Source organism: Macaca fascicularis, chromosome 17 (assembly GCF_037993035.2).
Source record: "Macaca fascicularis isolate 582-1 chromosome 17, T2T-MFA8v1.1".
NCBI classification, from domain to species: domain Eukaryota; kingdom Metazoa; phylum Chordata; class Mammalia; order Primates; family Cercopithecidae; genus Macaca; species Macaca fascicularis.
The window spans coordinates 26,329,249-26,892,235 of record NC_088391.1 but is presented as its reverse complement, the minus strand read 5'-3'; the positions used below and the strand labels follow the sequence as shown (position 1 = coordinate 26,892,235).

The following is a 562,987-nucleotide window of genomic DNA, read 5'->3' as shown; positions in this document are numbered from 1 at the left end:
TTCTTTTAGTTATTTTAAGATATACAATTAAATTATTTTGACTATAGTCACCCTGTTGTGCTATCAAACGCTAGGTCTTATTCATTCTTTCTAACTTTTTTTGTACCCATTAACCATCACCACCTCCCCTCCACCCTGCACTACCCTCCCCTCCACCCTGCACTACCCTTCCCAGCCTCTGATAACTACCCTTCTACTCTCTATCTCCATGTGTTTTATTGTTTTGAGTTTCAGATCCCACAAATAAGGTGTTTTTTTTTTTTTTTTTTTTTTTTAAATAATAAAGTATAACGTGATGTTTGACTTTCTGTGCCTGGCTTCAGATGTATATGTTCCTGAACTTATATTATCTTGGGATTCTAATATCTTGTGAAAAATATTTAGTTTCTCAGAAAGAGTTCTAATTTCTTCCAAACCTAGTTCTCTCTTTCTAGGCACATAGGAGGATTACCCTTTCCTGCTTCCTTGCAGTTGAGTAATTAATGATTGCCCCTGGGTTGTGAACAGAAGAGCTGTGCCATGTCTGGGCTAGATCATTGATGGCTGCTGTGCAGTCCTCCAGCGCTGCTCCTTCTTTGCAGTGGTGAGCCTCATGAGGCATCACGGAAAAAACGGTGGCATCTCAAGACACAATGAGCAAATGGAGCAAACTTCACATGGAGCAAAGGTGACCTGCCAGTCTGCACTAGCATCCAGTATGAGTGAAAAATCAACTCTTCCAGTTTTTATTTTTTATTTTGTATTATACTTTAAGTTCTAGGGTACATGTGCACACCATGCAGGTTTGTTACATATCTATACATGTGCCATGTTGGTGTGCTGCACTCATTAACTCATCATTTACATTAGGTATTTCTCTTAATGCTATCCCTCCCTGCTGCCCCCACCCCATGACAGGCCCCAGTGTGTGATGTTCCCCACCCTGTGTCCAAGTGTTCTCATTGTTCAGTTCCCACCTATGAGTGAGAACTTGCGGTGTTTGGTTTTCTGTCCTTGCGATAGTTTGCTCAGAATGATGGTTTCCAGCTGCATCCATGTCCCTACAAAAGACATGAACTCATCCTTTTTTATGGCTGCATAGTTTTCCATAGTGTATATGTACCACATTTTCTTAATCTAGTCTATCATTGATGGACATTTGGGTTGGTTCCAAGTCTTTGCTATTGTGAGTAGTGCTGCAATAAACATACGTGTGCATGTGTCTTTATAGTAGCATGGTTTATAATCCTTTGGGTATATTCCCAGTAATGGGATCAGTGGGCCAAATAGTATTTCTAGTTCTAGATCCTTGAGGAATTGCCACACTGTCTTCCACAATGGTTGAACTAATTTACTCTCCCACCAACAGTGTAAAAGTGTTCCTATCTCTCCACATCCTCTCCAGCACCTGTTGTTTCCTGACTTTTTAGTGATCTCCATTCTAACTGGCATGAGATGCTATCTCATTGTGGTTTTGATTTGCATTTCTTTGATGACTAGTGGTGATCAGCATTTTTTTGTGTGTCTGTTGGCTGCATAAATGTCTTCTTTTGAGAAGCGTCTGTTCATATCTTTCACCCACTTTTGGATGGGGTTGTTTGATTTTTTCTTGTAGATTTGTTTAAGTTCTTTGTAGATTCTAGATATTAGCCCTTTGTCAGATGGGTAGATTGCAAAAAATTTCTCCCATTCTGTAGGTTGCCTGTTCACTGTGATGGTAGTTTCTTTTGCTATACAGAAGCTCTTTAGTTTGATTAGATCCCATTTGTCTATTTTGGCTTTTGTTGCCATTGTTTTAGTCATGAAGTCCTTGCCCATGCCTATGTCCTCAATGGTATTGCTTAGGTTTTCTTCTAGGGTTTTTATGGTTTTAGGTCTAACATTTAAGTCTTTAATCCATCTTGAATTAATTTTTGTATAAGATGTAAGGAAGGGATACAGTTTCAGCTTTCTACATATAGCTAGCCAGTTTTCCCAGCAGCATTTATTAAATAGGGAATCATTTTCCCATTTCTTGTTTTTGTCAGGTTTGTCAAAGATCAGATGGTTGTAGATGTTTCATGTTATTTCTGAGGCCTCTGTTCTGTTCCACTGGTCTATATCTCTGTTTTGGTACAAATACCATGCTGTTGTAGTTACTGTAGCCTTGTAGTACAGTTTGAGTTCGGGTAGAAAGAACCTCCAGCTTTGTTGTTTTTGCTTGGGATTGTCTTGGCAATGAGGGCTCTTTTTTGGTTCCATATGAACTTTAAAGTAGTTTTCAATTCTGTGAAGAAAGTCATTGGTAACTTGATGGAGATGGCATTGAATCTTTAAATTAGCTTGGGTAGTATGGCCATTTTCATGATATTGATTCATCCTATCCATGAGCGTGGAATATTCTTCCATTTGTTTGTGTCCTCTTTTATTTCATTGAGCAGTGGTTTGTAGTTCTCCTTGAAGAGGTCCTTCACATCCCTTGTAAGTTGGATTCCTAGGTAACTTATTCTCTTTGAAGCAATTGTGAATGGGAGTTCACTCATGATTTGGCTCTCTGTTTGTCTGTTGTTGGTGTATAGGAATGCCTGTGATTTTTGCACATTGATTTTGTATCCTGAGACTTTGCTGAAGTTGCTTATCAACTTAAGGAGATTTTGGGCTGAGATGATGGGGTTTTCTAAATATACAATCATGTCATCTGCAAAGAGGGACAATTTGACTTCCTCTTTTCCTAATTGAATACCCTTTATTTCTTTCTCTTGCCTGATTGCCCTGGCCAGAACTTCCAACACTATGTTGAATAGGAGTGGTGAGAGAGGGCATCCCTGTTTTGTGCCAGTTTTCAAAGGGAATGCTTCCAGTTTTTGTCCATTCAGTATGATATTGGCTATGGGCTTGTCATAAGTAGCTATTATTTTTTTGAGATACATTCCATCAATCCCTAGTTTATTGAGAGTTTTTAGCATGAAGGGCTGTTGAATTTTGTTGAAGACTTTTTCTGCATCTATTGAGATAATCATGTGGTTTTTGTCTTTGGTTCTGTTTATGTGCTGGATTATATTTATTGATTTGGGTATGTTGAACCAGCCTTGCATCCTAGGGATGAAGCCAACTTGATCGTGATGGATAAGCTTTTTGATGTGCTGCTGGATTCAGTTTGCCAGTATTTTAATGAGGATTTTTGCATCGATGTTCATCAGGGATATTGGTCTAAAATTCTCTTTTTTTGTTGTGTCTCTGCCAGACTTTGGTATCAGGATGATGCTGGTCTCATAAAATGAGTTGGGGAGGATTCCCTCTTTTTCCATTGATTGCAATAGTTTCAGAAGGAATGGTACCAGCTCCTCTTTGTACCTCCGGTAGAATTCAGCTGTGAATCCGTCTGGTCCTGGACTTTTTTTGGTTGGTAGGCTACTAATTATTGCCTCAATTTCAGAGCCTGTTATTGGTCTATTTGGGGATTCAACTTCTTCCTGGTTTAGTCTTGGAAGGGTGTATGTGTCCTGGAATTTATCCATTTCTTCTAGATTTTCTAGTTTATTTGCATAGAGGTGTTTATAGTATTCTCTGATGGTAGTTTGCATTTCTGTGGGATCGGTGGTGATATCCCCTTTATCATTTTTTTATTGCATCTATTTGATTCTTCTCTCTTTTCTTCTTTATTAGTCTTGCTAGTGGTCTATCAATTTTGTTGATCTTTTCAAAAAACCAGCTCCTGGATTCATTGATTTTTTGGAGGGGTTTTGTGTCTCTATCTCCTTCAGTTCTGCTCTGATCTTAGTTATTTCTTGCCTTCTGCTAGCTTTTGAATGTGTTTGCTCTTGCTTCTCTAGTTCTTTTAATTGTGATGTTAGGGTGTCGATTTTAGATTTTCCTGCTTTCTCTTGTGGGCATTTAGTGCTATAAATTTCCCTGTACACACTGCTTTAAATGTGTACCAGAGATTCTGATATGTTGCATCTTTGTTCTCATTTGTTTCAAAAAACATCTTTATTTCTCCCTTCATTTCGTTATGCACCCAGTAGTCATTCAGGAGGAGGTTTAGTTTCCATGTAGTTGTGCAGTTTTGAGTGAGTTTCTTAATACTGAGTTCTAATTTGATTGCACTGTGGTCTGAGAGTTTTTTGTGATTTATTTTTTTTTTTACATTTGCTGAAAAGTGCTTTACTTCCAACTATGTGGTCAATTTTGGAATAAGTGCGATGTGGTGCTGAGAAGAGTGTGTATTCTGTTGATTTTGGGTGGAGAGTTCTGTAGATGTCTATTAGGTCTGTCTGATGCAGAGCTGAGTTCAATTCCTGGATATCCTTGTTAACCTTCTGTCTCATTGATCTGTCTAATATTGAAAGTTGGGTTTTGAAGTCTCCTATTATTGTTGTGTGGGAGTGTAAGTCTCTTTGTAAGTCTCTGAGGGCTTGCCTTATGAATCTGGGTGCTCCTGTATTGGGTGCATATATATTTAGGATAGTTACTCTTGTTGAAATGATCCCTTTACCATTATGTAATGGCCTTCTTTGTCTCTTTTGATCTTTTTTGGTTTAAAGTCTGTTTTATCAGAGACTAGGATTGCAACCCCTGCTTTTTTTTCTTTCCATTTGCTTCATTTTGAGCCCATGTGCGTCTCTGCATATGAGATGGGTCTCCTGAATACAGTACATTGATGGGTCTTGACTCTTTATCCAATTTGCCAGTCTGTGTCTTTTAATTGGAGCATTTAGCCCATTTACATTTAAGGTTAATATTGTTATGTGTGAATTTGATCCTGTCATTATGATGTTAGCTAGTTGTTTTGCTCATTAGTTGATGCAGTTTCTTCCTAGCATTGATGGTTTACAATTTGGCATGTTTTTGCAGTGGCTGGTATCGGTTATTCCTTTCCATGTTCAGTGCTTCCTTCAGGATCTCTTGTAAGGCAGGCCTGGTGGTGACAAAATCTCTTAGCATTTGCTTGTCTGTAAAGGATTTTATTTCTCCTTCACTTATGAAGCTTAGTTTGGCTGGATATGAAATTCTGTGTTGAAAATTTTTTCTTTAAGAATGTTGAATATTGGCCTCCACTCTCTTCTGGCTTGTAGGGTTTCTGCCAAGAGATTTGCTATTAGTCTAATGGGCTTCCCTTTGTGGGTAACCCGACCTTTCTCTCTGGCTGCCCTTAACATTTTTTCCTTCATTACATACAACCTTGGAGAATCTGATAATTATGTATCTTGGTGTTACTCTTCTCGAGGGGTGTCTTTGTGGCATTCTCTGTATTTCCTGAATTTGAATGTTGGTCTGCCTTGCTAGGTTGGGGAAGTTCTCCTGGGTAATATCCTGAAGAGTGTTTTCCAACTTGGTTCCATTCTCCCATCACTTTCAGGTACACCAATCAAATGTAGATTTGGTCTTTTCACATAGTCCCATATTTCTTGGAGGCTTTGTTTGTTTCTTTTTACTCTTTTCTCTCTAAACTTCTCTTCTCGCTTCATTTCATTCATTTGATCTTCAATCACTGATACTCTCTGTTCCACTTGATCCAATCGGCTACTGAAGCTTGTGCATGCATCACGTAGTTCTCATGCCATGGTTTTCAGCTCTATCAGTTCATTTAAGGTCTTCTTTACGCTGTTTATTCTAGTTAGCCATTCATCTGATCTTTTTTCAAGGTTTTCAGCTTCCTTGTGATGGGTTTGAACATCCTCCTTTAGCTCAGAGAAGTTTGTTATTACCGACCTTCTGAAGCCTACTTCTGTCAACTCGTCAAAGTCAGTCTCCATCCAGCTTTGTTCCATTGCTGACGAGGAGCTGTGATCCTTTGGAGGAGAAAAGGTCCTCTGGTTTTTATAATTTTCAGCCTTTCAGCTCTGGTTTCTCCCTATCTTTGTAGTTTTATCTACCTTTGGTCTTTGATGATGGTGACCTACAGATGGGGTTTTGGTGTGGTATCCTTCTTGTGGATGTTGATGCTATTCCCTTCTGTTTGTTAGTTTTCCTTTTAACAGTCAGGACCCTCAGCTGCAGGTCTGTTGGTGTATGCTGGAGGTCCACTTCAGACCCAGATTGCCTGGGTATAATCAACAGAGGCTGCAGAACAGCAAATATTGCTACCTGATCCTTCCTCCGGAAGCTTTGTCTCAGAGGGGCACCTGGCTGTATGAAGTGTCAGTCGGTGCCTATTGGCAGGTGTCTCCCAGTTAGGCTACATGCGCGGGCAGTCTGTCTGTTCTCAGAGCTCAAACTCCATGCTGGGAGAACCACTGCTCTTTTCAGAGCTGTCAGACAGGGATGTTTAAGTCTGCAGAAGTTTCTGGTGCCTTTTGTTCAACTATGCCCTGCCCCCAGATGTGGAGTCTACAGAGGCAGGCAGACCTTGTTGAGCTGTGGTGGGCTCCACCCAATTCAAGCTTCTTGGCCACTTTGTTTACCTACTCAAACCTCAGTAATGGCGGATACCCCTCTCCCAGCCCAGGCTGCTGCCTGGCAGTTTGATCTTGGACTGCAATGCTAGCAGTGAGCAAGGCTCCATGGGCATGGGACCTGCTGAGCCAGGCACAGGATATAATCTCCTGGTGTGCTGTTTGCTAAGACCATTGGAAAAGCACAGTATTAGGGTGGGAGTGTCCCGATTTTCCAGGTACTGTCTGTCATGGCTTCCCTTGGCTAGGAAAGGGAAATCCCCCAACCCCTTGTGCTTCCCAGGTGAGGTGATGCCCCGCCCTTCTTCAGCTCACCCTCCGTGGGATGCACCCACTGTCCAACCAGTCCCAGTGACATAAACCAGGTACCTCAGTTGGAAATGCAGAAATCACCCATCTTCTGCGTAGATCACATTGGGAGCTGCGGACTGGAGCTGCTCCTATTTGGCCATCTTGGAATGATCAACCTCAACTCCTCTAGTTTTAAGCCACTGAGTTTTCTGAGATTGTTACTGCCACATAACCTAACCCATCCTAACTATCATATGCTTCCTCTTCACAAATATATACAATGTCCAGCTTTAATTCAAGGGTTAGCAAACTGCAGCCTACCTGTTTTATTTTTTAAAATTTTAATTATTTTTACTTCTTTTATTGTGGTAAAATATTTATGATAAGATTAACCATTTTAACCATTTTTAAGTGTACAGGGATTCTGTGGCATTAAGTACATTTGCATTGTTGTTTAACCACCATCCATCTCCAGAACTCTTTCATCTTCTGTAACTGAAACTCTCTACCCATTAAACACTTACTCTCCATTTCCCCTTCCCCCAGTCCCCTGCCAACCACTATTGTATTTTCTGTGAATTCGTTTACTCTATTCCAATAAAACCTTATTTACAAAAACAATATGGAACTAGAAAAAAAATCAAGACTTAAAATAATTTTAAGTAGAATCATACAATATTTGCCCTTTTGTGACTGGCTTATTTTACTGAACATGATGTCTTCAAGATTCATCTGTGTTGTTGCGCATGTCAGAATTTCCTTCCTTTTTAAGGATTAATAATACACCATTATTTATAAAACATTATGTGTATGTAAATATGTCACATTTTCCTTAGTTCTTTTACTGATGGACATCTGGTTGGGTTCACTTTTTGTCTATTGTGAATAGTACTGTTATGAACATTGATGTACAAATACTTGTTTTAAGCATCAAAACAAGTGGTTGCAAAAAAGCAGAATTTGAGAATTGTGAGGAAGAGAATGGATATTGTAGGAAGGACAAGTTTATTTCTTTTGTATGTATACCCAGAAGTGGAATGTCTGAGTCCTAAGATAATTCCATGTTTAACTTTTTGAGGAAACACCATATAATTTTTCCATAGTGGTTGCACTATTTTACATTCCTGCTAGTAATGCACAAGAGTTTTAATTTCTCCATGTCCTTGTCAACGCTTGTTGTTTTCTTTTTTTTTTTTAAATCGATAATAGCCATCCTAATGGATGTGAAGTGGTATCTTGTAGCTTTTATTTGCATTTTCATAATGTTTAGTGATATTGAGCATCTTTTTGTGTGCTTGTCATTTGTATATCTTCTTTGGAGATGTGTCTCTTCAAGTCCCTTGCTTATTTTTGAATTGGGCTGCTTATTTTTCTCTTGCTAAGTTGTTGCTGCCTGTTTTTGTAAATAAGATTTTATTGGAATTCGACTATGCCTGTTTATTTACGTGTTTTTTGGTGGGTGCTTTCAAATGTTAACAACAGAGTCGAATAGTTGTGATAGAAGCTGAATGGCACACAAAGCCTAAAACATTTACTATCTGGCCTTGTACAGAAAATGTTTGCCAAGCTTTGCTCTAGACCATTCTGTTTCTATTTCTACCTTCGATTTCCACTTTCCTTAGGGAAGCTGGTAAGTTGTTCTCTCCCTATCACTTGTGCTTTACTGCTGCTCACCTTTGTCTTCAAGGTGTGAGCCTTGGTCGATTGCAAAGACTAAAGGCTGTGAAAAAAGGCAGAATCTGGGAGTTGTGAGGAAGAGAACGGATATTATAGGAAGGACAATATTTCAAGACTGAGGTGAAAACACGAAAGTGGGATTCCTCAATGTTAATTTTTTTTGTTTTTTTCAGGTGAAGTCTTGCTCTGTCGCCCAGTCTGGAGTGCAGTGGCGCAATCTCAGCTCACTGCAAACTCTGCCTCCTGGGTTCACGCCATTCTCCTGCCTTGGCCTCCTAGCTGGGACTACAGGTGCCCGCCACTGCGCCCGGCTAATTGTTTTGTATTTTTAGTAGAGACAGGTTTTCACCGTGTTAGCCAGGATGGTCTCAATCTCCTGACCTCGTGATCTGCCCGCCTCGGCCTCCCAAAGTGCTGGGATTACAGGTGTGAGCCACTGTGCCCGGTCCCTCAATGTTAATTTTTTTAAAACTAATATTTGTTAGTGCTTTAAATGTGCCAGGTCCTGCTAAGCAGTTTCTATGCATAATAACGTTTAATCATCAGAACAAATCTCCGAGATGGTTACTCTGATTGTTAACCCCATTTTAAAAATGAAGGCACTGAGGCTACTTGCCCAGAGTTATATAACAAGTGGCTGAATCAGGATTTGAACTTAGGTCAGTCTAACCCCAGAGCCTAAGCTTAACCACTCAATCACTATGCTAAGCAGATACAAGCTGCATTTGGAGACAGATGGCACACCAACTAGGTTGGAGGAAAGGCTGTGTGTTGAGAAGTGGAGGTAGCTAAAGTGAATGTTGTAGATTTGAACCAAATTTCAGATGGCCTTGAATGGCAGGCTGTAGATTTTGGACTTTATCCTGAGAACTGTGGGGGCTTACATAATAAAAATCCATCTAGAGTTGTGAAAAATTGAAGGGCATGAGAAGAGCTGAGGCAGAGAGCTTTGGTAGGTTGCAGTAGTATTCAAGCACAATGATAAAGCCTTGAACTGGAATGCCATAAATTCAAAACTAGATAATAAAAAGTCATGAATCTGTGTTCTCAGAGTAATGACCTCTAAAGGTATTTCTAGGTTAATTTAGAGGAGATGTTGGTTGCCCCTCTCCTGTCTCTGTGTCCGTGGCTGAATTTTTCATCTACCACGTAGAGAATACTGGGAGATATGCCACAATAAAAATGGGAAACAGGATTCAGCATTCCCTGAAGTTACTTTTACTATTGCAGGCGTTATTTGTGCCTTTCTCAAGGCTTACTGGGGCTTTCTTCATGGTCACAAAGACTGAGAACTTTAACTTGATCTCCTTCCAGTTCCTAACATACTACAATCTTATTCTATTGTTGATATCAGATAGGGCTCTTTATAATATTTTTCTTACTTTTATCAGACAAGCAGAAAAGAAAGGGTCTTAATTTATTAATATTTAGGAGGGGTCTACAGATGGGATAAACTTGTTGCTACAACTGCTCAGATGCCATAAATGTTAGAGAGTTGGAGGCCTATCTACGCCCAAGAAGGTTCCTGGTATTAAGAAAGGTCTAAGATGGCCAGGCATGGTAGCTCACACCTGTAATCCTAGCACTTTGGGAGGCCTGGCCAACATGGTGAAACTCTGTCTCTACTAAAAGTACAAACATTAGCTGGGTGTGGCGGCAGGCGCCTGTAATCCCAGCTATTCGGGAGGCTGAGGCAAGAAAATCACTTGAACTTGGGAGGTGGAGGTTGCAGTGAGCTGAGATCATGCCATTGTACTCCAGCCTCGGCGACAGAGGGAGACTCGGTCTCCAAAAAAAAAAAAAAAAAAAAGGGTAGGAATGAGGCAGGCATTTTAGGTATTTCTAATGAGAAACATACAATAATTATATCTAGCTCTGTGGATTCATCTTAGTAGAGGCGCGGTTTCACCATATTGGCCGGGCTGGTCTCAAACTCCTGACCTCAGGTGATCCACTTGCCTCAGCCTCCCCAAGTGCTGGGATTATAGGTGTGAGCCACTGTGCCTGGCTCTATTTATCTAAAGTTGATTTAAATTATAGCGTATTCATAATACAGTCGATTCACATGATTTGCAGTAGTTGTGACCTATAAAGTCCCTGTAATCACTTAATACCAAACCATTGCTTCTTTTACCTATTTATGTATCTGTTTGTTTATTTTTATTTATTTATTTATTTATTTTTGGAGACAGAGTCTCGCCCTGTCATTCCGAGTGGAGCGCACTGGCGCGACCTCGGCTCACTGTAACCTCCGCCTCCTGGGTTCAAGCAATTCTCCTGCCTAAACCTCCTGAGTAGCTGGGATTACAGGTGCGCACTGCCTCGCCTGGCTAATTTTTCTTTGTAGTTTAGTAGAGATGGAGTTTCACTGTGTTGCCCAGGCTGGCCTCAAACTCCTGAGCTCAGGCAATCTGCCCACCTCGGCCTCCTAAAGTACTAGGATTATAGGCATGAGCCACTGCGCCTAGCTGTATTTATTTATTGTGCTTTAAGTTCTGGGATACATGTGCAGAATGTGCAGGTTTGTTACATAGGTATACATGAGCCATGGTGATTTGCTGCACCCATCAACCTGTCATCTAGGTTTTAAGCCCTGCATGCATTAGGTATTTGTCCTAATGCTCTCCCTCCCCTTGCCCCATACTCCCCGACAGGACCCAGCACGTGATGTTCTCCTCTTTGTGTGCATGTGTTCTCATTGTTTAACTCCTACTAATGACTGATACCAAACCATTGCTTCTAGGGGAAATACAGGGTTAGGTTCCTGCAAGCCTCTGGTCTCAACGTTTTCACCAACTGATTGATACATAACCTTATTTTATGTGCGTTTCTGTTTAAAGATATCGTATTTCATATATATTATTGATTCATTAACATGGAACTCATGGCCAACAGCACTATAATTCTTGCCTGAATGAAGCTTATCTAAGACATATATTTACTCTGTAAGACACATCACAGTCTTTTTGTGATTAGAGACACTTGACAGTGCTTTGGTGCTGTGCTTGGGGCCATTTTAAATAGCAAAGTCACCAACAAGAAAAACAACACTGAAATGCTAAAAACGTAGCACTAAACAGATCGCAAAAAGGATAATTATGTACAGAATGAGAGTTGAAACCAGAAGGCAGAGTGTCGCCTTGTTTGATCTGAGTCACACGTTGGGTGACTCATTTTTTCGCCACTCTGCACAGGTTCACTAATGGCCATGAAAACATCACGAGGATTGATCTTTGGGGTTACAAATAAATTTTAGTCAGTAGGCAGATTTACAAACATGAAATCTATGTATAACAAGGACTGACTGTACATAATTATGAATGACACTATTTCTAAAACAGAAGAGTAATTTGGTTAACTAGGTGCTAACCTATGCTTAGTTAATCCCTGTCTGAGAAAATCCTTTATCCCACACAGTTCTGCTTTGACCAGTAGGTACTAACTGGACCAGGTGCTTGCTTTGTAAATCTAAAACCCTACATGACAGCAAGGGGCCCTTCCCTAGTCCAGGTGGTAGAAACACCAGGGTAAGCAATGACTACTACCAGCCTACTAGTGAGAACTCACGACATACTTAATCTACTTTTGCTTTCCTATACACTTATAACAATTAGGGCATGAGAAACCTGGATGGGTTTTAATTTTGAGACAGGATTTCCATCATAGGAGTCAAGGACACAAAGTTAACCTTGCATAGACATCTCCCAAGACAGGGACATCAATTAAATAACTTGGAAAGGAGGATGCCGTTTGATGCAGTCCAAACAATTAGACCTGTACGTAGATAGAACAGGACATCTAACCTCGGTTTTGCCTAAAATATCTGGCTCAGAACTCTTGGCAAATTAAATTTTCATAGGTGAAAGCCAAAGAGGTGGGAAGGATGACTCAACCTAGTTAATTGCAAAGTTCGATACAATATTGAAAGCTATTAAAGCACCATCATAATACATTACTGTCCCACTTGAATAATGAGAACATTTGAGGTCATTTCAGATTTTGGAACCAATTGCCAGATGTGGAACTGAACCCCAAATTCCCTAGATACAAGAGGTGTCAGTGCTGGTTTATAGTCCTATACAGCAGAGTGGAAGCAACACCAGGTCCCACCTTGAGCATCATCTCCTGCACTCCTCTAGCACCCAGGGTCCTCACAGTGCTGTTGATTCCTATAAGCCTGCTCTGTGCTGCAGGACTTCATACGTCTAGGCCACTCATTCTTTCTCCTTCTATCAAAATGTCTGATGTTCTGGTCAGGATATGACCCACTTAGCCCTGTCTGAACTTTGTAGAATAATAAACCTGCTGCCTGCAAGCTGCTCTGACCATTTCCCGGCTAGTAATGGGTTAACTGAGTGTCAGCTGGGGTCCTTGGTCTGCAAAGAGAGCATTTAGTCACTTCTGAACTCCCTCTGCTGGGCAGCTCTCCTTACCACCACGTTCCTGTGGGGAAGCCGGGGACCCCTCCTGGCTACCTCTGGTGTTCTTCAGTACTGCCCTAAGCTTTATTAAAGTACAAACAGTAGCAGATACTAACATTAGAAGTTCTGGGGAGATAGAAGTGACAGTAGACAGCAAGGATGACTTCAAAGGAGAAGGTACTTTCACAAGGAGCTACAGATATTTTGAGATATAGTGTAGACTTCCCCAGCAGGCTGGAGCAAGATATGTGCACTCAGTGTTGGAGCAAATGCAACCTCAGGGGCATTAGAATGTTCATGCACGATACAATAATTGATGCCCATAATGGCAGCTCTGATATTCAGGGAATGTTAAACTATGTTCAGACACACTGCCAACTAGGACATAGAAGTAAAGCAGTCATCCTTCCTACCTCTATGGCTTTCACCTATGAAAATTTAATTTTCCAAGAGTTATGAGCCAGATATTTTAGGCAAAACCAAGGTTAGATGTCCAGGCCTATCTACATACAGGGTCTAATTATTTGGACTGCATCAAACGGCATCCTCCTTTCCAAGTTGTTTAATTGATGTCCCTGTCTTGGGAGATGTCTATGCAAGGTTAACTTTGTGTCCTTGACTCCTATGATGGAAATCCTGTCTCAAAATTAAAACCCATCCAGGTTTCTCATGCCCTAATTGTTATAAGTGTATAGGAAAGCAAAAGTAGATTAAGTATGTCATGAGTTCTCACTAGTTGGGTGGTAGTAGTCATTGCCTGGGTGATCTGGAGAGTGATTCTGTTTCATGGCTTCCAATTAAGCCCTGAATACTTACAGCAACAATCCTAACATAAACATGATACTAGCTAACATTTTACTGAGGGTTTATGATGTGCTGGATACTGTTCTAAGACCTTTACACATATTAACCTACTAATTCTCTGGATAACTCTATCAGGTAGTGTGATCACTAGTCTCCAAGGTAATCACCAATGATCCCCATGTCCTGGAATTCGTATCGTTGGGTGGTCACTTCCAACATTGTATCAGGGTGGGTCTGTGTGGCCAGTAGTGTAGGACACGAAGGATGGTATGTCCCATCCAAGATTAAACTACAGAAAATTGCAGCTTCCTTCTCGGAGAGGAACTAAGGACTTGATCCAACAGCCCACAATGAATGAATGTTGCCAACAACCACGTGAGGGAGCAAGGAAGCGGATCATCTTATTTCAAAGGACTGCAGCCCTGGCCAACAGCTCTACTGCACCCTCACAAGAGACCTGGGCAGAACCTCCCAGCTAAGGCTCTGTTGATTCCTGATTCACAGAAATGCCTGGTTTATGTGCCAAGTTTTGGGGGTAAATAGTTACACAGCAACAGATAACAAATACAAGTTGGTACTGTTATTTTATTTATTTTACAGAAGAACCAAGACACTGCCAGATACGTAACTTTCCCAAGCCGACCCTTAAGTGATGAGTTGGGGTGCAAATTCCAGGCTGTCTGTACAGCCTGTTGCCTCTAGGCTAGATTGTCTCTGGGCATTTGTATAGATGTGTATTGTGAGATCATCTGGGGTGCTCTTCAGTGTGGAAGAAAGGGTATAAATCTGTGACCACTATAGGAAGAATAAGCCCCCTGCTCACTGTGGGTCAGCTTTCTGCATCAAGGATGCTGTGTATGTAGGACTCTCGGCCAACTCAGGATCACTCTGTCAATCTGTGGCTTAAAGGGCTCAAGTGGACCTAAAGCCTGAGATCACTAGGCCTCTCTCTCCAATATTTGGTGCCTGCCAAGGATGTGGAATTGTGTCAAGGATAAAGAGAAACTGTTTAAAATATGGGTTACACCTTCGGGAAAGCTTTGTTTAGTCACAGAACTTGTTCTTGCTCCAAGCAGTGGGTTAAGTCCCATTTCATATTCTTTTCAAATTTGTATTAATTAATTCCTCTTCCCAATGACCTCTGGATGTGTCAGATTAAAAGCTCTTGGGAGATGGAGGTCCCAGAAGAGATGTTAGACATTTAGAGAAGTTGTAGACTATTCATTCCAGAGACAATGCACACTCAGGCTCTTAGCCTTCAGTTTACCACAGTGAAGTGTGGCCCGAAAGAAAAATACTCTTTGCAATCACAAACCTTGTATCATTTCACAATTTACCTAGCTCTTTTAACTTTTCAGAATGCCTCCACATACTTTTCTTTTCCCCTCAGAATATACTTATTCTGTCACAGAATTCCCCATTCTGTCCAGATGGGGAAAAGTGACTCAGGAGGCCAATTGATTCCATAAGGTCATACATTAAGAGACTGGTTTTTGGTGCTTACTGTGTCTTCAAAGCACTTTGTACATATTAACTCATTTAATCTTAACAATAGCCCTGTGAGGTAGATCTACTATCAGCCTTGTTTTTATAGATAAGAAAACTAAGACCCAGTTAATTAGCTTGACTTCAGAGCAAAAAAGCCGTGGATTTAGTCAGGATTTGAACTCAGGAATTCTGAATCATGGAGGCTGCCTGCCTCCAAAGCCTTCCAGGTTACCAGCCCATGCTGGTTTCACTGGTCATTAGGTTTTACTGTAATTAATTCACAGTATAGGCTGAGATCTGAACCCAATTTTACATTTTCAACTTTAATTTTGTTGCCATGTCAAACGTAAAATTTTATATCAGATGTTCATTTATTTGCAGGTGGAAACTTTTGTTTTAGAAAACGTAATGAGTTTATTTGTAAATATGGTCTATCTTTTCTGCTAAGCTGACTGCCGTGTTTAATGGAATGACCTTCACATGATAGCACTGTAAACCACAACCACCTGACTGTCATTCCTGAGTCCTGAGGGTGCCACACAGACCACATAGTGGCCTGGAAAGTTCCAAGCCACATGTCATTGCCAGTTGGACTTGTGACTTCAGATTGCATGTAGCTCCTGTCCCGGGGAGGGTAGGAGCTGGGAGGACCCGTTTTTTCTCTCTAGCCTAGGACCCAAATGGAAATTATGTTTAAGATCTTCTGTTTTCTTTCCCCAGGCCCCGACTGAATTTGACTCTTGAGGTCTTACCCCTCTGAGAGTGAGAACTGAGATTTGGGGCCGTCTGCTCATTGCCAATATTAGTTCTCCAGAGGGACAGAATGAATAGGGTGTGTGTGTGTGTGTGTGTGTGTGTGTGAGTTTATCAGATTAAAAGCTGACACAGTTACAAAGTGAAGTCCCATACTAGGCCGTCTGCAAGCTGGGGAAAGACAGAAGGTGGTAGTGGCCCAGTCCGAGTCCTAAAGCCTCAAAACTAGGGAAGCCTACAGCGCAACCTTCCGTTTGCATCCAAAGGCCAGAGAGCCCCTGGGAGGCTGATGGTCCAACTTCCAGAGCCCAAAGGTTGAAGAACCTAGAGTCTGATGTCCAAGGGCAGGAGGAGAGGAAGCAAGATCTCAGCATGCAGAGACAGCAAGAGTGAGAGGGCGCAGCAAGCTGCTTACTTCCTTCTTCTACGTGCTTTGTTCCAGCTGCACTGGCAGCCAATTGGATGGTGCCCACCCAAACTGAGGGTGGGTCTTCCTCTTCCAGCCCACTGACTCAAATGCCATTCTCTTCTGGCAACACCCTCACAGACCCACCCAGAAACAATACTTTACCAGTCATCTAGGCATCCCTCAATCCAAGCAAGGTGATACCTAATATTAACCATTACATTGCCTTCAGCATTTGTTACTAGTTTGTATGATTGATCATTTCTGTATTACTTATAGGAGGCAGTATAGTGTAGGGGTTAAGAAACTGGGTTTAGGGTCAGCTGGCCTGGCCTTTTTTTTTTTTTTTATTATACTTTATGTTCTAGGGTAAGTGTGCACAACGTGCAGGTTTGTTACATATGTATACATGTGCCATGTTAGTGCACGGCACCCATTAACTCGTCATTTACATTAGGTATATCTCCTAATGCTATCCCTCCCTGCTCCCCCGACCCCACAACAGGCCCCGGTATGTGATGTTTCCCTTCCTGTGTCCAAGTGTTCTCATTGTTCAACTCCCACCTATGAGTGAGAACATGCGGTGTTTGGTTTTCTGTTCTTGTGATAGTTTGCTGAGAATAATGGTTTCCAGCTGCATCCATGTTCCTGAAAAGGACATGAACTCATCCTTTTTTATGGCTGAATAGTATTCCATGGTGTATATGTGCCATATTTTCTTAATCCAGTCTGTCATTGATGGACATTTGGGTTGGTTCCGAGTCTTTGCTATTGTGAATAGTGCCACAATAAACATACGTGTGCATGTGTCTTTATAGCAGCATGATTTATAATCCTTTGGGTATATACCCAGTAATAGGATGGCTGGGTCAAATGGTATTTCTAGTTCTAGATCCTTGAGGAATCGCCACACCATCTTTCACAATGGTTGAAATAGTTTACAGTCCCACCAACAGTATAAAAGTGTTCCTATTTCTCCACATCCTCTCCAGCACCTGTTGTTTCCTGACTTTTTAATGATCGCCATTATAACTGGTGTGAGATGGTATCTCATTGTGGTTTTGATTTGCATTTCTCTGATGGTCAGTGATGATGAGCATTTTTTCATGTGTCTGTTGGCTGCATAAATGTCTTCTTTCGAGAAATGTCTGTTCCTATCCTTTGCCCACTTTTTGATGGGTTTGTTTTTTTCTTGTAAATTTGTTTGAGTTCTTTGTAGGTTCTGGATATTAGCCCTTTGTCAGATGAGTAGATTGCAAATATTTTCTCCCATTCTGTAGGTTGTCTGTTCACTCTGGTAGTTTCTTTTGCTGTGCAGAAGCTCACTAGTTTAATTAGATCCCATTTGTCAATTTTGGCTTTTGTTGCCATTGCTTTTGGTGTTTTAGTCATGAAGTCCTTGCCCATGCCTGTGTCCTCAATGGTATTGCTTAGGTTTTCTTCGAGGGTTTGTATGCTTTTAGGTCTAATATTTAAGTCTTTAATCCATCTTGAATTAATTTTTGTATAAGGTGTAAGGAAGGGATACACTTTCAGCTTTCTATATATAGCTAGCCAGTTTTCCCAGCAGCATTTATTAAGTAGGGAATCCTTTTCCCATTTCTTGTTTTTGTCAGGTTTGTCAAAGATCAGATAGTTGTAGATGTTTCATGTTATTTCTGAGGCCTCTGTTCTGTTCCACTGGTCTATATCTCTGTTTTGGTACCAGTACTATGCTGTTTTGGTTACCGTAGCCTTGTAGTATTGTTTGAAGTCAGGTAGCGTGATGCCTCTAGCTTTGTTCTTTTTGCTTAGGATTGTCTTGGCAATGCGGGCTCTTTTTTGGTTCCATATGAACTTTAAAATAGTTTTTTCCAATTCTATGAAGAAAGTCATTGGTAACTTGATGGAGATGGCACTGAATCTATAAATTACCTTGGGCAGTATGGCCATTTTCACGATATTGATTCTTCCTATCCATGAGCGTGGAATATTCTTCCATTTGTTTGTGTCCTCTTTTATTTTGTTGAGCAGTGGTTTGTAGTTCTCCTCGAAGAGGTCCTTCACATCCCTTGCATGTTGGATCCTAGGTATTTTATTCTCTTTGAGGTTATTGTGAATGGGAGTTTACTCATGATTTGGCTCTCTGTTTGTCTGTTGTTGGTGTATAGGAATGCCTGTGATTTTTACACATTGATTTTGTATCCTGAGACTTTGCTGAAGTTGCTTATCAGCTTAAGGAGGTTTAGGGCTGAGATGATAGGGTTTTCTATATATACAACCGTGTCATCTGCAAAGAGGGACAATTTGACTTCCTCTTTTCCTAATTGAATACCCTTTATTTCTTTCTCCTGTCTGATTGCCCTGGCCAGAACTTCCAACACTATGTTGAATAGGAGTGGTGAGAGAGGGCATCCCTGTGTTGTGCCAGTTTTCAAAGGGAATGCTTCTAGTTTTTGCCCATTCAGCATGATATTGGCTATGGGTTTGTCATGAATAGCTCTTATTATTTTGAGATACATTCCATCAATCCCTAGTTTCTTGAGAGTTTTTAGCATGAAGCGCTGTTGAATTTTGTCAAAGGCCTTTTCTGCATCTATTGAGATAATCATGTGGTTTTTGTCTTTGGTTCTGTTTATGTGATGGATTACATTTTTTGATTTGCGTATGTTGAACCAGCCTTGCATCCTAGGGATGAAGCCAACTTGATTGTGGTGGATAAGCTTTTCGATGTGCTGCTGGATTTGGTTTGCCAGTATTTTATTGAGGATTTTTGCATCAATGTTCATCATGGATATTGGTCTAAAATTCTCTTTTTTTGTTGTGTCTCTGCCAGGCTTTGGTATCAGGATGATGCTGGTCTCATAAAATGAATTAGGGAGGATTCTCTCTTTTCCTATTGATTGGAATAGTTTCAGAAGGAATGGTACCAGCTCCTCTTGGTACCTCCGGTAGAATTCGGCTGTGAATCCGTCTGGTCCTGGACTTTTTTTGGTTGGTAGGCTACTAATTATTGCCTCAATTTCAGAGCCTGTTATTGGTCTATTCGGGGATTCAACTTCTTCCTGGTTTAGTCTGGGAGAGTGTATGTGTCCAGGAATTTATCCATTTCATTTAGGTTTTCTAGTTTATTTGCATAGAGGTGTTTATAGTATTCTCTGATGGTAGTTTGTATTTCTGTGGGATTGGTGGTGATATCCCCTTTATCATTTTTTTATTGCGTCTTTTGATTCTTTTCTCTTTTCTTCTTTATTAGTCTTGCTAGTGGTCTATCAATTTTGTTGATCTTTTCAAAACACCAACTCCTGGATTCATTGATTTTTTGAAGGGTTTTTTTGTGTCTCTATCTCCTTCAGTTCTGCTCTGATGTTAGTTATTTCTTGCCTTCTGCTAGCTTTTGAATGTGTTTACTCTTGCTTCTCTAGTTCTTTTAATTGTGATGTTAGGGTGTCGATTTTAAATCTTTCCTGGTTTCTCTTGTGGGCATTTAGTGCTATAAATTTCCCTCTACACACTGCTTTAAATGTGTCCCAGAGATTCTGGTATGTTGTATCTTTGTTCTCATTGATTTCAAAGAACATCTTTATTTCTCCCTTCATTTTGTTATGTAGCCACTAGTCATTCAGGAGCAGGTTGTTCAGTTTCCATGTAGTTGAGCAGTTTTGAGTGAGTTTCTTAATCCTGAGTTCTAGTTTGATTGCACTGTGGTCTGAGAGACAGTTTGTTATAATTTCTGTTCTTTTACAATTGCTGAGGAGTGCTTTACTTCCAAGTATGTGGTCAATTTTGGAATAAGTGCGATGTGGTGCTAGGAAGAGTGTGTATTTTGTTGATTTGGGGTGGAGAGTTCTGTAGATGTCTATTAGGTCCACTTGGTGTGGAGCTGAGTTCAATTCCTGGATATCCTTGTTAACTTCCTGTCTCGTTGATCTGTCTAATGTTGACAGTGGGGTGTTAAAGTCTCCCCTTAATATTGTGTGGGAGTCTAAGTCTCTTTGTAAGTCTCTAAGGACTTGCTTTATGAATCTGGGTGCTCCTGTATTGGGTGCATATATATTTAGGACAGTTAGCTCTTCTTGTTGTATTGATCCCTTTACCATTATGTAATGGCCTTCTTTGTCTCTTTTGATCTTTGTTGGTTTAAAGTCTGTTTTATCAGAGACTAAGATTGCAACTCCTGCCTTTTTTGTTTTCCATTTGCTTGGTAGATCTTCCTCCATCCCCTTTTTTTGAGCTATGTGTGTCTGTGCATGCGAGATGGGTCTCCTGAATACAGCAAACTGATGGGTGTTGACTCTTTATCCAATTTGCCAGTCTGTGTCTTTTAACTGGAGCATTTAGCCCATTTACATTTAAGGTTAATATTGTTACGTGTGAACTTGATCCTGTCATTATGATGTTAGCTGGTTATTTTGCTCATTAGTTGATGCAGTTTCTTCCTAGCATCGATGGTCTTTGCATTTTGGCATGTTTTTGCAGTGGCTGGTACCGGGTACCGGTTGTTCCTTTCCATGTTTAGTGCTTCCTTCAGGAGCTCTTGTAGGGAAGGCCTGGTGGTGACAAAATCTCTCAGCATTTGCTTGTCTGTGAAGGATTTTATTTCTCCTTCACTTATGAAGCTTAGTTTGGCTGGATATGAAATTCTGGGTTGAAAATTCTTTTCTTTAAGAATGTTGAATATTGGCCCCCACTCTCTTCTGGCTTGGAGAGTTTCTGCCAAGAGATCTGCTGTTAGTCTGATGGGCTTCCCTTTGTGGGTAACCTGACCTTTCTCTCTGGCTGCCCTTAACATTTTTTCCTTCATTTCCACTTTGGTGAATCTGACAATTATGTGTCTTGGAGTTGCTCTTCTCGAGGAGTATCTTTCTGGCGTTCTATATATTTCCTGAATTTGAATGTTGGCTTGCCTTACTAGGTTGGGGAAGTTCTCCTGGATAATATCCTGTGGAGTGTTTTCCAACTTGGTTCCATTCTCCCCATCACTTTCAGGTACACCAATCAGACATAGATTTGGTCTTTTCACATAGTCCCATATTTCTTGGAGGCTTTGTTCATTTCTTTTTACTCTTTTCTCTCTAAACTTCTCTTCTCGCTTCATTTCATTCATTTGATCTTCAATCACTGATACCCTTTCCTCCAGTTGATCGAGTCAGTTACTGAAGCTTGTGCATTTGTCACATAGTTCTCCTGTCATGGTTTTCAGCTCTATCAGGTCATTTAAGGTCTTCTCTACATTGGTCATTCTAGTTAGTGATTTGTCAAAACGTTTTTCAATGTTTTTAGCTTCTCTGCAATGGGTTCGAACCTCCTCCTTTAGCTCGGAGAAGATCATCTGAAGGCTTCTTCTCTCAACTTGTGAAAGTCATTCTCCATCCAGCTTTGGTCTGTTACTGGCGAGGAGCTGCGTTCCTTTGGAGGGGGAGAGGTGCTCTGATTTTTTGAATTTTCAGCTTTTCTGCGCTGCTTTTTCCCCATCTTTGTGGTTTTATCCACCTTTGGTCTTTGATGATGGTGATGTACAGATGGGGTTTTGGTGTGGATATCCCTTCTGTTTGTTAGTTTTCCTTCTGACAGTCAGGACCCTCAGCTGCTGGTCTGTTGGAGTTTGCTTGAGGTCCACTCCAGACCCTGTTTGCTTGGGTATCAGCAGCGGAGGCTGGAGAAGAATGAATATTGCTGAACAGCAAAATGCTGCCTGATCATTCCTCTGGAAGCTTCATCTCAGAGGGGTACCTGGCCGTGTGAGGTGTCAGGTGTCAGACTGCCCCTAGTTGGAGGTGTCTCCCAGTTAGGCTACTCGGGGGTCAGGGACCCACTTCAGCAGGCAGTTTGTCCATTCTCAGATCTCAAACTCCGTGCTGAGAGAACCATTACTCTCTTCAAAGCTGTCAGACTGGTACATTTAAATCTGCACAGGTTTCTCTTGCCTTTTGTTTGGCTAAGAGCTGTCCCCAGAGGTAGAGTCTACAGAGACAGGCAGGCCTCCTTGAGCTGCTGTGAGCTCCACCGAGTTCGAGCTTCCCAGTGGCTTTGTTTACCTACTTAAGCCTCAGCAATGGCGGGCACCCCTCCTCCAGCCTCACTGCTGCCTTGCCCTTAGATCACAGACTGCTGTGCTAGCAATGAGGGAGGCTCTGTGGGTGTGGGACCCTCCCGGCCAGGTGTGGGATATAATCTCCTGGTGTGCCCGTTTGCTAAGACCCTTGGTAAAGCGCAGTATTGGGGTGGGAATTACTCGATTTTCCAGGTGTTTTGTGTCACAGTTTCCCTTGGCTAGGAAAGGGAATTCCCTTCCCCCCTGTGCTTCTCGGATGAGGCAATGCCTCACCCTTCTTCGGCTCTTGCTTGTTGGGCTGTACCCACTGTCCGACACGCCCCAGTGAGATGAACCCGGTACCTCAGTTGGAAATGCAGAAACCACCCATCTTCTGTGTCACTCATGCTGGGAGCTGGAGGCTGGAGTTGTTCCTATTCAGCCATCTTGGAACCATCTCCTGGCCTGGCATTTTATCTCTGTTCTACAATTTCTTTTCCTAACAACTCTCCTTCTCTTCTATGACTTGTGTAAACTGAGTAGAAGCAGCACTGAACATGGCTTGAGCCCATTTCTCCTACCCTGTGTCAAAGGCTGGGCCTCATTACCCTTTGTGCCTTCTGACCTAAGAGGCCACCAACAGTTCTTAAACTCTGAGGGTGGAGTCATGAGGGGAGAGTGGCTGGAAAATCTTCCTATGTCTGCAGAAATACCATGACTACCAGTGCACACAGTACTCTAGTGTTTACGTTAGAGAACTTTCTCACATGTAGTTTCATTAGATTCTCATAATTCCATCTACTAAATAGGACAGTTATCTTACCTATCCTAAAAGATTATCCTAAATGGTCTTACAGAGGTTTCATGGTGTGATGAAAGGGTAACACGAGAATTGTAATTCATGTCACACTGCTTTGCCCATTGCCATGCTCTTTCAAGAGCTTTTCAGGACATTATAAAGAAGATCTTATAGAATACCCAATCACTAGCTTGGAGCCCGATAATTTAAAGTTCACTATACCAACAGAAACAACCATAATCAGATCAACTTATAGTTACTGAATGCTTACTGTGTGCCAGGAACTGTGCTGAGAACTTCACGTGTATTATCTCATTTAAGCTTAAAATGAGAACCCAGGCAAGCTTTGCCCCTCAAAATGTGGTCCACAGGTCAGCAGCATGGGCATCACCTGGAATCTTGTTTGAAATGCAGATCTCAGGTCCTGCCTCAGACCTCCTGAATTAGAGCCTGCATTTTAACAAGAGACCAGGTGATTTATGTGCACATTAAAGTTTGAGATGTTCCTCGCTTCTCTGTGAGGAACTGTCAAAGCCCATTTTACAGAGGAGGAAAGGGAGGCTAAGAGAGATTTAAGTAACTTACATATTCATTTATCCAGTGGAATAAAACCAGGCAACTTGCCTCAAAAACCTTGCACATCACTACTGGTCACCTTCCTCCTTTGAGCCTTAGCCTGCACACCTGATATATGGAAATAATTGCGTCTTGGAGCTTTGATGTCATTTTGTGAAATGCAAGAATCACGCAAAGTGGCAGGCTCAGTGTTTGGCCCACAGATAAAGAAAGGCTTGATATATTTTCTGTAAAATAGTCTTTCTAATACTCACTTGTCAATATTCTGAAACTTCTACCATAACGCCTGCAAAGGACTTAGCCAGAATTTAACAAATGATGCTTATTATGTGTATAAGAATGAAAACCTGTGGTTGAGGACTGGACTGAGCAAGTATTTTTGCATGAATTTCCAGGCAAAGTGTGATTTCTGATTGTTTGCAAGGACAAAAACCCTTTCTGTACCCCGCCCCCCCCCAACACACACACACGCGCACACACACACACTCCTGTTGCAAGAAACCTGGAGTGAGATAAGCAGGATCAGAAACACCATATCTACCCAGAGGCATCAGGCTTCTCTTGAAATTATTTGCTTAGCAGGAAGCAAGCTGGACCACGAGCAAATGTCAGTTTCTGTATTTTCTAGCAATATCTCCCTGCTATGGATGTGATTCTGGAAGTGTTTCAGCCTGAGTGAGTGAATGCCATTTTTTAATTTAGGAGCAAACTATAGTCGGCTTGAAATCTGTAATACAATCTATACATTCTTAATTGCTCCAATTTTCTTCACTGTGTCCTTTTATGTCATAAGGCCCCCTTTCTTTGTCACCAAGGAGATATCTTGGTTGGCACACACTGTGGGGGGATCACACAGGGACATGACATACTGGGATCTGGCCACTGGGAGGCTTGCTGGTGTCACAGGTGTGAGTCTGACCTCTGACTGATGAGCACTGACCCCTCACCCACTCTTTGTACTCTTCTGTACCCTCCTCCTGGGTTAAGCACCATCCTGCTTTGTACACATTTTCCTGGGGTGACCAGTGCCATTCACCTTTCTTTGAATGCCTTACATTGTGTAGCTACTAAATCTAGGGCTTCTGTTGTCATTGTTTTCCATTTACAGTGAGACAAGGGTACAGTGGCCAAGGCACCCCAGTTTAATAGATGGCCTAAGTTGAACTCCTGGCTCTGCAGTTGACTTAATTTTTTTGTGACTTGGTTTGTCTGTATTAGGTTGGTGCAAACATAATTGTGGTTTTTACCATTACTTTCTTTTTTTTTTTTTACTTTTTTTTTTTTTTTTTTTTTTTTTTTTTTACCATTACTTTCAATGGCAAAAACTGCAATTACTTTTGCACCAACCTGGTAAAAGGGTAATAATAAAAATACTTACCTGCTTTATAGGGTTGTGAGAATTTAGACAAACTTAGAACAGTGGATGCACAGTAAGTATTCAGTGATGGCTCTTGGTACCTTCCCCCTGCCCCCCCCCAGAAAATCTGTCATCTGGTCAGGACATTTTTGTGTTTTCCTTTAACAGATGAATAATTTGGAGTCACCTAACTACAGGTTCATAATCCTTTGTGCCAAAAAAAACTGAAGACAAAAGGGAATTCTTTTTTAAAAGTAATTCATTTGATGACCAAACTGACATGATGGTATTTGTGATCTTTCATTCCAGTTTGTATAAATATTTGTGTCACTGAAACGTAATGTATTTGGTTTTAGATGTGGCTACATGCACTGCTGGGGAGTTGATGAAGTTCTCTGAGCCTCAGACTGCTTGCCTGAAAAACAAGGTTAACGATTCCCCCCTCTTTAGGAGACTATAAAAAATGAGGAGGCAGAGCCATCCCATTTCTCTTCTCCCAAAGGGAGACTAACGACAGCTAAGACTTATAGAAGTAATTTAATATGACTGTTTCCTGAATGGACCATTTAGTGTGTCTCTTGTGTAAACAATTGGGTTATACCATTAAGGTGTGCTAAGGCCCAGTTCTTAATTCTGCAGGCTCCCAGGCAAGAAGGGAAAGAGCCAAACACTGCTCTGTGCACCAGTCAACCCTGCAATCCTGTTTTCTTCCCTCTTTTCTACCAAGCACTTATCTAATGTGTTCTGATCTGTTGAGTTATCTTCTTCTTGTCCTTCTCCCCTCATTGGAATGCAAGCCCTCTAGGGAGGGGTTTCTCAGTCTTGGTCATTACTATGTTCCCAGAGTTTAGAACAGTGCCTGGCAATCCACTAATTGTGAATAGTGGATGTGTGAAATAAATGAGTTAAGGAGCGGAAAAGGGAAACTCAACCTGGAAGACCCTTATTCACTTTATACGATGGTGTCTGGAGAGCCAGATTCTACCTCTTTTCCCCACTTTAAAATGTTTCGAGGAGCTTGGAAATCCTGCTGGCATCATGGGAAAGCAAACCCTAGACTTTTCCAGACCAAAAAGTATAGACTTGAGAAAAATGCATGAGGCAAAACATCATATCCCTAAAGCAGTTTCCTCTAGTTAGGGGATGAGGGAGGAAGGAGGGTATGGGGTTGGAAGTGTTAGGATTGTGGGATTTAATTATTTTTGTAAAATATTGTTACTTTTTAGAAAAAGAATCACAGGTAAATATAGCAAAAGTGTTTAGATTTGATAAAACTTGGAGGAGGGTACATGGATATTTAGCATATGATTCATCACAGTGTTCTCATTGTTGGAAAGATTTTACATTATAACATACTATGAAAAATAGAGATTCTGTAAGATCCAGGAGACTCCTTTCTGTGGTTAGGGGTGATTTCACTGAGAGATGGATGGAATTCACACATGGACCCTTGCAGAAAGAGGTGACTGGGAGAGAGAGAAGCAGGAACCACAGGGCAGGGCAGCCAGGTAGGATCTGTGGAGTATCCATGAACGATCCTCTTGTGGAGGGTTCATTTCCTTGGGGACTTTTCCTCTGGCTTCTGGAAGCAGTTAACAAACACAGCCTCTCCTTCTCTCCATGAGGTTACTCCCTTTTAAAATTTGTCCTAACCCTTTAGTGAAGAAATTCATGAAGGTATAGCTTCTTGCAACAGCCTGGGGGAAATGGAAGACTCGCTCCTATCCCGGAGAGGAAGCCTCATCCTGTTGAGTTGACAGTCAGGATTTCTGCACATGGCCATTAGTGCTGTGAAAAGTTGCTCATGGTGGGGGTTAGGAGGGATGGAGGATGAAGTCTTGATACTGAGAACAGCTCCTCAGGAGCCACTCACTGCTGTATAAAGCCTGTGCTTATCCTCATATGTTAGGAGGCTGGAATTTGAGCAAGAAAGGGAAGTGGACATCTGGATTTTACAAGTGTGGTAGATATGTAATAGAATGTCAATGGAGGTCAATCTCCAAAATTGGGTTGAAGTCTGTACTAGTCTGTTTTCACGCTGCTGTTAAAGATATACCTGAGACTGGGTAATTTATAAAGAAAAAGACATTTAATGGACACACAGTTCCATGTGGCTGGGAGGCCTCACAATCACGACAGAAGGTGAAAGGCACGTCTTACATGGTGACAGACAAGAGAGAAATGATAGCCAAGCAAAGGGGGAAACTCCTTATAAAATCATCAGATCTCATGAGACTTCTTCACGTCCATGAGAACAATATGGAGGAAACTGTCCCCATGATTCAATTATCTCCCACTGAGTCCTGCCCACAACATATGGGAATTATGGGAGCTGCAATTCAAGATGAGATTTGGGTGGGGACACAGCTAAACCATATCAAAGTCCAAAACCTTAGACTAGGGGATAAGTATCCTCATATTGTAAAGACAAGTAATAGACACATCCAAGCCAGTCTTACTAAAAGATAGAAAATCTGATCCAGCAAATAGCACCCCATCCAGCCACATTTTCAGCTTATAAAGAAATGAAAAGAAATTCGAATGGGTTTTATTGGAAGGAGTCCATGTAAATAGAGATCCTTGCCTTTTTTCCTGGATGTTTCCAACAACTCTTCCCCTCCCCCAGCAAGTGAGGCCTCCCAGGAGGACCCCCGTAGAGACTGGCAGTGCCCACAGCCTACAGAAGGGCGGACTGGTTCCTCAGTCCTGGTGGGAGGTCTGTTGGGGAGTGTCACCATCTGTATGGAGCATGGAGAGGGAGTTCCTGAGAAACCTCCTGTGTCCACAGGTGTGACATTAAGACTGAAGCCTGTGTCCTGCAAGTTCTGAAGGCAGGAGGGTATCTGAAGTAGCCCCCAGAGGCAGAGGGTGGGTGGGCTGTACCTGAGCAGATTTATAACAAAGATGAGTTCCCAAGGACCAAGGTAACAGGGTCATCTGGATGAGATCCTTTTCAAAGATCACCTACAGTTAGATCTTTTGGGGGTTGGACTGCTGAGGACAGGAGGTGGTGGTGATGCAGGATTTTTGCTCCTTAGTTCAGCTAAATGTGAGTTCTTGTCTCACAACCAGAAAAAATTAGGCATGCAGAAACATTGAATGGTGAGAAGGATGGAATTTATTAAATGAAAAAAGCTCTCGGCAAAAGAGGGGATGTCCTTCCAACAGGTTTTCACCTCCCTAACTAAATATCAGGGCTACCACACACGCCCTAAAGACTTTAGGCCACTCCTTCCTTGCATAAGGATGAATTCCTGGTGGCTCCACCCCATTCCCCCAGTGCACAGGCAGGCACGCCCAGTGCACAAGCCATAGATTGTATTGGAAAAGGCAACATTTGATTGGTTAAAAGGCATGATTCAGAAAGAATCAATTGGGAAAGGGAGGGCAAACAGGGGCAGAAGTTTTCCCTCTGGGTTGCAGGTTTCATCTGGAACCAGTACTTCGGTCTTTCAGCTTTCAGGCTACTTTAAGCTTGAAGGTGGGGTCTCACCCGGGACCCTTCCCTATCTGCCTAGGCATTTGTCTGCCTCGTGCCTTCATCAGAGCGAGACTGAAAGGGCCAGAGAGCCAGAGAGGCCCTTGCCCAAGTCCGAGAGGCAAGGGCCAGAGAGCCCCTTGCCCAGGTCCGAGAGCTCAACACATCTGCGGGGAACCTTGAAAGTATGGACGTCTTCACCACTTGAGGGCTGATGTCCAGCTTGGGTGATCTCAGGGGGAATTTCTGTAGTTTGCTCCTCTTCCTCCTTGGCTCTATGAGGCTGAGAGGGAAGGAAGATAGAGAAGGAAAGGTGGAAAAGGTATGAGAGACCAGTTTGGGCACCTTCATACCTACTGTAGTTGTCTGACCTGCAGGTTAGGCCTGAGTTAAGGGGGAGGAAAAAGTTGTAAATGTGATCTTGGTGTTTTGATGACTCTACTGGACTTTTCAATATCTAAGAGTGAGTCTTACTTAAAGCAAATGAAAGAGGTGGGGAGTTGCCTGAGCTCTTGTCTAGGGATGGGACAGGAAGCTTTGACATAGCAGACCAGCAATGGGAGAAAAAAAGAGGTGTTTCCTGGTTGTACCTTGTTGTGACTATCTCATTTAATAAGCCACACAGAACCTGATATGTTGCTGTAAATGGCAAATTCTTGGTAAGTGCTAAGTGAAAGGCAGTTTTGTGATCATCCTTTTTTTTAATCTTCCCTATGTACCAAGTGAGTCAGAACCAAATCACCACTTTGCAGGCACAGAGGGTACAAGGTAACAAGAGGTAAGCAATGCCTGACACCCAAAAATCCAAGAAAATGTCAGTAATCAAATCATACTTTAAAATTCACCCTCCGACCCACTTATCTGGGAAAATGCCAAGGAAATAAATAGGAAAGATGAAGTCTCTTAATACACAATACACATTAGTATTGAACAAATGTGCTGTCCTTCCCAGGGGAACAGGATGTGTTGACCCACCTTCAGTGACATTTCCCAGATGCTGTCCCTGAAAAGCCCCTTTATAAAGCCTTCAAGACACTTCAGTAAACTGGGGAAGGAGTTGTGGTTTTCAATGGTCCATAAGTCATGGGAATTGCAGGGTGTGAATCCATTCCTGCTCTTCTTGGCTTTGGTGTGGGATTAGCATAATTCTGTCTTTTAGTAAGCCTAAGTCATGCCATTTCTCCATGCCTGCATCTTATAAGTGGAGAAGAGCCTATGTACAAACTCTCAGGGTAAGGAGGATCTGGAAGGCATGACTATGCTAGTGAATATCAATTTTCATGACATGAACTGGCCTGGGGAAAGCATAGATGATTGAAATACACGCATAATCCAAAAATGTCATCTTAGTCAATTGCTTTAATCCTTACCAGTTATCTTCACTGAGACTTTAAGTTCTTAATAGACTAGTTTGAGTTTTTTTTTTTTTTTTTTCTTCTTGCTAACCTAATACTTGGGGATAATGACAAGCACTGAAATGAAAAGAAAGTAGGTAAAGTGATGGGACAGGGTAGTTGAATTCGTAAACTGGATCATCAGCCTTTGAATGCTTTGGAGTCAGCTATAAATACTCTTTTGTGATTACGTGTAAGCATCTGGCTGATTTAAACCCAGTCTGTGAAATGTGACAGGATAGATGTACCCTGCACCTGTTTTTCTTCCTCTTTGGATTTGTTAATAATGAAGCTTATACAACTCAAGAAAATTACCGCTGACAGAATCACAGGAGGCTCAGTGCTTTGGGCGGTATAAATTTTAGGCGATTAAGTCTGCATTTGAAGCAAACCTTTGTTGGGTAAGACCATTTCCTGGAATAGAACACTACTGAGATTTGCCATGATTGATTCTGAGAATCTTGGGGTCACTTTCCCTAGTATTGTGAGAAAAAAAACCACCCACACATAAAATCAATACGGTCAGGAATAGCATCTACTGAACAGTTTAACATGTCCTTCTCTCCTTTAGGAAATAGCTTATTTTTCAATCACAGGAATACTTTGCTCTTTTGAATGCTGACCCTACCTTTATTCGAGCTGACCGTAGACAATAATTTAACCACAACAAAAAAATTTCTTTAAATGCATGATGGAAGTTGACTCATTAATGTGGAGAGAAACATTTAAGGAAACAGAATCTGTCTAAATCTAGCTACCCTGTTATTCAGCTGCAGCCCAGGGACCTGCCTGAGCCTATGTACAGCTCTCCGCCCCCACTGAGACCTCCAAATACTGTCCACTCCTGATTACCTTAATTCATATATATACACCCCAATCATTTCATTCATTTATTATATGTCTTATTTATTTGTTTGTTTTTTATTTTTTGAGATGGAGTCTTGCTCTGTTGCCCAGGCTGGAGTGCAGTGGTATGATCTTGACTCACTGCAACCTCTGCCTCTCAGATTCAAGCAATTCTCCAGCCTCAGCCTCCTGAGTAGCTGGGACTACAGGCGCATGACACGTGTCCAGCTAATTTTTGTAATTTTAGTAGAGACGGGGTTTCACCATGTTGGTCAGGATGGCCTTGAACTCCTGACCTTACGTGATCTGCCTGCCTTCGCCTCCCAAAGTGCTGGGATTACAGGCATGAGCCACTGTGCTCGACCTCTTGTTCATTTAATTCATTGTTATACATCTTGCTCATTTTGTTCATTTGCTGTACATCTCCTTGTTTATCTCATTGATTTGTCATTCAGCTCTGCTCATTTGCTGGGACAGGGCTGGCCAATGGAAATAGAAAAAGCTTCAGGACAGAAGGAATGACAGGAACCTTGTCTCCTTACAACAAAGACTGAATGAATGTGGGAAAACCTCAATCAAATCCAGGGCGGTCTCACTATCCAAGGAACCAGGTTGAACTTTAAAAGGGCCAGGGTACCCCAATCCTGTCTAAAATATGGGTTTGGTTTCCAAGTAAGAAGAACCAGTAACTGGTTACAACTCCCAAGGGGACTGACAAGTACTGGGCAAAGTATCTGAGATTGCCTGGCTCACTGGTTGGAACTGAGGACCACTGCTTGTGTCCCCTCCCTCTGGAATGGTGGTAGATGGTTGGGGGAAGGGGGGATTAAGATGGTAGCAGGTTCTGGTCAAAGTAGGAACACCCTGTGGAATGGGAACAATGCAGAAAAGTCATAACCTTATGCTTGTATTGCACTTAGAAAGCTCTGCTTCTTGATAATCAGATTTGAGGTAAGAGATAACTAAGAATTTTTCAATTTGATGCTGGACTGGACTTTACTGCTTCATAGTTAAGCTGTCAGATGAGTGATCTTAGTGTATTTTCAGTAGCCGGAGTTGGGTGATGCTTCTTGAGGACAGGCTCTGTGCCTTATTCACCCTCCTACATGTTTGAGCACCTCTCACTAGGCATTGGACACAGTCGACATGTCAGGGCAACATTTGAATACGTATTTGAATGTTTTGATATTAAGCTTACTCTACAACCTTATCCGTTATTTTTTCTCATTTCAATAGACTTTGTGGTTAGAAAGACCTGAATTTGGATTCAAGTTGTGTTAGTTAATAGCTGTAAGACTTCAGGCAAGTTACCTTCTCTGAGCCTCCTTACTCACCTCTGAATTGTGGATGACACAGTTACATCTTAGCATTATTATGAAGATGCAGTAAAGTAGAAAGTATAACACACCTAAGGGTGCTAACAAGGAGGTGCTGAATCTTTTGCTGAATCTCCTTACTGTCCCGGACCATTGTGAGACCCTCCCTCAGTGGTTAGTGTGCCTTTCATGCATTACTCTGAACTATTGTTTTTATCATAAGATATATTATCTTTATTTCCTAATAAAACAAAAACAAGTTAATTTATTCATGGATATAGGCCTGGAGTTCAGCATAGCCAGGATTCAAATCCCGTTCTTTCTGACTCATATGCCCACAGACTCTTTTTGCTCTTATTTCTCCTCTCTGTTGCAATTAGCAAGATTCTAGCATTAACTGTATTTTATTTTACTCTGGCACTTTGAAAATTGGATCAAGTTTTTGCAGTTTTGTATTCTAGCAGAATCACATATGATAAACACAAAGCAGACAAAACAAAATGCTAAATTGCTGTGGTTATGTTTTGCTGACTCAATATCCCATTCCTCAACTAGCAGAAATTGGTTTCCTTTGTGCCTATGTCTGCACTTTCATGTATACTCACGTGTGGTCAGCTGAAAAATGCCTCCTCGAAAGATATCCACGGCAGCTGTGACCGTGATCTTATTTGGAAAAAGGGCCTCTGCAGGTGTAATTAAATGAAGGATGTTGACATAAGGTGATCATTTGGGATTGCTCAGCTGGGCCCTAATTCGAATGACAAATGTCTTTATGAGAGAATGGCAGAGGGAGATTTGAGAGAGATAGGAGTGAAAACACAGAGAGAAGAAGGAGGCAATGTGACCACGGAATAAGAGATTGGAGTGAAGCAGCCACAAGTCAAGGAATGCCTAGAGCCACCAAAAGCTGGAAGGCACAGGAAAGGCGCCTCCTGGAGGGCCTTCTAAGGGAGCACAGCCCCACCGACACCATGATTTCAGACTTCTGGTTCCCAGAATTGTGGAAGAGTAAATTTCTGTTGTTTCAAGTGGCGAAGTTGGTGGTAATTTGCTACTGAAACCCCAGGGAAGTAATATACCATGTTTTCATCAGTATATGATAAATATAATGAGAAGAAATTATATCTCTTGAGGGCCTACCCTCTTCTGTGATTTCTATCTCAGACATTGCTCCAAGCTTTGAAGTAACTATCAGCTTTGTTTCTTATCTTAACTAAGATATAAATCTTAATGCAGCAGCTGCCTCAGCTGGTGGTGTAGCTGCAGGGTCTGCTAACCCATCTTGAATAGAGCAAGGTCAGATGACTTCTAACGGAGTTTGGAGAGTTTGGAAAACTAGGTCTTGAAGACCCAAGGTCAGCTTTTTTGTCTTTAATCATTTGCTTAGAGGAAGGTGGAAAGGTGAGGTTCGAATTTCCATTAAATATGGAAAGTATTAATTAGGGAAATGGGCAAAGAAGATTGTCTCATTACCTGACAAATTAATTTTAGCTCACCAGCAACATGGTGAGATCTGAAGATCCTGCCAATGAGTAGTTTAATACATTCTTTGCAAGGAGGTGACAACTGCCACAGTGAAGAATGTGCATCATTTTAAAATGAAAGTAAATTCCTGTAGAATACTATTGAGGTAAAAATCAGAGTGATCTCTTGACGTCTAGAAATGAATGAAATGACCAAGGGTTATGTGTAAGAGGTTGGTAGTGGATAATTGCAGACTTAAGATGGAAAATGAAATAGATTAAATCTTAAAGACTGAGAGAAGGATTCTGTTTCTGAAGCTAATGCAGTACAACCTCTGTATCTTACTAGTGAGGAGAGAAAGGAGAATGGCATTCTGATGAAAGAAACCTGTCCACAGTGATGATTTCTCTAAGGGCCTATTTTCATTGTCAGAAAATCCAAGAGACAAATTATGTTGCGAGGGCACAGAATTAATCTTTCTCTGAACAACAACCAGAACAAAAATGCAATTAAAAATATATAGATTTACACCTGGAAGTCAATCTGTTCAAAAGGATGCGGTTCCTCTGAGTGTCAGGTGAGTAGGGACTCACGCACGAATTAAACAATCTTCCTGCTTACAAGAGCTGTGGAAGTTGGATTTGATTTCAGGTCAGAGTTGCTGGTCACTCAGAGGTGGCCTAGCTCTGTGCTGCGGGAAGGGCAAATTAATTCTGGTGAGCAAAAAATAGAAGTGGAGATGTTCCTGTTCTTCCCCATTTTGTCGCAATTTTATAAATTCTCTGTTTTGCTGTAATATCCATCATCAATTCTGCTTTTTCATGGCTGATACTGGGTCAGAGGCATCAGACAACTGTCCCTATGGCTCAGGTCCCTTCCTCTCTCTCTCTCTCTCCCTCTTCCTTCCTTCCTTCCTTCCTTCCTTCCTTCCTTCCTTCCTTCCTTCCTTCCTTCCTTCCTTCCTTCCTTCCTTCCTTCCTTTCTTTCTTTCTTTCTTTCTTTCTTTCTTTCTTTCTTTCTTTCTTTCTTTCTTATCTAAATAAGTCCCTATCATTATCTTAGTGCTTGAATGAAAGGTTAAAAAACAGAATATAGAAGGCAACAGTCCCTTCCCTCCAATTGTTAATGTCTACATGTAATTTTCTGGGGAAATAGATTAAAAAGAATGTGTAATTTTTGGAAATCAGCTATTCAGTGGTAAATATAAGGCATGATTCTTCTTGTCACATAAGTATAAGGATTTTTAAAAATTACCTAGAAAGAAAACTAAAATAAGGAAAGCAGTGAGTGCTCTCTCTTGGAGATTCCTATCACTATCACATCTGGGTTATCTGGGACTCCTTGACAAGGTTTTATTCATGTTGGGTGTATATTATCATTGTTGTGTAATAAACTAGCTTAAGACTATCATCTTCAAATAGCAGACATTTATTATATCCGAGATTCTGTGGGTCAGAAACCAAGAAGTGGCTTAGCTGGTGGTTCTGTCTCGGAGTCTGTCCTGGGGTTGTTGTGAAGCTATTGGCTAGGACCATAGTCACCTCAAGTGTCAACCGTGGGAGTATCTATTTCCACGCTCATTCACGCAGTTGCTGGCTCTTGGCAGAATGGGCAGTTAGCAGTGGCTGTAGCCAGGCTGGCCTTGCTGAGTGGAAGTCCATGTTTCTGAGCTCATGCATAACCTCCATCCTTGCCTCCACTGCCTCTTTGTGAACCAACTGGGCAATGACAGGAATGGCAGGGAAGGAGGCTGACTAGCCTCCACAGACTGGCCATCCAACCCACCTGAATATTATAATCCTTCCCTGAAGTCTCTTTTCTCATGAGGGACACAAATATCTTTACACTCTACTCATTTGAACATATCTCTCTACATACTTCTTTCCTAGACTTCCTAGCCACCAATTTTCTAGTTGTGTTTCTTTCAAGTGTCTGACCATCCCACCAAACAATTTATGAGCCACAGCTCATATGGACATCTCTCTTTCTTGAAAAGTGAACAATCTGGTGCACTGCTTGAAGTTCAGCCCACTGGAAGAACCTCCCTTCACCTTCTGGGTTCTTCCAGATTGGGACTGTAATATTGCAGCCCTCCACTTTGGTTGGTAACTGCATGTTGCACAGAACTACATGTAATCCAAACCTTATATTTTTTTCTTCAATCAAATGATTGTAGAGAACTCCCTAAGAAGCCATAGATATTTGTGTGTGTGTGTGTGTGTGTGTGTGTGTGTGAGAGAGAGAGAGAGACAGAGAGAGAGAGAGAGAAAGAAAGAATATAATGTATCATGATTGGGATCATTTCTTGTCAGACTTGTGTCTAAAGACCTGCTTAAGCCTGACCTCATAGTGCTGCTGTGCATGCCCATCTCTATAGCTGGGTGAGTTAGAACACACCCAGTTCATAATTAATGTTTAATGTTAATGGCAGTTCAGGTTTAATGTTAACTTGATATCCTATGGACAAATATTCAGTCTCTACCAATGCCCAGCAGCAAACCAAATGCTATTTCTCAAGATGAGTGTAATTATCTTCAGAGGTTGGAATAACTTTGCTCCAAAATCCTAAGCATCTTCACTATAATTCGTGTATAGGGGCCTGCCAAATGCTTCAAACAGCATCCTTATGGGCCACTACCACTTCAAGCACCACCAGATCTGCTGAGTTATACAGGCCATGTAGCAGAGCACCTTGCATGGCAGCCTGGGCCTGTTGCAGACCCTCTCTCATTTTAAGCACCACTAAAAACTAGCAGCTCCTATGGATCACTTAGTAAGTGGGTTGAGGTATACATTGCCCCTCAAATCAAAAGAGGGCTACTAGGTGTTGTACTTCTTTCTTACTGGCAGGGAGGACCAGGTACAGTAATTGTCTTTCTCTTGGAAAGGCTATCTCAACATTCCCCAGACAAGTGGGCCTCTAGAAATTTAATTGAGGTGGCAGGCCTGGAATTGTTGTGGAATTTATTTTCTATTCTTTGGTATTTTAGTATCTTATCAATGTATCTAGAGTAGTTGCTATTCCCTGATCACCAGGACCAATCAACATCACATCATCAATTTCATGGACATCCTGTGGAGGGGAAAGGAAGTCAAGGTCCCTGCAAACTTGATCTTGACATAGGGCTGGAGAGTTGATATACCACTAAAGTAGGTCAGTAGGGATATTTTGCCAGTCTTCCTAGCTGGAAGCAAACTGCCTCTGATGGTCTTTACTAATAGATCTAGAAAAAAAAATAATTTCCCAAAGAAATTCCTGCATAACAAGTACCACCGGATGTGTTTCCAAATGAAACCACGTTTGGAAGAACACCTGCAATTGGAGTCCCCACCTAATTACACTTATCGTAGTTCACTGTCATTCTCCAAGACCTGCCTTCTTCAGAAGCCAAACAGGCAAACTGAATAGGGATGTGTTAGGAGTTGGGAATAAGCACCCCTGCGTCTTTCAAGTCCTTGATAATGGCACTAATCTTTGCAATTTTACAAGAATGGTATTGCTTTTGGTTTACTATTTTCCTAGGTAAAGACAGTTCTAGTGGCTTCCGCTGGACTTTCCTACAGTACTAAGCCTCATTCCATGGTCAGGGAACCCATGTGGATATTCTTACAGTTTGTGAGCCTATCTCTTCCAATTACACCTTCTTAAAATGGTATAAAAACCATACATCGTGTTTAGACTCACTGGGCCCACTATAACAGACCTGAGCCAAAATTCCATTGATCTCATTCACCTGACCTCCACAAGCTTCTTTTGTTCTGATGTGATAGAGAAGTGACACTTAGGTTTCCAGGAATTGGTGACAGTTTAGAGTCAGTGTCTGGTAAACCCGTAGAAAGCCTGATTATTTCCCCTTCCTCAATGTGCAATTATTCCAGTAAATGGCTTCAGGTACATTTTGGGACAGCTGAGAAGATTAATAGTATACAGGCACTTTTTTGGAAGCATAGCAGGGTTTCTTCTTAGAAGGATCTGGCCTCCTCTTTATTTAAGGAGATCTAGGCCTATCCACTGGCTCAAGCTGTGGATTGAGTGAGGGACTGTGACTCTGTTTTGGTGATCCAAGTTTCCAAGACTTCTGTTCACTATCTCTAGAGCTTTCCTCCTATACAAATCAAGTAAGATTTTAGTCAGCCGACCTTATATTTCAGTTCTAGGGTTACCATGATCAATTAGCCAATACTGAAGATCTCAAACTATATGAATACTGCTTTGGCTTTGCTAAGCATTATGGTAACCAGGCACAACTTGCTCGTGGATTGTAGAATCAGCTCTTGCCTGAGAGTTTTCAGCCTACCATTCTCCACAATTTGCCCTGCAGATTTTGCTTTGCCTAGCCAACCCTGGCAGTCACTAATTCCTTGCAGTAAGTCTCTTAATACATATTTCCCATTGGTTCTTTTTCTCTGGTGGAGCTCTGACTGATACAGAAGCCATGCTTCCTCCCATTATTTTCAAGCTTTTATTCTCATGTCATTCCCTCATATTTCATTATTTGTCTCCTCATTGTTCAGTAGCAGCCATGGTATATCAAACAAGATCATCTTTAGTGGCATAAAACTGATTAATGTCTTATTTCAAAAAGAGATTTATTGTTCTCATATAACTATTAGTCTAAAGGTGGCAGTCCAGGCTCATTCCTCAAGGGAAACTTCAAGGATCAAGGTTCCTTTTAACCTGCTACTATTATCCCTAGGACATGGTTTTCCCACTCTTGATTTTAAGGAACTAGCAAAGTTCTTCTAACCTTTTCTCTACAGCTTTGTGCCTGGATACTAGCAGGAAGGAAGAGGAGGAGCAAAAGTGGAAGGTTTGTGCCAACTAGTTCTTATCCTTTTTAATGAGGAAAACAAGAGCATCCCTATTCTGCTCTTATCTCACCGAGTTCCATGGCCATTCTGAGCTGCAGTAGAGTCTAGGGAGGTGAGTATTTTTTATTGTGCATATTTTCTTCCCAAACAAAAATGGGGTTCTCTATGGAAGGAAGAGATGCATAATGGATATTGGAAGTTCCTACTGCTTGGGATTTTTTTCTTTTCCGAGTTTGTATGTGTTGAAGTTGTTGGATAGACACAAGAAGCAGATTGAGGGATCTGCGGAAAGGGAGAGGAAGAGGAGGAGGGGGCTGTCAGAGGAGTAATGGATGCTAGGGGAATGGATTCCCTCCAGTTTTAGTAAATGTACGTAATTTTCACTGGGTGTAAACTCTCATTCTCTCCTTAAGAGAGAAGGCTTGGCAGGTAAGGATTCCTTAAACTTCAAGCCATTTCTGCTGCCTTTTCTCTCTGAAAGAACCTCTTTTTCCCCATTATTGCTTGCTGAGTCTTATGAGGGTTTGCTTTGGCCCACGATACCTGTTTGGTGATCTTGTATCTTCTCTGTCAACAACCAAAGTGACTTCTTTGGGTTTGGGTTTCCATTTTTCCATTCCTTGGAGACATTGTCTCTAAATCTGCTGTCAAAGTAAGAGAATGACTCTCAGCTTACGATTTTAGGCTGAGTAGTTAGGAAGGACAGAATTTATAACATCAATGAAAGAGTTACTTTCAGGCAGGTGGAACTTGGGAAGATACCAGGTCATACTATACAGAAGTTTCCTACTTGGCCTAAACACAGATGTTTTGGCTGTGGAAATTCTCCTTAAACTCATTCTAGTGTCACTGACTATCCAGGTCCCATCTGAACGCTTCCTAAATCCCTGTGGAATAAACTTTGAACAGGGTGGCCTACCCTGCAGAAACCTCTGTCCTATGGTCATCACAGTATTTAATTAACAAGACATCAGCTGTACTGAATATTAGTTAAGTGGCAGGCCTTTCTGCCAACAACTTATTAGCATGCCATCTTCTGACGCTGTACCAGAATAGAACATTGATTATTTGGGGGCAGGGCCGTGGTAGTTAACACATTTGTTATGTGCAACTCTGTACTATATCCTCTAGTATATCTTATAACTTGTACATATATAAATTGACAAACTGACAGGATGAAGCTACGGAAGCTACTGCACCATAAAGTTTCTGCATCTAGACTAATAATGAATATGGTGAGATAAACCTGGTGTCACAGTTCATAAACTATGTAGAAAATAATGTTAATTTCTCTTTTGCTCCAAGATAAGTATTGCTAGTCTCAATGGAAAACTATTCAAATTATCAGGGTTTCTCCTTAGATTAGTAGGTTTTAATAATTTAAGTCGTATCTTTGATTTCTAAGCTGTCTCCATGGTAACCTAGTTGGAAGTCTTCGTGGCAACTAAGTGGGTGAGAACATGTCCCACGGCCACTTTGACTTGTGAAAAACTGCCAATAGCTGTTTATTCTTATCAGACACAGAGCGTCTCATTAGAGCTGAATTATCCCCAAAACTTCATACTGAAGAAGATTTAGACCCTTCCATTTCAGGATGGGGGACTCCTCTGCTCTCTGCCTGACATGATACCACCTACCCCCATGTCCCACCCATCCAGCCCATGTTTTCTATTGTGGTACGACCAGTGTCCAAATTCCCTGATTCTGCTGGAAATTCAAACCTCTCAGAGGCAGAATGGCTTGTGATTGCTAATACGGTCATTGTTTGTGACCTTTATGTACCCTCTGTGATGACCTTGTGATTTTCTGCCTTCTCCGAGCCAGGAATATACTTTGTCAGCTGATCTATCACCACATTTGGATAAAGTTCTCTTCATGTTCATGACCCACTTCTGCGTAATAACAACATAAAGTGAAGGAAGAGGAAGGGAGGCTTAGAGCACTCAATTCTTCATTGCCTGCCATCCCATTCTCTGGCAGCTCATTAGACAAGGCTGCCAAATCCCAAGGTGAGATGTCAGGTTACTTTGAAAACTACATTTACTAAAAACTTCATTTGTAACAGACACCTAGGGGAACATAAGAGAGTGTCACAGAACAATTAGCTGACAATATTTTTTTTTCTGAATCTATTATTTATCCTTTTCTTGCAACTGTCGGAACATATTTGTTTGGGTAGCCATTTCAAAATGTTGGCAGGAGTTTGTAGAAATCCATTTTTTTAGTTTATCTTCTATGGTGGTCTCATGGAGCAGTTGTCTTGTTCATATCCTAGAGAGATACAGCCCACAGGAGTTCAGAGAGTTAAGGCTGAGTAGCTAGGAATTCAGGGAGCATTCAGATGGGGCCTGGATGGTCAGTGCCACTAGATTGAGTTTAGGGAGAATTTCTACAGCCAAAATACCTTTGTTTGGGCAGAGTAGGGGACTTCTGTATGGTGTGACCTGGTATCTTCCTATGTCCCACCTGCCTCAAAGTAACTCTTTCATTAATGTTATAAATTCTGCCCTTCATAACTACTCACTTACCTAACTCAGGGACTTCAGGTAAGCTGACTAGGGAAAGTGCAGGATAAGAAATCCTGTCATAAATATATTGTAATACTTCAACATCTCATTTACCATTTCTATCCTCTCTTTCTTTTCTTTCTTCCCACAAAAAATTCTTTTAAAAAATGGTAATTTCTCAGATTTTTAATCTCTTCAGATCAACCACAATCCTGCATTCTGTGGTTTAACTGGCCATGGCAGAGACCACTAGCTGTCTGAGACAAATTTGTGCTCCTCTGTACACAGTGGGCAGCTGCCCAGTGAGACTACACTTCCCAGAAGCCTTTGAATCAAGGCAGGGTCACATGACTAGTTTTCACCAACAGAGTGTGAGTGGAATAATATACTCCTCTTCTGGGCTAGGGTTTTAAGAAATGTTTGTGTATTTTCTACTCTTTCTTCTCTGGATATTTGGCTGGATTCAAAGAACTCTGAAACCCAAGGTGATGGAGGAACCACAGGATGGAAGGTGCCTGAATCCTGAATGACTGTGGGGACAGTTTATAAACATTTTGGCGTGCCATCTCTATCACATAAACTTCTTTTGTCTTCTTTTATTGCTTCTTACCTTCCCATGATTTTCCTGGGCAAATGGCTAATTAGAAGAGTAAGATGAGGTAGAGGGTGAAATAGAGAGATGATAAATTCTGCTTTGGGGATATTAATCTGTGTTGTATGTGAGATGTCCAAGTGAAGATGTCAAGCAAAAATGTAGATATTTGCGCCCTGGTGTGGTGGCTCATGCCTGTAATCCCAGTACTTTGGGAAGCTGAGGCCACTGGAGGTCAGGAGTTGGACACCATCCTGACAAACATGTTGAAACCCCGTCTGTACTAAAAATACAAAAATTAGACAGGTGTGGTTGTGGATGCCTGTAATCCCAGCTACTTGGGAGGCTGAGGCAGGAGAATCGCTTGAACCTAGGAGGCAGAGGTTGTAGTGAGCTGAGATCATGCCATTGCACTCCAACCTGGGCAATAAGAGCAAAACTTGTCTCAAAAAAAAAAAAAATTAGATATTTGCCTATGGATTTCAGAGGAGAAATGTGGTGAAAGTAAAAGTTTCAGAGTCAACAACCTAATACTTGTATTTAGCTCCAAAAGAATTGTTGAAACTTTATAGGGAAAGAGGGTAGAGAATAAAGAAGTGTCTGAAGTTGAGACTTAAGATTCCTCAACATTTAGAGTTTGGGTGGGAATGGAGTTCAAGAAAGAGCAGAAGGAAAAGTAGAAGTGATATCAGGAGAGCATGAAGTCAGAGAAGCCAAGAGAGAAATATTGTTCAAGACGGAAGATGTGGCCACCATTATGAGTTCTACTGAGTGGTGAAGTAGCTATGGGAGCCATTGGTGGCCTTGACAAGAGACATTTCCTGGGATGATGGTTGGAACCTAGACTAGAGCAGATTGAGGAGAGAGCCAGCAGTAAGGCTACAGAGAAAAGGGAGCACTTACACACTACTGGTGGGAATGTAAATCCACTGTGGAAAACAGTTTGGAGATTTCTCAAAGAACTGAAAACAGAACTACCATTTGACTCAGCAGTCCCGTTACTGGGTATATATCCAAAAGAAAATAAATCAAATAACTTAAAACGGAACTACCATTTGACTCAGCAATCCCATTACTGGGTACATATCCAAAAGAAAATAAATCATCTTAACAAAAAAGACACATGTTCTCATATGTTCATCACAATACTACTCACAAAATCAAAGAAATAGAATCAACCTAAGTACTCATCAACCGTGGATTGGAAAAAGAAAATGTGGTAATATATACCATGAAGTACTATAGAGCCATAAAAAATAATGAAATCATGTCCTTTGCGACAACATGGATAGAGCTGGAGGCCATTATCCTAAGTGAATTATGCAGGAATAGAACACCAAATATCACATATTCTCATTTAAAAGTGGGAGCTAAATACTAGGTACTCATAGACATAAAGATGGCAATAATAAGGCCGGGCGCGGTGGCTCACGCCTGTAATCCCAGCACTTTAGGAGGCCGAGACGGGCAGATCACGAGGTCAGGAGATCGAGACCGTCCTGGCTAACACGGTGAAACCCCGTCTCTACTAAAAATACAAAAAAATTAGCCAGGCGTGGTGGTGGGCACCTGTAGTCGCAGCTACTCAGGAGGCTGAGGCAGGAGAATGGCGTGAACCCGGGAGGCGGAACTTGCAGTGAGTCGAGATTGCGCCACTGCACTCCAGCCTGGGTGACAGAGCGAGACTCCGTCTCAAAAAAAAAAAAAAGATGGCAATAATAGACACTGAAGACTACTGGAGGGAAGGGGTGAAAGGGGGAAGAATTGAAAAACTAGCTGTTGGGTATATACTCTGTACTGGGCGATGGGATCATCTGTATCCTAAACCTCAAAATCATGCAATATACCCATATAACAAATCTAAAATAAAAGTTGAAATAATGGTGTTCATCATCATTAGCTATTAGAAAAATGCAAATTAAAATTACAATGCAGGCTGGGCCCGGTGGCTCATGTCTGTCATCCCAGCACTTTGGGAGGCCAAGGCGGGTGGATCACGAGGTCAGTAGATCGAGACCATCCTGGCTAACACGGTGAAACCCCGTTTCCACTAAAAATATAAAAAATTAGCCAGGTGTGGTGGCGGGCGCCTGTAGTCCCAGCTACTCGGGAGGCTGAGGCAGGAGAATGGCGTGAACCTGGGAGGTGGAGGTTGCAGTGAGTCGAGATCATGCCACTGAACTCTAGCCTGGGAGACAGGGCGAGACTTTGTCTCAAAAAAAAAAAAAAAAAAAAAAAAAAAAAGACAATGGAATATCACTACACATCTATGTGAATGGCTAAAATAAAAATTAGTGACAAGACCTAATGCTAGCAGGTTGCAGGGAAACTGAATTATTCTTACATTGTTGGTATGCATGGGTGGGAATGTAAAATGGTACAGTCACTCTGAAACAGTTAAGCAATTTCTTATAAAACAAAATATGTATAGTACACCTCAGAAATTTCACTCTTAGGCATTTATTACAGAGAAATGAAAACTTACATGCACACAGAAAACTTATACATGAATATGCATGAATATGCATAGCAGCTTTATTTGTAATAGCCAAAAAGTAGAAAAAACCCAGATATTATTTTTACATGTGAATGGTTAACAAACTATAATACACCCATACAATGTAATATTACTCAGCAATAGAAGGGAATGAACTATTGATACTAGCTACAATTTATATAAATCTTCAGAATTTATGCTGAGTGAAAAAAAATCAATCCCCAAAGATTAACTACTGTATAATTTCAAATACACATGCAGATACACACACACACACACACACACACACACACACGCGCGCATATAAGTATTTTTTAAATGATACAACTTTAGAAAAGGAGCGCATTAATGGTTTCCAGGGCTTAGGGAAAGAAAGTTGGGGCCCGGGGGCGGGGGAGATGAGGCAGAAAGGGGTCAGGACAGAATGAGAGACAGGCGGGTGTGGTTATTAAAGGGCAACCAACTGGAGGGATCCTAGTGATGATGGAATGGCTCTGTGTCTTGACAGTGGTGAAGGATATATGACCCTATATACATGTGATAAAATTAAGTACAACTAAATAGATGCACGTGCATACACGTGCACAGGACAAAAAGCTGCTCAAATCTAAGTAAGATCCATTGATTATATGAATATCAATATCCAAGTCATGATATTGTATCATAATTTTGCAAGATGTTACCATTGGGTAAAGGGTACATGACATTGCTGAGTTTTATTTCTTATAACTGCCCGTGAATCTACAAATTTCTCAATTAAAAATTTGGTTTATAAAAAGCAAAAAAATAAAGAAATTACATAAAAAGAGGGGCAGGGAAATTAGGTAGAATGGGAAGGGATGTGAAGTGTGGGGTCAAGAGGAAGATTTTCTAAAGATAAAAAGTACTCGAGCCTCTTCTAATGCTATTGGAAATAATCCAGTGGGGACAGGGAAAGAAATGATGAGGAAAGAGAGGAAAGGAGGGAGAGAGAGACAGAGAAAGAAGAGAAGTCCTTGAGAAATAGATGAGTGATGAAGAGAGAAACGCCAGTGGGGGAACTGAGCTTTGAGAGCAGGAGGGACATGTCTTCCACTCTAACAGGAGAGAAGGAGAGGTATCAGTTAGGTGAGGATGCAGGCATATTTGGTGGTGGCAAGATGAAGGATTTTATTTCTATTTTCTGAATGAAATATGAGGTGGAGACCTCAGATGGAATTGAGGGGAAGGAGATGGTGAGAAAAGTCTAAAAAGAGTGGGCATGAAGGTTGTAGTAGCCAAGGATATCCAGTCCGAAACCCTGAAATCTGTAAATGTTACCTTACAAAATACATGGCAAGTATTTTGCAGATGGGATTAAGGATCTTGCCTTGGGAAGACTGTCCTGGATTACCTGAGTAGGCCCTAAATGGGATCACATAAAAGGAAGGCAGAGGGAGATTTCACACAGACACTGTGTTAGACCATTCTTGTATTGCTATAAAGAAATACCTGAGAGTAATTTATAATGAAAAGAGGCTTAATTGGATCACAGTTCTGCAGGCTGGACAGGAAGCATGACGCTGGCATCTGCTTAGCTTCTAGGGAGGCCTCAGGAAACTTTCAATCATGGTGAAAGGCGAAGCGGGGAGTAGATACGCCACATGACAAATGCAGGAGCTAGTGAGAGAGAGTATGGTTGGAGGTGCCACACCCTTTTAAAAAATTATACTTTAAGTTCTGGGGTATGTGTGCAGAACGTGAAGTTTGTTACACAGGTATACACGTGCCATGGTGGTTTGCTGCACCCATCAACCTGTCATCTACATTAGGTATTTCCCCTAATGCTATCCATCCCCTTGTCCCCCACCTGCTGACAGGCACTGGTGTGTGATGTTCCCCTCCCTGTGTCCATGTGTTCTCATTATTGAACTCCCACTTATGAGAGAGAACATGCAGTGTTTGGTTTTCTGTTCTGTGTTAGTTTGCTGAGGGTGATGGTTTCCAGCTTCATCCATGTCCCTGAAAAGGACATGAACTCATCCTTTTTTATGGCTGCATAGTATTCCATGGTGTATATGTGCCACATTTTCTTTATCTAGTCTATCATTGATGGGCATTTGGGTTGGTTCTAAGTCTTTGCTGTTGTAAATAGTGCTGCAATAAACATATGTGTGCATGTGTCTTTATAGTAGAATGATTCATAATCCTTTGGGTATATACCCAGCAATGGGGTTACTGGTTCAAACACACCTTTAAACGACTGGATTTCATGTGAACTCAGAGTGAGACTTCACTTATCAAGGGGATGACCCAAGCCATTCATGACAGATCTGTTCCCATGATCTAGCATCGCCTGCCAGGCCTTACCTTCTGCACTGAGGGTTACAATGCAAATGCAACATGAGATTTGGGTGGAAACAAACATCAACACTATATTAGACACATAGAGGAGAAGGTGGTGTGAATATGGAGCAGAGGGGCTACCAGCCAAGAAATATCACTTGCTACCAGAAGCTGGAAGAACTGGGGGATGAATTCTCTTCTAGAGCCTCCAGAAAAAATGTGGCCCTGCTGACATCTTGATTTTAGCCCATCAATACTGCTTTCAGACTTCTGATCTTCAAACTGAGATAATAAATTTCTGTTGTTTAAGCCACTAAGTTTGTGATAACTTATTGCAGCAGGCATAGGAATTGAATGTAAAGGTACTCTACACTTGTATTTCATTCAGTAGCTCTCAGTAAGACACTGTGAGGTGAAATAATTTCTCCTAGGATAGTCAGTCACCTAGTACTTATTAGTACTTTTGTTAGTACTGGTACTAATAATCTAGCTAGTTTTCTGTGCTGCTGACAATTTCCACATTTCACAGACAGACAGACAGAGAGACAGTCACACACACACACATTTTTTCTCCCTGCAAAAAGTGCAAATTTTTGAAGGCAAGCACCTGCTCTATAGGTTTTTTGTTTTTTTTCTAAAATGTTCCTTTATTGTGCTTAGAACAGTACTGGGATGTGACAGATACTAAAAAACTAGTATTTGAATTTAAATGAAGTAGTCACTTAAGTATGCATTTAATTTTGTTTTAGTTCATATACAAATCTATGGTCTTTTGGCCTGTGAATTTTGGGGAAACAGATGTGTTTTTCACTGTACTGTTAACAGAAAGAGGCAGTGGATGGGAAAGCGGCTGTCCATGGTGCTGCGTGAGCTTGTTTTGACATGAAGCCTCCTCTGTCTAGGGCTTCACGACTCCAGTTCTAATGCATTTCCCTGGGACAGAACTGTGTTTTCTGAAGACTTTACAAAAATGCTTTTATGAAACAGTCTTGGTAGTGTTGAATATTTTACTTTTTGAGTCAGATAATTTGTTTCAATTAATTTATTGTTGATTTTTCTTCACTTAATGGGATATATATATATAATTTTTCCCATACTTAATAGAATATGTTCTGCTTTCTTAATTCCTGGGGCACTTTGCTTTGATCTTCCACTTCCTCCTTATCTAGGCCTTCACTTCTAGTCTGGTTTATTTACCAAGTAAAGAAATGTTTTAAAAACACTTATATGAGAATGTAGAATTGACACAAAACAAACAGGATGTGTTCTCAAGTAGATTATAATTCATTAATCTATCCATTTATTAATCCATCTATCCATTATCCATCCATTTTGACAAATATTTTTCAAATACTTATTGTGGCCCAGGCCCTATATTATGGGTATAATAAAAATAATAGTATTAGTGATAATAAAACATGCCATCTCTTTCATCAAGAAGTATACACCTGGGGAGGTAAGGGAGATAAGTGACTATTGTATTGTGTGTTTTAAGTGCTATGGTAGAGATGAGAACATGCTGCTTTAGCAGTATGGTGGAGGGCCATCTAGCCATCTAGTCAGGGGCAAGTGGTCTGGGAAAGGTAAAGAGAGCACAGAGGAAGTCAATCTCAATTGTGAAGAACCATAGATTAGCTGGGTGAGGGTTATTCTAAGCATAACACAATATGGCACCACCCGACCTGAACCATTCTTTGAGATAAGATACAGTCTCTTGGTACTCCATGGAGCTCTCCTTGATTGACCTAACCTAAAGTTACCTCAGTCTCCTCCAGTTTCCAGAATGTATGCTATGTATGGTGTGTTTCCCATCTGCCCTGCACAGCTTGGTGTGGTGGGAGCACCAGGGTGTGGTTGAAAAGACTGGGGTTGAGTCTTCCTCCACCTATCTGCCAATGCTTCTTGACGCACATGCCTTTTCACTCCTACCTTCCCACTTTCCATTCCAGCCATTCTGACCTACCTGAAGTTCCTTCATGTGCATTTCCCCATAAATTCCTGACCTTTGCAGGGGCTAATTGCTTGGTCAGGTAAGCCCATATCCTCTTCTCCCATCTTGGCATGACTAACTCCTATGTATCAAACTCAAGTATTTTCTACATAATATTTCCTTGATATCTGTAGTTAAATTCTCCTCCAGTGTGCTGCTGCAGAACTGCAAGCATCCCTCTGCAGTGCACTTATCACAGCAAAGGACAATCGTCCTTGCCACTCTTATTCTCCAGCAGACCTTGAGCACTTTGAAAATAGAGACCATGGCTTGTTTATCTTTGGATCCCAAGTAACTTGTATAGTGTCAATGACATGATAGGCATTCAAAACGTATTTAATGAATGAATGGGCAACTGAAATAGGCAATAGATTGACTGTTGTATCACTGAGTTGGTTGTTAATAATCCTTACCCAGCAGCTAACAATATATATTTTCTTATGTAGGCTCAAAAACACTCTGCATTTAATCACATACAAGATCACTGTACTTAAGGATTAAAAAATGTCTATTCCATTGCTAGAAATTTAGTAAAATATGTTCTAGTTATAGATGATATGGTTTGAGAAACTTTAACAAATAAAGAGTTGAAATTGGGTAGAAAAATACAATCTATTGATTAGATCTAATTCTACTGCTTGGAACAAAGTTTTTGATTTTAAAGAACTCAAGAGGCATTATGCAGTGTATTTCTGCTGCTGAGAAAGTTAATTTACATTAGGTAAAGAGGACTAATATTTGATGTAATGTCAAGAGTAATTAAATTGATGATCACAAAATATCTTTCTGGTTTAGCTTTTATTGAAATGAAGCTGCTGTTTTAATCCCCCTTTGAGATGGAGTGGGAGTGGGGAGGGTATGATATCTCATTTTCAGGGTAATTTACGAAATATGTCATTTTCAGTGGGACCATTTGTGAATTACCAATAAGGGATTTGAAAAGCCAGACCTAAAATTTACAGTCATAGCAGTTGGTTTGTTTTAAGAAATAAGTCACTTTGCAGGCTCTGATTAGAAGATGCTCCCAGAGAACTTTTAGAATCTCCCAGTACTGAGAGAACTGTTAGGATCTCCTCTGGGAACTTGTTAGAAATGCAGAATCTGAAATCCCAGCTAATTCATGTACACATTCGAGTTTGAAAAGCACTGCTCTAGGCTATCCATGCTAAGATTTTAGTTCAACCATTCTGCACCACACCTACCGCCCCCATCTCTGGGCCTTCGTTTTCCATGTGTAGGTTGGATAGAGTGGGGTTAGTCACTAGGTTCTTATTCCTGAGCTTGAAGAGACACTGAAGTGGAGGGACTCTTGGGAGGGAGAGAGCTATGTCTGTACCAGATACCTGGCAAGTGCTGTGCTAACATCATGGACTTTGTATCCTGTAAAATGCAATATACATGCAAAACTGTTCTGTCAGTTGATGAAATGCCAGACCAGAAAAGGTGACATTTTTTTCCTTTGGAGTGCCATACTGTGATGGCAGGGGTCATCAGCCATCAGTTATGGACAATAGGGAGCTGAAGTCAAAGGAAAGAGAGCAAGAGAGTAAGGGCATGTGAGCTCAGGGCAGAGCAGCTGCAATGACCTGGGAGGACAGGACCAGGTTAGAACAAAGTGGAAGGAACCAGAGCCATGGGGCTTGGTGAAGCAGAGATTTAATAGGGGCAGAGCAGGGCCGTCTGACAATTTGAGGGGTGTAAAACTGCAAGAGTAAGAGAGTGTTTGATCCACCGGAGATTTCAGCGTGAGATGCAAATGGAAAACTCAGTGCAAGATTTTCCAGAAGAGCTGATGAGAAGGGGATAGACTCAAGGGTTGTCTGACAGCTTGAATCATGAAATGGACAGAGTATTGAAGTATACTTCAAATCAATCCTCTCTGCTCTCTGTGTGTGGAGTAGGAAGGAGAAAAGGAAACAGGGTGTTATCTTTTCGGGCTACATTAATAACAGCACACTCACCTTGCTTTTTCCTCCACAGAGTCCTCACTGGATCTACCCCCGTGACTTCCACCTAGTCTTTACTGGTCTGCTCATGTTAACTACCATTAAATATTTGCCCAGTCTTGATATGCCTCAAATCTTTTTTCATTTAATGCTAGCCTGAGAGCTCCAGAGTCTTTTCCATTTCACTTCACCCTCCGTATCCCCCTGTTCAAAAATGCCACAGTACATCTCACAGGTGCTGCCTGGAACTGATGAACAGTTGTTCAGTTAAGCTGTTCCTTTTCAGTCCCATCTCCTGCCAAATTTTTACAAGAGCTACAGACATGCAGAGAAATCAGAAATGACTGAAAAGCTAGCATTCCAAATAGTGCCAAAAAACAACAAAAATAAACTAGATAAGTGAAAGATAGCATAATTAACCCTTGCACAATGTGGAGGGGACTGAGTCACTTGTCACCTCTGCTGGGACCTCTGAGAGAAACTGATCCTCAGGGGCCGTTGTCACCTATTTAGAGGGGACACATTGTCCAGAGTGCCCCATCTTTCCTTAATCTCAAAAGGATTGGCTTTAGTTCCTTTAAATTTAGTTGTTTGAAATGTTCTGTAGCAATGTTTCTTAGGAAGTCTCTGACTTTTTCATTGTGAAGATGCTGTGGCATAGGAAAATCAACTTTGAGTCTGGAGTTGGAAGACTAGGTTCTGACTCACTAGCTAAGTGCCCTTAGGAAAGTCACTTAGTTTTTTTGAGCATCTGTTGTCCTGCGAAGTCTGTTCCTTCTTCTTGGGTACATGGCTGCACAGCTAAGGACTACATTTCTCAGTTTCCTTCCTAACTGGATATGACCAGTCTCATGACTAAGTTCTCACCAATGGAATATAAGGAGAGGTGTTGTTTGAGAAAATTGCCTACCCTAGACTCTCTCCTCCTTCTCATTCTCTTGAGCTGGATCCTGGATCTGGTGGTGATCCAGATTCTATGGTGCAGATGAGAACGACTTCCCTAGGAACAGCAGACCAAGAAGATGAACGAACCTGGTTCCCAAGATGACTTTGTGAAGCATAGCTTTCCCAGCAGCTTGGACCTCTTAGCTCCACAGGATAAAATGGGAGAGGAACAAATGTCTGTCTTATTTAATCCTCTGTATTGTTTTCCTCTATATTATACCTGCTTAGTCTTAGCCTTAGTTAATAGAACATCTGTATGTTTATTGGTAAGATTGGAGAAATCATATGTACCTTGCAGAGCTGTTGTGAGAGTTAAGTCACATGATATACACAAATGTTTGACAGATTGTTAAGCACTATGACAACACTAGCTTTTATAGTTGTTGCCATTCATTGCATTTGTAAGACAGTGAGGTGGAGCATGGCAAATGATGGGATATAAGGTGAGTACCAACAATCAAGTCTCTGGAGGGGCATGCAGCACTTCTGGTGGTCTATCTTCTGCCCCTGCAGGGAAACATGGGAAGGCATGAATAGAAAAACATGATGTCTTTATAGTAGAATGACTTCTACTCCTTTGGATATACACCCAATAATGGAATTGCTTGGTTGAATGGTAATTCTGTTTTTTTTTTTTAATATATATTTTTATTATACTTAAGTTCTGGGTACATGTACAGAACGTGCAGGTTTGTTACATAGGTATACACGTGCCATGGTGATTTGCTGCACCCATCAACCCATCATCTACATTAGGTATTTCTCCTAATGCTATCTCTCCCCTAGTTCCCCACCCCCCGACAGGCCCTGGTGTGGGATGTTCCCCTCCCTGTGTCCATGTTTTCTCATTGTTCAACTCCCACTTATGAGTAAGAACATGCAGTGTTTGGTTTTCTGTTCTTGTGTTAGTTTGCTGAGCATGATGGTTTCCATTTTCATTCATGTCTCTGCAAAGGACACGAACTCATCCTTTTTTATGGCTGCATAGTATTCCATGGTGTATATGTGCCACATTTTCTTTATCCTGTCTATCATTGATGGGAATTTGGGTTGCTTCCAAGTCTTTGCTATTGTGAATAGTGCCACAGTAAACATACATGTGCATGTGTCTTTATAGTAGAATGATTTATAATCCTTTGGTTATATACCTAGTAATAGGATTACTGGGTCAAATGGTATTTCTGGTTGTAGATCCCCGAGGAATCGCCACACTGACTTCCACAATGGTTGAACTAATTTACACTTTCACCAACAGTGTAAAAGCATTCCTATTTCTCCACATCCTCTCCAGAATCTGTTGTTTCCTGACTCTTTAATGATCACCATTCTAACTGGCATGAGATGGGGCAAAGTCTTCATGACTAAAACACTGAAAGCAATGGCAACAAAAGCCAAAATTGACAAATGGTATATAACTAAAGTAAACAGCTTCTGCACAGCAAGAAAAACTATCATCAGAGTGAACAGACAACCTACAGAATGGGAGAAAATTTTTGCAATCTAGCCATCTGACAAAGGGTTAATATCCAGAATCTACAAGAAACTTAAACAAATTTACAAGAAAAAAAAAAACCCAACCCATCAAAAAGTGGGAGACAGATATGAACAGACAATTCTCAAAAGAAGAAATTTATATAGCCAACAAACATATGAAAAAAAGCTCATCATCACTGGTCATTAGAGAAATCAAAACCATAATGAAGTAATTCTGTGTTAAGTTATTTGAGAAATCATCAAACTGCTTTCCACAATGGCTAAACTGATGTACTTTTCCGCCAGCAGTGTATGAGCGTTTCCTTTTCTCCACAACCTCACCAACATCTGTTGTTGTTGTTGTTGTTTTTTTTACTTTTCAATTATAGCCATTATGACTGGTGTGAGATGGTATCTTATTGTGGTTTTGATTTGTATTTCTCTAATGATCAGTGATGTTGAGCTTTTTTTGATATGCTTGTTGGCTGCGTATATGTCTTCTTTTGAAAAGTATTCACATCCTTTGCCTACTTTTTAATGGGGATGTTTGGTTTTTGCTTTTAAGTTTGTGTAAGTTCCTTATAGATGCTGGATATTAGACCTTTATCAGAGGCACAGTGTGCAAATATTTTCTCCCATTCTGTAGGTTGTCTTTTTACTCTGTTGATAGTTCCTTTTGCTGCACAGAAGCTCTTTAGTTTAATTGGGTCTGCTTTGTCAAATTTTATGGTTGTTGCAATTGCTTTTGGCATCTTCACCATGAGCTCTTTGTCAGGTCCTACATCCAGAATGGTATTTCCTAGGGTATCTTCCAGGGTTTTTTATTTTTTATAGTTTTTGGGTTTTAAATTTAGGTCTTTAATCCATCTTGAGTTGATTTTTATGTATGGTGTAAGAAAGGGGTCCTGTTTCAATCTTCTGCACCTGGCTAGCCAGTTATCCCACCACCATTTATTGAACATGGAGTCATTTCCTCGTTGATTGTTTTTTTTTCAGCTTTATTGTCAGCTTTTTTGAAGCTTTTTTGGTCAGTTTTATTGAAGATCAGATGATCTTAGGTGTGTGGCCTTATTTCTTGGCTCTCTATTCTGTTCCATTGCTCTATGTGTCTGTTTTTGTACTAGTATCATGCTATTTTGGTTATCGTAACCTTGCAGTATAGTTTGAAGTCAGGTAATGTGATGGCACACATATGATCATCGTAGCACTATTCATAGTAGTAAAGACATGGAATCAACCTAAATGCCCATCTATGGTAGGTTGGATAGAGAAAATGTGGTACATATACACCATGGAATACCATGCAGCCATAAAGAAGAATATCATGCCCTTTGCAGAAACATGGATGGAGCTGGAGGCCATTATCCTAAGCAAATTAACATAGGAACAGAAAACCAAATACTTCATTTTCTCACTTGTAAGTGGGAGCTAAACTTTGAGTACATATGGACATGAAGAAGGGAACAACAGAATTCAGGGCCTCCCTGAGAGTGGAAGGTGAGAGGAGGGTGAGGATCGCAACTACCTATCGGGTACTATGGTTATTACCTGAGTGACAAAATAATGTGTACACCAAACCTCTGTGACACACAATTTTCCTATATAAGAAACCTGCACATGTACTCCTAAACCTAAAATAAAAGTTTTTTAAAAAAGGGAGAAGCACAATGGCCTAATGCAAAGGCTTTGATTCACACTGCCTGGTTTGAATTCAGGACCTGCCACTTACTATCTTAGGCAAGTTATTTAACCTCTTTTTTCTTTAGTTTTCTTAGTAAAATGAGGATAATAATGATGGCACCCTTGTTGGGTGGTTGCAAAGATTAAATGTAAAGAGGATTACTGCATGTATAAACGATGTTGACAACATGAGCATGACTCCATAAATGTTATTAATATTTGTATTACCTATATGCTTACAGGAAAGGACAAGTAGAAGTGGGAGATATGAGGTACATAAATGGATAAGCAGCTTTTTCATCTTAGATTCACCATTAGTTAAGACTACTTCAATGTCTTTATAGATGACTTACTAGCGCCAAGGTCCAAAGTTCCTTTTCTTTTCAACTTTTATTACTATACCTTAATTCTAATGGCTCTAAGAGGTACATTTTTTTTCTTCACATTTCTAAAATTGGGATGCATTTTAAAATTGATAGCGTTGTTGGTGGGAGTTTAAATTAGTTCAACCAGTGTGGAAGACAATGTGGTGATCCTTTAAGGATCTAGAAGCAGAAATACCATTTGACCCAGCAATCCCATTACTGGGTATATATTGAAAGGATTATAAATAATTCTACTATAAAGACATACACGTATGTTTATTGCAGCACTATTTACAATAGCAAAGACTTGGAACCAACCCAAATGCCCATCAGTGATACACTGCATAAAGAAAATGTGGCACATATACACCATGGAATACTATGCAGCCATAAAAAAGAATCATTCTTTTTTATGTCCCTGAAAAGGACATGAATGAAGCTGGAAACCACCGTTCTCAGCAAACTAACACAGGACCAGAAAACCAAACACTGCATGTTCTCACTTATAACTGGGAGTAGAACAATGAGAACACATGGACACAGGAGGGGAATATCACACACCTGGGCCTGTCGGGGATTGGGGGCAAGGGGAAGGAGAGCATTAGGACAAATACCTATTGCATGCGGGGTTGATAGGTGCAGCAAACAACCATGGCACATGTATACCTGTGTAATAAACCTGCACGTTCTATACATGTATCCCAGAACTTAAAGAAAAATCTTATAAAATGTTTTACAATTGCCATAGACCAGGCGGGAATTGTGATGTAGTTGTCATTGCCTGTCATTGCATGCATAAACTAGATCATAGCTACTCATACTGTTGTTACTACAATGGACTTGTCAGTTTAGTTTCTATTTTAAATATCTTAATAAGAAGTACACTGATATTTGGCATTAAAATGATAAACTATGAAAAGAAGTAGATATGGAAACAGAACAGCAGCATGTGCATTTGATATTAGCGAAATAGATACTTGGAGTTGGAGGCATAATTCCATATTCTTTTGAAAAGCAAAAGCCAAGTATAATAAGATCTAAGGAAAGAAGACTCCCTCAAGTAGATGAAGCTGTGTTATATTTGTGGAGATATCTGTACAAGGATTATGGACCCCATGTCTACATAAGCAACTGAAGATGGAGAAATTATAAAGCTCCTCAGTATACATGAAAAATTTCAAAGCCACAAGAAGCTGTCTCTTGAAGAGAACTATGATTACAGCATTAAATCACTGAACAACAATTCATCAGAAACTTCTTGCTAACTTTGAACAGAGAGGTTGATTAATTTCTAGCAACACATGAGTCAATTGAGGGAAAACGTATGAATTAAGTGGGAAATGTTGATGAAACTTCAGTGATTTTTGGCATGCCTAGAAATTTATACTAATGGTACTTAAGAGATAAAGCACTTGATCATGGATTGGAAAGCACCACATCCTTTAAAAATACGCATAATTGCGCTGGTTAAAAGTCACCATATTTAATTGAGTCCACAAAAATACATCAAATAATGAGGTATTCCTCAAAGAGGAAAGAAACGGATGAATAGGTGATGGTTAAATTGGTAGGATACTGGCATGAAGTCCCATTTGTCTATTTTTGTTTTTGCTGTATTTGCTTTTGAGGTCTGTATCATACATTCTTTGCCTAGGCCAATGTTGGACATCCCAGTGTTCATATTCACACTGCAACCAGAATTTCATGGCCTTCCAGAGTTCTTATTCTCTTACACAAAATGTGTTCTTTGCTTCAAGGAAATATCCAATTGCCTTAGTTCCTCTTTTCTATTTTCCTTGCCAGCTCATGTCTCCCTTCCTCTAACTACTTCACCATCCAGTCTGACCCCACAAGCACATCTCTTCAGCTACTCTCCTGCTGGCACCTTCAATTTTCCAGTACTTTCTCTTTAATCCCATGTCATAGTTGTTTAGCTAATTTTCCAACTTTGTATCAATATGCTTTAATTTCTTCTTTAAAAATTAATTACAATATGAGATATGATTAGGCTTTGTGTCTTCACCCAAGTTTCATCTTGAATTGTAATCCCCATAATCTCCACGTGTCAAGGGAGAGACCAGGTGGTGGTAACTGAATTACGGGGCCAGTTTCCCCCATGCTGTTCTTGTGATAGTAGTTCTGGTGAGATCTGATGGTTTTATAAGTGTTTGGTAGTTGCTGCAAGGAAGATATTTCTTTATGTGTCTTTGAGTTTGTGTGCAAGAATCTCTCTAGGGTATAATAGAAGTGGGATTGCTGGCTGGCAGGATATACACCTATTCAACTTTTCTAGGTATTGCCAAATTGCCTTACAGATACACCAGTGCTGTATGTTGATTTCTGTCATAGAGAAGCTTTAAATATTAAGGAAACCAAGTTTATCAATCTTTTTCTTTATGAATTTGTCGTTTTCAATGTGTTATGTAAGAAACCTTCTTCTACCACAAGATCATTAAATATTTGACTATATTTTCTTCTAAAAGCTAAAATTTTTCTTTAAAAAATTTTGTCCTTTGGTGTACTTATATTAACTTTCGAGTATGGGATGAAGTTAGAATATAATTTTATGATTTTCCACATTGTGGGCCCTTTGTCCTAGCACACTTTATTTCATTCCACTGGTCTACGTGATTACCCCTGTTCTCACACTTAAAATTCTTGTAGCTTTATAGTTTGTCTTAATTTCTGACAGGGAATCAAAGGTTAGTGACTCATGGTGCAATCAAGGGTTAGTGACTCATTGTTATTTATTTTCTTCAAAACTGTCTCGGCTATTTTTGGCCTTTTACTCTCTCGAATGAATGTTAGGATCAAATTTTATGAAAATCCCTGTTGGGATTTTGATTAAAATTGTGCTGAATTTATAAGTAAGTTTGAGGGAGAACTTACATTTTTGTGATACTGAGGGGGACATCTTACTAAATAGGGTCTTGCTCTTCAGCATGTGATCTTCAGGCCAGTAATATTGACATCACCTGGATGCTGTTTGAAATGCAGCGTTTTGGGTGCTATCCTGTTCTTACTGAATCGGAATCTGCATTTTAACAAGAACCCAGATTTTCCTGCACATTAAAGTTTGAGAAATATGGTTCTAAAGGCATCTCTCCCCTCATTTTAAATATAGCTATTGATTTAGGGTTTGGACATCAGTTTTCAAACCTCTCTCTCTCCTAGATTATCTTGAGCAGAAAAGACACATTCTAAAATATCTATCATTTTAATAAAGATACCCCAACCTCAGACTCCGACTCCATCTAGCTATTGTCCACTGTCATTGTCTCCCTTCACCGTCAAACTCTGTGACAGATATGTTTGTGCTCCTGGCGCACACTTCCTCACCTTCCAGCCTTCTCAGGCTTCTAGTCCCTATCATTTCATCAAAACTGCTTGATTTTAGGTTATGGAGGACCTCCTAATATCCAAATCCTCTGGGCATCTCCCAGAGCTCACTCTACTTGACCTTCTTGCAGCATCTCTGCATCTTTTCACGATTCACTCATATCTCCTATATTCACAACATTTGACTCAGTTCAGCTTCTAATCATCTTTCTTATAGCCTTGAAATTCTCTCCTAACCAATATTTTCTTCTCTAACCCATGCCTTCAACTCTCTATAAAGCTTCTAAAATTCTTCTAAATGTAAACCAGAACACGTTACTACTTCACTTAAAACCACTCTGTAGGGCTCACAGATAAAACCTAAAACTTCTTGGCTCATCATCAGAGGGCCTTGTTGATTATGCCTGGCTGTCTTCACTTCATTTCCCTCCCATTCCCTTCCATGAGAGTTATGTTCTAGCCAGTCTAGTTGACTTGCAATTACCCAATAGACATTCCATTCTATTTCCTGTGTCCATGCCTTTGCATTTCCTTGCACCAGAGCTGTCTCTTACTCCTGTGTCTATGTATCAAGCTCTTACTCATCCTTTGGGATCCAGTCCAAATGTCTTTTCCTCTATGAAGCCTTCCATTCCCACCGAGACAGAGAATCTCTGCTACCTTGGGCTGCATTTTTATGATTTGATTTGCTATCACAGTTTATAGCAACTATTGTTTACCTTTCCTCCCCTACCAGCCTGTGAGCTTGTTGTGACTGGACTTATTCGTACTCACGTTTATATCCCCCATAAAAGCATATAGTAGGCACACAATAAATGCTGATTGCATGAACAAATGGAAGACTGAATCAGGCCGTTAAAGGAGACATTTGTTCATGGTGTTTACTCTATTTGTTTGCAGTTGTTTCTCCTTCTGAAATTTAAGCACATCCTTCTGGACGATTGCAAATTATTCCTCCCCTGGAAAGTCCTTCCTGAGATGCTCCAGTTGGATGGAACCTCTCATCCTCATGTGCTAAAATACCAGTTCTAGCTGATCCCTCTCTTAGACACTTCCCTCTTGCTCTGTATTTGAGTCTCTTGCTCAACCCAAGTCATTCGTAAGTTCCCCAAAGAAAGAGATTCTGCCTCATTCTTTTTCATCCTTTCCCCAAATGCCCATCTCAATGCTTTGACATGGGAGACACTTGACTGATATCTGTTAAAATGAATCAACATTGTTTTAAGTCAAGCAACGAGGAGTTTTCCAATGAGAACATAAAGGAGCTGTGGATTCCTAAACTGGTGAGAACATTATATGGGTAGAGCACATGCTGTGATTATTAATGTCAGATAGGCCGATCACTCTAGAAATCAGAAGCTGAATACTTGCTGAGAGAGAGGCTTGTGGAGGTTTGAAAAATCTAACTCCACAAGGAAGCTGCCCCACAGAAATGCTCTTAACCCACATAGGAGTGTTTGGTATATCCTCTCTACTCTTATCCTGGGGCAGGAGCAAAAACTGCCTTTTCACTAAGCCCATCTAAACTTCTGATTGGACTTTGGGGCTAAGCTTGGTGTAACTTCTAAAAGGCTGTTCTTAGAAGATGTCAAAGGAGGGGATTAAATCTTCTTGAGCCATGGGAGACCCTGGGAGAAAATGCATTCCCTCCGGCTCAGTTCCCTTGGCTGAAACATCATGGTTGAGGAGTGTTCCTTTCTCACTCCCAGAGGCCTTAGTATTCTAATCTCTGGTTAAATTAAGCGTCACTGGAGAGGAAAAAAAGCCTGACTTGGGAAAAACAATAAGCTTAAGTGGAACAACCCGAGCTTGTTGTACAGAGCATGCCTTCGGCAAGTAAATGAGCTCAGACCCTCATCCTGATTCTGATCCACACTCCTGACCAGAAGAAGGGGCCCATTAAATATCAAATTTACCAACAATCAACATTTTCTTTGATTTTCTCATAAGGCATTAAAAATTTCAATATTTTACTTTAATATGTTTTCATCATGTGCTGTTTCAAAACAGGCTTGAAAACAGGCCTGCAGCCCCAGCTCCTTTCTTGCCTGCTAAGGGAAGCAAGGCTGTGCCTAGTCCTGGATGGCTCACACTTGGACCCTGATCATACCCGGGGTGGTGTGGTAAGTGGTGACCTCCCCACAGGTCCTCTAGCAACAGGTCCCAGCGAGGTGACCTTTGGGCTTGTAGGACCTGAAAATGCTTATTAAAATATGCGGCATGAGACACGGCCATTCTGTGACCCAGAAAGGGTCATGTTTAATTTTTAAAATCCCTCAATTCCATTAAACCCCAACAAAGCATAGATGAACATTTCTCCTGTGAAGGCTAGAGGATAGCAGTGTTTCAGTGGCTTCATTTTCCCAAGTAGAAACAAAAGGAAAACATTAAAGATAAGTAGAAGAAAACTCTACCTTTATTTTATTCCTGTGGTCATTGAGCTTACTGAGTACCCACTCACTTCCTGCGTCAAAGAGGCATGTGTCCTTCTTCCATGGAAGTCAGAGTTTAGTTGGGAGAGACATTGTACCATATAAATGCAATGACTGAAGCTGTGTTGGATGTTTTCTGTTTGTCTTTCTAGCTCTACCTCCTTCTCTTTTTCCGATTCCTAGGAGGTTAACCACTACAAGCCGAATCAGAGGGCTCTCTTGCCCTCTGGCTCCAAGTGGTGTTTGATACTTTGATCAAACTAGCAAGACGTGGAAGGAAAGGAGGACCATAAGGCTGGTGTGTTTACTTCTTGGCTCTTCCCTGCTGGTCACCGCAGGTTAGATGGGTTTCTACTTACAGCCACAGCTTCTGTCAAGCGGTCCTCCCTTACAATTTCACTGACTTTCTGAGATTTTGGCAGTTGTCTCTTGCCTTTGCTGCTTCAGACCTTGGAGGAAGAAACAGCTCCCTGATGTTGCTACTCTCAGGGTACTATACTATCCCTTGTCCCTTAACCCTGGCCAAATTTTGGAGATTCCTGATATGGTTTGGCTGTGTCTCTACCCCCAAATCTCACCTTAAATTGTAATAATCCCCACCTGTCAAGGGTGGGGCCAGGTGGAGATAATTGAATCATGGTGTCGGCTTCCTCATACTGTTCTCGTGGTAGTAAATAAGTCTCACGAGATCTGATGGTTTTATAAATGGGAGTTCCCCCTACACAAGCTCTCTTGTCTGCCACGATGTGTGAGACGTGGCTTTTCTCCTCACTCGCCTTCCAGCCACGTGGAACTGTGAGTCCCTTAAACCTCTTTCTCTTTATAAATTACCCAGTCTATGGATATGTCTTTATTAGCAGCATAAGACCAGACTAATACAAGTCCCTTTATTAAGGCCTCCTCTAGTACCCTCCCTGAGTGTGCCAATTGTTTTCTGCTAAGACCTTGCCTGATATAATAGGTATCTTGGAAATATAAGATGGGGCACTTAATACACCATGTGGAAATTCTAGAAGGTATTTGGAAGAAGTCAGGCAAGAAATAAATTGTGGGTTAGCCTGGTAGGGAGGAGATTTCAAGCAGCTGGAACTGAAGAAAGTCCTAGTTTGTCGTGGCTGAAACATATTGCTCCAAAGGCAAAGGCATCATTACCTATCTTGCTTATTGTTACAGGCTCAGCTTCCACTGAAGCCCCAGATACATCATTTGTGATCAATCACATTTGCCAAATAAGTAGAAGAATGAAGGAAGGCAGGGAATTGAAGATGCTGGGGTGTTCTGCAGAGTTCAGATGACAGGGAAATGGTTAAGCCATGGTAAAGAGCTGAGGTAGAGAGAAAAGAACACATTAAAAATTATGTAGAAAGAAAAGAATAAAAAATAATTTGGCGAATGATCAGGTGAGTGGAATAAAAAATTCAAGGATGGCAACTACTATAAAACCTTGCTCATCATTTTAAATAAGCTATTTTCTCCTGTATTCTTTTGGGGTCCTTTTGCAACTTTCAATGATTGATTCATACTGAACTGTCGAGAATTCCTGCTAACTGAAGCTTCTAATGTGAGGCAGATTTTACCCTATGTATTGAGATCTTCAATTTGATAAAATGCACTGGGGACACCTGAGTTAAAAAGGACACAGATGTTCTTAATCCTTGCCCTTTATTAAGTCTCTCCTTCCAAAGCCCAGGCTCCTGGAATCAGCATTAAGCTCGTGCCAAGAAGGCAACACCTTTTCCACCAAACAGGCAACACTTTCTGAGATGTTAGTGCATTGCTTTTGAAAGATGGGTTCTTCTTTAAAATATCAATACTTTAAACAATTTTTAAGATTATTTTCCACATAAGTCTCCATCCTTCTTTTTACCAGTATTCATTGAAAGCCTGCTGTATGCCGGACATGGATAGATTTGGGAATTACAGAGAAAAACAGACACAGTCCTTGCTTTAAAGAGCCTAAGGCAATTTCAATTGTAAATACAAGACAGTATTACCTCCTGCACAGGTTGTTCCTGAAAATATCTGTAGGAGAGTGTTTGAAGTTAGGGCAACAAAGTTTATCATGAGAGATGCATGTACTAAGATGCACATGGTTGCAGAGAAGTGATATGGCTACAACTTCTAGTTGAGGTTCATGGCTGGGGGGAAACAACACCTCTCTGAAGGTGTGGTAAAGCTGCCAGAGACGGATGGAAGTGCACAGAGAGAGCACAGTACTCAGTTTCCTAAGGTTAGGAACACCTGCTAAAATGAGGTTTCATCTGTGCTTAGCCTTAAAGGAGGATTAGTTTGCTGCCTTACGAGATGGGGGATGGGGAAGGTGAGGTTTCTGTTAGAGTGAATGGTGTGTGCACAGGTGAAGTGTGTGGGAGGCAGGTGAATGGCCATGAGCTAGGCAGGAGTCAGATCACAACAGAAAATTACCTATTTTATTTCCTTTTTCTATTAATTAGGTTGTATTCTATTATAAGAATAGTTCTTTAAAGTTTTTTAAATTATACAGAAAAATACAAGGTGAAAGGTAAGTTTTCCACACTCCAGTCTAACTCCCTAGAGGAATGAAAAAGCATTGAGACATTTCCATGTTTTCTTACAGATAATTTTTGTTGGCATATCTGCCTGCACATTCATATAGTCCATATTTTGCAAGTAAAGTTTCAATCTAGATTATGCACTCTACATAAAATGCAAAATTTAAAAAATGCCATTTGATTTCCATCTGACTTCTAATTATTGCATGGTATTCTACATTAGGAGTCATAATTTAGTAGCCAAACCAAATGAGGAATGTTTATGTTGTTTGATATTACAACAGTACAGAAGTTGGAATTGACAGATTCTTAAGAGTGGAATAGATAAGGGAAGTAAGTAGCTTTAATTTTGATGTCCATTTCCATGTTATCTTCCAAAAGCTGAACCATTTTATGCTCGCAGCCATAAATGTATGAGAGCACTGGATACTAGATTTTATTCAACTTGACAAATCTGAATGTTATTACACTTAATATTTCATACGACTGGAAAACAGGCTTTTAATAGTTGTCTGATAGGTGAACTCCTACTCATTTTTATTTATCCCACCTCTACCAACCAAATAATTTATTTAGGCATCAATAATTTTCACTTCTCATATATAAATTGCAAACTCCAGTTAGAATAAAAAGAAATTGTTTTTTAAATTTTATTTTTATTTTTATTTTTTCTTATGACACGGAGTCTCGCTCTGTAGCCTAGGCTGGAGTGCAGTGGCATGATCTCGGCTCACTGCAAGCTCTGCCTCCCAGGTTCACGCCATTCTCCTGTCTCAGACTCCCGAGTAGCTGGGACTACAGGCTCCTGCCACCATGCCCGGCTAATTTTTTGTATTTTAGTAGAGACGGGTTTCACCGTGTTAGCCAGGATGGTCCGATCTCCTGACTTCGTGATCCACCTGCCTCGGCCTCCCAAAGTGTTGGGATTACGGGTGTGAGCCACTGCATCTGGCCAAGAAAATCTTAGAAGTACTAATTAAACACTTGTTATTTGACCATTTGTTTTATTCCCTATATTCACTTCCTTCAGGATATTTCTACAGCTTCTGAAATGGATTTTCTTTTTCCATCTTAAATATGTGACTATTTTAAATTAGCTTACATATTAATTTTTCCCTTAGCTCATCTTTACTGCTTTCTCTGGCATTTAACATTATTTCCTAGGTTTTCAAGGGTAATCTGGAAATGCAATTTCTGCATATGTTGTAGTTAGGGAGGCAGAAAATGAATACTTGAAGAAGAAACCAATATGATTTCAGGTGGAGATAAGTGCTATAAAAATAAGGACAGGGTTTGAGGTTATGTACCTTGGGGGATGTGGGTGAATGAAGCTGGTGCTCAGATATGTAGTGGATGCAAGACCTCCTCGAGGAGGCAACATTTGAGCAGATCCTGAATGATAAGAAGGAATGAGACACATGAAGATAGGAGGGGTTGGGGGGTGAACCAAGCAGAGAGGAGTGTGTGCAGAGGGGTGGGAAGGAGCTTGGGACATTTGAGATCAGCCGGGAGACAGCTTGGCAGGAGCCTAGTGAGCAAGGAGAGGAAGGAAAAGGTAGGGCTACTAAGGGCCTGGCACCCACTGTAAGGAGTTTGGATGTGTCTGGATTGAAGGGATGCCATGGGAAGGTGTTAAGCTGCAAAGTGACATGATGTGGCATGTTTTTAACAGTTCCTTCTGGTGACATGTGCTACCCTGGCTGCTTCCTCTTCTTTCCATCCCACTCAGCCTCAGGAGGCTTCTCCCCGCATAAATATAGCCCCCTATTATACCACTTGACATTGTGAAGTTACCAAAGGTGAGGATTAAACTGCAATGATGGCTTTGCATGTGGTCTTTTATCTCTCCTCCAAGTGCTTCAATTTATTACATCAGAGGTTGTTTAATTATGCCAAGTCATTGAGTAATAGCTGAAGTATTTTGGATAGATCTGTTAAGAGTAGACGTCATTTGGAAACCACCACAGTTGTTTTAGACCACGTCCAAGTACAGAATTGGATTGCTTAACATTAACTGCTGCTTTGACTCTTCAGAGATGTCTGAAATGTTCCATTCCCATGAAACTTTAAAAAGAAAGCAATTTCAAATAAATCTTCCTGTTTTTCCTCTTTCCAATTTTTTACCCTCCTTGTTTAAAAATATTGCCAATAAAAGTCAACTTGAGTGTGAATTATAATTAGAGATACAGTCTCTGAGGTTGCCAAATTATGTTCTTCACAGATCCATTAACATTTCCCCAGTTGTCTGTTGGCTGATGTAGATCCAGTACCTAGAAGGACTTTTGGCTACTTCTCCATTTAGTCTCTGCACATAGGCTGATGTGTATCAAGTTAATTGTGGGCTAATTCTGTAATAGATGCCTCCCAGATGTTAGTCTCCTGAAGCTTGTACTCGGTTCTCTTCTGCACTTGGACTTGTACTTACATCTTTGTCAACTTGCACAATGCATGAATATCTAATCTCTCACAAACAGTGCCTCTCCCCCTGCTGTAAACTCTGGATTAAAAAATACTCTTGCTGACTACATTGAGTTTAGTTCAGGAGTTTTGATTAACAGCAAATATCAAGTCTGGGAGACTTATTTTGAACTAAAATCTGAGAATGTACAACAGAATAGCCCAATCACACAGTGCAAATACAGGAAGAGTTTAGGATTGAGAGCAAAAGGGAGGTGGTAAAGGAAATAGCAGTACTCAGGCTCTAACTCTACTGTCCTTTGCTATGTCTTACGCATTACTTTCTACACAGCAGCAATAAGTGGACCTACAGTTTCAAGGTGATGCTATATGTCTTTCACCTTGTTTTTACTCCAGAAGTTTGGAATCTGAGCTGACATTTCCTAAATCTCAAATGACAAACTCTTCGGTATCATGGGTGGAAAGTTTTTAGCCATCTTTTGCAGCCATAGCCTTTACCGGCGATCTATTGGTGACATGTTGTTCACATACTGCTTTTCAAAGGACAACCACCCTTATCCACCATCCCATTTAAAATTGCAACACTACAGCCACCACTCCATACCATGCTCTTCTTTCATTTTTCTTAGCACTTGTCACACTCAAAGCTACTATGTGACTTATTAATCTAATAAAGATTATTATCTTTATCTTCGCTAGAATGTGAATCATAAGACAGTAGGGACATTTCACTCACATATACTGAGCACTTAGAATAGTGCTTGGCACATAATAGATGCTTAATAAGTATTTGTTGAATGAATAAATGAATGAATGAATGATGTCTCATGACAGGAATAGAACATGACCATCAGCTCTCAAGTTTATTTCTTATTTTGGGCAGCCAATTAATTCAGCTCTTCTAGTCTTCACTTGTGAACATTTTCATGATGTAATATGTAATATATCGACATCTATCATAAGTTTTAACATGAATTCCTTACCAATCATGTACATTTTCATCTTACTCTTGGACTACCAAACCCTGTAAAATTAGCTATTTGTGTGGTAGTCAAGCTAATCTAATATAGTCTGATCCTCATAATTATGTGATATGTTGATGTCTTTTCATTGTGCACCACTTTGTTTTATTTTCATGTGACCATCTCCTCCTCCTTTGGATTTAGCATAGCACTAGGCACTTTGTAGATACCAATTAAGTACATGGTGATTAAAATGCTATAGGAATTTCCATCTTACAATAGCTATTTTCAGAATATAGGTTGTTAATAGTTCTATTATTGACAGCTGTAGCACCCCAGAGTTTCTTCTCACGAAATAGAAATGGCACACTTGCCTGCTGCAGATGCTGCCTCCAGGCTGTTTTCTCTGTCTCTAGTCCTTTCCGCCTCTGCATTATTCTCTACAACTCCATCCAATTCCCTCCTTTAAAGCCCAGATCTGACCAACTCATGCTAACCTCAGAAACTTTCCATCATCCCCAGTGTCTATATAACTAAGCAGAGATTCTTCAGCAACTTATTCAAAGCTCTTTTTAAAAGCCTAAGATTACCTTCATAGCTTTGTAGCTGATCATTTTCATATTCTCAGAAAACCAGGAGAATTATGCTTCCTGCTCTGTATTCTGGGCATTTCTGGTTCTACAACTTGGCTCATGCTGATTCTCTGACCAATTCTTTTCCTTTTTCAAACTTAGCTCCAAGGCAACCTTTTTTAATGAAACTTATTCTAATTGCCCCAATTGGATGTGCTTCTCCTTTCTCTAAATTACCACAACATTTTGTACTTCTAATATACACCCTATTATTTTTACTTATATTTGGTGTGTGAACTTGCATGGTTTCCCTCTTCTATTGGAAGCCACCTGTGGGCAGGGATTGAAGGTAGTGATCACATGCACAGTGGCTGGCGTATGATGTTACATTGCCACACTAATGTGAATGAACGAAGAGCCTTATCCTGAATAATCAAACATTTTTCATCCTTGTATTTGGCCTTATTTCAAAGTTTAAGTAAGTTCAGCTTCCCTGGTTATCATATCAGAGTTGGAGGGATTACTTCATGAGATTGTCTCCTGGAATTTCTAACTTTCATTTAGCATAAAAATCAAAATTAATGTATATGAAAGCCCTTTGAAAATTAAACATAGTTATGCAAATCTAAACTATTTTTATTTTAGAGCTCTAGCACACTGCCTGAAATGTAGTTGACACTTCATAAATCTTTGTTGCATTGCATGAAATGGAAAATTAATTGAATATTTGAGATGTATGATAATATTAAGTTGACTGTCACTATGGGGTCCTTCCTCTGTGCCCTTCTATTGACATGAGGCAGCTTCTGCTGGAATCTCTATCCAGGGTTGGGAGTTTTGACAGGGTGTGTTTGGATGCTCTCCTGTGCCACTCTGCATCTGTGGGCAGAGGCCATCTCTGCCTAAACACTCTCCATTCCCGGTTCTCCTCCACTGCTACTATTGCTGATCTCACAAAAATCTTCTGAATGGATAGTTGATATTTTGTTATTAGAATGATTGGTTTGGCCACTTTGTCATTTAATTATAGGTTACAAGGAGTGCAATTATGCATGAAAACAATTGAAAGGGCAATAAAAGCATCAGTCTCAATTGGCCACATTCCACTATGTAGTCATTCATTTATTCCACAAACGCATATTTGATCACCTAGTATGTCAAGGCTTTCTAATACGTGCTGAAATAAAAGGTGAAAAAGTGTAATTCTGGCTGTGAAAGACTGACAATGCCACTGTCAAGACAGACACATTAAAGTGTTTTATTACAATTCCACAGGGTAAGAGCTTGATAGAGCTGTGAACGAAGTACCGTGGCCACGTTTTGCCTGGGGTTGTCTAGGGATACCCCACAGAGATGGTTGGCATTCGAATTGGGCGCTGAAGGTGGTAACAGGAAGAGATAGAGGGGAATGATATTCCTGGCAATGAGACTTGAATGTGTAGGATCAAGATTTGTGAAAGGGTAATGTGCTTAGGAATGGTGAGATACTATATGTGACTAGAGTCCCTGGTGTGGGGGTAATTACAGGTCTGAAAAGACTTTTAGGTCAGTTTATGGAAGGTGGTTTTATGTTACAGCCCAGGGGTGGAACAGATTCATGCTCCAATTTATTTCCACCTCTGGTTAATGTATAGAGGTTGTACTGAAGTGGGAAGGCTAGGATCAGATGAAACCTTCTTGGAGACTATTTGTAATATTCTAGCTCTGAAATGATGAGGTTCCCACTAAAGCCATGGCCATGGGCATGGAGATGCTGGGCTGGGCTGGATGGGGACATTTCTAAGGATGAATAGCAGGATACAGTGACTGGTTAGATATGGAAGATGAGGTGGTCTGTAAGGAAGAGGGAAGGGAGGCTCTTTGGCTAACAGGGTTAGTAGGCTTCATTAACTGAAACTTGTAGAATTGGAATGAGAGCAGAAATTGGTTTTTATGCATACATTAAGTCTGGAGTGCTTTAGAGATACTGAGTAGAGCTGGAATTCAGGTAAGGAGCAATGGAAGAGGGCAATAATGAGATCATTAAGGCAGGTAAATAAAAGGAGAAGACGACCAAAGATGGAACTCTGAGCTTATCCAACAGTTATGGAGTTAACAGAAACAACCATCACCACAACAAGAAAAAGTGGGATCAGAGAGGTAGGAGGGCAGCCAGGTGCTCTGGCAGCTAAAGAGGTGGAGAGCATTAGGGAGGGGAAGGTGGCCAGCAGTGTTGTTGCTGCCATGAGATCCAGGAGGGTGAAGAGTTCATTGAGGCCTTTGGGTCCGGACATAAGGAGTTCTACGGTGTTCTTAGGTAGGACCTTCACTTTTACAGTGTGAGGGCAGATGATAAAGCAGACTAGAAGACAACGACCAACTGCAGTTTGTTCTTAGGAGACAATTGACAGTAAAAAAACAAACCAGAAGACAAAATGAGAGCAAGGGGAAAAGAGCTATATCTTCATGGAAATTGAGGGAACTAATGTAACTATTGTAACTTGGAATGGAGGAGGTTTAAGTTTACAGGCTGATGGATAGGAAGGAGGAAAGGAATAAGGGGGCAGTGAGATATGAAAATAGGAAGGAGGGCTGAAAAAAATGGAATATGGTTCAGAATAGCGTGGAAGAAGGATGGACCAGTCTCTTAGCAAAAGGAAAAGGACAAGGCCAGGTATGTTTAGAAGGCGAAACAAAAGAAAATAAAAAGGTGGGTTGATAGGATGTATGGCAAGTTTTTTGCATGGTAGAAGGAAAAGTGAAAAGGAGTGAGTTGGCAAGAACATAGAGGGATTGATATGATGAATGATGAGAATATGAAGTGCTGTGATAGGGAATGAGAAAGAGGGGTAAGTGAACCTCTAAGGACTAATGAAAGCTCTGCTAAAGTATGAAGGGGACCTAACTGAGCTGGCAAGGTGAGTCATTATACATTTATGTTGCTAAAGAATGAGGATAAGTTGTGTACTATGTTCTAAGCAATATACTAAGCATTTTACAATAATAATTTAACAAAAACATTTTACTAAATATAACTCCCTATGTGGCATATGTCATTTCTATTTTACATGCGAGGTAACTGAGGCTCAATGATTTATTCATACAGCTAATGAGTGGCAGAGTCAGAATGAGCCACCAGCTGTTTCTGGCTCCACATCTGGGGCGTTTTATATTCATACTATCCTGTCTCCATGGGAGCTGAGCTTGCAGGCTGGAGGCATACTTTAGCTCAAATGCAGAACTACTCAGTCAGAGAGCAAGTCCCATCACTTGTGGATTTTAGCTTCCCTGTATCTAAAACTGACTGGAGGTGTTGGGATTGGGCAGAATGGGAGGTGTCCTAGGTGGTCTCCAAGATCCTCCCTAACTCAAACATTCTGTGATTCTAATCCTACAGCAAATATGCTCAAACGGAGCTTTTGCTTGGAATTACAAAACAAGATACAACAGCCTATGCAGAGTGCCTCTGACGCGTTGTCTTTGTATAGGACAATCTCATTGCTATTGTTTTCAATTCAGACTGAGAATCTAGGCCTGACACAAATATGTTTTTTCTCAGCCACATTTTACCTTTTACCGTGCTTGGGAGGAGACAGGGCTATTACATTTTCTTCTTTTCCACAAACTGCCTATTCTTTGTCCCTGCTTTTTGGCACTTTTGTGATCATGGTAGCTAGAGGATAAGTTTTCTTGACCTTTTACAGACTGCAATCTCATCTCAATCAGAGTTGTCAAGTGGATTGCTGAAAGCCACTATTTAGCCTGATTGGGGAATGGAGCCCTACCTGCCTGGAGACACCTCCTTGCTGAATACTTCCCAATTCTAGTACATTTCCTGCTTGGACACACACTTTGAATCACACAGTCCATCTCTTACTTCTGTGAAGTTGGAACCATTTCTCGGAAAGAAACCCTCTCCAGCAAGTTTAGGGACTAGTATTTATGTAGAAATAACAAACTATAGGGTCAGAAAATCTAGGAGTAAACTAAAAATGCATTTTTGATGGTTACATTCAAATCATCCAGGAGATTACTATCTGTTTTGGGCAAGGTATACAAACAGTTATATCTTTCTTGATATATGCACTATGATTTTATCAGCAATATTTATACTGTTCAGCTAGTCCATCAAAGATGAATCTCACAGGTACTCACAGAGATTAGAGCTCATCTGTGCACAAATCCAGTGCTTATGGGGAAGGATGGGCCTAAAGTCTCAGGTCTCCAGGCATGCGGCCTTTGGCCTTCTATCATTAACAGAACTTGAGAATTTCTAAGTTTGATTTATAACGAAACTCTACCAGATTGCCTTCCATTTAGCACTTACATTACCTGTCTCTAGTTAGTTCTTATTGATAGGCAAAGAACAACTTTTAGCAAAGAACACAGATATCCGGTTTGCACACATTTCCCAAATGCCTGTTTTCTGTGGGTACTGTGCACCACAGGGAATTTTAAAATGAATAAACTGGAGTCACAGTGTGGCAGGGACAGGTACAGATGTAAATAGCTTAAATAGAAGGCAACTCTCCTTTTTGTATTTTTTCAGAAATTATTTTAGGATTTCTTTAAAAAAATAGATTTAGGGCATGTAAGTGCAGTTTTGTTAATGGATATATTGCTTAGTGGTGAAGTCTGGGCTTTTGTTATAGCCATCACCTGAATAGTGTACTTGGACCCATTAAGTAATTTCTCATCCCTAATCCCCCTCCTGCACTTCCTAGACTCTAACGTCTATTCTACTCTCTATGTGCGTGTGTACACATTATTTAGCTCTCACTTGTAAATGAGAACATGTGGTACTTGGCTTTCTGTTTGAGTTATTTCACTTAAGATAATGGCCTTCAGTTTCATTCATGTTGCTGCAAAAGACATGATTTCATTCTGCTTTATGATGGAACATTATTCCATGGTGTATATATACCACATCTTTCTCTCTCTTTTTTTGAGATGGAGTCTCATTCTGTCACCCAGACTGGAGTGCAGTGGCATAATCTCGGCTCACTGCAACCTCTGCCTCCTGGGTTCAAGCAATTCTCAGGCCTCAGCCTCCCGAGTAGCTGGGACGACAGGCATGCACCACCATGCCCAGCTACTTTTTTGTATTTTCAGTAGAGACAGGGTTTCACCGTGTTGGCAAGGCTGGTCTCGAACTCCCGACCTCAGGTGATCCACCTCAGCCTTCCAAAGTGCTGGGATTACAGGCATGAGCCACCGCACTCAGTCTACCACATCTTCTTTATCCAGTATTTCATTGATAGACACTTAGATTGATTCCATATCCTTGCTATTATAATTTGCTCTTTGATACACATACAAGTGCAGGTATCTTTTTAATTTAATGATGTATTAGGGTTCTCTAGAAGGATAGAACTGATGGAATATATATAGAGAGATAATATATAATGGACTACATATGTATGTAGGTAGGTAGGTAGGTTGGTAGGCAGGCAGGCAGGCTGGGAAGCTAGGCTGGTCTCTCTTCACATTTTTCTGCCTACTTATATTCTAGCTGTGCTGGCAGCTGATTAGATTGTGCCCACCCAGATTAAGGGTGGGTCTGCCTTTCCCAGCCCACTGACTCAAATGTTAATCTCCTTTAGCAACACCCTCACAGACACACCCAGGATCAATACTTTATATCCTTCAATCCAATCAAGTTGACAGTCAGTACTAACAATTATAAATGATTTCATTTCTTTGAGTATCTAGATACCCAGTACCAGGCTGCTGGATCGAATGGTAGTTCTATTTTTAATTCTTTGAGAAATCTGCATAGTGTTTTCCACAGAGGTTATATTTACGTTCCCATCAACAGTGTATATGAATTTCCTTTTCTCTGCATCCTCACCAATATCTGTTGTTGTTTTTTCTTTTTAATAATAGCCATTCTGACTGATATAAGTTATATCTCACTGGTTTTAATTTGCATTTCTCAGATGATTAGTGATGTTGAACATTTTTTCATGTTGGTCATTTGTGTTCTTTTGGAAAATGTGTGTTCATGTCCTTTGTCCACTTTTTAATGGGGTTTACATTACAAAGTAACACTAATAAGTGCTGTAATTAGGATGTTGAGAAAATACTGGAGTGTAAGAGATTAATGCTTCTAAAACACAAAAGACTTTCCCCTCATCTTGTTTTCTCCTAGAAATTTTCTTAGAGTAACATTCTTGGTCTCTTTCCCCACCATGTGAGCAGGAGTAATGTATTAGTCTGGTGGCTTTGGAAAAGGAGCTCAGCTCAGGCTTGCTTTCTTCAATGTTTTAAAGTTAGTGGTAGAAACCCACAGAAGCAAAGGCTGTGTCAGTTCGTGTCTCCCTGGGCTTGAGTGGGAAGCTTAGTTCTGAGCTTCATCTTAGGCCTCTTGGACTGTAACCCATAAGCCTTTCTTTTCAACAACGATAATAGATTAATGATAATAAAAGGGATTAGTCTCTATCTGCCTGATTTCTCCGAAACTTCTACTGTATCCTAAACTCAGGTTTTGAGGGAAGGAGCAGTTTTTTAATAACTCCCCAAAACCCCAAAGAGGACATTCCAGGAAGAAGAAGTTATGTTGTTAGAGATGAGAGTGAGGGGTATAAAAATGCATAGAAACACTTTCATCTTGAAACAAGCATTTTAATTGTAGGGAATATGCTAAGTTACTTCTCATTTTATTGATCCGTTACATGGAAAATTCTATACTATGTTGTCAGCGTTTTGCTGATACCATATTGTATAATGAACAATTCAAAAATGCAATCACTTATGACAACAAATATTCATTACTTATAAGTCTGAGAATTGGCCAAGGCTCTGCTGGGCTTCACCATGCTTGGCATGTCTTCTCACTCCAGGTTGAGTTACTGTCATGGTGGATGGCAGGAATGCAAACGGAACAAACTGAAACTTGTAATACCTCTCACAGTCATTGCTCCGATCTGGCATACTGTCATCTCTATGCACATTCAATCAGTTAAAGAAACTCACATGACTAAGCCCAAAGCCAATGGGGCAAGGAAGTGTGATTCACCCACAGTGAATTGTGGCAAGGATGGGACTGCGATACAGTCTCCCACATATGCCATTGGCTTTCATTTAGCTTCTCATATATAATATCTTTAGCTGCTTTTTATGCTATTTGCATTATCTAGCTTATTTAATCTGTCTTTGATAAAACTCTGAAGATTTTCACATTTTTGGGGGTTTATTTTCCTGTTGTAAAGAACTATTAAGCACTCTTCTATGTGAATGTCTAGACTACTTTTGTGAGTTATTTTAATATTTTATTCATGAAACCTTGGGGAATCCAGTGAGGCTGGACTTTCTTTACTACCAGAAAATATTTTATTAACTGTTGATGGGAGTGTAAATTCAACCATTGTGGAAAATAGTGTGGTGATTCCTCAAAGACCTAAAGACAGAAATACCATTTGACCCAGCAATCCCATTACTGTGTATATATCCAAAGAAATATAAATCATTCTAAGACAGAGGCACGTGTGTGTTTATTGCAGCACTATTCACAATAGTAAAGACAGGGAATCAACCTAAATACCCATCAACGATAGACTGGATAAAGAAAATGTGGTACCTATACATCATGGAATACTGTGCAGCCATAAAAAGGAATTAGATCATATCCTTTGCAGGGACATGGATGAAGCTGGAGGCCATTATCCTTGGCAAACTAACACAGGAACAGAAAACTGAATACTGCATGTTTTCACTTACAAGTGGGAGCTAAGTGATAACACACGGATATATAGAAAGAAACCACACGCTGGGGCCTTTTGGAGGTTGGGAGTTGGGAGGAGGGAGAGGATCAGGAAAAATAACTAATGGGTACTAGGCTTAATGCTCAGGTGATGAAATCTGTACAACAAACCTCCATGACACATGTTTAACTATGTAACCTGTACATGTACCCCTGAACTTAAAAAAAAAATTAAATGAACCAGGTTCCTTATAACTGTTTCATCTGTGATAGGCAGACTCCAGGGTGCCTCCTTGACCCCTGCCTCCTGGTACCCCCACTATTGTGGTCCTCTTGCTTTGAAAGTGAGCAGGACCTGTGACTTGCATCTAATCAACAGAATATGAGAAGAGTGATGGGATGTATGTGATTAGGAAACTGAGGTCCTCAGTTCAACAGCTCACAAGAAATTGATGCTGCCAACCACCATGTGGCCTCGAAATGGATCCTTCCCCAGTCAGTCCTCAGATGAGGCTGCAGCCCTGGCTGATACTTTGATTGGAACCTTATGATATGAAGCAGAGGACTCAGCTAAGCCTTTCTCATACTCCTGATTCATTGAAATGGTGAGATAATAAATGGGTATCATTTTAAGCTACTAAGTTTGTGGTAATATTGTTACACAGCAATAGAAAACTTTTAAATCCATTGTCTGTTTTAGAGTACCAAGGATCAAGTGTCTTAATTTGCTGCCTGCCAGTTCTATGCTTTATTTCATTTTGATCTCCCATTTCGTTACTGTTGGCTTAGTTGATGTATTAATGTCAAGAACTTTTGTTGGTAAGCACTGTGTAAGCAGATTTGCTTAAATCCCTTTGTGTCATATGTGTTTGTGTTTACAGAGAATTAAAAATACATACTTGTTAAGTTACTAAACCTCTACAATGTATTTGGCACAATTCTAGCTAGTGGAGTTGGATACACAGAAAGACATGATCCCTGCTTTCATAAAGCTTATTGGAAGAGTCAGAATTAAATACAATTTAAAAATTACACATTTGAATAACTGTCTAGAAGACATAAACAGGCCACTGTGCTCTAGAATAACTAGAGGATCTTTTCTAGCAAAGTCTCTTGAGGAGTTAGCATTTGAGATTCAAAAGATGAGAAGAGGCAAATATAGTGTTTAATTCTCATTAGTTTTGAATTGGGTGAGTTGGTGCAAAATTGCGTGTGTGTGTAGATATAATATAGATGGGATGTATAACAAATTCAGAAATAAATTTTATAAGCACTTTAAGTTCTGGAAATGGAAGGAAAATATAATGAAATGAGCAAAAAGTGTGCATATTTGGAATGTAATCTGGTGATAAGTTGGGTAAGAATGGTATGGTGAAATACTGTGTTAGAAATTATTAGGACAAGAGAAAGATCTTTTAAAATTATAAGGAGTTAGATTGAGTTCTATCTAGCATATATTGACCAAGCACATGGCTAGACTTGTATTTATAAGAGCAGAGTCAAGCTGTTTTTGACAGTACTTTGTACATCCATCTCCCTCTGGCATCTCTATTTCTCTGCAATTGCTCTGCTGGCTTTTATTAAGCTACAGATATCTCATCCCACTGTGAATCTAAATCTTTTGCTTCTATCACTTCAGCGCACACATTGCATTTTAGAAGAAGCCAGTATGCAATTCTGGGTGTGCCAAGAAGGAAATAGTTTTCTCTTATTTTGGCTTGAACTTATTTCTTACCAAGTCGTTCTCAGAGGTGTTTATTTCTTAGGCATTTCTCTTGATGGCAATAATCTTTCTCCCCAAAGTATGTTTGGGTTTGAAAGTGCATCTGTCTTGAGAGTCTGGAGCCATCTTAAATGTAAATGTGTACTTTGTGAACATTAGTAAATTCTTGGGAAAGAAAAGTGATGGCAATTTGATGTATGAATTCTGTGTGTATGTGAGTGACTGTGTGTGTGTGTGTGTGTGAGAGAGAGAGGGAGAAGGAGAGAGAAAGACAGGGCAGGAAAAGAGTGAAGAGAGAGAGGGAGGGCCTCTGTGTGTGTGTGTGTGTGTGTGAGTGAGAGAGAGAGACAGGGAGAAGGAGAGAGAAAGAGAGGGAAGGAAAAGAGAGTGGAGAGAGAGAGGGAGGGCCCGTGTGTGTGTGTGTGTGTATGTGTGGAACAGGGGGAGAGAGAGTGAGTGAAAGTACAAATAGGAGGCAGTCGGAAGGAGGAGGCAGATGAGAAAAAAGAAAACACAAATTCTTTGAAACAGTTGATAAACATAAATCAGTTTGACATGAAGCAGGTGCCAGGGTTACAGAGACAATCACACCAGGACTATGTTTACTGATTAGACAGCAAGAAAATGATGAGAAAAGGGAAGCAACCACTTAGGGTAACCTTTTCAGATAGACGGGAAGGCCCCAGAGAAGGAAAATAGGAATGATGTGAGAATCCAGCTTCCCCTCCTTTCCTGAGTTCTGTGTTCTAGGAAGAGGCTAATTCACGGTCCTAGTGACAGTAGAGGAGGAACACTTTTCTACATAAGTAGCTGACCTCTGCAGCCATAGTTTCAAAGTGCAATGTGAGAGGAAGATTACTTGGAAATTGATCTCCAAAGGTACTTGTTTCTCCAGTATCAAAAAGTTGAGCACTTGGATTGAGATTACAAGCAAGTAATGACAAGTGTGGAATTGGAAACGGGATAGAATGGAAGGCTGATGAACACATTATAGAGTGTTAATGCAGTCTAGAAGTGACTCTATATCTCTAAATTCCTAGTGACTCCAGAAAAATGAAAAGATAAGGCAATAGTCCTGATATCCTTGGATTTTGGCAAAAGAAGAAAGGTTATTACATCTAGAACTCCTGGGAGGCATCTATTAATCTTACTATTCTTCCCTTCCCATACCCACTCTTTACTTCAGACACATCATTTTCAGCTCTTTCTTGAACATTTGTCATCACATTTAAAAAAAAACCTTTATTTCTTTTTTCTCTTTTTCCCAATGGCTAACACTGAAGCATAAAATCTTTTCTTTTACTTTTTAAAATACCCAACCTCTAGTCTTTGGGACATTTCTTCTTTAACTCACTATGCTACTGAACCTTTAAAAGCAAACATATATTATTCAGTTAGATTTAATTCAACCACAATTTATTTAATTTTTTTTTTCATTTTTATTTTAGATTTAGGGGGCACATATGCAAGTTTGTTACAAGGGTATATTGCATGATGCTGAGGTTTGGGCTTCTATTGATTTCATCACCCAGATAGTAAACATAGTACCCAATAGGAAGTTTTTCAGCCCTTGCCTCCTACTCTCCTTCCCTCCTTTGAGAGTCCCCAGTGTCTGTTGTTCCCATCTTTATGTCTATGTGTACCCTAGATTTAGCTCACACTTAGGAGTGAGAACATGACATTTGGTTTTCTGTTTCTTTTCTGTGTTAACCCTCTTAGAGTGTTGGCCTCCAGCTCCATTCATGGACATGATATCATTCTTTTTTATGGCTGCGTAGTATTCCATGGCATATATGTACCACATTTTCTTTATCCATACATCATTGATGGACATCCAAGTTGAGTCCATATCTTTGCTACTGTGAATAGTGCTGTGATGAACATACGAGGGCACATATCTTTTTGGTAGAATGATTTATATTCCTTTGGGTTTGAACCCAGTAATGTGATTGCTGGGTCATGATTCAACCAGTTTATCGAATGCATATATACCAGATGTTCTCAGCATGTGGATGAGATGAGAGATGAGAAATCTGCCTCTGTTTTGTGTGACCTTATTGCTCCAGCAGTTTTGTGGGGACAGACTTGTCTTCAGCAGATACTGCTCACAGCCACATATGCTCAACAGGGCAGGTTACATTTGAGTAGAATATTGAGAGACAGTAATAGCTCACTAAATGGTGGGAGATGGAAGTGGAGATATGCCATGGGGGAAAAGGAGGGAAAGGGTGTTCAGGGTGAAGGGAATGTCCTGGGTGATATTAATAGTATGGAGTGAACAAATAGCATGTTTCCTTTCAGAAGTGGATGGAAGTTTCAAGGGAGTGATGAGAGATTAGATGAAAATGTGAAGAGGAGCCAGTTCCTGGAGCCATGGTGTAGGTGACAGTCAGCTATTGAAGGATTGAGGCAAGAAGAATTATGATTAGGTTTTGGTTTTAAAGACAAAATACCATTAGTTGTGCTGAGGATGGATTTGAGGAGAGGTTAAATAGAGGAAGAAAACAAGTTAGCATACTATTGCAATTGTTGGTGTGAGAAGTGAAGTGGGTCTGAAGTAGGTGGGGGTGATGTGATGAATACAGGAGTCAGATATATTTAGGAGGTAGAAACAAAAGCGTTTAGTAACTAGTTGGGTATTGGGAGTGGAGAGGAAAAGAGATTCTGTAATTCAGGAGGTGGAAAAGACATTTTGGGGAGAAATAATTTACCTTTGGACATGTGCTTGAGGGGTCATAGAAGTCAGCCTTATAGATAATAAAGTGACTAGAGGTCAGCCTCATATACAATAAGGAGTGTATTTTCAAAGTAAACAGAATCACCTGGGGGCATTACAAAGCGTGAGAAAACGGATCTTTGGAAATACCAGCGGTTGAAAAACAGGTAAAAGAGGAAGACAGGTCAGCCAGAAACTAGATTTGCCAGAAAGGTGGGAGAACCTCTTAACCGTTCATAATGCCTCTAATTCCATAGGTTAAATGGCTAAAATGGATTACTTCAGCAAATGAATGGAATTATCAGTCAAGTAACAGGCATGCCCAAATTTAGAGCTCTTTCTATTGTTGATGCTCAGAATAATATTCCAGAATGAATGCTTATCCTGTAACTGAGTGTGTCAAAAGACTCTTCATTAGTCCTGAAGAGGGAGTGGAAACTTATGTAAGGAGCCAATTTGATTCAGAATACAGAGAAGCAAATGAAAAACCCTCAGTATGAAGGGAACTTTCTTTGAGCAGTTCATTTGAAAGCTATATTATTTCTCTCACTTCTATTATATTACCTTAATTCTTCTTTCTAAAAGTTTAGCTCAAGAAAACATTGATGTTCGAAAGTTAGATTTTATTGAAGAGATATTTTAGAAAATAGTATCTGAAACATTATATATAGAGATAGATACATCAGATACAATTGTGTCCAGTGGTTCTCTTTTTATTTCATTTAAAAGTATATCTTAATTATCTTTTTGTATCAGTACACAAAGAATTTCCCTATTTTTTTAGTTTCTGTGAAGTGTTCCACTGAATGAATGTACAATAGATAGCCAACCCCATATTGATGGAACTTTAGGTGATTTTAAATTTTCTCCATACAAACAATGCTGCAATGAAGAACTATGTATATATGTTACTTTTACAATCTGCTATTACAGGATAAATTCCTGAAAGTGGAATTGCTGTATCAAATAGTATGTGCATTTGTAAATTCAATAGATATTGCCAAATTGCTTCTTTAGGGGTCATTCCAAATTGCATCCTCACCAGTAACATACAAGAGTTCGTGTTTTCTCCACTGCTTTAGCAACAAAATCTGTCCAAATTTTCCAATGTTGACAGTCTGATAAAAACAATGCAGTATAGTTTTAATTTGCATTTCTCTTTTTTGAATGTGATCAAATATATTTTCTATGTTTGAGAGCCATTCGTAAAGCATTTTCTGTGACCTACTTATTCTTATTTTAATTTTCCTGTTAATTTTTTAATTGGTTGTAGAAATTTATTATGTATTAGTGAAATTAGTATGTACATTTTCCCCAAGTTATTCTTGTCTTTTAACTTTGCTTATGGTGGTTTGTGCTTTGCAGAAACGTTTGACTTTTCTGTGATCAGATTTATTATTTAAAAGTATTTCTAAATTTCATAAGCTATACATTCTAAAGTTATAAGAAAAAAATCTATCTTTTATTGCTTTATTGGTTTGTTTGTGTTTTAATTTTAAGGCTATTTGGAATTTTTCCGGATACACAGTTGGAGTTCCTGCATAGGGACTTAGCTTAGACCTAGAAAATGTTGTTTTTAAATGAGACATTAATTAAGAGAGAAACTTGAAGAAGTTCTTTTAAAGTAAAAGAGCAGAGCAATTGAGGAAACAGTTTTGTTGTCAAAGATGGCTGACATCTCAGTACACAAAAACACTAGAAGTAATTTCATTTTTCCTGGTTTATTTTAGCAATGTTTTAAATAGAATTTAGCTGGGTAAAGAAAGTCTTTCTTTAGAAGGTTTTGGAGTCAGACACAAAATTGTGACTATGAAAGTCAAAATCACAATGAGATAGCACCTCACATCTGTTGGAATGGCTATTATGAAAAGATGAAAGATGCCACTGTAGAAAGCAATTTGAAGATTTCTCAAAGAACTTAGAACTGCCTTTCGACCCAGCAATCCCATTACTGGATATATGATGCAGCTGGAGGCCATTATCCTAAATGAATTAATGTAGGAACAGAAAACCAAATATTGCATGTTCTCACTTATAAGTGGGAGCTAAACACTGAGTATACATGGACACAAAGAGGGGAACAATAGACACCAGAGGTTACTTGAGGGTAGAGCGTGGAAGGAGAGAGAAGGAAATCCTGCCATTTGCAACAAACATGGATGAATCTGGAGGACATTATGGTAAGTGAAATAAGCCAGATACAGAAAGATAAATACTGCATGATCTCACTTACATGGGGAATCTAAGATAGTCAATCTCACAGAAGCAGAGCATTGGATGGTGGTTGCCAGGGGCTGGAGGAAGCAGACATAGGAAGATTTTGGTCAAAGAAATCAAAGTTTCACTTACACAGGATGAAAACATTCTGAAGATCTAATGTACAGCTATGGCGATGACAGTAAACAATACTGCATTGTATACCTGAAATTTGCTTAGAGAGTGGACCTTTTTTTTTATGCCAATATTTCTTTTTTTAAAAATTATTATTATACTTTAAGTTCTAGGGTACATGTGCATAACGTGCAGGTTTGTTACATATGTATACTTGTGCCATGTTGGTGTGCTGCACCAATGAACTCGTCAGCACCCATCAACTCGTTATTTACATCAGGTATAACTCCCAATGCAATCCCTCCCCCCTCCCCCCTCCCCATGATAGGCCCCGGTGTGTGATGTTCCCCTTCCCGAGTCCAAGTGATCTCATTGTTCAGTTCCCACCTGTGAGTGAGAACATGTGGTGTTTGGTTTTCTGTTCTTGTGATAGTTTGCTGAGAATGATGGTTTCCAGATGAGAGTGGACCTTAAGTGTTCTTGCCACCCCCTCCTGGCCACACACGTGAGAAACAGAATGGTAACCATGTGAAGTGACAGCTGTGTTTGCTTAATTGTGGTGATCGTGTTACAGTGTACACATATGTCAAAACATCAAGTTGTACACCTTACATATATTTGTCAATGATACCTCAATAAGTCTGAAAAAAGTAGTTCATATGCCATTCCTGTATATACACAAAACCCAATTCTGAGTTAGGGGTAGGTATGGAATGGAAGAATATAAATCAAGAAGCCTTAGAGGATTGTGAGAGCATAGAACCAGACAGTTGAGGACAAATCACAAAGTAGTTCTTTTTTCTTATTTTGGCTACTAACCAGATTTTAGAATGAAACTGCAGAACGATTATTGAAAAAAGTGTTGAACTGTAGCCCTGATGGTGTGATAAATAAAGACTTTATACAGCCCTTAGGCCAGGTTTTGTCATCAATTTGGTTCAGGTCAGGTCAGGTGTTGTTGCCAAATGAGTTTCTAAAAAAGTTTTAGATTTAGAGCTTTTAGGATTTGAACATTTTCAGTTAAGAGAAATAATTTTCCTTGTATTTATCAGTGTCAGAAGAAGGTGGTTGTCCTCTGTGGTGGAGTGGGAGTATATTTTATTCTTCAGAAAATCATTACAAGAGTAGAAAAGAAGACTCATACTTTGAATATCTTTACTTATAGTTTCACTTCATTGAATGGCATGAAGAAATTTCTCAAGTCAAATACATATGTATATGGAAAATGCTCAGCAAAACCAAACTTCATTCTTTGTACATTTTATAGTTTTGGATCATTTATATTGTGCATTAGTATCCTACTGGCTAAATATTCTGCTTATGTGTTTATACAGTGCGTGGTGCTAGGCATCGAGGAAACAAGAGATGCTCTCTCTTCTGAACTATTTGTAGTCAATTTAGTGAGACAAACAGGCAAACCAGTAAGTATAGCCCAGTATGGAGAGCGCTAGGTACAAATTGGCATAGGGTGCTTTTGGGACATGGAGAAAGCACAGCTAAACTAAAGGGAGGAAAAAGCTTGAGCCGAGTTCTGAAGGAACTTGTTTTCTTCAGAAAACAAGTCAGAAGAAAAACAAGTGCAGAAATGGAAAAATAAACGAGGGAACAATCAACTGTAAGATGTGTAGGTGTGGAAGTTCAAATGGCTGAGCTGGGCCGCAGTGAAAGGTGCATGTAAGAGAGTGAAGAAAACAAAACCAGTGAGGCAGGAAGGAGTCAGATCATGGAGCATCTGATGTCCTAAGCGAGGGCACAGCACTGCTGTTTTGAAACACACGCAGGTGACAGATACTACTGAATAATTTTAAGCAGAAAACTGACATGACTAAGTTTGCCTTTGACAAAGACCGCTGTGATATCTCTGCGGAGGATACATTTGGGCAGGCCACAGAGAAAGCCAGGAGACCTAGGCAAAAAATAAGGGCCTGACCTAATAGGGTGGGTGGGAGGAGGAAAGACTCAAGAGATATTCAGGTAGTAGAAGCTATGGGGATTGACAATGGAATGTGGAAGAGGAAGAAGTGAAATGTGAGCCCCAGCTTTCTTGCTTGAGTAGTTTGGTGGATGATGGTACCTGTCATGGGGAGGAGTTGCCTTGGGGAAAGGTGATCATTTCTGTTTCGGATATCTCAAGTTTGAGAGGCTACTGGTATAAACTAACGGAGCTACCTAGGAGGTGGTTAGCAAAGAGTGCTATATGGCAGAGAGGTTAGAGTCGGAGAATAGATTTGGGCGTTATTAGAATATATCTGGTTTTCACAGCACGGGTTTGGGTAGGACCATACAGGATGGGGCTGTAGAGAATAAAGAAGAGAAATTCTGGGTTGATGGCCCAAATGGACAGAGGTGTTTCCTGTACAAATTGGGCAGCCATTTTTTTTTAACAACTTCCTGGTGAGGGTACCTAAAAGCAATGAATGAACACTTCTAGCTATATGGATCAGCTGCTTGTTAGTTATCATGCAGCAGAGGATGGCTAGAATGGAAAAATCAGAGTGGTGCCTGACTGTTACACTTGACTGGGCTGTGCACTATTGCTTAAGTTTTCACTCTAAGTATCTCGGGTCCACTCTTCTGTACTGGAGGTGGGTCTTTTGGGGAGGTCAGAACAAGTGATCTGGGTAACAAATAATGGCCCTCACTGGTCATCATGAAATGCACTCAACTTCTTATCTTCCTGTATTTTGTCAGTGGAAGAACGTTGGTATGTTGTAGGCTTAATGTACATGGAGATTCGGAATTTGATGAGAATGGTCAAGCCAAGTTTTAGAATTTAAGCCTCTGGAGTATTTTTGTTATCATTGATTGTGAGCTGTCTGCCATTGTTCTCCTCTAATCTGTCACATCAAAATTTTCTATCTCAGAATTGAAGGGAAAAATAGGAGACAAAATTCCAGAACCTTTGTCCATCACCATTTTGTGTCACAATCCCACTCAGTTACTGTGTTCTAGTGTCACTGATCTGGCTTCATTCTCTTCAACTCATTGAGCTGTTTTATCTACCACAGGACTTTGGTACATTTTGCCTGGAATTTTTTCCACCTAGTTTTTATCATGGCTGGCATTTTCTTGTCCTTCACATTTCCCTTCATACGCCACTTTCTTCCCTGATCACCAAATGCAGGTTCATCTCTCTCTCCCTCTCCCACGTCTCAGCAGTCTGTCAGTTTGCCTACTTGTTTTGTCTATTTCCTTTACTCAGTTTTAACTTTGACAAGGTAGTAATTCATGTGTGTTCAATATTTTATCAAAATAATAAAATATATTTTAAATTCATTCTCATTTAAACCATCTAATATACCCAATGAGTGGTATTAACATTAACCTCATCTACAAATGGGAAAATTTGAGGGCTGGAAGGCTCAGGTGACTTGCCCAGGGCCACACAGCCAGTAAGTGGAGAGTTGCACTTGAATGTAGAATTTCTGACTGACAGGCCATACCTGCTTTTAAAATACTGTTTTGAGTGCAGGTCACAATGTCATCTTTCTAAAGAGTAACATTTCTTTCAAAGAATCTGTCTATTGCAAAGGTTTCACCTCTGTCCATCTTTCCTGTGAGTCCCTTTTATAACCCCGTGAAATCTTAAGTGGATCTGCTAGAACTCCACAGAGGAATGATTTTGTTTTCCCTGGGAAAGGAAAATAGCTGGTCCTTTCAGAACTGATTAGAATTGATGGCTTTCCCTGGGGACATAATCAACCCTGGACAGTTGGTTCTGATGATATCTGAGTTTCTTTATCCTGCTCTGCCTTGGGGGAGGTGAAGCGTTTTCAGTCTTTACTTCTTAATGAATGACTATTTAAGGGATCAAGAACAAGCTGATGCCAGAGAGGTCAGTCATATTGGAAATGGTAATGGGACATGCGAGGTTATAAGTCATGTGTCACTGGCAGGGGGCTGATTTTGGAGTCCTTTCCCCATACATGGTAATTATTTCAAGGAGCTCAGTCAAACCCACCGTTGGCCCTGTGTAAATCAAAGGGAGAGTTAACTAATTGCCAATTTCTCCCTTTAAATTACATTTCTGCCTGTCATTAAATAACTTTGTAACACAGATACGTAAGTGAAAGCGCCAACTCTATATTTACTTACACAATCTCTTCCCTCAATACTACTAGCAAGAGGGGGCAACTCTGATGAATCAGAATTTCAAAGAGCACTGACAGCCATCTAATTAGAAGAAGATGAGACATAAATTGCTCTGGGTGAGGAATATCTTCCTTACTCTCTTGAAATTATCTTAACATTTTTTATAATAAAAAAGTTTCTGACTTTTATATTGTTTTCATGCTGCAAAAATGCATCACTCTCCCACTCTGATAAGTTCATCCTCAATTGCTAGCAGAAAGGAGAACACTTAGATACTGTCATCTCTATTTCATCTAAGCAGAACATAAGGAAATAGAAAATCCCCTCAAGGGCACAGCAGTTCTTCCCACTATATCAAGAAAGGTGTCAGAACAACTCAATGCTCACTGTTGTGCAAATGTATCACCATATTTTGCATATTCGTGTTGAAGCAGAGATTTAATTTCTTATCTCACCAAAAGCTACTGTACCTACAACACCGAAGATCCAGGAAGTAACCCTTCAGTAACGATGGCGGCCTCTGCAGCAGACACATGGGGTGCTGGAGGAATACCTGGAGAGGGACATGAGGGAACATCTGGGGTGATGGAAGTATTCCATATCTTGATTAAGGAGCTTACTCAAGTGTAGCCAATTGTTAACTTATACATTCAAAACCTATGTATTTTAGTACATGTAAATTAGATCTCAAGATGTTTTAAAAATGTGGTATTTTGCTTATTAATTGATGCACAGGGCCTTTCCACCAGTATCATTATAATAAAAACATCTATATGACACACTGACTTCAGGTGCTACCTGACACTCACAGGTGCCAAACATCATTTGAAACCAGAAAAGTTGGAAACGTTTGAGGAGTTTGCTTTAGAGTGCTATAATCTGAATGTATCTCTCCAAAATCATGTGTTGAAACCTAATCCTCAAATCAAAAGTGTGAAGAGGTGGGGTCTTTAGGAGGTGATTAGGTCACAAGGGTGGGGTCCTCATGATGGAATTAGTGCCCTTACAAAAGAGACCTTGGGGAGCTTGTTTTCTCTCCCACCCTGTGAGGACACAGCAAGAAAGCACCATTCCTGAACCAGATACTGAATCTGCCAGTGCATTGACCTTGGACTTTCCAGCCTCAAACTGTGAGCAATAAATTTCTGTTGTTTATATATAAAAACAAAAACTAAAGACGTGGGTCTTCAGTCTCTCTTGCTGGTCCATGCCCATGCTCCATGGAGTTATCAACTATTCCAGCTGAATTTTTCCAACTGGTGTTCAGTTGGGTCTGCCAACTGAATATATGGTACTGCCATAAGCAAGTACCTATGTCCTATGTTTCTCTGCAGATATCTGTCTCTTTTTGTATTTTGGAATAATTTATCTTTCACCTCAACTCTGTAGGTTTTAAAAAGACTTATGAACTTGGAGTTGACTTGTCTTTTTTTTTTTTTTTTTTTTTTAAGATGTAAGAGTAGGAGAAAAACTCTTTATAGTTCTTTACATCCATGAATGGAAACTATTTTTAATTATTAAAAACTTTTTTTTTTAAAAATGGGCCAGACCTTATTCCATAAAATAGAATGTGTTCCTCTATTTTGATTTTTAAAAAATAAAAGCTGCAAATTTGGATTTTTGGGTAAAATCTTTTTAAAGGTTGTAAGTTGAGTATTTTGAAAAGCACAGACTTTATTGAATTCACCTATTCTATGGACAACTATTTTTTGATTTTGGATAAATCCAAAAACCTCATTAATTTACAAATCATAAAACGGAGTTTCAGAGAGAGTTTGTGGTTTGCTCAAAGTTACTAAGAAAAGGTCAGAGGTGGAATTAAATGAAATCCACTTGTTTTTTTCTTTTACTGTGGTGAAATATACATAAGGTACAATTTACCATTTTAATCAGTTTTAGGTGTGCAAGTCAGTGGGCATTAAGTATATTCACAATATTGTACAATCAGCACCTTTACCCATTTCCAAAATTCTTTCTTGCGATCTGAAACTCTGTACCCTTTAAATAATAACTTTCAACTTTCATTTTCCCCTACACCCTGGTAGCCACCATTCTGCTTTCTGTTTCTATGAATGTCTATTCTAGATACCTCATAAAAATGGAGTAATATTTGTCTTTTTGTGTCTGGCTTATGTTTTTTAGCATAATGAATGAAAACCTCATCCATTGTAGCATGTGTTAATTGTCTTCCATTTTAAGGCTGACTATTCCACTGTCCACGTTTTATTTATCCATTGATGGACACTTGGCTTGTCCTTTTGGCTGTTGTGAACAATGCTGCTGTGAACATTGGTATACAGGTTTCTGTTTAAGTCCTTGCTTTCAATTCTTTATGGGCATATACCCAGAAGTGAAATTGCTGGATCATATAGTAATATGCTGAACATTATGTGGAAAGGTCAAACTTTTCCATAGCGGCTGTGCCCATTTTCTACCAGTAATGCACAAGAGCTCCCATTTTTACATATCCTTGCCAACATTATTTTCTGTTTTAAAAAATATAATAGCTATTAGCGGGTATGAAGTAGTTAAATATACTTCTTTTTAGTCTCAGTATAATTCTGCCTTTCTAGAATCACATCCGACGATGCCAAATGGCTAAGTTACAGGAAAAACCTTCATGACAATGAATGTGATTGGTAATCTTTATTTGGGGTTAACATAGCAGATTATATATCTGGGAAGATATATACTTCCCAGATAATGTAGAGGTCAGAACAGATCCAAACTTCCATAAATTGGAAACTATTCTTTGGCAGTTAGAAAGAAAAGAAGGAAAACGAAAGCTCATCTCTCAAGCATTCCAGTTATAAATTGTCCCCTGATGACCCTGCTACCCTGCTGGGTGTCTTCGTAACAAAGACAGCGTGACTTTGGCAACTTGTGTCACCTCTCTTTACTTTTGTTTTCTCATCTGAAAATAAGAGCAATGAGTGTTTTCCTTATAGGATAGACATGAGGATGACATGATTTGATTTATAGAGCTTCTTCGGACACTGCCTGGCACAGAGCAAATGCTCCGCAAGCAGTATAAATAATCTTAGCATTTCTCTTCAGTAGTAAAAGCACAATTATAACAATAATAATAATTTTAAAAGCTTTAAAATATAGGCTTTTAAAATAGGAGGGATGTTAAAGATGGTGGGAAACTGGAACCAGAATTTCTCATTTATACTTTTGCTATCCCTTCTTTGGGAGCCAGGTTTATTTCAAGAGTTGGCACACACCCAATGGATCTCAGGCAGACTAGATTTTCCCTAATTCAGGCATGTATTTATTTTTTTGCTCTGAATAACTTATAGAAAGAATTACTTAAAGTATTCTAGTTTGCAGAGGCCACTGTGACATGTATGGCAAAGGTGATGTTCTGAGTTTGCTGTGTGGGTAACTGAAAAGGAATAAAATGGCTCATCTGATTTGTTTTCCATGATTAATCATGAACTCTGTTAGGTCAGAGCTTCCAAGTGGAAAAAAGAAAAACTTGATTTCATTGTTTAATGGGAGAGGTATTCTCTCTATTTATATAGATGACAATCCTACAGTGCTTTCATTTTGTTCCTTGATCTAATGGTAATATTGTTCTAGTGACTTACTAACTGGAATAAGATCAGATGTTGAGTTTGTTGCCTGCTTCACATTTTCTTGCTCTTTCCATTTATTTATTCATCAGCATTCCCACTCGTATCTGACAGGGGCCCAGCAAGAAACAAATGTCATACATAAATTGGGGTAATTTGAGTATGGCTGAATAAACAACCTATTTTCAAAGGCATTGTTGGATGTAGGATGCCCCAGGTGATAGTGGATCACCCAGCACTAGTAACAGAGGGGACTGTGATGGGGGAAGGGAGAGTAGCTCCTGGACTCTCAAAGAAGCCAGTGTGAAGAGGGCTACTTTCAGAGGAGTGTGACCATCGCAAGATGACGAAAGCAGCCAACCAGAGGTGACCCCATAGAGAGAAATCTGGGGGACCAAATATTCCCACTTCTTTCTCCTCTTTCCCACCAATTTCTTGCCAGGATTTCACACTGGCTGATCCTAAGGACAACCAGAGCTTCAGAGATGGTTGGTGGTCCTTGCAGGTCAGCCTCAGCTGTGCTCCTTGCAGGTCAGCCTCAGCTGTGCTCCTTGCAGGTCAGCCTCAGCTGTGGTCCTTGCAGGTCAGCCTCAGCTGTGGTCCTTGCAGGTCAGCCTCAGCTGTGCTCCTTGCAGGTCAGCCTCAGCTGTGCTCCTTGCAGGTCAGCCTCAGCTGTGGTCCTTGCAGGTCAGCCTCAGCTGTGCTCCTTGCAGGTCAGCCTCAGCTGTGGTCCTTGCAGGTCAGCCTCAGCTGTGGTCCTTGCAGGTCAGCCTCAGCTGTGGTCCTTGCAGGTCAGCCTTAGCTGAGTAGAGTAGGCTTGCATTGAATGCAGGAGGTATCACATGCTACCTGTCCTTTATTTCTTCTCTTTGACATCTGAGGTGGGTGTGCAATGCCTGGAGCTCCCCATCCTCATTAATCATCCTTTCTCTCCCACATCACTGATCTTTCCCTTTCCACTGACTCCTTCCCATCACAGGATACTTCAGTTCATTTCTTCCATCTTAAAAATAACCACTGCCACCCAAGCTTTCCCTCCATGCTGTGGATCCTTTTAGCTTTCTTAAAGAAATGGCATTTAACACCTGAGGACTGAGATTGGTGTCAGCCAGGTGACGAGTGCATTCCAGGATGGGAAAACCATAGTCTCAGCAAAATTCCTAATGAGGAAGAAGCAAGGGTCAGTGTGTTTGAAGCCCAGCAACCAAGGTACAAAGAAAGGCCAGGGGAATAGCTAGGAGCCAGATCATGCAGGGTCCTGTAGGTTCCATAAATAATTTTGGATTTATCCTGAGGATGATGGGAAGCTGATGTAGCCACTAATGCTGTATAACGAATTACTTCTTAATTTAGTGGTGTAAGAACAACAGTTTTGTCTGCTAAAAATGTTGTGGGCCAATAATTAAGGAAGGGGCAGTTTGGGAAGTTCTCATTCAGAGTGTCTTATGCAGTTACAGCCAGGTGTTGGCTGGGGCTATAGTCATTTGAAGTCATGACTGAGCTGGATGGTTAAGATGTGTCACTTATGGCCAGCAGTTGGTCCTGGAGTTCAGCTAAGGCTGTTGATTGGAATGCCTATGTGTGGCCTCTGCAAAATGGTAGTCTCAAGACAGCCGAACTTTCATGTGCCAGTTAACTTTTCCCAAAGCAAGTGCCTCAAAGAAAACAGATAACTGTTTTCAGATTACTGGAATCTTCATGACTCTTCTTGACGTAGCCTTTGAAGTCACATGGTGTCACTTCCACTGCTTTCTATTGGAAGTCAATAATAAGGCTAGACCAGAGTCAAGGGAGGGGAGCTGTGCTCTACCTTTTGATGGAGAAGAATCACAGTGACATGCCTTAGTTCACTTTTGCTATTATAACAGAATACCTGAGACTGGGTAATTTATAAAGCACAGAAATGTATTATCTCACAGTTCTGGAGACTGGGGGGTCCAAGAGCAAGGCACCAGCATCTGACGAGATATCTTCTTGCTGGGTCCTCATATGGTAGAAGAAGGAAGGGAAAGAAAGAGCAAACCCATTCCCACAAGCCCTTTTTATAGCAGCATTAATCCATTCATGAGGGTAGAGTCCTTATGACCAAAACACCTCCCGAAAGTCCCCACCTTCCAACGCTGTTGCACTGGGGATCAAGTTTCCAACACATAAATTCTGGGGGAAATACATTTAGACATAACACATGTGGTCATACGAGCCTGTGGGATGGAGTTATTGTGGCCATCTGTGGAGAACACAATCTCTCAGTCTATTGAAATATTTTGAGCAAACAGTAATGTGAACCAATCTGTATTTTACAAAGATCACTGATTGCTGCTCATACTATAGAGAGTGAAGAAAACTGTGGCAGCCTATGGAGGCAATGCAGGCATGGGGTGATGGTGGCTTGACGTAAAGCGCTGGCAGTGGAGATGGAGGGGCAATGCAGAAATTGGAGTACAGTTATAGAGACTGTATTGACAAGTCTTGGTGAAGGGCTGTGCAGAGTGTGACTTTTAGGTTTTTGGGGTTGAAGCTACTGGGTAATTGCCAGTGCCATTTACTGAGAATTCGCAGGCAGCAGGAGAAGCAATTAATTCTGAAGGAGAAAAATCAAGGTTTTGGTTTAAGATGAGTGTTGAATTGCTTTTGGGACAACTAAGTGGACTTTTCAAGAGGCTGGCTGCACATTCGCGTCCGGAGCTCAGAAAATAATTCTGATCCAGAGATACAATTATGGTAGTCATCATGATATATAAAGCCATGAGAATGGATGAGATATGCTTAGGAGAAACCTGGAGAGAGGAGAGAGAAAATCTTAGGTGAAGGAACTGAGAACCTGTATCTGAACTTCCAAAGGAAATGGAAATGACCAGAGATTGAGTGTATTTTTGGTGGGGAAAAATAGATATATACAATATGTAAAATATATAATGTAGATGTGTCTATATAGAATATGTATATTCTATATCAAGATTCTATATATGGGTTAGAAAATTGTATATATAATATATAAATATATGTTATATAGCATGCATATAATATATAGTGTATGTATACAATTTCTAACCTAATATACAATTCAATAAGCAATTTCCTAACCTGCATAAAATAATATAAAATCTGCCAAAAAATTGGAAATGTCAAATATGCCTCTCCAATTACCTTTAAAAAGAGCTTTTCCATTTTCATCAAGCACCTTTCATATTTCAGTCTAATAAGCAGTTTCTGATCTGTGATTTCTGTGAATGAGATGTTTGTTTAAAACAATTAAGCATTAGAAGTGTTATGTTAGAATGCTGATCTCTGTTCCCAAATAACTTAGCATATTGTGTTCTTTTTGTTTAGAAGCTACCTGAGTATAAAAGGAATAAAATAGTAGTCTACAATTAACTTCAAAAGGTGAGAATCAGATGGTTTGCTTTATTAGAGGTAGTTTGTTCAGCTTCTTACTTGTTGGAGAAATAACTATTTTGAGGTAAATGAGATGGGAACTTGAAGAAGGAGATGCCAAATTAGGTAGTAGATATAGATAGTGTTTCTTTGAAAGCAAAGAAAGCATGGGTAGTTTGGGTGACAGGAAGAATGTGGCTGAGATGTATCATTTGGTGCAATATAAAAATAAAACATACAATATCCCACTTTTGTTTTTTTCAAAATCACAGGAGTGAAGACTGCCAAGGGGAAGTAGGGTGGGGAATGGCAGAGGTAAGATGAAATATTGAAGCAGAAAAATAGGAAAAAGAGCTATGTAATTCGTGACTAATGAAATGAGGAACACAAAGAAATCACATGGAGGAGATTTAAAGACATCTTTGACAAAGAACACATTTCAGCTTTAATACTGATCCATTTCTATAAATGATCATTGGAACATCATTTAATTTTGAACTGGCACCTTCTGGAACTTCCAAGGTGGCCCATAAGCAGTCATAGGTCTCTGTTGGAATCACTCACTCATCTCTGCAAAGTAGAGAAATATTTCAAGCCTGCTGATGAGGGGACTATCTTTACCCAGATGGTGGTGTTTTCACAGTATGAATTTTAATGCAAATAACAACGAAAATAACGATGAACCAAGAGTGGCATAATCTGATTTGTTTTTTAGGATGGAGAGGTGGGAAGTTGGTCAGACCAGAGGCAAAATAATTAGAAACCCTGTAGCAACTTGGGTTAGATAGAATGAGACTGAACCAACTAATTGACATTGGAGAGCCTAGATTTGAGAGCAATTTTTGAAGCAGAATAAACAGATGTTGGTGACTCATTCGATTGAGGCAGATGAGATAAAGAGAAAAGACTATGATAAGGCCAATGTATAGCCACAGGTAGAACAGGTTTTCTGCACACATGAAATTTGGAAGAAGGAAATGAACAATGTGTGGCATAGTCGTAGGATTTAGTCTTTCTGGGGCAAGCTCTGATGGGAAATCTGGGGAAGAGTTGAGTCATGGCAGGAAAGAGGTTCTTCTTAGAGCAAGCCCACAGAAATATACATGGAGGAGCAGATGATGGATACGATACCAGTGTGACAATTACGGAATATACATATGCATTGTCTTCCAAAGAGCTCTGTGAAGTGAGTCAGACGGCATTGTTATTTCCCTCTGAGAGAATGCAGCTCAGTTCAGCTGCAAAGTTTAAGATTTCTAGGATGTGTAGAGTCACTTCTTGCTTGCCCCTGTGCCTTGGGTATGGGGAGTAGAATTTAGGGAAGGGGGGGATTGTCCATCTCACTCTGACACATTCTAGGCATTGAAACGTTCTCTCCTTGTATTTATGGTTCTCTCCAGGAACACAGTCCAAGCAGTCAGTTATGACAAAAATCTTAGTGTAAACCGAAGCAATTTTATAATGGATTGGCTTGCACATTACTCATTCCAAGGCCCCTTCCAGTATGCCTTTCGGTACTGGGGAGGCCAGAAAGTTAAAAGCGACATTTTTCATGCTTGCTTGCAGTTAGGGTTCCATAGATGGCTCAGGTTTTATATATACATGAGATTTGGAAGAAGGAAGTGAGCAATGTGTGGGATGATAGTAGAAGCATTTAGTTTTTCTGGGGCAAGCTCTGATGGGAAACCTGGGGAAAGAGTTGAGTCACAGGAGGAAGGAGGCTTTTCCTAGAACAGTCTCATGGTGAATAGATGTTTCTCTGTTGCAGGTGCTCCTGGCTATGGAGCATCTATTCTTGGCTCTTGGCCATCCTGGAGATGCTGTACATCACCCGGTACTGTCTAATAAATGCCTTTCTAATTAAACTTTCTGGAGTAGATTCTGTTGACTACACCTAAGAATGATGATGCTTGAACTATATATATCCACGTATATCTATTTGCTAAAATAGACATTATATATGTTCCTGTTGAACAATTCATCTTGGAACAAATCATAGCTTTGAGAGTGATTTCAAGCTGAAACTGACATTTTCAACTTGAAAAATTATTTAGCAGACATTAATTGAGAACTTAAGATTTATAATGCACTGTTAGACATAGATAATCTGATACAGTCAGATCTGGCCTTCAAAAAAATCTCAAAATCTAGTGTCACTCTCTTATAACTCTCACTGGAAAATAACCTACGAAGGTAGAGACCATTTTCTCCTTGTTAACCACTGTATCCAGGGCCTAGCACCTGTGTTCAACACACATAGGTGAGCACAGACATGTAAACAGAAATACACACAGGCATACTCACATCCATAGTCACACACTCATATATAAACAGATGCACATATGTATTTATCACATGAATGAATTAAGCTATATACAAAGAATACTTAAAGTAAATAGGAGGGGTTATTTTGGGCTATTTTGTGCCCAGTTAAAACTTCCGTGCTTCTAGTCACCAAACCCTGGTTTAAAAATGACTCTGTAATGCCAGCACTTTGGGAGGCCAAGGTGGTGGATCATCTGAGGTCAGGAGTTCAAGACCAGCCTGGCCAACATGGTGAAACACTGTTTCTACTAAAAATACAAAAAAAGAAAAAAAACCCCAAAAACAAAAAAAAAACCTTAGCCAGGCATGGTGGCACACCCCTGTAGTCCCAGCTACTTGGGAGCCTGAGGCAGGAGAATCGCTTGAACCCAGGAAGCAGAGGTTACAGTGAGCCCAGATCATGCCACTGTACTCCAGCCTGGGTGACAGAGCCAGACCTCATGTCAAAAAAAACAAAACAAAAACAAAAACCACAGAAACAAAAAACAAAACAAGACTCCGAGTTTCTCTAATGTAATTTTCTTATAGTAAATTATCTGTTTCTAAGGTCATTTTCTCAGGCCAGAATTTTCTTTGTGTTTGAGATGGAGTCTCGCTCTGTCGCCCAGGCTGGAGTGCAGTGGTGTGAACTCGGCTCACTGCAAGCTCCGCCTCCAGGGTTCACACCATTCTCCTGCCTCAGCCTCCTGAGTAGCTGGGACTACAGGTGCCCGCCACCACGCCCGGCTAATTTTTTGTATTTTTAGTAGAGATGGAGTTTCACCGTGTTAGCCAGGATGGTCTCGATCTCCTGACCTCATGATCTGCCCGCCTCAGCCTCCCAAAGTGCTGTGATTACAGGCATGAGCCACCGCGCCTGGCCCAGGCCAGAATTTTCTTGAAAATTTTGTTTTGCTTTCTGATTGCACAGTTTTTCTAAAAATCTGCTTTCTCATTATGATAATCAAGATTCCCGGTTGAAATTAACACGTGTGTTTCCAAGCAGATTCTAGGCAATCATTTACCAACCATTTATTTTCAGGACAAACATTGGTTTATCTATTACCCAATCTGTCTACTCACATTAGCTAATCCAGATAGCTATCTCCAGAGGAGTTTTTTTTTTTTTTGCAATTTCATGTATGATTTTTTTTTTCCAGTTTGAAGTTGCAGTGCAAGTGGACAGTGAGATATTTTGCCATAAAGTTTCATTTTATAAATGAGAAAACGGTGATATAAAGAAGTTATGCACCTTGCCTAAGTTCACTCAAAACTAGAGGAAGAATCAGTTTTTGCTTCTTAATTTCATTGTCTTATAGTCGATGTTCTTGTTCAAGGTCATCTGCAATCTGTTCTTTGAACACACTCCTAAGGCTTTTAAAGTAGGGATGACTCGGGCATAAAATGACAGTGATGGCTTAAAGGAAATTGTTGGGAGTCATCTCCAATCCTGGCTCTCAGACCACCAATAACCTCAAGTAGAACAACACGTCATGTGACAGGCACTGGGCAAGTGGCCTCACATTGCTTAGGAAGGTGTTTAAAGCCTAATGTGGTTTTTAGAGTTACATTCTTTGAGGCTGAAATAATCAACGAGAATGGAAACCACCATAGTCACTTCTAAAAATAAATAGTTGTCCACTTCTCAAACTTTTTCAGGTTTTCCAGAATGAGTGATTCTTGGGAAACCTCACATACAATCTTAGATTTTCATAAACGTAGCTGTGGCTTGGTACCGTTATCCTAAACTGGCTTCATTGAAATGCTTTGAATTCAGCATGTCAGAACACAAGCTTGTGGTATTTCAGAAAACTGCCTTGTGCTGCCTTAGGCCAAATCAATTTAGTAAACTTTATTGAACATTTCCTCAAGGATGTTCTGTAATAGGTGCTCTCAGGGTAAGAGATGGAAAAATGTCATTCCCTTCATGGTTTTCAGACCAATTGAGAAATAGTCAAATAAAAACAAAATAGCACCAAGCAAAACCCACCTAATCAGACTATAATATGTATTGTAATACGGGCACCTGTAAAATGCTCTGCAAGAACTGAGGCAGAGAAAAGGCAATAAGTAAATGCTTAAGTCTCCAAGCAATCAACCCCAATATTTTAAAGTTAACCTTCTAGACTCAAGTAATTGTCAATTAACATTCATCTTAAAGGTTTTAGAGTGGAAAGTTAATGCATAATAAGAAACTAAAAAAAGAATTTTCAATGAAACTCAAACTTAACAGAAAAGGAAAAATAAAGACCAGAAAAGAAACAGATTAGAAACAGAAAAACCAAAGAGAAAATCAGTGAAACCAAAAGCTCATTCATGAAAGGGTTGATAAAATTGATATCACTAGGCAGAATGATCAAGAAATGATCAGAAATGAAGAGAGGTACATAAAAAGATTCTACAGATATAAGGACAATAAAGGAATATTGTGAACACTGTATTATAATGGATATGACAAATTAGATAAAATGGGAAAATTCCTTGAAAGATAAACTGCCATAGCTCATTCAAGAAGAAATAGTTGACCTTAATAGCCCCATCTCTTTTAAAGGATCTGAATTTCTGGTTAAAAATCTCCCTCCCCCTCTCCCCTCCCCCCTCCATGTCTGAACTTTTTAGTGTACTCATTACTGGAATAGTGAACGCTGTACCTAAAAGGTAATTTTTTAGCTCTCATCACCTTTTGGTGTATTATGTTTTGATATCCTCCTGCATTCTGTTTGGTAATATTTTGATGTGGATTTTTGTATCTATGTTCATCAGGGATATTGGCCTGGAGTTGTTTTTTTTTTTTTTTTTTTTTTTTTCTTGTCTCCTTGTCTGGTTTTGGTAGCAGAATGATGCTGGCCTCATAGAATGAGTAAGGATGAATTCCCTCTTCAATTTTTTGAAATAGTTTGAGGAGAACTAGTATTCTTTTTTGTAAATTTGGTAGAACTTGGCTGTGAATTCGTTTGGTTCTGGGCTTTTTTGTGGGGAGACTTTTTATTACTGATTAAATCTTTTTCCTCCTTATTGGTCTGTTCAGGTTTTCTGTTTTTTCCTCATTCAATCTCGGTAGGTTTTATGCATACAGGAATTTATCCATTTCCTCTAGGTTTCCAATTTTTTAACATAGAGTTGTTCATAATAGTCTCTAATGATCTTTTGGATTTCTGTGGTATCAGTTGTAATGTCTCCTTTTTCATTTCTGATTTTATTTTTTGGGGTTGTCTTTTTTTCTTTGTTTGTTTAGCTATAGCAGTTGGTTGATTTTTGTCCATCTTTTTTTTTTTTTTTAAATACTTTTCATTTCATTGATCCTTGGTATTTTTTCACCGCTATTTTAATACTGTTCTGATCTTTATTATTCTTTTCTTCTAATTTTGGTTTTGGTTCTTGCTTTTTTAGTTCATGTAAGTACACAGTAATGGGATTGCTGGGTCAAATGGTATTTCTGGTTCGAGATCCTTGAAGAATCACCATACTGTCTTCCACAATGGTTGAACTAATTTAGATTCCCACCAGCAGTGTAAAAGCATTCCTATTTCTGCACATCCTTGCCAGGATCTATTTTTCCCTGACTTTTTAATAATCACCATTCTGACTGGCGTGAAATGGTATCTCATTGTGGTTTTGATTTGCATTTCTTTGATGATCAGTGTTGAGATTTTTTTCATGTTAGTTTGCCACATAAATGTCTTTTTTTTTTTTTTTGGAAAACTCTTCATATCCTTTGCCCACTTTTTCAATTTTTTTTTCTTGTAAATTTAAGTTTCTAGTGGATTCTGGATGTTAGCCCTTTGTCAGATGGATAGATTGCAAAAATTTTCTTCCATTCTGTAGGTTGCCTGTTCACTCTGATGATAGTTTCTTTTGCCGTGCAGAAGCTCTTTAGTTTAATTAGATCCCATTTGTCAATTTTGGCTTTTGTTGCAATTGCTTTTGGCATTTTTGTCATGAAGACTTTTCCCATGCCTATGACCTGAATGGTATTGACTAGGTTTTCTTCCAGAGTTTTTGTAGTTTTGGGTTTTACATTTTAGTCCTTAATCCATCTTGAGTTAATTTTTGAGTAAGGTGTAAGGAAGGGGTCCAGTTTCAGTTTTCTGCATATGGCTAGCCAGTTTTCCCAGCACTATTTACTGAAAAGGAGATCCTTTCCCCATTGCTTGTTTTTGTCAGGTTTGCTGAAGATCAGATGATGGTAGATGTGTGGTGTTATTTCTGAGGTCTCTGTTCTGCTCCGTTGGTCTATATGTATGTTTTGGTACCAGTATCACACTGTTTTGGTTACTGTAGCCTTGTAGTATAGTTTGAAGTCAGGTAGCATGATGCCTCCAGCTTTATTCTTTTTCTTAGGATTTTCTTGGATATACAGGATCTTCTTTGATTCCATATGAAATAGTTTTTTCTAATTCTGTGAAGAATGTCAAAGGTAGTTTGATGGGAATAGCATTGAATCTGTAAATTACTTTGGGCAGTATGGCCATTTTCATGATATTTATTCTTCCTATCCATGAGGATGGAATATTTTTCCATTTGTTTGTGTCCTCTTATTTCCTTGAGCAGCGGTTTGTAGTTCTCCTTAAAGAGGTCCTTCACACCTCTTGTTAGCTGTGTTTTTAGGTATTTTATTCTATTTGTAGCAATTGTTAACAGAAGTTCCTTCATGATTTGGTTCTCTACTTGCCTATTGTTTGTGTCAAGGAATGCTTGTGATTTTTGCACATTGATTTTGTATCCTGAGACTGCTGAAGTTGCTTATCAGTGAAAGGAGTTTTGGGGCTGAGATGATGGGGTTTGCTAAATATACAGTTATGTCATCTACAAACAGATGACTTGACTTCGTCTATTCCTATTTGAATACCCTTTATTTCTTTTGCTTGCCTGATGGCCTTGGCCAGAGCTTCTAATACTATGTTGAATAAGAGTGGTGAGAGGGGTCATCCTTGTCTTGTACCAGTTTTCAAAGGGAATGCTTCTAGTTTTTGCCCATTCAATGTGATATTGCCTGTGGGTTTGTCATAAATAGCTCTTACTATTTTAAGATATGTTTCATCAATACCTAGTTTATTGAGAGTTTTTAATATGAAGGGATGTTGAATTTTATCAAAGGCCTTTTTTGCATCTATTGAGATAATGTCTTTGGTTCTGTTTATGTGATGGATTACATTTATTGATTTGCAAATGTTGAACCAGCCTTGCATCTCAGGGATGAAGCTGACTTGATCATAATGGGTAAGTGTTTTGATGTGCTGCTGGATTCAGTTTGCCAGTATTTTATTGAGGATTTTTGCATCGATGTTCATCAGGGATATTGGCCTGAAGTTTTCTTTTTTTGTTGTGTCTCTTCCCGGTTTTGGTATTGGGATGATGCTGGCTTCATAAAATGAGTTAAGGAGGAGTCCTTTCTTTTCAACTCTTTGGAATAGTTACAGAAGGAATGGTACCAGCTCCTTTTTGTATTTCTGGTGGAATTCAGCTGTGAATCCATCTGGTCATGGGATTTTTTTGGGATGGTAAATTATTAACTACTGCCTCAATTTCAGAGCTTGTTATTGGTCTAGTCAGGGATTTGACTTCTTCCTGGTTTAGTCTTGGGAGGGTGTATGTGTCCAGGGATTTATCCATTTCTTCTAGATTTTCTAGTTTATTTGCATAGAGGTGTTTATAGTATTCTCTCATGGTAGTTTTTATTTCTGTGGGGTCACTGGTGAGATCCCCATTATCATTTTTAATTGTGTCTACTTGATTTTTCTCTCTTGTTCTTTATTATTCTAGCTAGCAGTCTATCTATTTTGTTAATTTTTTCAAAAAGTCAGCTCCTGGATTCATAGATCTTTTTTTTTTTTGAAGGCTTTTTCATGTCTCTATCTCCTTCAGTTTTCTCTGGTCTTAGTTATTTCTTGTCTTCTGCTAGCTTTTGGATTAGTTTGCTCTTGCTTCTCTAGCTCTTTTAATTGTGACGTTAAGGTGTCGATTTGAGATCTTTCTAGCTTTCTAATGTGGGTAGTGATATAAATTTCCCTCTTAACACTGCTTTAGCTATGTCCCAGAGATTCTGGTACATCATCTCTTTGTTCTCATTGGTTTCTAGGAACTTCTTGATTCCTGCCTTAATTTCATTATTTACCAAACAGTCATTCAGGAGCAGGTTAATTTCCATGTTATTGTGTGTTTTTGGGTTAGTTTCTTAATCCTGAGTTCTAATTTGATTGCCCTGTGGTCTGAGAGACTGTTATGATTTCAGTTCTTTTGCATTTGCTGAGGAGAGTTTTACTTCCAATTATGTGGTCAATTTTAGAATAAGTGCCATGTGGCACTAAGAAGAATGTATATTCTATTGATTTGTAGTAGAGAGTTCTCTAGATGTCTACTAGGTCCACTTAATCCAGAGTTGAGTTCAAGTCCTGAATATCCTTGTTGATTTTCTGTTGCATTGATCTAATACTGAGAGTAGAGTGTTAAATTCTCCCAATATTGTGTGGGAGTCTAAGTCTCTTTGTAGGTCTCTAAGAATTTGTTTTATGAACCTAGGTTCTCCTGTAATATGTGCTTATATGTTTAGAATAGTTAGCTCTTCTTGTTGAATTATTCCCTTTACCATTATGTAATGCCCTTGTCTTTTTTGATCTTTGTTGTTTAATGTCTGTTTTGTCAAAGACTAGGATTGCAACTCATTTTTTTTTTTTTTTTCCTATCCATTTGCTTGGTAAATTTTCCTCCATCTTTTTATTTTGAATCTGTGTGTCTTTGCATGTTAGATGAGTCTCTTGAATACAGCACACCAATGGGTCTTGACTCTATCCAATTTGCCAGTTTGTGTCTTTTAATTGGGGGCATTTCACCCATTTACATTTAAGGATAGTATTGTTATGTGTGAATTTGATTCTGTCATCATGATGCTCTCTGGTTATTTTGCACACTAGTTGATGCAGTTTCTTCATAGTGTCATTGGTCATTATATTTTGGTGTGTTTTTGCACTGGCTGGTACCAGTTTTTCTTTTCCATATTTAGTGTTTCTTTCAGGAGCTCTTGGAGGGTAGACCTGGTGGTTACGAAATCCCTCAGCATTTGCTGTTCTGGAAAGGATTTTATTTCCCCTTCACTTATGAAGCCTAGTTTGACTGGATTTGAAATTCTGAGTTGAAAATTCTTTAAGAATGTTGAATATTGGCCCCCAATCTCTTCTGGCTTATATAGTTTCTGCTGAGATGTTCACTGTCAGTCTGATGGTCTTCCCTTTGTAGCTGATCTAACCTTTCTCTGTGGCTGCCCTTAACAGTTTTTCCTTAATTTCAACCTTGGAGAATCTGATGATCATGTGTCTTGGGGTTGATCTTCTCATGGATTATCCTAATGGTGTTCTCTGTATTTACTGAATTTGCATGTTGGCCTATCTTTCTAGGTTGGGGAAGTTCTCCTGGATAGTATTCTGAAGTGTGTTTTCCAGTTTGTTTCCATTCTCCCCATCTCCTTCTGGTACTCCAATCAATTGTAGGCTCAGTCTTTTTATGAAGTCCCATATTTATTGGGGGCTCTGTTCATTCCTTTATACTCTTTTTTTCTCTATTCTTGCCTGCATGTCTTATTTCAGTAAGGTGGTCTTCAAGTGATACCTTCTTCCACTTGGTTGATTTGGCAGTTTATACTTGTGTATGCTTCATGAAGTTCTCATGCTGTGTTTTTCAGCTCAATCAGGTCATTTATGTTCCTTTCTAAACTGGTTATTCTAGTTAGCAATTCCTCTAATCTTTTATCAAGGGTTTTAGCCTCCTTGCATTGGGTTAGAACTATGCTCTGCATAGTTTTTTAATATCCATTTTCTGAAGCCTACTTCTGTCAGTTCATCCGTCTGATCCTCTGTCCAGTTCTGTGCCCTTGATGGAGAGATGTGATTATTTGGAGGAGAAGAGGCACTCTGGCCTTTTGGGTTTTTAGCAATTTTTTTCATTGATTCTTTCTCTTCTTCATAAGTTTGTCTAGTTTCGGTCTTTGAGGCTGCTGACCCTTCGATGGGGTTTTTGTGGGGACTTTTTCGTTATTGATACTGTTGTTGCTTTCTGCTTGTTTGCTTTTCTTTTAATAGTCATGTCCCTCTTCTGTAGGGCTGCTGCAATTTGCTGGGGGTTCACTTCAGGCCCTATTCATCTGATTTGCTCTTGTGTCTTGAGATATCACTCAAGGAGCCTGGAGAACAGCAAAGATGGGTACCTGCTCCTTCTTCTGGAACCTCCGACCCCGAGGGGCACCAACCTCATGGCCGTAGGGTCACTCCTGTTTAGGGTGTCTGACAAACCCTTTTGGAGGTTCTCACCCAGTTAGGTGGCATGGGGAGAAGGACATGTTTTAACAAAGTACTTTGTCCCTTGGTGGAGGGGCGTGTGCTTGGCTGGGGGAAATCCTCTCTTCTGGGCTCTCCTGATTCCTCAGAACTACTAGGAGGAAAGGCTAAGTCTGCTGGTTACAGAGACTGTGGCCACCCCTCCCCTTAGGGGATCAGGCCCAGGGAGATCCAAATTCTGTTCCTGAACCTCTGGCTAGAGTTACTGAAGATCCTGCAGGGAAGCCCAGCCCAGTGAGGAAGGATGGGTCAGGGTTAGGCCTGAAGAGGCACTCTGGCAGCATACTGCCACAGCTGGTGTGTTGGGCTGTGGAGGACACCTCTTGAAACCAATTATCCAGCCTTCCTGGCTCCAGCAGGGTAAAAGTGCAGCCTGGAGCTATAGAAATGGGTGCTGCCCTTCCTCCACCCAGGGATCTTAGCATGTTAGGCAGGTGTTAATCCCAGTGCTGGCTGCTGCCCCTCCTGCAAGGAGCTTAAATGGCTTAGACAGCAGGCAGCAGCTGGTGCTGGTCCGCCCCTCACCTGGGAGTTCGGTAGGCGTAAGTAGATTCCAGCTAAGAGACTGTAAGAATCTATGCATTCTGGGTTTGGGTTGCTAGGCCTTGGTGGCATGGGTTCATGAGTGAGATCTTCCGATCTGTGGGTTGCACAGTTCCATGGAAAAAGTAGTTTCCCCGACTGGGTAGCATGCTCACTTACCGCCTGTCTTGGCTCTCAGGGAGGGGGTTCCCCAGCCGCTGTGGCTGTCAGGTGGGTCACTGCACCACACTGTTCTTCCTTCTCTCTGTGGGTCATGCCAGGCTTCTAGTCAATTTTGATGGGAGAACCTGGATACCTTCGTTGCCAGTGAAGGGATTCATAATATTTATTACGGTTTTTTTGGATGGGCGCCTCCGAATGCTGCTGCTTCTAGTAGGCCATCTTGGCCCTGCCCCTGTATTACGTATTTCCAAGCATAACATGTTTGAGAATAAAGTCATAGATGTGAAAGGAGTTAGCTAGCTTGCTTTAGGCAGACAGCAAGGGAAAGGTCCCCAGAGAACCTCTGACCCACCTCACAAGTGCTTACATTGGATGTTTTGAGCAGATAAGGGAACTTGCACAGGGCGCTTCCCTAAACATGCCTGCAGCAGACTAAGGGCCTGCATGTGCACTGGGGGAATGAGAGGGGGCCACAAGGAATTCATGCCTTATACAAATAGGGAACTCAGCTCTATTAGCTTATATAGCCCTGATATTCAACTGTGAAGTGGGCAACCAGAAACCTGCTTTTCAGGACCCCTCTCTTTGCTGAGAGCTTTCCTTTTGCTTAATAAATTCTACTCCATTCTCTGGTGTCCGTACACCTAATTTTTGCTGGTCATGAGATAAGAACCTGGCCTAGCTGAGCTTAAAGGAGCAAAACAAAACAAAACAAAACAAAAAACTGTGTATCAGAAGGATTGGAAAGACTAAATCCAAGAGAGATGGTACTCAGAGTCAAGAGGAATCACAACAAAAATAATAGTAATTAATAAAAACAAAAAGTTTTGTGTAGTCTCATAATGGTAGTTCTCTATGAACTGGGGGGTCATCTGATATTAAACATCAGGAGCACTCTGCAACCCCCATATAGAAAGGGAAACTTTCTCAATAACAGTGGTGAGAGGGCAAACACAGCAGACTTGGGAGTAAAAGTCACTTGAAATTTCTGGCATTGGAAGAACTTCAGATGGAGTGGGAGATGACACAGTTGTAGTTTGGAAGATGACAAAGGCATAATATGTACAAGATATACAGGGATGATTATTGGGCCTCTAAGAACAATTTATAAAAAAAATGTTTAGTCTTAAAATAGACCTTGGACCAATAGCCAGAAGCACTCCCTGTTTTAAGATTTGTAAACCAAATTTTTATACATTGACTAAATGATTCTAATGGGGTAGTAGACTCTGATGGCATGACTGACTGATGTGTCTTTAGCTCCAACTTTGATGTGGGGAACCGAATAGTAATTTGTGAGAATTTCTCAGGGCTGACTGCTCTCAAAGGCCTTAGTGGCTACATTTGGAGAAAGAACATGTATAGACATTTCTAGCACACACATTTCCTCTGAGTGAATTATTTTCTTTTTCCATTGTTACTTTTGCTTTTGAAATTGAAAAGATATGCTTTAAACAAATAGGTCTCTGATTTTGGTCACTCTTGTTGTCTATTTGACTACTGGTTAGAATTTGACAAATACAGAACAAACTAACCTTGAATTCCATGCCTGTCCTCTTTTTAGTGCTTCTGCCCTGTAAGTTTCTCTCCAGGGACTAAGAAAGAACTCAGCATGCCTAGAAGAGCCTCACTTGGCTGGTTTCATTTCCTTACAAATCACCACCTTTTATGATTTTTTTTTTCCCAGGACAACTAAGTGCTGACATTTGAATGTAAATCAAAAATCAATTTATTGTGTCGTAAGGGTTTTTTTGGGTTTAATTTGGTATTTTAATAAAATACTTCTGAAGCAGCAGCTATCAACTCTGAAAAGCCATTGATGTTTCCTTTAATCTTTTTCTGGGAAAAACCTTGGTTCCAAGGTTATAACATCCTCTTTAAGTAGAATTTGAGATAACAGCATTTAATAAGTCTTTTAATTGTCAGATAATTGCCTGATTTTAATATAATAAAAGCCCATGTTAATAAAAAGTCAGTTCTAGCTTCATTGCTAATAAAATCAATACAAAGCCAAATAGTATGATAAGTAGGAAAACAGGGCATCTGGCTGTGCCTAAAAACGTTTCTGCCAAGTAAAATTTCATAAGGGAGGTAGGTAGTGAGCCTCAGAGCCTGGAAAGATATATTTTTGCAGTAGGAAAAGGGCATTGTAAACAGAGTGAAAAGAAAGTTCAGAGGCACAGAGGATACCTTCAAAACTTTCTACTGTGATCACAGTTTAAAATATTGACTCTAATCTGGGTTTGTTATTGGGTTAAGATAAAGCATGATGGTACCTCCAAATCCTAGGACTGAATATTTGAGTCATGAACTTAAATACACACATGCCCACCCCACTACCACCACCATTACAGAAAACATTTCAGTGATGTGTATCTCATAATTCTAGTATTGTAATTCCAGTTCCATAAGAAAGCTAGCCCAAGACAAATCTTAATTAAAAGGTGCAGTTCTAGGATTGCAACATAGAAGAAGTATAATATGGAAGTAGAGAAAGCAAATAAAAGGTGACATGTTACTGTGCTGGTGATGGTGCTTCAGGAAACCCAGCTGGTGCTTTATCATGCGCCATGTCTCTGAACTGGCCATAGGGAACCACATTGCCTGAAAATCATTCTTGTGAAGAAGTGAGAGTATGAATGGGCAAGGAATTTATCCATCAGCCCCATTCATCTGTTTCTCTGGGGTCAAAGTCTGACACATTGTTCCTCATTACTCATTATTTTAAAAAAATATATATCCATGCACACTGTTTGTCATGTGGTTTTGCAGTTCTCCAGCCAGGTTGGCAGAGTATACTTCCCCACCTCACCAATGTTGAGCTAGGCTACTCTTATGCAGGGTGACTCACTGAGCATTAGTGTCTGTCTTGGTCATTTTTGACTGCCATAACAAAACACCATAAATTGTGTGACTTTTAAACAACAGCACTCTATTTCTCACAGTTGTGGAGGCTGGAAGTCAGATCAGGGTGCCTTGCCTATGTGATTGGGTTCTGGTGAGGGCCCTCTTCTGCACTGCAGATTGCTGGCTTCTCACCATGTCTTCACATGGTGGAAAGAGGGAGAGAGCTCTTTGGGATCCCTTCGTTAAGGGCACTAACTCCATTTATGAGGATTCCATCCTCATGACCTAGTTATCCTAATACCCTTACATTGGGAGTTAGGATCTCAGTCTATGAATTGTGGGGGTCCACAAACATTCAGTCCAAAATACTGACTGACTGATAGAAAAAACATGACAATGGATGCTTTGGCAAGATTATAAGATCATAAAGCTTGGATTATAGGATTCTGAGGTGTAGATGGGCCCTGAGCACAAAAGAATCCTACCCAATTCAGTTGTACCCACACATCTGACAATGAATGTTGTCAGGATGTGGGAACAAATTCTGCTAGCCAGGGCCCAGAAGTGCTTGTCTAAGAGTAATGGAGGCAAAAAGACCTTGTAGATGGAGGGAAATGTGCTGGCAGCAGAAGTGAACTGTGGGAGATGGTAGCTAGGCGGTGAGACAAGGAAAACATTGCTGAGGCAAGGGTAGAGGAGTTGGACAGCTCCAGACAGCTGGAGTAAATGAGTGTTTCTCACAGGCAAGGATGTCCCTCCACTGCCATGTTAGTTCACATACCTGTGAGAGAAGCCATTTCATAGCTGTACTTGGAAGCCTGCACTGAAATTAAAAAGAGGGGGTAAGCAACGAGGGACTGTGTCTTAGAGGATATGATCACAAATTGTGGAATCATGCAGATCTGTACTCAAATCCTGGCTCCTTTTCCATGTAACTGTGGGCAATTTTCTAAATTTCTATAAGCCTTGCTTGTCCTTCTGTAAAATGAGGATAACAAAAGTCATTACTTCATTCAGCTGTTGGGTAGGGATAAAGAAAAAGGATTTAATGCACATTTGTAGTCATTAATGCTGTTGGATGGGAGACTGTTCGCCTTCCAGGTCCATGGTAGCATTGCATATCCTAGCTCCTTTTTGGTTGACCGGGGCCACATGATTTATTCCTGACAATGAGTTGTGAATGGAAATGATCTGTGCCATTTCAGGGCTGGTACAAGACCCCTCAGAGACCCCTTCCCCTCTGGCAGGAGGATCAAATGTTCAAGATGGTAACTTCTTTGTTAATTTGGCTCACTGAATAGTTACTGTGAGCAGAGTTCCACTGCTGATCTTCAATGGGTCTGTAGTGTGAGGAAGTAATTAACTTTTGTGGTTGTAGCCACAGAGATCTTTGGTGGTGTTAGTTACAGCAACATAACCTGTCCTTTCCTGAAATAGTATGAAAGCACTTGACAAAGCTTCTGGTACACAGCAAGTAGTCAACAATATAGTGATGAATTGAGAAATCTTATTATGGTTTAGTTAGGCATATTCTCCAAAGATGTTTTGTTTCAATGTCTTATAATTGAGAAAGAAATAGGAAAGAAGTAAAAAATATCTGTGGAATTTTGAGGTTTGTTTTTTATAATCAGTAATGCATCACTATAATGAATAAGCAGGCAGGCAGATCATTATTGCACATGCAACTATACTAAGGAATGTCTGAAATTGTTGAGACAAGTAATTGCATGGAATGTTGGTACAGAAGCTTAAGTATAAATGCATGTCAGTTTCTTTATTTAATACCAATGATCATTTCTACCTGGCTATTTATCTGGATGATAACTCCAGATAATACATTAATTGTTCATTCGAGGGCCATTATAACCATAACAGGACAGAAGAAAGCATTCCGCTATGTTCTTAAGGTGACATTCACACTGTTATTTGTGATTCCCAAATATGAGTCATCAGAATTACCTGGGATATTAAATGAAAAACATTTTTACCTTGAAACAATTTTTAAATCTGCAGAAAAATTTGAATATTAATACAGAGAGCTCCTATATCCTTTTTATGAAGATTTAATAATTTTTAATTTTTTGTATTTGTTTCCTTCAAGGATATTCTTTCAAGTTATTGTACAGTTAAGTTTCAAGAACTTAACATGGCAATTTTTTGCCTATATGATAGATATTCTAATTTTGTCTATTTTCTTAGTAATGTCTTTATAATTTTTCTTCCAGTCCAAGCTCTATTCTAGGATTATGTATTGCATTTAATTTTCATATTTCTTTAATCTTTCTTAAATGAATATTGTCTTTTTTCATCTTTTGTTGCATTGATACTTTAAAACAATAGAGGTCAGTTATTTATAGAATGATCCTCACTTTGGGTTTGTTTAGTGTTACCTCATAATTAAATTTATGTTATGTATCCCTTACCAGAACACTACAAAAGTGATGTATGTCTTTTGCAGGGCTTCACATCCAGAGGTGCCACAATACTTATCTGCCTCTTGGTAGTTTTAATTTTGATCACCCGGTAAAGGTTTTATCCAGTTTCTCCACTGTGTAGTTACCATTTTTCCTTTTACAAATAATTTATGAGAAAATGCTGTGAGATTGTGCTTGTCAGATCCTGCTTGTCATTAAACAATGCATCTAAGATTTAACAACCATTGTTGATTCTTGCCCAAGCCAATCTCCACAATTATCAGTTGATTTTCTACTATAGGGAATAAGCCAGTATCCATCTATGTATGCACCTATGTATCTATGTATTATCTACATATTCTATTAATCCATCATTTATTTACATCTACCTCTATTATCCATATGGACTCATATATTCCTATTATATACTCAATGGGTTATAATCTATAACTAATTTTATTTATTTTTCCAGCTTTGGCCATGGGAATTGCTCTTCTTCAAGCTGGCTCCTATGTCTTTTTGACATGCCCACTTTGTGTGTTTGTGTATGGTGAGAAGTGGTTAGCAACATGTCCTTACTTTCCCGAACAGCAAGATGTTCCAGCTCATATTGTAACTACCTTGTTCCAGACCTGGACTTACAGATCCCAACCATAAGCTAACTGAATTAAGTGTCAGGAAGTGTGGTCCAGATAGCTGTACTTTAAAAGCTCCTAAATGGTTCTGATGCTCTGAAGCTATACAAACCACTGTGTTATTTAATAAAAGGAGCTATAAAATGCCTCATAATCAGGCTAATGATGGGATTCCCGGGCTCAGTGATGAGTCCTTGGTTTCTTCAGGAGTCTGTTTTACAATTTCAGACTGCCAAGATGACACCCAATTACCCTCCAGAAATGTCATCTTACTCACTGCTCAGACTGTGACAGTGTGGTTCTTTCTTCATAAAGTGTTTCCCTTTTAGACTGATTTTAATTCTGCATTATCTTAACATCTTTAATCTCAGCTTCAGATGCTGGATGCGTTCTTGCTTTCCCTTCCTCCATGATTCATTGTGCAATAGCATAAACAAGGCTTAATATAAGATGGACTGTCTACTGATAGTATGAGATGGACTATCAGATTGCAGAAAGGGAAGCAAGTTGTTGGACATGAGAGTTTATTCTTTGAGTCAGTCAACATGTATTTATTGAGCACTCACTATGTTCAAGGAATTGTGATGTGCCTGGAGCAGTTAACAAAGCAGTCATGTTTCTTTTTCCTTGGAAATTACTGTTTAGTGGGTTAAATCAATATTAGGAAAAGGAACACATATTTGTAAAATTACAATTGAGATGAAAGATCCAGGAAATCTTTCCTAAGTAAAAGATGATTGAGCTGAGAATTTGCAGGAATTAGAGGAGTTAATAGATATAACACTGGAGGATGGGAAGAATGTTCCTGGCAGAGGAGACAGCCTATGCAAAGGCCCTGTGGAAGAAGAGTATGGATCATCATTGTAAGACCTGAAATGTGACCACTGTGGCTGGGAAACACAGAATAGTGACTAATGTGGTGAAAAATAGTACAGAACAAATAGCCAAGGTAATACAGCCCCTGTAATGTATATTAAATATTTCTATCTTAAAAACAATGTAAAGCCATTGGAGTACTTAAATGTGAAGAGTGACATGATCAGATTTCTGTATTGGAAAGGTCACTAAAGGAGGCAAGAAAAGACAAGGGAGGGGATCTTCTAGCTGTTGATGGAGAGAAGAGGATAGATTCAGGAGATACAGAGGAGGGAAAGTGGCTGAATTTGTTGATGGATTAGTTATTGGGAGTAAGGGAGAGACAGGTTAAAAAGCAAACTCATCTCAAGCCTGTAATCCCAGCACTTTGGGAGGCCGAGATGGGCAGATCACGAGGTCAGGAGATCGAGACCATCCTGGCTAACACGGTGAAACCCCGTCTCTACTAAAAATACAAAAAAACTAGCCGGGCGAGGTGGCAGGCGCCTGTAGTCCCAGCTACTCGGGAGGCTGAGGCAGGAGAATGGCGTGAACCCGGGAGGCTGAGCTTGCAGTGAGCTGAGATCTGGCCACTGCACTCCAGCCTGGGTGACAGAGCGAGACTCCGTCTCAAAAAAAAAAAAAAAAAAGCAAACTCATGATTTCAGACATACCCAAGACAACAGTGATACTATCACTGAGATGGGAATGATTTGAGAACCAGGTTTGGGGCAGATCACAAATTCTCTTCTAGACATGTTGAATTTGAGGTGTGTTTTCAGTATACAAGTACAGATGTCAAGTAGTCAAGAGCCCAGGAAGAAATATAGATTAGAGATATTTAGGGAGTTTTGAGTTATTTTTGTAGATGATCTTGAGTGAGATCACCCACATGAATAAAATGACCTATTAAGATGGTAGAGAGGAAGAAGAGAAAAAGATCTAACAATGAACCTTGAGAAACTCTAACATTTACTGGCCAGTAGACAGGAGGAAGAGCATGTTGTGAAGAGGACAGAAAAGAAGTGGCCAGAGGGCAGGGCTGTGTCTCAGGCCAAAACTAGGGAATGTTGTAGGAAGAAGTGCCTGGTCAGCAGGATCAAATATTACCAAGGGGTGTGATGTAAGATGAACAAAAATTGTCCATGAGCTTAAGTGGCATGGAAGTCATTGCTGACTTTGTGAAAAGATGTCAGTGAAATGATGAAGGTAAAAATAAAATACGAGTAAAAGTTTAGAAAAATGAAGACAGAATGCATAAATAATTATTTAAAGAAATTTGGATACAACTCAAAGGAGAGAGTTGGGTTGCTGATACTTTAAATTCCACCCTAGGTAAGTAAACCTCTGCCTTTGAAACACGCTCAAGGTCCCTTTTACCTTGTTTTGACCACGCTGAGCCTTACTCTACATATCCATCTATAATCATACCTGGAGAGAAAACTTAACCTTGGTAATAGTCTTTGCTCTTTCGTCTTCTAGTTCACTGATTTCCAAGGTTATATGATGTTTATATGTGTCAGGAAGCCTATAACTTTTCAGAAAGCCCTTGGTCTGTTTGTGTACTTGATCAACATGCGAAGCAAAATTCTTACCTATAATATTGCTAAGAGATTAAATTTCCCTTTTTTATGCTCAACAAAATGCTGGCCACTTGCCTTAATTATAGAAAATGGTGGAGGCGTGTGTGTGTGTGTGTGTATGTGAATCTGTTTGCAGTGAACTTTCAGCTCTTCAATGTGTGTTCTAAGTTACGTTATGGTGAAATATTTAAACTCTTTTGGCTGACAGAATAACATTTTTGGAGCTACTGCTGGAATGCATCCTTCATTGGACAGACACAAGGACAGACATAGACACTGTGTAACCCTAGGGCTTCCTAAGCTTATCTAACTTATGCGCAATATCACGGGTGAGGTGACAAGATGAAGGCTTTCTACCCTTCTGAATGGAGAAAGCTCTTTACTTCCTCCTCAGATCTGAGACTGCAGGGAGTATGAGCGGCAATGTCTGTAAGTCACATGTGATTGTAGCTGAAAGGGAAGTAACTTCATTCCCGGTGGCTTGCTGGCCTCTATGGCTGCAGCCCCTTCCCACAGAAACATCCCCAAATAGGAGCAGGGCTTCCATGCTAATATGGCCCTTTGGATAAAAGTTGTCCTAAATTTAGTAAACGATTCCAAGTTATATTAATTCGGTGCAAAAGTAACTGTGGGTTTGGTACAAACAGCAATTACTTTTGCACCAGCCAAATAGCTACGTAGTTGATTAATTAACAACATTGCTTCATGGTCTCTACATTAGTTTGAAACTGGAACTTGCTGGGGTTATTTTTAAAATGTGTGTGAAATCAGACTTCTTTATTAAATGGGCTATTGGCAAAGCAAAATGGGATTCAAAACTTATTTTTCTCTATCTATTTTGGTCTGAGTGCTTGAGTGTTCACTGATGAAGAAATTCTCTAAAATGATTAACCATTGATAATAAAGCCTTAGCTAGAAAGTTAATTGATATTAAAATCTGCGAGCTAAATAATCTCTGTTCCATGGCAGAGATTAATGTGTGGTAATGTGGGCTTTTGCATTTCTTTCCTCTGCAAATACTCCATAAGTAAATTTTTGTATGATCTTTTTGACTAGAGATAAGGGGCTGGTAGAGAAAACAAAGAAGCCCAAGACCTGAATGTGGAGGGTGGAAGAGGTGAGGCAGACATCAAATCCTTAAGATAAACAAATGGTAAATCCCTATTTCCAGAAAGAAGGCAGAATGAGAGTAATATAAGATAACAATGAGTCTGCATGGCAGTCGCCACTGAAGAGATTTTTGATATGAGAAATTAGAAGTCAGACAGAGCCTTCCTTGAAAACCCGATAGACATCACGGATTTACAATGGAAAGCCTCAGGAAAACAGGAGTGAAGTGCTGCTGGATATAAGGCTGGGGACAGGACGGTGGCACCTATTGTTTGTATGGTCAAAGGGTCTGAAAGATATTTCCTCTAAATTTAAAGCATGGAACAGACTTCTGAGTGAGTCTCTCTGGTTTCAGGGTTTCACAATGAAGGGCTCAGGTGGAGAAAATCCCTAAGCAAGATGTATGTCTTTCTTTGGACTCTTCAACAGCAGTGGGTTGCTGTGTATATCCTGAACAGTCCTCCTAATAGAAGAAAATAGATTGTTACACTGAAGCCTGCACAGTCACAATTGTCAAAGGATCACCCCGGGGAAATTGCCTGTTGGCCAGGAAGTGTGAAGATCTATTTGATCGTTTTCTTCTTTAAGCCTCTTTTCAGTTGACAGGAGTAGAGTTTCCCTACTTGCTGCTGGTGTAATGAAATGAAAGTTCCATTCATACCAGCATTGAGGGATAGGTCCTTTAACCCCTTACTGATCTTTCTCTTTCAATAATTTTCCTCTCATGGAAACACATGGTGGTTTTTCTCTCAATTTTAGTGCCTGCAAACTCCCAAGGCTGTCACTGTAGCTCTGGCTTGGATGAGGCAAGAGAAGTAAAGTAGTTAACCAAGATGCAAGTGTTCCCAGAATCTTGTGAAAGATAGAAGGGACATTAGGACAGGGAACTGAGGGACTCACTTTAGATAATCTTTATTGCTCAGATCTGGGGCAAAACGACTCAGCTGGTCAAAAGGGAGGAGAATGTGGTAGAAAGTAAAGATGGCTAAACCAAGTCAGTCGCATTGTTGGTGAAGTTTAGCAGAGCTCCAGAAAAATTGAAATTTTTCTACCTCAATTGAGGCAGTTTGAAGAGCAGATAAAACACTTCTTGTTCATATGGTTAGAGAGATAGTTGTAGGGAAACCTGGAGGGCAAATGTGCATAATGAGGTTGTCATTTAGCAAAGGTAGAGTTTTGAGAAATGTAATGTGTTCCCATCACACACTTATAACTCTCTTTATTGTAAATTAAGTGAACTCATAGTTTCCAAAAATAACCCAAAAATAATGTGCACATCATCTTTTAATGAATAATAGTAATCCTTAGAACAAATAGAATGCACAAACTTAAACTCCTTAATAAAGGAGCCCAGCAGAATCGTGTGCTAGCTGATAGAGGGCAGCCTGTAGAATTGATGTGCTTTTAATCAGGATATGTTTGTTTTATATCAGGCTCAGAGAAGGTTTATTTTCTGTGTTTTGCTGACTTACACAATTCCTCTTAAGAAAAACAACAGCAAAAGCAAATCAGTTCGTCAAAGCCCCAGCTAATAGCATCAGCTGAGTAAAACACTGCTCTTGCCCCAGGTGTGTCCAAATGGCTTGAGTTGGAGGACGAGTCCCCATGACTCAGCAGCACTTGCATCCCTGCCTCTCAGGGAGCGCCTCCCTGCCCAACTGTGTCCTCCAGGACCACAGTCCTTTGAAGAAACGGGCTGAGTCCCTGTCTAGCACTTGCATCCCTGCCTCTCAGGGAGCGCCTCCCTGCCCAACTGTGTCCTCCAGGACCACAGTCCTTTGAAGAAACGGGCTGAGTCCCTGTCTAGCACTTCACCTCAGGTGGAGGGACAAAGCTGTTTTCTATAGGAGACTTTTAGGATTTGTGACTTTGTTTTGAAGATCTTCTCAACAAAATGCTACAGGAGATTAGTACACAATAAATTGAGTGAATGGATTTTAGATCATGTATTGGTTTTATTAGTATTTAAAAGTGTTCCCTACTGTCCTGCCTACTCATCATGGATCAGCTGCCTGCTGTTCCTTGGGCGCAGCCTTGATGGCTGCTGCTCAGCTCCCAAGACAGGGCGCTGGCCTCCTCTCTTAGGGGAGCAACAACAAATTCCATCAAATGCTCAAGTAATGAGGTCACATCTATCAGAAATCCTCACTCTGTGTGCTCAGAAGAGCAGAAAAAATTTAGAAAAGAGAGCACTTTGAGGAGAGACAGAAGTAGCTATTGAAAGCATCTTTGTGTTGGGCATGGTTCTGTTTATGTATGTAAGCCTGTATTATTGGAATATAATAGCGTTCATTGATCCTTCTACTTGTGCCAGTCTCTGGAGTCACATGTACAATTTAAACTCTCCCAGGAACTAGAGTTAGTAGAAGTTAAAAAAAGGCAAAATTTATTTTAATAATATATTTTATTTAAGCCAAGATACCCAGAATATTATCAATTTAATATGTAATTAGTATAAAAATCATGAGTTATTTTATATTCTTTTTTATCATAAGTATTTGAAGCCCGATGTTCTACCCTTATTTTAGCTTTTTATCACAAGTATTTGTATCACGAAATCCTTTATTCAACACAATTTCTAATGCTTGCATATTATTGCATCACAGGAAAGTTCTGTCATTTTGTATTTCTGTTTTTGGACGTGGAAGGTTTTCATTTTGAGCAGGTATTATAATTGATGTGATGTTTAGCATTTTTCTGTAGAATTATTTTCAGGTTTATGATTTTGTTCTTAAACCAGATTGATAAGGACAGGTTTACTGTTTAGATATCATAAAACCTAATGCCAAAAGTTTGTACCATCCAAACTTCCATTAGTATTCTATGAGAGCTCATTTTACTTCATACTCCATAAATGAAAGAGGAAGGGGTCAACAAGGTGTCAACATTCCTCAAAGCCTTAAATTACTTTTAAGACAGGAAAAAATCTGTGAAAGATAGTGAATGAGAGAAGTATGTTTCCTCATTTGCTGATCAAAATTAGGAACCTGTGGAGTGTGGAGGTGGGGAGTGCGAGAACCTGGAGATAAAGCAAGAGATTTAGGCCCTGATGTGGGAAACTGTGTGCTTCATTGTTTTTTCCTATGGGTGAAGTCTTGGGCAGAGGAAAGAGATGAAGGAACCTTATGCCCCCCTTTAAATTTGGAGATCCATGAGAAAAGGAGGTGAATGCCACCCTTGGGGAGCTTTCCCTGAAGGCTGTCTTCTCTCATAGAAGCATCCTTATGCTGAGACAACCCATCAGAGATAGCTGCATTCAGCACCTAGGCAGATGGGTCAGAGTAACCCCATCTGGATTCTTTTTAACTCCATGGCTGTTTGGGAAGCAGACTTATATTTTCATTGTTGGTAAAGAGTGTCTTGAGTGAGACACTGAGAGTAGGAAGGACTCAGAAATGGCTATGGTCCTTCAGCAGTTGTCATTGTCTGTGGATGGCTAAGTGTTAACCAGATCAGTGGAGAGTCAGGATGACAGTCTTTTAGACCCTGCCCTCTTGGTACCTGGGTCTTTGTCAGGTATCCAGGAAGAATCAGGCCACCCAGAATTGAAGGATGGTGAATGTGGGACTTTTATTGAGTGATGGAGGTGGCTCTCAGCAGGAGGGATGGGGAGTTGGAAAAGGGGATGGAGTGGGAAGATAAATCTTCCCCTGAAGTTCGGCCATTCTGCAGCCCATCTCCTCTCCAACCATGCCCAGCTAAATTCCTCTTGATGTTCAGATGCTCCTTCTCTCCCTCTCTGCCATGCCATTCTGCCTCTCTGCCAATGGAGTTCGGGGTTTATGTGGGCACAGGATATGAGCATGGTAGGCCAGAGTGGTCTTGGAAAAAGCAACACTTGGGCGCGCAAACAGGAATGCCTGGTTCCATTTAGGGCTGTAGGTTTCCAGGCTTGAGCGTGGGGCCTTTGCTGGGGAACCACCCTCTTCTACCCAGGATTTCCCTGCCTCTTGTCCATGGGATGGATGAACTCCAGGGGAAGATTATCTTCCCACTCCATCCCCTTTCCTGCTCTCCATCCATCCTGCTGAGAGCCACCTCCATCCCTCAATAAAATCCCCGTATCCACCATCCTTCAGTTCTATGTGACCTGATTCTTCCTGGATGGTGGACAAAGACTTGGGTACCAAGAGGACAATGTGTAAAAGGCTGTCACCCTGACTGGTTAACACTTAACTGTCCACAGACAGCAGCTGCTAAAAGAGCATGAATTGTAACACACCCCAGATGCTACTGTGGGGCTGGAACCCAAAAGCACTTGTCCTGGCTCCTGCACCTGCCCGTCTGCGTGCTCCCCCTCCTGTAAGGGGTTTGGGCATATGGCAGCTGAGCAAACAAGCCACACCCCTGTTGCAAGTCCCATAAGAGGGTCAGGGAACTCTCCCATTTCATCATGACTGGGCAATGTATCTTTTCATAGCAGTATGGACAACGCAAGCCTGATGGGGGAAGTGGCTTCCCAGCAGATATCAACATTATTGAGTGCCCATGGCCTCAGCACAGGCCCTTATAGAGCAGATGAGGACAAAGGAGTGGATAGCCTCCTACCAATGCTACATCCTGTAGAATAAGGGGTGGAAACAATGCTAAAAGTAAGTGAGTCTTAAACCCAAATGATTTAGAGATCACTGATTTGACAAAATTGTTTTGGAATTGAGTCAATTAGGTATTGCGCCATCAGTTGGAAGTGGGAGTGGGTAAAACAGAAATTTAGTCTGGTTATAGAAAAATAAAGTACTTCTGCAATAAAAAAGAGGGGAAAGTGAAGACTCATTATTTAAAATATGCATTGTTTCTGTATTTTCTGCCATGGCAACTTTTTTCAGAGATGAAACAAAAATAAATGACTTAGATTGTTCAACTGCTGCAGAATTGCATATAGCTCCCAGGTGGTGATTATTCTCCTTGAGAAAGACAGTAACCAAACACAAGTTATTTCATCTGTCTTTATTTGACATGCCATTTCAGCTCGATCAAAAGTTTCTGGGTTTCTTGAAAAATACTTTCACTTATCTCTTTTGATGGCAAAACAAATTAAAAGAGTCTTTCAACAAAAACGGGGTGTAGAAGCTCACTGAGGCAAAGAAAATAAGGCATGAGGTTCACAGAACTATTAACAGGAGAGTGATCTTCATATGTCATTGAAAATCAGCATAATTGAGATGCCCTGCATGAGTCCTGCTTAAGTGTAAAGAAATTGGTAGTAGATATGGATGTGGTTCAACTCAATTTCCATTATTTGTTATAATTTATTTAAATACTGGATATTTTCTGGAGGGGACAGGTTGATACCCACATCACCATCGTTGCTGAAAAGTACAATCAAGCATACAGTATACTATAGGGTGTCACAAGGAAAATATTCTACTTTTTTTCTGCAGTTTGGCCTCAGCAGAAGGTAACGTGGACAAATGGTAAGTCTTGGAATTTTAGAGGGGGTGAGAACCTCAACGCATTCAGTCTAGTAGCTTTCAGTCAAATGTTAAGACCCAAGAGCACTTCTTATAACAAATATTTTGTAACAGTCTTGCACTACCCTAAAATAAAATTCATACAATAATTTATATACTCATATAACTAAAAATGCCCTAACTATAAGTGAGAAGTAAAATGAATCATTTATGGTAATATTTATGTTCAATATATAAAGGCACAGATCTGATACAACAGTCTTGAAGACATGTTGAATTAGCTAGAGGCTTGTACTACTTTACAGTGAATAAATTAAGATTTGAAAGAAGATCTGGAGCCATTCTCTATAAGCAAAAAGAAAAATGCAAGAGCAGAAGGGACAAGTGAATATTAGAATAGAAACTAGATAGTGGGAACCATGTGCATAAAAATTGTAAAGCAGAGTTAAACTCTGTAACATAAACTCTGCAAAACAGAGTTAGGTGTTAGGCTTATTAATGATAACAAGGGTTTTCATCTACCTCAATGTCAGAAGAGCATTAGAAAGCTGTGCAGGCTGGAGGACAGTTCTTGGTTGTGCTAGACTGTGCTAAGCATCCAGGACATTCAGCGTCCCCATCCACACCTGCTAAATGCCAGTAGCACTGACCAATCCTTGCAACAAGCAGAACTTTTCTCCCACATGGTCAAAATGTCCCCCCGCGGGGCAATGTGGAGAACCTTGTGGAAAACGATGAGTCTGATGGAATGCTTTTGGCGACAAGGAAACAGGAGCAAAGGAGTCACATGGACTGTTCCAAGGTCACTAAGCTGTCACTAAGAGGCAGAAAAAGGAGTCGTTCCCGTGACCCCTGTCCAGAGTTATCTCGCACTTAGCTATATTCCATCCTATTGCTCCCTAAATGTTTTGGTAAATAGGAGGTCAAAGTTCTTCCAGTTTTTGGAAGAACAGGACCACAACTGAGGCTAAGTTTTCATTGACAATGTAAGCTTATTTGAAGTGGCTTGAAGGTCTGATGAACATTAGAAAGGAGCTCCCCCTGCACCCTCCCAGCACTCACTCATAAGTACCCCATTTGTCATTTCCTTTGGTCTGTTTCTCACTCTCTGCCTTGGGAGAGGTTCTGTTTTAGGCTATTCTTTTCTTCTCAGGGGTATAAGCAACTTAATACTAGTACCAATCATTGCCTCTTCAATATTAACAATAAGTAGTTTCCTATTGCCTCATGGTCATTTTGTGTGGATTATATTTTTCAGCTAATTGCAATTCTCATTGAAATACTACTACATATCTAGTATGTGACAGGCACTTATCTAGGCCCTTTCACAACCTGATTCATTTTCCTCACAACACTTAAGATAGGAATTATTAGCCCCAATGTACAAATGAGAAAACTGATGCTTACAGAGATTAAGGAGGGAGGGATAGAAGAAACCGTTCTAGGCAGTTAGCGGACTCTGCAAAGATCTGGGAGCCATAAATGAGGGGCCAATTAAAGGAAAATCCGAAGAATTTGTGTAAATGAGTTGGAGTTCTTTTTATCTCTTTCACTTGGTCATTCCTTCTGAATCAGTTTTTTAACCTAATTTCTCCCTTTTTATTTATAGTAAGTTTTTCTGAAAGAGGGTCTGTACATCTACACACCATCTTTGCAGGTTTGAATTTCTTGCAATATGCCTCCACACCCTAATACCTTGCTGAAGTTAGTCTCAGGAGCATGTCCAGTAACCTTTTTACATCTCCAATTCATTGAGTAGCTTTGAGCTCTTTACTTGGAAGGTTCTAAAGTTCTTTGCATGGATGGCCATCTGTCCTCCTTAAATGTCTCATCTCTTGAATCCCTGTATTATTTCTACTGTTTTTTTCCCCATCTACTATATTTACATATTCTTCCTATAACCATATATAAAAATTATTTCCTATAACTACAGATGCCATTCTGTATTTCTAGCTTGTCAATTTATTTGAATTAAATTAACTCACATATGACTATGTTCTACAAAGGCTTTGAAACATCTGGTATGTAACCACACAGAAATACAAATAACCATCAGAGACTACTATGAACACCTCTATGCCCACAAACTAGAAAATGTAGAAGAAATGGATAAATTCCCTGACCCATACACCCACTGAGGACTGAATCAGGAAGAAATTGAAACCCTGAACAGACCAATAACAAGTTCCAAAGTTTAATCAGTAATAAATAGCCTACCAGCCAAAAAAAAAAAAAAAAACAAAAAAACAAAAAAAACCCAGGACCAGACGGATTCACAGCTGAATTCTACCAGATGTACAAAGAAGAGCTGGTACTATTCCTACTGAAACTATTCAAAAAAAAAAAAAAATGAGGAGGAACTCCTCCCCAACTCATTCGATGAGGTGCACATCATCCTGATACCAAAACCTGGCAGAGACGAAAAAAAAAAAAAAAGGAAAACTGCAGGCCAATATCCTTGATGAACATTGATGCAAAAATCCTCAACTAAGCACCAGCAAATTGAATCTAGCAGCACATTGACAAGCTAATCCACCAAGATCAAATAGACTTAATCCCCGGCACGGAAGGTTGGTTCAATATGTGAAAATCGATAAATGTGGTTCATCACATAAACAGAAATAAAGACAAAAACCACATGATCATCCCAATAGATGCAGAAAATGCTTTCAATAAAATTCAACACTGCTTCATGTTAAAAACTCAACAAAGAGCGAGACTCCATCTCAAAAAATAAAGGGGGTATTGAAGGAACATACCTCAAAATAAGAGCCAACTATGACAACCCCACAGCCATCATACTGGATGGGCAAAATCTGGAAGCATTCCCCTTGAAAATTGGCAGAAGGATTCCCTCTCTCCCTGAACAACTACGTTGTTCAGCTGATTCAACGTAGTATTGGAAGGGCTGGCCAGAGCAATCAGGCAAGAGAAATAAAGGGCATCCAAATAAGAGGAAGTCAAACTATCCCCGTTTGCAGTTGACATGAGTCTATATCTAGAAGACTCCCTCATCTCAGCACAAAAGCACATTCAGCTAATAACTTCAGCAAAGTTTCAGAATACAGAACCACTGTGCAAGAACCACTAGCATTCCTATACACCAACAACAGTCAAACCAAGAGCCAAATCAGGAACTCAGTCACATTCACAATTGCCATAAATAGAAAATACCTAGGAATACAGCTAATCAGCAAGCTGAAAGGTCTCTGCAATGATAATTACTAAACACTGCTCAAAGAAATCAGAGATGACTCAGACAAATGGAAGAACATCCTATGCTCATGGACAGGAAGAATCAATGTTGTTAAAATGGCCATATTACCCAAAGCAATTTATAGATTCAATGCTGTTTTTATTAAACCACCAATGACATTCTTCACTGAACTAGAAAACTATTTGGAAATTCATATGGAACCAAAAAAAAAAAAAAAAGAGCCTGAACAGCCAAAGCAATCCTAAGCAAAAAAAAATCAGAAAGCATCATGCTACCTAACTTCAAACCATACTACAGGGCTACAGCAATCAAAACGGTATGGTATTGGTTTAAAAAAAATAAGTCAGACACAAAGACCAATGGAACAGAATAGAGAGTCCAGAAATAACTCTGCACATGTACAACTGTCTGATCTTTGACAAAGCTGACAAAAATAAGCAATGGGGAAAAGACCCCCCCCCCATTCAATAAATGGTACTGGGATAACTGGCTAGTCATATGTAGAAGATTGAAACTGGACCCCTTCCTTATACCACATATAAAAATCAACTCAAGATGGACAACAGACTTAAATGTAAAATTTCAAACTATAAAAATTCTGGAAGACAACCTAGGTAATACCATTCTGGCCACAGTAATGGGCAGAGATTTAATGATGAAGATGCCAAAAGCAATTGCAACAAAAGCAAAAACTGACAAATGGGATCTAATTAAAGAGCTCCAGCACAGCAAAAGAAATTATCAACAGAGTAAACAGATGACATACAGATGGGAGGAAATTTTTGCAAACTATGCATCAGATAAAAGTCTGATATCTAGCATCTATGTGGAGCTTAAATTTCCAAGATAAAAACAACCCTATTAAAAAGTGGACAAAGGACATGAACAGACATTTTTCAAAAGAAAGTTATATATGCAGCCAACAAGCATATGAAAAACTCAATATCACTGATCATCAGAATGGCTATCACTAAAAAGTCAAAAATAACAGATGCAATGCTGACAAGATTGTGGAGAAAAGGGAATGCTTATAAACTGTTGGTGGGAGTGTAAATTAATTCAAACATTGTGGAAAGCAGTATGGTGATTTCTCAAAGAGCTAAAAACAGAACAATAATTCTACCCAACAATCCCATTACTGGATATATACCCAAAGAAATATAAATAATTCTACTGTAAAGACACATGCACTCATACATTCATCATAGCACTCTTCACAAAAGCAAAGACGTGTAATCAACCTAAATGCCCATCAATGATAGATTGGATAAAGGAGATGTGGTACATATACACACGGAATACTATGTAGCCGTTAAATAGAAAGCGATCATGTCCATTATAGAGCTGGAAGTTTATCAAGTATAGCTTGAGAAGTACAGCAAACAAAGTGCAATATGTTCTCACTTATAAGTGAAGCTGAATGATGGGAATGCATGGACAAAAAGAAGGGAACAACAGACACTGGGATCTACCTTAAGGTGGAGGGTGGGAGGAAAGAGAGGAGCAGAAAAATATCTATTGGGTACTAGACTTAGTACCTGGGTGACGAAATAATCTGTACAACAAACTCCTGCGACACAAGTTTACCTAAACAACAAACCCGTATATGTACCCTTAAACCTAATAAAAAAGGTCCCACTGGGACCTACCTGAAGGTGAAGGGTGGGAGGAAATAGAGGAGCAGAAAAATAACTATTGGGTACTAGGCTTAGTACCTGGGTTATGAAATCATCTGTACAAAAAGCCCTTGTGACACAAGTTTACCTAAACAAACTTGTATATGTACCGCTGAACCTAAAGTAAAAGGTTTTTCTTTAAAACAAACAAACTGGTGTGGCCTCTTTCCTGAACCATGATTTTGAATTTTTAAACATTTCCAGAAAATTTCTACCTAGTGGTCATATTCACATCTAAAACTGGGTGTAAGTAAAAAAAGGAATTTTTTTCTTTCATAAATAAGCTCTTCTACTTCTTGATATGTTTTCTTCATAAATGGTATCATTATTCTTCCAACTTCCTACCTGTAACCCTTTCTTTTTCTTTGTTCTTCAAGTTCATTAAGTCATTGGCTAAGTCCCATTGGGTTTACCTTTTTGGAGTTGCTTATGTTTGTGTGCTGTTTTCCATCCTCACTGTCCCTGGCCTGACTCACTGTGAGTTGTTACAATAATACTGTCTCTACATTTCACTTTCTACCTCCTCCCAGGCATCCTGTGCCCTGCTCCCAGGTGATTATTATAGTGCTCCTTAAACTTGCAATGACTCCCACATCCCCAATTGCATGTATATTTAGTTGAATAATATTTGGGTGTATTAAATACCTTTTTTTTCTTTCCCTTGATTTCCCCTCCTGATACAGTTTGGATATTTGGCCTCACCTAAATCTCATGTTGAAATGTAATCCTTAGTGTTGGAGGTGGAGCCTGGTGGGAAGTGTTTGGATCAGGGGAGCAGATCCCTCATGAATGGCTTGGGCTATCCTCTTGGTGAGAAGTGAGCTCTCACTTTGAGTTCTCACAAGATCTGGTTGTTTAAAAGCAGGTAGCACCCTCACCCCTAATTCTCTCATGTGCTCCTGCTTTCACCATGTGATGTGCCTGCTTCTACTTCACTTTCCACCATGAGTAAAAGCTCCCTGAGTCCTCCCCGGAAGCAGAGGCTAGTGTTAGGCCTTCTATACAGCCTGCTGAACCATGAACCAATTCAACCTCTTTTCTTATAAAATACCCAGTCTTAGGTACGTTTTTACAGCAAGGGAATAACAGTCTAATACACCTCCCCATTCTCTCAGTCAGACCTCTGCTTAGTTCAGTAAAGTTCAGGGCAAGAATGAGATGCAGAAATAATCAGCGAGTCTTCCTAAATTTTGCTTCCAAACCTTAAGCCCCGGAGCATAGATCAAAAGAGAGATTAGGTTATTAAATTTTTTTTTTTGTGAAAAATTTTCAAGACTAAAGATTGTTCCAGACTAAAGAGCAATTTGATCCTGGGCTTTAGGGAAAAGAAGAGTGGTTATGGTGATGTCGTCGGTGGTAGTAGTGGTGATAGTGTTGGAGGTGGTGGTGATGTTGGTAGTGGGGAAGGTGACTGTCGACATGGTAGAGATGGTGGTGGTGGTGTGTTAGTGATAGTATAGTGGTAAGGGTCATGCATCATTTTCCAAGCAGTGCTACCAGTAGATGAGAGGACCTTAAAGAAGTTTATGATGCTCTAGAGAGTGGAAACCTGTGCTTTCCAGAATTACTGCTGGAGATGCAAGGTGCTGGGTATGGCCACATATTATATTAGATAAAGCTATAATCAGGTTTGTAGAAAGCATCTCAGGAACTGACACATTGGGAAAAAACACAACTTTTCAGTAAAGTTCATGAAAGACTAAAGGATCCAGTGGTCCTTCCAGCACCTTATCATGATGCTAAACTTTGTCTCAACTTCTCGGGGTAAGAAAAGGAAACAGAAAAACTGGGATTAAATTCTCCTGCCAGCCCAGCAGAATATGGCCCAAAATGGAAACTGAGTAGTTGAAAGTAAAGGAGGCTATATTGCTTACACACAGAAATTTACAGACTGAGATTCATTCATTTAACACATCATTGACATAGAGCCTTGTAGAATGGAGCTCGAATCAACATTTTTAGTTTTTTTAATGGCCATTTTTTACTATTTCTTATCACAATTCATATTTTAATTCTATTTTTACTTTTTTTGATGTAAAATATACATACAAAACTTACCATCTTTCTCATTTTTAAGGGTACCATTTGGTAGTAATGCGTACATTTATATTCTTTTTTCTGCCCTCTTCTCCCTTCTCCCTAGTTTTCCTGGCCTATGGTAACCACCAATCTACTCTCTATCTTCATGAGATCTACATTTTTAGCTTCCAATATGAGTGAGAACATGCAATATTTGTCTCTCTGTGCATGGCTTATTTCACGTAAGATAATAGTCTGCCTCTAGTTTCATCCATGTAGCTGCAAATGACAGGATTTCATTTTTTTTATGGCTGAATCACATTCCATTGTGTATATATATCAGATTTCCTTTATCTGTTTATCCATTGATGGGCTCTTAGGTTGATTCCATATTTGGCTATTGTGAGTAGTGGTGAAATAAACATGGGAGGGTAGATATATCTTCAATATATTGATTTCCTTTCTTTTTATAAATACCCATTGGTGGAAATGCTGGATCATACAGGGGTTCTATTTTTGAGTTTTTGGAGTAACCTCTATACTGTTCTCCCTAGTGGCTGTACTCATTTACATTCCCACCAGCAATGTATGAGGGTTCCCCTCTCTCCACATCCTCACCAGTATCTTTTATTGTCTTTTTGATAAAAGTCATTTTAGCTAAAATGAGATGATATCTCATTGTGGTTTTGATTTGCATTTCTCTGATGATTGGTGATACTGAGCACTTTTCATATACCTGTTGGCCATTTGCATGTCTTTTGGGAAATGTCTGTTCAGATATTTTGCCTGTTTTTAATCAATTACTTGTTTTTCTGGCTATTGAGTTGTTTGAGCTCCTTATGTATCCTGGTTATTAATCCCTTATCAGTGGACAATTTGCAAATATCTTCTCCCATGCTGTATGTTGTCTCTTCACTTTATTACTTTTGCTGTGCAGAAGCTTTTTAGCTTGATGTAATGCTATTTGTCTATTTTTGCTTTGGTTGCCTGTGCTTTGGGGTCTTATACAAAAATTCTTTGCCCAGACCAATGAAGCATTTCTCAATTTTTTTCTAATATTTTCATAGTTTCAGGTTTTAAATTTGAGTCTTTAACCAATTTAAATCTGATTTTTGTGTACGGTGAGAGATAGAGGTCTAGTTTCATTCTTCTGCATGTATGCAGTTGTCTAGTTTTCTCAGCACCGTTTATTGAAGACACTGTCCTTTCCCCATCAAATGTTTTCGGCGCCTTTGTTAAAGATGAGTTGATTGTAAATGTGTGAATTCATATTTGGGTTCTCTATTCTGTTCCAATGGTCTATGTCTGTTTTTATGCCAGTACCATTCAATTTTGATTACTACAGCTTTGTAGTAAATTTTGAAGTCAGGGAGCATGATGCCTACAGTTTTATTCTTTTCATGTAGGATTTCTTTGGCTGTTTGAGCTCTCTTGTGGTGCCATATGAATGTTTGATTGTTTTTCTATTTATGTGAAGAATGTCATTGGTATTTTGATAGAGATTGTGCTGAATCTGTAAATTGCTTTGGATACCATGTCTACTTTAACAATATTAATTGTGTCCTCTTCAATTTTTTTCATCAGAATTTTATAGTTTTTTTGTGTGAGTAGCTATTTCACCTATTTGGTTAGATTGATTCCTAAGTATTTTATATTCTTCGTAGTATTGTAAATGGGATTGCTTCCTTTATTTCTTCTTCAGATTGTTCACTGTTGGTATTTATAAATACTACTGATTTTTATATGTGGACTTTATATGCTGCAAGTTTACCAAATTTGTTTATTATTTCTAAAGCTTTTTGGTTAATTCTGTAGGTTTACCTAGGTATAAGATCATGTTGTCTGTGAATAAGGCTAATTTGACTTCCTTTCTAATTTGGATACCCTTTATTTCTTTTTCTTGCCTAATTTCTCTGGCAAATACTTCCAGTATTGTGTTGAACAAAAGTGGCTAAAGTGGGCATTCTTTTCTTATTCCAATCCTTGGAAGAAAGGCCTTCAATTTTTCTACATTCAGTATAATGTTAACTGTGGGTTTCTTATATACAGTCTTTATTATTTTGAGCTGTGTTTGTCTACATTCAATTTGATGATAGTTTTTCATCATAAAATGATGTTGAATTTTATCAAATGATTTTTCAGCATCTATCGAGACAATCATGATTTTTGTTCTTGATTATATTAATGTGATGTATCATGTTTATTGATTTGTGCATGTTGAACCATCCTTGTACTCCTGTGATGAAACCTACTTAATCATGGTGAATGATCTTTTTAATGTGTTGTTGTATTTGGTTTGCTAGTATTTTGTTGAAGATTTTTACATCTGTGTTCATCAATGATATTGACTTGTAGTTTTCTTGTTGTGCCCTTAGCTGATTTTGATGTCAAGGTAATAATGACTCTGTAAATGAGTTTGAAAGTATTCCCTCTCCTTCAATTTTTTTTGGAAGAGTTTAAGATTAAGATTATTTCTTCTTTAAATGTTGGGTAGAATTCACCAGTGAATCCATCAGATCCTGGTATTTTCTTTGATGAGAGACATTTTTATTATGGTATCAATCTTGTTATTTGTTATTGGTTCGTTGAAGTTTTCTATTTCTTTGTGGCTCAATCTTGGTAGGTTGTATGTGTCAATGAACTTATGAATTTCTTGTAAGTTTTCCAATTTGCTGGCATGTAGCTGTTCCTAATTATCTCTGATTCTCTATTTCTGAGGTCTCAGTTGTTATGTCTCCTTTTTTCATTTCTGATTTTATTTGAATCTTCTGTCTTAGTCTTGCTAAGCATTTGTCAATTTTGTTAGTCTTATCAAAAAAACCCAACTTTTCATTTTGTTTATCTTATGTACTGATTTTTTGGTCTTAATTTATTATTTTTTCCCTGACTTTTATTATTTCTTTTCTTCTATTAGTTTTGCATTTGGTTTATTCTTGATTTTCTAGTTCATTGAGTTGCATTGTTAGGCTGTTTATTTGAAGTCCTTCTACTTTTATGATATGGCCATTTATTATTATATAAATTCCCTCTTAGTACGGTTTTTGCTGTATGCCATAGATCTTAGTATGTTGTATTTCCATTTTCATTCAAGAAATTATTAAAATTTTCTTAATTTCTTTTAATTGACCCATTGTTCATACAGAAGCATGTTATTTAGTTTCCATGTGTTTGTGGATTTTTCAAGGTTTCTCTTATTGATTTCTAGTTTTATTCCACTGTGGTCAGAAAAGATACTTGATATGATTCCTTTTATTTTGAATTCATTCAGACTTGTATGGTGGCTTAAGATATGGATTATTCTGGAAAATGTACCTCCATATGCTGATGAAAAGAAAGTGTATTCTGCAGAAGTTGGGTGGCATGTTCCATAAATGCCAGTTAGGCCTATTTGATCTTCGGTGCAGTTTAACTCCAATGCTTTTTTGTTGACTTTCTGTTTATATGATCTCTCCATTACTGACAGTGGGGGTTAAAGTCTTCTACTATTACTACATTGCAATCTATCTTTCCCTTTAGATCTATTAATGTTTGCTTTATATACTTGGGAGCTTCTTTGTTGGGTGTATACATATTTATAATTATTATATCTTCTTACTGAATTGACCTGTTTTTCATAATATAGTGATCTTCTTGGTATCTGCTTATAATCCTAGATTTGTAGTTAATTTTATTTGATATAAATATAGATATTCCTGCTCTTTCTTGGTTTCCAGTTGCATGGAATATTTTTTCTACCCTTTCACTTTCAGTCTATGTGTGTCTTCATCAGCGAATGGGGTTTCTTGAAGGCATCGTATAGTTGGGTTTTCTTTATTTATTCAGCCACTCTGTGCCTTTTACTTGGAGAATTGAGACTCTTTACATCCAGCGTTATTAAGTAAGGGCTTACTGTTGCCATTTTATTACTTTTTTTCTGGTTGCTGTGAGATTTCTCCCTTCCTTCCTTTCTTACAGTCTTCCTATATGTTTAAGTAGTTTTCTCCAATAGTATGCTTTATTTGGTAGTTTTCTATTTTTGGTGAATCTATTATACGTTTTTTGTATTGTGGTTATGAGGCTTACAAAAACATAGTATTGATATAACATGTTATTTTAAATAGATGATAATTTAGATCACAAAGAAATAAAACCAAACCAAGGCAAAAAAAAAAAAAAAAAAAACCCATAAAAAATTCTACACTTTATTTTTCTCAGCATTTGACTTTACTTGTTTCAATTTACATATTTTTATATTATCTATCTTTTAACAGGTTGCTATAGCTATTATTGCTTTTGATAGATTTAACTGTCGGGTTTTATATAGAATTATGAGTGGATTGCATGCTACAATTACAGTAATAGAGTATTGTAGGTTTGTCTGTGTACTTAGTTTTATCAGTGGATTTGAAAACTTTTCTTTTTATATGCTGGTGTTTTTTCTTTCAGATTGAAAAATGCCTTTCAGCATTTCTTGTTAGACCAATCCGGTGGTGGTAAATTATCTCAGCTTTTGTTAGTCTGGGAAAGACTATCTCTCTCCATTATAGTTGAAGGATGATTTTGCTCAATACAATATTATTGAATGGCATTTTCCTTTGAGCACTTAGTGCTTAGAGTGTTATTAGAATAACACTTAACAGTGTTAGTCCACTGTCTCCTGGCCTTGTATGGTTTCTGTTGAAAAGTCTGTTGCCAGATGAAGCTTTATAGGTTATTTACTTCTTTTCTCTTGCTTCTTTTAGGATCCTATGTTTGTCCTTGACTTTTCAGAATTTAATTATTATATGCCTTTGGGTAGTCTTATTTGGGCTGAATCTATTTGTTGTTCTCAGACCTCTCTGTACCTGGAAATTTATCTTTTCCTAAAGTTTTGGAAAATGTCTGTTATTTCTTTGAAGTTTTGTACTTCTTGTTCTTGCTCAGCTCCCTTTGAAAATCAATAATTCTTAGATTTGGTTATTTGAGGTAATTTTCTATATCTTGTAGATGATCTTTATTCCTTTTCATTCGTTTTTCTTTTTTCTTTTTTTCTTTTCTTTTTTTTTTTTTTTTTTTTTTTTTTGAGACGGAGTCTCGTTCTGTCGCCCAGGCTGGAGTGCGGTGGTGCCATCTCGGCTCACTGCAAGCTCCGCCTCCCGGGTTGACGTCATTCTCCTGCCTCAGCCTCCTGGTAGCTGGGACTACAGGTGCCCGCCACCACAGCCGGCTAATTTTTTGTATTTTTTAGTAGAGATGGGGTTTCACTGTGTTAGCCAGGATGGTCTCGATCTCCTGAGCTCGTGATCCACCGGCCTCGGCCTCCCAAAGTGCTGGGATTACAGGTGTGAGCCACCGCTCCCGGCCTTCATTCATTTTCCTACTCTGATTGTATATTTTCACGTAGCTGATCTCAGAGTTCTCTGATTCTTTCCTCTACTTGGTCCATTCTGCTGTTGGGATCTTCTAATGAGTTTTTCAGTTCAGCAAGTGTATCTTTCAGTTGCATAATTTCTGTTTAATTTCTTTTTTATTGTTTCAATCTGATTGTTAAATTTTTCATATAAATTTTGGAAGTGCTTTTCTGTGCTATCTTGGGGAGCACTGAATTTTCTTAAAGTGGGTATTTTTAATTCTTGTTCAGAGAGCTCACATATTGCTGTGTTACAGGTAGTCACTGGATTTTTGCTTTGTTCTTTTGGAAGGTCATAGATCCCTGTTTTCTGTTGTTTCTTGTGGGTATATGTCTAAACATATATATCTTTTCATTGAAGAATTAGTTATTTCATATTTCTGTCTGGCTTGGTTTGGTTTTTATTGAATATGTTTGCTTAACAAATCTTTATTGCTACATTGGTCTCCTTTTTGGGTCTAAGTGGTACGTCAGGTAAACCGTGGCTCTAGCAAATGATTGGAGCACAATCCAAATAAAGGAGGCCCCCAAAGGGATTATTTTGACATTATGAGAAGCCTGGCTAGGGGTTTGTGCTGCAAATTAGCCACTCTGACTTGGCATCTCCTTTGGTGGAATTACAGACCAGAGTTTCCAGGGCTGGTAGTCCCACCTGCCCCCTTTATCTCTGCCTTTTCCCAGATACATTTTTTTTTTTCCTTTAGGCAGTAACAATGCTTCCTGTAGGTTAAGGCAAGGACATATTTACTGGAAGAGAACTCAAAATGGTGGGGAAGCTGATGGACCACCTCAGTCTCACTTTTTCTTGTGCAGAAACTGAGTCGGGGGAGATTATCCACCTCTTGGTGCTGGCCAGAATGGGGTTAGGGCCTTTGCAGATGTGGAATTCCAATTCTCTTAACATCTGCTTGTAGTTTTTTCACTTTGGTGCCAGGAACTGTCTCATCTTATTTGTGTTCTGGGTTGTTCCTGGTGATTATCTCGGCACTGTATATTTGTTTTTGGTTTTCTACAGGGAGTGGGGAGAAGTGAAGCTTCTGTGAAGCTTCTGTGCTTCTGTGCAGCTATTTTAAGATCAGAAGTCTCCACTTTTTGTTTTCTATATTTTATTTAGACATAGTCTATTCTCAATCTCCTGGTCATGTTTTCCTGCTCCTGATCCTTTGCTGGCCTTTCTCTCTCTGCCTAGAAAGCCCTCCTCCAACATTCCTTTCCAACATCCCACCAGCTTTTCAACACCATCTCAAATGCCATCTGCTTCACAAAACCTTTCTGTTGTTCTCCTTTTCTAAACTCACAAGACATTTTGCACGCACTTATCCTCTGGCCCATGCTGAATAAGAAAAGCCAGACACCACATTTACTCTCAGCTCTGATGTAAATGCAGCCAAATTCATAAGCTCTAAAATTGTATGTGTTCATTCTTTCAAACCACAAATACCTGCAAGTTTTATTCTCATAACTTTTCTCCCATTAATAATTAATAGGCAGAGGGTGAAAAAGAATAAGTTTTATGGTAACTATTTTGGATAACCAATAGGAGTAGGAGCCACTGATCAGCTTAGATGGAGGATAGGGGAGGGAATAGTTCATCAAATGAGCTTACAGGGTGATATGATACCCAGCTCTAGGGACTCAGACATGAGAGTAATGAAATTAAGTGTCATATCTGAATCCACAATAGGAACATTCATTGCAAAAATTTTGAATAACCCTGAGTTTGTTTCACTCAGGGCTTTCCTGACTTGTGGTTTTTCTGAATGTTGGGGAGTTGTAAAAGAAGCAGCAGTCCTGGTTCCCCAAATCTACCAGAAAAGATAGTTGCTTAAATTGGAGAGACCTCTAGCCTCATTTATAATCTGCCTCGTGTCATGATTATTTAAAGTATGTCTTGGTTTTATTTTGCGCCATTATAAACTGCTTGAGGTTAGAGGCTATTCACCTCTTTTTATATTCTTCTTAGTAACTAGCCTGTAGTTATGTGGTCAACAAAAATTTATTAAATTGGATTCTTTAATAATATTTTAGTCCTATTAAATATTTTCATGAATCATTCATTTTTAAAAATTAATCTCAAAATGAGTTGAGACTGTTAAGTGCCTAGAACAGACCACAGTAACAGAGACTATCTTAGGTGTTCTGGGACGACAGCATCATTTCATGTATTTTTTTTCTTTTCAGTAATAGCACTTCATTCATTATAAAACCACATGCAATGTTATTTTTCTTCATTTATAAGATTTTCACACAAATACATTTATAATTCAAACTATGTATTAGGTGGTATGTCCTAATCTTTAAACTTGAAAATATGGTTACTGTTAACATTATAGGTATCCAATAATGTTAGTTGATTCTAAATCGATTATATTTACCCAGTGCATTTTGCTTATAAAAGAAAATTGGACAAGGTTCTTCATGAAATATGAATTTAAATCAAAGATGATGATTCAAACACATGGGCTTTTGTTAAATGCAATATGCTTCCAATCAGTGCTTATTCAATTGCAAGGTTTAGATTGAAAACAACTTTGCGGTGTCCCTCCCTTTCTTACTAGGATAATGACATAATTCATTTCATACATTGCTGAGTATTGCATGGTTCTAGGAAGAAAAACCAGTTTAAGGGAGTAAATGCCAATTAGAGATAGTTGTGATCTTGCTGGACCACTCTGGAACCAGAACCATATAACTTGTAGACGGAGTCTCGCTCTGTAGCCCAGGCTGGAGCATAGTGGCGCAATCTCAGCTCACTGCAAGCTTCGCCTCCCAGGTTCACGCCATTCTTCCTGCCTCAGCCTCCCAAGTAGCTGGGACTACAGGCAGCCGCCACCATGCCGGCTGATATTTTTTTTTTGTATTTTTATTAAAAAGACGGGGTTTCACCGTGTTAGCCAGGATGGTTTCGATCTCCTGACCTTGTGATCCACCCACCTCGGCCTCCCAAAGTGCTGGGATTACAGGCGTGAGCTACCGCGCCCAGCCAACTTAGGAAATTTTTTGTTGAACCAACCAATGAAGAGGACTAGGATGTGACATTTCAGTCTTAAATAGGTACATGGAAATGAGTCTTGCTTCCTGTGAGAATTGACCAGATGCCTTCTCTTCTGGCATTTCATGTGGTGTTTGAGGCATTGGGGATGTTGGGAATATACAAGGCATTTTGCAAGAAGCAATAGCCCCACTGGAATGAGACAGCATATGTGTGTATGAGTATGTGAAGGCAGGGATGGGGAGGGTGACAGCACACCAACATGATCAATTTTGGGTTTACAAATGCACAAGTAATTGATTTTCTTAGTATCTATACATTTTATGAAGGCAGGAGCTGGGTTCATTTTGCTTGCGCTTCTTTATCCCATGCTCTAAAAAGTATACGTGATTGCAAAATAATTGTTGGTTGGATGAAAGAATTATTTATCTAAAGGTCAGTTTCCATGTGAATTCAACAGGCCCCTTAAAACTATGAGTGCATCAAAAGATTCAAGAAAGGTTCTGAAAGCTTTGGCATTTGGCAATGGTGATGGCTAATTTTATATGTCAAATTATCTGGGCCACAATGTGCCCAGATATTTGATCAAATATCAAATATTTGGTATTTGGATGATTAGGGAAAGGTTTTTGGATGAGATCAACATAGTAGTTGGTAAAGTTTGACCTCCATAATGTGGGTGGGCCTCATCCAATTAGTTGAAAGCCTGTGTAGAACAAAAGGATTGATCCTATCCTTTCCTGAGTAAGACAGAACTTTTTTTTTGTTTTGTTTTGTTTTGTTTTTGTTTTTTGAGACGGAGTCTTGCTCTGTCTCCCAGGCTGGAGTGCAGTGGTACAATCTCGGCTCATTGCAAGCTCTGCTTCCCAGGTTCATGCCATTCTCCTGCCTCAGCCTTCTGAGTAGCTGGGACTACAGGCACCCGCCACCATGCTCGGCTAATTTTTGTATTTTTAGTAGAGATGGGGTTTCACCAAGATAGCCAGGATGGTGTCGATCTCCTGACCTCGTGATCCGCCCGCCTCGGCCTCCCAAAGTGCTGAGATTACAGGAGTGAGCCACCGTGCCTGGCAGATAATTCTTTCCAAATCTCTTTCTCTATATGCTATTGGCTTTTCCCAGAGAACTCTGACTAATATAGCAACTGATTAATTGTAGGCAAGTCACCTATTGTCTCTGAAACTCTCTTTTCTCATGGCTAAAAGTAGAGATAGTAATATTTGCCTTTGAGTTAGGATTATACGTGGTTGAACACATGTATCAATTTCCCAAATTAATATGCAATTCTAAATGATTAAAGATAGTAGCTCAGTTAACCCTTATAACAATCCAATGAGATAACATTCCCATTTTATAGACAAGGAAACTGAAGCACAAAGGAGTTCAGTAACTTGTCCAAAGTTACATGGTTAGCAAATTGTGTGGCAGAGACAATGTTATGTGTTCACTAAAACCAGTTACCACTTTCCTAAGTATACTGAAAGGCTACATTTCCTAGCCCACACTGTGGATAGGCAGAGGCTGTATGATTGATTTCAGTCTAAAAAAAGGTGGGCAGAAATAATGTATATTATATCCAGGCCTGGCCATAAAACACACAAACTGTTGTTTTCCCTCTTTCTTTTTCTCTGGCAACACTGAAGTCATTTTTTGTTGATGGTTGAGCTGCAAGACTTTAAAAAATAAAATCCTAGGTCTTAGATCATTGTTTAGAAGAGAACTGCTAGACGACTCCTCATCAGACACATCTACATTAAGCTTTGTTTCAGGATTTGTTAGCACAACAGAGTCTAACCTAGACTATCTAACGGTACATTAGCACTGGGGTTTGAACCAAAGTATTCTGGCTGTAGAAATTATCCATCTCTAGTTGAATGTAGCATAATGCTTTTCAGCACCTGGCACATGGAATACTCTTAGAAAATATTAGTTCTGAATATTTTCTTACCTTTTGAGAGGTCTTCATAAATTGAAATTAAATACATTTGGATATTCAGTTTAAAGCTATACAGGTTCCTTTAGTTGGACTTCTTAATATGCTAATGTGTATTATGAGAGAGGAGATAGCATGAAATGTTTCCTAAAATTACTCTTCCCACTAAACATTTTTTTGTAAAAATACACTTCGGGAAACATTGGAGGCAGCATACATGGCAAGTGTTCTGGAGCTAGATTCTCTGGGTTCAAATCCAACTCCTCCGCTAATAATGGTATGACCATGAATAAACCACTTCACCAAGATGGAGATAATAGTAATTACCATATAGGATTGTTATGAGACTTTAAAAATTATTTTTAAAGGGTTTAGAATACTGACTAACATCATAAATGCTGTGTGCATGTATTAGTCCATTCTTGCCTTGTTATAAAGAAATGCCCGAGATTGGGTAATGTATAAAGAAAACAGGTTTAATTCGCTCATGGTTCTGCTGGCTGTATATGAAACATGATGCTGGCATCTGCATGGCTTCTGGGGAGTTCTCAGGAAACTTACAATCATGGTGGAAGGCCAAGGGGAAACAGGTACATCTTACATAGAGTAGGAGCAAGAGACAGAGGGAGTAGGTGCTAACACTTTTAAACAGCCAGTTCTCACTGTTGCAATGACAGCACCAAGGAGGGTGGTGTTAAAACATTAGAAACTACCCCCATGATCTAATCAGCTTCCCCTGGGTCTTACCTCTAACGTTAGAGATTATAATTTGACATGAGATTTGTGCAGGGACACAGATCCAAACCATATCAGTGCACGAGTGCACGTATGTTTGTGTGTAAGAGAATGTGTGTTTAGTAAATTAATGAATAAATAACTGTTGCCTTGCCTACTAGTTTATTATACTGTGAACTCCTTGAAAGCCAGGAGTGCCTTTTTCAATATTTGGAAGTTCACTGTCTTAATACGTAGAAATACTTATTAAACATATACTTGGTGCTTAAAGATGTACCAAGGGTAGGAGGGCAGTAATCTCAAACTAAGTTTTTTTGTTATCTTTAAGAACACTCAAGTTAAAAAGTACCTCCCTTTTGGCATTGTTATCAAAGAATATCTGAAAGACCAGAATCCAACAAATAACTTGCCAAGATTCCGGTGCTTGCAGTACACAGATAAGATAAACAACAAACATTGTTTTACTCCTTGATTCTCTTACATACCATATCAGCACCTAGGGCAATAGATTTTAATTAATTAAATGGCAGAATTAGATTAACGACACTTAGCAAAGTTTTCTGACATTTTCTCAAAGCTTTAATTAATGTTATATATTTTCCCTTTTATACACCAGAGGGCGTTAATCACAAGTTCACCTTTGTGCATGTTGGCCATATGATTCCCAGACTCTTTAACCAAAACTTCTAATCGTGGAGAAGAAAAACCTGGGCTTAACAAATGCAATTTATGGAAAAAACTAAGGAATAATAGTAGAAAAAAGTAAAATGCTAAAATAAATAAGAATTTGCATTGCATGGAGAAAAGGATCAAATACTATGCTTTCCAGGCAAAGGTCAGAAAGCAGGCAATACACTGGGTAGGTTTGCAGAAACTAAGAATGGTCTTTCCCTGAAGTAAGATACATGGCAGGGATAACTGGAAGTATCTTACTGATGATGTAATATATGTCCATAAAATGTCATCTGAAAGTAAAACTAAAAGGTAATCAAACCAAAACCACTTACCAGTCTTGAACTTATCTCTTTTCATGAAAGTGGGTTGAAAAAAGAGAAGGTTGTTGTAGTGCTATGTTTTTCAAACTGGAGTTCCCAGCCTCTTAAGACTAAAACATGTAATCTTAGACCCGAGAGTTCTTTAGAAAAATTTTCAGATAATATATTTTCATTTGGAATCCAAACTCACGCCACCCTTCCTCTTCAACAAATGAATATTCTAGATTATTTATATGTCTGCATTATTTTTATGGAAATATGATAGAATATTTCCACTTGATTTCAGTGCTTGAGTTTGCTATGTGTTCGTGAGAAAAATAGGCAGATTGTATATGAATATGAATGTTAATGCAAGTGACAGTTGAATGATGCCACGGTGTGCTGGAGTAGAAGTTTGAGTAGATAAACATGATGGAATAACTAAGTTGTCAAACAGCAAATTGCAATGTGACTCAATATTTTAAAAAATATTAAAAACAATTGTTTTTGTCTGTACAGTTTTTAGCAGACAGGCTAGAGGAGCCCTATCACCCTTCAACTTTCCTGTGCATATTGATTCCTATAAAGAATGTGTAGGAAATGAAAAATCTTAACATATATTTGGGGAACCCAAGAGTAGAGGATATCTGGACTTTGCTTCTAGGGTTAGAGAGTCCTCTGGAGGTGGCAAAACCCACATGGATTATGGCCGTTGAGTATGTCTGGGAAGATGGAATGACTGACCATGTGATGCACATTTCTGTGCCTCAGCTAGGTGTAGACGTGGGAAGAGAGCACTGGGAAACTAAAGGAGTGCAATGGACAGAAATGAGGGAATTCTTCATGGTAACTGGCATATGTTGACAATGGGTTTCTCCACAAGCACTGGTGTGGGTGGAGGATTTGAAGATCAAACTGTGACTTTCTCTGTTCCACCACCCTTTCTCCTACCATACATCCCTCTCCCCACTCAATACACTTCGGTACCATCTAAGAACCACAGAACTTACGTGCAGTCAGGAGAGAAGAAAGACAAACCCTCAACTGACTGAGATTAAGTTTCCACTGTCATGGCAGATGACAGCTAAAAAGAGAAATTAAATTGAATCACTGAAGTAATGAAGAAAATGATTTTCAGGTACACCTGAAATTACGAACAAAGGGGCATGCCCCTACAAAATTTATCATAGACATACCAACTCAAATGAACCTGGAAAATAACAAATCAATCCCCATTCTTGTTGTAAGCAGTGATTTAATTTTAGCAAACCAAGATTATGTCACATTAATGTTAATTGGAATTTTATTGGCTTTGCAGTTTTGTTTTATATATTTTATAGTTATTCAAAAATTGGAGTTATATCCAATTGTATAGTTGTACATGTTGAGTAGCATAATATCAGTAATTTATGTCAACGCAATAGTAGTCCACTAGGATATTTTTTCTTGAAAAGTATTCTAGGCTGGGTGTGGTGGCTCACACCTGTAATCCCAGCACTTTGGGAGGCCAAGGTGGGCAGATCACTTGAGGTCAGGAGTTTGAGACCGCTTGGGCCAACATATAGTGAAACCTCATCTCTACTAAAAATATACAAAAATTAGCTGGACATGGTGGTGCGTGCCTGTAGTCCCAGAGTGTCTGGAATTGATTCCTTCCGGTGGGTTCTTGGTCTCACTGACTTCAAGAATGAAGCTGCGGACCCTTGCGGTGAGTGTTACAGTTCTTAAAGACAGTGTGTCAGGAGTTGGTTCCTTCAGATGTTCAGACGTGTCTGGAGTTTCTTTCTTCTGGTGGGCTCATGGTCTTGCTGACTTCAGGAGTGAAGCCGCAGACCTTCATGGTGAGTGTTACAGCTCTTAAAGGTGATGAGGACCCGAAGAGTGAGCAGCAGCAAGATTTATTATGAAGAGCAGAAGAACAAAGCTTCTACGGCATGGAAAGGGACCTGAGCGGGATGCCACTGCTGGCTCTGGTAGCCAGCTTTTATTCCCTTATTTGGCCCCACCCACATCCTGCTTGTTGGTCCATTTTACAGAGTGCTGATTGGTCCATTTTGCAGAGCGCTGATTGGTGCATTTATATACCTTTAGCTAGACACAGTGCTGATTGGTGTGTTTACAATCCTTTAGCTAGATGGAAGAGTTCTCCAAGTCCCCACCCAACCCAGAAGCCGAGCCAGCTTCACCTCTCAGCAGCTATTTGGGAAGCTGAGGCAGAAGAATTGCTTGAACTCGGGAGGTGAAGGTTGCAGTGAGCCAAGATTGTGCCACTGCACTCCAGCCTGAGCGACAGAGTGAGACTCCATCTCTCAAACAAGACAAAACAAAACAAAACAAAAGAGTCTAGACTTTTTAAAATCTGAGAAGCACTTTTGTTGTAAAGACAAAGTTGTAAACTTAAGAAATCTGGGAACATGAAACTAAGAAGTATTTACCATTGTTTTTAAATCTTTGATAAAAGGACTGACCACCATGAACTCTGCAAAAGCAATTACAGTTAATTACAGAAGGCATTTTTGGATTAAAACAAATCATCCATTCGTTTTAATCAGCATTTAGTAAGTATATATTGAACACGTACTTGGTATCAAACCTTGTGCTAGGAGCTATAAGTATACAAAGATAAAACATGGCTTCTCTATTCCAGTAGAAACTCCAACTATAGGGAAATGTAGATGGCACAGTAGTACACTAGGATATATTTTTTTAAAGGAGTACAGTTAAGTGAATAACATTACTGCACTTGGGATTTGAACAATATTGCATGGGAAGAGAGTGATTAGTGTTCCTTTTGCATAAGGGAGTGTGGTATGTTGCAATAACTGGTTACAAATTTATCCCCTTCCTGTGTCCATGCCCTTGTAATTTCCCATGCAGACATGGAGTCTATTTTTGTACTCCTTGAATTTGGGCTGGCCTTGTGACTTGTATTGGCCAATGGAATGCATCAGAAGTGACAGTGTACCAGTTCTGAGTTTAGGCCTAAAAAGCCATTATGTACTTCCTCTCTTGTTTTGGGAACCCTGCTGCCACCATGTGAGCAAGCCCAGGATAGCTTGCTGGAGGATGGGAGACCATGTGGAGCAGAGACCAGCTCTCCTGGCTAAGAATCCCCAACACTAGCCTGTCAGTAGCTAAGCACAGACACACGAAGAATCCCAGCTGAGACTGCAGGGAACAGAAGAGCTGCCCAGTTGACCTCAGCTTAAATTTCTAACCCATCAAATCACGAGTTAAATAAATGGTTGCCATTTTAAGCCACTACATTTTGGAGTGATTTGTTTTTGCAAAAAATGCTAACTGAGACAGCAAATCAGGGAACACTTTTACCAGTGAGGTAACACTTGAGTAGACATTGAAGGAAGTGGTTTCTATAGACAGAAAAGAAGGGAGAGGAAAGGATGTTACAGGCAAAGGAGGAAGCATGAACAAAGGCAGAGAGGGCGGAACCTTCTGTTCATGGTGTTCTGAAACAGCCAGTGCTATAGTTTAGGGCATGAAGAGTTTAGATTAAAACAAAATACATATGACTGAGGACAAGACCCTGAGGTTCTCCAGTGGTGAAGGCATGGGACAAGAGTCTGTGTAAGAGGTGATTTAAAACACACAAAAAACAATCTGTTGAAAATGTTGGAGAAGCAGAAAAGGGAGACTTGTGGAAGGATAACTTTGCAGTGAGTGTCCTCAACAGTGCTAAATGAGGTCAATTAAGGTGAGAACTAGAAAAAATTTATTGGATTTGGCAGTGCTGAGGAAGATACTAGTGACTTCTAAAGGGTGGTTTTGGTGGAATGGTGCAGGCCAAGAGGCAAATTGTCTTGTAGAAAAAAAAACAAAGACAAAAGTGGTTAAAACAGCTCTAGTTTATCACATCATCAGGCTGAAATAAGCGTCTCCAGTACGTGCAAATTTTCAGGTTTTTAAATGCAGGATAATCTTACATTCTGTCCTAGCTAAGTACAACTCATGATTTCTTCTTTCCTGCTGATCATGCAAATCTTCTTCTTCTTCTTTTTTTTTCTTTATAATGAGGATGTATTGCCTGCGAGCTATGGGGAAAAAAGTTTCTTACCTCTTTCTTAATATTCCTATTATGTGTCTCTCAGCGATTTCAAATGCCCAGGATCATTACAGTCTCTTGGCTTTATCATCGGAGCCTACATAACACATCTTTGAGCTTGTGTGTTATGATTTCAATGATTGTGTCCTCTCCAAAACTCATGTTGAAACAATTCCCAATGAAACAAAAAGAGGTGTGGCCTTTGGGGGAGGTCATTAAGTCATGAGGGCTCTGCCTACATAAATGGAATTAGCACCCTTATAAAAGGGTTCAAGGTTGAAGGAAGTGTTCTCTTGGCCTTTTGCCTTCCGTCACGTGAGGATACAGTAATAAGGCACCATTTTGGAAACAGTGTTCACCAGACGCTAGACCTGTTGGCACCTTAATTTTCAACTTCACAGCCTCCAGAATTGTAAGATACACATTTCTATTCTTCATAAACTACTCAGTCTAGAGTATTTTGTTATAGCAGGCCAAACAAAGAAATTTGTACCAAGAAACCGGGTAATGGGTGGATGCCGGAAGACTGTGGAGGTGGAGGTTAGAAAAAGCCTGCATTGCCATGAACAGAGCATTAAGGGTAATTCTGGTGACAGCTCAGAAGACGAGGAGAGCTGTAAACAGAACCTGAATCTTCTTAAGATGATCTGAGTGGTCATGATCAGAATGCTGGTAGAAAGATGGAAAGTAAAGGTAATTCTAAAAAGATCTTAGATGGAAACGAGGAATATCTTACTGGAAACTGGAAGAAAGGCCGTCCTTGTTATGAAGTGGCAAAGAATTTGGCTGCATTGTGTCCATGTGCTAATGTTCTGTGGAGGGCAGAACTGAAGAGCAATAAACTAAGATATTAGGCAGAAGAAATCTCTAAGCAAAGTGTTCAGGGTGCCGCATGGTGTTTCTTAACTGCTTATAGTGAAATTTGAAAAGAGAAAATAATTAAAGACAGAATTTATAATCAAGGGAGGAGCAGAATTTAAAGAGTTGAAAAATTCTTAGCCTGGCTAAATAAAGAATGACAACGTGAGTTTGGGAGAGAATACCAAAGATGTGACAAAGCTACATTTGATAAGTTTAGTATAAACAGGTGGAAGTCAGGTGCTATTCATTAAGACAGTGGAAGAATGACTCCAAAGTCATTTGGAGTCTAGGCTGCCACTCCCATTACAGGCCCAGAGTGCAGAATGATTTCAAGAGAGGGACCTCAGAGTTCACTGCTCAGGGCCTCCTCACATTTCTGCTCCCTGAATTTCAGAGCAGAATTCCTTAGTATCACCAGCTGTGGCTCAAATGTGCCTTGGTGGGGATTGGGTCCCTGCTCCAGAAGATACAGGCCATAAACCTTGATGGTGTTTGTAAGGTGCTAACTCTGCAGGTATACAGAGTGCATGAGCTGAGGGAGCATGGCTACCTGCACCTAAATTTCAAAGGGTGTCTCAGAGAACCTGCTGCATGGGTGGGGCTACCATAGAGAGTTCCAATTAGGGCAGTGCCCAGCAGAGCCCTAGGGTCAGGGCCACTGCAGAGAGCCCCAACTTAGGGCAATGTCTAGTGCAGCCACTGCAGCAGGGCCATCCCTGAGACCCCAGGCCTGAAAAGCCACCTGTGTGTAATGCCAGCTGTAGGCATCTGACTCAAACCTGTTAGAGTTGCAATGGGGGCTGTGGCTAGCAAAGCCATGGGGCAGGGTCCCCTGGACTCTTGGGAATGCAACTCCTTCCCCAGTGTGTCTGAAAAGTGGGACATGGAGTCAAAGAAGATTATTCTCAAACTTTAAGATTTAATGTTATTTTCTCTGTTGGGTTTTGGACCTCCTTGGGACCTGTTACCCCTTTATTCTTGCCTAGTTCTCTCTTGTGGAATGGGAATGCCTATTGTATGTTTGTGCCACCATTATATTTTGGAAGTGCATACTTGTTTGATTTCACAAACAAGTTGATTTTACTTGTTTGGAGAGAGATTTGCGTTAGGATGCATTGTGCCTTGAGTCTCACTTATATCAGATTTAGATGATATTTAGATGAGACTTTGGACTTAGACTTGAAATTTGATACTGGAATGATTTACAAATATTTCAAGCTATTGGGATGGAATGAATGTATGTCGTGTGTGAGAAGAACATGAATTTTAGGAGACCGGGAAAGAAAGCCATGATTTGGATGGTAGTATTCGCTCCAAAATTCAAATTGAAACTCAATCTCCAATACAACAATATTAAGAGGTATGGTCTTTGGGAGGTGATTATGTTGTGAGGGCACCACTTTTGATATAGTTTCTATGTATGTCTCCACCCAAATCTTTTTCTTTATTATTATACTTTAAGTTCTAGGGTACATGTGCACACCATGCAGGTTTGTTACATATGTATACATGTGCCATGTTGGTGTGCTGCACCCATTAACTCGTCATTTACATTAGGTATTTCTCCTAATGTTGTCCCTCCCCCCTCCCCGACCCAATGATAGGCCCGGTGTGTGATGTTCTCCACCCTATGTCCAAGTGTTCTCATTGTTCAATTCCCACCTATGAGTGAGAACATGTGGTGTTTGGTTTTCTGTCCCTGTGATAGTTTGCTCAGAATGATGGTTTCCAGCTACATCCACGTCCCTACAAAAGACATAAATTCATCCTTTTTTATGGTTGCATAGTACTCCATAGTGTATATGTGCCATATTTTCTTTTTTTTTTCTTTCTTTTTTTTATTATTATTATACTTTAAGTTCTAGGGTACATGTGCATAACGTGCAGGTTTGTTACATATGTATACGTGTGCCATGTTGGTGTGCTGCACCCATCAACTCGTCCTTTACATCAGGTATAACTCCCATTGCAATTCCTCCCCCCTCCCCCTTTCCCATAATAGGTCCCGGTGTGTGATGTTCCCCTTCCCGAGTCCAAGTAATCTCATTGTTCAGTTCCCACCTATGAGTGAGAACATACGGTTTTTGGTTTTCTGTTCTTGTGATAGTTTGCTAAGAATGATGGTTTCCAGCTGCATCCATGTCCCTACAAAGGACACAAACTCATCCTTTTTTATGGCTGCATAGTATTCCATAGTGCATATGTGCCACATTTTCTTAATCCAATCTGTCACTGATGGACATTTGGGTTGATTCCAAGTCTTTGCTATTGTGAATAGTGCCACAATGAACATACGTGTGCATGTGTCTTTATAGCAGCAAGGTTTATAATCCTTTGGGTATATACCCAGTAATGGGATGGCTGGGTCATATGGTACATCTAGTTCTAGATCCTTGAGGAATCTCCATACTGTTTTCCATAATGGTTGAACTAGTTTATAATCCCACCAGCAGTGTAAAAGTGTTCCTATTTCTCCACATCCTCTCCAGCACCTGTTGTTTCCTGACTTTTTAATGATTGCCATTCTAACTGGTGTGAGATGGTATCTTGTTGTGGTTTTGATTTGCATTTCTTTGATGGCCAGTGATGAGCATTTTTTCATGTGTCTGTTGGCTGTATGAATGTCTTCTTTTGAGAAGTGTCTGTTCATATCCCCTGCCCACTTTTTGATGGGGTTGTTTGTTTTTTTCTTGTAAATTTGAGTTCTTTGTAGGTTCTGGATATTAGCCCTTTGTCAGATGAGTAGATTGCAAAAGTTTTCTCCCATTCTGTAGGTTGCCTGTTCACTCTGATGGTAGTTTCTTTTGCTGTGCAGAAGCTTTTTAGTTTAATTATATCTCATTTGTCAATTTTGGCTTTTGTTGCTGTTGCTTTTGGTGTTTTAGACATGAAGTCCTTGCCCATGCCTATGTCCTGAATGGTATTACCTAGGTTTTCTTCTAGGGCTTTTATGGTATTAGGTCTAACATTTAAGCCTCTAATCCATCTTGAATTAATTTTCGTATAAGGAGTAAGGAAAGGATCCAGTTTCAGCTTTCTATTTATGGCTAGCCAATTTTCCCAGCACCATTTATTAAATAGGGAATCCTTTCCCCATTTCTTGTTTTTCTCAGGCTTGTCAAAGATCAGATGGCTGTAGATGTGTGGTATTATTTCTGAGGACTCTGTTCTGTTCCATTGGTCTATATCTCTGTTTTGGTACCAGTACCATGCTGTTTTGGTTACTGTAGCCTTGTATAGTTTGAAGTCAGGTAGTGTGATGCCTCCAGCTTTGTTCTTTTGACTTAGGATTGTCTTGGCAATGCGAGGTCCTTTTTGGTTCCATATGAACTTTAAAGCAGTTTTTTTCTAATTCTGTGAAGAAACTCATTGCTAGCTTGATGGGGATGGCATTGAATCTATAAATTACCTTGGGCAGTATGGCCATTTTCACAATATTGATTCTTCCTATCCATGAGCATGGTATGTTCTTCCATTTGTTTGTGTCCTTTTATTTCACTGAGCAGTGGTTTGTAGTTCTCCTTGAAGAGGTCCTTTACATCCCTTGTAAGTTGGATTCCTGGGTATTTTATTCTCTTTGAAGCAATTGTGAATGGAAGTTCATTCATGATTTGGCTCTCTGTCTGTGACTGGTGCATAAGAATGCTTGTGATTTTTGCACATTTATTTTGTATCCTGAGACTTTGCTGAAGTTGCTTATCAGCTTAAGGAGATTTTGGGCTGAGACAATGGGGTTTTCTAAATATACAATCATGTCATCTGCAAAGAGGGACAATTTGACTTCTTCTTTTCCTAACTGAATACCCTTGATTTCTTTCTCTTGCCTGATTGTCCTAGCCAGAACTTCCAACACTATGTTGAATAGGAGTGGTGAGAGAGGACATCCCTGTGTTGTGCCAGTTTTCAAAGGGAATGCTTCCAGTTTTTGCTCATTCAGTATGATATCGCCTGTGGGTTTGTCATAAATAGCTCTTATGATTTTGAGATACATTCCATCAATACTGAATTTATTGAGAGTTTTTAGCATGAAGCGCTGTTGAATTTTGTCAAAGGCTTTTTCTGCATCTATTGAGATAATCAATGTGGTTTTTGTCTTTGGTTCTGTTTGTATGCTGGATTACGTTTATTGATTTGCATATGTTGAACCAGCCTTGCATCCCAGGGATGAAGCCCACTTGGTCATGGTGGATAAGCTTTTTGATGTGCTGCTGGATCCGGTTTGCCAGTATTTTATTGAGGATTTTTGCATCAATGTTCATCAGTGATATTGGTCTAAAATTCTCTTTTTTTGTTGTGTCTCTGCCAGGCTTTGGTATCAGGATGATAATGGCCTCATAAAATGAGTTAGGGAGGATTCTCTCTTTTTCTATTGATTGGAATAGTTTCAGAAAGAATGGTACCAGCTCCTCCTTGTACCTCTGGTAGAATTCAGCTGTGAATCCATCTGGTCCTGGACTTTTTTTGGTTGGTAGGCTATTAATTATTGCCTCAATTTCAGAGCCTGCTATTGGTCTATTCAGGGATTCAACTTCTTCCTGGTTTAGCCTTGGGAGAGTGTAAGTGTCCAGGAGATTATCCATTTATTCTAGATTTTCTAGTTTATTTGCATAGAGGTGTTTATAGTATTCTCTGATGTTAGTTTGTATTTCTGTGGGGTCGGTGGTGATATCCCCTTTATCATTTTTTATTGTGTCTATTTGATTCTTCTCTCTTTTCTTCTTTATTAGTCTTGCTAGTGGTCTATCAATTTTGTTGATCTTTTCAAAAAACCAACTCCTGGATTCATTGATTTTTTGGAGGGTTTTTTTGTGTCTCTATCTCCTTCAGTTCTGCTCTGATGTTAGTTATTTCTTGCCTTCTGCTAGCTTTTGAATGTGTTTGCTCTTGCTTCTCTAGTTGTTTTAATTGTGATGTTAGAGTGTCAATTTTAGATCTTTCCAGCTTTCTCTTGTGGGCATTTAGTGCTATAAATTTCCCTCTACACACTGCTTTAAATGTGTCCCAGAGATTCTGGTATGTTGTATCTTTGTTCTCATTGGTTTCCAAGAACATCTTTATTTCTGCCTTCATTTCATTATGTACCCAGTAGTCATTCAGGAGCAGGTTATTCAGTTTCCATGTAGCTGAGTGGTTTTGATTGAGTTTAGTCCTGAGTTCTAGTTTGATTGCACTGTGGTCTGAGAGACAGTTTGTTATAATTTCTGTTCTTGTACATTTGCTGAGGAGTGCTTTACTTCCAATTATGTGGTTAATTTTGGAGTAAGTGTGATGTGGTGCTGAGAAGAATGTATATTCTGTTGATTTGGGGTGGAGAGTTCTGTAGATGTCTATTAGGTCCACTTGGTGCAGAGATGAGTTCAATTCCTTGTTAACTTTCTGTCTCGTTGATCTGTCTAATGTTGACAGTGGGGTGTTGAAGTCTCCCATTATTATTGTATGGGAGTCTAAGTCTCTTTGTAAGTCTCTAAGGACTTGCTTTATGAATCTGGGTGCTCCTGTATTGGGTGCATATATATTTAGGACAGTTAGCTCTTCCTGTTGAATTGATTCCTTTACCATTATATAATGGCCTTCTTTGTCTCTTTTGATCTTTGATGGTTTAAAGTCTGTTTTATCAGAGACTAATATTGCAACCCCTGCTTTTTTTTGTTCTCCATTTCCTTGGTAGATCTTCCTCCATCCCTTTATTTTGAGCCTATGTGTGTCTCTGCATGTGAGATGAGTCTCCTGAATACAGCAGACTGATTGGTCTTGACTCTTTATCCAGTTTGCCAGTCTGTGTCTTTTAATTGGACCAATTAGTCCATTTACATTTAAGGTTAATATTATTATGTGTGAACTTCATCCTGTCATTATGATATTAACTGGTTATTTTGCTCGTTAGTGGATGCAGTTTCTTCCTAGCATCAATGGTCTTTACATTTTGGCATGTTTTTGCAATGGCTGGTACTGGTTGTTCCTTTCCATCTTTAGTGCTTCCTTCAGGGTCTCCTGTAAGTCAGGTCTGTGGTGATATAATCTCTAAGCATTTGCTTATCTGTAAAGGATGTTATTTCTCCTTCACTTATGAAACTTAATTTGGCTGGATATGAAATTCTGGGTTTAAAATTCTTTTCTTTAAGAATGTTGAATATTGGCCCCCACTCTCTTCTGGCTTGTAGAGTTTCTCCTGAGAGATCTGCTGTTAGTCTGATGGGCTTCCCTTTGTGGGTAACCCGACCTTTCTCTCTGGCTGCCCTTAACATTTTTTCCTTCATTTCAACTTTGGTGAATCTGACAATTATGTGTCTTGGAGTTGCTCTTCTCAAGGAGTATCTTTGTGGCGTTCTCCGTATTTCCTGAATTTGAATGTTGGCCTGCCTTACAAGTTGGGGAAGTTCTCCTGAATGATATCCTGAAGAGTGTTTTCCAATTTGTTTCTATTTTCCCCCTCACTTTCAGGCACCCCAATCAGACGTAGATTTGGTCTTTTCACATAATCCCATACTTCTTGAAGGCTTTGTTCATTTCTTTTTACTCTTTTTTCTTTAGACTTCTCTTCTTGCTTCATTTCATTCATTTGATCCTCAGTCGCTGACACTCTTTCTTCCAGTTGATCGAGTCGGTTACTGAAGCTTGTGCATTTGTCATGTATTTCTCATGTCATGGTTTTTATCTCTGTCAGTTCATTTATGGCCTTCTCTGCATTGATTATTCTAGTTATACATTCTTCCATTCTTTTTTCAAGATTTTTAGTTTCTTTTCACTGGGTACGTAATTCCTCCTTTAGCTCTGAGAAGTTTGATAGACTGAAGCCTTCTTCTTCCAACTTGTCAAAGTCATTCTCTGTCCAGCTTTGATCCGTTGCTGGCGATGAGCTGCGCTCCTTTGCCGGGGGAGATGCGCTCTTATTTTTTGAATTTCCAGCTTTTCTGCCCTGCTTTTTTCCCCATCTTTGTGGTTTTATCTGCCTTTGGTCTTTGATGATGGTGACATACTGATGGAGTTTTGGTGTGGGTGTCCTTCCTGTTTGTTATTTTTCCTTCTAACAGTCAGGACCCTCAGCTGTAGGTCTACTGGAGATTGCTTGAGGTCCACCCCAGACCCTGTTTGCTTGGGTATCAGCATAGAATATTTCTGAACAGCGAGTGTACCTGTCTGATTCTTGCTTTGGAAGCTTTGTCTCAGGGGTGTACCCCACCATGTGAGGTGTGGGGTGTTGGTCTGCCCCTAGTGGGGGATGTCTCCCAGTTAGGCTACTCAGGGGTCAGGGACCCACTTGAGCAGGCAGTCTGTCCGTTCTCAGATCTCAACCTCCATGTTGGGAGATCCACTGCTCTCTTCAAAGCTGTCAGACAGGGTCGTTTGCGTCTGCAGAGGTTTCTGCTGCTTTTTGTTTGTTTGTTTGTTTAGCTGTGCCCTGTCCCCAGAGGTGGAGTCTACAGAGACAGGCAGGCCTCCTTGAGCCGCTGTGGGCTCCACCCAGTTCGAGATTCTCAGTGACTTTGTTTACCTACTTAAGCCTCAGCAATGGTGGGTGCCCCTCCCCCAGCCTCGCTGCTGCCTTTCCGTTAGATCGCAGACTGCTGTGCCAGCAGTGAGGGATGCTGCACGAGTGTGGAACCCTCCTGGCCAGGTGTGGGATTATAATCTCCTGGTGTGCCGTTTGCTGAGACCCTTGGTAAAGCACAGTATTTGGGTGGGAGTTACCCGATTTTCCAGGTGTTGTGTGTCTCAGTACCTTTGGCTAGGAAAAGGTATTCCCTTTCCCCTTGAGCTTCCCAGGTGAGGTGATGCCTCGCCCTGCTTCATCTCTCACTGGTCGGGCTACAGCAGCTGACCAGCACCAATTGTCCGACACTCCCTAGTGAGATGAACCCAGTACCTCAGTTGAAAATGCAGAAATCACCTGTCTTCTGTGTCGCTGGCACTGGGAGCTGAAGACTGGAGCTGTTCCTATCATGTACCACATTTTCTTAATCCAGTCTATCATTGATGGACATTTGGGTTGGTTCCAAGTCTTTGCTATTGTGAATAGTGCCACAATAAACATATGTGTGCATGTGTCTTTATAGCAGCATGATTTATAATCCTTTGGGTATATACTCAGTAATGGGATGGCTGGGTCAAATGGTATTTCTAGTTCTAGATCCTTGAGGAATCACCACACTGTCTTCCGCAATGGTTGAACTAGGTTACGGTCCCACCACCAGTGTAAAAGTGTTCCTATTTCTCCACATCCTCTCCAGCACCTGTTGTTTCCTGACTTTTAAATGATCGCCATTCTAACTGGTGTTAGATGGTATCCCATTGTGGTTTTGATTTGCCTTTCTCTGATGACCAGTGATAATGAGCATTTTTTCATATGTCTGTTGGCTGCATAAATGTCTTCTTTTGAGAAGTGTCTGTTTTTATCTGTCACCCACTTTTTGATGAGGTTATTTCTTTTCTTGTAATTTTGTTTCTGTTCTTTGTACAAATCTTATATTAAAATGTAATCCACAAGGTGGGAGGTGGGACCTGGTGGGAGGTGGGGCCTGGTGTGAAGTGACTGGATTATGGGGGCAGTTTTCTCATGAATGGTTAGCACCATCCCCCTTGGTACTATCCTCATGATAGTGAGTGAGTTCTTGTGAGATCTGGTTGTTTACAAGCATGTAGCATCTCCCCTCTCACTCTCTTGCTTCTGCTCTGGTCATGTGACATGCCTGCTACCCCTTCACCTTCTGCCATGATTGTAAGCTTCCTGAGGCTGCCTCAGAAGCTGAGCAGATGCCAGCACCATGCTTCCTGTACTGCCTGCAGAACGAATTAAACCTCTTTTCTTTAAATTGCCCAGTCTTAGGTATTTCTTTATAACAATGTGAGAATGGACAAGTACAACCCTCATGAGTGGGATTAGCACTTCTGTAAAAGGACTCAAGATTGAAGGATACGCACTCTTGCCCTTCCACCTTCCTCCATGTAAGGATACAGCAAGAAGGCACCATTCTGGAATCAGAGAGCAGCCCTCACCAGACACTAATTTCAGTGACCTGACCTTGTACTTCCCTGCATCCGGAACTATAATAAATAAATTTTTTTTCTCTATAAATTGTCCAGTCTAAGGTGTTTTCTTATGGACAAGACAATGTGGAATTGGAATAAGTATTAATAATCTGGGGAAATTAGCAAAAATATTAGAAAAAACTGGTGAGAAATCTTTTAGAGCAGATTTCTACAATATAGATATAAAAATCTATCTTCTCTACTGTATTCTTTCTAAGACAAAACAAATTGGTCATGGTATTTTCCTTACCATTAAATCCCCAGAACTATAAGATGAAGTTCAATGTCTCCTTCTATTTCTCCTGATGCATTCAATCTAATCCCTAACATTTGCCATATTAGTTTTTTCTGCCCCCACCCCAAGTCCCAGGAGAAGATAATCCTCCCCTAAGGCAGTACAGCCAATTACTGCTTTTATTGCTACTACTGACACCTCTGCTGCAACCTGTGCCTCAGCACCCACATCTTATTGGTTTCTGTAGTTTTGGCCAATGGGAGATCACTAAGTATTGGTGCCAAGGAATGCACAAAGACTCTCTGAGCCTGGACATTATTGGATGTGTCTGCACCAACTCCCCATCCCTTTTCCTGTCACTGAAATCAGATCCTACTAACAGCACTGACATATGTGTATGTGTGTGTGTGTGTTTGTATGCATGTGCACATACGTGTGGCAGATTCTCATTTGTTACTCAGAATGACTACATCTCTTTGGAGGAGCACCAAAAAAATAATGAACAACTTCCCCGAACCCCAAAGTATCATTTAATCTGATTATCAAAGGAACTTTTCTCCCTACCCCTAGTTGTTCACTGGCTCCTGAGGGTGGCATATGTCATTTTCATGGTGAGAAGGAGTTCAGTTCATTCTGTGAATGTATTTTTTCCTCAAAAGCAACAGTAATTTCTGGGATACTCTATTTTGCCTTCTCATTATTTTCCCTTTACAACTTGTGTTTTCACTCTTTCCTATTTATACTGTCTTTAAACTGAACCTCAGATTTAGTATTTCCCCCTTTTTGATGTGGATCTTTCTACTTTAACAAAATATTTTGGACACATACGCCATTCCTCCTCTGCTGGGAATATGACTGAACAAGCTGTGGTCCATACCCTGAGGATGCTCCCACAGCTATTTTTTTTTTTTTTAAAGAGACTAGGCCTCACTCTTTCATCCAGACTGGATTGCAGTGGCGCTTTCATAGCTTACTACAGCGTTGAACTCCTGGCCTCAAGCCATCCTCCTTCCTCAGCCTCCCAAAATGCTGGAGTTATAGGTATGAGGCACTGTACCCAGCAACACTAGGCTTTTAAACCTGCTAGGGCAGAGACCACCACATTAGAATCTTCTCAACTAAAGTAGTGTGCCACCTTGACATACCCAATATCTCCACTGTGTTTGCCACCTAGTGGATGTGGCAAACACTTCTTCATTAATTAGTTATTTAATTCTTTGTGCCTTGGTTTTCTTATCTGTAAAACGGTATTAATATCAACCTCGTGGTGTGATTAGGAGAAATTACATTAATACATAAAGAGCCCTTGGAAAAGTTCATAAATGCTGTGAATGCTACTCAAGTGTTAGATATTATTATTCCACACTATGCCAAGCCCTAGGTTTTTAGCCTGAATAAAACATAAATGTAGCCCATTCCTCAATCAAGTTTCATTTTAGAGGAAGATAATAATTTAACAAATAATTATAATGAGGTATAACAAATAAATGAACTAAAGGTCTCTCTAGTTGTCTTAAATTTCAGTCACCTTTCAACTCTTTTCTTCTGGAATAGATAAATAAATGAAGGCCCTGGACACACATGACCATAGAGGGCTGGACACTGTCAGCTTGGCAGGGACAGGTTTTCATTGAAATTATATAAAAAAATTTTCTCTACAAGTTTGTGCATACAAATGGTTTATATACTGTTTAGTTATTAATTTTGGTCGTGTGATCTGTGACTTCTCAACATTCCTCCAGAATAGTCCAGGATGGTTTTATTGAGTGTAAAACAACTCCTTTCTCCTGGAGGGGCCAATTGGCCCCTGGCCCTTCAAGGGCGCAGGTGGCAAGTTCCACACTGTAATCCTTACCCTCAGTGTGCTCCTGAGGTTGGTAATTTAATTAAACTATGTGGAATCTTATTAATTCACCAATGACACTTTCAGCTAATTGAGAGTAAGTCACAGCAATGATCTCCTTTGAGTACTTGTACCTGAAGTAATAGGGGCAAAAATAATTACTTCACCTTCCAAAGACTTCTAGGAACAAAGCATATATTTGAACACTCTTTCCAAAGATAATGTATTTCAAACATGCTACATGTGTTATCTCTAAAAGGAAGGTATAATTGGACATTAATTTCTGTATCTAATGAGGCCATCTTGAAAGAGTGTATTTAGCTTCAAGGTATATTTCCACTTTGGAACACAGACTAGAATGACATACAAAGTAGTCTTTTTGTTGAGGTATAATTGACTTAAATTACATATATTTAAGGTATAGTATTTGATGTTTCAACATGTATACACACCCATGGAACCATCTTTATGGTCAAGATAGTAAATGGATCCATCATGCCCCAAGATTTCCTCCTAGCCCTGTGTGATCCTTGTCTCTGTCTCCTCCCCACGTCAGCTCTCTCCAGGTATCTACTGATCCACTATACACTGATTTACTTTCTCTTGAGTTTTATATAAATGGAATCAAACAATATTTACTCTTTTTGTCTGCTTTTTTCACTCAGCATAATTATTCTGAGATTCATCCATGTTGTTGCATCTATTAATAGTTATTCTTTTTTGTTAATGGTTAGTATTCCATTGTATAGATATGCCACCTTTTCCTTTTATCCATTTACTTATTGATGGCCATTTGGGTCATTTCCAGTTTTTGACTATTACAAGTATACCTACTTTTATTGAAGTAATTTTGTCTGTAGATCTTTGTATAAAAGTATGCTTTTTTTTTTTTCTCTTGGTAAATATCTAAAAGTGTAGAGGCTTGATTATGTATTTGATGTGTTTTTAACTTTTAAGAATACATGAAGAGAGATCAGTTTGACTTTTTGAAGAGGGCTTGTTTGACTTTTCCCTATTTCGATGCCTTTTATTTCTATCTTTTGCCTGATTTCTCTGGCTAGCACTTCCACTACTATGTTGAATAGGAGTGGTAAGAGTGGGGAACCTTGTCTTGTCACAGTTCTCAAGGAGAATGCTTCCATTTTTTTCTGGTTCAGTATGATGTTAGCTGTGGGTTTGTCATAGATGGCTCTTATTATTTTGAGATATGTTCCTTTGATGTCTATATTCTTGAGGGATTTTGTCATGAAGTTGGGTCTTTGGTTTTAATTCTGTTTATGTAGTGAATCACATTTATTGATTTGTGTATGTTGAACTACATCTTGCATCCCAGAAATGAAGCCTACTTGGTCATGGTAAATTAACTTTTTAAAAAATGTTTTTGGTTTCGATATTTATTTGGTTATTTGATTTCTTTTGCATTTACCTATAAATTGTAGGGTCAGCTGGCCAATTTCTGTAAAAAGACAGCTGGAATTGTAACAAAAATTGCATTGAATCTGCAGATCTCTTTGAAGAATATTGTGATCTTATCAAAATTAAGTTTGTTATCTTTGAATATTAGCTGTCCTTCTATTTAGATTGTCTGTTTTTTTTTTCCAAAAAATTTTAACTTTAAAGTGGACAAATCTTAAACTTCTTTTGTTTCTAATTATAAATTTAAAAATATTTCTAATTATTTTTGAGTTATTATAAATGGAATTTTTTGTTCTTTCCCATTTTCATTTTAAATCCAAGGGGTACATTTGCAGGTTTGTTACATGAGCAAATTGCATGTCATGTTGGTTTGGTGTACAGATAATTTTGTCACCCAGGTAATCAGTATAATATCCAATTGGTAGTTTTTCAATCCTCAGCCTCTTCCCACCTTCCTCCCTGCAAAATGCTCTAGTGTCTATTGTTCTCTTCTTTGTGTCCATGTATACTCAATATTTAGCTCCCACTTATAAGTGAGAACATGTGTTATTTGGTTTTCTCTTTGGGTTAATTTGCTTAGAATAATGGCCTTCAGCTACATCCGTGTTCCTGCAAATAACATAATCTAATTCTTCTTCATGGCTGCATAGTATTCCATAGTATATATGTACCATATTTTCTTTAGTTCACCCTTGATGGCCGTCTAGGTTGATTCCATGTCTTTGCTATTGTAAATAGTCCTGTGATGAACATACATGTGCATGTGCCTTTGTGGTAGAATGATTTACATTCATTTGGGTAATGGGATTGGGATTGACCCAGTAATGGGATTGACCTGGTAATGGGATTGCTGGGTCAAATGGCATTTCTATTTTAAGTTCTTTGAGAAATCACCAAACTGCTTTCCATACTGGCTGAACTAATTTACATTCTTGCTAGCAGTATATAAGTGTTCCCTTTGCTCTGCAACCTTGTCAGCATATGTTATTTTTTGACTTTTTAATGACAGCCATTCTCACTAGCATGAGACGGTGTCTTATTGTGGTTTTGATTTGCATTTCCTGGATGATTAGTGATATGGAGCATTTTCTTCATATTTTTGTTGACCATACATATGTCTTTTGAGAAGTATGTTTATGTCCTTTACTCATTTTTAATAGAGTTGTTTATTTTTGGCTTGTTGATTAGTTTAATTTCCTTATAGATTCTGGATATTAGATCTTTGTCAGATGCTGATTATGGTTTGGCTGTGTCCCCACCAAATTCTCAACTTGAATTGTATCTCCCAGAATTCTGACATGTTGTGGGAGGGACCCAGGGGGAGGTAATTGAATCATAGGGACTGGTCTTTCCCATGCTATTCTCGTGATAGTGAATAAGTCGCACAAGACCTGCTGGGTTTATCAGAGGTCTCCACTTTTGCTTCCTCCTCATTTTTCTCTTGCTGCCATCATGTAAGGAGTGCCTTTCACCTCCTACCATGATTCTGAGGCCTCCCCAGCCACATGGAACTATGAGTTCAATTAAACCTGTTTTTGTTCCCAGTTGCAGGTATGTCTTTATCAGCAGTGTGAAAACAAACTAATACAGTAAACTGGTACCAGTAGAACAGGACATTGCTGAAAAGATATCCCAAAATGTGGGAGCAACTTTGGAACTGGGTAACAGGCAGGGGCTGGAACAGTTTGGAGGGTTCAGAAGAAGATAGGAAAATGTGGGAAACTTTGGAACCTCCTACAGATTTGTAGAATGGCTTTGACAAAAATGCTGATAGTGATATGAACAATGAGGTCCAGGCTGAGGTGGTCTCAGATGGAGATGAGGAACTTGTTGGGAACTGGAGCAAGGGTGACTCTTGTTATGTTTTAGCAAAGAGTCTAGCAGCATTTTGCCCCTGCCCTGGAGATATGTGGAACTTTGAACTTGGGAGAGATTATTTAGGGTATCTGACAGAAGAAATTTCTAAGTAGCAAAGCATTCAAAAGGTGACTTAGGTGCTGTTAAAAGCATTCAATTTAAAAGAGAAACAGCGTAACAGTTCAGAATTTGCAGCCTGACGATGCAGCAGAAAAGAAAAACCCATTTTCTTAGGAGAAATTCCGGCTGGCTGCAGAAATTTGCACAAATAGTTAGAAGCCTAATGTTAATCCTCAAGACACTGGGGAAAGTCTCCAGGCCATGTCAGAGACCTTCACAGCAGCCCATCTCATCACCGGCCCAGAGGCCCAGGAGGAAAAAGTGGTTTCGTGGGGCTGGACCCAGCGTCCCCATGCTGCTTGCAGCCTAGGGACTTGGTGCCCTGTGCCCCAGCTGCTCTAGCCATGGTTGAAAGAGGCCAACATAGAGCTCAGGCTGTGGCTTCAGAGGGTGGAAGCCCCAAGCCTTGGCAGTTTCCATGTGGTGTTGAGCCTGCAAGTGCACAGAAGTAACGAATTGAGGCTTGAGAACCTCCACCTAGATTTCAGAAGATGTATGGAAATGCCTGGATGCCCAGGCAAAATTTGCTTCAGGGGTGCGCCCTCATGGAGAACCTCTGCTAGGGCAGTGCAGAAGGGAAATGTGAGGTCGGAGCCCCCACACACAGTCCCTACTGGGGCACTGCCTAGTGGAGCTGTGAGAAGAGGGCCACCGTCCTCCAGACCTCAGAATGGTAGATCCACCAATAGCTTGTACTGTGTGCCTGGAAAAGCCACAGCCACTCCATGCCAGCCTGTGAAAGTAGCTAGGAGGCAGTCTGTACCCTGAAAAGCCACAGGGGCGGAGCTACCCAAGACCATGGGAACCCACCTTTTGCATTAGAGCAACCTGGATGTGAGAACTGGAGTCAAAGAAGATAATTTTGGAGCTTTAAAATTTGACTGCCCTATTAGATTTCAGACTTGCATGGGCCCCATAACCCCTTTGTTTTGGCCAATTTCTCCCACTTGCAATGGCTGTATTTATCCAATACTTGTACCCCCATTGTATCTAGGATATAACTAGCTTGCTTTTGATTTTACAGGCTCATAGGCAGAAGGGACTTGCCTTGTCTCAGATGAGACTTTGAACTACAGACTAATGCTGAAATGAATTAAGGCTTTGGGGGACTGTTAGGAAGCCATGATTGGTTTTGAAATGTGAGGACATGAGATTTGGAGGGTCTGGGGGTGGAATGATACGGTTTGGCTGTGTCCCCACTGAAATCTCAATTTGAGTTGTGTCTCCCAGAATTCTCACGTGTTGTGGGAGGGACCCAGGGGGGAGGTAATTGAGTTATGGGAGCTGGTCTTTACCATGCTAGTCGTGTGATAGTGAGTAAGTCTCACGAGATCTGATGGGTTTATCAGGGGGTTCCACTTTTGCCTCTTCCTCATTCTTCTCTTGCTGCCACCATGTAAGAAGTGCCTTTCACCTCCTGCCTTGATTCTGAGGCCTTCTGAGCCATGTGGAACTGTAAGTCCAATTAAATCTCTTTTTGTTTCCAGTTTCAGGTATGTCTTTATCAGCAGCATGAAAACAAACTAATACACATAGTTTGTAAACATTTTCTCTCATTCTGTAGGTTGTCTGTTTACTCTGTTGATAGTTTTTTGTTGTTGTTGTCATGCAGAAGCTTTTTCGTTTAATTAGGTCTTACTTGTCAATTTTTGTTGTTTGTTGCAATTTCTTTTGGAATCTTTATAATGAAATATTTGCCAGGGTCAATGCCAGAATGCTATTTCTTTGGTTTTCTTCTAGGTTTTTTATAGATTGAGATTTTGTATTTAAGTCTTTAATCCATCTTTACCATAGAGGGTAAAAGGTAGGGGTTCAGTTTTAATCTTTTGGATATGATTGGCTGGTTATTCCAGCACCATTTAATGAATAGATAGTTCTTTTCCCAGTGCTTGTTATTGTTGATTTTGCAAAGATCAGATGATTGTAGGTGTGCAGCTTTATTTCTGGGTTCTCTATTCTGTTCCATTAATCTGTTTTTGTACCAGTCCCATGCTATTTTAGTTCTGTAGCCTTGTAATTTAGTTTGAAGAAATGTAGTATGATGCCTCCAGCTTTGCTCTTTTTGTTTAGAATGTGAATTAACTTTTTGATTTGCTATTACATTTGGTTTGCTGGTATTGTGTTGAGGATTTTTGCATTTATGTTCATCAGAGATGTCACCTGTTCTTTTCGCAGTATGTTTTTGCCAGGTTTTAGTATCAGGGTGATGCTGGTTTCATAGAATGACCTCCATATGTTGGATAGTTTCAGTAGAATTGGTACTAGGTCTGTATGTTTGATAGAATTTGAGTGTAAAATCCACTTGGTCTAAGGATTTTTGTGGTTGGTAGGATTTTTATTACTGATTCAATTTTGAGACTCCATATTAGTCTGTTCAGTGTTTTACTTTCTTTCTGATTCAATCTTGGGAGATTGTGTGTTTTCAGGAATTTATCTATTTCCCCTAGATTTTCTAGTTTGTGTTCATAAAAGTATTCATAATAGCTTCTGAGAATGTTTTGTATTTCTGTGGGATCAGTTGTAATGTCACCTTTGTTGTTTCTGATTTGGCTTATTTGGATCTTCTCTTTTTCTTTGTTAATATAGCTACTGGTCTATTGATCTTGTTTGTTCTTTCAAAAATCAACTTTTGGTTTTATTAATACTTTGTATGGATTTTTGAATCTCGATTTCATTGTGTTCCACTCTGATTTTACATATTCGTTTTCTTCTGCTAGCTTTTTAATTAATTTGTTCTTGTTTTTCTATTTCCTCTAGATGTGAAGTTAGAGCATTAATTTGAGATCATTCTAACATTTTGGGTAGGCATTTAGCTCTATAAACTTTCCTCTTAACACTGCTTTTGCTGCATCCCAGAGACTTTGGTGTGTTGTATCTCTGTTTTCATTTATTTCAAATAATTTTTAAATTTCTGCCTTGATTTCATTGTACACCCGAAAGCCATTCAGGATCGAGTTGTTTTTTCCTTTTCTTTTCTTTCTTATTTATTTATTTTTTAGACAATCTCGCTCTGTCACCCAGGTTGGAGTGTAGTGGTGCAATCTTGGCTCACTGCAACCTCTGCCTTCTGGGTTCAAGCGATTGTCCTGCCTCAGCCTCCTGAGTAGTTGGGCTTACAGGTACACGCCACCATGCCCAGCTAATTTTTTTATTTTTAGTGGAGATGGAGTTTCACTATGTTGATCAGGCTGGTCTTGAACTCCTGACCTCATGATCTGCCCACCTTGGCTTCCCAAAGTGCTGGGGTCTGTGTAACAGTGTGGTTTTGAGGGATATTCTTAGTATTGATTTCTATTTTTACTCTACTGTGGTCTGAGAGTGTGATAGGAATAATTTCCTTTTTTAAAAAATTTGTTGAGACTTGCTTTCTGGCTGAACATTGATAGATCTTGGAGTATTTTCTGTGTACAGATGAGGAGAATATATATTCTGTGGTTGGTGGGTGGATTATTCTGTAGTTTTCTGTTAGGTCCAATGGATCAAGTGTCAAGTTTATATACAGAATTTCTTTGTTAGTTTCCTGCCTTCATGATCTGTCTAATGCTGTCAGTGGGGTGTTGAAATTTTCCACTATTATTGTGTGACTGTTTAAGTACTTCTTAGGTCTAGAAGTACTGTCATTATTCATATGGGTGCTCTAAAGTTAGGTGCATATATATTTAGGATAGTTAAGCCTTCTTGATGAACGCTTTTTCATTATGCAATGCCGTTCTTTGTCCTTTTTTACTGTTGCTAAAGTCTGTTATATCTGATATAAGAATAATGACCCCTGTTCTTTTTTGTTTCCATTTGGGTCATAGAACTTTCTCCAACCCTTTACTTTGAGCCTATTGGTGCTTTTATGTTTGAGATGGGTCTCTTGAGGGCAGGAGATATGGGTGGTTTTCTTTTTTCAATCTGACTTGCCACTCCGCCTTTTAAGTGGGGTGTTTAGCCTATTTACATTGAAGGTTAATATTAATATGTGAAATTTTGATCCTATCATGAAGGTGTTAGCTGGTTGCTTTATGGTTTCTATTTTGTGGTTACTTCATAGGGTCTGTAGGCTATGTACTTAAGTGTGTTTTTTTGGTAGCAAGTATTATTCTTTTGTTTCCATGTTTAGAACTCCCTTAAGAATCTCTTATAAGGCTGGCCTAGTGGTAATGAATTCCCATAGCACTTGCTTCTCTGCAAAATATTTTTTTTCTCCTTTGCTTAATTTGGTGGGATATAAAATTCTTAGCTGAATTTTTTTCTTTAAAAATGCTGAAAGTAAGTGCCCAGTCCCTCCTGGCTTGTAAGGTTTCTGCTGAAATCCACTGTTAGCCTAATGATGTTTCTTTTGTATGCGATCTGTCCTTTTTCTCCAGCTGCTTTTAAGATCTTTTCTTTAGTGTTGACTTTGGACAGTGTGGTGACTATATACCTTGGTAGTGTTCATTTTGTATAGTATCTCACCAGCATTCTTTGGATTTCTTGTATCTGCATGTCTACCTCTCTAGCATGATTAGGGAAACTTTCTTGAATAATTTCAAATATATTTTTTTGGGTTGTTTACTTTTCCTCCTCTTAGGAATGCCAATAATTTGTAGGTTTAGGAATTTTACATAATCCTGTATTTCTCAAAGAATTTGCATATTTTTAAAAAATTCTATTTTCTTTATTTTTGTCTGATTGGGTTAGTTTGAAAGACTACTCTCCAAACTCTGAAATTATTTCTTCTGCTCAGTCTAGTCTATTGAAAAAGCTTTCAATTGTATTTTGAAATTCCTTAAGTGAGTTTTTCAATTCTGAAATCTCTGATTGATTCCTTTTTAAGATGTCTGTCTCTTTCTTCATTTCCTGGATTGCTTTAGAAATGGATTTGTGTTGTCAAGCTTGTCTTGAATCTCACTGAGATTCTTTGCAATCCATGCTTTAAATTATTTATCCATCATTTTTGGTTTTCACATTGGTTAGGGACCATTACTAGAGAGCTAATGCAATTCTTTGATGGTGCCACTACATTTATATTTTTCATGGTTCCAAAATTTTTACACTGATTTCTTCTCATCTAGAGATGCTGGCATTTCTAATTTTTGTAATTATTTTCATGCAACTAGGATTTTTTCTTTTTCTTTCTTTCCCTATATCATTATTATTCTTTCTCTTTCTCTTTTCCCCCCTCTCTAAGCGGTGTGACAGTAGAGAAAGCTGCATGGGATCCTTTGGTTTTGCTACTATAGGCCTATGCAGTTCTTTTGGCAGATTTTATATTGCATTGTGTAGTCTGACTTACAAGCTTATAGATGGCAATTATATGTAAGAGCCAGCTGCAGCCAATGTGGCTTAGTATATACTTGATATACTTTGAATATGTGTCCCTGTCAAATTTCATGGTGAGATGTAATCCCCACTGTTTAGGCCTGATGGGAGGTTATTGGATTGTTGGGATGGATTTTTCATTAATGGTTTAGTACCATCCACTTGCTTGCTCTCCTCATGATATGAGTTCTGGTGAGATATGGTCTTTCAAAAGTGTGTGTCACCTCCCCCACCAAACTCTGTCTCTCGTTCCTGCTCCCAACATATGAGACGCCTGCTTCCCCTTTGTCTTCCACCATAATTATAAGCTTCCTGATACCTCCCCAGAAGCCAAGCAAATGCCAGCACTATAACTGCCCAATGGGTACACATTACCCACTGCCTAGACAGAGTTGATTTATCAAGACAGGGAAATTGCAATGGAGAAAGAATAATTCACATAGAGCTGGCCATGCAGGAGACTGGAGTTTTATTATTACTCAAGTCAGTCTCCCTGAGCATTAGAGGATTGGAGTTTTTAAAGATAATTTGGCAGGTAGGGGTTCAGGAAGTGGGGACTGCTGATTGGTCAGGTTGGAGATGAAATCATAGAAGGATTGAAGTAAGGTTTTCTTGCTGTCTTCTGTTCCTGGGTGGGATCACAGAACTGGTTGAGCCAGATTACTCTCTGGGTGGTGTAAACTGATCCATTGTGCAGGGTCTGCAACATATCATCAGTACCGGTCTTAGGTTCTACAGTAATGATGTTATGCCCAGGAACAGTTTGGGGAGGTTCAGACTCTTGAAGCCAGAGGCTGCATGACTCCTAAACTGTAGTAATTTCTAATCTTGTAGATAATTTGTTAGTCTGACAAAGGCAGACTAGTCCCCAGGTGAGGAGGGTCTTTTTGGGAAAGGAGTATTACAATTTCGTTTCAGAGTCAAATCATAAACTGAATTTTTTCCCAAGGTTAGTTCAGCCTGTGCCCAGGAATGAGGAAAGACAGCTTAAAGATTAGAAGTAAGATGGAATTGGTTAGGTCTAATCTCCTTCACCGTCATAATTTCCTCAGTTATAAATTTTGCATAGGCAGTTTCAGCATCACACTTCCTGTAAAGCTTGTAGAACCATGAGCCAATTAAACTTTTCTTTATAAATTACCCAGTCTCAGGTATTTCTTTATAGTAGTGCAAGAACAGTCTAATACAGAAAATTGATGCCAGGAGTGGGCATATCTATAAAGATACCTAAAAATGTGGAAGCAACTTTGGAATTGGGTAACAGGCAGAGTTTGGAAGTTTGGTGGGCTCAGAAAAAGACAGGAAGATGTGGGAAAGTTTGGAACTTCTTAGGGACTGGTTAAATTGTTGTGACCAAAATGCTGATGGAGATATGGACAATGAAGTCTAGGCTGAGGAAGTCTCAGATAGAAAGAAATGAGAAACTTATTGGGAACTGGAGTAAAGGTCACACATGTTATGCCTTAGCAAAGAGCTTGGCTGGATTGTGTTCATGCCCTAAGGGTCTGTGGAAATTTGGACTTCAGAATTATGATTTAGGGTATCTGGCAGAAGAAATTTCTAAGCAACAGAGCATTCAAGAAGTGTTCTGGCTGCTTCTAAGGGCTTATGCTCAGATGTGGGAATGAAGAAATGACTTAAAATTGGAATATGTATTTCAAAGGGAAGCAGAGCATAAGTTTGTAAAATTTGCAGAATGGCCATGTGGCAGAGAAAGATAAAGCTTTTTCAGGAGAGGAATTGAAGCAGGCAGTGGAGCAATCACTTGCTAGAGAGATTTGTATACCTGAAAAAGGCCCAAGTGCTAATAGCCAAGACAATGGGAAAAAGACCTTGAAGCCATTTCAGAAATCTTCCAGGCTGCCCCTCCCATTGTTACCCCTGAGGCCTAGAAGGACTGAATGGCTCTGGGAGTCAGGCCCAGGGCCACATTACTGTGTGCAGCTTCATGACACTGCTCACCATATCCTAGACACTCCAGTCCTGGCTCAAAGGCACCCAGGTACAGCCGCCTCTTTGGAGAATATAAGCCATAAGCCTTGGCAGTTTGCATTTGGTATTAAGCCTGCAGGTGTAAAGAGTGCAGGAATGTATGAGACTTGGCAGCCTCTGCCTAGATTTTAGAGGATGTATACAAAACCCTGAGTGCCCAGGCAGAAGTCCACCACAAGGCCAGAGTCCTCACAGAGAACGTCTACTAGGGCAGTACGGAGGGGAAATGTGGAGTTGGAGGGCCTACACAGTCTCCACTGGAGCGTTACCTAGTGGAGTTGTGGGAAGTAGGCCACCGTCTTCCAGACCCCAGAATGGTAGATCCACTGGCACTTGCACCCTCTGTGTGGAAAAGCTGCAGGCACTCAATTCCAATTCATGAAAGTAGCCTCAGGGGATAAACCCTGCAAAGCCACAGCAGCAGAGCTTCCCCAGGCCTTGGGAGCCTACTGCTGCTATCAGTGTGCTTTGAATGTAGGACATAGACTCAAAGGAGACTATTTAAGAGATTTAAGATTTAGTGACTGCCTTGCTGAGTTTTGGACTTGCATGGGGCTGGTAGTCCCTTTCTTTTGGCTGATTTCTCCCTTTTGCAATGGAATGTTTACCCACCGCCTCTACCTCCATTGGATCTTGGATGTAAATAACTTGTTCTTGATTTTACCAGCTCATAGGTGGAAGGAATTCACCTTTTCTCAGATGACACTTTTCACTTTGGGTTTTTGAGGAAGACTTTGGGGGATTATTGAGAAGGCTTGATTGTATTTTAAAATGTGATGACATGAGATTTGCAGAGCCAGTTGAGAAATGATACAGTTTGGATATTTGTCTTCATGCAAATCTCATGTTGAAATGTAATCTCCAGTGTTGGAGGTGGAGCCTGGCGGGAGGTGACTGGATCATGGGAGTAGATTTCTCATGAATGATTTAGCACCATCCCCTTGCTTGGTGCTGTTCTCACAAGAACTCACTATTTGCGAGTAGTTTAGAAACTGCGTGGTAGGCCAGGCACGGTGGCTCACACCTGTAAACCCAGCATTTTGGGAGCCTGAGGCAGGTGGATCACCTGAGAGTCAGGAGTTCGAGACCAGCCTGACCAACAAGATGAAACCCTGTCTCTACTAAAAATACAAAAATTAGCTGGGTGTGGTGCTGGGCGCCTGTAATCCCAGCTACTTGGGAGGCTGAGGCAGGAGAATCACTTGAGCCCAGGAGGCGGAGGTTGCAGTGAGCTGAGATTGCACCATTGCACTCCAGCCTGGGTGACAAGAGTGAAATTCCATCTCAAAAAAGATAAAAAACACTCTTTGGTGCCTCCTGCCCACTCTTAATCTTGTTCCCACTTTGTGAGATGCCTGTACCTCTTTCACCTTCTGACAGGATTGTAAGCTCACTGAAGCCTTTCTAGAAGCTGTGCAGATGCCAACACTATGCTTTCTGTAAGGCCTCCTCTGAACCATGAGCCAATTACACATCTTTTCTATATAAGTTATCCAGTCTCAGATATTTCTTTATAGCAATTCAAGAATAGCCTAATACACTACTTAATCCTTGTTTACTGGCAGAAGCTCTCTTTTGCCTCAGGCAATGGCCCATTTTGTGAAATGCACAGTGGTCTGAGCTCCCTGATCAGCCTCAGGAGATAGGGGCAGGATGAGTGGTTCTGGACTGGAGAAATCTGCCTACAGATCTGCTGATGGCAGGCACAAGCACCAACACTGAGGAAGAATCCAGTGCTGCCACCAAAGGCCCGGTCTTTTGCCCAGGCATGGAGCTGGGAAACCTCTTTGGCCTTAAGTTCTCCACACATGGATGGTAGGAAGGGGACAGGCTAAACTCCTAATCTAGGAGAGTGGGTGCTCTAGATGCCTGGATGTCTGCCTGGATGTGGAGCAAAGAGGGCCCCTCTGTAGCAAGATCTGTAGAGGAGGTGTACGATGATGCAATCTGCTAAACAAGGCAAGTTGGTGCTGTGAATGCCATGCCTAGAGTTATTCCTGGGCATATACCACAGAGGGTCTCCGATAGCAGGATCCTTGCACAGGAAGGGTAGTGTGCCTCAGGCTGCTTAACCAGGTGAGTGGGTGCTCTGAAGGCCTGATGATCTGCCTGGGCGTGAAGCCGAGAGGGTCCTCTTGTACTAGGATCTCTGCACGGAAAGAGTGGAGCAGCTCAGGCTGCTGATCCAGGTGAGCAGTTGCTGCAAATGCCTGGAGATCTGCCTGGGCTTAGAGCAGAGAGGGCCCTGTTGCACCACAATCTATGTCCATGAATGGTGGGGCAGGTCAAAGCTGTTGATCCAGGCAAGTGGGTGTTTCAAATACCTTCAGATCTGCCTGGTCTTGGAGCAAGTGTGAAAACCGCACTGCACCATGATCTATGTCTAGGAAAGGTATGGTGGGTAAGGCTACTGATCGAGGCAAACAGATGCTCCAAATGCTTGGATTTCTGCCTGGCTGTGAAGCAGAGAGGGCCATGTTATACCATGATCTCAGGGAAGCTGTGTGGGGCACCCAGCAATGACAAACAGAAATCAGTTCCAGGTTGTCAAGCTGGTCCTAGCTGCAAGTCTCACCACCCAGGAGAAACTGCAACTGTAGCAGCTCTCCTCTTGCCCTAGATTTGTGACAGAGGGGAGCACAATTCTAGCACCTACTGTTGAAGCACTTTCCACAGTTCTGGTCATGGAGGACCATAGCCCACACCAGAGCAGACTCCCCAATCTCTGGCCCAAGACTAAAAATACCTGGGCAGCAACACTGCCAGGTTGCTAAGGAATGGCTGACTTTGTATGCTCAGATTAAAAATGGCCTCCTGCTCTCAGTCTTAGCTCTGGGAGTGTCTCTAAGCCTTTCCCCTAGTTAGCTCGCGGGCTCAGAAGAAACAAAGTGCTCTCCCTCAGCCTGGGTTGCTCAGATCCCCAGTTGAAAGGTGAGTCACAGAAGGAGGCTCTCTGCCTCTTTCATGTACTGGGGCTTCATTCACTTTTATCAGCTGGACACCATCACAGGGACTGTTTGTTGGCATTCTCCTTTCCAGGATCTGGGGTGTCCTTCACAATTCTGGTGGTTTCTTATTTTCCTTCTTGAATTAAAGTTCACATAGTTGAACTTTATGTACTCTGTTGCTATTTCCAAGTGGCTGAGGCATACTGAAAGCTTTTAATCTGCCATCTTGGGGAAAATAAAACCTTATTTTTATTTTAGAGTATACTCTTATTTATAGAAAGTATTAATTGTAAAATAGCCTCAGGCAGGTCCTTCAGAAGGTATTCAGAAGAAGGCATTGTTATCATAGGACATGGCAGCTCATGCATGTTATTGCCCCTGAAAACCTTCCTTTGGGATAAGATATGGAAGTGAGAGACAGTGATACTGATAATGCTGACCTGTGTAGGCCTAGACTAATATGAGTGTTTGTGTTCTGGCTCTTAATAAAAATATTTAAAGAGCAAAAAAAAAAAAACTTAAAAACAGAAAAATGTGTATAGAATAAAGATATAAAGAAGACATTTTTGTACAACTGTACAATGTATTTGTGTTTTAGGGTAAGTATTTTTACAAAAGCCAAATAGGCTTAACAAATTAAAAAGTTATTTAAAAAGTTACAGTAAGCTAAAGTTATTGAAGAAAAATACTTTTTATAAATTTTGTGTATCTAAGTGTACAGTGTTTATAAAATTTACAGTAGTGTCCAATAATACTAGGCCTTCACTTTATCCACCACTCACTCACTGACTCACCCAAAGCAACTGCCAATCCTGCAAGCTCCATTCATAGTAACTGTCTATATTAGTCCATTTTCATGCTGCTATGAAGAAATACCTGAGACTATATAATTTATAAAGGAAAGAAGCTTAATTGATTCACAGTCCTATAGGGCCTGGGAGGCCCCAGGAAACTTACAATTATGGCAGAAGGGTAAGCAAACATGTTCTTCTTCACATGGTGGCAGGAGAGAGAAATGCTGAATGAAGTGGGGAAAAGCTCCTTATAAAACCATCAGATCTCAAGAGAACTCACTCACTATCACAAGAACAGCATGGAGGAGCCACCTCCATGATTTAATCACCTCCTATGAGGTCCCCACCCCAACTTGTGGGGATTACAATATGGATTACAATTCAAGATGAGATTTGGATGGGAACTCAGAGCCAGATCATATCATTCTGCCCCTAGCCCCTCACAAATCTCATCTTTCTCACATTTTAAAACATAATGGTGCCTTTCCAACAGTTCTCCAAAGTCTGAACTCGTTTCAGCATTAACCTAAATGTCCAAGTCCCAAGTCTTATCTGAGACAAGGCAAGTTCCTTCAGCCTATGAGCCTGCAAAATCAAAAGCAAGTCAATTACTTCCTAGGTAGAATAGGGGGTAGGGGCACTGGGTAAATACACCTGCTCCAATGGGAGAAACTGGCCAAAACAAAGGGGCTACAAGTCCCATGCAAGTCTGAAATCCAATAGGGCAGTCATTAAACCTTAAATTTCCAAAACAATCTTCTTTGACTCCATGTCTCATATTCAGGTCACATTGATGCAAGAGGTAGGCTCCTATGACCTTGGGCAACTCTGGGCCTGTGAATTTGCAGTGTGTAGCCCCACTCCCAGCTGCTTTCATGGGCTGGGCATTGAGTGTCTGCAGTTTTTTCAGGTGCACAATGCAAGCTGTCAATGGACCTACAATTCTGGGTCTTGGAGAGTGGTGGCCCTCTTCTCAAAGCTTCACTAGGCAGTGCCCAAGTGGGGACTCTGTGTGGGGGCTTCAATTCTATATTTCCCTTCTGCACTGCCCTAATAGAGGTTCTCCATGCAGGTGACACCCCTGCAGCAACTTTTGCCTAGACATTCAGGTGTTTCCATATATCCTCTGAAATCTAGGAGGAGGTTCTCTATCCTCAATTCCTGACTTGGTACACCTGTAGGACCAACACTGCATGGGAACTGCCAAGGCTTGGGGCTTGCACCCTATGAAGCAACAGCCTGATCTGTACTTCGGCCCCTTTTAGCCATGGCTGGAGTGGCTGGGACACAGGGCACAAGTCCCAGGCTGCACACAGCAGGGGGCCCTGGGCCCAGCCAACAAAACCATTTTTCCCTTCTAGGTATCTGGGCCTGTGATGGGAGGGGCTTCTGTGAAGGTCTCTGACATGCCTGGAGACATTTTCTCTCTTGTCTTGGTGGTTAACAATCAGTTCCTCATTACTTATGCAAAATTCTGCAGCAAGCTTGAATTTCTCCACAGAAAATGGATTTTTATATTGAATCATCAGGCTGCAAGTTTTCCAAACTTTTATTCTCTGCTTCCCTTTCAAATAAAAGTTTTAATTCCAGCTCATATCTTTGTGAATGCATTAAACTGAATGCTTTTAAGAGCATCCAAGTAACCTCTTTTTTTTTTTTTTTTTTTTTTTTTTTGAGACAGAGTCTCGCTCTGTCGCCCAGGCTGGAGTGCAGTGGCGTGATCTCGGCTCACTGCAACCTCCGCCTCCTGGACTCACGCCATTCTCCTGCCTCAGCCTCCCGAGGAGCTGGGACTACAGGTGGCCACCACCATGCCTGGCTAATTTTTTTGTATTTTTAGTAGAGATGGGGTTTCACCGTGTTTGCCAGGATGGTCTCGATCTCCTGACCTCGTGATCCACCCGCCTCGGCCTCCCAAAGTGCTGGGATTACAGGCGTGAGCCACTGTGCCCAGCCCCAAGTAATCTCTTAAATGCTTTGCTGCTTAAAAATTTCTTCTGCTAAATATCCTAAATAGTCTCTCAAGTTCAAAGTGCTACAGATATGTAGAACAGGGGCAAAATGCCATCTTTTTGCTAAAGCATAGCAAGAGTCACATTTACTGTAGTTCCCAAAAAGTTCCTCATCTCCATCTGATACCACCTCAGCCTGTTCTTCATTGTCCATATCACTATCAGCATTTTGGTCAAAACCATTCAAAGAGTCTCTAGGAAGTTCCAAACTTTCCCATATTTTCCTGTCTTCTTTTGTGCCCTCCAAACTGTTCCAACCTCTGCCTGTTACCCAGTTCCAAAGTTGCTTCCACATTTTCGAGTATCATAGCAGTGCCCCACTATCTCAGTACCAATTTACTGTATTAGTTTGTTCTTATGCTGCTATGAAGAAATACCCCAAGACTGAGTAATTTATAACTGAAAGAGGTTTGATTGACTCACAGTTCTGTATGGCTGGGGAGGCCTCAGGAAACTTACATTTATGGTAGAATGGGAAGCAAACACATCCTTCTTCACATGGTGGCAGGAGACAGAAGTGCAGAGCAAAGCAGAGAAAAGCCCCTTATAAAATCATCAAATCTCATGAGAACTCACTATGATGAGAACAGCATGGGGGAACCACCTCCATGATCTAATCACCTCCCATTAGGTCCCTCCCCCAACATGTGGGGATTACAATTTTGATTACAATTTAAGATGAAATTTGGATGGGGACACAGAGCCAGGCCATATCACTGTCTTATACAGGTATGCCATTTGTCTTTTATACTGTATTTTTACTGTACATTTTCTATGTTTAGATGTGTTTTGATACCCAAATACCATTGTGTTACAGTTGCTTACAGATATTCAGGGCAGTAACATACTGTACAGATGTGTAGCCTAGGACCTTAGACATTGTATACACATCATAGAGTGGACTTACACAAACCTAGATGGTATAGCCTACTACACACCTTGGCTATATAGGGATTAGTCTAAAAAGGGACAGTTCTTTAGACACTAGGAAATAACCTCCCCATAGAGAGTAAAACACTACATAACAATAGCTGGCCCAAAAGCAGCCATCAATTAAGCATTTAAGCTCAACATTGAAATGTTCTTAATCCCAAACAACTTACCTAGCTCCTAGCACCACTATGCACTACTCTATTATTTAATAGAAGAAATACTGTTAGTATAAGTAACAAGAACTCGTTCTCCCTGCATAAGCTTACATCAGACTGGAAAATCCACTGATAATTAACAACTCAATATTAATAACTAAATAACAGGCTGGATATGGTGGCTCAAGTTTGTAATCTCAGCACTTTGCAAGACCTAGGTAAGCAGATCGTGAGGTCAAGAGTTTGAAACCAGCCTGACCAACATGGTGAAACCCCATCTCTACTAAAAATACAAAAATTAGCTAGGTGTGGTGGCATGTGCCTGTAATCTCAGCTACTCAGGAGGCTGAAGCAGGAGAAATGCTTAAACTCGGAAGGTGAAGGTTGCAGTCAGCCAAGATTTCACTGCTGCACTCCAGCCTGGGAGACAGAGTGAGACTCTGTCTCAATAAATAAATAAATAAATAAATAAATGAATAAATAAAAGTAAATAACAAACCTTATAGCCTAGGTATGTAGTAGGCTGTACTATCTAGGTTTGTGTAAGTCTACTCCATTGTTCACACAAGGAAGAAATCATCTGAGGATGTATTTCTCAACATGTATCCCCATCATTAAGTGATATATGGCTGTATTTCATTCATTTTGTTCATTGTTTTAGGAAGGTGAGTAAATCTGTCACAAGTAGAGGTCTTAAATTAGCTTGAAACGTTTTAAATCAATTAAACTGCCCCATCTAGACACTCACAGCATCTCTGGAGAATAATTTCAGAGAGAAATGGAGCTCTTCAGAAAAGTGAATCCTCATTTTACAATTGTGGAAATACAGGATAAGGGAGGTTGAGTAGTATGTACAAGACCACAAAGCTTGAGGCAGAGTCAAAGTTAGAACATAGAACTTCATATTAGGTCATATTCTACAATAAGAAACTCTTAACAGAATAAAATTAATCTCACTGATTGAATGTTAATTCCCTTTAGGCTATGTTTTTCATTGTTTAACTATACTTTAAGTTCTGGGGTACATTTGCAAAATGTGCAGGTTTGTTGCATAGGTATACATGTACCATGGTGGTTTGCTGCACCCATCAACCCGTCATCTACATTAGGTATTTCTGCTAATGCTATCCCTCCCCTAGCCCTACACCCCCTGACAGACCCTGGTGTGTGATGCCTCCACTGCTGTGTCCATGTATTCTCATCGTTCAACTCCCACTTATGAGTGAGAACATGCAATGTTTGGTTTTTTGTTCTTGTGTTAGTTTGCTGAGAATAATGGTTTCCAGCTACATCCATGTCCCTGCAAAGGACACGAACTCATCCTTTTTTATGGCTGCATAGTATTCCATGGTGTATATGTGCCACATTTCCTTTATCCAGTCTATCATTGATGGGCATTTGGGTTAGTTCCAAGTCTTTGTTATTGTGAACAGTGGCACAATAAACATAGTGTGCGTGTGTCTTTATAGTAGAATGATTTATAATGTTTTGGGTATATATCCAGTAATAGGATAGCTGGGTCAAATGGTATTTCTAGTTCTAGATCCTTGAGGAATCACCACATTGTCTTACACAATGGTTGAACTAGTTTACAGTCCCACCAACAGTGTAAAAGTGTTCCTATTTCTCCACATCCTCTCCAGCACCCGTTTTTTCCTGACTTTTTAATGATTGCCATTTTAACTGGTGTGAGATGGTATCTCATTGTGGTTTTGATTTGCATTTCTCTGACCAATCATGATGAGCTTTTTTTTCATGTTTGTTGGCTGCATAAATGTCTTCTTTTGAGAAGTGTCTGTTCATATCCTTCACCTACTTTTTGGTGGAGTAGGGTTTTTTTTTTTTTTCTTGTAAATTTGAGTTCTTTGTAGGGTTTAGATATTAGCCCTTTGTCAGATGAATAGATTGCAAAAATTTTCTCCAATTCTGTAGGTTTCGTGTTCACTCTGATAGTTTCTTTTGCTGTGCAGAAGCTCTTTAATTAGATACCATTTGTCAATTTTGGCTTTTGTTACCATTGCTTTTGGTGTTTTAGTCATGAAGTTTTTGCCCATATCTATGTCCTGAATCATATTGCCTAGATTTTCTTCCAGGGTTTTTATGGTTTTAGGACTTATGTTTAATTCTTCAATCCATCTTAAGTTAATTTTTGTATAAGGTGTAAAGAAGGGATTCAGTTATAGCTTTCTGCATATGGCTAGCCAGTTTTCCCAACACTATTTATTAAATAGGGAATCCTTTGTCCATTGCTTCTTTTTGTCAGGTTTGTCAAAGATCAGATGATTGTAGATGTGTGGCGTTATTTCTGAGGCCTCTGTTCTTTTCCATTGATCTACATATCTGTTTTGGTACCAGTACCATGCTGTATTTGTTACCATAGCCTTGTAGTATAGTTTGAAGTCAGGTAGCATGATGCCTCCAGTTTTGTTCTTTTTGCTTAGGATTGTCTTGGCTATGCGGGCTCTTTTTTGGTTCCATATGAAATTTATGGTAGTTTTTTCCATTTCTGTGAAGAAAGTCAATGGTAGACTGATGGGGATAGCACTGAATCTATATATTACTTTGGGCAGTATGGCCATTTTCACAATATTGATTCTTCCTATTCATGAACATGGAATGTTTTTCCATTTGTTTGTGTCTTCTCTTATTTCCTTGATCAGTGGTTTGTAGTTCTCCTTGAAGAGGTCTTTCACATCCCTTGTTAGTTGGATTCCTAGGTGTTTCATTTTATTTGTAGCAATTGTGAATGGCAGTTCACTTATGATTTGGCTGTTTGTCAGTTATTCATGTATAGTTAAGGAAATTTTGGGCTGAGATAATGGGGTTTGCTAAATAGACAATCATGTCATCTGCAAACAGAGACAATTTTACTTCCTCTTTTGCTAACTGAATACCCTTTATTTCTTTCTCTTGCCTGATTGCTCTGGCCAGAATGTCCATTACTGTGTTGAATGGGAGTAGTGAGAGAGGTCATCCTTGTCTTGTGCTGGTTTTCAAAGGGAATGCTTCCAGTTTTTGTCCATTCAGTGTGATATTGGCTGTGGGTTTGTCATAAATAGCTCTTATTATTTTGAGATACATTCCATCAATACCTAGTTTATTGACAGTTTTCAACATGAAATGATGTTGAATTTTTTCAAAGGCCTTTTCTGCATTTATTGAGATAATCATGTGGTTTTTGTCATTGGTTCTGTTTATGTGACGGATTACATTTATTGATTTGCATATGTTGAACCAGCCTTGCATCCCAGGGATGAAGCCGACTTGATCGTGGTGGATAAGTTTTTTGATGTGCTGCTTGATTTGGTTTGCCAGTATTTTATTGAGGATTTTTACATCGATGTTCATCAGGGGTATTGACCTGAATTTTTCTTTTTTTGTTACGTCTCTGCCAGGTTTTGGTATCAGGATGATGCTGGCCTCGTAAAATGAGTTAGGGAGGATTCCCTCTTTTTTTGTTGATTGAAGTAGTTTCAGAAGTAGTTTCAAAGGAAGGTACCAGTTCCTCTTTCTACCTCTGGTAGAATTCAGCTGTGAATCCATCTGGTCCTGGACTTTTTTTTTTTTTTTGGCTCGTAAGCTATTAAGTACTGCTTCAATTTCAGAACTTGTTATTTGTCTATTCAGGGATTCGACTTCTTCTGGTTTAGTCTTGGGTGGGTGTATGTGTCCAGGAATTTATCCATTTCTTCTAGATTTTCTAGTTTATTTGCATAGAGGTATTGTGTTCTCTGAGAGTAGTTTGTATTTCTGTGGGGTCAGTGGTGATAACCCTTTTATCATTTTTTATTGCATCTATTTGATTCTTCTCTCTTTTCTTTATTAGTCTGGCTAGCTGTCTATTTTGTTAATCTTTTCAAATAACCATTTCCTAAATTCATTGATTTTTTTTTTGAAGGGTGTTTTGTGTCTCTGTCTGCTTCAGTTGTGCTCTGATCTTATTTTTTGTCTTCTGCTAGCTTTTGAATTTGTTTGCTGTTGCTTCCCTAGTTCTTTTTACTGTGATGTTAAGCTCTTGATTTTAGATCTTTCCTGCTTTCTCTTGTGGGCATTTAGTCCTATAAATTTCCCTCTAACACTACTTTAAATGTGTCCCAGAGATTCTGGTACATTGTGTGTTTGTTCTCACTGGTTTCAGAGAATACCTTTATTTCTGCCTGAATTTTGTTATTTACCCAGTAGACATTCAGGAGCAGATTGTTCAGTTTTCATGTAGTTGTGTGGTTTTGAGTGAGTTTCTTAATCCTGAGTTCTAATTTGATTGTGCTGTGGTCTGAGAGACTATTTGTTATGACTTCAGTTCTTTTGCATTTGCTGAGGAGTGTTTTACTTCCAATTATGTGGTCAGTTTTTAGAATCAGTGTGACATGGTGCTGAGAAGAATGTATATTCTGTTGATTTGTGGTGGAGAGTTCTGTAGATGTCTATTCGGTCTGCTTGGTCCAGAGCTGAGTTCAAGTCCTCAATATCCTTGTTAATTTTCTGTCTCATTGATCTGTTTAATATTGCCAGTGGGGTATTAAAGTCTCCCACTATTATTTCATGGGATTCTAAGTCTCTTTGTAGGTCTCCATGAACTTGCTTTATGAATCTGGGTGCTCCTGTATTGGGTGCATATATATTTAGGATAGTTAGCTCTTCTTGTTGCATTGATCCCTTTACCATTATGTAATGCCCTTCTTTGTCTTTTTTGATCTTTGTTGGTTTAAAGTCTGTTTTATCAAAGACTAGGATTGCAACCCCAGCTTTTTTTGCTTTCTATTTGCTTGGTAAATATTCCTCCATCCCTTTATTCTGAGCCTATGTGTGTCTTTGCATGTGAGATGGGTCTCCGGAATGTGGCAAACCGATGGGTCTTGACTATATTCAATTTGCCAGTCTGTGTCTTTTTATTGGAGCATTTGGCCCATTTACATTTAAGGTTAATATTGTTATGTGTGAATTTGATCCTGTCATTATGATGATAGCTGGTTATTTTTCCCATTAGTTGATGCAGTTTCTTCATAGTGTCAGTGGTCTTTACAACTTGGTATGTTTTTGCAGTGGCTAGTACCGGTTGTTCCTTTCCATATTTAGTGTTTCCTTCAGGAGCTCTTGTAAGGCAGGTCTGGTGGTGATAAAATCTCTCAGCATTTGCTTGTCTCTAAAAGATTTTATTTCTTCTTCATTTATGTGGCTTAGTTTGGCTGAATATGAAATTCTTGGTTGAAAATTCTTTTATTTAAGAATGTTGAATATTGGACCCCACTCTCTTCTGGCTTGTAGGGTTTCTGCAGAGAGATCCACTGATAGTCTGATGGGCTTCCCTTTGTGGGTAATCCAACATTTCTCTTTGGCGCCCATAACATTTTTTCATTCATTTCAACCTCGGTGAATCTGACAATTATGTGTCTTGGGGTTGTTCTTCTTGAGGAGTATCTTTGTGGTGTATTGTCTGTATTTTCTGAATTTGAATGATGGCTTGCCTTGCTAGGTTGGGGAAGTTTTCCTGTATAATATCCTGAAGAATGTTTTGCAACTTGGTTCCATTCTCCCTGTCACTTTCAGATACACCAATCAAATGTAGATTTGGTCTTTTCACATAGTCCTTTATTTCTTGGAGGCTTTGTTTCTTTCCACTGTTTTCTCAATCTTGTCTTCTTGCTTTATTTTATTAAGTTGATCTTCAATCTCTGATATCCTTTCTTCTGCTTGATCAATTCAGCTTTTCATACTTATGTATACTTCATGAAGTTTTGTGCTGTGATTTTCATCTCCATCAGGTCATTTATGTTCTTCTCTAAACTGGTTATTCTAATTAGCAATTCGTCTAACCTTTTTCAAGGTTCTTAGCTTCCTTGCATTAGGTTAGAACATTTTCCTGTAGCTCAGAGGAGTTTATTCCCCACCTTCTGAAGCCTACTTCTGTCAATTCGTCACAGTCATTCTCCATCCAGTTTTGTTCCCTTGCTGGTGAGGAGTTGTGATCCTTTGGAGAAGAGGCATTCTGATTTTTGGAAATTTCAGCCTTTTTGTGCTGGTTTCTCCCCATCTTCGTGGATTTATCTACCTTTGTTCTTTGATGCTGGTGACCTTCGGATGAATTCTCTGAGTGGACCTACTTTTTGTTGATGTTGATACTACTCCTTTCTGTTAGTTTTCCTTCTAACAGGCCCTTCTGCTGCAGGTCTGCTGGAGTTTGCTGGAGGTCCACTTCAGACCCTATTTGCCTGAGTATCACTGGTGGAGGCTGCAGAACAGCAAGGATTGCTGACTGTTCCTCCCTCTGGAAGCTTCGTTCCAGAGAGTCACCCACCAGATGCCAGCCAGAGCTCTCCTGTATGAGGTGTCTGTTGGTCGCTACTGGGAGGTGTCTTCCAGTCAGGATACATGGGAGTCAGGGACCCATTGAAACCCCTTATCAGAGTTTCAATGCTGTGCTGGGAGATTTGCTGCTCTCTTCAGAGCTGTCAGGCAGGTATGTTTAAAAGTCTGCTGAAGCTGTGCCCACAGTCAACTCTTTCCCAATGCTGTGTCCCAGGGAGATGGGGGTTTTATCTATAAGTTCCTGACTGGGGCTGCTGCCTTTTTTTCAGAGATGGTCTGCCCAGAGAGGAGGAATCTAGAGAGGCATTCTGGTCACAGCAGTCTTGCTTAGCTGCGGTGGGCTCTGCCCAGTGTGAACTTGCTGGCAGCTTTGTTTACACTGTGAGGGTAAAGCTGCCTACTGAAGCCTCAGCAATGGCAGATGTCTCTCCCCGCACCAAGCGCTAGCATCCCAGGTTGACCTCAGACTGCTGTGCTAGCAGCAGGAATTTCCAGTCAGTGGATCTTAGCTTGCTGGGCTCCATGGGGGTAGGACCGTCCCAGCCAGACCACTTGGTTCCTTTACTTCAGCCCCCTTTCCAGGGGAGTGAACGGTCTTATCTTGCTGGTGTTCCAGGTTTCACTAGGGTAAGGGGGAGGGGGGCGGGGAAACAAACAAACAAAAAAACAACTCCTGCAGCTAGCTCAGTGTCCGCCCAAATGGCCGCCCAGTTTTGTGCTTGAAACCCAGGGCCCTGGTGGCTTAGGTACTGGAGGGAGTGTCCTGGTCTGCTGGATGTGAAGACCATGGGAAATGTGCAGTATCTGAGCTGGAGTGCACCATTCCTCTGGTACATTCTCTCACGGCTTCCCTTGGCCGGGGGAGGGAGAACTCCTGACCTCTTGAGCTTCCCTGGTGAGGCGATGCCCAATCCTGCTTAATTCCCTATTTAATAAATGGTGCTGGGAAAATTGACTAGCCATAAGTAGAAAGCTGAAACTGGGTCCTTTCCTTACTCCTTACACGAAAATTAATTCAAGATAGATTAGAGATTAGATTTAGATCTAACTTAAATGTTAGACCTAAAACCATAAAAACCCTAGAAGAAAACCTAGGTAATACCATTCAGGACATAGGCATGGGCAAGGACTTCATGTCTAAAACACCAAAAGCAATGACAACAAAAGCCAAAACTGACAAATGGGATCTAATTAAACTAAAGAGCTTCTGCACAGCAAAAGAAACTACCATCAGATTGAACAGGCAACCTACAGAATGTGAGAAAATTTTTGCAATCTATTCATCTGACAAAGGACTAATATCCAGAACCTATAAAGAACTCAATCAAATTTACAAGAAAAAAACAACCCCATCAAAAAGTGGGCAAAGGATATGAACACACATTTCTCAAAAGAAGACATTCATACAGCCAACAGACACATGAAAAAATGCTCATCATCACTTGCCATCAGAGAAATGCAAATCAAAACCACAATGAGATACCATCTCACACCAGTTAGAATGGCAATCATTGAAAAATCAGGAAACAACAGGTGCTGGAGAGGATGTGGAGAAATAGGAACACTTTTACACTGTTGGTGGGACTGTAAACTAGTTCAACCATTGTGGTAAACAGTGTGGTGATTCCTCAAGGATCTAGAACTAGAAATACTATTTGACCCAGCCATCCTATTACTGGGGATATACCCAAAGGATTATAAGTCATGCTGCTATAAAGACGCATGCACACGTATGTTTATTGCAGCAGTATTCACAATAGCAAAGACTTGGAATCAACCCAAATGTCCATCAGTGACAGACTGGATTAAGAAAATGTGGCACGGTCGGCGGAGCAAGATGGCCGAATAGGAACAGCTCCAGTCTCCAACTCCCAGCGCGAGCGACACAGAAGACCGGTGATTTCTGCATTTTCAACTGAGGTACTGGGTTCATCTCACTGGGGAGTGCCGGACGATCGGTGCTGGTCAGCTGCTGCAGCCCGACCAGCGAGAGCTGAAGCAGGGCGAGGCATCGCCTCACCTGGGAAGCGCAAGGGGGAAGGGAATCCCTTTTCCTAGCCAGGGGAACTGAGACACACAACACCCGGAAAATCGGGTAACTCCCACCCCAATACTGCGCTTTAAGCAAATAGGCACACCAGGAGATCATATCCCACACCTGGCCGGGAGGGTCCCACACCCACGGAGCCTCCCTCATTGCTAGCACAGCAGTCTGTGATCTACCGGCAAGGCAGCAGCGAGGCTGGGGGAGGGGCGCCTGCCATTGCTGAGGCTTAAGTAGGTAAACAAAGCTGCTGGGAAGCTCGAACTGGGTGGAGCTCACAGCAGCTCAAGGAAACCTGCCTGTCTCTGTAGACTCCACCTCTGGGGACAGGGCAATAACAAACACAGCCGAAACCTCTGCAGACGCAAAGGACTCTGTCTGACAGCTTTGAAGAGAGCAGTGGATCTCCCAACACGGAGGTTGAGATCTGAGAAGGGACAGACTCCCTGCTCAAGTGGGTCCCTGACCCCTGAGTAGCCTAACTGGGAGACATCCCCCACTAGGGGCAGTCTGACACCCCACACCTCACAGGGTGGAGTACACCCCTGAGAGGAAGCTTCCAAAGCAAGAATCAGACAGGTACACTCGCTGTTCAGAAATATTCTATCTTCTGCAGCCTCTGCTGCTGATACCCAGGCAAACGGGGTCTGGAGTGGACCTCAAGCAATCTCCAACAGACCTACAGCTGAGGGTCCTGACTGTTAGAAGGAAAACTATCAAACAGGAAGGATACCTACACCAAAACCCCATCAGTACATCACCATCATCAAAGACCAGAGGCAGATAAAACCACAAAGATGGGGAAAAAGCAGGGCAGAAAAGCTGGAAATTCAAAAAATAAGAGCGCATCTCCCCCGGCAAAGGAGCGCAGCTCATCGCCAGCAACGGATCAAAGCTGGACGGAGAATGACTTTGACGAGATGAGAGAAGAAGGCTTCAGTCCATCAAATTTCTCAGAGCTAAAGGAGGAATTACGTACCCAGCACAAAGAAACTAAAAACCTTGAAAAAAAAGTGGAAGAATTGATGGCTAGAGTAATTAATGCAGGGAAGGTCATAAACGAAATGAAAGAGATGAAAACCATGACACGAGAAATACGTGACAAATGCACAAGCTTCAGTAACCGACTCGATCAACTGGAAGAAAGAGTGTCAGCGATTGAGGATCAAATGAATGAAATGAAGCGGGAAGAGAAACCAAAAGAAAAAAGAAGAAAAAGAAATGAACAAAGCCTGCAAGAAGTATGGGATTATGTAAAAAGACCAAATCTACGTCTGATTGGGGTGCCTGAAAGTGAGGGGGAAAATGGAACCAAGTTGGAAAACACTCTTCAGGATATCATCCAGGAGAACTTCCCCAACCTAGTAGGGCAGGCGAACATTCAAATCCAGGAAATACAGAGAACGCCACAAAGATACTCCTCGAGAAGAGCAACTCCAAGACACATAATTGCCAGATTCACCAAAGTTGAAATGAAGGAAAAAATGTTAAGGGCAGCCAGAGAGAAAGGTCGGGTTACCCACAAAGGGAAGCCCATCAGACTAACAGCAGATCTCTCGGCAGAAACTCTCCAAGCCAGAAGAGAGTGGGGACCAATATTCAACATTCTTAAAGAAAAGAATTTTCAACCCAGAATTTCATATCCAGCCAAACTAAGTTTCATAAGTGAAGGAGAAATAAAATCCTTTACAGATAAGCAAATGCTTAGAGATTTTGTCACCACTAGGCCTGCCTTACAAGAGACCCTGAAGGAAGCACTGAACATGGAAAGGAACAACCGGTACCAGCCATTGCAAAAACATGCCAAAATGTAAAGACCATCGAGGCTAGGAAGAAACTGCATCAATTAACGAGCAAAATAACCGGTTAATATCATAATGGCAGGATCAAGTTCACACATAACAATCTTAACCTTAAATGTAAGTGGACTAAATGCTCCAATTAAAAGACACAGACTGGCAAACTGGATAAACAGTCAAGACCCATCAGTCTGCTGTACTCAGGAGACCCATCTCACACGCAGAGACATACATAGGCTCAAAATAAAGGGATGGAGGAAGATTTACCAAGCAAATGGAGAACAAAAAAAAGTGGGGGTTGCAATACTAGTCTCTGATAAAACAGACTTTAAACCATCAAAGATCAAAAGAGACAAAGAAGGCCATTACATAATGGTAAAAGGATCAATTCAACAGGAAGAGCTAACTATCCTAAATATATATGCACCCAATACAGGAGCACCCAGATTCATAAAGCAAGTCCTTAGAGACTTACAAAGAGACTTAGACTCCCATACAATAATAATGGGAGACTTCAACACTCCACTGTCAACATTAGACAGATCAACGAGACAGAAAGTTAACAAGGATATCCAGGAATTGAACTCATCTCTGCAGCAAGCAGACCTAATAGACATCTATAGAACTCTCCACCCCAAATCAACAGAATATACATTCTTCTCAGCACCACATCGTACTTACTCCAAAATCGACCACGTAATTGGAAGTAAAGCACTCCTCAGCAAATGTACAAGAACAGAAATAACAAACTGTCTCTCAGACCACAGTGCAATCAAACTAGAACTCAGGACTAAGAAACTCAATCAAAACCACTCAACTACATGGAAACTGAACAACCTGCTCCTGAATGACTACTGGGTACATAATGAAATGAAGGCAGAAATAAAGATGTTCTTTGAAACCAATGAGAACAAAGATACAACATACCAGAATCTCTGGGACACATTTAAAGCAGTGTGTACAGGGAAATTTATAGCACTAAATGCCCACAAGAGAAAGCAGGAAAGATCTAAAATTGACACTCTAACATCGCAATTAAAAGAACTAGAGAAGCAAGAGCAAACACATTCGAAAGCTAGCAGAAGGCTAGAAATAACTAAGATCAGAGCAGAACTGAAGGAGATAGAGACACAAAAAACTCTCCAAAAAATCAATGAATCCAGGAGTTGGTTTTTTGAAAAGATCAACAAAATTGACAGACCACTAGCAAGTCTAATAAAGAAGAAAAGAGAGAAGAATCAAATCGACGCAATTAAAAATGATAAAGGGGATATCACCACCGACCCCACAGAAATACAAACTACCATCAGAGAATACTATAAACACCTCTACGCAAATAAACTGGAAAATCTAGAAGAAATGGATAATTTCCTGGACACTTACACTCTTCCAAGACTAAACCAGGAAGAAGTTGAATCCCTGAATAGACCAATAGCAGGCTCTGAAATTGAGGCAATAATTAATAGCCTACCAATGAAAAAAAGTCCAGGACCAGATGGATTCACAGCTGAATTCTACCAGAGGTACAAGGAGGAGTTGGTACCATTCCTTCTGAAACTATTCCAATCAATAGAAAAAGAGGGAATCCTCCCTAACTCATTTTATGAGGCCAACATCATCCTGATACCAAAGCCTGGCAGAGACACAACAAAAAAAGAGAATTTTAGACCAATATCCCTGATGAACATCGATGCAAAAATCCTCAATAAAATACTGGCAAACCGGATTCAGCAACACATCAAAAAGCTTATCCACCATGATCAAGTGGGCTTCATCCCTGGGATGCAAGGCTGGTTCAACATTCGCAAATCAATAAACATAATCCAGCATATAAACAGAACCAAAGACAAGAACCACATGATTATCTCAATAGATGCAGAAAAGGCTTTTGACAAAATTCAACAGCCCTTCATGCTAAAAACGCTCCATAAATTTGGTATTGATGGAACGTACCTCAAAATCATAAGAGCTATTTATGACAAACCCACAGCCAATATCATACTGAATGGGCAAAAACTGGAAAAATTCCCTTTGAAAACTGGCACAAGACAGGGATGCCCTCTCTCACCACTCCTATTCAACATAGTGTTGGAAGTTCTGGCTAGGGCAATTAGGCAAGAGAAAGAAATCAAGGTTATTCAGTTAGGAAAAGAAGAAGTCAAACTGTCCCTGTTTGCAGATGACATGATTGTATATTTAGAAAATCCCATTGTCTCAGCCGAAAATCTCCTTAAGCTGATAAGCAACTTCAGCAAAGTCTCAGGATACAAAATTAATGTGCAAAAATCACAAGCATTCTTATACACCAGTAACAGACAAACAGAGAGCCAAATCGGAATGAACTTCCATTCACAATTGCTTCAAAGAGAATAAAATACCTAGGAATCCAACTTACAAGGGATGTCAAGGACCTCTTCAAGGAGAACTACAAACCACTGCTCAGTGAAATAAAAGAGGACACAAACAAATGGAAGAACATACCATGCTCATGGATAGGAAGAATCAATATCGTGAAAATGGCCATACTGCCCAAGGTAATTTATAGATTCAATGCCATCCCCATGAAGCTACCAATGAGTTTCTTCACAGAATTGGAAAAAACTGCTTTAAAGTTCATATGGAACCAAAAAAGAGCCCGCATCTCCAAGACAATCCTAAGTCAAAAGAACAAAGCTGGAGGCATCATGCTACCTGACTTCAAACTATACTACAAGGCTACAGTAACCAAAACAGCATGGTACTGGTACCAAAACAGAGATATAGACCAATGGAACAGAACAGAGTCCTCAGAAATAATAGCACACATCTACAGCCATCTGATCTTTGACAAACCTGAGAGAAACAAGAAATGGGGAAAGGATTCCCTATTTAATAAATGGTGCTGGGAAAATTGGCTAGCCATAAGTAGAAAGCTGAAACTGGATCCTTTCCTTACTCCTTATACGAAAATTAATTCAAGATGGATTAGAGACTTAAATGTTAGACCTAATACCATAAACATCCTAGAGGAAAACCTAGGTAGTACCATTCAGGACATAGGCATGGGCAAAGACTTCATGTCTAAAACACCAAAAGCAACGGCAGCAAAAGCCAAAATTGACAAATGGGATCTCATTAAACTAAAGAGCTTCTGCACAGCAAAAGAAACTACCATCAGAGTGAACAGGCAACCTACAGAATGGGAGAACATTTTTGCAATCTACTCATCTGACAAAGGGCTAATATCCAGAACCTACAAAGAACTCAAACAAATTTACAAGAAAAAAACAAACAACCCCATCAAAAAGTGGGCAAAGGATATGAACAGACATTTCTCAAAAGAAGACATTCATACAGCCAACAGACACATGAAAAAATGCTCATCATCACTGGCCATCAGAGAAATGCAAATCAAAACCACAATGAGATACCATCTCACACCAGTTAGAATGGCGATCATTAAAAAGTCAGGAAACAACAGGTGCTGGAGAGGATGTGGAGAAATAGGAACACTTTTACACTGTTGGTGGGATTGTAAACTAGTTCAACCATTATGGAAAACAGTATGGCGATTCCTTAAGGATCTAGAACTAGATGTACCATATGACCCAGCCATCCCATTACTGGGTATATATTCAAAGGATTATAAATCATGCTGCTATAAAGACACATGCACACGTATGTTTATTGCAGTACTATTCACAATAGCAAAGACTTGGAATCAACCCAAATGTCCATCAATGACAGATTGGATTAAGAAAATGTGGCACATATACACCATGGAATACTATGCAGCCATCAAAAAGGATGAGTTTGCGTCCTTTGTAGGGACATGGATGCAGCTGGAAACCATCATTCTTAGCAAACTATCACAAGAACAGAAAACCAAACACCGCATGTTCTCACTCATAGGTGGGAACTGAACAATAAGATCCCTTGGACTCGGGAAGGGGAACATCACACACAGGGGCCTATTATGGGGAGGGGGGAGGGGGAGGGATTGCATTGGGAGTTATACCTGATGTAAATGATGAGTTAATGGGTGCAGCACACCAACATGGCACAAGTATACATATGTAACAAACCTGCACATTATGCACATGTACCCTACAACTTAAAGTATAATGATAATAATTAAAAAAAAAAAAAAAAAAAGAAAATGTGGCACATATACACCATGGAATACTATGCAGCCATAAAAAAGGATGAGTTTGTGTCCTTTGTAGGGACATGGATATAGCTGGAAACCGTCATTCTCACCAAACTATCACAAGAACAGAAAACCAAATACCGCGTGTTCTCACTCATAGGTGGGAATTGAACAATGAGATCACTTGGACACAGGAAGGGGAACATCACACACCGGGTCCTATTGTGGGGAGGGGTAGGGGGAGGGATAGCATTAGGAGATATACCTAATGTAAATGACTAGTTAATGGGTGCAACAAACCAACATGGCACATATGTAACAAACCTGCACATTTTGCACATGTACCTTAGAACTTAAAGTATAATAATAAAAAAAATTCAGATAATTACATTGTGGTTAATTATTGAGATTAATTCTTGCATTGTACCTTGAATGTTAATGTCCAGTCCATATCTCAAATGTACTTTTAAATTCGAATTCTTACCTCCTACTTAGCTCTCTAGAAACCTAGATCTTGCACATGATAAAAGCATTATGTGTACAAGAATATATTGAAATCATAACAGCCTATTTTGAGTTGATTAATATATGCAACTTAGTGCTTGTGCAACAGATGGCCTTCATTAAGTGGATAATAAATATTTTTCAATATTAAAGTGGTTGGAAAGCAGCAACTTTCTGCTTTAGTCACATAGCTGACAACAGAGTTATTTAGAAAATAGCTCTGATACATAAAACATATCTAGAAATCAAGGCTGTTATTGTGCTTGGAATTTCCATTTATGTTCCATGAATAGCCATTTTTAAGTTTTGAGAAATACCTAGTGCAGTAGTCAAAAGAAAAAGTGAAGAGAATTAATCTTATTAAAGTAAAATTAATGAGTTGAACAAAATATTGATTGTTGGAGAGGTGAAACAAAGAAGGCAAGGTGCTCAGACTGTTCTTAGGACTGTACACAAATTTGGAGAAGCAACATGGTGTGGGGAGAAATAATTATATTCATGGATAGAAGACTTGGATCGTGAATGAGTTTTTTTCAATTGCCAGCTGTGTGCACTTGAGTGAATAATGCCATCACTCAAAACCACAGATTTGTCAACTGACAAATTGAGCTGACAAGAGTAAGGTAGGATTGTGTGGTCATGAAGTTTCCTTCCTGTTCATACTTATATGTGCACATTCTTTACACTTTCTAAAGTGCTAGTGAGAACATAATAGGCCTCTCTCATTATGAATCAAATATCAGAGAGCATATTCAACTTCCTCACCTTGAATTAGAACTTTTCTGTTTCTGATATATGTGTCCTGGATGATATGTGGCTCTGACTAGTTCTTTAGGTCATCTGATAATTTTTTAATAGAAAATACACTTGTAAATTGCTGTGCTCTTTGGAGATCTTAGAGATATGAAACAAAACTAAAAACATTAAAAGTTTTAAAAATCATTTTGCACATGAAACAAATGTGTCCCACAACATTTAGAAATCATTCCCAGGATATATTTTTACTGATAGTTGCACACAAAAAAATTTAAGTGTAATAAAGGATTTGAAGCTAGCTCAGTTATCCCATAGAACTGAAGCTCAAGAAACTTACATTTGTTGTAGTTCAGTTCCTTTCTCAGGAAACCTAACATCGGGTCTCCTGAATGGCATCAGGGAACTGAGGCTTTTGAGATCACTCGGACAATGAGACGTGCCTGCTGCCTGTTGACCACCTCCTCTTCCTTGCCTCTCCTGCCTTTTTTCCCTGCTATATAAATGCCTAGCTTTGATCTGTTAAGGAGAGATGGATTTAGGCTGACATCTGCAGTAAAGCTTCTCTTTCTGGTCGATACTCGTCTCAGTGACTGGCTTTCTGTGTGGCAAGCTACCAGACTTAGGCCAGACCTCTGGCATTTGAAACCAGATTTCCAATTCGAGGCAAAGTTAATCCATTGATGGGAGGTAAACATGTTTGAGTCTCCTTGAGGACTGAGAGATAGCGTGGGTTTTATAGGGAAATATTTTTGCATAAGAGATCAAGTTGCTTCTTGGGATGGATGTGAAAATTAGTGAAAGAGAATCAGTCATGGTCAGCTTTGTCCAATAACTGAAATGTTAGAATGATGAGGATTTTCTGAATACAGACTTTGAAATTTAAATCACTGAGATTTCAAGGTGTATCTGATATGGCAGCTGCAAGCATTATAGTAATATCTACCCCAAGTCTTTGTTGGTCTAGGGTAACCGGTGACATACCTAACTACAATATTAACTATTTGTACATACGTTTTCCTTTCCTTCTTTATTTGTATTTTATATGCATGTAATTTTTTTTTTAGTTTTAGGGAGTGCCCCAAAATGAAACCCTTAAGGTTGTAAGATAGTGACTGAGAGCTTGGATTAGGCCACAGACTTTTTTATTGTTGTTGTTTGGCCTATGCAGTAATTAAATACTGTCTGGATTCATTGTCAACCACATGGACACAACCACATATACATACCTGGCTTCTCTAAAAGAAAAAAAAAAAAAAAAAAGCGGAATATTTCCTAACCCTGGATCTGTATCTGTCAAAAGCTCAGGTGTAACGTTCTCAAATGGATTTGTAAGAAATGCAGCAGGAAAGCTCCCTTGTGGACATTCTAGAGAGACAAAAAGCCCTTCAAGAGAAGACCAGGGCAGAGGCTTCACGAGTTTAAGGTGTCAGGAGGAATGCCTGTAATGTGCCCGGGAGTACAGGCAGTGCTTGGCTGGGCTGAGCAGAGGCTGTGCTTGTTGATGGAGGAAGCCTGTGTTCTCCAGTTGCCTTCGAATCTACCTCTTTGAATTGTGTCATGGCCAGCTCACCTTCCTTATTTATATTCTCTACCATCCCTCTGGAACCCTAAGGACTTGTTAGCCATTTTCTTCAGAAACAGTGCTTATGCTTTCCAAGAGGTATTTGCTGTTACTTTGTTTCTCCCATTGATACTTGAAATGCCATTCTAAGCTCTAGAGGGCAGGATGGCTTGCTCTTACTCCTTTTGATTATTTTTTAGCATCTGCTGTACTCCCGGGCACAGTACAGGCACTCTACCTGACACCTTAAACTCGTGAAGCCTCTGTCTTGGTCTGCTTGGATAGTTTTTAGTCTCTTTAGAATGTCCACAGGGGAGCTTTCCTGCTGCATTTCTTTCAAATACATTTTAAACCCGTACACCTGAGCTCTTGTTCAGTTACAGGGCATGAAGGTGGTGTGTGTCAAAATGATGGTGCCACCAAGAATTGTGACCCATCCCTCACCTGGGGGTATGAAACTACCAATTACTGCAGACCCCACTGGACTAATGGGAACAGCCATAATGAAGCCCCAGGGAGAAACTGAAGGGAAGGAACACCGGAACACCGCATTGTTAGCTCTTCACACAGACAGATAAGGGTGGGAAGTGCAAACTGAAGTGCGGATAAAGATTTTCTTTAAGGATAACTAGGGTGGTGAAAAGTGCTTTCTAAATATCTTCTGGGGGATAAAGTAAAGCTTGTCTCAAAAAGAAGCACTTGAAATGATTAAATTTGGGGTCACATGAGTAATATGTCTTAAGGCAACAGCTCATGGAACAGCATAATATCCTTTATGGCCTAAGAAGTCTGAGAAAATGGTTTAGATTCTTCAGTTATCATTTTTGTTGAATTTTACTTGTGTAACACTTCTGTTTAACTTGACAGTCCCTTTTTGTCATGACTTTCTCTTCGTGACCTTACTCAGATCTGTTTCTTTCTCCTGAGTCTAAATGAATGAATCAGGCCTATATGAAGTCAGGGCCTGTGAAAGAAATGGGCACTATTTAATGGATAATTTCAACTTCGAGCAAAATTCTGCTTTAGTTTTTCCCTTTTCCACCTAGTATGCTAGTCCCCATGTGGCTTCTGAGGCAGCCTCTGCCCTTATGATCCCCCTTCTGCCCCTCAGGCTAGGGGGTTGTGTTCTCAACCACGTTTTGGGCTTGGATCTCTCCTCCATCACCCTCCTGGCTGATGTGCTTTTCTATGAGTAAATCATGGTTCACGTTTCTTTTCCTTTCCTTTAAGATTAGCTCTGAAAGTCAAGTTTCATTTTCCCTTTCTGGATATATAAAGGCAAGCCTACAGACTGATTTCAGCTATTCGATCTTTGGTGAGGCTAATTTCTTGAGTAGGCTATTTGCAGAACTGGTTCCTGGAGCACCAGCCTGCTCTACCAGCCAGGCCCTACACTGCGGGTGGAATTTGTTCAGGAAAAGTAATTCTTAGAGCATACAGCAGATATGCGGTCAGTGTCAATGACTTGTGAGATTGTTTTCAGTATCAACTGGGCACTGATAGGGACTTCTGGTGAGCCTCTAATGTTTCCGATTTGGTAAATCTCAAGTATTAAACCATTTCTGACACATTCAAATCTTGACTTTCTTCATTTCTAATTGTGTGTAGAAATAGATGTGTTTATTCCAGAAGTCCTATAAAGTAGTCATAAGAAGAGATTAGATGGGTCTCCGGACAGGAATTGGGTGATACTTTTTCTATTGCTAGATATGATAGGTAACAGGATGAGGAAAAAGAAAGCAACTCTGACTGCATTTCTCATGTCGTTTTTGGTAATAAGCAAATGTGAGATGTGGATACAAGCTAATATAGATCTATTTATATTGGTGTACATATGTTCCTCTTTTGTGCATGTTATGTAGAATCTGCCTCTTATTTTGACATCACAGTTAATATGCATAACCATGGCACAAAGCCTTCTACAGTGGATTGATAACAAGTGAAATCCTCACATCTCAAATGAAGCTGATGTTCCATCCAGTGTTAGCATATGGTCACCTACAAAACCCTGTCTGTGAAATCTCAATTGTGTATATTTTGTTCTAGGTCTGGTAAAAAAAAATTCCCTCACTTTAAGCATGTTTCTTTGAATTTATCTTTCCTCATTTGCATCCCTGATAACTAGTGAAACTGAGGTGCTTGAAAATGATTGCTGGCATGTCTGTAATTCTTATAAGGCAGGATAGGAAGTATCTAGGAAACAAAGAGGTTTCTGAGTAATATAATCAAAGAAAACAAAACTCACCATATTCTGGCTTCTATAAATAATGTAAACATCAGTGGTCATAATAAGCAGCCATGGAGTTGAAACAACTGTTGCAAAGAGGTTTTACTCCCCTTCCTTGGAACCCAGATATGTTTGGTAATGGCTATGGTCTGAATGTTTGTGTCCCCTCCAAATTCATATGTTGAAAACTAATCACTAATGTGGTATTAGAGGGTGGGGGTATTTAGAAGGTGATTTAATCCTGAGGGAGGAACCCTCATGAGTGAGATTAGTGTCCTTTTAAAAGAGGCTAGCCACGGTGGCTCATGCCTGTAATCCCAGCACTTTGGGAGGCTGAGGCGGGCAGATCACAAGGTCAGGAGATCGAGACCATCCTGGCTAACACAGTGAAACCCCGTCTCTACTAAAAATACAAAAAATTAGCTGGTCAGGGTAGCAGGCATCTGTAGTCCCAGCTACTCAGGAGGCTGAGGCAGGAGAATGGCGTGAACCCGGGAGGTGGAGCTTGCAGTGAGCTGAGATGGCGCCACTACCCTCCAGCCTTAGGGACAGAGCGAGACTCCATCTCAAAAAAGAAAAAAAAAAAAAACCCATTGGATGCAGCGAGAAGCCTCCATCTATAAATAAGGAAATGGGACCTCAGCAGTTATTGAACTTGCCAATACCTTAATCTGGGACTTTCCAACCTCCAGAACTGTGAGAAATAAATTTCTGTTGTTTATAAGTCACCAAATGTATCGTATTTTGTTGAAGTAGCCCCAACGAACTAAGACAATATTTTTAAAAGCAATAATAGGATCATGGAACATGTTGACTCAAATGTTCCATGAGGATCTATCTTTAGCTCAAAAAATGTCATGTTTATAATAGTACAGACATTTAAATTCAGATCTCAGAAAAATTAAGGTATATTCTTATTTTGAATTTCACCCAGGTAATACTCTAGTTAGACTATTTGGGAAACATGAAAGCACAATCTCATTAATAACTTAATTTTAGCAGTGAGAGAGCTCTGATGGGCACCTTCATGTCCCAGATAAAATGTGTGTTTTTTGTTGTTTTGCATTACTCTTCTAGACTTAGTCTCTTTATTTTCACTGTTTTCCCAGAGAAAGAATAATGGTGAGAACTTCAAGCCTGGTAGGAGAGGAGGCTTTTATACCAGGGATAAATAGAAAACCAAATTAGAGAAAGGAGGCTTCGAGAACTCATAAGCATACTTCCCGTTCAGGTTGGTAAGGAATTAAAGCAGTCATTGAGTGATCATTCTTCAGCTACTGATCCATCTGGGAATGGCTTCTATACTCCTGGGCACATTATAGACACCTTAAACTCGTGAAGCCTCTGCCCTAGTTTTCTGCTTGGAGGGCTTTTAGTGTCTCTGGAATGCCCAAAGGGGAGCTTTCCTGCTGCATTTCTTTCAAATCCATTTGAAACCCTTACACCTGAGCTCTTGTTCAGATACAGGGCATGAAGGTGGTGTGCATCAAAATGATGGAGCCACCCAGAATTGTGCCCCATCCCTCACCTAGGGATAGGAAACTATCAATTACCGCAACAGGAAGCACCCATAATGAAGTTCCGAGGACAAACTGAAGGAAAGGACACCCTGTCATTAGCTCCTCACATATACATGCAAAGGTGGGAAGAGCAAACTGGAGCATGGATAAAGCAATACACGGTATTTACAGGAAATCATTTTTCAGCCAAGGTTAATAATTATAATAACAGTAAATATCACTTATTAAATGCTTACTTTGTGCCAGACACTGCTAATTACTCTCTCTGGACTATCTCATTCAGTCCTTACAACATCCATGCTAGATAGGTACTATCATCCTATTTTATAAGGAAACAGAACTTTAGAGAAGTTATTCTATGGTTTGATTTTTTAAGACAGACTCTTTTTAAAAATATTTTATTTTGTCAGATATCATCACACTGCATCTGAAAAATGGAGTCTTAAAATTGCTCCAGTCAGCTAGAGTCATGTCTGTTCAGGCAGAGACATCAAGAGTGACAGGACAACCTGCAGAATGTGTACCGAGGATTTAGAAGAAAATCCCAGGGGGCACGGGTGAGGCTTTCATCCTCAAGAGCCAAATGGGTGTGGGGATGGTGAGAGAGATGGTATATTAGATTTTGTTAGCATCATTTTCAAATCTGGAATTAGATGTTAGCTAGCTCTGCATAACTGTAAAGTCAGCTCCTGTAGCTTAAGGTTTCCTTACAAAACACGGCATTACCCATGCTTTGGATGGACAATAAATGATAGGGTGTGGAAAAATATAGTTGTCCAGTGATTCAGAAGAGTCAAACTGTGTGTATGACCAGGTTTTAGAAATACATTAACCAATTTCTTTCACACATATTTTCCTTTTACCATACACACAAATGATCTATGATGAAATCCCATGACTAATTAAATTTAGGCTTTCATTCTAAAAGAAAATGTTCAACAGATAAAAGGCATTATGTCATAATCTACAATCGCTAATGTCTTCAATATAATCACCAGTGTCTTCAATTTATTAGGAAAATGCCTAGTACAAGATAGAGATAAAGGTTTGTCTGCCTCTAGGTACCAAGTTCTGAACTAACACTGTCCTTTGTTGCAGGCAAGCATGGCAAGACCACTACCTCTCTTTGGTTACCACATCTGACACAGAAAAGTAATAACAATAATAAAAATGTCATGTTAAATTCATGTTGCACTTCAGTTTGCACAGCTCTTTTGTTAATTTAACTTGTTGACTCTTTACAACAATGCTATGAGTTGGAAATTGTTATCATCCCCCATTACATGTCAAAACAGAGTTCTGGATGAATCCTCACACATATGGGCTGATTTATGGCACGTTTCCTAGGAAAAGGTCTGTGAGCTGGAAATGTTTGTGCAAGAAGTGTCTTGGTAAATGCTGTCAGGAACAATGCCCTTTGGGGCTGGATGAGAGCAGGATTGAACAGAGGGTTGAGTTGAAGGCCATGCAGTTACAGCAAAAGCCTCTGGTGATCCCATGGAGAGCTCTAGAGTTGGGTTGGTCATTCAGATTTGCCCTCGATTGAGGCAAGGATTGTGCCTCTGTATCAACTAGCCATGAGATGTGGACTTGCCCCAGAGAGGGTTTAATCTTTAGTGAGGCAACTCCCTTCACTTGATAGCAGTTCTGGAGGAGTGGCTGAGCTCTCAACACTTAGGACAGCTGACAATCTGAACATTGGTTCTGAAGCGGGTATCTGGGTGACGCATCACAGCATCTCCTGAAGCTTACTTCTTGGCTGCTCAGACCCACTTGCTTCATATACTGTCATCCCATCTGGGAATGGTTCCTTTATGGTTCTTGTTGGTTTCTTTTCCTGGGAAAACTGAGGAGGCAAATCAGATGAACCCAACCCCCTATTTCTGCAGCGAGTTTCTGGCAACACCAGTACTCTTCACCTCTTGCCTCTCCTACCCATTCCCCTCATCCTTGGCTAGGACCTCTTCTGGTCTAGGTGGCTTACCTTTATTCCTGAGAGGCCTGAGCTCCTGGCCATCATGCCTGCCTCTGGTCATGGTTGCTGTACTTGTCCGTTCACTATCAGTGCTGGGCGAGGAAGTACTAGGATATACCCCAATGGGTCACCTGTGTGTCAAACACCTGCCCCCACTGTGTAGTAGCAGTTCTACTTCCTCCTGATGATATGGTAGATATAGCTGAGAGTGTAATGGGACCCTTACTGTGTACCCTGGTAGAAGCATGCACCCTCTGGCAGTCAGCATGTAAATTCACAGGCGCCAGAGGTTTGGGGCTAGCACACAAAAAATTCTCCAAATGAAATATTGAGAGTGATGGAAAGCAAGGACAGTCTTGATTCCACCGTTTTTTTCTGTAACAGAATCTCCTACCATCCACCCTAGCATGCACAGGACAGCGTCGCAGCTTCTCAGTGATGCTGGTATTCCTTGCACCAAGATTTCATATTGTTGCCGGATGGAACTTAAAGAAAGTGGCTGCTGTGGAACTGAATCATAAGCTCTAAAATCTCTCTAAGTGTGGAAGTCATGAAAGAATTTCCTTTTTTTTTTTTAATTTTATTAATTTTTTCTTTTTTCTTTTTTCTTTTTTTTAAAATTTATTTATTATTATTATACTTTAAGTTGTAGGGTACATGTGCATAACGTGCAGGTTTGTTACATATGTATACTTGTGCCATGTTGCTGTGCTGCACCTATCAACTCGTCATTTACATCAGGTATAACTCCCAATGCAATCCCTCCCCACTCCCCCCTCCCCATGATAGGCCCCTGTGTGTGATGTTCCCCTTCCTGAGTCCAAGTGATCTCATTTTTCAGTTCCCACCTATGAGTGAGAACATGTGGTGTTTGGTTTTCTGTTCTTGTGATAGTTTGCTAAGAATGATGGTTTCCAGCTGCATCCATGTCCCTACAAAGGACACAAACTCATCCTTTTTTATGGCTGCATAGTATTCCATGGTGTATATGTGCCACATTTTCTTAATCCAATCTGTCACTGATGGACATTTGGGTTGATTCCAAGTCTTTGCTATTGTGAATAGTGCTGCAGTAAACATACGTGTGCATGTGTCTTCATAGCAGCATAATTTATAATCCTTTGGGTATATACCCAGTAATGGGATGGCTGGGTCATATGGTACATCTAGTTCTAGATCCTTGAGGAATCGCCATACTGTTTTCCATAATGGTTGAACTAGTTTACAATCCCACCAACAGTGTAAAAGTGTTCCTATTTCTCCACATCCTCTCCAGCACCTGTTGTTTCCTGACTTTTTAATAATCGCCATTCTAACTGGTGTGAGATGGTATCTCGTTGTGGTTTTGATTTGCATTTCTCTGATGGCCAGTGAGGGGTAAAGGTGTTTTGACAGTTCCAAATATTGGGAAAATTTTAATACATAAATTACTTTTTTTGGTGTTATTTTTACGAGTTTGAATTATTTAGTTAGTTCAAGGGTCCACAAACTATACACTACAGACCAAATCCAGTCCATTATCTCTTTGTGCAAATTAAGTTATATTGCAACTCAGCCATGCCCATTTGTTTACATAGGTCTGTGGCTGCTTTTGTGTTATGACAGCAGAATTGAGCAGAGACAGAATGGTCCATAAAGCCTAAAATATTTACTCTTTGGCCCTTTTCAGGAGGAGTTTTCCAACCCCTGGTCTAGCTAGCTGAATTGTGATTAACAATTTGTTTTATAGTAGAAGTAACAAGTTTAGTATATTTGAAAGGAAGTTATAAATAAGACCTTTTATTTGAATATCACATACTTAAGATTTTCAGAAAAAAAATTCTTCCAAATATTTTGGACAGGCTTCTAGTTCTAGTTTTCTTTTGGATTTCTGGAATTTTCCTCACTTTATTATTTCTCTGTAGTGGCTTGCTTGGTTTAAGTGTTTATTCTGTAGCTTAAGCTCATGTCACACTTGTCTAGCCAGGGGTTACTGAACTTTGAGACTTCTGAATTCTTGTAGCTTTTCGATTTATTCCACTTTGTAATCTTTTCCTTTTAAACACAGTCAGCAGCTTAATCCTCATGTTCTATGTCTATAGCCCTTGAGTGCAGGGCTCTGGGGGGCTTGGTTTTCTCATTTGCTAGGAACATTCCACAACAACAATATGAATATAAACATTGCATCTGGCTTCATTCCAGGGTCGTTTTTCTCCTACAGGTGCCAGTGAGATTGTTGGGCCATGTTTGATTACTTTCTGCTGTTGCTTGGTGAGGAGCTTCCAGAAACAGATCCTGTGGTTGGAGCCACAGCTCTTGTCTGACTAAGCAAGCGAAGACACAAATGTCTAAATAGCACTTGAGAGCTTTACTGTGCTTTCGGGAGAACTCCCTGTTGAGCGGAGTAACATCAGAACAGCTCTATTCTCATTCCAAGTGAGAATTGAACAACACAGTCATCTTTACACCATTCCTCATGATGAGTCTGCTATGTTTGGTTTTCATATTAGGGATGAATTTGCATTATTTTTCTAATCATGGGGGGAGGTTAGAAAAGGTCAGAAGAGGGTGGATGGGGAGAGAAGTACTGTGTGTTCTTGTATTACATAAGTGTCTGTTTGAAGAAGGGATTTCTTGGGCTTTCCCTGAACTCACCTAGTTATAAGTGAGCATGAGATCCTTCTGCTTGCTGTTCATCAGCGCCCTTTGGGGTAGGGACGTTGAACTTTGGGATGGGGGAAGAAGGGTTTGGGTGTTGAAATTAGAACAGGGAGTGAAAAAGCAAAGTGCCTGTAGATCCTGCCTTGGTCACCCCCAGTTCCTCTGTGCTATCAAAATCCCACATTTCTGCATCTGGAGAATCTCTTGGTGCTTCTCAGCAAGCGTATAGCTCCAAGGTTCCTCTAGCCTGGAAACACTGTAGCAGCATCACCATAGCAAGTCTGATGTTGAGCTACAGCTGAGAAATGCACCTCTGTTGCCAAAGCCTCTAACTGAATGAAACCACCCTAGAAAACAAGTCTTGCTCGAGGGCAACTTGTCACCAGTGGCAATCCAATTTTACTTTAAATAGACTTTTCTGTCAAATGTTTGGCAGCTAAAAATTCTAAATAATCCAATTTTAAAAAATGTTATCCAGGACAAGAAATTCTGACAACATCCTGACACATAGTAGGCACTTTGTAAGTGTCTACTTACTATGCCAAGGTCTCCTATACATCTCCTGAGGAATTTGTAGATTACACCATTATTTTTCCTTTACACTTTGGTGAAGATTGGCCAATGGCCAGATCATTACAAAGACTCTGGAAGCTGGAAAGCCGAAGAATGCAGAACTTTTCTGCAGAGCGAGGAATCTTCTCAGGGATTGTCAAATCCCCTCCTTGGCTTGAATTGCAGAGAACAAGTCCAAAATCCTCGTCTTTTGCCAGAGAGATGAAAGGCATAAGTCAACTGAGCAGCTTGAATGGGCGAGCAATAAGACAATTCATAGAAAAAGGAAATCTTTGCAGAGACCCAAGCAGGTAGAAAAACACAGAGGCTTCTGGACAGCCCAGACAAGCAAAGATGGTGTTCTGAGTAGGGATGGGGCACATTTGGGAGGTAGGATGTCTCCCAGGACTTGCATCAGGCAGCTATGCTTATTTGGGAGAACAAATATTTCCCGAACTCCTATGATCTGTGTGCCAATCTGTAGAGAGACAGTGTATGAGACAGAGTCCTTGGCCTCAAGGACTAGAGAAGAGAAGAACCCCTCAAACAGAATATATTATGGCTCTTTATTGGATTAAATAAGGTGAAATTGGTCTTGTAAAATGTTGGATTTATGTGCTGAATGATACATAGGATTGGTAAACATTCATCCTAGGTCAGATCTATGGGGAGTCTATCTTGTAATCCCGGGGCAGATCATAGCAGAAGAGTTGAGGACGGTGGTTGTGCTCGCTGCTGCCTAGAGATGCCGCTCTAGTCCTGGGGAGCAGCCATGGGACTCAGCTTCAGACTGCACAGTGCTAACCTCCAAGGCCTGCCATTCTCCTTGGAGACTGCTCTGCTTCTTAGTGAGTACATATGTATCTTTGGACCACTGAGCATGAATTTAGAACACCTCTCCTGGGATGGAAATTCTGAATTACAGATGAGAGAAAGATCACTTGTTAGGAAAATGTTTCTGCTCCAAAATTGGAGACTGAAATGGTGTCTAGGTGTTAAGCACTGCCAGAACTTCGTTTAAGCACATATATTTGTTAGAAAATTAAGATAGATGTATGAAAATAAGCTCATAAAAGCTGAGTAAACTGCTTCTTGACATCATATATTAACCGAACTGACATTTGATACCATTAGAATTGACATTTCATACCATTATTATAAAAATAAAAGTCTATCTTTCTTCCAAAAGGAAGGGTGGCATAAATAATATTTGCAGTTGATATCCGTTCTTGTCAGGATTGAGGTGAAATTTTGTGGTCTGTTTGTTGGACAAACTGAGAAAGGACAGTAAAAATCACAGGAACTTAAGTATGGCTTATGAAAACTGTGATAGTCCCTGAAAGCTTTAGGAGTTGTAAAATACATTTTCCTTTCATTTAAGCTAATGATTTAAAGCCTAAGTAAAAAGTCCTTCACAATCAGTTAAGAAGAATACATGTAATCTGGTGCAAGGTATGATGGCAAAGATTCCAGAAGGTCAGGGCGGTTCACTCTATAATGCCCAGGGTTGTTTAGGATGGTGGTAGCATCACCAAAGGTAAGAGTCAAAGGTAAACAATCCCGCAGAAGCCCAGGCACAAACAGTCAAGTGGTGTTCCATTGTAAGCTTCAGGAAGCATTTCCCAACTGGCCTCATTTTGCTTTCCAGGAAATTTGGCCACCGAGGCAATTATTCTAATGTACAGTGTTTATCTTCCTATCTAAAATACTCACCAATTATGTGTACTGTAAATGCCCTATTTTTTTCTGCTTAAGAAGATAGAAGACCTTGAGGAATTTTGCTTCTGAGAGAGGATAAAACATTCCTAGATAGGATTTAAGACATTATCTAAGAAGGAAACTGAAAAGTGAAGAGAGAATCGGTGCCGTGATGGAAAGAGGAAGAACGTTACTTTTATACGTGAGAGAATATTACGAAGGCAAGAATGTTGTCCAGAAGTGAAATAAATTTTGATAGGATAAGTAAGTAGTATATAAGCTGTCCTAATTTGAGGACTCTTGGTCTTCACCATGGAAAGAGTTGCTGCCAAGTGTGGCTCTCACATGGTGACCTGTGGGGTGGGCGATCTTTCTGGACTGAGTATCTGAGTTGTGCTTGGTATCCTTGGACTCTCTGTATTATTTATAACTGCTGCCCACTCCTCACTCATAAGTGAACAAATGGTGCCAACAGAACTCCAGAATGAGTCATTGTGTTCTGGATTGATATATTTAAGGACACGTATAGCATTTTAGCTCTTCTTTAAGTAAAAAGTTGGGTCTTTAGAAAATGACAGCTTAGGAAATTAATGGGTGGTTTCGTAGGTGGATATGGCTTGATTTTTTTATATACTCATAGATTTATTGATAAGTAGTCTCTTCAACATTCATGGAGCATCTACCTTATACTAGGTGTGAAAAATATAAAACGAAATAAGACATAGCTCTTTTCAAAAAATGGATCTTTGTCTAATGGGGAAGAGAGAAGTGAATACAGTAACACAGAGTGATAAAGGATACAATAGGACTGTGACCAGGGAACTATGAGGGACATAGAGGAGACATTAATTCAAATTGGGGGCTCAAAGTTTTCCAAAAAAGATGTGTCTTGAGCTGAGTAGATATAATGTGGGGAAGGACACTCCAGACTGAGTGAATACTCTATATAAAGCACAAAATTACTGTATTCCTGGAACCTCAAATATTTTGCCATGGATAGAGCCCTGAGAGTGTTTGGAGACTAGAAGGGAAAGGAGGTTAGTAGATGGATGGGGGCGAATCTCAGAGGGTCTTGGGGGTTAAGCCATAGATTTGAACATAAACCTAAAAACTTATGGAGAATCATTAAATAATTTTAAGTGGGAGAATAATTTGCATTATGTTTCCATTTCTGAAAAGTCACTCTGGGATGTGTAGAGAATGATTGGGAGTTTGGTCCCATCAGAGCCCGGTAGACGGGACACTAGACTCTAAAAAGGGAGTTCTAAGGAGTCTTAGAATAAACACTAGGTCAGTCAGAGGCTTTCTGATCAAGAATGCGATAAAATAAAGTTTGAGACACAGAAAAACACTCTGCTAGACCTAGAAAGCAGAATATAATTGAGTACAACAAATGTACCATGAGAACAACAATAATTATGGGGGAGATCCTCAGACAAAAAGTAAGAGCAACAATTCACCTATTATTTTAGTCAACGAAACTAGGGGTTCTTTTTCATTCTGCATTCCCTCACTCCTCACACATATACGTCAGCAAGTTCTATTAGCTACTCTGCAAAAATATACCTAGAATCTGTCAATTTCTACCCATTTTCACTTTTTTTCCCTCAAGTCCCAAACACCATCACCTTGCATTTACACATACAAAGAGTTTCCAATCTTGCCCACCTGCAATCCATTTTCCACATAGGGTTCATTTTATGATATAAATCAGATTCTATCACCTCTATTCTTAAAATCCTCATTGTCACCCCATTCTACTTCAACGCAATCCAAACTCCTCACATAGCTGATGGGACCGTACGTGATTCATTGCCGCATCCTCTTCCAGCCTTCTGCTCAGCCAAACTGATTTCCCTTCAAACAGGTCAAATTCATGACTTAGGCCTTTTAATTTGCTAATCTTTGTGCCTGGAAGTCTGTTCTTGTAGACCTTCCAGGCTATGGGGCTGCTTTTCTCTTGTCAGGTCAGGAGTCAGCTCAGATGTTTCCCCTTAGACGGCCCTTCCTGGTGCAGTTTGAATCCTCCTCCCTCCCTGATATTTTCCATTTCATAAGACAGTATGTTTTCTTCAAAGCAGCTTCCGTAGTCTGAAGTTTTCTTACCCGTTTCCTTGTTTGCCATCTGTCTTCCTCGCTAGACAGAAAGTTCCATGAGAACAGGGGCTTTTCTTGACTGATTGCTGCTCTGTTAAATTACCAGTATCTGAAATAGTGACTAGTCCATAGCTAGTAACAATGGAGTTACGAGTGAACAGTTCCCAGTGTCTGGATCTTTCCCTTTCCAATAGCTAGGGCTCCTCCATCTCTTCCCATAGGTTCAGTCCTACCTGAGTCTCTACAACCCAGAAGGGATTTGTGGCCATTAGCTTGGATTTACCTTTGCTTCTCATCCAACTCTGACTGCGAGCCCCAGTCCTGACAAGATGCCCTTGCTTCACATTTGAGATCCTGTTCCATTTTGTTTCACTGTTCTGGTAACTGGCTCTTTTCCTTTCCTGGGTCTTCCTCATATGTTAAGTGCATCTTTATAATGCACTGTCTTAGCAAATGAGAGTTATAAGCCATTGAAAAAAGTTACTTTTACAAAATATATTCTTATTTGTTTCATAGCTTAGCTCCCGCTCGTGAGAACATAAAATGTTTGGTTTTCTATTCGAGAGTTACTTCACTTAGAATAATGGTCTCTAACTCCATTCAGGTTGCTGTGAATGCCAATAGTCCATTAGTTTTTATGTCTGAGTAATTGTTCCATGGTTATGTGTGTGTGTGTGTGTGTGTGTATATACACATTTTCTTTATCCACTTGTTGATTGATGTGCATTCAAACTGTTTTTTTTTTCTGTTTTTTATTTTATTATACTTTAAGTTCAGGGTTATATGTGCAGAACGTTCAGGTTTGTTACATAGGTATACATGTGCCATGTTGGTTTGCTGCACCCATCATCTACATTAGGTATTTCTCCTAATGTTACCCCTCCCCTAGCCCTATACGCCCCAATAGGCCCTGGTGTGTGATGTTCCCCTCCCTCTGTCCATGCGTTCTCATTGTTCAACTCCCAATTATGAGTAAGAACATGCAGTATTTGGTTTTCTGTTCCTGTGTTAGTTTGCTGAGAATGGTTTCCAGCTTCCACCATGTCCCTGCAAAGGACATGAACTCATCCTTTTTTATGGCTGTATGGTACTCCATGGTGTACATGTGCCACATTTTCTTTCTTTCTTTTTTTTTTTAATTATACTTCAAGTTCTAGGGTACATGTGCACAACGTGCAGGTTTGTTACATATGTATACATGTGCCATGTTGGTGTGCTGCACCCATTAACTCGTCATTTACATTAGGTATATCTCCTAATGCTATACCTCCCCCCACCCCTCCCCACAATAGCACCCAGTGTGTGATGATCCCCTTCCTGTGTCCAAGTGATCTCATTGTTCAGTTCCCACCTATGAGTGAGAACATGTGGTATTTGGTTTTCTGTTCTTGCGGTAGTTTGCTGAGAATGATGGTTTCCAGCTGCATCCATGTCCCTACAAAGGACACAAACTCATCCTTTTTTATGGCTGCATAGTATTCCATGGTGTATATGTGCCACATTTTCTTAATCCAGTCTGTCACTGATGGACATTTGGGTTGATTCCAAGTCTTTGCTATTGTGAATACTGCTGCAATAAACATACGTGTGCATGGGTCTTTATAGCAGCATGACTTATAACCCTTTGGGTATATTCCCAGTAATGGGATGGTTGGGTCAAATGGTATTTCTAGTTCTAGATCCTTGAGGAATCGCCACACTGTTTTCCACAATGGTTGAACTAGTTTACAATCCCACCAACAGTGTAAAAGTGTTCCTATTTCCCCACATCCTCTCCAGCACCTGTTGTTTCCTTACTTTTTAATGATTGCCATTCTAACTGGTGTGAGATGGTATCTCATTGTGGTTTTGATTTGCATTTCTCTGATGGCAAGTGATGATGAGCATTTTTTCCTGTGTCTGCTGGCTGTATGAATGTCTTCTTTTGAGAAATGTCTGTTCATATCCTCTGCCCACTTTTTGTGGGGTTATTTGTTTTTTTTTCTTGTAAATTTGATTGAGTTCTTTATAGGTTCTGGATATTAGACCTTTGTCAGATGAGTAGATAGCAAAAATTTTCTCACATTCTGTAGGTTGCCTGTTCACTCTGATGGTAGTTTCTTTTGCTATGCAGAAGCTCTTTAGGTTAATTAGATCCCATTTGTCAAATTTTGGCTTTTGTTGCTGTTGCTTTTGGTGTTTTAGACATGAAGTCCTTGCCCATGCCTATGTCCTGAATGGTATTACCTAGGTTTTCTTCTAGGGTTTTTATGGTATTAGGTCTAACTTTTAAATCTCTAATCCATCTTAAATTAATTTTCGTATAAGGAGTAAGGAAAGGATCCAGTTTCAGCTTTCTACTTATGGCTAGCCAATTTTCCCAGCACCATTTATTAAATAGGGAATCCTTTCCCCATTTCTTGTTTCTCTCAGGTTTGTCAAAGATCAGATGGCTGTAGATGTGTGGTATTATTTCTGAGAACTCTTTTCTGTTCCATTGGTTTATATCTCTGTTTTGGTACCAGTACCATGCTGTTTTGGTTACTGTAGCCTTGTAGTATAGTTTGAAGTCAGGTAGCGTGATGCCTCCAGCTTTGTTCTTTTGACTTAGGATTGTCCTGGCAATGTGGGCTCTTTTTTGGTTCCATATGAACTTTAAAGCAGTTTTTTCCAATTCTGTGAAGAAAGTCATTGGTAGCTTCATGGGGATGGCATTGAATCTGTAAATTACCTTGGGCAGTATGGCCATTTTCACGATATTGATTCTTCCTATCCATGAGCATGGAATGTTCTTCCATTTGTTTGTGTCCTCTTTGATTTCACTGAGCAGTGGTTTGTAGTTCTCCTTGAAGAGGTCCTTTACATCCCTTGTAAGTTGGATTCCTAGGTATTCTATTCTCTTTGAAGCTATTGTGAATGGGAGTTCATTTATGGTTTGGCTCTCTGTTTGTCTGTTACTGGTGTATAAGAATGCTTGTGATTTTTGCACATTGGTTTTGTATCCTGAGACTTTGCTGAAGTTGCTTATCAGATTAAGGAGATTTTGGGCTGAGATGATGGGGTTTTCTAAGTATACAATCATGTCACCTGCAAACAGGGACAGCTTGACTTCTACTTTTCCTAACTGAATACCCTTTATTTCTTTCTCTTGCCTGATTGCCTTAGCCAGAACTTCCAACACTATGTTGAATAGGAGTGGTGAGAGAGGACATCCCTGTCTTGTGCCAGTTTTCAAAGGGAATTTTTCCAGTTTTTGCCAATTCAGTATGATATTGGCTGTGGGTTTGTCATAAATAGCTCTTCTTATTTTGAGGTACGTTCCATCAATACCGAATTTATTGAGAGTTTTTAGCGTGAAGGGCTGTTGAATTTTGTCAAAGGCCTTTTCTGCATCTATTGAGATAATCATGTGATTTTTGTCTTTGGTTCTGTTTATATGCTGGATTACGTTTATTGATTTGTGTATGTTGAACCAACCTTGCATCCCAGGGATGAAGCCCACTTGGTCATGGTGGATAAGCTTTTTGATGTGCTGCTGGATTTGGTTTGCCAGTATTTTATTGAGGATTTTTGCATCGATGTTCATCAGGGATATTGGTCTAAAATTCTCTTTTTTTGTTGTATCTCTGTCAGGCTTTGGTATCAGAATGATGTTGGCCTCATAAAATGAGTTAGGGAGGATTCCCTCTTTTTCTATTGATTGGAATAGTTTCAGAAGGAATGGTACCAACTGCTCCTTATACCTCTGGTAGATTTTGGCTGGAATCCGTCTGGTCCTGGACTTTTTTTGGTTGGTAGGCTATTATTGCCTCAATTTCAGAGCGTGCTATTGGTCTATTCAGGGATTCAACTTCTTCCTGGTTTAGTCTTGGGAGAGTGTAAGTGTACAGGAAATTATCTATTTCTTCTAGGTTTTCTAGTTTATTTGCATAGAGGTGTTTATAGTATTTTCTGATGGTCATTTGTATTTCTGTGGGGTCGGTGGTGATACCCCGTTTATCATTTTTTATTGCATCTATTTGATTCTTCTCTCTTTTCTTCTTTATTAGTCTTGCTAGCGGTCTTTCCATTTTGTTGATCTTTTCAAAAAACCAACTCCTGGAATCATTGATTTTTTGGAAGGTTTTTTGTGTCTCTATCTCCTTCAGTTCTGCTATGCTCTTAGTTATTTCTTGCCTTCTGCTAGCTTTTTAATGTGTTTGCTCTTGCTTCTCTAGTTCTTTTAATTGTGATATTAGGGTGTCAATTTTAGATCTTTCCTGCTTTCTCTTGTGGGCATTTAGTGCTATAAATTTCCCTCTACACAGTGTTTTAAATGTGTCCCAGAGATTCTGGTATGTTGTATCTTTGTTCTCACTGGTTTCAAAGAACATCAGATAGGGTGGTTTGCATCTGCAGAGATTTCTGCTGCTGTTTTTTGTTGTTGTTGTTTAGCTATGCCCTGTCCCCAGAGGAGGAGTCTACAGAGGCAGGCCAGCCTCCTTGAGCTGTGGTGGGCTCCACCCAATTCGAACTTCCCAGTGGCTTTGTTTACCTACTTAAGCCTCAGCAATGGCAGGCGCCCCTCCCCCAGCCTTGCTGCCACCTTGCAGTTAGATCTCAGACTGCTGTGCTAGCAGTGAGGGAGGCTCAGTGGGCATGGGACCCTCTGGACCAGGTGTGGGATATAATATCCTGGTGTGCCGTTTTCTAAGACCCTTGGTAAAGCACAGTATTAGGGTGGGAGTTAGCCGATTTTCCAGGTGTTGTTGTCTCAATTTCCTTTGGCTAGGAAAAGGAATTCCCTTGCCTCTTCCGCTTCCCAGGTGAGGCGATGCCTCGCCCTGCTTCAACTCTCGTTGGTCTGCTGTACCCGCGGACCAGCACCAACTGTCTGATGTGCCCCAGTGAGATGAACCCAGTACCTCAGTTGAAATTGCAAAAATCACCCATCTTCTGTGTTGTTCATGCTGGCAGCTGAGGCTGGAGCTGTTCCTATTCTGCCATCTTGGGCACACCCCCTGCCGCATTTTCTTTATGCAGTCTATCATTGATGGGCATTTGGGTTGGTTCCAAGTCTTTGCTATTGTAAATAGTGCTGCAACACAATTGTCACACTTCTTCCACAATGGTTGAACTAATTTTCACTCCCGCCAACAGTGTAAAAGTGTTTCTATTTCTCTACATCCTCTCCAGCATCTGTTGTTTCCTGACTTTTTAATGATGATCATTGTAGTTGGTGTGAGATGGTACCTCATTGTAGTTTTGATTTGCATTTCTCTAATGACCAGTGATGATGAGTTTTTTTCCGTATGTGTGTTGGCTACACACATGTCTTCTTTTGAGAAGTGTCTGTTCATATCCTTCGCTCACTTTTTGATGAGGTGGTTTGTTTTTTTCTTGTAAACTTGTTTAAGTTCCTTGTAGATTCTGGATGTTAGCCCTTTTCACATGGATAAATAGCAAAAATTTTCTCCCATTCTGTAGGTTGTTTGGTCACTCTGATGATAGTTTCTTTTGCTGTGCAGAAGTTCTTTAGTTTATTTGGATTTCATTTGTCAATTTTGGCTTTTGTTTCTGTTGCTTTTGGTGTTTTGCTCATGAAGTCTTTGCCCATGCCTATGTCCTGAATCATATTGCCTAGGTTTTCTTCCAGAGTTTTATGGTTTTAGGTCTTATGTTTAAGTCTTCAATCCATCTTGAGTTAATTTTTGTATAAGGTGTAAGGAAGGGGTCCAGTTTCTGTTTTCTGCACAGGGATAGCCAGTTCTCCCAACACTAGTTATTAAATAAGGAATCATTTCCTCATTTCTTGTTTTTGTCAGGTTTGTCAAAGATTAGATGGTTGTAGATGTGTGGTGTTATTTCTGAGGCCTCTGTTCTGTTCCATTGGTCTATATATCTGTTTTTGTACGAATACCCTGCTGTTTTGGTTACTGTAGCCTTGTAGTATAGTTTGAAGTCAGGTAGCGAGATGCTTCCAGCTTTGTTCTTTTTGCTTAGGATTGTCTTGGTTATACAGGCTCTTTTTTGATTCCATATGAAATGTAAGTAGTTTTTTTCTAGTTCTGAGAAGAAAGTCTATGGTAGATTGATGGGGATAGCATTCAATCTATAAATTACTTTGGAAGTATGGCGATTTTCATGATATTGATTCTTCCTATCCATGAGCATAGAATGTTTTTCCATTTATTTGTGTCCTCTCTGATTTCCTTGAGCAGGGGTTTGTAGTTTTCCCTGAAGAGTTTCTTCACATCCCTTGTAAATTGTATTCCTAGGTATTCTATTCTCTTTGAAGCTATTGTTAATGGGAGTTTACTCATTATTTGGCTCTTTTTTTGTCTGTTATTTGTGTATAGGAATGCTTGTTTTCTTCTAGGGTTTTTATGGTATTAGGTCTAACTTTTAAATCTCTAATCCATCTTGAATTAATTTTCGTATAAGGAGTAAGGAAAGGATCCAGTTTCAGCTTTCTACTTATGGCTAGCTAATTTTCCCAGCACCATTTATTAAATAGGGAATCCTTTCCCCATTTCTTGTTTCTCTCAGGTTTGTCAAAGATCAGATGGCTGTAGATGTGTGGTATTATTTCTGAGAACTCTTTTCTGTTCCATTGGTTTATATCTCTGTTTTGGTACCAGTACCATGCTGTTTTGGTTACTGTAGCCTTGTAGTATAGTTTGAAGTCAGGTAGCGTGATGCCTCCAGCTTTGTTCTTTTGACTTAGGATTGTCTTGGCAATGTGGGCTCTTTTTTGGTTCCATATGAACTTTAAAGCAGTTTTTTCCAATTCTGTGAAGAAAGTCATTGGTAGCTTCATGGGGATGGCATTGATTCTATAAATTACCTTGGGCAGTATGGCCATTTTCACGATATTGATTCTTCCTATCCATGAGCATGGTATGTTCTTCCATTTGTTTGTGTCCTCTTTGATTTCACTGAGCAGTGGTTTGTAGTTCTCCTTGAAGAGGTCCTTTACATATCTTGTAAGCTGGATTCCTAGGTATTCTATTCTCTTTGAAGCTATTGTGAATGGGAGTTCATTTATGGTTTGGCTCTCTGTTTTTCTGTTACTGGTGTATAAGAATACTTGTGATTTTTGCACATTAATTTTGTATCCTGAGACTTTGCTGAAGTTGCTTATCAGCTTGAGGAGATTTTGGGCTGAGACAATGGGGTTTTCTAAATATACAATCATGTCATCTGCAAACAGGGACAGTTTGACTTCTTCTTTTCCTAACTGAATACTCTCTATTTCTTTCTCTTGACTGATTGCCCTAGTCAGGACATAGGCATGGGCAAAGACTTCATGTCTAAAACACCAGAAGCAATGGCAGCAAAAGCCAAAATTGACAAATGGGATCTAATTCAACTAAAGAGCTTCTGCACAGCAAAAGAAACTACCATCAGAGTGAACAGGCAACCTACAGAATGGGAGAACATTTTTGCAATCTACTCATCTGACAAAGGGCTAATATCCAGAACCTACAAAGAACTCCAACAAATTTACAAGAAAAAGACAAACAACCCCATCAAAAAGTGGGCAAAGGATATGAACAGACATTTCTCAAAAGAAGACATTCATATAGCCAACAGACACATGAAAAAATGCTCATCATTGCTGGCCATCAGAGAAATGCAAATCAAAACCACAATGAGATACCATCTCACACCAGTTAGAATGGCGATCATTAAAAAGTCAGGAAACAACAGGTGCTGGAGAGGATGCAGAGAAATAGGAACACTTTTACACTGTTGGTGGGATTGTAAACTAGTTCAACCATTATGGAAAACAATATGGCGATTCCTCAAGGATCTAGAACTAGAAGTACCATATGACGCAGCCATCCATTACTGAGTATATACCCAAAGGATTATAAATCATGCTGCTATAAAGACACATGCACACGTATGTTTATTGCAGCAGTATTCACAATAGCAAAGACTTGGAATCAACTCAGATGTCTATCAGTGGCAGACTGGATTAAGAAAATGTGGCACATATACACCATGGAATACTATGCAGCCATAAAAAAAGGATGAGTTTGTGTCCTCTGTAGGGACATGGATGCAGCTGGAAACCATCATTCTTAGCAAACTATCACAAGAACAGAAAACCAAACACCGCATGTTCTCACTCATAGGTGGGAACTGAACAATGAGATCACTTGGACTTGGGAAGGGGAACATCACACACCGGGGCTTATCATGGGGAGGGGGGAGGGGGGAGGGATTGCACTGGGAGTTATACCTGATGTAAATGACGAGTTGATGGGTGCTGATGAGTTGATGGGTGCAGCACGCCAACATGGCACAAGTATACATATGTAACAAACCTGCACGTTGTGCACAGGTACCCTAGAACTTAAAGTATAATAAAAAAAAAAAAAAAAAAAAAAAAAGAAAATAATGAACTTCAGCTACCTACCACTGTTTCCCAATATAGAAAATGTGTAGTTCATGTTTCCTTGGTTTAGTTGTGGTTTATGTTTTAACTTATTACATGCTATTAAAAGTCATCAGATCATACATGTACACAGTGGGTTTATAATTTACTATTGTATCAAATTCCAAAATGTAGATAACAGATTTTTTAAAATAAAAAATAGGGAATGATTTAATGAGGAAAAAAAAGGAATGCTTGTGATTTTTGCACATTGATTTTGTATCCTGAGACTTTGCTGAAGTTGCTTTTCAGCTTAAGGAGATTTTGGGCTGTGACGATGGGGTTTTCTAAATAGACAATCATGTCATCTGTGAACAGAGACAATTTGACTTCCTCTCTTCCTGTTAGAATATCCTTTATTTCTGTCTCTTGCCTGATTTTCCTGGCCAGGTTTTCAAAGGACATGTTTCCAGCTTTTGACCATTGAGTATGATATTGGCTATGGGCTTGTCATAAATAGCTCTTATTATTTTGAGATACTCAATACCTAGTTTATTGAGAGTTTTTATCACGAAGGGTTGTTGAATTTTATTGAAGGCCTTTTCTGCATCTGTTGAGATAATCATGTGCTTTTTGTCATTGGTTCTGTTTATGTGATGGATTACATTTATTGATTTGCATATGTCAAACCAGCCTTGCATCCCAGGGATGAAGCTGACTTGATTGTGGTGGATAAGCTAATGCTGAAAGATTTCATCTCCACCAGCCCTGCCTTATAAGAGCTCCTGAAGGAAGCACTAAGTATGGAAAGGAAAAATCTGTACCAGCCACTGCAGAAACACACCAAATTATAAATACCATCAACACTATGAGGAAACTGCATTAACTAATGGGAAAAATAACCAGCTAGTATCATAATGACAGGATAAAATTCACACGTAACAATATTAACCTTAAGTGTAAATGGGTTAAACGTCCCAATTAAAAGACACGGACTGGCAAATTGGATTAAGAGTCAGGACCCATTGGTGTGCTGTATCCAGGAGACCCATCTCACATGCCAAGACACATATAGGCTTGAAATAAAGCGACAGAGGAATATTTACCAAGCAAATGGAAAAAAAAAAAAAAAAGCAGAGGTTGCAATCCTAGTCTCTGATAAAACAGACTTTAACAAAGATAAAAAAAAGACAAGGGCATTACATAATGGTAAAGGGATCAATGCAACAAGAAGAGCTAACTATCCTAAATATATATGCCTCCTATAGAAGAGCACCCAGATTCAGAAAGTAAGTTCTTAGAGACCTACAAAGAGACTTAGACTCCCACACAATAATAGTGGGAGACTTTAACACCCCACTACCAATATTAGATCAGTAAGACAGAAAATTAACAAGAGTATTTAGGACTTGAACTCAGTTCTGGACCAAGCAGACCTAATAGACATCTACAGAACTCTCCACCTCAAATCACCACAATGTATATTCTTCTCAGCACCACATTGCACTTATTCTAAAATTGACCACATAGTTGGAAGTAAAGCACTCCTCAGCAAATGCAGAGGAATGGACATCATAACAGTCTCTCAGACCACAGTACAATCAAATTAGAACTCAGGTTTAAGAAACTCACTCAAAACTGCACAATTGCATGGAAATGGAACAACCTGCTTCTGAATAACTACTGGATAAATAACGAAATTAAGGCACATATAAATAAGTTGTTTGAAACCAATGAGAACAAAGACACAACATACCAGAATCTCTGGGACACAGCTAAAGCAGTGTTTAGAGGGAAATTTATAGCACTAACTGCCTATAAGAGAAAGCAGGAAAGATCTAAATTTGACACCTTAACATCACAATTAAAATAACTAGACAAGCAAGAACAAACAAATTCAAAAGCTAGCAGAAAATAAGAAATAACTAAGATCCGAGCAGAACTGAAGGACATAGAATAAACCTTTCAAAAAATCAATGAATCTAGGCTGATTTTATATTTTTTCAATTATGAATTGTGCTACAATAAATATGCAGGTGCAAGTGTGTTTTTCATGTAATGACTCTTTTTCCTCTGGGTAGATACTTACTAGTGGGATTGCTGGATCAAATGGTAGCTCTACTTTTAGTTTTTTAAGGAGTCTTCATGTCACACATGTAGAGTGGTGACTCTACAAGTTTACACACCTACCAACTGTGTAAAAGTGTCCCCTTTCATCACATCCATGTCAATGTATGTTATGTTCCAATTTTTTAATTTTTGCCATTCTTGCATTTCTCTGATGACCAGTGATGATGAGCAATGTAGGCATATATGCTGTGATGTAGGCATTTAATGCTGTGAACTTTCCTCTTAGCCTCACTTTGCCATATCTTAGAGATTTTGATGGGTTGTTTCACCATTATTGTTCAGTTCAAAGAATTTTTTAAATTTCCATCTTGATTTCATTATTGACCCGAAGATCATTCAGGAGAAGATTATTTAATTTCTGCATATTTGAGTTTTGAGAGTTCCTTTTGGAGTTGATTTTCAGTTTTATTACACTGTGGTCTGAGAGAGTATTTGATATAATTTCAATTTTCTTAAGTTTATTGAGACTTGCTTTGTGACCTGTCATATGATCTGTCTTGGAGAATGTTCCATTTGCTGATGAAAAGAATGTGTATTTTGCAGTTATTGGGTAGAATTTTTTGTAAATATCTGTTCATTTGTTGTTCTACAGTATAGTTCAAACCCATTGTTTCTTTGCTGACTTTTTGTGTTGATAACCTGTCTAGTGCTGTCAGTGGAGTATTGAAGTCCCCCACTATTATTGTTTTGCTGTCTGTCTCATTTGTAAGTTGTAGTAGGAATTGTTTTATAAATTTGGGAGCTCCTGTGTTAGGCGTATACATATTTAGAATTGTGATATTTTCCTGCTGGACTAATCCTTTTATCATTATATAATGTCTCTCTTTGCTTTTTAAAACTGTTGTTGCTTTAAAGCCTCTTTGGTCTGATATAAGAATAGCTACTCCAATAGCTATTTGGTTTCCATTTGCATGGAAGATCTTTTTCCACCCCTTTACCTTAAGTTTATATGAGTCCTTATGTGTTGGGTGGGTTGCTTGAAGATATCAGATAGTTGGTTGGTGGATTTTTATTCATTCTGTCATTCTGTATCTTTTAAGTGGATCATTTAGGCCATTTACATTCAACGTCAGTATTGAGATGTGAGGTACTGTTCTATTCATTGTGCTAGTTGTTGCCTGAATACCTTTTTTTCTCATTGTTTCATTGTTTTATAGGCTTTGTGAGATTTATGCTTTAAGCAAGTTCTATTTTGGTGTATTTCAAGGTTTTGTTTTGAGATTTCTTGTAGTTCTAGCTTGGTAATGGAGAATTCTCTCAGGATTTGCTTGTCTGAAAAAGACTTTATCTCTCCTTCATTTATGAAACTTAGTTTCACTGGATACAAAATTCTTGGCTGATAATAATTTTTTTTTTTTGGAGGCTAAAAATAGGACTCCAATCCCTTCTGCGAAATCTGCTGTTAATCTGATAGGTTTTCCTTTATAGATTACCTGATGTGTCTGTCTCACAGCTCTTAAGATTCTTCATCTTGACCTTACATAACCTGATGCCTATGTGCCTAGGTGATGATCTTTTTGCAATGAACTTCCAGGGTGTTCTTTGAGCTCCTTGTATTTGGATGTCTACATCTCTAGCAAGTCAAGGGAAATTTACCTTGATTATTCCATAAAATAAGTTTTCCAAACTTTTAGATTTCTCTTCTTCCTCAGGAGCACCAATTAGTCTTATGCTTGGTCATTTAACATAATCCCAAATTTCTTGTAGGCTTTGTTCATTAAAATTTTTTGTCTTTGTCAGATTGGGTTAATTCAAAAGCCTTATCTTTGAGCTCTGAAGTTATTTCTTCTACTTGTTCCAGTCTATTGTTGAAACTTTCCAGTGTATTTTCTATTTCTCTAAGTGTGTTTTTTAGTTCAAGATGTTGTAATTGTCTTTTCTTTATGATATCTATTTCCCTGGAAACTTTTCCATCTATATCCTGTATTGTTTTTAAAATTTCATTAAGTTGTACTGCACTTTTCTCTGGTACCTCCTTGAGTAGCTTAATAATCAACTTTCTGAATTGTTTTTCTGTCAATCCAGAGATTTCTTCTTGGTTTGGATTTATTGTTGGAAAGCTAGTGTGATCTTTTGGGGTGTTACAGGTCCTTGTTTTGTCATATTACCAGAATGGCTTTTCTGGTTCCTTCTCATTTGTGTAGATTGTTTCAGTAGAAAGATAAGGAACTCAAAGGCTGCTGTCCAGACTCTTTTGCCCCACAGGGTGATCCCTTAATGAGGGCTCTCTCCCTTCACAAAGGGATGGGGTTTCCTGAGAGCCTCAGGAATCTGTAGATTTTAAAATATTATTATTGCTCTTCTGGGTCTAACTACCCAGCAGCCCACCTCTGGGCTGGTGCTAGGGAATGTCTGCAGAGTCCTGTGATGTTATATGTCTTCAGGCTGAGAGACCATGGTAATCAACCATGGTTACCAGCACCTCCTCTTGTGGAGATGGCAGGCATTGAAGTGGACTCTGGGAGTTCTTGGTTGTAGTTGTGTTTAGTGCACTGCCCGCACTGTTGGCTGCGGCTTTTGCACTCGTATCTGCACTTCCCATTCACTCCTTGGATTCTGAGGAAAATTTGTTCTCAGTCGAAATTATTACAAAGTTCAGCTGGAAGCTTCCTTTATCCTGTGGCCCCTCCCCAGTTCTGTTAGCTGCCTTCCCCAAGGATTCCTGCAAGATACAGCCAGGGATGGCTTCCCTGGGTTTGAGCTGAGGACTGGAAGTGACTAAAGGGCTCTTTTTGCTGTTTCTTCTAATTTTATATTTCACTCAGCTCCTTAAATCCATTTCAGCTTTAGGTAAGGTTAAATCATTCTCCCATGATCGGGATTTTTAGGTTCCCCAGTAAGGATGTGTGTTTGGAGGTAGACTTCCCCCTCACACTTTGGGAACCCCCAGTTTTTTTTGTCTGTCTAGGTTTGCAGCAGCAAGCTGCTTTTTTCTTTTCTTTTCTTTTCTTTTTGAGACGGAGTCTTGCTCTGTCATCCAAGCTAGCATGGCATGCAGTGGTGCGAACTTGGCTCACTGCAATGTCTGTCTCCTGGGTTCAAGTGATTCTCCTGCCTCAGCCTCCTGAGTAGTTGGGATTACAGGCACCCACCACCATGCCAGGCTAATTTTTATATTTTTAGTAGAGACAGGGTTTCACCATCTTGGCCAGGGTCTCAAACTCCTCACCTTGTGATCAACCTGCCTTGGCCTCCCAAAGTGCCTGAATTACAGGTGTGAGCCACCATACCAGGCTCCAGCTGCTTTTTTCAAAGGGTCAGTTAATTCTTACGTTTTTCCTGGTATATTCCTACAGTGGTGCTTGGAAGAAAAGTTCATGATGTGAGTTTACACATGCCATTTTGTCTGTCCAAGTAGGAGCTCCACATTAGTCCTGTCTCCTATCTGCCATTTTCCTCCTGTATTTTATCCTTTTATGGTTTTAACTGAGCATTTTATGTATTTTCTCTTCTCAACATATCAGCTATATTTCTCCTTTTTAAAACGTTTTTTAATAGTTTCAGTAGATTTTAAAATACCCATTTATAACTAATATATATCACTTTTTTTTTTTTTTTTTTTGGAGACATAGTTTCACTGTCACCGAGACTGGAGTGCAGTGGCACAATCTCAGATCACTGCAACCTCTGCTTCCCAGGTTCAAGCAATGCTCCTGTCTCAGCCACCTGAGTAGCTAGGATTACAGGCATGCACCACAATGCCCAGCTAATTTTTTTTGTATTTTTAGAAGAGACAGGGTTTCACCATGTTGGCCAGGCTGGTCTCAAATTTCTGGCCTCAACTGACATGCCTGCCTTGGCTTCCCAAAGTGTTGGGATTACAGGTGCCACTTTTAAATAATACTATATAATTTCATGGTTAGTGTTAGTATTTTATAATAAATAATTTAAATTCCTCTCTCTTGTCTCTTGTGTCATTACTATTATCCATTTTACTTATATATGAGCAACAAATCTGTGGACAACAAATTCCCTCAATTTTTGTTTGAGAAAGTCTTTATTTCCCTTTTACTTTTGAAGGCTAATTTTGAAGGGTACAGAATTCTATATTGCTGTTTTCTCTCAACATTTTCAATTTTTCAATTTTAAATATTTCACTTCACTCTCTACTTACTTCCATGGTTTCTGAGGAGAAAGTCATATGTAATTCTTGTCTTCACTTATTTGAGGAGAAGTCAGATGTAATTCTTATCTTCTCTCCTCCATAGGTAAGGTCTTTTTTTCCTATGACTTCTTTCACACTTTTTGCCTATCTGATTTTCTGTAGTTTGGAAATGATATGCCCAGTTGTAGTTTTGTTTTGTTTTGGCATTTATGCTGCTTGGTAGTCTCTGAGCTTTCTGGACCTGGGGCTTGGTGTCTGAAATTAATTTGGGAAAATTTTCAGTCATTAATGTTTCAGGCATTTCTGCTGTTCCTTTTCTCTCTTTCTTCTCCTTCTGATATTCCCAGTACACACATGTTACACCTTTTGTAGTTGTCCCACAGTCCTTGGAGTTTTTTTTTTTTCAGTCTTTGCTATCTTTACTTTTCTATTTTGGAGATTTCTCTTGAGATATCATCAAGCTCAGAGATTCTTTCCTTAGCCGTGTCCAATCTGTAAACTAGCCTAGCCTATCAAATGAATTCTTTATTTCTTTTACAATGTTTTTGATCTCTAGTATTTTCATTGGTTCTTACATAAGATTTTCATTTTTCTACTTCCATTGCCTGTCTGTTCTTACATGTTCTCTTGTTTATCCCTGAGAACTCTTAGCATATTCATTATAGTTGTTTTAAATTCCTGGTCTAGTAATTTCAACATCCCTGCTATGTCTAGTTCCGACACTTGCTCTGTCTGTTCAAATCATGGTTTTGACTGGCCATGGTGGCTCATATGTGGAATCCAAGCACTTTGAGAGGCTGAGGCAGGAGGATAACTTGAGGCCGGGAGTTCAAGAGCAGTCTGGGCAACATAGTGAGGCCTCCCTCTCTGCAAAAAATAAAACATAAAAAATTAGTGGTGGCATAAACCCGTAGTCCCAGCTACTTACGAGGCTGAAGTGCTCAGACTTTGAGGTCACAGTGAGCTAAGACCCTATCTAAAAATAAATTAATTAATTTTGGGTTTTGCCTTTTAGTATGGATTGTATTTTTTTTTTTTTTTGAGACAGTCTTTCTCTGTCACCAAGGCTGGAGTTCAGTGGCAGGATCCTGGCTCACTGCAACCTCCACGTCCTGGGTTCAAGTGATTCTCCTGGCTCAGCCTCCTGGGTAGCTGGGATTACAGGTGTCCACCACCACACCCAGCTAATTTTTGTACTTTAGTAGAAATGGGTTTTCACCGTGTTGGCCAGGCTGGTGTTGAACTCCTGACCTCAGGTGATCCATCCGCCTCGGCCTCCCAAAATGCTGGGATTGATTATAGGTGTGAACCACCGTGCCTGGCCTGCATTGTGATTTATTGATAATCAAACATAAATGTACTGAGCAAAATAAACTGGTATAAGTAGTCATTCAGTAATGTGGTGGTGAGATGAGGACAAGGGAAGTGTTCTATAAGTCTATGATTAGGTCTCAGCCTTTTAGTAAGCCTGTGCTTCTGTTCTGTGAACGTCACAAGTATTTTTCTATTTTTTTCCTTCCCTTAGGTGGGATAGGATGGCTAGAACTGACAGATATTTGTTCTGATATTTACAGTGAGAACCTAGTCAAGCTCCTGGAAATAAACCTCATAAAATTGTGGGGGCTTCCTATGACTGAGTCACCCTGTAGTTATTTTTAACTGTCAGAGTTGTCCAGCAATTTGTCATTTACGGTTCAGGCTTTCACACAGCAGCACTGGTTCTTGTGGCAGTTTCCACTTAGAAGTCTCTATTCTGGTAAGTTGCAACTCCCTGTATTCACCTGTTTCTCCAATATTGGGGGCAGTCTTTCTGTTTGATTATTTTCCCTGTGTCCTCACTTCTCTTATGGATTCTAGAACAGTTGTTGGTTTTTCAATCGGTTCAGCTTTTTACATGTTAAGATGGGGCGGTGACTTCCAGGCTCTTAGACGCAGAACTAGAAACTGGCTCTTCCCTTATTTTTAACAAAGATAATTAGGCCTCCAATTTTTAATTTTTATTTTTCCTTAGATTAACAAGTTGAACCTCTTTTCTCAGATTTTTAAGTCCTGAAATCAGCAACGCAGCAGAAACAAGAGGAGTCAGAGGAATTCTTTGAACACCAACTCCTGCAATTAAAGCAGAAAAAACACTTCCCACTCTGTTTGTGATCTATTCAGGGATTAGGCCATTTCTCATTTACTGCTGAGAGTTTCTATTATGTTACCAATTAATTGTTCTAGTTAAGAGAGAGAAAAAAATAAATCATCTGTTCTTTTACAGACAGGTAGCTTCTCTGCAACAATTTGTCTTTGTTTCCTAAAGATGCAGTCTTTTTAGTTACTACTCTATGTAAGAGACAGAAAATGTTGCCTGAGAGTCAGAAAGGTCCTTTTGACAATATGCTGATCTCTGGAACAGCAGGGTAGGGGTGAACTGGGGGACCTGAGGGACCTGGGCTTTGATATTTTTCAGAACTGGAGCCCCGTGACACTGGAAGCACATTTAATGATTTCCACCAAAGATGGATAAAAGCATCATGTTTGCCTGGTTTATATTCATCGAAAATTTAGACTCGAAAATTTTTCAGAAAATTGGCGATTACTTTTTGCTAATCAATCTATTCCAGCCCTAAGATATCTTCTCCCCTCCTTAGTCCACATGTTTTTGCCTGAGTCAAATCTCCAAATATTATGGGTGATTACAGAGAATAAAAAGATTCTGGAAAAAAGTTTAGATTTGGAACCAAATATTTGTCTACATATTGTCCCAAAGCTCAGAGTCACTTGTAGGACTAAATCCATTTTATTTGGCTCCAAGATCGAGTTTATATGAGGATTTCCAGATTAGCAATGAAGTAAACCTGAGCACTTAGAACCCATCCTGGTAAGACATATTTATGGGGATTGATCCATTTATAAAGCTGGCTTTTTAGGAAGTCTTTGATCCTGTTACTGCTTCTTAGGCTTGCAGATCAGGCTGTTCAATTTGTGTGAGAATAAAATTCTAGAAGTAAAGACATCTGGAATTAAATAAAATCTTTCAATTTTATTGAAATATTGACCTTGCTTCACCATCCGCCTACACCCCAAATAAAAGCAACACATGTTATAACTTTGGAGGTATCTTTATTTAGCCCAATGGAGTTGAAAGACTTTTTCTTTTAAAGCCCAGAGGCACCTTTTAGAATAATGTTTCTAATATTCTAGATTTCTACTGTGAGCCCTTCAATATAAATATCACCTCAACAAAGGTTCAATTTGCAGTTTGTATTTTAGGCTATGTGCCCAAAGCTAATCTAATTCTACCTAGCATGGAAAACATAGGGAAGCAAAATGTTTATGATCACTGACTTCATCTACTCTGATATAATTGATAGGACTTTAGTATAAAAAATTAATTTAATCATGTGATATAAGCACACGGTAAATAGATGAATGGGCTAATTTGATTATCCAGATTTTAATAAAGCACTTTGCTACTGTGCTTCATGAAGCCAACTTGGAAAATTAAGTTACATTAGCTCAGATGTGAATATTGTCACAAGGGCTCAATTTTTGTCAAATTCTCATAAAGAATAATGATGGTCATTAATGTATTAAAACCACAGGAAGACGCCCAGAGTAGTGCCTCAGGAAATGGGCATGAAACTGGCTTCAGATAATATTGCCATTAATAATATAAATATAGTGGAAGAGAGGCAGAAAGACAGTTTCTCAATGGGCTTGATAAAATGTCATTCTGCATAAATGAATCCTTCATTTTTATTTTAACCATGCCTTAAACATATTGACCATCAGGCATAATCAGTAATCATCTAGAACACTCTTGGCCATTTTGAATACTCTTAAGTCCTTTTTGTGAAAGTAATTTCACATTTAAGTTAAAAATAAGTTGCATTAACCTTTTAAATTCGTTCCCTGCAGAACGTGTAAACCAGTTTATGTTAACTATTTTGCACCATCACGTGTGAGATAGCACAACAGGATGAAAATAGCTTCTCCAAGATGTGAGAGAAAGCTGCCGCACTGCATTTTGAAGCATTGGCGAAGCACCTACATTCATGTTTAGGAGTCCTTTCTTGAGAAGATTAAGGATTGGAATCAGCCACTTTGAATATTTAGAAACTTTTTAAAGGAAAAGTGATCGGTATTAATATGTACAATCCTGGAGGCAGAGAGTGAACTAGATGATGACTAAAAATTATAAATAGACAAGGAGGTACTCCGTCCAGAGTTGGTTCCTTCCAGTGGGTTCTTGGTCTCGCTGTCTTCAAGAATGAAGCCACGGACCCTCGTGGTGTTACAGTTCTTAAAGATGGTGTGTCCGGAGTTTGTTCCTTCAGATGTGTTCGGAGTTTCTTTCTTCTGGTGGGTTTGTGGTCTTGCTGACTTCAGGAGTGAAGCTGCAGACCTTGGAGGTGAGTGTTACAGCTCATAAAGGTGGCGTGTCTGGAGTTGTTCATTCCTCCCAATGGGCTCGTGGTTTTGCTGGCTTCAGGAGTGAAGCTGCATACCTCCATGGTGAGTGTTACAGCTCATAAAGGTAGTGCGGACCCACAGAGTGAGCAGCAGCAGCAATATTTATTGCGAAGAGTGAAAGAACAAAGCTTCCACAACGTGGAAGGGGACCCGAGCGGGTTGCTGCTGATGGTTCCAGTGGCCAGCTTTTAGTCCCTTATTTTTCACAGAGTACTGATTGGTGCATTTACAATCCTTTAGCTAGACAGAAAATTTCTCCAAATCCCCACCCCACCCAGAAGCCCAGCTGGCTTTACCTCTCAGTACATTCATGTTTGTGAAATAATCTAGGGACTGTGTATTGAGTTCAAGTTATTCTTTTAATCTGTCATTTTGGAGCCTAATATTTTTGAAATTAACTAGAAAGTGGCACCTGAAGAGCTCAGTTTTGTTTTTCCTCCTTTCTACACTAGTTAAAGCAGAGCCCGAACAGTATGTGTTGCTATTACCTGGCGGGTAACCTGTATGAACTATTTTTACTTAGCGATTTTTGCTCTTGTCATTTGTAAAGTATTTGATTTTAAAAATACTTTAAAAACCAGGTGCTCTCATTCAGCACTATGCTGGTTTCTGGGGCATAGGTGAGGCTGCATCTGTGTGTGGTTAGGTGAGATGCTGAGGAGGATGAGCTTACTGGTTCATCACTAGAAAGATGGGGACCCTTATCACTAAGATCTCAAGAAAGTGTTAGGTGAGCCTGGTTTATATTGGCTAGAGGTTTGAACCATGTCTATGTTGCAAGTTTTCTGTGACTCTCCAAAAGAGTGATCATGAAGATATCAACAGTATGGGCATTATGGCACACTAAATAATGGTCCCCCAAATACCCATTCCCTATTCCGCAGAGTCTGTATAAATGTTACCTTAGAGACTTTGCAGATGTGATTGAGGATGTTGAGTTGGTGAGATTATTATGGATTATCTGTGTGGGCCTTAAATGTCATTGTAAGAATCCTTATATGAGAGAGGCAGGGTGAGATTTGACTAGCAGCAGAGAAAAAGATGGGGTGGTGGCAAAAGCAGAGAATGCAGTGAAGTGCTTTGAGGATGGAAAAAAGGGGCCACAAGCTGAAGGTGAGACCTCACTAGAAGCCAAAAAAGAGGAAAAAAAAAAAATCCTCCCCTCAGAACCTCCAGGGAAAAACAAGCCCTGCTGGCACCTTGATTTAAGCCCAGTGAGAAACACTGCAGACTTACGACTTCCAGAACGCCGAGAAAATAAATTTGTGTTGTTTTCAACCACTAACCTTCTGGTAATTTGTTACTGCAGCAATAGAAAATGAATGCAGGCATTAGTCACAAGGAATGTCCCACCAGTGTTACTAAGGCACAAGTGTGAGGATCAATATTGTTACATGTAACACTAAGGACACAGTTGTAAACAGATTCGAAAACAAGATTCTGGGGAAGATAATACCATATACATGAACATAATGAAAGCTTCTAAGGTCTATCTAATATCAGGATTTGAAAGGCATAAAGGAAATGATCAGAATGATCAGAATAAAGAGAATACACCAAAAAAAGTAACTTGGATTTGAGTAAAACCATGTTACATCCGGAGTAAGACTATATTGGAAATCATGGCAAAGATCTTGGGCTGCTGGGACAAAACCCCTAAAACCTCAGCGTATAAAAGATTTATAAAAAGTCTTTCAAGCAGATTGGTAGCTTCCTCTACTATCTAGTTGCCTGACCTCAGGTTAGCTTTCCTGGGTGCAGACAATCATTCTGTAAAACCTGCTATAGAACTGAACCTCTTAGATCTCAGTTAAGCTGAGTTTCATGAAAGGTGACAGGTCCTTGGGGCTGAGAGCAGGATTTCACTTTTTTTGCTTGGCTTTTTTAGCACAGTTCACATGATTAGCATTAAAGAGGAGAACAAAGGATGAGAAGAGGTAAGATTCCCAGGCTAGGTCAAGCTCAGGACAACTTTTGGCCGCATGGTTCTGAGAATGGGTAGATTGTTTTCTTGCTGTTAGTTGGCTGAGGTGTATCAAACCTTGCAACGGCTCAATTTTATGGAACAAAAGATCACACAAGCCTAAGAGAATCAATAAAGTGCTGGCAATAGAATTTCTTCCAGTGAAACAGGCACATTGAATTTCTCAGGAAATGATTTCAATTCCTAGAGAAAACTGCATTCAGCTTCTTGGTTATTGTACAATTTATCTCAGGGGTTTTTCACTCTCTTTGGAGTAGTGTTTGCTTTCCAGAGAAAAGAGTAAACCATTAATTAAAACTGCTTCAAAGTAGTAAAATAGTACACCAAAGTAAACTGGTATGAAGTATGTAGACTCTCCTGATTAGAGTTGTCTCTAATAAAATGCATCTTGGAAAAAGGTAATGTATTTGCTAAGAAACTCAGCCAGATGAATAGAAAAAAATAGAAAACAGTATTTTCTGACTGTAGCAAAGATAATACATTATTTTACTCTGAGGATCCAGAGCAACTAGGGTGCTAATGGCCATGTGAAACATTTTGGCCTTTATCTATGGGAAAATAAAAAACTTTTGAGGGTTCTGTGTGGGGTGGGGGTGTAATATATCTAGGTTTGCATTTTGAAAAGGTTGTTCTGGTGCCATGTGGAGAATGGATTGGAAAGGGGCAAAGGTAGATATGAGAAGCTAGTTAGGAGAATGCTGCAGTAGACCAGGCTAGAGATAATGGCATATTTGGGGCTTGGGGGACAATAATGGAACCAGAAAAAGGAGAAAAAAAATCCACAGAGACTTGGGAAAGAATATGAAATAACTCATTAATGACTTGAATATGGAAGGAGGTATTAAAAACTCCTAAATTATCAATGCTTGGAGGAAAAAGGTTATATAGCTTTTAAAGATTTAGCATCCATTGATTTGATTGATTGATTAACAGGCTCTAGCTAAGCTCCCCAGACTGGAGTGCAGTGTTGGCAATCACAGCTCACTGCAGCCTCCATTGTCTGGGCTCAACAATCATCCCACCTCAGCTTCCCAAGTTAGCTGTGGCCACAGGTGCACACCACCATGCCTGGGTGATTTTTTAAAAAAATTTTTTGTAGAGATGGGCTCTCCCTATGTTGCCTAGGATGGGCTTGAATTTCTGGGCTAGCATGATCCTCCCACCTTGGCCTCCCAAAAGTATTGGAATTACAGGAGTGAACCATCATGCCCAGCCCCTTTTCAATCGTTAAACTGTGTTTTAGATACAAATGTTCCCAACTGACATTTTGCAAAAATTATAAATTGCACTGATATGTGGAGATTTGGGGAAGAAATCTGTCCTGGGAAAGCTTACAAGTTAAAAATCAATACTGAAACATACTTTAATTTATTTACAAAACTTGGTATAAAATTTAGTTCTCTAAGATCATGCCAATAGTCCACTTTATCTCCAACATTTAATTCCAGTTTAATGAAGGAATTAGATGATTTCTTCAGAGTTTTGAAATAAAAAATTATCCTGAATAAGAAAAGTTAGTTACTTTCTGGTATTTTAAAGTACCAGAATTTATAAAATACACTTTCCTTGAGATCTTCTTGGTCAAAGTTTCATAGTAGCATAAGTTCTAGTAAAGCTGATATGTCACAACTATTTTTGGAGTCCGTGCCACCTCTGATGTCTATTTCTGGTTGCCATGGCTATGAGAAGTGGGTGTCCCAGAAATAGGATGACCTACATTTTTGTTTACTCATGTTATCTTGACTCTACTTTTTAATAAACATCGATGTTACTATAAGAAATATCTCAGTTTGGGCTGCTTGCAGTGGCTCAAGCCTGTAATCCTAGTCAGACCCTATCAGTGCTGCTCAAAGCTCAAGTCCATCAGTGCAGGGCCATACAACAAATACCCCTACTTAGAGGGTTAGGAATGGCTACTGCTACAGAAAACAGAATAGCAGGTTTATCTACTTCATTATCCCACTACCACACACTCTCAAAGAATTTCTCACACAGTTTGCAAGAAATAGCAAAATCTATCCTTACTCTATGGTCCCAAATAGACTCTTTGGCAGCAGTGACTCTCCAAAACCACTGAGGCCTAGACCTCCTCACTGCTGAGAAAGGAGGACTTTGCACCTTCTTAGGGGAAGAGTGTTGTTTTTATACTAACCAGTCAGGGACAGTACGAGATGCCACCCAACATTTACAGGAAAAGGCTTCTGAAATCAGACACCTTTCAAACTCTTATACCAACCTCTGTAGTTGGGCAACAAGGCTTCTCCCCTTTCTAGGTCCTGTAACAGCCAACTTGCATTACTCACCTTAGAGCCCTGTGGTTTTTAACCTCCTTGTCAAATTTGTTTCCTCCAGGATTGAGGCCATCAAGCTACAGATGGTCTTATGAATGGAACCCCAAATGAGCTCAACTAACAACTTCCACCAAGGACCCCTGGACCAACCTACTGGTCCTTTGACTGGCCTAGAGAGTTCCCCTCTGGAGGACACTAACACTGCAGGGCCCCTTCTTTGCCCCTATCCAGCAGTAAGTAGCTAAAGCGGTCATCGCCCAATTCCCAACAGCAGTTGGGGTGTCCTGTTTAGAGGGGGGATTGAGAGGTGAAGCCAGTTGGACTTCCTGGGTTGAGTGGGGACTTGGAGAACTTTTCTGTCTAGCTAGAGGATTGTAAATGCAATCAGTGCTCTGTGCCTAGCTAAAGGATTGTAAATGCACCAATCAGCACTCTAAAAACACACCAATCAGCGCTCTGTGTCTAGCTAGAGGATTGTAAATGCACCAATCAGCGCTCTGTAAAATGGACCAATCACCAGGACGTGGGCAGGGACAAATAAGGGAATAAAAGCTGACCACCTCAGCCAGCAGCAGTAGCCTGCTGGGGTCCTGCTGCACATTGTGGAAGCTATGTTCTTTCGCTCTTCAAAATAAATCTTGCTGCTGCTTACTCTTTGGGTCCAAGCCACATTTAAGAGCTGTAACACTCACTGCAAAGGTCTGCAGCTTCATTCTTGAAGTCAGCAAGACCAAGAACCCACCGGAAGGAACCAAGTCCGGACACACTAGCACTTTGGGAGGCCGAGGTGGGTGGATTTCCTGAGCTCAGGAGTTCGAGACCAACCTGGGCAACATGGTGAAAACCCATCTCTACTAAAATACAAAAAATTAGCTGGGCATGGTGGCACATGCCTGTAATCTCAGCTACTCAGGAGGCTGAGACAGGAGAATCATTTGAACCTGGGAGGCAGAGGTTGTAGTGAGCCGAGATGGAGCCACTGCACCCCAGCCTGGGCAACATAGTGAGACCTCATCTTAAAAAAAAAAAAAATTCAGGTTGGGGGCTAACTTAAATGGACATCTGACCATGAGATCAAAAAGGATATTTCAGCATAAAGGAAAGTTACTGTCAGCAAGTAATCATGGCTTTTGGTAGGCAACATATATGGTACTTATCTCATTTGCTTCATGTTTAACATCATAAAGAGGCCCATTCTGAAATTTTATTAGCAAATATTGATTATAATTTCATTAGACAAAACCAGTGCACACTAGTTAATGTTCTGTGGTGGCCAGAGAGATTCTGTGGTTAACTACAACTGAAAACTTAATCTCTTTTGGAAAACATAGAAAAAAAATTTTGCTAGGGAGCTAAGCCTTTTTATGGGAACTATGTGAAGAGTGAGGAGGAAGCCTAGAGGTGTTTGCTGAATTTACTAAATGAGAGGGGCAGGAGAGTAATAGAGTATAACAGAAGTCTTAGAATGGCTTGCTTTTTTTTTTTTTTTTTTTTTTTTGGCTTACTCTCTTCTGAGAGTGCTCTTTAAATCTTTGTTCTTTTTTCTTTTCTTTTCTTTTCTTTTTTTTTTTTTTTTGAGATGGAGTCTCGCTCTGTCACTCAGGCTGGAGTGCAGTGGCCGGATCTCAGCTCACTGCAAGCTCTGCCTCCCAGGTTTACACCATTCTCCTGCGTCAGTAAAGCTTTTTTCTGAAAGCTAAGTAGAACAATCCTATAGGGTTCATTGAGCAGTTCACCTAGTCATGCACAAGAGAGATGAAAAGGGTTACAGGATTCCAGACAAGCCCGTCTATGAATTTTAAGGGAAAACCAAGCGAATGGAGGGCACTGAATTTTGAGATGCTATCTGGTTATTTCAGTTCATATTTTAACTAAATACAGTAAACAACAGAAATGGGAAAACATCTGTAAACCTTCGGGAAATAATTCTTTCTTGAGTAATAATGGAAGATACTGGCAGTCTAACAACTGATACCAGAGGGATTTGATTGCTGTTTTAGTGGAACCACAGAATTAATTGATAACGGAAGTGCTGCAGAGACAATATCCCTTGTTTTTTGGTGAAGCACACAGAAAAGTGTCTTGCAAAGTTTTCACACACAAACGTGGTTGCAAAGTTTTCACACACAAACGTGGTTGCAAAGTTTTCACACACAAACGTGGTTGCAAAGTTTTCACACACAAACGTGGTTGCAAAGTTTTCACACACACACATGGATCGAATAGGGACTGAGTCACATGAATTGAAAGCTTGTGAAAGAGAATTGCTATAAAGGGGATTGTGACCTAGACAGGCACCCACTTTGGTGTTAAGTCTTTCCTTAACTATTACTGAGTTAGGAGAAGACAGTATTGCAATCATTTTTTTTAGATATTAAAAAAATGGACTATGTTGCACATACCAAATAATCTAGTTGATTTGTGACATCATTTGACAGTCTGCTCTGTAGCAGAAGTCAAATGAGAATGGAGTTTGAAAATCCAGAGGGACTTTTCAAGTTAAAAAAAATTGAATAATTATGGAAGTAATGTATTTATCATACAAATGTTGGAAAATGTAGAAGTTTCAAAAAAAAAATTAAAATCACCCAAATCCACTTTTGCTCCTTTCTGTTTGAGAAATTCAGTCTAGCTACCAAAACTAATTTTAAGTAGCTAAATTCTTATTAAGCTCCACTTTATTTTTCTCTCTTCTAACCTCACACATTTCAGTTGCCACTTCTTAATACTCCCTACCCCATTATTTTAGATTGGTGCAAAAGTAATTACAGTTTTACAATTAGATGTACATATCTGAAATTATAATTATTCATTAATTTGGCAAATACATATTGAGTACCACAGCAGGTGCTGGGGCACAATTTAGACACAGATTTGTATTCTAGCTTTTCCACAGAATATTTTATCACAAGCAGTTTTCAATATACTTATTTTTCAAACATGTGCTTTTAATATTTGCATAATGTTATATTTTATGGCTATATCTTATTTATTTCTACCCCTCACCTATTATTGGAAACTAACTTTTACTATTTTCAATAATTCTGTAATAAACATCTTTCTTTGTATCTCTGATTTATTTCCTCAGGTTAGAGTCCTGAAGACTTCAGAGCAATGTTACTATATTACAAGATTACTAGAATGACAGGTAAGACCCTTGTTACATACTGCTAAGTATCTTTCTGGAAATCTTTCCAGAAGTTTTTATGAACTTTCCTTCGCACAATCAGTGATATTTTAATCCAGCTTTGCCAGTGTTTAGTATCTCACACATTTTAGTAGCCCCTGTTTTGATTAAATTTTGTTAAACAAAAAGTATGCTTCTTATTCTTTTAATATGTATTTCTTTGATTACTAGTGAGGTGAGAAAAAAACCTTTTTTCTTTTGATATCGGTCTGAAAAAAGATACATATATATATCTTAAAGTATATATATATTTAAATACACATACTACTAATACTTTATGTGTATATATGTGTGTGTGCATATATATACAGGAGAGGTGGGGTGGGATAGGATTGCTACTGATATCTGCTAGGCACTTGCCACCCTCAAGAATTATCAGGTCCTAATGTCAGTAACACTGAGGTCAAGAAACCCTGCATTAAACTATTCACAATTATTTTTGGCATTTGTGATAAGATAAGCTTGAATAATTCTCCAAATAGAATGTGTGTGTGTCTCTTTTTATGCACATATGTCTGGGCTATTTATTTTCTTCCACTTCTGCAGAAATTGAATTTGGTGACACTACCATATGGCTCTAATTATTATTGCATTTAAAAATGTATTAATATTTTATTGGGCCAGTCTGTTAACCAATAAATTATTTTGGAAGACTTAATGTCAATATAATGTTCAATTTCCTCTATCACATTTGTAGAATATCTGTATATTTATTTCAAGTGTCTTTGTAAATTCCCCAGTCATGTTTCATAATTTTAATAAATAGCTGTACCCATTTCATGTCTGCAATTTTAAAGTATTTTCTTAGTATTGTACATGTGATTTTTTGACCATTTTTTAAAAACAGAAATATAGTCTAAGATGCAATATATTTTCATAATATGGTATATTAAAAATTACTGTGATTTTATTTTGTATATCTATTTTTAAACATGCTATCTAAATAACAACATAAAAATTCCCATGTGCTTAAAAAATCAAACAATATAAGTTTAAGTCCAGTAAAATGTGTACATTGTTCTTCCTATCCATTCCTAATCCCATTCCTCACTGTAGAGGAACGTTTATATATAACTAAGGACTGAATCTTACTCCTTTTGTTACATATTTGCAAACATCACATTAAATGTAGATATAAGAAATACTTTTTACACAGATAAAATTATATCCTATATATTTAAAAACCCCATTGTTTCTTAGTGTATCTTAATCATTCTACATATGCATCTATGAATATACATTTATCTGCAGAAGGCAGAATAATCCCCTTCTACAGAGATGTCCAAAGTCCTAATGCCTGGAGCCTATGTTACCTTCTATGACCAAATGGGCTTTGCAAATATGACTAAGGTTGAGATGGGGAGAATATCTTGGGTTTTCTAGGTGAGCCCAATCTAATCGCACCAGGCCTTAAAAGTGGAAAATTGAGGCAGAAAAGTAGGAATGAAGCAATGTGAGAAGGATTTGCCCTTCTCTTTCTGCCTTTGAACATGGAGAAAGGAGCCAAGGAATAAAGGTAGCCTCCCAAAGTGAGAAAAGACAAGGCAACATTCTCCCCTCCAGCCTCCAGAAAGGGACACTGCCCTGCCAACACCTTGATCTTAGCCCAGTGAGACCTGTGTTGGACTTCTGATCTACAGAACTGTAGGAAATTACTGTGAGGCCAAGGCTGGCTTAGTGAAAGAGGCTGCAGGGATTAGAGATGTCTGCAATTAATGCAGGACTGGAGGAGTGGCAGCACAGCACATTCTTGCACGCTAGGCGAACCACACTTCCCAAAGGTCACCACATAGTCATCGTGAGAGGCAAGTGGACAGTAGAGGTTATTGGTGCCGCAATATATTTTTTGATGAGGGCTGTAGTGACAAAGCCTTAAAGATGTGGAGGCACGGATGCTTAGCTGGTCATAGAACCAGCTATAGGGATCTCAAACAGTGAGTTATCAATCAAATTCTTAAAAGGTCATCCTTGTCCAGCAAGCAATGTTACAATTTCTCCAAATTGAGAAACTACCTGAAGAAGTGAAGTAAAATAAATGGATTAGAATTTTCAAGTTTGACAAAAGAAACAGTAGAGTTAGAGTAGTAGATAGGAGGCTAGGAAGAAGTTAATAAATAGTATATTTTTGGAAGCTGCTAATGGTGATCAATAAAAATGTTTTCAGTTGTTATTTGAGCACTTGAAAAGTTTTTTCATAAATATTTTAGAGGAGAGAAAGATTGTTGGGATAAATCAGTTTCCTTGAAGAGTAAAAGCCATATATCAAATCATGTAACTAGAAAATATGAAAAAAGCAAGTTCAAAGTCTGGAAAAATTAAACTATGTAACAGATAAATCAAGTGAACATTTAAAAAATATTCTGTATATATGTCAAGTGAATATTGATATGTATGTTCTATATATATATCTAGTGAATATTATATACATATATCTTAACTATTGAGAATAAATAAAATAGTGCCATAAAATAGGCACTAAAGATTCACAGAAGGCCTACAATGGATTGCATACATCATATTATTATGATAGCAAATACAGAAAAACATGGAATGGATTTAGTTACACACTTTGCATCAGAAATGAAAAGTTTCTGTTTCAAATTGCTGAGTACATCTACATGATGCTTCATGGTAAGTCTAAAGTGTGATAAATTTCGAAGTTTAAAAAAGGATGTAAGAAATTGTATAATGTCATTACATGCTTTGAGTTATTTAAGTTTGGGAGGGAAATTTTGAATTATGTACTTTAATGCATTTCTGAAGAGACATTTATGGTATACTTTAAGGGAAAGGGTTTGGAAATTGGAATCCAATGACCTAGGTTTGAACTTGGTGTTGTCACTTAACTTGCAGTGTGACCTTTGACAGGTCTGTTAAATACTTAGCCTTCAATTTTCTTACTAACACAATAAAGAAGAAGCTAGATAGAAGGGATATTTAGCTGTAGTATAGTAACCAGTGAGTATTCATGGTTGCATTCCCTGACTGGCTGGTCTTGCTTAGCAGGCAACTGTCCCTTGTTCCCCACAATGCAAACTCATCTATAATGGCACAAACCAGACCAATGGTTGCCTGGGTAGAAGGTAGGGCATGGGAGAGGATTACAAAGATGCACAAGGAAGATTTTGGGTCTGATGAATAGGTTCATTATATTGATTGTGAGGATGGTTACACAGGTGTATACATATGTCCAGATTTACTCAGTTTGCTGAGTGTCAATTATACTTTAATAATTTTTTACACTGTCTGAAGGACTTCGTTTTGGCATTTCTCATAGTGTGGGTCTGCTGGTGATTAATTCTTTTAGCTTTTGAATGCCTGAAAACATATTTATATTATCTTCATTTAAAGAGATATTTTCACTGGGTATAAAATTCTACATTGATAGTTTTATTATTTTACTACTTTAAAAATGCTGCATCAGTATCTTCTCACTTGCAGTGTTTCTGATCAGAATTATGCCATTGTCCTTATTTTTGTTCCTCTTACATAACATGTCTCTTTTTTTTCGCTTTTAAGATTTTTCCTTTTATCACTGATTTGGTGCCATTTCATTATGGTTGTGATATGCCTTGGTGTAATATTTTCAATGTTTCCTGTGCTTGGAGTTTCAGTTCTGTGAGTTTACGTTTTTTTCATCAAATATAAAAAACTTTTCTCCATTATTTCTTCAAACATTTTTTTCTATTCCCCTTGTCTTCTTTGGGTATTTCAACATCATGTATATTAGTCTACTTAAAGCTATCTGATAGCTCAGTGATACTTGTTTTTTTTTTTCTAATTTTTTTTAAATCTGCAGGTTAGTAAACATAAAGATAAATAAAATTAACATAGATTTTATTTCTTTATCTTCATTTTTACTAACCTTCTGCAACATCTGATTTTTATTTATTTATTTATTTATTTATTTTGAGACAGAGTCTCGCTTAGTCGCCCAGGCTGGAGTGCAATGGCGCGATCTCGGCTCACTGCAAGCTCCGCCTCCCGGGTTCACGCCATTCTCCTGCCTCAGCCTCCTGAGTAGCTGGGACTTCAGGCGCCCGCCGCCTCGCCCGGCTAATTTTTTGCATTTTTAGTAGAGACGGGGTTTCACCGTGTTAGCCAGGATGGTCTCGATCTCCTGACCTCGTGATCCGCCCGCCTCGGCCTCCCAAAGTGCTGGGATTACAGGCGTGAGCCACCGCGCCCGGCCAAGATCTGATTTTCTATTAATCTCGTCCATTGTATTTTTCATCTCAGTTGTAATTTTCCCCTCTAGAATTACGAATTGATTTTTTTCATGATTCTGCTAAACTTCTTGAACGTCTTAATGCTATAATAACTGTCTTAATGTATTTTTCTGCTAATTTTAACATTTAACATTTGTGCCAGTTATGGACCAGTTTAGATTGGTTTATTTTTCTCCTTATTATAGCTATATTTTCCTACTTCTTTGTGTGCCTGGTGATCTTTGATTTTTGTATTCCCATAAATATGCTTGAGCTTTTTTTGGTATGTATTTAAAGTAGTTGGAAAGGGATTTTTTGTGTGTGTGGAGGATGGGTTGCTTGTATGATTTAAGTGGGACTACAGCAGCATTTAGTCTAGGGCTAAATATTGCCTGCTAGTAAGACAACACCCTTGTGAGTAATCTACCCAATACTCTGTGAATTAGACATTTTCTAGTTTGCCTGGTGGGATATGTAGATTCTTTGTTCCTTTCTTTCTCTCGTTGTCTTTCTTTGTGATTAGACAGTTTTCTGTAGTGGTAGGGTTTGATTTCTTTATCTTTTCTGTATCTTATACAGGTTTTTGCTGTGGTTATCGTGAGGCTTACATGTAACATCTTATTAATATAAGCATCTATTTTAAGCTTATAACAATTTAATGTTAATCCAATGGTGGATTGAGGTATGAGTCCAGTATTTGTTCCATTGGATTTTATTAAAAAAATACCGTGTCATTGAGCATCAGTTATCACAAATGTTGATGAGTTCCTATAAGATTCCTATGGGACTCCAATCACTTCTGAATCTTGGTGTTCTGACATATACCTAGAAAGAAAATTTAAAGGTATCTTTGATAGTTACATATTTAAAAAAAAAAAACTGGTATAACCTAAAAAGAAGTAGAAATGGATCTCAAAAATAATATGATCTCAACTCCAAAGGTTCAAATAAAATTTTTAAATCAATTCAATGGATTCTTAAACACTATTTGGCAAACATGAATATTATGGGTAAGGTAATAACATAGAAGATGATATACATTTAAATGCAAAATAAAACTCACATTTCTAAATTGAAATAAACATTTTTGGGTGTCAGTGATTTTATTGTTTTTACAAACATTTCTTAAGTGCTTTAAATGTTATTTAAAATTATAGCATCAAAAAATACAACATTTGGGGGTAAATAACAATGGCTAGAATGTATAGAGCACTTCAGAGCTTTCTCCAACATTATCCTGAGTATCAAGGATAAACCTGGAAGCAGAGTAATGTCAGTGAGATGGTGGAGTAGGAGATCTCAGCCTTCATTCTCCTGACAAATAACAATTAAATAGCTATTCACAAACACAAATAATTCTGGAAAAACCCCAGAGTCCACTTAAGCAGTTACAGTGGAAGAAATAAACCGAAAATTACTTCACAAAAAGGCTAAGAAGGACAGTTTCATTTTAACTCCACCTCCTTCCCATCTTCCAGGCCAGCACTACTCAGCACAGAGTAGGAATTCCATAGCTTGCAAGTTCCCTTCACAAGGAAAAGGAGACTGTGGTAAAAAAGCAGCTTCCCCAGCTTTTCAGGGCACTGACCAAGTGACCAGCTACAGTTTCACCCCACCCAGACTGCTGGGGAGACTGGCATGGTTGAGACATCTGAAGATGCCTGGGTATAAAGAAGAAAGATAGATGCTGTCATTATCAGCCAGATACTGAGAGCCACAGCAGTCCTCAATGGCCTGTTCTGCATAGGTATCCAGCAGTCATCCCCACTAGGCACCTCAACAGCCCGTATGGCCACCACGCACTCCCCACAGCGTTCACTGCCAAGAACCCTACAATGTGCTCTTTAGCAGACCCCAGCAGCTTGCTCTAGAGGACTCCAGCAGTTTTAGTAACGAAACAAAGAGCCAGCACAGTTGCAGTGGACCACGTACAGCCTTCACGACGGAGGGCCATGCAGCTTTTCACCTTCATCATCTTTAGGTACCTAAGTCACCATCTCTCTGCTTCTCCTTTCCAGCGTTGCCCCAGCTGCTGCTGACCCAGGAACCTCAGCCCAGAGACCCTACACTGTCAACACATACATGCCTGCATATAGCCTTGAGCCCCAGCCCCCACTTCCACATGCATACTTGTGCCTGACCCCTTGTATTAGTCAGGGTTCTCTAGAGGGACAGGACTGCACTAATATAGATGTATATATAAAGGGGAGTTCATTAAGGAGTATTGACTTACACAATTGCAAGGTGAAGTCCGACAATAGGCTGTCTGCAAGCTGAGGAGCAAGGTAAATGCAACCCCTCTGCATTTTTCAAAATCTGTACGTACTCAAGCCCTGAAGTTGACCCTCCAGAATCTGCATATATGAAAATTTGGCCCTCTTTGTATGTGGGTTTTGCACCCTACAAATACTACAGTTTCAGTCTGTGGTTGAAAAAAATCCCCTTATTAGCAGACCTACACAGTTCAAACTTATGTTGTTCAAGGGTCAACCGGATTTGATTTTTAAAAACATCGTTATTAAAATGACTTTCACGTATTTATTTTTAGGTTTTTCTTAATGCGGCCATTAGAAAATTTAACATTACTGTGTGGCTTGCATTCTATTTCTGTTGAGCAGTGTATGCAGCCTTAGAGTCTGAGGAAGGTTTGCTTTAGATAGTATAAGGGAAGATAATTTAATAAAACTAAATAAATCCTGAACCAAGGATGTTAGCAAATCCAAGATGCACAGTTGATTATCCCAGGCTGTACCGTAGTACATGTCTCATCATATGTATACAGTGATTCCTGGTGTATGCCTTATTCCAATGTAGAAAACTATCACATTTTATGCCTCAGAGCAGGACTAGAATAGGATTCTGGAGTAAGCAAATGCAGAGAAGAGATGGGTACACTGAAGCTCATTGAATTGGCTTAAACAGGTCAAAAGGGTAATTGTGTGTTAGATCATCAGCCTATAGTGTGCGTGTGTATATATGTTGTTATTGAGCTCTGCCGTACGAGGCTTCCTGGGGAAACACTGGAAATGATGGGGTTTTCTGTGCATAATATATAAGTTGTCTTATCCTGGCATCTGTTAGCTGCGTGCAATTAGGCCAGTTACAATATCTCAATGTTCTCATCATTAAATAAAAACCAACCTCACAGCAAGCGTGCTGTGAGAGTTAGAAACAAGCATTTCTAGCATCGTGCCTGGCACACAATAAATACTCCTTGAGTTGTATATTAGGATGAGTCAGCATGTGTTCAGGGTTTCTGAGGAGGGCAGAAGGGGAGGACACAAAGCCCATGCCAGGCTCAAACTGTCATCCTCTCTGCCTAATATGTGACCTTTGACAAGTCACTAATGCTCTCTCATCCTTGGTGTCCAAATGCATAAAATTAGGTTAATGACACCTTATCAGAAGTAGTAGGAGTGGCAGAAACAGGAGTGTGTGCTCTGAGATGTCAGTTACCCAAGGCATTGTCAGTAGCCTACAGTGAACCAGGTATCATTTCCTGGCAAGGATACGTAGACATCAAATCGTTAGGCAGAAATTTAAATTTTACTTCTATGTGGTCATCACAACCCTTGAATCTGGCAAGATTCTCTGTACTTTTGCTAAAAGCTGACCCAGTACATATCTGTACATTTCACATTTGTCCACGGAGTGTGCCAATTTATTAAAGGTTTCCTACTAAAGAGGTAAAATGAACACTGATCTTGCTATAGAATTAGTCATTATAAAGTCATTTACTAAAAAGCTAAACTTAAACTCTCTTATATTATATCAGGTATGCCAACTGATAAAGGGGATTACTTTACCAAGGGTAGTCAAAGTGCTTGACTCTTGGTCCGGGAAGGGCCAAGGGTAACATCAGAGCATTTCTGGAGCAGGTTCTTGAGGTGCTTTCAGGTGAGCAGGAGCCAGCCTGCCTGTGCAGTTGTGGCAGCCTTTGTGGGATGAGGACTTCTACTCTAAGGAGTCAGATGTAAATATTTTCTTTATTTTTCTTTTTTTGAGTATTTATTTCCTTTATTTTTCCTTTTAACTGGGTGGATTTCTCTTTGAAAATGCCAATGTGTTTTCTTTAAAATAGCCTACAGAGAAGTTTCTTCCTTTTTGTTTAGAGTGAAATTTAAGGTAAATCCAAAGTTACTATTTAAAAAAAATATTGGACGAATACATGTTCATTGTAGAAAATTAGAAATCACAGAAAGTTAAATAAGAAAATGTAAATGAACATTCCATCATCCTGATGCAACTGTCATTAACATTGTGTTGTGTTTCTCCATAAATATTTTTATGACTATGGCTATATATATATATATGTGTGTGTGTGTGTGCACGCGCGCGTATATATGTGTGTGTATATATGTGTATATATATGTGTATATATATCCACACATACATACACACACACACACACATAATTTTTAGAAAGATGGAATTCTTTCTAAATATGGATATTTTCTATACACAAAACAAATCACACAATGATTATACTACAGAACAATTCTTGGAAGATAGTAGGTATCTAAATATTGGAAGGATAAGTATATTCTTTATACCTTTTAAAACATATTATCTCATATACCTTTTATTGCATTAAATATCCCTTGAAAAATATAATTTTAAAATGGCTGCCAAATATATTTTTTAAGTTATAAGCATAATTTAATCAACTCCTTACTATTAGTCACTTTAAGTTTTTCATTTCTAAATTGCTAAAATGAACATGTCTTGTACATAGTAATTATTGTGTACAGGTCCAATTTCCTTAGAAAAAATTCCTAAAGTGAAATTTTGAGGGGTCAAAGAATATGAACATTTTAAACCTTTTTATAACAGGGTGCCAAATTGTCTTCCAGTAACTTTTGTTTAAAAATTACTAATTTTATTGCAGTTAGACCAATAAGTGGGTATTGTAATGCAATTTAACAGGAGAAATATTCTTGTTATCTTAATTTTTACTTCTGTGATTACTAACATGTTTGAATAATTTTTTCTTTTTTTGTAGAGACACAGGGTCTTACTATGTTGCGCAGGCTTCAATAAATTTTCTTTTCTTCTTTTTTTAACCAATCATACATTTTTAGGTAAATTTTCTAATACTCTTTGGGTGTTTTGCTCTTGGCTTCCTAATCTACTTCTTTCGTTTATTAAAATCTCTTTATCCCTAAGTGGTTCTATTATAATTCTTTTGGCAATACAATGATGTTTCTTGCTTTTTATGTAATCAAGACTGTCATTCTTTTTCTTTATGATTTTTGCCTTTTTCTTTTGTGCTTTAAAATGGCTTTCTGTGCCATGAGACCCATTTGTTGTTCAATTATTAAAATTTTTTTCACATGCAAGTTTTCAATCCACTTCAGTCTCATTTTGGCATAAGAAAGGGCTAACACGTTTCCTCTAGTAGTTAATCATTTATCTCCATGTGATTCATTGAATAATCCATCTTTAATGGGTTAAGTGTCACTTTTATCATAATAAACATTTGTAGGAAGGAATTGAGCTGCTTACAGTCTTTTTGTTCAGTTCGATTGATCTGGCTGTTCATTCTTAAGCTAGTACAAAACTATTTAGGTATTTACTTCAAGTCATTTCTCTTTCTTTAAAAAAAAAAAAAGGTTTTTGGCAAGACATATTGCCTTCACTTCTCTCCTCCCTCTTTCTCACAGAGTACCTCCCCACTAATCCCAAATCCTGACAAGTCTACCTTTGAAATACCTTTGAGTCTTCCACCTCTTTATCATCTTCCCACTGCTTATGATTACTCAGGCCACCAACACTCCTCCACTGTATTAATTGATCACCCTAGCTCCAAACTTATCCCATCTCATTTGTTTCTACCCTACAGACAGCGATCTTTCTAAAATGCAATCTAATCATATGTCTTATTTTCTCAAAATCTTGAATGAATTCTCATTGGCATTATGCTAAAGTCAAAACTTCTTTAACCTATGGTCCAATCAGTTAGTGTTTTATTGGCAAAAATCTATTTCCCGCTCTGCACCTAACAATAGCCATGCCTATTCTGACTTTGCAGAATGACGGTGAGCTTAGGTGGGTGAATGGCTCTCACTTCTGTCTGTCTTGGTGATATCAAATGGTTCTGACACTGGGGAATGTGCTAGCTGAAGTGTGGTAACTGGAGGCATGAACACATGCTGTGCTTCTCTGCTATAGTGATTTTCAAACTTTTCTATGCATGTGCATTGCCTGGGAATTGGTGTTAATATGCAGGCTCTGCATGTGGGTTTGGGGTGTAGACTGAGATTCTGCATTTCTAACAAGCTCCCAGATGATAATAATGCTGCTGGCCCAGGACCACACTTTGAATTCCAAGACATCTAGCAGGTGCCTGGTAAATGTTTGCATTTTTTTTTCTTTTTTTTGCTTCTTTCTCTTACTGCATTCTAGGGGATACAATAACACAGTGTTTCAAAATATGTTAGTCCTTTTAGAAAATTAAATTTAGAGACTGTATATTGTAAGTAAGTTTAATTTCAAGTTTTGCTGTTATAAGTAATACTGTGAATTTGAACCTTTGGCCTATCTCATAGGGTTCCTGAGAAGGAGAAATTTCATGTAAATAAAGAAATGAGAATGTACTGTGTTGTTAAGCTTTTGGATGGCTGTTATTTAATGGAGATACGAAAATGCATAAAGAAATGTGGACTGGACTTTACATTTTGACAATGAACAAATAATCTTATGGTCAAAAGAAAAGATATTTTGAAGAGAAGGAAGGAAACAATGAAAGGAGGGGGATATAGAAATGTGTATTGGTAACTTCTAAAGTCATGGTTGATATTTGAGAAGTAGTACAGAGTAATGGTTAAGAGAGAGGGGTCTTCTCAAGTTAGAATTCCAGCACAGCCGCCTAACAGTGACTATGGGCCTAGTACACCCCTTTCTTCTTTCTCAGTTTTGTCATCTATAAAATGGGAATTATGAGAAAATCTTTCTTATAGGGTTGCGACAATTAAATGAGATGTTAGTTGAAAACAATTAAAATAGGTCTATTTAGTGCTCAACAAATAGTAGTTATTACTTGAAATGAATATGATACTACCCCAGAGAATACTGCATTTCAGCCCCTGAAAGCAATCAATCCTTTAGTTCTTGTTACATTTTAATCTTGCAAACTCATACAATACTTATAACTCATTTTTGCAAATCATCATGTCATTAATTTGAATTTGAAACTATCCGCTCCAAATGGAGGTAGCCACCTGACTGCTAAGAGGGAAGAGAAATGTACATGTATATTGTGTTCTTACCAGACAAGGGACAAGAGACTGTCTCAGAACACCCCACGTTGAGGTAGATGATACCCTAGGATAAGATGGCCCTATCACAGAGTTATAGCACTTTCGAATGTGTTGCCTGTTAAAATAAATCTAGAGCATGTCAAGTTATGTTTTCCTATCAATGATTGACAGTGCAGAGGTTGTTAAAATTACTGTATATCTTTATTAGGTGTGTAAAGGTAATTTAAATATTCTGGGTGCATTTTTTAAGTCAGAAGAAAATGAGGTTTGTAGGCTCATTTGAAACAATCTGTACTACATGGAATTATGAGCCACATAATCTCGATGTGAATATTTATTTTGTGAACATCTGCTTGAATACAAAATGTGTGGCTTAAGCAAATCTAACATGAAAAATACTGCAATCAAAACTAAAAGCATTTAAAAAGTACACTTTCTTGAAAGCAATGGCTTTTATTTGCAGATAGTTGATAAGATTATAAAACAATGTTTAATAAGTAGCAAAAGACAACAAAATGGATTTGCTGAGATAGAAAATACTAATGAGAACTGTATAAAGAATTGCACATCCTTTCCTTCATAGTACTTTAATCAATATTGAAGGCAAAATATATTTGACTAAAAATTTAGACTCACAAAATTTTAATTAAACAATTTTGAATCTTATTCTTTTTAAAATAATACATATGCTTTGAAGAAAAAATTTTAAAATACAGAAAAGTATAAAAAAGCAAACACTGTTTGTAACACTCTTCCATAATGACATTATATATTAAACTATGATAGTTTTCTTATACAGTCACTGAATATATGATTTTTAATATGTGTGGCCTTATAGTGATTTTAATTCCTTTTTTTGTCCAGCAGGAAATGTCGGTTTAGTAAAAATGAGTCTATTGGCCTATCTGCAAGAAAATTCTAGGTTAGGGAGATTCTAGAGTTTAATCTTCTTTTTCTGGGAATCCACAAAATGTTGGAGTTTGTTGGAGAGGAAGAAGGTGTTTTGTCCTATCAATTGTCTAAAGTTTACACTAGAGATAGAATTGTAGTAGCATGGCCAGAAATATTTAAAGGCCTGGAAACATACTACTGAAGTTTAGCATACACACTGAAAATGTCATTAAAGGTACAGTTCTTAATCAAAATTGAGCAGTTTTACCCACAGAAGCAATTATATGTGTCTTGCTATGGTTTAAAGAAGTAACTGGTCAACTCACTGATATTGAACATATTAGACTACAAAGCAGGCAATAGTTATCAGTTGGCCTTGCCTTCTTGTAAGAAGTTGCTAGAACACCAGCAACTTACTAGGCATCAAGTTCTAATTTAGATGCAGTGGAACTCTCCCACTTCACCTTTTCTTTCACTGTACCCCGTCCCTCACACTATATGATATTCAAACCCTACATTTAGTCTGTACTGCAAAATAGCTTCCGGGATGTTTTCTGTTGCACTTTTGCCAGACAGTCTTTTCCTATTTTCATTTCACATATAAATCAGACTTTCAAAAAATGTATTTTATGTCTATTCTGGCACTATGGACTGCATCACCCACAACACTCGCTGATGAAGTCAGCCAATATTTTACCTACCCTGTCCTAATCATTGTTCTGGGTGTTGAAGATACAGTGGTAAGCCAGAGAGATGAGGTTCCTGCTTGTTGGAGCTTGAATTTTAGTAGTGGGGGACAGAAAACATGCAAATGCATACATACATATATATACACATATTGCAGGATCTGGCCAGCAGCCCTCAATGCAACGGGGCTCTCTCTTTGTTCCCAGGTGGATCAGCAGGTCGAGAAATAATAGACACACACAAGATGGTGAAAGCTGGGTCCGGGGGGTCACCGCCTTCTGGTCTCGCAGTGCCAACAATGCACTGGATATACTAGCATTTATTATTAAGTTTAGTGAGGGTGGGGGTAGGTTAGGGATTTAGGGTCATTTGATTATGAGTTGAGAGGGTCACATGGGGATGAAGTAATTCTTTAACATGACCAAGTAATTCTTTAACATCTGTATGCAGAAGTACAGTATACAGAGATAAGAATTTACAATATAGTGTGTGCATCAGTAATTTCTAACAGAGCCGTAAAACAGAAACACAGTCTTTCCATAACCTATGATTAGCAAGATATTAATCAGCAGTAACAGTTGCAGCAAAAGCTGGTTACAAACAATCCATAGAAACAGGACGTGAAGCTAGACAACTGGTTAGACCAGAAATTCTCAGAAGGGAGTATGTCTTAACCCTAAAGAGGCCTAGAAGAGCTGTGGCAGGATGAGGGCGTTTATAGCCCTATCTTATTCATATGAACAGGTGCCCCTCATGCATCTGTTTATAGGCTCTCCACAGGGTGGCATTCTATTCCCAGAGCTATGAACATCTGCTTTTCTGGGATAGGAATCCTGGTGATGTGAAACCTCCCTGACCACACGTCTGTTCATAGGCTCTCTGCAGGGGGAAGCACATCATGCACTGTTGGCTCATTCTGGCAGCCCAACCTGGCATTGTCTTTACACAATCCTGCATGCAATGTTGTATTTACAATAATCAGGAGCTTTTCATCTTTTATTCCATAGCAATAGTTTCAGGGGCTCTCCCTGCACACACATACATTCATATGGAAGACAATTGCCATTACCAGTAGGTGCAGAAACACTGAACAGAGTGATATGATGTACAGTGGGCAGTGGGTGAGCTACTTTTCTCAGGATGGTCCTTCTCTGTGGTGAATTGGGTTTCATTGTCCCACTACAGGGAGGGGTTGCTCAACTTCATGGGCCTGAATGCAGCTGTCCATCCTGCCTGATCCTGGAGACGGGGCTGCTCAGGCTTTGGGGTCCAGGAAGACTTACTGGAGCCTTTGTTTACCTTGCTTTATTCTTTTTGGTATGAGAGGTTTCATGTATCTCTACTATATTTGATATTTACGTTATTTGATGTCAGGAACATTTTTGATCTGATCCACATGTATGATAATGAAGCACTGAGGTTGTGTTATTCATCCCATTTTGGGCTGTGGGACTAATGTGATGAAAGGTGGATACATAGATTAGACATCCATGGGAACAGAGTGGTGGTTGTGATCTCCATTTTTTTTCTTCTTGCTTCCTTCATTTCTCTTGACCCCCTTTCTAAACATCTTGGGATTAGGTCCAGAATGCAAGAGCCTTGGCCCAGTGCAATGGCTCATGCCTGTAATCCCAGCACTTTGGGAGGCTGAAGAGGGAGGATTGCTTGAGCCCAGGAGTTTGAGACCAGCCTGGACAGTATAGAGAGATCCTGTCCCTGGAAAAAAAAAAATTAGCTGGGTGTGGTTGTACATGCCTGTCGTCCCAGCTACTTGTGAGGCTGAGGTGGGAGGATCTCTTGAGCCTGGGAGGTTGAGGCTGCAGTGAACTATGATTGTTCCACTGGTAAATAAATTTCCCAGCCTAATTTAGTGTGACAGTCTTTTGTTCAGTAGCTGGTCCCATTTGGAGACGGGCTCTTTCTCTTTTGCTTTTTGGCTGCTAGCAATTCTTTTTAGGAGGTCAAGCTGTCATTTATTTACCTTTAACACCAAGAAGGACTGAAATGAACATTTATACTAATTATTCACCATTTTTGCAGGCCTTCTGATCTTCAGTGACATTTCCTCTCCCCTCTATTCCCCTACTCTTCTCCCCTCCCCTCCTCTTCTGTTGTTTTTATCCTGGTCAGCTGTATTCGCATCTTTTGTCTTCTTGTATCTCTTCCCATCTTGCATCTCCCATCTTTATCTTTTTATCTTCATTCAAACTCTGCATAGGATTTCTTTGTAATGAGATCACTGAATCTGGCCTTGTAGTAATAGAAGCATATACTTAACCTCCGTCTCAGTCTTTTTTCAGAAAGGGCACTATCCCCAGGACCAAGGTGTTAAGAAGTTTCTCTCTGCCCATCCAATCTGTTTTTCTAGGGTCTTTTTGGTTTTAAAACTTTTAGGAGTTTTGTCAGTGAAGTCCTGATGTTTAGGCTGAGACATGAATGAAAACATATCAGCTGTGCAAAATCTGAGGGGAAAGGTATTCTTGGCATAACAGACTGCAGGGGCAAAGGTATGAGCCTGGAGTTTTGGAAGAAGAACCACAGACCATGGAGCTGGAGTGTAATGAGTTAAAAGGAGGAAGAAATGTGTGACAAGGCTGGAGGAGGAGGCAAGGGACAAATATTACAAAGTGTGGCCAACAGTGGAAGGAGTATGAATCTAACTCTTTGGTATGACAGAAAGTCGTTGGAGAGCTTTAAACATGAGTGATGCCGTCACTTTATGTTTTAAAAAAAGCATTGAAGCAGAGCTGTGTGGGGCATAGGCTGTAAGGATCCAGGAGCAAAGCAGTGAGATCATTTTAAGGTCACTGCCATGATCTGGGGCGTTGGGGCAGGGAGTGATGCTAGGATTACAGGGAGAGCAGTGGCAGTGGAGAGAAATGGGTGGATTAGAGAGATACATTGGGTTTAGAGCTGGCAGAACTTGCTGGTGGATTGATTTTGGGGTAGGAAACAGATGACGTCTAAGTTTTTGCTTTAAGCAAGGGTAGGAGCATTTACTGAGACCGGGATGATTCCCTAGGAACAGATCAGGAGGGGAGTGGGGCATTTTGGACATATCTGAGGTATGTTAATTGTCCCAGTGGATGTGTGAATAGGGGTTGAGTGCACACAAGTGGCCAGCAGGAGGGATATTCGCACATTAGGCATTGCTGGCCCACAGGATTTATTTAATGCCACAGGACAGGAGGAGATCACCTTCACAGTGGTAGAAGGGCAGACAGAATGAGAAGAGGGCCCAAGACTTGACTTTGGAGGAGTCTTTTCTTTATGACTATAGGAGGAAGAGGAGTGCAGCAGTTTGTAGCATAGTAGGGAAATTGTTAATGTCACTGAAGCCAAGAGAAGACTATTTTCAAGAAAGGAGTAGCTGGCTGGGCCAAATACACAAGTATGCTCTTTCTGGCTGCGGTGCCCAGGCAGCAGGAATGAAACAGGTCTTATTGGGTGACTATCAGCTACCTCCCTAATTCATGAAACAATCTCTCCCTCCTAGGTGATCTACATTTCCTCTAGAACCAGGCAATGAGCTCTTTCTTCTCCTAAAGGTTTTCCACACGAAACACTTTCAGTTAGAAGTAAACCTACCACTAGAGACAGTTGTCTCATTGAAAGATGGTGCTATGTGCCCCTAATCCCCACCTAAAATGTATCTTTCCAGGTTTTGTGAAGGGAACAGATGGCTGTGAACCTCCACTTTTATAGTCCTGGTTGGCTCTACAGTCATATTAGGTCCTGGAAGAGTTGAAGCATCACTTGGTAGATTCCCTGTTGAGCGAAGATACCTGGGGTAGTCAGTTTGATTTGAATACTTAGTGATTTACAAGAATTTCTATTTTTTGGTCTCCTAAATTCATTCCAGAAGCTACCATGTGTTATTAAATTTGATTATTTTTTTTTCTTTCAGGATGTGAACAGGTAACCAGTCTTTTAGGATGGTGCTATTTCTTAATTAGCTACATCTCTCAGTTTATAATCCAAAGCTAGAAGTCGCAGCATTTCTTTTCGGAAATAGTAGCCTAAAGATACCAAAATCTTGTTGATCTATTTGTCTTATTCACCTCTAGAATAAGGAGAAAAGTTTTCATCACATCAGTTTGCAGACACCCAATCATGGTTTGTTGAAAGTAGATCAGCCACACCATGGTCCACTAGTTTTGCATGAACAGAAACTCTCAAAGTTTATAGAGTTCCTTTTATCCTTCTCCTTCTCGAATTTCTTCTTAAATTACTATTTGAGTCACCACTCTACTTATTGCTATGATTCATTCTACTCTGACGTGAATGAATGAGGCAAGCTATAACTTCCACTTTATTTCTTTTCCTCTAACATTTATAAACAGCTCAGTGCATATGCGTATTATTGTTTTGCTGCTATATCTTCCTTTTTATATTTTCTGTCAATATTCTTATTTTATTGTCCTCTTAATCTTTTTTTACAAAAGAGCATTTTACCTAATATACGTGTGTGTGTGTTCAGTGCAAGTATCACCTTTTTTTCAGAAGGGAATGAAGTCTGACAGTCAAGCTTAGCTATAAAACTCCAATCACAGTAGGATGTACAATTCTTCACTCATTCCTCTTTCATTGACACTCAGGAGGAAAGCTGTGATTAAAGTCGTAATGGGCATATGACTAGGAGGAAAACAGCAATGATGACATTTGAATATCTGATTCATCTTCTAGTATGAATGCAAGGAACTCCAGGTCATAGAGGACAGGACACTTTGTTCCAATGCATACTCCTCTCAAGACACACTGAATCCAGCATCCTGTGTTTAGGAAAACCTGAGCAAGAATTCTCCTTCTCAAAATGTCTCTAAAGTGGTCTTCTAAATATAACTGGAGGAATAAAATCTCCTCGCTGTCCTTGAGATAGGAGAAAGGTTGTGCAGTTATTAAGAACTGCAGTTGATCCTTCAGCTGTAATTTCAAAGTGTTAGCAGGGTCTTTGTGTTAATAGGAGAAAAAGCTGCTCCTTTTTTTTTTTTTTTTTTTTGGCTTAAGGTGCAGATAACTCTTGGAGAAGAAACAGACAAGCTCATTTACTTTACTCCATTTATCACCCTTTTCAAGACACTAAAAGATTTCTCTAAAGAATTTTCCTGATGAGCCTACCCATGATGTTTATGTGGTGAGAGAATGCTTTCAATTCCTCTGCGTCTCCCATCATCAACCATCCTACTCCAGCTCTCTCAACTCTGCTGATTTCCTGGGCTCTGTCCTGCTGCCTCGTGCCCAGACAGTCTCCTTTTGCAGGGTTACATGCCCCAGTAGTCAAGCCTCACTCACTCTCAATTTAGATGTCACATTGTCAATGAATGAGGCTATTGACTCTCAGCACAAATCCATCTTCCTTACTTGGTTTTCTGATGCTGGGGCTGGAACCCTGTAATTCACATTTAGTTTTTGCCATGTGGCCCACTTTTTGATTCTTCACTGGTGGAGACTAATCCTTCCTGCTTTGCTTCCTGTTGATGTCAACATCGCCTTAGAATTAGCTCTTCATGCTGGACGTGGCAGTCTGTTCCATTTCACAGTTTCATCCACACTTTCTGAGGCAGCCTGGTTGCCACTCTCCAAGCAGCCAGCACCAGCCTGTGCCAGCCAGCAGTTTCCCCTCTTCACAGGTCTGGTTCCCAGGTCTGCAGGACTTCTCACCCGAGGTTATAAATTCTAGTAATCCCCAAAGCGTCCATTGTTCCTCAGCTCTGGGGGTGGTAGCTGTGCTTCTCGCATTTACTTCCTCTGTGACAATTCAGCATCTCCCTTTTGCCTTTGCTGTTCTCTATAATTGTCTATATCAAGTTCTCTGTTAAAATAACTAGGTGGTTTCAATATCCTGGCTGTACTCTGCCTGACAACAGTCAAAGCTTCCCCTAAGTGTCCCACTCCAAAGCCTTCCTATAAGTTGGACCTCATGTGACCCAGGCCACTGGCTGGTGCAGTCCTACTTGGTGGTAGGAGATTGGGCTTGAATGCCTTTCTTTGCTCCTTTCCTCATTGATACTGCTTTGATGGTGAGGCTGGAGGGTCATTCATATCCCAGGGCATTTTGTGAAAATTTCCTAACTGTGATTTGTACATAACCTCCCAGGATGGTCCACATTTTCTCTTCAGGCCTCAGGCTTCTGGGAAGTTAAAACTCTGCTGAGAAATATACCACATGAGAAGTAAGTTATATTTCAATGGCCAAGCAATTCCTTGGGAATAAAAAGTGGTTGAAGGCTAAATGAAGACAAATGGATTCCCTATGCTTGAAAAATATAGGTAGTATACACATGGGAAATTCAAGTTCTTTCCAAAGAGCTGGTGGGTTTATAAAGTGCATGTAAATTTTTCAACTTGGACTTTAATCTGTTTGATATATGACCAATGGAGTTTTCTAAATAGCTATACTTGGGCCACAATTTTTTGCCTAGTTTTCTATGATTTTTTCATTAAAAGAAGTACAGTTTGTTCTATGCTTTTCTTTATTTTATTGGTTACCAGAGACATAAATGTATTTTAAAATTCTCATCATTTATCAGACACCCAGTGAATTCCTTCAAAATGTTTATGTACCTTGTCTTCCTAAGCAGGAGAAGAATACAGGCAGGGTTGTGTGATGACAGTGATGAATGAGCAGTGCCTGGAGTAGGGGCCAGGATGAAGGGAGGAGGTGCTATGTGACCTCTCCTTTTCAACTCAATGCTGGGTGAGAAGCATTTTACATAAAGGTTTATTTTGTAATTTCTGGAAAAGCCTGGATGACTGAGTCTTTTAAAGTAGCAAATGAGTTAGAACTCTTTAGAAAACCTGTTATTTGTCAAATTAACATCAGAAATCCTTAAATTGGAATGTTGTAGGGGTGTGTGTGTGTGTGTGTGTGTGTGTGTGTGTGTGTTACTAAGTTCATCCAATCACAATATATTCAAATCATGGTAAAAGGGTGAGTTTACTTTCATTAGTGTGCGTGTGTAGATATATATCTACACACACATATATATATATATATCTACACACACATATATATACATATAAACACATAATGTAGATTTTTTTTAGAGCATTTTTAGATTCATAGCAAAATTGAACAGAAAGTAGAGTTCCCTTATAGCCCCTGCCTCCACACACCCACAGACTCCCCCACTGTCAACTGGTGACATTGTCAGTGTTTGGGATTTTTGCTATTCTAACAGGTATGTAAGACATCTCGTTACTGTTTTAATTTGCCTTACCCTAATGACATGTGATGTTGAACATGTTTTCGCATGCTTATTGCCACCTGTATATCTTCTTTGGTGAGGTGTCTATTCAGATCTTTTCCCCATTTTTTAATTAAGTTATTTTCTTTCTTGTTGAGTTTTAAGCATTCATGGTATATTTCAGACAGCAATTCTTTATCAGAGGTGTCTTTTGCAAATATTTTCTGTGTCTTCTTGTTCTCTTGATATTGGTATATTGTTAAAGTACTGTATATATACATATAGTTTTAAGTATAGGAAGAAATTTTGTATGCATTGTTTAATGTGATGATGCTCACAATAATCTCATACCATTGTTATCAGCCTTTGTTCCCTCCCCACCCCATAAAATGGGCATAATAATATCTCCTTCCGCATTGTGAGAATTAAATGAGTAAATACACATACGTGAAAAGCTTAGAACAGTGCCTAATACACCATACACACTATAAAAGTGTTAACTTTTATTATTCTTGCTTTGAAAATGAAGAAACTAAGACACAACCAGTGAGAAGGGAAGCCACTACTTGATCTCAAAGAGTTCTACTCTAATTGCAGTGCTCTTTCAACTGCGGCACTAAAGAACAGAGTGACAAGCTCATAAAGTTGCTCGTCTCTTACACAATGTGACTGAAGTTGCCCATGCCTTTCCCTGGGGACAAGCTTTGATATCAGGAACATATTCCTTTGGATTTTTAAGGGTTTTTGCTTCTGATCTGAGTAGTAGCATTTGTCCATTGTCAGTTATTTGCTAAGGGATTGATCTTAAAGATTCAAAGTGATGGAGGACCTGTTAGGAATCAACTATTTCACACTCTTTTTGTGGCATCTAATAAACCTCAGGTAAGGAAATTAGTGAGGCACAAAGGGACTGATTGACTTGGCCGGGCGCGGTGGCTCACGCCTGTAATCCCAGCACTTTGGGAGGCTGAGACGGTCAGATCACAAGGTCAGGAGATCAAGACCATCTTGGCTAACATGGTGAAACCTCTTCTCTATTAAAAATTAAAAAAAAAAAAAATTAGCCAGGTGTGGTGGCGAGCACCTATAGTCCCAGCTACTGGGAAGCTGAGGCAGGAAAATAGGTGAACCAGGGAGACAGAGCTTGCAGTGAGTCAAGATCACGCCACTGCACTCCAGTCTGGACGTCAGAGCAAGACTTCATGTAAAAAAAAAAAAAAAAAAAGAGACAGAGAGTGATTGATTGGTTGACTTTTCCTATATCCCATTGACTCATGGGCAGAAACAACTGCAACTTAGATCTCCAGGTACTTAATTGGGTGATCTTTCCACTTCATCATCCTCCTTCTTTTGATTCTCCTTCTTCCTTTCCTTCTTCCCTCCCTTCATGCTTCCTAATCCACTTCTACTTCCTCTTTACCTTGTGTGCATATATGAAATATAATTAAGGTACAGAAAAGTGCTACACACACACACACACAGCCCTTATAAAGCAAACTCCCACAAATCACCACCCCAGGTCAAATTGGCCACTTGGAAACCACCATGTACTCCTCCCCAATCACCAACCATTCTCTCCATTAACCCCACTCAAGGCAGCCAGTACCCTGACTTTTGAGTGCCATCATTTACTTGCTGTTTTACCATTTTTGTGTGCATTTCTATTGAAAATAAGTAGTTTTGTCTGTTTTTACCGCTGTTTAAGTGTATTATTGAAATACAATAAACTGCACATATTTAAAGTGCACATTTTGGTACATTTTGAGATATGCACTCTCATGAAACCATCATCATGATTAAGATAATGCACATATCCATCATACCAACAGTTTCCTTATGCATTTTATATTTCCTTTTTTGGGTTGCTCCCTCCCCGCTCTTCCATTCTGTTCACACATCTTTCTCTAGACAATCACTGATCTGCTTCCTGTCATTATTGATTTGTTAGCATTTTCTAGAATTTCACATGAATAGAATCAATGGATATTTACTATTTTCTGTCTGGCTTCATTCATTCTAGCAGGTATATAGTGATATTTTATTGTGCTTTGAGTTTGCATTTCCCTAATGATTAATGGTACTGAGCATCTTTTCATGTGTTTGTTATCTGTATATCTGCTTTGGTGGAATGTCAACATCTTCTGCATGTTTTTTATTGAGTTCTACGTTTTATTGAGTTGTAAGTGTCCTCAATATATTCTGAACACACTTTGGTCAGATATATATATATATAGAAAATATTTTTCTCTAAGTCTGTGGCTTGTCTCATTTTAATAGCAGTGTCTTTTGAAGAATAAAGATTTTAATTTCGATGAAACTAATTTCTTGAGTTTTCCTTGATGGTTCCTGGTTTTTTGTATGTATGTTGTTTTGAAGAAATCTTTCACAAAACGAGTGTTACTAAAACTTACTACTGTATCTTCTTCTAAATGTTTTATAGTTTAGCTCTTACATTCAGATCTATAATCCATTTTGAGATAAGTTTTGTGTATGTTGTGAGTAAAAGTAAAGGTTCATATTTTTTACATCTATACATAGCCAATTGTTATAGAACTTTTTTTTTTTTTTTTTTTTTTTTTTTTTTTTTTTTTTTTGAGACGGAGTCTCGCTTTGTCGCCCAGGCTGGAGTGCAGTGGCCGGATCTCAGCTCACTGCAAGCTCCGCCTCCCGGGTTTACGCCATTCTCCTGCCTCAGCCTCCCGAGTAGCTGGGACTACAGGCGCCCGCCACCTCGCCCGGCTAGTTTTTTGTATTTTTAGTAGAGACGGGGTTTCACCATATTAGCCAGGATGGTCTCGATCTCCTGACCTCGTGATCCGCCCGTCTCGGCCTCCCAAAGTGCTGGGATTTGTTATAGAACTTTTTGTTGAAAAGATTATTATTTCTCCATTGGACTGCCTTGGCACCTTTGTCAAAAGACATAGTATTTATCATAATGTGTCTATTTCAGCATTTTCTATTATTTCTCATATATGTCTATTTTATGCCAATGTAACACTGTTTTACCAACTTCATGGTAAGTCTTGAAATTACAAAATTTATGTTTTCCAACTTTAAACTTTTTTCTCAAAATTCTCTTGGCTATTGTAGATGATTGTCATTTTCACAAAAATTTTAAAATCAATTTGTTGACTTCTAAAATATATTCTGAGATTTTGAGATTACATTGAATCGCTATATTAATTTGGGGAGAATTGACTATCTTAACAATATTGAACCTTCTTATCCATGAACATGGCATCTCTCTCTTACATATTTAGGTCATCTTTAATTTATCTTAGAGATGATTTTTAAATTATAGTTGTCTTTGGCATTTTAACAGCTTTTTTCTGCTTGGGGTTCTTTCGCTTTTCGGATCTTTGTGTTTATAGTTTTCATTAAACTGAATATTTTTTGTCATTATTTCCTCAAGTATTTTTCCATCTACTACATTATCATCTTCCTCTGGGACTTCAATTTTAAGTAAGATTATCTTATTCCAAAGGTTACTAGTGCTCTGTTCACTTTTTTTTTTCCCTCCGTTTGCTTCATTTTGAACAGTTTCTATTGCTATGTGGTCGTGTTCTCTGATCTTTTTTTCACCAGTGTCTGGTTTGCTGTTAGTCCCATTTTGAGACTTTTTCATTTAGTTACTGCATTTTTCATCTGTAGGAGATGTATTTGGTTCTATTTGATTCTTTTTTATACTTTGCTTTTCCCTCCTCATTGTGTTTACATTTTACCCTATGTTCATGAATTTGGTGGAGTAAAATTCCAAGGGGAGAGAGTTTTTAGGTTAGGTGCAGGTAAGTAGTTGTCTTTGCATCCACTTTTAGATGTTGCCATGGGCTAAAAGATGAGACTGTTCTCTAGGCTCATGATAAAGTTAATTGCTGGGGGACCAAGGATCCAACAGAGCCTTTAACAGTCTCACAGAGGGTAACAAAATTGGAGCCTTAAGAAGCTTCAAATATATAACCAGTTTCTTTGCAAGTAAGTGTCTAACCAATCAGGGAGCATCTTAAAATAAGGTTAAAGATAGAGATGTTTCTTGAAAGGTCCAGGCAAATCAAACCTGGACTTTAATTTTCATGCAAGGGCTCTTTTGGTTTATGTCTATACTGATACTGTAAGTTGGGCCCAGTACACATAGTAAAGGTCTCTTGTAGATTTCTTGGCTTATGACAATCATGGATTTTGCTTTTTTTTTTTTTTTCTTTTTACTTTGTGAGGTTAAAAAAAAAGAATTCACAGGCTGGTAAAAAATGACCTTGTTGCAATATCACCTCTAAGTGACCTTTAATTCCCTGGTTTTTATTTTTTTAAATTATCTGTTGCAGTTACTGATTTAGTGCCTCTTTCCAAACACCCTTCATTGCCATCTCTGCAGTAATAGATCTGGGACCTGTAAATAGTTTTCTTTTGCCAGGTGGCATGATATCCAACTATCAGTGGAGAGTGCTGGAGGGATACAGGAGGAGGAACGGGTTTCTCTTTTTGATTCTGGTGTCTTTTTCTAGGTGGGTATCTACTGGGTTTCTGAAATACATTTGACCCTGGTAGCAACTAGCTTCAGCACAGCCCAGTGGCCAGCAGACACTAGGACTTCCCCATGGTCAGCTTCCCCTGGAACACTTCTAGTGTCTTTTCAGAGGGTTTCATGAATAGCTTTGCCTAATGTCCCCTTGTGTAGCTTTGTGGAGTGGCATCATCTCATGAGGAGCTTTCTTAGGCATCCCAGAGAGCACTTTCCTAATGAGTGTCATGGCACTTTTCCATGGATGGCTTTCTCTGGAACCCCATGGGCAGCTGTCGTATCTAATCCTGATGTGTTTAAGCATATGATATCTGTCATTGCAACATTATGGATGGACCTGGAGGGCATTATGCTAAGTGAAATAAGCCAGGCACAAAAGGACAAATGCAACATGATCTCACTTATATGTGAAATCTAAAAGATTTGATCTCATAGAAACAGAGGGTAGAATGTTGGTTACCAGAGGCTGGGGATAAGGGGGTAAGGGGAGATGACAATCCAAAGGTACAAAGTTTCAGTTACTGTTAGACTGGAAAAATAAGTTTCAGTAATCTATTTCACTGCACCATGGTCACAGTTAATAATTTTTGTGTATTTCAAAATTGCTTAAAGAATAGATTTTTAACATTCTCATCATAAAAAATAAATTGATAAGGGATAAGATTTAACCTTCCTAAAATGTATACGTAGATTAAAACATTACATTGTACCTCATAAATATAGCAACTATTATTTGTCAAATGGAATTTAATTAATTTTAAAAAAGTGATTAAACCGAATCCAATCAATTTTCAGCAGAGATGTTGGTTGAAATAATTTAGCCTGTCTTCACTGGAGACTTGAAACATAACTTTAATTTTTTCAAAAAGTTTGAGACTAAGTTACAGGAGAATAGGAGTCTGCACTGTAGAGTGTAGCCTCTTGAGATGGAAATCATGCCATTCTTCTAATAATCAAAGCCTTTTTGGCTTCCTGTTGGCCTGAAGATAAACTCCAGCCTCATTACCTCGCTGGCATAGATGGCCTGTCAAGACTTTGCCACAATTTTCATTTCAACTTGAATCATTCAAATTGAATTTCTTGCGTTTCCCTCCATGTGCCATACTCGTTTCCATCTGGACTTTGCACTAGTCTTGATGTTATTCCAGCTTCAAGGTAAGTTCTTACCTGTGCCTCCAGTGCAGTTTGGACATAACCTCTGAAAATTTCTCCTGCTCATATTTATGTGCTTCTCTGAGGTGCTTCCATGAAGCACTTCTATTTGCACTTAGCACATTGTATTCACCAACTGATTGAAAAAGTAATTCATCATTGAGCAAATGTCTGCTTAGCATATTGCTCCCCTACCCAGACAATGAAGATGCAAAGATGCAGAAGGCAACCATTACCCAGCTTTACATTCCGATTTGCACATGTCTATTTAATGATCTATCTTCTTTAGACTATTATGAGGTTGTTATCTTTTCAGGACCTGGAACAGTAGCTTCAAATAAGTACCAGATGTTTTTGGACTGAATTAATGAATGAGTACAAGGGCAGACATAGGAGGAATTAGGAAGTTCCAAAAGAAAAATATTGCATTGATATATGTCACAATGTCAACAATGTTTTAGTTATAGTGAGTTAGTTTGTAGTTTGTAGTGAGTTTTCAGGTGAATTTTACTTTCTTGTTTATATTTTTCTGTTATTTGATTTTTGTATGGTTTAATTTAAATATATATGATTATATATGATTCGATTTTTAGCAGATTTATATACACAAGAATAAAATAATTAAAAATTTTCTAAAGACTTAAATCAGCTGTACAGTTGCTCACTGCAAGCCCAGACATTTTTGTATTATTCTGGAGCTGCCTCAAGTCAACGCACCCTGCTGTTTCTCTCAGTTCTGACAAATCAGAGCTTGAAGGATTCATTGTATTAAAAATATCTGTGAGGACTTTTGGTTAACTACTTGAGAAGCTTACGCACAAATCACTGTCAAAGAAGACGTATAAAAAGCTGGTCACTTAAAACATAACTTCCTAATAATTTCCATAGCTTTCTAAATCCAATTCTCTGTGGCAAATTCAGATCCGCATTTTTATCACTGCTTTTCAAAGTCTGACATTTCTAACAAATACTTTCAATAGCCCATTTTAGCACCACCTGAAAAACAGCTCTCACTCTTTCAGCCGATGATGTATTTTTAGAACACTTGTCTTTTTCCATAGGTTTGTAGGCTTTGCTTTTGTATATCTTGGGAGGGGCTACAGGATAAGACTTGTGTTTGGGACCCATTGCTGCTATCTTGAGCATTCGGTTTTAGAAAATGTCTCAGACTGTTGCTTAAATGGGGAGAGTAGAGTACCTGAGCTGGAAGCCAAGATGAGTGGTTCATTTTCTCAGACTCATCATCAATTCTGGTGGGAGAGGAGAACACTTTAAAAAACCATAGAAGGGTTAGTCAACATTAGAAAAAGAAATGTTTCTGAATGCAGATATTAGTGAAGGTCATCTTTTTACTGTAAATTGACAATTTATAATTGTATATATTTATGAGGTATAAAGTGATATTATGATTTATGAAGACAGTGTGAAATAGTTAAGATAAAGAACATATTCATCATCTCAAATACCTTTTTTGTGGTGAGAACATTTGAAATTTATTCTCTTTGCAATTTTGAAATCTAATATTAACCGTATTCACCATGCTGTGTAATAAATCTAAAAATAACCTTTATTTCTCCTGAGATTTTATACCCTTTAACCATCCTCTCCCCACCCACCCCCACCCTCCATCCGCTAACAGCAGTCGACTCTCTGGTTCTTGGAGCCTGATTTAGATTCCACATGTAAGTGAAAATATACAGTATTTGTCTTTCTATACCTGGATTATTTCACTTAAAAATGACTTTGGAAGCAGTGTGGTACACTGGTAAGGATATAGGCTTGAAGGTCAAATAAAACCTTTGTCACTTATGTCTTGTGTCTCTGTCCAGATTAACCTCCAGAATTCAATATTCACATCCACAAAAGGGATAGTGTTAATACCCATCTCAAGAAAATATCATGAGACTTATCCATGTCCAGCATATACCTGAAGCACAATAAATATTAGTTTCCCCTTCCCAGTCAAATAAATGAAGAAAAAACCCTGAACAAATAGGTGTATTGCCTGGTGATGGCTTATATTCGCTCTATTGATTTCCTGTATTGTTAGACATTTTTTTTTCTATGAGTGTAAATTTTATCTATCTATTAAGTTTTAATAAAGGGAGAAACACTGTATTGGAAGTCTGGGATAAATATTTGGCTCAAAAAGATTGCCTGTTAAAGGTGTGTATGTCAAAACACAGCAATCTAAAATTCTGAAGTTAAAACAACAAAAAAGAGACTCCTCAAAAGGAAAGAGAACGACATACTGATTCACGGAGATGCAGTCCAAGGGAGAAGAACTGTGCTGACTGATTTCAATGCACTCTATGCTACCTTTCACTTCACATTTTCTCTCCTCCCTGCTCTACTCTTTTCCTACCACTCTTGCAGCCTAAGTTGTGGGGGTTAGGAGTAGGTAGAAAAAAAAGGTACTCTAGTGAGACTTTTTTTTTTTTTTTTTCTTTCTCCTTCACCTTGCTATCCTCAAAAGCAGGAAGTCTGCTAGACTATGGAAGTGGGACCATTCCATGATTGTAGTGCAAAAGAAGCACTTCAGAATGAAAAGGTGATTTTAGAATAAGGGAGTGACTTGGCCTGTGTGTACCAAGGAGGAAACTGGGGAGATTCCAGCTTGAAGATAGCATATAGCAGACAGAGCCACAGGTGCATCAAAATGGTGAAAGCTTATGATGACAGAGCTCAAACAGAATCCTTTAAAGGGTTTTCCAGACACAAATAAAATTATAACATGATTGCCGTGAAAAGTAGCCTTCATTGAACAAGAATCAGAGGTGCCAACCGTTATTGTAACCTCTCCAGACTAAGCCTGGTGGAGAATTTGGGAAGTAATAATCTCTAGCACTTAGAGAGATGTGGCAGAAATGGTTATGAGTTCTTTATGGGTATCATTTAATTATTATAATCTATCTAGGTAGGCACTTTTAGACCATTTCTCCAGTGCAGAAACTCAGGCACAGGAGGGTTAAATAATTTGCCAAGTATCATGTCTAGTAAGTGGCAGGGCTTGAGCTCTGAGCCATTAGGCTATGTTGTTTGATAGGCTTCAGTCTAGTAAATGGACAACCAAATAGGATGCTCCATGATTATTATGGAAGTCCTTGGCTATTAAAGAGAATTAAAAGAACATGGCAGAAAGTATGTTGTGAACTTATGTAGCCAATTTGTTCATGCATAGCTGTGTGGTTCTTTCTGGTATCCAGCTACTACTACTGATAACCTTGCTATCAAGTTATAATGAAAGCAAGTCTGCAGTGAAATTTTTCTACACAGGGACACATTTGTTAGGTAAATATTCAGTAGCAAAGAATGCTCAACACCTTTTCTACATCATATTTTTATCTCTATTTTCAATAAAATTCCAGCTTTCTATTCCTGTTTGAAAATTTCACTCAGGCCAACAAAATTTCTTAAGCAAGCTTGTCCCTATGTAGTCGGCATCCTATAGTCAGAATTATCCTAAACCAATGACTAGACATGGAATTGATTAGGTATCAAGCTATGGACTTCATCCCCAGGGTGAAGGGTACTAGCCTGGGTGGATTCCTATACCCTTTTCTTGCAGGGGTAGAGAGTATCTCTAAATAATTTTGGCCAGTGTATACAACTAGAATAACTTTATTTTCTTCTAATGAGAACCCATTTCTGATATTCATCACACTCAATGTCACTGGTTCTATCAATGAAAATTCATTTTGTTTTCTAGCATGCTAGCAATGTCTCATTAAGTGTTATTGATAGAACCAGTGACATTATTGAGTGTGATGAATATTAGAAATGGGTTCTCATTAGAAGAAAAGTTATTCTAGTTGTATAGATTGGCCAACAGAATGACCTGTAGGAACTGCTCCTGGAACATGGCCCTTTAGGTATAAGACCAGCTGGCTGCCTCTAAACTTTAATCAGCTCAAACATAATACTGCACTGATCATGATGAAATACATCAAAGTAAGTCATAGACCTTGTAATGGTATCCCACATTGCCAGTTTTCACATTTTTAGGGAGACCCCCTGTTCTTTCTTTGGACACTGCTTCTATTTTTGAAAAGGTAATTTTCTTTTCTTGATAGACTTTTTGGTTTCACATATGAAAAACAAGTATTGGATTTGTCCTCTGTGTTGTGTGTAATATTACACTTACAGTTATAAAAGTCAAACCATTTGGATGATAGTAACCACATCTGTTAAGTGCTTCCAATAGTACTGAGAATTTTGGGGGGGCACTTTGGAGGTATTGTTTAATCCAGTCCTCACAGTAATCCAATGATTAAGTTATTCTGGTTTGCAGCCAAAGAAATCCGAGGCTCCAAGAGATTAAATAATTTGATCAAGGTCATGCAGTAAGTGGCAGCAAGGTTATTCAAAAACTGGTCTGAAATTCCAAGCCTCATGGTTTTAATCAATCTACTATACTATATCAATCTATATGAATGGGGTTATTTGAAAATACACATTGTTTCCTGAAAATGGTACATAATTTACCCCAACAGTTAACATTGTAATAAATGTTTAGGAACAACTAACCGTAAGAGGATGAGATATTGTATGTCCTACTGGTGTGGCTACAGGTAAAAATGCATGATGGCAGAAAGAAATAGGAGTGTGTGTGTGTGTGTGTGTTCACATGCACACGCACTTGCCTCCACTTCGGAACATCTGTTTTTCACTTGATCTTAGCCAAAAGGGCAAGAAGTGATGAACATCTGTTTTTCAATTGCAATGTAATTATAATATTTTAAGGTCATTACAACAAATCATGTGACCCAGGGTAAAAATGGTCCAGGCTAGCAGTACTTGGTAATATTGGCTTAACCAAGAAACCTTCCAGATAACTGAAGAACTCTTTCCCCGCCTTTGCTTAAAGATTCTTTACACTCCAGAGAGGTAGAGAGCTACATTCCCATTCCTGAAATAAAACACAAGGAGTAAGTACCCTAGGGTTTGTCAAGTTGTTTGACAAAGACCCTGATGTAATGAATATATCTCTGTAAAAATGCATGCATTGTTACAGTCTTATTATGTAAGGTATTAAATACGATTGAATCCTGGAGAGATTAGAAAGCATAAAAACACAAATCTTTCTCAGACCTTTAAGCTTAACATTTGTAGACAAAGAAGGCTAAACATATGTTTGTGTCTTGCTCATATAAAATCCAGTCAATCCTTGGGAGAATTACTCCTCACAGGCATTGAAAGACTCAGACTGATGGAGATCTTCACTTTCAACATAAGACTTTCAAAGTCACCTTGGGCATTGAAATCCAGCTGAAAGTTGAGAGAAGACAGAAAATTGAGGATCACATAGGAGATTTCTATGGGTCACGTTTGAAAGTGGGGTACACCTTTTCCACATACATTTTACTGGCCACAATTGAGCTGCTTAGCTCTACTTAGATGCAAGAGAGGTCAAGAAATACAGCTTATCTCTGGGCAGAAGCCTCAAAACAAACTCTCTAAAGTAAGCACTACTAGTAAAGAACATTGGCCTCAATGAAGTCACATACTTTAATAAATAAACTGAGGGATGCTGGGCATGGTGGCTCTAGTCTGTAATCCCAGCACTTTGGGAGGCTGAGGTGGGTGGATCACTTGAGGTCAGGAGTTTGAGACCAGCTTGGCCAATATGGTGAAACCCTGTCTCTACTGAAAATACAAAAATTAGCTGGGTGTGGTGGCACATACCTGTAATACCAGCTACTTGGGAGGGTGAGGTGAGAATCACTTGAACCCAGGAGGTGGAGGTTGCAGTGAGGCGAGACTGCACCACTGCACTCCAGCCTGGGTGACAGAGTGAGACTCTGTCTCAAAATAAATAAATGCATGCATGTGTGTACGTATGTAAAATAAATAAGAAACCAAGGGATAAAATGCACAGAAAACCTTTAAGTCTATAAGTGGTAGGAAATCTTTTCTGATATTTTCATTCCATATTTATGGAATTAGTATACAGGGAGATACTTTCTAGAATTAAAATGTAGGAAATCGTATTTGCTAATAGTTGTACCTAAAATATTGTTAAAATGTTAACTATTACAGAAAAAAAGTCCCATTATATTTGAGTAATATTCTGTGTTTTAAAATAGCCCATGAAAAGAAGTACTGTGTATGAATTAAGAGCACATACCTTGGGGTCAACCAATCTATAATGTTTCTGTAAAGGAATATAAGAAATGACATATTAAGGGAGGGAAACTATTTCAAAGTACACTCAGGATAATGGCCATTAAAATCTATACCTCAGGAAAGATCCTGGAGTTACTGTAAACTTTCCTGAAGTTATCAGGCCAATAGACAGTCAGGGCAACAAAAGCTCACAATGTACTAAAGACCATAACAAAGGATAATACACACAAATCACAGAACATTAGTCTCATCTTAGACAAACATAGCACAACTGACCTTGGAGCGTCTAGTTCTGCTGCATTTACTGGAGACAATACCCTAAGTTAAAACCATTATTCAAACAGCTTTGAAAATAGAAATGTTGTGAGAAATACAACTTCTACATTTCCTTATTGTTTCTCTTATTCTATTGGGTGAATCACACATATTTATAGTTCCAGGCTTGTGGGATATAAGTGCCTGTGTGTGTGCATGTGTGTATTCAGGCTTGCTTTGTGCACATACAATTCTCCTAGGCTATATCTGTGTGGTGCCTGAGCTGCTAGACAAAATAATGTCCCTTTAAGTTGACACTTCAGGATTAGAGCTGCCAGATGCTCAAAAGAAACATCTGTTCCTGAAGGCCACAGGAGACAACAATGAAAGAAAAATTGGATAATTTACAAGACAAAGTAAATACAATGAAGTGCAAATATAGAACAACCGTTCTGTTTCAAACTTGGCTGGCACATAAGGGGAAATAATAAAATAACATTTCCTATTATGCCACAAAGCTTTATTTTTGTTTTAGAGGTGTGATATTGGGCAAGACATCATTTTAGTCAATTGTACAGTGTATGGGGTTAATTATAGGCAAGGGGCAATGAAGACAAATCTCACTTAAATCTCAATTTTATCCCTGTTTGTCCATCCAAGACCACAGTGGTAAAACCAACCACCCTTACTCTTTGGCCATAATGATAGTTGAGTCACCTGCACTTGAAGACAAGTGAATGCAGAAAAGGCAATGTGGGTTAAGGCCACAGGAAGCATCAAGCCCAAGAAAAACAGCACGAGTAGATGGGCGAGAAAGAGGAAGCCAGGGAAGCAAAGCAACCATCGCTAAATTGGAAGCTCAACTTTCATGGTGGAATATTCTGCGATTGGGCTGTTCAGAGGGGAAGGGAAGCAGAAGGACAGCAAAAGGTTAGAAGGTACAAAGCCTGTAAGTTCTAAATGCCAGGGAATGGGTATCCTTTGAGTCCAGATAGGGCTTCCTGAAATTTCTTGGTCCAAAGAGCCTTCCAGTTGTGCTCATGATGCAGTGCCTTTCCAGATGGCTCCTCGGTGACTGTCCTCAGCAGTTGGGCTCCTGCTGCCTTGCCTACTGTGCACCGAAGCCCTGGCTCTTAGCCACCTCAGCGACCTTGCCTTACCTATAACCCTAAGCTGGCCCTCCTTGTATTCCTGCCCTACTACCTGCTTCCCCCCAACCCTGCCAGGCTCAACTTCTGCTTACCCACACTTTTCTTTCACCTTGGGTCTTCCTGCAATGACCCTGGTTATTTTAATACCAAGAAGTGGCAGCTACTCCACTCCTATATATTTTCTTTTTTCCAAAAATCTTGTTCCAAGCCCAACAGGTTGTTGTCTTCCATTTTTCTCCCAACCTTCTCATGCTCCCATCAGTCTCCCAGGGATCGTGGCAGGTCCTTACTTCTTTTAGGTATTCATTTTTCAAAAATCTTAATCCTAACATCCAAGTATCTACCTTCAGGCCTCTAATCTCCTCCATCATGTTTTGCTTAGACTCTATCACACAAAAAGGTCCTGGTGGTCTACCTGCTGGATTGAAGTTCCAGAAATCCTGAAATGGTTGTGGGTATGGAAAACACCACCCCGCTTCTCTCTTCTTTCGCTCTCCTTTCTCCTCTACCCAACCCCTCCACATACTAATATACACACATCAGTGTTTTCCCGATTTTTAACCAAAGGACACTAAAAATAATGCGCTAATTTGAATCTCATTAGTTTAATTTTATTCTCTGAAAACTGTATGTTCCTGTGTGAAAAAACATACTGAAATGATAAAGGACAAGGAGAATTATCCTGGATCCTCTGTAGACTCACACAAAGAGAAAGTAATACTCATCCTTAGTAGTGAATACACTGAGATTTTTCAGTGTCAGGGCCCAATATTCAGGATCAATTAATTCCTCTCTTTGAAGGAATACACTTGTCAGTGTGTGCCCCAGGTCTCATTTTTCAGACTCTTGTCTGTTGTGCAAACTTCCGGGGCAGTGTCAGTGAAGACAGGGTATTCCCACTTAGCAACAAGAATGGACCAGAGATCCCGCACTCATTGCAAACAGGTTTATCTCTGTGTAGCCCAGAGGCTAGTCTCATTGGCACCCTCCAAAAATCTTAGTCATCTACAGTCAGTAAAGGCAAAGATGAAAAAGATCTTTCCTCTTGAGATCCAACAAGGTTATAGAATATGAACTATAATGTCCCAAACCCATGTTCTTAAAGACCAGATAATAAATGTATAGTTATATTTAGAACCAATCCGAGAAACAACATCCCATCTAATTTTACCTGCACCTGAATCTCCCTTGAGTATAGTCTGTAGACTCTTGGAGAAGACAGAGATCAGCCTGACCCATGGACTCTCAGGAGATATTGGTGATGATATGATGCTGATCAATATCATGAGAACAGGCCATATTTTTTTTTAAAAAAACTTAACCAGCATCACGCAAGAAGCCTTAAATACAAAGATGAGTAATATAAGATTCTTTCTCTCAAAGGTTACCTACTGCAGTGGTTCTCAAATGTTAACATTCATGGGAATCAAATGGAAAGTTATTTACAATGTGGATTATGCCCTTCATTCTGCATTCTAACTCAACGGGTCCTTGTGAAATTTAGGATGTCACGTTTTTAATAAAAGTCCCTGTGTGAGTCAGTCAAAAAAATCACCCTCAGACAAGTACTGATCTAATGAGAAGGACTTAAAATTGAAGGAGAAATGATAATGAACACAGCAAAAGTAAATTAGTCCTGGCCAGAGGATGTCCTTTATCTGTCCCACACATACATGACATATATTCTTCAGTTCATATCCAGAAGATGGTAATCATGCATACAATCTACACATTTGTCTCTCATTTGTACCTGCTCAATGGAAGGCATGCTTGTGCAAGCAGCTATTGAGTTCAGCTCAGGGATTCCTAATTGAAAATGCACAACTCAGAGCAAGAAACAGGTTAATAAGGTAGAAAGGGCCACTAGCCATATTTCTTTCTTTTCTAACTATGTTTTTTTCCACTGGCAAAAAAGAGGCAGTAACATCTCAGGTATCTGTGGTTGCCATAGGGACAGAAGTTATGATTACTATAGAACATTGCTGCAAATAGCAATGAAATAGCAATTCCACAGAGGTCCGAGGCACGGATTCACTGAAGCTACAATCAAACCAGATAGCTACTCAATGCATTCAATAAGAACTTTGTAGTTGCCATTGTAAGGTAAGTGGAAGAATGGTGAAATCCAGCCAAGTGTTTCCCGCTTGCTTACACATCTTCAAATGTGCCAAGGTCCTTTGCCCAGAGTTTTTGAGCTGCTGTACCAGGTACTCTGGGCAATAGAAGGGGTAGACAATAGACAAAAAGGATGTATATATAATATATATAGATTATATATAATATGTAGATTATATATAATATATATATTTATATATATATTTTATATAAATATATATTCGTATTTATCCAGTGACTCAAAAGTCAATATTCAGAACCATAAAGAAATTCTAAAATCTGATGCTTTATGATCCATCAGAAAGACAAGAGGATTATATATTGAAAAGAAACCTGGAGTTTTCTGCACAAGTTAACTATGAGGCAACTTCTGGCTTCCTAAAAGGCATAACTCGGTTGCTGCTTAACAGATGGACATGATGAGAAATTTTATATATATATATATATATGTGTGTGTGTGTGTGTGTGTGTGTGTGTGCGCGCGCGCACACACACACACACACACACACACAGAATTGTTGTTTTACGTTGAGTACATTTAGCTAGCAATGGCATCTTCACTTTCTCTTCCCTGTGCATTTATTTTCTGGAATGCAGTGCTCTGGAATGGTGACTGACCATCCTGCTGTTGTGGGGAAGACACCCAGCATGTCTCATGTCTTCTCCCTCATTTTCAGCAACAGATGCCTACAGCCCTGATCCTTTGTCTTTTCAGTTTTGTTTTTAATATTTTGTCTTCACTTTGTCTTTAAACTTGATCTTCATCTATTAACTATCTCACAACACTTTCTGTTACAGTTGTGTGTGTGCGCATGCACAAAGTTTGGCAGCAGGGTGGTGGTGGTGTTCTGAACCCTGTATTTTAGACTTTACCAAAATATTTAAGTTTCTCTTTAATTAAAAAGTATTAGCTGGGCGCAGTGACTCACGCCTCTAATCCCAGCATTTTGGGAAGTGGGCGGATCACAAAGTCAAGAGACAGAGACCATTCTGGCTGACAGGGTGAAACGCCGTCTCTACTAAAAATGCAAAAAAATTAGTTGGATGTGGTGGTGGGCACCTGTAGTCCCAGCTAGTCGGGAGGCTGAGGCAGGAGAATGGCATGAACCTGGGAGGCAGAGCTTGCAGTGAGCAGAGATCGTGCCACTGCACTCCAGCCTGGGTGACACAGCGAGACTCCATCTCAAAAAACAACCAACAAATTATTGGCAATTTGGTGTCTACTCTCAAGTGATGGAATGTGGAACATGCACAATAACACAAGCTATGGTCTCTATCCATAAGGAACATAAAGTTTAGTGAGACTCTGGGAAAAAAATTATTAACGTATGAGATAGTGTGGACCACACAGGAAAAAATTAAGTGCTACATTGCCTTTTATAAGAATGTTCAGCAGTGTTGGAACGACTCAATTTAAGTTGAGTGCCTTTGAAATGATGTGGCATGATACATACCTCAGAATGTGCACTCCCTAAAAGCCCTGACATGGAACAGGAGAAAGAAGGGCTCTGAGATGCACGTGTTTGATCTTTGATGGGCTGGGTGAGCCATTCGTTTGTCCACTTATGTCCTTTTCTTTTATCAAGAAAGACAACCATTTCCTCTGGAGCTCAGGCAAAGAAAGAGTAATTTGCCCCAATTCTGAAAGTGAATCTATTATAGCTGCTCTGAACTTATTGGGAAGCTGTTATGTTAGTTGCCAACATATCCTATTCTTAATTAGCATTGTAGCATTTTTCTTCTTTTAAAAACATCTTTATATTTGTTTTCTTTCAACATAGGGACACAGAATTGAGTTAATCAGTGCATGACACCATGCTGATTAATTTACAGTATATCAGTGCTGTCATCATTGGTCCTCTAAAATTTATGTTACTGTTTTTCTCCTTCATCCCTAGTCACCATTACAATTACCCTCCTCTCCCTATGCACCCCTCCACACATTAGGAGTTACTGTCATTTGTTTAATATTTCCTTGTCCCATGTGAGTTTAATAAACATTCTTGCACAAATTTATATCCATGAAGAACATATACAGTTGTTTTGTGAGGTGATAAGTGTAGTGGTTAAGAGAGTGGGTGCTGGATCCACCTGCCTGGATGATACCCCAGCTCCATGATAGACATATGTCTTTGGGGCTTATTAGTTAATATATCTGTGCCTCAGATATATTATCTGGATGAGGATAGTGATAGTACCCATCTTAATGGGTGTTTGAGTGGATTAAAATGCATATAAAGTACTTAGAACAGTGTCTAGCACATACTAAGCAGTACATAGCTATTATGAGGTATATTTAATTTGCACAAACGGCATTGACTGACAGAACTCAGTGGGTCACCACTGCATATGCTTTTGCTCAAATAGCCCAGATCTTGAGAAATTTTGTCTTTCACAAATGCAGACGTGCCAAAAAACAAAACAAAACAAAACTCTTCATTTATTGAAGAAGTTTCAACAGTATGTACACACACAATGCTTACACACAAAGTCAACTTGGTGATAATACACTTTTTGTGGAGTCAAATTTCTGATGTTCAAAGTAGCAGAAGAAAAGTCTGTCCCAGCCCTCAGAACCAATTTGCCTTGTGTATTTGTTCTCTCTGGGCACCAGGCCAATTGGATGGTGCCTGCCAACATTGATGGCAGATCTTCTCCACCTAGTCCTAGTTAGACTCACACACTAATATCCCCTGTAAACACTCTCACAGACACACCCAAAATAATGCTTTACCAGGTTTCTAGGTATTTCTTAAACAAGTCCAGTCAACATCTGAAGTCCGCAAGTTTACCCCTTGTCAGCTTGGCATCCATATGCTCCTCCTTAAACCATATTTAATTTCCAAATAAAGACAATAACAAGATAATAGTTCCATTTAACATGATGCAACTATCCTATGCACAACCAAAAATGCACTAATCACTTCTCCCAGAATTCAGCTTTCAGAATGTCAACATTTGGAATTTTGATTTTCAGGATTTTAGACATTTGGGTAACATTTGATTCCCTTCACTATTATGGCAAATAAAGGCTTAGTCATTATTATACACATTCCTCCCTCTATCCCTGCTTTCCTTCTTTCATCACACAATACAGTTATGTTTTTCATAGCTGAGCTGCATAGAATACTATGATTGTGTCCCTTTATTATGTGTTTTTGATTATGTTTAACACTTGCCTCATTTTGTCATTTGCTATTTATCAGAAATGTAAAATTCCTTTCAATATTAAATACATTATCAGGTAATCTGGCAATGTTAAAAATTTTTTTTTACTCAAGTCTAATTTAGGGTGCACTGCTCTAGACCTGGTGAATAAGAACATTATTTTTTCAACCAGTCTCCTAGGGATTCCCTTATATTTTTCTCCTGTGAAGCTATTTCCTGTTTATATTGACTTCCTTTTTTCTGGTTTACTCTTTTACTCTGTGGAGCACATCTTCCAGCAGCTTCTTGACAAAGAGTCTATAGAAGGAGGATTTGTGAGACTTTGCTTGACTGAAAATATCTTATTTTCTTTCACACTTGATTGATAGATTTCATGGGACATAATTCTACCTTTGAAATCATTTTACCTTAGAATGCAGAAATGAAGCCTTCTTTATATTCTAGCTTCTAGTGTTGCTATTAAGCCCTCCTCCCTAGGTTGTTTCACCTACCTCTCAGTAAGAGGGGAAAGAGGTGCATCTACTGGTGCCTTCTCTATGCCCCAAACAACCCTGGCAGATCCTAATGTTTCTTTGTGTCTGAGACTGGGACGTGGGCTGACAGGACCCATTTCCTGCCTCACCACATTGCAGAATGGCCCAGCCAGGCCAATGTCAGTAAAGAAAAGAAATTTCTTAGGCAGCATTCCTGGGCTCTCCCTGGTCCACAGCACTTAACGCTCCTCTCCAGGATGCTTTTTTCCCCAGGACCTGAGAACCTTCATTTCTGGGATCCATCAACCACTTTCCAATTCTGAGAGGCAGCCAGTTTGGGTTTGGGGTGGACATAGCAACTTGTAACAGTATGCTATCTGATCAGAAACCCCAGGCGTTTATTTTTATAGTGTAGGCAAATGTTGTTCAAACATATGCCAAAACACAGCATTGATTAGTTTCATTTTAATACATGATCGTTGGAATAGAATGTATATGTTGTTAATCTGTTTTCCAGTGATCCTCTGTCATTAAATGGCATCTCCATTCATCCAGATGCTAGTTTGAAATCTGAGAATCAGTCTTGGTTCTTCCCTTTCCTCATCTCATATATTCATTCCATCATCAACTCTTAGAGACTTTTTTCTTCAAAATACATCATAAACCTGTCTACTTTTCTTTTACTGGCATTGTGGTCCACCTCTTTATTTCTTACGTGGACTACTTCAGTGGCCCTAAATTGTCCCCTTTCCAATTTTGCTCCCATCCTAATCCATTCTCCACACAGCAGCCAGACTTAACTTTCTTCCAACGCCTCACCATGGTGTCTTTGGCTTAGCAAAATCAGCTTTTTGCCTTTTCTTCCCAATATTCAGAAATGCTATTCTCTCTCCATCTCTCGCTAAATTTCAGTGCCTGAAGCACACCCATTCTTCCCTACATCTCCATTTATTGTGTGTAAAATGCTCTTTTCCTTACTAGCTATTGCACACCCTTTGAATGTCAACTTGAATAATACTTCTTCAAAGATTTTCCCAGACCACTCATTCTAAAGCGAGTCCTCTCTAACATAAATTTCTCTTAGTGTCATTTTCTTTTCATTTACCCAAATGGTAGTCATATTGGTATTTATTTGTTTACTTAGTGTCTATCTCCCCAAGCGGATTGCAGACACCATAAGTCAGTTGCCAACTCTGTTTCGCACGCTACTGTGTTTCTAGTCAAGGAAATTGCCTGGAACATAGTGAATATACGTGAACTCAGTAACAAGGGGACAAGCTAGGAGTGTATTCCTCTGTAGATCTGGCTAAGTTATGGACTGTGTATATTGGTGTCTTCTGCCATCTTTAGGGTCAGTTTTGCAGTGAATTAAAAAAGGATGAAGAACAAGGGGAAATGGCTGTAAATATGTGTTTATTATGTGTATGTATGTTGAGTTTTGTGGAAGAGCAAATAAGAAATTGGGAAATAGGATACTTTAGTGGTAATATAGTTTAATACCATGTATTAGTGGTTTCCTGAAATGTGCAATGATTTATTCATTCTCTGAGAGTCTACGTGCATACGTCTCTGAACTAGGTGCTATAACTTAGAAAATTTAGATCCACAGTCTGATTCCGAAGAATCTTCAGTTAAGCATGTGGATGGAGAAAAAAATGATACAGGTAGTTATAGTACGAAGCAGAGTAGTTTAAGTACTGCCACAGAGCTTAGCATTGGGCCAATGGCTGTGGTGACACTTCACTAAGGCTTGAGGACACAGATGGCAGCTTAGCATCAGGCATGTGCAGGATTTTGACAGGCAGTGTTTGGTCTCCCTGCCTTTTAAATACTATGAGCAACACTGCAGAATGGATTAAGTTCTATGGTCAAAATGAGTTTCACAGGATTGCCTCTCTGTGGATCTTGATTTTGCAAATAAAAATGTACGCTGTTAAAAATGCCATGCAAGGTAAAATTTTCATGTATTTACTATGAGAGTGAAAAAAGGTATTTTGGTGCTAATTAACTGAACTTTTGTGATTAGCCTGAAATAAATTAAAATTCATCTGAATCATAACTTCTCTTCAGAGAGCCATTATGAATCTTACAAAAAGATATTTTCAATACTCTCGTCTTTTCTTAAGCCAATGCAGTCTATGAATTTTAAAATAAAGTCTAGAAATCAAGTAATTCATCTAGCAAAATATTTTTGTTTACAGGAACACAGTCATCCTTCTATGTAGGGCACAATTTGATACAGTTTGAACATAATTCTTATTTTCCTTTATGATCTTAGATTTTATGATAGGCAGCACAGCTGATTGCTTTTGAGCATTTTAATATGAGAGGGGATTTCGCCCCCTTCTCTCAAGGCAATTTGGTACTGTAAATAGCTGGGCAGTGTTCTTACGCATGCAAGTCACATAGTGGATTGTAAATGTTACAGCCTTTATTTAAAGGTGAAATGATGAAAGCAAAGTGACCACTAAGGATTTAATAACTTGTAGGGATCCAGTTCTCTGTTGTGTAACCTCCTTTTCCTTAGGAAACATCTAGTAGTGTGCAATTTGCAGTGGCAAATAAGATAGGAGGACACAAACTTTAAAATGGCACACAAGGTATATAAATAATAAAGGAAACTGCATGCGGGATTCTCTATTCTACAGAAGGGTAATACGGGTCTGCTATGGAGCAATGGGGCTTACTAAGGAGTGACCAGTCTTATTTTGCCTGGACTTAGGTAGCTGTATACAGACCAGTGAGAGAGACAGCCATCAATTTCATAGTAGTTAAGTCAGGAAAACTAAACCCTGATGCACTGAAAGTTGGAATAGAAAAATAAATGTAATCAAATCAGAAGGTAAAGGAAGAAAGTAAGGAAGTCCTGTGATAAGAAAGTAAACATTGCTACATGGTATACATTTTTAAAGTCTTAGTTAAAATAACAGTCATTTAAAACAGAATCGCTTGAACCTGGGAGGCAGAGGTTGCAGTGAGCTGAGATTGCATCACTGCACTCCAGCCTGGGTGACAGAGCAAAACTCCATCTAAAAAACAAACAAGCAAAAAAACCTTTGGAAGAAACCTATTCCAAAGGTTATTGGAATAGGGGTCACATATATTTAAGGCAAACTTCTAAGTGTTTACTCTCATGTCTAAGATATTTTCACATATTACAACACATATTGATTGATTGAAATGCAAGTCAATCCTCTCTGCTTAACACTGTAAGGAACTGGGACACTGTCTTACTTATTAGAAAGTTTACCCAGCCCACCTTCAGGGCCTGCGAAACTTAATGTCTCTCTTCTGACCAGCTTTCTGTTCTAATGCAGTTTTTTCTAGTCACAATATTCAGAGACAGATCCACTGGATTCCAGCTTGGATTCTCATTGAGAGGCTTAAGGAATTCTGCTCCACTCTCTCTCTCTAAAGGCACACAAGGCATCTATTGAAGGTAATGTAAGAATTAGATAGGAGGACATAAAAATTTCAAAACAGTACACAAGTTTAAACAGCACCATGAAATGTTTAAAAATATTAGACTTTGCTTTTCTGGTTAGAGTCACAGGAAAATTAAGCAGAAAGTACATAGAGTTCTCACATAACTCCCACCCACACATACTAAGAGCCTTCTCCTATCAACATCCTGCCCCACAGGGGTACATTTGTTATGACTGAAGAACTTACACTGACATGTTATTATCACTCAAAGTCCATGGTTTGCCTTAAAGTTCACTCTTAGTATTGTATATTCTACAGGCTTTAACAAATCAATAATGATGTGTATCCAACAATTACTCTTTTTGAATTGACAGTACAGAGAATTAAGTTGAAACAGATATCCAAGTTTGGAATTCTGCATTCTGTAAAAGAAAAATTTCAGTTAAACAGGCAAGGAAAAAATTATTTAAGATTATTGTGGCCTGGTGCGGTGGCTTATGCCTGATGTCAGGAGTTCAAGAGCAGCCTAGCCAACATGGTGAAACCACATCTCTACTAAAAATACAAAAATTAGTTGGGTGTGGTGGCGCATGCCCATAATCCCAGCTACTTGGGAGGCTGAGGTAGGAGAATTGCTTGAACCCAGGAGGCAGAGTTTGCAGTGAGCTGAGATTGCATCACTGCACTCTAGCCTGGGTGACAGAGTGAAACTCCATCTCAAAACAAAAACAAAAAAACACAGAAAGATTATTGGAATAGGGGTCAAGACTATTCCAATGGGGGAAAGAGCCTGAACTCAACTCTCCCTGAAACAAAAGGTTTTAAGTATAGTCATGTGCTGTATAATGATATTTCGGTCAATGACAGACTGCACGTATGACAGTGGTCCCATAAGATTATGTCTTATTTTTACTGAATATTTTCTATATTTAGATTTGTTTAGGTGCACAAATACCATTGTGTCATAATTGCCTACAGTATTCAGTAAAGTGACATGCTATACAGGTTTGTAGCCTAGGTGAGTAGTAGGCTATGCTATCTAGGTTTGTGTAAGTGCATGTTATGATGTTTGAAGTTGCCTAATGACACACTTCCCATTTTTAAGAGGGGGCATAAGTGTACCAAGATGAACTAGTGAAAAAATCTTGGAGAATGTTGGAGAGGTTGATCAGTGAGATTTGGCCTTCTGTGTTTGTCGATTGATGTTTCTCAAAATTAGGTTCCTACCTTCCCACAGGGGTGGGAATAGGGGCACTATCTTCCTTAAAGGTTACTTATCAAAGGGATGGCTTTGAGAAAGACATTCCTGGGATGTGAAACTGGTAAGATGCTGAGAGATGATTTACATCTCAAAGATGCTGAGAGATGATTTACATCTCAAAGGGGCAGATAAAAAACTTGTAAATGCTCTAAGAAAAGAGAGGTCAATGATGTACAGTCTGGAAGAAACCTGTCTAAAGTTTAATCAAATAGAGGGGAACATTAAGACCTTCTTGGTTATTTTCGTTAGAAGAGATTTAAGGTAATTACCAGGGGACTGGCTTGCTTTCTCCTCAATTCCTTAATAATCAAGCTTCACTTAAAATAACTGAAGCTGACCCTAGAGTTTCCTAAATCAGGGCAGTTTCCAAAGACTCCACATTGGTATAGGAACAAAGGGATGTGCACTGAGCTGAGAAGGCAGCAAGGAGAGAGGAATGGAGCTAGACCTGTAGAATGAAAGACGTCACTGAGGAACAGGAGTTATAAACTTAACAACAGCCCTGTACCCCCAATTCTTTTTCTTCTTCCACAAAACTCTGAACTCTTTCTTTTCCTGCTGAGGCTGCCCTGTTTTCACAGATGTGTCGGTGTTGGGGTAAAGTAATGACGCAGAGAGTAAAGACTCAGAAAAGGCCCTGTGCATAACTCCCTTATAATTCAGACTCGTAGTGGTGACCGTTGTGGACAGTGGGAGCCTCCCAAATCTAGAAGTAGCATTTGATTCAGTGTATTTAGTAACTAATTGCATACAAAGATGAAATTTCAGGCTCTAGTAGTTTGGATTCATAGGGGAGATGTTCCTGAACTGCAACTCGGAGCATCAGAGTCCTGAAAAGAAATTGAGGCTGATGTACTGTGGGTACCAGTGTTGGATAGTAGAAGACCACAGAGTCACCAGCTGGGTAAACCAGATGCACTGTCATTTGCACACATGAGCAGGTTGAATTCCCATTTGCTTACTACTTTCAAAGAAGATGTTTCCGATGACATCCTGAGCTATGACCAAGTGTGGAGTAGGAGGAAGACAAGGGTTGGGAATTATATTTCCAAGATAACACGAACCAGAAAGATCTCTGCTTACCTAGAATGGGCTTTCTGAGTGGAATAGCTGCCAGACAGGATAGGAATATACACTTTTGATCACGATATGTTACAGAAGACAGAGAAGGTTCTAATTTTAGAAAGAGAGTGTGAGGATGACTGTCTATTTTTCTAATGTTACAGGCTCAAGACTCTCTCCCCTCAAGATCCTGGTGCCAACATACTCTCTTTGATTCTGTGGCTCATTTTGGGAAGAGATGGGGTCAGTACAGCTGTTTGGCCATGGTAGGGAAGACAGGCTAAACCATCTCTCCAACTTTGAAGTAAATCCCTGCCTCCTTTCCCCTCTGAAGAAGGTATATGTGCCCTCCACCAGGCTTCCCCCACTCCTCTGCCTGTTCCAGCTCCCCATTCCAGATGCAATACTGTATCCAGATGATGTTTCTGGAGAGAAGAGACTTCGAATTTTAGGAATGCTGGCAGTCTATGGTCATAAGTGGGGGCTTTGAAAAGGAGAACAGCAAGGGACCTTTTTTTTTTTTTTCTTAAATTCTCATCTGAGAAGAAAGTATTGGAAAATGTTTGCAAGTTGAAAAAGGACAGAGGGAAAACAAAAGGTTGAGTTTCATCACTGAATATCAGCAAGTGTTTCCTCTACTTGATTCCAACACTCAGTTCCTCCATCATTTTCCAAGTTGACTTCCTGGCACCATCCCTCAGGTTAGAGATCCAGTGCTTTTGCTCTCATTCATGTCCATTCCCTAATGTCTATTCCCTTGCTGATTTTTCCTCTGGTCTTACTGGATGAGCCACTCATAGTGCGATATACTCAGAGAAATTAACAAGCATGGAGATTTTATGGGCTCTGACTGGCACAGCATGGGGCAGCACGCTATTTCCATTTGGAGCTTAGAATGATTTGGGCACATTGTGCCAGATGTGACTTAGCTTCATGGAATCCAGCCTAAACCTTCCAAGAAATAGTTTTGAAAGGCCTCTAGGGAGACAGTCCACAATATTGTGTGGTAGAGTGTTCCAGCCTTTATTCACTTTGACTTAGATATAAAAGTTCTCCTAGTGCAAACATGGTCTCTTTCTACTGTCACTAGTCTGTCACCCTCCCTTCCTGGGCTCAGAGGACAAAGGCAGGATTCATACCATTTTATGGTGTCAGCAGGGAGGCCAAGGTTTTGGACTTGGAGGACCTCTGATTCCGGCTTCTACTACCTGATTTTTATTCTTATTGATTTCAACATCTTCCTTAGAGAAAGTGCCAAAGACTAGATAGTAGACGGCATAGGATTTAATTAAGATAATATTTTTCTCTTGAATTTGCCATTATTGTCTTTCTCTTTTCCTCCATTTCCATGGCTACTGCCCTAGTTAAGGGTTTTGGCAGTTCTGCCTGGTCGTTAGTACTAGTTCTCTAACTTGTCTCCCTGCCTTGGGATGCATCTCTCTTCTACATATCTTATACCCTGTCTTTAGATCAAAAAATGCAGATTGGGCAATTCTGTTTCCTTTAATAAAAACTGTTATAACCTAGAAGGTGAAAATAAAACTCATTATTGTGCCACTCACTTTAAAATTTTCCCCACCCTTTCTTTCCAGGCTTATCACCTGGCAATCTCCCAACTCTTCAACATACAAGCCACACCTTTGATGGTTTCCAGAAAGCATTGTGCCTTTTCATACGTGGAGTATTGGTGCATGCTGTTCTCTCTGCATAGAATACTTTTTCTACACTTTTCTTTACACTTTTCTTTTGGTCAACTGTTCTAATCTTTCACTACTCAGACTAAATCTCACTTCTTCTGTGAGAGAGTTGAAAATCCCTTAGACAAAGGGTTAATCCGTTTCCCCTCTCTGCATCTCAGCACTATGGCATTCTAATGCCATGGCCCACACTACTCTGTCTGTCCTGCCCTGCAGTGAGCTCCTCAGTGACTGTGGTGATCTCATATTCATCTCTGTATCACAAATTCTTTCCCTAGCACTATAGTTAAGGGTGCCCAGCAAGAGTAGACACCTGGTAAAAGCTTGGAAAATGACTAAGACCAGATGAACAACTTCTTCTGACTCTGTTCCTTGGGGAATTTTCTCTTCTTTTCTTTTAACTTTAAGCTGTGGAGTACATGTACAGAATGTGCAGAATTGTTAAATAGGTATACGTGTGCCATGGTGGTTTGCTGTACCTATTGACCTGTCATCTAAGTTCCCTCCCCTCACCCTCCACCCACTAACAGGCCCTCGTGTGTGTTGTTCCCCTCCCTGTGTCCATGTGTTCTCGTTGTTCTACTCCCACTTATGAGTGAGAACATGCAGTGTTTGGTTTTCTGTTCCTGCATTAGTTTGTTGAGGATAATGGCTTCCAGCTTCATCCATGTCCCTGAAAAGGACATGATCTCATTCCTTTATATGACTGCATAGTATTCCATGCTGTCTATGCTACTGCATTTTCTTTATCCAGTATGTCATTGATGGGCATTTGGGTTGGTTCCAAATCTTTGCTGAACAGTGCTGCCATAAACATATGTGTGCCTGTGTCTTTACAGCAGAATGATTTATAATTCTTTGGGTATATACTTAGTAATGGGATTGCTGTATCAAATGGCATTTCTGGTTCTAGAGCCTAGAGGAATTGCCATACTGTCTTCCATGATGGTTGAACTAATTTACATTCCCACCAACAGTGTAAAAGTGTTCATATTTCTCCACAGCCTCACCAGAATATGTTGTTACCTGACTTTTAAATAATCACCATTCTGACTGCCATGAGATGGTATCTCATTGTGGTTTTGATTTACATTTCTTTAATGATCAGTGATGTTGATCTTTTTTCCATATGTTTGTTAGCTGCATAAATGTCTTCTTTTGATAAGTGTCTGTTCATATCCTTTGCCCACTTTTTGATGGGGTTGGTTTTTTCTTGTAAATTTAGGTACCTTGTAAATTCTGGATTATAGATCTTTGTCAGATGGATAGATTGCAAAAATTTTCCCCCATTCTCTAGGTTGCGTGTTCACTCTGATGACAGTTTCTTTTGCTGTGCAGAAGCTCTTTAGTTTAATTAGATCCCATTTGTCAGTTTTGGCTTTTATTGAAATCGCTTTTGGTGTTTTAGTCATAAAGTCTTTGCCCATGCCTATGTCCTGAATGGTATTGCCTGGATTTTCTTCTAGGGTTTTTATGGTTTGGGGTCTTACGTTTAAGTCTTTATCTTGAGTTAATTTTTGTATAAGGTGTAAGGAAGGGGTCCAGTTTCAGTTTTCTGCATATGGCTAGCCAGTTTTCCCAGCACCATTTATTGAATAGGAGATCCTTTCTCCATTGCTTTTGTCAGGTTTGTAGAAGACCAGATCATTGTAGATATGTGGTGTTATTTCTGAAGTCTCTGTTCTGTTCCATTGGTCTATATGTCTATTTTCATACCAGTACCATGCTGTTTTGATTACTGTAGCCTTGCAGTATAGTTTGAAGTCAGGTAGCGTGATACCTCCGGCTTTGTTCTTTTTGGTTAGGGTTGCCTTGGCTATATGGGGTCTTCTTTGATTGCATATGAAATTTAAAGTCGTTTTTTCTAATTCCATGAAGAATGTCAGTGGTAGTTTGATGGAAATAGCATTGAATCTATAAATTACTTTGGGCAGTATGGCCATTTTCACGATATTGATTCTTCCTAAGCATGAGGATGGAATGTTTTTCCATTTGTTTGTGTCCTCTCTTATTTCCTTGAGCAGTGCTTTGTAGTTCTCCTTGAAGAGGTTCTTTGCATCCCTTGTTAGCTGTATTCCTAGGTATTTTATTCTTTTTGTAGTGATTGTGGATGGAACTTCATTCATTATTTGACTCTTTGCTTGTCTATTGTTGGTGTAAAGTAATGCTTGTGATTTTTGAACATTGATTTTGTATCCCGAGACTTTGCTGAAGTTGCTTAACAATGAGTTTTGGGGCTGAGACAATGGGGTTTTCTAAATAGAGAATCATGTTGTCTGCAAACAGAGACAATTTGACTTCTTCTCTGTCTATTTGAATACCCTTTATTTATTTCTCTTGCCTGATTGTCCTGGTCAGAACTTCCAATACTATGTTGAATAGGAGTGGTGAGAGAGGGCATCCTTGTCTGTACCACTTTTCAAAGGGAATGCTTCCATCTTTTGACCATTCAATATGATATTGGCTGTGGGTTTGTCATAAATAGCTCTTATTATTTTGAGATATGTTCCATCAATACATAGTTTACTGAGAGATTTTAACATGAAGGGATGTTGAATTTTATCAAAGGCCTTTTCTGCATCTATTGTGATAATCATGTGGTTTTGTCTTTGGTTCTGTTTATGTGATGGATTACATTTATTGATTTGCGTATGTTGAACCAACCTTGCATCCCAGGGATGAAGCTGACTTGATCATGGTGGATCAGTTTTTTTGATGTGTTGCTGGGTTTGGTTTGCCAGTATTGAGGATTTTTGCATCAATGTTCTTCAGGGATACTGGCCTAAAGTTTTCTTTTTTGTTGTGTCTCTTCCTGGTTTTGATATCAGGATGATGCTGGCTTCATAAAATGAGTTAGGGAGGAGTCTCTCCATTTCCATTGTTTGGAATAGTTTCAAAAGGCATGATACCAGCTCCTCTTTGTATTTTTGGTGGAATTCAGCTGTGATTCTGTCTGGTCTTAGGCTTTTTTTTGACTGGCAGGCTATTAATTACTGCCTCAATTTCAGAACTTGTTTTTGGTCTATTCAGGGATTTGACTTCTTCCTGGTTTAGTCTTGGGAGGGTGTATGTGCCCAAGAATTTATCAGTTTCTTCTAGATTTTCTAGTTTATTTGTGTAGAAGTGTTTGTAGTATTCTCTGATGGTAGTTTTTATTTCTGTGGGGTCAGTGGTGATATTCCCTTTATCATTTCTTATTGTGTCTATTTGATTCTTCTTTCTTTTTCTTCTTTATTAATTCTAGCTAGCAGTCTATTTTTTTTTTTTCTTTCAAAAAACCAGGTTCTGGATTCATTGATTTTTTTCGAAGGGTTTTTCATGTCTCTCTTTCAGTTCTTCTCTGATCTTAATTATTTCTTGTCTTCTGCTAGCTTTAGGATTAGTTTGCTCTTCTTCTCTAGCTCTTTTAATTCTGATGTTAGGGTATTGTTTTGAAGTCTTTCTAGCTTTTTGATGTGGGCATTTTAGTGCTATAAATTTCTGTCTTCACACTGTTTTAGCTGTGTCCCAAAGACAGTACGTTGTGTCTTTGTTCTCACTGGTTTCAAAGAATTTCTTGAATTTCAAAGAAATTCTTGATATCTTCCTTAATTTCATTATTTACCCAGGGGTCATTCAGGAGTAGGTTGTTCAATTTCTATGTAATTGTGTGGTTTTGAGTGAGTTTCTTAATTCTGAGTTCTAATTTGATTGCAGTGTGGTCTGAGAGACTATTTGTTATGACTTTGGTTCTTTTGCATTTGCTGAGGAGTGTTTTACTTCAAATTATATGGTCGATTTTAGAATAAGTAGCATGTGGCACTGAGAAGAATGTATATTCTGTTGATTTTGGATGGAAAGTTCTGTAGATGTCCATTAGGTCCACTTGATCCAGAGCTGAGTTCAGGTCCTGAATATCCTTGTTAATTTTCTATCTCTCTGTAGATCTCTAAGAACTTGTTTTATGCATCTGGGTGCTTCTGTATTAAGTGCATATATATTAGCTCTACTTGTTGAATTAATCTCTTTACCATTATGTAATGCTCTTTGTTTTCTTTTTTGATCTTTGTTGTTTTAAAGTCTCTTTTGTCAGAGACTAAGATTGCAATGCCTGCATTTATTTTGCTTGGAAAATTTTCCTCCATTCCTCTATTTTGAGCCTATGTGTGTCTTTGCACTTAAGTTGAGTATCTTGAATGCAGCACACTGATGGGTCTTCACTCTATCCAATTTGCCAGACTGTGTCTTTTAACTGGGGCATTTAGCCAATTTACATTTAAGGTTAGTATTGTTATGTGTGAATTTCATCCTGTCATCATGATGCTATCTGGTTATTTTGCACACTAGTGGATGCAGTTTCTTCATAGTGTCATTGGTCTTTATATTTTGGTGTGTTTTTGCAGTGGCTGGTACTGGTTTTTCCTTTCCATATTTAGTTCTTCCCTCAGGAGCTCCTGGAAGGCAGGCCTTGTGGTGATAAATCATTTGGCATTTGCTTGTCTGGAAAGGATTTTATTTCTCCTTCACTTATGAAACTTAGTTTTGCTGAATATGAATTTCTGGGTTAAAAATTATTTTCTGTAAGAATGTTGAATATTGGCCCCTACTCTCATCTGGCTTGAAGGGTTTCTGCTGAAAGGTCCACTGTTAGTCTGATGGGTTTCCCTTTTTATTAGGTGGCCTGGCCTTTATCTCTGGCTGCCCTGAACAGTTTTTCCTTCATTTTGACCTTGTAGAATCTGATGATTTTGTGTCTTGGGGTTGATCTTCTCTTGGAGTATCTTAGTGGTGTTATCTGTATTTCCTGAATTTGCATGTTGGCCTGTCTTGCTAGATTGGGAAAATTCTCCTGGATAATATCCTGAGTGTGTTTTCCATCTTGGTTCCATTCTCCCCATCTCCTTCAGGTACTCCAGTCAATCACAGGTTCAATCTTTCTATGTAGCCCCATGTTTCTTGGAGGCTTTGTTCATTCCTTTTAATTCCTTTTTCTCTAATCTTGTCTGCATGCCTTATTTCAGCAAGGTGGTTTTCAAACTCTGATGTCCTTTCTTCCTCTTGGTCGTTTTGCCGATTGATATCTGTGTATGCTACAGGAAGTTCTCATGCTTTGTTTTTTAGCTCCTTCAGGTCATTTCTGTTCCTCTCTAAACTGGTTATTCTAATTAGCAGCTCCTATAACCTTTTTTCAAGGTTCTTAGCTTCTTTGCATTGGGTTAGAACATGCTTCTTTAATAGAGTTTGTTATTACCCATCTTCTGAAGCCTGCTTCTGTTAATTTGTCCATCTCATCCTCTGTCCAGTTCTGCCCCCTTGCTGAAGAGGTGTTGCAATCATTTGGAGGAGAAGAGGCCCCTGGCCTTTTGAGTTTTCAGTGTTTTTTCATTGATTCTTTCTCATCTTCATAAGTTCATCAAGTTTTGATCTTTGAGACTGCTGACCCTTGGATAGGGTTTTTGTGTGTACTTTTTTGTTGTTGTTTATGCTGTTGTTGTTGCTTTCTGTTTTTCTTTCAATGGTCAGGTCCCTCTTCTCGGGCTGCTGCGGTTTGCTGGGGGTTCACTTCTGTACCTGTTCATTTGATTCACTTCTGCACCTAGACATGTCACTCAAGGAGACTAGAGAACAGCAGAGATGGGTGCCTGCTCCTTCTTCTGGGATCTCTGACCTCGAGGGTCACCAAGCTGATGCCAGTAGGATCGCTCCTGTATAGGGTGTCTGAAAATCCCTGTTGAAGGGTCTCACCTAGTTGGGTGGCACAGGGAACAGGACCCATTTAACGAAGCACTTTGACTGTCCCTTGGTGGAAGGAGTGTGCTTCACTTGAGGAAAACCCCATCATCTGGCTGCCTGGATTCCTCAAAACTACCAGCAGGAAAGACTAAGTCTGCTGGTCTACAGAGACTATGGCCAGTCCTCCCGCTAGGGGCTCAGGCCCAGAGAGATCAGGGTTCTGTCCCTGAGCCTCTGGCTAGAGTTGTTCAGTTTCCTGCAGGGAGGCCCCAACTAGTGAGGATGGATGAGTCAGAGTCAGGTCTGAAGAGGTGCTCTGGCTGCAGTCTGCCACAGCCAGTGTGTTGGGCTGTGGGAGACACCACTTGGGACCAAGCTGTCCAGCCTCCTTGGCTCCATCAGGTGAAAAGCATGGCCTGGAGCTATAGAGATGGATCCCGCCCTTCCCCTACCCAGGAAGCTTAGCGTGTTAAGCAGTTATGAGTCCCAGTGCTGGCTGCTGCCCCTCCCGCAAGGAGCTCAGACAGCAGGCAGCTGCAGCTGTGGTGCTGGTTGCCCCTCTCTGGAGACTTGGCAGGCTTAAGGAGATTCTAGCTGAGAGGCATTTGAGAATCTGCACGGCTCCAGACTTGGGACCCTGGGCCTCAGTGCCATGGGTTCGCGAGTGGGTCTTCAGATCCATGGGGTGCACAGTTCCACGGAAAAAGTATGGTTTCCCCAGGGGTTTGCACGCTCACTCACTCCCTTCTTTGGCTGGGGTGTTGGGGCTCCCCTGCTCCCTGTGGCTGCCAGGTGGGCTACTGCACCACACTGCTCTTCCTTCCTCTCTGTGGATCATGCCAGCTGCATAGTCAGTTCTGATGAGAGAACCTGGATACCTAGGTTATTGGTGCAGGATTCACATGCTATTATGGTTCTTTTTGGTGGGAGCCTCTGATTGTGGCTGCTTCTAGTCAGCCATCTTGCCCCCCAACCCCCTTATGGAATTTTCAATGTCGAACTGCTCAGAATAAGAGGTCTGCCTGACCCAGGTGACCATCACTACAGAAGAGGGCTCCTTTCCACATGAACCTTGGTCTTTGCTTTGGGATGGCCATCCAACATTCTCATGCCTTTTCTGCCCAGAAGCATGCCAGTCCAGCCAACTGAGAAATGGATTAACAGCTCCTAAGTGGTGAGGGAAAAAGCTGCTGGTCACCTGCCACTTGCCATGTGACCTTACTTAAGTCACTCACTCCCTCTGATTAGACTTCTTCATCGGGAATAGGGAGCAGGTGACATAAACCACATGGCTAGTGTACCATTTCACAAATTATCTCTTATGTAATGATAATGCTGGTCAACAGGAGCAATAGGTATAGTCATCTTTTTGAAATAAAGCATCAGAAGAATGCAACTGGAAAAATCAGGAAGAAACAGAGAATAGAAAAGTGTTGGAGGCCGAAAGAATGAGGGTCGTGACCACTGGAGGCTATATGAGTAAACAGCAAACGGTTCTCATGAAAGCAGGTTGTTAGCAAACTGACAAACTGCATCTGCCACCCAGAAGGAATGCTGAGGGCAGTAGCGCCCCAGGTGCAGTTTCTTGTGATTAGGCACATCTGAAGCCTGTTAGCAATACTGTGAGTCTGTGATCAATCAAGGAACTGACCAATCATTAGCTCCTCCTCCCTGCTCTTTCTACCCAACAAATACGAAGGGCTGTGGAAGCTCAAGATCCTTACTCACTAAAAGCAAGGAGCCCCGTGACCCCTTCTTTAAAAGTTTCTTTTGTCTTAAGTTTTCATTTCTGCGTTCATCCTCCTTCATTCAGTCTCACAGTAACCATCGCAGAAAAGTATGAGTGGATGTCCCTCAATTGAAGAATAGAAAGAAAGTGACAGAAACGGCACAGATTAGTAATTGGTGAATAAAAAGTCACAAATTGCTGGATTACAGTCACAAAACCCAAAGGGAAATGTGTTCTGTCAAACACATGGGTGAACAACCAAAATCACAGAGGTCATGAAGCCCCACACGGATTTATTTAATTTATAAATTTAAGATGACCATGCCTTCTTCTCCCTTGTAAACTAATTATTATATTGGGGCTAATAAGGTGAAGTTGTGGGGTGATTTACTATAACTATAAAAATTTCACTTTCTTAAAACACCTCTGTTCTCCCACTTCCTGGTACCTGCAACTCATTTGCTTGAAAACAAGATAATAGAGCTACTGACCTTCATACTCATGAAAATGACTCACAGCAGGTCTGTTTCTGGGAGCTGTGTTGATAAGGAAGGAGGCAGAGGAGAGAGCAAGAGGGCACCAAACTACAAGGAAAATGACCTAAGGGATGTGGAAGAGGTGGGGGACGAAATGATCTGGAGTCACCTTCATATCTATTGGGAACAACATTCCTGAATTTCTGTTAAGACTGCTGAGAAATATGAGAATAATAAAAGAGACATGTAAATCTAGAAAAATCAGCTTCCAGACAATGTAGAAACTGTTGGCAGTTTTTAAAATGCCAGGATTATTATTTCTATTATGAAGAGAAAATTGAGTATAACAAATAAATTCCTGGTTTCCACAGCAAGTTCAGCTTCTTCGTGGTGGGCATAAATAATACATACAATATATTTTTGTTACTGAAAATGTTTTCAATTATGTCACATACATTAAAGACCAAGAATTATATTAATGCAATATTGAAGTTATTAATATGAACTTTCAAAGAGATTATTTTTCCTGAAGCTCAGGAGTTTTAACTGAGAGTAATTTTTTTTTTTTTTTTTTCCTGAGACAGAGACTTTCTCTGTCACCCAGATTGGAGTACAGTGGCATGATCTTGGCTCACTGCCACCTTTGCCTTCCGGGTTCAGTCAATTCTCCTGCCTCAGCCTCCCAAGTAGCTGGGATTACAGGCACCCACCACCACACCTAGCTAATTTTTGTGCTTTTAGTAGAGACAGGGTTTCACCATGTTGGCCAGGCTGGGCTTGAACTCTGAACTCATGATTTGGCTGCCTCAGCCTCCCAAAGTGCTGGGATTACAGGCATGAGCCACTGTGCTTGGGCAGCTGAGAGTAATTTTTCTTTAACAGCGATGTAGAAAAAGAATCTTCCTATGTGCAAAATAGTTTCATTTATAAAAATTGTTAGATTTATGTGGATTGTTAGCTTTTAGGTTGTAACGATCATTCCATTACCAAAAAGAAATATACCTATCAACTTTTTCTGTTGATAAACAGTTTGTGTGTTTGGTTTTTGTTTTGGGTGGTGCATACAAGATTAATTAAGAATATTAATAGCACTCTGGATGGATTTCAATTATTCATGGTATTCCTATATGCTCTTAGAAGGAGTGGATAATGACCAGGGATTTCCCAGAGTGGTAGAATTTCCAATTATGAGTTTTTTAGATATGAAATATAGGAAGCTTGATGCAGTCAGTGAATATCATCTCATAAAGCCACACTTCCTTATCCACATTGAAAACACAATCCTTTTACCCTCTGTCCACCACTAAGCACCTCAAAGGTTGGCCCCAGCAAGGAACCTTACTCACTCAAACCATCCTCTGGGCAAAGGAAATTCATGGAAACATACCACTACTAAAGAAATTATCTGGGTCATAAACTAAAAAAGAAAAACAAATGCAAGGAAACTACATTTTAATTCCCCATTAAGTCATATGAAATGTGTATTAGGCTAATGTACCTAATACAGGCTAGCAATTCAACCAGAGGAGCTGCTCAGAGGATATTGAAATAAGTCATTTTGGTAATTCTAAAGAGTTTCTATAGATATGCACTGGATTTCTTTTTAATTATTCTGCATCTGTTTAGAGATATGCAATTTCCAGCTATGTAATTGGATTTTAAGTACTTTTACATTACTATAAATAAAGTGTTACATGCAATTACATTGAAAAATCTGCAGTGCAAAAGCAAGCTGCAGCCCACAGGTTACCGCACTTTAGCACACGGAGGATGCGCTTCTTGTGGGGTGATGATAGTCAAATTAAAAAGAACACTTTACTCCTTGAGCTGGATAATAGACTGATTATATTTAAAGCATATTCACTTCCCACAGTCATCTGGTAGGGAAGATGGAACTGCTCAAACTTCATCTCCACTGGACAGTATCGTGACTGGAAGGAATTATTAGTGGAAGAAAAGTATGAACTCACCCAAGATCCAGATCCAGAATGCTAATCAGAGTTTTGAAGAGATAGATTTATTTTTGTCCTGCTTTCAGATCTGTTTTGTTTTCTTCCCCCCACTATAAAAGCTGTGACTTTCAATCTGTGGGGAAAATTTTGGGAAAAGGATTATGAGATATGTGTCCTTAGTATAAGTCTGAACCCCTTTTGGCATTAGCCCATACCACAGGAGGTCACGTTCAAGCCCTCTTTCTCCAATTTCAGCTGGTAATAATTTCACATTCTTTCTCACAGCTACCAATGCAAGAGGCAGCTAATCCTGAGGCTTTTGTTAGGAAAGGTGCTCGATTGAACAAACACATGGCAGACAGGGGCATTGGAGATCACTTTTACACAGTGATATTTAAAATGAGGGAAGTTTAAGTAAGTTGCTTGAGATGCAGCATACTGCCAGCAAGCTCACTGGTGCCCTCCATCAACTCAATTCTTCCTTTCTTTCCATCCTCCTTTCCTCTGTGTATGCCAAAAGGGCTCTACATTTTAGCACTGGATTTTTTTTTTTTTTTTTGTAATGCACTTCGTGCTATTGCTAAAGCTAATTCCTGTTTCATGGCTCATCTAGCACTATCACCTGCCCTCCTCTTCATATCCTTTCTTGCTTTAAGACTTAACTCCAGCTCCCTCCAGAAAGCTTACTTAACATGCTATTTACTTAAATACATGGAGCCAGAGTAGACACAATGTATATTCTGTCCAATGACCTTACTTTGGGGTTTTCCTATTTTTTTTAACTGCAAAGTAGAACAAGAATCTTCCTCTTTGCAAAATATTCCCATTAAAGAAATTGTTAGGCTGGGCGTAGTGGTGTGTGCCTATAGTCCCAGCTATAATATTTGGGAGGCTGATGTAGGAGGATTGTTTGAGACCAGGAATTCTGGGCTGTAGCACTCTATGCTGATTGGATGTCCACATTAAGTTTGGTATCAATATGATGAGTGAGGGACCACCAGATTGCCTAAGGAGGGGTGAACTGGTCCAGGTCGAACATGGAACAGGTCAAAATTCCCATGCTCATTAGTAGTGGGATCGCACCTGTGAATATCCACTGCACTACAGCCTGGACAACATAGCCAGACTCTGTCTCTAAAATATAAATAAAAATTGTCAGATTTATGAGGGTTGTTAGCTTTTAGGATGTAACAATTATTCCATTACCAATGATAAGGATACCTGTCAGCTTTTTATATTGTTTTAGATACCTGTTTTAGTTTTCCTATCAGGGTCCATAGCTTTTACTTCTTTTGTAACTCTTTTTGGCTCTGTCTCCTGGACCCTGCTCTGAGAATTTTGACAAACTGTAAGACAAAGTCTTTGCAGTTGTTGAAATTTGTATTTCATAGGGGAGAGAAAGCTTAGGCATATTGTCTAGTAAAGGTCCAGTCGGCCTGGTGCTGGTTCTAAATGAATCAATGATAGGTGTTCAGAGAAGGAATGGATCATGGTAGATTGTGCTCCTTCATCAGTCAGCCCGTGTTGATAGGAATCAATATAGCAGAACATTTTAGAGCCCATTTTGCTACAAAAAATAAGATATTAACTTATATTCCCCTAACTTACTACTTTGGGATTAAAATATGAGAAAAACATATTATGAAGATAACATATCATTTAAGTATTCTACAGTTTGATTCTTCACTCATAAAAATAGTAACCAGATATTGCTGAGTGATTTTATAAGTTGAATTTCTTATCTATCATCTTGAATTTCTCCAAAGAATTTGTTTGTTTGTTGTTTGTTTTGAGACAGAGTCTTGCTCCGTTGCCAGGCTGGAATGCAGTGGCACGATCTCGACTCACTGCAACCTCTGCCTCCCGGGTTCAAGCAATTCTGCTGCCTCAGCCTCCCGAGTAGCTGGGACTACAGGTGTGCACCACCTCATCTGGCTAATTTTTTTGTATTTTACTAGAGACGGGGTTTCACAATGTTGGCCAGGATGGTCTCCATCTCCTGACCTCGTGGTCCACCCTCCTCGGCCTCCCAAAGTGCTGGGATTACAGGCATGAACCACCATGCCCAGCCAAGAATTTGGATTTTATGAGTAACAAGTTTTGGAACAATTTGCAATGGGTATAGATTACACAAGTAATACTTTGTGTTTGTGTAATCTTAAATATCCTTTTCATAAGCATTTATGATTGTCATTTTCTGTCTTTCCCAGAAAGCATGAATCATTATTAATTCTTCTTACAGAAGACACAGAATGGGACATGTTGTAAACTGGGAATTCTTACGGGCTGCTTCTTTCTTAAGAAATAACTGCTAGAACAGTGAAGCAATAAGAAAATATCCACTGTCATCATCAGAAAGTGTATCTTGTGAGCCAGTGAATGTGGCACTTAGAAAACCAAATGGCTATATTTAGACATGTATATGCAGTTATATGTCTGCATTATAACTTATTATATTTTCCTTCAAATTAAGCAATACTACTTAGTCATGAAAAGGAACAAAATAATAGCATTCACAGAAATCTGGATGGAATTGGTGAACATTATTCTAAGTGAGATAACTGAGGAATGAAAAACCAAACATTGTATGTTCTCACTCATATGTGAGGGCTAAGCTATGAGGACACAAAGGCATAAGAATGATACATTGAACTTTGGGGACTTGGGGGAAAGTTTGGGGCATGGCGAGGAATAAAAGACTACACATTGGGTCCAGTGTACACTGCTTGGGTGATGGGTGCACCAAAATCTCAAAGATCACCACCAAATAACTTATCCATGTAAACAAACACCACCTGCTCCCCAAAAATCTATTGAAATAAAAAATAAAAAACTTACTAAGAAAAGGAAACTGTTACTGAATTTTATTTGTATGTCAGAAACTTTTAAAATTGATAAATCTCATTTAATTTAACATTAACCCAAGACAATTTAAAGCCTATTTCTTATGTTTGAAAAAATGATGACTATATGTGCAAAATATTCTAAGTCCTGCAGAATGCCAGACTGATAAAATCTAAATTATTATTATGCTTTATTTAAAAAAATATTTAAACTTCAAACTAAACTTTTTCATCCTTAAAAATATCTACAGTAGCAAATCTGGGGCCCTACAGACATTTCTCCCAGCAAAACTGATTCCACTCTCTCTTCACAAACTTCCTTTACAGAAATCAGGAGCAAGAACAATAATCAAGTCTTGTGTATAATTGTATAATTTTCATTATGTCCAATTTTGTATTTTGGATACAAGTGTTTTTTTAAGTCAGATCTATTTCTTACAAATGTTTTCTCCCAGTCTATCGTTTGTCTTATTCTCTTAACAATGTCTTTCATAGAGCAGCAGTCTTTGATTTAGTAAAGTCAAACTTACCAATTTTTTAAAAAAATGGATGTTGCTTCTGATATTTTATCTAAAAAGTAATTGCCAACCCCACGGTCATTTAAATTTTCTTTTGTGTTTTCTTCCAGAAGTTTTCTAGTTTTGCATTTTACATTTAGGCATATGACCCATTTTGAGTTAATTATTTTTGCGTATGGTATAAGGTCTGAGTCTGGGTTTATTTTTCTGCATGTGGATGCCCAATTGTTCCAGTCCCATCTGTTGAAAAGATAAAGACTATCGTTTCTTCACTGAATTGCCTTTGCACCTCTGTCAAAGATCAGTTGACTGTCTTACTGTATTGTGTGAGTCTATTTCTGGGCTCTCTATTCTGACCCATTGATCTATATATCTATTCTTTTGTCCTTATGCCTGATTTTGATAGATGAAGAAATAATCTCAGGGAAGTTGAGTGATCATCTCAACATTACACACCACTAAGTTGCAGACAGGAATTTGAACTTAGGGTTTTTGAAGTCATATGCAGTAACCAGTTCACTAAACTATAGCTACTTCTCTTTCAATGCAGAACCAAAATACGTGACTATTAATTGTAATACCATAACCAGTCTGTTTCCCTTGCATTCTTCTCTTTGCATATGCCCTACAGCACATTGGTCACATGGAGGCAGAGTTGGCAGAGAGTGGCTACTGATCAGGTAGGCAATGCGTTATGCAAAGTAAGTCCCATTTACCTGTGTAATCTGAACCTTGGTATTGTAAAATTTGAGGTTCATTGCTTTAATGAAATACACACAGGTGCAAATTAAAACCCAAGACTCTTCACAGTCTAAGATGGAAGATTTCTGGTAACACTGTACTTGCTGGATGATGACATGAGCTGCTTATGATGCAGCTACAAAGGGTTTGATTATTGTTCCTGCTTTCTGTTAAGGAGGTCTGGGGAAACAGTGGAATCAGTTTTGCTGGAAGAAATGTTTTCAGGGCCCTCAATTTGCTACTGTAGAAATTTTTACAAAAGAAAAGGCTTAGTTTGAAGTTTAAAGTTTTGTTTTTAAAGGAAGCATAACTTAGATTTATATGAGGCTGGTATTCTATAGGACTTAGAATATTTCGCACATACAGTCCTCATATTTTCAAACTTGAGAAAGGCTTTAAGTTAAAGGTCAGTGTTTCCTAGCTTTAGGGATGGAAGGACTTTCTGGTCATTGCCTCTCAGAGAATTATGCAACCAACAATGAAAGGAAACTTAAGGCTCAAGTTACATTCTTGGGAGCTTGGGCAAGACTTTGGGGAAAATTCTGGATAATGAATGAATTAAAAAACATTAGCCTTGTCACGTAGGACAATGAAGAATCCTGCTGTTCCACAAGTTTTATGATGACTCAGTGGAGCTATGGCAGGAGGATAAATGATAATCTGATTAGGATTCTTTCCATTCTCAGATTTTCTAGTGCAGTTTATACTGGAGAGTGCACTCCAGAGAAGTTAGTATCTGAGATATAAACCATGTATCTTAACTATTTTATCACTTTTAAAGCTTAAAGTTTAAAGATAATTTAAGATATATGGATCATAGAATAGGGTATCACTGAGTTACTAAAATGCTGTTAGTAGAAGACATTGTGAGATGTTTGAAATATAAAATCTAGATTATCCTGAACAGACCAATAGTGAGCAATGAAATTAAATCAGTAATAAAAAAATCTCCCAACAAAAGCCCAGGACCAGACAGATTCATAGCCCAATTTTACCAGACATACAAAGAAGACCTGGTACGAATCTTACTGAAACTCTTCCAAAAAATGGAGGAGATATTTCTTCCTAACTCATTCTATGAAACCAGTATCACACTGGATGGAGATGGAGGCCATTATCCTAAGTGAAATACTCAAAAACAGAGACTCAAATACCATATGTTCTCACATAAGTAGGAGCTAGACAATGGGTACATGTGGGCATACAGAGGGGAATAATAGGCGCTGGGGACTCCAAAAGCAGGGAGGGTGGAAGAGAGTTGAAACATTACCTGTTGAGTACAGTGTTCACTATTTGGGTGATGGGCACACTAAAAGCCCAGCTTTCACCACTATACAATATATTCATGTAACAAAACTGACTTGTACTCCATGAATCTATAAAGATAAAAATAAGATAAAATCTAGGTTCTTTATAGTAAAAGAACTAACAGATCAAGGTGTTATTAATAATTTCTATACATAGTAATATTGAAATAGATATTCCTTAGGATGTTTTATAAATAAAAATAACTAAGATGAAGTCTCTTTTACTGAAATAAAATTACTCCTGAAATACTTTTTACTGATATGTTTTGCAGTATAATCTTAGTAAATCAAAGTGTTCAGAACTCCAAACTTCCTCTCAGGCATAATAATGCTTTATAACATCTATATTTCAAGTGTGGGCTAAAAACCTTGCAATGCATATTCTCAGTGCTAGTTTTAGACTTTTACACACATAGGAACTAACAATTTTCTATTAGAACTAATAACTGTAAATGAAATCATTTCTAAACCTTACAGGAAAAATTAAAACACATTTTGTTAATGTTTGAAGGAAGCTTAGAAGTCTTAAATCCAGCTTCACTACCTTTAGAAATTAGTAATGATTGCTGGGAATGTAGTGCCCACCTGAAGTCCCAGAACACAATGTTGACAGAGGCAAATCTCTGGACCCTGACACAGTTCCTTTTGCACACTTCCATGTTTCTCTTTAGCTTGAAAAGGAGTCCTTTCTGTTACATATTTGTTTTAAATCGGTGAAAGCAATACATGCTTATGGAAGATCCCATTAGCTTCTCAGGGACAGGTTCCCTGTTGAACTTGTCCAGGGACTCATGTGAAGGCTAATGATGCAAGCTGAGTGTGAGGGTGCCAGGTCTCACAAAGATAGTTGCAACCTTGTCCAAATTATAAAAATGGGAACCTCAGAAGGTGGATCTGCTTCTCCGGAGTAAAATCAACCTGTTCCTTCTTTTCTGGCAATGAATACACTGCTTCAAATGTAAACTAGAAAGGTTTTCCAGTCTTTCTCTACAGGAACATTGACCTTTAAAGTTCCAGTTAATCAAAGATGTACCTCTAGGTTCAAAGTAGCAGTGCAAAGTGATAAAGGACTAGGACACCTTACAGGAACTAAGATGCATTAACAACAGGAGTTCTCAAGTTTTAAGATATATAAACACCACCTAAGGCTTGTTTAGATTGTGGATTCCTGGATATTACCCAGATTCAGCAGATCTGGGATGGGGTCTAAAGATCTGCATTTATGTACAAAAAAAAAAAAAAAAAAAAAAACCAAGTGTTTCTGTAGCAGGTGATTAGAGGGTGGAGCTTTGAGAAATTTCTTTTTTAAAAATTTATTTCTTCTAAAAAAAAAAACTGGTTACATGTGCAGAATGTGCAGGTTTGTAACATAGGTTTACACGTGCCATGGTGATTTGCTGCACCCATCAACACGTCCTCTAAGTTCCCTCTTCTCCCCCCTAGTGTGTGATGCTCCCCTCTCTGTGTCCATGTGTTCACATTGTTCTACTCCCACTTATGAGTGAGAACATGCAGTATTTGGTTTTCTGTTCCTGTGTTAGATTGCTGAGGATGATGGCTTCCAACTTCATCCATGTCCCTGCAGAGAACATAGTCGCATTCCTTTATATGGCTGCGTAGTATTCCATGCTGTGTATGTACTACATTTTCTTCATCCAGTCTATCATTGATGGGCATGTGGGTTGGTTCCATGTCTTTGCTATTGTAAACAGTGCTGCAATAAACATTCGTGTGCATGTGTCTTTATAGTAGAATGATTTATATTCCTTTGGGTCTATACCCAGTAATGGGATTGCTGAGTCAAATGGTATTTCTGGTTCTAGATCCTTGAGGAGTTGCCATACTGTCTTCCACAATGGTTGAACTAATTTACATTCCCGCCAGCAGTGTAAAAGTGTTCGTATTTCTCCACAGCCTTGCCAGCATCTATTGTTCCTGACTTTTTAATAATCATTCTAACTGGCATGAGATGGTATCTCATTGTGGTTTTGATTTGCATTTCGCTGATGATCAGTGATGTTGAGCTTTTTTTTTCGTATTTGTTGGCTGTGTAAATGTCATCTTTTGAAAAGTGTCTGTTCGAATTCTTTGCCTAGTTTTTGATGGGGTTGTTTATTTCTTGTAAATTTACGTTTCTTGTAAATTCTGAATATTTAGACCTTTGTTAAATGGGTAGATGCAAACATTTTCTCCCATTCTCTAGGTTGTCTGTTCATTCTGATGATAGTTTCTTTTGCCGTGCAGAAACTCTTTAGTTTAATTAAATCTCATTTGTGAATATTGGCTTTTTTCGCCATTGCTTTTGGTGTTTTTGTCATGAAGTCTTTGCCGGTGCCCATATCCTGAATGGTATTGCCTAGATTTTCTTCTAGGGTTTTAATGGTTTTGGGTTTTACATTTAAGTCTTTATTCCACCTTGAGTTAATTTTTGTATACAGTGTCAGGAAGGGGTCCAGTTTCAGTTTTCTGCATATGGCTAGCCAGTTTTCCCAGCATCATTTATTGAATAGGAGATCCTTTCCTCATTGCTTGTTTTTGTCAGGTTTGTTGAAAATCAGATGGTTGTAGACGTGTGGTGTTATTTCTGAGGTCTCTGTTCTGCCCCATTGGTCTATATGTCTGTTTTGGTCTCACATCAACACTCTAACATCACAATTAAAAGAGCTAGAGAGGCAAGAACAAACTAATCCAAAAGCTAGCAGAGGACAAAAAATAATGAAAATCAGATAAAAACTGAAGGAGATAGTGACATGAAAAACCCTCCAAAAATCAATGAATCCAGGAGTTGGAAAAAATCAACAAAATAGATAAAACACTAGCTAGACTAATAAAGAAGAAAAGAGAGAAGAATCAACTAGACACAATAAAAATAATAAAGTGGATATCACCACTAACTCCACAGAAATACAAACTACCATCAGAGAATACTATAAATACCTCTATGCAAATAAACTAGAAAATCTAGAAGAAATGGATAAATTCCTGGACACATACACCCTCCCAAGGCTAAACCAGGAAAAAGTTGAATCCGTGAATAGACCAATAACAAGTTCTGAAATTAACAAAGTAATTAATAGCCTACTAATCAAAACAAAGCCCAGGGCCAGATGGATTTACAGCTGAATTCTATTAAAAATACAAAGTGGAGCTGGTAACATTCCATCTGAAACTATTTCAAACAATTGAAACAGGGACTCCCTAACTCATTTTACGAAGCCAGCATCATCCTTATACCAAAACCAGGAAGAGACACAATAAAAAAAGGAAACTTCAGGCCAATATCCCTGATGAACATTGATGCAAAAATCCTCAATAAAATACTGGCAAACTGAATCCAGCAGCACATCCAAAAACTTATACCCCACAATCAAGTTGGCTTCATCTTTGGGATGCAAGGCTGGTTCAACACATGTGAATCAGTAAACAGAGTCCATCACATAAACAGAACCAACAACAAAAACCACGTGATTATCTCAGTAGATGCAGAAAAGGTCTTCAATAAAATTCAACATCCCTTCATGTTAAAAACTTTCAATCAACTAGGTATTGATGGAACATACTTCAAAATATTAATAGCTATTTATGACAAACCCACAGCCAATATCATATTGAATGGTCAAAAGCTGGAAGCATTCTCTTTGAAAACCAGTACAAGACAAGGATGCTCGCTGTCGTCACTCCTATTCAACACAGTATTTGGAAGTTCTGGCCTGGGCAATCAGGCAAGAGAAAGAAATAAAGGGTATTCAAATAGGAAGAGAGGAAGTCAAATTGTCTCTATTTGCAGATGACATGATTCTCTAGTTAGAAAACCCCATCGTCTCAGCCCAAATACTCATTAAGCTGATAAGCAACTTCAGCAAAGTCTTAAGATACAAAATCAACGTGCAAATATCAGAAGCATTTCTTTACACCAACAATAGACAAGCCCAGAGACAAATCATAAATGAATTCCCATTCACAATCACTACAAAGATAATAAAATACCTAAGAATACAGCTAACAAGAGATGTGAAGGACCTCCTCAAGGAGAACGACAAACCACTGCTCAAGGAGTAAGAGAGAACATAAACAAACGGAAAAACATTCCATCCCCAAGGTTAGGAAGAATCAATATCGTGAAAAGTAAGTTACAGATTCAATGCTATTCCCATCAAACTACCATTGACATTCTTCACAGAATTAGAAAAAAATATTTTAAATTTCAGAGGGAATAAAAGAAGACCCTGTATAGCCAAGACAATCCTAAGCAAAAAGAACAAAGCTGGAGGCATTATGCTACTTGACTTCAAACTATACTACAAGGCTACAGTAACCAAAACAGCTTTGAGGATTTTCTATAGATGAAACGAAAACTTCAAAAGTAGTTAATTGGCACTTTTTTGTTTGCTGTTTCTACCTCTCCTTTCAAGCCTCATGTGTTTCCTATTATAGATCTTATAATTCTGTGTTTTAAAGTCTAATTATATTTTTAACCCTTTTCTTTCTCTCTTTATATCTATTCATAAAGAGAAGCAATGTTCCTGTAAGACCAAAACTAAATTTAGGAAATACTTTTTATTTTCATGATGTTTCCCACTTTTCACTTTAACTTCCATTGTGTAGACAGATATTTTCACTATGTTTTCTGTTTTATGTGCTCTGGCAACCTCCAAGAATCACAACTGCAATTTCAGAATTCATATTGACTTGCAACTCCTTTAGTAAATGACATTTCTTTTCATGAAGCAGTAAACCTGTGAGAAATTCATCTAATGCAGGGAATTTGACAATTCTCCTTATGAAAATCCCTATCCTGGACAAATATCCTAAGCAAACTGGGTTATCTCAGTCATCTGAAGAAAATGCTTTGTTCTCCAGAATAAAGTTAATGCCCAGTTTGTGTATGGCTTCATTTGTTTCTGACTGGTAGGTTTTAGTTCACATTCCAGTTGCTAGGCCAGTAACCATAGCCTTTTATTAGGGATAAGGAATTTTGGTCTGAATCAAGAGTATGGGTACAAACTAACCATGTTAGAGAGTGGTGTTTTCCGTGTGATGACTAAAGAGATTAAAAAATTAGCATTGTGGAGACATTTTCTTCACATGGATTATTTGGCCTTTGGTCCATGTATTAATCAGAATTCTCTGAAGAAACAGAGCCAATAGAACATCTATCTGTCCATCCATCCATCCATCCATCCATCCATCCATCCATCCATCTATCAAGAGATATTGACTATAAGGAATTGGCTGACATGATTATGGGGCCGAGAAGTCTCAAGATCTGCAGTTGGCAAGCTGGAGACCCAGGAGATCCAGTGGTATAGTTCCAGTCCAAGTCTGAAGGCCTGAGAACCAGGAGAACTGAGGATGTAAGCTCCAGTCTGAGTTCAAAGGCAGAAGGCTGATGTCCCAGCCCCAAAACAGTAGACAGAGAGAGCAGATTTTTGCTTACTGAGCTTTTTGTTCTATTTAGGTCTTCAATGGGTTGGATGAGGCACACTCACATTGGGGAAGGCAATCTGTTTCACTCAGCATACAGATTCAAACGTTAATCTCTTTTAGAAATACCCCCACAGGCAAATCCAGGATAATATTTGACCAAATATCTGGGCAGCCCATGGCCCAGTCAAGTTGCCACATAAAATTAAGCATCACAGTCACTTTTCATTTTTTTCCTCCTATGGGGTTGGTACTGTAAGATAGTTCACAGATTGGTTACCATTTGGGAAGAAAAAATAACATCTTTTGCCCTTGATCCCCTTCAAATTTCCTTAGCATGCCTAGCTGGAACAGGTAAGGTCAAAGGGGCACAACGAGACCCAGAGCTCCCAGGCCTGCCTCTTTCTAGGGAGAAATAGTCTTTGTGGTTTAAGTATAGTGTATGTCTTCTCCATAGGAGACTATAGAAGGACTTGAGGCCAAATCCCATAATAGGCAATGTCATTTTTCTGGCCTCATTTTCTGGGAATATCACCTCAGCACAAAAGAAGAGAACTAGGTAGAATTTGTATGCCCTGATCTTATCTATATATTAGACAGAAGTGACATAAGTTTGTAGTGAATTTTTACCAATAACTGACCCAGGGTCTAGTAACACTCCTTCATTTCATTTACTCAACAAATATCTTAGTGCCTATTAAATACAGGTATCAGAAGTAGAGCACGGAAGTCAGGTGGGATCTTTGTCTTTACATAAAAGACAAACATATTCTGAGTTTGTTGTTGAATATTTGGTGTGTTTCTGGTGTCTGTGAGTCTGAAGTCATTAGTTTTATTAAAAATAGTATGCAGAACCAAGATGTCATTCTAGTTGAGCAACTTTATTTTACTTGTCAAATTTCCCAGAATATAGAATAAAATTGCCAAAATCAGTTAAAGAAACAAGTTGCTGAGTGAGAGAGAAAAAGCTCTTTCACATCTTGAGTGAGTGTCAAGGGCTGGAGAATGAAGTGACTGCCAGGGCAGGTGGGGTGAGACCCATGAGTGACATTCTGCAGTATTTTCTTGCTGACTTCCCATGCCTAAGAGCATCACAGGGAATGTAAGCAAAGTACTTCAGTGAGTTTAGGGATGATAATAATGCCTATTTAACCTAACCCAGTTCTAACCCAAGTTCATAACCAATTGAGAGATGAATACAGGAATCCTATATCTGGCCATGAAATTATTAGCTTTATTACCAGAAAAGCTACACTGAAGAACATTTGAAATATAATGGCGTGAATTAAGATTTCTAATACAGTGCTATCTCCTCAGACTCGGCCAGGATTGTCTAAATGGTAGTTCTTCCCTATCAGGGCAGATTGCGTGGGGCAGAAGTTACTACTCTAGGTGCTATGAGGGACCACTGTGAGGAGAGAAGAGTTTTCCCTCTCTACTACTTCTAATTTCAGAATCAATGAATGCCTATTTGTGGCATATTCGTCAGTGTCATCTTTTTCAGGTTCTTCTCTGGTTCATAAACTTACTTCCCTTAAGAGGCATTTTACAATACATTAAAACACACTCCCTATCACCCTCTCTTGGGAGAAGTTAGTCCAGATAAAAGAAAGCTTATGATCTAGCCCCAGTGTCCTACTCAGTTTCAGTAAGGGCTTTAGCCTGTATGCACAATTTCTCCATGAGGGATTAATTCACGAGCATCTCACAATTCAGCAAGTCATTTATTCCATCATGCCTAAAGGATAACCCAAAGTTTAATACTAGAATCATAGTTACTTTCTTATTGCTAAAAAAATATCTCCTTTCATTACCTAGGAACCACCCTAAATAAAATCAAGAAGGTACATCTGTCCTCAGGGACAACCTGTTCACCTCTTATCTTTAGCAACCCCTCCTTCAGGGAACCACAGCTCAAAGTGGCCCAGAACCTTTTTCCCAGGAACCTGCTTTGTCGAGAAACACTGTGTGTTTTATTATTTCACTCTGGTTTACTTCTTACTAACGAGGATACAATTAGGCTTGAACAATAAAACAAATTCTATCACAGTGTAAGCAAGTTTTATGTCTCATGTAATGGTCATGTTTTATCTAATTAAAGAATACTTGCTCCTAGAAGACCCTAAGGCAATATTTCCCAATGTATAGTCCTATTTCCCTGAATGTTAATCCTTACTGTGTGGTGAGGGGAAGGCTTTCATGGTCAAAAGACCGTCTTGGCTATTTTGAACAGATTTCTTTGGCTTAGGACTTCGCAGAGCCCTTATTTTGTTATAGTCCTCTGAATCTCTGTGGAGGAATATAATATGTGACTCTTTATTTGTGCAGCATTCCATGAGACCACTTTTTCATCAAAACACAATTTGGGAAACGTTACTCTAAAGATATCCAGCTAACAGTCATGATTGCAGACATAATGACAGATGGCTGAGGGGACAAATATTTATTTTTGGCCAAGTAAAAAGTGGGTTCCCTTTCTTTCATAATGAATAACTAAGAGACCCAAGGTAATCCAATGTGGTTAGGAAAAGGTAGTGGAATCCAAAGAACAAGGGCTTTGTTGAGAATATGATCTTGATTTAAACCATCTACCAGCTGAATAAAATTAGTAAATGTATTAGCCTTTAGAGCCTTGTTTGTTTACAACAGTGGTTGTAATTATTCTTATTTGGTGAGGATATTCAAATGATTATCTGAGATAATTCTGCAAGGACCTAGAAAACTCTGGAACAGAATGTAAAATTAATTTTCATGTCTTTTCCTTCTCCAAGATTTTTTCTCTATCTTCCCAGGGATTAAATTTGAAATACAGGGTAAATACAGCTTTTCATGTCTCTTGATAACTTCCTCTATTTTACGTGATAATTTGAAATAAGCATTCACTGAGCATTTACTATGTATGTATCTATGTATGTATGTATGTATATATCTATGTACCCCAGTTATTATGATCTACCTTAATGGGAATAATTAAGATAAATGAGACACAAACTTTGCCCTAATGCAATCTATCTATCTATCTATCTATCTATCTATCTATCTATCTATATATATATGTTATATTATACTTTATGTTCTAGGGTACATGTGCACAACATGCAGGTTTGTTACATATGTACACATGTGCCATGTTGGTGTGCCGCACCCATTAACTCATCATCTACATTAGGTATATCTCCTAATGCTATCCCTCCCCCCTTCCCCCACCCCACAACAGGCCCTGGTTTGTGATGTTCCCCTTCCTGTGTCCAAGTGATCTCAATGTTCAATTCCCACCTATGAGTGAGAATATGCGGTGTTTGGTTTTCTGTTCTTGTGATAGTTTGCTGAGAATAATGGTTTCCAGCTGCATCCATTGTCCCTACAAAAGACATGAACTCATCCTTTTTTATGGCTGCATAGTATTCCATGGTGTATATGTGCCACATTTTCTTAATCTAGTGTGTCATTGATGGACATTTGGGTTGGTTCCATGTCTGCTATTGTGAATAGTGCCGCAATAAATATACGTATGCATGTGTCTTTATAGCAGCATGATTTATAATTCTTTGGGTATATACCCAGTAAATGGATGGCTGGGTCAAATGATATTTCTAGTTCTAGATCCTTGAGGAATCGCCACACTCTTTTCCACAATGGTTGAACTAGTTTACAGTCCCACCAACAGTGTAAAAGTGTTCCTATTTCTCCACATCCTCTCCAGCACCTGTTGTTTCCTGACTTTTTAATGATTACCATTCTAACTAGTGTGAGATGGTATCTCATTGTGGTTTTGATTTGCATTTCTCTGATGGCAAGTGATGATGAGCATTTTTTCATGTATCTGTTGGCTGTATAAATGTCTTCTTTTGAGAATTGTTCATTTCCTTTGCCCACTTTTTGACGGGGTTGTTTTTTTCTTATAAATTTGTTTGAGTTCTTTGTAGGTTCTGGATATTAGCCCTTTGTCAGATGAGTAGATTGCAAAAATTTTCTCCCATTCTGTAGGTTGCCTCTTCACTCTGGTGGTAGTTTCTTTTGCTGTGCAGAAGCTCTTTAGTTTAATTAGATCCCATTTGTCAATTTTGGCTTTTGTTACCATTGCTTTTGGTGTTTTAGACATGAAGTCCTTGCCCATGCCTATGTCCTGAATGATATTACCTAGGTTTTCTTCTAGGGTTTTTATGGTTTTAGGTCTAACATTTAAGTCTCTAATCCATCTTGAATTAATTTTTGAATAAGGAGTAAGGAAGGGATCCAGTTTCAGTTTTCAACTTACAGCTAACCAATTTTCCCAGCAGCATTTATTAAATAGGGAATCCTTTCCCCATTTTTTGTTTTTCTCAGGTTTGTCAAAGAACAGATGGATGTAGATGTGTGGTATTATTTCTGAGGACTCTGTTCTGTTCCATTGGTCTATGTCTCTGTTTTGGTACCAGTACCATGCTGTTTTGGTTACTGTAGCCTTGTAGTATAGTTTGAAGTCAGGTAGCGTGATGCCTCCAGCTTTGTTCTTTTGACTTAGGATTGTCTTGGCAATGTGGATTCTTTTTTAGTTCCATATGAACTTTAAAGTAGTTTTTTTCCGATTCTGTGAAGAAAGTCATTGGTAGCTTAATGGGAATGGCATTGAATCTATAAATTACTTTGGGCAGTATGGCCATTTTCATGATATTGATTCTTCCTATCCATGAGTATGGTATGTTCTTCCATTTGTTTGTGTCCTCTTTTATTTCATTGAGCAGTGGTTTGTAGTTCTCCTTGAAGAGGTCCTTCACATCCCCTGTAAGTTGGATTCCTAGGTATTTGATTCTCTTTGAAGCAATTGTGAATGGAAGTTCATTCCTGATTTGGCTCTCTGTTTGTCTGTTACTGGTGTATAAGAATGCTTGCACATTGATTTTGTATCCTGAGACTTTGCTGAAGGTGCTTATCAGCTTAAGGAGACTTGGAGCTGAGACAGTGGGGGGTTTTCTAAATACACAATCATGTCACCTGCAAAGAGGGACAATTTGACTTCTTCTTTTCCTAACTGAATACCCTTGATTTCTTTCTCTTGCCTGATTGCCCTGGCCAGAAATTCCAACACTATGTTGAATAGGAGTGGTGAGAGAGGGCATCCCTGTCTTGTGCCAGTTTTCAAAGGGAATGCTTCCAGTTTTTGCCCATTAAGTATGATATTGGCTGTGGGTTTGTCATAAATAGCTCTTATTGTTTTGAGGTACGTTCCATCAATACCAAATTTATTGAAAGTTTTTACTATGAAGGGCTCTTGAATTTTGTCAAAGGCCTTTTCTGCATCTATTGAGATAATCATGTGGTTTTTGTCTTTGGTTCTGTTTATATGCTGGATTACGTTTATTGATTTGTGTATGTTGAACCAGCCTTGCATCCCAGAGATGAAGCCTACTTGATCATGGTGGATAAGCTTTTTGATGTGCTGCTGGATTTGGTTTGTCAGTATTTTATTGAGGATTTTTGCATCGATGTTCATCAGGGATATTGGTCTAAAATTCTCTTTTTTTGTTGTGTCTCTGCCAGGCTTTGGTATCAGGATGATGCTGGCCTCATAAAATGAGTTAGGGAGGATTCTGTCTTTTTCTATTGATTGGAATAGTTGCAGAAGGAATGGTAGCAGCTCCTCCTTATACCTCTGGTAGAATTCGGCTGTGAATCCGTCTGGTCCTGGACTCTTTTTGGTTGGCAGGCTATTAACTATTGCCTCAATTTCAGAGCCTGCTATTGGTCTATTCAGAGATTCAACTTCTTCCTGGTTTAGTCGTGGGAGAGTATATGTGTCCAGGAATTTATCCATTTCTTCTAGGTTTTCTAGTTTATTTGTGTAGAGGTGTTCATAGTATTCTCTGATGGTAGTTTGTATTTCTGTGGGGTGGGTGGTGATATCCCCTTTATCATTTTTTATTGCATCTATTTGATTCTTCTCTCTTTTCTTCTTTATTAGTCTTGCTAGTGGTCTATCAATTTTGTTGATCTTTTCAAAAAACCAGCTCCTGGATTCATTGATTTTTTTTTTGAAGGGTTTTTTGTGTCTCTATCTCTTTCAGTTCTGCTTTGCTCTTCGTTATTTCTTGACTTCTGTTAGCTTTTGAATGTGTTTGCTCTTGCTTCTTTAGTTCTTTTAATTGTGATGTTAGGGTGTCAATTTTAGATATTTCCTGCTTTCTCTTGCAGGCATTTAGTGCTATAAATTTCCCTCTACACACTGCTTTAAATGTTTCCCAGAGATTTTGGTATGTTGTATCTTTGTTCTCATTGGTTTCAAAGAACATCTTTATTTCTGCCTTCATTTCATTATGTAACCACTAGTCATTCAGGAGCAGGTTATTCAGTTTCCATGTAGTTGAGCGGTTTTGATTTAGTTTCTTAGTCCTGAGTTCTACTTTGATTGGACTGTGGTCTGAGAGACTGTTATAATTTCTGTTCTTTAACATTTGCTGAGGAGTGCTTTACTTCCAACGATGTGGTCAATTTTGGAATAAGTGTGATGTGGTGCTGAGAAGAATGTATATTCTGTTGATTTGGGGTGGAGAGTTCTGTAGATGTCTATTAGGTCCACTTGGTGCAGAGTTGAGTTCAATTCCTAGATATCCTTGTTAACTTTCTGTCTCGTTGATCTGTCTAATGTTGACAGTGGGGTGTTAAAGTCTCCCATTATTATTGTATGGGAGTTTAAGTCTCTTTGTATGTCTCCAAGGACTTGCTTTATGAATCTGGGTGCTCCTGTATTGGGTGCATATGTATTTAGGATAGTTAGCTCTTCTTGTTGAATTGATCCCTTTACCATTATGTAATGGCCTTCTTTGTGTCTTTTGATCTTTGTTGGTTTAAAGTTTGTTTTATCAGAGACTAGGATTGCAACCCCTGCTTTTTTTTGTTCTCCATTTGCTTGGTAGATCTTCCTCCATCCCTTTATTTTGAGCCTATGTGTGTCTCTGCATGTGAGATGGGACTCCTGAATACAGCAAACTGATGGGTCTTGACTCTTTATCCAGTTTGCCAGTCTGTGTCTTTTAATTGGAGCATTTAGTCCATTTACATTTAAGGTTAATATTGTTATGTGTGAACTTAGTCCTGTCATGATATTAGCTGGTTATTTTGCTCGTTAGTTGATGCAGTTTCTTCCTAGCATCAATGGTCTTTACATTTTGGCATGTTTTTGCAATGGCTGGTACCGGTTGTTCCTTTCCATGTTTAGTGCTTCTGTCAGGATCTCTTGTAGGGCAGGCCTGGTGGTGACAAAATCTCTGAGCATTTTCTTCTCTGTAAAGGATTTTATTTCTCCTTCACTTATGAAACTTAGTTTGGATATGAAATTCTGGGTTGAAAATTCTTTTCTTTAAGAATGTTGAATATTTGCCCCCATTCTCTTTTGGCTTGTAGAGTTTCTGCTGAGAGATCTGCTGTTAGTCGGTTGGGCTTCCCTTTGTGGGTAACTCGACCTTTCTCTCTGGATGCCTTTAATATTTTTTCCTTCATTTCAACTTGGTGAATTTGACAATTATGTGTCTTGGAGTTGCTCTTCTTGAGGAGTATCTTTGTGGCGTTTTCTGTGTTTCCTGAATTTGAATGTTGGCCTGCCTTGCTAGGTTGGGGAAGTTCTCCTGGATAATATCCTGCAGAGTGTTTTCCAACTTGGTTCCATTCTCCCCGTCACTTTCACGTACACCAATCAGACACAGATTTGGTCTTTTCACATAATCCCATATTTATTGGAGGCTTTGTTCGTTTCTTTTTACTGTTTTTTCTCTAAACTTCTCTTCTCGCTTAATTTCATTAATTTGATCTTCAATCACTGATACCCCTTCTTCCAGTTGATTGAGTCAGTTACTGAAGCTTGTGCATTTGTCACGTAGTTCTTGTGTCATGGTTTTCATCTTTATTGGGTCGTTTATGGTCTTGTCTGCATTGGTTATTCTAGTTATCCATTCATCAAATCTTTTTTCACAGTTTTCAGTTTCTTTACACTGGGTTCGTAGTTCCTCCTTTAGCTCAGAGAAGTTTGATCATCTGAAGCCTTCATCTCTCAACTCATCAAAGTCATTCTCCATCCAGCTTTGTTCCATTGCTGGCAAGGAGCTGCATTTCTTTGGAGGGGAGAGGCGCTCTGATTTCTTGAATTTTCAGCTTTTCTGCACTGCTTTTTCCCCATCTTTGTGGTTTTTATCTACCTTTGGTCTTTGATGATGGTGATGTACAGATGGGGTTTTGGTGTGGATGTCCTTTCTGTTTGTTAGTTTTCCTTCTAACAGTCAGGAGCCTCAGCTGCAGGTCTGTTGGAGTTTGCTTGAGGTCCACTCTAGACCCTGTTTGCCTGGGTATCAGCAGCGAAGGCTGCAGAAGAGAGAATATTGCTGAACAGCAAGTGTTCCTGTCTGATTCTTCCTCTGGAAGCTTCGTCTCAGAGGTGTACCTGATTATGTGAGGTGTGAGGTGTCAGTCTACCCCTAGTGTGGGATGTCTGCCAGTTAGGCTACTCGGGGGTCAGGGACCCACTTGAGCAGACAATCTGTCTGGTCTCAGATCTCAAACTCCGTGCTGGGAGAATCACTACTCTCTTCAAAGCTGTCAGACAGGGACATTTACATCTGCAGAGGTTTCTGCTGCTTTTTTTTTACCTACGCCCTGTCCCCAGAGGTGGAGTCTACAGAGATAGGGAGGCCTCCTTGAGCTGATGTGGGCTCCACCCAGTTCCTGGACACTTTGTTTATCTACTTAAGCCTACAGCAATGGTGGGTGCCCCTCCCCAAGCCTCGCTGCTGCCTTGCTGTTAGATCTCAGACTGTTGTGCTAGCAATGAGGGAGGTTCTGTGGGCATGGGACACTCTGATCCACACGCAGGATACAAACTCCTGGTGTGCCGTTTGCTAAGACCCTTGGTAAAGTGCAGTATTAGGGTGGGAGTGACCAGATTTTCCAGGTGTTGTGTGTCTCAGTTTCCCTTGGCTAGGAAAAGGAATTCCCTTCCCTCTTGTGCTTCCTGGGTAGGGGATGCCTCACCCTGCTTCAGCTCTTGCTCCTCTCGCTCGTTGGGCTGCACCCACTGTCCTGCACTGACTGTCCGACACACCCCAGTGAGATGAACCCAGTACCTCAGTTGGAAATGCAGAAATCACCTGCCTTCTCTGTCACTCATGCTGGGAGCTGGAGGCTGGAGTTGTTCCTATATGGTCATCTTGGCGTCTAGTATTCAGTCTAGTATGAAATACTAGTATTCATACTAATGATGAAATATTTTGTCTAGTATTCAGTCAGGTAAACAAATGCAGTTGTGTCATATAATTATAAACAATGATTTACAATTTTATAGTATTTTACATGTATTATCTCATTTAATCTTCACAATAACTTTTTAAATAGATATTATTATTTCTCCATTTCTATATAAAGAAAAATGGAGCTCAGGGAAGTTAGGCAACTTGGTCAAAGTCACTCAACTGCCAACACCAAGAGCATAAACAAGAATCCAAGTCCTGTAACTTAAATCTGGCAACCTTTTCACTCTTTTCATGATGACTGTACTCATATTTTAAGTGACAGTATCCTAGATAATTTTTTTCTTTTTAAATGAAGGCCATTGGATTTGCTGTCAAAACAATGACTTACTGTCAAAGAGTCTAAGAACACCTTAGTTGCTTAAGACTAATATATAGTTTCAGCTGTAGAATGTACTTTTAAATGCTCTTGAAATGTATATTTTGGAGGGTTTCGGGAGCCTTGACCTTGTACTATTAACTCAATGTGTGGCCATAAGATATTATCTGAAATAAAACAGAAATAAGAACTAGGCTTCTCCTTGACAAAAGGAACAATATGATATAATGTGGAAGTACTTTAGAAGGTATAAGATACTACAGAAGTGTACTAATTTTTAAATTCTTTCTAATGTGGGAAGCAGTGAAAATATGAAAGCAATTAATAAGGGGTTTTTAATACATTTCATGATTGTCTTTGTTAGACAGGAATAGTATCCACCATTAATAGTCTGTTGTCTCTGGGTGTTTACCAATGAGTGGCTTTGGGTTTCAATCTTGATGATTTTGAGAGCAAGTTTATAATAAAATTTGCTACAGATATTCCTAACCTATCTCAGGGTTGATTGTGTAAATAGCGTTTCCAAAACAAGCAGCCCATTCAATGGTAAAGCATTATGTTGACTCTGAGCCCTTGGAATACTTTCTGAATTCACTGAAATCTCTGCAAAATCAGTTGGTATTGTTCTAGGCTTTTTGTTTTTTGTTTTCCACAAAAAGTGTTAAAAAAAATTCAAGCTTAAAAGAGACTTTTCTTTCATAATGAGTTCTGTAACTTAAGGCCTTACAGGGACAAAGATCTTCCAAAATTTTTGAACGGTCCCCTGCTCCCTACCACCACGATCCTTTTATGGTATGTTTTTCTTTTCAATTTTTTTTCAACTTAAGATGTTCTTTGTCAGTGTCTAGAAAATTTAGACTAAAGGGATATAATTCATTTTTGGCAGAACTCTGGGTAAACATTTAGAACTTGTCCTTCTGGAGTACAGTTTAGCAATATTTATTTAATAAATGTTAAGTACCAACTCTGGGCTCCTGGTTAGGTGATGAGAATATTAAGGTGAATGCTTATATGGTTTGTGCTTATAAGGAACTCAAAGTCTACCAGAGAAGAAACACATGTGACAGATGTGATGATGAGTAGACAGCAGACCTCACCTCTGCAGAGGTCATAATTTGGCTACCCACACTTACAAACCTGCCTCCATGAACCCTGGGTGGTAATATAGGACTGGGGCTAGGACTACCAGAGACTTTCCCTAAGATGTTTTCAAGGTACAGCAGGTTAGAGAAACCTCTTTTCTTTCTGGAATAGGAGGTGATAGAATGTGAGTCCAGAGTTGACTATAATAGCCATGGAGAACAGATGATTTGAGACAATGGAGATCTCAAAGCAGATTAGAGACAAGAAATCAAGAAAGGCTCTTGACAAACTTGGTTTCTAGATCTAGGCATCCTGACCCTTTCCATAGTTTGGGTACTGGAGCCAGTTAACTTTCTGTTTTTGCTTGGTCAAAGCTTGTTATATTATAAATAAAATAGAAATTTGCAAAACATTCTTTTCTTACCGTTTACCAAGGGAGTACATTTCAGCCAAATGCATAATAAAACAACTAATTTCAAGCTGGAAATATAGGGGAATGTGTACCCTACTATCCTGTACTACTTTCTCTGCTCTGATTATACTGATGATGGGGGGAAAAAGAGACACATGCAATAAGGCTGATAATTTTGGGGCGTATGTAATGTGAATATTAGTGGGTTTTAAACCTCATAAGCAAGAGGCTTTAGGAAAGCCTGTATAGAAGTCCCAACTCTAGAATTCCAAACAACTAGTCTCTCCTTCCACATTTTGAGAATTCTCAATTGACCTCAGGATTTCTCATATGTGCTTTGAGCATTGGAAACCAATACCAGCCCCGCAGATCACTTACCTTAGGATAGCATATACTTTACACAGTGAGTTTCCATCTACAAGTAGTTATGCAGGCAGGATGCTAGAAAAGATGAATAACATATTAATTAATTTTTAAATTACTTTTTTCTATAGCTGGATCTTGAAAATAATAACTACAATATTAAGCGATTTTACAGAAAAAAGTTATAGCATGAATAACATACACTTTCAAGAAACTTAATTAGTCTTGAATGGTATGGTCATTGTTTGCTTAGTTACTTTTCCCAGAACCACTGGAAAGAATTAAACCATGGAGCAGCCTTTCTTACCTCAGAATTATCTAACAAGAACTTTAATTAACACTGGGAAAAACAAGATAGCAATTGCCATAATAGTAATTGCATTTGGAAGCTAGAATTCTCAATGCAGCTAAAATCCTAATTTATTCTATTTTGTGCATCACCCTATTAATTGAGGGGAACACATATCTTTTCCCAGGACTGTAGCTGTGGGCATTGTCTAGCATCACCCAGAATTCACAGGTGATTCTGTTGCACATATAACACCCTTAACAATTGATTCAATTCCTTAATTATATTGAAATTTCTTGTGCTCACCTCATAGCACCATGATTAAAGCAATAGCTGAAAAAACACAGGCACCTAAACCCACGTAAGTCATCATGTAAGAACCTGGCCTTTGGGAAGAAGTACTGGATAAAGTAAAATCCCTGAGCAATAATGTGACAGAGACCTGATTCTTAAGCGAACTGTGCACAAGTGTTTGAGCACAATTGAATTATTTCCTCCAGTCAGCTTCTTGTTCTACCCGCATCTTTGATGTCTAGAACAGTGCCTATAAAACACAACAATTATTTGTTGAATGGCTAAATAAATACAATAAAGAAATGTATGATTAACTATAGAACCCTGATGCAATAAAGCAACATTGATGACATGACTGTAGAACAAAAAGGTGTGAAACATCAAAGATCAGAGAACCAAGCAGGTACAATAAAGCAACATTGATGACATGACTGTAGAACAAAAAGATGTGAAACATCAAAGATCAGAGAACCGAGCAGGGGGAGCCGCTGAGATCACATAGCACAGCTATTACTGTTTTCATCACACACACACACCCCTGCGGGAAGTATTACCTAATGAGAAGATGACATACTTTGGCTAGACTATCATTAAAGGTCAGACTGGGTCATACCTAATGTGAGCAAAACCAAAAATGTGCTAGTGAATTTGGTGTGTTCCTACTTCAGTTGTTACATTAAACAAGCACACATTTATAGAGGAATCCTATCTAGAAGTAAAAATTCTCCATATAGCCAAAATAAAAATCTTAGCTGTATTTTATCTCTACATATTTCACTTATCTATGGTATATTTAATTTGTATGTATTTCATTTGTTAATCCATCCATACATTTGATAAACACCAATTTCTCACCTATGATTTTAGGCCACGATTGAGTTCAGCAGCTACATGTTAGTGGAAATACAAGGATGTAAACTCTGCCGTGGCTGTGTGATTATCTCAATGGCCCAGGTTCCACATGTCTTTCTTCTTCATTGCCCAGGACACTATTCCAAGAAAATATAGCTACCAAAACAGGCACCAGAAGAGATGGACAGTCTGTTTAGAACATAACCACCCATACAGAGAAAAATACCCAAACCAATTACTATAAAAATAAAATGGATCTGTCAAAGGACTACACAGTTGCCTTCACAAAAAGAATTTAACAGATGAAGTAAATGAATCCTTAAGTTAATCTTTAATTCTTATTATATTCAAATATTTCATAGCATAGACAAGTAAATTTTTCAAATCCTTTTTACAAAGTCAATATTATATGGGCACAAAAATCTTACGAAGAATACATTAAAAAATACTGTGAATCATTTTCTCTTCTGAATAATCATGGGATTATCCTAAAGACACCATTAAAAACTATATTCATGCAGTATATTAACACCATAATATGGGCATTGAAATGGGAGTTAGAAATATCTTTCAATATTAAGAAAGCTGTTAATATAATCCATATAATTCATACGTACACGTAATATGTGATATATCCATTTTATTCAGTATTCCAAAGTAATTACTTAGCATGGAGCGAAGTAGTAACCTATGATTCTTATATTTTCCCCTTGACATGATGATTATCATCATTATTATTCTTATTTTCTATTTTTCTCTATCTTGAATTGAGAAAATGTGATATAGTTTTTATTTTTTTATTTGGAAGCCCAATCTTCTTGAGTTTTACATTTTAAAAGAAATTTTTAATTATAAATATTCCTCGTGAATCAGTATTCAGTATTTGAATCCTGCTGTCAGGAAACTTGTTTTGTCTACTTATTAAACATCCCTCCTAATCTTGCTAAGAGTTTTAATCTTGGTCAAGTGCAATGTCTCATACCTGTAATCCCAGCACTTTGGTAGGTTGAGGCGGGAGGATTGCTTGATCCCAGGATTTTGAGATCAGCCAGGGCAACATAGTGAGACCCCACCTCTACAAAAAAATGCAAGTATTAGCCACGCACAGTAGTGTTCCTGTGTAGTCCCAGCTACTTAGGAGGATGAGGCAGGAGGATAGCTTCATCTCAGGAGGTTGAGGCTGGAAGGGGCCATGTTCACACCATTGGACTCCAGCCTGGGCAACAGAAGAAAACCCTATCTCAAAAAACTCCCTCAAGTTTTAATGTTATACTTCTAACAGTAGCATAATTATTTCTGTGTTTGCTTTGAGATATATATCAATATTTGAAATCACTTTTAGTGCTTATCATTTCTTTTCTTTCATCTTTCCTCTGGTAGATACTTCAATAGATTTTTTAGTACAGATCTGTGAATGGGTTAGTCCTTTTAGTGTTTCAATGTCTTTTAATATTATCGTTTTATTCTCATTCTTGACTAATGTACTATGTTGACTGTCATTTCCCCTCATCACTCTGAAGATATTATTCAATCTTCAGATAGAATATTTGTATTTTATTTCTTTTTTTTTTTTTTTTTTTTTTTTTTGAGACGGAGTCTCGCTCTGTCGCCCAGGCTGGAGTGCAGTGGCCGGATCTCAGCTCACTGCAAGCTCCGCCTCCCGGGTTTACGCCATTCTCCTGCCTCAGCCTCCCGAGTAGCTGGGACTACAGGCGCCTGTATTTTATTTCTATTATTCTATCAGAAATAGAAAATCTTCAGGGTGATCAGGAGAAATGACAGTCAACATAGCTAATCCCATCTCTATTATAACTAATAATCTGCTTTTCCTGTAGTTCCCTATCTGTGTAGGGAGTATGATTTCTCTCTCCGATGGTCTTCGTGGTTAATTCTTGATTTTTGATACCCTGCAACTTCATTTTATTGCAATATGGAAAGATAGATACAGATATATGTTTATGTTTAGATTTGTATCTAGCTTTCTATTCGGAGTATACTGTGAAGGTCAGGATTCATATCATTATTTCTGGAAGAGTCTCAGCAATTATTCCTACACATGTTTCTTCTCCATTCCTTGTTCCTGGGAGTTACATTAAAAATAATCCACTGGGGCTGGGCGCAGTGGCTCACGCCTGTAATCCCAGCACTTTGGGAGGCCGAGGCGAGTGGATCACGAGGTCAGGAGACGGAGAACATCCTGGCTAACACGGTGAAACCCCTTCTCTACTAAAAAATACAAAAAATGAGCCGTGCGTGGTAGCTGGCGCTTGTAGTCCCAGCTACTCGGGAGACTGAGGCAGGAGAATGGTGTGAACCCGGGAGGCGGAGCTTGCAGTGAGCCGAGATTGCGCCACTGCACTCTAGCCTGGGCGACATAGCGAAACTCATCTCAAAAAAAAATTCCACTAGACTTAAATGGTTTTTGTATTTATATATTTTTGTTTCTCTGTGTTGGTAAACTTCTTGGTGCTATTTTTCAATAACTTTTTCTTTGACTATGTCCAATTTAGGTTTTACTCTACTGATTTTTAAAAAATGTTAAATACTATATATTTGCCTTCTAAGATTTATGCTTGATGATTTGTAATTCCTACTTGATTGAGCTTTCTGATCTGTTTCGTAATCTCTTATACTATTGGAAGATACATTTTTATGTATTTCTTTGACTATCCTAGAAATAATTATTGAAATATTTTGTATGTGTTCTATAAAATTAATATCACCTGAAGTAATTTCCATTTTGAATGCTGATTTTGTACCGTTTCCTTCAACAAAATTCTTAATATATGTTAATATTTTTCTTGTCAAGCTCATTTTGATAGTGAATATATATATATATACACACACACACATTTGTTTCATATATAATGTATTTCCATTGCTGTTTTCTTTTCCATGTTATTCTCTTCGCTGCCCTATTTTAACTTCCTCTTTCCCAATCCAGCTTCACTCTTAATCTCCCTCTCCTCTCTCTCCTTTGTTCCCACTTCTTTTCCATGTATCAATTTTAAAATTGTCTTCATTCTAGACCTTTGGTCCCCCAAACAAATACCAAGTCTTGTAATTTAGCTTTGAGGCTTCTGCCTGAGATGCTCACAGAACAAACTGCAGGACCACCTGGTACTATTACTTTTATGAGTATAAGGCTCTTAGTGTTCTTCTGATCAGTTTTTGTAACACCTGTGGGTAAGGATGCACAACAAGCACACCTTTTAGTTGAAGATGGGTGGAGCTGAGCTCCCAGATTTAAGCAGTGACTCCAACTCCCATTATTCTTCTTATCCTTCCCTAAATCCAATTCCTTTTTCACATGGAGCACTTTTAGTTTCCTTCACTCTGAAACAGCCAAGCCCTCAATACCCGCTTCAGCATCCTGGGCTTAACACAACTCTGATTTCAGCCTGTTCACTCTTTGACATTGTCATTCCACCAGACTTGCTTGTATGTTTTTTTTCTAATCTAGATAAGTCTTTTCAATTTTCTCTTTGTGCGTGCGTATGCATGTGTGTGTCTGTGCATGTATCATTATCATGTATAAACTGATTGCACCATTTTGAATTGAAATGTTCCCATATTAGATGTTAGAAGACATTATACCAATTATTTTTCCTGAAATTCATCTATAGTGTACTCTCTGAAATCACTATTTAAATTTTGCTCATTGGAGAAAACAATAGTTTTAGAACTTTTAAATCTTTGAAAATTTATGGTAATCATTAACTATGGCTTCAATATACCTAGATGTTTACAGTGTCTCTTTAAAAATCCGTTCCAATGTATTAGCAAGAATCTACTCTCAAGTAGTTTTATACATAACAATGTTTTGTAAATTCTAATGTCCATATATAGATGATTCAAAACATGTGATAAAACTGTTAGTGGAATTTAACAAAGAAATGAAAAACTCTTAACAGCTTTTAAATTAAAACACATCAAGACAACAAAATCTCTTGAGAAGTTAAATGACCTAAGTTAAAAATACACAGGAAAAAAAAATCTGTTGGTAGTGAACAAGTGAACTCAGAAAAGCTGAATTTTATTACAGAAATGTTTTATCCTGTGTCTTTTTCCTTCTGATATAACTAATCTATAAATAGCTAAAAACCTTATGGGTCTTATATGCAATAGAAGGCATAGTATATTAAGTGAAGCTGAAACAAAAGAAAAGCAAGGTCCTTTTGACCGTTGGGTTCCTCTGCATATTCTCTTCTTCATTCAGGGCTACATCTCTGTGTGAAGGACCATGATTCAATAGCCATACACAGGCAATGCTGCTATTGTGTGGCAACATTGCTGTAGCTTATGTTCCTGGTTTGGCTTCATGAGTTCTGAAAATGCCATAAGCTGGTTCTTTTATTTGAATTGACCCTTCAAAGAAATTCTTTGAACTACAGAGAGGCTAATATCCTCTATTTTTCCAATGGCATACTTGAATATACAAAAATACATAATATATACTTATAAAACTATTTGCTGTTCATTACTCTATTAAAGAGAAAATCATTTAGGCAACCAATTGTCTAATATAAAAATTTCTGGTTGTTTTTTTTTTTTTTTTTTTTTTTACTTCTTAAGATATTTATTTTAAAATATTTGAAAACAGTATTGTCAGAAAGGTACTTTCCATATTAAAATAAAATTTGCCTTTGGGTAAATTCTACTGGCCAATTCTGGCCTCCTTTCAGTGCCACACAGAATGAGTCAAGCCTTGTTTATGTTATATTTTGTTAATTTGAATTCCTCATTTCAGTCTGTTAAACTCTTTGGTTTCTGATTCTGTTATTCAGCTTTCAGATATTTCCCAGATTCTTGAATCTGCAAATTAGATACATTTGCTTTTTGTGTCTGAATTAGTCCATCTTCACGCTGCTGATAAAGACATACCTAAGGCTGGGTAATTTATAAATAAAAAGAGGAGGTTTAATGGACTCACAGTTCCACGTGGCTGGGGAGGCCTCACAATCATGGTGGAAAGCAAAAACCATGTCTTTCTCCTGTGGTGGCAGACAAGAGAGAATTTGTGCAGGGAAATTCCCCCTTATAAAACCATCAGATGTCATAAGACCTGTTCACTATCATGAGAACAGCACGGGGAAGATCTGCCTTTGTGATTCAATTATCTCCCACCAGGTCCCTCCCATGACACATGGGAATTGTGGGAGCTACAATTCAAGATGAGATTTGGGTGGGGACACAGCCTAACCATATCAATGTCCTCGTTCAAATTATTGATAGAAACACTGAAAATGACAGGGAAAATCTCTGCAACATGAAACAAGGTGCATTCCATTAAATTGAACTTGTGTTTCATTAATGAGCCCTCTCTAGTCCTACAACAAGGTCCAAATCCATCTACCCATGGTATTATCAGCCTACATTCGAGTATCTTGTCCAAAACCTTTACTGAATTTTAGTATTCTAACTTTATGGCATTCTCTTTATCAGTTTAGGAATTCTTTCAAAAAATAAATGAGATCAGCCTGGTATAACTTGTGAATGCGTGAATGCATTTGACTGTCACTTCTTTTCCTCATTAATGATAGACTGAGTGAAACTTTTGTTGCGTCAGAGATTAACGTGGTAGCCAATCCCAGTTTTATGCTTAGTGTTATATGAGTAGTGTTAGCTAAACTCTAGGAGCATGTGGTCATTACCTTACAGGTCACAACTAGATAATGTTGTTTACCTTTCCAGGATCCATATGTCTACAGCAGATCTTCCTGGAACTCAAACCTTTCAAGGACCACAGCTGTGGCCTCTACTTTCCTCGCCTCTGTAATTTGTATCATCCAACCTTAAATCTGTGGATCACGTAAATAATTTGGCTGATGTCACAAAGTGAGGAAGGAAATATTTTCTTCCTCCTAAAGTCCTCATGCTTTTTCACCTTTGAGTGGATATGAATAGTGGTCAAAATTCTGCCCAGAATCTGATGGCCTGCCATCCTGTGACTGCAATTTCTGAGTTGCCTTTGCCAATTAAGCTCCCCAAGTGCCTTTTTTAAAGTCTATCAAATGGGAATAGGAATATTGTCTATTTCACAGGGTTGCTGTGATAATTGAGGAATTGCATGTAACACATTTAGAAGAGTTCTTGGCACACAGTAAGTGCTAAATAAGTATTGTTTTAATTGCTGCTGTTGCTTGTGAAGGAGGTGGGTTTTCTTCTGTTTGGAGAAATGCTGGTTGCTTGAAGTCTCCAGTTCTGTGTTGTTTAACTGAGGTTGCCCCTGTACACACATTATTAAGATTATTTCCAATCATGGATAGTTTAGCTCTTCAAAGAACTACAGAACTGGTGGCAAACGTGGAGCAATATGACCCTGCTCCAGTAGGTATTGCCTTAACGATACCAGTAATGGCTTGTTTTACAAAGTTCCTCTTCCTCTAATAAGCAGAAAGCACTCTATAGACATAGTCAGATAAGAATTTTGCGAAGTTGCTAGGCTATGAATACTCTGTGATTGTTTCCATTTTGCACAGGTATTCTAAGTAACTTGCTTATGTTTACGTAGAAAGGCGGCAGAAAAGCCCACTGCATGGGCTTTGAAATCCCACCTGGAGGTTTGGGCTCCCAAAACAACTGACGTTGGAGCAAACTGTATCACGAACATTCTCTCTATATGTAAGATTATTTAATCTAAATAACTGCAATGTGAAGTCTGGCAGTAGGACATCATCAATTAAATTTGAAACATATCCAGCCTCAGCTTGATTTAGTAACCCTAATAATCACAAAACCCAGTAAAATTGCTACAAAGAGAATAAAATACCTAGGAATACAACTTATGAGGGATGTGAAGGACCTCTTCAAGGAGAACTACAAACCGCTGCTCAAGGGAGTAAGAGGGAACATGAACAAATGGAAAAATATTCCATGCTCATGGACAGGAAGAATCAATGTTGTGAAAATGGCCATACTGCCTAAAGTAGTTTACATAGTCAATGCTATCCCCATCAAGCTACCATTGTCTTTCTTCACAGAATTTGAAAAAACTACTTTAAATTTCATATGGAACCAAAAAAAAAAGCCCATACAGCCTAGACAATCCTAAGCAAAAGAACAAAGCTGGAGGCATCATGCTACCTGACTTCAAACTATACTACAGTAACCAAAACAGCATAGTACTGGTACCAAAACACATACATAGACCAATGGAACAGAACAGAGGCCTCAGAAATAATGCCACACATCTACAACCATCTGATCTTTGACAAATCTCACGAAAACAAGCAATGTGGAAAGGATTCCCCATTAAACAAATAGTGTTGGGAAAACTGGTTAGCCATATGAAGAAAACTGAAACTGGACCTCTTCCTTACACCTTATACAAAAATTACCTCAAGATGGATTAAAGACTTAAACATAAGACTAAAACCAGAAAACCCCTAGAAGAAAACCTAGGCAATACCATTCAGGGCATAGGCATGGGCAAAGACTTCATGACTAAAACACCAAAAGCAATGGCAACAAAAGCCAAAATGGACAAATAGGATCTAATTAAACTAAAGAGCTTCTGCACAGCAAAAAAAAAACTATCATCAGAGTGAACAGGCAGCCTACAGAATGGGAGAAAATTTTTGCAATCTATCCACCTGACAAAGGGCTAATATCCAGAAGCTACAAAGAACCTAAACAAATTTACAAGAAAAAATCCACCCCATCAAAAACTGGGCAAAGAATATAAACAGACACTTCTCAAAAGAAAACATTTATGCAGCCAATAAACATACGAAAAAAAGCTCATCATCACTGGTCATTAGAGAAATGCAAATCAAAACCACAATGAGATACCATCTCATGCCAGTTAGAATGGCGATCATTAAAAAGTCAGGAAACAACAGATGCTGGAGAGGATGTGGAGAAATAGAAACACTTTTACACTACTGGTGGGAGTATAAATTAGTTCAATCATTGTGGAAGACAGTGTGGCAATTCCTCAAGGATCTAGAGCTGAAAAATACCATTTGACCCAGCAATCCCATCACTGGGTATATACCCAAAGGAATATAAATCATCCTACTATAAAGACACGTGCACACGTATGTTTATTGCAGCACTGTTCACAATAGCAAAGACTTGGACCCAACTCAAATGCCCATCAATGATAGACTGGATTAAGAAAATGTGGCACATATATACCATGGAATACTATGAAGCCATAAGAAAGGATGAGTTCATGTCCTTTTCAGGGACATGGATAAAACTGGAAACTATCTTTCTCAGCAAACTAACACAGGAACAGAAAATCAAACACCGCATGTTCTCACTCGTAAGTGGGAGTTGAACAATGAGACTACATGGATACAGGGACGGGAACATCACATACTGTGGCTTGTTGGGGGGTGGGGGGCTAGGGGAGGGAAAGCATTAGGAGAAATACCTATTGTAGATGACGGTTGATGGGTGCAGCAAACCACTATGGCATGTGTTTACCTATGTAACAAAACTGCATGTTCTGCACACGTATCCAAGAACTTAAATTATAATAAAAAAAGAAATTCAATACACAATGGGAAGGAAGAAATGAGACAGTTCACAATTTTAGCCTATTTGGCTTTTTATCTAGTTTGACAAATATGGTACTATGTGTCAAGCACTATGCTGCACACAATTAGAGTAAAAGTGGTTTTAGGGACTGAGAGTCTAGTAAAATGGTGACATAAGAATGCAGATGTTGATAGAGATGGAGATAAATTTACACCAATATAACACTGTAATAAAGAAGAGTATCAGATGATAAATTCAGGGATTCTATTTTTGACCGGGACCTGGAAATGCCTTGTGGAAAACAGATGCTTTGAATAAGGTCTTAAAGAATGAGCAAGTTGGAAATTGCAGCGTATGTTTGGCAACGGGGAAGAAAACACTATGTAGAACCAGGCCAGGGACCTGGGAAGCTTTTGTTGATGTAAACAGACTATTATGCCCTATTAATGTATTCTCCTGGGTTGGTAGGGAGCTCAATTTTACGTTTTCTCAAACTTAAGACCAGATTCTTGTTAATCTATTTGAAAAGAGAACAGAATAGATTTTTTTTTTTTTTTTTTAAAGGAAGGAGCTTTTCAATTTTCTTTCAAATTTCTTTCAGCGGGGATATGTAAGTCACAAATCAAAAGGCCTGAAATACCTACATATCAACTCCTTAGGCAGCTTATTTCGGAAACTCAATGTGATATTTCTCTCCTTGTTTAATTAAGAACATGTTAGTGGTAAGCTTTGCACTCATCATCTCACTGGTGAGGCATTAGAATTCTGCTGAATTTTACTAATTGCAACCCACTGGTGCCTCTACAGGTGAGGGTAGTATAATTGCTAACCAAGGATACTTTCAGTTCATCTTCCTACTAGCTGGATTGGGGAGAGAAGACAAAAGACCTATTGTATAACCAATGCTTTTAAGAGATATTCAAAATATTGCTGACTGAACATTTTAAGATTGAAAAGATTTTAGGCTCAGTTTATATATTATTTTCAAAAAGAAGACTGGGCTTTTCTGAAGAATAGAAATTGTTAATATACTCTGCATCAATGACAATGGTAAGCAACTCAGTGAGTATTTGATGAGTCACAGAATGCTATCTAGGGGAGTGAGAGATCATCTCCAAGCCCCATTAGCTTTCATGAGCCTCTTCACCTTAATCCAGGAACCAAATGGACATAAGGCAGATTTACAAGAGAAAAACATATACATTTTGTTAGTTTTGCATGTACATGGACATCTTCACAAGAGAGTGAAGCCCACAGACATGGTCAAAGCAAAATGCTTTTACATGTTTTGGACAAAGAATGAAAAATTTGTAAAGAAATGACACGACAAGAGGACCTGGTTAGGGGTTGTAAGTTCTAGGGAGGTCACTAGGAGATACATGGTGGGTGGAGTATAAAACTACTGCAAGGTAAGGGTCACTTCGGGTAGTTCCTTTCTTCAGGTCCATTGCAGCCCCCTGATTACCACTCTGGGGACAAAGGCTGTTTTCTGTCTCTGGTACAGGGACAGTACCCCTTCCAGAAGAATCTTTATGGCTTGCCACGTGCAGAAAGGGACAGGTCATCTAGCCCTTTCTGAAACTCCAATTTCTCCAATGTTCTTAATTTGGAAAAAAGCAATCTACCAATCTGGCAAATTTTGGGATAGCATATCCTTCAGTCCCTTCGCTCCTTTTGAAGTATTCGGTGGTGATATTGAATTATTGTTGTTTATGTGTTTTAATTATCTTGTATAATTATCTCATATAATTTCTCATACGAATTATTACTTGCCTAACAGATGCGTGTGGTCTTTCAGTGTTTTCTTAGCATTTGAAAGTTGGCAACTGTTCTCTTATATACATCATTCTGTCCATTAAATGTCAGTGCGAGTGATTAAAGCTGGTAAAGAATAAAACAGGTGTCAGTATAATTAAAGTGGGACTTTAAAAACCAAACCAAATAAAGAAGAATGTAACAAAAATCATTTTTTGAGAGTTATTTTGTTCTGTATTTCAGGAGAGATTATGGAGAAGATATCTAGTATCTAGTCCCTGCTCACTTGTTCCCTGACTGTATGAAAATGTCTCTCTACAGTTGCTTTGTTTGAATCCGGATCCAAGCAAGACCCACATGTTGCATTTGGCTGATAGTTCTCTTAAAACTTCCTCATGGCATTTATTGGTGAAAGGAACTGGATCTTTTATTTTATTGAATATCTTAAATTCTGAATTTAGCCTTGTATCCACATGGTATCCTTTAACAGTTTTTTTTTTTTTTAATTTTTAAAAATTTTACTTTAAGTTCCAGGATACATGTGCAGAATGTGCAGGTTTGTTACATAGGTATACATGTGCCGTGGTGGTTTACTCCACCTATTAACCTGTCAGGTTTTAAGCCCTGAATGCATTAGGTAGTTGTCCTAATGCTCTCCCTCCCTTTTTCCCCAACCCCCGACAGGCCTTGTGTGTTGTTCCCCATCCTGTGTCCATATGTTTTCATTGTTCAACTCCCACTTATGAGTAAGAACATGCAGTGTTTGACTTTCTGTTCCTGTGTTTAACAGTTTTCTATATATATCCTACATAGATGGAAAAACTTGTTTATATTAAAATTGTTGTTTTGTGTGGTTTAAGGACAAGAATCTTTCATTGGTGGTATTGTGCATGTCCTATTGCATCACAGCAGGGGGCACATGTCTAGTCTTATTGATAAGAAGACATAATCTTATCAAGGAAGAAGTGATAATCCATTTGCATTGTTATAAAGGAATACCTGAGACTGGGTAATTTATAAGAAAGGAGGATAATTTGGCTCACAGTTGTGCAGGCTGTATATGAAGCACAGTGCCAGCATCTGCTTCTGGCGAGACCTCAGGAAGCTCACAATCGTGGTGGAAGGCAAAGGGGAGCCAGCATGTAACATGGTGAGAGAGAGACCAAGAGAGAGAGGGAGGAGGTACCAGGCTCTTTTAATCAACTAGTCTCACATGAACTCATAGAATATGAACTCACTCATTACCATGAGGACAGCACTAAGCCACTCATGACCCAGACACCTCCCATTAGGCCCACCTGCAACACTGGAGATCACATTTCAGCCTGAGATTTGGTGAAGACAAAATATCCAAACCATATCAGGTGATTCAGGTGATACTAGCCTGATCCATTCATTATGAAAACTGTAGACTTTATGATTTTAATAATTACTGCACATAATTTGTTATGCCCATTCTCTGATTAGGCATTTTAAAATGACGATTTTCTGCTTTCCACAATGGATGAATTAATGTATAGTCCCATCAGCGGTGTATAAGCAATCCCTTTTTTCTGTGATTCCTGAAAGAACTTAAAATTACCATTCAAGCCAGGAATCCCATTATTAGGTATATACCCAAAGGACTATAAATCTTTCCACCATAAAGACACGTGCATGCATATGTTCATCGTAGCACTATTCACAACATCAAACACATCGAATCAACCCAAATGCCCATCAGTAGTAGAAAGGATAAAGAAAATGTGGTACATATACACCATGGAATAATATGCAGTCATAAAAAAATGAGATCATATCTTTTGCAACAACACAGATGGAGTTGGAGGCCATTATCCTAAGCATACAAACACAGAAACAGAAAATCAAATCCCACATGTTCTTACTTACAAACGGGAGCTACTCATTGAGTACATATGAACACAAACAAGGAAACAACAGTCCCCAGGGCCTACTTGAGGATGAAGGGTGGGAGAAGGGCGAGGACTGAAAAACTACCTATTATGTACTATGCTTACTACCTGGGTGATGAAATAATCTGTACACCAAATACCTATGACATGTAATTTACCTGTATAACAAACCTACACATGTACTCCTCAACCTAAAATAAAAGTAAAAAATAAAAACTGTTTTTCTAATTCTCTCATTTTTGTCTTTTATTGGCTAAAATCCTATTATAAACAAGAATTTTATCTCTTCTTTTAGATGAATTGATATTTTTATGATTCCATTTAACCTCCTTTATTGGCTTATTAGGTACCTCTATTTTTCGTTTATGTGTGCTTTATTTTTAAGGTTGCTTTAGACTTTATAGAATACTTCTTCAGCTTACTGCAATTTACTTTCAAGTAATATTGTACTCCTTCACATGGATTAATAGTTTAAGAACCTAGGCCGGGCGCAGTGGCTCAAGCCTGTGATCCCAGCACTTTGGGAGGCCGAGACGGGCGGATCACGCGGATCATGAGGTCACAAGATCAAGACCATCCTGGCTAACACGGTGAAACCCCGTCTCTACTAAAAAATACAAAAAACTAGCTGGGCGAGGTGGTGGGCGCCTGTAGTCCCAGCTACTCAGGAGGCTGAGGCAGGAGAATGGCGTAAACCTGGGAGGCAGAGCTTGCAGTGAGCTGAGATCCGGCCACTGCACTCCAGCCTGGGCGACAGAGCGAGACTCCATCTCAAAAAAACAAACAAAAAAAAACCTTTAGGCATTATACTTCTATTTCTCTCTCTCTCTTTTTTTTTTTTTTTTTTTTTTTTACTATTTTTGTCATACATTTACTTCTATGTATATTATAAATTCCACATGTTAAAACCTTTTAAACATTTTTAAAAAGTTGAAAAATGAAAATGTATATTTATTCATGTTTACCATTTTAGTGCTCTTCATTCCTTTATGTAGATCCAGATATTAATCTGATATAATGTCCCATCTGCCTAAAAGGCTAACAGTTATTGTGAGCAGGAATGCTGTCAATGAACTAGCTCAGCTTTTATTTTTATCTGAAAATATTTCACATTTGTGTTTGAAAGTTACTTTTTTTGAGTATAGAATTTCAGTTTGATGTTTTTCTTTCAATACTGCTAAGTTAACATTTCTCTACTATCTTTTGGCTTGCATTGTTTCTGAAGTAAAGTCTGCTGTCTTTCTAATTTTTATTTTACATATAAGGTGTCTTTTTGTTTCTTCTTTCTTCAGATTTTCTCTTTATCACTGGTTTTTGAGCATTTGAATTAATTTTTTTGTATTAATCATGTGCCTTAATGGCTTTTTTCATGTTTATTTTCCTTTGCTTTGACTGAGTTACTTGGATCTGTGCATTTATAGTTTTCACCAAATTTGGAAAATTTTTAGCCATTATTCCTTCGAATATTTTTGTTTCCCATTCCTGCTTGTTTTGATACTCTAATACATATATATGGAGCTACTTAAAGTTGTCTCATAGCACAATGATATCCTGTTTAATTTTTTCTGTCTTTCCTCCCCCATCTGTCTTATTTTAAATATCTATTGCTGTCTTCCACTTCAGTAGTCATATGCTCTGTAGTGTCTAATCTGATGTTAATTTCATTCAGTGTCTTTCTTTTTTAAATCTCACACATGGTATTTTTGTTCTGTAGATTTCAATTTGTGTATTTTAAGAAATATCTTCTATGTCTGTTCTTAACATACTCATGCTTTCCTCTACCTTCTTGAACATATGAAATAGATTTATAATGGCTGTTTTAGTATCCTTTTCTTCTATATCTCTCGGCTATGTTATTTTTGAATATGATTCTACAGATTGATTTTTTCTTTACTATATTTTGTATTTTATTTCTTATTTCATGCCTAGTATTTTTTATGTGATGACAGATACTGTGAATTTTTCATTGTTGGCTGCTGCATTTTTCTGCATTCCTCTAATCTTGAGATTTGTTCTGGGGTGCAGTTAAGTTACTTGGAAATTGTTGGATTATTTCAAGGCTTCCAAGTAAGCATTGCTATGTGGGACCAGAGCAGCCTTTAGTCCAGCTGTAATTGCCCCCCATTACTTAGGCAACACCCTTATGAATATGCTACTTAATGTTCTGTGCAGTATGGGGTTTCTCAACTCTGACTGTTGGAATTGTGAATTATTCTTAACCCTGTAAAGATTCTCAGAATTGTTCTCTCCCTGCTTTTATCTAGAAATTCTTCTCTTAGCCTTAGGCAGTTTCCTCACAAAGATTCACTGAAAAGTCTGCTGAAGATCTGAGGGAAACCCCCTAAAGATGCTCAAGGCTCTCTTTCTGTAACACTCTCTCTTTTCCTTTAATATTTCCTACAAATTCTAAACACTTTGTCATCCCTCAGTTCTAAACTCTATCTTCCTATCACAGGGAGATTGAGATGCTCTGTTTGATGCCCTCCTTTCTGCTCTTCAGCCTGGAAATGTTCTGGAAATCATCGGTCTCATATCTCACTTGTTCTCTTCTCTAAAGAATCTGCACTGCCTTTCATCTAAAGTCTGAAAACTTGTTTTATATATTTTGTATGGTTTTCAATTGTTAAATAGAGGAGGATAAATCTGGTCCCTGTTACTCCAATCATAGCCAGAAGCAGAAGTTGACAGGCTGGAACTTTAGAAGCTATCATTATAACAATGAAGAGAACTTTATTATTTTCTGCCCACGTGAACCCTAGAAATTTTCATTTTCTCCAAGCACTTAATTTAATTTCTTTACGGGCAAGTAGGCCAGGTTTTTCTTTTAGGAGCAAAGGTCCACTGTCTGGGTTCTACGTACTTAGAAATTGTTATGTTTTTAAAAATAACAATTTTAAAAAGATGGGAAGGGACCTTGTCATACGGTTCACTTCTGCATCACCAAGCTGCACGCCCTTCCCTCACAAATAAAATTGTCTCCCATTCTTGCTTCTTTTTTGATACTCCAATTACATATATGTGGGGTTATGGCTACATAATGGATGTGGCTGTTTTATTTGGATGAGTGGTCTGCAATGCATATTTATTGACCTTCAATTACACGTTTAATTTTCAGTCACACTTTTTCTTCCTGCCACTTGCTCTACCTGCTGACTCTTGGCTCAGAGGTGTTCAGATCTCTGCCCGACTAACTAACCAGCCTCTCTCTAGTTTCTTCCAAGTATACTCAAGGCTTCAATGTCTCTGCCTGCTTCATTCATTAACTTGCTTAAGTGCTTCCTACTTCCAAAGATTTGTTATGATGTTTCATTCATTCACTTATTCATCCTATTTCTTTTAGTGCTTGTTTCTTTTTCTACCTCCCCCTTTTTATCATTTGTGAGAGAAGGGCGTGCAGCTTGGTGATGCAGAAGGTAAAACGTATGCCCAGTCCACCACCATCTTTGGGCTTTTAAAAATAGACTTCCTTCAACTTATGTCACATGCTGATTTTTTGGACTTTAGGGAAGTTTACATTTATTACAGTTTACAATTTGTATTTTTACATTTGTTTACAGATTGGAACTTGTGCCTATTTCTATCTAAAAGGATTTCACTCTTGTTTCCTGTACCATATTTCTCACTTAAGCTATAAAGAGCATGTGCTGCTCTTTGATTAGCCACTCAGATATCCTGGAAAAACAACTTTTCTAGATCCCAATCCTAACACGCTCAACCCTCCAGTAACCAGCTGTTTTTATCCTCATACTCGGGGAATATAACATCTGCATAAATAAAATCATGGATATTTTCCTCCTCTTGAGGGCAACTTTCCTCCTCTTGAGGGCAACTTCCACATTTCTCAGCATCAGTCCTCTCCAGAAACTCAAAGTGAAATCACTTAGGGTTCTCCTGAGGCTCTAGCCTATCCAAGCTTCTAATCCAATCTTGGAAGTTGTAGAAATTATTTTAACCTGCTGGCTTTTACAATGAAGATTTAAATTGTTTAGCTGTGCCACACACTGATTCTATGTGAACTGGAGTAAAAGGGTAAGAAATACCCTCCGAGAGCCTGGATACCATACCTAATGATGACTGCCCACATTCCATAAAGTGATCCCCAAAGATGTAGCCAATAACAGAGGTTAGGAAGCAAGTCTTGATTAAACACAAATAACAGCAAATGGCTGTGTTATGAGAAGTACGTAAGTGAAGAATATGTGTGTCTGTAAAGATTAAACCATAAAAGGGACATTGTATATGTTCCACTGAATTATTTTTTATGGACAATCCTAAGGCTAATTTATGTTATTCTTTCTTTCTTAGTAAGCTTTGACAGTCTCTACTTGGATATTTGATTACCTTATTAGTTTTCCTTTAAGAAAAAAAAAAGAAGAAGAAGATGGGTTTAACCTATGTGGAAGAAGACAGCCATTTTTAAAGTGCATGTATCTCATTGTACCCTCTGCTCTTCTGAACAGTGAGAGATGACAGACCCAGGTCTATAGTCCTCTGGCCAAGCTATCTATTCATGTGAAGGAAAAGACCAAGACCCAAACCCTCAGGGTCTCATCCCTTTTCTCAGCCATGGGATACTGGGGGAGGGGTACCAACAGAAAACTGGAGGCATCCCTCAAGTATTCCTCTCCTGTTCCTTTCTCAGTCTTCACATCTCTAATACCTCAGGGGAATATAAAATTCTGTGACCATAAACAGGCACCCAAAGGAAAATAGAATTAAGGTGTACTTTTTCTGAGATATCTTGTCCTCCTGCCAGGATTCAGCCAAGTCAATGAGTCTATTTTTTCCCTCAGGGCTAATATTGCCTCATGGAAGTTCATGTTGTCCAGGAATCCAAAAAGCCTCTTTGTAAGACTTTGGAAGTAGGACAACTTCCAATGACTTTCTTGGATTAAGCATAATAAAATGGCTTGAAGTGGTGAATTGTATTTTCTAAAGAAGTTCCCAATAATATTAATATTCTGCATGTTTTTCTTCAGTGTGGCCTTCTCAGTCCTCTTGTTCATTCTTTTGAATCTGAGTGGGCTTGTAGCCACATGAGCCAATAGAGTATGGAAGAAGTGATGCTATGACTAAGGAATAAATGGTGATGCAGCTTTTGCCTTGTTGGCTGGAGCACTCACTCTTGGAGCCCTAAGCTGTTGCATAAGAAGTCTGACTACATTGTCACAAGCTTGTTGGAAGGAAGCCCAGAACAAGTGAAGAGCCCACATATCAGTGGTATGGTAGACAACACCAGCTGAGGTCCCAGCTAACTGCCAGTGTCAAATGACAATATGTTAGCATAGTCTTTTCCAAAAATAATGTACACATAATTGAATATCCACACGCAAAAAAGACCCATAATTTATACCTTGCACAAACAATCTTGGATATAGATGCACATACAAAAACCACCTCCTCAGAATGGATCTAAATATAAAGCCTACAATTTCTAGAAGAATACATAGTAAATGTTTGTGATCTTGGGTTCACAAATAATTCCTCAGATAAGACACAAAAATACAATCAATTTATAGATTTTGAAGTGACATTGAATTTCATCCAAAGGAATAACATATAAATGTTGGACTCAAAGCTGTTGCACTGGAAATGACAGTGTCTTATTCTTTGGTGGCTGGTGGGGAAGGGGCCATCTGAAACACAGAGAAGACAAAGCAGCTGATATTAGCTCAACTAAACTACAAGGAGGATTGGATCAGAAAAAACTAGACATTGTGGATTGTTTATAATCAACCCAAATGAAGAGTTGACTATAAAGAGGCATGAAAGAAGTTTTTGGTGTGATGGAAGTGCTCCATATTTTAATTATGGTGGTGATTGCATGGTCAAAACTCATAGAATTGTACACTAAAAAGAGGTGAGTTTTATTGTTTATGAATTAAACTTCAATAAATGTGATTTGAAAAATAATAACAGTGATATATTCAAGTGGAACTTAAACCTTTGACTTTGATCTATAGTTCGGTGTTCTTTTCACTTACATTACTTATCTGCCAGTAATTATTTCTTTGTTTTATTCCTTTACATTTAAAAATCGTCTTTACTAGATTTTTAAAAATTTAAAAGTTGAATAAATTTTTTCTTCCCATTGTGTCTCACAGGCTAAGTCTGGGTGTCAACTCACTTCTTTCTTTCTCCACAGGGTTTGATAAACTTGTATAATTATATTTTAATAAGGGCTTTTTGAGAAAAGTTTGCATCTACAGGAAATGGCCCAGAGTAAGCTCAATGCTAAGAAATGTTGATATTCTGGGAATTTAGCAGGTTGAAAATAATAATTGCATCACTCAGTTTTAGAAATACTAGAAATTTGCTCCTTTGACAAGTTACTCTTCTAGAATTCCTCCATGAAAGTCAGTAGAAGATCACATTTGGAAGTGATGAGACTCAAGCTAGTAATGTAATGTCATATTATCATTTTAGAAATAATGATGGTATAATATATAATAATAAATAAAAGTAACTTTTCAGGTCCCAGTGTATAGAAAAATATACAATTTTCTGTAAGCTTGCATTCTTTAATCACACTTCATGAGCTAATATTTTAACGACTCCTCCTGGATAATAATTAGCCACCTCAGCTCCTTACCTGTCATCTGAAAACTATAGTCACTGTTCAAAGTTTACCAGACGCTGTTTTCTCCTCTTTTTTCTACTAATTAAGATATTAAAAGTCTTCATGTGGAAAATGCTTATTCCAACCATGCTAAAATTGCACCCTTGTACAGAATTTCCCTAAGTCTAATCAGAGGTACTTTGGTTGTACAAGCAGACTGAAATACAGTCACTTAAGATACTGTCCAGTCTTTCATTTAATACATGTGTGAATAGGCTATGGGTTCAACCAGAATAATCTAGCTAATTATAGTATCTTGGTAAATAGCTTGTTGTGTTGTGTTTTGTTTTGTTTTCTAAATAGCCTAGGATGTTGATTCATCCTCTAACAATTTATTTTTAAAACAATGAAACGGAAAAGGGATATTTTGGGTTGACTTTGGCTCACCCCAACTTTGGGCTTTAATGACAGTCTTTTCAATGCAAATTTAGACATTTCTCAGTGATTTTAATGTTAGAATTTTGAGAGCACCCTATGAGTTAATCTAAATGTCAGGCTGTGTTGAGGTTGCGCTCTGTACTGGAGGACCTATTAATGCTGGAATCAGGGCTGCTGCAATGGGAACCATGGTGGTTCCTTCATCAGTGCCTAGAGCAGCCTACAAACAAACAAACAAACAAAGGGAAACAGCTGGTGTTAGCTAAGCTTGGAAGAGTACTGTGTCGGAGGAGCCAAAGTTGTTAATTTTCTCTCTTTATGTTATTTTTAAATTTATTTTTATTTTTATTTTTTGGAGATCGAGTCTTGCTCCATCAGCCGGGCTGGACTGTGGTGGCGCCCTCTTGGCTCACTGCAACTTCCGCCTCCTGGGTTCAAGCGATTATCCTGCCTAAGTCTCCTGAGTAGCTGGGACTACAGGTACCCACCGCCACACCCGGCTAATTTTTGTATTTTAGTAGAGACAGGTTTCACCGTGTTGCCCAGGCTGGTCTGGAACTCCTTATAGTTCAGGCAGTCTGCCCACTTCGGCCTCCCAAAGTGCTAGGATTACAGGCGTGAGCCACCGCACCCAGCCAAAATTGTTATTTTTCATACAAATCCGTATTCTCCCCTTCCTCTTGAGTCTTTGTGCCCCTACTCTCTCCAATGACTGCTTAACTGTAACAGAATGAGCAGTAGACTGGGGACCAGAGAAGTGACCTAAGTCCCAGGGCCACCACTAAGTAGCCCTGTGATGCTTGCAAGTCATCAAGATCCAAGTCTCTATTTATTTACTTACAAAATGAGACTATTGAGTTAAATTATTTTTTGGTTCCTTTCGACTTAAAACCATGTTTTGTTGAGCGGGGGGAGGAACTCACTGTAAGTTAATTTAGCGTGTGCTAAGCAGCTAAAGATATATTAGTGAAACAAAAATTACAATTTCAAGTTAAAGGAGCCTTCCTATTATTGAATTCATATAGGCAAATTTCTTCTCTTTGCTTTCTAGGCACATAATAATTACTCTTTGCATTGATCTGTTTACATTCATCCGATTGAATTTCACATTCATAAATGCCTTTTTAAGTCCCACCCCTAGCCCTAGTACAATGGGGAGGCAGTGACTTCTAAAGAAACATTATAGGTTAGAGGGTAGAGCAAGCTGGTGAGTAAAGAGCATATTCCACTAACTATTGGCCAGGCTCATTGATATATTGTACGTAAATTGTTTAGAATAATGCTTGGCTTATATAATTTGCCTGGAATGTGTGCACGCTCTGCTTTCCTCAGTGTTTTACATGTTTTCCAAAATATCCTATGAGACAATCAGGGTAGCTGTTATTCTCCACATTTTTCAAATAAGAAATAGGTTTTGCGTAAGTCAATTATGTATAAAACTTTATATCTAAATGAAACCTGAAAGGTTATCATGTTCAATCTCCTCTTTATTCAGAGAGGAAATTCAAGCATCAGAGAAATTAAGAAATGTTTTCAAGGCCACTCAGCTAAGTGATGGAACTCAGATTGTACCTGAGATCTTTTGACTCCTACGCTAGTGCTTCTTCTGAACTGACCAGGCCCTTTGCCCTTGAGAAAGCCAATTTGAGATGGGGAAGCTTGGTGATTCAAAGATACTGCTTGAGAGCATCACCAAGCAACAGAAGATTGTGAAAGAAGACATATACATTAAAACAAATAATAAAAGTTCAAGTTCTTTAAGCTGAGGCAAACACAGATTGGCTTGTGGGTAATATGGTTTGAGTCTTCTGGTGGATGTCTCTCAACACTTAGCATTTCCTAAGAACTTTTAATATTGTTAGATGCTTTTATTGAATTAATGAGTTTTTATTCATCAGGAAGACCTGAGGTGCTAGAAAATTCCAAATTCTTTGCTCCAGAAAGAGTCTGAAATAAATTTGGGTTTAGTGTTGAATTATGAGTCCCATGAAAATTTTTTGCTTTACAATTTCTTTTTACTCATATGCAGGGATAGGATGAAGAGAAGAGCAATTCCATGTTCCTCTTTTTCAATAGTCTTCAACAAGAGCTCTCTGTACGTTGTGTACTGTGAATTTTCATTGATTGAAGGTCTTCTATGCCTAAGACCAATAATTGCTCCTAGACTTTTGAGGAAATCTGCCAAGCAGATTGGGTGTCTCTGAGGTTAATCTGTAGTTCATCAGGCACAACAAAAGTGACACAAAATCTCTAACTTGAGTTTCATTACTCTTCGTCAGGCTTCCAGGTGTCTTCTGTAAATGGAGTGTCCAAGAACCAAGATAGAAATCTCTTGGTTACCTCAATCGAGGATGAGCCTCATTCTTCACCCGCCACAGGTGCACTTTGGTCCTGGCCTGTGAATCTGAGCCTGGATTTAGTCCTTCTACAGTTGTGGGAATTCGACCAAGGATACGTGACTATACATCCAGAGAAATCCTACCCAATAAAAAGCTTTTTTTTTTTTTTTTTTTTAAAAAAAAAAAAGTGGGTTTGCCTGACATTGCAAATTTTGTAGGAATTGAATTCCTCAGGAAAACTCTCAAGCAGCAACATTAATATCTCTTGGGAGAGCCTACAGATGTAATGATTTATAGATTGTGTGTAAAACTATGCTTAATGCTGCCAAAAGTAAGTGAGGCAGGGGTGTGGAGTCAGGGTGAGAATCTGTTTAATTGGCACAGATATTGACAACAAGCAGTTCTGAGGGAAATGAGTTATAAGAGTAGTATGGCAGTGCTAATCTTTGTAACCACTAAAATATCTAACTTGTGAACATGTGGTACTAGTAAATTATCTCTCTCTCTCTCTCTCTCTCTGTGTGTGTGTGTGTGTGTGTGTGTGTGTGTGTGTGTGTGATGTTGAAGTCTGGGAATAAAGATTTTCCTATTTCTATATGTTACGGACTGAATGTTTGTATCCCCCCAGAAACTAATATGTTGAAATTCTAACTCTCAGTGTTAAAATATGTGTCTGTCCTGCCAAAAGTCCGTGCTGTTTGTTCTGTTTACATGGACAGGATACCAAGTGACTTATGGACTTTCTGCCATAAAGCTCCTCAACCAATAGCAAAATACTCTCTTGCTTGCTGGGAGGCAAACCTATTTAGTGGACTACACACTTCTACGGATGTGTCCTCACCTCCGTTTAGTCTATATGTTCATTGGCAGCAGACCACTGCTAAGACAAATAGGTCTCTTGATCATTTTAATCCATCGTATACATGGGACTTCTCAACAAGCTGTTGGCTTGTATCCAATTTCAAGGAAAAGAAAGACCTTATTAAAAATATATACATCTTATAACTCTAAAGCAAAGGTTGCTCTCTGGTAATAGAATAGGCCGAGCATGTGTTCATGCATAGAATGGATCTATTCTACCCTCATGAGTGTCCTCAAAATGTATGACCCCTTCTCAGACTTCTATGGAAGCAGAGACTAAGTAATTTACTGATTTTCTGGGCCAAATGCTATTATGTCAAATTTTATGGGTAAAAATTTCTTCATATGTACTTATGCCTTTTGAATGTGTTGACATGAGCAGCAACTTGTGTAGCTGGAAACCATGCACAGTGTCAAGGTCTCACTTCCTGCTCTGGCTCCGTTCTTAGTCACTAGCAAGCCTACTGGCACTTGAAGCCTGTGACATTCCTCCTCAATGTGCTTTTGTTTGATAAATAGCTGGGGATTGTATTCAGTGACATATGCTTGCCTTGAAATGACTCAGAGAGAGTCACAGAGTGCATAACACACCACTGGAAGAACACATCTGAATCACTGAGGGCCATTTCAGTCGAGAGAGAGAGCATGTTGTAGCACTTAAATGTTTATGCCAAGGGTGGCTACTGAAATCCTCTGAAAAACTACCTTTTTTTGTTTTTCACCCCAAGCTTCCTGATGTCTTGATCGCGTAGTCTATAGGTTCTAGCCTGGAGCAAAGAAGGCTGAATCAATAAGTTAAATATTACAGGACACAAAAGGGGATAGGTAAAATGAAATCAATGTTCTTAGCAAACAGTTCAAAATCTTGCAGAGATGGCACAGATTTTTTTCTTTTTTTCATTTTCATCTCATCTCTAACTAGCTGTGTGACCTTTGAACAGCTGCTTGGCCTCCATAAGTCAGTTTTCTCATACTCACAAAATGAATTTCTTAAAGCATATTCAGTAGCTCAAAAATTGCGGGAGGGCTAGAGAAATAGACTCAAGGCTGTACTTTCCAAAACTATAATGAAAAGCAGGCTATAGGAGTGACACCATGAGGACCCTGCTGGTGCTGTCTCCACCTGCCTGCTAGAATCCAGCTGCTAGGAACTTGATCTTCCTGCAATTGTTATTCCCATTTCCAAAGCTGGACTCTTCTACCACCACCCATGTCAGCAATATAAATGCTCCCAGAAGCCTGCACACTCATACTGCTCACTTCCAAATGGAATTCTCATGAAAGTACATCTGATTGGTGGACCTGACTGAGGTCATCTGCCTGCACCATAGTTGAAAGAGAGGCTGGAGTGGTCAGTTTTCCTGAATTGATTATGCCAGTGACAGACAAAATTGATAACATGGGAAACTACGAAAATGTATGGAGGATGTTCATAATATATTGGGCAGTCACATATGGCAGGTGTCCATAAGCTGACTTAAAAAGCCAATGATAACATTCAACATCACATTGTAAAGCTCCATCCACAGTGCCTGGTATACTCGTGCTCCTAATACATCATATTTTTTTTTTTCTTTCATTCCATCTCTTATGGGAATTTTAAAGCTCGTACTGCGGAGTTTCAAGAATTCTGTCAAGGATTTGTCCTATGTGTCATAACTCACAGTGTGCCTTTGAATCTTTGCCTTAAAGTGAGAGACAGCTTAGTCTCTCCAAAATCTTCTGTGATGCTTTCTTTTGTTAAGGAGCTCATCAGCACAAAGTGTTAGAATGCACAGGACAGTGAGCTGTGTTCTGTTTCCTGGCCATAGGAAGATGATCTGCCCTAGAAAGAGGGGAAGGGGTTCTTTGTGCCCTGATTCACACCACCTCTGGGAAGCAATCCCACGTGCCTCTGCGACATGCTGATTCACGGTAATCTCAGTACTGTCTGCTTGTGGAGAGTGGGCCAGCTCCCTTCATCCTTTGGTGTCTGACAGGGTTGTCTTTTGTCCTGAGTCACTCACTTTGCCAGAACCCAGGAAATGGGCATGGGAACAGAGAGGTGAAAAAAATGTATTCTTTCTATTTCAGGGGCATATTTTACGAGGGGCACTAGCAGACTCGCTCACATTAGGATGGAGCCCTGGGGACCAGGACTTGGGTAGGATGTTTGCCAAGAGTCGACACTGGTAAGTCACTTCTGTCATCAACGTCAGAAATAGGAGACCGTGCCTGGAAAGTGGAGGGCCAGTTCAATGCAAAAGAAGGCTCAAAAGTAAGCAATGGTAGGAGAAATGTGAATCTTAAGGACAAGGGCTCCAAACAGCAATGGTGAAGACCAAAACATGTTGTATCATGTGCTGCCTAAGTGAACGGGACCTCTTGCAGAAAATACAACCTGCTGTTTGTAGAGTGGTCTGCAGTTCATCAAATAATTTCACATGTTTTATATATCAGCCCATGTGGTCTTAACCATAAACTCCCAAAGTGAACAAGGTAGCTGGTGTTATAATTTTACAGATGTCAAAAAGATGATGAGTGGAAGTAGAAGTTTAGTGGCTTTAATCAAAGTCACATGGCTACTCTGTGGAATCAGGGCTCAAACCAGATGCTCTTTCCTTATTTAGAACTCTGAGTTGTGACTAGCAGAGTCTATGAAACATTTCAATAAATATAGACAGAAATATGGGAAGACAAATGAGTTGTGGGAGGTTTACTAATTTGATTTCATATGGGCTTACATGGGGAGGTTTTAAATTTGATCTCATGGCTATTTTCTCTAAGTTTGTAATTGAGAATTCTAGAATTATGCAACTTGTGATGTGCAGTTGAAGCGAGGTTTGGATGTTCTGTCTTTGCTTTTGATCATTCTTGCCATTTCCATATCGTCTTCAACTATGAGGGCAGGTGCTTGTTAGTTGTGAGAAAAAAGTGACTTCTTTAAATTCTCAGAAGTTTGTTTGTCCTTGACAACTCAGCTGTTGAGCTGAAAACAATTGATGACAAGCTATAAAAGAGAGAAATCCTACCCTTGGTAGGCTGTTTTAAGGTTGCACACACACATAGAAAATTGACTCATAGAGGTCTGTAGTGGTCTTGGTGCTTGATATCTGGAGCTACTTCATGATAATACTTTCTGTGGCTTACACAAGGCTCCTGTCAGGGTAAGGCATGCTTCTGAAATGGCAGCAAGTTAACCTGATTTTTTGTTATGTATAAATGTACTGTATTATCTGTCTATATAAAACAATGTAGTTGCTCTCTGCCTGTCTACAACATCCAGGAGAAGAGCAAAAGTTGGACTTAATCATTTAGAGTATTTAGCTCCCGTCAGTTGGTAGGCTATTTGGTTGAGTTTTAATTCTTGTCCTAGCTTCTTCTTTGCATTGATGAGTGAAAAATGTGATATTTTCTCTAAGAACATTTTGGAAAGGGTAAAGCGCTGAAGAAATTCTGGTGATTGCTTTTCATACTAAAGGAACTCACAACTCAATTCACAAATAGACTTTAAGGTAGGAAAAAAAGATTCATTTCTATATAGGGGTTCTGTCTCTCTTACCACAAAAATGTTAATATAAGCCTGATTTTGTCACATCTACATGTGCTGTTGAATGTGGTTACAAACTGTGCTGACCCAATCACAAAATAGGTATGAACTCAAAAGATGTCTGAAGGGAGTAGACCGATTCTAGCAACCCCAGAACATTTAAATCTTAATTTTGTCCTCTGAACCTTCTTAAGTGTAATTTGCTATATTTTTGAATTGGAAATGAGGACTGCTTAAGATTTTATGCACTTCTAGCTGCCTAGCATTTATTCCAGGTGAAGGAGCTGGAGGTATTAGAGTTTTGGAAACTCGGTGGTGATGTTCAAAGGCCTCTCCCAGCCACGGTCTTCATACAAGAGCAAAACTGCATTCCTCTCACTGAATGCCCCCTTCTCTGCTTCAATAATTTAGTGTTCCCCAAGTCAACTACCTTCTATTACCAACGTTTGCATACAAGTTGCTCTTTAGGAGCATTAGCTGTTACTCCTTTGGCATTAGCTAGCAAGCCTTACAGAAATATAAGAAATATTACACAATGTGGCTTATCTAGCTCAAAATTAATTCTGACTCAAAAAAGTAGTCACATTCCTCCCCAAACCTATTCTGTTGTAATGACTTGTTGTTATTGGCCTACAATCCATGGATTTATGCAAGTGAATTATTTATCATCAAGTGTAAGCATCAGAATTCCCTGGCATTTTTTCCCCCAAAATACACCTGCTGAGACTCCACCACAAACTAACAACTCGGGATGTCCAGGATGAAATCTGAGCACATATGTTCTTCATCAGAGCTTTGTGTCATGGTCACATAAGGTCATCCCCTTGGGTCACCATGACACAAAGCTCTGACGAAGAGCTATTTCCCCAAACTTTCCTCACTTATAACCTAAACATAGAAAAAACAAAGCTTATGGATTGTTATCAATATATTCCTTTCTCAAACCTACTGTCCCTTTAAACTTTCTTTTATGGGGGTAACTTTCTCCTGCCCCCATGAAAGATTGATCAGTTTCCACCGGCTTTTCCACTTACTCTTAAGTGGTCTTTGGTTACTTTAAGTGACAAACACAGCTTTGGTTCATGGCAGCATGAATGGCCAAACAGAACTTACTGAGAAGTCTCTTCCCTTCTGCAGTTCCCCGTTCCTCTGGTTGTGAGTCTGCAGGTGGGGATGGTGGGATAGCCCTACGACTGTCTCTTCTCTACCTGCTCTCCCTTCTCCTCTGTGCTTGCCTTTCTTTAGGACTTCTCCAAGGTCCACACTTGGGCTGGGAATAAAGGTAAAGGGGCAAGACAGTTCCTTCCTGGCTGGGTGGTTTTCTGCTCACTAGTCTTGGCCTCTGATTCCACTGGTGAGGAAGGCCTGGCCAACCGTTCAGTTTGACTATCAATGGATGCTGCAGTTCCCCTAACCTGAGTGGACACTTCTCTACTTTGGGTAGTCTCTAATGCTCCACCCTCAGTCCTGCATGTTGAAGGTAAACTTACAGCCTCATTTTTTTTTTTTTTTTTAAAGAATTACCTTCCCCTCTACGTAGGCAGGACTCAAGACATCTTTGTATGGGACTCTTTCTACAAGACTCACTTCTGGTCCAGGAAAACACCACCTATCACTTGCTTTCATGATCAGGTGCAGGCACAGCAGACCCACCTGGCTTTGTTCTCCAGGCTTCCCCAGCCCCGAGATTTTCCAGGGCAAAGCAGTGTCGAAGCTATCTGAGGGTCTGTCGAAGCCCTCCTTACTAGGTTTGTGGTTAGAAGGAAGCACCATCCCTACCTGTGAAAGTGGGAGGGTGACTCACGACTTGGCGGCAGCTGTCTCCAAAGAAAATTTTCGCCAATCTCCTGTCCATTCTCTTTGAAGCTTTTTTTTTTTTTTTTTTTTTTTTTTTCCTCCTCCTATTTCTGATTAGGCTGAGCAACCACGAATCATGGAGCAGGTTCTTGGGGACATTTCTTCAGGCAATCTTCTTGTGGAGTGGGGGAATCAGTCTCAGATTCGCTTTAGTGTCCTGCTGTCTGTCACACTGGCACCTCAGTGCAAGCGATGCAGCGATGTCTCACTCAACCCTCTGGTTGCATATATGTACCATGAATTTTATGAGTTTACACACACCATACAACCACTGGCAGGGGAACATTAAGGAAGGGCCAATCTGCTCCCTTCCATGGAGGAAAGGGGATGACAAGACCTCCAACACTATAAGGTTCATTTTCTGTATTTACCAGATTTCTAGGTAACTCAAGTCAGGATACCATCCTTTATCCCATGCTGGCTAAGATCACGTATTCCTCTGCCCCATGCCCTGCTTCCTTGTAGTCCAGTTTAGGTAGCTCTAAATGAAGGAAGGAACTACCTAAGTGCTTAGAAGTACAATATACCATTCCTAGTATATTGTATATTGGGATGTCTGTGCGTGAAAGCTTCTTGAAGTTCATTCACCTTCCAAAGTTGTGCGAGACCTTGCTCTATGGCCTTAAAGCAGTAACTCCAAAACATAATAGCCCATTATCACAGCATTCTGTGTTGCTCAATATTAAATAACTGTGGGTTTAGCATGGGTCTAGCACGAATGAAGCCAAAGCCATTATATTATTAGTTTCTTTACCAGCATAAGACAGATACATGCATTCGTGGATTCCTTTTATGCCTCTGGCTTTCCTGCAAACACTTGCATGCACCAGAACCCTCACAACTTCCTATGACCGAACAACTATTTTCAGCACAGTCACTCTATATTTTCATAGTTAAGATACACTTTTCTCCCTCAAAATCTCTCCAAAGGCTATAGAACTCTGGTTCACACTTCGCAACTTACATTACTTTATAAAACCCTTAATTTCTCAGTCTAATGTATGAACATAAGGTTAATGGTGATTGTCTTCCTCCCCAGGGATTGTTTAAACTGTTTTTGGTTAAATTAGGCTCAGTCAAATTACTTTTCTACTATCTGCCTTAAGTGTAAGTTCAACATTTTTTGTGGACACAGAAAATAGCTTGCAGCTTCAAATTGGCACGTCTTCTGTTTATTATTTAGACTTCCTGGAGGAGAGTGTAATTCGTTGCTGCAAAGATGATGACAAGGTTTGGTGTTTCCTCCCCTAGTTTCAAAAGCTGTATTTTAGCCTTCTCACATTTTCTGAACACTTAGCAGCAAGGCATAACTGAAATAAAGCCATGGGCTCTGAAACTCTAAACCCTTTACAAACAACACACGTTATCTAGTTTAAAGCAGAAGGACAGTAGGACCTCTTATACAAAATAATCCCAATAAGCCACTGGATAGAAGTATTTGGGTGTTCTTGGAATAGTTTCTATTAAGAGGTATCACAGTTAATACGGCCGGGCCTATGGCTCACGCCTGAATCTCAACACTTCCGGAGGCCGAGACAGGCAGTTTACCTGAGGTTGGGAGTTTGAGACCACCCTGGCCAACATGGCAAAACCTCGTCTCTACTAAAAATCCAAAACTTAGCCGGATGTGGTGGCACACACCCATGGTTCCAGGTACTTGGGAGACTGAAGCAGGAGAATTGCTTGAACTGGGAAAGTGGATGTTGCAGTGAGTGGGGATCATGCCACTGCACTCCAGCCTCAGAGACAGAGCAAGACCCGGACCCAAACAAAAAACAAAACAAAAAAGGTATTATAGTTAATACAAGAAAATATTGCAATATTATTTGCAGACTAAATTAAAATTAAAGTGATATGGCTGAAATGACTCAATATTTTCAAGGAATGTGAGAAATGATTCAATGTATCATGCTTTTGCCATGTTAAATTTAGACCCAAATAATCCTGGTTTTGAAGATAGATTTCCTAAAGTTGAGATGCTTTTTGAGAGCATAGAAGGATTCTAATATTCCTCATATTCTGCCAAAATCAGTTTTGTCAATGGACTTAATTTTTTAGAAAGGAAAACTGACTAAAAAAAATCTATCTGGCTTAATTAGAAGGTTAGGGTTAACTAATGGGGTCCTGAATTGTGTAGATGAAAAGCTCTGCTACTTCATCTTACTTTGGCAGCTTAGATGCAGGCTCAGTCTGGGATGAAGAAATGTTGACTGTACATTCTCTGAAAGACATTGAAAAGCTCGGAAGCTCAAAGACAAATAAAAACTGTCTATTCCACTAGGGGATCTGAGTATATAACAAAGCTAGAATGTATCTTTTCTCACTGGATTTTTCTTTAAAGTTTGTACAATGGAACTTTCAACCGGTCTTAAATGAAAAAGCAAAACAAAACAGGATTGCTTATGAATTTAAATAATTCTGCTTTATTTCTTTAAATTGAAGACCAAGCAATTTTTTTTCTGTAACAGAAGAGTCACTTAATTCTGAAATGTAGAAAAGTTGCTAAAGCTGATATAGAAAGAGTCCTTAACCCATGCTCCCTGTAGCCCTTTTCTAAGTTAATCCTTTGCTTGTAGTGTTCTGCCTTGAGGCAGAAAAGCATTCTGAGATTGATTTGAAATGATTTAATTCTGCACCATCGGGCTGCCTCATGACTCAGGGAAACAGTTATCTTCATTTTTAGTTGTGGTGTCATAATACATTTAAGCCTCCGATATAGCTAAAGTACTTATGTGTGAAAAGACTGTATTTTTAATGAATACCTGAGAAAATGAAATTGGATATGTGGTAAAGTTGCATTTAAAATTCAGCTTAATTTAGTCTTTATGATTCACCACATTAGATAGTTTGGCTTTGTGGGCTTCTTTACCAATTAATATTTATTTTCACACAAATCAGCAATAAAAATATAAATATACAGCAACTCAGATTTTTAATTGCAACTTAGATTTTTTTTATTTGGCGTTTTTTAATGTTTCTTCACGAACCCACCCACACATGCAGAATTTTATTATAGCTGAGTATTTATTACCATTTATGTAATACTGTCACGTTAAAAATACCCATATCTTATCCTACTCTAACATTTTGAAGTGTAAATATAATCAAGTTATATTTGTTATCATTATCCTCTTTAAAAAATATTTTAAGTTACTAGAGTAGTTAGTAAATCACAGTTCTGCAAGCTTACTTTTAAGGTCAACACAGTAAACTTTTAGTTACTTTATTTATTTTAATTTAATAATGTCTAATCTTCCCTTTTCTGTTGCAAAAGTTGTGTTTATGTAGAATGCAAAATAAAACTCCAGGACCACTTTCCTGTAAGGCTGAAAGGCCCATCAGCAACTTCTTCTCCAGTGAGTGCTTTTAGCTAATGTTCTTTAAAAAAATAGTAATAATAAGATGCTTCCACTACTGGAGTCTTGATTAAGTAAAAGATGCTGCTATTGCGTTGCACCTTTCGGTTGCACCCCATCTTTCCTTTGCTCTCCTCATTGATAAGTGAACATTCTTCTTTTAGGGGAGATAGCAACTTAAGCCAGTGTGTGATCTTTCGGTACCATTACAAATAGCACTGGTATTAGCAATCCTCAAAACATACTGAAGTGACTTATTTTGAAGATGCAAGATACTAAATGCCTGTTTAGCAATAGTCTCATGAATTGTGTTTTTATGAGAGAATGACTTTGTTTATCTATGTCAATTGTGGTTCCTAATGTAGGTAGTATATTTAGATTTCTACAATTCTTTGGTTTTATTTGCATCTATATCAGAAAGTCAGATTGAGCAAATGTTTTGAATTCTAAAAGCTCTTATCAAAGCAGAAGCTTTTTTTAAAAAATTTATTTATTATTATTATACTTTAAGTTGTAGGGTACATGTGCATAACGTGCAGGTTTGTTACATATGTATACTTGTGCCTTGTTGGTGTGCTGCACCCATCAACTCGTCATTTACATCAGGTATAACTCCCAATGCAATCCCTCCCCCCTCCCCCCTCCCCATGATAGGCCCCGGTGTGTGATGTTCCCCTTCCTGAGTCCAAGTGATCTCATTGTTCAGTTCCCACCTATGAGTGAGAACATGCAGTGTTTGGTTTTCTGTTCTTGTGATAGTTTGCTAAGAATGATGGTTTCCAGCTGCATCCATGTCCCTACAAAGGACACAAACTCATCCTTTTTTATGGATGCATAGTATTCCATGGTGTATATGTGCCACATTTTCTTAATCCAGTCTGTCACTGATGGACATTTGGGTTGATTCCAAGTCTTTGCTATTGTGAATAGTGCTAAATAAACATACGTATGCATGTGTCTTTATAGCAGCATAATTTATAATCCTTTGGGTATATACCCAGTAATGGGATGGTTGGGTCATATGGTACATCTAGTTCTAGATCCTTGAGGAATCGCCATACTGTTTTCCATAATGGTTGAACTAGTTTACAATCCCACCAACAGTGTAAAAGCGTTCCTATTTCTCCACATCCTCTCCAGCACCTGTTGTTTCCTGACTTTTTAATGATCGCCATTCTAACTGGTGTGAGATGGTATCTCATTGTGGTTTTGATTTGCATTTCTCTGATGGCCAGTGATGATGAGCATTTTTTCATGTGTCTGTTGGCTGTATGAATGTCTTCTTTTGAGAAATGTCTGTTCATATCCTTTGCTCACTTTTTGATGGGGTTGTTTGTTCTGTTCTTGTAAATTTGTTTGAGTTCTTTGTAGGTTCTAGATATTAGCCCTTTGTCAGATGAGTAGATTGCAAAAATTTTCTCCCATTCTGTAGGTTGCCTGTTCACTCTGATGGTAGTTTCTTTTGCTGTGCAGAAGCTCTTTAGTTTAATGAGATCCCATTTGTCAATTTTGGCTTTTGCTGCCGTTGCTTTTGGTGTTTTAGACATGAAGTCTTTGCCCATGCCTATGTCCTGAATGGTACTAGCTAGGTTTTCCTCTAGGATTTTTATGGTATTAGGTCTAACATTTAAGTCTCTAATCCATCTTGAATTAATTTTCGTATAAGGAGTAAGGAAAGGATCCAGTTTCAGCTTTCTATTTATGGCTAGCCAATTTTCCCAGCACCATTTATTAAATAGGGAATCCTTTCCCCATTTCTTGTTTCTCTCAGGTTTGTCAAATATCAGATGGCTGTAGATGTGTGGTATTATTTCTGAGGACTCTGTTCTGTTCCATTGGTCTATATCTCTGTTTTGGTACCAGTATCATGCTGTTTTGGTTACTGTAGCCTTGTAATATAGTTTGAAGTCAGCGTGATGCCTCCAGCTTTGTTCTTTTGACTTAGGATTGTCTTGGAGATGCGGGCTCTTTTTTGGTTCCATATGAACTTTAAAGCAGTTTTTTCCAATTCTGTGAAGAAACTCGTTGGTAGCTTGATGGGGATGGCATTGAATCTATAAATTACCTTGGGCAGTATGGCCATTTTCACAATATTGATTCTTCGTATCCATGAGCATGGTATGTTCTTCCATTTGTTTGTGTTCTCTTTTATTTCACTGAGCAGTGGTTTGTAGTTCTCCTTGAAGAGGTCCTTTACATCCCTTGTAAGTTGGATTCCTAGGTATTTGATTCTCTTTGAAGCAATTGTGAATGGAAGTTCATTCATGATTTGGCTCTCTGTTTGTCTGTTACTGGTGTATAAGAATGCTTGTGATTTTTGCACATTAATTTTGTATCCTGAGACTTTGCTGAAGTTGCTTATCAGCTTAAGGAGATTTTGGGCTGAGACAATGGGGTTTTCTAAATATACAATCATGTCATCTGCAAACAGGGACAATTTGACTTCTTCTTTTCCTAACTGAATACCCTTGATTTCTTTCTCTTGCCTAATTGCCCTAGCCAGAACTTCCAACACTATGTTGAATAGGAGTGGTGAGAGAGGGCATCCCTGTCTTGTGCCAGTTTTCAAAGGGAATTTTTCCAGTGTTTGCCCATTCAGTATGATATTGGCTGTGGGTTTGTCATAAATAGCTTTTATTATTTTGAGGTACGTTCCATCAATACCGAATTTATTGAGCGTTTTTAGCATGAAGGGCTGTGGAATTTTGTCAAAAGCCTTTTCTGCATCTATTGAGATAATCATGTGGTTCTTGTCTTTGGTTCTGTTTATATGCTGGATTATGTTTATTGATTTGCGAATGTTGAACCAGCCTTGCATCCCAGGGATGAAGCCCACTTGATCATGGTGGATAAGCTTTTTGATGTGTTGCTGAATCCGGTTTGCCAGTATTTAATTGAGGATTTTTGCATCGATGTTCATCAGGGATATTGGTCTAAAATTCTCTTTTTTTGTTGTGTCTCTGCCAGGCTTTGGTATCAGGATGATGTTGGCCTCATAAAATGAGTTAGGGAGGATTCCCTCTTTTTCTATTGATTGGAATAGTTTCAGAAGGAATGGTACCAACTCCTCCTTGTACCTCTGGTAGATTTCGGCTGTGAATCCATCTGGTCCTGGACTTTTTTTGGTTGGTAGGCTATTAATTATTGCCTCAATTTCAGAGCCTGCTATTGGTCTATTCAGGGATTCAACTTCTTCCTGGTTTAGTCTTGGAAGAGTGTAAGTGTCCAGGAAATTATCCATTTCTTCTAGATTTTCCAGTTTATTTGCATAGAGGTGTTTATAGTATTCTCTGATGGTAGTTTGTATTTCTGTGGGGTCGGTGGTGATATCCCCTTTATCATTTTTAATTGCGTCGATTTGATTCTTCTCTCTTTTCTTCTTTATTAGTCTTGCTAGCGGTCTATCAATTTTGTTGATCTTTTCAAAAAACCAACTCCTGGATTCATTGATTTTTTGGAGGGTGTTTTGTGTCTCTATCTCCTTCAGTTCTGCTCTGATCTTAGTTATTTCTTGCCTTCTGCTAGCTTTCGAATGTGTTTGCTCTAGCTTCTCTAGTTCTTTTAATTGCGATGTTAGAGTGTCAATTTTAGATCTTTCCTGCTTTCTCTTGTGGGCATTTAGTGCTATAAATTTCCCTCTACACACTGCTTTAAATGTGTCCCAGAGATTCAGTATGTTGTATCTTTGTTCTCATTGGTTTCAAAGAACATCTTTATTTCTGCCTTCATTTCGTTATGTACCCAGTAGTCATTCAGGAGCAGGTTGTTCAGTTTCCATGTAGTTGAGCGGTTTTGATTGAGTTTCTTAGTCCTGAGTTCTAGTTTGATTGCACTGTGGTCTGAGAGACAGTTTGTTATAATTTCTGTTCTTGTACATTTGCTGAGGAGTGCTTTACTTCCAATTACGTGATCAATTTTGGAATAAGTACGATGTGGTGCTGAGAAGAATGTATATTCTGTTGATTTGGGGTGGAGAGTTCTATAGATGTCTATTAGGTCTGCTTGCTGCAGAGATGAGTTCAATTCCTGGATATCCTTGTTAACTTTCTGTCTCTTTGATCTGTCTAATGTTGACAGTGGAGTGTTGAAGTCTCCCATTATTAATGTTTGGGAGTCTAAGTCTCTTTGTAAGTCTCTAAGGACTTGCTTGATGAATCTGGGTGGTCCTGTATTGGGTGCATATATATTTAGGATAGTTAGCTCTTCCTGTTGAATTGATCCCTTTACCATTATGTAATGGCCTTCTTTGTCTCTTTTGATCTTTGATGGTTTAAAGTCTGTTTTGTCAGAGACTAGTATTGCAACCCCAGCTTTTTTTTGTTCTCCATTTGCTTGGTAAATCTTCCTCCATCCCTTTATTTTGAGCCTATGTGTGTCTCTGCGTGTGAGATGGGTCTCCTGAATACAGCAGACTGATGGGTCTTGACTCTTTATCCAGTTTGCCAGTCTGTGTCTTTTAATTGGAGCATTTAGTCCATTTACATTTAAGGTTAAGATTGTTATGTGTGAACTTGATCCTGCCATTATGATATTATCTGGTTATTTTGCTCGTTAGTTGATGCAGTTTCTTCCTAGCCTCGATGGTCTTTACATTTTGGCATGTTTTTGCAATGGCTGGTACCGGTTGTTCCTTTCCATGTTGAGTGCTTCCTTCAGAGTCTCTTGTAAGGCAGGCCTAGTGGTGACAAAATCTCTAAGCATTTGCTTATCTGTAAAGGATTTTATTTCTCCTTCACTTATGAAACTTAGTTTGGCTGGATATGAAATTCTGGGTTGAAAATTCTTTTCTTTAAGAATGTTGAATATTGGCCCCCACTCTCTTCTGGCTTGGAGAGTTTCTGCCGAGAGATCTGCTGTTAGTCTGATGGACTTCCCTTTGTGGGTAACCCGACCTTTCTCTCTGGCTGCCCTTAAGATTTTTTCCTTCATTTCCACTTTGGTGAATCTGGCAATTATGTGTCTTGGAGTTGCTCTTCTCGAGGAGTATCTTTGTGGAGTTCTCTGTATTTCCTGGATTTGATTGTTGGCCTGCCCTACTAGGTTGGAGAAGTTCTCCTGGATGATATCCTGAAGAGTGTTTTCCAACTTGGTTCCATTTTCCCCCTCACTTTCAGGCACCCCAATCAGACGTAGATTTGGTCTTTTTACATAATCCCATACTTCTTGCAGGCTTTGTTCATTTCTTTTTCTTCTTTTTTCTTTTGGTTTCTCTTCTCGCTTCATTTCATTCATTTGATCCTCAATCGCAGATACTCTTTCTTCCAGTTGATCGAGTCGGTTACTGAAGCTTGTGCATTTGTCACGTATTTCTCGTGTCATGGTTTTCATCTCTTTCATTTCGTTTAGGACCTTCTCTGCATTAATTACTCTAGCCATCAATTCTTCCACTTTTTTTTCAAGATTTTTAGTTTCTTTGCGCTGGGTACGTAATTCCTCCTTTAGCTCTGAGAAATTTGATGGACTGAAACCTTCTTCTCTCATCTCGTGAAAGTCATTCTCCGTCCAGCTTTGATCCCTGCTGGCGATGAGCTGCGCTCCTTTGCCGGGGGAGATGCACTCTTATTTTTTGAATTTCCAGCTTTTCTGCCCTGCTTTTTCCCCATCTTTGTGGTTTTATCTGCCTCTGGTCTTTGATGATGGTGATGTACTGATGGGGTTTTGGTGTAGGTGTCCTTCCTGTTTGATAGTTTTCCTTCTAACAGTCAGGACCCTCAGCTGTAGGTCTGTTGGAGATTGCTTGAGGTCCACTCCAGACCCTGTTTGCCTGGGTATCAGCAGCAGAGGCTGCAGAAGATAGAATATTTCTGAACAGCAAGTGTACCTGTCTGATTCTTGCTTTGGAAGCTTCCTCTTAGGGGTGTACTCCACCCTGTGAGGTGTGGGGTGTCAGACTGCCCCTAGTGGGGGATGTCTCCCAGTTAGGCTACTCAGGGGTCAGGGACCCACTTGAGCAGGGAGTCTGTCCCTTCTCAGATCTCAACCTCCCTGTTGGGAGATCCACTGCTCTCTTCAGAGCTGTCAGACAGAGTCGTTTGCGTCTGCAGAGGCTTCTGCTGTGTTTGTTATTGTTTACTGTGCCCTGTCCCCAGAGGTGGAGTCTACAGAGACAGGCAGGTTTCCTTGAGCTGCTGTGAGCTCCACCCAGTTCGAGCTTCCCAGCAGCTTTGTTTACCTACTTAAGCCTCAGCAATGGCGGGCGCCCCTCCCCCAGCCTCGCTGCTGCCTTGCCGGTAGATCACAGACTGCTGTGCTAGCAATGAGGGAGGCTCTGTGGGCGTGGGACCCTCCCGGCCAGGTGTGGGATATGATCTCCTGGTGTGCCTGTTTGCTTAAAGCGCTGTATTGGGGTGGGAGTTACCCGATTTTCCAGGTGTTGTGTGTCTCAGTTCCCCTGGCTAGGAAAAGGGATTCCCTTCCCCCTTGCGCTTCCCAGGTGAGGCGATGCCTCGCCCTGCTTCAGCTCTCGCTGGTCGGGCTGCAGCAGCTGACCAGCACCGATCGTCCGGCACTCCCCAGTGAGATGAACCCAGTACCTCAGTTGAAAATGCAGGAATCACCGGTCTTCTGTGTCGCTCGCGCTGGGAGTTGGAGACTGGAGCTGTTCCTATTCCAGCAGAAGCTTTTAAAGAAAGTTTACTCTTTGAATTATCTACCCGTAGAATTTGCCAATTGTCATGTCAGGCATTAAGGAACTAACTTTACTTTTTGACTGACACTATCCACCTTAAACAAAGTAAACCCAACTACTATCTTCCTATACCAGAATCTGCCATTGTCCCAATGCTACATGATCTTACCTTTGGTAGGTTGACTTTCCCTCCTTCTAGTACTTAGGTGGCCTTATTCTTAGTTTATTTTCCCTGCAAGAACTATGTCACAGGTTTCCTGTATGAGGCAGAAGTTTCTTCAATTTTCAGGGTTTTTTTTTTGTTGCTAGTGCTTCAGAATGCTTCGTTTTGATACTGAGAAACCATGTGCTTCCAGGTCCCTAAATGCTTATCTCAGTCCTCACTCTGAGTTCTTTTTCCTGGTCCCTTGTTTCTGAGCATTCTGAGCCTCAGCCCTTCTCACTCCCCACAGGAATCAGTTCTCAGACTTACCTAAGCTGGCCCAGGCCCCCTCTTGCCCTCTTCATGCATTCCGCAAGTAAAACTCAAGTGTGTGGCATGCTGGGGTCAAAATTGGAATATTTTTAAAAGTAAAGCTATCCATGTGGCCAAAAACCACTTATACCTCAGAAGCTACTGAAATACTATACACACACACACATGCACAAACGCACACACACTAAAATAAAAGTAAAGCTAATTGACTTGATGTTTGGGTGCAGATTGGAAGGGAAAGCCAAGAATGAAGAATCATTAACGGTATATCCCCCAGATGATAGATGTATAAACTAGATGAAAATTCATGCCACATGCTAAGATGGGAATGCTGTATTAGTCCGTTTTCAGACTGCTATAAATGCCCGAGACTGGGTAATTTATAAAGGAAAGAGGTTTAATTGACTCACAGTTCCACATGGCTAGGGAGGCCTCAGGAAACTTACAGTCATGGTAGAAGGGGAAGCAGTAATCTTCAGACTCATGAGAACTCACTATCATGAGAAGAGCATGGGGAAACTTCCCCCATGATCCAGTCACCTCTCACCAGGAATGTCCGTTGACACATGGGGATTATGGGGATTACAATTCTAGATGAGATTTGGATGGGGATGCAGAACCAAACCATATTAGACGCCCAGGAGAGGAAAGGGCTTGGAGAGAAAAATAAGAGTTTTATTTTGAACATGTTTGGTTGGGAATGCCTGCTAGATTTCTAAGCAGAACTATTAAGTGCAGAGTCAGATATATGGACAGAAGCTGTAAATTCAGGAGTAATCAGGTGATACGTGTGTTTAAATTCATGCATCTAGGTGCGATGAGCTGGTAGAGAAGAAAAGATGCACATAAATGGAGTTTCACTTTTTTTTTTTTTTTTTTGGAAACGGAGTCTCGCTCTGTTGCCCAGGCTGGAGTGCAGTGGCATGATCTCAGCTCACGCCATTCTCTTGCCTCAGCCTCCCGTGTAGCTGGGACTACAGGCGCCCGTCACCGCACCTGGCTAATATTTTGTATTTTTAGTAGAGATGGGGTTTCACTGTGTTAGCCAGGATGGTCTCGATCTCCTGACCTCATGATCCTCCCGCCTCGGCCTCCCAAAGTGCTGGGATTACAGGCGTGAGTCACCTCGCCCGGCCGAGTTTCACATTTTTTTTTGCAGCTTAGCGCTGTGGGCAGTGTCAGTTACAGTGGCAAAGGCACAGAGAAGCTAAAATTCCAGTACATTGAGGAATGTGCTAGGAATTGGGGACAGGAAAGAAAGGCAAGATGAACTGACCTAGGGGGGAGGCTTTCTGGAAAGGGACTAGTAACTATGTATAGATTGAGTTAACTTGTGTCTGGTGTATGGTAGCCCTATGCTTAACTGTGGTGATTCCTGGAACACTAATATTGACATTCAGCTAAGATAAGGATGAAAAGTAGTTGTTAGTGATTTATAATGTGCTGATGAAAGTCCAAAACTCCACTGCATGCAACTGTGCTACCTTTTCTGCATTGTTTACTGAAAATGTACAGCATTATGGTTTGTCAGTGATTTAACTGTTTTAACAGGCAGCTTGATTTTGTTGCACCATCAATAAAATACGAAAGATCTCTCTGTAAATTTGTGCCTTGGCTTCCCCGGGACCAAAGTATCTTTGCAAATATCTCTGTGGTTCATAATTCAAAGATGAAGTGCAGCCCATGCTGTTTTGAGAGAGGACCCTAGAAACTCTACCTGGAAGCCTCAGACCGCTTTGATGTTTGTCTGCACTTTATTTTCTTGCTATACTGTGTCCTCACCTTTATTAAAGTTTTAGTAAAATAAACCCCATAAAGTTTTGTGAGTCCTTTCAACTCTGTAATTGTTGCAGTGACAAACCTCCTGAGTCAGACTTAACAGCAAGAGGTCCCAAGCAATGTCAATGATAGAAGTGAGTCAGGCTGCAGGGTTGCAGTCTGTTCGGCCTGTTCAGAGTGTAACCTCTGGCACCTCCTGAGAATATTGGGGAATGGCCTTGTTCTTTATGGGAATAGATGGACAAGAGTAAGACGATGCCATCTTTCTATGCCAGTATGTGGCATAACAATGTCATCTTTCTATGCCAGTATGTGGCATAGCCCCTGGCACATAGTAGACACTTAGAAAAGTGTTTTTGAAATAAGGGAATGAATAAAGAAATGAACAACTAAAGAGAAGTAGTCATACAGGCTGGTTTTCCTGGCCTACAACCCTAGAAGGTAATTCAAATCATAACAATGTCTGATTTCTCCAACAGGCCTAGCATAATCCTGCTTCAGGACCTATACACTTTTTTTCCAGGAAGACCTGTGCTGACCACCATATCCAAAACAGTGTTCCCATCCCATCACTCTATCTTTTATGCTGTTTCATTGCTCTCCACAGAAAATCTCACCCCTGATCTTATATTATTATAATATGTATATATCTATTTGTATATTTAATGACAGCCACACCAGAATATAAGCTCCATTTGAGTAGGCATTTGTGTGTCTTCTTCACTGCCCTAGTCTCGGTGTCTAGAGCAGTGTCTGGCACATACTAGATGCTCAGAAAACATCTGTTGGAGGGATAAACTCTGATGTCGATACATGAGCTTCAGCCATGTGATTGGCCGCGCATTAGGTTCATCAGTCACCCTGCTGCTGCTTTGCCAAGGGCTGAGGTGGTTCCAGGATGCAGGACCTTCAGTTTTAAAACCTAGATGATTTGGTCACTCTACTTTGCTTCCACGTTAGCTTCTTGTTTGCTCATTCATTCATTTGTTGATCAAATATTTATTTAGTGCTGACAGACCACATAATAGACATTGGTTTAGGTACTGGAAATACAGCAATAAACAAATCATATGACCCATCTGTTGTCATGATGCTTATGTTCGGCAGGAGAGGCATTAGCTTGGACTAATGGCTCCTGGATGCTGAGGTTCACCCTAAACAGCATGACTACTGTTACATGCTACTGCATGGTGGACATTAAACTGGTGATGATTGGCCAGCAGGTGATGCTCAGGAAAGATACAGGGCATGCTTCGGGCTGAGTCTGTGTTGGTGGTGGAAAACCCAATAACTTCCACCAAGAAGGGCTCTGTTGCCCTGGGCCAACACCCCATTCAGTCTTTAGCCAAAATATGTCAAAATCCAGATGTCCCACCTCACAAATATTTTAACCAATTTCTCCTGCTAACATTATTAATAAATGTCTGGTGATTAGAAACATTAGCAACGCTAGCCTAAGGCAAAACTGAGGAAGGCAAAGTTCCTGTTGCTTCCCACAGCAACGCTTGTGCCTGAGGCATTGTGTTGCAGTGTTCTTTCAGGTCAAACTTTACCTGCTTGAGACTTTCCCTTTACTGGCCCTCCAGAATTATCCCCTTCTCAGGATTAGTCCTTCATCTTATTCCTCAGTGCTCTGAGGAAAAGCAAAATCTTAATTAATTCTCCCAGATATATATGCTTTTTACTGATCATCAACCATCACATAACTTGGGTGCACTTTGGGACTAGTTTCCTGAAGGTAATGAGTGCCTCTACTGGCTAGAGTCTTATGGATGATGTCCTGCCTACCATGGACAGCATTAGCTCCACCCATACATAGGGTCAGCCTTGACCAGCTCCAAGAGCTCCAAAATGCATTTAAATTTTCCATTTTCGTTCTCACTCATCCTCATATTTTCCCCTTGGCTGTATTTCATTTCTTTCTGTCCTCAGGCCAGTAGATCCCTGATAGACTTTTTGATTTCATAAAACATGTGCCATAGACATTTTGAATATCAATATGCAACTTCCCTTTTCTTTTCAAATGGTTTAACAGTTTCCCTTGTGTAGTAGGGATGTGGGTAAGGATGGTATTTGAAGAATACTTGGCTCCGTGCATGCCTTGTTCCACTCTCTCAGCATCCCTGTCAAGCAGTTTAATTATGCAAATAAGCACTCCTTAGCTGAGGGCTGGGGGAGGTGTGGCAGAGAGAGGAACAGTGCAGAGAAGTGCTAGACAGGAATTAGGCCAAGAATATCCACACTTCCTATACTGAGCAAGCTTCCAGGGAGGTTTTTTTTTTCTTTCCCACCAAGATGAAAAATAATTTGAAAGTCTGCTCTTTTAACTTCCTTTACATTTTTCTTCTATTCTACTTCCTGTTCATAAAAAATGGCCATTTATAAATGCTGGGTTTTCAGATTTTTGAGTGTTTCTGTTGCCCTTTTAGAGAGTCTCAAGGTAAAATAACAGAAATCCTCGTATATCTAGGATCTAGCATAGTTCTAGGCAAGCAGTACCTTCTTAAAGTTAGCAGGTTCTGACTCAAAGATGAAATAGAATGGTGATGTTGATGGAGACAGCAATGGATTCCCTCAAGCATGACTTGTGCTCTAAAGTGTAACTGACCCAGTAGTTCTAGCGCAGGATTGGTCATGGCTGTTCAGTCCACATGTAACTGCTGTAAAGGAATAGAATAAAGGCTAAAGAGGACAATGTTTGTCTAGTCAGCATCCAGCTGGGTCTTGTATATAAACCTTTGACTTTATTTTGACCTTTATGGACTTAAGTAATTCAAATATCTCAAAATCCTTCTAGGGTTCAACCAGATTTAAAATATGGTATGATTATCTCCAAGTTTTAATGCATAATCAAAGTCATGTAAATTTGTAGAGACTTTTAGACTGCTTGCTCATATATGGTTAAAACTTTCAGCTCAACAAGTATTTGTAAAGGATCTACTACTTGCCTAGAACTATGCTAGACCCTAGATATATAAGAATAAGTAAAACAGACACAACAAGTTCTCCTCTAATTAAGCGGGGCCCCAGTGGAGAAGACACAAGTAGCCCGCATACAACTATAGAAGTAGAAATGGTGTAAGTGCAATGAAGCATATAATGGTTTTCTATTAGAAAAGGAAGCATTATATAAAAGCATAAAAAAGAATGACAAATACCAGAAAAATATTATATGTATCCATCCAACAGCTTTTTATTTGAAGAAGAATACATTAATCCAATAATGTTTTGGCTGTGCATTACCATCACAGGGAAAGATTTAAAAAATAGTGTGTGTGTGTGTGTGTGTGTGTGTTTTAATAGATGATGCGTTATCTCTAGAGTTTTGTTTTTGTTTTTGTTTGTTTGTTTTTGAGACAGAGTCCTGCTCTGTTGCCGAGGCTAGAGTACAGTGGCACAATCTCGGGTCACTGCAACCTCTGCCTCCTTGGTTCAGGCATTTCTCCTGCCTCAGCCTCCAAGTAGTTGGGACTACAGATGCATGCCACTGTGCCTGCGTAGTTTTTACATTTTTAGTAGAGACGGGGTTTCTCCACGTTGGCCAGGTTGGTCTCGAACTCCTGAACTCAGGTGATCCGCCTGCCTCAGCCTCCCAAAGTGCTGGGATTACAGGCATGAACCACTGTGCCCGACCAACTCTAGAGTTTCTAACTTAACTGTTAGCATACCTAGGCAGAGCCTAGCTATTAGAATATGTATGTGTATGTGTCCCAGATGATTTTCTTATACAGCCTGGGCTGGGAACTTCTGAGATAACATAATAATAATAAAAACCCACAAACATGCAAATACATAGAATAAGAAATGCTAGTGGAAAAAATGACAAAAGAAAATTCACATTTTTATAGTTGTTTCTGAAAAATAGAGGGGGAAATGCCCAGTCCATTTTTTAAAGCCTCTATAAACTCATTTCTAAAAAATGTTAAGAACAGCACATGCATACACATACACACACATATACAGATTATAGTCCTAGTATATAGATTTCAAAATTCTGCATAAAATTTTACATGAGTGAATCTGCTGTTCATTTAAATAAATCATGATCAAGAAGGTTTTATTCCAGGAATCCAAGAATAATTCAAAAGTAAAAAACCTATCAAATCAATCATATTAAAGAACTAAAAGTGAATAATAGTTTCAACTGCCTCAAGAGTTATCATAGTCATTTGATAAATTTCAATGATTATTTATAACTTAAAAATCATCAGAAATACTAGGGATAGAAGATAACTTTCTTAACTTGAAAAAAAAAAAGGTGTGTCATGCCTCCATGTTCTCTGATGTGTTAATACTTTTCCTTGACATACCCTCTCTCCCTTTTACACCTAATGAATCTTCAAGATTCATTCATGCTATGCTTTTTGGGATAATCTTTTTTGATCACAGTTTATGTGCTATAGACCTCTATAGTTTATTGCACTTCTGAGATTATTAATTTACTCAGCATACACCGTTTTCTGTGAAGACTTTCTGATTTGCCATGAACGCCTATGTAACCACTCAATAATTTTCTAATGATACCAAGAGAGACAGTTGAGTCAGATGATGTGAGTTCAAATTCCAGCCCCACCATCTTCTAATTGTGTGACTTACTCAACCTACTCAGCCCATTCAACTCAAGCGTTGTGTCATGCGTGGAGTGTTTGCTGGCCTTCTCACTTCTCATCCCCACTTTGAATGCTACTGGGTTGCAACCACTTTCTCTGTGACCCTACAAATCACAGTATATGTAATTCTAATTACTGTATGTATACATTAATTACTGATTATTTGAGGTTTTCTTTTAGTTTCTTTAATATAGGAACAATGCTTTATTTATATGTACCAGACACTTAGCATAATACCTGACACTCAATAGATGCTCAGTGAATGCTTGTTGGATAACTATTGTTAACTTTTCTTTTAAAATAAAATATAATATAGTTAATTAAGAACTGAATATGACAGATTCTCATGTTCAGATTAAGCAACTGCTTGATTTGGCTTATGGGAAGACCTGGAAATAGCTTTGGGAAGGATGGGTTGGTTAAAGGCCTTGGGCACTAAGAGCTGTGAGATTTTCTAAGCTTTCTTCTCATTTGGCCTCTCCTCTAGGTTTCTCTGACCCTCCCACTGGTGCTAAGTTCCCTCCTTTTGGCTTTCTTAATACTCTGTGGATATCTAGTTGTGGCATTTGCCATATATTATAATTTCAGTTTGCTTGCTACAGTGTAAACACAGAGAGGAAATGGCTCATGACTGTAATTTTTTTCTTATGCATAATAGATGTCCTATAAATGCTTGACAAATGAATAAGTGGGATTAGGTTAGGAGGGATAAGGCAAGGCCTTTAAGAATATTTGATGACACCTTGACATCCTCTGGCATCACAATCTCAGATAGATAAAGACATATGTAAACATTGAATATCCATTAAAATTCAAATATCCATATAACACTTGTCCAGGACATATTCTTATTAAGAAAAGAGAGTGAGTATATCCAGCAATTTAAAATAAGATCCCCTAAAATCAACAGTTCACTGCAAACTAAGTGGGATGGCTGTTTATCGGATGAAAAAGACAGGAAAATTGATGGATGCAGGTAGAGAGGACTCTGGGCAGAAGGATGTGTACTTCTGCTTTTATAATCACTTACTAAAAATACACATATAGAGAACACAGCTGTTAGAAAAGACATCACAATAATTATAGGACTCAGCATTAAAAGCTCGCATTGCTTAATAACCAATTCCCTTAAAAAACAGAGAAGCAGCTCATAGATAACAATTCATGAATTCAATATTCATCATCACCCTGTACAAAAGCCTTCAAGCTCATTGTTACTCATGTGTCATGACACGTGTGCACATACACACCACATGCACATGCACACACACACACAATTTCTTATTTAAAGGCAATCAGCACAGAAGATACATTTAAAAAACCATACCGCATCGAAGTTGGAAAACAAAGCACATCTTTCTGAGTAGTGACCACCTTGTCTAACCTTTACATATACTATATATTTAAAGTTACAATAATCTCAAGTTATGGTTAATTTTTCCCCTGGAAAACCAATACTTGATTCAAAATTTGTATTTTATATGTTTAACATAGAAGTGTTTTTATCTCAACAGTTCTCTTCCAAAGAAAGATTAAGAACAGTAAATCTATGCCTTCCAGAAAACTTAATGTTCAAGGATACACTACTAAGTTATTAAATGAGCATTTATTTAGCACTTACTTTGTTCAGAGCAGCATGGGAGGCATTATGATATAAACAAAAGAGATAGAAAACAAGTTTTTCCTAGCCTGGATATTTTAAATACAGCTGGAGACACATATATAGGATATTATATAATTATAGATTTAATATTTATAATATATGTATACAATCTGAAGTACTTCATGAATATATTAAAATATAGAAAGATAAGAAAAGAAATACAAAAAATGCAAGTGTTGGTCTTTATATAACATCTTCTCATTTCAATAAATCCTTCACTTTCCTGAACAAGTTATGTTTCTGATGGCATTAAATACTAAACTGGTTCTCTATTAAGAAAATATTCTAAACTTCTTTGCACAGTATCCATAGCCCTCTGACTTGTACCAACTCATCTCTTCAGCCTATTACCCTGTCAGTACCCTTCCACATCCCATGGTTCAGAGGTTCTTCAACTTTTCTGATCATTCCACATTCTTACATTCTTCCCTCCTTGAATTTTTAGCTCGGAGAGATTTTCTCAGCCCGAGATGTTCTTTTCTCTCTCTCTCTCTCTCTCTCTTTCTCTCTCTCTCTCTCTCTCTCTGTGTGTGTGTGTGTGTGTGTGTGTGTGTGTGTGTGTGTGTGTGTGTGTATTTCCATGTGGAGCCTCTGCTCAATATTCAAGGCTCAATATAGAGATAATCTTTTCTTTGAATACTTTTCTGACTTCCCATGAATGCCCATGTAGCCACTCTGTGTTGTTGTTGCTATTAAATGATACCATGAGAGACAGTAGAGTCAGATGATGTGGGTCGAATGCCAACCTCATGATCCTCCTAGTTGTGTGACTTTGGGAAACTTAATCTCTCTAAGCCTCTGACCTCTTATAAGTAAAGTGAGGATAATAGTAGGGCCTATCTTAGAGTTTTTTAAAAGATTAATGAGAACGTAAATATAAAGCACTTAGCATAGTGCCTGACACCTAATAAATATGTTCTAGCCAATATTTTTATTAGTTTATTTTGCTGATGTTGCAAATAAAATCTCTCCGTGTAAGATTTAACAGAGAAAAATGTATCTAGATAGGGTAGAAGAAGAAGTGAGAGTATCTTATGCAAGTGTATCTGATTAAAACTGTAGCAATTTGGAACTATTTTTCATTAATTCATTCATTTAAAAAACATTGTATTGACAACTTACTCTATGTTGGTCACTGTGCTTGGTATCGGGCATACAAAGATGAGTATTCTAGAGAGACTGCCCTCAAGACTAAAGGGAGAAAGATAAATATGGATATATATGCATTGTAATATATTAAAATGTAATATAATATGGCAGGTGCAGTAACAGAGATATGCCTGGACATTCCTAGGAACATAGAGGATGGACGTTTAACATAGCCAGGTGACAGAGCAGGGAAGACTTTTTAGAAGAGGAGGCAACTGAATAATATTTAAAAGGATAGCAAAGGTTTAACTCATTGGAGTGAAGGAGGCGTGCCTGAGCTGGACTCAGGGAAAGGATCAGCATGGAGGGCTCAAGGATGCACGTGGAGTTCACTTAAAGAAGAAGGTGGAAAGATGCACAAAGGTGAAGCTGAAGTGGTATGAAGAGGCCAGAAAGTGTAAGTTTAACAATGGAACTTTTTGCTCATGGACAAGACATCTTTGTGTTTCAGGTAGGTCTCTCTGAAAGCTTGGGAGAAGTGATAAGGCTACTAGAAGAAGGGAAATACATTGGGGTTGTTACGGTGCAGATAAGAGACAAGGATCTGAAACACCGTATAGTGATGGGACCATGTTGAAGGTGAGGGGATGGATTGGAGACCTACATGTAAGGGAATATTGGCCAAATATTTATTTAATCTGGAGTGTGAAAAAGACAAAGGAATTGTCTGACTTTTCAGGTTTCTAGGTTGAGGGACTGGGCATATGACAGTGGCATTGAAATAGAGAAAATGAGGGGAGAGCAGGTTTAGATGTAAGTATGACGAATTTAGTTTTGTATATGTTGAGTTTGATATTTTTATGGGACAGATGAGATGCATTTGGACATATGAGTATGAGGCTCTGGGTGGATTCTTTGAGTTGAAATGTAGCTTTGGGGGTCACCTGCATATAGGTAGTAATACAAGCCATAAAAATTTACATGACATCACCTAAGATGCAGGAAGAGTAAATAGCATGAAAAAGCTGTGAACCAACAACTAACTTTGGTGAAAACCAAAAATTAAGGATGAGAAAAATAAGAGAAACCCACAAAGAAGACAGGAAAGGAATACGAGAGATTCAAGATGAGCCAGAGGTATCCAATGAAGAAAGGATTTTAAAAAGGTAAGAGACCTTAACAGTGCCAAAAGCATTGCAGAGGTCCAATAAGAATAGGACTAAATAATGTTCACCAAGCTATAAACAGTTCATTGGAGTGGCTTGTGAGACGAATGGGTCTTTAGGAAGTAGGGACAATGGTGGACTATTGCTTTGAAACTTTTGGCTGACATAGGTGCCCTAATTTGCTAGTGTCTACATAGGTAGAGACAGTGAAGATTTAAATTAGATTTTTATCTGTTTTATTTTACAAATGATTGAAAACAATCAAAATAGATAAAACATTAAGCAATAAGCAAAATCTTTTTTCGTTGTTGTTTTTGAGTAAATCATTCTGCATGATTCTGCTGTATAAACGATACTGTTTCTCTAAAAGTTATCTTCATTCTAATAAAAGATATAATTCCAAAATGGCCAAAAGATCACTAAACAGTGGTGTTTTTTTTTAATTGCAGAAGATCTAGTCTCTAACTGTTAAGAACTTTTAATTAATAGTGATGATTTTATATCATAATGAAAGCAGTGTAATACAGAATGGTTAGCATTTATTTCTATAGCAATATGTTCAATTTATTTTCATTAAAATTGAAAAAATAAAGCCAGGAAAAGCCAATTGCATCCCAAAGAACATGTAGCAGATACAGGGAAGCCAAGTATCTGAGGTCTCTTGAACTGTAAGCTGACATTTCTCCTAAGCTGGTCAAGAAGGTTACTGAAAACAAAGGGTGATAATTTTTTCTTCTTCCTGCACACCAGCAGTAGAGTATTCTTTAAAAGGGTATTTTATACGGTTAATTGTATCTTTCTTTTGTAAAAACCTCTGTAAGAGTGCTGCTATTTTAGAATGCTGTATCCTTTCCTTCCGTTTGGATGTGACTTGTCTTATAAAGGGCTATATTTATCAGGAGCAAGGTATTTTGTGAATTTAAGTTGTGCCTGAGTACACACCTGGAGCTAAATTGGCGTAAACACTAAGGTGTTAACTAAGGATTGCCTGGAAAGTTCGTGCTTTCAAAATACCAATTTGAATCTCAGTGACTAGAAAGACTGTAAAGCAAATCTTTATCACCAGGTGGCAATTGTTGGTTCATCATACCTAGGCTGGGCCTGATGCAACCTGGCTTTCTTACCAAGGTTCCTCCGCTCTCATGATGTTTCAGCACAGTGAAGAAGAGCAAGGATTTGGGCCCAGAATGGCCAGAGTTTTGGCTCTGTCACTAATTGTGTGTGACCTTGGACAAGTTCCTCAGATTCTCTGCACCCATTAAAATGAGAAGAATTCTATCACTCATAGAGGTTTGGAAAGGACTAGATAAGAACAGTCTGTAATGTATAATAATAAGTGTTCAGTAAATGTTAGCCTTATACTTGTTTATCTTTGTCTTTTTTTTTTTTTCTCTCGAGATGGAGTCTCACTTTGTCACCCATGCTGGAGTGCCATGGTGCAATCTTGGCTCACTGCAATCTCTGCCTCCCGGGTTCAAGTGATTCTCCTGCCTCAGCCTCTGAGTAGTTGGGATTACATGCACGCACCACCACGTATGGCTAATTTTTGTATTTTTAGTAGAGACGCAGTTTCAACATATTGGCCAGGCTGGTCTCGAACTCCTGACCTTGCGATCCACCTGCCTCAGCCCCCCAAAGTGCTGGGATTACAGACGTGAGACACTACACCAGGCCTAATTTTTAAACTTATATTATTAGATTATGTGGATAGACTAGTTCTTAAGATATCAGTTAACATAAACATCACTGTCATCATCATCATCTCTCACTATCATCAACCTCTGACTTTAATTGAAGGCTTGTTGAGAGCCAGATACCAGAAAGACATTGGAAAAAGCAATAGATTTAAGATCACATTTCAGAGACGGACAATTTGATTGGAGAGCTAGAGTGTGCATTTCAGAAAAGAGACAAATACCAATGAAAAGGGATTTATATTTTTGGCCCATGGGCAAGTGAAGATAAACGGTGCCAATAGGTACATGATCACTGTGTCTGAAAGTGGCAAGGAGGAGTTCTATGGCAGGTATGATCAAGAAGACTGCAGGAGAATGAGCATTGTGGACAAAAAGAAAGGCATGTGGAAAAATTTACAGATCAAATAAAAATATTAAGGGAATGCTGTATAAACAGCCTGACTATAGTAGAATATGAATGTAGGGTAAGTGGGGGATACATTTAGAGAGATGAACAGAGAGGCTTTGCTATAGGAACTAACTCTGGAATGAATCTTCTGTAAGAGGCATGCCTTATCTTCATTGCTTACTCTAACTACCAGAATTTTTGTTTCAGTGGTTAATTGGGGTGTGTCCACTCTAGCCATTTCAAACGAAACCTGGAGAATTTTTAATCCAGTACTTTATGAAGACTACAAAAGAAAAAGTTCAGTGCAGCAACAAAGGATAGTGGTAACAACCAGATATTTGAAACTGAGTTCAAATCCTACCTTTTTTTTTTTTTTAAGTTCTAGCTATATACTTAAATAATGAGACTTATTTTAAGAAGTTGTATAAATTAGGTGAGACAGTGAATGACACCATCTGAAAAAGAAATGTCAACTTTTATTATAGTTTAGACCAAGAAAATCTAATCAATGGAACGAGAGCAGCATATAGTTAACCAGAGTATATGTATGTATATGAACAACCTAGTATAAGTGTGCGCTGTAATACAAACTTCCAATTCCTCTCTGCCAGAAACATGTGAAAACCTTTAGCCAAGCATGCGTTTCTGTGGCAGTGTACTCTGTAGTTCTCATCTTATGTACTTTGACGTCTTGTCATTTTTATTCATGACACATGCTGCTCTCTCGGGTCAACAGTTTGCATTGGGATAACTACTTTAGTTAGTGACTCATTGCCCTTTGAAGAATATCTTTGGTTACTATCCATGCATTATCATATGTTTAGAATATGGTTTACAAAATGCCTATCGCTGATCATTTATTGCTATCTCTTCTCTTACGGACTTGACTGTATCCTAATCTCTCTTCGCTTGTGTGATCCTTGTTCTAGTGCCCCTCCTTCTGATAAGAAAAGGAACTGCCTTATTTGTTCCTAGTTAAATGCCAATATGCTTGTATACATATGGATGCCATATCATTTCTTCAGTCAGCTATTAATGATAGTTGTTATTAAGTGAACATCTATTTGATAACATGGCTAGGATTTGCCTTTTGGGGTCCATGGACTTTCCTGTAGTTATATAAAACTTTTGAGAGCATTCACATACACTTCACTCTCTGGGAAGAGCGTCTGTAGCTTTCATTAGATGATCAGAGTTCCTGACACTGCCTGGTGCAGTGTGAATAGCTTTATATGACCACTAACCCTCATGGTAGTGAAATCCAGGGGCCCTAGATCCCTCAAGATAGAGAAAATTCTGGTTCCCTCCCTTAGGTTCAATCCCATTGCTCTGTATTTAACCAAGAGAAATTAGCAGCTGATTATAAATGCCAAACACTATGAACAGGAGAGTAGGGAGGAGATACAGTTCTCAGGAGAAGAAAATGTGTTTTCAGTTTGGAACAAGAAATAGTAGAAAAGGATTCCCTGAAGAGAAGATTGGGCTAGCATGAAGAAGTTGAGCTATGTGAATAACGATGTCTTAAAATCTACTATGAATAGAGGGATAAGGAGGAGCACACCACAGCATCACAAAAGAGGGGAAGTGCCCGGGAATAGAACTCTTCTAGCATCACTCCTTGAGATGACAATAAGAGATGCAGGGAACTCCACCAAGCTTCCTTCAAAGCCTTTGAAATTCCTCAGGTCATGAGGAGAGCTCAGGTTCCCGAGAAACCACAAGCTGAGGAGCCGGTTAGAACTGGAGTCAGGGAACCGCTGTCGATACGCCATGCAGCCACCCATCAGCTTCAAATCCTTGACCAAGTCTCAGCCTTGTCCTGCATCTCAGTGTCCTCATCTATATGAGGGGCAAACATAGCATCTACTTCGTGGAGCTGATATTAGGATTAATAAAAGCTTATCCAAGTCAAGTAGCTGAAATATTTTACCGTACTTACTGAGGGTCAGACACATGCCAAGCATTTTACTTGGATTGCGGCACTATTCACAATAGCAATCCAAGTAAAATGCTTGGCGTGTGTCTGACCCTCAGTAAGTACTCAATCAAATATTTCAGCTACTTGACCAGGCGTGGTGGCTCATGTCAGCAATCCCAGCACTCTGGAAGGCCAAGGCAGGAGGACCACTTGAGGCCAGGAGTTCAGGGCCAGCCTGGGAAACATAGCAAGATTCCATCCTTACAAAAATTTTTCAAAAGTAGCCAGGTGTGGTGGTGTGCACCTGTAGTCCTAGCTACTCAGGAGGCTGAGGGAGGAGGACCACTTGAGTCCAAGAGTATGAGGCTACAGTGAGTGAGCTATGATCACGCCACTGTACTCCAGCCTAGGTGACAGAGTGAGATTCTGCCTTTTTGAAACAGGATAGCTGTCTCAAAATAGTAGCTGGAATATTATTATTTCACAATAATATTCCAGCTACTATTATTTTCAATCCCAGTTTACAGGTAAAGCTCAGCGTAACTTGCCTAGTTTATACAGTAGCAGAGTAGAATTTAAACTGAGGTCTAACTCTTAGAACTGTGTTATTTTACAGCACTAGACTGCCAGTATAAATGTTCTATCTCCAAAACACTTGCTTTAGCTATTTCACTGTTGAAACGTCGCTAGGTTACCCCTTTTTCTGTTTGTTCTTTTCTCCTTTCATCAGAGTATTTCTAGTCTTGTATTGCTTTGCTAGTCCATTGGCTTACTCAAGCAGCAAGTCAGGTGTTGAAACTTTGGGGCTGTGTATATTTGAAAATAGCATACAATATTCAGTCGTTTAAGTGTATTTTAAAAATACACATATTTAGAAATCTTCAGCATAAAAATTCTTCAAATAATTGGGCAAAACATACTCCCTACAAAATAGAGAAAATAAAATGAAAATAACACTATAGGAAACTGAAATGATATTTTTACAATACAGCACTAAACATTTTATTATTTCAAATAGCAAATTTGGAGACTGTGTGAGTGTGTGTGTGTGTGTGTATGTGCTGGTAGGCATAGTGATAGTGCTAATTCTATCACTTAAATTGAATTTTCCAGTTTGTCTTGCCCTTGTTAAATGTTGTTAATTTCATCCATATTTAGATTTCCAGAAATTCTGTCAGCCTTCCATGGAATTCTGAAACTAAATGACATTTAACAATTTTCTTGTATAACTTTGGCTGTTTCTTTCTGCCTCCATACTAAATATGAGCTACAGGCTAAGATTTTAATAGAATAAATATTTGTGCCAGTTTTCAGTGTCTCATCCATGCTTTTATTTAGCCCTGATTGCAATGTTTTCTAATTGTTGCTTTACATTTCTCCACTACCAGATAATAACCTCCTTTTGGTAATTTAGTTTTTTCTATGGATAGTTAGTGTCTTTTGAATGAATGATGAATAAAAAGCAAAATGATTATGAATGAATATTACTTTTAATTTTTGTGTCCAGAAATCATTGATTGATTTATTTAAGCAGTAGTATATTGACTGATGACTTGGTGTGTTGAAAACACTACATATTTATTTCATTCAAAAACACTGACAGGTAGGTACCTCTATGACCTCCATTAAAAAAAAAAAAAAGGAATAAAGGCAATTAAAGAGAAGCTTAGAAATTTGCCCAAGGTCACAGAGCTTGTAAGTGTTGGGGCTAGGATTTGGCTCTTGTTAGTCTGACTCCAAAATTGGAGCAGTTAGCTTATGTACTAGCTACTAGCAGCTAGGTGTTAGCTACTATGTTACTCCTTCCCTTAAAGGTTGGAGTATAAATCTCAAAGAGAATACAGTGTCTGTTTGCAAAATAGAATGGGCAAGATTTAGGCAAGATCAAAGGACAATTGTCAGCCACTACCAAAGCCACACACACAAAATTTGCATTGATAGAAAAGATATGCTAAAACTAAGGTCTACCAACGGATCAAGTTAGCTTTCGCCACTAATGAATAATTAAGTCTTAGAAAAATAAAACAAATTAGAAGATACCCCAAGAAACATAACAGGACATACAGAAGGTGGAACCATGGAGATCATGAAGCAGGGAGGAAGCAATTTGCTTTTGTTGTAGGAAGATTGACATCCAAGAGGGATATCATTGGGGGTCATCGAAGAGATGTCTTTTAGAACCCTACTCTGAAAAATAATACATTAGAACAAGTAGGCTATGCTTGCAGTGCTTATAAAATCTTTGGGGAACCATGACAATTGGGGTTACAAGAGGACCAACCTGACCTCAGATTTGAGAAGTCTGACTTGACAACCCAATCTGTAAATAATTTAGGAAAGAGGTTCTGAGGGTAACTGAACAATCCATTTTTAAAAGAACATGATTATATTACCTGTGTAAAATGACATATGCTCCTTAAAAACAGTCTACATTGAAATGTTCATAGACAAAAATGTCCTTACACTCACACACACACACACACACTACAATGAACCGAACTTTTGCCACCCATCATTTTATTAAAATTTTATTAAAATCACACAATGTGGAAAGCCAGTTGCATGAACAAAGAGGTGACACACCACTATTACCGTATTGCAGGCACTGGGCTTTTCGCCTTTATCTAGATCTTTCCATTAAGAGAATCTGTGTGCCCTTCAGCCTTTTTCTGCCTGGCGCACTTTGTTTTATATACCATCTTTTAAAACATTTATAGGTGATTTTAGATTCTAGTTTATTTATAAAATATAATGCAAAAAGATCCATTGTATCCCATGCATGGTTTTCCCAATGGTAACTTATTTTATTTTTAAAGACTTTTTCAGCTTTATTAAAGTATAGTTGACAAATAAATGTTGTGTATATTGAAGAACTATTATAGTACAACATAACAAGTGGAATATTGTTATTGATACAGTCAGTATACAGAACAAACAGTTCCATCACCATGAGGATCCCTCATGTTGGCCTTTCATAGCCACATACTCTCCCCTTTCACTCCATCCCCAGCCCCTGGCCTATTGATCTACTATCTATTTCTGTAATTTTCATTATTTGTGAAATATTCTGTACTTTATTATTCATGAAATATTTATTCACAAATGTTATATTAATGGAATCATACAGTATGTAACCTTTTGTGATTGCCTTTTTTACTTAGCATAATATCCTAGAGATTAATCTAGGTATAGCATATATCAATAATTATTTTATTGACTACTATTCCATGGTGATATGGTTTGGATCTGTCTTTCCACGCAAACTCATGTTCAACTGTAATCTTCAGTGTTGGAAATGGGACCTGGTGGGATGTGTTTGGATCGTGGGGGCTGAGTTCTCATGGATGGTTTAGTAGCATCCCCCCTTGGTACGGTATAGTAATAGAGTATTCACAAGATCTGGTTGTTTATAAGTGTGTAGCACCTCCCCTCTCTCTCTTGCTCCTGTTGGGGCAATGTAAGATGTGGCTGCTTTCCCTTCACCTTCTGTCATGATTGAAAGTTTCCTGAGGCCTCCCCAGAAGCAAAGCAGATGCCAGCATCACCCTTCCTGTACAGCCTGTGGAACTATGAACCAATTAAACCTATTTGCTTTATAAATGACTCAGTCTCAGGTATTGCTTTATAGCAATGAGAGAACAGACTAATACACATGGCATGAATGTACCACTTTCTTTTTTAACCATTTACCTGTTAAAAAAAATCTACGTGTTCTCTAGATTTGGCTATTGTGTAATGCTTCTATAAACATTTATGTACCAATTTTTTTTTACAGACATAAGTTTTCATGTCTCTCGGATAAATACCCAATAGTGTAGTTGCTGGGTTGCTTAATAGTTATGTGTTTGATTTATAAGAAATTGTCTGTTTTATTTATTATTATTATTATTATTATTATTTTTTTATGAGATGGAGTCTTGCTCTGTCACCCAGGCTGGAGTGCAGTGGTGGAATCTTGGCTCATTGCAACCTCCTCCTCCTGGGTTCAAGCAATTCTCCTGTCTCAGCCTCCCGAGTAGCTGGGACTACAGGTGCACACCGTGATGCCTGATTAATTTTTTGTATTTTTAGTAGAGACGGGTTTCACCATATTAGTCAGGCTGGTCTCGAACTAGACCTCAGGTGGTCCACCTGCCTCGGCCTCCCAAAGTGCTGGGATGAGCCACTGCATGAGCCACTGCACCTGGCCTGCCTAACCGTTTTCTAGAGTGGCTGTATTATTTTATATTCTCATCACTAACATATGAATGAGCTCCATCAACAATTTATGAGTGGCCTAGTTTCTTGGCATTCTTGCCAGCATTTAATACTGCCAATGTTTTTTATTTTAGCCATTCTGATAGGTTTGTAGTAATTTTTTGTGTGTCTTTTATTTTTAATTTTTGTCAGTACATAGTAGGTATATATATTTATGGGTTGAATAAGATATTTAATACAGGCATGCAATGTGTAATAATCATATGAGAGTAAATGGGGTATCTATCCACTCAAGCATTTAGCCTTTCTGTTACAATCTATATTCTTTTATATTAAAATGTACAATCAAATTATTTTTTGGTACAGTCAGCCTGTTGTGCTAGCAAATACTAGGTCTTGTTTACTCTTTCTAACTATTTTCTATACCTATTAGCCATCCCCAGGTCCCCTCCACACACCCACTACCCTTCCCAACCTCTGATAACCATCCTTCTACTCTCTATCTCCATGAGTTCAATTATTTTAATGTTTAGCTCTCACAAATAAGTGAGAACATGGGATATTTGTCTTTCTATGCCTGGCTTATGTCACTTAACATAATGACCTCCAGTTCCATTCATGTTATTGCAAATGACAGGATCTTTTTTTTTTTTTTTTTAATGGCTGAATAGTACTCAATTGTGTATATGTACCACATTTACTTTATCCATTCGTCTGTTGATGGACGCTACTTCATTTGCTTCCAAATCTTGGCTATTGTGATTAGTGCTGCAGTACACATGGCAGTGCAGATCTCTCTTTGATGTATTGATTTCCTTTCTTTGGGGTACACACCTAGGAGTGAGATTGCTGGATTATAAGGTGGCTCTATTTTTAGTTTTCTCAGAAACCTCCAAACTGTTGCCCATAGTGGCTGTACTAATTTACATTGCCAGCGAAGTGTACGACGGTTCCCTTTTCTCTACATCCTCGCCAGTATTTGTTATCGCTTGACTTTTGGATAAAAGCCATCTGAAATGGGGTGACATGATATCTCATTGTAGTTTTGATTTGCCTTTCTCTGGTGATCAGTCATGTTGAGCACCTTTCATATACCTATCTGGTATTTGTATGTCTTGTTTTGAGAAATGTCTATTCACATCTTTTGCCCATTTTTAAATGAGATGATTAGTTTTTTTGATAGAGTTGTTTGATCTTCCTTATGTTTTCTACTTATTAATCTCTTGTCAGATGGGTAGTTTGCATTCTGTGGGTGTCTCTTCACTTTGTTGATTGTTTCCTTTGCTATGCAGGAGTTTTTTTTTAGCTAGATGTAATTTCATTTGTCTGTTTTTGCTTTGGTTGTCTATGCTTGTGTGGGTATTCTCAAAAAATTATTGCCCAAATTTCCTGGAGAGTTTCTCCCCACCTTTTCTTTTAATAGTTTCATGGTTTGAGGCCTTAGATTTAAGTCTTCAGTCCATTCTGATTTGATTTTTGTCTATGGTGAGAGATAGAGGCCAAGTTTCATTCTTCTGAGTATGGGTATCCAGTTTTCCCAGCACCATTTATTAAAGAGGCTGTCTTTTCCTCAGTGTATGTTCTTGACAATTTTGTCAAAAATGAGCTCACTGTAGTTGTATAGATTTGTTTCTGGGTTTGCTGTTCTGTTCCATTGGTCTATGTGTCTTTTTTTTATTCCAGTACCAGGCCGTTTTGGTCACTGTAAGTCTGTAGTATAATTTGAAGTCAGGTAATGAGATTCCTCCATTTTATTCTTTTTGCTTAGAATAACTTTGACTAGTTGGATTCTTTTGAGGTACTTAATTTTATTTGTAGCTATTATAAATGGGATTACTTTCATGATTTTTTTCAGATTGTTCACTGTTGGTATATGCTGATATTGTATGTTAATTTTGTATCCTGCACCTTTACTAAATGTTTATGAATTCTCATAATTTTTTCATGGTGTCATTGAGTTTTTCCAAATATATGACTATATAATCTGCAAATGAGGGATAATTTGACTTCTTCCTTTTCAGTTTGTATGCCCTTTATTTTGTTCTCATCTGACTGCTCTAGCTAGGACTTCCAGTACCATGTTGAATAACAGTTGTGACAGTGGGCAGCATCCTTGTCATGTGCCAGATCTTAGAGGAAGAGATTTCAGTTTTTCCCTGTTAAGTAGCATACTAGCTGTGCATCTGTCATTTATGGCTTTCATTTTGTTGTGGTATGTTCTTTCTGTATTCAGTTTCTTTAGGCTTTTTATCATGAGGGAAGGTTGAATTTTATCAAATACTTTTTCAGCATTCATTTAAAAGATCATGCAAAATCCTGTCTCTACTAAAAATACAAAAAAATTAGCCAGACATGGTGGTTTGCACCCATAATCCCAGCACTTTGGGAGGCCAAGGCAGGAGAATGGTGTGAACCCAGGAGGAGGAGCTTGCAGTGAGCTCAGATCGCGCCACTGCACTCCAGCCTGGGTGACAGAGGGAGACTTCACCTAAAAGAAAAACCAAAAAAACAAAAAACATATGTTTTTTTCCTCTTCATTCTGTTGGTTTGATGTATCACATTAATTGATTTGTATATGTTGAACCATCCTTGCATCCCTGGGATAAATTTCATTTGGTTCTGATGAATGATTTTTAGTGTGTTGTTGAATTTGGTTTACTAGTATTTTGTTGAGAATTTTTGCATCAGTATTCATCAGTGATATTGGCATATAGTTTTTTTTTTTTTTTTTTTTTTTTTTTTTTTTTTTTTTTTTTTTTAATGTGTCTTTGGTTTGGGTATCAGGGTAATACTGGCCTCATAGAATGAGTTTGGGAGTACTTCCTTCTGTATTTTTTGGAATAGTTTGGTAGGATTGGTATTAGTCCTTCTTTAAATGTTTGGTAGAATTCAACAGTAAAACGACCGGGCCCTGGGCTTCTCTTTGCTGGGAAACTTTTTATTACAGCTTTGATCTCGTTATTTGTTATTGGTCTGTTCTTCATGGTTCAATTTTGGTAGGTTGTATGTGTCTAAAAATTTATCCATTTCTTCTGGAGTTTGCAGTTTATTAGCATGCAGTTGCTTATAATAGCCACCAATTATCCTTTGAATTTCTGCAGTATTCATTGTAATGTCTCCATTTCATCTCTGATTTTATTTATTTGGGTTTTCTCTCTATCTTACTCTGGCTAAAGGTTTTTCAATTTTGTTTATCTTTTCAAACATACATGTTTTTATCTCAGTGATCTTCTGTATTGTTTTCTTCATTTCAGATTCATTTGCTTTTGCTCTGATGTCTATTATTTCTTTTCTTCTACTAATTTTGGGTTTGGTTTAGTATTACTTTCCCAGTTCTTTAAGATGTATTGTTAGGTTATTTATTTGTAGTTTTTTATTTTTTAACCTTGGCAAATATAGCTATAATTTTCCCTGCTAATACTGCTTTCACTGTTTCCCGTATGTTTTTATCTGATGTGTTTCCATTATCAAGAAATTGATAAGAACTTTTTAAATTTTTAAAAACTCTTCATTTTATCACTGGTCATCCAGGAGCATATTGTTTAATTTCCATGTGTTTGTGTAATTACCAAAATTCCTCTTGTTGTTAATTTCTAGTCTTATTCCATTGTGGCCAGAGAAGATGCTTAATATTATTTCATTTCTTGGCGTGTTTTAAGACTTGTGTTCTGACCCGAAATATGGCCTATACTTGAGAAAGATTCATGCGCTAAGGAGAAGAATGTGTATTATGCAGCCATTGGATGAAATGTTCTGTAAATAGCTATTAGGTTCCCTTGGTCTATAGCGCAGATTAAGTCCTATGTTTTTGTTAATTTTCTGTTTGGAAAATCTGTCCAATGCTGAAAGTGGGTGTTAAAGTCTCTAGTTATTATTGTATTGAGGTCTGTCTCTCTTTAGCTCTAATAAATTTGCTTTATACATCTGCATGTTCTAGTGGTGGGTGCCATATATATTTAAAATTGTTACATCCTTTTGCAGAATTGACCCCTTTATCATTATGTAGCGACCTTCTTTGTCTCTTCTTACAGTTTTTCTTTAAATATATTCTGTCTGTTGTTAGTATAGCTATTCCTGCTTTTTGTTTGTTTGTTTGTTTTTTGTTTTTCGTTTTTGGTTTCCATTGGCATGGAATATCTTTTTCCATCCCTTTATTTTCAGTCTGGGTGTGTCTTTATAGGGGAAGTGAGTTTCTTGTAGGCAATAACTCATTGTGTCTTGTGTTTTTGTTTTGTTTTGTTTTTGTTTTATCCATGCAGCCACTATGGCTTTTGATTGAAGGGTTTAGTCCATTTACCTTCAATTTTATTATTGATAAGTGTGGAATTACTTCTGCCATTTTGTTATTTGTTTTCTGACCGTTTGTGATCTTCTCTTCCTTCTTCCTTGTTTTCCTTTTAGTGAAGGTGATTTTCTCTGGTAATATTTAGGTACTTGCTTTTTTTATTTTTGTGTATTTATTTTATGTTTTCTGATTTCAGATTACTATGAGACTTGCAAATATTATCTTATAACTCAGTATCTTAACCTGATAACAACTTAATATTTTCTGCATAAATAAGCACCCAATAAAAACTCTATCTCTTAACTTCATCTCCCACTTTTAAACTCTTCGTTATTTCTCTTTTTGTCTTATTCTGCTATCTCATAAGTTATAGTTGTTATTTTTGAGTAGTTCATCATTTAGTCTTCCTAGTTAAGAGTGATTTACATATCACATTTACAGTGTTATTATATTCCGTGTTTTTCTGTTTACTTGCTTTTACCAGTGAGTTTCTTCACCTTCAGATGATTTCTTATTGCTAATTACTATCCTTTTCTTTCAGATTAATGTACTTCCTTTAGCATTTCTTAGAAGAAGGTCTGGTGTTGATGAAATCCATTAGCTTCTGTTTGTCTTGTTTTTATTTCTCTTTGATGTTTGAAGGATATTTTTACTGAATATACTATTCTAGTATAAAAGGTTTTTCTTTAGCATTTTAAATATGTCAGGCCACTCTCTCCTGGACTGTAAGGTTTTCACTGAAAAGTCTGCTGCCAGACATATTGGAGTGTCATTTTATGTTATGTGCTTTTTTTCACTTGATGCTTTTATGATCCCTTCTATATCCATGACCTTTGGGAGTTCGATTATTAAATGCCTTGAGGTAGTCTTCTTTGGGTTAAATCATATTTATATTCTATAACCTTTCTGTACTTGTGTATTGATATCTTTCTCTACATTTGGGAAGTTCTCTGTTACTATCCCTTTTAATAAGCTTTCTACCCCTATCTCTTTCTCTAACTCATCTTTAAGACAAATAACTCTTAGATTGACCCTTTTGAGGCTATTTTCTAAATTCTCTAATGTGTGCTTCATTGTTTTTTATTCTTTTTTCTTTTGACTCTTCTGATTGTGTATTTTCAAACAGCCTGTCTTCAAGTTCACTAATTCTTTCTTCTGCTTGATCAATTGTGCTATAAAAAGACTGATGCATTGTAAGTTGCATTTCTGAACTCCAGAGTTTCTGCTTAATTCTTTTTAATGATTTAAATCTCTGTGTTAAATTTTTCTGATATAATTCTAAATTCTGTATTTGTGTTTTCTTGAATTTCTTTGAGTTTTTTCAAAATAGCTAATTTGAATTTTCTGTCTAAAAGGTCACATATCTCTGTTTCTCCAGATGTCCTTAGTGTCTTATTCACTTCATTTGGTGAGGTTATATTTTCCTGAATGGTCTTGATGCTTATGGATGTTTATCTGTGTCTGGGCATTGAAGAGTTAAATATTTATTATAGACTTTACAACCTGAACTTGTTTGTTCCTGTCCTTCTTGGGAATGCCTTATAGGTATTCAACAAAACTTGAGTATTGTGATCTTTGTCATATCTGGATTAGGGAACACCCTAAGCCTAGTAACACCGTAGTTCCTGAAGACTCATAGAGATACCCCCTTTATGGTCTTGGATAATATCTGGAAGAATTCTATGGATTGCAAGGCAGAGATTCTTATTCTCTTTTCTTACTTTCTTCCAAACAGTCTCTCTCTCTCTGTGCTGAGCTGCTTGGATCTGGGCTTGGGGTAACACAAGTATCTCTGTGGCCACAACAACTGGGACTGTGCTAGCCCAGACCTGATGCTAGCACAATACTGTGTCTCACCCATGTCTTGCTGTAATCACTACTTGGCTGCCGCCTATGTTTGCTCAAAGCCCTGGGGCTCTACAATCATCAGGTGGCAAAGCCAGCCAGGCTTGTGTCCTTCATTTCAGGATGCCAAGATCCTCTAGGCCCTGGGTGGGTCCAGAGGTGACATCCAGGAACCAGGGCTGAAGTCAAAACCTTAATAGTCAACCTGGTGTCCTATTGTACTGTGGCTGAGCTGACACTCAAACCACAGGATGCAAGTCTTCCAATTCTTTACTCCTCTTTCAATAGACAGAGGAATCTCACCCCATGGCCACCACAAGCATAGGCCCATAGGGAATACTGTTAGGCTACCACCAACTTTCCCTTAAGGTGCAAGCATCTTCCTCCATTCCTTTATTTTGAGCCTATGTGTGTTGCTGCATGTGAGATGGGTCTCCTGAATACAGCAGACTGATGTGTCTTGACTCTTTATCCAGTTTGCCAGTCTGTGTCTTTTAATTGAACCATTTAGTCCATTTACATTTACATTTACAGTTAATATTGTTATGTGTGAACTTGATCCTGTCATTATGATATTAACTGGTTATTTTGCTCATTAGTTGATGCAGTTTCTTCCTAGCATCGATGGTCTTTACATTTTGGCATGTTTTTGCAATGGCTGGTACCGGTTATTCCTTTCCATGTTTAGTGCTTCCTTCAGGGTCTCTTGTAGGGCAGGCCTGGTGGTGACACAATCTCTAAGCATTTACTTATCTGTAAAGGATTTTATTTCTCCTTCACTTATGAAACTTAGTTTGGCTGGATATGAATTTCTGGGTTGAAAATTCTTTTCTTTAAGAATGTTGAATATTGGCCCCCACTCTCTTCTGGCTTGTAGAGTTTCTGCTGAGAGATCTGCTGTTAGTCTGATGGGCTTCCCTTTGTGGGTAACCCGACCTTTCTCTCTGGCTGCCCTTAACAGTTTTTCCTTCATTTCAACTTTGGCGAATCTGGCAATTATCTGTCTTGGAGTTGCTCTTCTTGAGGAGTATCTTTGTGGCGTTCTCTGTATTTCCTGAATTTGAATGTTGACCTGCCTTACTAGGTTGGGGAAGTTCTCCTGGATGATATCCTGAAGAGTGTTTTCCAATTTGGTTCCATTTTCCCTGTCACTTTCAGGCACCCCAATCAGACATAGATTTGGTCTTTTCACATAATCCCATACTTCTTGAAGGCTTTGTTCATTTCTTTTTCCTCTTTTTACTTTAGACTTCTCTTCTCGCTTCATTTCATTCATTTGATCCTCAATCGCTGATACTCTTTCTTCTAGTTGATTGAGTCAGTTACTCATGTGTCAGTCATACCTCAAACAATTGAAAAATAAAGTTTATTTCAAATAATATGTTATTAATACGTTATATAACAAATAAAAACCATATGACCATCTGAATAGATACACATGTTTTTACAAAATTAATCATCCTTCATAATGAAAACACTCAATATTGGGTGTTGAGTGTTAATTAAGATGGGAAGGAAACTTTATTAATCTGGTAAAAGGCATCCACAAAACCTCAAAGCTAGCATATTTATAGATAAATAACTGAAAGGTTTTCCCCTAGTATTAGTTACAAGGCAAAAACATTCCTTCTCACTAATCCTATTCAACATCGTGCTCCTTCTTAAGAAAATTATACAAGAAAAAGAAAAAATCCAGATGAGACAGGAAGAAGTGAAATTATCTGTTTGCAGACATCATAATCTTATTTATGCAAAATCCTAAAGGATTTAAGAAAAAACTATTATATCTGAAAAACAAGTTCAGCAAGGATATGTAATACAGAATAAATATACAAATATCAGTTGTATTTGTATATACTAATAATCTAAAAATTAAGAAAATAACTCCATGTACAATAACATCATAAAGAAAAAATGCAATAAAAACTACAAAACATCACTTAAAAAAGCAAAAGAACACCTAAAGTATTGGAGAGGTATCTGTGTTCATGGACTAGAAAATTAATATTATTAAGATGGCAATACTCTCCTATTGAGCTACAGATTCAATATAATCCTCACCCGAATTACAACAGCCTTTTTGCAAAAGTTTACAAGCTGATCCCAGAATTTGTATGCAAATGCAAGGAACCCAGCATGACTAAAACAGTTTTAAGAATAAAAGTATAAAGTTGAAGGACTAACACTGTCCAATTTCAAAACTTACGACAGAGCTACAGTAATCAGATCAGAGTGGTAATGGCATAGGATAAACACGCTGATAAATAAAATATAATTGAGAGTTCAGAAGTAAACATTTTCTTTTTGTGGTCAGTTGATTTCAACAAGGTTGTCAAGACCATCTGGTGCAGAAAGAGTAGTCTTTTTAACAAAAGTTACTGGGACAACTGGAGTCCAGATGGAAAACAATGACTTTGGATCCATATCTCACATTATATCCAAAAATTAACTCAAAAGAAGAGCTAAGGTCTAAACTTTTAGAAGAAAACATAGAAGTAAGTTTTCATGGTCTTGGATTATGGAATTCTTTCTTAGATATGATACTAAAGGCACAAACAACAGAAAAAATAGATAAATTGTACTACACACACATTCACACATCTTGTGCTTCAAAGATACTATTAACAATAGTGAATAGACAACCCACAAAATGGGAAAAAATATTTGCAAATCACATATATGGTAAGGACTAGTATCTGGAATGTATAAAGATCCCATTAACTAAACAGTAAAAATTATGAATAATCAAATTAAAAAATGGGCAAAGGATTTGAATAGACATTACTTCAAAAAATATACAAATAGCCAAGTGCACATGAAAGTTACTCAGCTTCATTAGTCATCTGAGAAATGCATTTCAAATGATATACCACTTCACACCGAGAAGGTAGGTATATTTTAAACAATAAAACAAAGACAACAAACAAAGATACCAACAAGGATAAGCTGGTAGGCAGAAATGTAAAATGGTGCAGCTACTTTGGAAAACTGTTCAGCATTCCTCACTCGCATAAATACGGAATTCCTATGAGTCATAATTTCCATGTTTAGGCATATATATACCCAAGAGATTGAAAGTATGTGTCTACAAAACAGTTGTTCATGAATGTCCATTGAAGCATTATTGCATTATTCATACAGCCACAAAGTGGAAACAGCCCACATGTCCAACTGAAGAATAAAGTACATCTGGTATATAATCAGAAAATGAAATATTATTTAGCCATGGTACAACATTATGAACCTCAAAAACAATATGCTAAGTGATAGAAGCCAGTCACAAATAATCATAAAATGCATGATTCCATTTATATGAGATGTCTAAAATAGGCAAATCCATAGAGACAAAAAAATGAATTTGGTTTCCTAGTGCTGCGAGCATTGTGGGAAGTGGAGATTGAATGCTAATGGGTATGAGGTTTCTTTTTGTGTTGATGAAAACATCCTAAAATTGATTGTGATGATGGTTACACAACTCCATGAATATACTAAAATCCACTGATTTGTACACTTCAAGTGAGTGAATTGTGTGGCATATGAATTATATCTCAATAAACTGTTACTTTAAAAAATACTAAACATCATGAAAACAAACAAACCAATTAAGAAATGGACCAAAAACATGAACAGACTCCTTGCCAAAGATATACAGATGGTAAATTAACACATGAAAAATGCTGCACATCATTTGTCATTTAGAAAATGTAAATTAAAACAACAGTGAGATACTAGTACCTATTAAATGGCTAACATTTATGAAAATTCAAAATTCTGACATTACCAGTTGCTCATGAGGCAACTGTAACTGTTAGATTGTAATCAGAGGAAAAAAACCTGTAGTAGTTACACGAAAGATGAACAGAAGGGAATCAAAGAATACCACTACAAAAAGTCATCAAATCACAAAGAAGGGACAGAAAGAAAGTGCAAGGAACTACAAAACAGTCCAAAAACAATTAACAAAGTATAATACTAAGTCCTTTCCTATCAATAATTACTTCATTTATCTTTTGTGTCACAGTTGTAAGAAATTCTTCAAAAGACATACAGTGACTGAATGGATAAAAAAGTTCTAACTACATGCTGCTTACAAGAGACTCATTTTAGCTTTAAGGGCACTCACATGCTAAAAGTTAAAATATGGAGAAAGATATTCCATGCTAATGGTAAAAAAAAAAAAAAAAAAAAGCAGGGGTGGGGGTGGCTATATTTATATCAGACAAAATATCTTTAAGTCAAAAATAGTCAAAAGAGACAAAGAAGATCATTATATAATAATAAAAGGGCCAATTGGCCGGGCGCAGTGGCTCAAGCCTGTAATCCCAGCACTTTGGGAGGCCGAGACGGGCGGATCACGAGGTCAGGAGATCGAGACCATCCTGGCTAACACGGTGAAACCACGTCTCTATTAAGAAATACAAAAAACTAGCCGGGCGAGGTGGCGGGCGCCTGTAGTCCCAGCTACTCGGGAGGCTGAGGCCGGAGAATGGCGTAAACCTGGGAGGCGGAGCTTGCAGTGAGCTGAGATCCGGCCACTGCACTCCAGCCTGGGTGACAGAGCGAGACTCCGTCTCAAAAAAAAAAAAAAAAAAAAAAAAAAGTAAAAGGAGCTTGAGTTAGAGCAACTTAATAAATATAAATGAAACCAAGAGAAACAAGTCAGACAAGACAAAAGAACATATGCTTCCAGAAAAAAGAAATGATCAAATGTGTTGAATGCAACTGAGGTGTAGAATATGGTGAGAATGAAAGATTATCACTATCTTTGGCCACATGGAAGAAATTAATAACCTTGACAGAAGGAATTTCCAACCAGAGTTGGGGACTGAAAATAAATGCAAAAGATTTGTGCGGTGAATGGGAAGTAATGAAGTAGAAGTAGCAAGTGTTTTAGATTTATCTCAGTGAAATTCAGAGAAACAATATATTGAATTGGGTTGTTTTTCATGGTATGTACTGATGTAACAAAAGGAAAGGTCATTTCATCTAATAAATTCAATTTAGGAGAAAAAAAAAAAAGACATACAAATAGCCAACAGGTATATGGAAAAATGCTCAACATCACTATCAGAGAAATGCAAATTAAAATCACAAAAAGATACGCCCTCACATTTGTTATAATGACTATTATAAAACAGACGAATGATAGAAAGTATTGGCCAGGATGTGGAGAAAAGGGAACCCTTGCATACTGTTGGTAGGAATATATATTAGCACAACCATTATGGAAAACTCTATGGAATTTTCTCAAAAATGAAAAAAAAAAGCACCATATGATTCAACAATCTCACTACCGTGTATATATATCTAAATGAAATGGAGTAAATAGGTCAAAGAGATATTTGCACTGCCATGTTCACTACAGCATTATTCACAAGAATGGAACAAGCCAAGATATGGAGCCATCCTAAGTGTCATTAACAGAGGAATGGAATAAGAACACGTGGTATATACAATACACATATATAATACAATATTATTTAGCCCAAAAAAAAGAAAAGCCTGTCATTTATGACAATGGATGAACCCAGAGGTAATAATGTTAAATATAAACCACACACAGAAAGACAAATACTGAATGTTCTTACTTATATATTTGTTTTTTATTTGCCTTAACTGTAGAAAGAGGTGTGTTAAGATCTATCAATATGATTGCAGTTTTTTTTTTTCATGTCTGCTCACTGTAGAAATAGAATTAACTTTATTCTGTAGCCTTCATAGAGCATAAAGAAAAAGACTTGCCATTCCTCTTCAGAGGGTTTAATTTAACAAAAATGAGATTGCAATTTTAAAAAATTGACTTCTTAAAATAGATGAAGAATCTGAAATGAGCATTTGATAGCGCATAACATTTGCTTGTGACTGATTTATGCACATGTCAAGATCATTGAAATCCAAACTACAATCTAAAGGACAATTAATTCTTTAGGGATATTTCACATACCACCATGATTATTATGAATTTTTGTGAACCGTAAAAGACAAATATCAATCTCTTTTCTTTTCAAAATATCATAATTTTGATAATGCATTTTAGTGTAAGATCAGGTGCTGTCATTCTAATACATTTAGGTTGGATGATTCTGAAAGCTATTTGGGGATTAGTTAAATGTTTTTTTCTACTTTTGGTAAGTACTTTTTATTTTATTTATTTTTGTTTATTTTTTAATTATACTTTAAGTTCTAGGGTACATGTGCATAATGTGCAGGTTTGTTACATATGTATACTTGTGCCATGTTGGTGTGCTGCACCCATCAACTCATCAGCACCCATCAACTCGTCATTTACATCAGGTATAACTCCCAGTGCAATCCCTCCCCCCTCCCCCCTCCCCATAATAGGCCCCAGTATGTGATGTTCCCCTTCCCGAGTCCAAGTGATCTCATTGTTCAGTTCCCACCTATGAGTGAGAACATGCGGTGTTTGGTTTTCTGTTCTTGTGATAGTTTGCTGAGAATGATGGTTTCCAGCTGCATCCATGTCCCTACAAAGGACACAAACTCATCCTTTTTTATGGCTGCATAGTATTCCATGGTGTATATGTGCCACATTTTCTTAATCCAGTCTGTCACTGATGGACATTTGGGTTGATTCCAGGTCTTTGCTATTGTGCATAGTGCCGCAATGAACATATGTGTGCATGTGTCTTTAAAGCAGCATGATTTATAATCCTTTGGGTATATACCCAGTAATAGGATGGCTGGGTCATATGGTACTTCTAGTTCTAGATCCTTGAGGAATCGCCATACTGTTTTTCTGTAATGGTTGAGTCTCACTCTATCGCCAGATGTGGAGTGCAGTGACGTGGTCTTGGCTCACTGCAACCTCCGTCTCCTGGTTTCAAGCGATTCTCCTGACTCAGCCTCCTGAGTAGCTGGGACTATGCGCCACCACACCTGGCTAATTTTTGTATTTTCAAGAGAAACGGGGTTTCACCATGTTGGCCAGGATTGTCTTGATCTCCTAACCTCGTGATCCACCTGTCTTGTCCTCCTAAAGTGCTGGGATTACAGGCGTAAACCATTGCGCCCAGCCATGATTGGAGTTTTTAACTTTTGTCTTTCTATTTGCATTTACATATTTTGGGACCATATTATTTTTTGCCTACAAATTTAGAGTTGTTATATCTTCTTCACGAATCTAACCTTTATCATTTACAATAACTCTCTTTCTCTAGCGATAGATAGCTTTAAAGTCTATTTTGCTTTAAACAACTATAATTAACACCAGGTTTTTTTTTGGTTAGTATACCTTTCTGTAGTCTTTTAATATTTCTGTGTTTCTATATGCTAAATGTATCTCTTGTGAGCAACATAAATGGGGATGAGTATTTTCTCCTTCCAGGTTTTCAATCTTTGTTCTTTAATTGAAGGTTGCTTTGCTATCCATTCACTTTACACTGAGGCTGCCGTTCCTTAGAAATGCAGACTGGACGCAGTCTTTATTGTTAGACTCTCTGCTTAGGGTAAGTTCTGTACTTTGCTCCCTTGTTCTCACATCTTTGTAGCATCAAAGCAAAACTAAAACCCAAAGTTTATCAAATGACTCCATGGAGAAGTTCTCATTCACCTTGTTTTCTGCCTCACAGAATTTCTTACTTAGTCAAAAACACAATGCATTTTAAAAAGATTTCAAATATGTTTTTAATCTAGAATTTTAGTTCAAATGGTCATTGTATTTAGTCCATCATACTACCAGAAATAGATCTTATAATTTCACAGGTGTGGATATTTAAATAATTTGTCTAAAATCATACATCTAGCAAACAGCAGAATCAAGATTAGACACTGGAGGTGTTTGGTTGTTTGCTAACATGTGTTACCTACTACTGTATTATTGGCTTTAATTCCTTCTAAAATTACATGTTTGCTGTTGGTCAAAGTTGATGAATTTGCTACGGGAGAGTCTTCCTTCAGTTTCACTATTTTACTTAGGGAGCAATCAGTATCCAACCAGCTTCAACTCTTCAAAAATTCTTCATGACCCTGGACAAAATGCTAGTTAATTATACTTTCTTGAACACTTCTAAAGCCACAATTAGCCTTTCCTTCCATTTATACTTCAGAAAAAATTATATGAGGGTAGAGTCATACCTCAATTCTTTCTCAGAGAAATGGAATAGAAAATTGAGAGATTATCCCTAAATAGCTTTGAGCTTCTTAGAAGAAAATTATGCCTGTAGTTTTTATGAGTTCTTTTTGGCTCTAAGTTTAATAAATTCCATAATGTGAATTTATATGCAGTGGAATCTGGCCAACTTCAATTTTTAATAGGCTTCATTTTTTGACAGGAGTTTTGTGATCAATGGATCAGAAAGGTGCTTTCTCAGAGAAAATAGGGGATGTGGTATGTTACATACAATTTAGGACTTGTTTATGTGGTATCTTTTGTTGCTAGCACACAGACAAGTTTTTCTTATATATTTTTTATTTCTTTAAAGAATGATTTTTATTGTCCTTGTTCTCAGAAAACTTAGAACAGTGCTGAAAACGCTAGAGGTATTCTGCAAGTACTTCTTGACTCTGGTTAGATTTGATTTGTAAGTCAGCTACCAAACTGGAAAAAATATCTGATATTTTTGACTAATCTGATTTATTCCTATATCCTTTGCCAAGTAAGTTTGACTTCATGGGACTAGGTCTGACCTCCTCAGCCTGAAGACCAGGATCAATCATACAGGTATAAGGTGGGGGAAATCTGAAAAAGTAAGGGAAAATTGAAATACAAAAATAAGAATGAACAGGTGCAATGGTGCCTAGGATAGGGCTCAGAGGACTGAAAGGGGCAAGTCAGACAGAAGATTGTTACACCTTCCTATGTACCATCTTGAGCTAGCTTTTAGAAAATATGTTTGATTACTTTGGAGTACAGAGTACAATTCCGGAAGCAGCTATAAATTTAGGACATGTCAAAGCTTAAAAAGAGTGAAAGTAAAATTTATAGGAAGATGAATATGATGCAAACATAAGCAAATTTCAGTCAGAATCCTGGATGCCTCAATTCTGGTGCTTGCTGCAATACATTCAGTAAATAATTTCTTTCTGGGCTTTAGTGACCTTCATTGTGAAATAAGTGAATTGAGCTCAGGTTCTTGATTCCTGTTTCAATATGTATGCCACGACGCCATCCTTCAATCTTCCCTCCATTTTTATTAAGGACGATTGTACACAAAGCCCAATACTGTGGCTTAGGTATTCCTCTCACATCTTCTTTTCCAAGTTCCCAAGTTTTTTACACACTTTTTTTCCAGTTAAGCTCCCTGCCAACAATAGAGATCGATGGTTTTCTGTGTCTAGATTCTTTGGCTGTAAGCAACAGAGATGGGTTCCAATTAATTTAAACAAGACAGGATTTTACTGGGAGGAAATAGATGGCTAAGGGATCCTAAAGAAAGGCTAAATAGCTGTGTACGGTGGCTCGTGCCTGTAATCCCAGCATCCTGGGAGGCCGAAGCCGGTGGATCACTTGAGGTCAGGAGTTCGAGACCAGTCTGGCCAACAGGGTGAAACCCCATCTCTACTAAAAATACAAAAAAAGTAGCTGGCTGTGGTGGTATACGCCTATAATCCCAGCTACTCAGGAGGCTGAGACAGGAGAATTGCTGGAACCCAGGAGGCAGAGGTTGCAGTGAGCCGAGATCATGCCATTGCACTCCAGCCTGGACAACAGAGCAAGACTTTTTTTTTTTTTTATTTTGAGACAAAAGCTGAGTAACCAGATTTTGGGAAAAATACTTTTCCCAAGTATTTCTTTCCCAGGAAATAGAGGCTGGTTGGCTGAGCTTGGGTCACATGCCTAGGGCAGGTGGCAGGAAGAGCTCATTAATTATAAAGTTCCATCAGGACTCAGTGCAATGAGAAGGAGGAGTATTCCCTTCCCCTAAAAGACAGACTGCTGTTACCAAAAGAAGGTAGGCTGGGCAAGCCAAACCAAAAATATCCATGATTTGGGGCCTGTTTTCTTCCCCTCCCCACTTTTTTTTTTTTTTTTTTCATTTTATGTGAAAAATGAGTCAGAATCATTCCTTGTCTCCTCAGTGGATGGAATCAGGCTAATGTCATTGGATTCTGTGATATAGGAATTGTCTCCCAGCATGTGCTGTTGAGCATATGATCCTCTGTAAGGGATGTGAATTCACACATCAGTTTAATGTTTTGGGTTGTCTGTGGCAGTATAATTTTACAAGTTAATAAACAGTTTACTCTTTTATGTTGTCCATGATAATCCACCAGCAATTTTCACACATGAATGGATCTTCATGCCCCATATCAACAGCAGAGTCAAAATGAATAACTCAGAGGGTTTGAATTATGACTTAATAAAATCTGGCTTTAAGAATTATAAATTGGTCAAAGCAAAGTGAGCCTTGCCTATTAGTTTAGCTTCTCAACTTTGAACTTGCTTATGTAAACCCACAGCATTTACATACTCAGAGCAGGGATTCCTTCTGAAGGACTCAGAATGCTTACAAAAATTTTATTAATCTGCTTACTTTTTCTAAGAGATAAGTTGGTTGTCAATAATAACATTAAAGTTTTTAGAACGTTTCTCAGAGGAAATTTATGAGCATAGAAAAAGTGGCAATTATCTACATTTTAATGATATCATAGAAAAATCTAAATGTTTTACTAGTGTGGAAATTATAGCCATCATATTGCTAACTTGTTTGGCTCCTCATTTTCATCTCTAAAATGGCTCATAACTATCACCCTAATCAAAATCATCTATTAAATACCTTCCTGCTTTTGGCACTGCTTGGAGCTTGTTAGGTATAATCTATTATCACCAAATATTGATAATTAACAAAATACCTCTTTTTAAATTTTTCTGTAATAAATCGCAACATTAGGGCCTACCCATGTAAGTGATATGTGTTTCATTTTAATTTTTATTTTTCAAAAAGAAGACGGGATTCAGGGCAGTGATTTCTGAAGATACTAAGATATGCCGGATTTTTCTTATGTATGCTCCTTAGCATATTTGACTTTTAAGTTCCAAGCTCCAGTGCTGTCAGTCTCTCAAAAGATAGGCAGATCTAGAATCACAGCCAATCCTGCTTTTGTTCATATACTGTAGCTCAGAGAAAGAGTCTCCTGTTGTTGCTTTTATGAAGAATAGGCATCATTTCCATTTGCCTGCTTGGAGTTCAATTATTTGGTGTTCTGAAAGTGAAGTTTCCCCATAGGCATAATATTAAACAAGACTTTGACTTTATATACAGATCCATCCAGAATGCTTTATAATTCATGGTTTTGTTTCCATGTAGGGTAAACACAGATTCCCTTCTACAGTGTATTTTCAGAATGGGAGTTGTGTTGTGGGATTCCTGCTGTTTCAAAATGGAGTAGATGTATTTTCAACCCTAGGAACCAATTTCCTACATCCAAGGCATCACTAACCAGTAGCTCACACTGGAGCTGAAACATTTGTTTGGAATAAAACAAAATGTAATGTCTATTATTTGGCGACTCAATAGCAGACTTCAGATATGTGAAAGAAGACTCTGCACTGGGCATCATTTTCTGTAACAGAAAGGACTCTTAAGTATACTGTCAACAAGAAACTATAAGGACAAAAATAACTTTCTGGCTGAAAGGCTGAAGACAGATTTGGACAGATAATTGTCTACTTCAGACAGAATTCACCATCCTTGGTTGCAATGTCTAAATGACAATGACCATATCTTAAATATGTGTGTCCCCAGGTTAGTAGTTGGGGCTGTGAAGACTTGGTTTTATAGCCATGGGAAGTTTTACATAAACAGAATCATCTTAAAATCCAATAACAGTTACCAGTCATCTATGCTTATGACAAGACAGGAAGGTTTGATTGTAGGAGAAGTTTTGCTTTACTGGTGTTTCTTCAATTAGCTTCCCTTCCCCCTCCACCTCCTCTCATTTTCTTTATATAGATTAGAATTCTAGAATTGCTTTATTATCTTCTTGTCATTCCTGCTCTTCACATGAACAAATTTACTAATATGGTCTATGATTTGCTTGGTCTCAAGACACATGACTTTAAAACATTTCTTTAACATGTGGAGTAGAGTCTAATACAGGGTCTGGCACATGGTAAGTGCTGAATCAATATTTGGTGATTGATCATTTTGGTCAATTCCAAGGAAACATTAAAACAGGACCTCTCTATTGACTCCTTCTTTCCAATCAATGTAAAGTACTGTTACATTTTGATTATATGGAAAAAGAGGAAATTTAGCTGATCTTTTTATGGGTAAGATAAACTTTAAGAGGCTTGAAAATTGTAAAATATTTATGAACAATAATTGCATATTTCTGCATGTTTAATAATAGAAAAAAATTCATAAACCTAAATATACATCTAGGATTGGCTAAATAAATTACAAGTTATACATATAGCTAATTAAAATCATGTTTCTCAGGAACATTTTGGGATACGGAAAAACATGATAAAATCTTAAGCAAAATATAATTGTCCCACAATATAAAATGGTCCCACCACACATGACTGAAATTGTAAAATGCATAAAAACCTGTGCTATGGTTTGATTGTGGCATCCCCTCCAGACTTCATGTTAAAACTTATTCCTTATTGTGGCGATATTAGGAGACGAGGCCTTTTGGGCAGTGATTAAGTCATGGGACTCCACCTTCAAAAGTGGATAAGTGCCCTTTTAAAAAAGCCTTCAGAGGCAGCTTGCCCCTTTTTGCCCTTTTACCTTTCACCACGTGAGGATGCCATCATGAGAAGACACCATCGGTGGAGCAGGCCCTCACCAGTCACCAATCCTGGCGCCATGATGTTGGACTTTCCGGCCTCTGTAACTGTGAGAAATAAATTTCTGTTCTTTATAAATTACCCAGTCTGTGGTGTTTTGTTACAGCAGCACAAATAGACTAAATCAATCCGGATAAAGGCAAACTGTTAACACTGGCTGTCTCTGGGATTGTGCTTTTTGTTTCCTCATTTATACTCAGTATATTTTTCTGTGGTTAAAGTTTTTTCTACAGAGACCACACATTATTTGTGTATGTGTGTGTGTGTGTGTGTATGCATGTATATCTATATACAGTGTTTTTCACATTTGAATGATATAAGGGTATCCAATGAATAAAAAGGACTATTTTTATTGAAATAACAGAATTGAAAAATATAAATCAATTTTGCCTTTAGTTCTTATGTAACTACAAAATAAAAATTTACAAGTATAAATAAAGCTTAAAAACAAAATTAATGATATTGTTATGATTTAAAGTATTGAAATGTAGCTAAATATTTACTATTGAGTTTCATAAAGGGAATCTTTAAATGCAGTCAATTTTTTTTATTTTGACTTTATTACATTTCAATGAAAGTTATTTGCAAAATAGTATATGTATATTCCTATATCTATATACACACCATTCATGTAAACATATATGTTTACACATGCATGTGTATGTGCAAATATATATATAAACATACATATACAGTATATATATATTTTATATATACATATATATATATATTTTTTTTTTTTTGAGACAGAATCTGGTTCTATCACCCAGGAAGGAGTGCAGTGGCATGCTGTCGGCTAATTGCAAGCTCCCGCCTCCCAGGTTCATGCCATTCTCCTGCCTCAGCCTCCTGAGTAGCTGGGACCATGGGCACCCACCACCACATCCGGCTAATTTTCTTTGTATTTTTAGTAGAGATGGGGTTTCACTATGTTAACCAGGATGTTCTTGATCTCCTGAGCTCGTGATCTGCCTGCCTTGGCCTCCCAAAGTGCTGGGATTACAGGTGTGAGCCACCACGCCCAGCAGGAACAGAACATTTTTTATTTATTTTTACTATTCCTCTTACTGCTACTTAACATGTATTAAAAGTTGATGAGTACAATGTGTTAGTCCCTTCCCGCTGCTATAACAAAATACCATGGCTTATACACAACAGAAATTTATTTCTCACAGTTCTGGAGACTGGAAATACAAGATCAAGGCACCAGTGGATTCTGTGTCTCATGAGGGCCCACTTCCTGGCTCATAGGTGGCTGTCTTCTCCCTGTGTCATCTTGTGGTGGCAGAGGCAAGTGATCTCTCTGGGGTCGCTCTTTTTTTATTTTTTTGAAATGGAGTCTCACTCTTTCGCCCAGACTGGAGTGCAGTGGCATGATCTCAGCTCACTGCAACCTCTGCCTCCCGGGTTCAAGCGATAGCTGGGATTACGGGTATCTGCCACCATGCCTCGCTAATTTTTGTATTTTTAGGAGAGATGAGATTTCACCATCTTGGCCAAGCTGGTTTTGAACTCCTGACCTCGGCCTCTGAAAGTGCTGGGATTCCAGGTGTGAGCCACCGCACCCGGCCTCTAGGGTCTCTTTTATAAGGGCACTATTCTGATTTATGAGGGCTCTTCCTTCATGACTTAATCACCTACCAAAGATCCAACTTCCTAATACCAACACTTCAGAGGTTAGAGTTTCAGCATAAGAATTTGGGGGTTACATAAACATTCAGACCATAACATACAACATTTAATGCAAAATACACCAGCTGAGTCCACTAATATGGCATTGACTGGTATGGAACCAACTCTTGAGTTTTTCATATGTTTCCAGTGATAATGTTAAGTGATAACTCAGTCTTGTCACATGTTTAAAAATTTCAATTCTTTTAAATACAATCTTTATTATCATTTGGCATGGTGTACTTCACATAGTTCTCACCCTAACAGCTTGATGAATATAACCATCGCCAAGTTAAGACAACACCCTGATTGCTTCTAAAAATAATCTCATTCCCCTTCCAGTCAATACACCTCATCAACCGCCAGAGATAACCATTATTCTAATGTTTATCATATAAATTTAATCCACCTGTTCTTGAAATTTATATACATTGAATTATATAGTGTTTACTGTTTTATATCTGGTTTCTTAAACTCAATATAATGTTTTTGAGACTTATTCTCATAGTTGCATTTATCAGCAGTTTGTTCTTTTATATTACTAAGTAATATTTAATTTTTGGAATACATACAACAACTTTCTGTTGTTGACAGATATTTGATAGTTTCATGATTTTAACTGTTTTGAATAAAACTTGTTACATAAGAACATTCTTGTACAAATATTCTTGTGGAAATAGGTGTCCATATCTCATAAGTTTTAGGTCATAGTGTAGAAGCATATTAAACTTTATGAGAAAATGCCAAATTATTTTTCTGTCTTCTTTCAACAGGTTTTTGGGGAACATATGGTGTTTGGTCACATGGATAAATTCTTTAGTGATGATATCTGAGATTTTGGTGCACCCAGCACCAGAGCAGTGTACTCTGTATCCAATGTGTACTCGTTTATTCCTCACCCTCTCCCACCCTTCCCCCTGAGTCCCCAGAGTCTCTTGTGTCATTCTTATGCCTTTGAATCCTCATAGCTTAGCTCCCACATATAAGTCAGAATGTACAATGTTTGGTTTTCCATTCCCAAGTTACTACACTTAGGATAACGATCTTCAGTTTATATATATATGTATATATGGCATATATATCACATTTGTGATATATAGATCACATTTGTGATATATATATCACATTTTCTTTATCCACTCGTTGAATAATGAACATCTGGGCTGGTTCCATGTTTTTGCAATTGCAAATTGTCCTGCTATAAACATGCATGTGCAAGAATCTTTTTCATTTAATGACGACTTTTCCTTTAGGTAGTTACCCAGGAGTGGGATTGCTGGATCAAATGGTAGATTGACTTTTAGTTCTTTGAGGGGTCTCCACACTGTCTTCCATAGTGGATGTACTAGTTTACATTTCTACCAACAGTGTAAAAGTGTTCCCTTTTTACCAAATCCATGCCAACATCTAATTATGGCCATTCTTGCAAAAGTAAGGTGATATCACATTGTGGTTTTGATTTGCATTTCCCTGATAATTAGTAATGTTGAGCATTTTTTCATATATTTGTTGGCTGTTTGTGTATCTTCTTTTGGGAATTGTCTATTCATGTCCTTATCCCACTTTTTGATGGGATCATTTTTTGTTGGTTTGCTTGTTTTGTTTTGTTTTTGCTAATTTGCTTGGGTTTCTTGTAGATTCTGGATATTAGCCTTTGTCAGATGTATAGATTGCAAAGACTTTCTTCCACTCTGTGGGTTGTCTGTTTACTCTTCTGATTATTGCTTTTGCTATGCAGCAGTTTTTTTAATTAAATCCCATCTATTTACCTTTGTTTTTCTTGCATTTGGTTTGGGGCTCTTGGTCATGAAGTCTTTGCCTAAGCCAATGTCTAGAAGGATTTTTCCAATGTTATATTCTAGAATTTTTATGGTTTCAGGTCTTAGATTTAAGTCTTTCATCCACCTTAAGTTGATTTTTGTATAAGGTGAGAGATAGAAATCCAGTTTCATTCTTCTACATGTGGCTTGCCAATTATCCCAGCACCATTTGTTGAATAGGGTGTCCTTTCCCCACTTTATGTTTTTGTTTGCTTTGTCAAAGATCAGTTGACTGTAAGTATTTGGCTTTATTCCTGGGTTCTCTATTTTCTTTCATTGGTCTGTGTGCCTGTTTTTATGCTACTACCATGCTTTTTTGGTGACTATGGCCTTATAGTATAGTTTGAATTTGGGTACCGTAATGCCTCCAGATTTGTTCTTTTTACTTAGTCTTGCTTTGGCTATGTGGGCTGTCTGTGGGTTCTATATGAATTTTAGGATTTTTTTTTATAGTTCTGTGAAGAATGATGGTGGTATTTTGATGGGAATTGCATTGAATTTGTAGATGGCTTTTGGCAATATTGATTCAATGACAGTATTGATTCTACCCATCCATGAACATGGGATGTATTCCCATTTGTTTGTGTCATATAAAATTTCTTTCAGCAGTGTTTTGTAGTTTTCCTTGTAGAGGTCTTTCACTTCCTTGGTTAAGTATATTCCCAAATATTTTATTTTATTTTGCAGTTATTTGAAAAAGAGTTGAGTTCTTGATTTGATTCTCAGCATGGTCACTGTTGGTGTATAGCAGTGCTATTGACTTGTGTACACTAGTTTTGTATCCTGAAACTTTGCTGAATTCATTTACCAGTTCTAGGAGCTTTGTGGATGAGTTTTTAGGCTGTTCTAGGTATACAATCATGTCATCAGCAAACAGGACCATTTGACTTCCTCTTTACCAATTTGGATGCCTCTTCTTTCTTTCTCTTGTCTGATTACCCTGGCTAGGACTTCCAGTACTATATTGAATAGAAGTGGTGAAAGTGGGCATCCTTATCTTGTTCCAGTACTCAGGGGGAATGCTTTCAACTTTTCCCTGTTTAGGAAAATTTTATTCCACTGTGGTCTGAGAGAGTGCTTGTTATAATTTATATTTTCTTAAATTTATTGAGACTTGTTTTTTGACCTATCATGTGGTCTGTCTGGGGGAATTTTCCATATGCTGATGAATAGAATATATATTCTGAAGTTGTTGGGTAGAACGTTCTGTAATATCTGTTAAGTCCATTTGTTCTAGGGTATAGTTTAATTCCATTATTTCTTTGTTGTCTTTCTCTCTTGATGACCTGTCTAGTGCTGTCAGTGGAGTACTGAAGTTCCCCACTATTATTGTGGTGCTCTCTATCTCATTTCTTAGGTCTGGTAGTAATTGCTTTGTAAATTTGTGAGCTCCAGTGTGAGGTGCATATATATTTAAGACTGTGATATTTTCCTGTTGAACTAGTCCTTTTATCATTACATAATGTCCCTCCTTGTGTTTTTTAACTACTGTTGTTTTAAAGTTTGTTTTGTGTAGAATAAGAATAGCTACTCTTGCTCACGTTTGGTGCCCTTTGCATGAAATATTTTTTCCCACTCCTTTAACTTAAGTTTATGTGAGTCCTTATGTGTTAGGTGAGTCTCTTGAAGAAAGTGGATACTTGGTTGGGAAATTCTTATTTATTCTGACATTCTGTATCTTTTAAGTGGAGGATTTAGGCTATTCAATGTTAGTATTGAGATGTGAGGCACTCTTCTCTTCGTTCTGCTATTTGTTGCCTGAATACCTTGTTTTTTGTTTTTTGTTTTTTTTTTTCCATTGTGTTTTTGTTTTATAGGTCCTGTGAGATTTATGTGTTAAGGAGATTCTATATTGGTGTATTTCAAGGATTTATTTCGAGAGTTAGAGCTCCTTTTAGCAGTTCTTATAATGCTGACTTGGTAGTGCCAAATTCTCTCAACATTTGTTTGTCCGAAAAAGATTTTATCTCTTCTTCATTTGTGAAGCTTAGTTTTACTGGATACAAAATCCTTGACTGATAATCATTTTATTTTAGAAGGCTAAACATAGGAACCCCAATCCCTGCTAGCTTATAGGGTTTCTGCTGTGAAATCTGCTGGTAATCTAACAGGCTATCCTTTGTAGGTTACTTGATGCTTTTTCCTCACAGCTCTTAAGTTTCTTTCTTTTGTCTTGACTTTAGACAACCTGATGATGATGTGCCTAGGCAATGATCTTTTTGTGATGTATTTACAAGGTGTTTTTTAAGCTTTTTGTATTTGGATGTCTAGATCCCTAGCAAGGCTGGGAAAGTTATCGATTATTCCCTCAAATATGTTTTCCAAACTTTCAGATTACTCTTTTTCCTTGGGAATACAAATTACTGTTAGATTTGGTCATTTAACATAATCCCAAACTTCTTGGAGGCTTTGTTCAAAAATTTTTTTTTTTTTTTTTGAGACAGAGTTTCGCTCTTTCGCCCAGGCTAGAGTACAGTGGCCTGATCTTGGCTCACTGCAACCTCTGACTTCTGGTTTCAAGTGATTCTCCTGCCTCAGCCTCCTGAGTAGCTGGAATTATATGCACCCACCAGAACGCCTGGCTAATTTTTGTATTTTTAGTAGAGACAGGGTTTCACCATGTTGGCCAGACTGGTCTCGAACTCCTGAGTTCATGATCCACCCACCTGGGCCTCCCAAAGTGCTGGGATTACGGCATGAGCCACTGCGCCTGGCCCCTGTTCATTTTTTAAATTCTTTTTTCTTTGTCTTTGTCAGATTGGGTTAATTTGAAAGCCTTGTCTTTGAGCACTGAAGTTTTTTTCTTCTACTTGTTTGATTCTATTGCTGAGACTTTTCAGTGCATTTGTAACTGCCCAATGGGTTCACCTTGCCCTCTACCTAGACAGAACCAATTTATCAAGACGAGGGAATTGCCATGGAGAAAGAGTAATTCATGCTGTGTGGGAGACCAGAGTCTTCTTATTACTCAGATCAGTCTCCCGGAACACTGGGGATCGGTGTTTTTAAAGACAGTTTGGTGCGTAGGGTCTTGGGAGGTGAGGAGTGCTGATTGGTCAGATTGTAGATGGAATCATGGGGGGTCTTCTGTTCCTGGGTGGGATGGCAGAACTGGTTGAGCCAGACGACCAGTCTGTGTGGTGTCAGCTGATCCACTGAGCGCAGGGTCTGGAAAATATCTCAAGCACTGATCTTAGGTTTTACAATAGTGAAGTTATCCCCAGGAGCAATCTGGAAAGGTTCAGACTACTGGAGCCAAAGGCTGCAAGACCCCTAAATTGTAATTTCTAAACTTGTAGCTAATTTGTTATTCCTGCAAAGTCAGACTGGTCCCCAGGCAAGAAGGGGGTCTTTTCAGGAAAGGGCTATGATCAATTTTGTTTCAGAGTCAAACTGTGAACTGAATTCCTTCCCAAAGTTAGTTCGGCCTATGCCCGGGAATAAATAAGGACAGCTTAAAGGTTAAAAGCAAGATGGAGTTGGTTAGGTCTGATTTCTTTCATTGTCATAATTTCCTCAGTTATAATTTTGCAAAGGCAGTTTCACATTTTGCAATTCTCTAAGTGTGTCCTTCATTTCCAGAAGTAGTGATTGTTTTTTATCTATGCTATCTATTTCACCGGAGATCTTCCCCTTCATATCTTGTATCATATTTTTTATTTCTTTAAGTTAGACTTCACATTTCTCTGGTGCCTCCTTCACTGGCTTAATGGTTGGCCTTTTGAATTCTTTTTCTGGCAATTCTGAGTTTTGATCTTGGTTTGGATCTGTTGCTGGTGAGCTAGTGTGATCTTCTGGGGACGTTAAAGCACCTTGTTTTGTCATAATACCAGAATTGTTTTTCTGGTCCCTTCTCATTTGGGTAGACTATGTCAGAAGGAAGATATGCGACTCAAAGGATGCTGTTCAGATTCTTTTTTCCAATGGGGTGCTCCATTGATGTGGTACTCTCCCCTTTTCCCTAGGGATAGGGCTTCCTGAGAGCTGAAATGCAGTGATTATTATTCCTCTCCTGGATTTAGTCACTTAGCAGAGCTGCCAGGCTCCTGGCTGGTACTGGGGAGTGTCTGCAGAGTCCTGTAATGTGATTTCTCTTCAGGTCTCTCAGCCGTGGATAGTAGCACCTGCTCTGGTGGAGGTAGCAGGCGAGTGAAGTGGACTCTGTGAGGGTGCTTGGTTGTACTTTTCTTAAGTGTGTTGGTTTTGTGTTGGTTGGCTTCCAGGCAGGAGGTGGAGCTTTTAGAAGCACATCAGCTGCAGTAGTATAGGGAAGATCAGGCAGTGGACAGGGCCATAGAGCACCTAAGAGATTATGTCCTTTGTTTTTGGCTACCAGGGCTGGTAGAGAAAGACCATCAGGTGGGGGCAGGGTTATACCTGTCTGAACTCAGACTCTCCTTGGGTGAGGCTTGCTGCAGCTGCTGTGGGGATGGGAGTAGGGTTTCCAGGCCAATGGATTTATGTTTCCAGAGGGATTATGGCCACCTCTTTTGCATCACACAGGTTGCCAAGGAAGTGGGGGAAAGCCAGGAGCCACAGGCCTCACCCAGCTCCTATGCAGCCCACAGCCTGAAAGGCTGGTCTCACTCCCACCATTTCCCCCACAACAGCACCAAGTTTATTTCCAGGCAGACTTTGAGCTCTGCCGAGAACTTGTCTCAGGCTACAAGCCTCCCAGCTGAGAAAGCAAGCTGACTCACAGTTCCTTAGCTGTCCCACAGAGCCTGCAGCAGCAATCCACCTCCTTCAAAGGGTCTGTGGATTCTCTCAGCTTTCCTGGTACGTTCCTATGGTAGTTCTTGGAGCGAAAGTTCATTTCTCCACATGCTGCTCCGTCCGTCCTAGTGGGAGCTGCAAGTTAGTCCTGCCTCCTAGACACCTCCTAGCCCAAATTATTTTTCAAGATGGTTGTACCATTTGCATTCCAACCAGCAAAATATGAGAGTTCCAGTTGTTCTACATCCTCGCTAAAACTTGATGTTGTCATTTTTAAAAATGTTAGCCAATCTTGCACATAGAAACTGATATGTCATATGTTTTTAATTTGTATTTACCTTAGGATTAATAATATAAAGCTTGTAATTATGTTCTTATTGACTACCTTTATCATCTTTTGAGAAAAGTCTGTTCAAGTCTTTCAAATATTGTTTTATTACTACTTTGGAGAAGTTGTCTATATATTCTGGATATGAGTTGTTTTGTCATACACAAGTGTATCTTTTGCAGCTTAGTTGTTTGCATTTTCAGTTTTGTAACAGTATTTTTAAATACAAAAACCTTTAATTTGAGAAAGTCCATTATACCATTTGTTTCTCTTAAGCTTAAAGCCTAGTGGGTCACTGGATATCTTTCCTATGCCAAGGTTGTCAAAATAGTTACTATATTTTTTTCCTAAATGTTTGATGCTTTTAGCATTTATATTTATGGTCTATAGTCTATCTTGAGTTAATGTTCATATATATTATATATATGAGGTAGACATCAAAGTTTATTTTTGTCTATGTGAATAGCCAGTTCTCCCAAGACCACTTATTGAAAAGATTACCCTTTCAGTATTGAAATACCATGGTAATCTTCCAAATAGCATTTTTGTATCTATTTTGGGGCTGTCTACTCTGTTTCATAGATCACTATGTAGTGATATTTATGCTAATACCATAGTTCCTGGATTTCTGCATCTTTTCAATGAGTCTTCAAATAAGGTATAATAAGTCTTCCAACTCTGTTCTTTCTCAAAATTATTTTGGCTATTCTAGGCCATTTGCATTGCATATGAATTTTGAGATCAGTGTTTCAATTTTGATTGGAATGCTATTGAATCTATAGACCAATTTGAGGAGAACTGATATCTTAACAGTTTTGAGTTTCCCAATCTTTTGTATAGCATATCTCTACATTTTATAAACATATTCTTTGTGTTATATAGAATTTTTTTTCTCGTTTAAAACTGACAACTAAAGCTTGTGTATATTTATGGTGTACAACATGATGATTTGATATATGTATACATTTTGAAATGGTTAAATCAATCTATTTAACATATGCATCACTTCACAGTTATTTTGTTGTGGTAAGAAAACTGAAAATCTACTCTTTTAGCAAGTTTCAAGCATACAGTGTATTATTATCATCTATAGTCATCATAAGGTAGATCTTTTAAGCTTATTTCTACTGTCTAACTGAAACGTTGTGCCTTTTATCAACTTATGCCTAATTTCCCTACCCCTAGCCTCTGGTAACTACTATTCTACTCTTTGATTCTCTGAATTCAGTTTTTTTATTCCATACATAAGTCTCACCATGTGATATTTGTCAGTCTGTGCCTGGCTTATTTCACTTCTCCTAATGTCCTCTAGGTTAATTTATGTTGTTGTAATCGATGGCATTTTTGCCAGCATATAGATTTCATATTCTTTGGATACATAAAAAGTGGTAGTAATGCTGAATTATATAGTAGTTTCATTTTTAATTTTTTGACAAACCCTCATGCAGTTTTCTTTATTGGTATGACTTTACTCATGTACATTCTCACTTACCTACAATGTACAAGGGTTACTTTTTCTCCAAATCTTCACCAATCCTAATCTTTTGTTTGATAATAGACATTTTTACTGGTGTGATGTAATAGCTCATTGTGGTTTTAATTTGCATTTCTCCAATGATTTGTGATGTTGATCACTTTTTCATATACCTATTGGCCATTGGTATGTCTTCTTTTGATGTCTATTCAAGTCCTTTGCTCATTTAAAAAAAAATCAGTTGTTTTCTTACTATTGAATTAAAATCCTTATACAACATACTTTAGATATTGATCCCTTATCAGATGTGTGGTTTGCAGGTATTTTCTCTCCCTACATTTTCTGATTAGTTTTATATGAGGAGTTTAGTAAGGGGAAAGGAGGCTGGATAGAAAAGGGGGAAGAATTATGAATGGTTGGAAATGTGTAAAGTGGGAAGGAAGAGAAACGAGGTGGGTAAGGATCTTCTTAAAATCCTGGCATTTTTAGATTATAGCTAAGTATATAGAGGGAAAATGTACAAAGAAATAGGAAAAGGATGTTTGCTTCATTCTGGGCAGGAGCCGCAGCTGAAGGCACCACTCAGTTTGTTGGAATACATTTTGGGATCTTGATAACAAACTGATGTGACAACAAAGAGAAACCTCTGAGTTTCTGACATTGTGGAACAAGAAAACAACACCCTGAAAACACTATTGAGTTGGGACATTGGGGCAGAGGAAAAGAGTGAAAGAGACAGAGAGAATAGGAGGTGGAGAAGATTTCGTTCTTGAGGTGACAATGAAACATCCAGTTGTAGATGATTATGTAAAGTGGAACCAAAATGCAAGCTTTCAAATCAGAAGAATAAGTTTGTGAATTGCGTGGGAGCAACTCATGTAAAAAGTCATAGACATTGGAGTCAGGTAGACCCAGTTTAAAACCCCATCCCTGTCATTTTTTAAGTGTATGATACTAAGCATGCTTCTTAATTTTTAAAAATACTATAATAAGCTATAAAACGGGTGCATTGTGCATCATGGTGATGTTGTAAAGGTTAACTACATCTATTATGGCACCTGGAAATAATGGTTTAGTCTGTTTCTCTTCTAGAAGATCAAAGTTTTGGTCAGACTGAATTGTGTTCCTTTAAAACTTCAGAAGCCATTTGGCATTTTGTCCCAGGACCACATGTTCCCTCATCTTCAAAATAAAATAGGAAGCAGAGTTAACACTGTTGAGTCACTGTATCAGTCAGGGTTCTGGCAGAAAATAGAGACTTTAATGAAGGAACAGTTACAGAAGTATAAGCTGGGGTAAAGGACAAACAGCAGATGTTGAGTCACCAGCGATGAACAACTCCAGAAACCCATTACCAACCCTGAGGCTGATGGGGTAGATGGAAGAAATAGTGTTCCTGTAGCCCAGTCGGAGCCAGATCCATGGGGGAGGGTTTGCCAGCAGATGCTGCTCGTAAAGAGACACATGTGCTAAAGCTGGGTAAGAGGCCAGGGGAAATAATCAAAACCTTTTCTCCTCCCACCTTCTGATCTTCTGGCAATATTTTTCTTTCACTGAAATAATTTGGAAGCCAGAGAGAAAGGAGTTCAGATGCTACAGATGGTCAGAATCAGCCCCTGGTGAGAAAAGAATGCATCCAAGGATGAAACAAATGTGCACATAACCAGTGCAGTCACTATGGCAAAATGTACCAAGGATGAGAGACTAGCTGCCAGTGAAGATCACTTATGCATCCCACAGTGACAGTCTCACTCTCACATTTGAGTGCTGTGAATACTGAGAAATTAGACTTGATGAGACTAACTTTATCCACCAACCCTAGGATGTCTTACCTTGGCTGTGAATTTGCATTTCTCTGATGATTCGTGATGCTGAGCATTTCTTTCCTATACCTATTGGCCATTTGTGTGTCTTCTTTTGAGAAAAAAATTGCAAATGTAAAACATCTGCATCTCATCCAAGCCCATCTGCTGGAAACATGGGCCTAAATCCCTTAAGCTTGCCTCACTTGGATTTCTCACTATTATCTCAAAATGAATGATGTAACTCCTGTTATCACTTTCAAAAGATTCCTCTTTACACATGTCTGTATTCTCAGCAGACATGAAATCCTCTCTACACATCTTGCAGGGTCAGAAACCTGGAATGATTCCTGTCTCTTCTCTGAGCCAGAGTTTCCATCACCGGGTATTGAGACACATGTATTTGCTGTTGTCACTTCCTGACTACTTCCACTCATTCTTTAGTTCTGGCTTTGACATCACCTTCTCTAGGTGTGGGTGACATGGCTCTTCATGGCTCTCTAGGTACCCTATACTTCCCTGCTTATCACTTATTACCCAGATTTGCTATTGTCTAATTTCATGTTGGTATCCACTCCCCAGCTGATAAGCATTTAAGGAGTGAGACAGTGACTCTCCAGGACTTTGCCCAGTACATGATGCTTAGCCAGGACTTGGTAAACATTTATGGAACTAGTGAATGCAGGAGTATGTGAATGAATGAAAGTCATAATGTAACTGTGCTTGCTTGATGGAGGTGCACATGAACACATCTATGTGGCATCTTTATGACCTTGTACTTGGTACAAATCTTTTGAGCCTCGTTTTTAAACTTAAGATAATCTGTGATCTTTAAGAGTCTGTTAAGTACTAAAATGAGACATCCATGTTTTACAAAAAATAACAAATATGGCCATACTTAATGATTTCTTTTGAGAAGAAAGGTGGTGATATGGTTTGGATCTGTGTCCCCACCCAAATCTCATGTTGAAATGTAATCCCCAATGTTGGAGGTGGGGCCTGGTGGGAGATGATTGGATCATGGGGGTGGATTTCCCCCATGGAACTATCCTCTCAATCGTGAGTGAGTGCTTGCAAGATTTAGTTTTTAGTTTTTTATTTTATTTGCTTATTCATTTTTTAAAGACTGAGTCTCGCTCTGTCGCCCGGGCTGGAGTGCAGTGGTGCGATCTCGGCTCACTGCAAGCTCCACCTCCCAGGTTCACGCCATTCTCCTGCCTCAGCCTCCCGAGTAGCTGGGACTACAGGCGCCCACCACAACACCTGGCTAATTTCTTTGTATTTTTAGTAGAGATGGGGTTTCACTGTTGTTAGCCAGGATGGTCTCAATCTCCTGACCTCATGATCCACCCGCCTCGGCCTCCCAAAGTCCTGGGATTACAAGCATGAGCCACTGCGCTCAGCCAAGATTTAGTTTTTTTTAAAGTGTATAGCACCTTCCCTTTCTCTCTCTTGCCCCTGCTCTGGCCTGCTCCCACTTTTGCCATCTGATACTCCTTCCTCTCCTTCACCTTCTACCATGATTGTAAGTTTCCTGAGGCCTCCCCAGAAGCAGAAGCTGCTATGCTTCCTGTAAAGCCTGTAGAACATGAGCCAATGTAACCTTTTTTTAATATATAAATATTACTCAGTCTCAGGTATTTCTTTATAGCAATGTAAGAGAATGAGCTAATAAGGAATGGAATGTTTATTTTCAGAGAATATGGAGGTGGCATGTAAGTGTCACAGTTAATGTGTCACATAGTGCTTTTCCGTCCACCACTGAGGATTAGTTTCTGTGACAGTAAAGCACTTTTGGTCTCCATTTTACCTTTGAGTTTCCCAACACCAGTATTGTTGAGTTTTGAAGAACACATATTATGATGCCTTATTAGGGATTTAAAAAAGTCTAATACTTCAGATCACTTTGATTTTTATAAACAATTATATTGTGTAGTACTAAAAGAAGAGAGCACAAGGAATATAGAGGGCCAAGGATCAGCATAGGCAGTCCACGGACGTAGCGGGTCTCTGTGGAGCTTAAAGTGAAGAGCAAGAGATGGCGTGGTTTAAAGTTAACAGCAGGGACCTGGAGCAATTAGACGTGGGTTCAAAGGTGTAAGAGACGCAGGCCTTTTTGCGCTGTGTGATCTTGAGCAAACCCCTTAATTTCTCTTAATCTGTAGCTCTTCACCCGTAAAATGGAAATTATAATTCTCAAGAATAGTGTGAGTAATAAATGATGTATGAAATATAAAGGATCCAGTGCATAAATACTCTCCAAATGGTAACTAGTGCTGTTATTACGGGCACAATATAGAATCACAGGTGATAAGAAATTATTATAAATTATTTAGTTAATCCTGATGAATTAAATGACATGTCCCTAATATCAGTTTTATCACTGTTAGGGTTTATGGGCTGATTTCTTCTAGTACTAATAGTGTTTTACATGCACTAACCATGAAGTCTGCAATAACATTTTTGAAAGCAGCATCTAATGAATTACCTCATTTTGTTCTCATTCCAGTGTACAAAGCAAACAAAATGTTCCAAAAGCCCTCATGTACCGAACCAATTACCTGGATAACTTTTTTGGGGGAGTATGTATTGGAACTAGATTTGGTTCCTTTCAAATGCTCAAAACACTTTTCTAATTTTCTGTTGACCTTAGAAAACAACTGCCAGTGACTTGATAAACTAATTAGTAAATTTGCATAGCTTCCTTGGATGGATACCACTCCGATGTGGCAACCTGTATCTCTGAATATTTTCCAAGTATTCTACCTGTAGCATCAAACTATTTCAACAGGCTTTAATTACTTTGCTGTCTTCCCCAAATTTTATTTTCTTTTGCTTAGGACAGATTTTGAAAAAAGGAGTTCCATATAAATTAATGAAATAGCAGCTAAGAAAAAAAAGTTATTTGCCTGTAATTAGTGAGAGTTTATTATGCAAGAGAAGTGTCACCAGCAATGGCAGGAGCCAATAAAAGCATGTCAGCAGATAAATAGTCCTCTCTTCCCCTGAAATCTGTTCAGAGCATCCATCAATACACAGCACAGCGTTCCTATTCAGTCTAGCAGGTACCACATTACTTTACTTTGTTGGCCTGCTGTATGAATACAAGTTTGGACCTTTTCTGATGATAATAAATTTAATGTGGACAGAAACTGTATTTCATAATGTGAATGGAAAACTAAATAACAAACAAAATGAATATTGAGGGACTGCTCTGTGCTAGGTACTTCAAGGCATTCAGGATGAATAAGGTAGAATCCTTTCTTCAGGGAACTTACTTTCTAACTGCAAAAAAAAAAACAAAAAAACAAAAAAAAAAACAAACCACCACACACATACAAAATATAATACAAAGAGTGAGGTAAAAAACATAAAAATAACTGAGATGTAGTTAATATTTACAATGTGTCAGGCATTGTTTCAAGTAATCTACATGTCCTACCTCAGACAATCTTGTGACGCTCCTTCGCGAAAAGTACTGTTTCTATCTTTATTTTACAAATGGGGAAACTGAGACACAGAGCAGTTAAGTAACTTGCTCAAGGCTACTGGGCTATTAAGTGCTCAACTCAGGATTGAAATTCAGACAGACCCCAAACCCATGTTTTTATACAATATCGAAAAGTAGAGCCAAAACAGTGAATGAGAATTTCTTGAATACATTCCAGAGACTAGAGAAATTATTTTCAGATCTGTCTCAGAGTCCTTGCCTATAAAATGTGAATAACTATGATGCCTATTCATAAGGAAGTTATGAGATTAACCAAGATAATGCCTGCAAAGTACTTCACCTTGAGCTGAAGTTTAGACTCTAGCCATGTGGGATCCCCCAGTCACAGAGTGGGTATCAACTTCCCAGCACCAGTTGAGCAGGCCTAACCCACTGGGAGCACAGCACTCACTATCCCTTGGCACTGAATGTGCTAGAACCCCACTGGACATACATACACAGATTTCAGGGTTAGTGAAGGGAGTCCACACTGTACCAGGCTGGTATCCAGGAGAGCACTCAACATATTAGCTATCATTGATGTGCCAACTCCAATCCACTATTTGAGATGGTTTATAGACACCAGAGTCCAAAATGCAGCTCTAAAGAGTGCTGGAAGCTTTTTTCACTTCTGAGCTGGAAGGTTTCAAGGAGAAACTTTAACAGTGCCATTGAGATTTTTTTTAACAAATATAATTGCCCCAGACACGTATTTTCAAAAGAAAACAAAACAAATTTCATGAAGCTTTTTAACAAAGCAGGATATAAATAAAAGTGAATAGATGAATTTATTTCTCCTTGGAGAATAATAATTACCCCTAGGTACAGGATGGAATTGCAGGAGACATGTTAAAAACATCAAACTTCTAAAATCACTGGCATCACTTTTCCTAAGTAGATCCTATTCCATTCAGTAGGACACTATTAAATTGTTAACCTAGGGGAAGTGTAATCAATACATCCTTAAATTATTATATCAGAGAGTCACAAACTCTAACACAAGGATTTAAAATAATCTTAAATTTTAGCAAGGAAATCAAGTTGAAGCTGTGAATGTATGACAGGAGTAATTATTTCAAGAACTCAAGAGAAAATTAAAATTCTCTGACATAAAAATCTAGAAGAGACCAGATGTTTAAGAAAATTAAAAAAAAAAATAAATAATGTCGTTCTAAATATTCTGCCAGCTGGTGTCCTACAATTACCCAAAAGTATAGCCCTTCCTCAAAAGGACTAGAAATGTGATAGTCTGTTCACACCATGATCCCTATATCTGTAATTTTCCCTTTAGTGGTATTTTTAGTTTCTCAGTATCAAACTAAAAGTGCAGAATCAGCTCTCAAATCTGTCAGTCTCCTTCACACAGCAACACAGTCACACACACACGCACTTCTTTCAAAAGAGACAATTTATTAAGATTAAATTATATATATCAAAATGTCATGTAGTTTATCATCTAAAAGAATTGATACACTGGGTAATTTCAGAATATTTTTAATGATACTGTTAATGACTGAAATAGGCTAAATTATGACCCCCCCCAAAAAAAATATATGTATATATGTCCACGTTCTAATCCCTGGAACCTGAGAAATATATTACCTTACATCTCAAAAGGAACAGTGCAGATGTTATTAAAATAAGTATCTTGAGATGGCATGATTATCCTGGATTACTCAGATGGGTTCCTTATTAGAGGGAGGCAGAAGGGTCAGAAAGGGAAGCAGAAGGAAAGAAAGCGATGTGATAATGCCAGCAGACGTCAGGGACAGAGAATTGCAAGGTGCTGTGATGCCCCCTTCTTTGAAGGAGGAAAGGGCCTTGAACAAGCAAAGTAGGTGGTCTCCAGAAGCTGAAACAGGAAATAAAAGAGATTCTTCTTTAGTGCCTCTTGAAGGAACCAGCCCTGCTGACACCTTGGCATCAGCCCAGTGAAATGGATTTTGGACTTCTGATCTCTAAAACTGTAAGGTATAAATTTGTGATGTTTCAATCTACTGTTTCACAGTAATTTTTTACAACAGCTATAGGAAACTACTACAATTACTATTACTGTTTTTTGTTTGTTTGTTTGTTTTTTTCCCCCAGAGCAGAGCGGAGGACAAGCTTATTGACACAAAGGGGTTTCAATCCATAGAACATACACTTCTCCTTTGTTGGATCCTACTGAACTGCCAAATAAATACAATCTAAAAGTATGAGATGAAGTCCAGTTTATCATTTTATTTCTTTTATGGCTTATGTTTGTGGTGTCATATCAGGAACATGTTGCTTAACTCAAAGTCATAAAGATTTTCTTCTAAAAATTTTGTATATTTCTCTACCATATTTAGGTCTACGATCCCCTTTGGGGTACTTTTTTTGTGCATGGTGTAAGGTAAGGGTCTACTTTAATCTTTTCATTTGTGAATACCTAATTATCCCAGCAGTATTTGCAGAAGAGATGATTTATTCCCTCAATGAATCCCTTTGGCACTTTTGCAAAAAACCAGTTGGCCATAAATATAGGGGCTTATTTCTGAATTTCTATTCTTTTCTGTCGATCTGTATGTCTACCCTTGTGCCAGCACTGTACTGTTTTAAATACTGTAGCTTAGAGTAAGTTTTGAAATTGGGAGGCGAAAGTCCTCTAACTTTATTCTTCTTTTAAAAAATTGTTTTATCTAATCTATTCTGGATCCTTTGCATCCTATATAAAATGTAGGATTTACTTCTTCATTTCTGTTGGCATTTTGACAGGCTCTGTGTTGAATCAGTTTAGGGAGAATTATCTCCTCTTTCTTAAAGCTGGCTTGCCCAAGCTTTAGATAGCTATACATGTACTTAGTCATCTGATTAATATGTGGCCCCTCTTGGGTCTTATTATTGGTAGGATAGAGATGTGAAATATTTTCCTGGAAGAAAGTTCTATCTTTCAATTACTGATTCAGCCTGCTTCAATCACGTACCTATTTGGCAGGAGTAGCTACCCATTTTGCCTTCTGCATTTCCAGCTGGTACCTTTCCCATGTCCACTCAGCGTTGTTCAATCTGCTATGGCTCCGTTCCCACTCAGCCATTCTCTGGTTTGGCCTCAGGCCCCATTCACTTTCAGACTCCCCACTCTGCTTTCCTCTCCCAACAGAATGGTGTGGTTCCAAGTCCTGTGACCCAGAATCTCTTTATTATAATGTGAGCATTTGTCTCTCCCTGGTCCTATTCAAAGGACAAATGGGGCAATTGTGAAACAGTGGATCAGATTTCAGATATTATGAAGGCTTCAGTTCCTAACCATAACACATGCTAACTATGTAATCGTGGACTGGTTATTAACTCCCTACATCAGCCCTTCATTCCTAAAAGGTGATACTGATAATGTTCCCATCAACCTTAACTTCCCATCAACCTTTGCGTGAAGATCAAAGTAGATAACATATAAGAAGGTTCATTAAAAGCAGAAACATTACATTAGCATAAAATGCTATATTCATTAAGCATTTAAAACTTACATAAGTATTTTTCTCCTCAATTAGATTCTATGATATCAGCATATTTTTTTGTTATTTAACATATTATAAAGTGCTTAGGATGCCCGTAAATAGCTTAGTTGAAATAATAAAAATCTATGAAGCAGTTAGAAATAGTATTTGGACCTGGAACAGGATTATATAACTTGTGTGAGCACAGGCGTGTGTGTGAGTGTGAGTGGCAGTGAGAGAAATAAAGAGACTGAGACAGAGAGAGACAAACAGAGAGAGATTACTTTCGATTAACGTTGTAAGAGACTCTGGTATCCTGTGGTCCTATGGAGTGAACGTCAATAGAGTCTTGAGAATGACCATACAAAACTGAAGCTTGTTCGTGGAGAGAGCCACATATTGAAACTCACATCAGTAGTGCGTAGTTAGACATGGTTATGTACCATCATCCCCATAAAAGAAGTACAGTTTTCATAGAAATAGAAAAGAGTAGATCTTTGCCTTCACTTCATAGTTCTTTAGAAACACACAGGGTATAGAAAGAGACACAAAAGCTATAGCAAGACAACAGTTCTAACCGAAATCTCAGAACCCATGTCTACTTAGGTTTAACTCATTGCCATAATTAAGTCTTAATTTTTAAGATTTCATCAAAGATGACATCCAAGGGTAGCTGCATGCCACCATATGCAGTTAATTGTTCTGAAATTTCTCAGGCCTTTCCTTCTTCTGTCTTATTCTTTCCTCATATCCTGACAGATGTGTTCTCCAGAGTTCTGCATGTCAGGGCTCAGTTCCCACTTCTGCCTCCAAGATATTGTTCAGTAAGTGCTGCCTGACTCATCCTTCTGTGCTTTGACACCCCACATGCAGCTTGGTCTGCATTCAATTGACTCCTGGACAATCCTCTCTTCCTTATCTACACTAAATGCTTACGGTGTTGAGTTGACTTCTGGACAGTCCTCTCTTCCTAATCTCTTTTCTTCCAACAGAACTAAGTTTTCATTCATTCCTTCATCATATGCATGTCTACTTCATGCAAATATGGTGTAGGGGATTAAAACGATATTAACTAAATATATGACAATGTATTAATTAAAATCTATATAGCATAGTTTACCAACTGACATTCTGGCATTGTAAACTGTAAGCCACTGTTGTTCATCACTTTTGCTGGAATAAAGCAATCTCTTGCAGAGAAGAATTGTGATCTTAAATTTCAAAGAGCTCACTTGGTCTTGGCACTATGGTTGGGAGAAAGATAGAGTACATGTTCCTTCTACTCAGCCTAACTCACATTCCAATAGCAGTTACTATGTAAGATTGTTATGGGGAATGAATCCATACATGCATGTAAAGTGCTTCAAACAGTTCCTACTGCGTGGTAAATGGTATATAAGGGGTTGTTGCTATTATTACTCTTAAATAGGAAATTAGTTTGTGTGTTGCAGTATACATTCTTGTGCCTTCCTCATGTGATCAGTTACCTATTTAGATGGCAGTTTCTTTGAGAACAGATGCTTTGTTTTTTGAATGGAGTGTGTGTGTGTGTGTGTGTGTACTCATATCATACAGGACTGTTAAAAAAAAAAAGGTAAAAGCCTACTCCTCCTTAATGAACCTTCTATACCATCTTGCCTCTCTGCATTGAAATAATACCAACTATCTTATAGTGTAGATGTAATGAAATCTGTAGGTACAAATTTAAATTCTTTCCACCAAACCGAGCCTGAAACATGGAAACTAAGGCTTCCAGCAAGCAGAGTAACCAAGAACATTGTAAGTACACATTTCCGTTGATCTTTGCAGGTACCTCACTTCTGATAGTCTTCTAAAAAGCTTTTCATAATCAAAGAAAAATGGGCTTACAGAAGATGGCCCTGTTTGCCCAGAATGCTCAGGGATCACATATTGAAAAACATTGGCTTCAGAGTTTGAGGAAGATAATTGCTATACCATGACTACCAGGTTTTTAGAGTAAAAACTTAACTAGAACTCTGTCTCAAACAGAATTATACTGAGTAGAATTGACACCCCCACCTTCACCCTCCCTGAAAATAAAAAGGCTAAGTAAAGGGTTTTCGTTCCCTAGATTCAGAAGTCCCTACTGCCCTATTCACGAGGAGTTCTCTCTGAAAAGCACAGAGGTGCTGAAAGAAAAGCCAAAAGTTTTATTCCCACCTTGTCCATTACACTAAAGAGCAAAATCAGGTTGTTTTTTCTCCAGGTTGTAACAATGAAAGAGCAAGAGGTGAGAAGGTTCAGTTCTCTCCGTCACTTTACGAATTAGATCTTCCTTCATGGCATAACCTTGACATTGCCCTCAATTCTGAATTTCTTCCTTTTGAGCATGGAAATCATATAATTGACATTAACTAAAAGAAAACATGGTTTTAGCATATAAGTAACTCATATGGGAGACAATGTCCTTTGAAAATTCTTCTAGTCTTTTAATTTCATTTAAAGAACTCTAGTACATTAGTTTCAAACACAATATCTAGAACTGTTTCTCAGTTACTTGCTTAACAACAATTCTTTTAAAAATAAAGAAAAGATAAAACAATGATTTGTATGGGTGAAGGGAAAACCTTCCTTTATTCAGTACTGAGAAATCCTATTTTATTTCAAGTATTTAAAAAATTAAATTGGTTACAAAGACCATTGAGATGTGGCCAAGAAACTAAACAGAAGTAATTTATAATTGAAGAATGAAACACTCTGAATATTAAATAATGAAGGGAGATGAAATCAGATGCAAAAAAATGCAAAATACTTAAAACCTTTCAATATGACAGTATGTCTTCCCCAGAGAGAAGTATGAATATTAAAGTTCGGCTGAATTTCTTTCTTCCAGTTTTTGATATAAAATAGAAAATTCTTTCAATTGACAGAAATAAAATCTGTATTTAGAGTCTGTCATGAAGAATATGTTAAATAGCTTAGGTTTTAAGGATAGACTTTATCTGTTGACTCCTGGATTCATTCTCAGACTTCAATTTCTGTTCCATTTCCTGCAATTTCTCACCCTCAGCTCTCTACCCATCTCTCTTCCATTGCTCAAACTTGGAATCACTGTGCAATTAGGCTTATCTTCATGTTTGACTTCTAATATGAGTGTTGCTTAATGTTAAGGCTGGTACATTATGAACCCTTTGGAGGGTAATAACAGGTAGAGGGGTTACATTTTTCTCCCAGTCAAAGAACCACAATGTAGTATCAGCAAATTTCTCTCCTTCTTTTTAGTTAGTAGCTTTATTCAAAGTGATGAAGATGGCTATAGTTATTGTTCTCCATTGATTTCTCTTGGCCTACAGGTGTATAGCATACAAGCAGGAACTGTCTAAGGAAGGAAGATGTACATGGAGAAGGATGTGTGGCACCAGCTTCCCTGGCCACTGAGTGCCTTGTGCTGGTGGGTAGTTTAGCCCAGAAGATAGAGAGGGCAAATGTAAGCCCTGGAGGGTTGTGCCCTCAAGGAAATGACCATGGATCTGGGGATCCTAAAATGGAAACCACTGACTCCAATATGAAAGAGAATGGAAAGCAGTACCACATGAGAAGACTAAAGGGTGGACAAACATGGGAAAGAGAACTTAAATATGACTGGATGACTTGGAAAGGCTTTACAAAGATGCCATTTAGCTTTAAGTTGGAATATGGATATAATTTTGATATGTAGAAAAGGAAAGGTAGAACATTCTGACTGAGAAAACAGCAAAGAATATAGGAAGTGTATGTTGGGTTCTAGAAGAGCAGTCAGGCTACTTGGCTGGAGGACATGGAGGAAGGAGACTGGAGCATATCCAGGACAAGGTGGCGTGGGTTTTGAGTGCCCTGCAGAGCACTGGGGGCTGTGTTCTGCTGGGAAGGAAAGCTGTTGAACCTTTACTCCTACTCATCCTTCTCTTTCTCTTCCTCTTACTGCTACTCCTGCTACTGATAGTTTCATGATAATAGCTAAATGACATGGTTTACTTTCTCTCTGCCATGGACTGTTTTAAACATTTTACATTTATTCACTCAATCTTTGTAATACCTTTGAAATTAGGTACTATTCATATCATCTTAAATTCACCGGATGAAACAACTAAGGCACATAAAGATTAAGTAGTTTGCCAGCCATTACAGCTAACAAACACTTGACAGTCAGGACAGCAGGCAGTCTTATTCCAAGGTTAGGCTTTTATTCCCACCCTGTGCTATCTCCGATGAAATTTTTAAAAATTATATGGTTAAGACCAAGCAAGCAGAGAGGAGTGGGATGTCCCACCGTCACTGCCGGCAGCAGGTGCTGGCTCTGAGAGCCTCCCATCATAATTCTTCCTTATCCAGGAGGCAACAAAGAGACACCCCAAGTTCCCATTATCCAGAGTACTGCCAGCATGAAGACTTTTCCCTCTCCTCTCTCACAGAAGGAGGTACTCTGGGTATACGGAAGACATACCATTAGGGAGACCCAGTGCTGGGGGCCCCAGGAAGAAGTTATATAAAGAAGCATGGAATTAAGTCATCTATAGTCATATGAATCCCACTTCTAGGGCTTCCTTTGAAGTTGGGAGTACTCCTCAGTCACACATGAGAAGACTGAAGGTCAAAGAAGGTAAGTGACTTGATGCAGTTACATAAATCAATAGTGGCAAAGTCAGGAGAATTAGCCAGGATTTTTTGCTCTTAGACCAGAGCTTTCTTTACTTGCCCTAGCTGCCTCACTCATTATAGTCCATGAGGCATACACCCAGGGAGACAGACGAGCTGTCACTTAAAAGCCGTGATGTGCCCTCACAGTAACAGTGGGAAAGAGCTAGTTAGGAAATAAATACATTTCAGAAAACATGGAAATATACGTGGCCTAAAGCAGAAGTATGGAGCCAGATACTCTCTTCACCATACAACTTCAGCTCCAGGGATTTACAAGTGTGACAGCTAAGATAACCTCTTTAAATAAAAACTGTCAGTGATTATAAACCCTGAAGATGTTATAAACAGATTATCCACTTTAATTATTTGAAATCATTTCCTAGAATTTGATCTTTTAATCTTGCATAAAACTGGAAGATACAGGTATACAATTTGTTTCTTGTACTTATACTATTTGTGAATCATCGTAACACTAATGTAACTTGCCTTTGCAAGTGGGCTAATAGATTGTCAATATTTTTGTGAACTCATTTTAAATCAAGATGTTATGGGTGTCTGCCATGTGCAAATATGTAGCTAGGTGCTGTGGAGTGAGTACTAGATGATAGGGATGCTGCATATACTAAAACAACAACACAAGATTGACCCTGAAAGATACCACATGAAATAAACAATTACAGGGATTGGTATCTTACATTCTACAAAACCTCAAACCTAGTCCTCTCCCAGTGAATGGTTCCACCACTTTGAGGAGGAAATAAAATTCTGATAGATAACATTGTGAGAAGCACATGTTTAGGAAAAGAAGTGGCATGAGAACAGGTGAAGAAGGTATAGAAGGTGTGTTTGAGCATTTAGTTCACTAGTTTTGGGGAATAAATGGAGAGAGATATAAATAGAAAGGTAGACTTAATATAACAAAAGACTTACTAACACTCCAGCCTACAGAGAAGGCTGTGTGTGTGGCAGGAATGTGGAAGAACTGAATGTTTCTGAGCAGGGCTGATTCTCTGTTGATGCACTGAATGATAATTATGATAGATTTGCTCTTTAACCCATAAACTCTGAGAGTCTAACTCCGTGATCAAGTGGCTTTGTAAGAACATTAACCAAGTTGGTCCATGAAGGATGAAAGAATCAGAAAGAGAGAAAACCATCAGGAGGCTATTACATTAGCTAAGTTGTGAAATAATAATAATCATAATAATAAAAACATTAACTGGAAATTGAAGGTGAAAGCCTGAATGGGGATGTAAAGGTTGTAATAAAAGCTATAGAGAATGTAAAGAGAGCATGCAGGTGTGTTCAAGACTAGACAACTTCCTATATGTGAAAGGTCATATGTGAAAAGTCAAAGATAAACTGTCTTGTAAGCTCCTTAAGGTTCTTCTGTTGAATTAGTTTTCTTGCTGCTGTGACAACTTCTCACAAACCTAGTGGCTTAAAACAATATAACTTTAATATCTTGCTGTTTGGGAGATCAGAAATCTGAAATGGGTTTCACTGCACTAACATCAAGGTGTCAATAGGACTGAGTTCTTTCTGGAGGCTCCAAGGTAGAGTTTGTTCTCATGCCTTTTCCAGCTTCCGAGGCTGCCCCCACTCTTTGGCTCGTGACTCTCCATTCCTTCAACCTCTAATTCTGCTGTCAGATCATCTGTTCTTACTCTGACCTAGATACCTCTCTCATATGGGGACCCTTGTAATTTCAATTGGTCAACATGGATAACCCAGGGTTAATCTCCCCATCTCATAACATTTAACATCCCTAGAAAGTTGTCTTTGCTGTATAACATACTCACAGGTTCTGAGATGAGAATGTGGGCATCTATCGGGGTCATTATCCTTCCCACTGCAATGCAGACCCTCCTAACTGCCCATCTCAATGTGCTTATCTGTCATAGACAGGGGCTCAACAGTTATTTTTGGTGACTGAGATGATGAAGGTAAAAGTAAAGTAGTAATTAGCTGATTGTTCATAGAGCTCAAGAGAAGAGAAATCGTATAGCAGTATACAACCTAAGAAGGTGTGTGGAAAAGGGTCACTTGATATACATTTGGTTAGAGGAGACAGAGGTGAGTGGAGGAGCTTCCAGGAACTGCTGATATTTAAAAGGTACCAGGAACTTTGAATTGTTTTTATACTTTGGTTTAGAACCTCAGGTATTCAATGTGCATATCTCAGGCACACAAAGTGGAAATGCCCCTGAAACATGTCACTGTCATTTAATAAGCCATCAAAGCTCTGACGCATTATTTCTTACTCTCAGCCCACACTTGGGTTTTCGATTGATTATGTACCTACCTGTACTCGTTCAGTCATTGAACCATTTATTTGTTTATTCACAAATTTTTAAGAGGTTATTCCTATACATCTGCCTCTATTCTTAGTGCTAGGAGATTTTAAAATGCACCTTCTTGGACACCATCATGAGGATGTTTGACAATTAGTTGCTGTATTATTCAATTTAATATTTAATAAATTGTACATTCTGGACTCGACAAGCTGAGTTCCTGCTCCCAAAATAAATAAGATAAACTTGCATTGTGGTGTAGGGGGTCTGCAGACAATAAACAGAAAATAGCAGCATAATACGGTAGCACTGCAACTAGAAATAGGATTCATTCCCTAAAGGGTTAAGGAAGGCATCTTTCAGAAAGGAATATGTAATGTGAATCCTCAATAATATGGCACTTGTGAATTTGCCCTTCTGAGTTTATGATGCAAATACTTGAGCCTTATGCTATAAATTTGAGAAGCATTTATAGATTCAATAACCTATCAATTATTGAATCAATCCCTATTCACAAAGCATGTTAACTGGGACAGGTTCTCAATGAATTCAATCACCCATTCCCCTTTCAAAGAAAAGAATTACAAATCCTGAAGCCTTGTGCTTGTGCTCTAATAGAATTTATGGCTACATTATCTTCAGCCCAGCTCTCTGATGTTCCCCACCAAATGACAGATTCTGGCTTACAATGTAAGTTTCTGCAGGTCACATCTCCCCTAGTACATCCCCTCTTCGGTCTCTTCTAAGCTGAGCAGTTGCCCACCAAAGCATTTGAGCCAAACTTTTCTGGGAACACTGATAAAACTCTTCATTAGCTAATGGATTTCCAAGATAATTGAATTGAATTTCCCCTTCTTCAATCCAACTACTAGAACAGCAAATTCTTCACATTTTTATTCCAGGACCCCTGGTCTCCACTTGAAATGAAATAAACTGCCTGGAAACATGGCCATTGCTCAAATTCATTTTTGTCCTCAAGTTTTTGGTTTAATCAGAAATATGTGTGAGTCTGCATTAGACAGTGATCTGCTTGGGCAGCAGAGAAGGAGAAAAATAAATAAGAAAGAAAAAGAAAATGAGGAAGTAGGAAGGAAAAAGGGGAGGGAAAAGGAAAGAAAAGTAAGCACCTTTTACATTCTGGGTCTATCCAAGCAATATCTATGAAAGGTTGTAGGATGTATCAATATTTAATTACCAATATGCTTTCCTCAGAAGTTGAGATCCTCTTCTAGGGTTGACAGCAGCATTACTGTTGAACCAGTCTACATTCATATAAACAGCAGGTAGAGAACACTTTACATCATATATTTGAACAAAAGAAACACAAATATTCTCTACCTCCTCATCCCCTTTTCTGAAAAATCAAACAAGACAATGACATTTTTTGAGACAAATAGCACTTCCACTCCAATAAAAAATTCTTCTCAGGAGAAATGTACATTTGCATGCTCTCTTAGCAACTTTAATAACTTATCAATGTTTAAGAAGGGCAAATACTTCCTGATACCACTTATATGAGGAAACGAAAATAGCCAAAGAAGCAGAGAGTAGAATGGTCATTGCTGGGGTTGAGGGAGATGTGGTAAAACGGAGGAATTAGTCAAAGGGTGCAAAGTTTCAGTTACACAAGATGATTTAGTCCTAGAGATCTACTGTACAGCATAGTACCTACAGATAATACTGTATTGTATACTTAAAACTCATTAAGACCGGAGCTCTTGTGTTCTTATTGCATGCAAAAAATAGTAATAAAGAGGATGGGAATAAACTTTTGGAGTAGATGGATGTTTATGATGTAGAAAGTGGTGATGGTTTCACAGGTGTATACATATCTCCAAACTCATCCAGTCATACACTTTAAATATACACAGCATTGTGAATGTCTGTCATACCTCAATAAAGCATTTTTTTTTCCAGAAGAATTGTGACCACTTCTGATTTCTGATGGTAATGTTTTAGAAAAAAAGAAGAAATTCCTTCTAGGAGAATAAAGCAGATAGCAGGGAAGAATAAAAGGGTTTCTTCTTCCTAAAGAAACCTTGGGTAGGAGGGGGAAGAGGAAAGTAAAATTGGATCTTTCAAGGACACTGTAGAGACCTCTCCAGGGCAGATGGGACTTGAGAGCCATCAAAGTAGCTTGTCCATGTAGTACTCACGCAGGTGGGGCCTGGTACCTGGGAACTGCTAATAGCATAGAGGATCAGATTCAGGCACAACTTCTTGGTGTCTTTTAGCAAAAACAAAAGATGCATTTGCCAGCACACACTGGAACTACATGGAAAAGAAACTCCGAGAACATTTCAAAGAATCAGGTACAGTAGACCTAAATTATTAGTACAACATCTCTCATTACTAGAATGGAAACAACAGGTCTGGTTGATGCCTGTTTCATCTCCACTTTCCTCTGGCTCCCCTGCCATCCTCCAAAGAAAGGTCATTTTATTTGCCAGACAGGTTCTGTACATAGAAAGATGCACAAATGGTAAGTGTGCAGCTTGATGAACATTCAAAAAGTGGACACACGCATGAAACTGCCACCCACTATCACAGGAAACGGAATATTGGCGGCACTCCAGACAACCTCTGTGCCCTCAGTCATGATCCGCTCCCAGCAAAATTACACACCATCCTGACTTCTATCAAAATTGTTTATTGTTTATTGCAACCTTCTTTAAACTTTATGTAAATGGAATTATACAGTATATACTACTGTGTCTGTCTTCTTTTGCCAAATGTATGTTACTGAAATTATCCATCCATATGCCAATAAATTCCCATTGCTATATAATATTCTATTATATGACTGGACCACTATGCTATTACCATTGCAATTAGGTTGTTTCAGATTAGTGTAATAAAGAAAGTGCTGCTATAAACATTTATTGAACATATATACTTTTTTAGAAACCTGTGTATACCCATCTAGGAATGAAATCGCTGGGTCATATGGCATCACACTTTCGCTTTAGTGCAGACTCTCAAACACTTATGTACTCATAGCCTATGAGAATTCTAGTTTGTGTATTGGTAATATTTGGTATTGTTAGTCTTTAATTTCAGTCGCTGTGGTGATTGTTTAGCAAACAGTTGTGATAGTTCTGGTTCCAGAATCACAAGTTTAAGCACCTTTTAAAAATATATATATATAAAATAAATGTATATATATATAAATATATATATATAATTTCATCATGTTGGCCAGACTGGTCTCAAACTCCTGACCTCAGGTGATTCACCCACCTCAACCTCCCAGAGTGCTAGAATTATATATATATAAAAGTATATATATATAAATATATAATATATAAATATAAACAATATATAATAAATATATATTTATATATAATATATATTATATATAATATAAATATATAATTATATATAATTTATAAATATATTTATATATTTTATATATAATATATAAATATAAATATAATATATAAATATTATATATAAATATATAATTACATATATAATATATAATTATATATTAAATGTATATATAATTATATATTATGTAATATATAAATTATATATATATTTTATATAAGTTTTGCAAATATTTTTCCCCATCTATGACTTACCTTTACTTCTTCTTAACATTGTCTTTTGAAGAAGAAAAGTTTTATTAAAAAATGAATAAACTTCAATGTATTAATCTTCTATTCTATACTTTATGCTTTTTACTGTCATGTTGTAAAAAATTACTGCTAAGCTTGAGGTTACTAAGCTTTTTCTCCTAAATGTATCTCTGGATTTTATATCACTTTAACTTATATTTAGTCTGTGACTCGAGTTAATTTTCATATATTGCTTGAGGTTCATATTTTTGCATATGAATATCTACTTATGTCAGCACAACTTTTTGAAAACATTATCCTTTGCCATTGAATTGCTTTGAGACATTTATTAAAAATCAATACACACACACACACACATATATAGGTTTATTTCAGGATTCTTTATTCTGTTCCATTGATATATTTGTCTTTTATAGCAGCCCTATACTGTGTTTATTACTATAACTTTATAGTAAATTTTGGATCAGATAGTGTTCTGTTTCAAAGTTGTTTTGGCTATTTTAGTATTTGGCATTTTCTAAATAAAATTTAGAATCCGTTTGTTGATTAAAAATATACCTGCTGGAATTTTAATGGGAATTGTATTGATGCTGTAGATCAATTTGGGGAGAATTGATATATTAACAACATGAGGCAGGGCACGGTGGCTAAGGCCAGTAATTCTAGTACTCTGGGAGGCTGAGGTGGGTGGATTACCTGAGGTCAGGAGTTTGAGATCAGCCTGGCCAACATGATGAAACCCTGTCTCTACCAAAAATATAAAAATTAGCTGGGGATGGTGGCGCACACCTGTAATCCCAGTTACTCAGGAGGCTGAGGCAGGAGAATTGCTCCAACCCAGGAGACAGAGGTGGCAGTGAGCCAAGATCGCACCAGTGTGCTCCAGCCTGGGTGACAGAGTGAGACTCTGTCTCAAAAAAAACAATGACTCTTCTAATCCAGAAATACCTCTCCATTTGTATAGCTTGTCTTGTATGTCTCTCGCCAGTGTTTGTAGTTTTTGGAAAATCTTGGATATTCCATGTTCACAAATTAGAAGAATTGATATTGTTAAAATATCCATAGTTCCCAAAGCAATCTAAGATTCAGTGCAGTTTCTATCAAAATATCAATGACACTCTTCACAGAAATATAAATAGAAAAACAATCCTACAATTTATATAGAACCACAAAAGACCCAGAATTGCCAAAGCTATCTTAAGCATGTATATTATATATACTTTTTATTTCCATAGGTTTTGGGGGAACAGGTGGTGTTTGGTTACATGAATAAGCTCTTTAGTGGTGATTTCTGACATTTTGGTGCATACGTCACTTGAGCAGTATATACAGTACCCAATTTGTAGTCTTCTATCCCTCACCCCCTCCCACCCTTTCTCTGGAGTCCCCAAAGTCAATAATATCATTCTCATGCCTTTGCATCCTCATAGCTTAGCTCCCACTTGTAAGAACATATGATGTTTAGTTTTCCATTCCTGAGTTACTTCACTTAGAATAATGGTTGCCAATTTCATCCAAGTTGCTGTGAATGCCATTATTTTGTTCCTTTTTGTGGCTGAGTGGTATGCCATGATATATGTATGTGTATTATATATATCATATATATATATACATACACACATATATACATAAAACAATTTTTTAATCCACTGATTGATGGGCATTTGGGTTGGTTCCATATTTTTGTAATTGTGAACTGTGCTTCAATAAACGTGTATGCATGAATCTTTTTTGTATAATTACTTTTTTTCCTCTGGGCAGATACTCAGGAGTGGGATTGTTGGATCAAATGGTCATTCTGCTGTTAGTTCTTTAAGGAATCTCCACACTGTTTTCCATAGTGGTTGTACTGGTTTACATTCCCACCAGCAGTGTAAAAGTGTTCCCTTTTCAGCACATCCCTGCCAACATCTATTTTTTTTTAATGTTTTGGTTATGGCCATTCTTGCAGGCGTAAGGTGGTATCAAATTGTGGTTTTGATTTGCTTTTCCTGATAATTAGTGATGTTGAGCATTTTATTATGTTTGTTAGTCATTTGCATATCTTCTTTTGAGAATTGTCTATTCATGTCCTTTGCCTACTTTTTGATGGGTTTTTTTTTTTTTTTCTTGCTGATTTGCTTGAGTTCCTTACAGATTTTGGATATTAGTCCTTTGTCAGATGTACAGATGGAAAATATTGTCTCCCATTCTGTGGGTTGTCTGTTTACTCTGCTGTTTCTTTTGCTGTGCAAGACAAACTAAACTAATGTAGTTTAGTTAAGTCCCATCTATTTATTTTTGTTTTTGTTGCATTTGCTTTTTGGTTCTTGGTCATGATGTCTTTGCCTAAGCCATGTCTAGAAGGCTTTTTCCGATGTTAACTTCTAGAATTTTTATAGTTTCAGGTCTTATATTTAAGTCCTTGATCCATCTTGAGTTGATTTCTGTATAAGGTGAGAGATGAAGATCCAGTTTCATTCCTCTACATGTGGCTAGCCAATTATCCCAGCACTATTTGTTACATAGGGTGTCCTATCTCCATTTTATGTTTTTGTTGGCTTTGTTGAATATCAGTTGGTTGTAAGTATTTGGCTTTATTTCTGGGTTTTCTATTCTGTTCCATTGGTCTATGTGCCTCTTTTCATACCAGTACCATGCTGTTTTGGTGACTATGCCCTTATAGTATAATTTGGAGTCAGGTATTGTGATGCCTCCAGATTTATTCTTTTTACTTAGTAGTGCTTTGGCTCTGTGGGTTCTTTTTTTGTTCCATATGAATTTTAGGATTGTTTTAGTTCTATGAAGAATGATGGTGCTATTTTGATGCAAATTGCATTGAATTTGTAGATTGCTTTTGGCAGTATGGTCATTTTCACAATATTGATTCTACCCATCCATGAGCATGGGATGTGTTTCCATTTGTTTGTGGCATCTATAATTTCTTTCAGCAGTGTTTCATAGTCTTCCTGGTAGACGTCTTTCACTTCCTTAGTTAAGTGTGTTCTTAAGTATTTCTTTTTTCTTTTTTTTTTTTCACAGCTATTGTAAAAGGGGTTGAGTTCTTGATTTGATTCTCGGCCCTGGTCACTGTTGGTGTACAGCAGAGCTACTGATTTGTGTATGTTAATTTTGTATACTGAAACTTAGCAGAATTCATTTATCAGTTCTAGGAGCTTTTGGATGACTCTTTAGGGTTTTCTAGGTATATGATCATATCATCAGTGAACAGTGACAATTTGACTTCCTCTTTATCAATTTGTATGCCCTTTATTTCTCTTGTCTGACTTCTCTGGCTAGGACTTCCAGTCCTGTGCTGAATAGAAGTGGTGAAAGTGGGTATCCTTGTTTTGTTCCAGTTCTCATGGGGAATGCTTTCAACTTTTCCCCATTCAGTATTATGTTGGCTGTGGATTTTTCATAGATGCCTTTTATTACATTAAGGTATGTCTGTTGTATGCCAATTCTGCTAGAGATTTTAATGATAAAGGGATGCTGGATTTTGTCAAATTTTATTTTGTGTCTATTGAGATGATCATGTGATTATTGCCTTAATTTTGCTTATGTGGTCTATCACATTTATTGACTTGCAGATGTTAAACCATCCCTGCATTCCTAGTATGTAACTCACTGGAACATGGTGGATTATCTTTTTCATATGCTGTTGGATTCAGTTAGCTAGTATTTTGTTAAGGAATCTTGCATCTATATTCATCAGGGACATTGGTCTGTAGTTTTGTTTTTTTGTTATGTCTTTTCCTGGTTTTGGTATTAAAGTGATACTAGCTTCATAGAATGATTTAGGAGGGATTCCCTCTTTCTCTTTCAGAATAGTATCAATAGGATTGGTATCAATTATTTGAATGTCTGATAGAATTCAGCTGTGAATCCATCTAATCCTAGATTTTTTTTTGTTGTTGGGAATTTATTTATTACCATTTCAGTCTCATTGCTTGTTATTGGTCTGTTTGGAGTTTCTATTTATTCCTGGTTTAATCTAGGAGGGCTGCATATTTCCAGGAATTTACCCATCTCCTCTACGTTTTCTAGTTTGTGCATGTAAAAGTGTTCATAGTAGCCTTGAATGATCTTTTGTATTTATCTGGTATCAGTTGTAATATCTCCTGTTTCATTTTTAATTGAGGTTCTTTGGAAATTCTTCTTTTCTTGGTTAATCTTGATAATAGACTATCAGTTTTATTTATCTTTTCAAATAACCAGCTTTTTGTTTCATTTATCTTTTGTATCTTTTTTGTTTCGATTTCACTTAGTTCTGCTCTGATCTTTGTTATTTCTTTTCCTCTGCTTGGTTTGGGTTTGATTTGTTCTTGTTTCTCTAGTTCCTTGAGGTGTAACCTTAGATTGTCTATTTGAACTCTTTAAGACTTTTTGATGTAGGTATTTATTGCTATGAACTTTCCTTTTAGCATTGCCTTTGCTGTATCCCAGAGGTTTCGATATGTTGTGTGTCACCATTATCATTCACTTCAAAGACTTTTAAAATTTCTATCTTGATTTTATTGTTGACTCAATGATCATTCAGGACCAGGTTATTTAATTTCCATATATTTGCATGGTTTTAAGTGTTCCTTTTAGAGTTGATTTCCAATTCTATTCCACTGTGGCCTGAGAGAGTACTTGATATAATTTCAAATTTTTAAAATTTATTAATACTTCTTTTTCAGTCTGTCATATGGTCTATCTTGGAGAATGTTCCATGTACTGATGAATAGAATGTCTGTTCTGCAGGTGTTGGACAGAATGTTCTGTAAGTATCTGTTAAGTCCATTTTCTCTAGGGTATAGTTTATGTCCATTGTTTCTTTGTTGACTTTCTGTGTTGATGACCTCTCTAGTGCTGTCACTGGAGTATTGAATTCCTCCGCTATTATTGTGTTGCTGTCTATCTCATTTCTTAGGTCTAGTAGTAATTGTTTTATAAATTTGGAAGCTCCACTGTTAGGTGCATGTGTATTTAAGATTGTGATATTTTTCCTGTTGGACAAGTCCTTTTGTCATTACGTAAGTCCCTCTTTGTCTTTTTTAACTGCTGTTACTTTAAAGTTTATTTTTTCTGATATAAGAATAGCTACTCCTGCTAGCTTTTGGTATCCATTTCCATGAAATATCTTTTTCCACCTCTTTACCTTAAGTTTATGTGAGTCCTATGTGTCAAGTGAGTCTCTTGAAGACAGGAGGTACTTTATTGGTGAATTCTTATCCATTCTGCCAATTAAGTGGAGTATTTAGGCCATTTACATTCAATGTTAGTATTGAGATGTGAGGTACTATTCTATTCATTGTGCTGTTTATTGCCTGAATACTTTTTTAAAAAAAATTTGTTTATTGTTGTTGTTTTATAGGTCCCGTGAGATTTATGCTTTAAGGAGATTCTATTTTGCTGTATTTTGAGAATGTGTTTCAAGATTTATAGCTCCTTTTAGCAGGTATTGTGATCCTGGCTTGATAGTGGCAAATTCTCTTAGCATTTGTTTGTCTGAAAAAAAATCTGTATCTTTTCTTCACTTATGAAGCTTACATTCTTGCCTGATAATTGGTTGTTGAAGGAGGCTGAGGATAGGGACCAATTCCTTTTAGCTTATAGGGTTTCTGCTGAGAAATCTGCTGTTAATCTGATAGGTTATCCTTTATAGGTTACCTGATGCTTTTGCCTCACAGGTCTTAAGCTTCTTTCCTTTGTCCTGACTTTAGATGACCTGATAACTATGCCTAGGCAATGATCTTTTTGCGATGAATTTCCCAGGTGTTCTTTGAGCTTCTTGTATTTGGTTGTCTAGATCTCTAGCAAGGCTAGGGAAGCTGTCCTTGATTATTCCCTCAAATATGTTTTCCAAACTTTTAGATTTCTCTTCCTCCTCGGGAACACCAATTATCCTTAGGTTTGGTTATTGAATGTAATCTCAAACTTCTTGGAGGTTTTGTTCATTTTTTAAAATTCATTTTTGTCTTTGTTTAATTGGGTTGATTTAAAAACCTTGTCTTTGATCTCTGAAGTTCTTTCTTCTGCTTGTTTGATTCCATTGATGAGATTTTTTCAGTGTATTTTGCATTTCTCTAAGTGTATCCTTCATTTCCAGTTGTGATTGTTTTTTTATTTAGCTATTTCACTGAATATTTTTCCCTTCATACTTTGTATCATTTTTTTTTTACTTCATTAAGTTGGGCTTCACCTTCCTCTGGTGACTTCTTGATTGGCTTAATAATTGATCTTCTGAATTCTGCTTCTGGCAATTCAGAGATTTCGTCTTGGTTTGGATCCATTGCTGGTGAGCTGGTGTGATCTTTGCGGGGGTTAAAGAACCTTGTTTTGTCATATTACCAGACTTGTTTTTTCTGTTTTTTTTGTTTTTGTTTTTGTTTTTATTTTCCTTTTTGTATAGACTATGTCACCAGGAATATCCAGGGCTCAAGGGCTGCCATCATTCAGGTTTCCTTTGTCCCATGAGGTGCTCCCTTGAGGTAGTGTTCTCCCCCTTTTCCTAGGGATGTGGCTTCCTTAGTGCCAAACTATAGTGAATGTTATTTCTCATCTTGATCTAGCCACCAAATGGAGTTACTGGGCTCTGGGCTGGTACTAGGGGGGTGTCTGCACAGAGTCCTGTGATGTGAGCCATCTTCAGTCTCTCAGCTGTAGATAGCAGCACCTGCTCTGGTGGAGCTGGTGGCAGGGGAGTGAAATGGACTCTGTGAGGGTCCTTAGTTATAGTTTATTGCACTAGTTTTGTGTTGGTTGGCCTTCTGCCAGGAGGTGGTGCTTTCAAGACAGCATCAGCTCTGGTAATATAGAAGGGACCATGTGGTGGGTGGGGCCCCAGAGCTCCCAAGAGAATATGTCTCTTATCTTTGGCCACAAGGGTGGGTAGAGAAAAACTATCAGGTGGGGGCAGGGTTATGCATGTCTGAGCTCAGAGTCTTCTTGGACAGGACTTCCTGTGACTGCTGTGGGAGATGGGGATGTGGTTCTCAGGCCAATGGAGTTATGTTCTTAGGGGGATTATGACTGCTTCTGCTGTGTCATGCAGCTCACCAGGGAACTGGGGAAAGCTGGCAGTGACAGGCTTCACCCAGGTCCTGTGCAACCCAAAAGGATGGGCTCACTCCCACCCTGCCCCCTCAACAGCACCGAGTTTGTTTAAAGGCAGTGGGTGAGCAGGACTGAGAACTTGCCCCAGGCTACCAGCCTCCTGGCTTTCAGGTTTCATGCTGCGGCACTTGCTGTGGCTTCTGTGCTGTGTCTGCACTCCAGATTCACCCCTTCTTCAGAGTTCTGTCCAGGAATCTTTGCATTCGGTCAAAATTGTTACAGAGTTCAGCTGGAAGTTTCCTTCTTTCTGTGGTCTTTTCTCAGTTCCTCTGGCAGCCCTCCCCAAGGGCCTCTGTGAGACAAAGTCAGAAGTGGCCTTCCTGGGGAGTGAGAAAGCCCACAGGGCTCTTCCCGCTGCTTCTTCTACCCCTGTATTTCGCTTAACTCTCCCAAGTTGTCTAAGCTCCAGGTGAGGTCAAATCCTTCTCCCATAATCTGGACCTTCAGGTTCCCCACTGAGGGTGTGTGTCTGGGGATGGACTATCCCTCTTTCCCACTTTGGGCACTTCACAGTTTTTGGGCTGTTTCCTGGGATCTGCAGGAGCAATCTGCTTCCCTCAAAGGGTCTGTGGATTCTCTCGGCCTCCCTGGTATATTCCTGTGGTAGTTCTCAGAACAAAAGTTCATGTCTCCACACACTGCTCTGTGAGTCTGAGTGGAAGCTGCAATTCAGTCCTGCCTCCTAGCTGTCATTTTTCTCCCTTCTCGGGTTAAATATTTAAATCTAAGACCTAAAACTATAAAACCATGACAAGAAAACCTTAGAAAAACTCTCCAGGACATTGGTCTGGGCAAAAATTTCTTGAACAATACCCCACAAGCATAGACAACCAAAGCAAAAATGGACAAATGGGATCACATCAAGTGAAAAAGCTTCTGCACAGCAATGGAAACAGACAACAAAGTGAAGATAAAACCCACAGAATGGGAGAAAAAGACCCATTGCTAACTATCCATCTGGCAATGAATTAATAACCAAAATATATAAGGAGTTCAGACAGCTTCCTGGGGAAAAAAATCTAATAATCTGATTTAAAAATGGGCAAAAATTTGAATAGACATTTCTCAAAAGAAGCCATACAAATGGCAAACAGGCATATGAAAAGTGCTTAATAGCATTGATCATCAGAGAATGACAAAAACTACATGACATATCATGTCACCTCAGTTAAAATAGCTTATATCTAAAAGTCACACAATGACAAATACTGGCGAGGATGTGGAGAAAAAGGAACACGGTACACTGTTGGTGGGAATGTAAATTAGTACAACCACTATGGAGAACAGTCTGGAGGTTCCTCAAAAAAACTAAAAATAGAGCTACCATAGGATCCAGCAATCCCACTGCTGGGTATATACTCCAAAGAAAGGATATCAGCATATCAAATAAACATCTACACTCATGTTTATTGCAGCACTAATCACAATAGCCAAGATTTGGAAGCAAATTACGTGCACATCAACAGATAAATGAATAAAGAAAATGTCATAAATATATACTGTGGAGTACTATTGAGCTATAAAAAAAAATGAGATCCTGTCATTTGCAACAAGATGGATGGAAGGGAAGGTCATTATGCTAAGTGAAATAAGCCAGGTTAAAAACAACAACAACAACATTTCATATTCTTATGTATTAGTGTGATCTAAAATTAAAAACAATTAAAATCATGGAGATAGAAAGCTGAAGAATGGTTACCAGAGACTGGGAAGGGTAGTTGGGTCTGAGGGGTTGAGGTGGGGATAGTTAATGAGTACAAAATATAGTTAGAATGACTAAAACCTAGTATTCGATAGCAAAACAGAGTGACTGCAGTCAATAATAATTTAATTGCATATTTTAAAGTAACTAAAAGAGTGTAATTGTTTGTAATACAAAGGATAAATACTCGAGGGGATGGATACCCTATTTTACGTCATATAAAATAGTAGGTATATATTTTTAATTTTTGTGGGCACATGGTACATGTGTATATGTATAGAATAGATAAGATGTTTTGATACAGGTATGCAATTCCAACAAAAATATACTCACAAAAATTGAAATAAAAACTTTTTTCAAAAAGTAAAGAGAGGAAAGTAGGACCCTTGGGAGTACTATGAATATATGAAATATGGATAAATACTCAAGGGAATGGATACCCTATTTTACCTGATGTAAAATAGTAGGTGTATATTTTGAATTTTTGTGGGTACATGGTAGGTGTTTATAAAGTACATAAAAAATGTTTCAATCCAGGCATACAATACCCACAGAAATGTACCCACAAAAATTAAAATAAAAAATTTTTCAAAAAGTAAAGAGAGGAAAGCAGGAACCTTGGGAGTACTATGAATATATGAAATTCATAGTGCTATGAATATATGAAAGTACTGTGAAATATGAATGGTGCTAAAGAAATGCAGCAAACTCAATAAATCTGGAGACTAAAACAAAAACATGTAGTGGGTCTTTTATCCTCACTTGGCTAATCTTTGTCTTTTAGTTGGCACGTTTAAAGTATTAATGTTATGAAATTATTGATATATCTGACATATTTCTTGTTATTCTGCTTGTTTCCTCTGTTTTTCCTTTTCTGTTTTCCTTTTTTTCCTGCCTTCCCATAGGCTACTTGAATTTTTTGGAATTTAATTTTTACTTTTCTATAGTTTTATGATTTTTTAGATCTTTTTGTGTGTATTTTTTAGCGGTTGCTATAGATATTATATTATAGAGACATAACTTATTATAGTATATTGGTGTTGACTTTTTACCATTATGAATAAAATTTAGAAATCATACCTCTCCTTTGTCTTTTTCATCTTTCTCATTAATCATATAAACATATTATATATTTTCTCTCTATACATTGAAAATCTTGTCAGACAATATTGTCATTTTTTGTACTGAGTATTTTATTGTATGTTGCCGCCAGTGTATGTAAAACAATTACCTTGTGAAATAGAAATTCATGGAAATTCAGAGAGGTAGACATTAAGGACTGACAAAAGTAGACTTTGTGTATTATGGCACATGTGTTACAGGAATAAGCTTTTGTACAGGCTTCAAGTTTAGCTCTCTTGAATATTCACTGGTTCATGAGAAATAGTTTGGGAAACCTTTGAAAGATTCATTTTACTATGAAAAGAAACAGACCTTCTGGGGCTGAAGGGATTCATACTTGAAGATACTCCAGTCAGCAGAGGTCTGTCTTGTTGAACATTCTGCAGACAGAATTGTTTCAAGTCTGTAGCTGCCTGGTAAATGTTTACGCTGCTGAGCCGAGGTTCCAGCCAGAGCTGTTGAACCACTTTTTTCATAGGAGAAAGTGGTTACACTGGAGGAACCAGACATGGTGCATGCAAGAGTCTGACTGATTCTTAGGTTGGTGGGTCATGGTTCCAGGCGAGCCAGATAGCAGAGCCATTATTGTCATTTTCATCGCAACCATCAAACATAATTTAGAAACTTAAGATGATAATAAAAGTCTATTGTATTTCCCATCTTTTCCTCCTTTCATTGCTCTTCCTCCCTTCATGATGTTCCAAAATACTTTCCTTTCTAAATTTCTGTCTTAAGAATTTCCTTTAACAATTCCATTAGCATAGGTTTGCTAGTAACAAATTCTCTTAATTCTATTTCAGATGAGAATGCCTTTATTTTTCCTTATGTCCTGAAAGACATTTTCACTGGGTACAAATTTCTGGGTTGACAGTTCTTTTTTCTTTTGGTCCTTAAAAAATCCTATGCCAATTTGAGGGGATAATCTAGACTTCTCACTCAGTCTCTGTTTATACCTTGGGTGAGGGATGACATCTCACTATGCCTCCTCAAATTGCCCCCACTGACATTACAGGGTAGGGGCAGTGCTTGTTATTATCCCGTGTAGATGATGAAAGTCCTGGCTCCACACTCAAACTTCTCTGATCCCATCGCAGTGCTTTACCACACACAGCCAGGTGAGGGTGGAAGTTTAAGTTCCTCCACTCAAATTTTGATGACCAAGATGAGTTAAGGTCAAAGTTTTTCAGTTAGTGTTTGCTTGAAGTAGGACGGTTGCTGTCTAAAAGTTTTGTGTCTTGCTATGCTGCATCTGTCTTGCTGCTTTGACTAGAAAGAGTAGGCTTCTCTTAGGTCCTTCTTGTCTGAACACATGTGGTATTTCCAGTATTTAAGCACCCAGTGGGACATACATGAAACAGAAAGAAAACTCAGGAAGCTCATTGTCATGTTATCTCTCAGGACCTGAAATCCCTGGCCAGTATGCCTTCTTCTTGCCATCTTTCAGAGCATTCCTGTGTTTTCTTTTTTTTTTCTAGTTCATTTTTTTTAAATTATACTTTAAGTTCTGGGATACTTGTGCAGAACCTGCAGGTTTGTTACATAGCTATACACATGCCATGGTGGTTTGTTGCACCCATCAACCCATCATCTACATTAGGTATTTCTCCTAATGGTATCCCTCCCCTACCCCTACACCCCCGACAGGCCCCGGTGTGTGATGTTCCCCTCTGTGTGTCCACGTGTTCTCATTGTTCAACTCCTACTTATGAGAACATGCAGTGTTTGGTTTTCTGTTCCTGTGTTGGTTTACTGAGAATGATTTCCAGCTTCATCCATGTCCCTGCAAAGGACACGAACTCATCCTTTTTTATGGCTGCATATTATTCCATGGTGTACATGTGCCACATCTTCTTAATCCTCCCTGTTATTGATGGGCATTTGGATTGGTTCCAAGTCTTTGCCATTGTGAATAGTGCTGCAATAAACATACACGTGCATGTGTCCTTATAGTAGAATGGTTTTTAATCCTTTAGGGTATATACCCAGTAATGGGATTGCTGGGTCAAATGGTATTTCTGGTTCTAGATCCTTGAGGAATTGCCACACTGCCTTCCACAATGGTTGAACTAATTTACACTCCCACCAACACTGTAAAAGCATTCCTATTTCTCCACCTTGTCTCCATAATCTGTTGTTTCCTGACTTTTTTTTTTCTACTTTAAGTTCTAGGGTACATGTGCACAATGTGCAGGTTTGTTACATATGTATACATGTGCCATGTTGGTGTGCTGCCCCCATTAACTCGTCATTTACATTAGGTATATCTCCTAATGCTATCCCTCCCCACTCCCCACTCCTCACAATAGGACCCGGTGTGTGATGTTCCCCTTCGTGTGTCCAAGTGATCTCATTGTTTAATTCCCAACTATGAGTGAGAACTTGCGGTGTTTGGTTTTCTGTTCTTGTGATAGTTTGCTGAGAATGATGGTTTCCAGCTACATCTATGTCCCTACAAAGGACACAAACTCATCCTTTTTTATGGCTGCACAGTATTCCATGGTGTATATGTGCCACATTTTCTTAATCTAGTCTATCACTGATGGACATTTGGGTTGATTCCAAGTCTTTGCTATTGTAAATAGTGCCGCAATAAACATATGTGTACATGTGTCTTTATAGCAGCATGACTTATAATCCTTTGGGTATATCCCCAGTAATGGGATGGCTGGGTCAAATGGTATTTCTAGTTCTAGATCCTTGAGGAATCGCCACACTGTCTTCCACAATGGTTGAACTAGTTTACAGTCCCACCAACAGTGTAAAAGTGTTCCCATTTCTCCACATCCTCTCCAGCACCTGTTTCCTGATTTTTTAATGATTGCTGTTCTAACTGGTGTGAGATGGTATCTCATTGTGGTTTTGATTTGCATTTCTCTGATGGCCAGTGATGATGAGCATTTTTTCATGTGTCTGTTGGCTATATGAATGTCTTCTTTTGAGAAGTGTCTGTTCATATCCTTTGCCCACTTTTTGATGGGGCTGTTTATTTTTTTCTTGTAAATTTGATTGAGTTCTTTATAGGTTCTGGATATTAGCCCATGTTTTTCTTATATGCAATATCATAGGCTTTCAGTGGTACTTAGTGGAAGGAACACAGAGGAGTTCATCCACTACATCTTTTCCAGAACAGAAAATCCAATCACATTTTGCAAATTGGGTTGTTTGCCTTTTTATTATTTGGGAAGAACTGACATCTTAAAAATATTTAACCTTTAAATCAATAAACATGGTTTAGATCTTCATTTATTTAGATGTTCTTGAATTTCTCTCAGTAATGTTTTCATTTCTACCTTGAAAATCCCCATTTCTTTATTCACTAGGTCCATTTTCCTTTAAATTAGCAAACATAATAGTTGTTTGAAATCCTTATCTGCTAATTCCAATATCTTGATCCTTTCAGTGTCTGCTTCTTGTTTGTTTCTTCTCTCAATAATAGGTTGTATTTTCTTTTTTAACATATCTTACCGGTTTTATTATTTAATTAATTAATTTTTTTGAGACAGGGTCTTGGTCTGTCACCCAGCCTGCAGTGCAGTGGTGTGATCTCAGCTTACTGCAACTTCTACCTCCCTGGCTCAAGCAATTCTTCTGCCTCAGCCTCCTTAGAAGCTGGGATTACAGGCGTGTGCCACCACACCTGGCTAATGTTTGTATTTTTTTTAGTAGAGATGGGGTTTCACCATGTTGGCCAGGCTGGTCTTGAACTCCTGACCTCAGGTTATTTGCCCACCTTGGCCTTTGAAAGTGCTATCTTAGCAGTTTTAAAATCTTATTCAGAATACTGTGTTTTAAGCAACAGTAGAGACTAAAGTATGATTTTCTTTTACTTTTGTTTTTGCTAGAGGTTTCAATACTATCTTCTGACTGCTAGAATAGGGGCTACTTATTCAGCTTTCAAAAAAGATCAAGTTTAACTGGTACTAGTTCACAGCTTTAATAGATTCAATTTAACTTTGGATAACATAGTTTTCAACCCCTCACACTGCTGGTATCATGTTACTGACCTCTATATTCTCAGCAGTATTTGAGCTGGAAAAGAGTTATGACTCAGTTTTTGATAGATTTGATTAACCTTTGGATTGAATCCCACCAGGGTTCCAGAATTCAGGTACTGGTAGAGTCACTAGCACCTTCTTTTCTGCTGCTTTCTCAGTAAAATTTTGTAGATAAAAGAGAATTATTAAGTTGAGTGATGTGTTTTTTGTATTTAGGGATCATTTAGATCTCTATGTTTCCATATCACCTTAAATTTAACATTTCAATATATTTTACGTTCCCTTGCAGTGGTATCTATTGTAGGTTTTCTTTCCTATCTGTTAAAACCCAAACCGGTTGGTTGACTTCATGCATGGAAGTTGATATAGCCATCTGCTCAACTTTGAAGGGTTCTTCCTTCTCTGGATGTCGGTTCACCAACATTTCCTTGAGTCCACAGCTCTTTGATAACTCAATAAAAAGTATGATGATAATTTTACCTTAATTTTCTTATCATAGAAGCAAAGATGTTTTTCATTCTTTCACAATCTAAACTGATGTTCATGAAAGTGTTTACTTGCATAATTAGGTAAAATTGTGGTTAAGCTACAGCCGAGAGACACTCTTATCCATGGTTGGGTTTATGTTAACTGGTAAAATATGACTCCTAAAAATTATTAATATACATCAAGAACTTCTTCAGTGTTCATACCTTTGGACTGATTTTTTTTCATCATAAGTACTTGAAAAATAATCAGAATTGTGGATAATTATTTATACTCCACTTGGTAATTACAGTAGTATTTATAAGAAAAAATTGGAAATCCCCCAAATCTTCAACAAAAGAGGAATGATTAAATTACGGAGAATTCAAATAATAAAATATTACTCAGTAATTAAAAATTTTATTGAGTTTTTAATAATTTGGTAAATTATGATACGCTAATATAGTCGAATGAGTAAGTGCAAAGATAGAAATCTCCATATTTAGTTTGAGCTCAATTATGTAAAACTATACATTTACAGTGTATATATCAATATATCAAAATACTAGAGATAGTATTATATCTATTACATGTTTCTATAATTTACCTGTTTTTAGTATGACAACTGTAAGAATAAATGTCAGAAGTCCAATATAGGCACTGTCTAGAAACAAAGGTAAGAATGGGTAGATAATTAGTTTGGGAAGGAATTGGCATGAAAACAAGGATGAAGGGAACTGAACAGAGTAGCAGATACTTGTAAAGCTAAAATGATTAAAGATATAGTGAAGCAGACAAAGTCCTTTCAATGAGACATGCTATGCTTTTTGAGAGAATGCAGCTACGGCAGGAAATGTTCAGCTAATTAGTAAGTAAAGACTGAATTAATATTACATATATACGAGGCCAAAGCAAGAGCGGAAGAACTTGTACATCCATCACACAGCTTGCACAAGAAAAACAGTAGTAAATGCTTCTTTCGTGTCACACCTTGTTTGAATTTCACCCGGTTGCATATTGCAACCTAATATTATTTTTTCTTGTAACCTAATATTATATCACAGGCAAGTGAATAGGATATCGAGGGGTATACCAGGGTCCTCCCAGGCTTTGTGGTTTTGTGTTCCATCCAACAGCTTATTTAATTCTTTCAGAATATTGTAGTCAATCACTTGAGATAGAGTTGCATAACAGACTTTTTAAAGGGAATGAAAATCTAATTGTTCTATCATGGTGTGTTGCAGAAATTATATTTCTTCAATTAATAATATTGTAAATAATATAACATTATTATAATAGACAAAGAGGCAATTATAATTTAATACAATTTAATAGTGATTAAATTGTGAAGACTGTAGCTAAATTTTAGGGGTGTGAAATCTAGCTCTACAACCTACTACCAATGGACAGATCACTTGACCTTTCTTTGCTTCAGTTTCTTCATCTGAAAAACGGGAATAAGAATGACTGCGTTTTAAAGTTAAAGTGACGATTAAATGACATGTAGTAAGACTTATGTTGATATTAATCATTCTATTATTATACGTCAATTATGGTCTTCTCTTTTCTTTGCACCAAGAATGGGGGATGATCCCTGGGAATAAAAGATAGGAAAGCTGAACTGTATCTCAGCATCTCTGTGTCACTGATATAACAAAGTCTTAAAAGGGAACAGCAGTTTCCACTTTCTCAGCTCCCTTAACCATGTGTGTCACTAGTTTTCCTCTTCATGGTGGGATTTGCCAGGATGTACTAATAGAATACAACTTGAGAGTTTGGATATGAAACATAGCAGCACACATACATGCACCTAGAGCTGATGTAAAACATCCTCATTAACACATACCAATTTAAAGAAACATTTTATTTAATGCAAAAGTTGTAGGTGGAAAAGAGAAATGATGTTTTTTTTCAGAATTAAAAATGACAAATGCAGCCCATGTGTCAGTCATCAGCCTCCCACATTACATTTTCCTTTGAAGGTTTATTCATATTTCTTGTTTCAGTGAAAAACTTCTGGCCAATCTATTGTAGAAGAGTAGTAAAACTACTAAGTTATTTTTTTTCCCTGTTGGCCCAGTTAGAATATACTTTTTATTTTTAATTAAAAATAATTGTATAGATCTAAATTACACAACTTCTATTATTTGCAGATAAGGTCATTTTAGATATGGCATTTAATCAGTCTACTAAAAATATTTATTCAGCAGCTTCTATTTGTCCAGGTCTGAACTTGATGATGTGAACACTACAGTTAAATGATAAGGCATGTGTTCTTCCAAGAAACTGACAGGATTTAGCCCACATATGTCAGTAGACCTGCAGTGTCAGTGTAAATAGTTTTGGCCATTTATAAAACTGAGACTCAACTCAAAATGTATCATTTTAATTCAGGTGGAACAAAAGGCAAACTAAAAAAAAAAAAAAAAATAGGCTCTCCACTGCCAAGGATGGCTTTTTCACACTCCCCTGCAAAAGACACCAGACATCCCATGGCCTGACTTTGGGTTCCTGGAAAGGGAAGAGAAACATCTTTTTTGTTTGTTTGAGACGGAGTTGTTGTAGCACAGGCTGGAGTGCAATGGCACGATCTCAGCTCACTGCACCCTCCACCTCCTGGGCTCAAGTGATTCTCCAGCCTCAGCCTCCCGAGTAGCTGGGATTATAGGCACGTACACCACGCTCAGCTAATTTTTGTATTTTTGTAGAGATGGGGTTTCACCACGTTGGCCAGGCTGGTCTCAAATTCCTGACCTCAGATGATCTACCCAACTCGGCCTCCCAAAGTGCTGGAATTGCAGGTGTGATCCACTGCACCCGGCCGAGAAACATCTTAATACATTAGGTAGGTAGACAGATAGATAGATAGATAGATAACGGGGTAGCTATTAGGAAGAACAGTCTGAGAAAAGCACTGATAACTTTGCATGTATGGATGAAAAATATCAGTGATTACAGGTAGATAAATACAATGCCATCTTAGACTTTCTGTGCAAAGCATATGATAGACATGCAGGTAATCAAAATGGAAATGTCTAGTGTCAAGCACATAGTAAATCCAATAATGGTGAACAAATGAAGGAAAGTACAAAAATGTTGTGAAAAAATACTTGCTACATATACTTGTCACTCAAGAAATAGAAGTGATCTGAAATAATATATGAGTACCATGTGGCAAGCAATGATGTAGGGAAGAACAATCGACATCTATTAAATGCTTTGATGTGGCAAGGATTGTACAAGCATTGTCTTATGTAACTCTCATAACAATTTAGTGAGTAGGTACTAGTATTGAAATTCTATAGTTTAGGAAACTGAGACCAGTAAATAACAAGCCTGGAGTGTGCACCAGGATCTGGCCGACTTCAGAGCTCATGCTTTTTACCACGAGCCTCTACTGTCTTACCAGAAGTTGAGGTCTGATTGCTGCTATCATGTATTGCTTTTCAGACTAATGAGTATAATGTTTTAATATTGAGGTTTGGAAATTAAAATGGAAATTTTATTTGCTACATATACTTGTCACTCAAGAAATACTTGCTACATATACTTGTCACTCAAGAAATAGCCCTGGGTATTTCACCCAGGGCTTCCTTCCACACCTCAAGGGACTGAATTAAACATACTGGGAAAATGAAGCAATCATATGTGTATTATGCTAGACTCTTCCCAAGTAACAGGGTCTCTCTCAGAGGTCAGGTGCCCACAGAGGATTAACAAGTAATTCTGATAAAGGTTACATCTTCAACATAATGTCAAACTACCTCGTCTTGCACCAGGCTCATGAAAATCAGGCCTGTGACGACCCAGTGGGAGTGCCAAAGCACTGGATTTCCAGGATTAGTCATCCACCAGACACAATGCAGTCTCCTTTGGCTTATCAAGAACACTGAAATATATGTCCTCAGATGGGATGTTTTTATATTTGTATATATATACTTCCTAATTTGAGGCCACCTTTGAAAACATGATTTGTAATAAAAAATAATTTCACAAAGCTTTCCTGTTTTTTTTTTTTTTTTTTTTTGAGACAGAGTCTCGCTCTGTCACCCAGGCTGGAGTGCGGTGGCCGGACCTCTGCTCACTGCAAGCTCCGCCTCCTGGGTTTACGCCATTCTCCTGCCTCAGCCTCCCGAGTAGCTGGGACTACAGGCGCTCGCCACCTCGCCCGGCTAGTTTTTTGTATTTTTTTTTTTTTAGTAGAGACGGGGTTTCACCGTGTTAGCCAGGATGGTCTCGATCTGCTGACCTCGTGATCCGCCCGTCTCGGCCTCCCAAAGTGCTGGGATTACAGGCTTGAGCCACCGCGCCCGGCCTGCTTTCCTGTTTTTAACAAAGTTTCAGGTAGCCTCCTCCCCTTCCAGTGAGCTCTCCACACTGTCCTCAGCTATTTTTGAAAGCACAGTTCTGATCATGGAGCTCCTCTGCTGGAAAAGCCCAAATGGCTATTCAACTTGGATTGGTTGGTAAGGTCTTTTACAATCTATGTCCAAACTATTTTTCAAACTTTGTCCTCAACAACACCTTCTTCTCTTTACCCCAAACTGTGCCCTCTCCCAAACATTCTTACACTTTCAGATCTCAGAGGCTTTGCTCCTGCCATGCCTTTGCTAGGGTATCCTCTCCACTCCCATTCTCCACTTGTGCAGTATTCCTACTTATCGTTCAGGAAGTTACAGTTTACATTTTCTACCAATTCTTTTTATCCCTGAGTTTTCCAATCAGAATTGCTTTCTGTTCCCTTTGAGTCCCATGGCTTGGTGCATATGCCTTTGTTTAATATGCCTTTGTTTAATATTTATCATAATTTAACATGTGATAATTACCTATGTTCCTATTTTTCCCACTAGATTATGAGCTTCTTATGTAAAAAACAACAACAAAGGTTTATTCATTTTGGTGTCTTGTTGTCTAGCCCAGAACATTTAGTGAACAAAGACCAACCATTAGTTAGTTGATTTTAATCAACTGGTGATGACTGATTCAAGATTCTTGAAGTCTAAAGAACAAAAGTTCTGAGGTTAAATTTGATTTCCAGCTGGTCTTATTTTAATGGAATTCCCCTTTTTCAGATGAATAAACAATGTAGAACTCTCATATTGTTTAATTTAAGAATGCCTCTTTCACCTTCCAATTAATTTTTTCCAGCCAACCTTAGAAGCTTGTTTGTAACTTAAAGAAAAGACTGGAGGGTCAAAGAAACATTCCAAATGTAATATTTTACTGTGAGAAACACTGGCTTAAATAAAGAGAAGATAAACATACTTAACAGACATCTCGGTGTTTAGACCAGCTAAGGAAAAATTTAATCAAGAGGCCAGGAGACAGCTCGATGACTCATGAATATTTAACATGAATTTCATTAAGCCTAATAACATTGAGAAATGCTGTCATACTTACAGGAGTACCTTTGGAAATGATCTATAATACCCAAATGCCAACTACTGGATAGCCCTTCAATGTAAATCATATATTTGAACATTAATTTATACTATACCAGAATTAGGAATCATTGATAGAGCCAAGTAAGATACGTGGTAAATGTATTATTGTCCTTAGTTTAAAAAGCCATTTTGCTGGGTTTGAATTGTTGAATACAGAAAAATATGAAATAATATTTTGAGAATAATAGTGTGGTTGTGGTAATAGCAGCAAAGAACAATTTGTGGACTGGAGACGTGCCCCTAACTTTCCCAAAGGCCTTAATCTAGGAATCTGGCAATAGGAAAGAGTGAAGGAGAAGCATATTTTTAACCCAGTTGTCATTATACTTGATGGGGCACAAAGCAATGGCTTATTTCCTTTTCTCCTGGCTTCCTGTGGCTCGACATTCAGTGGTGATTGAAGTAGTATATGATACATCATTTGCAGCTTTCATATTCATGACCTTTAAATTGATTTGCCCTATTCTTCCCTTACTATATTTCTATCTTGATTTCAAAAACTTCCATCTCAATCATACTAAGGAGGTTTCTGAGCCACAACCACTTCAAGCCATTAATCTGCTGTTCTTACATATCTAACAGCAGCATGACAAAGTGTTGGAAGTAAGAGCAATGTGACTGTAACAGTTGTCACCCCATCCATCAGAGATTATATTTGGGTGACCCTTCAGGTGACCCCTTCTTCATTCACTCTTCCACGTGCTTCCTTTCAGACCAGATGATCGGTGGAAGAGAATGATTCACCCAGAGAGAGGAAGGCCAGGTTTTGGTAGTGGGTATGATAAATGAGGGAAATACGATGAATAAGAAAGGTAAGTTAGAAAATGAAGGAATTGGTACCCCAGTTGTATCTTTGTTTTCGTGGTTTAAGGATTACCCTCAATAAATTTTGTATATTATTTGTTCTTTCTTATGTTCAGACCCAAATGTTGAATTCCACTCTTCTAATAACTACCTATACTAAGTCAATCATAGGTTTTACGTGTTTCACTTAATAGTATATAAAGCTGAAGGTCTTTGAGTAAAATTTCAAAGTGTTTCATGTTAAAGAATTGTACTAAACAGGAATAGTTTGAAATCTTTTCTTCTATACCTAGAAAACCCCATACTTTAGGCCCAAAATCTCCTTGATCTGATGCACAACCTCAGCAAAGTTTCAGGATACAAAATCATTGTCCAAAAATCAGTAGCATTCCTATACACCAACAATATCCAAGCTGAGAGCCAAATCAGGAATGCAATCTCATTCACAATAGCCACAGAAGAATAGAACACCTGGGAATACAGCTAACCAGGGAGGTGAAAGAGCTCTACAATGAGAATTACAAAACACTGCTCAAAGAAATCAGAGATGACACAGAAAAATGGAAAATCATTCCACGTTCCTAGATAGGAAAAATAAATATTGTGAAAATGGTCATACTACTCAAAGCAATTTACAGATTTAATGCTATTCTCATCAAACTACCAAAAACATTCTTCACAGAATTTAAAAAAAACTATTTAAAAATTTAAAAAACTTTAAAATTGTTTTTACATTTTATTTTATATTATTTTATGATACATGTGCAGAATGTGCAGGTTTGTTACATAGGTATATGTGTGCCATGGTGGTTTGCTGCACCTATTGACTGGTCCTCTAAGTTCCCTCCCCTCGCCCCCTACCCCAAACTGGCCCTGGTGTGTGTTGTTCCCCTCTCCATGTCTGTGTGTTCTCATTGTTAAACTCCCACTTATGAGTGACAACATGTGGTATTTGGTTTTCTGTTCCTGTGTTAGTTTGCTGAGGATGATGGTTTCCAGCTTCATCCATGTCCCTGCGAAGAACATGATCTCATTCATTCTTATGCCTGCATACTATTCTATGATATGTACCACTTTTCTTTATCCAGTCTATCATTGATGGGCATTTGGGTTGGTTCCATGACTTTACTATTGTGAATAGTGCTGCAGTAAACATATGTGTACATGTGTCTTTATAGTAGAATGATTTATATTCCTTTGGGTCCCAATAATGGAACTGATGGGTCAGATGGTATTTCTGGTTCTAGATCCTTGAGGAATCGCCATACTGTCTTCCACAATGGTTGAACTAAATTACACCCCCACCAAAAGTGTAAAAAGTTCCTATTTCTCCACAGCCTCGCCAGCATCTATTGTTTCTTGACTTTTTAATAATTGCCATTCTGACTGGCATGAGATGGCATCTCATTGTGGTTTTGATTTGCATTTCTCTAATGATCATTGATGTTGAGCTTTTTTTCTTATGTTTGTTGGCCATGTAAATGTCTTAGTTTGTGAAGTATCTGTTCATATCCTTTGCCCACTTTTTGATGGGGTTGTTTGCTTTTTTCTTGTAAACTTTTTTAAGTTCCTTGTAAATTCTAGACATTTGTCAGATGGATAGATTGCAAAAATTTTCTCCCATTCTGTAGGTTGCCTGATAGTTTCTTTTGCTGTGCAGAAGCTCTTTAATTAGATCCCATTTGTCAATTTTGACTTTTGTTGCAATTATTTTTGGCATTTTCGTGAAGAAGTCTTTGCACATGCCTATGTCCTGAATAGTACTGCCTAGGTTTTCTTCTAGGGTTTTTAATGGTTTTGGGTTTTACGCCTTTAATCCATCTCGAATTAATTTTTGTATAAGGTGTAAGTAAGGGGTCCAGCTTCAGTTTTCTGCATATGGCTAGCCAGTTTTCCCAGCACCTTTTACTTGCATGGGAGATACTTTCCCCATTGCTTGTTTTTTGTCAGGTTTTTCAAAGATCAGACGGTTGTAGACGTGTGGTGTTACTTCTGAGTTTTCTGTTCTGTTCCATTGATCTATATGCCTATTTTCACACCAGTACCATGTGTTTTGGTCACTGTAGCCTTGCAGTATAGTTTGAAGTCAGGTAGCGTCATGCCTCTGGCTTTCTTTTTGCTCAGGATTCTCTTGGCTATACGGGGTCTTCTTTGATTCTATATGCAATTTAAAGTATGTTTTTCTAATTCTGTGAAGAATGTCAATGGTAGTTTGATGTGAATAGCATTGAATCTATAAATTACTTTGGGCAATATGGCAATTTTCACAATATTGATTCTTCCTATCCATGAATATGAAATGTTTTTCCATTTGTTTGCATCCTCTCTTATGTCCTTAAGTAGTGGTTTGTAGTTCTCCTTGAAGAGGTCTTTCACATCCCTTGTTAGCTGTACTTCTAAGTATTTTATTCTCTTTGTAGCAATTGTGAATGGGAGTTCATTCATGCTTTGGCTCTCTACTTGTCTATTGGTGTAAACTAATGCTTGTGATTTTTGCACATTGTGTGTTATTATTTTTTTATGTTTTAATACTAGCCAATCTGACTGATGTGAGACAGTATCCCATTGTGGTTTGATTTGCATTTCTCTAATGATTTCTGATGTGATGTTGAGTATTGTTTCATATGCTTTTTGCCCATATGTATGTCTTCTTTTGTAAACTGTCTGTTCCTGTCCTTTGCCCACTTTTTAGTGGGGTTGTTTTTTGCGTGTTAAGTTTTTATGGATTCTGGATATCAGACCTTTGTCAGATGCATAGTTTGTAAATGTTTTCTCCCATTCTGTAGGTTGTCTGTTTACTCTGTTCATAGTTTATTTTACTAAATAGTTTACAAAAACTATTTAATTTAACTAGATACCATTTGTCCATTATTTTTGTTGCAATTGTTTTGGAGTCTTTGTCATGAAATCTTTGCCAGGTCCTAGGTCTAGAATGGTATTTTCTAGGTTATCTTTCAGTGTTTTCAAAGTTTTATGCTTTACATTTAAGTCTAGTCCATCTTGAGTTGATTTTTGTACATGATGTAAAGAAGGGGTCCAGTTTCAATCCTCCGCATATGGCTAGCCAATTATCCTAGCACCATTTACTGAAGAGAAAGCCCTTTCCCCATTGCTTGTTTCAGTCAACTTCGTTGAAGATCAGATGGTTGTAGGTGTGCGGCATTATTTCTGGGCTTGCCGTTTCATAGGTCTATGAGTCTGTTTTTGTACATGCTGTTTTGGTTACTATAGCCTTGTAGTGCAGTTTGAAGTTAGGTAACATGATCCCTACAGCTTTGTTCTTTTTGCTTGGAATTCTCCTGGCTATCTGAAATTTTTTTTTTTTTTTTTTTGCATCATTGTTCATCAGATATACTGGCCTAAAGTTTTCTCTTTTTGGTGTGTCTCTGCCAGGTTTTGGTATCAGGATGATGCTGGCTTCATAAAATAAGTTAGGGAGGATTCCCTCCTTTTCAATTGTTTGGAGTAGTTTCAGAAGGAATGGTACCAGCTCCTCTTTGTACCTCTCCTAGAATTCAGCTGTGAATCTGTCTTGTCCTGGGCTTTCTTTGATTGGTAGGCTATTAATTACTGCCTCAATTTTAGAACTTGTTATTGGTCTATTCAGGGATTAGACTTCTTCCTCAATCATTTTCTTTTTTTTTTTTTTTTGAGACGGAGTCTCGCTCTGTCGCCCAGGCTGGAGTGCAGTGGCCGGGTCTCAGCTCACTGCAAGCTCCGCCTCCCGGGTTCACACCATTCTCCTGCCTCAGCCTCCGGAGTAGCTGGGACTACAGGCGCCCGCCACCTCGCCCGGCTAGTTTTTTTTTTTTTTTGTATTTTTAGTAGAGACGGGGTTTCACCATGTTAGCCAGGATGGTCTCGATCTCCTGACCTTGTGATCCGCCCGTCTCGGCCTCCCAAAGTGCTGGGATTACAAGCTTGAGCCACCGCGCCCGGCCTCCTCAATCATTTTCTAATGATAAATTAGAAAGTGGGAGCTAACCATTGAGTACACATAGACACAAAGAAGGGAACAACAGACCCCAGGACCTACTTGAGGCTGGAGGAGGGTGAGGATCAAAAAACTACCTATCAACTACTATGCTTATTACCTGGGTGGCAAAATAATGTGTACACCAGACCCCAGTGACACACAATTTGCCTACGTAATAAACCTTAACCTGTACTCCTGAACCTAAAATAAAAGTTAAAAAAAAAGAATTGTATTGACAGAGATTACTTAAGATAGTGGGGAGACGCTAATAGTGATGAAAATAAGAAGAAAGTTGTTTTTCTTTACAATACCAAGGGTGACCAAGCAGTAGTGGACAATAGGAGAGAGATGAGAATCTATTCTGGCCATTGGGTGTTTAGAAGCAAGATACTTTCCTGGTGTCTCTCACTTCCAATTCTGATGGTGATGATTGCATTGCTTAATGTCTCTTGTTGAGAGTAAAATAAAGTCAAACTAACTTAAGTGGAAAAGGAAACTTTTGGAAGTACATACGGCATCCCAGCTAGGCTTCAGGAGGAGAATCGCTGCCTAGAGTACTGTGAAAAACAAGTAAATTCTCTAAACTGTCATTCTCAGCCCTGCTCCTTACTACATGTCTGCTTTAATCCTCATGCATGAATCCTCGTGTTTCCCAGACTCAGTGGTATAAAGTGGCTCTGTTCATGGATCTAAAGTCTTATGTGTTAGTTCTAGTTACCCTGAAGGAGGTTGAGGTTAATCTCAATCTCAAGCTCGCTCTCTCCTCTCCCTTTCCCTCCTTCCTTCCCTCTCTTTCCTTTGCTCCACAGTTACTGCATTTACCAAGGAAGGGACCAAGTGACCATACTTGTCCAAACAGGTCTTGATATATCTTAAATCTTTCAAGGTAAAGTAGCTATTTCCTTTATTTTAGGAAATAGCTACTTAAAAATATCTGAATTATAAACTCTTGATCAATTTGTGCCCTCATTTTACACATTAATGTCCTCCAAGTACCCTATAGTGTTCCCACAGTGTAGCTGGCATTTCGAGATAGTGGGAGAAGCAATTTGGAATCTGTGAATGGGAAGTATCTTAGAAACAGCCAGAAAAACGTTTTAGAGGACAGTATTATTACTTATTTCTTTGGAAGCATCAATATGACCTTTTGGCAGGAGTTTCTCTGCCTTGAGAGCACGTTACTGCTATCCTTAGAGGCAGTGGATGAGTTAAGGTCCTTTTGACAATTGCCTTACTTTCATAGTTACAACATAAGTTATTTAATACTAATTAAGTAGACTTGTTTCTTATATATGTGTTGTAGGTAACTTTTTACCATAATGACTTTCTCTTAATTTAAAATGAAATTTTGAAATTAAATACTCTTCTCTTGTAAAAGGATAAGGAATAACCCCAATTTCGAAACAGAGTGAGTGACTGTGAATTTTCATCGTGATTTCATCTAGGCTTTTTTGAAATAAGCATAGCATTAAAAATGAAAGAAAAAATCTGCTCTGCAGACTCAAGGATACCTATAATTTAAATTGTGTTTATAAGTATTTTCTTCAGGGAAAACTCTTACCCCTGAAACTGCTAAATATTATTAGTGGTAAGTACATATTACACATCTTAACATTTCTTGGAGTGTGTTGGTCCTTTTTTTTTTTTTTGAGATTGTGTCTTGCTCTGTCACCCAGGCTGGAACGATCTTGGCTCACTGCAACCTCTGCCTCCCGAGTTCAAGCGATTCTCCTCCCTCAGCCTCCTGAGTAGCTGGGATTACAGGTGCACACTACTACACCTGGCTAATTTTTGTATTTTTAGTAGAGACAGGATTTCACCATGTTGGTCAGGTTGGTCTCAAACTCCTGACCTCGTGATCTGCCTGCTTTGGCCTCCCAAAGTGCTGGGATTACAGGCGTGAGCCACCGTGCCCAGCTGGTGGTCCACTTTTAAATTTAGAAAAACAAAACAAAACAAAAAAACAACCTAGGGAATAAAGCCGTCGACTTGTATTTCCTCTGTTTTGCCTGAAAACTGTAGGAACTCTAACACAAGGACTGTGTTCGAGTTCCTTGCTGAAGGCTGACTGTCATTTTCCCAATGACAGTTCCCAGTTCAGTGTGAATTCACAGGCATGTCTCCTTGCCTCTGAGCTGAGTGTCAGAGCACTTGCACCCTGAGCCGAAGGTGACCAAATGTATATTAGAAGCAGGCACTGTAGTGTTTTAACTAATTCTGACTCAAGTAATAACTTACTGCCTGACACGGAGATTCTTGAAATATTTCCTCTTTGATCTATTTACTGATACTGTTGTATGTGGTTTTTCCCTAAACACTTTGCTGACTTAATAGGAGGACGCCAAGTTCATACTGATGTCATTCCCATCTGTGATAACTGTACTTAGGAAGAAAATAGACAAGGCAGGGGGAAGAAACTCTGTAAGTTTTAGGCTGAGGACTCTGCATTAGGGTCTGTTCCAAGTTGACATATTGGAGATTGAGCTTACTTGGTTAAATAGATCTTGAAAGTCATATTTCATTCTAAAGGTGCATGTACCCCATTCACAGCTCATTGTGTAACTTGTCTCATAAAAAAATGACTTAAACTTCTACTCAAACCTGGATAGCATCTCCATTTTTCAAGTAAGGCAGCTCTAGCAGAAACTGATGTCAGCACTATACGGAGCAGGAAAGTCAAGGTCAGCAATTAATAGTTTCTTATGTTCATTGGTTATCTAACATTTTACCATGAGCTCTATGGCTTTTATACAAAGAGAAAAGGCTATTTATGCCTTGCAAACATATGAAGAGCTGTTCCACTTATACTTCACATGAAATACTGGGACCACGTCATCAGTAGATACACCAAATGTCATCTGATTTAGCTGCATGTGATTGAGAAAGATTTAGCCCAAACAAAAGTTAGATGTCTAAGTCGGTGTCTTACAATTTTTTTGACTTATTAGAACCTCTTTTTAAACTAAATATTCTTCTGAACATTGGAATTTTATTTTTAGTTATACCTTTCATTTTTAAAATGACATTCATCCTCCAAAATTTATATTTCACATGCATGTATTAAGTGCTTATTATGTGATAGGCGAGATGCTGAATAGTCTTTGCTTTCAAGAGGTTTGCAGACAAAAATATGAGTTGAATGAAATAAAAATTTCTGTTTTAGAAATAATAACAGCATCTACATATAGTGTAAAATACAAGTTATAGATGTGTGAGGTTTTTTAATCTGTCTAAAAAAGGTGACTGACATATATACTGTCGGCAGATCTCTGCATGAACTTGCCCCCACACTTCTACTTCTACCCAAATTCTGTAGCCAAGTGATAGAGAACCACTGGCCTAAGCTTCCTCCCTTCTCCCAGGAAGGGCAACTCAACCTCCTTTTCAGAGACAATATAAGTAGGGTGTTTGTAAAGGCATACTTTAGACCCAACTTTTGGCTCTACTATGACCAGCTATGTGATCTTGGGCAAGTTACTTAACATCTCTGTGCCTCTATTTATTTATTTAGAGATAATAATAGTATCTATGCCATAGGGTTGTTGTGAGAATTAAACAAGTTAATACATATACAGTGCTTAGAAATGATGATTATTAATTATTACTATTGTTATTACCATTTTTATTACTACTATGACTATTCAGTGCTGTCAAAGTAGGTACTGCATACTGCCTAGTTTGCAGTACTAGCTTCACTGACTGTGAAGCACAGCCTAGCAGTCAATCATGGATGAGGGTGTGGCAAGATTAACTGAAGCTGATTAAAACTTCCATTTACAAAGCATTCTCTACTTTGATTCCTTTGACGTTGGTATGGATGACTCAGGCCTGTTCGTTGTTTGCTGAGTGGGTACACTCATTCTTGTTTAGTGCTTCATTGATCAGGACTGTGTGCAGGCACTCTGCTCAGGAGGCCTTCTTGGAGGGTGTCTGGTATTGATGTCTGATTGCCAAGGAGACTCTGTGGGCTATTTCTTTTCTTTGTAGGAGCTGCTTAATAGCATCAGGCCATTGATCCATTTACTGTATTTGGCCCCCTGGCAATGGTTAATGCTAGGAAGCCTGTGTAATGAAGTATTCTGCTTGGAGGGTTAGAAGAAAATAATTTATTTTCCTTGACTGAGGGGGGCAGGGAGCCAGGGGGAAGCTTTTAGACACCTCTTTGCCACATTTATAGTAAGGTCCACAAGTTGCCACATTTATAGTAAGGTCTATATGTGTGTCATAATCTATCATTTACATTTCCTTTAGCTTTAAGTACTGTGGCCCTAAATATGTTTTCTTATCTTTTTAGAGAATTTTAAATGCATCCTCAGAGGACTGTATCGAAGGTAATAAGAAAATGTGCTTCTTTTTTGCTAAGCTGAGAGCAATAGAAAAGAGCCTTATTTTAGATTAGAGATAAGAATACTTTTTGGTCTGTAGGCAGAAATGTCATTCAAAGAAGAGGCAAGGTCTCCTTTCTGACACCGATATTTGTAGGGAAAAGATTTTCTATTGTTATTTTAAGTTAAAATGTGGGGTAATATAGAAAGCATGGCTTTTGCTTTTGGTAACCTTAAGTTCAAATGATAGCTCTAGCACTCACTGCCTTGTGGCCTTGAATAAGTTGCATAAAATGTTTGACTTGTCTATATAAACAGGATAATAAGAGCTACCCCTGTTGGCTGGTATGAGAAGTAAATGAATTAAACATAAAACAAGTGAAGCATGGTGGCCACAGGCATCCCATGAATGCTAGTTTCTGTCTCTCTGAAAAGTCTTGGTTGGCACACAGGCAGGAACAGTAGTCTCTAGTCTGAGTCCTCAAATAAAACATGTGCTGAGGCCTCCTTTCAGCCTCAGTGGAAAAAACGATTTGGGGGGTGTTTACTCCTTTGGAGGACACCACCCCAGGAAGGCTACTGCTTGGCAGATGGCTCTGCCAAAAGAAAGGCTTACTCATGGGCAAATGAATGGACGCTCTTCATCTGTTGATTTTCCATCTCTTCTTAAGGTCTTTAAAAACACTGCTATATAAGTAAATGTAAGTGATAAGAGAAGGAAAGTGTTGTAAAAACATAATTCTATAGCAAAACTTTGTATTATTTTCATAAATATTCTCTGCTCTTTCCTGGGGAAGGTTTATTTCATGCCTCTGATGGTAGGAATCACTGCATACCTTCCCCTGGGCAAGGGACCTGTGAGAAAAGTGCCATATGTCATTTCTAGGAAGAAGCTGTAAGAGCAGACTAATCTCATCTTCAGTCCTCCTGCGTGAGACCCATAATGTTTCAGACCATAGCTGCCCAGAGCTTGGGTTACATGAAGGATTACCTGAAACAGTGCCACAACCAACATGGTGGAGATGTAGCATGAATGAGAAATGATCCTTTGTTTTGGGGAGCCACTGGGATGTTGAGGTTGTTCGCCACTATAGTATATATCCATTCCTATCCCTGAAGTCCCAAAGCCAGATTTGTTCTGTGCTCTGCTACATGGCTCAACTTGCATGGCCAAGTACTTCTTAAACCCTGCCTTTTTTGAAGGCCCAGACCCCACTTTCTACAATTCGAGAGAGTGTTGAGTTTCCAACACCCAACACATTTTTATTGTGTGTTTATTTTAAAAGTAAATCTCTAAATGAACTATGTGATAAGGTCTTCACCAATCTAAAAATGCACACAATATAAGATCTACTTGGAAGATGTTGGCTGTTGATAATGAATCACTTCAATCCTGTGGCCCCTCTGGCATCATGGGGGGTTTGCATGTTATTTGAATGTCACACTGGGCTGGAATGTTACTTGACCTAAAGTTTGTTCTTTCACTCTGCCTCTAACTCACTATGGGTAACTTCTCTATGGACCTTGGTTTCGTCTTACATAAAAGGAGTATTATAATTATTCCCACAAGGAGGAACAGAGTTGTTGCTGAGCAAATGGATTAATGTACATGGAAAGACTTTGGTGAACTGTAAAGCATTACACAAACACTGATTCCAATTTCTCTGGCATTTAGCTTCCTGAGTTATGGCTTCTTTACATTTGCCAGCACACAAACCAATTTCCCTTAGTCAAGAGCACCTCAGCAAGGATAGTGTGGTAAAAGATGTTCTGTCAGCAGGCCTTTGTGGTGATGGGAAGACAGCCACAACTATCATCTATCAATTGTGAGCCTTCAGCTCACAATGTCAGAAAAGTAGAAAAGAAGATACTTGCAACTTTACACTTCCACATTAGCAACTCTTTCCCTTTAAACATACACACAAACATATCTACCCGTAGACACATGTGCAAAACTGTACATACTGGCATACACAAATATGTGCACACATACACACATGCTAACATAAATCTCACACACACACACGTACATATGCACGTATTCACTGATATACACACAAACAAGGCTGCCAGGTTATCAGCAATGGCAAAGGGTGAGTCACAGTTCTGACTTTTCATTAGTCTGATAAGAGTGGGGAATAGGGAAAATTTGCTTGGGTAATTTTCTCACCATTACAAACTAAGGAAGGTAAAAAGCTAGACATGATTGTGATAGTGACTCTGCAATGGTGAATTTGAGGACTTGATCTGACAACATTTTACCCTTCCCTTTTTCAGTGGTTTTGGAAACAAAAGAAATTCAGAGCCCTCGTGTTTGAGAACCACTTTATACTCAGATGGACAATCTGGAAAGCCCTGGTTTTGTAGTGTTTGAGGAGCACACCAGTGTGCTTGGAAGACAGAAAGATTTAGATAAAAGGAAGCTGTACATCCTTTTCCCTGATCAATGTTATGAGTTAGTTAGAACCGAGGAACTACCAGTTCTTTCAGCTTGTGCAAACAAGCAAACTGCATAGAAAGCCATGTCTCATGGTTGGAAATGTCTTTTTCCTTTAATCTTACAAATGGCCACGTGTGATTATCCAAGAATCGTGACTGCCAGGCAAGCCACAGTTGAATTAGGCTTTATAGTTGGCAGTAATCAGAAATGTGACAATTTCTTCCTCTTCAATACTTTTTCTCTGTGACACACACACACACACACTTCTGGATAAAACCAGGGTAATTTCCCCTAGAGGCCAACTGGCTTTTTGATGGATGGTGTTGGTACCAACATGATCTATTTGCGCCTTCAGATCAGGGCAATTGAGGTGGGCAGGCTGAAGCAAGGTCTTTCCCAAACTGGAAACCTGGATGGAAGGTTAGACGTCATTTGGATTTGCTGTTCACTTTTGGACATGAAACAATCCCGTACAGAAGTAAATTATTTAGTGACTGTTTAAATTTATTGATCCTCATATTTTTCTATTGATACATAACATGGAAAATTTTTTAACATATGTAAGCCTCTCATAATTTATTCAGCCTTTGGAAGCATTTAATCTAATCACTATATCTTCCTCCCGGGGACTTTTGGAAACTTTTTGCATAAAGCCTCTGTAAGCACCAAAAGAATATCTTGAAATATCTGGGATCTCATGACTCCTTTGTACCAGAGTTACTAGCTTGGGTTGGGTTCTCTCCCTTTTTCTAGTATTAATATATCTGATAAATGCCAAAACTATATAGGTCAATGTTCTCAACCACAAGAAAAGTAAATATTAAATACTTTAAGATAAAAGGGAATCCTTTTTATAATCAGGTAACCCTTTTCAATAGATACATGCTGGGTTCGAGGGACCTTGAATTGTAAAACAAATAGGAATGGGAAATTGACAAAGTTAATTTTACTTTAGAACTCTATTCCTTAAGCATGGGGCCCCAAAATAACCCAATTTTAATTGCCTGTTGTGTTCTTACTAGTAGAAATGCTCATTTTCCTTTGGATGGTTTTGTGTGGCGTATTTAAGAAACAAAAAATATAGAAAAGTATCAAGCATAGTATATCAGAGACACATGTAATTAACATCCCTACATGTACAATTTTTAGTAAATTAATGTATGTTCTTTAATGCTGTAAATGAATAAAATGAATTTAAGCGCCCTTTCTTCACAGAAAAGTATCTACTATGGTAACTCTGGTGTGAATCTTTCCAAATTCAATGTTATACAGTTTTACATTTATATGGATATCTACAAGAAATACAGTGATTTTTAGTGTATCAAAAAATTACATAAATGTTAAACTGTATATCTGTCTCTCTGAAATCTTATTTTTTTCATTCGAAGTGAAATTTTTCAGATCTGTGCATGTTGGTAAGATATAGGCATATCTCAATCTCTTCATGTATCTATTCTCCTAAGTACAGTAGTTTTTAGGATAATTTTCCCTATTATTCATTATCGTGAGTAATGCTGCGTTGAATACCCTTTTGTATTTCTCCTGTGCATATGGGTAAAATTTCCTTCAGGGGATGTGTCCAAAAGTGGAATTGGTGGATGGTAGGGTTCACACATTTTCAACTTTAATGGATGCTGCTAATTCATTGTCACTAATGTTATACCAGATTTACTCCCACCAACACTATATGCTAGTTGTGTTTTTCCCATGGTTGTTAGTGAATAGCAGCATAAGCATTTTTAATTAAAATTCATTTCAAATTAATGGGTATAAGGTATCAAAATGTCATTTTAATGTGTACCTTCTTGATTACAAATGAAGCTGAATGTCTTTTCAGATGTTTGTTAGCCATTCTGCCTCCCTATTCTGTGGCTTGCATGTCCATTTTCTTGTAAGTAAAATATGTCATATTTTGTAGTAATACATTTAATAGAATAACTTCATGACATTACATTAGTCCATGGACATCTCAATGAAAATGTCTCTCTGAAATCTTATTTTTTTCATTTGAAGTGATACTTTTCAGATCTGTGCATGTTGGCAAGATATAGGCATATCTCAGTCTCTTCAACAGTTTCATCATTTCTGTAGTGTAAATATACCATATTTTATGTATCTATTCTCCTAAGTACAGTAGTTTTTAGGATAATTTTCCCAATTATTCATTATTGTGAGTAATATTGTAAGGTCAGATTTCTGGGAAATTGGATATTTTTATAAGCTTCTTGTTCACCTTTAGTAAATAAAAGGCAGGGCATAATCTCACTAAATGTAAAAGAGAACTTCCTCATTTATCTAGTCTTTCATTGTACTCTTTGTTGAGTACTCACCTGTGGTCCCAGGAGGTTAATATTCGCCATTTTATGTTTCTTAGTATAATATTTTGAGAATTTATAGTACTCATACCATCAGAATTATTTTCTCAGGTTCATTCTAAAGAAACACTGATTTACAATGTTTCTTTTAATTTCAATGAATTAAATACTTGTGTTTAAAATTTTTATTTCCTTCTAATCTACATTCTTTCCTTTGGTGATTTTTATACAGTTCAATAATTTTAAATATAATTTATATGTTGAAGACTCCCAAATTTATAATCTTACTATTGGGCTCTCCCCTAAATGCTACACTCATATACCCAATTACCTTCTTGGCATATGGATGCCTCATAGGAAGCTCAAACAACACATTTAAGAACTCTTAAATATTTCTCTTCCTGCCTGCACTTCTCTACTCATATCATCTCACTAAAGGGCACCATAATTCACTGCAAATGATATTCTTCTCTGTCCTGTCACAGTACATATCCAGTCTACTGGCCAGTCCTATGCTTTACCTTCACAACACATTCTGGATTCATCTACCTTTCAACTCCATCATTGTCATCCAAGTCCAAGCGGACTTCATCTTACATCGTCTAACTTCCCCTTCTTGCTACCTTCTATTCAATCTACACAGCAGCCAGAATTATCTTTTAAAACATTTATAAACAATAGACATTTTCAAAAAAGACACACATGTGGCCAAGAAGCATATAAAAAATGCTCCACATCACTAATCATTAGAGAAATGCAAATCAAAACCACAATGAGATACCATCTCACACCAGTCAGAATTGCTATTATCAAAAAGTCAAAACAAAAACCAACCAACAAACAAACAAAAACAGACGCTGGTGAGGCTGGAGGAGAGAAAAGGAAATGCTTATACACTGCTAGTGGGAATGTAAATTAGTTCAGCCATTGTGGAAGGAAGTTTGGTGATTTCTCAAAGAACTCAGAACTATTGCTTGACCCAGCGTCTCATTATTGGGTATACACCCACAGAAATAGAAATCATTCTGCCCAAAAGACACATGTACTGATATGTTCATCACGGCACTCTTCACAATAGCAAAGACATGGAATCACCCTGAATGCCCATCAGCAGTAGACTGGATGAAGAAAATGTGGGGCATTTATACCATGGAATACTACACAACTATAAAAAACAATGAGATCATGTCCCTTGCAGCAACATGAATGACGCTGGAGACCATTATCCTAAAAAAACTAACATGGGAACCGAAAACCAAATACCATATGTTCTCACTTATAAGTGGGAGCTAAACATTGAAAACATATTGACACAAAGAAGGGAACAACAGAGAGTGGGGCCTACTTGAGGGTGGAGGGAGGGAGGAGGGTGAGGACTAAAAAACTATGTATCAGGTACTATGCTTATCACCTGGGTGATGAAATCATCTGTACATCAAATCCCCATGAAACACAATTTACCTATATAACAAACCTGCGCATGTACCCCTGAGCCTAAAAGTTTTAAAAATAAACAACAATAAAAATGTAATTTTCATAGTTGCTTGGGGAAGTTCAAGATTATGATTCCAGTAGGTTTGGTGTCTGGTGAGGGCGTCTTTGCACGGTATTCTCACATGGCAGAAAAGACTAAAGAAGTTAAAGGCTCCTTAAGCCCTTTGGTAAGGGCACTAGTTCAATTTGTGAGGGCTGAGCCCTCTCTACCTAATCACCTTCCAAAGCCTCCACCTCTTAATACCTTCACCTTAAGGATTAAGTCCTAACATATTAATTTTAGAGGGACACATATATTCAAACCACAGCAGTAGCAAATAAGAATCAGGCTGTAAAACTGGGAACAACAAAGCAGTGTTTCTAAATGATTCATCCAAACACCTGCACACGAATTATATGACTGGTTGTTTACAATGGTACTTTTGGTTCTTACGCAGGAGCTCCCAGCTCAATATTTCTGGGAGTCAGCCATCTAATCTTGGTCTTTATCAGTCTCCTTGGTGATTCTTGTCTACACTGATCAATCACATAATTCAGGCTAAATAATAAATGTGTACCTTTAGTCCCAAGAACAAAGAGAAGCAACATTGGGAAAATGTCATCATAGCAGAGTCTCATTCCAGAGAGAACCAGAGCCTGTGTCTTCATAGCTCTGTTTGCGTTCGCCACCACTTACAAGGAGAGAGCACACTGAGGTTGAGGAGCTCGGAAGAGTGAGCAGGGATTTTTCTTGGTGAGCTGACAGTGATGCAGAGGAGGCAAAATGGGAAGTAGGTGTCTTAAGAAATTAATTGAGAGTGTTGAAAAGGAGCTTAGTGTTTTCTTTTTGATAATTTTAAAGCAGGTAGTTAAAGATGAGGGTGTCACTTTTTTGAAGTAAGATAGGCTTGAGCTAACTATGTGGTAGCAAGCACATGGGAACTCCAATGAACATTTATTTTTAATCACTTAAGAAATGTAAATGTTCTCTTTAAGTTAGCATAAGGAAGATTAAAGTTAAATTTAGCAGTAATTAATAAGAACAGTGGGAAATTAATCAAAAAATTATCAGACTATACCTAAATAGTCTACATTTTTAACCCTTGTTTTAATTTGTGTATCTCTTTAAATGTGTGATGAAATATCTATTTTCAGGATGAGATTATTTGTTTTTATTTTAATAACTAATAGTTATATGCAATAACCTCCAAACACAATTTACAAAAAGGATAAGGTGAGCAAACCATATATTTCTAGCTATATACCAACCTAAATCAGATCCATATTAGGAGAGACTTAGAAGAAACAGATATAAAAGTAATAATTAATTGTAGTGAAGAGAGTTAATAAAGGGAAACTAGTTCACTCATCATAAGGTCAAGGAACAAAGAAACGGCGGTATTTGACATTGATCCCCAAAGAATTCTTAGAGTGAAATCATAGAAATTAAGAAATTTTTCTGTCATAAAACTTTGAACAAATAGATGAATTAGATGCATTAAATTAGTGTTAGACCCTCTAACCATAAACAGCTACCACAACGGGATTGGTCACAACCCCCAGGTTTCAGTTATTAAAGCCTCAAATTGGAAAACTGACCAGCTACTATCAAATGACAGCATTTTGGTCAAAAAGATCTTGATAGAGGACCATATTAAAATAAGAGAAGCAAGCAGGGAGGAATTAGATGTCATATATCCAAACAACAAATACAAAATGCAAAATCAAATGGTAATCAGAAATGCACAGATGAGGAATATAGAAGAACCTCGCTTAAAATCTGTGCTTGAAAATGGCAAATTGAATTTATAGGCTGTTATTGCTTGAAAGGTCAGACTTACTGAATGCACACTTTCCTCTATCCTCTTATAAATCACAGAAAATGTACACATTTTTCTACTACTAGTGAAAACTACAGAAATCCTTTCAGTTGTCAACTAAAATCTAAGAAAAGATAAATCACTGACTATTTTGATGTTTCCCACATTGCTGAACCAAAAATGAAAAACCTATTTCTTGTAAAAATGTTTTATTTTTTGTGGTTGCAGCAGGAGATAGATAGGGTTATCAACTCAGGTGGGCCAGATGGCTAGAGAATCAATTCTTATCTGCACTCTCTTTATACGTTGTGTAAATGTAGGCAAGACAGTCTTCTGTGGTCTAACTCTTCCAATCTCAATGGTTTTTCCTTTCTATCCCACAAGAATTATGCTAACGTATGATCGTGTAATTAGCCATTTTTGGAAAGTTAAAAGCATTGTATAAGTGGTATATTTAACAAAGCCTTTGTATGAACAAACAGAAACTAAGAAGTTAGAAAACTGGAAATTTCTGCCCCAGGTTGAGCTATAAGAAAATCTACCTACCCAGAACCCGTCGACCATGCAACAGAGGGCTGCCCACAGGTGCCCTACAGAGAGGTTTTTTCAGCCACATCAGAACTCTTTCAATGGCTTAGCTCAGCCATCCATTCTGGGAAGAAAAAAAAAGTAAGATTCTCGATGTTCAGACAGGGAGAACAATGGTATAGAAGGTGAATCCTCAGTGCTGATGTGTGGATGACCCTGGGTAGGAATGAAAATCTACCTTCATAATAATGTTAATGTCCTGTGAATTGTAGGAAACAAAGACTTGTAGGAAATGAGTAGGTCCATTTAAACAATGATGGCCTTTGTTTTTCATAAGCAGCAAAAATTAAGACTAGAGAGAAATCAGTAGGTGGACAGAATATTCAGTATTCAGATAAATCTTTAGGTTAAGCGAGAAAAAGAACGGGAGTTTCTTTGAAATATCAGGCACATGTTGTATGCACAAAAGCTCCATTAAGTCAAAGTGAAGGATTTAACAATAAGCTCTGTCATGACACCTAGCCAGGGCCCTGGATAATAGAGAGTCAGCACCTTCCACAAATGGCAGGCTATTCTAACTCAGCAAATAGAGCAGAAGAATTAAAATTAAGAGACAAAATTAATGACTGTTAAAGCACTTCTTTATAAGAGCTCTTAGTTCTCATTTGGCCCTATGTGAAGGTTCTGCCGTAAGGCAGACTTTAATATAGACCAGCCAACCAATTCAATTACCAAACATTAGAAAAGTCAAAATAATGAAGATGTCCAGTTTGAGTAAGTGAAGGAAGAATGAAGAACATGGTTCTGCAACCTGGAAAGGAAGAAGCAGACACCCAATTCTAAGAGAGACGGTCCAGGAAGGGGAGCTAGTTCTCCTGATCACCAATGACAGCTTTCTGTTCTTGGAGTCTTGGCGATGGGCTGATAGACCTTCAAGTCAAGAACTGCTTACATTACTGTGGTTAGATGTCAGTAGCCTTCTCCTCTTTAATTCCTGGTGGTGACTTTTGGAGCCCTTGGATCCCAGGATGCCATCTCTTGAAGTGACTGGTTTTATTCTGATCCTCTTTCACTATCATTTCTCTGTTTCAAACTGTCATGTCAGTGAAGTGGAACAAAAACAAAAACAATTCCCCTTCCCTAGGCTCCAGATCCAATTGCCAGAGGGAAAAACCCAGGACAGGCTGGGCATGGTGGCTCATGCCTGTAATCCCAGCACTTTGGGAGGTCGAGGCAGGTGGATCACAAGGTCAGGAGATCGAGACCATTCTGGCTAACACTGTGAAACCACGTCTCTACTAAAAATGTTAAAAAGTAGCCAGGCGTGGTGGTGGGCACCTGTAGTCCCAGCTATTCAGGGGGCTGGGGCAGGAGGAGCTTTCAGTGAGCCGAGATTGCACCACTGCACTCCAGCCTGGGCGACAGAGCGAGACTCTTTGGCAAAAAAAAAAAAAAAAAAAAGCCAGGAGAAAGAACAAAACTGGATACACAAGTATCTGTTTACACAAAATACTAACTTCTCACTAGGCTTAAGTTAAAGAAGATGACAGTCCCTTAACACCTGCCAGCAACCCACCTATCCACCCTGGGATGGAGATGGGACTCAGCATTACCACAGATCTTCCAAAGACACAACTCCACAAATCCTCCTGTTCTTCATTCTGCCAAGCTACATAACTGATCCAGCTGATATTTCAAAGTGGTGGAATATGTGTGCATAATGCCATCTAGCTTTGGACATTCTCAGCTACCGTATTTCTTGGTTAAAGCTAATTTTAACATCCTGGTACATATACAATGATAATAATATTACATTATCTGATAGGCCTCATTGTATCCAAGTTGAAGACATTGCTAAGAAAGAACCCTTGGGAGATATTTCTTCCAAGTGTTATTAGAAGAAGTATTTTTCTGTAGCACTTGTGTTTGACTTTGTCTTGACACTGTGTATTGTGTTGCTGATCATACTTTTCTTTCTATGTAAAATTCAGAGCCTAGTTTAGATCTGGCTGATAGCTAGTATATAGGACTCTATAGAGTGAAATTTTCTGAAACTTCATACCTGGCACCAGTTTCTTTGAATGACTGCCTTACTTTGATTTTTCTATTTGACTTCTGAAAGGCAATATAATATATTCTTAAGAGCTAAATTTTTGGCGCAGGACACATGCGGGGTTATACTCTGGCTTTACTATTGCTGTGTGACCTTTTCATTTCTTCTCTAAGTCTCATTTTTCTTATCTGGGAAATTGTGATAAAAATAGTACCTGCTCCTGAAGATTATTATGGAAGCAATGCATATAAAGCATGTAGAACTTGCATATAGTGAATGTTCAAGAACTAGAGGATACCATGATTATTGTATTTATTTTAGCATTCTGTTCTTTATATATTTCTAAGTTGCCCTAAATTCTTTCTAGCAGTAAGTGAAAAGTGAATAAGTAAAGTAAAATAAGATATTTACATTTGCATAGCAGTTGCGTTGTGCGGGTTACTTTAAAACATTATTTCTTCTTATTGACAAAAAAAAAAAAAATAGCCCTTTTGTCTTGTGACAGAAGTTCACTCAGAGAGGTGAAGTGGTTTTCCCAGGATTACACAATACGTGAGCAAAACACAAGTCCATGTCTTCTGATTCTAAGTCTGGTGAGCATTTCACTAGATTACATATTTTTGATAACATGAGCACCATTACCATCAATCATTTCCTACTAAACATTATATAGCATCAGAATCTCAAAGTAGATTGAAAATATCCTACCAAACTGTATTTTTGCTTAGTTCCTTCTTTTATAGACTTTTGATTATTTTCAAAAACTAATTACCATCTTTTTTTCTTTGCCAAATACATTTCTTATGAACTGACCCCTCCCCTATCAATTTTAACTCTGCCTCCCAGCCCTCTCTGTAGCCCCTTATCCCTCACATGTACATTTTCTAGCAATCTTTTGTGTAATCTACCTGTGCTGTCCCTCACCTGCCCAGCCTACCGTGTCCCGCACATCATAACCAAATGCAGGATAGGATGCATTTCCTTTCTATTTAAACTGTTTCATTCACAATATAGCCTGTGTGGGTCCTCTGTTAGCCTCCCTTTCAGCTCTCACATTCTCAGTCTGCCTTAAGGACCTACGTGATATAGCTACCTGCATACTATTAACAGTATTAAACTTTACCTGGGCCTTCTGCTCCCTGGAAACAGGAACAATCACGGAACCGCCTCACCCTTTTATGTTCTAACAGCAAAGATTCCCTGTTCTTGCATATGCTGAAATAAGACCCACTTCTATTCTTCCTCAATGATGCCTTTGTTGTATAAAACCTTAGGTTGTTTTTTTTTCTCTCATCTTTGAATCATACCCCATTAATGAATGTCCTTCTTATTGAAATAGCAGGAATAAAATCCTCTCCTTAATTGTCTGACATATTTAGTCTTTCATGCCATCTGATACAGTTTGGATCTATGTCCCTACCCAAATAGCATGTGAAATTGCAATCCCCAGTGTTGGAGGCAGGGTCCAGTGGGAGGTGATTGGATTATCGGGTGGTTTCTCATAGTTTAACACCATCCCCGTTAGTGTAGCCATTGCGATAGTGAGTTCTCCTGAGATCTGCTTGTTTAAAGTGTGTGGCACCTCCCCTCTGCCCCTTGCTCCCGCTCCCACCATGTGAGATGCGCCTGCCCTGGCATTGCCTTCCACCATGAGTAAAAGCTCCCTGAGGCTTCCCCAGAAACAGAAACCACTATGCTTCCCATACAGCCTGAAGAACCATGAGCCAATTAAACCTCTTTTCTTTATAAATTACCCAGTCTCAGGTATTTCTTGATAGTAATGCAAGAACAGACTAACTCATCATCAAACTTATTTTCTACTCCGATCCAACAAGAAGCCTCAACTTTAGACAAGACAATCTTCTGACTACAAACCCATCATCTTTGTCCCCTGTTTCACCTTTGGGTATGTGGTCCTTAACCTTTTGTTGATATTCTAGCCCTCCTCCTTCTCCATGCCTTGAAAAGTTTTCTCATTTTGCGCCATTCCTCATTTCCCAGTTCAAATACCACCTCTCTCATTAAATCTTTCCTACTTATGTTATCTTTTGTTGACCTCCCCCTTTAAACTCCTACAGTTTCTATGGTTCATATCTCCTTATTTATCACATTATTACAAATGTGTTGGGTGCTGAAATATGTATTTCAAACAAGATTTGCAATTATTTGTCTCATCCCATTTTTTGATCTTTCATGCTTTTTCTACTCCCAAGTTCTCCCCGGGGACAAGCATAGGAGCTGACAGTTAATCAGTAGTCGATAGATATTTGCAATTAATCCCCATCTGGGCTTTTCTCTAGAAAAACAAAACCTGACCTGACATTCTCTCTATTACCTACCTAATTAAATAAAAATACCAAGGAATCAGATAACATTGCTGGTGATATGCTTATGAAAGGTTTGTTTTTAGATACATAGTATATTTGTGGATACATTATTTTAATTGAATTCTAATTGCTTTAGCATAGCTTCAAATAATATTGTTGCTATTTAATTAAGGGTTTATTCTGGCTCTGTAACAGGACTTTCAGAATAATTTCTTGAATTAGGTAATAGAATTCTTTGGTATAAATAAATCAAGAAAAGGTAATAATATTACATGCAGTCTTTCTGCTAGGCATCCTCTGCTTTGGAGGAAGGAAGTGGACATTCTTTCATGTGACAAGTAACTTTAAAAGTTTTGTTTAACCTAGTTCTGTGAATTTAGCCTCTGGGATCTGCGGAATTAGGGAGTTCTTTGTAAGACTGCACTTGGACCCTCGTGATAGTGAACATGACAGAGATAGGCAACACATAGCAGGAAATCTTTGACATGAGACAAACAAGAGTGGCGAGGTGGAGGTTGCAGTGAGCCGAGATTGTGCCACTGCACTCCAGCCTAGCGACAGAGCAACGTCTCAGAAAAACAAGAGTGGCCATAAAAACCGTCCCAATCCCAAATTCACAAGGAAGATAAGGCTCCTAGCTTGGGAAAGCCATCGAGACTAACATATAAGGTTTAATCTTGTGTTCACGAATACATACACACACACACACACTTGCCTTCTTTGAAATGTACCTGGATTATGCCAATCTATACAAGATTTAATATCAAAATTCAGTCTTATTCTTTCAGCATTAAAATAAAAAGTCTGATTACATTACTGGTTCTTGGTTTCTATTCATAATTGAAACCCTACATGATCTGAGTTCAAGCAGGGATTCTCCTCTTTCCCTAGTTTCTCAATTATCATAATCATCATTATCCTCGTTATTTGCTAGGTGGGTGGTGACCTGTAGCATTCACTCACAGTGCTCCATTCTACATCCAAATGTGAATCAGTGACACGGAACCTAGAACACACAAGATCCTTTATGTATTTGCACAGCTTTGTCAGCTCTCTGAAGAAAACAGTCAAAAGAAACAAAAAACATACTTCTTGCTTCTACTTTTTGTTTTACATATATGCAGACATACAACCCCCATGCACCTATAAGCCAGAATTACAGTTTTGTTTAGGAGAGCCAACACTTTGCAATTTTTTCATTCTTGCTTTTCTCCTACTTCTCATTTAAGATGTGTAACAAGTTCATCAAGGAGGTTAATATGTTAGTCTGTAAATATAAATTCAAAATAATAATTACCTTATTTTAAAATAACAAAGTGATGGCTAATCTTATGTGTCATCTTGGCTAGGCTATAGTGTCCAGTTGTTTGCTCACACACTAGTCTGGATGTTGCTGTGGAGGTGCTTTTTAGATGTGAGATACACACACACACACAAGCTTGGATGAAAAAAAGATGAAAGAATGTATGTCTTTTGATACACTTGCCCCCTTCTTTATTTCAACCTTCTGTGGTCTGCTATACCCCGAAAACTCCAGGGAACATATAACCGGTCCCTTCTTCATCGCAGCAGGGAAGAAAAAGAGCCATGACAAAGTGTTGCACTGCTAAATGTCTACAATGCAAGCAGAGCACCCAGAATTGTGGCCTTGAGCCCACACAACTGTTTGACCATGTGGCAGCCCTGCTCCTGGGGCCCAGGACACACTCCCTGGAGCTCTCTTACCAGCTTGCACTCAGCTGACAGTGTAAGTGTGTGCAGGACTTTGGGTAGCTCAACAAGAATACAGCCAGAAAATAGATGCCAGTCTACCGTTCATTCAGTCAACTCAACTTGTTATGAGTTATTTCTTTCAACGTCCCTTCCCTGTGATTCCTTCTCTACACAGTAGCAGTAACGGCTTCTCTGTGAGCATGTGCTCGCCATCACACGCTGTCTCTCCTTCTCTGTGTCTTGCCGTATTGACGCACTGTGAGGTGGCTGTGATTTTTGCTGTCTCACTGGTCAGTCTCACTAAAGGATCATGTAGTAGTTTTTATCCTCAGTTTTGGGCCTTAGCTACAATTCTGGGATAACATTTGGTGTTCCACTGGACATCCTGTTACATATACGAATATGCTTTGGACCTTACTGAAAAACATACTGAATTATAATTTGGATAAGCCCTAAATAGTTTATCATGAAAATGCTGTGCTATCTCTGACTAGAAGGAGAAACATCCTTTAGTTCTGATGTTGAGAGGTACTGTGGTGTGGTAAGAAAAACAGAAACAGGTCTTTGAGCCCTAGAGCTTGACCCTGGTCAACACAAACCTACAGGAGTAGCATTAAGTGAAGATTTTGCAGCTTTCTCTCATAATTCTGGTCTAAAAATGTAAAAGAAGATTGCAGAGCGAGGAATGAATTAGCTGGTATTGCTGTCTACATTGATCTCACTTACCAGATAATTGCTTGGCACCTTCACTCTGCCTTAGTGAACATCACCTAAGGAGCAGTTTCTGGATGACTGCCTGTGTTCTTGTTTTTATGTTTCTTTGATATGGAGACAGCCAGCTACGCCACAATTAACATTTCATGCCATGACCAGTAAATAAATAGGGCAAGTAAGATGAGACAAAACAAGGTACCACATAGCAAATGTGAATGTAATAGTGGGAGAAAAAAAATGCCTTGCTATTTATTCTGGTCCTTAGTACCTCCATGAGAATGTATTGCCTTAGCAACACAACACATTAAGTCTTCTTTCTTACGTAATTAGTCAAGATAAAGTGTCATAATCAGTATCATGTATTGAAACTCACGAGGGGTATTAACAATAACATTGCATTTAACAAGAAACACAATAAACAGGTCCACCAACTAAATATACCTAATCAGCATATGTTTCCAGAAAGTGCGAAATACATTTTAGAGTCTGTTCTCATTTCTGTTGATCTTATCCTTGGAAGTGTAATAAAATTCAAGGCTCGGCTTCCTTTGTAAGAGTCAGAGAGACGATCTGCCTAGCAGGTTGCAGAGGAAATCAGAATAAGAAAGCCGTATTTTTTTCTCTGACTCTCTTAATCAATCATTCTTCATTAAGCCTCTTTGTCTTTTCTGAGAAATTTATTTCCTTCCCCAAAATTAAATCAAAGAAATGTGGAGTTTTCACATATTTGTGAATTTTCCAAAATTCCACCTGTTATTGATTTCCAGTATCATACCACAGTGGCCAAGATAACGTACTTGATATGATTTCAATCTCCTTAAAGTTGTTAAGACTTGTTTTGTGGCCTTGTGGCCTATATGATCTAACCTGGAACATGTTGTGTGTGTATTTGAGAAGTGTATTCTACAGTTGTTAGATTAAATGTTCTATATATGTCTGTTGAGTACATTTAGTCAAATGTGTAGCTCAAGTCAAATGTTTCCATATTGATTTTCTGTCTGGACAATCAGTCCATTGTCAAAAGAGGGATGCTGAAGTCCCCTACTATTGTTGTATTGTAGTCTATCTCTCCCTTTAGATTAATATTTTGGCAACATAACTAATCATAGGAGAAATGCAAATTAAAACATCAATGAGATACTACCTCACACCTGCTAGAATGGCTATTATCAAGGAAAAAAAAAGGATATGACAAGTGTTGGTGATAACAAGAGACAACAAATGTGGAGAAAAGGGAATCCTTACACAGTATTGATGGAAATGTAAATTAGTACAGCCATTGTGGAAAATAGTATGGAGATTCTTCAAAAAATTAAAAATAGAACTGTCATATGATCCAGTAATCCCACTTCTAGGCACATAGCCAAAGAAAATGAAATTAGTATGTCAAAAAGATATCTCTACCTCATGTTCATTGCCACATTATTTATAATAGCCAATATATCAAATCAGCTTAAGTTGATCCATTCATTTGGATAGATCTGACAAATGAATGGATAAAGAAAATGGGGGTATATGTACACAACGGAATATTATTTGGCCATTAAAGAAAAAAATCCTATCATTTGCAAAAACATTTTATTTTTCCATAAGTTATTGGAGTACAGGTGGTATTTGGTTACGTGAGTAAGTTCTTTAGTGGAGATTTGTAAGAACCTGGTGCACCCCTCACCTAAGCAGTATACATTGCACCATATTTTTTATCTGTTATCCTTTCCCCCCAACTCCCTAAAGTTCATTGTATCATTCTCATGCTTTTGCATCCTCGTAGCTTAGCTCCCACATATCAGTGAGAACATAAGATGTTTGGTTTTCCATTCCTGAGTTTACTTCACTTAGAATAATAGTCTCTAATCTCATCCAGGTCATTGCAAATGCTGTGAATTCATTCCTTTTTATGGCTGAATAGTATTTCATCATATATATATACACACACACACACACACACACACACACACGCACACACACACATATCAGTTTCTTTGTCCACTTGTTGATTGATAGGCATTTGGGTTGGTTCCATGACTTTGCTATTGTGAATTGTGCTGCTGTAAACATGCGTGTGCCAGTATCTTTTTTGTATAATGACCGCATTTCCTCTGGGTAGATACCCAGTAGTGGGATTGCTGGATCAAATGGTAGTTCTACTTATAGTTCTTTAAGGCATCTCCACACTGTTTTCCATAGTGGCTATACTAGTTTAGATTCCCACCAGTAGTGCAGAAGTGTTCCCTGATCACCACATCCATACCAACATCTACTGTTTTCGGTTATTTGATTATGGCCATTCTTACAGGAAGAAGGTCGTATTGCACTGTGGTTTTGATTTGCATTTCCCTAATCATTAGTGATGTTGAGCATTTTTCATATGTTTGTTGGTCATTTGTATATCTTCATTTGAGAATTACCTGTTCGTGTCCTTAGCCCACTTTTTGATGGGATTGTGTTTTTCGTACCGATTTGTTTGAGTTTGTTGTAGATTCTGGGTATTAGTCCTTTGTCAGATGCATAGATTGAGAAGATTTTCTCCCACTCTGTGGGTTGTCTCTCTACTCTCCTGACTGTTTCTTTTGCTGTGCAAAATCTCGTTAGTTTAATTAGGTCCAAGCTATTTACTTTGCTTTTATTGCCATTGCTTTTGGGTTTTCGGTAATGCAGGACAGGTAGGCAGAAGGCTGCTTGAAGAAGAGAGGAAAATCTTGGTGGTGTAAGGACTTGTTCTAGTCCCTGCAGCAATTTCTTTGAACCTATGAACAACCTCAGAACAATCCCAGTCATTTATGCCAATAAGGTTTATCTTTTCCTCAAGGTGGTTTGTCTTGGGAGGGAGAATAACCTGTCCACTCTGGGACAAAGAAAAAGTCACGTTCCCTCGTTAGTTGTAGATAATCTGAGATGACAAACATTCAGACTTCAGGTACGAGGAGTGGAGGGACTCCATCAGGGCTTTAACCATTAGGCCTCATCTTTTCCTCTTGTTTGAGCTACAAGAGTTTTCTATTTGTTAGGAAGATAAGATTTTCCTAAACTGAGAAGCTGATGGACAGAAGTAAAATGTGATGTTGGCCAGGCGCAGTGGCTCACACCTATAATCCCAGCACTTTGGGAGGCGGAGGCGGATGGATCACGAGGTCAGGAGATCGAGACCATCCTGGCTAACACGGTGAAACCCCGTCTCTGCTTAAAAGAAAAAAAATACAAAAAATTAGCCAGGCGTGGTGGTGGGTGCCTGTAGTCGCAGCTACTCAGAAGGCTGAGGCAGAGAATGGCGTGAACCCGGGAGGCAGAGCTTGCAGTGAGCCGAGATAGTGCCACTGCACTACAGCCTGGGTGACAGAGTGAGACTGTCTCAAAAGAGAAAAAAAAAAGAAGTAAAATGTGATGTCAGGAAGACTGAATTTTTCTAGACACTAGAGATTCAGTAGTTAGTAGTACATAACATAAAAAGTCACTACCATCAAATCCATTTTTAAAGTATCAGAAGCGATAAGTTCTGTAAAGAAACTTCCTTTGCTGTTGGTTGAGGAAGCACTGTCTAAAGAGGTTATATTTAGGCTGACACCTGAAAGACAAGGAGACAGCTAGGTAAAAATCTCGAGAAAAGAGCATTCCTGGGAGAGGAAACAGCATGCAAAAGTCCTAAAATGGGGGAAGTTTGGTATATTTTAAGAGCATAGAGAAGGCTGGTAGCTGGAAGGGAGTATAGTGTAGTACAGGGGTTTCTTCAAGCTCAGAACTGCTGACATTTTAGGGTATTTATCAATAATTGAAAAGAATATAAAATACCATGAATTAATCAAGAGAATTAACAGAACAACAAGAAATGTATAAGGTCTATGAGCACAAAACGATAATGCACTCCTCAAGGACAAAAGAAGTCGTGAACAAATGCAAAGATGGAAAGTATGGACTGGGAAGACACAATATCGCAAACACTCAAAAGAATGTAAATTCTCCAAAGTCAATCAGTAGCTCTAATATGATTTCAATATTAATACCAATAGGATTTTATTCTTGCACCTGGACAAAGTAATGATCAATTCATATGAAAATATGAACAAGTCAAGAAAACTCAAAAACATTCTGAAAAATAAGAGTAATGAAGAAGAACCAACCCTGTAAGATACTAAAACATACTATACAACCTAAATAATTATAGTATTGTGATACAGGCTCAAGAAGAGGCAATGCTGTAACAAAATAGAATCCACTTATATAGGAGCCCACCGCAGCTCAAGGAGGCCAGTCTGCCTCTGTAGACTCAACCTCTGGGGATAGGGCATAGCTAAACAAAAAGCAGCAGAAACCTCTGCAGAAGTAAAAGTCCCCATCTAACAGCTTTGAAGAGAGCAGTGGTTCTCCCAGCACAGCGGTTGAGATCTGAGACCGGACAGACTGCCTGCTAAAGTAGGTCCCTGACCCCTGAGTAGCCTAACTGGGAGACATCCCCCACTAGGTGCAGACCGACACCTCACACCTCACACAGTGGGGTACACCTCTGAGATGAAGCTTCCAGAGCAAGAATCAGACAGCAACACTCGCTGTTCAGCAATATTCTATCTTCTGCAGGCTCCGCTGCTGATACCCAGGCAAAGAGGGTCTAGAATGGACCTCAAGAAAACTCCAACAGACCTGCAGCTGAGGGTCCTGACTATTAGAAGGAAAACTAACAAACAGAAAGGACACCCACACCAAAACCCCATCAGTACGTCACCATCATCAAAGACCAAAGGCAGATAAAATGACAAAGATGGGGAAAAAACAGAGCAGAAAAGCTGGAAATTCAAAAAATCAGAGTGCATCTCCCCTTCCAAAGGAACGCAGCTCATCACCAGCAACGGAACAAAGCTGGACAGAGAATGACTTTGACGAGTTGAGAGAAGAAGGCTTCAGTCGATCAAACTTCTCAGAGCTAAAGGAGGAACTACGTAACCACCACAAAGAAACTAAAAACCTTGAAAAAAGAATGGATGAATGGATAACTAGAATACTCAATGCACAGAAGGCCATAAAAGAACTGATAGAGATGAAAACCATGACATGAGAAATACATGACAAATGCACAAGCTTCAGTAACCGACTCGATCAACTGGAAGAAAGGGTATCAGTGATTGAAGATCAAATGAATGAAATGAAGTGAGAAGAGAAGTGTAGAGAAAAAAGATTAAAAAGAAATGAACAAAGCCTCCAAGAAATATGGGATTATGTGAAAAGACCAAATAGACATCTGATTGGTGTGCCTGGAAAATGGAACCAAGTTGGAAAACACTCTGCAGGTTATCATCCAGGAGAACTTCCCCAACCTAGTAAGGCAGGCCAACATTCAAATTCGGGAAATACAGAGAACGCCACAACGATACTCCTCGAGAAGAGCAACTCCAAGACACATAATTGTCAGATTCACCAAAGTTGAAATGAAGGAAAAAATGTTAAGGGCAGCCAGAGAGAAAGGTCGGGTTACCCACAAAGGGAAGCCCATCAGACTAACAGCAGATCTCTCGGCAGAAACTCTCCAAGTCAGAAGAGAATGGTGGCCAATATTCAACATTCTTAAAGAAAAGAATTTTCAACCCAGAAATTCATATCCAGCCAAACTAAGTTTCATAAGTGAAGGAGAAATAAAATCCTTTACAGACAAGCAAATGCTTAGAGATTTTGTCACCACCAGACCTGCCCTGCAAGAGATCCTGAAGGAAGTACTAAACATGGAAAGGAACAACCGGTAGCAGCCACTGCAAAAACATGCGAAAATATAAAGACCATCAATGCTAGGAAGAAACTGCATCAACTAATGGCAAAATAACTAGCTAATATCATAACAGGGTCAAGTTCACACATAACAATATTAACCTTAAATGGACTAAATGGTCCAATTAAAAGACACAGACTGGCAAACTGGATAAAGAGTCAAGACCCATCAGTCTGCTGTATTCAGGAGACCCATCTCACATGCAGAGACACACATAGGCTCAAAATAAAGGAATGGAGGAAGATCTACCAAGCAAATGTAAAACAAAAAAAAGCAGGGGTTGCAATCCTAGTCTCTGATAAAACAGACTTTAAACCATCAAAGATCAAAAGAGACAAAAAAGGCCATTACAAAGTGGTAAAGGGATCAATACAACAAGAAGAGCTAACTATCCTAAATATACATGCACCCAATACAGGAGCACCCAGATTCATAAAGCAAGTCCTTAGAGACTTACAAAGAGACTTAGACTCCCATACAATAATAACGGGAGACTTTAACACCCCACTGTCAACATTAGACAGATCAACGAGACAGAAAGTTAACAAGGATATCCAGGAATTGAACTCATCTCTGCACCAAGTGGACCTAATAGACATCTACAGAACTCTCCACCCCAAATCAACAGAATATACATTCTTCTCAGCACCACATCACACTTATTACAAAATTGACCACATCGTTGGAAGTAAAGCACTCCTCAGCAAATGTGCAAGAACAGAAATTTATAAAAAACTGTCTCTCAGACCACAGTGCAATCAAACTAGAACTCAGGACTAAGAAACTCAATCAAAACCACTCAACCACATGGAAACTGAACAACCTGCTCCTGAATGACTACTGGGTACATAACAAAATGAAGGCAGAAAGAAAGATTTCTTTGAAATCAATGAGAACAAAGATACAGCATACCAGAATCTCTGGGACACATTTAAAGCAGTGTGTAGAGGGAAATTTATAGCACTAAATGCCCACAAGAGAAAGCAGGAAAGATCTAAAATTGACACCCTTACATCACAATTAAAAGAACTAGAGAAGCAAGAGCAAACACATTCAAAGGCTAGCAGAAGGCAAGAAATAACTAAGAGCAGAGCAGAACTGAAGGAGATAGAGACACAAAAAAATCAATGAATCCAGGAGCTGGTTTTTGAGATCAACAAAATTGACAGACCACTAGCAAGACTAATAAAGAAGAAAAGAGAGAAGAGTCAAATAGACACAATAAAAAATGCTAAAGGGGATTATCACCACCAATCCCACAGAAATACAAACTACCATCAGAGAATACGATAAACACCTCTACGCAAATAAACTAGAAAACCTAGAAGAAATGGATAATTTCCTGGACACTTACACTCTCCCAAGACTAAACCAGGAAGAAGTTGAATCCCGGAATAGACCAATAGCAGGCTCTGAAATTTAAGCAATAATTAATAGCCTGCCAACCAAAAAGAGTCCAGGACCAGACAGATTCACAGCCGAATTCTACCAGAGGTACAAGGAAGAGCTGCTACCATTCCTTCTGAAACTATTCCAAACAATAGAAAAAGACGGACTCCTCATTAACTCATTTTATGAGGCCAGCATCATCCTGATACCAAAGCCTGGCAGAGACACAACAAAAAAAGAGAATTTTAGACCAATATCCCTGATGAACATCAATGCAAAAATCCTCAATAAACTACTGGCAAAACAAATCCAACAGCATATCAAAACCTTATCCATCAGGACCAAGTGGGCTTCATCCCTGGGATGCAAGGCTGGTTCAACATACACAAATCAATGAATGTAATCCAGCATGTAAACAGAACCAAAGACAAAAACCACGTGATTATCCCAATAGATGCAGAAAAGGCCTTTGACAAAATTCAACAGCCCTTCATGCTAAAAACTCTCAATAATTTCGGTATTGATGGAACGTATCTCAAAATCATAAGAGCTATTTATGACAAAACCACAGCCAATATCATACTGAATGGACAAAAACTGGAAGCATTCCCTTTGAAAACTGGCACAAGACAGGGATGCCCTCTCTCACCACTCCTATTCAACATAGTGTTGGAAGTTCTGGCCAGGGCAATCAGGCAAGAGAAAGAAATCAAGGGTATTCAGTTAGGAAAAGAAGAAGTCAAATTGTCCCTGTTTGCAGATGACATGATTATATATTTAGAAAACCCCATTGTCTCAGCCCAAAATCTCCTTAAGCTGATAAGCAACTTCAGCAAAGTCTCAGGATACAAAATCAATGTGCAAAAATCACAAGCATTCTTATACACCAGTAACAGACAAACAGAGAGCCAAATCATGAATTAACTTCCATTCACAATAGCTTCAAAGAGAATAAAATACCTAGGAATCCAACTTACAAGGGATGTAAAGGCCCTCTTCAAGGAGAACTACAAACCACTCCTCAGTGAAATAAAAGAGGACACAAACAAATGGAAGAACATACCATGCTCATGGATAGGAAGAATCAATATTGTGAAAATGGCCATACTGCCCAAGGTAATTTATAGATTCAATGCCATCCCCATGAAGCTACCAATGACTTTCTTCACATAATTGGAAAAAATGGCTTTAAAGTTCGTATGGAACCACAAAAGAGCCCGCATTGCCAAGACAATCCTAAGCCAAAAGCACAAAGCTGGAGGCATCATGCTACCTGACTTCAAACTATACTACAAGGCTACAGTAACCAAAACAGCATGGGACTGGTACCAAAACAGTGATATAGACCAATGGAACAGAACAGAGACCTCAGAAATAATACCACACATCTACAGCCATCTGATCTTTGACAAACCTGACAAAAAGAAGAAATGGGGAAAGGATTTCCTATTTAATAAATGGTGCTAGGAAAATTGGGTAGCCATAAGTAGAAAGCTGAAACTAGATCCTTTCCTTACTCCTTATATGAAAATTAATTCAAGATGGATTAGAAACTTAAATGTTAGACCTAAAACGTAAAAACCTTAGAAGAAAACCTAGGTAATACCATTCAGGACATAGGCATGGGCAAAGACTTCATGTCTAAAACACCAAAAGCAATGGAAACAAAAGCCAAAATTGACAAATGGGATCTAATTAAACTAAAGAGCTTCTGCACAGCAAAAGAAACCACCATCAGAGTGAACAGGCAACCTACAGAATGGGAGAAATTTTGTGCAATCTACTCATCTCACAAAGGGATAATAGTCAGAACCTTCAAAAAACTCAAACAAATTTACAAGAACAGAACAAACAACCCCATCAAAAAGTGGGCAAAAGACATGAACAGATACTTCTCAAAAGAAGACATTCATACAGCCAACGACACAGGAAAAAATGCTCATCATCACTGGCCATCAGAGAAATGTAAATTAAAACCACAATGAGATACCATCTCACACCAGTTAGAATGGCAATCATTAAAAAATCAGGAAACAACCGGTGCTGGAGAGGATGTTGAGAAATAGGAACACTTTTTACACTGTTTGTGGGACTGTAAACTAGTTCAACCATTGTGGAAAATAGTGTAGAGATTCCTCAAGTATCTAGAACTAGAAATACCATTTGACCCAGCCATCCCATTACTGGGGATATACCCAAAGGATTATAAATCATGCTGCTATAAAGACACATGCACACGTATGTTTATTGCAGCACTATTCACAATAGCAAAGGCTTGGAATCAACCCAAATGTCCATCAGTGACAGACTGGATTAAGAAAATGTGGCACATATACACCATGGAATACTATGCAGCCATAAAAAAGGATGTGTTCATGTCCTTTGTAGGGACATGGATGCAGCTGGAAACCATCATTCTCAGCAAACTATTGCAAGAACAGAAAACCAAACACCACATGTTCTCATTCATAGGTGGGAATTGAACAATGAGATCACTTGGACACGGGAAGGGGAACATCACACACTGGGGCCTATTGTGGGGAGGGGAGCAGGGGGAGGAATAGCATTAGGAGATATACCTAATGTAAATGACGAGTTGGTGGGTGCAGCACACCACCATGGCACATGTATACATATGTAACAAGCCTGCACGTTGTGCACATGTATCCTAGAACTTAAAGTATAATAATAAAAAAAAAAGAATCCACTTATATAAACAAATGCCAACGGTAATTTAATAGAAAATAAAAGTGGTATTTTAAATCTATGAGAAAAATATTAAGAATTAAATGATATTGGGGTAACTGGGTTAGCCATGCAGAGAAATATAACTTAGATCTAAACCAGCACTTTATATAAGAATAAATTCTCAGGAAAATAAAATAATAGTTGAAGAATTATTTATAATCATAAAGTGTAGGAGACCTTTCTACTTAAAAACAATACCCTAAAGCCATAAAACAAAAGAAAAAAATTGAAAAAGTCGACTATATAAAAATTTTAAATAAGTATTCATGGAAAAATCACTATGAAAAGATCAAAAGAAAACAAATTCAGAAAATATATTGCAGTCTTATTACGAAAGATTCATTTAACATATTAAGAGCTTCTACCAATCGATAAAAGATCCAGTAGAAAATTTGGTCATTTATATACAATTTCTGACATTAATATTGAACCATCTGAATATATTACCTTTCAAAAGACATAAAGAAATATAAACTTAAAAATAGAGATTTTTCTGACTACTATTGTGTTATATTTTCAATAAGGACTATCACACTTAGATATTGAGTTGTATAAGTGAGCGTTTCTGTGGAAGCTGATAAATGTTGAGTTTCATAGCTGAGTTGACACAGTATGAATATTAGCATATGCGTAATATACAAAATTGATCTGCGACCTGAAGAAGTGGTTCAAAGGCAGAGGTAACTGTAAGAACGTAAACCTATTACACAACAACCTTTCCCCATCCTCACACACAACTGTTAAATTGACAGAAATTTGAGGGAAAATTTTAGGCTTCTGGTAGGGGAGGGAGGGGCAAAACTAAATACTTAGGAAATCTTAGTTCTTAAGTGTAATCAGGTGACATTTGGGTTATTAAAGAATAAAGCAGAGAACTAGAAGTAAAAAAAAAAAATCTAGATTCAAAATCAATCTGTGCTGGCTGATATGATGAATGGGCACAAAATCAAATGATAGGAATATCTGAATCTCCACAGTAACACAAGTATCTAGCACAGGACCTGGAAGAGACAAAAGACTCAATACTCATCCCTTCATTTACCTTTCTCATTTAGATACTGGTTTTGTTGATATGACTATCTCACCCACATTAGGAACAATCTGAAACAAGCGTATTAGTTGCTATTTGATGGGGGAAAATCACATGGCTTAAACAAAAGAAAGTAGTATTTCCCTCTCATGCTAAAAAAAAAAAAAAAGTTCAGATTTAAGAAGTCCTGGTCTTGTAGGGATGCTCTATTGCTGTCAATAGGAACTCGGGTTCTTATCATTCTGTTTACCGTGTTAGAACATGGCTTCCATGTTCAAAGTCACTTCATAGTTCCAGGCAGTTGCTGGAGCTCCAGCTATCAAATCCAGTCTGCACATAATTAGGAATGAAATAAGACACCAAAAAAAGTACATACTATGTGTGGCAGTTATTGATGTATTGCCTCTCAGTTCCACATCTACTCTTTGCCCTGCCTTTGTGATACTAGCACTTGACCCTATAAACATTCTCCTTAGCCAGTTTACTTAATATTAGGCTTGTCCAAAAATGGCTGTCGAGGATCACTGCAAATCTGCAGCAAAAACGGCTTTCCCTGATGGCTCAATGATAATGTTTTTGGTGTGTCCGGCAGCTGGCAGATTAGCATTTGAGTTGCCCAGTAGTGCTCACTCCAGCAGCCCCCACAGACCCATGCAGGGCTGTGCCCTCCGGCAAATTCTTCCATCAACAGGCAGGCCACTTCTATGGGCCAGTTCTAGTTCACATCTTGCAGAAAAGTTCTCGGCCACAGCAGGCTGCTTGTTCCCGTGACAACTAAACCCTCTCCAACCAGGTATAAATCCTAGGGGTGAGAGTACAGCCTTCTTTAAATTCCTAGTTTCTTTATTGACCACTCTCAGCTCTAAATGTAGTTTGTTTTGCTACTTTTGTATTCCTTATAATCCTCTTTTAACAATTTTAGTGATTATTCTTTCCTGTTTAATGATTCTTTATATTAATTTTTCCCTGTTCAAATTCATGATATTGTTTCTGTCTCCTGATGAGACCTTGGCTGATCAACTGTATGATCCTGTTTACATGAAATTCAAAATCAAGCAAAACAAATCCAACTTTTTCCTCTGGGAACGTTATTGACAGGGACAGTCATAAGGGAGGTTTCTGAGGTTCTGGAAATATTTTATATTTTAATCTGGGTAATGGTTTCCCAAGTATATGTGCATGTGAAAATCCATTGACTTACATGATTAATGTTTGTGCACCTTCTCTATATGAATTATTATTTCTCAATCACAACAGTGAATAACAATGTATGTTGCAAGCTAGAAGAGGAGGTAAATAGGTGGTCAAAAAGAGAATCATGTGTAGCTGAACCAACCCCTTTTAAGAAGTTCCCCAGTAGTATCACACTACAGTCACTCTGAATGCCATAGACTTGAATAAAATCCCATGGCCATAACTAGCTGCAAGAAAGGTTCAGTGACAATATGCCTATCTAAAATCTGGGTTCTCTAAAGTAGGGAGAAAAGAAAGAATGGATGTTAGTGTAAGCAACTAGCAATTTCTGCTGTAATAGTTGTTACATTAAATTACCAAATATTTATTGAGTTATAGAGCCATAGTATTAAGGCCTGAGGATATAGTGATTAACTATGAAGCAGGGCTTCTTGCTTTCATGGAAGTTATATTTTAACACTTGGATCTTAGAAGGCTATAAACAAATGTTTGGCGGATAAGTAGGTGAATAATGAGGAAATGAGTGAATGGATAAGCAGTAAATAAATACACAAACATATAAATATTATTGTTTCAATGAGACAAACTCACTTAGTGGACTGCAAGCACAACTGTAATCTTGAGAAGAATATATACCCCACTAGGAAGATGTAAAGGGCGGGTATGGCTGATGTGTCATACCAGAGAAGCTTAAGCTATAAGTCACTCCATAGAAGTGAATTATCAGTGGAGGACAGAGCTGTACTTCCTTTATTGATTCTAAATCAATGTGTCACCTCTTTCAGAGCCCAGTTGGAGTTTGAGATCTCCCAGATATATGGTTTAAAATATAATGATGGAGAAAGGCATCAGCTAAAAGGCACATAACCAAATTCCAGAGAAACACATGCTGCCCCTGAGTGATAAGAAAGCATTTAGAAACCAAAGGCTTCTCAGAAAACAGTTCACCTTGGCTGAGATTTTCTGAGCCTCAAGTTTGGATTTCACCACAGAAGGCTGCGTTTTTCAGGGTCTCTTGAGACACTTTTTGGAGGCTTATCACCGCACAGCACATACACACAAATCTCCTTTAAAGCGCTGAATTGGACAAGACCCACTGCCTGCCTTGAGAGTAAGAAATGAAAACCAAAATGGGGATACCAGTAGAGAGGACAGAGTGGGGCTGGATTTTGAGGAACAAATGCTCACAGGATGATGAGAGGAGAAGAAAGAAAAAACCCAAAGTAGAATTGTCATTTCAAATGTCAGGAGTAGCCAGGCAGGGTGGCTCACACCTACAATCCCAGCATTTTGGGAGTCCCAGCCAGGAGAATCACTTCAGCCCAGGAGCTTATGACCAGCCTAGGCAACATGGTGAAATCCATCTCTTCAAAAAATACAAAACTCAGGAGAGCATGGTAGTGTACACTTGAGGAGGCAGAGGTGGGAGGATTGCTTGAGCCCAGGAGGTTGAGGCTGCAGTGAGCCATGGTCATGCATTACACTCTACCCTGGACAGTGGAGCAAGACCTTGTTTTGATTTTTTAAAAAAATATATCAGAAGCACATAACTGAAAATAAAAGTCTGTGTAGGTGGGTATGTCAAAGATGGTAGAATGGAAACACACAAATATTGGCTGTCATGTTCTTTTTACAATGGCACTGAAATCCTGTATGGGGCTGTTTTTCTAAATTAGACAGAGGATTTAATTACAAAAAATAGCCCAGGAGGCCAGTGCTTCTGCATCTTAATTTTGTAGCTATGAGCGATGACCTCTCCAAACCCGTTTTGTCAGCCATAAAATGGAGGATTGTAGTACATAACGTGAGTGGCTGCCAAAACAATAATACAATTCCTTTGAGAAAAATTAAATATAATTAAATTTTATCTGCCAGATAGCTACCTATTCTTTAAAAGTTTAAGAATGAATCATAAATCATTGCCATTTCCTGCCTGGAAATCAGAAGTTCTAATAGGAGCTATTTAATAGGTGCCTGGCATGTAATTTTTATTCATACCAGACCTTCTGTACGTTTAGTCAATTCATTTTATAATGAGATGGAAATGTTCCTGTGATAATACCCAACTGTAATGGAAGGGTTTGTAATAGGATGCAATGATATACAGAATACGGAATCATGCTCTAGTTATTTATTTATTCACTTATTTACATATACCCTGACTCATTCTTTAAAAAAAGAATTTGAGATGATTGCAGCAGAAACACAATAACATGATCAAATATAAATGAAAAAGGGAAAAAAGACTATCAGGGCAAAGATAAATTAGATGACATTGAGAAAAATAAGAAATGTATTCTGTAAGGGATTACATAGTTGCTATAATTTATATCTGAATTTGTTTCTGAACTTCCCTGAAACAAAGACAAAATGAAGAGATAGTTACATAGCTTTCTTTGTCTTATGTGAACAAGAAAATCACACAAAATTCTCAGAAGGATGAGGAACCCAATAACTTGAATTGTAGACTAGGCGTTATCTTCTTGGGTAAGGCATTCAATGTTTCAGGGCATCTTTGATTCTTCACAAGACGACTGACCAGATGATTGAGTTTTAACTAATTTTGTGAGTGGAAGTGATATGTGCTCCTTTCAGATCAAAACTGTCCATGAGTGACCTCCTCTGCCTTCTCCCATTACCAGCTACTAATTCATTATCAGTTTCTTAGGTTGCATTATGTTGTAAGCAGACTCTGCAATGGAGGTTACACTCTGAGCTAGATTTTCATTAGGGACTGTGTTGGGATAAATACCCACGGGAGGCAGAGGAACAAGTCGGGCTGTGAAGCAGGCCTGATGACAGGCTTGGATGACCCCATGGGTACTCAAGAGCTAAAACAGCCCAATCGAAACTGAGCTTACTAGTCTCTGGTTGTGGGCCACTCTACAGTGACCACAGGTATGGCAGCTCTCTATAGTAGAGGCAATCCTGAAAGGAGATGACATCTGAAGGCATGCCCTACAGCTGGGGCAGCAAGTATTTATTTGAAGGATGATGAGGTGCTGAATCTTTGTATCCACATCCAGGGCAACCTTGAAAGTCAAAAGCTAAGCATGGCCAAGTCCAACACACAACCCCCACCCTCTACTCTGTTGCATTGAACCACTGAAATTTTAAGGTTTAGCTGGAACAGCAGCTAGTATTGTGTTATGTAACACCACAGACACAATCTTTAGGACATGCTCAGCACTTGAATAAAAGACCAACTCTGTAGTGCTTTGGTAAGAGAATGCATAGTTCTACTTTGTTAAATTGAGTGTTAGCGCAGAGCCTAATCAGAGCTGTGAAGTTGACAAAAATTGTCTCCATGCCACAGCCTTTATGCTTTTAACCTTTATTCTGTGACTTTCCCACCTTTCCATAATTTCCACTATTAGCCCCTCCCCAACTTATTTCATAAACTAAATTTATATCCTCATGCTCTTCACACTTTGTCTTAAAAAAGAGAGCCTTGTATTCATAAACTCAGCACTACTTCTAATAAAAGTTACAATTTTTTTTCTAGAAAAAATGGATTTTGAATCCCAGAAATGAAGGGATGTAAAACGGCAAGTAATGTGGAATTTCACATATATGCTGGGGGAGGTGGAGGAAATTTGAGGATATGAAGAATCCCGTCAATTTACCAGAAGGGTATATGCTGTCTTGTAAGAGTAGCCTCCTTTTCAACTACATAACTCCAAGCCTGTGTCATCTCTGGTCTCAGGCTACACCACACTAGGAATTAAAATGTGGCCAATTCATAATACCTATCCATGATTTGCTCATTCTTAGCCATGGCTTCTAACACACTTCCTGTATCTCAGAAAATTATCTCTGTGAATCTCTGAAGAGTCATGTAGGAATTCTCAATTGATCTTTTCATACTCTTCTGCTTCAATCTCATCACTGAAGTTCACTGCCCAAGAACCCACCTGGTGCATGCATGTCTCATGGCTACAGCCCGTGTCACCATGGAATCTTGCGTTCTTGGCAAAGATGCTGTCTTTAGGAGCTGTCCAAGTGCCTCGAGGTGTCAGTGTGAAGCAAGCAATCACAATCATGTCTAGTTTGGAGCTGCTGCTCCATATGGAAGGAATGAGAAAGCCTCCCCAACTCTCAGGTTCTTGAGTGAACAATGCTGTTTTACCTCCTATCCAGAAGAATCACTGTAAAAATAGTGCCTCATGAGAAATATAGCCCCTCTCTCCATAGATTTCAGTTCTCAGTTCTTAGAACTGAATCAACTGGACTTGGCTGGGCTGGGCCAAGAAGGAGACCCTATCAACTGTGAGGTGGAGACCCAGGAATGGGACCCACTCCAAGTTGTCTCTTTTAGTCCACTTGTCAGCAGAGAAAAAAGCTCTCTAACCCTCCTTTCACTAAAAACCCTCATTCAGATCATGCCACTGCACTCCAGCCTGGGAGACAGAGTGAGACTCTGTCTCAAATAAATAAATAAACAAACCCTCATTCAAATGAACTCCTGGCAGCAACCCTGCTAGTTGATGTACAGTCATATCTAAATCTTTCTAAATAGAAGTTGTGACTTCTATTACATGTAAAAGTAAATTTAAGAAACAGCGTAGTTACATGAAAAGCATTATACGTATACTAATGACTAACATTTATTGGGGCTATGTACTAATCACTCCAAGTACTACTTCAGCAGTTTCTGACTTAAACACTATCAAACTCTGTAAAAGACATTATTCTTTTTCTACATTATAACAAAGGAAACTAAGGTAGAGTTAAACAACTGTCCAAGTTCGCACATCTAGGAATTTGCTGAGTCTGGATATGAAACCTAAAGATGGAGCTCACAGCCACTGTCCGCTGCGCATGGTCACCAGGGACTGACCTTCAAGTTGCATGCCCTGCTGAGTGCTCTTTTATTCTATGTGGTTAGGCAGAATGTATAACTCTTGGATAACCCTTTTGATCTTGGACCATTTTAAACAGATATGAAAAAGACCACTTGAAGCCAAGGTAAGAATAAGGAATTCTACCAAGGACAGAATTTGTTCTGGATAGGCAGCTGAGAGACACCCATATCCACTCGCTCTTTTCACAGAGTCTAAACATCTTTTAGTCTCAAAGTCTCTTGAATCTGAGACCCTCATATAAAGGACAGCTAACTACATAACAAGGATTCTGTTTTTGAGGGATACCAGGAGATACTAGGATGGGAAAAATACATGGGAAAGGTCAGGTAACCAAAAGACAGGGAGTGTCCAAAATAAGCTGTATTGTCTAGCCCAAGGTAAGCCCTGGTGCTGGACCCATACAGGCATGTACTGCTGTTCACACTCTTGGGGCTTACTAAAGTCAGTTGCTTCTTTTCAATTCCCATGCTATTGTCGTCCCTGCAGTATCTGGCACCCCCTTTTCCTTTACTCTTTTTCCCACAACTCCCTTAATATTAGAGTGTTAGTCAGCATTTGTTGCAGCTACAAACAACCCCCAAATCAATGACTTTCAAAACCCAATATATATTTCTTGTTCACATTGCATGGGACCTGCAGATTGGCTATAGCCTTGGCGGGGATCCTTTGGAACCCATGAAGGATCAGCTACCATCTGGCCCATCCTGTTGTCACAGTGGATGATAGGAACAAAAGAAACAGAGACATTGCGTGCACAACAATTAAAGCTTCTGCTCAGATGTGGTGTGTGCCATGACTGCTAAGCACCCGTTGGCTTAAGTGAGTTCACTTCCTCTACAGGGGTGTGGAGACGGGCATGAGCAGAATGAAAGATGAGAAAATTGTAGGATCAACACTAACTGGGTCTCCTCCAATTTCTCTGACTGTGCCTACTGAGTCACAGAAGCTGGTTCTTTCTCTGAGCCTCTCACAATGCTGCATGCTCTCGAGTTCTGTCCTTGCTGCCTTTTCCTCTCCCTCTGCCTGTTTTCCTGAGTCCAGCCTGTCCATATCGTGGTATCAGCTGCCAGTATCTCTGCACCTATATCTTTAGCTCCACTTCTCTCCTTGACTTTAGGCCCACTTTCCCTATATATTGAATACTTCCATCTAAATGTCTTTCCAGTACCACAAACTGAAGTTATACAAAAACTAACTTATTATCTACTTGATTTTCCCTAAATTTCTGCTTTTCCTGAATGTCCTGAATTGCCTATTACCACCTCATGAATACAAAGTATTGACTCTTCTTTCTCCTTCTCTGCCTAAATCCAGTCATCACAATAGCCTCATTTGTCTTCCCCACGCCCCCATCCCTGCCCTTCCAGTCCCTGCACACCCTTATTGTCCTGTTAGTAGTAAGCCACTTACAGTGGGCTTCCGATTCGTCTCTCCTCCCCCAGATTCTCCCAGTTTCAATTCCTACTCCATACACCTCAAAGTGATCATCTTAAAGCATGAAATAATCATAGTATTCCCAGTTGATGGTCCTTTGGCAACCCTCTGTCAGCATGGTTCAAACTGTTGGAACCACAGGAGTCCATACAGGTGCCTCACAGACCAACAAGGGGGAAATGGTGGAAATGTATTATCTCCTGTCTCTTAGTTTAGCCAAGGAAACTGTAGTATAGACACCCCATGCACGATTTGAATGAAGGGGTCGTGAAATATCAAGCCAATAGACAAACATAAATACTTTGACAATTCCTCACCTGCAGGATATTTTAAAAAATCTCAAAGGTATACACTTCACAGTCAGGCTTCAGTCTCCTTCCCTAACCTCACTTTCCACCATGTTCTCTACCAATCCCATCTCATACGCACACCATCCCTGCCAGGACACCAGCCACACTTGAGATGCTCAGTGTAGTTCCCTTGGCTAGAAGCGTCCGTCTCTTGGTTCCTTTAATTCCATCCACCAAGATGACTTTTACTCATTCACCCTTTTAGACATCTAGTTTACACCTTCTTTTCTCTCTTGAATGTCCAGTATCTCTCTTTCAGCAGTTGATCATCTTGCTTTATATTTCACTGGGAAAATGTAAATATAAAAAAGGGCTTCCACACACTACCATCCCAACATCTACCTACCTACCTGCACCTATACCCATGTGCTTGCCTTCTATTCTGTATTGGCACCAGTTTGTGCTCCTGTCTAACCAGCTCCTCCAACTGTGCGCCAGATCCCACCTCCTCTCACCTCATCAAAAGCATCTTCTTCAGCAATTACCCTCACTCTCCTAGATTATCACAGTTTCTTCTCTCTCTATCATTTCCACTGGGACACAAATATAGTATAATTTCTGCCAGTTTTGCAAGTCCATCTCTGGTCCCATGGTCTCCCATGACCACTGTCTTCCCTTTTAAAACAAAACTCTGTAGAAGAATCTCCTAATTCACTGTCTCCTCACTCCCTCTTCCATTATCACTTGAGCTACTGCAAGAATTCCTTTTTTTCTCACCTATCCCCAAACTACCCTGTCAATCACTCCCAACTACTCTATCAATCACCAAGACTTTCACCTTGCAAAATCCAACAGTAGTTCATATCCCTCAGGTTCCTTGACCTATTAAGAGCACTTACATTGATAACTTCTTCCTGTTGAAAGATTTTTTTTGCCTTCTGGCACATTATTCTCCTGCTCCTACAGGATTAGCCCCTCTTTCTAAGTCTCTTTTGTGGATTCTTCCTCATTTTTCTGGTATGTGAGTGTGTGGAGTGCCCAAACTGTCCCAGGTGATTGCATCTGATCTCACAGTTTTGAATAACACTTTTCAGCATCAAAGATGTTTATAATAGCCTTCAAGGCCCCACATGACCTGGCTCCCATTACCCTTCTAAGATTGACCACTCCCCCAGATCTTCTGCCCCAGTTTTCCCCAGAACAATCTTCAGTATTCCTTGAACATGGCATTTGGCTCTCCCCTTAGGACCTTTGGCCTTGTCTCTTCCTCAGTCTTAAAGGTCTTCCTCCAATATGCATATGGCTCACTTTTTTTTCCCAGTCTATGATCAAAAATACTGTCTTATCATGATGCTTTCCCTGAACACCCAATGTAAAATAGCAATAATCTCCCTACAATCCAGCATTCAGTTCATGACTTTTTTTGTCCTATGTTGGTCCTTTCTGTAGCATTAATCAATTTCTGACACATTATATGTATTTATTAGTTGCATATTTGTTAATCATCTTGTCTCCCTGAGGGCAGGGGATACATCTATTTTGTAACTCCTTTATACCTAGCTCCCAGAATGGTGCTGGACATGTGAAATATTTATTAAATAAATGAACAAATAATAAATTCATTTTCTTCTTAAACATTCTTGAGTAGATTCCGATTTCTGCTATAGTACACAATGATAAAGGCTGATACTCTCCTGGAAACTTATACAGCCTAGAAAAACAAGCTGCCACAGTTTCTAGGCCTGCCTTTGATTGTTTGAGGTCCTATCTGACCCCATTCTTAAGCTAATTTTATTACAGATATTTCTAGATGTTTTATTTAAAACAAGTGCTCTGAGATCTCTAAAGGATGAGGAACATTTTTTCAATAACAATTCCATGTAGATTCTTTGGAAACATTAAATATTTAACTGAAACTCTTTTAAATAAAAAATAAATAATAATTGACATCAAAGCTATATAGTTGGCTTTCAAAAGTTAAAGCTTTAGTGCTGATCTTTATGGTGTCTGAGCTTTGGATCACCTTTCAGAGAGATCTCACCGATCTTAAAGAAGGAAAGTTGGAGCCCAAAAGGATCATCTAGATATCTTTGGTTCAGGGCTCCTTTATAAAGCTCTGAACACAAGTCAACCTGTCAAACGAGGCAAGTAGTGAGGCTAGCTTTTTAGAAAAATGCTTGGTGTGACCTCTTGTCCATTCTCTTTTACAGCTATCCAGCTTGCCTTTGAGTATAATGTCCTCTTGGTTCCCTACTGCAGGATCTACATCTAGGATTCAGCATTCCCTCCTCCCCACTTAGAATATGTACAGTTCCCTCTAAACTGTCCAATAGAATAGTCACTACTCACCTGTGGCTACCTAAATTAAAATTAACTAAAAGAAAATAAGATTTGACATTCTGTTTTTCAGTTGCACTAGTCACATTTCAAGTACTTGTGGCTAGTGGCTACAACACAGAATATTATGGAACATTTCCATCTTTGCAGAAAGTTCCATTGGGCAGAACTTCTCTAGACTCTCAGGATCCCTCTTCTGGAATCCTAACTGATTTTTCAATATGTTCATTCTTCAGCCTTTGTCTCAGATCACAGTTCTCACTCTAGCTTCAGCCTCTGAAGTCATAATACTGGACTTAGTCAGTCCCGAAGTCATAACAAGGTAGTGATAATGCCAAATCTGTTCTCAGATCTCCATATACATTTAAGTGTGTACATTTACATGTAAGCAAATATAACCTCTGTTTTCATTTACATTAAGACTAGCGGTGACCTTAGAGTCACAGGTTGCTAGAAGAGAATGTGTGAGAAGTACCAACCAGAGAGGATCTACTGCACAGGAGAAAGGGCAAAGCACCATGTCTGGAGGAAACAGAAAGAAATTAGTACATTCCAGTAAAACTATGCAGATGATAAAACCTCCAGGAAGGAGAGAGATCAATCAAGGAAATAAAACATGTGGGACGATGGAACAGTTTGCATCCTTGTAATCATATGCAAGTAATAGGAACCCGACCAAATAGAGCTAAAGGTTTTGCTTACATCTGAATTATGCATAGCTCATTAACTGAGCTATAGTAGTTAGGACCCTAATTTATGGTAGCAGTGTTATGGGGAGAAAAATGAAAATAGTAACTGGAGTCAGGGACATTCCTTAGGCAAAGGCCTGGAGAGCAGTTTTGGCCAGATTTGTGCTTCTAAGCAAGTCATGAAGGGAAGAATATGACTAGTATATAACAAGATTGACTCCTTCCTGGGTTACACAGAGACAGTTACTGGGTAAAATTTGGAACTACTGCTTAGAAAGAAAACCAGCCCAGGCTGGGAGAGGGCTAATTGCTCAGTCTCCCCGAGAGGCACTGACCAGGTTTTCAGCCTGCCGTCGGCAGCTTTACCTCACATTGCTCTCCTGACATTTAGTAAGTCTTGCTCTGTCACCCAGGCTGGAGTGCAGTAGTGCAACTCAGCTCACTGCAGCCTCTGCCTCTTGGGTTCAAGCGATTCTCCTGCCTCAGCCTCCTGAGTAGCTGGGACTACAGGCACATGCCACGACACACGGCGAATTTTTGTATTTTTAGTAGAGACGGGGTTTCATCATGTTGTACAGGATAGTCGCTATCTCCTGACTTCATTCGCCCACCTCAGCCTCCCAAAGTGCTGAGATTACAGGCGTGAACCACCACACCTGGCCTCTCCCGACATTTAATATCACTGAGTCAGGAGGGCACGCCAGGGCCCAGGAATACAACAGTGGTGCCAATCAAAGGGATTTGCTTTTAAATATAATAAAACAAGAAATAAAGCCTTAATGAAGGAGTAGGTTTTCTGTTTAGAATGCCAGGCATCATGGAGGACATGGAGGGGAGGAATTGGCAATTCTGACTTCATGAAATCACATCACTAAGTCTACTTCTAAGCCCTAAACTATCCACTTCCCTTCCAACCCCCAGAGAGGGAGAGAGGGAGAGAGCTGAGCAATTATGCTGACCAATGAAGTCATTCTGCTAGTGGGTGTTTTAAAAAATGAGTTAACAGAGGCCATAAATACCCCAGTATGCTTTAAATTCAAGCAACATGTTTCAATAAAGCTAAATTTTGATATCATTGCCAGCATCAAATCAGTAGACTAAATGCTGCAAATGGAATTCAAACTATTAAAAAAATCACAAAATATGTGACTTAGTCTTCGTAGGAAATAAATTAGAAATTCTTTTCACCATAATGTACAAGTCATTCTTGCTCTGGGCTGGTATGTCTCATCTGTGCCGAATTTCTTTTTGAGACATATGGATACAAAGGCAGAAGAAAAGGGAAAAACAGTGCATGCCTTCAAATCTTCAATGCTCTGTAAGACTGCAGTTCCTTTATTTCAAAAACGTGTCAAAAGTTATTGATTTTCTGAGAAGCAAGCAGGCGAGGATCAGCTCATTTCTTGAGGCAACTAATGGCTTTGTTATTTGACGTTTCTGAAGGGCTCATCGTGTGTTCAATATACAGAACACTTCCCAATGGTGAGCACTGAACTAAAAGCAAAATGCAGAAGGGAGGTGACACATTACCCTGGGCTGAAGAACTTTGAATGCGTCTGAACTGGTTTGTGTGGATGAGGTAAAGATATTATCATTCTGATTTCTGTCCTCCTTTTTTGGTCTCCAGAGGGACTTCCTGAGCCTTAAGAAGCCGTTTGAATGAGGATAAAGGCATAAACCCTTCACATATGAAGTACTTACTATGGAGGTGATGTTGTACTAACCTCCTATGACTTCTTTACAACAATCTAGAGGGGTAGGTATTATTTAGTATTCCAAATTTTCAGATGCAGCAAGTTAGGTAATTCATTCCAGGTTGCACAGCTTTATAGAGTGGAGCTGGATTCAAACTCAGGTTTCTTTTTTTTTTCCATAGAAACTATAGAAACATATTTCTTAAACTCAAATCTCTGAATACTTCTAATTCTCACAAAATGCCACTCAAAAGAGTTTTGTAGTTAAAGAATATGCTTCCATATACTTGTTTATAATGTGAACTTTTCCCAGACATTATGTAAAGGGAGACGAATGAAGAATTAAATAGAACTTTGTGCCGCACAGGAAGACAAGCATATGGAGAATTCTTGGACCTCTACTGAGCTGCCTCCCAAAGTCACAAGATTTCTTAGTCAAAAATTGTAGACTTTCTGAATGCTCAGGGAGTTAACCTAAAAGAAACCTGAACATTTTATTCCATAAAGTCATAAAAGCGAGTGAATGAAATGGGTCTGCAACAGTTCTTGACCTGCAAGCACAAAAACATGCTGCCTAACACTTAGAACTGACTTAACTCTGCGTGGTGCAAGAAAAAGGTTTTCCTTATAGCATTGCTTCTAAAAGCGATATCCTATAGGTCATTGTGACCTAAGGGAAGAGAAGTAAAGAGTCTGCTGTCTTCCATGTGCCAAAATGAGATCTCTGAGTTACTTTCAGAAAGAGATGGTTGCAGAAGCATTCGCTCCAATTGGCTACTGTTCAGCAAAAGTTTCCGGAAAATATCTTAAAGGAGGCAAAGAAAATAGCCTAAGAAAATAGTGGGAAATACATCGTGACGTGGCAAACTGCACTCACGACTCAATAACTTTTTATCCTTTCCTCAAGGCAAATAGTTCAAAAGATTGCTTGCTATTATTTGTAGCTGCTGGGATGTAGTTTCCTGCTTTGTGTGTCATCACAGGTAGTGATTGCCAAGAGGGAGAGTTACATAAAATAACTTGTCACAAGCTAATGCATGACTCAAGCATGGAAAGTTCTAGGGAGTGAAATTCCAGAGACAGAAAATCTTCCCTTAAGGAAGACATTTCCCATCAGAATTGCAGAGATGTGACCCAATATTAATTGAGTGTCTAATATACGGTAGGTGCTTTATAAATAAAATTTAACCCCTTTCATTTAATCTCACAAGGGCCATGGGAATTATCCATTATCATTATCTTCACTTTACATGTGAGAAAGCTAAGCTCAGAGGGTTTTACGAAATTGCCAAGGTCACAGAACCAGTAAGTTACAGACGTGTTTTCTGCTCATTCGTTTATTTTAAAACTTGTATTGAGGTATAATGTTCATCTAATAAAGTCTATAAACTGCACTAGTCTTAAATGTACAAAGAGTGAATTTCTACATGTATATATGCTCAAGTAGTCACCATCTAGTTCAAGAGTATATTCACATTGCAGGAAGTTCCTTTTTGCCCCTTTTTTATTCAAAATGCACCTGAGAGGTACCCTCTAGTCTACTACTATAAACGTGGATTAATCATATGTCTTATTAAACTCTGTGTGAATGTAGCATGACTAGCCATTGTGGTTTCCCTAGAGCTGAGGGGTTTCTGGAATGTGGATTTCTCAGTGCAAAAATGAAAGCAATTGATCCCCCTATACATGGAGTGGGACAGTGTGTGCTCTTTTGTGTCTGACTTCTTTTGCTCAACGTAGTGTCTGTGAGAACCATCAAGGCTGAAGTGAGGTTTTGTTCTTTTTATTGCCATGTATCATTCCACTGTATGACTATTCCATAATTTATGCATTATCCTGTTGATGTACATTTGGGATGTTTCCAGTTTTGGGATTTTATGAATAAATCTAGGAACATTCTCATATAAGTAAGTCTTTTTGTGAATGTGATTACTCAGTTCTGCTGGGAGCAAAGCTGCTAGGTCATAGGTAAGTATGCATTTAGCTTTAGTGGATTCCACCAATGTTTCCCTACAGGGCTGTACCAATTTACACTCCAATTAGCAATTTATGAGAGTTTTGGTAGCTCCACATCTTCATCAACATTTAGTATGTCATCCCTTTTAATGACATACTAAATGTGCTAGACTGCTATTATAGATATTCATTCCTTTGTGTATCCCTTTCCTTGGCTGCATGATTTGCTGTAGCCAATGAGACATTAGCAAGTATGACATGAACAAAAGTTTGATAAACTCTTAGACGCTGGGACTTGTTCTTTTGGAACACTCACTAAGGCAGACTTGATTCACTATATAAAGGTATCTGGCTGTGCTGCTCAAAAGACCCCATGGAGAAGTGGAAGGGAGGTGGAAATATTAGCGTGGACTGCTCAGCTGGGCCCACGGATGCCATGCATCCCAGTGGAGGCACCACATGCGTGAGTGAAGGAGGCACCTTGGAAGTTCCAACTCTTGCAGAAAAAAACGCGACATATGAAATGAGAAAATACTTGCAAGCCAAATGCCTGATAGGAGTTAATCTCCAAAATATGTAATGAATTCCTATAACTCAATAGACAAAAAACAATCTAATGCGATGATTAAAAAGTGGGCTAAGGACTTGAGGAGACATTTTTTTCAAATAAGATATACAAATGGTCACTAGGTATATGAAAAGATCTTCGATATCATTAAGCCATTGGAAAAATGCAAATTAAAACCATGATGAGCTGTCATCTCATACCTGTTAGGATGGCTATTATTTCCTTAAAAAAAAACCATAAATATATACACTATGTACCCACAAAAATTAAAAGTTAAAAAAAAAAGTGTTGGTGAGGATGTGGAGAAATTGGAACCTGTGCACACTGGTGATGAGAATACAAAATGGTGCAGCCACAATAGAAAACAGAATGAAGGTTTCTAAGAAAGTTAAAAATAGAACTTCCATAGGATTCAGCAATCTCACTTCTAGGTATTTGTTTAAAAGAACTGAAATCAGTAACTGAAAGAGATATTATTTATCTCTTTTATTATTATTGTTAATTACGTTGCAATAAACAGCAAACAAATGCTCTCTAGTGCAGCATTATTCACAATAGTCAAAATGTGGAAACAATCTAAATGTCCATATAAAGGACAAAGAAATGGACAAAGAAAATATGTTCTATGCATATAATGGAATTCTATTTAGCCTTAAAAAAAAAAAGGAAAAGCTGCAACATATGATAACGTGCATGAAACTTGAGAACATTATGCTAAATAAAATAAGCCAGTCATAGAAAGACAAATGCTGCATAATTCCACTTATATGGGATATCTAAAATAGTCAAACTCATAGAAACAAAGAATAGAATGGTGGTTGCCAGGAGCCGGAGAGAGGGAGAAATGAGAAGTTGCTAATAAACAGACATAAAATTTGAGTCAAGCAAGATAAATAATCTGTAGACATCTGTTGTACAGCATTGTATCTGTCATAAATAAGGTATCATATACTTTATGAAGATAAATCTCATGTGTTTTGACCACAATTTTAAAAAGCTGGTTCTTTAACAAAATTGATACTCTACACAAGCTAATCAAAAACAAAATAGAGAAGACATAAATTACTGGTATCAGAAATGAAATAGGGGCCATCACAAATGATCCCACAGACATTAAAAGAATAATAAAGGATATTACAAACGATTCTACACCCACAAATTTGATACCTCGGTTGAAAGTCCTTGAAAGACATGATGTGCTAAAACTCACACAAGTAGAATATGTAATCTCAATATGCATATATTAAAGAAATTGAACCAATAGTTAATAATCTTCCAAAGAAGAAAACATCAGGCCTACACAGTTTCACTGGTGAATTCTACCAAACATTTAAGAATGAAATGATATTAATACCCTATAATTTCTCCCAGAAACTTGAAGCAGAGGAAATACTTAACTCATTTTATGAGGCCAGCGTTCTCTTAACTACCAAAACTAGATAAAAACATTATAAGACAAGAAAATTGAAGACAAATATCTTTCATGAAGGTAAATGCAAAAATCCTTAACAAAATATTAGAAAATCATATTCAACAATATATTAAAATAATTATACGCCACAACGAAATGGGATTTACTGCAGGTACGCAAATCTGGTTCAACATTTGAAAGTCAATTGATGTAATCGATACACAGATGGAGAAGAAAGAAAGAAAACTATCTTTGTTTGCAGATAACATGATTGTCTATTCAGAAAGTCCCAAAGAATTCACAAAAAGTACACCTGAAATTAAGTAATTATAACAAAGTCACAAGATGTGATAATACAGAAAAATCAATGGATTTCCCATATACTCACAATAAACAATTGGAAACTTGAAATTAAAAACACAATTTACATTAGCACAAAAAAATCTAACAAAATATTTATAGAATCAGTATGTGTAAAATGATCAAACTCTGGAGAAAGAAAATTTAAATAACTAGAGACATAGTCTATGTTCATGAACCTGAAGACTAGAGTTGTTAAGATGTCAATTATCCCAATATAATCTGTAGATTCAACACAATTCCAATCAAAATCCCAGCAAGTTATTTTATGATATTAACAAACTAATTCTAAAGTTTGTATGGAGAGAAAAAAACCCAGAATAGAAGATGCAATATTGATGAAGAAAAATAAAATCAGAGGACTAACAGTATGCAACTTCAGAACTTAGTATAAAGCTACATTAATCAAGATAGCATAGTGTTGGCAAAAGAACAGATAGATAGATTAATGGAACAGACTGAAGAGCCTAGAAATAGATACAAAAATATAGTCAACTGATCTTTGACAAAAGAGCCATGGCAAATTTAATAGAAAAAAACCAGTGTTGTTTTTTTTTTTTTTCCAACAAATCGTACTGGAACTGGACATCCTTATGCAAAAGAAAAAAGAAACCTAAGTACAGATTTTATACCTTCCAATAATAATAAGAGTGAATGGATCACCCTTCTAAATATAAACTGCAAAACTATAAAACATCTAGAGGGTAACACAGGAGAAAATCTAAGCAACATTGGGCTTGAGTTTTTATATATAACACCAACCTTTTAAAAATAGATAAATTATACTTTATTAAAAATGCAATTCTGCCATGTGAAAGATATTTGTTAAGAAAAATTAAAGACAACTCACAAAATGAGAGTAAATATTTGCAAAACACATATCTAACAAAGGACTCATATCCAAAATATACAGAGAATTCTTAGAACTCAACAAGAAGGAAACAAACACCCAATTAAAACTTGGAAAAAGATTTGAACAGACTCCTCACAAAAGAAGATATACAGATGGCAAATAAGCATATGAAAAGGTCCTCAATATCACTTGTCATTAGGGAATTGCAGATTAAAGCGAAAATGAGTTACCACTATTAGAATTAGCCCATTAGAATGGCTAACATTAACAAAAACTAACAATACCGATTGCCGGCAAGAATGTAGAGCAACAGGAGCTGTCATTCTTTGCTTGTATGGATGCAAAATGGTACAGCAAGTTTAGATGACAGTTTGAGAGCTTCTAGAAAATCTAAGCATAGTCTTACCATACAATTGTGCTCCCAAGTACTTATACAATTTTATTGAAAACATGTTCACACAAAACCAGCCCATTAATATTTATAGTAGCTTTATTTATAATCACCCAAACCTAGATGTAACCAAGATGTATTCATTAAGTGAACAGATAAACTATAGTACATCCATACAATGGAATATTTTTCAGTGATGGAAAGAAATTAGAGATCAAGCCATGAAAAGATGTAAAAGAATTCTAAATGCACGATTCTAAGTGAAAGAGATCTGTCTGAAAATTTATATACTGTATGATTCCAATTACATGACATTTAGGAAAAGACAAAACTATAAAGATAGTAAAAAGATCCATGATTCTAGGGGTCTGGGAAAGGGGAGGGATGAAGAGGTGAAGAACAGGGGAATTTTATTATGGTGCAACTATTCTGTATGATGCTGTAATGGTGGATCTATGACATTATGCATTTGTCAAAACCCATAGAATTGTACAACACAGAGTGAACTCAATGTATGCACATTTTTTAAAAATCATGTAATAGAGGTTGAAGGATCCCTAAAAGGAACACAGAACCATGACAAGAGAATCTAATTCTGTTACAACAACAGTATGAAGCAATTTCACTGAAGAGGATGTAGGGAAGAGGTGCTGACTTAAGTAACTCTGGAAATGAATGGAAACGTTGTACTTTAGTTGATAAAGCTATTTCCTTTGAGATTGCAAGTTAACAATTCTGACTATACTTGTTTACTGGGTTTGAAGAAATCAGTAAATGGATGGCAGATGGTAGGAATCAAATTTCTCACTGATGGAATTTACGGTTAAGCAAGGTAGGAGGTTAGAATGATCCACGCGTGTAGTAATGGATTAGAATTGGAGATATCGTAAGAACTTATGTTTAATTTATTATGGATATGGATGGTTACACATAGAAATATTTATAGGTATGTATGCCTATAGGAGTTATCAAATATATATGTATACATTTCTGTTCTGTCAGCTGAGAGGATCAAAAGGAAGTGATACCCCCATAGCAATAAACACATTCAACTCCCAGACAGATCTCAGTTTTCAATAAGATTTTGAGATAAAAGGAACCAGGGAAGCTTAAAGAAATTACTGATTCTAGATCTGGGAGGACATACGCAAGAGGAGGACAGGAGATCTTATAGTGCCAAAAAGTAAGGACTTGTCAAAAAGAGTAGCAACAAAAACAACAAAATATTATTGATGTGGGTATGTCAAGAGGGTACAGGGGCCAAATGAAAGGGCTCCAAAAGGCCGAAGTGGGAATAGTTTGAGTAACAAAATGAAAAATAGTGTGGGATTATAACTGAGAGTATGAAATATTCATGAGTTCATACTGAAGTAAATAAATTATTGAATAAATGGAACAGGAGAGATAATTCTCTGATGCAGAAGTATTAGAAATAAATTATGTAGATTTTTCACCCTAAAGACGAGGAGAATGACTCATCTCTCCTTATGTGTGGACTGAACAGAACATGAAAATGGCATTTTAGAGCTAACCACTACATACCTATTAGAATGGCCAAAATCCAGAACACTAGCAACACCAAATGCGGGGTAAGGATGTGGAGCAACAGGAACTTTTAGTCATTGCTGATGGAAATGCAAAATAGTAAAGCCACGGTGAAAGACAGCTGTCACACTCCTTGCTATTTACCCCAAAGAGTTGGAAAAACTCTTTGTCCGACAAAAACCTACACACAAATGTTTATAACAACTTTATTCTTAAATGGCAAAGCTTGGAATACCATCACGATGTCCTTCAGTAGGTGAATGAATAAGTAAACTGTAGTACATTTAGAATATGAAGTGGAATATTATTCATCACTGAAAGGAAATAAGTTATCAAGCCATGAAAAAACAGGGAAAAAATTTACATTCATCTTACTGGGTGAAAGAAGACTATCTGAAAAGGATACATACTGTATGCTTCTGACTATGTGATATTTTGAAAAAGACAAAACTATGAAGACAGAAAAAAGATCTGTGGTTGCCAGGGGTTAGGAAGAGGGAAGGATGACTAGCTGGAGAAGAGTGAATTTTTAGTGAAGTGCAAGCACTCTGTATGATACTATAATGGCAGATACATATCATTACACATTTGTCAAAACCCACAAAACGTATAACGCCAAGAGTAAACCCTAATGTAAACTAGGGATGTTGAGTGATAATCACGTGTCAATGTGGGTTGAATTATAACAAATGTGCCACTCTGTTAGGGGACATTGATAATGGAGAAGCTATGTATGTGTGGGGCAGGGAGGACATGAGAAATCTCTTAAGTTTTTCTGTGACCCTAGAACTGCTAAAAAAAAAAAAAAAAAAAAAAAAAAAAAAAAAAAAAAAATAGCCTATCCACACCAAAACAAAAAGAGGCATTTTTATCTCTGTAAGCTTCTCCCCTAAAACCATAACTTCAGTCTAATTGTGAGCAAAACAAACTCCTAGAGGCTCATTCTACAATACATCTGACCTTAGGGGTTTCCGTGGTGCAGTGGTCATCACACTTACCTCCCACTATACCTGATCAGTACTCCTTAAACTCATCAAAGTTGTCAAAAATAAGAAAATCTCAAAAACTTTCATAGCCAAGAGGAGCTTAAGGAGACATGATGATTAAATATAATGTGGTATTCTAGAGCAGAAAAAAGACATTAGGGAAACTCTACGGAAATAAAAATAAGCTATGGAGTTTAATTAATAATGTGTGGTTTTGATTTATTCATTATAACAAATCTACTGTAATAATGTAAGATGTTAATAATGTGGGGAATTGTGGGGAGGTACATGGGAATTCTATCTGCTCAATTTTCATGTAAATCTAAAACTCTTCTTAGAAAATAACACCTATTAATTAATAAAAAAGGCCAATATGTAATAGACAAGCCAGTGTCAGTGTGTTCCTTTCTGTGATTTTCTAAGTATTAGAGCTTTAATCCTTACTAGGTAAGACGTACCAAGTTACTAATCTCAAAGATATCAATGTGTCCAAGAAATAAATTACAGATGGCTTTAGGTAAGAACTTGAATTAGACTGAGTGGGGACCTCAGTATGTTTTGGGATATATGAGTCTTGGAACATTAAGCCATGCAGCTTGTTTCACAGGATGAACTCAGCTGCAGGAAATTGAGTTAGAGACTCAAGTGGATGCAACCAAAACCACTGTATGTGCTGCAAGCAAGAGAATATTACAAATACCCAGGATCCGTAACACATATTTCAATCATAGGGACATTAATACTGAACATTTAAAACATGTTCATGAAAAACAAAAATATTAATTAGATTTGGCCAGGTTTACCCTAGTAATGCATGATAGGACCATTCATGTGATACCTTAAACTTCTGAGATGGTGTTGAGAAAGCAAATTCTTTACGAATATTACAGAGTTAAATGTCTTCCTCCTAGTATAGATGTTCTACCTCCCAAACTGAGAACAATTTTAGCAACTGTTTATACTAGTTCAAATCAATCTTGGGAAATTAAACTGTTTTTTCATTTTTTCATAAGTTTAGTTTTTTCAAATTTTTCATTATTTTGATTTGTTTTAACTTTTTTATTGCTTCACATTTATCATTTAGCCTTGACTTCAAAACTTGCAACTTTGTTTAAAAATTCTGAGCATCTCTGTCAAGGTATAAACAATGGAAATACCTAAAGATCACACTTTCTAAGGCAGGGGTCCACAACCCCCAGGCCACGGACTGACTGGTACCTGTCCAAGGCCTGTTAGGAACAGGGCTGCCCAGCAGGAGGTGAGTGGTGTGGTGGGTGGGCCAGCGTTATTGCCTGAGCTCCGCCTCCTCTCAGATAAGCAGCAGCATTAGATTCTCACAGGAGCAGGAACCCTGTGCCCTGCTTATGTGAGGGATCTACGCTGTGTGCTCCGTATGAGAATCTAATGGCTGATTATCTGAGATAGAACAGTTTCATCCTGAAAACGACCACCCCTCCATCTGTGGAAAAATTATCTTCCATGAAACTGGTCCCTAGTGCCAAAAAGGTTGGGAACTTCAGTTCTAAGTTCAAAAATTTTCAATTTTTCTTTTGCTTTATTAAGATATACCTGACAAAAATTATGAATACATATATATACAGAGTATACAACTCTCTATATTTATTATTTTACTTTATTTTATTTTTTGAGATGGAAGTTTCGCTCTTGCTGCCCAGGCTGGAGTGCAGTGACACGATCTTGGCTCACTGCAACCTCCGCCTTCCAGGTTCAAGTGATTCTCCTGCCTCAGCCTCCTGAGTAGTTGAGATTACAGGTACCTGCTATCATGCCTGGCTAATTTTTTGTGTTTTTAGTAGAGACGGGGTTTCACCATGTTGGCCAGGATGGTCTCCAACTCCTGACCTCAGGTGATCCACCCGCCTCAGCCTCCCAAAGGGCTGGGTTTACAGACGTGGACCACTGCACCCAACCCAAAAATATTTTGATATATGTATACCTTATGAAATGTATAAATCAAGCTAATTAATGTATCCATCATCTGACATAGTTTTTGTGATGAAAACATTTCAGATCTAAGCTCTTAGCAATTTCCAATCACACAATACATTAATTACTGTCACCACATAGCACAACAGATCTCCAGGACTGGCTCATCCTAACTGAAACCATTCCCCCAGAGTTCCATTCTAATATCCCAGAAACAAGGTAAGATGCCTAAATTAAGAAGCCTGTTCAACCATTATGGAAGACGGTGTGATTCCTCAATGTTCTAGAACCAGAAATATCATTTGACCCAGCAATCCCATTACTAGGTATATGCCCAAAGGATTATAAATCATTCTACTAAGACACATACCTACATACGTATGTTTATTGCAGCACTGTTCACAATAGCAAAGACTTGGAACCAACCCAAATGCCCATCAGTGACATATTGAATAAAGAAAATGTGGCACATATACACCATGGAATACTATGCAGCCATGAAAAAGGATGAGTTCCTGTCCTTTGCAGGGACATGGATGAAGCTTGAAATCATCATTCTCAGCAAACTAACACAGGAACAGAAAACCAAACACCACATGTTCTCACTCATAAGTGGGAGTTGAACAATGAGAACACATGGACACAGGGAGGGGAACATCACACACTAGGTTCTGCTGCAGGGGGTGGGGGGTTATGGGAGGGATAGCATTAGGAGAAATACCTAACGTAAGTGACGGGTTGATGGGTGCAGCAAACCACCATGGCATGTGTATACCTTTGTAACAAACATGCACGTTCTGCACACATATCCCAGAACTTAAAGTATAATAATTTAAAACAACAACAGCAGCAACAACAACAACAAAAGAAGCCTGGCCAAGTGCAGTGGCTCATTCCTGGAATCCCAACAGTTTGGGAGGCCAAGGCAGGAGGATTGTTTGAACCAAGGAGTTCAAGACCAGCCTGGGCAACATAGGAAGACCCTGTTTCTACAAAAAAAAATAAGAAAATTAGCCAGGTGTGGTGGCACATGCCTGTAGTCCTAGCTATTTGGGAGGCTCAGGCAGAATCATTTGAGCCCAGGAGTTCAAGGCTGCAGTGAGCTATGATCATACCACTGCACTCTGGCTTGGGCAACAGAGTAAGACCCTTTGTACCCCCCCGTCCAAAAAAAATATGCTGGGGCTGGGCGTGGTGGCTCAGGCCTGCAATACTAGCACTTTGGGAGGCTGAGGTGAGGGGCTCGAGACCAGCCTTGAAGTCATGGGTTCAAGACAGGCCTGGGCAACAGAGTGAGGCCCCATCTCTTAAAAAAAAATAAAAAAAAAAAAAGGAAGAAGAACCTTAAGCTTACACTATCTTTCTTTTTCAGGTTAACTCAGCCACATGTGATACTCAGTTCAAAGTTTAAACTCCCAATCATTCCTTCTTTCCCATCAGAGTTTTCCTTCCTTTTCCTCTTTTCTGAGATGTATCTGGATTCAGGATGAACCTTATTTATCCTCATGGATTTAGGAGGAAAAGCTTCTGTGGCACAGTTTTCCTTCCTGCCTTGCTAGTCTCTTTAGGTTCCTACTCCCACTTGAACATTTGGGCTTGTCCTGGCTCCTGATGCTGAAGTCTATGGTGACTGTAATTTGTCATGGGTATGAGGTCCCTGAGCTCTATAACAGGGGTTAGCAAACTTTTTCTATACAGGGATAGAAAGTAAATACCTTAGACTTTGCAGATCACATGCAGTCTCTGTCACAAACTTTTCTTGTTGTTTATTATTGTTCTCTTCCTCCTCCTTCCCCCTTTTCCCCTCATTTTCTTTCCTCTCTTCCTTCACCTTCATCTTCTTCTTTTCTACAGTCCTTTAAAATTTTTTTTTAAATTATATCTCAGGGTCATAAAAAGGTAGGCTGTAACAGGAGTTGGCCTGCAGACCACAGTTTGCCAAACCCTGCCCTGCAGCCTTTGTCTTCTGACCTTGGGTCCCTTCCTATTCCCCTACATGGACCCACGTTCCTGGTATGCAGTCTGTGGAAGACTGTAGACTATTACAGGTCCATCTATCAAGAAACCTCCCTCTTCCCACAGCTTCATTGCTTTTGCACCATTCTGATCCCAGAAACAGAGCAACAGCCAGCATGTTCTTTCATTCCCTCTCAACCTCGCTGGGTTTTTTGTTGGGTTTTGATTGCTCGAGACCCAGGAGATACGAGGTGCTAGGTCTGCTTTCAGGGACTCTGGCAGTCACATTCCCATCCTAGTGACATTGTCACTAAATTCCTTTTCTTTTCCTCTCAGCAAAGGGCTTTCTACTTCTTTATGTGGGGTGGATTATGTCCTATGATAAACTATGGTTTATAGTAAAACTCTTCTTCTATATCATATTAGACTTGTATTTTACTACACAGAAGGGAGATTTGGGAATTGAGGAAACAACTTTCATTCTCAACCAAGCTTAGTTTTATGTAAACTTCAAGATTGTTTTTTGTTTTGGAAATGGACAATTAAAAGCAGATCATTTTTCAATATGACATATTTTCCAATACATTTCTGAAATAATTATCCTAAGTCTCCATGTTACATAATTACTTTCTGATCTATCCATTACTCAGATGCATACAAGTTTTCTTAAACAAGGGTGCACTGTATGTATTCCAAGTTACCAGACACTTAAACTGCTTACTACTGATGATGAATTTGCCATACTTTGCAGGAAACACTTAGCTTCAGGGTGAAGCCAAGTATTTTAAAGTTGTATATTATAATCATCTATTTAAATATTTTAAGTGATCATTTATTCATAAGGCCCTATTTTTTCCTTCCCAAGATATTTGGCATGATGCAACAGCAATTAAAAGGCACTTATAATCATAATCACAGCAATTATTGTGTTTTCTGGCAGCCCTGTGCCACCCTTACATAGCAAGCCTCCAGAGATGTATTCCGCCTCTGGAACAGACAGCATCTATCCTCAGCAGTGGCTCCAGCCTGTGCTCCTGCCTGGGTCACTCATGAGAGCCTTTGCAGTGATTCTGCCATACCCTAGGAACCATCATCAGTGACTCGGTGTCACCCACCAAATGAGAAGGCTGCTACAGTGCTTAGCTGCCCTTTTCCTCTTATGAAGATTCTTCATTCTTTGATATCTGCAGGGTGAAATACAGCAGATTTAAAATTCCAAAATGCATTCTACTTTAGATATCCAGAAATATGGCTCAAGGTTTGATTATAGAAAGAAGTAAAATGTATAAGATGGTTCATTGCGAATTTAAAAATAGTTTTTTTTAAAAAAAAGCTGAATTTCATTCAGAAAGGCCAAAGCTGCTAGCCTGCTTGCTTGTGCCTACGTTCTTGTGTTTCTGTGTGTGTGTGTGTGTGTGTGTGTAAGAGGAAGAAGAAATGTCCAGTCCAGCATCATGAGCCTCCTTCTTCCTGAGATCCCTGGAGAATATGAGAATATGAGGTGGGCACCACTGGGCTAGGCTGTTAAGGAATTGAATCTCCCACATGCCTGGTCTGAAATTCTAGCATTAGAACCACCTCTTCTGGGAAATGTTCTTTTGCCTTTTCAAATAGAGTCATGGATTGCCTCTTCTACACTCCCACAGTTAAGGTGATCAAATGTCCCAGTTTGCCAGGAACTATACCATTTTTGAAAAAATGAAATCCCACATCACAGAAAACCCAGGAGTCCTGGGCAAACCAGGGCAGTTTGTCACCATACTACTATGTTCAAGGATCAGTGTTTACACTATTATAATCATCTAGTTAGCTGCTGGTTGCCTTCACTAAATGTAAACTCCTTGAAGGTAGACATTACGTCAAGCTCTAAAAAATTTTTTTGTTGGAAAAATGAAGGAACATTTGAGAGAATGAGTAAGTGAATGAATGAATGCATGCATGGATAGAACTAATTAGTCTGATAAGATTATCTATAGTTTTGAGAGGTTCATTTATATTTTTCCTGAGAGGAGAGAAGCAAGATACTTCTCCTTCAGTAAATTTACTCAGGTTAGTGCTTTAAATCTAATAACATGTCTGGATTGCATGCTTGAATATCATGGCGGGAGATAATACGAGGATCAGCATCAGGAAAGGTAAGTATACATGAAAGGTCACAGGGAATCTGGCTGCTAAAAGGGGTTAGAAAACCAGAGATCATGGCCAAAGTTGAACACAGGGTTCTTCCAGGAGAAAAGAGCAAGTTCTATGGTTTAAATGTATCCCACAAAGTTTATGTGTTGGAAACTTGCTTTCTAATGCAGTTGTGTTGGGAGGGGGGGGCCAAAGGGAGATGTTTGGATCATGGGGATACGGCACTCATGAATGAATTAATTATATTATCATGGGAGTGTACCCTTTATTAAAAGACAAACTTATCTCCTCTTGCTCTCCTCTCTCATGCCGTATCTTTGCCGTTCCATCATGAGATGACACAGCAAGAAGGTTCTTACAAGATGTCAGCCCATTGATCTTGGACTTTCCAGCCTCTAGAGCTGTGAGCCAGTTTCTATTCATTATAAATTACCCAGGGTGTTGTATTCTGTTATAGCTGTGAAAAATGGGCTAAAGCAGCAAGAGATCAGGATTTTGTTTCTGGTCCGTCTTTTGTATTGGCAAATGAGCCAACTGCATACCGTTTACGTTGTAAGAAGCTCGTTGTACGTAAATGGCTACATTCAATGTATTATCTTTCATGTTCATTCAACTAAATGAGTTATGGGGCATCCATCAGAGCACTGTGGCAAGTGCGAGATGTGAGGGTGGGAGAAAAACAAGAGTAAATGTGGCATGTTGAAAGCTGGTATGAAGTCCCAATTGGTGCAAGGACTCAAAAGTTAGGAGTCCTGCATTTGTACTTCGCCACTCCTACCTTCCAAATCTGTGATCTTGAGCAGGTTATATAGCATCATTAATCCTCAATCGCCTTACCTCTGAAATAACAGTAATAATACCTATTTTATAAAATTATTTTGAAGATTAAACATTTGGCTTAGCATTTGACACATAAAATCTTCTTCATAAATGGAAGTTGCTGTTGTTTTTAATTAAGATAGAGCCCTTGGCATGTAGAAGCCACAGTTTGGCTCTTGTTATACTAAAGACTGTGATGAGAATAGTAAGTGCTATAATATTCATACAAGCAAAATGCTATGGGGGATCTGGAGGAGAAAGAGAGAGAGTGAAAGAGTGGGAAGAGGGAGAGGGATTATTTCTAACTGGGAAAATTTGGGAAGATATAATTTAAAGAGACATTGAAGGATTATGTCAGAACATAGAACTAGCTGTGAACATATGACCTCTGGAAATACTGAGATAATGATTTTTCCCCAACTTCATAAACTGTTAATTTCTTGAGTTTTGGGACAGCCTTAAACCTTTGTATACTTTGGATAGTCTGTAATTTTGTACAGGTCAATTACTAGATATTTTTTGATTAATGTTCACAAAATAGATTATAGCAAATTGAAATATAATCTGCTAAATAACTAATAAGCTTAAATGTTCTTTAGTAATATGTAAGGGTCAAAAGAAAGTTTCTTCACCTTTCAAGGTTCTCTGTAAGTTATTTTTATTGAATCATATTCTGGCATTATGCACACAGCTATTGAGCATTTCTTTAAATGTCCACATGCAAATTTAAAAATGGTGATAAATTCTTGTTTTCAAAGTTTCTCATGGAATTAACCAACTAATCCTCTATCAACACCCCTGTTGAGTTCAAAGCACTTTCTTTAACAGATATAATTATAAACCCTCAGATCTGTAAGAACTGGTTCCATTTTAAATAAGCTCCATTAGGCCTGCAAGAGCCCCTGTGACAGTGAGGTGATCCCAAGGACTACAGAGTGGCTCAGTTCCAAATGGGGATGACATTGGAGATTGTCTTGTCAAACAGAGTACTGCTCCTAAAAATGGTTTTCATTCACAGTATCTTGAAGCCTTTAAATACCAAGTAAGATAAATGACCTCCAAAACCTTTCTCAAAGCTAAGTCCTTATCCCAGGATGAACTTGGAATGAAACAAACCTGAGCAATTAGGTCTCCTCTAATTTGACCCTTCACCCTTGGGAGGCCTGAAGGTCTATAGTGATGAACTGTCAGGCAAAAATGGTTACCACATTTTACTTTCTTTAACTTGTATCAGAAAAGAAAAAGTAAGCCATACCTTTATCCCTCAAATATCTGCTTCTCAGTGTACCTTAATTCTAACCAAACTAGGGCATATATACAAGATGCACAAGAAAGTAAGCAAAGCCCCAGGACAAACATCATGTCTTCCTAGGGCATCTATTTTTCCAGGAGTTTGGTGGCAAAGCATTATCTTCATAGTTAAACAGACACAGATACATCATGGATTTTTATGATAAACCAGGAATCTAAAAATAAATGCCCCTTTCTAGGACTGCACCCCAGACCCTGGGAATTGTGTGTTTACTCTTCTCTTCTGAAACTTTGGTAGAAAGTTTGAATGTCCACTGTGATGACATTTTCCCACCAGCCAAGCATAAATACAAGTTTCATGACTTTATGTTCTGAATTTACATGCATTTCTCGTGTCTTGCCAGTACTTAGGTATTCACAAAAGCAAACTCTAGCTATAACAAATGCAGAAATCACTTTGCCCTTCACTCCACCCCCAGGTTCTATACAAGTTCTATACACTTGTATTCTCTTTATAGCAAAGAGGATTTTGTCCTTATGTTGTGTTTTTCCTTGAGGACTCAGAACTTCCCAAAATCATATATAACAGCTGGTGCTACTCTAAGATTCCCTACAAGGCAAAATGCAGATGGTGATGATAACCACCCACGCATTGTCAGTTTGCCCAGACATTACCCTCAAGGGACAAAATTTGCACCAGTGAAATAAGGACATTTTTATGCCAGCAAAGAGGAGGCTGCTAAAAGGTTTGGTGCTCTCCAGATTCTGCCCTTATCCATAGAGGCTCCAAATTGAGAGCAATATAAAATAGTGAAGAATCAAGGTCCCAGGATTAATTATGAAACAACAAAAGCCACTTTGGCTTTTCCAGGAATAATGAACTGCTTTGCATGTCAAGGAACCATAGTGGTCTAGGTGTGTGGGTCTCAGACAGAGGACAGTGTGTGGACCATGAACTCACAGAAGGCCCAAACATTCATTCTTTTATCCCTTGGACCTTTCATGGTTCCTTGCATGGGGTCTGAGTGTCCAAATAAATGTCTGAGGCATAAATAACTAAAGGAACAAATAGCTCTCAGTAGAGTTTTAGTTCTAGAGAGACTGATGCCCTGGAAAGGCCTAATAGAATTAGTTCATCGAGGTGTGATGGTTAGAATTCCAGCCCCACCAACCAACTGTCTCATCTTGGGTAGGTTATTTGGACTTTCCAAGCCTCTGTTTTCCCATGCATAAAATAATATAATATTTACCTTAAAGCATTGCTATAAGAAGTAAATTACATAAAATAGCAAATGTACAGACAATGAGTAATCCAGTGATTTTCACAAGTAGCCCTCTGAATAATTTGATCTTCCTTCACAGGTAGGCAAAGCAATTGTGCCTTACCTATGTTACAGAACTCAAGGTGAAAAGTAGAGAATGAAAAAATAGAACTCTTATCCACACAATGAGGAAAACCAGTTAAACTGAAATGGAGTACAACTTGGAGTCAGAGATATATTTATTTGTTTTCCCTTGATTTTGCTAATTAGCAGTTGAGAATTACAACTAGTAGTTGAGTAACTACAGTGTTGAGAAAATCACTTAACCCCTGTTATTCTCAGTTATATGAGCCACAAGTTATGACTATAATTTTTGCTCATCCCATCATTTCCATTTTGAAATCTATATAAGATACAACCATGTTTTGTAAATGGTGAAGCATTATACAAATAGACATGATTGTAAATTGAGACATTTCAAGTTGCTATAATAGACGCAAAGGGACTGGACGTACATTTGGCTTGGCTAGCAGGCAAGGTGTAAGTATGAAAGAAAAGAATCACGGGGCCAAGTTCAAGTTACAAGTCAGAGTCCCTAACATTAGATCCAATAGACTAAACAAGTCTTATCTTGCAAACTTGGAAAACCTTCTTGAGAAGACTTGTGAGGATATGCCTGGGCCCAATTACAAGGAATACCATTGTAGTGCAATCCTGGCTGCTAAGGATGCAGTAGGTAGGAGTGTCAGCATGCATGCTGGGAATTTTCCATCCTAACATAACATGCCCTCTATACCCAAAATACCACCAACAGCACACTTCTTGAAACTCTCTGTTCTGCAAACCCTGACTTGCTTTGTATGCCTGTTACTTTGAATGTTCTTTCTCCGCTTCCTGGCACACCTTACTTCCTCCTACCATTTCTTTTTTTTTTTTTTTTAATTATCACTCTAAACTCATTTCCTCAGGTGGCCTCTTTAACTTCCATGGGAATTTCCATGTGAATCCTAAATTTACATAATTGTCCTGATATCTTCTTACCCATATCCATTTCTAATAAGTCATTGTCACCTCAATCCAAGGTGGCTAAAAATTTATACATCATCATCCTCCCATTTCCCCCACCAAAACAAACATCTCCTCTTTCCTAATATGCCATTTGTCTCAAGGATGTGCAATATTTTATATGTAGAGAGTTATATAATTTAAATGTATTCTGTTGCATTGGAAGAAATGTAATCTCTTTAATTCAAGGATTTTCCTCTCTTGCTGCAGTGCATCTAAGTCCTAAGGGTTTTGTGAAGCTATGGTGTCATGAGGAGTGGACCCCAGGTCCTTTCTGTTCTGCTCTTGCATCATCCCCTGAGAGTCCCGTAATATCGTTCACCAGCCTTCAGTAATTAGTCCATACTCTTTGCTGTTAAGCAAGGCCTCACTCACATTTGCTAGGACCCTTTAGGGTATAGTGATTACTTATGGCTAACGGCTTCTTAAATGAGGAGTAGCAGCTAAACGGCAAAAAGGATGAAAGGAAAAATTATGAAAAGTACATTTAACTCATGTTTCAAAATTAAAAATATTTTCTAAATTTACCTCCAAACACAGTGGAGTAAAAAAATAGATTTACCCTTCCACATGTGAAACAAACAAAAAAATGGACAAAATATTTTTTTTCTTTTTCCTCAGAGATTCCTGTTCTGAGAAGATATCTTTCAAAACATTTCAAGGCATTGGATATGAGGCAATGAAGGATGGTGATCCCTGAGAGATGGGAAGCAAACAAGGTGAGTACTGCAATAGCCCTGACTTATTACCTAGGAGTTTCCACAGTGTGTACAGGTTGGGGGAACCAGGCAGAACCTGGAGTCTCCATGATTTGCGAAGATGGAAGTAGGGGTCCAGAAAGCCAAGGCAGCTAGAATCCACAGGGCAGAGTAGCAGAGAGGAGAGAGCTGCAGAGAGACAGAACCCCACAGATCTGATCTGCATAAGGTCCACCTTGAGTATTTATCTGATAATTTAAAAAGCACATGTGAGACTAATACCTGAGATCAGAATTTTGAAAATACTCAAAATGATTAGAGGTCACAGAAGGGAAGGAATATTTCCTGTTTTCACCAGTTGGAATGGGTTGCCTGAGTGGGGAAAAATTAACCCTACATGAAACCTTGCTCCAATCTTGCTTAACAAAGTCTAAGAGTAAGACCCAAAAGAACTGAACTTTTCCAAGTAACTTAATACATCCTAAAACAGGTCAAAAATATTTATAGGAATACAAAAATATCTAGCACCAAACAAGATAAAATGTATTTTTATCTGCCTGGCATTAAATTAAAAATTATTAGGCATGCAGAAAAGTGGGAAAAAAAACCCATAATGAAAAGAAATAAAGTCAAGTAGACACCAAGTCAGAAATGACATGGCTGATAGAACTGGTAGGGGGAAAACCCCAGTAAAACAACTGCAACTTACTTTAACATGTACAAAAAGCTGAAGAAAAGACCAAATATGTTAAGTAGCAATATGGAAAATATTAAAGAGGTTTAAATTGAAGATCTAAAGATGAAAAATACACTTGACAAGATTAATGGTATATTAGACATTAGAGGAAAAAAAGATTAGTGAACTTGAAGACAGCAATAGAAATTATCCAAAAAAGAACGAGAGAGAAAAATGACTCAATAAAATATGTAGAGTGTTACTGAGTTGTTGGGCAATTTCAACAGCCAAATATACATGTAATTATAATCCCCAAAGAAAGAGTGAAGAAGAGAAAAAAAATGGCCACATTTTTCTTTCAAATTTGATGAGAGCTATAAGCCAACAGATTTTAGAAACTCAACATACTCCAAGCACAAGAAACATGAAGAAAGTGACACCATGATACACTGTAATCAAATTGATTAAAACCAGTAAAAAAGATAAACATCTTGAAAGTAGCCAAAGAGAAAAGACATATAATGTACAGAAGAAAGATAAGAATGACAGATGATTTCTTGCTGGAGACTATGTAAGCTAGAAAACTGTGAGGCAGCATTTTTAAAGTACTAAAAGAAACAACAAACAAGCAAACAGAAAACAGTTCATCTAGAATCTATACCCAGTGGAAATATCTTACCATAATGAAGGTGAAATAAACGTTTTCTCACATAAAATTGTGCGAAGAATTTATCACCAGTATACCTGTGCTACTGTATAGAAGTAACTTAATGAACATTGTTGGCATTTAACAGGAACTTTAAAGCAGGCAACTACTAGGCATTCATTTCCTGATGCTGCTAAGGCACAATAGTGATGTCTTTGAATAAAAAATATATAAAAGTTGATATATTACTTTCCTAGGGTTGCCGTAACAAGCACCACAAACTGGGTTGATTAAAACAATTTATTGCATCACAATTCTGGAGGGTAGACGTCTAAAATCAAAATGTTGGCAGGCCCACGCTTCCTCTGACATCTGTAGGAGAATCCATGCCTCTTGTGTTCTGGTGGTCAGTGATCTCGCACATTCCTTGGTTTGCAGCTGTGTAACTCCAATCTCTGCCTCTGCTGTCACATGACATTCTCCCTACGTCTGTATCTTCATATCACAGTCTTTTTATGAGGACACCAATCATATTGAAGTAGGGGTTCACCCACTCCAATATGGCATCATTTTGACTTCTTTATATCTCCAATGAGCCTGTTTCCAAATAAGATCACATTCTGAGGTCCTGGGCATTAGGACTTTAACTTTTTTTTTTTAGAAACAAAGTCTCGCTCTTGTCCGCAAGCTGGAGTGCAATGGCATGATCTTGGCTCACTGCAATCTCTGCCTCCTGAGTTCAAGCAATTCTCCTGCCTCAGCTGCCCTAGTAGCTGGGATTACAGGCACCCACCACCCCACCCAGCTAATTTTTGTATTTTTAGTAGAGACGGGGTTTCACCATGTTGCCAGGCTGGTTTTGAACTCCTGACCTCAGGTGATCCACCCACCTTGGCCTCCCAAAGTGCTAGGATTACAGGCGTGAGCCACTGTACCTGGCCCAATATCTCTTTTTGGTGAGGACACAATTCAATCCATAATAGTTGGGATTACTTAAAGGTTTGTCTGTGAAACCTTTTTGGACCTTTATATCTTTAGAGTATATAAATGTACATAGACATTTTGTTGTGTTAATAGGTTAGTAAGCTAACTTGGGATAAGACTTATTTATAGACCTATTGATTTTTTTTTTTTTTCTTTTCATCACACTTGAGTAACAGGATTCAACAGCAAGGTTACCATTAAGGGCTCCTCTGAATTTCAAAATCCTCTGAATAATTTTTGACAAATCATCCTCTACAAACATATTAACCTTACAGAAGCTGTATTCCACACAGAACTGCCCCACTTTCAGAGACAACAGACACACAGGCTCGGCCAGTCACAACACTGTTTTCCCATGACCACAGTAATTATTTGAGGGATATAGATGGAACCTAAGTCAGACCAGTTAGATCTCTCTCTGGGAATCTGCAAGAGCTATTGAGAAAAAGAAACTCTCTCAGTGCTGTGATAGCTAAACTGGTGGAATATAATCATAGAATTTATAATAGTCCTGTCACGGGAGGGATAAACCTGACATTGAATCCAACAAAGAAGAAAGGAAAGCTAACAAATATAGAAAAACATGTTAACTATATGTTGAGCACTATGGAAGAGACAGTAATGATCAAGTTTTCTAAGAATACCCCTACATTTCCCAGTTTCTCCTCTGGTTATGTTGGAGTCACATGCCATTTCTGATCAATGATATCTATCATAAATGACGAATGTCATTTATATGTCAAAGTGCTTGAGAGCAGATACAAATTATTCATTATATCTCACCTTATTGACCACAGCAATGCTGGAAACCACATAATGAAATGGTAGCATCACAAATGGCAGCATCCCTGAAAATATGTTAAACAGGTATCTACTGACCCGCATTGAGCAGGACAAGAAATATTAAAGCCTCAGATTCTAGCTCAAAGATAGAAATAAACTGACCCCAGAAATAAGAAGCCATCTGCATATGACCAGAGAAAATAGGATATCTGGGCAGAATTCTGTACGGCAGAAATAACACAGCAATTATGTAAACATTCTAGAGTCAAAAAGAGGGCAAATAAACATATCATGTAAAAGTCAAACAAAGCATTTAGCCTGGGAAAAATAACTACCCAAAATGGGAAAACACGTTTTTCATAATTGGAGCAACAATAAAATTTCTTAGTAAGAATATTCAGTACAGCAAAAGTTTAATGATGAGATTAACATCAATGAAATGAAAGCTCAAAGATGAGAGGATAATACAAGAAAATAAAATTAAAATGTAGTTTATAAACTTTATGAAATAAACTAAAACATAAACAAATTAGAAACAGAAAAGATGAGAACCGATATTGCTAAAACTGTAATTACCGGCATGGAGAAAAATCTTGCAATCATCAGACACTAAGTGAATGAAAATTTTACAAAGACAAAGATCAATGCAACTAAAGAGAAGTCGATAGGTATAGAAAAAAGATATAAGATGATCTAACATAAGGTATTTTGAAGTGGTCATAATAAATGTAATATAAATTAAATTTAAATTATACCAGAAAATTGTCCTCAAATGAATGAAAAACAAACCTTGATTCTTATATATAAAAAAGAGCACATTGTGTTACAGGAAAAATGTGAAAACAGAATGCTCCACACAAGACATAATCTAGATAAGATACTGAACTTAAGGAAAAAGACATAATTCTGGTATCCATCCAGACAGAGCAGGAAGACATTCAAAAGGAAAAATAGTAGACTGACCTTAGTTTTCCCTAAAGCTTCATTCAATGCCAGAAGACAATAACCTATATGTATTATGAAGAAATGAAAGCACGACAGGAGATTATTATATACAGTGAAATATCCATCAAATATTGAGGCAACTAGCTAATATTCCCAAACATGATAGAACTTGAGTTTTTCTTGAAAAAACCAAAAAACTTAACAATGGAATACAGCCACTTAGGGGCTAAATCAAAATTTAAAAAATTAGGGATTAAGAGATATGCTGAAAGTATTGGTCATGAGCATTGATAAATTTAAAGGTTAAACTGATTTACAGAACATAAGATTTTTACAATTATCATTTTTTAAAAATTTTCATCTTTGTACTTTGCTGCATTATGTGAATTCATTATAATGAGTGTATGTGATTTTTCAAAGCCAGTAGAGTGAGTTTTCTTAAAAATATACTAAATAAATTAGAAAACTATCAATTTAAGCTTGTGGGACTATGTGCCATATTTGTTGTTATTGTCATTGTTTAGTCCAGTGCTATGAAAATTTGTTTTCAATTTTTAAAAAATAGTATGTGTAAAGTGAAACCAGGATGATCTATAAAAAGGACACAGCATTGACAAGTATTAAAAGGAAAATCTGGAAATGAAATAGGAGCCTTTGAGAAGTTCAGATATATTCCTACGGATCAAGAAGGCCACACAAATGCACAGTGCTCTGTGGGTACCCAGAAAAAAACTTAACCTCTGAGGTAGGCTCTAAATCTCTCAGTGCTGGCTCTTCTTGAAGCCCTGCACAAACAGGAAGTGAAGGCTAAGCAAAGTTGGAAACTGATGGAGTACTGAGTCATGCCCAACACACATAGAGCTTCTTAGCACAGACTAGGAGATTTATTGGTTCAATAGCGTTTAAGGAGATCACAGTCCAGTCATTACCTGACCACCAAGCTAACTGAGTGGAGATGTCATTTGCCATCCATCAGGGATACAGACTTTACAGAATTAGTTCAAGAAAGTCACAAAATAAACAACAGAAATAGTAAGAACAACAGTGACCATAACAAACACTAAGGAGAGGGGAATGTGATTTCCGAAGTTGTCACATGATATTATTTAACTGCCCCCCAGTTTTGTTTTGCTTTTTGAGATAGGGTCTCCATCTGTTGCCCAGGCTGGAGTGCAGTGCTGTGGTCATGGCTCACTGTAGCCTCTACCTCTGAGGCTTAAGTGATCTTCCCACTCCAGCCTCCCAGGCAGCTGGGACTAAAGGTACGTACTACTGCCCCTGGATAATTTTTTCTTTTATTTGTAGAGACAGGGTTTTACCGTGTTGCCCAGGCTGGTCTTGAACTCCTGAGCTCAAGCGATCTGCCTGCCTTGACCTCCCAAAGTGCCGGGATTACAGGCATGAGCCACCACACCTAGCCTAACTGCCCAGTTTTTAACAACATTAAAAAATAAATAAATAAATAAATAAATAAATAAATAAATAAATAAAGACATGTGAAGAAACAGGAAAATATGGCCCATACACAGGAAAAAGTAGCAAATAGTGCCTCAAAAGAATCCCATATTTAAACTTACTAAACATAGACTTTAAATCAGCCATTAGAAATTCATGCAACAAAAGAAAAAAATGGCTAAAGAATTAAACAAAGATGTGAGAACACTGCCTTGCTAAATAAAGAACCTCAATAGAGAAATAGAAATTATTTCAAAAACTAGAAATTTTCAGGTAAAAGTACAATAACTGAAATTTTAAAAACCTGCTAGACTGGTTCAACAGTAGATTTGAAAAGGCAAAAGAAAAAAAATCATTGACCTTGAAGATAGGCCCATGGGGAATACTCAATCTTAGGAACTAAAAGAAAAATAAATCAAGAAACTTAACAGAGCCTTAGAAACCTGTGGAACATCAAGTATACCAACATGACACACAGTGGGAATTTCAGGAGAGAGAGAAAGAGAAACAGACAGAAGAAATATTTACAGAAATAAGGGATGAAAACTTCTTAAATTCATTTTAAAAAAAAAAACCAGTAATATGTACCTACAAAGTTCAATAGTTCAGTGAACTCTAAGACACACTAAAAAAAGATCCATACCTAGACACATCAAAGTGAAACTTTTGAAAGCCAAATACACAAAAAGAAAATCTTGAAAGCATCTAATATCTTAGAGAATGCGTACATCGTCTTAAATACAATGGCACTGGAAATATAAACATTAAAAGTGTTTCTGCTGGTGTCTCAGAAATTACCAAAATATTACTGGACACTGGAAAAAGCACAATATTTGTTAAAAAGTGGCAGAGAATTTGGCAAAATTATGTTATTCTGTTGAATAGAAAATAAAACTGGTAAGTAATGAATTTGGACATCCGGTTGAGATTACCAAGCAAGGTGTGGAAGGGGCAGAGTTGTTCCTCTTTGCTGCTAACAGTAAAATGTGAGGGGGCAAATAGACAAATTGAGGAGTGAATCGATAAAAGAAAAAGGAAATAGCACTTGATGATTTCGAAAATGTTAAGCCTATCTGGATAGTGTACTCTGAAAGCAGGGCCAAGAGTGTGGCTGAACAATCATTTGCTGAAGAGATTAGATATGTGACCCATGAATCCAACCAGCCATCTCAACAGAGGCCAGTGAGAAGTGATTATCCATTATCCACGAGAGATATGTGGAGGACTCTCTTGTCTCATGATTTGGAGTCTTGTGAATTGCACAAGAGAACCATATAATATTTGAGTTTTATATCAGCAGAAACACTGCTGACTTGGACTGAAAAGGACAGGGAGAGGATGAAATGAAGGAAGAATTACCCTGAAGAAAGAGCCACAGATGCAGAGCCCTGTCCAACAGCACCTCCTTGGACTGAGAGGGTGGGGCTGCACCCCAGTGGGCTGAGAGGGTACAGCTGCCATCCCTTCAAGTCAAGAAGACAGAGCATTTAATCAAGGAGGATTAATAATCAAGGATTATTCTCAGCCCTTGAAACCTAATGTAACTTATCCTGCTGGATTCCAGACTTGTTTGGGGCCTGTGACTCTTTTCTCCCTTCCAATTTCTCCCTTTTGGAATGAGAATGTCTATCCTCCTTTGGTCCTACCATTGTATTTTGGAAGCAGATAACTTATCTGCTTCCAAAGTTCACAGATGGAGAGCAGTTTTGCTCCAGGATGGATCATATCACAAATCTCATCCACCACTGATTTAAATGATTTATATCATGAGAGTTGGAACTGTGAGTTGATGTTATTTAGATGTGATTTTGGACTTGGAGTTGTTGTTGGAATAGTTATGACTTTTGGGGAGGTTGGGTCTGAGTGAGTCTATGTTTCTCATGTGAAAGACGTGAATCTGGGGCAGGCAGCATGCAGACTGCCATGGGTTGTATTGTGTCCCCCCAAAAGGATGTATTAAAGTCTCCACAAAAGGATATGTTAAAATCCTAACCCTAAGTACCACAGAGCATCACTTTATTTGGAAATAGAGTCATTGTAAATGTCATTAGTTAAGATGAGGTCACAATGGAGTAGGATGGGCTCTAATCCAGTGTCCCAATGGGAAAAGGAGAGAAACAACACAGGAAAAGACAGCTTTGTGACAGTAGAGACAGAGATTGGAGTGATGCATCTCTATGACAAGGAACACCAAGGATTGCCAGCAAGGACCATAAGCTGGAAGAGCCCAGGAAAAATTTTCTCCTGCAGGTTTCAGAGGAAGCTTGCCCCTGCCAACACCTTGGTTTCAGACTTCTAGCCTACAGGACAACAAAACGATAAACTGCTATGGTTTTAAGCCACCAACTTTGTGGTATTTTTGTTAGGATAGCCTTAAGAAACTAATATGTGGCCAAGTGTGGTAGCTCATGCCTGTAATCCCAACACTTTGGGAAGCCAAGGCAAAAAGATAGCCTGAGCTCAGGAGTTTGAGACCAGCCTGGGCAACATAGTGAAACATCGTCTCTACAAAAAAAATTTTTTTTTAGTTGGTCTCAGTGGTGTGTGCCTGTAGTCCCATATTCCTAGCTACTCAGGAGGCTGAGACAGGAGGATCATTTGAGCCCAGCAGGCTGAGGCTGCAGTGAGCCATGATCTTGCCACTATACTCCAGCCTGAGTGACAGGGTGAGACCCTGTCTGAAAAAAAAAAAAGAGAAAGAAACAAATACATAATTCAGTTTGGAAAATATATTTTTTCAACAAACAATTTGAGAAATCTGGATATTCATATGCAAAATAATGAAATTGCACCCTAGCCCACTCCATAGACGAAAATTCAAAATGAGTCACAGACCTAAATTTAAGAGCTATATACTATAAATCTCTTAGAAGAAAACACGTGTGTAAATATTCATGACCTTGGATTAGGCAATGATTTCTTAGATATGACATGAAAAGCACAAGCAACAAATGGAACTTCATCATAATTTCAAATTAAAATATTTATTTCTTCAAAAATACCTTCAAGATTGTGAAAACGCAACCTGCATATTGGGAGAGAATATTTATAAATCATGTATCTGATCAGGAACTTGTATCTAGTGTATACATAAAGCTCTTACAACTCGACAATAAAAAGACAAACCAATTGTAAAACTCAGCAATAATTTGAATAGACATTTCTCCAAGGAAGTTATGCAAATAGCCAACAAGTACATGAAAGATGCTCAATATCATTAGTCATTAGACATGCAAGTCCAGGCCATAATGAGACACTACTTCACAATAATAATAATGATGAAAATAACAAGTGTTGGTATGGATGTGGAGAAATCAGAACACTCATACACTGCTGGTAGGAATAGAAAATGCACAGCCACTTTGGAAAACAGTCTGGCAGTTCTTCAGAAAGTTAAACATAGTTTGACCCTGTGACCCAGCAATTTCACCCCTAAATGTGTACCCAAAGGAACAGAAAAACAGATGCCCACACAAAAATGTGTGCATGAATGCTCATAGCAGTATTATTCTTACTAGTCAACAAGTGGAATTATCAACAGATGAATGGATAAATAAATGTGGCATATCTACATAATGGAATATTATTTGGCAATATAAAAGAACGAAATACTGATATGTGCTGCAATGTGGATGAACCTTGAAAACCTTATGCCCTTATGCTAAGTGAAAGAAGACAGTTACAAAAGACTATATCTTGTATGATTCCATTTATATGAAATGTCTAGAATAGGCCAACTCATAAAGAATGGAAGTAGATTCGTATTTATCAGGAGTTTGGGCAAAAGGGGAATAGAGAGTGACTGCTGTTATAGTTGGTATGGGCTTTCCTTTTAGGGTGATGAAATGTTCTAAAAATGAGATATTGGTGATAGTTTCACAGCTGTAAATATATTACAAACCACTTACTTTTACACTTGAATAGGTGAATTTTAAGGTATATGATTATATCACAATGTGGCCATTATAAAAAACGCTATAATGGCACATGTGTACCTGTTCTATATTTTTAATGTGACTATTTATGTATGAATTACACTGCTTCTCAGTTGAGTGTAAAATAAAGGCAGTTCTGGAGACATTAAATTCAAGTCATTTCTGTGTGTTCTTTGTTTCCCATCTTGTGTCTGTGTAGTGGCAGTACTATTGGATATTAGTATTATTTAAGATATACAATCAATAGATTAAAGATCACAGTCAAAAGTTTGGGGAAAGCTAGGTGAAGAAGAGTCAGGGTTGGCCAGGCATGGTGGCTTATTCCTGTAATCCCTGCTTGTTGGGAGGCCAAGGCAGGCGGATCACCTGAGGTTAGGAGTTTGAGACCAGCCTGACCAACACAGTGAAACCTCGTCTCTACTAAAAAAGTACAAAATTAGCTGGGCATGGTGGCACGTATCTGTAATCCCAGCTACTTGGAAGGCTGAGGCAGAGGAATCGCTTGAACTTGGCAGGCGGAGATTGCAGTGAGCCGAGATCTTGCCATTGCACTCCAGCCTGGGCAACAAGAGCAAAATTCTGTCTGTCTCAAAGGAGAAAAAAGAGAAGAGTCAGGGTTTTTCTGCAGTACCTTTCAGACCCCTTGTCATGATAATATGCCTCGTGACTTTCCAGTGGTGACTACATATGATGCTTGTCTCTAAATTGATCACTCTGGGCAAAGATGCTCCATGGTGGGGAAAGAGATGTAAAATTATCCCTTCTGTCTTCATTCCCCGTGATCACAGATGACCAAGGTAAATGACTATAAAGTCTTCTCCCTATAACCTAGTAGTCAAGCTTAGAATGTAGCTTTCTTAAAACCAAAGGAAAACCATTATTCATTCTATCAAATGAGTGAAATAACAGGGAGATGTAACAGTTGTGGAATGTAAGATCCTCGTCTCCTGAGGCAGCAGCATGTTAGAGCAAAGTTTCTAAACAGATGTACTAGTCTGTTACTTAGAGGCTCTGAATAAGAAAGCATTTCTTAACATTTCTGAGCTTTCACTCATTCATCTATAAATTATAGATTTAAAAGGTACCAAACTCCTAGAGCTGTTGTTAGGATTTGATCAGATAATATATGCAAACATCAGAATGACTCCTACACTTGACAAATCTTGTTCTTGTTGTTGTTCTTGTTAGCATTATTCAGAACAAGTAGATCCTGAAAAGAATAGCTTGATATCAACATGAGGATGTCAACTACTATATCCCGTTATCCTATAGAGCAGGCAATCCCTGTCCAATTTGTAAGAGATCCTGAGAAGACATTCAAAAAAAATAATGTGAAATTAAATGTAGTTTGGCCATATTGCCCCTGAATTAACAGCATTATGTATTTTACACTGAGAATTCAATCCAGAGTGTCATTCTAGCATCTTGTCTGTTTCTTTTAAATGATGTTAAGCAATTGATCAATCAAACATGCTTAGGAAGACAGCTGATTCATCCTGACAACCAAAGGACAGGACAGCTTGTGTTAGAGACGAAAGTTTCCTTCTGTCAATAAATGACAAATAGATAATTCCAACTCGGAACTTACGTTTACTAAGTCTCTTACAAAGCCTCACTTTGGGGCTTACTGGTAATACATACAAAGTAGCCTGGCAAAGATATATAGTCTTGCATCTACACCTGCTGACTTCTCTTTCAAGCAGAAGAATCATGGGCTTGTGGCATGAAGAATCACTTTCATGTCATCTTAGGATGCCTGTCTCTCACTTGAGCCTGCAGCTAATTTAACAGTATGACTCTCAGATACAGCTATGTTCACTAATGGGAACTAACAACAATGATCTTCCTTTTAACGTTGAGTATATAATTATCTTCATCAGACTGTCTTAAATATACATTAGTCACACCATTTGTTCTCAAAAGTTTTATGTTTTTTTTTTTTTTTTTTTTTTGCAGGGGTGGGGTGGGGTGCTGATTTTGTTTTCTAAGTTAGGTAGAAACAACAAATTAAAAACAAAATACCCCATCTATGCTGATGAGGATACACTTCCCAGTGTCTTGGACAAGACGTTTTCTCACAAAAAAACACCAAAACCTAATTGGGAAAAACTGAAACACCAAGGAAGTTCTAGAGGCTAAACCACAGCCTTGGGCACAAGGCAGAGACTACATGATCCTTGGGCTGCAGCTGCCCCAATGAAACTAGCCTCCAAACATCTACTGCTACTGTGAGTGAATTGATAAGTATTCAAAGAATTAAAGTCCCTGGAGGGAATGTCTAACTGGCCAGTGAAACTCCATCAGGTTCTATGAGAGAGGCAGCAGTGGGAAGTGATAAGAGGCTGGCGGTGGTAACTACCCTCCATCTAAGACCTACACACAATTGAGTGTTCTCTTCAGAGGGAAATTGGCAGGCTATAATTAAAGAAGGGGAGGAACGAAGATAAATGCTGGACACCCCCAAAATGGCAAATATTCGCTATAAGTAGTGATAGTGATACTAACAGTGATCCCTTTTTATAGGATTTTCACTTTATAAAATACTTTAAAACAATCTTATTAGTTACCTCTAAAAACCATATCATTATGCCCATTTCACCAATGACGTAACAGATGATGTTCAGATCGGTTAAGTTCCTATGATGTTCAGATTGGTTAAGTTCCTATGATGTTCAGATAGGTTAAGTTCCTATGATGTTCAGATAGGATAAGCCATGGTCACATGGCTTCGGTATGATTGACCCAAGACTGGTATATTATGCAAATAATGTATTCACACTCATTAAAGCGTTGTTGAATAAACAAATGAATGAATGACCCTTAAAAATCATGTAAGCATCACCTCTTGGAAATAGCTTCACAAGTAAAAGAATTATTTGAAAATATTTAGTCCAGCACCTTTATTTTAAAATACAGGAAACAAGCCATGAGTTAAAAGGGTAAATACTTAAGGTGATGGTTATCCCATTTACCTGATGTGATTATTACACCTTGTATGCCTGTATTAAAATAGCTCATATACCCCATAAATATATATATATATCTACTATGTATACATATATATATATATCTACTGTGTACCCCAAAACATTAAAAATTAAAAATTGATTCAAATAAGACAAAACAATTAAGATTAGAATTCTGGTTTACTGAAATTCAGTTACTTGCTTTTATTCTACATTGTATTAATGTCCTTGAGTCCCCTCCTTGTCCTCTGTTGGGTATCACTGTTTTCAACCCATGAAAGGAAATAAGAAGCATAATGTAGTCTATGCTTTCTGGGACCTCATGTGCAACTTGGAAGTCAGTGTCTCTTGTGTATCATCCCAGCCTTGAAGGACTTTTAGGGTGCTTCTGATGCTGCTTGAGCAATCCAGGGCTCTTAAAATTCCTGCTAATTCCCTTCTGTAAACCCTGCAAACTGGTTGCTACCAACCTTGGAGAGTTCTTTCTCCCACATAGATCCCCCTTATATTACTTTATTACACATCCCCCAGAGCCCTCAATGGGACAGTTACCAAAGGATCCATTCCTAAAGCCTTTGGCTATTAGGCCAATCTGGAATGGGAAGTTCCAACTGAATGAGACAATTGTGAATACACTTTCTCTGTTGATAGTGTGAGACATGTGTCCCCATTGGAATGTATTCCATAGCAGCAAGCATCTAGGGTAACTCTATTTAACTATTTGACGTATAGTTAAGTATAGTACAGATAAGCTTTTCAAGACAAGGCTTGTGCGTCAATTAGCATACTTGCAATTACAAGTACCAGAGCATACAACTAAAAGTGAATTAAATATTAGGAGTGTATTATATCCAGTGGTCCACTGGTAAATATTTAACAATTAACTATCCAGCGAATTAAAATCCTTGATTTGTGGCTGGGTGCGGTGGCTCACGCCTGTAATCCCAGCACTTTTGGAGGCTGAGGCGGGTGGATCACGAGGTCAAGAGATAGAGACCATCCTGGCCAACATGGTGAAACCCTGTCTCTACAAAAAATAGAAAAAATTAGCCAGGCGTGGTGGTGGGCACCTGCAGTCCCAGCTACTCAGGAGGCTGAGGCAGGAGAATCACTTGAACCGAGCAGGCAAAGGTTGCAAGTGAGCCGAACTTGCACCATTGCACTCCAGCCTGGCGACAGAGTGAGACTCTGTCTCAAAAAAAAAAAAAAAAAAAAAAAAAATTCCTTGGTTTGTAGCATTTGCAAGTTCCATGTTGGAAATACACATATCATGGATGATTTTATGGGACTAACACAGTTACTGAAAGCAGAAGTGGAGAGAGATGCACACAATCATTTCTAACCATGATAGCTAACTCCAGCACAGCACATGACAAGAAATCAACAGATGGGGAGTCAACCCAGTGAGTGAACAATATCATCAGGGACCCAAGGCTTTCTGCTTTTCTCTTCCGCCATCCCCAGCATATTGGCTATTAACCTCGGGCATGACTCTTCATGATGGCAGCCTCTGCCCAGACAGCGTGTTCTTGCACAGCTGCTTCCCAAGGCAGAAAGGACAGTTTCTCCTGCCAGTCTCTGATTTCTCTCAGTCAGCTACCCTATTCACCTTTTCCCATAGGGTAAGACTGAACAGTTTCTCCTTTCTGTCAGAATTTGCTGGTTTTATAAGCTATTAGGATTGTTGATGATTTTCTACAGTTTTTCAAGGGAGTTCTTATATGTTCTCTGGTCATGTGCTCTATCACTGTATATCAGCATTAACAGCTAGATCCCTTCTTCATACCCATTAAAGTTGATCATTCCCTGCTCAATAAGTAAAACAGCTATTTGGAGATTCTGAAATGTGTGAGTTGAATGTGTATGTGGTAGTATGAGCAGAACTACAGACTAAATGACTGGAGACACCACATCGAGCTGTAACCCTGACACCAATTAGCTGTGTGACCTTGGGCAGGTCACTTAACCTTTGCAATCTTGGCTTACTTATCTCCAAACAGAAGGCATTTTAGAAAATGGTCTCTAAGTCCTTTTCATGTCAAAAGGGCTGTTGTTCAAATTAATAGTAATGCCGAAATAAAGATGCTAGCTCGCTAGGTAACCTTGGTCAGTGTAATTAACCTGTCTGGATCTTAGTTCTTTATTCACTATGTGCCTAATACAATGAGATGCATTAGCACCTGCCTCCAGAGATGAATTACATAAGACTGGGTTAAAAAGGAAGAATTCGCTGAGCAAAAACAATGACCTAATACTGTTAGGTTGATGCAAAAGTAATTGTGGTTTTTGCCATTACTTTTAATGCAAAAACCACAATAACTTTTGCACCAGGCTAATAAAATATACAGACACAACCCTTTGTACTAATGATGGGCAGATGCTGTCATTTATTATCCAAAGATAAGTCTGAGTCAGGCAAGCAGTAATCCGGTGAAGCCGAATGAAATCAGGCAGTATTAATCTTCTATAAACCTTTTGCCAAGAGATGATATGCTTCAGTATTAAAGGGAAGAATCAAAAAAGGTTTAGTATAAAAGAAAAAAATTACAATTTATGCATGTAAAATAGTTAATCCATTGCAACCTCAATTTACAAATGGTTTGTTCCAATAACAAGGTGTTTGGAACTCAGAAATTAATGTTATACATGAAATTGGTTTTCCTGGATGACCATAATTTGTTTTAAGCCACAAGGTATTTATAGGAGAGTTTGGCACTTGTGAACATAAGTAAGAGTGGAGAGAAGACTAAAGGTAGATGGCATAGAAATCAAACTTTGTTGCCACAGCAGTAGGGAAACCAGGGACACTGCAGGCAAATATAACTTCTGGATTTGGGATTAGTGGTCCTATTTCTGAATCACGACATATTCTAGTAACTCGTGAACTGAGCTGCTTCCCGTGCCCACCTCAAGATCCTCTCTATCCCCATCGGTTAGGCCAAATCAGAGTCACCCACACTTCCAGACACCACCTTCTATCCTGACCTTAATCAATCATTCATGGCAGGGATGACTTCCAAAGCTGAAGCATCCCCCGCTCCATCTTCCTACACCAGCCACAGGCAAGGAAAGACGATTTTGCACACAACTCCCTCCATCCTCCCACCACCAAGAACACCATAACCCACCAGAACTCCTCCCGAGAGGAAGTGCCCTGCTTCCTTCTTCCCTCTGTTTCTATCCTGTGCATGTTATGCAGCTGTGCCCTATTGCAAATCGAGTTCCCCAAGGGTTAGAGTAAGGAGGGTGATCTTGCATATGTCACGAAGACTGGGAATTACTCAGTCAATGATAACATCCACTGGAAATAACATGGGCAAAAAAGAAAACTGGGTAATTGTAAATCGAGGTTATCCTGTGGTGGTCTTTCCAGGTGTAGCCATGTATAATGCTTCTGTTCCTCCTCGGTCTCTTAAAAGTGAAACATTCAAACAGCACACTCCAGAGTGGGTGTATTAATCAATTAAACATTAAGGTAGACATAAATTAAACCAAGTACATTTTGCTTGGTTTTGTTTTGAATTTTACAAGTTAAATTGCCGAAAAAAAATCCTTCAATTTATTGTTCTACAGTCCTGTCTTAATGTATAGAGTATAAAAAAAAAATAAGCTGAATGTTTTTCGGTTACAGGAGTTCTTGCTGGTCCCCAGGGGTTGTTCCAAACTCCAGTTGTTAAAATTCTCTGTACTAAACCGTAGAGATGTGGGAAAGGCTGTATGTAATCTGTACTATTCCTTGGATTTTGGGGGAATTTCTATTGGTACTAAATCTCTCCCATGAGATTGCTCTGCAAGAGACATGCACAAGTAGTTCCAACAGATCAAGATTTTACTGTGCAGCCAGATTTCTCCAAACCGCAAATAGAGATTTAAGGAGTACAACCGTCCAGACCTTGTATCTCATTGTTCAGTCCTCTTCAGTGTTGATTAAACAGAAATATTTCAGTAAAACTCTTCCATTCGGTTTTAGCATCAAATCAATATAGTGCAATTCTGTGGCAGGCTTGCTTGTTCAACGTGTGTCTGTGCTTCCGGAAACTTTCTTTCCTGATTTAGGATTGGTAAATAAAATTTAAGATGATGTGTTTGCTCTTGCTGTCCAATTAAAGTCACAGGAGAAAAACAGAATCCACTCAGGGATATCTTCTTTTCATGTTTGCCAAGTACAAATAGCTTAGAAATGTTACCTACTCAGTAGAGACATTTAATTTACAATGTAACATCCTGTTTTTGATGACAGTGTTTGTGCTGCTTTTACAATCCAAACACCTTAAAGGACAAACTAGTGAGTCAGAGGTTGGAATTGAGGCAGGATGCAGCATGGGTACCATTTGTCTTTTCCTTCTGTCTGCCCTGATCACTTTCTGCCTGAGCCCATCTTGCTTTTATCCCTCCAGTGTTTGTCCCATTTATTCATCCCATGATAGCACCATTCTCCTCTCAGGGCTTCCTATTTCCCATATCTTCCTATCTCCGCCTGCAACAGCCCAGGGGCCTCCAGGGGTTTATTCTTTAGGCCTCCTGAAGAGTTGAAAGTGATTCCAGTGTTAACATCCACTGGAAATAACCATGGCAAAAAGAAAACTGGGTAATTGTCAATTGAGATTACCCTATGGCAGTCTTTCTGAGTGTAGTCATGTGTAACACTTCTGTTCTTCCTCAGCCTCCTGTAAGAAGAGTGAAACATTCAAACCGAATACTGGGAAATGAGTGTAATTTATTTTTGTTGTGTGTTTGTGTGCATGCACATGTGCATATCCCCGTGAGTACACATATACTAATATTTATTGAACATTTACTAGTTTCCAGTGTAGAATGCTGATCTAATCCTCACATGAACCTATTTACATTTTACAGACAAGGAAATAAGCCCTGAGAAAACCTGTATAACTAGCCTAAAGAGCTAAAACATATGAGCTCATCTTCAAATCCGATGCTGTTATTTCTGAAGAATATGCTGTTAATTCTTCTATGAAACTGCTCACAAAAGGAGCCCCCAGCTAAGGTGCAGAGTGCACTCTCCAGGCTGGGCTAGCTGAAGACCAGATACTGTGGCCCTGACCTAGCTAAAGGTTTGATTTCAGAGACATATGAAAGTTGTCTCAAATTCACCTAACTTTCCTCCCAACACTGCTTCCCACATACCTCCTCCTCTAGTCCACTGACCCAGAACATACCACAATTAAAATTTTATTTATTTGGTCAAAGGTTTCTTGTTGCCTGCTCAAATGAAAATTCCACCATGAGTTAGTATCATGTTACATTTTTAAAAAAAATTATTTGTATCTCAGTATGAAAACTTTTATTAAATAATTTCCTGGTTAAGGATTAATAGAGGCAGAAGATGGAGAGGATATGAGGCCACTGGTCAGTGAGTGGAAGGAAAAATTACTTGGGAGAAGGATTCAGAAATGGGGAGACAAGAATCCAGTGTCAGGAGAAGGCTAGAGCAGTGGCCATATGCCACTGCACATTATTCTTTTCTTTTTTTTTTCCTTTGAGACAGATTCTCATTCTGTTGCCCAGGCTGGAGTGCAGTGGCACGATCTCGGCTCACTGCAACCTCTGCAGCCTGAGTTTAAGTGATTCTCCTGCCTCAGTCTCCCGAGTAGCTGGGATTACAGGTGCCTGCCACCAAGCTCAGCTAATTTTTTTGTATTTTTAGTAGAAATGGGGTTTCACCATCTTGGCCAGGCTGGTTTTGAACTCCTCAGCACACTGCACACAATTCTAAATGTGCATGTCACAAACACACACACACACACACATACACACACACCCAAGTACATTAATTTAAGATGCTCCCACTCAATTATTTCAATATGCAACTGAGATATAGCTGAGATGTCTTTGGTTTATAAAAATAACCATTTGTATATAGAATACAAACAGTTATTTCTAACTTCATATGTACAATATGCATAATGCATATAAAGAAGTGATTTAAAATGCTGCCTGTTCCAGATGTCCAAGTAACAACTGAGTAAGACTTCTTGAAATACTTAAAAAATATTCAGGCTTAAATATAAACACCTGTCCTGTTAATTCTTTGGGCTATAGAATCCAATTCCTCAAATTCCTACCAGCTTATCTACCAGCCAGAAGTGGGTCAGTGCTGGTAGCTGTGGCTGTGTGGGGAAATGCGTAGGGGACTTATCAGGCACTGCAAAGCATCTGTCACAGCCTCACATTATCATCACCAACACAGGAACAGAATAATTAGAGACTTTACTGGTCAGTTGTACACTCATTATTTCAGTAAACAAATATTGAGCAATTACTATGTATAAGGCAGTGAAGATACAGTAGTGGGAAAAACATAAATGTTACCCCCTCAAAGAATCAATGCTCATCTTGTCTTCGTTAGCTTACTAACACATTTTCTTCATGATGGTGTGACTAGGAGTGTATTAAGAGGTTGTTTTAGCTAAGGAACTCAGAAACCATCTATGAATCAATCATCTTTGCAAAGTGCTGGATAAGAGAATTTGGATTGGCATTGGCCAGTCAAGTCAAGTAAAGCAGTCCTCAGTCTTGATAAGACAGAATTATGCGCAAGCCTCAACACAGAGCCATGGCGATGTTGGCTGGACCACACAGTGAATTCTTGTCTCTTGTTGATGGTTTGGGGTACAGGGTCAAAGGACAAGAACCTCTGAAGTGAAGGAGACCTAATTCACCTATTTTTGCCCCAAAGGTTAAAACTGAGTCTCAGATCACACCATGCCAACCTACTGAAAAGTACTTCACTAGTGCCAGAAGGATGGGAATAAGATGGCTAACTGAATTCTGGGAACAGCTTCTTTATACCCACGAGTCTCTAGCTATAGAAAGATGACCCCATTAGAGGCCTGCAGCATTCCTCTTTCTTGAGAGAGCAGAAGGAAAAATAGTTGGAAGAAAGAATCAGGGGGTCTTCAGCTCACCCTAGAAGAATCATGCATTGGTACACCCTTTCTCATGGTGCCTGCAGTGTTTGCTGTTCACACAAACTGAACCAGACACACTCTGACAGCAGAGCAGAGGCACCTCCAAAATAAATAGGCAGCATGGTCCTCTCCTCACTGAAAAGATGAAAAAGCAACTAAAACACAAGGCAGTATAGAATTCAGGGTCAGACAAATATTATTCATATCTAATCCAACCTCAGAAAGGTGAAGAAATTTCCCCAAAGTCAATTGTTCCTCAGTGACAAAGACTCAGAGAAGACTCTGGAAACAGCCGTGTTTCCACGGCAATGCACACTGCACCAGAAAGCAGGCTGAGCTGGCCCTCCAAGAGACAGCAGGCGAATTGCCTTTGCAGGTAGATAGTATGAAGGGCTTTGCCCATGTTACAGGAGTATTTTGATCATTTTATGTGGACTACATGAGCCAGTCGTGAGGTAAAAATTTGGATGCAAATTGGTTACAGAGGTAACTTCAGGGACTTCATTTTAAATGTAGGTTAGTCCTGGGATGAGTCTTCTACAAATGAGTAAGATGATTCCAAGCTTCTACCAATGTCTAATAAGAGTGAGCTAACCCCATCATAGATTAACTACATCCTCACATCCAAGTCAAAACAGATAATTCCTGAATGGACAGTAAAACCCATTGAGACTTGCAAAGGTTCTTTAAAATGGAAAAGTCCTGGGTTCAATGGGGTGAAGGAGAGTTGTTCTATGATCTTGGATTTGGGCTTAGCGGCCCCTCAGAGTCTTAAGAGTTTCTATATTCTTGGTTCTGAACTTTGGCTGCACATTAAAGTTACCCAGGGGGCTTTAAAAAAATGCCTGGACTGTACCTCTCATCAATGAGATCAACCACTCTGGGGGTGGGGTCTAGGCTTCCATATGTTTTAAAGCCCCTCAGGTGATTCTATGTGCTGCTAAGGCTCAGAACCTCAGTTAAGCAGACTAGTTCCCACTGATAAAGGCTGCGTAAGCACCACAACTCTGAGTGGGGGAAGTTGGTCTGGGGCTACTGGCACCCACAGTTGTTTCTTACAATATCGTTTTTAAACTTTGAAACTTTGGAATGTGTTTAAGGATGCCTTCAAAAATTGTGAGGGGTTTAACCCAAGGAAATTGTAGCAAGATTCATATCCAAACATGTCATAGTTCCTTTATTAAAACTATAGCACACAACTTTAAAATCAGCTGCTACTTAATTTCTACCCAGGACTGATCCATTCTCTTTGTAGAACAGTATAACTGATGCCCAGAGAATGCAGCCTGCCTGCAGCTAGCAGGCTCTTCTATGGGGCGGGGCACCCAATGGCCAGCAGCTGAGGTGTGTGCCTGCTAAGGTCACCATTATTTGTCCTTTCCTATTAATGCCGGTTGTACCTGTTACCCTAATTAACATTATTTTATGTTAATGCAAGTTGTACCTGTTACCCTAATTAACAATATATGTGTGTGCTACAGGAAATATAGTTGTTTTTTTCAGTGAAAGTTAAGTAAAATGCTTGGGAAAATGTGATAAAGACATTTAATCAGTGTTTTTTCAGTGAAAGTTAAGTAAAATGCTTGGGAAAAATGTGATAAAGACATTTAATCAGTGTTTTTTCAGTGAAAGTTAAGTAAAATGCTTGGGAAAATGTGAAAAAATCACTAACAAACATTTTATTATGTATCATATATAAATATTGTATAGTGATATATGTCTATACGTATACATATTTATGTGCATACATTTATATATTATGTATTTGTGTTACATATATAGTGTATGCAACATACATATGCAAGAAAACTATAAATGTTTTAGAAATATGTGTCAAAACTGAGTGGGAATTTGCACTTAGATTGCTTCATAAATGTCTTTAGATTCCAGTTTTGCTTTAATCTGAAAATCCTAGCAGATGCATTAGGGGTGTGGTTGATGCAAGAAAGATGGCAACAAAAAGAGTTCCAATTAGCACATCCATATTCAGAGAAAAGGCCTTGGCCCTATATCAAAAGATTGGCACATAAATGTAATGTTATATACCTTAAGTTAAAATAAAACATTTAAGGAACTCTGTCTCATTATTTACGATTCTCTTTTTAAAAGGCTCTTTGAATTAATCAACTGTCAGTTGAAATTATGGCTGAAAAAAGGCTTGTGTTTTAGTGGTTGAGTAAAGCATGAGTTGGTGGCCAAGGATTTTGTCAGAAATCATGCTTTGCTTTCTAGAGAGAGTAAGCTCATTTTTTGCCGAGGCTCTAGTCTAAACAGATGTGCAGAGACGTTAAGAGCACAGGTGTGGAAATCAGGCAAACTGAATTTTCAAGGCCTGTTCTGCTACTGATTAGCTCTGGTCTTGGGAAGCTTATTTGCCCTCCTGGGGCCTCACTTGCCTTATCTGTACTATAATGCTACTAAGAAGACAATGATCAATAAATAAAATGAGATACGTGGAGAGGAAGGGTAGGGTAGGGGTTAATGGCTTGGGTTTTGGAGTAGGAGATCTTAGTTTGAATCTCTATAATACCACTTATTAGTTGTGTAAGCTTGGGCAAGTTTCTTAAATTTTCTAAGCTTGCAATTTCTCTTCTGTAAAAATGGGAAAAACCATAACACCTACTTTATAAAGTTTTGCAGGGTTAAATAAGTTAATACCTGTAAAGCACTTAGAATACAGTCAGGGATTTAATACGTGCTAGACAAATACTACTATTATCATTTGAAAAAATCAGGGACCTAGCAACTTAGCATGTCTAATAATTAGTATCTGCTGTTATTAACAATATTATTATAATTATACTTGGCTTGGTTTTAAGATAAGATACTCTATGGTAATTTTGAACATACTGTAGAAATTCCATTTACTTTGACTCCCTAAGTCCTTAGAGGAACTAAGGTCACGCATCAAACAGGAGTTTAAGTGATTAACAATACTGTGGCCTTTTGAGTTCTAGTGAGACAATCCTATTACAGTATTAGAGTATTTAAGATAAATATGTTGAATGATGGCTGAGGAGTTTTTAATTTTGCTAAATATCCTGTGATTAAACCCATCATATCTCTGAACTAAATTGACAGTAAGGAGATTCTGATTTAAAGGCATGGTTTTGTGATAACTGAATGACAGAGTTTAGAAGAGACACTGGGAAGTAACTGCAAGGGAGGTAGCATCAGAGAGAGAACCTTGTCTATACCTATTTTTGAAATGTGTTAGGCTCACTAATCTGTGATCAATTAGATAAGATCTTTTTTGTAACTTTCTATGTATGTTTGTGAAAAATGTGCTCTGGGATAGTGAATTCATTGCTGAATGGTTGACTTTTTATATTTCCTTTACTTCAAACCTGTTGCTCAGATTTAATTGAGAAAGGAATGTTAAAATGTCCCACTAAAATGGATTTGTCAGTTTTTCCTTATATTATCATTTTTTGCTTTATATATTTTGAGGATATTTATTAGGTACACACCAAACTGTTTTATTCTTCTTGGTGAGTTGTACCTTTTGTCATTATAAATGACCCACCCTATAACAAGATTGATTTATGTCTTAAAATATATTTGTCTGATAATTATATAGACAAACTACACTTCTTTGAGTTAATTTTTTTTGCTTCATCTTTTTCCATCATTTTATTTTCCTAGAAACTTGATTTACATACGTCTCCTTTAAACAGCATGTATCTGTATTAGTTTTTCAGTCCAGTCCAAATGGACAAGTTTGGTCAATTCACGAGTTCTATAATTCACAAAATATTTGAACATTTTCTACCCTTATTATTTATAATTAAATTTGTCCAACTTTTTATATTTTTCCTAATGTTTTCTTATCTTCCTTTGAGGTAAAATTCACATCACATAAAATTCACAATTTCAATTTCAACCACTTTAAACATACACACATCATTCATCATTTCACTTTTGTTCCAATAATGGTTAACCAAAAATGTATATATTTTTTTATATAACAATGTTTTTGATTTCTATTTTTATATTTATCTGTCATTGCTGTGTGTCTGTAAACGAGGTATAATTGAAATGCAAACTATTATATGATATATATTAACATATAAAGCTAAAATAATTTTTTTTTAAGTTTGTATCATACGTTTGTTTAGTATAGTGACTTTTTTTTTTTTTTTTTTTTGAGACAGAGTCTCATTCTGTCTGCCAGGCTGGAGAACAGTGGCACAATCTTGGCTCACTGCAACCTCCATCTCCCAGGTTCAAGCAATTCTCCTGCCTCAGCCTCCCAAGTAACTGGGATTACAGGCATGTGCCACCATGCCCTGCTAATTTTTGTATTTTTAGTAGAGACAGGGTTTCACCGTGTTGACCAAGCTGGTCTCGAACCCCTGACCTCAGGTAATCCGCCCACCTCGGCCTCCCAAAGTGCTGGGATTACAGGTATGAGCCACCGCACCTGACCCAGTGACTTTTAATACGTTCAGAGTGTTGTACAACTATCAACACTATCTAGTTCCATAACACTTCATCACATCAAAAGGAAACCCCTTGCTTTTCAAGCAGTCATTCCCCATTACATCCTATTCCTAGCTTCTGGCAACCACTAATCTGCTGTCTCTGTGGATTTGTCTATTGTAGATATGTCATATAAATGGAATCCTATGATATGTGGCTTTTTGTGTTTTGTGATTGTGTTTGGCCTCTTTCACTTAGTACAAATAGAATTGCTTTTTAAATTTCCTTTTTGAATTGGCCATTGATAGTGTTAGAAATGTAATCGATTCTTACATGTTAATCTTACATTCCACAATTTTGCTGAATGTGTTTATCAGTTCTAGTAGTTTTATTGTGAGCTCTTTAGGACTTAATATGTGTAAGTTCATGCTATGTGTAAATAGAGATGGTTTTACTTCTTTCTCTTAAAATTAGATGCCTTTGATTCCTTTTTCTTGTCTAATTACTTTGGCTAGAACTTCCAGGACCAGGTGGAACAGGAGTAGTGATTGCAGGCTTCCTTGTCTGGTCCTTGATCTTAGGGAGAAAGCTGTTAGTCTTTTGCCATTGAGTATGATATTAGCTGTAGGCTTTCATAAATACCCTTCATCATGTTGAGAAAGTTCCCTTTGTCTTAGTGTTTTGAGTGTGTGTTTTTTTTTTTCTTTTTATCATGATAGGGTGTTGGATGTTGTCAGATGCTTTTCCTGCATCAGTTGAGATGATTATGTGAGTTTTTCCTTCCATTGTACTAAGATGATATATTACATTGGTTGGTTTTCATATGCTGCATTTCTAGAATAATTCCATTTAGCCATGGTGTTCAATCCATTTAATATGCTACTGTATTGCATTTTCTAGTATTTTCTTGGGGATTTTTACATCTGTATTCACAAGGTATTTGTCTCTAATTTCCTTATATCTGTACCTGGCTTGGGTATGAAGTTAATGCTGGTTTCATGCTCCATGCATAAATTGGCCTCAGTTTACCTGTTTGTCTGCTTTCAAAACTGGGTTTGAGAGTGGTATACTCCAGCTCCTCACTTCAAGAAGTAGTAAGCCTGTCTCGAGCCCCTCAGTTGTATGAAATAGTTTTGTCCCCTCTACTACACAGAGTCAAGGCCCTGACCAACACAATCCACTTCATAATTCAGAGAGCAACAGCTCAATAGCTTTAGCCACACACATCATTCATCATTTCACTTTTTTGTTCCAATAAGGGTTAACCAAAAAATGTATATCACATTTTTTATATAACAATGTTTTTGATTTCTATTTTTATATTTTTCTGTCATTGCCATGTGTATGTAAATGAGGTATAATTGAAGTGCAAACTGTGATATGATATATATTAACATACAAAGCTAAAATAATGTTTTTTAAAAAGTTTGTATCATAAATTTGTTTAGTATAGTTGCTGCCTTGATATCCAATTTTAGGTCTGACATAAGGTGTCTGAAACTCAGTCCTACCCTGTCACCTTCAGACTAGCTAAAACTTTCCCTCCCCGAGTGTTTGTTGTAACGTGGCATGCTTGTTCCTCGTTCACTGACCCCAAACCCAGCACACGCCATAACTGCTTATCATGATAAAACCTAATGGTCAAAACCAGAGACATGTAAATACACTCCCCAATTTGTGTATGTTTTCTTTAAAACTACCCAATCCACAACCCCACAAGAAAGCCTAAGGCATAACACCCACGGGTCCCCACTCTCTCTCTCTCCACCTACTGGTGAAGCTCCTTGCCATTCCCAGATGTCCTCTTGGTACTCCTAACCCTTTTGGGACCTATAAGCAATGAATTTCTTCTGTTTTGTGCATTTTAGTTTAACTTCCTCATTGCGTCTCACCCGACACACACAACCAAACCTAACTCCCCCATCAGGGCTCTTGTAGAGAGGTCTATCTTGGCTTTTGGCCACACCCAAGAGAAATACCTCAAGACCAAATTAGAAAGAAACCATAATAATAGAAATCATAACAATATGGCCAGGCACGGTGGGTCACACCTGTAATCCCAGCACTTTGAGAGACCAAGGCAGGTGGATCTCTTGAGCTCAGGAGTTTGAGACCAGCCTGGGCAACATGATAAAACCCTGTCTCTACCAAAAAATCAAAAACTTAGCTGGGCATGGTGGCATGCCTCTGCAGTCCCAGTTACTTGGGAGGCTGAGGTGGGAGGATTGCTTGAGCCCAGAGGGTGGAGGCTGCAGTGCAGTGGAGATTGCACCACTGCACTGCAGCCTGGGTGACAGAGCAAGACTCCCTCTCAAAAAAAAAGAAATCATAACAATATGGTACATCACCATGATACTGGAAAAATATACCGATTAGAAGTCTATTCATTTTATATGGGAAGTCAAAATATAATGAAAATGACATTTCAAAAAGCAATAAGGATTATTTAATAATGTTGGAAATATCAGTTATTCATTTGGAAGAAAAATAAATTGGATTGTTTTCTCTCTTCCAGCAGATAGTGTCTCCTTATCTTTAATAGCTGAATGGGAAGAGAAATAAATCTGCATACAATTATAGCCTGTTGTACTTTCCATATCCAATGTAAATTTTTTGATGGATACATTGGCAATATCAAGGAACTAAAATACACTTATCTTTTAATCCACAAACACCATTGCATGTAATTCATTTTATTTACATAATTTCACATACAGAAAGCTATACATATGATTTTGTTCATCACCACATTTATAATAACCAAAGATTCAAACTGGAAATAACCCAAATGCTTACTCATAGGAAGTTACTGAGTAATGGTATACAGGTAATGGAATACAGTGCATTAGCTAAAAAGTGTAAGGTTGGTTGGGTGTGGTGGCTCACGCCTGTAATCCCAGCACTTTGGGAGGCTGAGGCAGGTGGATCACCTGAGGTCAGGAGTTCAAGATCAGCCTGGCCAACATGGTGAAACCCCATCTCCACTAAAAATACTAAAATTAATTGGGTGTGGTGGCACATGCCTGTAGTCCTAGCTACTCAGGAGGCTGAGGTAGGAGGTTGGCTTGAATTCAAGAGGCAGAGGTTGCAGTGAGCCGAGATCTCGCCACTGCACTCCAGCCTGGGCGACAAAGCAAGGCTCTGTCTCAAAAACAAAACAAAACAAAAAGTGTGAGGTTAGTTTTTATGTGCTCATAGTAAAATATATCTAGCCCACTTTCTAAATTAAAACTAACTATATGTTGTTTATAAAAAATATGACGAAAAACAAAAGGATATAGAAATTTTAAAACTCAAAGATAAGTTCCATTCAAATGCAAAAAAGATGTAGTTGAGGTGATAGTTTTGACAGGAAAAAATCCTTAGATATGTAATTTTATATTTATTAAAACTATAATACAAAATCCAGTCATAATAAGCTAGTACAAGGGAGTCATGAAAGCATGAGAGTTTATGTACCTGATGGCAAAGCACCAAAACAAATGAAGAAAAAATTCTAAGACTTTTAAGCAGAGAAATAGACTAAAACATAATTATAATGGTACACCTATCTTAGTCACTGACACATCAAATGAGAAAATATAAAGATTTAGATAATTTTAATAATACAATGAAATGTATTATATTTTGAAGCTAACATAGTCTTTTAGGTGTTCATTAAGCATTTAAAATAATGACCATAACTAGCTTCAAGTTCTTTTCACTAAATCCAAAGCAAAACTTCAACATTCCATTTTTTAATAAAACACAACAAGATTACAAACTACTGGCAATGTTTAAACAATTGAACAAAAAATCTCAGCCACTTGGATATTTAATAAATGTTTTCTTAGTAACCATTGGGTTAAAGAAGATAGCAAATTTTAATTATGATTATCTAAAGAATCTAATGTCCTACATGAAGCAAAAATAAAATACAGTAAAAATTACCCCTAAAATACTTTAAAATATCCACAAAAAAATCCACATGTCGTTTAATAACTAGAATATGCCATGAATTTGAGAATGACTGGGATAGACTAAAAAAGGAAAAGAACAAAAGGAAGGTCTATGTCTATGTGTGAGTTCTTGGCATTTAAGGCATCCTTTATAATAACTCTCAAATTCATGGCAGGCATTAGGGATTTTTTTTTTTTTTTTGAAACAGGGTCTCACTCTGTCACCCAGGGTGGAGTACAGTGGTATGGTACCATCATGGCTCACTGCAGCCTTGATTTCCAAGGCTCAAGTGATCCTCCCACCTCAGCCTCCAGAGTAACTGGAACTACAGGCACAGACCACCACACCCGGCCAATATGTGTGGTTTTTGTAGACAGTGTTTCACCATGTTGCTCAGGCTGGCCTTGAATTCCTAAACTAAAGCAATCCTCCCACCTCAGCCTCCCAAAGCCCTGGGATTACAGGCATGAGCCACCATGCCAGGCCATGAGGGATCTTACTGAGGGGATAGAAATGTTCTACAATTAGATTATGGTGATAGTTTTCCAACATAATAAATTTAGTAGAAATCACTGGTTGCACAGCTAAAAATGAGTTAAATTTATGGTAGGTAAATTATACTTCAATAAAGTTTGTTTTTTAAGTATCCCTTTTTGTACCAAGATGTAAACAGTGTTTCTTAAATAAATTTTACTCCTTGAATTGTTGCAAGACTGCTTAATTTTCAAAGTTCTGAACAAGTTTATGTTGACATTTTTTTTTCCAATGTTCTCACTGCTTTTATGAAGGAATATTTTTATGTGTTATGGGCTTTTATGTGTATCCCCACTTTGCCATTTTAGGGATTCTTGCTGTTCTAGATACTCTTTATACTTTATTGTTTTAATGTATTAATATTTAGAACTTTTACATTCATTATTTTATCTGTTCTGCTTCTAACATTCTTATCTGACAATTCAGAGAAAACTTAGAAAATCCTTTAAATGTCTGTTCAGTTAATAAGTTATGCAAAACCATGTAACAAACAGACCTCATATTGATTCCTTTATCTTTTATGAGCATAATAAGCAATTTTCCCTGCAGCTTTTTCATTAGATTTATTCCCTTGACAATACAGTTCACATGTTTACTTCAACAGTAATTGTAGACTGATTAGATCAGAGTACAATTTTGGATTTACATTTATATAAATCATTACACCCACTGTGAAAATTATTGTGTCAATTAAAACTATATCTGACCACATTAATTCGAAGGGTGCTAGTAACAAAGTCCCTAATTCAGATTACAAATATTACTGATAGAACTACATTCCCTTGCCTTATTCTGAAATCACTGGATTAAATTTAAGTACAGCCCATAAAATCCTTCATACATAAGGAGACAATCAAAACTCCTTTCAAAATTAAAGATACTTTATATTTTGGCTGTGTTCTTATATATATATTCTCTGGTTTTCTTTCTGTATATTCTTCTTCAATTTTTCCTATCATTGATAGTTTTCTTTTGGTTAGCCATCAACCATTTTTTGTGCTGTTGCTCTTTGGTTCATGCTCTTTAATTTTTGAATCTGACCTTTTCTTTTATTCTTCCTAAGCATAGATTTTTATTTTGAGTGGAAGATTTACTGGACATTATCTTTCAGTTTCTGAATGATAACATCACCATATCCTCTCCTGTCCCTTCTCCACAGAGTTTCTGAGTCATGCAGCTTCAGCTACAGTAAACAAAGGAGGATTCAAATTGCATGTCCCTATTCACCTTTCCTGAATCACAGTGATGTTGGAGGTCATTTCAGAAGTGTTGGTCCCATGAGCAATGGAATGCATCCACAACTGCCACCACACAACCCCCAGCTTCCTTATGAAGAAAATCAACAAACAACTACAAGCAATTATTACTGTTTAATAATTATGAACTGTTTAATCATTACAAACAATTATTTATTTATAAGTAAATCTTACTATTTATAAGTAAATAAATAATTTATTTATGACCTTCTCTGTTGTGGGCCTGGTGATAGAACCTTGAGAAATAAAGGTAAATAAGACAAGGTTCCTAGCTTCAAGGACACAGAGGTATAAACAAATATATTACAATGCTGTGCTCGGTGCAAATATAGAAGCCTGAATAACAGCTACATGTAGCAAAATGAAAGTATGTACATATGGTGAGGGGTGTCAGAGTTGGTTGTCTGTGATAGATTTTGAAAATATGATAAAACTGCTGTGATTCTTACTTGGAAATAGAAATGGGTTAACTTGAGCAAAAACGGAATATACAGATGCTATTTGACTTACAATGGAGTTACATCCTGATAAACCCATCTTAAGTTAAAAATGTCATAAGTCAAAAATGCATCTAAATAATCTACTGAACATCACAGCTTGTCCTAGTCTACCTTAAACATGCTCATAACATGGTAGCCTGCAGTTAGGCAAAATTATCTAGCCCAATGCCTATTTTATAATAATGTGTTGCATAGCTCATGTAACTTGTCAAATACTGTACATTATGTCAAAATAATGACAGTTGCACACGATTGTAAAGTTGAAAAATTTTAAGTCAAATCATCGTAAGTTGGGGACAGTCTATATTGGAGGAATAGAGATGAGTTCACAGACTTTTAGGAAAACTAGAGGGTCAGGCACAGGATGGAGGTAGAAACAATGTGAGTCTGATGGTCACAGTCATGGACATACAGGCCGGTGAGGACACCCTGCTGCTATCTGGACTGTAGATGGTGAGCCTGGCATCACCACCATTAAACACTGGATGTGGTGTGCTGGTAAATGTTAGAGACTAGCTTTCCAAGAAGAAAAAAAAAAAAAAAAAAACCTGATTTGTAACATTTGCCAATTCTCATGGTGTAAATATTTTCACTGTGGGTGATTTCAAGCTGCCAATATGGTATCACTGAATTAGAGCTGGGAAAAAATGAACAGTAACACACCACACCACTATATAGAATTTATCATATATATGTGATATATATGATATATATGTGATATATATGATATATATGTGTGTATATATGATATCACATATATATATGTTAATCATATTATGACAAGCATAAATAACCACAAAGGCATAAGAATTAGGAACTGATGACTTTGAAAATCTCTTACCTTTTTTATAGTATAATTTATGTAGTTATTAGTTTGTGTAATTTAGTAATTCATAATAAATATGTTTAACAACTGATGCAAATCTGGAAATTTTAAGAATTGGTTCTGGGAAGCCTGTACCAGCTGGTTCCAGCACACCACTGATGGAGTCATAGTATACCCACTACGGGTCCCTGTATACCATGTAGGTGCCACAGAATGTCTTTTGATTATTTTTATAATTTCTTTCCAGGTTCAAATTCTCAGGGAAAAGCATCTTAGACAACATGCCAGCACTCACATTGCCAGGGTTTTGCCTCTGTAAAGAGAGGACTCCTTTAGCCTACCAAAAGTCACACAATGGCATATTTCCCATTGCAGGAAGACAGATTAGCTTCTGGATCAAATGAAAAAGAAGAGAAGTAAAGACAAATGTTTGCTATAAAGCAGTAGGGGTTTAACAGGTAGACAAGCAAGACCAATGTAGAACTGTCATGGAACAAGAGACTTTAAAGCAGAAGGAACAGCCTAGGCAAAGACCCAGAGCTGTGACAATGGCAAACCTCACAGGATGTGAACTTGGGAATCTAAGAACACCACCATGTTGCCAACTGCTGGGCTTCTTATTTTTGGAGAGTTTCATGCCATTCTAACGGTTGAAAATACCAATCATATTCTTCTTCTATCCCCAAACACACATTATGAAAAAAAAATAAATACAATGGCTTTGGAGAATCCTGATAGTTGACTTGAGGAGGATTATCAGACAATTGGCAAGTCCCAAAGGAGGGCAATTAAGTGAACTTGTGGTTTCCATTCTGAAGATAAATCTGAGCAAGAATGTATCAAATGGGAATGAGATTTGACCTCCTCTTTATCTCATTGGTCTAAGAGTGATAATAATAACAAGTATTGAAGGCTTATTGCATACTAGGCACTGGGTAGGTGCCTTTTATATATTATCTCATTTAATCTTGACAACAATCTTATGTAGTCGGTTCTATCATTACCTCCATTTTATACATGAGAAAATGCAAGCACAAAGAGCTTTACGAACTTGCCTGAGTTCTACACAGCCAGATAGTGGCAAGGCTATGGTGAGTGCATGAACAAAAACATTCAGTTCTAAACATCTGACTTTAGACTTAAGATGCCCTCATCAATAAAAGCAATCAATCTATAACAAATACTAAGGTGTTCAGAACCAAGGTGTTTAGTAAGTTATCTCCACCTTTACTCCCAGGCCCCAGGAGAGCTCACCTTTACATGCAGGAAGGCAAGCATCACCAGTACATACCACATGAGTGTCATCTTGCATTTGACAAGATAGATGTAGGTGAATGGACTTTTTGATGCTGCTCATATTAGACCAAATAGGGAACAACCTGAAGATAAGAGACTGCACTACCTCTTGATATAGTACAGTGGTTAAATTATTCCTAGAGTTAAGGTCCTTGGGTTCAAAGCTGAACCCTGTCTCTTTGTAGCTGTAAGAACTTGGACTCTATTTCTCTGACCTCAATTTCTTCATCTGTAAAATGAAAATATAATAGCACCGTTTTCATAAGATTGTCAAGAGAATGAAATGAAATAATTTACGTTAAATATTTAGCACAGTACCTGGCATGTAGTAAGAGCCAGTCACCACAAATTGTTATTCTTCTTCTTATGTTTTAAACTAGTTGACCAGCTCTTTCTGCCTCAAGTCCACCACTTCACATAAAGGGCTTTGGGAAACAAAAATAAATCCAGGAACATACCAAGGTGATTGAATTTTGCACTTGAGCCTGCCCTGTTTTTTTTTTTTGGTTTTTGTTTTGTTTTGTTTTGTTTTGTTTGAGACGGAGTCTCGCTCTGTCACCCAGGCTGGAGTGCAGTGGCGCAGTCTCGGCTCACTGCAAGCTCCACCTCCTGGGTTCACACCATTCTCCTGCCTCAGCTTCCAGAGTAGCTGGGACTACAGGCGCCCACCACCGTGCCTGGCTAAGTTTTAGCCAGGATTGTCTCAATCTCCTGACCTCGTGATCCGCCTGACCTCAATCTCCTGACCTCAATCTCCTGACCTCGTGATCCGCCCGTCTCAGCCTCCCAAAGTGCTGGGATTATAGGCCTGAACCATCACACCCGACCTACCCTGCCCTGTTTTTATGAATCACTTGTTCATAGTTCTTCTCTGAATTACTGGGTAGTAAGTTGGTTAAAAAATTTTTGGGGGATGGAGTCTCGCTCTGTCACCCAGGCTCGAGTGCAGTGGCATGATCTTGGCTCACTGCAACATCCACCTCCCAGATTCAAGCGATTCTCCTGCCTCAACCTCCTAAGTAGCTGGGATTACCAGTGTGTGCCACCACACCTGTCTAATTTTTGTATTTTTAGTAGAGTCAGGGTTTCGCCATGTTGGCCAGGCTGGTCTTGAACTCCTGACCACAGGTGATCCAACCACCACAGCCTCCCAAAGTGTTGGTATTACAGGCGTGAGCCACTTACCTTGGCCTGAAATTCTTTCTTTCTTGTTAGATATACTCATAGTTCTTATAAGCATTACAGATGCTGAGAATATTGCAAAATATCAACTGGACAAATTCTGATCCCTCTGGAACTTTAAATCACAATGAGTACCCAAACAAATTTGAAATAATCTCCAGAAGTGTTTGCAGTTACTGTGATTTCTTTGCCTGGTGGGGATATGTCCAAGTCCAGGGGGCCGGTTTTGCTAGGTCAATCTCAAACCACAGAGACTTTGGATATCAAGGATGTAATAACATTACTGCATGGAATAACCAGTTAACTAAATTGCAAGGCAAGAAGTAGGCACTTGGAAATACTAGAATCTCTAAAAGGAGGCTATTCTATAAGCACCAGAGAGAAGTCAAGTGTTCCCGTTTCTACTCTAAATACAGGAATCAAGAAATACCCTCGACAATCATCACAAATAACAGGATCTGGAAAGCTAAATCACCAAAGTATAAAGTCTTAAAACATCCCAAAGCACCTACAAAAGGTCCTAGTGTCAGTTATAAAATTGAATTAATTTTCTTCCCATACTAACATTTTTTTCCCCAAACTATTAATTTATTTGCTTCCTTCCTCTGTTAACTTGATTTGGAAAAGGATTTCTGGAACATCACAGCGTTAGTGGCTCCAAGAACTTGCTCAGAGGAGCTGTGGGAATTCCATCTCTCAGAGAGACTTATCTTCAAGGTCAGACCCAAAGGAAGGAGCAGAGGAACCACACTGCAGATGGGGACATGTATATGAGGATTGTTGTAGGAGCCATCTGCCTTTGGAGATTTTCAAAAGGGTTCCCACACAACAGAACCTCAACATGCCAGTCCAAATTCCATAAGGCACAGGTGTTTCCAGTATTGCTTAGAGGCTTTCCAGGCCTGTACAACATTTTAAATAATCTAAACCATGATATGAAAATGAACAAGTCATGTTGTGATATCATGCATTAAACACATCTTGGCTTGTGCACTAAATGTTACCTGCTTGGCCTTCTGGTGGCGTCAAGGCCTTGGGAACAATAATGCATAGAAGAGACAGTGAAGGATTTCTAGCTTCTGGTCTGCCATGCAGAGAGCTTGGAAGTCACACTCCATCCTCACAACAAGGAAAAAGCCGAACAAACTGAAAATCAACAACTTGTCTTAGAGAATTGAGGTCACAGGGAAAACTGCTCTCCAGAAATCTGAAGAGACAGGTGAATACAGAGAATCACAGCTTCCTGGAAGCAGAAGACGAGGAGAAGCCCTTACCTGGAGCCAGTAACCATATGAAAACTTAAACTGCAATTGATGAATTGTAAAGGCTCGATGTGGACTAGCTTGAGAGTTTAAAACTCCAGAGGTGTGCCAACTTTCATGAGTTTTGCCTCCAGGAGTTCCACTGGGTTCTTACTGTGATAATCAGAGAAAAATCATCTCCTGCCTCTGGTGGGGGGAGAGGAAAAATCATCTTGAAATACTCCTATAGCACGCTTCTCCCTTACCTAAAGGCTCACCCTCAAAGGAAACTATTTTATCATGGGTGGTTGACATGGAGGAAGATAAATATCCATCCCCAAGGTCCTTTAGCTTTCAACATGGGATCAAAAAAAACTTGTACCTACAAAACCAAGACAACTGGAAAAATGGAATGATATTTCTTCCTTCCCTTTTGGGTGCTTCATGGTCAGGTGGAAAGAATGTCCTCTACTTCACTCATCTCATTCTATTTCCTTTAGTCATTCTTTAAAACTGTTCATTCTGGGATGTGTGTGTGTGTGTGTGTGTGTGTGTGTGTGTGTGTGTGTGTGATTTGTAGCTTTAAGAAAAATAATAAAAATACTACCACTCAGCTTAAAAAATCAGGTCTAAGTTCTAAACATGCATCCAACAACTCTGCTTCACAGCCTCTGAAAAAGAGGTGGACTTTCTCTTGCCTGGGGAACAGGGGTGGGGAAGCTTAGGTGACTCCAAATAGCTTGTTGAGACTCACTCCAAAGGGGCACTAATTCTGAGTCAAGTGTGTCCTGCTGTGCCCCAGAAGAGGGGGTCTTGCCACCTAAGAGAGTCTTCAGTTTTTTCAAGTCTATGGTTTTCTTTTATTCCACACACAACACTGAGCTAAATAAAGCAGATGTTGTCATATTAAGTTTTAAAATAATGTAAATGAAAGAAAAATTACCTCTTGGTGCCACAACTTATGCCATAAGTTGTCTGATGTGGGTTCACTAAACGAATTCATAATGACATTAATTCATGATGTTTTAATTTACAGTGCACTTTTGAGGCAAAGGATTTAGGTAGTCCTATGGCAAAATTTACCTACTTAATGGTTACCCTAGGAATGACTGTCTATTCCCATATATATTTTCATGAACAGCAGCTGCAGTTTGTCTTCAACTAACTTTATGCAAAAACCAATCTGAGAAAGGTGAACAAACTCAAAATACCTTTATAGAAAAGGGTTGAAGATTTTTTCATTTTTGAACTATGTCAAAGCTATAATATTTGGTAGTCAAATAATACTGTTTCATTATTATAGTCTTAAGAAATTCATTCCTGTAGTTCTACTTTTAAACTTTTGTAGTCCTGCAACCTTATGAGCTATCTTTTATGAAGCTGCTTATGTCGTTATTCCATTTTGCCATACAGTGACATTTTAAAAAGATCAGAAATACGGATATTCAAGGCTTATGATGCTAAAGAAAGTTAAGCATTTCTCCAGCCTGACTCCAGAAAGATATCTACCTAATACATTCCGTAAAAGAAACAATCTCCCTATAAAGATTGTTTACAGTTGGCAAGGTGGTGCATCTTAGAGGTCTCATCAATGACAGAAGAAAAAAATTCACTGAAACCCTCAAGTTATTCATTTCTACACAATATAAGGAAAGTTCACTTTAATCATTGGAAAAAGAAAAAAGAAAATCCTAATATGTAGTCAGCCTTGTACTGTTCATGCCTTTCAGAACTTGTCAATTTTGCAGAGATAAGATATGAACATGTGAAAAAGTTAGATAACAATACAAGCATTGGTATATAATGAAATGCTAGAGTGAGAGATGCAGTTATTGAATGTTTCAATAATCAAGGAAAGAAAGTTCAGTGAGTGGAGCAAAGGCTAAAAAAGTTATGCTCTAACTGACCCTTTGAGGCTGAATGTGATTTGAACAGATGGGTGAAAGAGAGTATTACAGATTGTAAAAGCATTTACAGCTTAAGTTGAATATGAGCTTATCAAAGGTTGGCTATTTGAGGAAAACAAAATACAGTGACACTTTAATTATATTGGGTCATGAATTTAGACTAACCTACTCTCAAAGGTAGAAGAAACATGACTTTTCTTCTGCTTTAACCTTTACTATGCTCACTAATCTCCTCTACAGTAAATAGCCAACCAACCTTCGCTTTGACACTTTCGACATCACTCCTCCCATCACATTGCCGAGGAGCTCTAGATATTAGAAGATTCTTGCATCAAGTCTATATCCTACCTCTATAATTTCTTCTTATTAGTTCTTATTTGATTCTCCAGAAATACGTCTTTGCAGAAGTGCTAATAAGCCCTTCAGATGCTGTTGTACAAATATCTAGTTCTGCCTCTGCTATCAACTCTGTAACTGGGAAATTACGTATCAGGGAGAAGAATGTAGAGCTTACCTTAAAGCCATTATGAAGAAAACAATCATATTTAAAAGTGTTTCCTCAGAGAAAAATAAAATAAAGATTAATGTGTGGTGGTGTAACCATGTGCCAAGCAAATAATGGAAAATTATTTCAAAACAAACAAAAAGGATCTACTATCACTTCTATGAAAAGTACCAAGAGACATAATTAAAATACACATTCTACTAAGAATTCAGAGAAGTCAGAGAAAAACTTCTCATCTCCCTCTCCCTTCTATTCATTTATAGAGTAGGTTTAGTAAACACAAAATTCTCCACTCAGAATAAAAATGCTAGTTGCAAATGAACAAAAGACTCTGACCTTCTGTTCTCAATTAATGCAGTTTCTCTGAACAAATAAACCCTACAACTATTTCAAACCTTTTTCTATCAACAATTTTCACCTTCATCTCTCATAAGCCTTGTGCAATAGCCTCTGACAAGTAGCAAAACTGGTTTATGGGAGTTACATTTTTTCTCTCCTCTCTGCAATTCTTCCTCCAATGGAGGTGCTAATGGACTGGGAAAATGGGCAGAAGGAAGACATCCAGAAGGCAAGAGAAAAAGGGAAGGGAAGGAAAAGAGGTCAAACAAAAATCAAGGTTGTGGCTTGTTGGAACTGTGAATGTGGTCACTTTTGGTAGCCGCATGGTCCCCAGCTCTTCTCAACATTTGCCAAGGTCTGTGAGGTTCTCCGTATGCTTGCCCTTCTCAATGCTTCAGTGAAACAATGTGGACATAGGGTCAAACTGGTGGCCTTTAGCTAATGCAAAGCTAAACACTGCACTAAAAGCTGTTTTCCATATGCAGAGATCTCAGGGCCTGAGATACTTACATAGACATAAAACAGTGTTGGCTCCAAAGTGTTTGTCAAAGGTAACAGCCATCAAAAAGGAAAGTTAGGAGAGGAGATGAAAAATCTAAGTTTCAGGTCACTAATTTTATTTAAAAATCTATGAGAATACATAACAAATTCCTTAGGCCACATTACTGAGGGAGTATCACAAAGCCACTTTAATAGAATGAATTCAAATGTTGCTGGGCCACTATCTCATACCACGGCAGGATTCTAAGGTATGTTTCCCATGTACCTGCAAACCAGATTATTTCTAGCTCAGTGGCTCTGCACCTCCTGTTTCTATTGCTCTGCACCTTCTTGGCTTCTCCAGCAAAAAAATACCCCTTAATGTCCCTCCATCACTCAGTTGAAAAGTGCATTAATCAGATGCAGGTTCAGGGAGAACAGGGCTAAGAGACAAAGTTGATTGTTTAAAGCCAAGCTCTCCACAAGTGTGTACATTCAACTGATAACTAAGGTTCTTGTATTAGTTTCCTGTTGCCACTCTCAAAAATTACCACTAATGTAGCAGCTTAAGACAACACAAATGTATCATGATTGTTCTAGACATCAGGAGCCGGAACTGGGATTCACTGGGCTAAAATCAATGTGTCTGCAGGGCTGGCTCCTTCTGGGAGCTCTAGGGGAGGGAGAATCCATGGTATGTCCGTTCCAGTTTCAAAGACTGTCAATATCCCCTGGCTTGTGACTGTACTATGCCAACATCTGTCTCTGTCATCACTGCACCTTTCCGTCATCTGGTATCGCCTCCCTCTACCTACCTCTTATAAGGACCCTTGTGATTATGTCCTGAAAAACCAGGATAATCTCCCATTTTTAGATACTTAATCATGTCCACAAAGCCCCTTTTGCCATATAACATCCCACTCACAGTTTCCAGGGATTAAGACATGAGCCTTTGGGAGCCATTATTCAACCTAACACAGCTCTCTTATTGGGTCTGGCTTAGGGTGCTGGCTCATCCTTCAGAATGAGTTTTGTGCTGATGTCTTGAACTCAACCAGTGGACATAGCCTCAATATGAACTAAGAGCATTTTCTCAGTATCTCCTCACTTAACCCAAATCCATAGGCAAGTAACATCCTGTTTTGAAGATGAAGAATCAGACTTCTGAGACAGATGGAAGTGCTGTGCCCACGTCTACCCAACCTGCAGTGGAATTCAGCGCCCTGCCTCCCTTGTCCGTCTAAAAGTCTCCTGTGAATCTGAAAGACTGCAATCTCACCTTGCCCCAGCTCTCCCAACTTATTTCCGCTCTTGTTGGAGAAAGTCCTAGCCATAATTTTCCTCATGCTACCATCCTCAACACAGAGGGGTCTCGCTCTAGCCTAAAATCCTGCCTGTGATCTTAAAGGCCTGGCCATAGACAATTATTAGACTTTGCCTGGCAGGCCTCCTAGCCAGAGGCTGCTCTTGTCACACCAGTCCTGGTGTACAACCAATGAATTAGAGTTTTCTGGTGGGAGGTGCTGTTAAAGACTCGGTCTCCAACCTGCCTTTCCCCCCTACCTCCAACCAGCCACCCTCATAGACACATCTGCATTCTTAGCCTAGGTGCTTCCATTCAGAGACATCCTTACCAGGTGCCTTGGCTGAGGCACTTTTCTCCACTTTGACTCAACACCTTCCCACTCCTAGCCCTCTGCCTTCTTTCTTGCCTGAGTCATTGTCCAAACTGACCTCCTTAGCACTTGATTGCTCACCACCTGCCAGCCCTGCCCTTTCTCTCTCATGTTTCCTCACTTTCCACAGCTCAGATTCCCATCATATGTTTTTCATCTCTTTTACTCATGGCTTGTCCCCATAGCCTATTACTCATCTGTCTGCTACTGCCTGTTGCTTCCTTCCCTAAATAATCTTTTATCTAATGTAAGTATATGTTACCCTGTGTCTTTAATAGTAATTCAATAAATAATTGATTGTATAGTCAAATTGGAAGCATCTATTAGAGAATAACTGATTGACTGACTGTAACATCATAAGCTCCCTGCAAACGTGTTGCAGTCATAGTGTGGAGGTCACTTATGGTGCTACTAAAGACCAGACAAGAAAACCTCTCAATCCAGACTTAATTCTTTGCTTCTAAGTTCCCACTGGGGTGTGACTGTTTCATTTTAGAAAGAAGCTTCATTTGTTTTATTTTTTTCCTAAGGCAATGCTGCTTGTATGCCAGAACAGGATATTTAATGTCTGGGAGAAAGAGACTCACAGGGAAGGGAAAAATTCTAGAGCTGGTATCTGAATGGGTCAATGGAAAAAGATTTGATGTATTAACTAAGGATTAATTCACTCTCCAAAGGCCTTGTTTTAAAGTGTGTGTGTATACATTTTTATTAAGTAAATGTTTCAAATTCTTCTGACATTATATCTTCAAATACTCGAGTAATATTTATGTTCATCTTTTTTCTCAACAAATTGGCATAATGATTCCTCATACCTGGAATCTTCAAACTCTCTAAATGGTTTCATGCATGTAAACTTTATTAGTATGCTATCATAGGTCTTGGTACTAGGTAGATATTCAATAACAAAAGTTAAATGACCTGGAGCCTTCTGTCATGGGTAAAATTAGTGAGACTGTCATCCTCGTTTTACATGTGAAGCTAGCGAGCCTCTGAGAGTTGCAGGGATTTTCCCAGGGGTTTATAGCCAGTAAGTGCAGGAACTGCCATTAGATCCCTCTATTGCTGACTCCTAGTACAGTGGTGTTCCCAATTCACAGGACTAATTCTGAGATGGGAAATAGATACGATTACAAAAATAAGTAATTTGGATGTTATATTTTAAAGCATAACTTCTCACCAAAAAGGAATTTGTTTTGTGAAATAGCAAATTAAATAACACACAACTTAAATAATAACCCTTAACCTAAAGATGAGCTGTTTGATGGAACTCTCCTCCTTTATATTGCTTTGGAAGACATCCATATATGACAATAATCTCTCTAATAATCTTTGTAGCAATGTTTCCAAAAATGAAAATGTCAGTCTCACTCACTCTTTCTGGAATAGAGCAAAAGCCTTATTTTCTTTTCTACCATCTCCATCTTTGGCTTATCAATAGCTTCCTTTATAACATAGACCCTTCTGTTTCCTGCCTTCAAGCAAAATAACTTGAGACATAAGGTAAATCTGTCTAGCCAAATAATCTCTCTGTCTTGATTTATCCTGCCACAGAATGAGTAATAACACATTTAAGTCATGAAAATTTTGCTGAAAGCATTTTGCTGTCTAGGCATTTCTTTTCTAGCTACAAAAGTTCAAAGGGAAATAAAGCATCATTTGTTTGCAATTGTACACACCCGCACACACATTCAACAACCTTGAGGTGCTTATTTCTTATACAATATTATAAGACATGAGAACAGAGAGTAAACTACTGTGTATATAGGTTATTCCAGAGACTCACACTCACGGGTTAGAGTCCCAGGGAAGAAGTGAGTGTCAGATAATAATGCAATCACAAACATATGCTTAGGATGATATATTTTAAAAACACCTTTTCCATTTATGACCTCATCCAAATGTATATAATGACAATATTGATGTGAGTTTTTGTCTTTCTTCATATGTTTCTAAAGGCTTGCCCATGACGCTCTGTAGCATAGTTCACGTATCTAGGATCATGAGTTGAGGATTGCAGTACTAATTATCTGTGTGATCACTCAGCTTTGTTTTCTTGATCTATAAAAGGAACCATAGCTCCCCTAAAGTTTTGTTTTATCTCTGGCACTTAAGGTAATTATTTGTCTCTGCTTGTTTTCGAATTTGAAGAGGAGTTTGATGTGACATTTATAAATACTATCCCTTTCAATTTGGCAAAAAAAAAAAAAAATCATTTACCAACCGTCAACGTACCTACGATACTGCAGTTGAACCCAAACCAACATGATTTTAAAGGATTCTGACTTTCATAGAGTGCTTGTTGGGTGAAATAAGTTGGTACACTAAAGATGTAAAGGCAGCCCTTGGAGACAGATTATGAGTTTACTCTTAGAATGGAATCCATTAAATCCCCGCTGACTCTGTTTTGAAGGCAGCAGCTCTGAGAGAAATGGCCGTTAAGACCTCTGGAACTTGGCAGTGCTGAGTCTTCATAGTTTCTCCTTTGAACTACTTATTATGTTAAATCACCTAAAAAGGAATCTAAAGCCCTTACAATAAGACTCTTACACACTACCTTCACCCATAATTCTGCTTCATAGAGAAGAGTCTTATGAAGGGATTTCAATTAATCTAGTATTATAAACAATACTGGAAATTAAAATATTGAAGTGTGACCCTAATAGTTTAGAGGGCAGATGGCTTGTTGTATTTTACTGAAAAGAATTACTTATCAGTGCGCTCATGAAATAAATTTGATAAATAAGGATCATGTTTCTTTTATTATGTGGTGCCAATATTGACAATATCCTTTGGAGACAATAAATAGTAAGGAGCTGCCAGACACTGTGCTGGGCATTCAACAGCCATAATTTCCTTCCATCCTTTAAGGAATATTATTATCCCCATTTCACAGTTGCAGAGCTGAAACTTCAAGAGGTTATCCAGCATACACTAGTCTTACTTTGAAGGCTAGGTTCTTAGATACTGTATGGTTCTGGCTTCCTGAAAAGAGTGGAATTTATCTTTAACACTTCCTGTTCAATCATTTCCAACCGAACCATCTATGGTTCTAACTCTAGAGCATTGCGCCTATCTATTTCTTGTACATTTCACTGCTGGCTACAACCATAGTCCTGGTAATTTCTGCCCCGGAAAACTCTAAAGCTTTCTAAATGGCCTCTGAATCCATTTTATACACAATTGCCAGGTCTATTCTCCTGCGGTTCTTGTAGTACCTCTCTATTCTAAAACATGGCATGAACAGCAAAGACCACAAAATTTCAATATTAAAAATGTCAGGTAATTAATTTTTCTATGACTCTAAGTAGAGACTTTTTTTAGACTTTTTAAAAACAAGTTAGGAGAGTAAATGTTAATTGTCAACTCTTAAATTTGCTAGTAACCTAGTAATGACAGCAATTTAATCGTCATATGGATTAAAAAGCAATAACCCATTGACTATATCTGCTATGATTTTGTTCAGTCTCGTATTTAAATATACATTAGCATTTTATATTAAACATATATTGACATTGTAAGTCCTCTGACAAAGCAAGAACTAGATGAGTAAAACTGCTGAATAATTTTTAACGTTTCGAATGTCAGATAACTGGTTCTCATTTTTACCATTAAAATACTTTGCCAGAAAAAAATAAAACATACTTCTTCTACAATGCTCTGTTACAGTGCTATTTTTTACTGAAACAATTTTTTGTGTGTGAAAAATCAAAATACTTGATTAATAGCGACAAATTTTGAATCTGAAGCAGTGATGTCAATTAAAATCTAGTCTTCTGTGCAGGCAATTCAAATGGACCATAATTTTTTTGTTGTTAGGGATTGTTGAAAAGGCAGCTTTCTTTCCTTCAAAGGAATTTCTATAATGTCTCTATCTTTTCCTAGAACCTTCGTAATTCATCAAGTGCTTTATCAGTATTTGAACCTTTGACAAAAAAGCAATTTTAACACTAATATCTATTGTCTTTCAAGCCCAACTTAACTGACAAATATTAATCGCTCTTCTTCCTAAATCAAAGAGCATTATTCAAACCCTTCTAGATTTAAAAATCACAGATATAAAATGCAAAGCTGAAACAGGTTACAGAAGAATACTAGAAATATTCCAGATGACTTGCTGGAAGAGTTTAGGGAACTCCCTGAAATACTAAATTTTATTGAAATAAAATAAAAAGCAGGAAAAACATGAAAGAAAGAAAGAAGAAAAATGAGGTCCACCAAATGTACTGCACTATCCATGGACCCACAAACCCTTAGTCTCTGATAAACAGAATATCATGAGGTAAGAACACACTAAAGCTTTTCTTCTCTAAGAGATCAATGAGAGCAAGACACATCATTTGAAATAGCTATATTCAGTGAGTTACCCAGGAAGGAGCTGGAGTAAAATGCTCAGAGCTGGCTTTGTGACCCGAAAGTATTATTGTCTTCAGTATTGGTTCAGATCTTACTCTTACTTCTAGTAAAATGTCATTCTTGTGATAATGCCAAATCCCAAGGAAACTTTCATATGGAATTGCTTTCCCAAGATATTCTTAGTTGACCTACTTTTATCTGGCAAGAGGAAGGGTGAATATATGTGTCACACCCCACTCTTCAAAATACACTCCTCCTCCTCAGTGTGGTGGGACAGAAAAAACACAGCCTTCTCTGTTTGCTGTGTGACTGTGAGCTTCACTTTCTTTATCTGTGAAATGGAGAGAATGATTCTGTGTGGGGTGGTTGTGAGATTTAAGTGAGATAATATAAGTCATGCATGTGAAATGCAGAAGATGCTTAATAATTCTAATGTTCTATTTCCAAACTAGACCTTGAGTTTAGTGAGCAATTAGTTTTCTTTAAGGAGTTAGTGAATAAGAGCTACAGACTCATCTCTCAAAAAAGTATTTGCATTCTAACCAGATGCTTTGAGGATTTATAAGACTTCAGGGCACCAAGAAACACATTTTCAACAGTAGAATTGTGGACACTGTCAACACGTTTTTAAAGACTGTCTCATTTTTGCCAGCACCAGCACAACAATGAATAACATGGTACCTGTCCGCAGTGAAAGTAGGATAAAGGGGGTGGTATCCTGATACTGCTTTCCTGTTTCTCAGAGGATACCAACAGGAGAGCACAGGACTAAGAGGTCAACTTTTGGTAGAAGGAATGAAAAGATTATATTCCTAAGAATAGAATAAAAGAATAGAATAAAAGAATGGAATGGAGAAAATATTTCCTTCCAGGAGACCTCTTGGCTGTAGATTTTTTTCAGCAGGAAGATTAAATGACCTTCTGAACCCTGCCCTGACCCTTACAGGATCCTGACCATAGGACTGGGGGCTTCTGGAGACCTTTGGCACTAGAGAATTTTTATTCCTCTCTTTCTTATTTTTACAGGGGTTGTCTTCTGCACTGATAGTATCTTTGACTCTAGAAAACTGAGAAGATAGGATTTGATCAGGCTCAAATAAGAGAAAGCCAAGAGCTAACTCCAAAGACATAGTTTCAGCACAGGCAAAAATGGTGAAGGAAATCTCCAGGTATCTAATTGTTCGGTCAGGGTGGAGAAGGAGTGTTTCTAGTCTGAAATGATATCTGGGAATAAATATTTAGTTGAAGTATGCCTGGTTCTATATTTTGTGGGAGCCTGGGAAGGGAAATGGGGAAGTGCAGTAACAGTTAGCAGGCACTGACCGTTGTAATAGTTTTCTACTGCTGTGATAAGAAGTACCACAAATTTGATGTCTTAAAACAATACACATTTATTATCTCATAGTCCTGGAGGTCAAATATTGACTGTTGGCACTGACTGTTGAAATAATTTTCTATTGCTGTGATAACAAGTACCACAAATTTGATGCTTAAAACAATACATATTATCTTATAGTCCTGGAAGTCAAATATTCTGAATCAGTCTCACTGGGCTAATATTAAGGTGTCAGCATAGCTACATTCCTTCTGATTTTATAGAGGAACCCTTTTTCATTGCCCTTTCCAGCTTCTAGAGGCCACCTACATTCATTCCTTGGCTCACGGCCTCTTCCTCTGTTTTACAAGTCAGCAGCCGAACATCTCCAAATCTCTCCCTCATTTTGACCTCTGCCTCCATCATCACATCTCCTTTTCTGACTCTCACCTTCTGTTCTCTCTTACAAGAACCCTTGTGACTATACTGGGCCCACTCAGATAATTGAGGATAATCTCTGCACTTCAAGATCCTCAACATAATTATATCTGCAAAGTCCCTTTTGCCATATAAGATCACATTTCCACAGATTTCAGGCATTAAGATTTGCACATCTTTGCAGAGGGCATTATACTGCTTACCACAACCAGGATCTGAGAATCAGATAGTAGCATTAACAGAATTATAAAAATATAAACCTTTGTGATAAGAAAAACTGGGATTTCAGCTTCACCTTCTTGCCATAATGTACCATACTTGCCATTTCACCTGGTGGGTAATACTAAAGTACCCCACAATAAACGATTACCAAAAGGATATGGAAGCTCATTTATAAGATATCATTAGAGCCTATTACTCATCTGAGAACCTGCTCCCCTTGCCCTACCAGGAACCTTGACTCTCAGTACACTGACCACTGAATGATCCTTTGCTTTTCTCATATGTAGTCCTGCCTGTAAGAGATCATGGTTGCTTTCTCTGCTAATCAAAAAATCCTTTGGTTTTCTTGACCTCATTTCTGATGGATTCAAGACTGTGAGTTCCTGTTTCCCTCACCTTCTACTTAGACATCAGCTAGTAGCAAATCAAGCACTCTCTTCATCGTGCCACTTATTGGAAGAGTAATGGAGCAGCCATCATTGCTGCACCATTTTACTTCTGTGTTTCACATAAACAGTGGTATTGTTCTCATACATAGACATCTCATTGGGAATATTGTGCTGGAGACAGATATTCCTAGTTGGCCAGTGACCAGGAATCTGTCTCTGGTTGGCTGCATTTTGGAAAAACTGCAAATACGGACTTCTGGTTGGCAAGGAAACAAAAAAATGTATAAGGTTATTAAGGACATTTCCGTTATCCTGAAATTTCACCAAGACTAGGAACTGAAGATGACAGATATTAAATATCTGTTTTCAGAATTGAAAGTTGTCAATGGATAAATCAGCATATTGTAGAGTAGATCTTGAACATCTTGAAGACTGAATGAGAGGGGGATTCACCTTTTCATTCAGGAAAGCCCTGAATGAGAGAGGGCTTTCCAGTGACTACGGATTTAATATTCTAAGAAGAATACCAGAAGTATGGATGGCTGCAGTAGTGAAGTTAAAATTCTGAAACTACCATGGAGTAGTATTGAAGTAAAAGTCATGAAAGTCATTGGAGGTGAAAATGCTAGAGGGGATTTATTATGTGAAACTTAAAAATTCATCCTGGGAGCACCCAGAGGATACTCACTTTACTACAGTAATATAAGGAACTGAATGTTAAGAGAGGCACTAGCATCTCTGATAAGATGAGAAGTAGCAGTCCTTGGAGGCTGAGATTAACAGTAGAAGATTCTATACTGGAACCTGGCTAGGATTCTACACTGAAACTTGGCTGCCCATTTTCAATAAGAATGACAGAAATCTGGGATGGTAGAGGCCATGTAGTAGTATTTGATCATCAAAGGCAAGGTAGATTTAATGACTGTAAGGGGCAACAACCCAGGATGGCAACCAGGGCCTAGACCCACAGAAATTGCTGGTCATTAATTATATATTATGATGTTCCTAGGGGTAAGACAGATGAACAGTGAAATAGGGTTTGTATCTCTCATTTTTAGAATCAGAAAAAATCAGGAGCTGACAATCAGAAGTCTAAAAAGTCTAAAATCTTGCATGTTCTTCGTCCAGATGTAAACCAGTTCACAGATTAAAAGTCCATTAATCAAATGTAGGCTGAGCCCCATTGAGGAAATTCAGTGGGCTTCCCCATTCCTTCCTAAAAGGGGTGTTGATGTGATTTACTAGCATAACTGGACCGTGGAAAGGAAAATCCCAAGACCTATAATGGACAAGATGATATAGGATCTGAGTTGCCATTTATACTAGGAAAACCACACGTTACTATGAATCTGTAGTTAGAATGCTTATGGCTTAAGCATAACACATGACAAATGAAGTTCTAGCCCAAGTTCATTTCATAGTGGGTTCAATGGGATCATGTACGTGCCTGAGTGTATATTGGAGATGTATGTACTTTGCAGCTGGCATTATTCTCACATTGGTTTCCTGGTCCATAAAATCAGAGCCAGTATTTTAGGAAAACCAAGTAGAAGTCCCAGAACTGTCCTCCTAACTCTGGCCAAGATAGATAGTTTATCAGAAGAAATACCATATGCTCTGAGGAATTACGGAAATTGGTGTCATCATTAAAGACTTAGAAGTAATGGGTCCCATCATATTCTACTTTTTAAAATTGACACAAAACAATTGTACATATTTAGGGGCTACATAGTGATATTTGGATACATACAACATGTAGTGATCAGATTAGGGTAATTAGCATATCCATCATTTCAAATGTTTATCTTTTTTTTGGTGGGGGGGGGTAGCATTCAATATCCCTTTTTCTAGCTTTTTGGAAATATATCCTGTATTTGTGTTAACTACAGTCACCCTATGGTGCTATAAAACACTAGAACTTGTTCCTCCTATCTAGCTATAATTATTTATCCCTTAACAATTCTCTCCCTATTATTTTCCACTTTATTTAAAAAGAGTTCTCATAAACACCAAATGTTGGCAGATGACAATGGACTACTATAAACTTAAACGAGTGGAAGCTTCAAATGTAGCTGTTTCAGAACCAGATTCACATGGCCTTTTGGACATAGGATGAGGCTAATGATCCAGCAAATGTGTTCTTCTCAATTCTCATCAATAAGAAAGATCAAAAAGAGTTGACTGTTATATGATGGAAAGGAGGGGACAAACAGCAGTACATATTCACTGTCCTGCCATGGGGCTGTGTTAATTCGCCTGCACTCTAAATGGACTCTATAGAAATCCATAGATTTTTAAAAATGTGTAAAATGTTTAAATTCCACAGATCACATTAGTTCACTAAGAAGTAAGCATTAACAACTACAGATGTCCTAGTAAAACACTTGCAGGCAAGAGAGGAGAAAATAAACACCACAAAGATTCAGGGCTTCTTACATCAGTGACGTCTGTAGAAGTTCAATTTTGTGAGATATGCTGATATATTCCACTTAAGGTTAAACACAAGTTGTTGCCTTTTCTATCAGTAAGAAACTCGAGCTATGTTATGGGTATTTTTAGACTTTAGAGATTAGCCATAATTTTCTGACTCATTTAATAGGTTACTCAAAAAGCTGTTTTGAGTGGTTTCTTGATCTTCAGCACTGTGCTGCAAATGACCCTGGCATGTAGGTCATATGACGCAGGAGTTAAGTGGTACCAAAATTATCTGTGATGATGCCGTGTGTGTTCTCTGGCAAGACCCAGTAGAGGTCACGGTGCAGACTACTGGGTTTCTGGAACAAAACTATGTCTATTTTGAGAAGCAATTCCTGATGTGCTGCTGAGCTGTAGAAAAGACTGAGCATCTGAACATGAAATACCATGTGACTCCTACTGGAGAAGCCCATTATGAACCAGATGTTATCAAATCCCACAAGTCATAAGATTGGGGAACACAAGGAAATTTCCACTCACACCAATCCCTCCTGCGGCATTCTCTGTAATCAATTAAAGAAAGAAAATCTTGACCCAGTTTCACAGATGACTTAGCTCAATAGGTTAGTACATATTTCAAAAACATACGGCCTCCACACTACAACCCAACTCAGGGGTTGCCTGAAAGGAATGTCATGACCGAAATCCTCCTCCCAGTGGGTAGATGTGAGAGCAATATATTGATTTTTGTGCTTTATGTAGAGGAAGTAGTGGACCGAGACACAGATACTCATGAATACTCATGAACTCTTAGGCACTGATGAATGGCTGAGTTGGGAGGTTATAAGACTTCCATGGAAACATTAGTCTGAGGAAACATTATCAATAGGTTGGCCCATGGAAGTGAGTAAAAAAGATGTAGATCTTTGTATTTCAAGTTGATGCTTCCCAGACAGCATCCATGGCAGGCAACAGTCTCAATAACCATTAAGGCAGGATGACCAAGCCTGTGGATGGATGTATATCAATCTGTCCTAGCCACCCCAGGGCTTGTTCAATGGACCTAAGAATGGAGCACCATGTTGGCAGGAATTAAAGTTATGCATTGAACCACAGTATGGGCTCCCCTTCAACCCTTGTTACCTTGTTACTTCCATTACCACCTAACTTTTCAGCATCTATGCTGACACCATTCCAATGACAATATCCCTTAAGGAGTCTAGTCAGATACAGTTGTCTCTTGGTTTCCATGGGGAATTGGTTTCAAGACCTCCTGCAGATACTAAAATCTCAAGTCCTGATATATGCATAGGTTATATGCACATCCTCCCATATACTTTAAATCATCTCTAGATTATTACAATACCTAATACAATGTAAATGCTATATAAATAATTATAGCATTTACATATACTGTCTTGTTTAGGGAATAATGACAAGAAAAATGTTCAGAACAGATGAAATCCACAGATGTGGAATTCATAGATATGGAAAGCCAACTGTACTTAGTTTCCAGTTGATTAAATGAGATTACTTCTACCCTAGAGAAATAGTAATTCAGCCTCGCCAAATTCGACACTTATACTGATCTGAATTCACTGCCTGCATTGCCTCTGTCAGTACCACCATTTTAGAGCCTACTTGCATGGAAACTTGCACAACATTGCATCAGACTAAGGGGCTGGTTTTACAGCAAAAGAAGAACAACAAGGAGTGTCTGTTCAAGGTATCCGCCCAAAAGCAGCTGGTCCAACAGAAAGATAAACTTCCCATGGTCTCACTCAGATGTGGGAATGAACAACAACTGAACTCACGGAGACAGAGGGTATAATGATGAGTGCCAGAGGCTGGGATGGGTAGTGGGGAGGGGGTTTAAAGGGTTGGGTGACTATAGTTAACAATAATTTATTCTATATTTCAAAATAACTAAAAGAGTAGAACTGCAATGTTCTTAACACAAAGAAATGATAAATACTTGAGGTGACAGATATCTCAATTACCTTGATTTGATCACTACACATTATATGCTTGTCTCAAAATATCACATGTACCTGGAAATATGCACAACTATTAGGTATCCATAAAAAGTAGAAATAATTTTTAAAAAGTTATTGGCTAAAATGCCAGCCCAGAGACAATACCCTGTGGGTTTGAGATGATGTCTTTCAGAATGCAGTGTGTTCAATGAACCAGGTAGGGGCATGTGTCCCCAGCATTTAGAATATGTAGGTCTAGGAGTGAAGAGGCATAAGATTTACCCCCTATTAACATCATCACGTAAGTGACATTCTTGAAGAATATGTGCTTCCTGCCTCAACAAACAGGCTCTGCTGCATTAAAGGGCTGGGTTCCCAGCGGGAAATGCTTTCAGCATGGGGACAGATTAATGATTCCATTAAATATAAAGCTATGGCACCCTGTCACTCTGGGTGCCTCATGCCGGTTGATCAGCAAGCAAAGAGAGGGATAGGAGAGGAGTTACTATAATGGCAAAGTTAATACACTGTAATTAGCATGAGAAGATAGTGTTGCTGCTACACAATTAGGGCTGGAAAGATCACATCTCAGACTCAGAGTATTCAATTGGATGTCTCTTGCTGCTTTTATGATCAGAAATAGAGACAAAAAAGCAACTGTAGTATTCAAAGTTCAAATAGAGAAAGGCAATTAAAGATTCATCTTCCCCTAAGATGAAGATCTGGCTTAAGCCCCCTGATAAACAGCCTAGATCAGTTGAAGTGCTATATATGAGTAAGGAAAATCCAGAATAGACGGTTAAGCAGGGAGCTGATGAATATCACTTTAAACCTTGAAGCAGTTGTACTAAAGAAACTGTAGTTGGCTCCATTAGCTATTTTACATTATGTCTGTTGTAGACATTGACTGGCACCACCTTGAAAGCTCTGTGAAGGATTGTCCTTAATAGGGGGCATGATCTAAATGGGCCAAGGATGGACTATGCTGAGCACTTCTTATACACTGCTGCACACCCTCATGGTATCAACTTTGATTTCGGTCATAGATATGAGGATTTCCTTCCTTTTCTGTTTTACCCTCTCATCTCCATGCTTGTGCTTACTTCCCAAATAAACTTATTTCATATAAATCTTTGTATAAGGCTCAGCTTCTAGGTCAACCCAAGCTTAAAAAAAAATGAGTCATATTATGTGACAACTCTGCATAGAATCTCCAAAGCTTTTCATCTCACTCAGTAAAGTCCAAAGATCTAGTCCTCAGTTAAAAGCCCCTACATTATCTAGCACTTATGCTATTTTTTAAATTGTGTTTTTTATTGTATTAATTATTTCATATTCCTGGACTATTTTTTATTTCTTTTAAAATTTATTTTTAGTTGAAAAATACAAATTGTATATATTTATGTAACACATGATGTTTATATATATATATACACACACACACACACACACACACACACACATTGTGAAATGGCTAGATCAAGCTATTTACCACACACATTACTTCACATAATTATCATTTATTTGTGGTGAGAGCACTTAAAATCTATTCTTTTAGCAATTTTCAGGCACACAATATATTATTAACAAGAGTCACCATGTTGTACAATAGATATCTTGAACTCATTCATCCTGTCTAACTGAAATTGTGTACCCTTTTGACCAACATCACTCCAGTTATCACTTCCCCAGCCCTTGGAAGCCACCATTATACTCTCTGCTTCTTTTTTCAGGTTCCACATACAAGTTTGTCTATTCCCTCTTTTTTTTTTCCTGCTGAAAGAATCTCAGAGTTAGAGGGAGAGGTCATTTGCCCAGCTGTAAAACTCCACTGGTCACATTGCCACACACAGCCTTGTTTGCAGCTAGGGGCATTTTTGTGATACAGGTGCAGTCATTAAGCATATGTTTCTGGGTAACTTGCCAGAAGGGAAAAACAATACCATCAAAGGAATTATTTTACTGACATGTGGACTTTGGATTTTCATCCTTTGCCTTCTTCTTGCCTGAAAGATAGAAGGGAGAATGGGAGTGGACCAGCTATCCCGAACACAATGCAATACATGCATGAAGCCTTATGCTCCAAATGGTAGAGAGAAAAGATAGAAAGAATCTGTGTTCCTGATGGTGTTATGGAGCTTCACACCAACCTCTTTTATATGGTGACAATTAAAACCCTTATCTGATTAAGCTATAATGTGTTTTCTGTTGTGTTAAGCTATAGTGTTTATAGAAAACACTATAAATGTGTTTTCTGTTCTGTGCAGCTAGACAAAATTCTAATTGATGACTATTTACTTATGCTGTTCCATCCCTCCTGCCCTCCTTTGTAATCTTTAAATACATCAAGTATGCTTCTGCCTCATATTTTGCAGTTACCATTTCCTCTGTCTGGAGAACTCTTTTCCCAGATGTCCACGTGACTCATGCCTTTACTTCACAGAGGTCTCTATTCACATGTCACTTCATTAAGATTCATCTGCTGATCCTATCTAAAATCTCCCTCCGGCTCGTTTACTTCTTTTCTCTTACCATGTGCTTTGTTTTGAATCACTTATTGGCCTTGACATAACATATATTAGCTTATTATTTGTTTTACAGTTGTTCATGAAGATCCTTGAGAATAGAAACCTTGCATTATTCACTGATACATTCCCAAACCTAGAACAGAGGTCTGGATTCATGATAAATTGCTATTGAATGTGTGAGTCAACTGGGCACCAGAGCTAGGATTTAGCATCTCAGCAGATGCCCATGAGTTTTTATTGCCCTCTTTAACTCTGAATATTGTTTAAAAGAAAATATTAACACAACTTGAACCAAAAAATAAAAAACCAAAACACCCTCAGACAAGTAAAGAAAACTATAGACCACAATCTCTTATGGAAAAAAGACAGAATACTTAACAAATTACTTGCAAAATGAATTCAACATCACATAAAAAAAGAGTATACACCATGATCAAGTAAGAGTTATCCCCAAAATGCAAAGTTAGTTTAGCATTCAAAAATTAATGTAAATAACATATGAATAGAAAAAAGGGCAAATCACATGATTATCTTGATAGGTACAGAAAAAGCATTTAATGAAATTCAATACTCCTCAATAATAAACACTCAGTAAACTAGCAATAGAAGGAAACATCTTCAACCTGATACAGGACATCTATGAAAAACCTATACCTAACACCACTAAGTGAAACATGTAATGCTTTTTCCCTAAAATCAGGAACAAGAAAAGGATGTTCACTCTTACCATTTCTATTCCACATTACATGGGAGGGTCTAACTATGGCAATCAGGCAAATAAAGAAATAGAAGGCAGTCAGATGGGAAAGACAAAAAGTAAAACTACATTCTCGAGCTATAGAAAATCCTCCAAAGTCTATTAAAAAGTTATTAAAATTAATCAATGGGTTCAGCAAAATTGCAAATTATGAGATCAGTATATAAAAATCAGTGGTATTTGTATATGAGCACAATTAATCTGAAAATGAAATTAAGAAAGCAATTCCTACAATAGCTTCAAAACAATAAAATACATACAAATAAGTTTAAAAAGTTCAAAACCTACACTCTGAAAAATGTAAATCATTGTTGAAACAATTAAAGAAGACATAAACAAATGGAAGGACACTTCATATTCTTGGATTGGAAAACTTAATATTGTTAATATGACAATATTATTCAAATTGATCTACAGACTCAGTGCAATCCTTATAAAAATTCTAGCTGGCTTCATTGCCAACATTGACAAGCTGGTCCTAAAATATATATGAAAATTTAGGGACCCAAAATAGCGAAAACAATCTTGAGGAAGGAGAACAAAGTTGGAATACTCACACTTCCTGATTTTAAAACCTACTTTAAACCTACATTAATAAAGACAGTGTAGGAGGACCCTCTGTTTACCTAGCACATAAATGGATCTTTGGATATGCCAAATTTTCTTGGAATTGAGAAGAGGATGAAGGTAAAATTATTCTGTCTAACTGAGGGAAATTGAAATCCCTGGGAGAAATCCTGAACCACCACCCCTACTAGAAAAGAGAACACAGAAAGTATGGAAGCATACCGAGCAGAACAAAGCCTTGAGGGAGTGAGAACCAAGCAACACATCAGGAAGTTGGAGCTCTCAGAAAAGGGGAGCCAGGGAGAAATCCCTAGTAGCAGCAGAGCCAAAACAATTTCTAAAAAAAGCAATGTCTTATTTTCAATTTAAAGTTGTTATATATCATTCTCATATAAACCACAAAACTTCAATAAAGTCTTCTACATACACAAATGCTTTGCATGAGAGGAATTTTCTGGAAAGAAGTAATCCCAGGAGAAATTGAACTGTGCCCTATTTCTGTGTTGGCGTGATGCAGAAGAGTGAACCATCAGAGGAGTAGACAGGATTTTGGAGACAGAAGTAAGAGAATATAAGGCACCATAACCTACAGAAATCATGGAACCAAGCTAATTTTATGTAGATTTCAAATGGCAGAATAACCTCAGCTAACATCTAGGCTACGACAGAAATGTTCACATGAAAATAAAGGCAGGCTGAACACAATTCAATCTTCATTTGAGGAATTAAAGGGTGTTTCAAGATCTTGCTTGGATATTGCCAATATAGAGATCAGCCATAAAAGTGTGAAGGAGCTTGTTAATAAAGAAATACCGGCCGGGCGCGGTGGCTCAAGCCTGTAATCCCAGCACTTTGGGAGGCCGAGACGGGCGGATCACGAGGTCAGGAGATCGAGACCATCCTGGTTAACACGGTGAAACCCCGTCTCTACTAAAAATACAAAACAAAAAAAACTAGGCGGGCGAGGTGGCGGCCACCTGTACTCCCAGCTTACTCAGGAGGCTGAGGCAGGAGAATGGTGTGAACCCGGGAGGCGGAGCTTGCAGTGAGCTGAGATCAGGCCACTGCACTCCAGCCTGGGCGACAGAGCGAGACTCCGTCTCAAAAAATAATAATAAAATAAAAAAGAAATACCAACTTCATAGAACACTGCCTTTCAAATTATCTTTATTCTTATTTCAAGTTGGGCATAGAATTGTGCTTTGTGGCTTTTATCTCAAAATGGTTTCTTCTAAGTTCTATTATTAAGAATTATATTGTCAAAAACTCTAACTTTTATATTTAACAAATAATGTATCAATTATGTCACCTTATCTTAATACAACATAATATTTTACCTGAGAAAATTGCAATCCAATTCTTTTATAACTTTTTAGAACCTTAGATAAGACAAATTTGATTCCAAATGAAAACTTAGGATGTAAGTGTGTGCACCTGTGAAATATCGTGACCCCCCGCAAGGTAATTATGATTGGGATCAGAGTATTTTCAATGTATTATTTACTTTTGTCAAATAGTCATTTCCCAGAGCAATGATGAATAATTAATATATATATATTTATGATTTTTAAAGCAACAGTATTTTGATTTTACTACTATATAGCAGACAAAATAACATTTATAATTATCTAAATAAAAGCTTGGTTCTCCATGGCATGGGATGGTAAGGTTGATATTTCATATTATCATATATTTCAGCTGTTTCGAAATTCCTTGAACATTTGAGAAAATGAAAGAAACTCTACCCCAAACTTAGTATCTAATTGTTCTCTGTATAGAATCACAGCCTGCCCCCCTCTTATCTTTCCTTCCTCTTGTACCCCCAACCTAGGTAAATTATATTTCCTTGGAAGTGAAAATCCTGGAGCTGTTCTTTATTCTCCTTTACCCCTTACCCCCTTCATTTGCTCACCAAATATTATTAATGCTACCTCCTAGATTGAGTCCCCTAAGTTATTTTCCTACTGGTCTCTTTCTGCTGCAGTTTACTATAGCGTTGTTCTAATAAATAACTTTCTACAAACACTTCCATCATAATAATCTCTACTGCAGGCGTCCCCAACCTCTGGGCCATGGATCGGTACCTGTTCAAGGCCTGTAGGAACTGGCACACACAGCAGGAGGTGAGGGTGAGTGAGCAGGTACGTGGCCTGAGCTCCACCTCCTGTCAGATCAGTGGCGGCATTAGGTTCTCATAGGAGGGTGAACCCTAATGTGAACTGCATATATGAGGGATCTAGGTTGTGCGTTCCTTATGAGAATCTAATGCCTGGTGATCTGTCACTGTCTCCCATCAACCCCAGCTGAGACTGTCTAGTTGCAGGAAAACAAGCTCAAGGCTTCCATTGATTCTACATTATGATTACTTGTATAATTATTTCATTAAATATTACAATGTAATAATAATAGGAATAAAGTGCACCAGAAATGCACATGAATCATCCTGAAACCATTCCCCCACTCCTTCCACAGAAAAATTGTCTTCCACGAAAGCAGTCCCTGGTGCCAAAAAGGTTGGGGATCACTGCTCTACCGAAAAACTTCTGATGTGATGGGGGAGGGGGCTCAAAGAGTATGGGGGAACTCTGTATTTTGTATTCAATTTTACTGTAAACCTAAAACTGCTATAAAAAGTAAAGTCTATTTTTAAAAATCAACTTAAAAACAAACAAAACAAAAACTTCTGATGCCATTGCACCGCCCACAAGGTAAACTCTCAGCTCCGTAATGTAGAAACCTACTTCTTTAGCCTTTTCTTCCACCACTATCTCTAGGTGTCTTGCCCCTCAGAAACCCTGAGGTGCAGACCACTCTAAGTACCATGCTTCTCATGCCACAGTGCCCTTTGTTAATGCTCCCACTTCTCTGTCATTCAAAAGGCCCTCCTTGTCCGTTCACTTGTCCAGTTACTTCCCTACTCTTTCTGTGCTCATATGAATACAGCCTAAAGCATAACAAGCATCTTATTGCATAATTATATATTTATACATTTGATTTCCTTTCTAGGCTTCTTTGGAACCAGGACTGAGTCTTATTTATATGTGCATTTTCCATGTCCAATTTTATGTGCTTTCAATTAAAAAAATCAATGTGTAATGAATAAAGGAAGCCTGAGGAGACATAGTTTGATGAGGTCTTTGGTCTTGAAGAGTCTGTCAGTTACTCAAAACTTTTGCCAGCCTCCTAAGGCCTCCTCATCTCATCTCATGATATTTAGAAAGTTGGGACCTTAATGTGCATCTCCTCTCATAGATCAACACTATTCTATAAACTTGTTTATGTTCATAGCACTTTTTCTCCTCACATGAACTCTAGCCATTGTCCCAAAGCATCCACTTCTGTTTCCCAACAAACTTGGCTCTTCTACTTAACACATGAACATGCTCCAGTAACTCCCATCTGAAAATATTAATAAACCCTCCAAGGCATTGCTGATTTTCTCTCTCCATCCCTTTTCATCTTAGTTTTTCAGAAAGGTGCCTATTCTGATTCCTCCCACTCCCTCATCTCTCTTTTGTTTCTCAAACAACTGCTATCATCTGTTGCAACCACTTTTCTGAAACTGCTCTTGCCAATGTCACCAATAACTTTATAACCAAAAAATAGAGTGAATCCCCCAGACCTTTTAAGGAAGGTCAAGGTCAACCATGCCAATTGCCAAATGTAAATTCTACAATAAAATATAATTTCATACCCACCAGATTGGCACTATGTTAAATGCCTTGGCAAGGGGTGGATAAATGGGAGCAGCTCCACTGCACAGTTGTTTGGAGGGTAAATTTACATAATCACTTTGAGATAACAAAAGGAGGACTAATTAAGTAAGTTGAAGATGTGCACACTTTGGGAGGCTGAGGTGGGGGGATCACTTGAGGTCAGGAGTTTGAGACCTGCCTGGCCAACATGGTGAAACCCCATCTCTACTAAAAATACAAAAATTAGCCGGGCGTGGTGGCATGCACTTGTAATCCCAGCTACTCGGGAGGCAGAGGCACAAGAATTGCTTGAATCCAGGAGGTGGAGGTTGCAGTGAGCTGAGATCACACTACTGCACTGTAGCCTGTGCAACAAGAGTGAAACTCCATCTCAAAAAAAAAAAAAAAAAAAAAAATGTGCAGAGCCTTTGACCAATAATTTTTCTTCTTGGAGTAATTCTTAGGGACATTCTGGCCAATATACAACAGGAAACACATGCACAATCCTTCAAAGCAGTGTAAAAACTAAAATAAATTCAAATGTCCATTGCCAAAAGAAATAATAGATAATAGTATCATTCCTCAATGACATGCCATACGATATTGCAAATGAAGAAGACAAATATAATATAGCCAAACATATTCATGAGGTTAAATCTCATGGTCAAACGAGCATAATGTTAATCAGAAAAAGATTGGTCATAAAATTGTATTCAGCATAACAATGATACACATAATTGTACAAAAGTAGACAATATATTGTTTAGAAATGCAAGCAGTTGTGGTAAAATTCTAAAGAAAAGGAAAGGCATGAAACCCAAAATTCAAGATAAAAGTTTAATTTCAAGATAAAGTGACTTTCAGGGAGTGGGGGTAACATCAAGATGAGGCACTGGGGCCTTAAAGTTACTGGTTTATGTGTTAAGATCAGTGTTGGATACATGTGTGTTTATTTTACATGTGAGTAACACAGATGATACTCATATGTAAGTACTATCAAAATAACCATATCATTGCTATTCTTTTGTATGTTTCAATAGCTGGTCATTTTAAAAAGCAGGAAAAACATGTATCTATAAGATGGCAGACCTATTTTTTTCTGGCAAAGGTGAGGTTTAAACTATTTTTAGATTAAAAGATTTTTCTGTTTTTGAATATGTCAAGGTCAGTGTGAGTGGTAGAGGCCCTTTCAATTCTGATATCCTGTCCCAAATGAAAGCAGGTATTCTGAAACGTGTCCTTTCACAAGTAAACCAGAAAACTTACTTCTTGGAAAAGGTCTTTTGTTATTTTTTATACTGTCTAACAGATTCACCACTGATACTCAAACAGCAATAGGCATAGCTTTGATTTTTCTAAGTGCAATAGATTAAAATTCACCTTTTCTCTTCATAGTACAAGTATTTTTTAAAATCCATTTTAAGTTTCCACTAGAATTCTTCCTAATTTCCACATCTGTCTGATTAAAGCATCACATGATAGTTGATATTAAACTAATACAAATAATAAAATGTAAAATATATTTTTATTATTGGCATTTAGTACCCCGAAAAGAGAGACTAGAGTAAAAAAGAAAATTTCATTCTACATAAATATTTTACAACAAACGTATTATTTTTGTAATTAGCAGAAACAAAAATATAAATGATGTGTGTGTTATTAACGAATTTATGGACACAGTTTGAAAGTGTTTCTTCCAGTCAGAAAATTAGATTTGTTTGTAACTAACATTTTGCGTAAGGCAAAACTGTAGAGAAATCAGCCGTTAGAAGAAACCTTCCACTTTGCTTTTCTTTCTGTAACCTTGTGTCATACCATTGATCCACCCAGGGCATTTACTCTCTAATCTCCCTCTGCCTGCTGTAATTCTCCTCCTATTTAACAAAATTTCCCCTTCTTGAATGTAAATTCCCCCCCACTCAAAGTCCCTTTAGTTAGTGGTCATGAGAGAATCACAGGCTCAAACCCAGGCAGCCCTTGCTTTGCGCTGTTCTGCTAAGCACAAATTTCGCACTCTTCAGTACAGTTAAATAACATCAGTCCCCTAAAAACATGACTTAAATTTCAGTGATCACATATATTAACCATGTGTTTAAGTGCATAAGGTACACATTTTGCAGCTAGCTCTCGGCCTGTACGTTGCTAGGTAAATATCAAAGGTGCATCAAAATCCGTGATCAATCACATCACTTCTTTCAAATGCTTGCAATGATTGCTCACTGCGCATCTGCTATTCAGTTCAGGTACCGGTAGCAAATGTGTAGTTGTGTTGCTTCCTTATCTCTCAGTGAAAAACCCACACGACATTTTACAAAAATGAGGAAAATGGACAAAAAACAAAAACAAAAAACACAGCAAAGAAATGAAACATAGTAATTCTGGAAGTGAAATTCAAATCCAACATACAAGAAGAAATGTTATAGAATAAATAGCTGACTACAGGAATGTGGATGCTGCTTGAGTTCAGATTCTCTAGATACACAAGGAAAAATGTATTGAAAGTAAGCTTATTGACATAAATGAGTCAAGCAGTCAAGGCTAAAAAGATGTAGATTTCCCAGAGGAAATGACACTGGTGAAAATTTTAATCTATTAAAGGAATATTTCTCAATACTGCAAGTGCAAACGATAAAATGTTAAATGCTGATTCAGCCTAAGGAAAGAGTATGACAGTTTGGCAAGGCATAGAGAAGACGCTCATTCCATATCATAAGTTACATGACAAGACGGCAAGCACTATTCAAACTACTCTTGACAAGATTTTTTTACAAACAAAACATCGCAATTCGTAATATGCCTAATGATTTAAGTTACAGTGTACTGAGCAAATATTAGTTTTACTTTTTTATACTATACATTGTTATATTTTATGCTATATACATTTTATAACAGACATAAGAGAGTTTTTAATTTTATTAAACATTTTTAAAGTAAAGAAGCCTGTTTTATTTTTTCTGTTGATTGAGACCACTTTGCTCAGTTTCAACCTGCATGGTCATTTTCACAGTTCTGAATTACCATGCAAAATGCTGGTTCCCTGTATTTGACACTCAGATGTCTACTACATTAATTGCAATGGAAGCAGCAGCAAATATTGGAAACTAATGGAACTTAGCATAAAGCCCTGACTGACACTTGTCCCCTTTGTGATCTTCACTTTCACTTAACTGCTCAGCTGTAGTTTTCCCATTTGTACAATAGATATATTAGTAATACCACCCTTTGTGGTATAGTTGTGAGGATTAGATAAGGAAATGCAAGTAGTAAATTATAAAGTATAATATAAATATTAGTTGCTATTAAGGAGCACAAGATTTGGGGCAGATTAATATCTCCTCACTCATATTCATATTCTAAAATGCAGCAATTAATAAAATATACTCATCCAAAGAAATGAACCCTAAATAAGAAATTTTTAAACAGTATTAAATATCAGTGTTTTAGCAACCAACATAAGATATTTAAAGATAGAAATAATTCCTGGAACTTCTTAAGTCCTGGGCCAACCTCTGCTCCATATGCATAAGTTCTATTAACAGATGTTTATCCCCATATCTAACCTTTTTCTCAGAGTATCATTTGTCTATGTGACAGCTTTGGAAGGTGTAAATAATCTAAATCCACAGTACAATTTACAAATGGGTCCCAGATTGTACTAACTTAATTGTAATCCCAGGCCATAGAGTTGGTTTCAAAAATGCTGCACATGCAAGCCCTTATAATGAATGGGTCAATTTATTGGCTGAATGATAAAATCCAGTCTGCCTATAGTGCCCACAACCTTTCATGCTCTAATTTCAGTAATTAGATGGTTTACACACAGGGTTGATGCCATAAAAAAGCGATAAAAAATGGGCTGGCTCTCAGAAGAAAGGAGAGGAGTAGGCAGGATTCCGAATACCTGTATCCCCAAACAGTGCAAGCAAAAATCTTCCGGTTCTCAGGCAAGATAATGTTTACCAAGTTTTTTTTGAGACGGAGTCTCGCTCTGTCGCCCAGGCTGGACTGCAGTGGCCGGATCTCAGCTCACCGCAAGCTCCGCCTCCCGGGTTTACGCCATTCTCCTGCCTCAGTCTCCCGAGTAGCTGGGACTACAGGCGCCCGCCACCTCGCTCGGCTAGTTTTGTTTTGTTTTGTTTTTTGTTTTTTGTTTTTTTTTTTTTTTGTATTTTTAGTAGAGACGGGGTTTCACCGTGTTAGCCAGGATGGTCTCGATCTCCTGACCTTGTGATCCGCCCATCTCGGCCTCCCAAAGTGTGTTTCCCAAATTTTTAAAATTTACTGTGGAACGTATAAAAGCAGAATAGCCCACTATCCTATTTATAAATGATAAAAATATTGTCCAGCTTCTGCAATTATCAACATTTTGTTAAACTTGGTCAATTATACTAAAGATCAGCAAACTTTTTCTGTAAAGGGTCAGATAGTAAATACTTTCAGCTTTGCAGACCATATGGTCCCGGTCACAGCTACTCAACTCTGTTCTTGTAGTGTGACAGTAGCCGTAGACAATATATAAACAAATGATTGTGGCTGTGTCCCAATAAAATTTTATTTACAAAAACAGCCTATCCCCGCCACCCACAGGCAATCACTCTTCCGACTTCTATTTTCACAGATTAATTTTGCCTGTTCTTGCTTGTCACAGAAATACATAGTTTTGCTTCTTTTACTGAGCATAAATCTGAGATTATTCAATGTTGTTGTGTATCTCAGGAGTTCAGTCTTTTGATTCTTGAGTAGTATTCTGTCATATGAGAATAACATTATTCTGTTCACTCAGTCGTCTGTTGATGGATATTTGGGTTGTTTCCAAGGTTCTTTCTGTTATGAATAAAACTAAATTAAACATTCTTATTCACATTTTTTTTTTGAGTCGAAGTCTCACTTTGTCACCCAGGCTGGCGCACAGTGGCACAATCTTGGTTCACTACAACCTCCGCCTCCTGGGTTCAAGCGATTCTCCTGCCTCAGCCTCCCGAGTAGCTGGGACTACAGGTGTGCACCACTGCACCTGTCTAATTTTTTGTATTTTTAGTAGAGATGGGGTTTCACCATTTTGGCCAGGCTGATCTTGAATTCCTGACCTCAGGTGATCCGCCTGTCTCGGCCTCCCAAAGTGCTGGGATTATAGGAATAAGCCACGGCGCCCAGCCTTTTTTCACATATTTTTATGTAACAAAGGTTTAGTTTCCTGAGAGTGGAATTTAGAAATCATAAGGCAGGTATATGATTACTTAAAAGCTACTATTACAGTGGCTGTACCATTTTGTTCCCCCTTCAGGAATATATAAGAAATCTAGTTACTCTACATTCTTGTAAACTCTTGTTAATATCAGTCTTTTTAAAATTTTAGCCTTTCTAGTGGTTTTTTAATGATATTCATTGTGATTTTCATTAGCATTTCCACGATGACTAATATTTATAAGCATCTTTTCAAGTGTTGGCCATCTCATACATGACATTGGTGAAGTATCTAAGACTTTTGCCCATTACTAATTGGGTTGTTTGTCTTTTAATTACTGACTTAATTAAACGTTTGAGATTTAAATATTTGAGTATCTTGTCAGATATCATATTGGAAATATTTTCCCAAGGCTATAGTTTCCTTTTCTTAAATAGACTTTACTCTTTAGAATGTTTTTAGGTTT

General features: G+C 38.7%; 1 long non-coding RNA gene across 3 annotated transcripts; it reads left to right on the top strand.

Moving 5' to 3' along the window:
• Positions 1-217,010: 217,010 nt before the first annotated feature.
• On the top strand, positions 217,011-528,937 carry LOC107127949 (uncharacterized). Of its 3 annotated transcripts, XR_010582417.2 has the most exons (5): positions 224,125-224,297; positions 227,153-227,212; positions 331,900-331,997; positions 499,180-499,277; positions 528,630-528,937. It is a non-coding gene; the product is annotated as an uncharacterized lncRNA (long non-coding RNA). The 3 variants fall into 3 exon arrangements; XR_001486404.4 differs by lacking the exons at positions 224,125-224,297; positions 499,180-499,277; positions 528,630-528,937 and adding an exon at positions 217,011-217,084 and having other exon boundaries at positions 331,900-333,956; XR_012426946.1 differs by lacking the exons at positions 224,125-224,297; positions 331,900-331,997; positions 499,180-499,277; positions 528,630-528,937 and adding exons at positions 217,011-217,084; positions 287,747-290,498.
• Positions 528,938-562,987: the final 34,050 nt, after the last annotated feature.